Genomic DNA, 520,000 nt, shown 5'->3' with positions numbered 1-520,000 from the left:
GCAACACCGGTCTTTTCCACCAAAGCCCGCAAGCCTGTTGATTATCAAGCAGCAGCCTTTCCCCACACAAAGGACAATGATATTAATCCAACCTGAACCCACTCTGGATTCAGCAAGCACCAGTCAGAAATCACAGTGGCTCTCAGCTGCCTCTTAAATCAAAATCAAATTCATAAGCAAGAGCTTAAGGTCCCTCCGTCAACATCCCCGTTCGGTTACTCACTTGCTGCAAGACCACAGGAATGCCAATTGATCTCGCTGTTCTCCATCTTGAAAGATAGTCAGTCCAGTGTCCCTGCTTCCTCATGCTTAGGGATGCTGTGGGCCTAGAGCTCTTCAGAGGAAAATGGAAAGAGAATTCTGAAGTCGGTGGGATTCATTAGGGAGTAGAACTGGGTGTTTAAAAGCATATGCTTTTTAATTGGTACTGGATTTGAATCCAGTTCCCACTTTTTTTTTCTACTATGTTTTAATTTATTAATTGAAGGATAATTGCTTTACAAAACAGTTCCCATTTTTAATAGCTGTGTAACCTTGGGGAAGTGGCTCACTTCTCTGAGCCTCACTTTTCTCATCTGTAAAGTCACCTGATTGGCATAGGATTGAATGATGTAATTTACATTCAGTGCTTGGCTTAGTCCATCCCACTATTATTATTATTGATAACGATACAAATCAAACAGACAAAAATACCTTGTCCATTTTCAAGGACTCTTCCTCACAAGGCCAGTGACCTGAGTAAGGGGAGCAAGCTCCCTTGGGTTGTAGGCAGTGCCCCCATCTGGTCTACTAATGTCTCTCAAGCTAGGGATTTGGAGCCAGGCAAGAGGGAGAGGGTCTTTGGAGGTGGAGTGAGAGGTGAAAGGTGAAGGCTGACATGCTAAGCCTGAGGTATTTTGGAGGCAGATCAGGCCTTGGAGGACCCTCATTCACATCACACCATGGAAAACAGTGGTTCAAACTTCAGTGCACTCAAGAATCACCATAAGAGCTCATTAAATATGCTTATTCCCGATTACTCCACAGAGTACTCCACAGATTGCTTATTAATTGCAAAGGAAACAGGTAACTTTTCAAAGGAGAATTCTAGAAGACACCACCTTAAATAAGGGATCAAGGGATCAAATTTAGCATCACCAATAACAGGGCAATGGCATGTGAACCTCCTGATGTGACACGCTGGGAAGTAAACAACATTACTCCTGTGGTATTCTTGCCAGAGATGTTTAATACGAATCTAATCATGAGGAAACAGTCAGACAAAGCCAGACAGTAAACAAGACAGCCAACTTGGACTCTTTAAAAATATCAGTATCATTAAGGAAAAAAGCCAAATGTACTGTTCTAGAATCTAGATTAGCAGAAACTGAAAAGACAGTAAAACGAAATCCATGATTCTTGATTGAATTACAAATAGCTAGGATGTTTGGGAGAAAATTTGAGAAATTTTGATATGAGTCAATATTGAACAATGCTGTTTTGTCAATGTTACGTTTCTTGGATGTGATAATGGTATTATTATTTTGCAAGGGAATGAGAGAATGCTCTTGTTCATAAGAGATACATGCTGAAATTAGATGCAATTTTAGATGCAAAACTTTAGATGTAAAGTGGCATGATACTTGCAATTAAATTTCAAATGTTGGAGCTGAATACATACAAATACATACATGTTTTTATGTGTGTATATAGAGAGAGCATATGTGCAAATCTAAAATGTTACTGTCCTGGTTAATTTCCAGGAAGGACGTGCTGTTATTCATCATAGTTTACTTTCAGATTTTTCCAAATAAAAAGTTGGGGACAAAACATAAACCCTTTCCTACAATCCCATCCTTCCCAGATATGCCTTCTCATAGCCCCAATGTTCCTTGAACCCCAGTTCTTAGATGCCTTATCCTCTACCACATAGCACCAAGAGATAGTTGCAGTTAAGGAGACATGAAATCAGGGAAAACATCATGAAGGCAGCTACATCTGAGCTTGGCCTCCAGGATTGGAGCAGGATTTTGCTAAACAGAGATAGCAGGAGAAGAACTTTGCATAAGGAGATGACTACTTGAATGAAGCTTGAAGAATATAGAACAGAGGTCCTCAACTTTAGTGGACGCAGAGTTATATGAGGAGCTTTTACCTATGCAGACTCTCTGATCCCAACTCCAAAATTCTCATTCTGTAAGACTGAAATAGAGCCCATAAATTTGAAGTTTTAAAACACTAAGATGGGTCTCCTGCAGGGGTCTGAGGAACATGATTTGGGAAAGACTGGCACGGGCAGCTGCCTATTCCACACGCACACACAGAACTGACCCTGTCTCTCTTGTGTTCAGCCAAATCTCTCATAGGTGGATTGTCACCAAGGCTGATGTAAACCTTCAGGGGAAGTCCTCTTTACTAGACCTGTCAGTCATGGTGCCTGCCGTGTCCACTACTGTGCTCACTGCCTCCCGGTCAGGAAAGCAAATCCAGCTAGTTGTGGCCTGGGGTGACCTTGACTGTAGCAGGAATGGGCCCCCACAATTTGGTGACAGGTAAGTGCGTGTGTGCATGCTAAGTGGCTTCGGTCGTGTCCAACTCTTTGCGACTCTGTGGACTGTAGCCCGTTGGGCTCTGTTCATGGAATTCTCCAGGCAAGAATACTGGAGTGGGTAGCCATGATCTCCTCCAGGGGATCTTCCCGACCCAGGGATCAAACTCACATCTCTTATGTCTCCTGCATTGGCAAGCAGGTTCTTTACTATTAGTGCCACCTGGGTAGCCAGGCACAGTTCTGTTCAATAGGATTGACAGTAACAAGCTAAGGGAGTCAGACCAGCAGCCTGTGGCACTGTCCCTATAAGACTACAGAGGGAGAATTTCCCAGTCCCTGGCAAGAGGACAATAGAACAGACTTCCAGAGGGAATCAGGGACATTGTATAATAGCACGATGCTGATGACTAAGCCACTTTGGAATCTAGTAGTTCTCTATGCTGTGTGTATCTTCACCGTAATCTTTTCTCGAGGTCTCCTAAGTAGACCTCTGTTATCTAAGATAAAAGAAGTAAATTAATGTGTCTTCTCTGAAGTTTCCAGTTCTTGGAGAATTGCTAATGCCCACACTAGCAAGAAGGAAACTGTCTCTACGGCACATTGCTGTTCACCTGAGGAGCCTGCAGGACTGAAATAAATTGTTTCCTTGTCTCTGGCCTCTTCCAACAGACCTACAACTCAAGAGGAGAAACCCTGAGCCCACGTGCTGGCGACTCTCCTTATCTTATAGATGCCTGCGTCCCAAATGCATCCCTCTCTTGTCCCCAGTTGTCCATGCTTGGTTCAGGATGGTGGCAACTCCAAGTTGTGTAGCCCTTTTCTGCAACTGTTTGCTTCCCACCAACCCTGGCTCCAACCCAAGCGCAGCCCAGCTTGGTAAATCCACGCCCAGAAGTCAAGGAAGTGAAACAGTTCTCCTCTGTTCAGGTAAGAGCAACAGCTGCTAGAGGGGTCAGGCAGGAGATAGCTGAAAGCTCTGGGGAGGTTTTGTCTACTACTCCGCCAGGGGGCCATTTGGCCAGGAGGACTGGTTATGTGGCTGGACTCTGAAGCCCAAAGACACCTATATGTAGATTTTGCATGCAGAGAATTCATGCAAAAGAAGAATTCATGGTCCAGTCAGACTTCAGGACTCCCAGTCCCCAGCTCTGTGCAGTACACCAATCCTTACATCACCCTTCTGCCCTGCCTCAGTGGAAGGAAGCATGACATGTCTAGGCATGGCCCTTTCTTTTGGTAGGATGACAGAAGCTGTCAAAAGGCAGAATCCTCATCCTACCCTTCATCCTACTCTTCTACCTCCTGGAAACTAGGGCACCAGCCTCTGAACTCACTAAATATGCAAGGTATAGAAAGGGATGCTAGCCCCAGATCTGCTATGAGTGCACAGCAGAATGTTGAACTGCTTAGTCACTTACTTTTTGGACCTATTTCCTTAAAGGACTCTTGTGAGGATGCTATATGATCACTCTGGTGCAAAAGGTAGACAAATCATCAGGTCTTCTGGTAGACCATTCCTCTGGGGACATGATCAGGGGGAATGACCTCACTGCTCCTCAGCCTCTGATTTCCCCTCTTCCCAACCCTGTGCTGGCAGCTGTAGCTCTAACTTTAGTGAATACAGAGAATGATGGCCTGACATGCCAACATTGTTGAAGATCAAAAGAGTTTGTAGATAATAAGAGCAAAAGACCTATATGAACAAAAGGGATATTTGGGACTCCTGAGATTAGAAATCTCTACTGAAGCCACTTTAATACAATTATTTCAGGGTTTCAAAGCATATGGAAAATGGGATCTTGGGATGCCACCATTGTATACCCTCTGAACTACTACCTAGATGGCCCAGCAAGGATATAGGAGCCCCAGAGCCTTGTGAGGTAAAGTTTGGCAAGTATCCTCCAAAGCACTAAACCTAGCTGGTTATTTATTTAATTTTATTAAAATGTGAATGTTAATTTACTTTCTTTTTTAAAAAGTTATTTCTTTATTTATTTTTTGGCCGTGCTGGGTCTTTGTTGCTGGGAGGGCTTTCTCTAGTTGCAGCGAGCTGGGGCTACTCTCTAGTTGCAATGCATGAGCTTCTCATCAATCATGGTGGCTTCTCTTGTTGCAGACCACAGGCCCTAGGGTTTGCGGGCTTTAGTAGTTACAGCAATCAGGCTCAATAGTTGTGGCTTGCAGGCTCAGTTGCTCTGATGCATGTGGGATCTTTCTGGACCAGGGATTGAACCTACGTCCCCTGCATTGCAAGGTTTTTTAACCACTGGGCCACGAGGGAAGCTCTAGTTGGTTATTTATGAAGTATCTAAGTTGCTCCAGTTGTTGCGTCCTCTGGGATTTTTTGTTCATTGAGATGAATATGCCTGACAAAAGCCTGACTATTATAAGAACCATAACCCTGAGCAAATAGTATGATTAAGAAGATGGGATGATAGATGAAGGACTCCCATTCACCTGGGAGACAGAGGGAAAGACAATTATAATCAGATACTTTAAACCTCTTTGCTTCACCGAATACCCCAATCATCCAATTTGAAAAGTAAAATCAGACTTAACGACACAAAGGTATGGGGCAGGGGGGAGGACAGGGAGAAATGACATCATATGATGTAGCAACTAGCCCTATGTGTAGCTCAGGAAGCAGCAGCATCCTGGGAAAAGAGTGTGGGTTCTGGAGTCAAACAGGTATGGGTACCATTCCCATTTTTGGCACTTCGCCTGTGTGACCATCAGGACCTGTGATGGCTCTGAGATTTTATCTTACTTGCAAGCTACCAACTTAGCCTGCCACATCTTTTCATGAATGCTGGCAGAAGATATGAGACTCCTGGGTCAGCCATAGTAGTGGCCAGAGTATAAGCATTTTCTTGTGTCAATTCCCTTTGCCCCCAAAATCTCAGAGGAGCTACTCAAAAAGGGCCAGGTGATGCTTGCACATGCTGTGGGTTGTGTTACAGGAGAGCAACACTGACCTTAGTAAGTCTGAATCTTTTAGGGTGAGCAGTAGGTTTGCCTTTCCACTGGCCCAGAGAGAGACACTGGATCTTCCAAAGCTGTTTACTGTACAAATATCTTGAAGAAAATAGTCCAGTACAGGGTCAGTCACTGTCTCTGTTCATAGGATGTGCAGAAACAGGAGAGATCCATGAGCAATTGTCTCACAATAATGATCATCAACAAATTATTGAACCTCTTTGAATCTCTTTTTTCATCTGTAAAATGTAAAATTGTCATATTGCCTATCTCGAAGAGTCATGAAGATTAAATGAGTTCATACATGTTAAAGCACCAGATACCTAGAAGATGCTCAACAAGATGCTTTTACTCATGCTCACTTTCTCACCACGGTCACTAGAAGGCCCTACTATTCCACACTTCCTGTTTCCTTTCTGCAGTCATTTCATGGCTCCCTACAAAGACTCCAGTTCATTTCTCCCCACCTTTTCTCACTCATTTGCTAGTTTCCATCTACATCCTGTCGGGATTTAAGTCCCACTTAACTGATAAATTATGTAACAGATATTTATAAGACACTGACTACGTGTCAGATGCTCTGTTGGATGCTGGTGGTAAAACAGAGAATGAGAAAGACATGGTCAGTAGCCTCATGGAGTATGCCCTTTTGTTGGGGAGATGGACATTAAATAAATAAATTAAGAAATGATTGGTCACCAGAAAAGCATGGCATATGGAAGAGAGGATTATCCCCATTTCTCTCATTTGACCTGCCCTGACTCACTGAGGCTATGGTTTTTCCAGTGGTCATGTATGGATGTGAGAGTTGGATTATAAAGAAAGCTGAGCGCAGAATTGATGCTTTTGAACTGTGATGTTGGAGAAGACTCTTGAGAGTCCCTTGGACTGCAAGGAGATCCAACCAGTCCATCCTAAAAGAGATCAGTCCTGGGTGTTCATTGGAAGGACTGATGTTGAGGCTGAAACTCCAATACTTTGGCCACCTGATGCGAAGAGCTGACTCATTTGAAAAGACCCTGATGCTGGGAAAGATTGAGGGCAGGAGGAGAAGGGGACGACAGAGGATGAGATGGTTGGATGGCATCACCGACTCGGTGGACATGGGTTTGGGTGTACTCCGGGAGTTGGTGATGGACAGGGAGGCTTGGCGTCCTGCGGTTCATGGGGTCGCAAAGAGTCAGACACGACTGAGCGACTGAAATGAACTGAACTGAACTGAACTGACTCACTGAGAGGGCCTGTCCACATAGGATCCTATCTCTTACCACTTTTCCTTGATGATTTCAACTTCACTCCTGGGCCCTAAGTAGGTGAAAGGTCAATCTAAACTTGTGGACCAGCTAGGATGTAGAACGCTGTCCAAGGAGTGGAGTCCTATTACTTTCTAAGACAGGCAGCAGCACCAGCGATAGAAAAGAGGGGCAGAGAAATAAGGCTTCTGTAATGTGCTGAGGACTTGAACACATCCCCGTTGACATTAGCAGACAGTCTTTTTATAAAATGTTTTCTTTTGTATTGGGGTATAGCCAATTAACAACATTGTGATAGTTTCAGGTACACAGCAGACCAACTCAGCCATAAATATATACATGTATCCATTCTGCCCCAAACTCCCCTCCCATCCAGGCTAGCAGACATTCTTTTTTTTTTTTTTCAGACACTCTTTAAGAGAAAATACAGCTGCCAAATCTGTTGCTTTGTTGTTGTTGTTGTTGGCTGCACTGCAAGGTGTGTGGGATCTTATTTCCCCAATTAGGGATACAGCCCGGGCCCAGCAGTGAAAGCCCGAGTCCTAACCACTGGACCACCAGGGAATTCCCCAAAGGTGTTTTTGAAAGCAAATCTGTTGGCCTTCACTTTTAGGGAATCTACATAGTGCCCTCATTTTCCACAATTAATTAGCAACACAGCCCTCCCTCCCCTTCTTCAAAGGTCAGCCTCACCTCTGGCATATAAAGATATGATCATGCACTCCAAACCAGTGAGATATTTTCTCTTCCTTCTCCTAGCTGAATATTCTTCTCTCCAATAGGATTGTAAGAACCTTGAAGGCAAGGCCTGTACCTTCTCTTGTAACGCATGTCCACTGCTTCCCTTCTCAGCAAAGCCTGCATCTGTTCAGTGACACAATCTGTTCTCAAAAAAAAAAAAAAATTGAGCTAAAAAAAGGAATGATGCTGTGGAATGGTATGGTGTTTACAAGCATATTCGAGGTTATTTTATTTATAAAAATTCCCAGACTTCTCTGGTTAGTCACTCTTATGGTATCAACAAAAACATTTTTCCCCCGAGTATTTTGTTAGCCCAAACAGATTGGTCTCCCTAGTTTCACAGATAGAAAGTCAGGTGTTAATTTGAACCAATCCCGTGCTAGTACAGTACTGCTAGGAATAGAAGCAAGGAAACATTATCCCTAACTCTCTCTTTAATCATTAGCTCGGCCTCTTTCTTAGTCTAATCCCCTTGATCAGGAGTCAAGGACCTTTCCAAGCAGTATGCCAAGACTTCTGTCACTGTTCCTCCCCAGGGCAAGGGGCAAGAAGTGATTAACCTCAGGGGAGGGCACGAGGGGGAAGATGGTTACCTCTCCAAGCTATTGTAACTTGGAGGTCAAGGGGAGAAGCCAGCTCTCTGGAGAGAATGAGATTGGAATTAACTTTCAAATGCTTATTCTGAGGAGACCCTCATAAGATGGGAAGAAGAAGCCATGACAATTGCAAAGATGAGCCCAGGCACTAAATGTGATTGTTTACTTATCAAGAGTGAACCCAGAGACCTTGGAAAGTCAAAAATTCCTTACTTGGTTTTAGAGAGAAAGATAGTGTAATAGGGGAAAGCATAGAATTTTTACTTTGATGGCCCACTATGCTTAATTAAGTCTAAAGTTAATATATTGACACACCTTCTAAAACATGAGAGAAGCTTAGAGCACTATAACTGTAATCACTTCTCCCCAGAAATGTCTTCCTTTCAAAAAGCTGTGAAATATAATATGCATACAGATTTTAAAATAGCCTTTGCTGTTTAGAGCATTTTTAGGTTGATAGCAAAAATGAACAGAGAGTTTCCATATACCCCTTGCCCCCAACAACCTCCCCCATTATCAACATCCCATACCAGAGTGATACATTTGTTACAATCAATGAGCCTTCACTAACACATCACCATTAGCCAAAGTCCTTCCTTCACATTGGGGTTCCCTCTTGGTGTTGTACATACTATGCATTTTGACAAGTGTATAATGGCATGTATCCACCACTATAGTATCATACTGCCTTAAAAGTCCTCTGTCCTCTATCTATTCATCCATCCCCCTCCACTAACCCTTAGCGACCACTGACCTGTTCACTGTTTCCATAGTTTTACCTTTTCCAGAATGTTATATAATTGGAATTGTACAGTAGGTAGCCTTTTTAGATTGGCTTCGCTCACTAAAGTATATACATTTAAGTTACGCCACATCTTTTCATGCCTTGATAGCTCATTTCTTGGTAGTACCAGTTACATACAAATTTGATGCATAAAATATTATTGTGCAGTGTAATGAAAAAATGTAAAAAGCTAATGCCATAGGAAAACCACTACCCAGGCCAAGAAATAAAAGATTGACAACACTCAAGAAATAACCGTCCTCCCATGTAGACTTCCAAAAGTCTGGACTCTTCAAAATATAAATAACATGAAAAGAAACATCGGCAGGTGTTAAGTGAATCTAGAGGGACAAAGCAACAAAATGCAACATGTAAACTTTGGTTGTTGGTTCCCCACCTCCACCACCCCAAAAAAGACCCATAAAAGACATTTTTGGAGGTATTTGAATATGGACTATTTATTAGATGATACGTAGAATTATGTTCATGTATTCAAGAATGTAATTGTATTGTGGTTATATAGGAAAATGTCCTTATTTAGTGGAGATGCATACTGAAGTAATTAGGGATTTTTCCTGATGTCTGAAACTTACTTGATATGGCTCAGCAAAAACTATACATGGATATATATGGAAGTTCCACTCTGGTAGGACAATGTGAAGAGCTCTGTGGACAGCTCTCCAGTAAAACTGGTGAAAATTATGAAAAAACTCTCTGGAAATGATCCTAAGGACATATAGAAAATGAAAAAAACATCTACTTAAGAAAGAGTCTACTGAAATTTGATGAGAACATGGGGAGTATGTGGTATTGGAAACAAGACCCATTCTATTCCTCCCCCTTTCCTAGCTCTGCAAGAAGGAAACTCCTCTCCTGATTGATGCAAGCAAGAACACAGGGCTCCAGCCTTCCCTAGCTCCCAGTTGGAAGGTTGCCTTCTTAGGCGGTGCAGGATGTGAGCTTTTCTCATCTTGCCCTCAGCTACTCGTTGCTGAGGCTAAGATCCAGTGAGCGTGGCCAGGAAGCACAGGCTTCCTTCTTTTACCCAGCACCCACTTGTGGGATGCAGGCTCTACCTTGGGCATGGCCCCACTGAGAATACTGGGGCCCCATTACTTTTGTTCTGCCTTGTAAGGTGGTGGTTTGTGCTGAGAGAAGTGAGCCTAGAAAACTCGGAGCTATAGCCCTCCATTCCACTGAATACCAAGCTCCTAGAAGCAGAAGAGAGGAAGGAACAGAAAAAATATTTGAACAAATAATGGCTAAAAACTTCACAAATTTATTGAAAAATATTTGTCTACACATCCAAGAGGGGCTTCCCAGATGGTGCTAGTGATAAAGAACCTTCCTGTCAATGCAAGAGATGTAAGAGACGCAGGTTCGATCCCTGGGTAGGGAAGATCCCCTGGAGGAGGGCATGGCAACCCACTCCAGTATTCTTGCCTGGAGAATCCCATGGACAGGGGAGCCTGGCGGGCTACAGTCCATAAGGTCACAAAGAGTTGGACACGACCAAAGCGACTTAGCACAGCACAGCACACATCCAAGAAGTTCCACAAATTCTAAGGATATACAAAACAAGACAAAAACAGGAAATGCAAGGAAATACAAAACAAGGAATTTATAAAGAACACTTAAAACTCATTATTTTTTTTCCATTTATTTTTATTAGTTGGAGGCTAATTACTTTACAATATTGTAGTGGTTTTTGCCATACATTGACATGAATCAGCCATGGATTTACATGTGTTCCCCATCCCGAACCTCCCTCCCCATCCCATCCCTCTGGGTCGTCCCAGTGCACCAGCCCTGAGCACTTGTCTCATGCATCCAACCTGGACTGGCGATCTGTTTCACACTTGATAATATACATGTTTCGATGCTGTTCTCTCAGATCATCCCACCTTTGCCTTCTCCCATAGAGTCCAAAAGTCTGTTCTGTACATCTGTGTCTTTTTTTCTGTCTTGCATGTAGGGTTATCGTTACCATCTTTCTAAATTCCATATATATGCGTTAGTATACTGTATTGGTGAGAAATATTATTATTTAACAAGAGAAATAACCCAATTGAAAATTGGGCAAAGGATTTGAATAAACATTTCTGCAAAGAAGAAATGTAAATAGTCCATAAGCACATAAAGAGGGTGCTTGACATCATGATTGATCAGAGAAATGCAAATTGAAAGAGCAATGAGATGCCATTCACACCCACTAAGATGACTATAATAAAAGGTCAGATAACATAAGTGTTGTCAAAGATTTGATAAAATTATAACCCTCATACAGTCCCGATGGGAATGTAAAATGGTGCAGCCACTTCAGAAAGCAGTCTGGCAGTTCGTCTAATTGTTAAACATAGAGTTGTCGCATGACTCAGCAATTCAACTCCTAGGTACAGACCCAAGAGAAATGAACATACATGTTCTCACAAAAACTTGTACACAATTGTTTATAATACAGCAGCATTATTCATAACAGGTAAAAGGTAGAAATGACCCAAATGCCATTCAACTGGTAAATGGATAAACAAAATGTGACATATCTATACAATGGAATATTATTTGGCCATAAATAGGAATGAACTGGGCTTTCCTGGTAGCTCAGACAGTAAAGAATCCACCTGCAATGCAGGAGACCTGGGTTCTATCCCTAGATTGGGAAGATCCCCTGGAGAAGAGATTGGCAACCTGCTCCAATATTCTTGCCTGGAAAATACCATGGACAGAGGAGCCTGGTGGGCTACAGTCCATGGGATTGCGAAGAGTCACACACCATTGAGCAACTAAGAACAGCATAGGACAGGAATGAATTGCTGTTATAGATTGAATTACTCACCCCCCCCCCAAATTTATATGTTGAAACCCTAACACCCAATGTGACCGAATTTGGACATAGAGCCTTTAAGGAGATGCTGAAGGTTAAATGAGGTGCTAAGGATGGGGTCTTCATCCCATAGCACTGGCATCCTTATAAGAAGAAGAAGAGACACCAGCGACCTCTCTTTGCAAGTCAGAGTGGAAAGAGTAGAAAGGCCACATGAGAACAGTCAGAATGTAGCCACCTGCAACCCAAGGAGGAGTCTCACCAGACACCAACCCTGATGGCACCTTGATCTTGGGCTTCCAGTCTCCAAAACTGTGAGAAAATAAATTTGTTGTTTAAACCTCCCAGGTTGTAGTATTCTGTTATGACATACCAAGCAGACTTAACACAAGTACTGACACATGCTACAACATGAATGAACTTTTATTTATTTTTTTATGAATGAACTTTTAAATGAAACTTTCTACATGAAAGTTTTTAAACTTTTTTAAACTTTCCACATGAAAGAAGCCAATCACAAAAAATCACATGATTCTATTTATATGAAAGGCCTGTGACAGGTAAATCTACAGAGACAGAAAGTATATGCTTGCTAGCTGAGAGGAAGGGGGATGGGGAATTGATAGCTAAAGTATGAAGTGTACATTTGAGGTGATGAAAATGTTCTAAAATTGAATATGCTGATGGTTGCATATATCTCTGATTATACTAAAGACCATTGAATTCTACACTTAAAATGGGTGAATTATATGAGATATGAATTACATTTCAATAAAGTTGTTAAAAATATAAGTATACATGGAGAGATATAAAGCAAAATGCTAAAATATTAGCAAATGTTACATCTAATTAGAGGGTAGGTGAGTATTAATTGTATTATTCTTTCAATTTTTCCTCTATCTGCAAAATTTTCCATAATAAAAAATTGGGAAAAAATAGAAGCAGCCCTCCCATTTTCCCCTTTCCTGATCACTCCCATTTTTCCGCTTCTAAGAAATAACCAATATCCTGACTTTTGTTAACCATGTCCTTGCTTTTCTTTATAGTTCTACTGCCTATGTATGAGTTCCTAAACGATGTAGATTAGGTTTTCCTGTTTTTCTACTTTGTATATATGGAGTCATACAGTATGCAATATTTGTTCTTGTTGAAGCTGAAACTCCAATACTTTGGCCACCTCATGCTAAGAGTTGACTCACTGGAAAAGACCCTAATGCTGGGAAGGATTGGGGGCAGGAGGAGAAGGGGACAAGAGAGGATGAGATGACTGGATGGCATCACCGACTCGATGGACATGAGTTTGGGTAGACTCCGGGAGTTGGTGATGTACAGGGAGGCCTGGCGTGCTGCGGTTCATGGGGTCGCAGAGTCGGACACGACTGAGCGACTGAACTGAACTGTTTCCATCAACAACATGTTTGTAAGGTACATTCATACTGTTGCATGTAGCTGTAGCTCATTAATTTTCACTGCTGAATAGTTTTCCATTGTTTGAAAATATCACAATATTTTATCTTTTCTACTGCTGGTCAACATCCTGGGTTATTCAAGTGTAAGGGCTGTTAAAACAGTGCTGCTAAGAACTTTCTTGTACATGTCTTTTGATGAACATATTTACAAATTTCTGTTGGGTGTATACATAGAAGTGGAATTGCTGGGCCACAGAAAATGCATTAGCTTTAAATCCACTAGGTAATGCCAAACTTTTTTGAAATGGTTAAAGCAAATTACATCTCCACTAGCAGTGTGTCAGAATTCCTGTTGTTCCATATCCCTACCAATGGTTGGTATTGTAAGGATTAAAAAAAAACATCAGCCATTTCTGGTAGATGTGGTGGTATCTCATAATGGTTTTATTTTGCATTTCTCTGATGAAGTTAAGGACATTTTCATGTATTTATTGGCCATTTGGTTTTCTACTTTTGTGAAGTAACTTTATTACTTTTTACCCATTTTTTCCATTTATTTTTATTAGTTGGAGGCTAATTACTTTACAATATTGTAGTGGGTTTTGCCATACATTGACATGAATCAGCCATGGATTTACATGTGTTCCCCATCCTGATCCCCCCTCCCACCTCCCTCCCCATCCCATCCCTCTGGGTCTTCCCAGTGTACCAGCCCCGAGCACTTGTCTCATGCATCCAACCTGGACTGGCGATCTGTTTCAAACTTGATAATATACATGTTTCGATGCTGTTCTCTCAGATCATCCCACCCTTGCCTTCTCCCATAGAGTCCAAAAGTCTGTTCTATACATCTGTGTCTCTTTTTCTGTCTTGCATACAGGGTTATTGTTACCATCTTTCTAAATTCCATATATATATGTGTTAGTATACTGTATTGGTGTTTATCTTTCTGGCTTACTTCACTCTGTATAATGGGCTCCAGTTTTATCCATCTCATTAAAACTGATTCGAATGTGTTCTTTTTAATGGCTGAGTAATATTCCATTGTGTATATGTACCATAGCCTCCTTATCCATTTGTCTGCTGATGGGCATCTAGGTTGCTTCCATGTCCTGGCTATTATAAACAGTGCTGCGATGAACATTGGGGTGCACGTGTCTCTTTCAGATCTGACTTTTTACCCATTTTTAAAATTTTCTTATCATATTCCAGCAGCTTGGTATATGTCCCAAGTCCTAGAACTTTATTTGCTACATGTATAATGCAAATATCTCTGCTATTGTATGGATTAAGTTTTAATTCTCTTAATGGCAACTTTTAATGAAATGTTTAATTTTAATGTAGTCAAAGTGTTAATTTTTTTCTTTTATGGTTAATAGTTTTGTGTGCTGTTTAAGATTCTTCACTATCCCAGAGTTGTGAACACAATCATTTACATCACAAAAGCATAATTTGCCCTTCAAATTTAGACGTAGAATCTACTTGTACTGATCTTGGGGTATTCATTGAAGTAAGGATCCGATTTCTTTCTTTCTTTTTCTATATGGGTACCCTATTGTCCCAGCACCATTTTTGAAAAGAACCACCTGTGTCTCTTGGCTGTTCTTTCAAGAAGAATTTGCCATCCAGCTGCAAGGAGTGCAGTTAGCTGTCAGCCTCCAGGTGAAGCACCTTTGAGAGAGCAGAAGCCAAGCTCTTCCCACGCAGTCCCTAGCTAGTGCCTGAGCATGGGAGGTGTACTAAGGCATGGTCCTTTGAGGGTTTTCTTTAATGAGCTCTTCACTTTCACAATCTGAGGTTCTCCTTTCCCAAACCTGCTTTCCTGTCCTTTCAGATGTTACCCTCCAATAAACCTCTCGTACTTCGTTCTCCAATTCAGTGTCTCCTTACCAGAGGACCTAAACTAACATATCTGCTACCAGGAGTGATCCAAGAAATCAGGCAGTAAAATGGAATTTGGGGAATGGGATCACTCATGACTAGGCTGTCAATGCAGACCCAGTACCCAGTAGTATGTGAAGGATGGATTGTCCCAGGCACCAGATGGTGGCGCTCTTGCTAAAACTTTCGCAGGTAGTGTCTTGGGGAAAAAGTCTATGAAAGGGAATAATGCCTTGTCAGTGCAATGATTCAGGCTTTTGGGAAATGGGTTGGGGAGAAGAGGGAATCATACAAAGACAATGAAATTTGCCAGCTCTCGTTTAGTTGCATTGATACCTACAAAAGGGTAATAAAAAGGCGAGGGTTGTTAGCACTGTGAAATCCAGAACATCTCTTTGGTGGCTTACACCAAAGCTCTTGTCTTCTGCAGTGGAAGAACAGAAAAAAAGTCTCAAGGCCACAAACTCAACGATTGTAAAGAGTTGAGGAGCTTCGAAGATGACTGAACATCTGACGGAGGCAAGTCTGTTGTGCTAAAGTGAGAGCCTTGGTTGGGAAAACTTGGGACACGGGCTGGTGAGTGAGCCTGAACATTTTGACATCTGTCTGAGTCTGTATGGGCTGCTCTAACAAAATACCACAGATTGGGTGACTTAGAAACAACAGAAATTTATTGTTCACAGCTCTGGAGGCTGGAAATCTGAGATCAGGGTGCCAGCATGGTCGGGTGAGGGCCCTCTTCCCGGGTTGCAGAGTTCTCTCTGTGTCCTCACATGTGGAAGGGGCTAGCGAGCTCCTTGGGGTCTGTTTTATAACAGCACTAAGCCCATTCATGAAGGCTCCGACCTCATGACCTAATCACCCCCCAAAGGCCCCACCTTCTAATACCATCACATTGGGTATTAGGATTTCAACATATGAATTTAGGGGGTGGGGACACAAATATTCAGATCAAAGCAGCTCTCTAGGCTCACATTGCCAGATTTAGCAAATAAAAATATAACAAAAATTCAAATATTGCCTGGGACACACTAATACCAAAACGTTATTCATGTATTTGAAATTCTCACTTAATTGGGTATCCAGTCAATTATCTGACACCCCTACCCCAGTCCCCTCTGCACCCTCAGAACCTGTACAATGGCCCATTCCTTATTAAGAAATAGCACTCCAGCCCACTCCATCCCCCATGTGAGAAGACACAGCAAAGGTGTCTGTCTCTGAAGGCAGCAGGAGACCCCCACCTCAGGATATGCCCCCACCTCTTCTCCTGCCAGCCCCAAGTAGCAGCATAGCCCATGTAAGAACAACATGGGCCCACTGCAGAGGACAGGCCCTAGAGCCCAAGGTTTGGTTTAGTCGCTAAGTTGTGTCCGACTCTTGCGACCCCATGGACTGTAGCCTGCCACACTCCTCTGCCCAGGGGATTCTCCAGGCAAGGATACTGGAGTGGGTTGCCATTTCCTTCTCCAAGAAGCCCAAGGGAGCCACACAAATTAGCTAGAATGTGTCAGCAGGAGTCAGAAGGGTATTCATGGGACTTGATTGTGAGAGTGCTCAATCAAGGGGGCCATGTCTTAAGACTGGAAAAGGGAGAGTTTATAGATTTGGGGGTACTCTTAAAGAGTTGGACACAACTGACACTTTCACAATTTCTTGGGATACAAGATTTAATTGTCATAATAGTTCATTTTCTGTGTCCACTTCACTGGGCTAAGGGATGCTCAGAGAGCTGATAAAACATGATTTCTGTGTGTCCCATGGGAGTGTTTTTGGAACAGATGAGCATTTAATTCAGTAGACTGATAAAGAGATCCACCCTCACCAGCATGGACAAGTATCATCTAATCTGTTGAGGGCCCAAACACCAAAAAGGCAAAGGAAGGCGAATTTCCTTTCTCTCTTCTTGAGCTAGAATGTTCATTTTTCCTGGCCTCAGACACCAGAGTTCCTGGTTCTCAGGCTTTTGGACTCAGAAGAAATTATATCACCAACTTACCCAGTCTCTGGCTTATGACAGCAGATCATGGGACTTCTTGGCCTCCATTACCGTGTAAGCCAATTCCTATAAATCTCATCTTACATATATCTATATATATCCTATTGATTATATTTCTCTGGAGAGCTCTTAGTTTTTAAAATATTTATTTATTTGGCTGCACTGGGTCTTAGTTGCAGCAGGTACTGCATGCAAGATCTGTAGTTGCAGCATGTGGGATCTAGTTTCCTGATCAGGGATCAGACATGGGCCTCCTGTGTTGACAGCACAGAGTTAGCCACTGGACCACCAGGGAAGTCCCTGAAGAGCCCTTATTAACACAAATTTTGATACTTGGGGTGGAATGCTGCTGTAACAAATGTGAAAGCAGGTTTGGAACTGAGTAATGGTTAGAGGGGTCGTCCTTGGTGGCTCAGTTGGTAAAGAATTCACTTGCAATGCAGGAAACCCAGGTTCGACCCCTGGGTTGGGATGATCCCTTGGAGAAGGGAATGGCTATCCACCCCAGTATGCTTGACTGGGAAATCCCACAGACAGAGGCGCCTGGCAGGCTACAGTTCATGGGGTCACAAAGAGTCGGATACAACATAGTGACTAAATAATCACCTCCAATGGGTAGAGGCTGGAAGAATTTGGAGGTGCATGCCAGAAAAAGTCTACATTGCCATGAATGGGCCATTAAAGGTGGTTTGGGTAAGGGCTCAGAAGAAGGTAAGAGTATAGACAAGCTTCAGTCTTCTTACAGAATACCTAAGTGGTCCTAACTGTTTAGGTTACAGTATGTCACAGCATGGACACTAACGGTCATTCTGATGAAGTCTCAATGGAAACGAGGAACATCTCATTGGAAACTGGGGGAAAGGCCATTCTTTTTATAAAGTGGCAGAGAGCTTCGTCGACTTGTGTTCATGTCCTAGAGTTTTGTGGGAGACAGAATTTGTGAATGATAAAGTTGGATATTTGGTTGAAGCTATTTCGAAGCAAAGTGTTGAAGGAGCAGCTTGTCTTCTCTTGACTTCTCATAGTAAAATGAGAGAAGAGAGAAATGGCTTAAAATTGTTCATCAAAAGAAAAACAGAAATTAAAAGTTTGGAAAATTCTCAGCCTATCCACATGGCAAAAAATTGAGAAAGCATGTTGGAATGAGACCATGATAATGTGACCAAGCGATAAGGGGATTAGGAGGGGCGTCAGCCAGGAAGAGGGCCCTCACCAGGACACGACTATGCTGGCCCTTAAATCTTGAACTTCCCAGCCTCCAGAACTGTGAATGATACATTTCTATTGTTTATAAGCTACCCGGCTGTAGTATTTTATTACAGCCACCTGAACGGATTGAGGCAATACTCCAGCCAGGACTGTAGGGAATGACACACAGACGCTGCTAGGGTGACTCCTAGAAGCCTGGGGAATGTGAGCCTGGGGAACCTCACATTAAGTGACGTTGAAATGCCCAAGTTGCTATGGGAGACTGGAGGAAGGGATTAAAAGACCTAAGGCCGTGGGAACGTTGGAATGTATATATTATGTAAGCCCCAAAGACCCACTGGAGATTATGTTTCATGGAGGGGCTCAGGGAACACAGTATTCAGCAAGGTCATGAGGAAAGTTCTAGCAAGATGGGCAGCAGCATTACCAGGTAGCCAAGTACTCATTCATACATAGACCTGCAATGAATGAGCAGGAGTCTGAGAAAACCATGACCCCTTGCCAAGTTCCTGGACCTGATTCAGTTTTCAAGACCCAGAACCCATTGGCTGAAAAAGTGGCCAGGTCCCCAGAAAGAAAGACCCTAAATCACCACGGAAATTATAGACCATAATACTAGCCCCATGTTTTCCCCAAAGGGGCCTAATGCCATTTATTTGGGTGACTGTCCATTGGGGAAAGAGGAGACATTTAGAGGACTATGGGACATTGATACCCAGACACCCAAATTGTCATCATGACTCCCTTATTAGAGAGTGGGTTATAGGGAGACTGGATAATAAATAGAGTCCTTGCAAAAAGACATCTTACAAGAGGTTCACTAGGTGTTTAGACTTACCAGATGCTCATTTCCCTGGTCACTGAGTCTTTGCTGGGATTGGCATACTTGGCAGCTGGAATAACCTTCACACTGGGTGTCTTGTAGGGTAAGAGCTACAACAGTGGAAAGACTAGGTTGGTGGTTCTAAAACTTTAGGTGACAGTCAAGATAATAAATAAAAATCAATACTCCATTCCCTACCTCAAGATGGGACATGGCAGAGATAGGTGCTACCCTCAGGATCTCAGAGATGAAAGGATGGTGTTCCCCATTTCATACATAACCAGTACAGATCCTGAAGAAATGAATAGAACTTGAAAGATGAGTGGAGGTGACTGTAAGTTAAGCAAGTAGTAGCCAATCACAGCTTCTGTACTGGTCATGGCATCTTTACTAGAGCTGATTAATTTGGCTTTTAGGTATTACATGATGTATGGCCATTGATTTAGCAAATATCTTCTTTGCTAGTCCAAACAAGAAAGAGAATCAGAAAGAGTTCACAGTTCGTGGAACATATAATAATATTTATTTACTGTTTTGTCCAGAGATATGTTACTTCTTCTCCCTATGTCATAAAATAGTTCAACGAGATCTGGCCTCTCTTAACAGCCACAGAACATCATTTATCCATTACATTAATGATACCATTATGCTGATTGAGCAGGATGAGCAAGAAATGGCTACTACTCCACAAGCCTTGGTACTGGTACAGACACGTGCTCCAGACTGTAGGAGATAAAACCTGTAAAGATTTAATGAAGTTTTTTTTTTAAAGGATCTAGTGGTTAGGAGCATGCAGGAACATTCCTGCCAAAGTAAAAGACAAATTGTGGCACCTTGTAATCCCTCCTACAAAGAAGAAAAACCCAGTACCAGGAAGAACTATTTGGGTTTTACAGCAAATCATTCCATACCTAGGAACACTAGTCCCGTCATATACCTGGAATCAGGGAAGTCTACCACCTTTGAATAAGTCATGGAACAGGAAAGGACTCTTTTCAACAGATCCAGGAAGTGAAAGCAGTTCTGCTGCTTAAACCATATGATCCAGCAGACCCTATGGAGTGGGAAGAATAAGGGGTGAGAAAATATGTATTGTAGAGTTTGTGCCAAGTCCCCGTGGGCTGCTGTTACAAAACAGGGACAAGACGAGATATGAATGGAGCTTATGTAATCCATTAGGACAACTCCTGGTAGTCCTTTGCCTTAGTCCATTTTAATTGTGAATGGACAAGTGCAGCAACCCCAAACCGAGGTGTGTGTGGTTGCCAGGGACTCAGGTTTCACAGTAATGAGGGTTTCACTGACATCACCAAGGAAGCCAACAGGACTAGCAGAGGTGATATCTGAGGGTGAGAAGAACTTAGGATGGATAGTGAAGGAAGGGGACAACACACATAAAGCAGCTGCAGAATTTTTTGCCCACACCCCTGCAAAAAATATACCCACTACCTAGAGTACACAATTTGTTTACAGCTATTTTAAGTCTAGGTTAGTCAAAATATTGTGTTCAGAAATTTCTAGGGTTAGTTATTTCTCCACTCCCAACCCCTAAAGTGGCTGTGTTATTTATTTGAAATACTGTTAAGTTATTATTTCTGATTTTATTCCATTTAGGGCTTCTGTTCCACCCCATACTTGTGGAATTTTTTTATTTATGACCTTTGTATATTGATTTTGTATCCAGCAACCTTGCTAAACCTGTACTTACTCTCACGCAATTATTGCTTAGTATTTTCACTGTAATATTTTTTAAAATACTGCAAGTTATACATTATTGTTTTGCCTTGCTTTTTTTTTTTGGATTTACTCACATCATCACCAATTCTTTCTCAATATTTCTTTGTGTGATTTAGACCTTCTTTTCGATATCATTTTTTTCTTGAAGTACATCCTTTACTCAACTCTCTGTTTATATGAAAGTGCCTTTATCTCACCGTCATGCACAAAAGATAATTTTTCCTGGGTATTAATTCAGAATTGACAGATTTTAGCCCACCCTTTGAAGGTATCATTGCACTATCTTCTGATTTTCATTGCTGCTATTGAGAAGTCTTTTGACAGTCTGCCTTTCCTTTGTGAGGGAATCTGTATTTTCTCTCTGGCTACTTTTTTAAAAATAAAAATTGTGTCAATATAATTTTAGATTTACATACAGTTGTAAATAATAATACAAAGACACATCTTGTATACTTTGCCAAGTTTCTCAATATGCTGTGCTGTGCTAAGTCGCTCAGTCGTGTCTGACTCTGTGATCCTATGGACTGTAGCCCGCCAGGCTCCTCTGTCCATGAGTATTCTCCAGGCAAGAATACTGGAATGGGTTGCCATGCCCTCCTCCAGGGGATCTTCCCAACCCAGGAATCAAACCCAAGTCTCCCGCATTGCAGGCAGATTCTTTACTATCTGAGCCAGCACGGAAGCACCAGTTTCTCAATAGCAACATGAAAAAACAATAGTGTGATATCACAACCAGGATATTAATATCCACTGAACTTATTCAGATTGCCCCAGTTTTACTCACATTCAGTTGTGTGTATATGTCTGTATGTGAGTGTATTTTAAGTTCTATGCAATTTTATCACCTGTACAAGTTTGTATATCCACCACCAGAGTCAAGACAATAAACAGTCCCAACACCACAAGAATCCTTCATCTTGCCCTATTATAACTACACCCACCTCCCTCTGACCCCCTTCCCCTGTCTCTAATCTTTGGAAAACACCAATCTGTTCCTTGTTTCTATAATGCTGTCATTTCGGCAAAAAACAAGCTGGGAACTACACTGGATTTCAAACCATGAAGAACATGGCCAAGGACAAATACATTTGTAAACTCAGGTTTTTCTGGTTTCTCTTACCTCTCTTATTGTGCCTTCTCAAACTTCTGGGTCTCAAAATTACCCTTAAATATTGCTGTTATTCAGACTTGTGGACACAGTTGGGGAGAGGGTAGGGACGAACTGAGATAGTAGCTTTGAGACATATACATTACCATGTGTAAAATAAATAGCTAGTGAGGAGTGCTGTAGAACACAGGGAGCTGAGCTCAGTGCTCTGGGATGACCTAGAGGGGTGGGGTGGGGGGTGGGATGGAGGCCCTACATACTATCATATGTATAGTGATCGTTGATCCACATTGTTAACAGCAGAAACCAACACAACATTGTAAAGCAACTCTCCTCCAATTAAACATAAATTTTAAAAAATACTGCTGTTCTTCACAGTTCTTTCCTAAAAACGTCTGTTCTTCATATCATACAAATTCTTCCTGAGTGAGCTCACCCACTCCAGTATTTTAAACTATTCTGACACCTCCCACATTTTAATCTCTATATCAGATTGACCCAGCCTTCAAATTTATATATTCAGTTTCCTATTGGATATCTCTAACTAGATAACCTACAGATATCTCAAACTCCAAATGTTCAAAACTGAATTAGAATGATGTCAGCAATAATGATGTGGTAAGGACCACAGAAAATACTCTTTTCCACAGAAGCAGTGAGAACACTGGTGATAATGGTCACAGTCAACTTTTTTAGACCTCTGGGAATTAACAAATGCTTGCAGGAATCAGAGAGTGTTTACTGAAGAAAAACAGGTAAGTTGTGGTAAGAACAGCAAACTTAGTGGCATTGCTCTATGCCCATCCCCTTCTCTCCAGCTCTGTAGTAGCCTTTAACAATGACAACCCACAATCATGAGGAAAACCGAGAGCCTGGCAGCCACTGGGGGAGGCAAAATGAGGTTAGAGCTCTTTCAAAGCCCTATGCCCATATAACTGTCATCATTTGACCTGTCTGATATTTCTCTGGAAGACCTCACTCACAAGACTTGTCCTTATTTGACCTGACTCAGAGCTCACCCAGTGTGAACAGCCTTTTCCCTGAGGGTGTTTGTTGAAATAATAAGTGGTAGTTATTTAACATCATTGGTACTAGGTGCAATGGGTAATAGTTGGGACACAAGAGGCTAACCATAAAACTTAAAAGGAAAAGCAGGGAAATGAAAGATCCATAAGGGTTTTGACAAGCTCTGACAAATTCCTGGGGATCTAGAAGGCTACATACATGTGTTGGGCTATGTGCATGCTCAGGAAAAACCTGAGGAGGCCCAAAGCTCTCACCTCTGGATGATTTTGAGGTTCTACATAATCATGATATACAGCTAAGACAGAGTTTCAAATGATTTGGCTCAGTGTTGAAAGCGCCAAAGTAAACACAGAGCCCCTCAATAAATACTTGGAGACATTGATTCCAGGCATTTAAGGAAATCTCTACCTAGTCATTAGCTGATCAGTAAGCTAACCAAGCAAAAACTTCAGTGGTCACACATGACAAAGAATAAAAACTTTACAGAATTACTTCAGAAAAGTCATTAACCAAACAAATAGCGACAATGACAAAGACAAGCAGAAAAACAAAACAAAACATAAAACACCCTGAACATAAAAAAAAAAAATCTAATTTCAGGAGTTGCCACATTATATTTTTCAAAGAAAACAGTTTGAGACATTCAAAGAAACATGAAAGATTGGTTCATACACAGGGAAAAGAAGTCAATAAGCACTGTTCCCGAGAAAGCCCAGACACTGGAATTACTAGACAAAGACTTTAAATGAGATGTTTTAAATATGCTGATATAAAGGAATGCAAGTCTCCTGAACTAAAAGCAAAATATGAAAATGATGTCTCACCAAATAGCAATCATCAACAAAGAGACAGAAATTATAAAATTAATGGAATAGAAAGTATGGAATTGTAAAGTACAATGACTGAAATGAAAAACTCACTAGAGGAACTTGATAACAGAATTGAGCAGGCAGGAAAAAGGATTAATGAGTTGAGGAAAGGTCAATTAAGATTTTTGAATTTGAGGAGCAGAAAGAAGGAACAAAAAGAAAAATAAACAGAGCTTCAGAAACCTCTTGGACACAGTGAAACATAGGCACAATGGGTGACTCAGAGAAGAGAGAAAAAATGGGGCAAAAAGTATACTTGAAGAAATAAGGTTAGAAAGCTTCCCAAATTATATTAGAAAAAAATAAAACATGAATCTACGCATATGAGAAACTAAACAAATCCAAGTAGGATAAATGTAAAAAGATCCACACCTAGACACATTATAATCAAATTGTCAAAAGACAAAGACAAAGAGATCATCTTGAAAGCAGCAAGAGAGAAGTGATTCATTAAATACGAAAGTTACTCAATAGATTGGCAGCTAATTTCTCATTGGAAACAGTGGAGGTTAGAGGCAGTCAGATTACACTTTAAAAGTGCTGTAAGAAAAAGACTGTCAATTAAAGAATTCCACATCCAGCAAAACTTTTCTTCAGAAATGAAGGAGAAATTAAGACATCCTCGGATAAACAAAAACTAAGAGAGTTTATTGCTGGTAGATCTGCCCTACAAGAAATACTAAGGTGATATACTAGGTAACAACTTGAATGCACATGAAAAAAAGTCAACTGTTAAATTTAATTACATAGCTAAGTATGAGACAATATAAATGTATTTTTTTCTTTATAACTCCTTGTTTTGATCACCACCTCTCCATTGGTGAAGGATGGATTCCCCATTCTAGGTTTATAGGGATGGCTAGGACTGATGAGATGGATGCTGCTGCTGCTGCTAAGTCGCTTGAGTCGTGTCCGACTCTGTGCTACCCCAGAGACGGCAGCCCACCAGGCTCCCACATCCATGGGATTCTCCAGGCAAGGACTGGAGTGGGTTGCCATTTCCTTCTCCAATGCATGAAAGTGAAAAGTGAAAGTGAAGTCTCTCAGTCGTTGTCTGACTCTTAGCAACCCCATGGACTGCAGCCTACCAGGCTCCTCCATCCATGGGATTTTCCAGGCAAGAGTACTGGAGTGGGGTGCCATTGCCTTCTCTGATGAGATGGATAGCAGTTTATTAGTCACATATACTCACAGCCCAGGGGAGGAAAGACACCACATGCCATGCAGGGCCACGAGGGGGTTGTACTTGGAACAGGGTGAACAAACATGATCTGAAGGAGTCAGAGTTTATAGTATCAAGGATATGAGGTGACTCAGTTTCCACAGAAGGACATGATTGGCTTGTTTGAATAATTCCAAGGGCTGGCAGACAACTAAGGCATGCTACTCTGGGTTGAGTAAGAACTGTGCCTAATCCCCATGGTAAGGAGAATTTTTTGGCTAGGGGGCTTTATCATCCATATGAGCAGAGTGAGGAGGGGAACTTGGAGTTAGGCTATTTGAGGTCCTCCTGATTTTACCAGCTGACAAGGCAGCACTTATTAAGATTTACATCACACTTGACCTCTTGAAGGTCTTGATATCAATTTAAATCTTGGTCACAGACTAAGAATTTCAGGGAGTAGAAGTACTTCCCTAGGAAGTGAAGGAGCAGCTTGACCAGGAGAAAGAGGGCCACATGGTAAGGTGAACATTGAAAAATATTAACTTCAGAGGTGATCCATTTTTGGCCAGTAAAGTCACATGAGGGATCTGTGTGGCATTGGTGAAGAGAGTACATGTCCCCAGGGGGCATGAATTTAAACTAATCAGAGCCTGTGGCAATAGTGACACCCAGTGGGGCTCCATTTGCCACTCTGTACCTTAAATAAGAGTTCTCTGCGGAGCTCAGTTTGCTGTTCAATTAAACCAACTTCCTAGGGCCTACAGTAGAGGTGGAAGTTCCAGTGAATACCTTCTTTAAGAGCCAGTATTGTGTATTCTGAAAAATGAAATGAATCCCTTTGTCATGATCAGTAATGTCTACAACTCCAAAGGGAATAAGAAGTATCCTGGTAAGGCCTTGTATTGTGGCCTTAGTATATGTCAAAACGTGGGTGACCTTGATTTATATTTTGGGTATCTATGAGTCAAGAGATTTTCAGAGTTCTTTGCCCCAAAGGGGGCACTTCTTGGGCAATGACCCAAGAATTTATAAAAATATGTAAATGAGACTACTTTTTGGTCAGGGCATCCAACGTTAAAATGACTACGTGAAGTGTGGCCCATTGTGCTGACTGACTCTCATGTATTATCCTTTTCAGAGACATTCTGGTTAAGGGATGAAAAACAGCAACATTCTACTGAGCTCCATCAAGTATGATGGTGCAATACCACCCATAAAGTGTATGAACTCCCATTATTGGTCACTTAGTTGATCCTAAGGGAGTCCCATGGTAGCCAAGGGTCTGGGAGAGGCTTGACCTCCTTGCATCATGACATCTGGCAAATGACTGAGAAGGCATATGACTGGCTATGCCTCCTGTAGCGGGAATCTACTAGAGGGCCCAGGTTTGGTTTCATCCTGGGTCAAGGAGGCCTCATTAGCTGTGATGTGCTTGTGGGGTGCTGCTTTCAAGAACCAAGGCATAATGAGTAGCGAGGTAGAGAAGGTCATAGGCTCAGGGACTGTGAGAAACTCAAATTTCAGGGGATCTCAATATGTGGCCTTCAGTTGCTGTCCTGTTGGTATATAGTGCAGGCCTGTGAAAGGCAGCTTCTTACATCAGAAACCTAGGGACCACCTATGGTCATTTGTAGGTGGCCTAGAGATTCCAGGAGGCATGAAAGGAGTTTGCCTAAGCTACTGTGAAGGAGTCTGTGAGGGCACTAACAGAAGTGCTTGTTGATTTCGATTTGACAGATTCTAAAGCTTTTTGTTGGAGAAGGCCCCATTTAAAATGGGTCAGTTTGCAAGTAACAGCATTAATGAGGTAAAGTAAAATTTGTAAGTGAAGAATATGGTGCCTTCAGAACCAAAAAAAAGAAAAGAAAAGAAATACTCAAAGATGTGGGACTTCCCCTGTGGTCCAGTGGTTAACAATCTGCCTTCCAACGCAGGGGACTCGGGTTTGATCTCTGGTTGGGGAACTGAAATCCCACATGACCCAGGTCAATGAAGTCCACCAGCCACAGCGAAGCCCCAGTGCAGCCAAAATTGAAAAAAAAATGTTTTTAATATTGGACTTGTATTAACATTGTGGGCACTTAAACGGTCAATAGCTGTTTCCTGACAGTGTCAGAGATGAAGCAGCTGTCAGTCTACCAAAGAATTTTCAGGATTGTAACAGAGGTAGTGAGGCTTTGCACTGTGTGTGGAATGGTCTGTCCCCTTTTTGTGAGCTCCTTGTGAGTATTTGTATATACTTAACAAATGTGGTAAATGAACCTCATTGAAGTAGGATATCATTGAGGTAATGTCATACCTGTATTCCCAGAGAAAGGCTGATGCAGTTGGGGTCTTGGGTGTGATGGCAAGGCCACTGAGGTACCCCATGAGCAGCCTGGGAAAGGTGTTTTGTGACCTTTCAGAGGTGAAGCCAAACAGCAGTTGAGAAGGTATTGGGATAGATACTGGACAGAATATATTATCCAAATCTGTAATACTTATAGCAAAATAGTTGCTGAGTGGCTGGAGTCAGTAATTCCAATAATACTGAATATTGGATGTGGGAGCCATACGGATAGGACCACAGCACTGAGGCTGTAGTTACGTACTATGAGGCACCATTCGTTCTTTCCAGGTTGAGGAATAGGCCAAACTAGGATGTCAAATGAAGGAGCAGTGGAGATAATCTCTCCTTCACTAATTAGGTCTTATCTATAATAAGTTTTAATCCTTGAAGGCCCTATTTTAGGTTACATCAGGTCATATCAACTATTTTAACTGGGGAATCCATGGCACCTCACTTAGTCAAAGAAATTTGTAAGTGCCAAAACTTTATTTAATTTTGATTAATTACTCATTGGGTCAGAGTGTCCATGCCCACTACAGGATATTTTAGGATAATGGGTGCTTTGACCATGGGGAATTTAGGCAAAATAATAATTCTGATGGTTAAGGTGAGGCATACCTATTTGTCCCATATTTTACAGTCAGTAATTCCCCTAAGGTTATAGAGGGTACCTTGTTTAAATTTAATGGGTCCCCAGGTATAACGATAATTTGAGCTCCAGTATTGATTAAGTCCATGAAGATTTGCCAGTTGGCGCATTTCAACTGCAAATGTTGAAGTTAATTCAGAAAGTATGTTGTAGAGGTGTGAAAGTGCCCTTTCATCTTTCTGCTGTATAAATTATTTTAGTCAATGTTGTATTTCCTGTTGTATCAAATTGGGGACCTGTGTTTCAGTTTAATTTTTTTCCTGCAGCCCTGAGAATTGAGCTCCTTTTGCAATGGAGGCATAAGCAGAAGAGTGGTGTGGCAGCAGATCACTGGGGCCACAAGTCTGCTGCAGCCTTACTCTTTCCCCCACGGGGACTGCCCTTTTCCTCCTCTCTACTTTTTCTTAAAATTTCCTCATAACAACTTAGATTACTAGCCATGTAGAACTGCTGCTTTCAGTTTCTGTCTCTACCCAATCACCTGTGATGTGGACCTTCTTGATTGTTACGGGGAAAGGTTCAGGGCCCCTGGGGCCCACTTCATAGGCAGCTGCCTCCTCCTCCAGGGAATGCCAATCTTCCCTGAGTTGAGGTCCACATCTAGTAAGATCAATTCGTCTATGGCCTGAATGGGATTCATCAAGGCCCGTGATTGCAAGATTAGGACTCTTGGCGTGCTGGCAAGCAGCAGTGTTAGGCAAAGCCCAGGCACACTGGCTAGGGGCTATAGATTGGGATAGCAACTAAGTATGAAATATTCCTTGCCATTTTAAAAATCATGGGTGCCTGGGCCATGGGCCACCATGAACGTGCACCTCAATACCTTTGGGAGTCAGGAGAGCATACAGGACAGTAGCAAGGGAAGTAGCAGTACAAGAGCGAAGCAAGGATGCTATCCTTGCCTGAATAACAATGACTATTAGGCAACGAATAATCAAGTAATTCTCCTCAGGATGACGGTATCTTTCCTTTTCATGAACCTTACAAAGAAGTGTCCCCAGGCCCGTCCTGGCAGTGCACAATCATGAACAAAGTAGGTGATGGCTGTCCGAATGCCTAGTGACAGTCACTGACCAGAGAGCTATAGCCCCACCTTCGGTAACTGTGATCAAGTGCCAACTGGTCAAGATGCTATGTGTGCTGTCTTGACAGGCAGGTGCCTCAGAAACCACCTGCCAAATACGGGTGAAAACCAATAGCATACCATGATGGGATATACTCGAATAGCTACCATTCTTATCTTGAGGATTAGAGCATACAGAATGGGAAGAGACAAGCAAAGACAACACATTGCCTTGCAAGCCAAAGAACAAGTCCACTGGGCAGAACCGCCAAGTTTAGACAGCATTTGCCACATGATGGAACCATTTCATTAGCCATGAACAGTTAATTAAACCTGAGGGTGTCCTTGGTCATGGTTGGTCCATCTTGTTCATGACACTGATTGTGCTGACTACGTCCTCTTCAACCCCCAGTTGAGGGAGGGATGCTGCCCTAGGGTTATGGGGATGACCAAACATACAACACCCAACATTGGACAGATGAAACAGACAGCAGTTCATTAGTCACATATATTTACAGCCTGAGGGAGGAGGACACTTCCTGTAACACAGAACCACAAGCAGGTTGTGCTTGGGAACAGAGTGAACAACCAGGGGTGTGAGAGGAGACTTTGTAGTATCTAGAGGATGGGGACTTCCCTGGAAATCTAGTGGTTAGGACTCTGTGCTTCCACTGCAGGCGGCATGGGTTAAATCCCTGGTCTTGGAATTAAGATCCTGCAAGCTGCAAGACACAGCCCGCCCCCCCCCCCCCGCCAAAAAAAGAGGCTAGAGTGACCCCTGGTTCCCGTGGGAGGCTGGGATTGGTCTGTTTAGTTCTCTGGGCTGGCAGGAAACTTGAGCCCACTATTCAGGGAGAAGCAGGAACTGTGCATGGTCGCCATGACAGAGGGCCGTTTGCTGGAGGACCTCATCTGCGGAAGCAGAACGGGAAGGGGAATTTGTAGTGAGGTCACTCGAGGCGCTCTCCGTTTTACCACATCAAGGCAATGCGTGTGTGCTGCGTACTTAGTCACTCAGTCATGTCTAACTCTTTGCGACCCCCAGGACAGTAGCCCACCAGGCTCCTCTGTCCATGGGATTTCCCAGGCAAGAATACTGGAATGGGTTGCCATTCCCTTCTTCAGGGGATCTTCTCGACCCAGGGATCAAACCCCGGTTTCCTGCATTAGCAGGCAGATTCTTTACCACTGCACCACCGGGGAAGCCCATCAAAGCAATACATAATATTAATTTTAGGTCATATACCACATTCCTTTCCCCCTTCTTTCTGTTTTAAAAGACAACTGTGTAAAGCAATCATGATAAATCTGTGTTGATGACGTACAACGTATAAAGATGTATTAATGTGACAATAGCAGCATAAAGGAGCAGGGAGAGAATGGAACGTTCTTGGAGCAAAGTTCTTAAATAATGTTGAAATTAATTTGGTATTACTTTTGGTTGGTGTTTATAAATTAATATACTAATTGCAACCCCCAGGGAAGCCACTAAAAATAACTGAAAATATAGTAAAAGAAATAAGGTAATAAAAATGGTAGAGTAGAAAATAATTCACTTAACCCAAAAGAAGGGAGTAATGGAGAAATTGATGAATAAAAAAGATGTGAAATATAGAAAACAAATAGCAAAATAACAGACATAAATCCTACCTTTTGCTAATTACATTAAATTCAAATAGATTAAACACTACAATCAAAAGGCAGAAATTGGAAGAATGGATAAAAAAAGTATGATCTGATTATATGCAGTCTACAAGAGACATGCTTTGGATTCAAAGACACAATTAAGTTAGTTAAAATTAAAAGGATGAAAAAAGACATATCATGAAAACAGTAACCAAGAGAGAGTTGATATACTAATATAAAAAAATAAACTTTAAGACAAAAATTATTACAAGAGACAAGGAAGGACATTTTATAATGATAATAGGGTCACTAATTCAGGGAGATATAACAATTATAAATATATATATACCAAAAAGCAGACCCCCACCAAAATACATGAATCAAAACCTGAGAGAATTACAGGGAGAAATAGACAATGCAACAGTTATAGTTGAGGACATTACTACTGATCTTAGAAAATTTTTAAAGGCATATTATGAACAAATATATGCCAACAAATTAGATAACATAGACGAAATGGACAAATTTCTAGAAAGACACAAGTCAGCAAAATTGATTCAAGAAGAAACAGTCTGAATAGACCAGTATAAGTAAGATGATTGAATCAGCAATCAAAAATTCCCACATATACTCACAGACACAAAAAGCCCAGACCAGATAGCTTCCCGCTCAAATTCTACCAAGCGTTTAAGGAAGAATTAATACCAATCCTCTGCTCAAGCCAAAAACCTAGAAGTCTTCACTGACTCTTCAGTTTTCATCACCCCACCCCCACCAGGTATCCCAAGTGCTTAGCACATTTTTGTTGTTGTTGTTGCTCAGTCGCTGTGTCCAACTCTTAGCAGATAGTAGGCATGTATTTATTTATTCAATGAATATTGCATTCTTACCATAGTCCAGGTATCGTTCTAGGTGTTAGACCTACAACAGCAAACAAAACAAGTCCCTGACCTCATGGGATTTACATCCTAGAGAATGAATGAGTAAATCTTTTAATACTTAAATCAGGCACCGCCTCTCCCCTCCCTTCTTGGTCCTCTTTCAGAATCCAGCATAAATCTCCTTTATCATTCCTTTTAGTTTCCTGTGCTGAAATTATATATATATGTATGTATGTATATCATATATGATATATATATTGGGGGTTTCCCTTGTGGCTGCGCTGGTAAAGAATGAGCCTGCAATGCAGGAGACCTGGGTTCTATCCCTGGATTGGGACGATACCCTGGAGAAGGGAAGGCTACCCACTCCAGTATTCTGGCCTAGAGAATTCCATAGGCTGTATAGTCCATGGGGTCGCAAAGAGTCGGACACAACTGAGCAACTTTCACTTACTTACTTATATATGTATTTACAAACCTCTCTCTGCCCACTTAACTGTGAACTCATTGAAGGAATTCCCTGGCAGTTCAATGATTAGGACTCTTGCTTTCACTGCCAGGGCCTGGATTCAATCCTTGGTCCAGGAACTAAGATTTCTACAACCTGTGTGGGGAACAAACAAACAAAACAAAAAACCAATCAAACCAAACAGAACAAAACAAAAAACTGCAAACTCCTCGAAGGAAGGATCTTATTTATTTTTTGAATCTTAATTATTTCTAGGACCTGGTACATAGCAGGGGCTTCCCAGGTGGCTCAGATGGTAAAGAATCTGCCTCAATGCAAGTGCTCACAATAGTCGAGATGTTTTCTAATTGTGAATACAATGTCTACCTTCTCTGGTTCAGTTCTGCCTCTAGACCCTCTCACATGCATCCACAGCTTGATGGGGCCAGGAAGACTGCCCTCTGCTTTCCTGGTTTTCAGATTCATTTCATACACAGGACCCTGGGGTGGTACCTTGGGGAAGCCTGGGGGTCCTTGCAACTTCCGGTGGAGAAGAGTCTACTCAGTATTACTTTGAGTTAGAGAGGGTTGTTACAGCCCTCTCCACTTTGATTCCTTTTCATTCTAAAAGGCTACCATTTCCACTGTAAACCAGGGCCTTAATTCCAAGCACTTGCCCTGTGCTGGGTCAGGTCCCTGTGGTGATTCTGGGGTACACCCTGGAGGGGTTAAGTGGAAGCTTTTCAAACTGGGGGAACAAACAGCAGCAAGAAACTGTGACTAGCTCCTTCAACCTGACTCTACTACCAGGAAAACCTCTCAAACCACAGGTCCTGGTGAGGACGGCCCAGCACAGTCAGCTTGGGTGGAAGGCACACCATGGCATCTGAGTGGCAGCACATGGCAGTCAGGGGCTTCCCTGGTGGTTAGGTTGGTAAAGAACCCACTACCAATGCAGGAGATGGAAGAGACGAGGGTTCGATTCCCTGGGTCTGGAAGATCCCCTGGAGAAGGAAAGAGCAACCCGCTCCAGTATTCTTACCTGGAGAATTCCATGGACAGAGGAGCCTGGCAGGCTACAGTCCACGGGGTGGCAAACAGTCGGTACATGCACAAGGACAGACATACATCACCTAGGTATCTGCTGTATTCCCTACCTGTTAGGGAGTATAATACTGACTACAGGGACTTCCCTGACGTCCAGTGGTCAAGACTCTGGGCTTCCAATGCAAAGGGTGTGGGTTCAATCCCTGACTGGGGAACTAAGACCACAAACGCTGTATGGTGTAGCCAAAAACATGTTAGAAAAATCATTAAAAAAATCCTGACTACAGAATTTCTGCAAGTCTGTATCATGGCCTCTGTGCTTCTGATGAGAAAATAGGCCAAGAAGGGTTCATTAGACCAAGGAGAGACCATTTTCATTTCGCTAAAGCCTTGAGAACACCTGTGGGAGGAGCGGAGGGACGCATGCTTGCATGTCTGAGTGTGCTGGAGGAAGCTGTCAGGGAAGGCCTTGAAGCTGGTGGGGGGAGCGCTAAGAATGATGGATCTGAGGGGCCTTGGGGATGGAGAATAATGATAGGAGTGGGTTAAAGGAGCTGACAGGGAAGACCCCCGGGGCAGGCAGGAGGCTGACAGTAAAGGTCTTCTGAGTGGGGAGGAGCTGACAATCTGAAAACAGTGACCCTGTTTTCAGGGTCTAGAGCCATAGAAGGGCTGCTGCTATTTGCTGCATTTCCTTACTAGTTGAGCCAGTGTCCTAGCTGGGCCCCCCTGCGCTGGACTAATAATGTACGTGCCCCACTACAATGCCAACACATCAAACAAGCCACCATTAGAACAGGATCATTTTCCTCCAGGCAGCTGCTTGCTGCAATCATTCTGCTGATTAAATTTCATTCTGGAAAGTACTGCACAGACATTAATCAGGTGTCACAGCCACTCCATCCTATAGAGCCAAAGCCTCTCTGACCTTTAAAAATATACCAAACAGTTGCTAGAACACAGGCCCGCCCACAGAAATCTATGCTGTTCTCGCCCCCATTCCAACCCATCTTCCTCTCCCCTGGAGACAGAAAATGGAAACAGAGACCTTTCTGCCATTTTAGCCCGGGGGAGTCTGGTCAGCCTTCCATCTTTGGGGTGCCAGCAACCCCCTCCATATGTGGGTTTGAAGGTCTGGAAGGGATTCCCCATCTCAAAATAACTTCCCCACTGGCCCACTCCACAACCTGACATTTTTACCCTCATAAGCACTCCTCCCAGTTAAAACCCTGTAGTCTCCAGAAATCCCCCATCCAAACAAAATCAAATCAAATTGGTTTATCTGGAAGAGAGAATCCATAAATAATAACAGCACCTCACAATCACAGAGCACTCATCCTTGCTTTCAGTGACCTTTTCCCTACACTACCTCGTTTCATCTCTACATCAACCCTGAGAAGATGTTGGTACTAGCCCCATCTTGCAGATGTCAAAATGGAGGCTCAGAGAGATTAATTGATTTGATCAAAGGCCGAGGGCTAGGAAATGGTCTCTTGATGCCAACCATTAAGCGCTCTCTGTCATGCTAACACAAATGAACACTGGCAACTGAGAGTTCTGAAAAGAAATGTGTTCTGATGGGGGTGCAGGCAGTGGCTGAGGTCACCTTCAAGGAGGGTGACTCTTTCTAGGGCCTGCAAGCCACCAGAAGGTTAGTGGAAACAATGAGCACCTGGGCATAGTGGGGAGACAGGGGGAGGGGAGAAGGGTGGAAAGCAGTCTGGTCTCCCTCAATTCAGATGTTACTATTACTGTTCTCCTATTTCTTTTCCCCAGGCCAGTTGGTGGCAAAGAAAGTACCTTCTATCTCATTGGATCTTCCTGCCAGAAGTGGTAGAGAGATGCTGGATAGAAGTGGATGAGAGAAGGTCACATATTTGTGTTCCCCTGTGTTGGGTCGCTGTCCCCACTCTGGTCCAGGGCATTAGTATGAAGACAGAGCATTACGACACTCTCAGTAATGCAAGACAGTGCCCTGTCCTTAAAGCATAATGTCATTGAAAATGCAGTGTGTGGTAGACTGCAGCTTAATTGGAAAGGATGCCTTAGACCATTCGGGATGCTACAGAACATTTGGCATGGCCATTAAAAACTGTTCTCCAGAGCTCAGGAAACTAATTGCAAATGCTTAGGTAATGCACAGTTGATGGAAAGAAGATTCCCCCTAAAGTTGATTCCATGGTATATACACAGGGATGTTTATTGCACTATTGCTTGTAACTACAAAAAACTGGATCTAAATGAAATGTCCAACCAAGGGGACTTGGTTAAATAAGTCTGAAGCAGTCCCACGATGGAATGTTACACAGTTGCTAAAAAAATGAGGGAAACCTATATATACTGACGTGGAAACATGCCCCTGAAATAATATTGGGCTTTAAAAAAAAGTAAGTTGCAGAATAATATTTATAGTTTGGCTCCATTTTTGTTCACTATCTATATGTGTAATTCTCTGTGTGTGTGCCTATTCTTGTATATGCATAGGAAAAGTGGAAACATACACACCAGACTTTTAATAGAAGTTACCTCTGAAGAGTGAGATTGGGGAGGAAAAGAATTTCACTTTTTAACTTATACAAATTGCTGTATTGTTCAAAATTTAGGTTCATACTTCACTTTTGCAATTGTTGGCTGTTTGTAAAGGAAGTGAAGTGAAGTGAAGTCGCTCAGTTGTGTCCGACGCTTTGCGACCCCATGGATTGTAGCCTACCAGGCTCTTCAGTCCATGGGATTTTCCAGGCAAGAGTACTGGAGTGGGTTGCCATTTCCTTCTCCAGGGGATCTTCCTGACCCAGGGATTGAACCCAGGTCTCCCACACTGTAGGCAGACGCTTTACCGTCTGAGCTACCAGGGAAGCCCTAAAAAAATATGGAATGCTTCACGAATTTGCGTGTCATCTTGAACCCCCTCTTCGTTACAGTAGGATCTGAGGATCTGACAGAGCTGAGAGGCAGGCATGGAGTTAGGGGCAGTTTACCTTCAACAGAACTTGCTACAGGTCTAACTCAACTACAGAGCTGTATTTCTTTTAAACAGTAAGATCCTAAAATACAACTTTACTAAGGGCATCCTTTCTAACAAACAAAGCTGCTCATTTTACCCTCTCTCTAGGCTATCTTTCCCTCAAATTCCCACTGCCCCACCTTATCCCAGACAGCATTCCTCTTATTTTCCCAGACAGGTCAGTTTTTCAGAAAGCTGTTCCTTTCAGGCAATCCACAGAGTAGACAGCCCCCTACCGGTGTAATTTCCAGGGCATAGAAAGAGCTGGATCAGAAAAAGTACTTGCCACCTGCCAGCATTAACAAGCTTTAATCACAAAATGAAAAAGAAGTACAAATTCCCTTTAGAGAGGAGACACATTGCCTGAAACTTGCACTCAGGCAAGGAAGACTGAAAGCAGAGCAGTGTGTGTGTGTGTGTCTGTGTGTGTGGGTGTGTTATGTGTATGAGGGAGAAGAACCAAAGTGAGTCCTGAGTGGCCCCGACCACACAGTGCAGGGAGGACAGAGTGCAATTTATGAAACATTCACCTGTTCAATTTGTTTATAAAATAGAATCTGGAGGGTTCGGGAGGCTAATTTTAATAAGAATACATGCTCACTGAATATATTTGAAAGATGCAGAAAAGTATAAAGAAGCAGGTAGTCGCCTGAATCCCACCTCCCAGAGGTAACTACAGTGAATATTTATGACTTTCCTTCTAGTCATTTTGCTCTGCATATAGATGCAATTTTAAACAAAATCGGGATCAAACTATACATGCAGTTGTTAACCTATGTATTGACTCATTATTATAGATATTTCTATGTCCTTAATATTTGAAACAGTTTTGATACTGGGTTGGTTGGCCAAAAAGTTCACTCAGATTTTTCCATCAGATGGTACAGAAAACACAAATGACCTTTTTGGCCAAATATAACTATATAAAATGTGCTTTCTATGGCTGTGGTATCACCTGGTTAATCTTTCCCCTAAATTTGGGCATTTCAGGTTTTTTCCCCCCAGTTTTCCTCCTTATTATAAATAACATTGCCATGGACATCCTTGCACATAAATCTCAGTCCAGATTTCTCTTTCCTTAGTACAGATTCCCAGAAGTGGAATTACTGGGTCACAGAGTGTAAACATTTTCAAAGGCTCTGTGGAGCAGTTTGAACTGGGAGCAAATCTATTGCTTCCCAGAAAACACTGAACACAGAAATCCTCTCCAGTCCAAACCTGAACAAAGCAGTTGGACACACACGCCCCCGCCTGCGACAATGCCACATCTAATTAGGTGTTTAATGAATGTTTTTTGATGGGGATAAGGGAAAAGGATGTACTGAGCTCTGTAATTAATTAGAGGAAGGAAACAAGGCAGTTACAGCTTCACTAAATCCTATTTGATGCTCCCCACCAACCTGCTCTCTGGCAGGTAAACCAGGGCATCCAAACCGTGAAACCCACCAAACGACCCCCAACCCATTTCTGTGGGCTTAAGGCCACTCAACTTCATCTCCTGCCCCTTCTTCCTGTTCAGAAAACAATATGTATGGTGAATTTTTCTGTATGGATTTTTCCTTCAGTAAACAGTTTACAGTATAAAATATGTTAATTATGTTTACTCACTGATCTCACTCTAACCTTAACATTCTTTGATTATTAACCTCTGTCACATTTATTCTAAAATTCAAAAAAGCATTATCTGGCCTTTTTGAATATCAAGATTTCCCCAGTGTATTCACTGCTGCATGCATTATTGTTCTCTGTTTTAGGCCTTTGAATTGGGAAAATGTGAAATTCTGTGGAAAAAACCACTAGGTTTTAAAAAGTAACTACCTTCTTTCTGTAGGAGGAAACAGGTTGTTTGTTCTTCAGAACATTCCTATCGAGGATTTACTAGAAGTACTTATACCTGTATCATTTTTTATGCTTTTGGTAATGTTTCCATACCACCTACTTTGAAATCAGAATCATTTCTTTATATTCATTTTCATATAATTCTCTTGATACTCCTCACCACACATTAGTGATCAGAAGTGAGATGTAATTTCCATTCCCTGCCCATAAGAGCTAAGTAGGTGTAGTAATATAAATTGAAGGGGATTTTATTGTGCAAGGATGGACTATTGTTAGGCCTGACTGATTGAAGATGAACTTTGATGTGGTGTATTGGAACGCTACTAAATGCAGCTTACAATGCCTAACAAAAGATATATTATCTTATTATTGAGAAAGTTTACTTTTTAAAACGAGTATTTAACTCTCAAAACAAACAAAAGTAAAAGTATGCATGGAGAAAAACTCAGGAAAGATGTGTTCCAACTTGTTATCTCTGGGGAGTAGAATTGTGGGGGAGGGGGTAATTTATCACATCATGCATCTCTGCAGTTTGGAGAATATTTAGTGTTAAGTTTAATTTCAGGAAGCAGAAAAAAGCTAGGGGATAACAAATGCCACAGGTAATCAGGATGTAAATTACCCCCTCTCCCACAAATTACTCCCCAGAGACACATGTATACATATGGCCGATTCATATTGATGTATGGTAAAAACCATCACAATATTATAAAGTAATTATCCTTCAATTAGAATCAATCAATCAATATAAAAAGTGCCATATATTCAACAAGTATCTAAGTTCCTACTTCATACCAGGCATAACTAAGAGATCATTATAGAAATTTTGAAAGCTGCAAAAAAAGACGTTGGGTATGTGTGAAGGAGAACAAAAGTGAAAACAAGGAAACGACTGAGCAGTTGTTTCTACGGTACTTGTGGACTGGGATACTTGCTGCCTTCTGGGCCTGCCCTCCACCTCTTGCTCCTACATCTGTGGTTCCCTGTGGACACCTGCTGCCCAGCTGAACCCCAGGTTGGCTTCTTGACTGGTCCTTCTGATCGCTAACTGTAACCAGGTGTGTCTTAAGTGCTAAAACATCTCCTTTGCAAGGTAAAACCACGAGGGTAAGGACCCAGGCACTTTCACATGCTGATGATGGGAATGTATTAACTACAAATATTTTGGAGGGAAATTTGGCAATATGTATTAAAAACCTTGAATATATTCAGCCTTGATGATCAAAATCAGAATAGTGGTTGCATCTAGAAAGGTTACTGGCTGGGAAGGGGGCTAAAGGGAGTCATCTGAGATGCTGGAAAGGTTCGACATCTTGATATGGGTGGTGGTGACAAGAGTATATTTATGTAAAAATTCATTAATAGGTACACTGTAGGCCTGTGCACTTTACTGTATGTTGATAAACATGTTTTAATTGGGAAAAAACATTTGAAACTTTGGAACCAACGATTCCACTGTAATGTTGTATCCCATGGTGATAAAGATGCCAATATTTAGTTCACTGTGTTATTTATAATGTTGAAAATTAGAAACCTCTAAAATATTGCCGGGAGAAATATCAATAATCTCAGATATGCAGATGACAACACCCTTATAGCAGAAAGCAAAGGGGAACTAAATAGCCTCTTGATGAAAGTGAAAGAGGAGAATGAAAAAGCTGTCTTAAAAGTCAACATTCAAAAAACTAAGATCATGGCATCCGGTTCCATCACTTCATGGCAAACAGATGGGGAAACAATGGAAACAGTGACAGACTTTATTTTGGGGGGCTCCAAAATCACTGCAGATGGTGACTGCAGCCATGAAACTAAAAGACGCTTGCTCCTTGAAAGAAAGGCTATGACCAACCTACACAGCATATTAAAAAAGCAGAGACATTACTTTGCCGACAAAGGTCCATCTAGTCAAAGCTATGGTATTCCCAGTAGTCATGTATGGATGTGAGAGTTGGACTATAAAGAAGGCTGAGTGCCAAAGAATTGATGTGTTTGAACTGTGGTGTTGGAGAAGACTCTTGAGAGTCCCTTGGGGTGCAAGAAGATCAAACCAGTCAATCCTAAAGGAAATCAATCCTGAATATTCATTGGAAGGACTGATGCTGAAGCTGAGGCTCCAATACTTTGGCCACTTGATGTGAAGAACTGACTCATTGGAAAAGACCCTGATGCTGGGAAAGACTGAAGGCAGGAGGAGAAGGGGACAACAGCAGATGAGATGGCTGGATGGCATCACCGACTTGATGGACATGAGTTTGAGTAAGCTCTGGGAATTGGTGATGGACAGGGAAGCCTGGCATGCTGCAGTCCACGGAGTCGCAAAAAGTTGGATACAACTGAGAGACTGAACTGAAAATATTCCATAGCGGGGAATGATAAATAAATGATGCTCCATCCATTTAAAATCATGTCATCAAACATTTCTTACTGGTACTGGAAAACACTAATGAGACAGTGTTTGGTAACTGATGCAGGTCACAGAATAGGAAGGAAACAATAACAAAGTAAAGACAAGTACCAGCTTTGTTTCCTGGTGCTGTGATGATTTTCCTGGTACCCAAAGAGAATTACCAGCTAATGATGGGAACCAGTCGTGCTTTGCTGGCAAAATAACACCATCAACCATGGTTCTCCTCTGATTTATCTGTTTTCAGTGCAGGCACTGGGTTCTAGACACTGACCTGTGGTAGTCTGGGTGGACACAACTCTGGTGTCAATTAGAGATGTTTGGATTCTTTCAGGTTCTCCTTTATTCTGAAGCTCCTTTCTTATCCTTGGTCAACTCATGTCTGGAGCTGAAAGGTAGATGGTGGTAACCACAACGGAGAGGGAATGGTTAGGATGTAAATATGTATGTGTGTGTATGCGTGTCTGTGCATTTGTGAATACTGGTGTTGCCAGTATTCCAAATATGCATGGATGCATATATGTGTATGTACACATGTAGACATGATCTCTCTAGTCTACATCCCCAAATTTGGAATCATGAAGGTACTATGGTAATTTAACCAGTCAAACTGATCATCAAAATAAGGAAGTGATGGAGTGCTATGGCTATTCCCAGAGTGAACGTGTTAGAGGCAGGGCGCCATCTGGCATTTTTCTAGTGGTCTGAAGGCTTTTGGGGAGCACGATCATCATTGGTTTGAAGGAGAAGAGAGAAGCAGGCTGAAGCCCCAGTGGCAAGTGTCTCCTCATGCTCCTCAGTTTGCAACCCAGGGCAACATTGTATGCTTGATTAAGCTTGCAATGAAAAGGATTTATTTTAAGCCATTTTAATAATTTCTTTTTTATCAGAAGCTAACCAAGCAGTTTTATAGTAGCCTTCATTAGCATGAAAGACCTATTCCTTCATCTAGGCGGCTTGCCTATTGGTAAATTTTACTATGAGCTGATGTATGGAGAAAACACACAAGTGTTGTGACAGGAAGAAAATCAGAATAGAGCCCATGAAAAATCGCCTCTTGCTTTTTAGTTGTCTGGCTCATTCTAAGTTAAAATAAACTTTCTTTTGGAGGAAAGGGGGTCTCTGTGCCAGGCTCAGCTGAAATGTGTTGTGGTTTTTTGGTTGTTTTTTTTTTTCCGATTTCCCATTCTAGTCCCTCCACTTTCTGCCAGGTCCTCTGAGCAAACAAGCCCAGCATCTCTGGGGAGAAGACTGCTACTGCTCTCTGAGCTGCCGCAGCTGCTGCTATTGTCACTGCTACTGGTCTCCAAGTCATTTTTAACTTGACTGAGAGCCTGCTGTGTTCCAAGTCCCATACGGTACCCCGAGAGACAGTGTGAAGGAAATACACAGCACGCTGTTCTTTGAAATAGCCCGTTTCTCTAGTATTTTGTAAAACAGTGTTCCATTTTCGCGCCAGATTCAGGAATACAGATGGTGCTTAAAGCAAGGCTCACTCCCCCATTAAGGGCACCTCCCGAGTTTCCCGCTTTGATTATAAAGGTCAAATTACATATGCCCTCTGTGTCAACTCACAGGTAATGTGCTTCTCTCACAAGTGAAAAAGACAGCATTCGATCCATTGTAACCAGCATAGTAACAAGTTTCTGTTTGGCTTCTTTAGGGCCCTCTAGCTGTATGATTGCTCTTGGGGAACCCAGATCCCGGAAGAAGGTGTAAAGCTGTCTTTTCCCGCCTGTATAAAAACCTCAAGGCTACCTTCACAGCAACAAAATCAGTTAATTATGAAGTGCTCCTGAGAAATCAGTGCTGGTTGCAGGAGTTCTTCCCGTTAAATCTGTGGATATTTAGAGTGGGGGAAGGAAGAGACGAATAAACAGAACTGGAGACAAACATGGCAGAATGTATATATGGGGTTTCTCTCTGCCTTTGTGGGGCTCTTGAAGACCCTGACACATACGCCAAACATGCTTAAGACACACACCTCTACAATCGTGGGCATCCTATCTCTATCTAGGACATGAATCACAGATTTTGAAATCGCATCTGTAGCGTACAGCTGCTAATAATACCTGACACGGCCTTCAGCCTGGCCCCTGGGGCGCCCAAGTTCTTGACAAAGGGCTCCCTTTTCAACCTTCGGGAAGCGTCTCTTCTTCCTTGGGAAGATGGGAAAGGACAAGGGCCTTTGGTTCCATTTCCTGGGTGAGGAAAGAAAGTAGATTAGCAAGCCAGAGTTGGAAAGAAACAGGTATTCTTCTTCATCCCATCAACTCTCAGGAGAGTTTTATACTTGATCTGGGTGTGTTTTGAGGGTACACATGGAGAGAGGGTTGTAGCAGTCATCAGGGGGAGGTGGTAGGAAGGAGGCCTGGCAAGCAGAGCCCGGGAGCTCTCACTGGGGCAGAATGAATGCCTTCAAACCGTTGATTCACCCACTGCTCTCCCCTCCGTCACCTTCCACCTCCCTTGGCCATCAGGCAGATGTCTCAAGGCACACCAAGGAGACCTCCTCTTGTTCTGCCATTTGGGAGACGTCAGAACCATCCTCTGGGCCAACAACAGAGTGATTCCAGCCCAAGAGCCTGGTGGGGTCCGGAAGGACAGGCTGGGGGAGGACCTGGTTGTTCTCCAAGAGCAGGGACCTTCCTACTGCATCCCCAGTTTTCCCTCGGCAATCCACAGGGGGTCTGTCAGCCATGACTTTCTCACTCTTGGCGAAGCTACTTGTGTTTTCATCCTGTTGCACCTTTCCAGGCTAATGAATTCTTCAGGTTTTCAACGTGCTATACACAATAGCATTTCTCTACTAGCTGTCTTAGCAGGAAGAGCACTGACCTGGGAGTCCAACCAACCTAGGTTCACATTCCACCTCTGTCACTGACTAGCTGAGTGAATACAGGAATTTTTCATCCCTTCTCTGAGACTCAGTTTCTCCATCTGTAAAATGGAGCTATTGATACCTCCTCTTCCTGCCTTGCATGGCTGCTGTGATGAGAAAATGAGATCGTTGGCCTAAAAGAACCTTAAACAGAAGCACAAATTCAGGTGCTGATGCAGAGTCACATTTGCTTTTGCTTAATCTACATCTAGCTTTTAGGGGGCTATTGGTTCTAGAATTCTCAGATTTGGTGAATAAGGCTGTGATCCCTTGCTCCATCTCTGCATAATTTTATACACTCTAGTCACATCCCTTCCCAGCCTTTATCTTTCTAGACTGAAGAGTCTGCATTTGTTTAATCTATCTTCATATGGCAACCCCCTCCACCCTCCCCCATCCCCTTGATTATAGAGTGGCCCTTCTCTGGATCATCTCCAGCTCCATTATGTCATTCTGGAAGCACTAAGACCAAACCTGCACAAATGTGCGTGCGTGTGTGTGTGTGTGTGTGTGTGTGTGTGTGTGTTCTCAGCTCTGAACCTCTTACTCTGCCCCCTCCCCAACTGTAAATCCTAGAACAGGATGCTAGCCCAAGGCCCTGTCTCCAAAGTACAGAGAAGGCCACTCGGCCCCAGGCTGTAGCCTCCTCCTCTTTCTCTACGCAGTCCCGGCCCCAAGGGGCTAAAACGGCTCCCTGTCTGGCTTGGGAGGCTGGGAGGTGGATAACTAGGATGGGGGGGGGGGGGGGGGGGGGAGGGAGGAGAGGGGTCTTGCGCAAGCGCACGTCGCTGCTCGGACCGCCAATGCTGCTGCCTCCCGGAGCAGAGGGAGGCAGGAGAGGAGGGAGGGAGAAGAGGGGAAGGGAGGGGGAGGAGGCTCTTGGGCTGCAGCTTGCAACCGAGGCAGTCTCTTCTCAGCTCTCCGGAGGGACGGGGAGCGGCAGCCGCGGAGTAGGATGCTCTGCGGGGCGCCCTGAGCCGGGGGCGCCTGAAGCAGCTTCGGGGGCCGGGGCCACAGGGCAGTTCTCACCATGCATCAGTCCCTGACTCAGCAGCGGTCCAGCGACATGTCCCTGCCGGATTCCATGGGTAAGTCTAGCCGCCCTGCCTCGGGGCGGCGGCGGCCAGGAGTGAGTACGCTGCCCCCTGGACCGCGAGCGCCCGGGCCGCCCCGGGGAGCCAGGGGGCGGGAAGCGGGGCGAGGGAGGGGGGTCCGCGCGCCCCAGCATCGGGGTCGCGGACCCGAGCCCCAGGGGAGCGGCGCGGCGGGGGCGGGGGCGAAGCGCGGAGCTGCGAGTGCCCAGCTTGCGTCGGAGTATCCCTTACCGGAGTGCGGGTGTGCGCGTGTTTGTGTGCGTGTGCTGACAGACTTGCAGCCGGCGGTAAATCTCAGCTGTCTGGGGGATCAAAACACTTCCCTGCAACCTGCGCCTTCGCTTTCCATTCGACGCTCCCTCTTTGCAAAGTCCCCGTCACTTCTAAGAGCTCACCACTAAAGATAATTAGAAGAAACAGGGTCCTCGCCCCCTCCCAACTCAGTCGAAGCTGCCCTGAAATTCAGAGCTGCAGTGGGGGGAAGCCTGACTTGCACCTCGCTGATGGGGGGGTTTGCGCAACCCTGGGGGATGGGCGGCAGGAGGGGGGTGAGAAGAAACGGGGCGGGGGGCTGGCAGGAGGGGAATTCCTTAGGAATCTCTCAAGACAGCACAGCTCGGCCGTCTGCAGCGTTAGGATCAACATTCCTTGAATTTGATTCCTATTTTGTTCCTAGTGCACGGAGTGTGCGTTGTTTGTAAAAAAAAAAAGGGGGGGGGGGGGAGAACGAGAGAAAGCGCAAGAAAGAGCGAGCGCGAGCCCGCGCATCTTCTGAAGTCGCGCTTTTCCTCTCCGGGTGGAAGGGAGGGGGAGGGGGGGATCCACTAGCCTGATTTTGTTCAACACCTTTCCTCATGAAAAGTGGGGGACAGCTGCCTCCAGGCATAAACTTGGCTGCTCCTCGAAGCGCTTTTAGGTAGTTACAAACAAACAAAAACCCCCGTCCCCCCTCAGCTGTTAGGCACCTACCCAAGACCTATGATTTCACTGGGCGGAGAAATTAATTTGGAGCCCAGGAGAGCGGGAGGGGATCGTCAAGCCACGATTCCACCTAATCTTCACATTCGCCTCGGATACATTTGAACCACATCGAATCCCCTCTTTCCAACATACTTTACATTCTGCAAAATCCCTGTCCCGAATTCTGGCCATCCAGCCTGCTCAGGTCTTCCCCAAAGAATTTGCGGGAACATCGAGGGGAGGGGGCAGGGAGAGGATTGAACTCCCTACGTAAGCTCCCTACTGCCTGCAAAAGACTCCGTCTCAACAGAATTCGTTCACCCGAGGGGCTCCAGATCTCTTGGATGGTGGAAAGATCCGTTTTTTTAATGGTTTTGCCTATTCAGTACAAGAATTTGCTTTTTAAAAAAATTATTTTTAAGGGTGTAGTTATTTGCAACGTGGTACAAATAAGGCCAAGGACTCGGATCCGAATCCAGAACACAGCAGTACCAGACTCTCCCCATTCCCCAGGTCTCTCTACCCCCACACCCCCACCCTCAACGCGCGCGCGTGCGCGCGCGCGTACACACACACACACACACACACAAGCGCACACGCACACAGAATGCACTCCTCACCTTGGCCAGCTGTGGCGCCAACGCAGCCCTGGCTCCTCGACGCCCGGCTGGTGCGCGGGCGAGGGCTGGATGGCAGAGTGCGAGGTTCCGGCTGCGCGCATTCCCGCAGCGGCCACAACCACCTGCAAAGCCCGCCGCCCGTGCCAGCCCCTCTGCCAGTGCGGGCAGTGGGCAGGTTAGGGACCTCAGGTTAGAGCGTTGCTCTTGGGCACCCTGTTAGGCAACCGGGATGAAGAGAGTTCTTTCTTGGGCTCCTCAGGGGCCCTCAGCCAATCAGGCGTTTCCCGAAAGATCTGCGCAACAAGAAGATGAGTGGGCTTCGCCCAGTCCAGACTCGACACTGCGGGAAAAAGAATCACAGATCCCATATGGACGTGCGAGCCAGCTCCACGCAGCCCACTTCGTAAAGTGCGCAGACCCAAGGCAGAGCAAATTCCTGAGTCGAGCGGTACCCTGGGTTTCCAGAGTTTGGACAGGGGAGTCTCCCCGGAGTTCCCTGGCGTAGGTCCCGCAGAGCCCAGGCCTGAATCAGCGTCTGGGCTACTTCAAGCTGCTCCCACTTTCCTCAGCCCTGGCAACGCCACCTTCCCTTGCATGGGGGAGGGGAAGTGGAGGTGGGTGGGTTAGTGTTTCAGCCTCCAAGGGCAGCATTTCTGAGGGAATTCCCTCTACACGCAGGACACAATCTCAGCCAAAACAATAAAATAGAAAACACACAGACACACACTGCACCAAGGTGCCTGCACTCTACGCTTGCCGGCTGCCTGGGAATGAGCGAGGAGCCCGCGACTGGGCGGAGCAGGCGCTCGGACGGTAATTTGACTCCGGCGCCCCTTCATCCCCCTCCCGGCAGCCCCCATCTCCCTTTTGGCAACACCGCCCCCAGGCGCTAAAGCACCTCTACTACAGCGGGGCTCTCCTTCCCTTGCAAATAACACATTTGTAATTCACCGGTGGACTTGGAGGTCTCTGGTCCAAGTATTGCCCGAAGCGGGGATTTCAGCACCTTTAACGAAACGTTTGGGAGATTGGCAGAGCCTTGAGGCTCTTGCGTGGGCAGCCACATGTTTCCACGGATGCTCAAGGCTGGACTTCCTGACACCCACCCTGTATGGTCCAGCTGACCCAGGTAAGCAAATCCTAGTGGGTTCAAAGGTCAGCGCGAAGGATTAGCCAGTCAGCAACAATTTAGTGCCCAGGACAGAATTATGGGCTTCAGTCCTTGCTGCACTCTGATAGAGACTGCATCCTCTGTCATCAAGATGGGAATTGAGAACATGTACAAGGTTAAAAAAAAAAAAAGTGAGCAGACACCATCCATCCTACCTTCTGACAACCCACACCTTGGTTCCTGTCAGATATATAATCCTGGGACTGGTGGATATCTTATGGGTTGTGGACCAGACACACAATTACAGCATAACTATAGCAGTTATAGTGAATAGACTTCCTGAGTGAGGTAGCTAGGAACTCAGGGACATGAAATAATGAGTGATTAGAGGAGAGCAAGCTTGATCAAGGAGAACTTCTTGGAGGAGGTGAATTTTGAGCAGGTCTAAGAGGAAGGGAGGGACCCGGATTCAATGACCGCAGTGCAGGTGGGGGCTCTGACCAGGGAGGGGCCTGGGAGGAGGGAGAAGCTGGCTGTATTTGGAAGGGTGGAGATGGCAAATAATTGGGCCCTTCTCAAGAGCAGAGCATCTTGGCCGTCATGAATCTGGGGTGGAGGTGGGGCACTGCAGAGAGGGAGGGCTGCAGTGGTTCTGCAGGGAGGCTGCTGGGGGCGGAGGGGGGGGTCAGGCAATGCCAATGACGGGACTCAGACTCTCCCACTGCTGGTGGATGCAGGGGTGGTTGTTGTCTAAACAAAAAGATACTGGGCACCACATAGACAGGCTACTGGGAGCCAATGGAATTGTCCCACTGGTTGGGCAGAAGGTTTTTTGTGCTGGGGAGCCCTCAGATGTACCATATTTAAAAAAAACAATTCTATGAGTGTCGCCCATGTTTATTCACACAACCCCCCCCCCCCCCCCAGCCTTCTTGATTAGAAAGGAAGCGATTCTGAGATGTGGCCTCTTGTTTATTCAACAAGTATTGACTGCTCACTAGGTATCAGACACTGGTGGGCGCTGTTTTCACATACCTGCGGCCGTACTGAAGTACCTCATGGTGTTTGAGGGTTTGTTTTTTTTTTTTTTTTTTTTGATACACTGACTTAAAATCAGAATAAGATGTCCCTGTGTATATGGGAACATCTAAGGCCGGCCCCACATTGTACCCTAAGAAGAACAGAACTCTGCTTCTCCGTTCTTCAATAAAACAACAGTCAGGAAAATGTCCTAAGGAGACACAAAGAGCTGCTTTTGGGAGCCTGGACCACACCATCAGAGAACAGGTGTGTCTTGCTCGAGATAGATGTGACTTTTCAGTCAAATTGCCTCTAAAGATAAATGGAAAGGTGCTTCTTCACTTTTCAAAAGGATTCACCCTGGGGTTCCTTAAAATGGTCAGCTCCCTAAGTTCGGCTAGAGATAATTTCATTCTATACAATTTTAATCCTTATAGTATAAAACAAGGGGTGACTTGGGGGCGGGTGTGAGGGGCCAGAGGATAGATATTCAACCTAGTGATGGGAGAGTTTTCTTAGGAATTTGATCCAAAGCTAATCCTATCTGGGGGTCAGGCCCCTGTGGAGCTCCAGGATCTCTGCCTGGGTTTCTCAACTGACTGGATTTTCAGTTCAGGTTCTAAAGCAGTAGAAAAAAAAAAAACAGATTTTCAAATGACACCATGTGGTTTGCTGAGTCACTTTTCTGACCTGGCTCCTGTGCTTTTAAGAGTTAGAGTGATATTTGCTAAGGAGACCCAAGAGCTGTGAATAAAATCAAAAGCCAGTTGGCCAGGAAGGAGCCAGGCGAGTGATATAGCTCCACATTTAGAAAGACCAAGACTGTATACACACACTCCCCCACCTCTAGACTCTAAGGTGAAGTGTTTTCCCTGTGAGGTGTTGAGACACTTTCGTGTGTCACAAAGATACCCTTGTTGTGTCCAGCTGTTTCCTCACTCTCTTTGGCTAGCCTGGGGTCTGGGAGGGTCAGCTGGTGTAGAAATGCAGACAGGGATGGCAGGTCATGTTGGTAAGTTTATTTTGTGTGCTTGCACACTCAGTCGTGTCTGACTCTTTGGGACCCCACCAGGCTCTTCTGTCCATGGAATTTACCAGGTAAGAATACTGGAGTGGGTTGCCATTTCCTTCTCCAGGGGATCTTCCCAACCCAGGGATGGAACCAGCGTCTCTTGTGTCCCCTGCACTGGCAGGCGAATTCTTTACCAGGAAAGTCTATGTTAGAGCCCCTCTGTGGAGCCAACTAGCAGATTCACTGAGAAGCTGTCATCAAATGGATGTGGAGACCCTGGTTTAGAGACTCATTAAAGGTCCCTGCAATCTAGAGGAAGGGTAACACCTTCAGATAAACAGGAGAAATCAACCCTTCGCAGTCCAAGCCTCCCTGCTCAGCTCCTCTGATTACCAGCAGTCAGTTCCCCATTTGCAGCCCAAAGAGCCCTCTCACACGAAGGGCCCTAACAACACACGTGTCTCCAGCTCTCCTGAGGTTTTCCCCTGGAGGCGGGACTCAGCGCACACCCCCCAGAGGAGCCCCCTTTTCCAACTCACTTTACCTCTCCTCCCAGGGTGCGACATGACGCTTTAGTCTGTGAGTTCCTCTAAACACTCAGGCCACTTCTACATTTCGATGTAAAATGGTCTTAGAATACGACCATATTAGAAATGACCCTGATGAGTCACGTCCCTCACTTTCGAGGCTGACGTCAAGGGAGAGACCGCCAGCCCCTCCCACCTCCCTTGGAGCCTGAGGCAAGGACCGCACTAGGGGAGACGAGATGGATGGTGGGGCCCACCCTGGGTGGCTCTTCTTCCCTCAGGGGAGGGGGCATCTGCTGGGGGCTGCAGGGCCAGCCACAGCCCCTCCCTCTCAGCACCGCCAGGCCTCCTGGGTCTCACTGGCTTACTCGTTCCCCACCCTCCCCCCCGCTTCCTTCATCCCCTCTCCCCTCCCTCCCTCCCAGTGGTGCAGTCTGAGCTTCAATGGCAGCCGCTTCCCGAGGCTGCAGCGAGGCCTCCCAGAGTGACGGGGTCCTAGGAACAGTCCCAAGTGGCCTCTTCAGGCCCATAAATGACAGCCAAGCCACCTGGGTGGGCGACCCCGTCATAACACTCCTCTCTAGAGAACTGGACTCTCAGAACTAGTCCCCCAGTTGATTATTTTTATGAGAACTCCTAGGTGGTACCTCATCCCTCCTATTTCCTGTTGAGAACCCCCTCCGAAGGAGGAGTGTTGAATAGTGCTCTATTCCTTTAAAAAAAATTAAATTGAAAAGCGAGTCTAAATACCATTTTTCTATCTGACTTCATAAGCCTGTTTTCGGAAAAAAAATACTGGTTTGCACTATCATGTCTGATAAGCACTGAGAAGGAGAACGGGTCTCTCATCATTCGTATTTATGTCACCCTCACATAAGCCTAAACAATGTAAGCTATAATCCTCCCCATCTACTTCCCCTGATACAGATTTTTGGGGACTAATGGCCTCCAAACATTTACTTTATTACACACATTTGTTTTGTGGCAAATCTTGCCAACACACCATTTTAAAGTTTATACATGAGGTGGCAAATAGCAGAAATAAATGAAAAAAAAAAAAAAATCCCAGTACCTGGCTTGGTTCTGGTATTTACACTGAAAATGAAATTTCATATCTCCAGCTTATGAGAAAACCCTTCTTAGTTGCATATTGGCTTTAAAATATTGTCATTTAATATCTTCACAGTACGCTTTTCATTTATCATACACCTTGTAATTTGGCTTAAAAATACACTCCACTAAGTGGGTATGACACATCTTTTATCAGATGCAAAAAGCACAAAAATGTGTTCAGTTTTGTTTTTATGTAACTGGTACAGTTCCTTCTAATGTTTATTTTCAAACCGGAAATGTATATATTTTACTGTAAATGTAACCCCTGACGACTGCACAAACCTAAAGCTCCATCTCTTCTCCGTCATCCCGTCATCCCACTCCCCAGAGATCACCCCAGTTACCAGTTGGAGTAGGGAAGGAACACCTTCCTAGCGATTTTTTTCTTTAAGTCCGTCCCTTCTGCGGCCGAAATGGGCAATTTCAGTTTCTCTGTGTGCTTTCAGGAGCCTTCAATCGGAGGAAACGAAACTCCATCTACGTCACCGTGACTTTGCTCATTGTGTCCGTGTTAATTCTCACGGTGGGCCTCGCTGCAACCACCAGGACCCAGAATGTGACTGTTGGAGGTTATTACCCAGGAGTTATTGTAAGTATCAGAGGCATAGGTAGGTCTCAGCAGCTTGCTAGCTAGAGACGTTTGGTTCTACCCTGATGGCTTTCAATTCTGTTTGAGTTTCTGTGTTTGCTCAGTTTTCCTCCTTTATAAATCTCTGTGTTCATATAGAGAGACAACTCGGGCCTATTTAGAAGGGCACTGGACTAAGAAGAACCCAGCTCCATGCCTAACTAGCAGTGTGATCCCAAGCAAGTCCCCTCACTCTTTGGACCTCAGTTTTCTCATCTAGGAGATGTTAGTAGTTAGCAATGTTAACCTTAGGCTGAGGTTCTTTCTGGGCGTCTGCTTTCCTATACATAACAGAGGTCACCCAACCTTACTTGAGCTCTGAGGACCCTTGCAGCTTGATAGTCTTATGACCCACAGCACACTGATCTCCAAAGTCATCCTGCCGTCCTCTCAGGAAAGATATGTGGAATATCCACTCCCAAAATATGTGTACGTATTCACTTACAAATTATATATATGTTCATAAACCTATTAAAATGGAAATTCAAAAATTAGATAGAAGTGAATGTAGTTTTAATTTTTAATATCTTCATACTGACACTAAAATTTCAAGGAATGGTACACACTTCGTATGAAGTCTCATTAAAGTTAGTGGCTATAAATCCTTATTTCAAGTAACCTACTAGATAATTTTGAACATGTGGGACTTTCTTCTCAGATATGATTGTCATTGGCATCCTTGTGTTTTGAATGTACTCTCACAGGGTGGCAAAGAGCTTACCCTGAGAGTTCCTGTCATTTTTCTCACTGTGTCACTTTATTAGGGTCATCTTCTTTGTAGTTTATCAACAGGAGTCTTTGCTCACCCCTTGTCCGTTTTGTTGCGACTAGTTAAGACTAGATAAGACTATCCGGGCACACATAATCTGCCCCACCCCCAGCCCCCGCTGCTTTCAAACCGCTCTCCTCCCAAAGGATAGCTGCCTTGTCACCTGACGTTCACACCGAGGGAGGGCGCCAGTGACAGTCTGTGTGTTGAATAATTGTAATGTGCAATTTCCTATTCTTTCAGATAAACAAAAAATAGGAAACAAAGAGTTCGAATAATTTCTTTCCCTACTTGAGTGGATTGTTTTACCCATCCCCAGGCTGCATGCAATCCATTCTGGAAAGCGCTGAACTCTGCATACAAAACCTCATTTGATACTAAATCATCACATCATATATGAAATGAAATATATACCATTGTGTCAATTATACCTCAGTTGAATTGAGGCAAAAGAAAAACAAACAAAAACCTCATTTGGATCTACACATGCTACTACTGACCCGCAAAACTTAATTGAATACCAATTAAATGACTTCCCAATTGTAACTGCTAGAGGGCGGGAAGGAAGTTAGTTAGGATGGGATTTTGTTGTTGTTGTTGTTGTTGTTTACATTTTAGGTTATCAGAGAGGACAGATGAATTTGTTGTTTTTTTGTCTGTCTTCTTTTTTACTCTTTTTTTTTTTTTTTGAGTGTGGGGGTTGGAGAGAGAAGCAAAGGAAAGGGAAGGGATTAAAGATGGATGCCTTTGACAAGCCAGCACTGTGAGTGACCAAGCCTGACGCCTGTTGCCTAGGTCACCGATTCCACAGTCAGCCTCCTCAATAGCCCTGGACTCTGGCACCCAGCTGCTGAAGGCCGCCCACCCCACTGGGGGAGTTCCTTCTTGGGCCCACAGGGCTCCCCTCAGCCAAGGGCAGGTGTCCCACAAACAGCATTTGGTGCCCTCTGCTAAGCATGTGACGTGAGAACTCACCCGGTCCACTTCCTGTGGTGAGACAAGAAACCCAGTCGTCAGCAGAATTGGGTTTTATTTTTAAACACATGAAGGAGGGGGGAATGGAGGGAGGGGGGGTAAGATTGCATTTTGGTGGCTTGGGAAAGCAATTTATAGGGTCTGTGTGACTTTGTGGGCTTCAGGTAACTGCATTTAGTAAGAGATTTCTGACTGCTGAGCACATGCTCAAGCCAAGATTCAGACTCCCCCTGGGTGAGGGGAAGGTATTTTCCATGTCATTTAAGAGTAGCAGCTGCTATTCATGAACGGTGGCTCTGAACCTTCTCTGTAGAATATCTGCCTGTGGGTGGCTGGGTTGGAATACATTAACAAAGGAAGGAGGGCTCGTGATTGTTGTTATTGGAGTACCTGATGTTCAGCTAGCACTGGAAGTTGAAGCAGTGGGAAAGTATCTGTGTGTGTGTCTCACTGAGAGCTGATGTGGAAATGTTAATCAGAGAGCTGGCCTTATGGTTTAACCTTAAAATTTTTGCTTTTATAGTTCCTGTAGATTGTTTCTTTAAAATAGGTTTTAATTATAGAAAGTGAAGGGGGGAAGATTGCAGGTTGAACAGCCGAAAAATCCATTTGAGGTGATAGGTCAGATCATGTTATAACAGATACAATAATGACTCATACCTCTGAAAAAATAAATGCCTGAGAATCTAGATTTATTTGGGACCTGGGTGCTTTCACTAATTGAATAGTTTGGCTATTAGAGAGTTATTGTATAGACTCTAAGCCAGTGGTTTCTCTACCTTGGTGTGTATTTTAATAAACACCCGAGGGAAGTCTTAATTCAGGTGGATCGGCAGCCACTTGGAGAACTAAAACACAATAAATAAACTATGCTTAGCAATAAAACCAGAATGAGCCAAATGTGGCATCTTTAGATTCCGCACTATCAAGTTGGCCAGTCTGAATATAAATAACTATTATATAGATTTTGGGAAAAAAGTGTCAGGTTATTCGGAACTCTGCTATTTTAGGACTCTGGTTAAATTCGTATGTGAGAATGTAAAATTTTAAAACAGACCAATTAGGGAGCAGTTACTAGATTAAATGATGACTTACCATACACTTCATTTAAAAATATTGAGATCGCAGGCATTGAAAAATCCAATCGTATTTATTAAACTCTAAGTCACGTGACACTTTTCTGTGGCATCTTTATTTTACCAAATGAGATGCCCTTCGACAATGAGGTGCATTCTGATAGGGTGTTAACTACTGTACCTGAACCAGAATGTGGTGTCATCTTAAGACAAGTGTGCAACAGACATCTTTAAATATGTGCTCATTTCTACAGGCTGAACTGTATCATTTAAAAAAAATTAAAACCAACCCAGAAAGACAAACTGGCTTAGGATTTTTACTGTCCTCAAATATTCAAGACATAGTCCATTCTAGAAGAGTTCCAGTGAACTTTCTGCCCAGGAGGACTAAAAAGAAAAATAATAATGAAATAAAACAAGAGCCTCAGTTGTATGAAGCTGGAAAAGACAAGGGAGAAAGCCCACTCCTTCTCTATAGCTCTAACCTTAGATCCAGGAGAACGAGGCCTCCAAATGTGTTTCCCATGCAACCCACAAGATGGAGTTGGCCACTTGATCAGTGCTAAAAGTCTTACATACCAACATCTTCTCCCCTACCTATTGTACTGCTAGGGCCCACATCCACCTGGGTTTTCTTTCAGGAAAGAAACCAGGAGTTTCTGTCCTCTTTCCCAGGCAGGGGAAGGGGAGGCTCAGTTAACTGAAAATTGTATCAGAGTTGCCATGGGGGAGTAGGAGGCAGAGACAACAGGGATCATTCAAAACCATCAATAGCCCAGAAACCTTCTCTAAGGCCAGTGTGGCTTCAGCTTCACATGTGAATACTCTTGAAATCCAACAAAATTTTGACTAACTGGAATGCTCAGGAAACACAAGGAGCTCTGAACAGTGGGATTTTGTGGTTTTGTAGTCACAAAATAGTTTGTAGTCACCATAATAAACAGTGGTTTATTGTGAATGAGGCAGAAATTTTTTCTACCTCTTGTTTGAAACGGTTTCTAAAATATAAGATTATTCTAAGATAAAGTTCCTTGCTTACTAAGTAAGTTTCAAAGATGAGTCTTGAGTCTTGATTTGCTTGATAAGACTAACCCTCCACTAGCTTCCTGTTGCCTCCTTAGCATTGTCATTCAAAGCTCTCTGAAGATGCCCTCAGCCTGGTCTCCCACACCTTTCTTTTGCCAAAATTGTCCATTCACAGTCCCCTGAACATTACCTGGGCTGGGACATCCTCCCAGTGCTCTCTCTCTCTCTCTGTTTATCCAAATGTTCTTTTCTATCCCATCTTAAAGACAGCTGGGACATTTCTCAGTTACTGGGATCCACAGTTGTGTCTACCATCTTTGAACTCCCTACCTTGGATTCTTTCTACTCATAATTGTTGGAAAATAGTCATATTCTGTTTTGTGGGATGTTGGGCTATATTCTCATTTAGCTTTGTTTATACACATCAGCAATCCCTTATCTAAACCCTTGGGCCAGCTGTGTTTGCAAATTTAGTCTTTTTTTTTATATTTTAGAAAGATAATACAGTGTATCTATCATATATTGGGTTGGCTGAAAAGTTCATTTGGGTTTTCCATGAGCTTCAGAAAAACCTGAATGAACTTTTTGGCCACCCCAATATTATCTAACATCCCAGTGGAGTCTTGAGATATACCCAGTAATCAAGCATCTTCATCTTTCTATAGTAAACTGTGAATTTTTACACTAAGTAGATAAACATTATAAAATAACCTCACAGCAGTTTGAGGCCAGGTTTTGCCACCAAGTTAGTTACAAAAAAGCCTTTTAGTTTTAAGAGCTTTGTTGATTTCAGGATTACAGAATAGGATTGTAGACCCATTACCTAATTATGGTTCCTTGAGGCTGTCTCATTGGTCTTGGTATGGTATCCCACCTCATTTCCTGGCCTCCAAATCACAGGTCTAGCCCTGAGCCTGCCAGAGTAGCTGTCCAGTGAAAACTTATCAAATGATTAATCCTTTTAAGCTTCATCCCCAGGGAATAGGCATGGGTGCAGTCTAAAAAGAGCCCTGGAATCTGATTTCTAATGATTTGTCTTTTTCCCCCTGCAGTTGGAGAGCAGCCAAAACAAAGAAAGCTGGTTATTTGTTCAGGTAATGGGGAGTTAGGATGGAGGTCCAAAGGTCTGAACATTCCGCAATTCAGTGCAGTTCTCTAGGGAGGACCAGAGAGCTTACCTCTCTGAGGCCTCTGGGGAGCAAACAGTTGATTAGAGGCCACTGTCTATTTGCAGGAAATTCTGTTGAATTTTTTCCTCCTTTGCTTTCACCGCCTCAGCTCTTCCTCAAATAGGATCTCTCACTCCCCCTTGCAGAGAGCCTCTTCCCTGAGGAGAGTGGGCAGTGGCAAAGGTTACTGTTCTGCTCACAGTGGCCACAAAGGCAGCAAAGTGTGGCTGGAAGAACACCAGCTGTTAGTCAGGGGATCTGAGGGCTCCTCCTGGTTCTGCCTGAACTTGCTGTGAGAGGGGACAAGCCCAGACAATTCTCTTAGGCCTCCATTTTGCTGTCTAGCAAATGGGACTCATAGGAGCTCCACCGAACTCCATAACATGACCCTGATCAACATGGAGGGCAAGTGCTTCTTTAAATTCAAATGCTTTTCATTTTTTTTCTTTTTTTTTTTAATTTTTATTTATTTATTTATTTGTCATACATTGATATGAATCAGCCATAGATTTACACATATTCCCCATCCCGATCCCCCCTCCCACCTCCCTCTCCACCCGATTCCTCTGGGTCTTCCCAGTGCACCAGGCCCGAGCACTTGTCTCATGCATCCCACCTGGGCTGGTGACCTGTTTCACCATAAATAGTATACATGCTGTTCTTTTGAAATATCCCACCCTCACATTCTCCCACAGAGTTCAAAAGTCTGTTCTGTATTTCTGTGTCTCTTTTTCCGTTTTTCATATAGGGTTATTGTTACCATCTTTCTAAATTCCATATATATGTGTTAGTATGCTGTAATGTTCTTTATCTTTCTGGCTTACTTCACTCTGTATAAGGGGCTCCATATGTAAAGTTGTTTCAGCGGCACTGGTTAGTGCCATCATCCAGATGAGTGAATTCTTCCAGCCAGAACTCAGGTGATCTTAGTGTCCTACCTGCTGAACTCTGCCTGTCTTTGACCCCATTTCTCTCCTTCTCTGTGAAATCTGGAAATGACCGTGTATTTAACAGCCTCCCTTATGCAGGTCACGCTACATACATGCCTTGTCTCATTTCATCCCCACAGCAGCGCTGTGTGGTCGAGATCATTGTGATTCCCATTTAATAGAGGAGGAAACTGAAGCACAGAGTGGTTAAAGAACTAGCCCAAGACCACACAGTTTCTAAGAATAGTAAAGTCAAGGATATAATACAAAATGAATTATTCTCAGCTTCTTGAGCACCTTGTTTCTACCTCACCTGTGGTCGTTTGGCCACAGACTGTCTCCCAGGGCAGGGGCCATGTCACCTTATTTATGTGACAAAAGTACTCAGTGAGGGTTAGAAAATGGAATGAGTTGGAGTGGAATAGAAATGGAATGGAAGGAAAGGGGAGGGAACTGGGTAAAGTAACTGGCTGCCCTGGGATTTCCAGACAATTCCATGAGGCTTCAGGCCGCCTCTTCTGGTCACTGCCATCAGAGAGTTATTTGAGAGTGTCAGCAGAAGCAAGTGACTTTGCTTTGCTTCCTGTCTTAAGGCAAAGGTTGCCGTTGGGGATCAGGAGACATTCAGTGAATATCTGTGGAAACTGATGAACCACTCAGTAAAAGGACTTATTTTCCTTGTAAGAAACTGCCTCTGACTTTCTTTCAAGCTCCACAAATGGCCCAGAGTGTCATAAGCACAGACTATTCATGGAATTCTTCCTGAAAAAATAGAAACTGTGAACTTATTGGAAGGGCAGATAAAATAGAATATGAAACTCTTCTGAAATAGAGCAAAGAATGATAGGATTTCCCAGCTCAAATCAGGTTAGAGCTGCTCAAAAGTTAAATGTCTTTTTAAAAAGTGATAGTAATCGCTAGAACAATAACTCCTATTTACTGAGTACTTGCTGTGTGCTAGGCCGTGTACAAAGTTCTTTGACTGTAGCATCCTGGCTAATCCTTACAAAAATCCTGCAAGATGGCCACTTCAATGGTCCCCATTTTCCAGCTAAGGAAACAGGTTTAGGGAGGTCATTCAGTTTGTTCAAGGTTGCAGACACAAGTGAAAGAGCTGGTTTTAGAAGCCAGGCTAGTCTGATGACCAGCTTTTAATCACTATACTTTAAAATTTTTATTTATTTGTTATTTGGCTGTGTCTGATCTTAGTTGTGGCATATGGGATATTTTGTTGTGGTACACAGGCTCTCTAGTCGTGGTGCCGAGGCTTACACAGTACGTGGGATCTTAGTCCCCTGACCAGGGATCAAACCTGTTTTCCCTGCACTGCAAGATGGATTCTTAACCACTGGACCACCAGGGATGTCCCTAATCACTATACTTTTATCACAATGCATTTTAATTACATTTCAAACAAGACCAGGTGGGAGACAGGCATAGAGTAACTGTTGAGAAGATGTTCTCTGTAGGGTCTTGGATGGCACAGAATACATCCTTATGCTCTTCAGCTTGTATTTCCCAAGAGGGGCTGCTGGCTGAGTGGCCCTACAGAGTGATCCTTGGAAATTTGTATTCATTCCTTCCCTTCAATCTCTTTCTTCCTTGGGTCTCTGAGGCAAGCGCCCAGTCCCCCTACACTGTCCCACCAGGCTCTTGCCCAGCCTTTGGGTCCTTTAGATTTCCAAGCCTGGTGTAAGGCTTGGGGGGCCTCAGGCTGAGAGAGATACCCCTGTGAGCCAAGGTAAGGCTGCAGATGGAAAGCCTGATCATTAGTGAGGCTCAAGAGAAATGTAACTACACCACTGAACTTGCATTAAGATTTATTGGTCCATTCCCACCACATTTTACTTCTTTCACTTTCATTCCTGATAACGGCCATCGGTTAGTGATTGTTCCCAGTTGAGACTGGCAGACTCAGTCCACTAATGGCAGAACTGAGAGCAAAGTGGGATTTGCTACTCTGAGCCATCATCCCAGACGCTAAGACAGGGAGATTGTTTCTCAGCGTTTTACACTGCCATTTCTGCTCACCCTTTAATGAATGCTTTCTGTCCATAAATGAAGCAGAGATGGAAGAGGAGGTGAATAAGTGCTCACATAAATTGCAGTGGGTCAACCACAAATACAGGCTTTCAAAAAAAATTGTTCTTTTTTTTTTTTTTAAAGTCTAGGTTAAGGTGCTTGCTGATTTCTAAAGTACTTCCTGGGTTTGATTAGTATGGCAGATGCATCAAAAATTGCTATTTCCAACCTTTATTTTGTGATTCGTGCATCAGGGTAGAAGGTCTCTTTTCAAAGAAAAGATAAAGATCAGAGTATAATGCGTGCTTTTCACCGTTATCCAACTCTTACTGACTCACTGGTCACGTGCTAGGTAATGGATATGGAAATTGAAATCAGCAGGCTCTGAAAAGCTATGGTTGACTTTTACTTTTAGCTTCTGGGCACTTAAGTTTCTTTTTAGGTGTGATTCATATCTACAGGGGCAAATTGGTAAATGGTGGGAAAAATGCTCATACTGTATTTGTGTGCATGACAACTGCACGTTAGCAGGTTATTTTCTGCGATCCTGAATCCTGTCCTGGGGCTGGGATGATTGCGTGGTCAGGCTGACCATCTATGCCCTGTTGCTTTACAGCTTGGCTTTGGATCGTTCCTTGGAATCATCGGATCAAACCTCGTGGAGAACAAACGGCAGATGGTAAGTTTTCATGACTACACAATCAGACCACCTCTTCATCTGAAAGAGCTCAACATTTCTGTGGATGGGTAGCACACTTACTAAGGTTGCCCACATTGGACCACGAAAGAAACAGCTACCTTCTCCTAAGCTTCCGGGAAACTTGTTTTAAAGTGACCCTGTGGTGTGGGACTGGTTCTCACCTTGCCTGATGCTCCCTCAGTTGCCCAGCTCATCTCCTTAAGTCACAAGGATAGAATAATCTGTATCTTCCCCTTTGCTTTTCTCCTCATCGGCAAATGAGTGCGCCAGCCTAGCCAGTCAGGCCACTGTCCTCGCTTGGGATGCCTTTGCTACTCTGATTCCCGCACTCAGTGGCCACCCTTACCCCTTGTTCTCTGATGTATAGCCTGAGATTTCCATCTAAGGGACTTTAATTAACAGAACAAATACATGTAGGGCACAAGAAAACAAAATAAAATTACAAAGCTGGTCTCCAATAGTCCCATGACCCCTTGGTTCAAAGCTACCTGTGTGATGAGGTGGAGAGGAAGGATGAGCATATACTGGGAGGTAAAACTCACCAAGTTCTCTGTCTGAATGGGGCCCCTCAAGGGCAAGCTGTTGTGTCTTCCTGCTTCAGCTTGAGAAGACTTTGTAGAGGGCAAGAGAAGAAAGTACAGACTGAACTGCAAGCTTATTGCAGTTTTATAGGCTTGTAAATCAAGAGGCCTGGTGAGTGGTCAGATGGTGGACTGATTAGGCTCCCCAGTACAAGTCTCCGTGGCATCTAGACTTTGATAATGGAGTCTATTTAACAGCAAGTTTAATCAGATAACATAATAGCTCCAGGGACAGAGAACTCTAACCATATGTTCTCCCCCAGCAATGTGGGGAATCGGCCTCGGGGGAGTTCTAATAGTCCTCTTCTTCCATTTCACCTGGGCTCTCCCGCAGCCAGTTGTGTTTGCACTTTGGGTTTAAATTATTCAAAATAACAGGGGAGTTCTAATTGTAGAGCTGATCATAGCATAGCTAATAATGCCAATTTCATGACATCGTTCATCCATTATTTACCAATCCTCTGTACTGCTGTGAAGTGAGATTTATGGGACAAGGTTTCTGAACAACTCCCAAAGGAGATCTGTATTTCCTCGTAGCCTGTTGAGATGGGAGAACCTTAGGGTGGTCTTGACTTTTATTTCCCCTCTTATCCCTGGAGAGCAGCCTAATGTCATCCTGTTTCTCCCCTTCCCCCCAAAAAAGCACCTCAAGGAGTGTTGTTTTGAGGGTCAACAAGGGCAGATGGGGGCTTCCCACATAGCTCAGATGGTAAAGAATCTGCCTGTGATGCAGGAGACCTGGGTTCGACCCCTGGGTCAGGAAGATCCTCTGGAGGAGGGCATGGCTACCCACTCAGTATTCTTGCCTGGAGAATCCCATGGAGGGAGGAGCCTGGCGGGTTCCAGTTCTTGGGATCACAAAGACTGGGACACGGCTGAGCAACTAACACTTTCACAAGGGTAGATGGTGGGCTCAGGCAGTACCTACTCCCGGCCCTGGAAACAGCTGGAAATGCCTGCCTCCTCATTGGGTTGTAGTATTATCCTTGTAATGGGAGACCCATTATTAGGAAAACTTCTGTTACCTAACACGGTCAGAGAATAGGGCAGTCTAGTTCCAGCAAACAATTTTTGTACTTGAATTTTTTCGTATAGACTGCACAGAATTGATGAATTTCAGAGACTTCAACCCTTGTAAAATGTCTTTGACATGTAAGCCATAAGTTGTGTGGTCTCCTTCCTCTGTGATGCAGAGCCATGTTGGGTTGTGTGGGGCTTCAGAGTCATCCCTTCTTCACCCTGCTCCCACACCATGAGGGGTTGGGAAGATCATTGCACTAGGAGTTGGCGGGCACAGGCTCTCCCATAGCCTGGTCAGTGACCTGGGACACACCATTTCCCCTCTCTGAGCCTCCAACTCCACAGTAAATAAAATAGGAGTTGGACTACATGATGTCGAAGGTCCAACACTTTTCTGAGTCTGAGAGTGGAAGAGCCATGCAGCCTGATTCCTCAGCCTCCTCTTGCTTGGGTCCTCACTGACTCACGGAGTGAGTTTCTTAGCTTGCCCTGAAAATGTAGGACATGCTCCAGTGGCCCCTTCTCTGCATCTCCCTCCCACTCAGGGCCTCTCCATGGGGTGGCGGGCCAGCGTTCAGCTTTGCCTGGCGGTCTCTTGGGGATCGCCTCATCCCCAGAAGCAGTAAGAGTGGAAGGCTAACAGACACTTTTGCTTTGTCCCCCCACAGCTGGTGGCTTCTATCGTCTTTATCAGCTTTGGTGTGATTGCGGCCTTTTGCTGTGCCATAGTTGATGGGGTCTTTGCTGCCAGACATATTGTGAGTATTTTTAGTCTGGGGTTAAAGTCAGTGTGCAATACAAGGAGGCTTCATCGAGCGGGTGTGTGCTGAGGGCTGTGAGGGGTACAGAAGAAGTAGAAGACAGGATCCCTGCCCCATGGAGGTGACGTCTACATGAGGACCTCCTGGAATGCACTACAGAACTGGGGCTGAGCTGGGGGGGTGAACTCTAGGTGCCAGAGTGGTTTACCTTGGGTCAGGCCAGGCTTCCCAGTGGGGAAGGGGCTGGAGGTTGTTGAGATTTGGAAAAGTCAAAGACAAGGGCATTGGGGCCAGGGAATTGGCATTGGGAGTGAGGAGGCAGGCAGAGAGCCCCGGTAGCTGAGCTCCCCTGGCCATCTCCAGCAGTGACAAGAATGGCCCATGAGGATAGATACGTTGTTTTCGACATGTGGAATCTAGTTCCCTGACGTGGGCTGGAATCCGTGTGCCCCTGCATTGGGAACACAGAGTCTTAAGCCCTAGACCTCCAGGGAAGTCCCCCAGACACCATTTCTAGGGTTGTTGAACTTTGCTGTCTTCATAATTGGAGAGGAGTGATGTGATTGGGGTCTGGAGAAAGCCCCCAGAACTAAAAAGTCTTCAGAACAATCCCAGTCCTGGTGTTCAGATGCCAAGTGCTTCCAATTCTGGAGAAGCTAGGCCTCAAGGAAGGCCTGAAACCCAAATCTGTGCTTCTTCTCAGAGAAACCTGGGATTCGGGTCCTTCCCGTGGGCCCCTCTAGAGGAACCCTCACCCCTCACTTTGTGCTTTCTTAATCTGGCCTAGGGCCATCTTCTCCATTGGGCTCGATAGACACAGTGCCCACAACCATGAACTTTTATAGGGTCCCAGAAAAATATAATTTATTTTCAAATCAGAGGAAAAATGATGACCTTTTAGGCCAAAAAAAAAAAAAAAAGGTTTTCACATGTAATAGAAATTTGTCTTTATACCAACGCAGTCATAACATATAATTAAAATAAATGAAACATCCTATTCAATATTTTGAGTGGAGGAAGGAGTCCGAAAAAGGCAAAAGTCCCAGGGAGGTCATAGCGTGGCCCTGATCTGGCCCACAAACCCCAAGCAAGAGTGAGCTAAGCTGCTTACTGAGCCCCCACAACCCACTCAGACACTTATTTTTATCCCCAACTGAACCAACAACGAAAATGAAAACATAAAGCAATTAAAAATCCATAAATAAAAAAGAAAATGAAAACATCCTATGAACTAGTTGGAATTGTATATTTTCTAAACCAAGTGAATTAGAGCAAAATTGAATCATAGAATATTCTGTGGATCAATGATATTTTATTCCATTTCAGTCTTTGGCTAACAGTGCTGGTTAGCCTGAGGGAGAGTCCTGGGTGTGGACTATCTGGGCAAGGGTGATTTGCAACATTGTTTCAATCCCAACTTGTTCTTGGACTCTCCTCCCATACTTAAGAGTCAGTCCCTCACATGCCTAGCTTAGTGGAATTCTCAGTCAGTGTTGGCCTGTAAGGAGATCATTTCTGGGAAGGGGGAAAAGTACGGGGTGGGAGAGAGAGGTTTTTTGCCCAGTTCTCTTTTTGGACCAAGAATACCTCGGTTCCTATATCAGATCCATCCCTTATTATTTTAGCTGAGAGCAGCCATCTTTTTCTTTTTGAAAAGGCAAATGACACAACAGGAACTTGTGACATCCACTCTCCTACCACTCTAAACACCTTAAAAGAGCGATTCTATAGCATAGGCGATTTTCACATATTACCCTCTGAGTATATATACCTATTTTTATAGCATGTTTGCAATCAGTCATAGTATTGTGTGCTATTTTGTTTCAACAGGCGCCATCTTAATGACAATAATTCTGTGTTTTTGTGTGGTGGATTTAGCATTTCAGTGTGCCTTGACATCTATTATCTCATTTGAGACCCACAACCATCCTGTGAGATATGTAGGGCAGACATTATTATCCCCATTTGACAGCACTCTTCACTCCGAGGCAGTCTCCATGGCAACACAGGCCTAGTGGCCAAGAAGCCTGCGGTAGATTTTCACGGCATCATGAGCTGAAATGGCTTCCTCCTTTTCCCTCCTATTCCCACTTCTAATTTTTTTTTTAAACAGCTTTATTGGGACATAGTTCACATCTCATTTAATTTACCCATCTGAAGCATATAATTCAGTAGCTTTTGGTACATCCATGGATATGTGCAACCTATCACCAAATCAACTTTAGAAGGTTTTCATCATCCCCCAAACAACCCCATACCCTTTAGTTATCACCTCTCTAATCTGCCTGCTCCCCCAAATCCTAGGCAACCACTAATCTACTCTCTTTTTCTATAGATTTCCCTTTATTAGTTAACAGTTCATAATAATGGCATTATAAATATGTGGTTTTCTGTGACATCTTTTACTTAGCATAATGTTTTCTACATTCATCCATATTGTACCATATGTCAGTGCTCCCTTTCTTTTTATGGCCTAATAATATTCCATTGTATGGATATACCACATTTTGGTTGTTCATTCACCAGTTGACAGGCATACAGGTTGTTTCTACGTTTTGGCTTTTATGAATAATGCTGTTATAAACATTTGTGTACCAGTTTCTATGTGGACCTATGTTTTCATTTTCTTTGTGTATATACCTATGATTTGAAGTTTTGGGTCATATGGTAGCTATATTTAACCTTTTGAAGAACTGCCAATTTTCCAAAGTGGCTGCATCATTTTATAGTTGCACTGGAAGTGTCCGAGTGTGCCAGTCTCCTATTGTTAGCTGACTTTTTAATTCTAACAATCCTAGCAGGTATGAAATGGTTTCTCATTGTGGTTTTGATTTGCATTTCCCTGACTCCTAAACTCCAAAAGGTTTTGATTGATGGCCTTAGCCAAAAGGCAATGGGAGAAAAATCCAAGTTATATTTACTGGAAGTTTCTTCCAGCCTCTGACTCTAGGTCATCTGTACCTCCTGCTGGTAGTGGCCTGCAGTAGAGCATTTGATTAAAGGTTTGGGGTAAAGCTAGATGAGTCTTTGAGAAAACCTTTTTGCCTACACTGTACCTGTCCTGAGACATCTACCAGTCCTCACTGACACCCAGTTCTGTTATGTTTTTTTTTTTAACTTCCATATGTGACATGACCCTGTGAAATTTTGAGGAAGGAGGATTTATTAATCAATGGTGATATCTGTTGGCCAGCTTAAATGAAAGGCACATTTGGACCCCAGCACTGTTTGGGTGGGTTAGAACCAGCCTTTCCTGTTGTGGAGCCCCTTTAGCCTCATGGTGCCCCATCCTTTTGTTTATTTTTTGGCTGCATCCCATGGCATGTGGGAATCCAGTTCTCTGACCAGGGATTGAACGTGTGGCCCCTGCAAGTCTTAACTACTGGGCCACCAGGGAAGTCCCACGGTGCCCTGTCCTTTGGCTCAGGGGCATATGAGCTTCACCTACCTTCTGACACTGCCCTCTGAATGTGTCTCATTCCTTCTCTCCCTTGTCTCCAATTTCCTTCTGTTCCCCTCCCTGAAGATAGCCATTAACTAGCCGGGAAAGTCACATCACCTTCTTGTGCCAGTTTCTTCTCTTCTACCTGGATGTAATAGGAACTTAGTTACCCCAGGGGTAACATGAGGACGGTATGAAATCATGGGCGTCAAGGCCTGAGAGGGCCTGGCCCTGAGCACTCAGACTCTCAGTGGAAGGCAGCTGGTGGCCAGTGCTCCGACCGGCCATTGCTCGCCCTTCAGACGTAAATAAAAGGCTGTCGGCGGGCTCAGTGGCCTTTTCTTACCTGCTAGTCACGTGGGCTTATTCCTCCCCTGGGGCCTCAGTGCAGAAGGGCAGCCACAGGCAGCACATGGGCCACCACCACACACACACACACACACAGACACACACACACACACACGTCGATCTTCGTTTAAGCAGTTGGCAGCTGAATGCTCTTTGTAGAACCAGGAGGTCAGGAGGTTACGACCAGCACATCGAGCCTCCCCCCCGCCACAACCGCGGAATGATAACAACTTCTACCATTGCCCAAATGGGGACAATAAACCCTGCCAGTCGTGACCATAGAACCCTCATGCCTTTCCAGCGCGACTCCAGGCTGAGCCCCAGGGCAGGACGCTTTGAGAACACAGAGCAGCTAGGTAGAAGCAACTGGACGGGGCAGCAGGCAGGGAGGCAGGGGGCACATGGGTGTCAGGTACAGGAGATGCTCAATCACACGTGTGGGGGAAAGCAGCCATCAGGATGATTGGCAGTGGTGAGAGAAGTGGGTTCAGTGGGGATGGGGCAATAGATAAACTCCCTCGGCCAGGGTGCTTTGGCCCACCTCCAAAGGTCAGTATGTATAAACTGCTGATCCTCTGCTAACCTGCTCTTGGCTGAAGGCCCCTCCCGCTCAGGGGATGTTTAATGTCCTGTGAAAGTTGGGCAGCATCCCCTGCCTGCCACCTTCTGGGCGGCACAGGGTGGCATCTGTCTGTCCCACCCCAATGCACACCACCCTCCTCCCCCCACCCCCGTGCCTGAGAGCTCCCTCACAGGAAGCTGGCCAAACCAGCAGGGCTAGTCAACTTTTCCTGGGCTTTAGCAGTATTTTGGAGTTCACTGTCTTTTTCTAATCTGTGTAGTTGAGTGAAAATGGCTCGTAGTTCAGTTGAGTTGAAACCTAGTGTGGGCTCCGTGGCTGCCCATCTCCCTGGGATTTGCTTCCTGAGCTCTTCTTTCTGAAAAAGCTATGGCAATGACAACAGGGAGGATGCGTCAGCCTGCCCTGGTCCTGTCCTCAGGTGATAATGAGACCTCATTGTTGGAGCTGGCCTCCCTCCATCGCGGAGTGTCGTGTTGCGATCACCTGGAATTTTGACTCCTGTTCCCTGGGGATTCTTTGGAAAGAGACAAAGACTAGAAATAAAAGAAAACCATGTAAATCCATGGCTGATTCATGTCAATGTATGACAAAAACCTCTACAATATTGTAAAGTCATTAGCCTCCAACTAATAAAAATAAATGAAAAAAAAAAAACCAGAACGGAAATTTTAAGAAACGCATTTCTCCATCAATTTCCTAATTTCTCATTAACTAAGTGGCCCAATAGAAAGTAGTTATTAGAACATTTTTATCTGATCCTCACAGAAATTAACCCAACACTACCTACTCTGGGATGTGTGTGTGTTAAACTCTTTTCTTACCCATCAGAGCACTTGCCGCTTTGTTTTGCAAAGCCCAAAGCCTTTTGGTTTGCTGTTTCCCTTTCCAGGATCTGAAGCCCCTCTATGCTAACCGGTGCCACTATGTCCCCAAGACATCTCAGAAGGAAGCTGAGGAGGTAAGCGCCAGAATGGGGTTACCGCCTTACCTTTGGGAAAAGTCTCCTGTTCTGCCTAGAACCCTTTTTCTTTGACTCTCTTCCCGAGGCCTGCAGCTTGCTGTGAGGTGTCTTTAGTTGGTTTGTTCAGTGGTTCAGTTCAAGGCAAGGTGCTAATGGGGCCACAGTCATAGGTTAGCGCTTCTGAGGCCTAATCAGATTCGCTTTGTTCTGTGGTCACAGGCTGCCCCTCTGACCCCAGCAGGCAGCCTCTGTTTGTGGCTTTGATCCTGAGAGGGACAGAGGAGAGTACAGAGGCCACAGGGCAGGTCCTTCCCCACGTCTGCATCTGCGGAGGATGGGTCAGCTGCCTGGACTTGATGTCTAGCTGGAAGTAAAGTGGGAGGCCCACCAAGTCAGCAGGCTGGACCCAGGAGACAGAGCCTGAGTCTCATATGCAGGAGGGGTCAGGAGCCAAATGAATGTTATTGAGAAGCCTGCTTCAGTTTGAGGCTCTGGGGCAGCTGTCGGCCTGGTCTCAGGCCGACTCCCCTGGTCTCATGACACCCCCAGGAGGCCAGTCTGATGATGCTTGAGTGGACACGTGAGGTGGTGTCTCTCCCACCCCACACAGCTCTCCTTGGGTCCCTGTCACCTCATGGAGAAGCTGAGGCAGTGGGCGGTGAGGTGAGGTGAGGCTTCAGGTCATTCTCGGAGAGCTTTCATTTCAGCTCACAACCACCCCTCCCCAACCCAGAGAGCCCTTTAACGTGAACTTCTACTGTATGCTTCTAGCAACATCGACCATTTGGTTCTCTGCTACTGCTGCTAGGTCACTTTAGTCGTGTCCGACTCTGTGCGACCCCATAGATGGCAGCCCACCAGGCTCCCCCGTCCCTGGGATTCTCCGGGCAAGAACACTGGAGTGGGTTGCCATTTCCTTCTCCAATGCATGAAAGTGAAAAGTGAAAGTGAAGTCGCTCAGTCGTGTCCGACTCTTCGCGACCCCATGGACTGCAGCCCACCAGGCTCCTCTGTCCATGGGATTTTCCAGGCAAGAGTACTGGAGTGGGGTGCCATTGCCTTCTCCGTTTGGTTCTCTATTAACCTCAAATGGAGAGTCAACCCCCACTCTGAGAATAGTTAGAAAAATGGTAAACTTGTGATCGTTGGAAAAGGGTGAGAAGTGGATGTAAAATGGTGACTGCATTCCATAAAATGGAACGGCATCAGGCGAAGCCATTTCTCCCTAAAAGCCAGTGTGAACGGTGCCTGGGGAGGCCGGCAAAGCTATGGCCCTGCTCCCAAGGCGTTAGGGCAAGTACTTACATGGTGACTTTGCCACCCACTTTCCCCACTTTCCTTCCCCGATCAGCAATTCACCAATTTTCCTGACCATTCTCGGGTTAGAAAGAAGTAGAAAGATATACGTGCTGACAGCATGTCAGAAAGGCTTGAGCTTTTGGATGAAGGACCCAATATAGAAAAAGTGCCTGTTTACCACCCATATTCTATGTCACACAGCAAAACACATTTACAAGCACTTCGTTGCACCTGTATTGGGGTGGGGGGAGCCTGGAAGATTTCTCACAAACAAGAGACGGTAAATGGAAGTTAATTTTTCCTTTTTTTTGTGGGAAAACTCAAGATGTATAAAATGTCATTGTTATTCTCTTGATTTCATCATGATCGCATTCTTGTGTTACCTTGGTGACTGTAAAAATATGAATGATGACTTCCATAGGTTTGCTTGTAACCCTGGTCCCCCTAACCCTATTTTTCCTGTATAAGGTCATAAGTTCCTCAACCAAAAATTCTCCTTCCGCGAGGGTTATGAGGAACCTTACGCAGGCAGCTCGAGAGGTACCAGTGCACTTCAGAGTGCATGTGACTGCCCTTCTGTCTTCCTTCCCCAATGTGGTCCTCTTTCCTCCTGTACCCTGATTCCCCGTCGTAGCCTCATTTCCTACCATCCATTTGTTCTTCTGTCCACCCTTCCATCCGTCCTTCCTCCTCTCCATCTCCACCCTCCAGGGATGGGGCGTTGAGGTCTGTGGCTGAGGCTGGATGTGAGCCCAGCTCCACAGTGACTTGCCTCATGCACGAGATGAGCCAGCCCAGCCCCATCCCGGCTGTGCTTCAGTGTATTCATTTCACAGCCATCCTTACCGTCTCCATCAGTTCACTAGCTCGCACTGCCAGTCCCAGAGGGTCCTGCTCCCATCCAGCGCCAGCTCACCTGCTCACTGCTGTGTGTCCGCAGGTGAACTGCCCTCACCTCAGCCGTGGATTCTGCACACCTCGCATCCGGGGCAACACCTGCTTCTGCTGTGACCTCTACAACTGCGGCAAGTGAGTGCCAAGCCCCTGATGGTGTGACCACCATGGGTATGAGATGGGGGAAGGGTGCACGGTAGGGATCAGAGAAGCAGAAGACATTGGTGTGTCCATGGATTTCAGCTGGCAGGCGTTACCTGCCATCTCTGTGCCAGGCAGCATGCTAAGTAAGTGCTTTCAGAGTGCTGATCTCATTTCATTCTTACCCATGATTTATGTACAATTATTCTTCACATTTTACAGATGGTAAGACTGAGGCTCAGAGGAAACCGACAACTAGTCCAAGGTCACACAGAATTTGAGGTAGAAGGTAGAGGGAGAGTTCACACCCAGTTCTAAGTCCAAGTTCAACAACATTCAACAAACAGTTATTGAGCATTTTCTCTGTGCCTGGCCTTGTTCCAGATGTTGGAGATTCAGCAGCAGCAGCAAAAAAAAAAAAAAAAATTCCTTGCCCTCATGGAACTTAGATTTTATTAGGGAAGATAGTCAATGAACACATGAATATATAACATGCCAGGTGTCAATCAGAGCCCTGAAAAAAAATGAAGCAGGAAAGGTAGGTAGATAGTTTCAAAGTGGGGAGTATGAGTGCCATGTTGGATAAAAGGAGCCAGGGAAGAGCTCTTTGAGGAGGTGAAATTTGTGAAGAGATCTGAATGATGCCAGAGGGCCAACCAAGTAGATACTTGAGGAAAAGAGTATCCCAAGCAAACAGAACAGCAAATGCAAAGGCCCTGAGACAGGATCAGGCTTGGTGGTGCTAGTTCTGCTACAGCCACTCTGGCGCTCTGCCGTTCAATGTTAAAACATCATTTATTCTCTTTCAAAACACATTTAGATGCCAGAAATACAGAGCCCTGCTGAGAAGCTTGTAGGTCAGCAGGGATGACAGACTTGTGAGCCATTGATTACAGTCTAGTGAGAAGTGTAGTGGGGATCTGGGGAGGTACTGGGGAACCTCTCAATGCAAGTGACTGGAAGCCAGAGTTGCTGGTGGGTGGGGGGAGGAGACGTGTCAAGGAGTAGGGGGTGTGGGATCTGAGGCTTAAAGGATAAGGTGGGAGTTAGGAGCAAACTTAAATTAGGGGTGGAGATGGGGAGGGTCTTCCCAGCATTTGTGGGGGTGGGGATGGTTTTACAAGGCAGTAGGAGGTGAGGAGTAGAGCTCTAGTCACACACCAGACCATAGGAATGCTTTTGGACTTGACCCTGTAAACAACTGGGAGCCACTGAAGGATACAGCATGGTAGATGGATTTGAGTGGCTAGAGACCAGAAGCAGTGAGGGAGCCACCGCCAGGGTCCAGGCCAAAGGGAATGGAGCCTAGATGAAGTTGTTGTGGGGATGGTGGAAAGCAGGGAGTACTTGTAAGAGGAATTTAGAAGGTGGAGTAGACAGGAGTGTGTGAATGCGTGATGCAGAACATAAGTAAATGGCCCTGCATGTCATGCACGTGTTTTCTTCCAGCTCTCAGTTCAAGGGGGCTGAGGAGGGGAAGGGAGGAAGGGAGGAGTTGGCAGAAGGGGCCTGGATGGAGCTAGATCCAGAGGGGTCAGATGGATGCACTCCTCCTCACTCACACTCCTTACTCTTGGTGTTGGGGGACCAGTTTATTCACTTTGAGGATTAAGACCTGACAGACCAGAGGCAGGGGAGGGGGAAGGGGGAGCAGGAGGAGAAGAGGGATTCACCCCAGCCAGTTTACTTTCTCTGCTATCACTGGTCTCATTTTGTTAAAAGATTTGGCAGTGGAGGAAGAGAAACTGAAAGACTCAAATGAGGTTTGGGGATTATCTGGGAGGTTCAATTATTCATGTTGTAATAATAACTAACACTTGAAAAGGACTTCCCTCCTTAGCGGTGATGGAGAGCTGGCTATAATTGTACTTCCTGAGCCCATCCTTCCAAAAATGATCAAAGACATGTAAAATAGGTCCTAGGGGATTTGGGGTTATTTTACTATCTTTCCTCTTGCCTCCCCTTATCTGCCTCCCCCCCCTGCTCAGTCCACCCCTCTCTTTTTTACCTCCTCCCTCCTTTGGACAACCTGTCCTCTGGCCAGGTCTCTTCTCCCCTCTCCTTTTCCCTTCCCAGGCCTCCTGAGATCCCAGGAGGTGAGAAGAGGCCTGCTGGGAGGGCTGACAAGTGATTCCTCGCAGGCACACCTTTCTCTCTGCAATTAGGTGTGTTTCTGAAAAAGGTCTGAATAAACTAAATCCTACTTTAATTTCCATTTAGCTGAGCCCTTAGGTGAACTTTTTTTAAAATGGAGACTCAAGCCCAATTTATCTTCCTGTCAATCTGAACTTCATAATAAGTGACTTTCTTAAAGCAAGTTATGCCAGGGTTGTCTTCAAGGCCCTAAAGAAATTTTATGAGGAGCTCTGCTAAAACTCTGGACTCCCTAAAGACAGCAAACATGACTTCATCTTATCTGTATCCTCAGGCTCCAGCACAGGACCGGGCTCGATTAAAAAACCTGATGACAAGGGAGTGACATGTATTGGAAAGGATCAAAAAGAGGAACACCCTTTTCTCCAGGAATATAAAGTATTGGACCAGGCGACTAACAGGGCTACGGGTGGAGAGTGGGGGTGTGGGGTGTGGGTACTGCTCCTAAAGACCTTTGAGCTGGAAACACTGCTCACCCACCTGATGTCTGGAGACCAGCTTCAGGCGGTCATTGAGTCCTTGCCCAGGTCTGTAACGTTGAGATTCCAAGGGCAAAGCCACCAGAAAAGCACTTCCTGAGCTTTTCATCAGGAAACCGTCCCATGCGATCAGAAACCAAGGCTGTGAGACTTCAGAGGCAATGATCCTACAATAGAAGGAAAAGATTTTCCTTGACCTGAGGCTTTTTCCAGCCAGCTCGAAGGAGACCTAACCTCCAGGCCTAAATATAGCTAGCTGCAAGCCTTCTAAGGCTCGGAGACTTTAATTTTGCAGAATGCATATTTGTTTTCCTCACACGAAGCCTATTTTTAATCAATTGCCAGCTCCTCCAGTCCATTTCCTGGAAAGGAGGCCAAGAAAAAAAAAGTGGGAACAAAAGCATCAGGCAGTCATTTGTAGGGCACTACGGAAACAGAGTTTCTACTGTCCCCTCGAAGCCACAGACCTTCTTTGACGTCAGGGGCAGTGAGGTTTTAACACCAAACCTAGATGATTCCGTTTCAGCCTGTGCAGGAAGGTGGTTTCTTTAGGATACAGCTCCTCAGCGGCTGCCTTCTAGCCTTCCCTTGGCTTTGGAGAGGTCAAGTCAATATCACTGGTTTTTGTTGTTCAACCTACAGGAAGCGAAAGGAAATGGGGGTGGTTTGTGAACTGCTGCCACTGGAAATAAAATGAAAGACGATAGCTCGCTTTCATCCGCTCCTCCCTTTGGCGAACTTTTTCTTGAGCTCCTACTATGTGCCAGGGACAGTTCTAGAAGAACACATACTGATAAGATAACATTTTGCCCTTAAGGAACTGAGTTTACCAGGGGGATCATGGGGAGGTGGAGAAGTGTGCCCAGAGGTGGTACAGAGCCTCTATCTGTCCACGGGGAGTTGGTGAATAGTTCTAGGCCCTTGTGGAAGAGCAGAAGGATGCCCTTCGGCTTTATCCAAGATCTGGTGCCTCCTAATTTGTTGAGTGGGGACTGAAACGAAGAGAGGTTATCTGTTTCTCCAGATATACCCAGCAAGTTAAGAGCAAGTGGGTGAAAGCCCAGATTGGGTAATCAGTCTTACGATCTGTCTTTGAACTCAATTACTCATTCCCCAAGTATCTGTTGATGACCCACAACAATTCTCTCACTGAGCTCGGAGGCAGTGAGGGAGATACAACAGAAGTGTAAGAGATAACCTTGCCCTCCAGAGGTTAGAATTTAGATGAAGCTATCATGTCCACCTTGGCCTTGGTTGCAGCTTCAGCTCTGATTAGGCTCCAGGTAAACATCAGATCAAATGAATAGCTGCATTACTGATATATGCAAAGTGCCGAACTAAGAAGAACAGACTGAGGTTGTGGGAGCCCAGGGAGAAAGGTGATGAATGGGCACTGGAGTCCTTGAAGAATGAGATGAGTGTGTGGAAGCTCTGCGCAGTGGGAGAGATCAGGAGAGGCTGAGAACAGAAGGCACTACCTCCCATGCAGGGGGAGAAATCTGAACAAAGGTCTGGAATAGTTTAGTTTGGTGCTTCTGAGGACCAGCCTGACTGAAGTGTGGATTCCATTTTGGAGTCAGATCATGGCAGACTGAGGAATTGGGGCACATTTTCCTGAAGGTAATGGAGAGCTGTGGAAGGGTTTTGATTAGCTGAATGACTTAGTTTTTTAAATGTGTTAGGAAGCTGAAGCAGGCTGTGGTGGGCTCTGGCAGGAGACTTGGCAGTCATGAAGGTCTGAGGGTAGGAGCTGTGAGAATACAAAAGATGGGATTTCAGAGAAAGTTCTGCCCGGAGACTGAACCAAATGGAATCATGAATCTCAAACAGAAACAAACCACATTAATTTGCTAAACCCTTAACCAGATCTAGTATTAATGTTCTTTTGCTTCATGGCTCTGTAAAAATAACATAGTAGCTGCTGAACCCGCTCAAACTGAAACCAAACATATATTCTCTACAATTATTGAATATTTTTCAACAAACTACTAACCAAGCGTCATGCTGTGGTCTGTGTCCTTAAAGCATCACTACCTTTAAGAACACAATTCAGGGGTTTGAATCATTTTGCCAGAGGCTGGCTCTTAGATGGGGCAAAAAAAAAAAACAGCTACGTGTTCAGGTGGTAGAGTACTTCTAGAGTACTTATATTGTGCTAGAATACTACTTTCGTGCATTGACTTGTGAAATCCCCCAGGCTCAGAGAGGTTAAGAAAGTTGCTCAAAAAAAAAAAAAAAAAAAAAAAGAAATTTGCTCAAGGTCAGAGAGCAAATAAATGACAGAGCCAGGGTTCAAGTGCAGTCTGATTCCAGAGTCTGCTCAGCTGTACTGCCCGTCTATATATCTACAGGTGTTACCAGCCTGCCCTTGGTGTATTAGGACATAAGCACTTCACTACTTTCAAAGATAACTTGGGAGAAGTCAGAAGCTGATTCTCAAACCTCCCCCACACCCCTACAACCCTACACTCACCATTACACACAGGGCTGCCCTTTACAGGGGAGCATCCCTGTAGAGCGGTGCCTTTTTGAGCAGTAAGTCATCTGTGTATCTTCCTTGTCCCATCCCCAGGCCTGAGTACTGTGCCCACTAATAGGAGGCTCTCAGTGTATGCTTCCAGGCGGTGCCCAGCTATGTTCCCCAAAATCCTGAAATCCAGTTCAAATTCTGATGAATTGAAACACTGTTAAAATTCCACTGAGGAAGCTTACTATTTAACACAGTGGGTCTCAAAGATCAATGAACTCAGTTAATACAAATCCCAGAACCTAAACCCCCATGGCCTCAGAGTCTGCATGTTTAACCATTTCTTTCTCAAAGATGTATGCGCACACACAGAGACGCACAGAGACACCCACGGATAACACTCCGACACACACAGGCTGGCACACAGACATACAAACACAGATGATTTTGACACAGACTGTCCCATAACCACACTGGTTTCAATTCTTTACAGATACACTGGTTTTAAAGAATTCTAAGATAATTCATCTGTGAAGTTTAAAAGTCTTGTGTGAATAATCTCTCCCTGATTCATTTTGGAGGTTAACCTTTAGTTTTTTGTTTTTTGTTTTTTTTTTCATTTTTGGTGTTCTTATAGCAGGAGAGTCGCATGTAACAACCATCCTGATGCCAGGGTGTTCGGTTGTAAGTTTAAAAATCACAGTGTTTGAGATTCATGATTGATTCCAGTGGCCAAGTTGTAAAATAATTTGCAACAGCCAGGAAGACAGGAACTTTTGTTTAATTAATTTAACAGGTAACACCTTTCCTCAGTGTGTTTAAATGTGTGGAGAGATTTCTCTTCCTCTTTTTGTAAAAGCCTCCAATCCCATCGGATTAGGGCCCCGCCCTTAGACTTTAAGGGCTTCCCAGGTGGCACTAAGTAGTAAAGAACCCACCTGCCAATGCAGGAAATGCAAGAGACTCAGATTTGATCCCTGGGTCAGGAAAATCTCCTAGAGAAGGGAATGGCAACCCACTCCAGTATTCTTGCCTGGAGAATTCCATGGACAGAGGAACCTGGTGGGCTGCAGTTCATGGGGTTGCAAAGAGTCAGACACAACTGAGCACGTAACAGTATCCTATACCTTAGACCTTATGATCTAATCTTAATTTATTATCTCCTAAAAAGCCCTTCTCCAAATACAGTCACTTTGGAAATTAGGGTTTCAATATATGAGTTTCAGAGGGGGACACAATTCAGTTCATAGCAAGTAGTGGGCTAGAGACTGACGGAACTGGATGGGGGATTATCTTTGGACAGAGTGGTCAGGGAAGGTCTCTGTGAGGAGGTGCTATTCAGATTTTGTGCAGGAACTCAGCTTTAGTACTTTATTGGGACATTGTTGGCATTTCGTTTTGTTTTGAGAAAGGAAATACCGAAATCACTGAAGCCTGAATTCAGATCCCAGCTCTACCACTTACAATTTGAGGAAGTTCTTAATATCTCTGTGCTTCAGTTTCTTCATCTGTAAAATGGGAATGGGGGCTAATACTTACGTCTTAAATATTATAAGCATTCACAGTGCTGCCTAATAGAACTTTCTGTGATGACAGAAATGCTCTGTCCAGTATAGTAACCAGCCACTAGCATGACCTTTAAAAGTGTGGCTGCTGAGCATTTAACGTGTGCCTAGTGAGACAGAAGAACTGAATTTTTAACTTAATTTTAATAGACACCTGTTGACTAGGAGCTGCCATAGAAGTGCAGATGTGATGTATCCACGTCTGTAAAATGCTTAGCCCCGTGCCTGCACACAGCAGGTATTAATAATTGCCATCTAGGATTAATATTAGCAATGTTAACAAGTATTTCTCTGGCAGATAGGAGGGGTTTGGGGGATGGGGATAAACAGCAGTGACACTTTGATTCATTATACTATCTTGATCCCCAAGTGCATTCTTGGCTTCCATGTCTGTTATGATAGTGTCGCACGTGACCCCCTGTCTTTTCACTGGGCTGCATGGTAGCCAAAGCCCTGGGGGACAGCCTGCTCCTTGGTGACTGACTGGGTGCCCTTCTCCCCTTCCAGCCGGGTAGAGATCACCGGTGGCTACTACGAGTACATCGACGTCAGCAGCTGCCAGGATATCATCCACCTCTACCACCTGCTCTGGTCTGCCACCATCCTCAACATCGTTGGCCTCTTCCTGGGCATCATCACTGCCGCTGTCCTGGGCGGCTTTAAGGACATGGTAAGGAAGGAAGGAAGTAACTTCAAATTTCTACAGAGGCCCCTCTTCCTGTAAAGGGTGGGGCAAGGCTCAGCGGGTGGGGGCCATGGGGACCCACGTTTTGAAGGGAGGAACAGAAACCATTGCTTCAAGAATGTAGCTGCCTTGCGGGGGCGGGGAGGGCGGGATTTCCTGGCGGTCCAGTGATTAGAACTCCACGCTTTCACTGCCCAGGGCACCGGTTCAGTCCCTGGTCCAGGAAGTGAGGTTCTACAAGCCACATGGCATGTGGCACAGCCAAAGGAAAAAAAATGTAGCTGCCTTCAAACATCTTAAGTCAAAGGAGCCAGGTCATGTCCTCAGCCTGCAAACATGTCTTGTTAACATGAGACATTGCCTGTGTTTTTGATGCATATTCTGGGGACGGGTGGGGTTCATGCTGGTTATGTAAACATAGCCTGTCATTACCCCCACTCAACCCACACACACTTTTAGTAGAAAATCTTTTGGGGGTAGTTTTCCCTGTTACAGACTTTGGGAGAGCTGGAAGGAAAGACGTTTTTAGCTACAGGTAAGAAGTATGGCTGTCTCCCCCTCCCCAGGAATTTCCTCCTGCAGTTTCTCCAGAAAGAGTGAAAGTGAAAGCCCAGCCTCAGGCTGAGCTGCTTGTCCATATTCATGTGGGTGTGAATATGCACCTCAGGGCTCAGCACCCAGTAGGTCCTCCATAGTCCTGGGGGCCTTCCCTCTTTTGCTTTTAAAGCTTTTGTTTGCTTATTTAATAAACCTTGATCTCTAATTATAGAGATAATAGCTTTAGAGCTCTGGTTCTCAACCTGGCCTCCTATTAGAATACAATCACCTGAGGTGCTTTAAAAAACCTGCCGGCCTGGGCCACTCCTCCAGAATGCCAATTTAATGGGTCTAAATTGAAGCTCAGGCAGCAGTACTTTTAAAAAAGCCCTCCCGGTGATTCCAGTCTGTGGCTACACTGCGTGCATGCTCTGTCACTCAGTTGTGTCTGACTCTTGGCGACCTCATGGACTGTAGCCCGCCAGGCTCCTCTGTCCATGGGGATTCTCCAGGCAAGAATACTGGAGTGGGTTGCCATGCCCTCTTCCAGAGGATCTTCCCAACCCAGTGATTGAAGCCACTTCTCCTGAGCATCTCTTGCATTGCAGACGGAGTCTTTACTGCTGAGTCACCAGGGAAGCCCCATGGTTGAGTAGGGTTGCTTTAAAGGAATGTCCCACCCATGTCTAGGAAATTATTTTGTGCCTAAAAAGGGCTTCCCTTGACCCCAGAAATGACACAGATAACCCCTAGGCCCTTGGCGGTTTCTGTCCCATTTGGGGCGTGGCTGAGGAACTGGCGGCTGAAAGTCAGTTTGTAGTTTGGGCCTGGATCGTCAAAAGGATGAGTAATGGAAACTGAAAGTGGAATAGGACCACAGAAGAGAAAAAAAACTGTAGTTTGTGGCAACAACTTCCCAGCAGAACCGGGCTGACTGGTAGTATTGAGTGTTCCTGCTGTTGACCCTATGGCCAGAGAAAGTCTTCCCTGCTCCTACCTAGCCTGTCTGTCTGTCTTATTTCCCTCCCTCTATTACACATGAGGCTTCCCAGGTGGTTCAGTGATAAAGAATCCACCTGCCAAGGCAGAAGATGCAAGAAATGCAGATTTGATCCCTGGGCCGGGAAGATCCCCTGGAGGAGGGCATGGCAACCCACTCCAGTATTCTTGCCTGGAGAACTCCATGGACAGAGGAGCCTGGTGGGCTACAGGTCATGGGGTCGCGAAGAGCAGTTGTGACTGAACACACATGCACACACGCATTCATTATTTCCACACCCCTTCTCCCACTCAGGAGAGCTCAAGCCCTAAGCCTGGTGGAGGCATGGGGCTAGGGTGGGGGGCAGCTTGGAGGGAGAAGGCTGTCCTCTCAGTTCGAGCCTGAGGGAGCTTCGGCATGAGAAAGCTTCTTCAGAAAAGCTGTTTCTGAATTGGGGCTTCTTTGGAGAAAACAGTGCACTTTGTCCTTTTCTTTAAAACTTGTGTTGGAGTATAGTTTCTTTACGAGGTTGTGTTACTTTCTACTGTACAGCAAAGTGAATCAGCTATACATATACATATATCCCCTCTTTTTTTGGATTTCCTTCCCATTTAGGTCACCACGAAGCACCAAGTAGAGTTTTCCCCAGGGGACAGATGAAAGCAGTGGTCTTGTGTCGACTCTGAGCCGCTCTGACTATAAGCGAAGCTTCTGGTTGGGGTTGGCGAGTTGAGATGGAACATCCGATGGGTGTTAAGGGTTCTCTGAATTTTCTCTGAGCTCTGAGACATGGACAGCCAAGCACCCTGAGGCACAGAGTGACTGGCGGCCACCTGCTAGGCTCTGTGGGGCTCCTGCAAGGACCCCTGTCACAACTCAGTTGACCGTTGATGTATAGATTTATTTCTGAACTCTTTTAAAAAAATTGTTGAGGTATAGTTGACTTTACTATAGCATATTAGTTTCAGGTTTACCATGTGGACTGTTCATTTCACTGTGACCTTTGATCTCTAGGGGAGTTAGGGGTTTGTTGACAGTCTGTCCTGAGAGGTGGCAGTAATGGCTCCTTTACTCTCTATAAAGGGCTGTTGCACAATTCCTTTCTCCGCTCCTCCCCCACTACTACCACCTCATGAAGTATTACTCCCACCATTAACGGTTGAGGAAACAGGCCCACAGGAAGTCAAGTGACCTGCCCTGGGCTAAATAGCAGAGCTGGGAGTGGAACCCAGGTGTGTCAAATGCCAGAGCCTTTGCTCCCACTGCTCCATCCCAGCTTCCCCTGAGGAGCATTTGGCCAGCCCTTTCTGGTTCCATACGTGTTTTAACAGACATCACCTCCTTTGTTTAGTTTCTTTAATTTTAAAAATTAAAGGCCAGTTGTTTCCAACTGTTGGGAGCTTCTCTGAGAAATGAGGAGAGTGAGGGAAGACCTGAGCCTCATCCAGTGCCAAGCCTGGGAACCCAATAGAGGGCCAGTGGGGAAAACAAAAGATGAAGGCAAAGAGCAGAGGCAGGAGATTTGATTCATGACAGGAGAGAGCAAGTATGAGCTATATACTACGACAGGGCACCAAAGAGGAACCATAGTTTTGATCGCTTTATGAAAATGAGACATGGTGTAGAAAATCCTGGAACATCAACCAGAAAATCCTTGGCCTACGTCCAAACGTGCTTAGTGCCTCATGATGATGTGTCTCCACCCTGAGTAGAATGCCTTGGGGGCCTCAGGGAGGCCCAGGGGTGCTGGCTGATGAAAGGCATTCCTGAGGAGTGAGGCCAGGAGCCAAAGGCTGTGAGCTGGCAGCCTTCAATGGGATCAGCTCGGAGCACTGTTTCCAGAGTTGTGGGAGCCTGAAAGGAAAAAGGACGTCTTCATTCCCTGACCAGAGGGGCTTGGTGCCAAGGATCTTGAAGAAATGTTGGATGACCACAGTGTTTGCGGCTCAAAGATATGAGAACTTGAGATGAATCATAAGAACTAATAATATCTTGCCAGTTTTTGCTAGTGTCTCTGGTATAAAGTAGGGAGAAATCAAAGTGGTCTTCTTTCCAAAGTCCACAATCATTGTCTTTGAAGGGACTCAGTTCTGTCTGGGCGAGATGGATTTGACTATTTCCTATGCCTGGAGGAGGAAATGGCTACCCACTCCAGTATTCTTGTCTGGAGAATCCCATGGACGGAGGAGCCTGGTGGGCTACAGTCCATGGGGTCGCAGAGAGTCAGCTACAACTGAGGCAGCTTAGCACAGCACAGCACATTGCCTGTGCTTGTGAATCACTGTTTCACTGGAGCTCAGAATGCTACTCATCAGAAGTGGAGATCCCATAACTTAAGCCCCAGAATTATTGGTACAGAAACACACATTACTATATACACACATGAATAGAAACAGAGCCCAGATTTATTGTAAAAGCAGAATTATGGATTTAAAACTGTAACCAGACCATGCTCTGGGGCAATCCCTTTTGCTCCTTCCCTGCCCCACTCCCAACTTCACCCCCCTTGACACTCTCAACCTCTCTTGGTACCTTGTCCATTTTCTCTACATCCTCCGCACCTTTCATCTGTGGCTCTCCTGTGCTTATTTCATTTTCCCCCATGTGTTTCTTTCTCTATAATATTCAACTTCCTTTCAAAGAGGATCCTGCACCCCCAGCCTTGCTACACACACAAAACCTTCTCTAGATAGTTTATATTCCCCGATTGCTTCTCTGTGGTTGTGTGTGTGTGTGCTCAGTCGTGTCCCACTCTTTGTGACCCTACGGACTGTTGCCTGCCAGGCTCCTCTGTCCATGGGATTCTCCAGGCAAGAACACTGGAGTGGGTTGTCATTTCCTCCTCTAGGAGATCTTCCCGACCCAGGGATTGAACCTGAGTCCCTTGCGTCTCCTGCACTGGCAGGCGGGTTCTTTACCACTGAGCCACCTGGGAAGCCCTCTCTTTGCATAGAAGAGCTGGTTTCGTTTTGCAAGAGTTGGAGGGTGTGGTTTTAACTGGCACAAGGCTGAGGGAACATGATTTCTGGGACTTCCTCAGGGGTGACATTTCTTCTTGGAATCCTGGTGGAGAGGTAAGGGCATTGCTGATCACTGCTTCTGTAGTGTGAGCCAGCCTTTGGAATGGTCAAGACCTCAGCCCTCTCCCACACATGAGAGAGGCTGAGAAACATTTCTGTGGTTGTCTGTGAGCAGCATCATAATGACTGAGGTTTGTAGCTCTTCAAACCTCCTAGAGATGTAAACAGTAACCCACTCCAAGGAAGAGAGCAACAGACTGTGTTGAAACTTGCTCTATGGGAGTTTCCTCTGCCAACACCCCAACATGGTTGCCTGTGCCATTGCCAAAGCCTGCCCACACATTTTCATCACTTGAGAGGAAGCGTCTGCTCGCTGTTAACGCAAAGTAGATACATAACAGAAACAAGACACGTGGACTTTGTGGACAGCTCTAGATTACACGCAGGAACAGAGGGGGTATCAATGACATGGACCATGGAAAGGACATTTCTCCCACACCTTGAGCCATGTGGCACTCATAAGGTACAAAGCCCAGTCCTGCTTGGGAACTCATGAGCAGTGGTGACTTCCTCTAGCAGTGTTTTGGCCTTATTGAAATCTGGACTCCCATCCTAGACAAGATTGGCTTTAACCCTTGAAGGGCTACACACACCACCATGTTATAAAAAGAGTATTCAATTCTTTCTGCATTGTTTTATTTTCCCAAAAATGTGTGTGTGTGGGGGGAGGGGGTATCAATATACTGTACTTGGTCTTTCTTGGTTTCAGTGCTAGGGTTTTGCCTCCAGCCCACAGGGCTGAGGCGAAGTGAATAGTTTCATGTGTGCCTGCGAGCTCCTTAGCGAGGTTGGAATCTGCAAGAATCCTTACAGTTTTTACAAACTCTTCATGATTGATCATATTTTTGTCACAGTGAGAGCAGTAGTCTTGTTGCTTTGACATTTTGTATTGGGGGGAGGTTCTCAATTTTTTTTTCATTTGTGTTTTTGAAAGTCAAAGATTTCAACTATTGGTTTGAATTTTTCAAAATAGTCAGTGTGGGGAAATGACACAAGTGATACATAGTAGTTGTGAAAACTTTGGCTTTATAATTAAGAGTAAAGAGTCCCCATTTACTTCCTAATACCACTGCCCTCCCCAGAGACAGCCGTAGCTAACAGTTTGTTGTGAATCTTTCCAGATTAATTTCATTGACAAGTGTATATTCATATATAATTGTTTGGGTCTTTACATAAACTGAGATTATGCTATAGTAATAGAACATGGTGACTTTTTAAAAGATTTTCTTTTTAGAGCAGTTTTAGATTCACAACAAAACTGAGATGAAGGTACAGAGATTTCCCATAAACTTTCTTCCCCGACACACAGCCTCCCCCGTTATCAACATCCCCCACAGAGTGGTACATTTGTTAGCAAGGATGAGTCTATATTGACGCATCATAATTACCCAAGGTCCATAGTTTACCTTAGGGCCCACTCTTGGTGTTGTAATTCTATGGGACATAGAATATTGGACAAATGTATTGGACAAATGAGTTCTATCGGACAGGTGTATAATGACATATATCCATCATTCTGGCAGCAAACAGTGTTTTCACTGCCCTAAGTAGCCTCTGCGTTCTTCCTGTTCATCCTTCTTCCCAATCCCAACCCCTGACAACCAGTGATCTTTTATTGTCTCCATAGTTTTGTCAGTGGCTTGCTTTCTTAAACATTGTTTTTAAATTTCATTTTTGACTGCATGCAGGCTTTATCTAGTTGCAGTGAGCAGGGGCTACTCTTCGTTGTGGTGTGTGGGCTTCTCATTGCCATGGCTTCTCTTGTTGCAGAGGCTGGGCTCTGGGCTCTCAGGCTCAGCAGTTGTGGCATCTGGGCTTAGTCATCTCGTGGCATGTGGGATCCTCTCGGACCAGGGAACAAACCTGCATCCCCTGCATTGGCAGGCAGATTCTTAACCACTGAAGTACCATGGAAGCCCTGTTTTTGTTTTTTATGTTTACAAATATATTCTGGACAACTTCCCTGTCACTAACTATAGGTGCACGTCATCGTTTATCAACAGCTCCATAGTATTCTGTGGTATGGATATCCCATGGTTTATTTAACCATTCTGTTAGTGATGAACATTTATATTGTTTTTGATTTTACAGAACCCAACTCTCCCAGCACTGAACTGTTCTGTTGAAAATGCCCATCCAACTGTTTCTTACTATGCTCGTCCTCAAGTGGCATCCTACAATACCTACTACCATAGCCCTCCTCACCTGCCGCCTTATTCTGCTTATGACTTTCAGGTATGTTTTGAGAGAAAAAAGAACTTTCTGTTACCCTTGCTCTCGCTCATCCTCTCTTATTCTCTCCATAATTATGGATCCTTCCTAATCTATATGAGGTAGCCAGGCTCTCCATCTCACAGCCTGTGGGTACCTGCGAAGCTTAAGGACTGAATAGGCAGGCAATGATGGGGAAAGACACAAGAGGAGATGCAGAAGAATGATGGACAAAACAGGGAGAGAAGGAGATAGGATTCAGATGTCCCAAGTGGCGTTGACCTCCCGTGAGGTACTCATGAGTACGTCACCACAGACTCCTGTCCAATGGTGGCTTTTTCCATTTCTCTGCCACAGGAAGGGGCTTGTCTAGTCCTGTTACATAGCACAAGGACATGCTGAGTCACACAAGGGTTTGATTCAAATCTGTACTGAGAAAGCAGTCCCTTCTTTTTTTCTAGACTTCCTAACTGGGCCTATACCGAGAAAATATTTTTTATAACACCCTTCTCCCTTCCTTTTTAATTTTTTTTGCCTTGTTATCATGTGGGTCAGAAATAGTGTTACCAAATTTGCACTTTCCCATTTTCCTTTTGAGCTAAGATGAAGCACAGAAAAACAGAACCCAAAAGGCACTTCATTAAAGGGAATTCATTGTACGTGGGCAGAGCGCTGAAATAGACACTTCAGGAAAACAAAAGAAATGGTCTTTTAGGCATTTACAGTGATTATAAACCCCAGACCACAGAAGAGTGGGATTCCACTCGAATCTGGTTAATTCAGGATTTGGGGACCAGGGAAATGCCTTTGAAAGGAGGCAAACCCATAATGAATTTCATTCTATTGACTAAGAGTCCTGAATGTTCCAAGGGGACATAAAAGCATGACTGTTTGGGGGTGCTTCCAATTAACCAGCCAGTTTAGAAAAACAGAGCCCTTGGAAAACCTAGTTTCTGCCTCAGATTAACAAAATAATTGAAACTGAAAACCCTCCCCATTTAGTTGAGTAAAGTGTACTTTGGTTTGATTTAGACACTGTATGGGCAGGTCTAGGACTCTATACCGCAGTAGGAATACATCTCTATAGTGTGAACGTGGACTTGTTCACTGTCATAAAATATAGCACCAGCACAAGGAGGCATCCATTAAAGCTTGGGGGAAAGTGTTAGAACTTGTTTTAAAGCCTACTGTATTCACAGGTAGACAACTCAGGGAACTTGTTCCCCAAACAAATAATATAGACTAAAAAACACAAATATGCTCTGAAAGGGCATAGATAATTACAGTAGTGACAGGGGCAAAAAGGAATCCTTTAAGAGAATTCAGGGACGTTGAACCTAGCATGAGAGGGTCACCATTCTTTGAGGCATCCATAGCCAAAAGTCATCGTGGGCTAGAGGGGCCACGCATGGCTCCCAAGAGGCTGCTTCCATTTTTTTTTTATATGGAAGTAAATTATATTGATTAGGTCGGTTTTTGGACTTTTCACTTTATAACAAACCTCTGGAGTAGGAGCAGTAACCTCCTTAGTAATGGGTGCTGCAAACTCTTAAGATAGGAAGTCCCTGTTTATGTAATGGAGCTATCTTTCTGCCCATCATTACTCATTCCAAACCATCCCAGGCATGAAAACAAGGTTGCCCAATGCCAATGGTGGCCCAGACTGTTGGTTTCAGTTCAGTCAGTGTTCCCATGTGCCAGACACTGTACTCGGAGCTATGGATGTAAAGTCTGAGTGAGACCTAGGCCCTGCATTAAGAGATCAGTCTAAGGACCTGAGTGGGGATACCCAGGGGCAGCAGTGAGGACAAGGATGTATATCCAGGTCTGTCTGAGGCCAGAGACTGGCTTGGGGGATTCTTGAGGGAAGCTGTAAATCTGAGCACAGTATCGATCTTTTCCCCAGTTAGTTTCAGAATATTTCCATGTTTTACTGCGTTAAATGATGGGCTTTCTAATCATTACTCAGAAAGGTTCTCTTGACTCGCTCTTAACCGTGTGATTACATGGCTCCCCACTCCAAGGACTGCTGGGCCACTTCTTATACCTCTCCTGGTTCTTTCCAGAGGTTCAAGCTGTCTTTTATATTTCCTTTTTGGAGACTTTCTAAAGTTGTGGGTTTTAAGGGATATGATTTATTTATTTGGCTTCACTGGGTCCCCAGTGCAGCACACAGGCTCTTGGTTGAGGTGCGTGGGCTTTCTCTAGTTACTGTGTGGGCTTCTCTAGATGTGTCACATGGGCTTAACTGCCCTGTGGCATGTTGGCATGTGGGAATTTAGTTCCCTGACCAGGGATCGAACCTGTGTCCCCTGCACTGGAAGGTGGTTTCTCAACCACTGGACCACCAGGGAGATCCCTAAGGGATATGTTTTTAAATGGTATTTGTTTCCCTCTAGAACTTAGATAGCATTTCATTTTAGTGTTTGAATGGAGCTTTCTTTTGTTCACCAAGTTCCAGTCCCTTATCGTTTCGTACAAGGAAATACCAGTCTTTACCCAAGAAAGCCAGGAAGATTAGGGCCATCTGCTGTGTTCCCAGATAAATGGAAAGCAGTCAGCAAAATGCATACCAGCTCTGACAATAAAAACAGCAGAAGCACAGACCTAACAACACCATCCAAAAGCCAGAGCTCCATTATTCTCTTAGATTGTATTGGGGGCCCAAATAATAGCAGGAAAATAGACCTTTCTGGGCTTTGTTCTGAATGATTTCCCCAATTTGATCATTTCCAAATAGAACTATTTATGTCACTTTGAAGACTTCTCTCTCCCTTTTTACCCCTGAGGCTGATGAGATTTATAGGGTGTTCTTTTAACCCTGCAAAGTCACACCCTTGTTGGGTAGCTGTCCAGCCAGGAAGCTTGGGAAGCATTTCTTGTGGTCAGATGGGAGCGAGGACGTGGATCTAGTCAGGTGGCCCTGAGGATGTCATGAGGGCTGAGCTTGGAGAAACAGGATTCTTGCAGACATTGGACCTGAAGCCAAGGCTGTCAGTGCCTCCTTGCTTACCTTCCTGCACTCACTTCTCTTGTACCTTGCACTCACTTCCAGGTAGCCAGGAAGTCCATATCCTGTAGGGTATGAAACATCAGTTTCTACTTCTGCTGGGAAATTCAACCCTGTGTAGCTTTGGGGTCCGCTTCCCTGGGGGCTCAGTGGTAAAGAATCCACCTGCCCAATGCAGGAGATGTGGGTTCAATCCCTGGGTCAGGAAGATCCCCTGGAGAAGGGAATGGCAACCCACTCCAGTATTCTTGCCTGGGAAATCCCATGGACAGAGGAGCCTGGAGTGCTACAGTCCATGGGGTTGAAAAAGACTCCGACTTAGTGGCTAAACAACAACAAACTTTGGGGTAAATCCCTTAACGATTCCAGTCTGACCTACTGGGCCAGAACCCCTACTTCACTCTAATCATGTCCCTGTCCTGTCCATTTGGTGAATCACCAAGTTTAGCTTGAAACAAGAGCCTTTGCAAAATGCCACTGCCTCTGTGGATGGTCTTTATTAAATCACAGAAAGGTACACTAGGTTTTGATGTAGCCACTGAAAAGGATCCATTATAAACTGGGCCTACTGAATGAGAGGGTGGAGGCCGTCTTGGGGGAGGTGGTAGGTGGAGCAGGTGACTGACAACCTTAGAAGGCTGCCACTGCCACTCAGCCTTCTATTTCCCCTCTCCTGCCAAGCTTCTCCTTGCCTCTCCTCTCTCTCGTTTCTGATCCCTCCCTTTGCTCCACTCTTCTCTCTGTCTCTCCTGGGTTTGCTTTCTGGGCTGGAAACAGAAAGTGAAAGTGAAAGTGAAGTCACTCAGTCGTGTCCGACCCTTTGCAACCCCATGGACTGTAGCCCACCAGGCTCCACGGTCCATGGGATTCTCCAGGCAAGAATACTGGAGTGGGTTGCCATTTCCTTCTCCAGGGGATCTTCCCGACCCAGGGATCGAACTCAGGTCTCCTGCATTGCAGGCAGACCCTTTAATCTCTGAGCCACCAGGGAAGTGGAAACAGAGGGGGAATGCGAAGAAGCAAGAGGCCCTGGATTTTACCCTTGGAACACAGCATCTTTTGCTGGTGTAACCTTCATCACCGGGCCAGTTATAGGGCTCTTTAGGGAGTCACTGCCTCCCAGTGCTTTCAAAGAGAGAGGCACACGTGACAGAAATGCACGTGGGTCTTGCAGAGTGTGGGTCCGCCTGGGGCAGGGAGGGGCAGATTGAGGCGGGAGAGGAGTGTCTGCGAGGGTGCTCCCACCTCCTCTGTCCCTGCGATAAGCCACCCCAGCCTCTCAGAAGCAGCTCAGGAAGCTCGGAACCCAGCAGTAGGCTATTTAGATGCTTTTCATGCTTTTCATGCTTTGTGGTGTGAAAGGATTCAAAGCTCTGTTCTTCGGAGTGGCCCGTCCTGTCCCGTTAGTCAAGTCTTAGGCAGGAACTAAAATGCACGGGGCCTGCTCCCCAGCTGCAACAAAGCCGAAGCTTTCCCAAGGTGCCTGCCTGTTGCTAGGAAACTGTATGCTGGTGCCCACCCCCTCCAACCCCGCCATCCCAAGGGCGGCGGGGGGGGGGGGGGTGTGTGTGGACTACCGCCTGTTAGCTCCCTCGCTCTGCCATTTATCCCTAAGACTCCAGCATCATCAGAGGGCAGTGAGAAGCATCCCACCCCCATCTCCCTAAATACCTTCTTATACGGGAAACTTCTCTGGTAGCTCAGTTGGTAAAGAATCTGCCTGCAATGCAGGAGACCCCGGTTTGATTCCTGGGTCGGGAAGATCCCCTGGAGAAGGGATAGGCTACCCACTCCAGTATTCTTGGGCTTCCCTTGTGGCTCAGCTGGTAAAGAATCTGCCCACAGTGTGGGAGACCTGGGTTTGGTCCCTAGGTTGGGAAGATCCCCTGGAGAAGGGAAAGGCTACACACTCCAGTATTCTGGCCCGGAGAATTCCACTGGACTATAGTCCATGTGGGTTGCAAAGAGTCAGACACGACTGAGCGACTTTCACTTCAAGGGAAACTGAGAGGTGAAAACCCAAGGTGGCTGTACCACCCCCTCTTAGGATCAAAGTCTACAACTGCCCCCAGCAGCCTGTTACTGCCTCTCAGGACAGAATGGCCTTTAGCTCCACCTTCGAAACTTGCCTTCCCTTCTGTGTCTGGGGGGCAGAGAACTGGCCTTCTGACTCTATCCTGGAGCGGGATTTATTTATTTATTTATTTATTTTTTGGAGCGGGATTTAGAAAGGCAGAATGTCACATCTCTGGACACAGAGATCTTGTCTCTGGTGGAATTTTGCTTTCCTCTCTGGTTTAAGAGGACAGTGAAAGCAACAGAGGCGGAGGGAGAGAGAGGAGAGATCATGAGACCAATGTCAAAGGAAGCATATCTCTTCCTGGAGGGAGAAGAAATTTGGAGATTTTTGGAAGCAATCTGGCTTGTCTCAAGTCAACTGCCTCAAGCTCTTTTATCTTTTTTTTTTCTGCTGCACCATGCAGCATGTGAGATCTTAGTTCCTCAACCAGGGCTTAAACCCGTGCCCTCTGCATTGGAAGCATTAACCACAGCATTGTAAGCCTTAACCACATAACCAGGGAAGTCCCTCAAGTTTTTTTTTTTTTTTTTTTGTCTTTAAAGGCTTTCTATGACCCTGTCATTCCTTCTCTTAGATCAAAAGGGTGGATGGGGTGGGGGAGGATCAGTCCTGACATTATGTGGTAGGAGACAGAGATTTCAATGTCTAAAGCAAGACCTAGAAACCAGGATACCCCTTTCTAAGGAGTGCAGAGGTCAGGACTAGGGATAAGGAGAATCAGCCAACTGGTCTCAGGCTCCAGATACCTCCTGGCAAGGCTGACTCTAGAATGTTCTAGGCCTGGAAATGACATGATCAGCTTAGATTCCAGGGCTTCCCAGGTAGCTCAGTGTAAAGAATCCACCTGCCAAGCAGGAGACATGAGTTTGACCTCTGATCCAGGAAGATCCCCTGGAGAAGGAAATGGCAACCCACTCTAGTATTCTTGCCTGGGAAATCACATGGACAGAGGAGCCTGGTGGGCTACAGTTCCTAGGGTATCAAGGAGTCAGACATGACTTAGCAACTAAACAGTCAACCACTTTGACTCTGGCCAGCAGAACAAAGTAAAGGTATTGACCTTCCCAAACAGCACTTGAACTCTTGAGAAATTTTGGTATAAGTGGGTCTTTTTTTTAAAATATAGCAGTTCCTCCTAGAGCTAAGGCACAACAGAAAATTGCCGTTCTATATACCCTATTCATTGGCTTACGTTTGCTCTTATTGGAGACCCCTCCAGCCTTCAGGCCTCAGCCATGCTCCACCACGCACAAGATGTGACTGTAGCCTTTGAAAATAGATTTTATTTCTAAAAACATGCCAAGTTCATCTTCTGTGCTCTATGAGTGACTGAAGTCTTAGTCACTCATCCAACATTGATTGAGCAACTTCTACTTGCCAATCACTGTTCTGAGCTCTGGGGGAGAGAGCAGTGAACAAAACAGGTCAACTCTCCTTGAGTAGGAAATTCAGGGTCAAGGGTGTACACTGGCTGGGAAAGAGAAGTGGCAGATTGACTCCTAACATGCTGATTCACTGGTATTTTATTTTTTTATCCCATATCTCTCTCCCTTCCCAAAGTGCCAGGCATGCTCCATTGCTCTGTCATATCCAACTCTTATGATCCCATGGACTGTAGCCCACCAGGCTCCTCTGTCCATGGGATTTCCCAGGCAAGAATACTGGAGTAGGTTGCCATCTCCTTTTCCAGGAGATCTTCCCAACCCAGGGATCAAACCCATGTCTCTTGTATTGGCAGGCAGGTTCTTTACCACTGAGCCACCTGGGAAGCCCTCCCAAAATAACACAGAAGTAGGAGCAACAGGATAACTGACTGAATGAGAGGTCCAAAAGGCTGGGAAAGAGGATTCCAAGGCATCTCTGCCTGAGCTTTGCAGCCTGAGTGAGAAAGTGGGACCAGTTCCATTTCATGGCCCTCATTAACCCTGCAAGGTTTAGGGGCTCTTGGTTGTTCCAAACTGGAACACACTGGGTCCATATTCATTTTTAAACAATGACTAATGTTGGGGAATTGCAACCTCATGGTGGAAACTGATGTTTTATTTTGATTGCACAGCATTCCAGCGTCTTTCCATCCTCCCCTCCCTCTGGACTTTCTGACGAGCCCCAGTCTGCTTCGCCTTCGCCCAGCTACATGTGGTCCTCGAGTGCTCCACCCCGTTACTCTCCACCCTACTATCCACCTTTTGAGAAGCCACCCCCTTACAGCCCCTAAAGAGGAATGCCCGCTGGCTGTTGAGATTATTGTGGCTTTTGTATTTCTGCTTTAGTGGAAGTGTGTAGGGTACAAAATTTAAAGTGTGACTCATAAAGTTTGACAGTGGCCTGCCAGGCTAGGGAAAGATAGGGAAGAAGTTTATTTGTTATTAGTGCAGAGGAGGGGTGGCCAGGCTGAGCCCAGCAGTTCTGAGCAGGACAGCGCGAGGCTGGGGAGCCATCTCAGCAAGAAGCGTGTCTGGTCTGGGCCTGCATTACTCTATGGCCCCACCTCTGTAGGCCGCAGAAGCGTGGTTGCCATCTGCTTCACTTGGTGTAAAAGGAGTGTTGTCCTCACCCTTGGCAGATTGCCACTCTAGCACCTCAGTTGAAGCGCCTGGCTTAGAGGCCCTCTCTTTCCCTCCCACTAAAGTCAGTCCCTAAGGAAAATTTCCCAGAAGACAGGGCTACACGGTAGTTCCAATGCAGAGAGTTCTGGCTAAGATTTTGTTTGCTTGTGTCTGATGCTGAAAAAAGCTGGCCATATCCCTTACTCCTTTCTTCTCTGTATTGTAAAAATGGCTGTTGTGATCATTCAGCTCAGCTTTTGTGATTGGTACCTCCCAAAGGGAAAAGTGCAATATTCCTTCGAGTAGTGGGGAACAGGATTGATTGTTCAAGAAGCACTGACATACACAGAGCAGCATGTGAGATGTTTAAAGTAGATCCCAGTTATACATCAGGTAACTTAGGAAAACAGCGGTTTACTACATGTTGCATTTGCTGTGGGAGATAGAAATCTTACAGTTAAAACTGAGTTTTAAAAATGCTAGATTAGGTTCTTGGGTCGTGTTATCAACTGTTACTAATCTTTGTGACTATTTAATCTTCAAATATTGTGCTTCAACCCCAGCAAACCGCACGTATCCTGCACCCTACCCCAAAAGAATCATCTGTATTTTAATGCCACTGCTCTAATTGGTCCTTTTTTCTGTTGAGACCAATCGTGACAGTGTTCAAGATTATGGAAGTGTTACAATGCCGCTTTAAGTCTGCAAAACCTCAAATGTAGTCAACTTGACAAACTCTTAAGTGTTATTGTAGATTTAAAATCCATCTGGCACATTGTGGTAGGTATTTGTACAGTTCTTTTAATTATACATAGCTTTAAACCTCAACCTGATGAATTTAACACTTTGGCACCCATGCCTTCACTTCAGAATGAACACTTTCATTGCGATCTTATGTTAATCTGAGAATTGATTTAAAGGAAGATCGATAATCCTACACTTGTAAAAAAAATACAGGGCTATTGTATTTTAGACAGAACATATACAGGAAAATTTTCCAGCCAATTTCGCTACCTCCCAACTTGATGGAATAGAGGTAGCAGGCAAATGCTGGTGCTCCCATCTACCTTGTAGACACCCAGCCATCAAGAATTCTCAAGGCACAACAAGTGCGCTCACTGTTCACAGTAAATGTTTGCAAAACATTCAGTTTAACTTTTGACATCACAAATGATGTCTCATCTGAATTTCAAATCTGAACAATTATCTTTTTGCGTTATATAACACTATTATTTTCTACTGTTCTGAGCATATTAAAATTCTATTGGATTTCAAAAAGGGACTAATAACCAATTGACTTACTATACAAATATCAACTTGTGATACTCAATGAAATTTCTTGCTGTTTACACTTTACATTTTGCTTTACTGAACGTGTATGAGTATTTAATTTTTTAAAAGGCACCATTACACAGTATATCCTACATTTATCACATTTCTTAAAGTGTTAAGATTCTAGGACTCATTTCTATGTATTTTTCTTACTTTACAAAATAACTTGAAACAGTATAGATTTTGTAACTTAATTTTAGCAGCTTCTTTTTTTATTACATTGAATTATAAGAACTGCATGTTACCTTAGAAAAGTTAATATTTGCTGCTTTACTCTTTTGCAAAAAACATTTGCTGTAATGAAGGAATTTGTATTTCCAAAATGTACCTTGACTGCATTTTGTAATATTTACCGCTTTATTCCTAATTCTGCTTTAAAGTATTGAACTGGGCATGAAAAATTAAAATATTAATCCAGAACCTGTGTAAACTGGATGTTGCTTAAAATCTGTATCACTGCCATGTTGGAAACCCAGACTGCTTTTGTGATGTTTCAAATTAATAAAACTATCCTCCTCCTTATCAGCTTACATGTGTCTTCATGGAATCAACAGAAGTATCACAAATGCTCTAAAGCAACTGACAGCAGTTGACTCACTTCTGACTATTATGGTTCAAGATATAATGGGCATGCGATTAACCAACATATAAAACCTAACAGGAAATTCTGTCATATTGTCATCAGAAATATAGTTTCAGTCTCCTGCTACAAAAATTGAAAAACAACAGAATGTAATAGTCTATATAATTAATGAAAGATCATCTTGTAAAAAAAAAAAGACACTCAAAAATCAGAATTAAAACATTTTATTTTTGCCATAAGAAGCTCTACGAACTAATATCAGGTAACGGTTAATGAAAAGTAGAACTTAAAGTCATGACAGGGAAGACTGTACAAGTATGAACACTACAGCACTGGGTGGAAATGAACAAAAGTTTCATATGATTGACAGAGGTGAGAAAGCCAGTGCTGTTGAATTAGTATTTAATTCTTTAGAGTATGCACACCTTGATGATCCAAAAAACTTTTACCATTTTTACCTTTATCTTTTTGGTACAATGGGAAAAATGCAGCATCAATTCCTCATAGTGGTTTTATGTGGGGGATCATTACCAGCAAAATGACAAAATATATTTTAAAGTGAATCTCTCAAGATTGCTATGGCATATAAAAATCTTTGCTTAGTTTGAGCACTTTCATTTTCTGTCATCTCTTTGAATAAGTTGCTATTTCAAACAGTTCCTATCCAGAATATTCATAGGTAATTTAGCATAGGAGCAAATCTGAAGCCAACTTGAATGAAAAAAATAGTTCAATTGCCAGAAAACTAAGTATAAAATAGGCAAACACCATGACAGGTTTTGAACAGTATCTTGCTACAGATTTCCAACCCCATAAACACTGGGAGTGAAGGGTTTTAATTCCCAGAGAGTATTCCACATGGATTCTGAACTTTGGATATAGAGACTTCTAAAAAAACTGAAGACCCTGACATATGTTCAAGTAAGAGTCTTCTGGCAAAAATACAATTTAAAGTGAATTTTCCAGTTTTCCTCCTCCCAAAAAAACTCTAGAAGATACCTTCAGTAGGCAAAGTTGAAATTTCAGACTCAGAACTTAGACAGAGCACAGCAGCAGCAAATAATTATATCAAGATAATTCAGAATGGATAGTTTTCCATTATAGAATTCCTAGTTTGTCATAATGGCCTTGCAGAACCAAGTTTTACTGAAAAAGTGAAAGTGTTTGTCGTTCAGTCGTAACTGACTCTATGCAACCCCATGGACTGTAGCCTGCCAGGCTCCTCTGTTCATGGACTTTCCCAGGCAAGATACTGAAGTGGGTAGCTATTCCCTTTCCAGAGGATCTTCCTGATTCAGGGATAGAACCCAAGTCTTCCGCACTGCAGACAGACTCTTTACCATCTGAGCCATCCAGGAAGTTAGCAGTTAAGTCTGAAAGGACTGGAAGTATCATTCACACTTGTTGAATTATGTCTAACTGGTGAAACAGCATAAATGAAACAGATTTCCACTGAAAACATTTCAGAGTGCACCCTATAGTCAAAGAGTAATGTTATCAATACATATACAGAAAGGAAACAGATATTGCAATTCCAGAGATCAGACTCTTAAGCTGTATGGTAATTTAAAAATTTTCGAAGGATTAGTTTACAAAATGGTCTTAAGGTCTCAACTCACAGAACGGAAAACATAAAAGATGCACATCATTCTAACCCTCGGTAAGCAAAGGATTGTATTATTTTTCTTTCTCCTTGTATTACTGCAAACACTGATGCCTGATACCCTCAGTTACCATCTTAAGAAATACTGAAATCATTATCTTTAAGTCTAGCTTACTGTCAGAAGGATGACGTATACATGAGAAACTGATTAAAGCTTTAAGTTCAAAGTCAAGAAATAGACTATTTTCAAAAATACATTGTTAAGGAGAAAGAAAATATCTATCTTGAATTAAGAAATACTTAAGCAAGGTTACAAAGGACTAATAACTATGCACAACAATCTTTTTCAGTATCTAATCATATCTTTTTTCCTTTGCAAAAATTTACAGAAGTTCAACAAGTCAATCCTGTTATAAACGCTAGGCTATATATTTGTTCCAACCTGCTTCCCTTTTAGTACTGGCACTTCAGTAAGTTTTGACTTTATTTTCTAAGTGTTTAAACATGTGTCATTTTAAAAGGGAGAAAGGTGGTATTTATTGTTCTCAAGATAAATGGGAATCAACAAGCCTATTTAACTTCCTTGTATAGCTTCTGACTGCTATAATACTGCAGCAATTTGCAGATGGGATGGAACTTATTTAAAGAGTAAAAACCTAAAAGGTCTTGCTGAAAGGAAAATACTAGATATCTGATTCAGCTATGTCAAATAAAAACTTCCTATTAGAGATTCTAAGTAATATGAACATTTAAAAATACATGCCAGTAGCCTCCCACCCAAAATATGTAGGAGTCTCATTTATGAAATTTGTCATTTATAAAGATGCATACATAAAGATTAGTTTGGTGTTCAGATTCAAAATTTGAAAATTTCATAGGAATATTCTTTAACCATAATGAGCAAAAAGGAAATCTCCATTCACTTCCATTCTCTGTCTCTATCATATAAGAGCACAGAATTTAAAGCAAATATGATAAAACTTTTAATCTCTTCCTGTCTGCATTACAGAGATTTCTTTTTTGCCCATAGAAACCACACTGCAAAGGTATATATACAGTAGTCCAGGCACCAAAGTCTTTTTGAGACTATGGTGATAAAAGTGAAGTTTAATTCTAATTAGCCAAAACTCGTTCATTCTTCAAATGAGAAACTTGTCTGCACAGCTATTTTCATAAGGGGTGGGAGGCAGGAGGCTGCTATCCATTTGGGTTAGCAAAATACACAACCAAGCAGACTTACTCTGAAAATTTCCAGGACAACTTTAGAAGTTCTCATTTACTCTTTATGCCATATAAAAGACACAACACACATTTATAGTCTCAATAATAAGAAAATTGAGAATTCAGCAGTAAAGTGCTAACACGGAAGGGGAAAGTTGCAAGATATACTAGGGTATGCTAATAACTCCAGTTATTTTCAAAGAACATTCAAACTGATTCAAATTCTATTCAGGAAACTATCTCTCCAAGCTTTTTTTTTCTTTTTGCCTCTTTTAAATGTGCTGAAAGCTAACTATATAAACAGATACTTGGGGGAGGGGGAAGTTCTCAACCTCTATTCAAACTTTCAGAATAATTTGCTTCTAAAAATTATGAACAAATAATCCAACTAGACTACCTTCAGATGACATGGCAGATCAAATGAACTTGTTTTCACCTTTGTTTTACAGGTCTTCTGAAAGCCCTGCCCCTTAAATCCAAACCAAAACTTTCTGATATTTCAAAGGAGTTCAATAAGATTCTGGTATTATAAATTCAAACTCAGTACTGCCATCTGTTACATTCTGTTTAAAAATGGAATCATTTTCCTGCTGAATAAAAATATCTTCCCAGGTCATGGGCTTGTTCTGAGGAGCAGATGTGGTCCCTACTGGAGGTTCTTTCCCAGCATCAACCTTATACCCAATACCGTCATCCTTCATTACAGGCATAGTGCCTGACCTATCAGAGAGGTATGCATATTGTCTGATCTGTAAAGACCTGCATGGATGTAAACGATAAAGCTTCGAGTCTCCAGAAGGATCTTGACTATGAACGGATTTTATGTGTGAAGACATAAACTGATAGTTGATGAAAGACTTGCCACAGGCCAAACACTGATACCTTCGCTCTCCTGTGTGATGAATTTCATGCTTCGTGCGATATTCTGCCAGAGGAAAGACCTTCTCACAGTAACGGCAAGGATATTTCTTCTCCCAAGAATGAATGTTAAAATGTCTCCGCAAGCTTGTCAGGCAGACATATGACCTTTTGCATACAATACAGATATAATAGACCCTTCCATCTACTATTAACTCATAGTGATCATCATGTTTAACTTTCATACGTTTATTTGCCGTCTCACTGCTAGGTGTTTTTGGTATCTCGTTCCCAAGTCTGGCCTCCCCTTCGTCAGGGTCATCTTTGACAGGGATAACTATATCATAAGTATCTTCACCAATATTTGCATAAACCTTGCAACCCGTTGACAAGCCTTCAATTTCAGTAGCTGTATCTAAAGTAATAATCTTCTGACCCTCCATTAGATGTTTGGATCCTAAACCTGGATCATTAGTGTTTCTCGTAATTATATCTGAAATTTTTAAAGAATTGGAAACTGGCTCTTGCAGAAGTGTAGGAATCTGCATCTTCTGTATCAACGATCCATCAAAAGTGGTATTTGGGGGGATCTCAGCCTGTGGGACCAAAGATGTATTACTGACAGCAGAATCTGGACTGGAGCTAATAGTGTCATCATCATCATCTATAATTTCCTCCTCCTCCTCTTCATTGGCCTTGTTTCCTGGTAAAACAGCACTGTTTGGTGGCTGTTGATTCTGTACAAGTAAATTGATTGAAGGAGACATATGATTTGGAAGTGAAGAACTGACATTTGGTGGTGTAGTAATTGGTGTCTGATTTAACAAAATGATGTTGGGAGTCAGATGTGTTGGGGCCGAAGACACCAACAATTTTTCACTTCCCTGTGTCTGGCTCAGAGTTGCCTGATTCACAGAAGTAGGAAGTTTCTGAGTAGGTGTGATGTTTGTTAAAGGGGGAGAGCTATTGCTCACACAAGGTGCATCATCTGAAATAGCAACAGAGCCTGGGTTAGGCTGGACCTCTGCCACTGTGTTGGTACTTGGCAAAGTCTCCTTTGCAGGCAGGATCTCAGAGCAGAAAATGACATCATCGTCGTCATCATCTGAATCAGTAACAATGATCTTTTTTGTCTCATAATCTTCAGCAGACAAGGAAAAAGATTCTGTTATAATTGGCATTATAGTGGCCCCATTTTCTTGGGATTCATCTTTTGATTTTTGTATTTCAGGAGGTGAAGTTTCTGCATTACCATCCTGAGCTGTACCTGAGATGCTTTTAACCTGTGACAGCGGGACACCAAGCTCTGCTATAAATTTAACTCCTAATAACTGCCCTGATTTAATTAACTCATCAAGTAAATCTGATCTAACACGAACAATTTTAGAACTATAGATATAATTGAGAATTTCTGCAAAGATCTCTGCTCTTATAAAGCTCAGTTCAACAACTTGCCCAGCAACTGAGAAGAGCTGATGGAAGTAAGTACTAGAAGCTGAAAGAATGTTCCTATGGGCTCGGAATTTTCGGTCTTCCACAATAACAGTAACATCACAGAAGAGTCCATGGCCACGTTGCTCATTCAAGGAGTTCAGCAGACTGCCAGAGTATTGAATGTCTGTAGCAGAAATCAGTTTCCTACTCTCCATGCCTGTAAGAGAAGGGAGAAGGGGAGATGAGTGATTAGGAAAGAAAAACACAAGTACTTCATTATTTAGAATTTTAGCTACAGCATCATTAAATAGTTTATTGGAGTTTTAACAGAAGTTTGGTGTAACTTTTTGGTTTTTATATAAACTGTTCTTACAGATTTTTGTATATAACTGTTCTTTGGACCACATGTCAAATCTCATGACTTCCCCCTGAGAAGAGACAAGCAAGTTTTAAACTGATCTACAGATTTGAACACTAATCTCTTCCTTTGAATCTTAGATACATGCATCACCACTAAGCAATTTTTAAAGACTAAAGTTAATTTTCTTGTTCCAATTTTGGATTTTCTCAAGAGTTTAATTTTTAACTGAACACTTTAAGAAAAATCTTCATTGTGAACACATAAAAAGTTATTTCACCTGTAAATGAATGATGTGTCAGAAAAGCTTGATGTGTGCAATACTAAGTCCAAAATAGGTAGGATTCCTAAACGTTAAACTTATCTTTAACAACATATTCAACAGCTACTCCCTGCAGCCACAGACTGAACCAGCATTCATAAACACTGGTGACTATTACCTCTAGTTTTTATGTTCTTATTTTAATGGGGGTGCTTCATCTGGATAAACTATGAAACACCTTTCTTACCCTCTCCTCTTTTCTTCTTCCCCTCACCTGTCTACCCACCACAATCTCCAGAGATGGAATGTTAGAGCACCAAATGAAGTCAACAAATGCTATTGCGAAAAACAAAACAAGGGAAAAGTTTACCATTTCTTAAAGCTCAATTGCGTGAAAACACAAAACATTTCATTTTGTTGGGAAAGAATTATGAGCACTGATATGAGAATTTTCTTCACACAGAATGAATTAGTGAAAATGAAGATATAAACTTACTGGAACAGACCAGACATCACTCTAGAAAAGGAGAGGGAATGTCAAAAAATAGTACTGCTGTGTGCGACCCTCTAAACAATTTTCAGCACAATTTAAATACATAAAATGATACATGTATATATAATTAAAAATTAGTTGATAAGTCCTTTTGGTAAAGAGACACTTCTATTGCTAGTATATATTCTTTCCCTTTAGAGTTACCAAAATAGTACAACTGTCACAGTGCTTAAGTTATACACATGTGGAAGGCAGGGCGTCTCAAATATCTTCTAAATTTTTCAAAATTATAGCTTAGAAACAAACAAAAAAATAAGAAAAGTCTAGGAATCAAGGATTTAAAACATCATGTTATAAGGCATTACTTGTTAACAGTACCAGGGAATTCCAGGTTACCATAAAGGCATTCATCAGAAAGGGTGACCTTTGGACAGCGAGCCAGCTACCAGCGCTTCCGAAATATGGGCATTTCGACACAAGTCACTTTTCAGTGGATAGACAGGTTTTCTGAATACAGTTCCACTATTTTTGTCCTTTGCAAATGGGTTTTCCCAACGGGGCAAGAATTTCAATATATAAGTCCAGGTGACACCAGGACTTGGTTTCATTTTGTCTTTCCCGTCCAGGTGGACCCAGGATCAGCACAAATCGGTCTGAACCCATCCCAACCCCAGATCCGCGACCTGACCGTGGAAAAGCCATTCTGCACGCCCGTGAGGCAAATCCTTGACCGAGGGCAGGTGACGTTGGAAAAGAGAGACGCCACCCGCGAGAGTGAAACAACCTACACGCGGCTCCCACAACGCGGCAGCTGAACCCCGTCTCCCTCTGTCCACTCCTTCTTCCCCACTCGCACCCGGCCGGCTGCAACCGAGTTTTTCAACCCGGATTCACGTGGAAAAGCAGTTTCTTGCAAATACAGATGGAAGGCCGGCCAGCACGGTCAGGGCGGGGGTAGTCGGGCGAGGCGGCCGGCCAGAGAAAGTAGAAGGTGGCGAAGCGGAGGGTGGGGTGTTGGGAGGGGATGTGGCCAAGCAGGCGGCATTGTTATGCCCTGGGAAGGGGAGGATGGGCCTGGCCGAAAAGCTCTAAATCAAAGTCGGGGTGAGGAGGGGGAACTGGCGCAAAAAGGCAGGCGAGGGCCGTGGAAAACGCCGAGTGGTTCTCCGCGGTGGGCTCCCCAAGCTCCGGGCCTACCCCGGGCCCTGACGGCCCCTGACGGCGGAGGGGACCGCGCCGCGGCCCTCCCGGTTCGTCCCCTCCTTCGCTCCCGAGCCCACACAAAGAAAAGGGCCGGAGGAGCGGAGCCTCCGACTCCGCCGCTTCCTGGTTCAAGTGAGGAGAAAGCGAAGGCAGGCGCGGCCCAGAGACGGAGGAAGCCGGCGCGCTCCCTCGCCCCCTCCCGGGTCGCAGCCGGTTCCTCACCTGCTTCCCGGCGCCGCCGCTTCTCGTCGTCGGCCCGCGCGGAAGGGTGGGAATCCTCCAACAGTCAGAAGCCGGACTCTGCGGCGATTCGGCTCCTTCTTTAAACGTCGCTCCAGTCTTGGTCAACGTCGACGCGGCTACCGCCTCCCGCCGCCACCGCTGCCACAGCTGCCTCACGCCGCCGACAGAGGGCACCGCGCGGGGGCGAGACGCCGAAGACGAAGGAGCCCTCCTCTTCCGAGCGCGGTTCGGCTCTTTCCGGAGAGGCCCGAGCGCTAGGCCGTCCCACTTCGGCGCCCCGCTCCGCCTTCGGCTCCTTCCGCAAGGGGCGGAGGAAGACTGGGAAGCGCCGGGAGCGCTCGGCCCCTTCCGGAGGGCGAAAGGGTGGGAAAAAGGAAAGGGAAAGATGGGGCAACGCGGCAGTAACGGTTGGGATGCGAGGGATACTAGTCCCTTTTCTCTACTTTCGTGTAAGCTTCCAGGGCGTAAAAACTTCGAGAGACTAATAAGGTTTCATTTCTTTTGAAAGTTCGAGACTGCCCTATTTAATAGCCCGTTTGTTAGATGATAAACCAATCCTAAAGGAAATCAGTCCTGAATATTCACTGGAAGGACTGATGCTGAAGCTGAAGCTCCAATATTTTGGCCACCTGATGCGAAGAACTGACTCATTGGAAAAGACTCTGATGCTGGGAAAGATTGAAGGCGGGAGGAGAACCGGATGAGAGAGGATGAAATGGTTGGATGGCATCTCTGACTCGATGGACACGAGTTTGAGCAAGCTCCGGCTGTTGGTGATGGACAGGGAAGCCTGGTGTACTGCAGACCATGGGGTTGCAAAGAGTCGGACGCGACTGAGTGACTGAACTGAACTGAAACCACCTTGACAAATAATCAGAATGAATATAATCAATTATTATATTGTAATCATTGTAATGAATGAAAGTATGTAAGTAATGAATGAATGTAATGAATGTAAGTAATGAATCAAGTCATGATTTATAATTCAAGTTGTAGGATAACAAGCACATTCTAACACCTACTTTGAAGAAATCAGTTTTTGGGTAAGTACTATCTTCTCAACTGAATACTAAATGATGCAATATTGTTAATTCCTTCATTGCAACTTCTCTTTTCTGACCACCTGTTTGATCTGTACCAAATCTTATGTTAGACTGTGTGGAATACAAAATGAATAAGCCAAGGTCTCTACCTTTTCAAAGAGCTCAGTAGATAGGTATACAAACATCGACAAAATACAGAACACAGAGAAGGAACTAGCAAACTGAATTAGAGCTGCATCTTGAAAGATAAATAGTAACACTTGCATTGTGTGTATTTATTACTTTTATTTACATAGCATTTCCTGCACAGAGGGCTTTACTGTCCGCACATAGTAGGTGTTCAATAATTGTTAAGTGAATGAATACATGAATGAGTTGTGGTAATTTGAAAAACTCCTCTGGTAATCCACTTCTGACTGAGTACATGATGAATGAAGTGACAGGATGGGTGTTTGAAGAGCCAAATATTTCCCTTCAGGCTGGTTATTGATCATATTCAACTAAGGAACCAAAATAGTAGCATTTTCTTCAACAATTAGAGCCATTCACTATGTTCATTTTCTTTTTTCTTTTTTAAAAAATATATATACAGGATAATAATTGCATCAGTTTCCAAAAACTTGAATTAGCACTTATTTACCATTCAGTTGGAATCCTTCCACTTCCTTCCTACAAAAATCCTGAAGAAAATGTCCATCAGGATATTCCAGAATAAAAACAGATCTACTAACTATATTTAATTTTCTTCAACATAAAAGCAGACAAGGATGTCATCATCTATTGACCTCTAATCTATTCTACATTCTCCTCAATAAAGTCAAGTCACATAGTAAAATATCAAAGTAGTGTAATGCAGCTGTATTTTCACATGGAGATAAGAAATCCATACGAAATTCCCTAGGTGTTTCTCCAAGGTTTTGTATTGTAAAAAAAAAAAAAACAACTATGTGGGAATCACTGCATTATTAATATAAACACATTTCATGGAAAATAGAAGTGTGCTGTTGTAAAAGAAATTAAGACAGATGGTAGTGTTTTCCTGGCAACTGAGCACTTAACAAAATTACTCAGAACATTAATGATCATTTTTCTGAGTCATCCTCTCACAAAATTTAGTAGCAAAAAAATATTTAGGAAATAGGACAAAGTACATCTTGAAAGTTTAGGATCTATTTATCTTTCAGTAGCTTAGTTGACAAAAACTAAAACAAGATATTTCTTTGAAATATAGATCATAGTAACTGCCACTATTGATATCAAGTAGGTGTTGGTTACCTCTCAGTAAACTGTAAGATGCAATATAATTTCTTTTACATCAGCACCAACAGCTGATGTAAAACACCAAGACCTCCAACCGAATTGCCTAGCCTTTATCCCCTTCCTGAAAGGGCTTTAAAAGTGTGGGACCCCAGCTGAGATATGATGAAGGCCTGTTACTTCAAAGTGTAGAAAACTGCCTCTTCCCTTCTGTCCACGTGGCTCACTCCCTAACTCAGCAAAAACTAAGCTAAAATTAAGAAACTTTAATTTTTAAAATTAAAATTAAGAAACCCCACACCTAAGGTCAATTAATCTATGACATAAGAGGCAAGAATATACAATGGAGAAAAGACAGTCTCTTCAACAAGTGGTGCTGGGAAAGCTTGCTACATGTAAATCAATGAAATTAGAACACTCCCTCACACCATATACAAAAATCAACTCAAACTTGTTTAAAAACCTAAATGTAAGACATGACACCATAAAAATCCTAGATAGGAACATAGGGAAAACACTCTTTGACATAAATCATTGCAATATTTTCTTGGCTCAGCCTCCCAAGGCAAAAGAAATAAAAGCGAAAAGAAACAAAAGGGACCTAATCAAACTTAAAAGCTTATGCACAGCAAAAGAAACCATCAACAAAATGAAAAGACTACCTATGGAATAGGAGAAAATGTTTTCAAAGGATGCAACTGACAAAGGGTTAATATCCAAAATACAAAAACAGCTCACACAACTCAATATCGAAACAATTCAATATCCAAAATACAAAAACAGCTCATACAACTCAATATCCAAACAATTCAATCAAAAACTGGGCAGAATACCTAAATAGACACATACAGATGGCCAACAGGCACATAAAAATTATTCACTAATAATTAGAGAAATGCAAATCAAAACCAGTCAGAATAGCTATCATCAAAAAGTCTACATATAATAAATGTTGGAGAGGGTGTGGAGAAAAGGGAATCCTCACACACTGTTGCTGGGAACGTAAGTTGGTGCAGCCACTATGAAAAACAGTATGGAGGTTCCTGAACAACAAAATTCTGTAAAGCAACTATCCTTCAATTAAAAAGTAGATTTAAAAAAACAACCCTTATGCTATCATTTGTGACCAGAAAATCATTGTATAAATAATAAAATATGTAAACCTGAGAACTATTGGATCATAACATTACGTAGAAGCATTAAAGCACAATTACACCCTAGCAAAAATAAAAACAACTAAAAATAGAACTACCATATGATACAGCAATTCCACTCCTAGGTATATATATGGAAAAAACACAAACTTTTAATTCAGAAAGATACATACACGTTACTGTTCATATTAGCACTATTTACAAAAGCCAAGACATGCAAACAATTCAAGTGTCCATCAACAGACGATTGACTTAAAGAGATGTGGTACATATATACAATGGAATATTATTACTTAGCCATAAAAAAGAATGCAATATTGCCATTTATAGCAACATGGATGGACCTGCAGAGTATTTTGCTTAGTGAAGTAAGTCAGAAAGAGAAAGACAAATACTATATGATGTCATTTATATATGGAATCTAAAAAATAATACAGATGAATCTGTATACAAAACAGAAACAGAATCACAGACATAGAAAACAAACTCATGGTTACCCAAAAGGAGAGGGAGAGAGAGAGGGACAAGTTGGAAGTATGGGATTAACAGATACAAACTAATATATATAAATAAAAGATAAACAACAAAGATTTACTGTATAACACTGGGAACAATATTCATTATCTTATAATAACTTATAATGGATAATAATCTGAAAAAATTAATATATATAACTGAACACTTTGTTGTACACCTGAAACTAACACAATATTGTAAATCAATTATTATTGTTTAGTCAGTAAGTTGTATCCAACTCTTTTGTAACCCCAGGAACTGTAGCCTGCCAGGCCCCTCTGTCCATGGGATTCTCCAGGCAAGAATACTGGCGCGGGTTGCCATTTCCTTCTCCAGGGGATCGTCTGCACCCAGGGACTGAACCCGTGTCTCCTGCATTGCAGGTGGGTTCTTGAACTCTGAGCCTCCAGGGAAGCCCTAAATTAACTACACTTCAATTAAAAAAAGAATTTAAGGGCTTCCCTGGTGACTCAGTGGTAAAGGATCCACCTATCACTGCAGGAGACACGGGTTTGATCCCTGACCCAGAAAGATCACACGTGCCACAGAGCAACTGGGTCCATGTGCCACAACTACTGAGCCTGTGTTCTAGAGCCGGGGAGCCACAACTACTGAAGGCCTACTGAAGCAACTGTCCTCTCCTATGTTAAAACACCAAGAACCTTGTGGGTGCTTAATATATATTAATTGATGATGATAAAAGAAAAAATGACGTTTCTTCAGTCCTATAGCCCTTCCCCTGAGTTGTACTTAGCTACACAAATTTAGAAAGGTCACTGCATGAGTATAAGAAGAAACCACAGTAAGGTATCATGGAAAAAACCAAGACTTGGGCAGCAGTGAAAGCATTGGGATTCTGGTACTTCCACTTAGCTGTGGAAGTACCCTGAGCCTGATTCTTCATCTGTAAAATAAAGATAATAATACCTCCCCATAGAGTTGTTTTGAGGATTAAATGAATTAACTATGGATAGTGTCAAACTGCTTACAATTTCCATTTGTGAGGCCTGCCTTGACCCAGTAGATGGTAGACTGATATGGTTACTTGAATTATTGAGTGACTGAGTATCTGGAACCTTATAAGTGCTAAATATGTTTGCTTTTTCATTACTCTCCCCTTTTCTGCTTTATCCCAACAATTCTCTCTTTAAGTGACTTGCTTGATAACTGCGGATTCTCTTTTTCTTTTTAAAACCTTCCAAAGGTAACTGCATAGGGATATATAACCCTCCTACAGGGAAAGAGGAAGTGGACATTGCTGACAGTAATACAATCTACTCCCCCAAAAGCAACAGGTAGCCTATTTCAAATATGAGAAGAGTTGAGAGAATGCACTACCCAGGCATCCTTTGTGAAAAACTACTTGGCAATATGAAATCAAATCCAATAAGAAATGAGTCAAAATAAAGAATTAAGAATGGACATTTTGTAATGAGCCAATCTACTTAAATGGAGGACTAAGACCAAACGAGGTTGATTATGAATATGTGATAGAAGAAACTATTAATATTATATACACCCTGACACAATAAAAATCCATTAATGTGTTCATTAAATTCATATCACTTGGTACCTACTCTGTGCCAGGAAATGCTCTACACACTATAGATACAATCATCATCAAGATGAAGTCCTAGTGGGATTTCCCTGGTGGTCCAGAGGTTAAGATTCCGCCCTCCCAAGGCAGGGGACATGGGTTTGATCTCTGGTTGGAGAACTAAGATCCTGCATGTCATGTGGTGTGGCCACGTTTAAAAAAAAAAAAAAGAAGGTGAAGTCCTAGTCTTCAGGAAACTTAGATTCTAATGGGAGAGACGTGCAATAAACATATTACCTAAATATATAATATCAGATAGCAATGAGTGCTATGAAGAAAAATAACCAGCATAAAGGGAGAGAGAATGATGAGGGTGGTATTGTAAATCTTTTCAGGGACGACCTCTCTGAAAAGATGATGCATGAGCAAAGAACAGAATGAACTAAGGGAAAGTCATGCAAATATCTGGGGAAGCATTCTAGGCAGCAGAACATGTCAATGCCCTTCAACCAAAGACCACCAGGAATATACTCACAGCTGATAAATTGGATTTATTTTTCTTTGCAGGGAGGAAGAACGAACACCATAGGGAACTGTAGAGGTGTTTCAGTAAGAGAATGTTAGAAAGAACCTACTATAGTATTTGGATGATTTAGGGCATTGGGCATCTCAATGATCTCATCTGTAGGGAGGACAGACTAGAGCAAGGATAAAGCTGTAATGGGTAAAGACGCAGTCACCCATGTTGGTGAAGAGAGGGGGTGTTTGGTGTTTCGTAGGTAGTAGAGCAACCTTTGTTTTTGGTCTGTGCTTAGAAAAAATAACAAAGTGGTTTCGTTTTGTCTCACGTCAGTCATCTAGTGATGACTGACATCTAGACTGGTGTTCTGTAAGTTTATGTCCAACAGAAGAACATGGCCTGAGTGCTAGCCGGCTTCCAGATATCAGGGGCTGCTTTCCAACCCACTTTCTCTAACAGCAAGTGAAAAACCTTAGAATATCAAGAATAAACTTTAGAGGTGGTGGGAGAGGAGGTATAATAGTGGCTATTTCCTTATTTTTACTAGAAAATTGTTAGTTGATAGTGCATTATTATTGTATGGGACATACTTATGCCTGCGTGCTAAGTCGCTTCAGTTGGGTCCCACTCTTTGCTACCCTATGGACTGTAGCTTGCCAGGCTCCTCAGTCCATGGGATCCTCCAAGCAAAAATAGTGGGGTGGGTTGCCATGCCCTCCTCCAGGGGATCTTCCTGACTCGGGGATGGAACCCAAGTCTCTGCATCCACAGGCAAGTTCTTTACCACTAGCACCACCTGGAAAGCCCAGGACAGTACTTATACTAAGACATTATTCATTGTTTAGTGAAATTCAAATGTGATCAAGCCTACTGTATTTTTTTCCTGCTAAATCTGACAGCACTAAAATAAACACACAGTCAGTTGCATAAGAAATACTTTGAATACTTTATGCCTTTTCTTTTCTTCCCACTTAGATTTTTATTTTAAATCAAGATAGACTCAAAAAAATAATGTAACTCGATTTGGGCCATTCCTATATATTCTGTATGTACATATATATGCACATCTGTGCATATATTGGGCTTCCCAGGCGGCGCTAGTGGTAAAGAACCCGCTTGCCAATTCAGGAGACATAAGAGACCCGGTTTGCGTCCCTGGGTCAGGAAGATTCCCCTGGAGAAAGGAAAGGCAGCCCACTCCAGTATTCTTGCCTGGAGAATCCCATGGACAGAGGAGCCTGGCAGGCTACAGTCCATAGGGTCGCAAAGAGTCGGACACGACTGAGCGACTTAGCACGCACCTGCATATACTATGTATATGTACACTTACACACACACACACACACACACACACACACACACACACGAGAAACAGTAAGCACCCAATAGTATAGAGTATAACGTAACACACAGGCATAGAAATCACCTGAAACGCAAGCAGAACTGGCTGTGTTGGTGAGACGGCCACTCTGAAATGTACCCTGTGGTGTGTCACCCTTCCTTTCAGTCATTTCAAGGACAAGGCTGAGGAAGACACAGTCACTGATCCAACTTAGACCTGGCGAGCCTCCTGAGGAACCGGAAGGATGCGCGGAACCGGTTGCAGCGGCGGCTTTTTTATACGGATGTACACGTCGTTTCACTTCGGCTGGACACCACATAGGCCCGGGGAAGGGTTTTGCCGACGTACCCGGAAGGTTTACCGCGGTTTCCTCGGCGTTGGAGTGCTTGTGGAGCGGCGGGGTCTGGGAGCCAAAGAGACCGAGATCTTCCCCGGCTCGTGAGTGTGCCCTCTTTCGTGGCAACAATGGCTGTGGTGTCTGGCTCGCGCAGCCCGGAGTGGGATGCATCGCAGTTCCTGGAAGAGCCCCGAGCGCGCGGAGCCGGCGCTCTCGCCTGCTTTCGGCCCGGGGACCGGAATGGCCTCGGTCGTCAGCTGGATGTCCTCAGCCGAGGCCCCCGAAACCAGCCCTGCGACCCCGGCTCGCCGTGTCGTTCGCGAGAGCGGCCCTCAACTCATCGGGGCGGACCCTCCTCTGCTTCTGCCTCCTAGTCCGCCGAGCGCGGCAGCCAGGATCGCGGCTGCGGGAGCAACGAGCCGGGACGATCTCCTGGACAAGGACCAGGAGGAGGTGAGTGATACGGCCGCACCTTCGCTCTGAGGAGCCCACCTGCCTTCAGAGTCCGCTTCATCTCTCGTCCTTCATCTGTCCTCTCTGAACAGTCTCAGGTAAGCATTTCTACCTTCCTTGCACCCATCTCCATCTTTTGCTTCTGTCCTCGACAGCTCCTTATTCGCCCATTTTCTCCCTTAATTCTCACTCATCCTTGGGCCCCTTCATGTGGGCCCCTGACCCCTCCACCCGCTTCCAGCTCTGGTCTGGCAGCAGACATGGCCAAGGGTCCCAGATCTATATATAGTGTTTATTTACTGTGTCATTTGTGAGCAAGTTTTTATTCTCCACTAGACTGAATTCCTGGAAAGGAGGAGCCCGATTTTATTCATCACAGAATTTGCAATGCATAGCACTTAGTAAGAGCTCAACCATTGTGTGCTGAATGATCAGTTTGAGATGATAACAGGATGTGTAAGTGGAAATTCTTTGTAGGGAGTTGGAAAGTGTTGAAAGAGTTTAAACTGGAAAAGAGAAAACTTTCTCTGAAGACACGATTGGGTGAATGTAGGAAAAGTGATGTGTGTAACAGCAGATGAAGCTAAGATTGAGACCACTTTTTTGTGAAGTGATCTCAATCTTAACCTTGAGGAAGAGGGGAGAGTGAGATCAATTTTCCTCTAATGAAAGTGAGTATTGGAGTGGGAAAATAGTTTAAGAAGTTGTTCAGTTGCCCAGTCATGTCTGACTCTGCAACTGCATGGACCGCAGCCCTCCAGGCCTGCCTGTCCCTCACCATCTCAGTAAGTTTGCCCAAGTTCATGTTCATTGCATCAGTAATGCCATCCAGCCATCTCAACCTCTGGTTCCCTCTTGTCCTTCTGTCCTCAATCTTTCCCAGCATCAGGGACTTTTCCAATGAGTCAGCTGTTCGCATCAGATGACCAAAATACTGGAGTTTCAGCTTCAGCATCAGTCCTTCCAATGAGTATTCAGAGTTCATTTCCCTTAAGATTGACTGGTTTGATCCCCTTGCTGTCCAAGGGACTCTCAGGAGTCGTCTTCTTCAGCACCACAGTTCAAAGGCATCAATTCTTTGGCGTTCTGCCTTCTTTACAGTCCAGCTCTCACAACTGTACATGACCACTGGGAAAACCATAGCCTTGACTATAGGGACCTTTGTTGGCAGAGTAATATCTCTGCTTTTCAACACACTGTCTAGGTTTGTCATTGCTTTCCTGCCAAGAAGCAAACGTCTTCTGATTTCATGGCTGTAGTCACCATCCGCAGTGATTTTAGAGCCCAAGAAGAGGAAATCTGTGACTACTTCCACCTTTTCTCCCTTTATTTGCCATGAAGAAATGGGGCTGGGTGCCATGATCTTAGGTTTTTTAATATGTAGTTTTAAGCCAGCTCTTTAACGCTCCTCTGTCACCTCTTTAGTTCCTCTTTGCTTGCTGCCTTTAGAGTGGTATGATCCACATATCTGAGGTTGTAGATGTTTCTCCCACCTATCTTGATTCCAGCCTGTAACTCATCCAGCCCGGCATTTCTCATGATGTGCTCCACGTATAGGTTAAACAGGGTGACAGCAGACAGCCCTGACGTACTCCTTTCTCAGTCTTGAACCAGTCGGTTGTTCCATACACGTTCTAACTGTTGCTTCTCGGCCCTCATCCAGTTTTCTCAGGAGACAGGTAAGATGGTCTGGTATTCCCATGTCTTTAAGAGCTTTCCACAGTTTATTATGGTCCACACAATCAAAGGCTTTAGCGTAGTTGATGAAACAGAGGTAGATGTTTATCTGAAATTCCCTAGCTTTCTCTATGATCCAGCAAATGTTGGCAATTTGATCTCTGGTTCCTCTTCCTTTTCTAAATCCAGCTTGGACATCTGGAAGTTCTTGGTTCACATAATGCTGAAACTTAGCATGCAAGATTTTAAGCATGACCTTACTAGCATGGGAGATGAGTGCAATTGTCCAATGGTTAGCACATTCTTCAGTGCTACCCTTCTTGGGAATTGGGATAAGGATTGACCCATCCCAATTTAAGAAGGAAAAGTTCTAATTATTGCTCTGTAAGTATTCATACCTGCTAGGTGCCTTGAATGTATTAAAAATGAGAAATTTACAAGCATTACAGGCATTGAGGGGCAGATTGACAAGACAACAGCTGGGAGATGTCTACATGATTCTTTTTCTTCCAGTAGTGGAGGTAATACAGCATAGTGAAGAGTAGGATAGTTGCTGGATTCAGGATTCAGATTGCCTGAGTTGGAAACCCTGCTTTGCTACTTAATACCTGTATAATTTTGGGTGTCAAGAGTTTACCTGAGCTACTCCATGGTATTACTGCCTTCACATCCATTTTCTTTGCAGGGACCTTAAGCTGACCCTAGCCCCCTCCTGTAAGCACATGCCCTTGATAGCAACCCATAGAGTTACAAGCAAATTTAAGTTCCTGACATGACTTCTCAATAGCCCACATGATCTACAGTCTCCCCTGCCTCCCGGGGCCTCTATGCTGTGTGGCCACCTTAGAGAAACCCCTGTGGGGCTTACCAAAACCCTCACTCTTTTGGTTTAAATTGACCAAAATGGCCCTAGCCTGGGAACTCCAAAGGACTCCATCCACAGGCCATACAAAGGCCCCAGGTCCTGTCACTCTGTCTGTACCCTACCTTGACCTCCCCGTGTGGCCCCTGGAGGTGTGCTGGGCACTTCTTCTAGGACTTATGAGTAATAAACTACTCTATTTCAGTTTCTCTTGTGGTCTGGTATGGGATTTTGGCTCAGCATTGGGCACCCTGTGCTCCACTTGACAAATGTTAATTTAAGAAAGTCAAGGAGCTTCCCTGGTGTCTCAGTGGTGAAGAATTCGCCTGTCAATGCAAGAGATACAGGTGCAGTCCCTGATCTGGGAAGATTGATCCCACGTGCCGGTGAGCAACTGAGCCTGTGCACTGTAACTATTGAGCCTGTGTTCTAGAGCCTGGGAGCTGCAGCTACTGAAGCCCCTGCCCTCTGAAACAGAGGAGGCCATGGCGTTGAGCAGCCCGTGCTTGGAAGCTAGAGAGCAGCCGCTGCTCCCCCCAACTAGAGAAAGCCCACACAGCAACAAAGACCCAGCATAGCCAAAAATAAATACATAAATAAAGTTATATATAAAAAATCCTCTGAAAAAAGTCAAAACATCAGGCAAATTACTTAACCTCTCTAAGCTACATTTTTTTCACCTATTTAAAAAAGGGGGGGGATAAAAATAGTGCTGACATTTTTAGGGTTGTGATGCTTTAGTGCCTGGAAGCAGGAACAATAAAAATAGCCCTGAGTTATGTTGGAGACCTACCTGTCCAAGTTACAGGTTTCAGAAAGGTTCCCCCTTGCCCCATCTGTGTCAATCAAAAACCAAACAGCTTGTTTAATTTTTATAGTTATTTATTTTTGGCTGTGCAGGATCGTCATTGCTTTGTGTGGGCTTTCTCTAGATGCGGTGTGCAGGGGCTACTCCTTGTTGTGTTGAGTGAGCTTCTCTTGCTGTGGAGCATCGGCTGTAGGCACTCAGACTTCAGTAGTTGTGGCTCTCAGGACTCAGAGCTTGGGTTCAGTAATTGTGGCACAGGGCCTTAGTTGCTCCAAGGCATGTGGAATCTTCCCGGACCAGGGATCAAACCCGTGTCCCCTGCATTGGCAGGTGGATTCTTCTCCACTGTGCCACCAGAGAAGTCCTCAAAAAACTTATTTTAGAATCCTTAACCAAAAGGTGTAAGACAGCTTGGATGAAATTTGCATTTGTGCATGTAGAAGATCATTTATTTTAAGAGTCCAGATGAAACCAGGTAGCAGCAGGGACTGTTTTATTAGGTCTCGTCTTCACACTGTTGGTGAGAGAGAGGATCCCTCCCAAGGGTTAGGGGACTGCTGAACACAGGCCCCCTGACATTGGACACATAAGATCCACTCTGCAGGGATAACCTGGAGCAGTACTCGCCCCTTTGATAAAGAGGGTTGTTTGGCTAGGGGACCTTTTCTGCAGGGGCAGAGCAGGAAGGGGAATTTGCAGTTAGGCCACTGGAGGCCCTGTGAGTTTCCCCAGATGTAAAGGCAGTACATATTATTGGGCCTTAATTTTCAGCCCTATACCACAAAGACTGTGCTTCTTTACAGTCTGGCAGACATCATTGCCCCCTATACTTATATATTCCAAGGACTATTATCTGTATGTTTACTTTTTTAAAAATTAATTTATTTTTTATTGAAGGATAATTGCTTTACAAAATTTTGCTCTTTTGTGTCAAACCTCAACATGAATCAGCCATAGGGCAGCAATGGAGAAACAGACATAAGAGAATAAACTTAGGGACATAGGGAAAGGGGAGGAGAGGGTGAGATGAATGCAGAGAGTAACATGAAAAGTTACATTACCATATGGAAAATAGATACCCAACAGGAGTTTGCTGTATGGCTCAGGAAACTCAAACAGGGGCTCTGTATGTTCACTTTTTTAAGCATTTTATTTATTTATTATTTTTAATTTTCGCCCATGCTGGGTCTTTGTTGCTGTGTGGGCTTTTCTCTAGTTGCAGCGAGTGGGGGTTACTCTCCCCCACTTGCAGCCTTCTCATTGCGGTAGTTCTCTTGTTGTGGAGCATGGGCTCTAGGGCACTCCGTTTCAGTAGTTGCGGCTTCCGGGCTCACGTGTGTGTGTGTGTTAGCTGCTCAGTCGTGTCCAACTCTTTGCAACCCCATGAACTGTAGCCTGCCAGGCTCCTCTGTCCATGAAATTCTCCAGGCAAGAATACTGGAGTGGGTTGCCATTTCCTTCTCCAGGGGATCTTCCCGACCCAGGGATTGAACCTGGGTCCCTGCACTGCAGACAGATGCTTGACCGTCTGAGCAACTAGGGAAGCCCCCGGGGCTGAAGAGCACAGGCTCAATAGTTGTGGCACACAGGCTCAGTTGCTCTGAGGCATGTGGGATCTTCCTGGATCAGGGATTGAACCCATGTTTCCTGCATTGACAGGCGGAGTCTTCACCACTGAGCCACCAGGGAAGCCCCTATACCAAGTTTTTAGTAATTTAAAGTTTAAAACATAACAGAGAATAGAATTACTGGACTTGTTCAATTTGAATATATATAAAATATAACAGAATTCAGCTATTTTTTTAAAAAAAATTTTGTTTCTATAAAACATTTCTATATATTGAAATCTATGAGTTTACACCAATACCTCAAATTCCAACCCATAGCACAGGGTTCATTCTAGCTTTTCCCTTTTGTCTTGAATTCAGCTATTGAGTTATAATTTACATGCCTCTATCGTCTGGAAGACTAAGTGAGATATAAATACAGAATTGGGAGCTCCTGAAGTGTGGGAACTTTCTCCAAAGAGTCCTTTAGACTGAATTGTGTGCCCCCCAAATTCATATGTTGAAGGTCTAACCCTCGAAGTGAGTGTAATCAGCAATAGAGCCTTTAAGGAGATGATGAAGGTTAAATAAGCTCATGAGGGGGCTTCCCAGGTGCTGCTAGTGGTAAAGAACCTGCCTGCCAATGCAGGAGATGTAAGACATGTAGGTTTGGGTTTGATCCCTGGAGGAGGGCATGGCAACCCACTCCAGTACTCTTGCCTGGAGAATCCCATGGACAGAGGAGCCTGGCGGGCTTCGGTCTATAGGGTTACAAAGAGTCAGACACAACTGAAGAGACTTAGCATGCACCCACAGCCAATTAACAATGTTGTAATAGTTTCAGGTGAACACTGAAGGGACCCAGTCATACATACCTGTATCCATTCTCTCTCAAACTCCTCTCCTATCCAGGCTGCTACATAACATTGAGCAGAGTTCCATGTGCTAGACAGTAGGTCTTTGTTGGTTCAGTTCAGTCACTCAGTCATGTCCAACTCTTTGTGACCCCATGAACTGCAGCATGCCAGGTCTCCCTGTCCATCACCAACTGCCGGAGTCCACCCAAACCCATGTCCATTGAGTCAGTGATGCCATCCAACCATCTTATCCTCTGTCGTCCCCTTCTCCTCCTGCCCTCAATCTTTCCCAGCATCAGGGTCTTTTCAAATGAGTCAGCTCTTTGCATCAGGTGGCCAAAGTATTGGAGTTTCAGCTTCAACATCAGTCCTTCCAATGAACACCCAGGACTGGTCTCCTTTAAAATGGACTGGTTGGATCTCCTTGCAGTCCAAGGGACTCTCAAGAGTCTTCTCCAACACCACAGTTCAAAAGCATCAATTCTTCTGTGCTCAGCTTTCTTTATAGTCCAACTCTCACATCCATACATAACCACTGGAAAAACCATAGCCTTGACTAGACGGACTTTTCATTTTAAATATAGCAGTGTGTACATGTCCATCCCAAACTCCCTAACTATCCCTTCCCTCCATCCTCCCCCTCTGGCAAGCGTAAGTTTGTTCTCTTAGTCTGTGAGTCTCTTTCTGTTTTCTAAGTTCATTTGTTTCATTTCTTCTAAAATTTCACAGATAAAGGATGTCATACGATATTTCGCCTTCTCTGTCTGACTGACTTCACTCAATATGACTATGTAAGTCATTAATAAAAATGTTATATAGGAGAAAATGAAGGTCAGAGCTCAGTGGCACGCCACTGGAAACCTCCCTGCAGGCTGACATTTATCCATCAGGCAGCATTCTACATTTCTCTGTCTTGTTCACAGACATGCCATGAAACACCTTGTCAAATGCCTTGCTGATACCCAGATACAGAGTGCTTACATTTTTACTGATCTGCCAAGCCAGTAATCATAATAAAAAATAGAAATGAAATGAGGTTTGTCTAATGACTTCTTACAGAATTTATGTGCCTTCTGATGGTTACTACTTTTTTCTAAGTGCTTACAAATCCTCCTTTTAATAGCCTGTTTCAGGATTTTGCACTCAGTCAGCATGATGACCCTTGTCTAACCTAAGGAGCCCATGTGCTCTGTGTCCCTTTTCAAAACCAAAGCTCATATTAGGGTCTTTAGTCTTCTGACACATGTCACCCATACCACAATCCCAAAACGTTAACAACTATGACTAGGCCATCTAATCCACAGGACCTCTCACCACTCTAGAATATAATTTCAATTCATTTAGAACAGTTGAGTGCCCTCTTATGGACACCTTCCCTATAGTAGGCTTCAATTTATAGTTATGATATTGATTACCCTTTTAGGTTAGAATCATTCTTTTTCACAAAAAAGATAAGATCATTCATTCAATACCATTCCATGCATTGTATGTCTATCCTATCCTTGTTCTTGTTCTAAACATATTTTTTTAAAAAACTGCTCTGTTATCTGTAGCAGGTTTTTTCAACCTTTAGGGTCATTTCAGGTATGATTGTTTTTGGCATTTTTTTTTTACCACCCCCTCTTTTATTCATTTATCCTTGATTTTTATGCCTTCATTTCAGTACATGTTCTTTAGAAATACAAGATGGAGAGCACCCAGTAGAGGCACACTGGACTGGTCAATAGCCAGCAGATCTCCCCAGCTTTTTATTCATCTCCTTTTTTTCACTGTCTCCGGGCATGTAATCATACCTACTTCAGTGTAGAAAACCACTTTCCTAAAGTCTGGGATTTTGCTTTATAGAGTACTTATGGACTTTCAGCTAAAATGGTTGCTTTCTGTAAAAGTTTCTGTCACCTTCACTTCACCAATTTCTCTTTTTTAGTCAGTGAGAGAAGCGAGTCTCCTTATCATTTTCTCTACCTTCTAGGAGGTGGACTTGTCAACAGTGGAGGTTGAAAACTTGTCAGATATTGGCCTTCAGTTAAATGATATGTCTAGCAGATGTCTGTGGAGCTGAAATCACTCGTGTTTACTACATTTGCTCTTAGAACAAAAAACCTGGCAGGGGGTCACAAAGAGTTGGACACAAGTGAAGGACTTTTACTTTCACTAATAAGTAAATCCACCATGGTTTTTTCTTATTAAATTACAAATTAAATTAGATTTACCAGGCAATCCATTGCAATGGTTACTGCAACTAAGATGTGTGGATTAGTGAGAGCATGTATTGAAATGATTTACCATGCGACTTTGAAAATGCAGAAATATCAAGTTAAATGCAGCAAGTGCAGTAGGTTGAGTGGGTTCAAGATGAGGAGATATTAATGTCAAACACTGTAACTTTGTTCTGACTTCTGTCATGAGCTGGACATTATGGGACTTTGGATAAATAGGTTAAAATCTCTTCCTCCACTTACTCCATTTGTGCCGTATCATGGACCACCTCAGGAGGGTAGAGTAGGAATTCATAAATAGGCATTCAAGTGAAAGATGTCACATAACAACTGTAACACACAAGATGACTTTTAAATGGCTTTCTGTGGTTGAAATAAAAAAGTATTATATTTCAAAATAGTAAACCATTTCACTCTCAAATCTTGCTGAGTCTGTAAGAGCCATTGGGTTTTTTTTTCCATCCCCCTTGCAGTTGCCGTGTAACCCAAGTAAGATCTTTCACTGAAACTATTTACTGCTTCTGTTTCCCGTGCAGATTCCTTTCTGTTATTTCATTTTCCTCTATTATCCATTATACATAACCTTTAGATACTAATGCCTGCAGGCTCTGCTGCCCCCCGGTGCACTAAGGGAAATCACATCAATATCAATGGGGCATCAACAGTTGTTCTGTGCATTATGGTTCTGTAAGTAGTCACTGAAAAGCAGTGGAAATCCAGCAAGTGAACAGTCAGAGATGGATTGTTCAAACCACCAGCCCCATCCCCACTTCTACCCACCAGATATTTTGGGTCAGCAAAAAAGATAATTTCTCTGAATAAGTTTTGAGGTCATAAAATTCAGTGAAGGGAGGCATGGGAAGATACTGATTATATGAAGATATTATGGAATGGTGGTTCTCATCACTTACCCATAAATCTGTAATATTTTCCATCTGAATCGAAAAAAAGGTCCTTATGCTTCATCCTCTCTGATATTTTGGCATCAGTGATGTATCAGTGCCAGTCAGAAGCACATTTGTTTGCTTGAATTTATAAATAAGTCATATGAAGTCTTAGTCAGGAAGAAAGATGATCATATGCAAGGATCAAGAGGAGGCGAGGTTAAGGTACTTCATCAACGGTTGTAAAGGGCACAAACTCGGCTTCTCTGGTAATATTTGATGTTTTGATCAGGTTTCTCCCCAGTCAGCAGTTTGTACATAAGTGGCAATAGAAACTCACAAGAATACGTTGTGTTTGGGGTCAAATGGGCTGTTGCATTAAATGAGTTAGGGAGTAGGGACTTCTGGCTCTCAAACTAAATATGATCAGTTAATGATATTGATGTTGCTTTTCTTTTGCCAGGAAATTAGTAGTGATTCCTACCACCTTCATGGGATGCAAGTAGTGTTCAAACTCTATAGATGAAATAAGTTAAGTCCATATATCTCTTTGCCATGACATACTATATACTCCACATGTAGAAAGTTGACCAGTTCAGTTCAGTCCAGTCAGTCATGTCCGACTCTTTGCAGCCCCATGGACTGCACCATGCCTGGCTTCCCTGTCCATCACCAACTCCTAGAGCTTGCTCAAACTCATGCCCATCGAGTTGGTGATGCCATCCAGCCATCTCATCCTCTGTCGTCCCCTTTTCCTCCCGCCTTCAATCTTTCCCAGCATCAGGGTCTTCTCAGATGAGTCAGTTCTTCCCATCAGGAGGCCAGAGTATTGGAGCTTCAGCTTCAGCATCAGTCCTTCCAATGAATATTCAGGACTGATTACCTTTAGGATTGACTGATTGGATCTCCTTGCAGTCCAAGGGACTCTCAAGAGTTTTCTCCAACACCACAGTTCAAAAGCATCAATTCTTCGGTGCTCAGCTTTCTTTATAGTCCAACTCCATACACGACTACTGGGAAAATCATAGCTTTGACTAGACGGTCCTTTGTTGGCAAAGTTGACCAGAATGATTATTAATTCAGAATTAGGAGAGAGAGAATATTGAGCCCAATTCTGTGATAAAAACTTTAAGAATGGAACTATTCAAGAGGGCAGCGTGCCTACTTCACTTGCTCTCTGCACAAAAATTGAGTAACAGTGAGTTCAGGACTTTCTTCTGCCCCCCTTTATGCTAGTCCATATTAACCTCCTTTCTAGGGCTATGATTTTGGTGGAGGAATAACGTGCTGAAAGCGACAAAATGAGAGGAGTAGAGTATGCTTATTTTGTCTACGTGACAAAAAAGTGCAAATACTTTAAAATATAAGGAAGAAATAGAGTAAGACAAATTTTGATTTTGGAAAATTCAGAAACTTAAGTTTTCTTTTGTTTTTTAATAGAACTGAAATGGAGTTTTTTTTCCCCCCAACAATCTAGCTAGACAATGCCCTCTCCCACAAGCTTTACTAGGTATAGATGAATACACTCACCAAAAAGCGTGTCTTTCAATTACTAGTTAACTTCATTAATGCCTCTGTGCCTCACTTTCCTCATCTATAAAATGGGAATGTTGATAACACCATCCTTGTAGATTTTCTTTTTAATTAAATGAAGTAGAGCATGTGAAACACCGAGGACATTTCTTAGTAGATCTAAGTAACATATTTATTTTTGTTTTTTTAAAAATAATATTGAAATCAATTTTTTTTTTGCCCCAACAATCTAGATAGACAAACCCCTTTCCCACAAGTTTCCTAGGTATAGATACATACTCTCACAAAAAACCCATCTTTTTCACTCACTTGTAACTTCATGAATGCCTCTGCACCTCAGTTTCCTCATCTATAAAATGGGAACATTGATAACACTTTCCTCGTGGCTTTTCAATTTAATTAAATGAAGCAGAGCATGTAAAACACCCAAGACATCACTTAGTAGATCTAAGTAACATACTTAAGTTTTTTTTAATAGAATTGAAATCAAGTTCCCCCCCCAATAATCTAGATAGACGATGCCCTTTCCCAAAAAGTTTACTGTCGATAAATACACTAACCAAAAAAACTTTCATTTACTAGTGACTTCATTAAGTCTCTGTGCTTCAGTTTCCTCATCTATAAAATGGGAATATTGACATCACCTTCCTCATAGATTTTCTTTTTAATTAAATGAAGCTTAACATGTAAAACAAACAAACAAAAAAAAAACATGTAAAACAGCCACCATTGCTTAGGAGATCTAACTAACATACATAATATTGTTTTTTTTAAGAGTGTTAAAATCTTTATTTTTTCCCCACAGCCTTGTAGATTTTCTTTTACCTTACTGATTTTTATTTTTAATTAAATGAAACAGAGCATGTAAAATACCTAGGACATGCTTAGTAAGTAACATACTTAGTTAAGTAACATACTTAATTTTTTAAAATAGAATTGAAATTTGAGTTTTTTCCTCAAAAATCTAATAGACAGTGCCCTTACCAACAAAGTTTATTAAGTATAGATGAATATGCTAACCAATACATCATCTTTCACTTACTAATAACTTTCTTAATGCCTCTGTGCCTCAGTTTCCTCATATATAAAATGGGAATGTAGATAACACCTTCCTTGTACATTTTATTTGTAATTAAATGAAGCAGAGCATGTAAAACACTGAGGACATGCTTAGTAGAGTTAGGTAACAATACTTAATTTTGTTTTTTTAATAGTATTGAAATCAAGTTTTTTTCCCGAAACTTTCTAGATAGACGATGCCCTTTCCCACAAAGATTACTAAGTATAGATAAATACGGTTAGCAAAAGCATCTTTCACTTACTAGCAACTTCATTAAGGCCTCAGTTTCCTGAAGTATAAATGGGAATATTGATAACAATTTCCTCATAGGTTTTGTTTTCAATTAAATGAAGCAGACCCTGTAAGACACCAAGGACATTGCTCAGTAGTCTAAGTAACATACTTAATTTTGTTTTTTCTTTTTAATAGAGATAACTGAAATTGATTTTCCCCCACAACATTCTAGATAGACAGTGTACTTTCCACAAAATTTACCGAGTGTAGATAAATATGCTCTCAAAAAAAAAAGGATCTCTTCCACTCACTAGTAATTTCATTGATGCCTCTTTACCTCAGTTTCCTCATCTATAAAATGGGAATGTTGATAACATACTGCTTGTAGATTTTCTTTTTAATTAAATGAAGAAGAGCATGTAAAATACCCAGGACATTGCTTAGTAGATCTAAGTAACATACTTAATTTTTTTTAATAGACAGAATTGAAACCTAGATTTATCTCCTCACAATCTAGATAGTCAAAGCACATTCTCATGAATTTTGCAAAGTGTCCAAAAATACCTCACCAAAACACATCTCTTTCACTCACTAATAACTTCACTAATGCCTTTAGCCTGTTTCCCCATCTGTAAAATGGGAATGTTGCTAACACCTTCCTTGTAGATTTTCTTTTTAATTAAATGAAGAAGAGCATGTAAAGCACCCAGGACATTGCTTAGAAGATCTAAGTAACATACTTAATTTTGTTTACTTTTTTAATAGATGGAATTGAAAATGAGTATTTTCCCCCATCAATCTGCATAGTCTTTTCCCAAAAAGTTTACTAAGTATAGATAAATATGCTCACCAAAAAGCATCTCTTTCACTTACTAGTAACTTCACTAATATCTCTGTGCTTCAGTGTCCTCATGTATAAAATGGGAGTGTTGATAACACCTTCCTTGTAGAGTTTTTAAAGTAAATTAAGCAGAGCATGGAAAATACCCAGGAGATTGATTTGTAGATCTAAGTAGTATACTTAATTCTAGTTTTTTTTAATAGATAGATTGGAAATCGAGTTTTTTCTCTGACAATCTAGACAGACTTTGACCTTTCCACAAACTTTACTAAGTATACATAAAAACCACTGACCAAAAAGAATCTCTTTCACTTATTATTAACTTTTTAATCCCTGTGTGCCTCAGGTTCCTCATCTATAAAATGGGAATGTTGATAACACCCTGCTAGTTGATTTTTTAATTAAATGAAGCAGAGCATGTAAAACACACAGGACATTGCTTAGTAGATCTAAATAACATATTTAATATTTTTTAATTGGTAGATTTGAAAGTGGGTTTTCCCCCAACAATCTAGATAGAAAAAGCCCTTTTCACGAAGTTTTCTGATTATAGATAAATACACTCACCAATAAGCATCTTTCACTTACTATTAATTTCACTAATGCCTCTGTGCCTCAGTTTCCTCATGTTTAAAATGGGAATGTTGAAAATACCTTCCTCATAGATTTATTTAAATTAAATGAAGGAGAGACTGTAAAACAACAAGGACATGCTTAAAAATGTAAGTAACATACTTAATTTTGTTCTTTTTTTTTTAGAAGAAAGAGTTGAAATCGAGTTTTTTTGCCAATAATCTGGACCGACAATGCACTTCCCCACAAAGTTTACTAAGTATAGATCCATACACTCACCAGAAAGCATCTCTTTCACTTTCTAGTAACTTCATTAATACCTCTGGGCCTCAGTTTCCTCATCTATAAAATGGGAACATTGATAACACCTTCCATGTAGTTTTTCTTTTTAATTTAATGCAGGCAAGCAGGTAAAACAAGACGGACTTTGCTTAGTAGATCTAAGTACCATACTTAATTTTGTTTTTTTCCTAATAGATGGAGTTGACATTGAGCTTTTTTCACCAACAATCTAGAGACAGTGCCATTTCTGCAAATTTTACTATGTGTCCATAAATACACTCACCATAAAGCATCTCTTTCACTTCCTAGTAACTTCATTAATGCCTCTGTGCCTCAGTTTACTCATCTATAAAATGGAGTGTTGATAACACCTTCCTCTTTGATTTTTTTAAATTAAAGGAAGCAGAGCATATGACACATCCAGGATGTTACTTAGTAGATCTAAGAAAAATACTTAATTTCTTTTTTTTTTTTATAAGAGAGTGTTGAAATTGAGTTTTTTCTCCAACAATCTAGGTAGACAATGCCATTTTCCACAAAGTTTATTGAGTGTAGATAAATACGCTCTCAAAGAAATCATCTGTTTCACTTCTTGTAACTTCATTAATGCCTCTGTGCCTCAGTTTCCTCATCCATAAAATGGGAATGCTGATAACACCTTCCTTGTAGATTTTCTTTTTAATTTAATGAAGCAGAGCATGTAAAACACCCAGAACATTTCTTAGTAGATCTAAGTAGCATACTTAATTTTTTTTAATAGAATTGAAATAGAGTAATTCCCCCCCCCCAAAATCTAGATAGACAGTGCCCTTTCACACAACGTTTACTAAATATAGATAAATATGCTCACCAAAATCATTGCTTTCACTTACTAGTAAATTTAATAAAGCTCTGTACCTCAGTTTCCTCATCTATAAAATGGGAATGTTGATAACACCTTCCTTGTAGATTTTCTTTCTTTCTTTTTTTTTTTAGATTTTCTTTTTGATTAAATGAAGAAGAGCATGTAAATCACCCAGGACATTGATTAGTAGAACTAAGCAAGATACTAATTTTGCTTTTTAAAATAGAGAGTGTAGAAGTAAATTCCACCCCCCAACAGTCTAGATAGATAATGCTTTTCCCTCAGTGTTTACTTGTATATATGAATTTGCTGACCAGAATGTGTCTCTTTCACTTACTTGTAACTTCATTCATGGCATCTGTGCCTCAGTGTCTACATCTACAAAATGGGAATGTTGATATACACCTTCCTTGTAGTCAGTTTCAAACTAAATTAAGCAGAGCATGCAAAACACCCAGGACATTGCTTCATAGATCTAAGTAACATACTTAATTCAGTTTTTTTTTTAACTGACAGGTTGGAGATCGAGTTCTTCCCCCCCCCCCCCCCAGCAATGTAGATAGACAATGCCCTTTCTACAAGCTTTACTAAGTACACATAAATTCTCTGACCAAAAAGAATCTCTTTCACTTATGATTAACTTTTTAATTCCTCTATGCCTCAGTTTTTTAATCTATAAAATGGGAATGTTGATAACACCTTCCTAGTTGAATTTTTTTTAATTAAATGAAGCAGAGCATGTAAAACACCAAGGACATTTCTTAGTAGATCTAAGTAACATATTTAATTTTTTTAATAGATAGCATTGAAATAGAAAATCCTGTAAAAAATTATCCTTCAATTAAAAAACTAAAAAAAAGGAAACAGAGTTAAGTCAATGTGCACAGGAAGGCTTAAGATGGCAAGGGGGCTTAGTGTGTCTGAAGTATAGTAAAAAAGCCAGCTTAGGTTGAAGGGAATGAAGAAATAGTAGATAAAATCAGAGGGTTAGCTACGACCTGAAAAAAAAAGTGAATTGAAAGTGGGTTATTTTCCCGAACAATCTAGATAGAAAATGCTCTTTCCAACGAAGTTTTCTAAGTATAGATAAATACGCTCACCAAAAAGCATCTTGTTTACTTGCTATTAACTTCATTAATGCCTCTGTGCCTCAGTTTCCTCATCTTTAAAATGGGTATGTTGAAAACTCCTTAGTCATAGATTTTTTTTCATTTAAATGAAGCAGAGCATGTAGAATACCCAGGACATTGCTTCTTAGATCTAACTAACATACCTAATTTTGTTTTGAAACAGAATTGAAACCATGATTTATTTTGCTCACAATATAGATAGTCAAAGCTCCTTCCCATGAATTTTACTAAGTATTACTTAGGAAACAGAGATCAAATTGCCAAAATTGGATGGATCATTAAAAAGCAAGAGAGTTCCAGAAAAACATCTATTTCTGCTTTATTGACTATGCCGAAGCCTTTGACTGTGTGGGTCACAATAAACTGTGGAAAATTCTGAAAGAGATGGGAATACCAGACCACCTGACCTGCCTCTTGAGAAACCTGCATGCAGTTCAGGAAGCAACACTTAGAACTGGACATGGAACAACAGACTGGTTCCACATAGGAAAAGGAGTACATCAAGTCTGTATATTGTCACCCTGCTTAATTTAACTTATATGCAGAGTAAATCATGAGAAACACTGGGCTGGATGAAGCACAAGCTAGAATCAAGATTGCCGGGAGAAATATCAATAACCTCAGATATGCAGGTGACACCACCCTTACGGCAGACAGTGAAGAACTAAAGAGCCTCTTGATGAAAGTGAAAGAGGAGAGTGAAAAAGTTGGCTTAAAGTTCAACATTCAGAAAACTTAAGATCATGGCATCTGGACCCATGAATTCATGGCAAATAGATGGGGGAAACAGTGGAAACAGTGGCAGACTTTCTTTTTGGGGGCTCCAAAATCACTGCAGATGGTGACTGCAGCCATGTAATAAAAAGATACTTACTCCTTGGAAGAAAAGTTGTGACCAACCTAGACAGCATATTAAAATGCAGAGACATTACTTTGCCAACAAAGGTCCATCTAGTCAAGGCTATGGTTTTTCCAGTGGTCATGTATGGATGTGAGAGTTGAACTATAAAGAAATTTCAGCGCCAAAGAATTGATGCTTTTGAACTGTGGTGTTGGAGAAGACTCTTGAGAGTCCCTTGGACTGCAAGGAGATCCGACCAGTCCATCCTAAAGGAAATCAGTCCTAAATATTCATTGGAAGGACTGATGTTGAAGCTGAAACTCCAGTCCTTTGGCCACCTGATGCGAAGAGCTGACTCATCTGAAAAGACCCTGGGAAAGATTGAAGGCAGGAGGAGAAAGGGACGACAGAGGATGAGATGGTTGGATGGCATCACTGACTCAGTAGACATGAGCTTGAGTAAACTCCGGGAGTTGGTGATGGACAGGGAGGCCTGGCATGCTTTAGTCCATGGGGTCGCAAAGAGTCGGACAGGACTGAGCCACTGAACTGAACTGAACTGAACTGATTGATAAAAACACTCACCGAAAAGCATCTCTTTCCCTTAGTAGTAACTTCATTAAGGCCTCTAGCCTCAGTTTCACTGTCTATAAAACAGGAATGTTGACAACACCTTCCTAGTTGATTTCTTTTTTTTTTTTTTTGATTAAATGAAGCAGAGCATGTAAAAACATAGGACATTGCTTAGTAGATCTAAATAAATATTTATTTTTTCAAATAGATAGATATGAAAGCAGGTTTATTCCCCCAATACTCTAGATAGAAAATGCCCTTTCCCACAAAGTTTTCTACATACAGACAAATACGCTCAACAAAAAACATCTCTTTCACTTGCTATTAACTTCATTAATGCCTCTGTGCCTCAGTTTCCTCATCTTTAAATTGGGAATGTTGATACCACCTTCCTCATTTATTTTATGTTTGATTAACTGAAGCAGAGCATATAAAACACACAGGACATTGTTTAGGGGATCTCAGTAACATACTTAATTTTGGGTTTTTTTAAAAAGAGTGAATTGAAATCAAGTTTTATATCACCCTCAATCTAGATAGTTAATTCCCTTTACCACAGATTTTCAAAGTTTCGATAAATATGCTCACCTAAAAGCTTCTCATTCACTTTGGTAACTTCATTAATGCCTCTGTGCCTCAGTTTCCTCATCTATGAAATGGGAATTTTGATATACCTTCGTTGTCTATTTTTATTTAATTGACTGAACCAGAGTATGTAAAACACATAGGACATTGCTTAATAGATCTAAATAGCGTACTTAATTTGATTTTTTTTAGTATGGAATTGAAATCGAGTAACTTTCCCCAGAAATCTAGATACACAATGCCGTTTCCCACAAAGTTTAATAAATATAGATAAAATATGTTCAACAAAAAGCATCTCTTTCACTTACTGGTAGCTTCATTAATGCTTCAGTGCCTAAATTTCTTCATCTACAAATTGGGAATTGTTTATAATAGTTCCTTGTAGATTTTCTATATAATTAATTAAAACAGAACATGTTAAAGACCCAGGACATTGCTTGTTAGAACTAAGTAACAGACTTAATTTTGTTTTTTTCAAGAGAGAGAATAGAAGTCTATTTTTTTTCCCAACAATCTAGGTGGACAAACTACTTCTGACAGTGTTTATTTGTATAGATAAATACGCTTACCAAAACACATCTCTTTCAATTACTAGTAACATCATTAATGCCTCTGTGCCTCAGTTTCCTTATTTGTAAAATGGGAATATTGTTAACACTTTCAAGTAATTTTTTTTAATGAAGCAGAGCATATAAAACACTCAGGAAAAGCTTATCAGATCTAAGGAACATACTTAGTTTTGATTTTCTTTGTAAATATAGAACTGAAATCGAGTCTTTTTGCCCAACAAACTTGATATGCAATTCCCTTTCCAACCAAGTTTAATAGAGAGTATAGATGTCGATCTTTTCCCCCAACAATCTAGATAGATAATGCCCTTTCCCACAAAGTTTACTAAGTATACATGAACATGCTCACCCAAAAGCATCTCTTTCACTTACTAGTTACTTCATTAATGCCTCAGTGCCTCAGTTTCCTCATCTGTAATATGGGAATGTTGATAACACTTTCCCCATAGATCTTTGTTAATTAAATTAAGCAGAGCATGTAAAACACTGAGTACATTGCTTCATAGATCTAAGCAACGTACTTAATTCTGCTTTTTTTAATAGATTGGAAATCGAGTTTTATTTCCCTTACAATCTATGTACCAATGCCCTTTCCACAAAGTTTATTAAGTATACATAAATTTACTGACCAAAATGTATCTCCTTCACTTACTATTAACTTCTTTAATACCTCTGTGCCTCAGTTTCCTCATCTATAAGATGGGAATGTTGATAACTCCTTCATAGATTTTCTTTTCTATTAAATAGACCCAATCAGGTAAAACACTAAGGACATTGCTTTGATCTAAGTTACATACTTAATTGTGTTGTTTTTTTAATACAGAATATTGAAAACAAGTTTTTTCCCAAGAATCTAGATAGATAATGCCCTTTCCCACAATGTTTATTAAGTATAGATTAATACGTTTTCCAAAAAGCATCTCTTTCACCAACTTGTAACTTTAATAATGCCTGTTTCTCAGTTTCCTCATTTGTAAAATGGGAATGTTGATAACACCTTCCTGGTAGATTTTCTTTTTTTAAATTAAATGAAGCAGAGCATGTAAAACACCCATGACATTGCTTAGTAGATCTAAGTGAAATACTTAATTCTTTTTTATTTTTATTTATTTTTTTTGAGTTTAAATGCGTTTTATTTTTAGACAACCTTTAATTCTTTTTTAATAGATAGAATTCAAATCAAGTTTTTATCCCCAAAAATCTAGATAGGCAACTCAGCTTTGAAGAGTGGGGCAAGGGGCCATTGCTTTGACTGTGAAGGTAACTGTGGACCTCTGCATACGGGTCTGGACTCAGTTCCCCCCCTCTGGCTGCAGGCACCATGCAGTGGGGCATGTTTGCCATTTATTGGGCCTGTGTTGTAAATCAGGAAGAGTTTCCATCTTCCCCATCGCTGCCCTTCTCTCCTGTACCTCATCTCCCTCCCCTCCCTGCTCCCCACCCCACCCTTCCCCTCCCCTCCCCTCCCCCTCTGTCTCTCCTCTAACTTCTGGAATTCTCTTTCTCCACTGAGAAGTGCCAAATGAAAGCCAGGCCAGACAGGGTTTTATGGTTGTACAAGAGGTGTTTACAGGTGCGTTGGGGCATGTGAATATCCTGAATATTAAGAATAGCTCCTAACTATGAGTCCTGTGCTTGACGCTGTACTTGATTTATCCTATTTCTACCTGCTCCCTCATCATTGTCATCATCCCCCTTTTAAAAGAAGTCAGACCAGGGTGGAATTGTCCAGTGTCACTAACCGACAAGCTCTGCGCTGCCCTGATGATGAAGTGGTTCCACTCACTGTGCTTTCACGTGTGGCCCCTCGTCTACCAGTGGGTTGGAATAGAGAAGCAGGAGTAGGTGGACAGAGCCCGGGCTGCTCTGTCAGCCAGCCTGCCTTTGAGGGGGACTGGGATTTGATCAGACAGCCTCTTAGGTACCTGTATCCTGGAGGACATTAGTCATTGTCATTAATTCTGTTGAAAAATTCTTTAAACCTCTCTCTCTCTCTCTCTTTTTTGCCACACTGATGGCATGTTTGGCCTCAGTTTCCCCCACCAGGGATTGAACCGGTGTTCCCTGCAGTGGAAGTGTAGAGCTTAACCACTGGACTGCCAAGGAAGTCCCTCAAGTGTTTCATTCTTAATGACACTTTAGTGCAGGTGTGGAGGAGAGGAGGTGACATTTGTGTGCACATCACTAATGTGCCCTTTGGAAGCTTGTCTTTGGGAGGAGTTCCTTATATTGTGAGCAGTAACACTTTGGCATCGAAGATTTCCAATAAATTTTGTTTATATTTTATGCAGAGGAAAACAAGAGAAAAAAAAAAGAAGTCTGGTCATTCAAAAGAAAGATCCAAGGAAAGGAGGAAGAAAAGATCATCTAAAAGAAACACAAGAAGCATTGTGACAATAGTGACAGCGACTCTGATTCTGACACAGACTCCAGTGGTAAGAAAGCCAATATCATTCTGCCCGCCTTGCTTTCAAGTTTTACTTCTTGAAAGCTGGTATTAGAAAAAGGTACTTAATAATAGCCAAGAGTTTTTTTTTAAATAGCCAAAAGTTTTGAACACTCACTGACTTTGTGTCAGGGACCCTGCTAGGTGCCTGATAGGCGTGATTGCTGTTTAATCCACACAGTCACTGTTGGACACATCTTAGAGTTGGGGAGACAGAGGACCTGAGCAGGTTATAAGTACCGCCCGCACCCAGGTCACACAGTTGGGATTCAGAGCTAAGCGGTGTGACTCCAGAGTGGCTGTGTGTAGCTGCACAAGGCCTGTGGCAAAGAACCAAGTTGGGGTCAGTCTGTGAGACATGTGATATGAGATATTCCAGGTAAAATACACTAAGTATTTCAGTATGCAACTCATTAAAAAAAGAGGACATTTTCTTAAATACAATACCATAATCTAACCCAATTAAGTTAATAATTCCTTATATAATCTAATACCCAGTGTAACTTTAATATCTGTGTTTCCAGTGCCTAGCACGGTTCATGACATAAATGTTGAATGAATAAATCTCTGTGATATAACAAATGGGACAGCAAAAGCATGTCTACCTGGTCAAAGATATTAACGTTTTAGAGGTAAACATTTTATCATTTTTAATGTGTTTTACTTTTCATATGAAGATAACAAAAGGAAGACAAAAACAAGCCCAGCAAAAGGAAAGGAAACACAAATGACCAGGTTTTTTTCTTTAATTTTTATTATGGAAAAGGTCAAATATATACACAAGTATAGAGAACAGCCTATTGATCTCCCATTTACATACCAACTTGAAGAATCATCAACTTATGGGAAGTTGCCACCACCCCCATTTATTTTGAAACAAAACCCAGATGTCATTTCATGTATAAACAACTCAGCATGGTTCTCTAAAAGAGAGACATTCTTTTTCAACATAACCTTATTGCCATTACTGTGCCCAAAATTTGACAGTAACTTCTCAGTTAATTTTCTTTTTGTTTCTAGCCTGGCAGTGTCACATGAGGAAGACAGCATGAAGAAAGCCAAGGTCTCATTGCTTCTTTTCAATGATCCATTCATCTGGAATATTAAGCAAGGCCTCCCTCTTGCTTCCAGCAGCACTAAACAGAAAGGTTTCCTTTTAGTGTTTAATCATCAGGATCTGGGGTCCTCTCAAGGATTCTGAATGAGAAGGAATACATTTGAAGGCATGATTGTCACTCCTGAGCTGGGGATGACAATAATATGGCTCCTGTGGTGGGGGCAGGGGAGGAAAGGGACAAGAGCCTTTCTGGACTTGATGGAGTCTCCTGTGTTTCCTTTTGGCCAGAATGGTTTATTCCTCTTTATCCTCCACAAAATAGAAGATCAGTGAACAGAATTTGGAGCACCTAGAACAAAAGTAGGGGAATGTTTGGATGCTGCCTTCCCAGAAAGCCCTATGAAGAGTAGTTTCTCAGGAAGACTCCTTTAGAGTCCAGGCTCGTGCCTGAACTCATCATGAATGGAGCTCGGCCCCATTTTGCAGCACAGCGTTCTCTCACTCGAGACTTTCCCCACCCCATCTTTCACCTGTATGTGCCTGAGAAGTGCAGGGCCGAGTGATAGTGACTCAGGGATGTCACCTCATGAAAAGGGACCCGCTTGACATTCCTTACCAGTTGTTTTCTTTTTTTTTTTGACAACAGTTTTATTTACTTTTGGCTGGGCTTGGTCTTACTTCCCATGGACTTTCTCTAGGTGCAGCAAGCAGGGGCTACTCTCTAGTTGTGGTCTGGAGGCTTCTCATGTGGTGGCTTCTAATTGTGGAGCATGGGCTCTAGGGCATGCAGGCTTCAGAAGTTGCAGCCCTCAGGCTCAGTCATTGCAGCACATGGGACTTGTTACTCTGCGGCACGCGGGATCTTCTCAGGTCAGGCATTGAAGCCATGTTCCCTACATTGGCAGGCCAATTCTTAACCACTGGACCACCAGGGAAGCCCTCAGCAATTCTTATTCATACAGTACTAACCCCATTTGCCATATAAAACAAGTATACAAGAGAATTCACATCTTTCCTGAAAATACCCCCCAAACACCCTATAAAAACACAGTGTTCTGTTTTCATTTTTTCAGTTCAGCCATCAGGCATTCAGTGAAGTGCTCTTGCTGAGGTGCTATGAAAAATTTGAATCTGGCAGAAAAACGCTTTAGAAAAACTGTCATAGAAAACAGGTCTTACAAGACAGGGGCTACAAAATGAATGCTGTAGACAGGGGCCCTTGCCAGGCCAAACCAGGCTGACACAAAGGAAGGCACAGGTGGAGGGGGTGAGGATGGCATGGGGGGCCTGGGTGTTTGGGGCTGCAGTGCAGCAGAGGCACCCAACTCCAGTTGGGCCTGAAAACAGCGTGGCCCTTTGGGGTCCGTACAGGATTATGACGAGAGGGTGACCCATGGCCACAGGGGACATATGTCTGAGAATGACAGCCCTCTGATAGCGCCAACACTTGGCCCTCCCACTCATAAGCCTTGGCAGTTAAGGTCTTAAGAGAAAAACACATCATGCAAATCTATGTGCCACTGACAAAATGGAAGAAACTATTGCATTATTGCTAAAATCTTGTAGGAAGGTTAATGCTGCATCCCTCCCTCCAGCCCATCCTTAGGGATGGTAGACTGTATTGCCAAGCTCTGGTCTAGGCTTACTGCTTTGCTCCTGTCCTCTCACGTTTAGGATTGTTGGATTATTTTCCACGTCCTACATGGAAGCCCGCTGGTGAACAGTACCGTGTCCCTGCCGTCAGTGCTTTGCCAGGGAACAGGATAAAGAAACGTCAGTGCTCTGACAGCAGTCCAGCCGTTCTGCCCCTCCTGACGAGGGATAGTGTCACCCTGGTCTCTGGGGGGAGCTGAGCATGATAAAGACTCAACCCCTTTCAAAGTCATAATGAGGGAAACAGCGCCAATTTTAAAAGGCCATTTTCAGTCTGAACTAAATAATTAATAGGAAGGAACATCTTGGCTTTTTAGAACGATGACTGAGGGTTTTTTTTTTTCCATTTATTTTTATTAGTTGGAGGCTAATTTACAATATTGTAGTGATTTTTGTCATACATTGACATGAATCAGCCATGGATTTACATGAGGGGGATTTTTATCTGTCTAACCTCTTGAGAGTTAAAAAGGTGGTCTGGCAAGGGGGCTCAGGGGGCTTGTGACTTGTCTTACTGGGACATGAGAGATGCTGAAGCTCTGGACACTGTCTTAATATTTTAGTCTTGAATGATAAGGAAAGTTCACCTAACTAGGTTCAACTCCATTCTAACTCAGTTTCTGCCCAGCCAATAATTTGGAGAGAAAGAGGAAAACCACCGTCATTTCTACAAATGCCAACCTGTCCCCACTCTCCAGCTTTTGTGGGCTCAGGACACGGTCAGCTGATTCGGTTCTAGCCTCAGGTTCAGGATTCTAGATGGATGGTGATGTTGCCTGGAGTGGTGAAACACCATAGTCCTACCAGCCCTTCTCCTCCCCCAGGAGATCCCAACACCATCAAGTGTTCTAAGGCAGGAGAGTGGAGCTAGGCACTTTAGGACAAGGTCAACCAGAGTGTGGCCCCCCTGTGTTCATTGCAGCATGACTTGAAATAGCCAGATAAGGACACCTCACTGTCTATCCACGGATGCATGGACAAAGAAGTCATGTATACAGCACGGCTCAGAGACACTGTGGCTTTGGTTCCAGACCAGAGCAATGAGGGAAACAGCACTACAAAGTCAGCCACACGAATTTCTTGTTTTCCCAATACATATAAACGTCATTTTACACTGTATTTGTAGTCTATTAAGTGTGCAAAAGCATTATGTCTTAGAAAATAGCATAAATACCATAATTGAAAAATACTGCTAAAAAACATTAACCATCATCTGCACCTTCAGCAAGTTGGAATATTTTTGCAATAGTAACTGATCACAGATCACCATAACAAATATAACAATGATGAAAAAGCTTGATATATTGCCAAAATTGCCAAATTGTCACAGAGGAAAGAAGTGAGCAAGTGCTTTTGGATGAATGGCACCACTGGACTTGCTAGATGCAAGGTGGCCACAAACCTCAATGTGTAAACAATAAACACATAATCTGCAAAGTGCAATAAAGTCAAGCACAATAAATGAGACATACCTGTATATACAATGGAATGTTATTCACCCACAAAAAGGTAACTTTGAATATGCTACAACATGGATGAACTTAGCATTATGCTAAGTGAAATAAATCATAAAGATAGCTTCCTGTATGATACCATTTTTACATGCTGCTGCTGCTGCTAAGTCGCTCCAGTCGTGTCCAACTCTGTGAGACCCCATAGACGGCAGCCCACCCGGCTCCTCTGTCCCTGGGATTCTCCAGGCAGGAATACTGGAGTGGGTTGCCATTTCCTTCTCCAATGCATGCATGCATGCTAAGTCGCTTCAGTTGTGTCCAACTCTGTGAGACCCCATAGGCGGCAGCCCACCAGGCTCCTCTGACCATGGGATTCTCTAGGCAAGAATACTGGAGTGAGTTGCCATTTCCTTCTCCTTTTACATGGAGGACTCTCAAAACAACAATCCAAATAACAAGCCATAACAATTTTTAAAAAAATGCTCACACAACAGAACAGATTGGTGGTTCCCAGAGGTTCAAGAAATGGTGAAGGGCTTCAAAGGTACAAACAAGTCATAGGGGGATGGTAATGTACAGGGTGGTAACTACAGTTAATAATATTTGTATTGTCTATTTGAAAGTTGTTGAGCGAGTAGCTATTAAAAGTTCTCATTATAAGAAAAATTTTGGTGTGGTGATGATGTTACCTAGATTTATTTCGATCATTTGACAGTCTATAAGATAAGTGAATCACTGTGTTATAAACCTGAAACTATTATAATGTATGTTAGTTCAGTTCATTACAGTTGCTCAGGTGTGTCCGACTTTTGCGACCCATGGACTGCAGCACGCCAGGCTTCCCTATCACCAACTCCTGAAGCTTGCTCAAACTCATGTCCATCAAGTCGGTGATACCATCCAACCATTTCATCCTCTGTTGTCTACTTCTCCTCCTGCCCTCAATCTTTCCCATCATCAGGGTCTTTTCCAATGAGTCAGTTCTTCGAATCAGGTGGCCAAAGTATTGGAGCTTGAGCTTGAGCATCAGTCCTTCCAATGAATATTCAGGACTGATTTCCTTAGGATTGACTTGATCTCCTTGCAGTCCAAGGGACTCTCAAGAGTCTTCTCGAACACCACAGTTCAAAAGCATCAATTTTTCAGCACTCAGCTTTCTTTATGGTCCAACTCTCACATCCACACATGACTACTGGAAAAACCATAGCTTTGACTAGACGGATCTTTGTCGGAAAAGTAATGTCTCTGGTTTTTAATATGCTGTCTAGGTTGGTCATAGTGTATCTTCCAAGGAGCAAGTGTCTTTTCATCTCATATCTGCAGTCACCATCTGTAGTGATTTTGGAGCCCAAGAAAATAACGTATGTCAATTGTACCTCAATAAGAAAAAAATTTTTAACTGTGGAGGTGGGGTCACACAAAGTCTTTTCCCAGGATGTCTGGCAACTATTAACAAAACTATGTCAATTAAACCACACCATCCACTCAGCAGCTTAGTTAATGGTATTTACATTGCATTTAATCATTTTGGAAGTTCCCAGACTACAAATTGTGACAGTGTTAGCCTCCTCTCCTTGCCTGACTCCTCATTGTTGCTCTGTAATTTTAGGATTTAGGATCCTTCCTCTACATGAGTACATAAAGACCAGTGTATTAGAGCTCATTTTTAAAGTGAAAGTGTTAGTCACTCAGTCATGTCCAAATCTCTGCAATGCCGTGGACTGTAGCCCACCAGGATCCTCCATCCATGGAATTTTTTAGGCAAGAACGCTGGAGTGGGGTGCCATTTCCTCCTCCAGGGATCTTCCCAACCCAGGGATAGAACCCAGGATTCCTGCATTGCAGGCAGATTCTTTATCATCTGAGCCAATAAGAATGCGCAATAGAAAAAAAAAAAAAGAATGCACAATAGAGCTCATTTTGGGGGGATTCAAATGGACCAGTGGTATCAAGCAAAATGTACCTCCCTAAACAACCAGAGCCCATAGTGGGGTGTGTGGGCCAGCATTAGGTCTCTATTCCCAATAGTGGTTACAGAAAGCAAGTCTGTTATATTTGCAAAAGAGAAAGGGAAAAACACATTAAGAGTTTCTTCTTGGGCGTTCCCTGGTGGTCTAGTGGATAGGATTCCGAGCTTTCACTGCCATGACCCAAGTTCAATCCCTGGTCAGGGAACTGAGATCCTGAAAAGCACGTGGTGTGGACAAATAAAAAATAATAGTAACAAAAAATGAGTTTTTTCTCATCACTAGAAATAATCATCTGTAACTATGTGGTGATGGATGTTAACTACACTTGTGAAAATCATTTTGTAATGTATGCAAACAACAAATATTATGTTACACACCTGAAACTAATGTATGTCAATTATACCTCAATGAAAAAAAAAGAGAAAAGGAGGTTCTTGGGTATTCATGCTGTAGTTGGGAAATAGATGAGAACATTTTCTCTTTTCCCTTGTTTCTTGTTGCTCCTTCGCCCTTCAGAACTCCACCAAGAGACCACTATGTAAAGCCAGGAGAAGCAAGTCACCAAAACATCAGGTTTTCTTTCCCCGTGAGCTTGCTTTGCCTGTGTGACAGAGCAGAGGCCTGGGCCTCCCAAACCCTGGCCCGACCTGACTGTGAGCCCAGCCCCTGGCCTTAGGCTCCCAGCCCTGCTTTCTAGACCCTTCAGCTCAGCCCCCACCAGGTCTGCAACCCAGGACCATCACAACCCTCACACAGGGGCTCTGCAGCAAAGCTAATGAAAAAACTTTCCTGATTTTTCTTTCTACCAATGCCTCTTTGATACAAGTTAAGGTTTTCTATGGTCTCAACTATTCACCTCTTGATCCCATGACCTAGAAATAAGTCATCACTACTTGAGGAAATGAAAAAGTACTTCACATTAACACAGGTCCAAATCTACCCTGAATTGACAGCTACCCCACCATCACCAAACAAATTCCACAAAACCCACTTGTTCCCAATTGTACCACAAAAAGTGGTTTTAAAAAATCCTTAGATTAGAAATTCCTCAAGAGCATATTCATTTATGCATTTGATAGTTTCATAAAATTGAATCTGTGTGAGACCTTTAAGGCATAAGTAGACTATATATTAAAATTCTCATTTTTTACCCCTTTTGGGTCACTGGAATTTTGTCCGTAATTGTTCATTTTTGGTTTTGTTTTCATTGACAAATTTAGCGCTGCCACTCCCTACCTTGCATTATCAAGTGCTGAAAAACAACAGCCGGACTTTAAGCTTTCAATCCCATCTATCTCAGTGCAGCTAAACAGATGCTAGTTACACCTATAGTGTGTTCTCTGAACCAATTACTCCCTTGTACCAGTGCTGAAATATTCACAAAATCACTCATTTTACCTCAGAGATTATGCTTGGTTTTGAATTTTAAATAGTACAATTGAACCCTCTTATAACCCAGCTCCTCAGTGCATTAAGTACTTTCAGGACATATTGAGTCCCAATATGAACTACTCATAAGATGGAAGTATTGCATTTAGGAGGGCTGATTTCCTCCCTAAAGGATATTTGTTTTAGGAGGACCTGAACTTTATCTGCTTCCCTGGTGGCTCAGAGGTTAAAGTGCCTGCCTGCAATGTGGGAGACCTGGGTTCAATTCCTGGGTTGGGAAGATTCCCTGGAGAAGGAAATGGCGACCCACTCCAGTATTCTTGACTGGAGAATCCTGTGGACGGAGGAGCCTGGTGGGTGGGCTACAGTCCATGGGGTGGCAAAGAGTCAGACACGACTGAGCTACTCGATATGAATTACTCATAAGATGGAAGTATTGCATTTAGGAGGGCTAACTTCCTCCCTAAAGGATATTTCTTTTAGGAGGACCTGAACTTTATTAGAAGAGACTGTATCTATATATATATTCAGATAGATGGTAGATGGGTAGGTACCACAGGTGTAGGAAAAGTGGCTCTATTTTTTTCCTTTGGGAACTATGTTCTCACTGGTAATGGGCTATTTCCATGAGCTTGAATTTACTGATCCTGTTTACTACCCCTTAGAGCCCCTAAATATCAATAACCTCAGATAATGCAGATGACACCACCCTTATGGCAGAAAGTGAAGAGGAACTAAAAAGCCTCTTGAAAGTGAAAGAGGAGAGTGAAAAAGTTGGCTTAAAGCTCAACATTCAGAAAACTAATATCATGGATCCGGTCCCATCATTTCATGGCAAATAGATGGGGAAACAGTGGAAACAGTGTCAGACTGTATTTTTTTGGGCTCCAAAATCACCACAGATGGTGATTGCAGTCATGAAATTAAAAGACTCTTACTCCTTAGAAGCAAAGTTATGACCAACCTAGATAGCATATTAAAAAGTAGAGACATTACTTTGCCAACAAAGGTCCGTCTAGTCAAGGCTATGGTTTTTCCAGTGGTCATGTAGGATGTGAGAGTTGGACTGTGAAGAAAGCTAAGCGCCGAAAAATTGATGCTTTTGAACTGTGGTGTTGGAGAAGACTCTTGAGAGTCCCTTGGACTGCAAGGAGATCCAACCAGTCCATCCTAAAGAAGATCAGTCCTGGGTGTTCATTGGAAGGACTGATGCTGAAGCTGAAATTCCAATACTTTGGCCACCTCACGTGAAGAGTTGACTCATTGGAAAAGACCCTGATGCTGGGATGGATTGGGGGCAGGAGGAGAAGGGGACGACAGAGGGTGAGATGGCTGGATGGCATCACTGACTCGATGGGCATGAGTTTGAGTAAACTCCGGGACTTTGTGATGGACAGGGAGGCCTGGCGTGCTGCGATTCATGGGGTCGCAAAGAGTCGGACACGACTGAGTGACTGAACTGAACTGAACTGAGAGCCCCTAAGGGCTTCCCTGGTGGCTCAGCTGGTAAAGAATCTACCTGCAATGCAGGAGACCTGGGTTCGATCCCTGGGTTGGGAAGATCCCCTAGAGAAGGGAACGGCTCCCCAGTCCAGTGTTCTGGCCTGGAGAATTCTATGGACTGTATAGTCCATGGAGTGTCAAGAGTCAGACAGGACTGAACGACTTTCACTGTCACTTTCAGAGTCCCTAAAGTTCCAATCTTAATTTCTAATCATGGAAACGGCCATAAGAACAAATCAACGTGAGAATGTCCAGGACAAAAGTGTCCAAGCCCAGAAACACGTTTTAGGATGGTTGATCTGCTAAATTTTTTTCAGGTTTACGCACGTGCACCCTGACTGCAGTCTCATCCATGTGCCTTGCAAGCGCCTTCCTTAGAGGATGAAATCAAAATGTTCAGTATTTGGAGACGTGGATGAAATTAAATATATGGATGTTATTTCATGCTTGATTTTAAAATTTCCATCCCGTTCATGCCCCCTACCCCAGTACACGTTTCTGTAATACGCAGCTCCAGGCCCGCTTTAGGGGGTGGTTTTCCCTCCTGTACAAAATGTTATTGTGGATCAAATAAAATCAGTATTCAAGACAAAAGTATTTCAATGCAGTATTTAACAAATATCAAAATTAGTGCAAAAATAGCACGTGATGAAAATATTACTAAAATTTAAACATAGGTAATTGTGACCCTGCACTTGGTCCATGGTACCTCCTGTGAGGTTCCCATAAAACATTATTAACAAACCAGGTCAGTTGCCAGTTTCCATACTGGATGGGTTTAAATACCGCAGGATGCTCAGTAGGTACCGCCTCCACCCCCAGAGTCCTGAGGGAGGGGTCCCTGTTGGCCTTGGGCCATCCAGGTGGCTTTTGGCTGTGAAGAGGGACTGCAGAAGAGAATCAGAGGCACCCAGGGACAACCGAGCCCCCTGGAGAACTAGGCAGCTCCAAGGTTGGCTGTGTACTCGGGACCCAGGCGAGGTATCTGGTGTGGTGGAAAGGCTCTCCATCCATGGGCTCAAAGGGTGAATTGATGTGGTGGAGGCACCTCTGCAGGTTCCTGCGTTTCCCCGCCCCCACCCCCTCATCTCCGGGCCCCAGGCGGTCAGCTCCAGCTGCTGCTGCTGCTGCTTCCTCCTGGGCTCCTGGCTGCCTCCTCATCCTCCCCCTGCCTCAGTTCAGACCGCACTTAGCCCTCTTCTCCTCCCACTACCATCGCTGAGAGCACAGGATGCTTCATATCTGGAAAAGGAGAAAGGCCGAGAGAGGCTATAGGGACACAGAGGGGCATGACTGTGCAGCATTGGCGTCCGGTCCACTGGCCTATCCCAGGGAAAGGCATTTTCTTCCCTTCGCCAAAGCACCTGACTGGCCCGGGCTCTGACCATGAGATTCTTCTTGGTCTTCCAGGCTGCAATAGCATCATCCAGGCTGCGACCCCATCCCACCTGCCCCCAGCGGACGCTCCAGCCTTGAGCGCTGTGGATGAATCAGCCTCTATGCCAGGATCTGTGCAGATGTCCTTGTCGGGGATAGTCCTGGGGCTAACCGCTGGATCAGGTCCTCTTTTGGGTGCCTCGTCCCAGTTATAGCTTGTGTCGCCTGTCCAATGTATACCTGCTCCTGCTTAGGCGGGCTCCCTCCCTCCCTCGTCCTGCCCTGCCCCTTGACCCAGGTAGGTGGGACCCTCTGGAGGCACTTGAGGCCAGGGCATGGCCATAAAGTGGAGGCCTGCCAACTTGGGGTGGGGAGGGGCAGGGAAATGAGACCTCACTGGCCCCTGGAGCCAGAGCCCTGGAGAAACGTTAGGAGAACATCTCTCCAGAGATGCAGGCTCCTAGCCCACAGTTCCTCCAGAGCGAGAGATGCAAAGATGGGGCTGGAGAAAGTCACAGCCCAGTGGTCCCCCTTGTCCTGTGGGCTCTGAGAGCTCTGGTTCTGTTTCATTCACCCCCAAAGTCCACGAATGGGGCTAGTGATTCAGATGAAATGCTTAGCTAGGGGGCTGCATGATCTGGCTCCCGGGGGCTCTATCTGCAGGGCACACACTGTGCTCAGAAGCCGGCTGCAAGAAACCCAACCCGCCCTTTGCGTGTTATGCCTGATGTCCGAATCCCCGAGCGGGAAGAGAGAAGGCTTCCAAGACAATGCAACTCGCAGGAAGGGAAGTTTATTACTGACTCGAGCCAGGACTCTCCGCCTGCAACCAACGCAGTGGTGCGGGTCAGAGAGCCCCGAGCCCAAGCTGTTACACAAATTTATAGGGTGAGAAGCAGACTGGTTACACGTTTGCAAAGCAATCTCATTGGTCAATACTTTTGCGCGCGCGGGACTTTCCTGGGGGTTTCCGCCCCGTTCCTAATTTCCTAATTGGCAAACAGCGGTCAGTATTAAGTGAAAGCTAATTGGTCCTAATTGGCTAATTGGTTGTATCCAGGTGGCCTGATAATCTTACCAAGTAGGAAGGCCTACTCCTAATCTAAGCTGCGTTACTTCTGCTCACCTCACATTCCCCCCTGTCTGTTGTTCAAGTAGAGGAATCTTCCTCTTTTCCATCTTGGGCCACTGACACTATAAGTGGACCCAGGTGGAGTCAGCCAGGGGGAGTGTTGAAACCAAGACTCAAACCATCTCTGCTGGGCTTCCCGTTCTCTCTTTCTAATCCTCTCTTATTCTGCAAGACCACCTCAGACAAGGAAGTCAAAGACTTCTCTAAATGACTGACTGATTCTCTTACCACTCTTGTATGGTCTGCATAGAAACCTCACAGACCCTGCCCTGTTGGAGAAAAATCAAGTCATCTACAGCAGCTCGTAGGGAGGAAAGCCCTTGGCCTTGCAGAGATAGTGAAGCTTGGTTAAATTGCACCCATATCTGAAGTACTTGGCCCTGCGGATTGCACCACACTCGGGGCTACCAAATCTGTTTCCTACCTCCCATTCCCGGGGCCCATCACAAGAGGTTACACAGCTCCAGCTCCTGCAATAAGCTTTCCATGCCACCACAGGTTTGCCCGGGCACGCGAAGAACCCCTCTTGGCCGAGTTTTCTCCCGGTCCCCACAGCTCCCCATGGCCCGAATTGTGGGTATTTCCCCCGGGGTCCTTCCCTGGGGAAGATTCCCCTTAAGTCAAAGTAAAGGTCTGGCCACCAGGTGTTCGGAGGGTGGATTCCTGAGGTCTCATTGAGCAGCTCATGAGTAGGAGACCTCCCGGCGGACGAGTCAAAGGATTTGACGGGTGAGGACTCGCCTTCCATTCTGCTCGCGCTTTTTCCTGTTCTTCCGGTGTGGCTTGCCACACGTGATTGCAGTGAACCCAGGGTCCAATCCTGTCGACCTCAGTGAAATCTATCTCCCAGTGTTGCCCTGGCTCTTCTCCTCAGTACCTCGTTCCCGTGTGCTGCTTTTTCCCTGTCCTCATCAGCTGGCATGCTTTACAATCCTGGATTATCTCTCGTCCAGTTGCATTTTCCTCAAACACTGATCAACACGCAGATTCAATCCATATTTGCTTTCATTTATCTACTGAGTGTACCCAAGCTTCTTCTTCAGAGACTCTGGCATCTCAGGGGGAGGAGGGCGAGGGAGCCTGAAGTAGACCTTAAACCACTGTAGTGCAGTCAGAGTGCCGATCATGATGATGCAAGCAAAGAGTCCCTTCCATACACCTTTAAATCCAAGTCTCTTGAGGACCTGAGAGGCACTGCTACCCTTCTCTTTATGCAACACAGACACCACGGAATCAGCAACAGTACATTCAAAGCAGGCAAACTTCATCATGGTGTATGGTACTGTCTCATCCAAAGAGGAGCAACCCCCTTGTAGAACGCCTTTAAGCCTTCTTCCTTATACATTTTGGGAGCTGCATCCCTCAGAGTGTTAACCTGGTTCGGTTTGAATTCGAACCTTAGCAGCTTCCATAGGAGCCAGAGCAATGTCAGCAAAGAATTCAGCACTGGCAGAGGCAGCCAAATACAGTGATGTGCGCCAAAGATAGGCATTCTCCTCTACTTCTGTGGGTCCACCTGTATACGGCATTTCACTAAATCCAGAGGAACAACAGCAGTGTGTGTCAGACCACAACTTAAGACCCCACCAAAGCCACACAGTGCATTCCAAGTCCAGTTTGGGGTCTCTTTACTTCCCTCATACAAGGGCCGGGCCTTCTCAGCAAACCCCATGATCCACAGTCTGCAATATCCAACAGTCCCCAGAAACTCTCACCTGGCAGGGGGTCTTGGGCCTTCATGGCCCCGGTTAGCAGAAGGACCTCTGGGTGGCAAGTCCGATATTCGTAGAGGTCCTCACTCAGAGCCTCTTGAGCCTCTGTGGGATTACCGGTTGGCCTTTCCCCTCTGTCCACTCAAAGGCAAATATCTCCTCTCTGGGCCGCCAGGGGTAGGCTGAAAAAGGCATCTTTCAAGTCCAACACAGTGTACCAAGTGTACTCAGGCAGCAAACTGCTCAGGAGGGTATACGGGTTAGAGACAGTGGGGTGTATGTCACTCACCGTTTGTTGACTTCTCGCAGGTAATCTGTCCCCCCTGGCTTCTTCACTGGCAGTAAGGGGGTATTCCAAGGGGATTGACACTGCTTGAGAATTCTGGCATCCATGAGACATCGAATGTGGGGAGTGATCCTCCACCGAGCTTCCTGGCTCATGGGGTACTATCTCACCTTCACAGGAGTTGCCTAGGCCTTTAGCTCGATGACGACCAGATGTCTGTTTGGCCAGTCCCATCCCTGCCGTTTCAGCCCAGGCCAACGGGTATTTATTCATCTCTTAAGGCTAGGGATCTAAGTCCATCCATGACTGTCATTCTCCCAGCTCTGTAGGCTTAACTGAATAAAACCCAATGGCCTCTCCTTTCTTCCACAAAATCTTAGCATAATCAGTACTGCTATGACACAGGAATGGGATCTCATTTCTCTCCATTTCCTGCTTTAACCACTCTCTCCCCAAGAGTTCTCACCTGCTTAAGCCCCTCTCTAGAAGGGGGAGATGTTTTCACAATATCATCAATAGCCCACCACTGATCAGCAAGGTAAAGTGCCACAGCTGTGAGTGAGTCCTCAGGTGCAAAAGAGCAAGAACTTTCTGGGTCTGATCTCCACCATAGAGAGGTACAAAGTCTACATTTGACAGGCTAATAGGCAGCAGAATTTTCCAGTTCCTCATGACTGCAATTATCCAACATATACCCAGGACTCGGGGAGGGGTGCCGAGTCTTGACTCCCCTAGTCACTGTCTTCCCCCGCATATAGAACTCGAGTTCCAGGGGAGATTCTCTCTCTGGGTTGTACCTCTCCTCAGGTCCCTCTTAGGGCACTCGTTTTTCCAGTGCCCCTGTTCTTTGCAGTAGGCGCACTGATCTTTCTTTAGGGCCTGCCTTTTTGATTTCTGTTTGTCTCCAGTCCAGGGGTCTCGAGGTTCCCTCAATTCTGTTCCGGCTTTTATCCCCGCAAAAAGAATCTGGGCTAGCTCCCTCTGATTCTTCCGGTTTTCCCTCGTTCTATATTCTCTATCTTCCTTCCTGATCTTCTCAGCTAATTCCCTTTCCTCTCGTCGAATTCGTTCTTCCCTTTCTTCTGGGGTCTCCCTATTATTAAATACCTTTTCAGCTGCTTTCAATAAATCCTGTATCGTCTGTTCTATCTTTTGTAATTTCTTCCTAATATCTGGGGCTGCCTGATTTACAAACGCTAAAAGAACTGCAGCACGTGACTCCTCAGCCTGGGGATCCATAGGTATATATTGCCTGAAAGCTTCCATTAGCCTCTCTAGGAAGGCTGCCGGGCTCTCAGTGGGCTCTTGCCTTACTAAATTTACCTTTGCCAAATTTGTCGGCTTTCTTGCTGCGGCCCACAGGCCAGCCATCAGAGTCTGGCGGTACACTTGGAGACACTCCCTACCTTCCGCTCGCTCAAAATCCCAGTTAGGCCGCAACAGAGGAAACCCCTCTGGGCGGTTGGCCTCCCATTGGCCCCTGGGACCCGTTTCCGCGCTTCTGCCAGAATTCGCTCCCGCAACAGCTGCTGACAATCGTAGTGAAAGGAGAGTTTCACCTGGTTGGGCTCTAGTTACTGAGGCTCACTTATTGTAGGGCCTTCAGAGTCCGCCAGAGTGTAGCCCTGGCCGGGACTCATCAATTGCCCCCACAACCGCTCGCCTGTTCACTGAAACTCCTGAGAAGAGTAGGAACGAGACCAGAGACAATGCCGGCACATACACAAACACAGACAAACACGGAGAGCTGAAGACAAACACACGGACAGACAAACGTCGGCCGACAACACAGCGCTGGGTTTTTGGGCCCCCTGACCAGACTCGGGATCAGGAGAGGAACTTTCCTTCCCACAGAGCCGGCTGCCTTCCAGCGTGCTTGCTGGCCTCGGCCTTACGCTGGCTGGAGAAAGCTTTCTCCTGTGCCAGATACCTTCCTGCTTCACAGCAGGGCCCCGGAATTACTCTGGACTTCCTGTGCCAGATACCTTCCTGCTTCACAGCAGGGCCCCGGAATTACTCTGGACTTCCTGTCCTGCCTGAGACAATGCCGGCACACACACAGACACGGAGAGCCAAAGACAAACACACAGACAGCTGACAACACAGCGCTGGGTTTTCGGGCCCCCTGAGTTTTCCTGAGCACCGGTGCTATTATCTATCCTTCCCCTCTGTCCTGGAAGTGTTCTCTTCCCCCGGTAAAGGAATCCCGGATGAGCCCCCAAATGTTATGCCCGATGTCCGAATCCCCGAGCAGGAAGAGAGAAGGCTTCCAAGACAATGCAACTCGCAGGAAGGGAAGTTTATTACTGACTCGAGCCAGGACTCTCCGCCTGCAACCAACGCAGTGGTGCGGATCAGAGAGCCCCGAGCCCAAGCTGTTACACAAATTTATAGGGTGAGAAGCAGACTGGTTACACGTTTGCAAAGCAATCTCATTGGTCAATACTTTTGCGCGCGCGGGACTTTCCTGGGGGTTTCCGCCCCGTTCCTAATTTCCTAATTGGCAAACAGCGGTCAGTATTAAGTGAAAGCTAATTGGTCCTAATTGGCTAATTGGTTGTATCCAGGTGGCCTGATAATCTTACCAAGTAGGAAGGCCTACTCCTAATCTAACCTGCATTACTTCTGCTCGCCTCACATGTGAAAGCAACAAGTACTACAGATTTGTGCTAACCCATGTCAGAGTGCGTCTGTAGACCCTGGCCAATGCTTAGTGCTCTCCAGAAAGCTTACAGTGCAAGGGCCCTTCCTTCGGGGCCCTTCCTTCAACTTTGCAGGTAACTGTGGAGCTCTGCATACAGGGCCGGATTCAGCTCCCCACCTCTGGCTGCAGGCAGGCACCCTACAGCTTCTCATGTTTGCCTTTTACTTGCGCCTGTGTTGTAGATCAGGAAGAGTTTCCATCTTTCCCATCACTACCCTTCTCTCCTGCACCTCGGTTCCTTCCTTCCCCTCCCCTCCCCCTCTGTCTCTCCTCTAACTTCAGCAATCCTGTTTCTGCAGTGAGAAGTGCCAAGTGAAAGCCAGGCTAGACTGAGGGTTTTATGTTTGTTCAAGAGGTAATTACAGGTGTCTTGGGGCATGGGGATATCCTGAAGGTTAAGAATAGCTTCTAACCCTGAGTCCTGTGCTTGATGTTGTACTTGATTTATCCTGTTTCTACCTGCTCCTTCATCATAATCATCACCCTCCTTTTGAAAGAAATCAAACCAGGTGTTACTGCTCAGCGTCACTCACCGACAACCTCTGTGCTGCCCTGATCCACTCACTGCATTTTCACATGTGGCCCCTCTTCTACCAGTGGGTTGGGATAGAGGAGGAGCCGGTAGACAGAGGTGGGGTTGCTGTATTAGCCAACCTGCCTTTGAGGGGCACGGGGATCTGATCAGACAGCTACTTAGGGACCTTTATCCTGGAGGACAGTAATCATTTTTGTCATTAATTGTGTTGATAAATTCTTTAAACCTCTCTTTCTTTTTTCCATGCCCCATGGCATGTGGGATCTTAGTTTCCTCCACCAGGGATTGAACCAGTGTTCCCTGCAGTGGAATCACAGAGTCTTAGCCCTTGGACTGACAAAGAAGTCCCTCAAGTATGTCATTCTTAATGACACTTTAGTGCAGGTGTGGAGAAGAGGAGGTGACATTTGTGCTCCCATCACTAATGTGCCCTTTGGAAGCTTGTATTTGGCAGGAGTAGTTCCTTACATCATGGGCAGTAACACTTTGGCATTGAAGATTTCCAATAAAACATTACAGATGAGCACATCACATTGCTTTATATTCACCACTTCAGTCACTTTCTCTTTATTTATTTATTCATGAGGATCTATGAGAAGGGAGAAGTTTATCCTCTGTTGATTCCTAGTGAGGACAGGATGGTTTCCTGTGAAAATGACATCTGTCCTGCACGTTTTTGTACCTGTGAGCATCAGTGAGCCTATGTTGGGTGTGGTATACAGGCCCTCTGCTGGGTGGTGTGGCAGATCAGCCCACACCAGTGAAAGAAGCCACAGATTATGGAGGCGCATTGCAGAGCCCCACCATCTCCTCGCTCTGGGACCCTGGGCAAGTTGGCTGACCTCTTTCTGTGCCTCAGCTGTCACATCTATAGAATGGATCTAATGATGGCACCTGCCTTATGGTGTTGTGAGGTTTAAATAAAGTAATAAAGATAAGGCCCATGGTGAGCACTCAACCAGCATCAGCTGGTGCTGGAGTGAAGGGATCAAGACTGTTGTCAGTCTGTATTCTCATCCACACTGACACTGAAGATGTCAGGTGAGGAGTTACTGGGAAGAACAGAAGAATTTATATGTTGAAAACACATAGAACAGTGCCTGCCACAGTACATAAGGGCTTGATCCATGTGAGTTATTGGTATTATTTGTATTGCTATTATTTATATTATTACTTTCATGTTATTGATGAAAATTACTAATTCAGAGACCCTGACCTAAGTCATTAGCTTTGCGTGAGACCTGAACCTGGAAAGAGGGGATGATTAGGGATCCAATAGAGTACAGAGCTCAAACAGAAAAGACTTGAGCCAAGAGCCTAGGCTAGGAGCATGCAGGTATGTCCAGGAGATGGAGGAATTTCCAGGGATCCATAGACAGTGCATGTTGGAAGGGGATCTTGGGTATCACAGGACATAATGTTGAAAGGGAGGAAAACAAGATGTGGCAAAAAAAAAAAAAACTGTGCAAAACTGTTTTTATTCTATATGTAAGGGGGAACTAGGCTTCCGAGGTGGCTGCATGGTATAGTATCTGCCTGCCAGGCAGGAACACCGGGTCTGAACCCTGGGTTGGGAAGATCCCCTAGAGAAGGAAATGGCAACCTACTCCAGTCTTCTTGCCTGGAGAATCCCATGAACAGAGGAGCCTGACAGACTATGGTCCATGGGGACGCAAAGAGTCAGACATGACTGAGCAACTGAACAACAAGGGGGAACCAGGAGATATTTCCAGAAGCAAGTTACATAAGCCCATTCATATTTTGGGAAAGTAACACAGACTGCAGGAAGTAGGAAAGGAGAGACGGAGAAGCTACAGTTAGGCATCAAGTAGGAGTTTGTTGTTAAAGTAAGCCAAATGAGGGTCTGGTGATGGGAATGGGAAAAGGGAAGAATCAGAGAACTCAGGGATTTGGAGATAATTAGGGGGAAGAGTGTTGAATGGCTCTGAAGTTTTGAGCAAGATGGCCGGAGGGTGGTGATGTCATTATGCAATTTAGGGAACACTGCCTGTGGTGGTAAACCAACAGTGAGGGTTTTACACCTTGAATCTGAGATTCGCGTGCAACTCAATGAACTGTTAGAAACAATCCTGGCATTCAGGATAGGCGGCAGAGATAAAGGCATATATTTGCATGAACAAATCATGAAGATGAAGGGACGATGGTGGAATCCAAGAGAGAAGAGGAGATCATAAAGGGAAAAGTGAGAATTCAAGAGTGCTAAGAAATGGGCTTTGGGCAACAACTGATCCTTGAAGAGTGGGGAGGAGAAAAGTCAGCAAACCAGACAGACAAGGAGCACCTGGAGAGACAGGATAAAATCCCAAAGAGAGCAGGTCACGGAAACCCAGAGAGGAGAGCAATTCAAGAAAGGGAAAGTAGCCAACTGTGGAGAGACAGACACAGAAATAAAGGAGACTGAGACCTGGGTGTGGGAAGTCCCCACGGAAGTGGAAAGTGTTTTGTAAGGCAGGAGTCTCATTCAAGGGATTGTAGAGAAAATCAGAAGAAAAATAAGTTGGCAAGAAAAGTAGAGTACAGTTTAAAAGAGTTTGACATAAAAAAGAAAGGAAGGAGGCTTTTCTGGTGATTCAGGAGTTAAGAATCTGCCTTGCAGGGCTTCCCGGGTGTCTCAGTGGTAAAGAATCCGCCTGCCACTGCAGGAGACACGGGTTCGATCCCTGGTACAGGAAGATCCCACACGCCATGGAGCAGCTAAGCTCCTGTGCCACAACTGTTGAGCTTGTGCTCTAAATCCTAGGAAGCACAACTACTGAGCCCACGAGCTGCAACTATTGAAGCGCAAGCACCCTAGAGCCCGTGCTCCACAGCGAGAGAGGCCACTGCAGCGAGAAGCCCATGCAGGACAACTAGAGGGTAGCCCCCACTCACCACAGCCAGAGAAAGCTCGCACGCAGCAACAAAGACCCAGTGCCGTCAAAAATAAATAAATAAATGTTTTTTAAAAAGAAAGCAAGGGTGGGACTTCTCTGGTGGTTCAATGGCTAAGACTCTGTACTCAATACGCAGGACCTGGGTTCAATGCCTGGTCAGGGAACTAAGATCCCACATGTCACAACAAAGACCCAGTACAGCAAAATAAAGAAATAAAATAAAAAAAAATAAAATAAAATAAAATAAAAAAAAAAAAAGAAATAAAATAGTTAAAAAGAAATAATCTACAATTAACACTAAAAAGAGAAAGCAAGGGTACTAGAGCCTTAGTTAATTGTCATGTACATATCTCTTTATTTTTTTGAGAAATCAAAAATTCTTTGGTCAGCCACAGCAATCAAACCACCATGGTATTGGAACAAAAACAGACATAGAGGTCAAAGGAACAGAATAGGGACCCCCAAAATAAACCCACACTCCTACTGTCAATTAATCCATGCCAAAAGCGGCAAAACTTCATTTTCAGTAAGTGGTGCTGGGAAACTGGATGCTACACATAAAAGAGTGAAGTTAGCACATTTCTTCATACCATACACAAAAAGTAAACTCAAAATGGTTTAAAATCTTAAATGTAAAAAAAAAATACACTGTTCAACTCCTAGAAATAAATATAGGCGAAACATTCTGTGACATAAATCATAGTAACATTTTCTTAGATCAATCACCCAAGGCAAAAGAAACATCAATCAAAGCAAAAGTAAACAAATGGGACCTAATCAAACTGAAAAGCTTATTATGCACAGCAAAGGAAAGCATCAACAAAACTAAAAGACAACCTACTGAATAGGAGAAAATATTTTCAAAGGATGCAACTGCTGCAGCTGCTGCTAAGTCGTGTCAGTCATGTCCAACTCTGTGCGACCCCATAGACGGCAGCCCACCAGGCTCCCCCATCCCTGGGATTCTCCAGGCAAGAACACTGGAGTGGGTTGCCATTTCCTTCTCCAATGCATGAAAGTTAAAAGTGAAAATGAAGTCGCTCAGTCGTGTCCGACTCTTAGCGACCCCATGGACCGCAGCCTACCAGGCTCCTCCATCAATGGGATTGTCCAGGCAAGAGTACTGGAGTGGGGTGCCGTTGTCTTCTCCGAGGATGCAACTGAGAAAGGGTTAATATCCAGAATATAGGGAATCGCCTGGCAGTCCAGTGGTTAGCACTCCTCACTCACTGCTGAGGGCCCGAGCTCAATCCCTAATTTGGAACTAAGATCCCACAAGCCAAGCAGCATGGCCCCAAAAACACTGTAAAAAATTTAAAGATTAAATTGAAAAAGTAAACCTAAGTAATCTAAACTACACAAACAGTTCATAGTGACTCAATGCAGAAAAGATAAACAACCTAATTAAAAAATGGGCAGAAGACCTAAATAGACATGCTGTAAAGCAGACATATAGATGGCCAAGAGGCACATGAAAAGATGACCAACATGGCTAATCATCAGAGAAATGCAAATCAAAACCACAATGAGGTAACCCCTCACACAGGTCAGAATGCCTATCATCAAAAAATTTACAAATAAATGGTAGACAGGGTGTGGAGAAAAATAAACCCTCCTTCACTGTTGGTGGGAGTGTAAATTGGTGCAGGTACTATGGAAAATGGTATGCAGGTTCTTCAAAAAACTATAAATAGAATTACCATTTGATCCAGCAATTCCATTCCTGGATCCAGAAAAAAAATGAAAACTCTAGTTTGAAAAGACACAGGCACCATAATGTTCATAGCAGTGCTATTTACAACAGCCAAGGCATGGAAACAACACAAGTGCCCATCAGGAGACGACTGGCTTAAAACAATCTGAGATACACACATAGACACACACACACACAAACACAAACACACACAAACACACAATTGGCTTCCCTGGTGACTCAGTGGTAACGAATCCACCTGCCAAGCAGGAGACTCAGGTTCGATCCCTGGATCAGGAAGATCCCCTGGAGAAGGAATTGGCCATCTACTCCAGTATTCTTGCCTGAAGAATTCCATGGACAGAGGAGCCTGGTGGGCTACGGACCATGGGATTGCAAAGAGTCAGACACAACTGAGCAACTAAACAACACAACAAAACACAGTTGTAGTGTTTGATCAGAGAAGCAGAGTGAAAGGCCAAGAGGGATATATTATAGAGACTAGATCTCATGCACTGGTGGGAGCTGAGATGAAGTCTATGAAAGGCTATTGCCTTCACCTTTTAGGGTGGCCTGAAGTCACTGAAGATATCCAAGGCTAACAGCTGGGCAGACAGGTGCATATGAAGTGGGGGAGAGCAAAGACCAAGTGGAAGCTGCAAGGATTCCCTTGAACCCACAAGGACAAACTAAAACCCATGAAGGCGTAAAATCCTGTGAACCATACATCTGCCTCTGACCGTCTCCAGTCTAGAGAAGGAACTGGCATCCTTTGCCACAGCGTTGTGCATGCACATGGCCCAGGGTCTGGAGCTGTTGTAGGAGATCACCCTGTGGGCTGGAGTTGCTGCGGCGCCCTGCTGGCCCACGGCAACAAGGGGTGTCAGCGAGTCGGTGCCAGTGCATACAAGTGGCAATCACACCTGCTCGTACACCCAACTTCAGAACACAATGGCTGGGGCTTCACTCCCACCTGACAAATCTTGCCCCAGCTTTTCTTGCGGCCAACCTTCACTCAGGAAGGGAAGGCAAACTCAGGAAACGAAGCTCGAGCCTAGCTAAACTGACAAACCCACGGCAACAAGCAGAGACAGACACCACAGGAGACTGGACCTGGTCATTACCGGAGGAAAGGACGACACAGCATGGCAAATGACACACGCGGGGCCATCCCGGGCCTCAGTTAGACAAGGATGTCCCAGCATTTGGTGCTCAGATTCCACAAAAGCTGTGTCCACAAAGGACTCATGTAACCACCACATTTATGCCACCCATCCTGTTGAGTGTCTCTGTCCACCATGCTCGGTGGAGCAGAAGAGGAAGCTACCCTAAGTAAGCGTGGAGTTACTGGCAGCATTTCAGAAAACTGGTCACCATGACTTTTGATCGCTGACCACTGACTTCTGAGCTAGGCCATCAACCTCTGGACATTCCACCAGTTTCTCAGTGTTCCTAGGGACATATCCAAAATAAAATGAAAGACTCATTTGGAAAGATACATGCACCATGGCATCCATTGCAGTACTATTTACAATAACCAAGATATGGAAGCTACCCAAGTGTCCATCAACAGAGGAATGCATAAAGAAGATGTGGTGTATATAGACACACACACAATGGAATACTGCTGCTGCTGCTGCTGCTAAGTCGCTTCAGTCGTGTCCGACTCCGTGCGACCCCATAGACGGCAGCGCACCAGGGCTCCCCTGTCCCTGGGATTCTCCCTGGCAAGTGTTCCCTGGCAAGAACACTGCTCAACCATAAAATGAAGGAAATTCTGTCATTTGCAACAACATGGATGGACGTGGAGAGTACTATGCTTAGTGAAATAAGTCAGAGAAAGACAAACACTCTATGATATCACTTGTATGTGGAACCTAAAAAATAAAACAAGCTAGTGACTATGACCCAAGAAAAGAAACTAAACTCACCGATATAGAGAACAAAGTAGTGGTTACCAGTGGGGAGACAAGCTGGGGAAGGACAGGATAGGAGTAAGGGATTGATAGGTACAAACTACTTTGTATAAAATAAAGAAGCTACAAGGACATATTGTGCAGTACATGGAATACAGCAATATTTCATAATAAATGGGTATATGGAATATATATAAATGGAGTATAACTTTTAAAAATTGTGAATCACTATGTTGTATCCCTGAACGTACATAATATTGCACATCAACTATAACTCAATTAAAAATATGTAAATACAAAGAAACAAAATCAACCAATAAAACAGAGTGACTGTTTCCTTATTTTTTTATGACACTTAGACAAATAAGGGTGACACTGTATAGGCTTTGGTCAGAATAGTGACTAGTTTCCAAAGCTTCAGGTGGGAATATGAACTGAAATCTGTCCCAGTGTGACTCTTGGATATCTTCCCAGATTAAAAAGCAAAGTTTGAGAGGCAACAACTTCTGATTCTGTGCTCTCTCCCACATCTATTAAGAATAAGAAGTAGTGGGCACGTGAATACAAGAGAAAATCAGAGAACAGCCTGAAGATACGGGGAAGTTGCAAAGATGATAGCACAGATATTCTGCTGATTTTATGGGATAAGATGAGCTTGGAGCGTTTTCCAAAGGAGGAAGAATCGGAAGTGGCTTTACTCATCACAAAATAGTTGATCTTTACATAAGAACATCCAACCAAAAGTTTTGCTTTCCTGGTTTGACTGGCAGAAAGCTATATAAGCAGAGCATGGTAAATAGCTCCATAGCCCATACTTCATTTAAACTTATTACTTATCCTCTGGATAAACAAAAGTTAGAAATAGAAAATATTAATTCAGCTTCTAAAGTTTTACACCTAAGAATTTCCTCAGGAAATTCTGATTACTCTCTTTTAAAGAGTAACAGAAACTATGGGAGTTATTTTGAAGAACCAGTTTTTTTCAGGGGTCATGGAGGTAATAACAATAGTAACAACAATAATGGCTAATAGTGATTTAGGACTTACTATGTGCGAGGCACTAACCAATTATTTTACATGCATTATCTCATCTAATCCTCCCCCATACCTGTAAACAATCAGTAGGCTGATTGCTTCCACTTAAATATGAGAAAATTGGAGCCTAGAAAGGTTGTGATTTGTGTAAAGACACACAGTAAGCTCCAGAGCCAGATTCCAAACCCAGTCGCCCCCCGTTCCTACAAAAATTCACACTGGGGACTTTCCTGGTGGGCCAGTGGCTAAGATTCCGAGCTCCCAGTGCAGGGGGCCTGGGTGCAATCCCTGATCAGGAAACTAGACCCCACAGGCCACACCTAAGAGTTCACATGCAGCAACTAAGACCCAGCGCAGCCAAATAAATTAATTAAAATAGTCTTTAAAATTTACATTTAAAAAAAATTCACACTGATCAAGGGGTAGACATTACTTTGTCAAAAGATGTATAAACAGGAATGTTGAGTGCAGCATCTTTTTTTTTTTTTCTATATTTCGTGTTTCATGTATTATTGTAGGCACATATTTCCTTTACTTTTAGCTGGAAGTTACATGCCCCCAAGTGACTGAGTATGAAGTAGTCAACCATAGTTTCAAGTGTGATACAATTTTGAGGAAACCAAATCTCTGTTACATAATTCAACAGCCACCCCAAAGGGAAGTCAAATCACAGAATGGACCATAACACAACAAAATGTAATTAAGTACCTGAGATTTTGCTGCAAGAATCTTAAAATACAAGACTGTCCTCTTTAGGGCAAAATGCGCTTATATTAACATAATCCTTTCATGCCCTGTTCTTTATTTGCTGGGGCATACTTATTAGATGACTAAGATGTTCCAAAATGGCTAAATAATACAATTTTACTTTTTAAAAATCTACTATAGGTAGATATTTTATCACACTTGATTTAATTTAAATTGCTGACCTTTCAATTATTCAGTAACTTTTAATCAAGGAAAAATTTTAAATGAAGTATCAAGTAATATTTGCAATTAAAGTTTTTCACTGTATGGAAAATTTAAGATAGTTATTATCTGTCATCTGAATAATCATATTCTAATGATTAGCATAATATATTTAACAGAAGAACCGAGATAATTTACCAAGCTCCTGGATAGCCATTTCATAGCTTAATAACTCAGTAGTCTATTTGTAGCATATCTGTATAATTCATAAAAGTGGCCCATAAAATAATTTTAAATCATTTAAAAATCTGACCTGCTATCCCAAAGATTTATTTTATAAATCCACATCTAAAAATAATCTATATTTCTCCTTTCTACGACATCAACTTATCTCACCCAGCAGATATCTAACATTTATCCACAATTAAGTGAAATGCGAAATAGCTATTATTTGAAAATACTTAAATTCTAACAGTACTGCTGTTTCTTGACTTTGCAGTGTTTCTCACTGACTGTATTTGAGGTTACTGGGATGATTATGCATTTAAATAGAGAAAATAAAAATTAAATGACATCAATGTTTACAATGCATGACACAATTAATTTTTAAAAACCCCATGGCAAAAGGAAAAGCTTTACACGTCTGGATGCCAAATCAATGGCTACTGCTGACGGGGGACCTTTTTCACAGGGAGAACCCACAGGATAATGTGTCTCAGCTGTACACAGTATGGTCTAAGTCAAATGTTAATGACTGATTTGTTTTAAATCTATTTTGGAGTTTCAATGGATAAAATTTTTTAAAGTTACATTCATTAAAACTTTCATAAATTACATTCAGTAAAATTTTCTCAAAGAGAGAAACATTGCATATTTTAGATGAGATGTGGACATACTTGTGCATTATAAGCCTATTGCTGAACTTAAGTAGCTTAAATAGGACTCTGCATCTATTCTAGTTATCAAATTTTTAAAAACAGACACCTTAAAAAAAAAAAAAAAACCAGACACCTTTACTCACTAATATCACATTATTCTTGGCTTTTGTTGCACAAGTAACAAAAGAAAAGAAAGAAATGAAGAAAAAAAGGGAAAGGAAAATAGAAAATGAAGGAAGGCAACAGGAAGAAAGGAAACAAAAATGGCGCACTTACAATTTTTGTGTTGTGGGGTCGCCAAGAGTCAGACACGACTTGGTGGCCCAGTGGCTAAGATTCCGAGTTCCCAGTGCAGGGGGCCTGGGTTCAATCGCTGATCAGGGAACTAGATCCCACAGGCCACACCTAAGAGTTCACATGCAGCAACTAAGACCCACCGCAGCCAAATAAATTAATTAAAATAGTCTTTAAAATTGACATTTAAAAAAAATTCACACTGATCAAGGGGTAGGCATTACTTTGTCAAAAGATGTATAAACAGGAATGTTGAGTGCAGCATCTTTTAAAAGAGTTTAACATTTGAAGAAATCTTGCTTATCATAAGGAACTGATTAAATTAATGAAGGTCTCTCCATCCAACAGGTTTATGCATCTGGTAGGAACTATACGGCAAAGAAGTATGGATAATATGATCCAATTTTAGTTGAGACAGCATTTTACCAGTATTTACATATACGAAAACATCTGGAAAATTATACAGAAGAATACAACAATCATTTTGAAGTGGTAGGATGCAAGGTGAATGAAAACCTGAACTTCCAACTTGCCCTACAACAATTACCTAATAAAGAATAGAATAAAATCTTTAAACATCACACTACTCCGTTTCCCTGAGAGATACTGCTTCCAGCTTGAGCTCCAGGCTGGAAACCGACTGCACTCAGGTGCTCTGTCATTATCCTCTCTGGGCTTCCTATTCCACATATGTAATAACAAGAAGGTGGTTTAATTTCAAAAATTCCTTCCAGCTCTAACATTCTTTGAGTTGGTCAATTTCATTGCTAAGGAAGTTCTTTACAAAAAAAGAAACATACAAAAAGGCTGTGTGGGAATTTAATGTCCATAAAAGGTCTTATCACACCTTACTTGTTGTCCTGGGCATATGAAGTTGTTCTTTCCATTATTCCCTTCCCATCAGTCCTTGGTAAAGAGAATGTTAATGCATTTCCCGAAAATGTGTTAAATCACTCTAGAAAAATAAGCCTTTTCCCAGAAAAACCACTTTTTAAATTAATTTTTAAGGGCATACAGTTGATTTACAATGTCAGGCTAGTTTCAGGTGTATAGCAAAGTGAATCAGTTGGACATATACACTCTTCTTTATTGAAAAATATTTTCTGCAAACACTTTTATTTAAAATTTTGTTTTATTTCATTTTATTTTTGTGGATTTCCCATACATTGACATGAATCAGCCATGGATTTACATGTGTTCCCCATCCCGATCCCCACTCCCGCCTCCCTCTCCACCCCATCCCTCTGGGTCTTCCCAGTGCACCAGCCCTGAGCACCCGTCTCCTGCATCCAACCTGGGCTGGTGATCTGTTTCACCCTTGACAGTATCCTTGTTTCCATGCTGTTCTCTCTGAACATCCCACCCTCGCCTTCTCCCTCGGAGTCTAAAAGTCTGTTCTGTACATCTGTGTCTCTTTTTCTGTTTTGTATATAGTGTTATCGTTACCATCTTTTTAAATTCCATATTTAAAATTTCCAGGGTATTATTACCATCTTTCTAAAGTAATTAGCCTTCAACTCATAAAAATAAATGAAAAAGAAAAGAGAAAAATAAAAATAATAAAAGTTAAAAAAAATTTTAAAATTCCATATATATGCATTCGTACACTGTATTGGTCTTTATCTTTCTGGCTTACTTCACTCTGTATAATGAGCTCCAGTTTCATGCATCTCATTAGAACTGATTCAGATGAATTCCTTTTAATGGCTGAGTAATATTCCATGGTGTATATGCACCACAGCTTCCTTATCCATTCGTCTGCTGATGGGCATCTAGGTTGCTTCCCTGTCCTGGCTATTATAAACAGTGCTGTGATGAACATTGGGGTACACGTATCTCTTTCAGATCTAGTTTCCTTGGTGTGTATGCCCTCTGCAAATACTTTTAAAACACTTACTTTATTCCAGATAAGGTGTTTCTTTTTTATTTTCTCTTGTTGACTTAATTTTTTTTTTATTTTGAAAACGACCCAATCAAAAAATGGGCCAAAGAACTAAACAATCATTTCTCCAAAGAAGACATACAGATGGCTAACAAACACATGAAAACATGCTCAATTAACTCATTATCAGAGAAATGCAAATCAAAACCACCATGCGGTGCTATCTCATACCAGTCAGAATGGCTGCTATCAAAAAGTCTACAAACAATAAATGCTGGAGAGGGTGTGGAGTAAAGGGAACCCTCTTACACTGTTGGTGGGAATGCAAACTGGTACAGCCACTATGGCGAACACTGTGGAGATTCCTTAAGAAACTGGAAATAGAACTGCCATATGACCCAGCAACCCCACTGCTGGGCACACACACAGATGAAAGAAACCAGAACTGAAAGAGACACATGTACCCCAGTGTTCATCACAGCACTGTTTACAATAGCCAGGACATGGAAGCAACCTAGACGTCCATCAGCAGACGAATGGAAAGAAAGCTGTCGTACATATGCACAATGCAATATTACTCAGCTATTAAAAAGAATTCATTTGAATCAGTTCTAATGAGGTGGATGAAACTGCAGCCCATTGTACAGAGGCCTATTGTTCAGAGCCTATTGTAAGTCAGAAAGAAAAACACCAATACAGTATATTAACACATATATGTGGAATTTAGAAAGATGGAAACGATGACCCTATATGCGAGACAGCAAAAGAGACACAGATGTAAAGAACAGACTTTTGGACTCTGTGAGAGAAGGCGAGGGTGGGATGATTTGAGAGAATAGCATTGAACCATGTATATTACCATATGTGAAACAGATCGCCAGTCCAGGTTCGATGCATGAGACAGAGTGCTCCGGGCTGGTGCACTGGGATGACCCTGCAGGACGGGATGGGGAGGGAGGTGGGAGGGAAGGTCAGGATGGGGAACACATGTACACCCATGGCTGATTCATGTCAATGGATGGCAAAAAACACTGCAATATTGTAAAGTAATTAGCCTCCAATTAAAATAAATAAATAAAAAATAAAAATAAAAATAAGTTAAAAGAATAAAAAATTAAATTAAATTAAAAATATTATTTAAAATAATAATAAAACATTTTAAATTTTGTATTGGGGTATAGCGGATTAACAATGTTGTGGTAATTTCAGGTGAACAGCCGAAGGGCTTCAGCCATACCTACACATGTGTCCATTCTCCTCCAAACGGCCCTCCCATCCAGGCTACCACATGACATTCAGCAGTATCCACTCTTTTTTAAGATTCGTTCCCCAATACAGAGTATTGAGTTCCCTGGGCTACACAGTAGGTCCTTCTTTGTTATCTAGTTTATATACATTAGAGTGTGTATGTCAACCCCAGTCTCCCGAGAAGGCCGATTTTTAACCTACACATTAACAGACAGACAAAAAACACTATATGCCGAAACAACACACCGGGCGACCCAAGCCAAGAAAGACACAAAAGCAAAGAGGCCAAACACAATCCCCGGTCCCGTTCTCAGTCCATAGACTCTTGGTTTCTTTCTTAAGATCACCTGTTACCTATACATCAGAAAATGATAATAACAATAACGAACCGTTATCTCTCGGCTATCCATAGGACCATTTAGGGCTTCCCTGGTAGCTCCGCTGCAAAGAATCTGCCTGCCAATGCTGGAGACAGAAGAGGCGCCGGTTCGATCCCTGGGTCGGGAAGATCCCCTGGAGTAGGAAATGGCAACCCGCTCCAGTATTCTTGCCTGGAAAATTCCGTGGTCACAAAAGCCTGGCGGGGTAGTCTATGGACTCCAAAAGAGTCGGACACGACTTAGCGACTGAGGACACAGGCATAGGCGAACTCACTGCCCAGCAGAGGAAGTCGGAAGAGTCTGTTTCTTAGAAAGGCGGGGGCTGGCGGAGGCCTTGACTTTACCTGCCTGAGGCGGCCGGGCAGGCGCGTGTCCCGAGGGCGCAGCCAGGCTCTCCCGCGCCCTCTGCTGGGGACTTGGCTCCACGCAGGCTCTCCGCTTCCTTGCCTTTGCTACAAGCTTCTCGGCCTTCATGTAGTGACAGGAGACTGCTGGGTGACACGGGGGTGAAAAGGAGATAAGGAGGGGGGAGGGCTGCAGTGGGGACGTGTGGAGTCTGAGAAGTGAAGTGCAGACTGAGGGCTGTGGAAGGGACGCAGGTTTGATCTCTGATTATGGAACTGAGATCCTACATGGCTCGGAGCAACTTAGCCATCTGCACCCACAGCTACACAGCCCGTGCACCATAATGAAATATCCCACATGAAGCATCGGAGATCCCACGTGCTGCAAGTAAGACCTGAAATGAAGCAGAGCATGAAAAACACCCAGGGCATCACTTAGTAGATCTAAGTAACATACTTAAGTTTTTTTTTTTTAATAGGTAGAATTGAAATCAAGATCCCCCTTCAATAATCGAGATAGACCATGCCCTTTCCCAAAAAGCTTACTAACTGTCGATAAATACGCTAACCAAAAAAACTTTCATTTCCTACTGACTTCGTTAAGTCTCTGTGCCTCAGCTTCCTCATCTATAAAATGGGAATATTGACAGCACCTTCCTCGTAGATTTTCTTTTTAATTAAATGAAGCTTAACATGTAAAACGGCCACCATTGTTTAGGAGAGCTAACGAACATACACAGTATTGTTCTTTTTTAAGAGTGCTAAAATCTTTATTTTTCTCCCCTCAGCTTTGGAGATTTTCTTTTTAGCTTACTGATTTTTATTTTTAATTAAATGAAACAGAGCATGTAAAATACCCAGGACATGCTTAGTCGAGTTAAGTAACATACTTAATTTTTTTAATAGAATGGAAATATTTTTCCCCCAAGAATCTAATAGACAATGCCCTTACCAACACAGTTTATTAAGTATGGATAAATATACTCACCAATACATCATCTTTCACTTACTAATTACTTCCTTAATGCCTCTTTGCCTCGGTTTCCTCACATATAGAGTGGGAATATTGATAACACCTTCCTTGTACATATTATTTGTAATTACCTGAAGCAGAGCATGTAAAACACTGAGGACGTGCTTAGTATTGTTAAGTAACATGCTTAATTTTGTTTTTTTAATAAAATTGAAATCAAGTTGTCTCCCCGAAACATTCTAGATAGACGATGCCCTTTCCCACAAAGATGACTAAGTATAGATAAAGATGGTTAGCAAAGGCAATACTCTTTCACTTACTAGCAACTTCATTAAGGCCTCAGTTTCCTGAAGTATAAATGGGAATATTGATAAGAATTTCCTCATAGATTTTGTTTTCAATTAAATGAAGCAGACCCTGTAAAACACAGAGGACATTGCTTAGTAGTCTCAGTAACATACTTAATTTTGTTTTTTCTTTTGAATAGAGACAACTGAAATTGATTTCCCCCCAGAACATTCTAGATAGACAGTGTACTTTCCACAAAGTTTACCGAGTGTAGATAAATATGCTCTCAAAACAACAGGATCTCTTTCACTCACTAGTAACTTCATTGATGCCTCTGTACCTCAGTTTCCTCATCGATAAAATGGGAATGTTGATAACATACTGCTTGTAGATTTTCCTTTTAATGAAATGAAGAAGAGCATGTAACATACCCAGGACATTGCCTAGTAGATCTAAGGAACATACTTAATGTTTTTTTAATAGACAGAATTGAAACCTAGATTTATCTCCTCACAATCTAGATAGTCAAAGCACATTCTCATGAATTTGGCAAAGGGTCGATAAATACCTCACCAAAACGCATCTCTTTCAATTACTAGTTAATTTCATTCATGCCTCTGTGCCTCCCTTTCCTCATCCATAAAATGGGAATGTTGATAACACCATCCTCGTAGATTTTCTTTTGAATTAAATGAAGCAGAACATGTGAAACACCGAGGACATTTCTTAGTAGATCTAAGTAACGTACTTAATTTGGTTTACTTTTTTAAGAGATGGAATTGAAAATGAGTATTTTTCCCCCAACAGTCTGGATGGTCTTTTCCCAAAAAGTTTACTAAGTATAGATAAATATGCTCACCAAAAAGTATGTCTTTCACTTCCTAGCAACTTCACTAATACCTCTGTGCTTCAGTGTCCTCATGTATAAAATGGGAACGTTGAGAACACCTTCCGTGTAGATTTTCTTTTGAATTAAATGCAGGCAAGCAGGGAAAACGAGATGGACTTTGTTTAGTAGATCTAAGTATCATACTTAATTTTGGTGTTTTTTCTTTCTAATAGATGGAGTTGACAAGGAGCTTTTTTCCCCCAATAATCTAGAGACAGTGCCGTTTCTGCAACTTTTACTGTGTCCATAAGCACGCTCACCATAAAGCATCTCTTTCACTTATTGGTAACTTCATTAATGCCTCTGTGCCTCAGTTTAATCATGTATCAACTGGGAGTGTTGATAACACATTCCTCTTTGATTTTTTTTTTTTTTTGATTAAATGAAGCAGCGCATATGACATATCCAGGGTGTTACTTAGGAGATCTAAGTAAAACACTTAATTTTTTTTTTTTATAAGAGACAGTTAAAACTGAGTTTTTTTCTCCAACAATCTAGACAGACAATGCCCTTTGCCACAAAGTTTACTGAGTGTACATAAATACGCTCTCAAAGAAATCATCCATTTCACTTCTTGTAACTTCATTAGTGCCTCTGTGCCTCAGTTTCCTCAGCTGTAAAATGGGATGGGAATGTTGATAACACCTTCCTTGTAGATTTTCTTTTTAATTTCATGAAGCAGAGCATGTAAAACACCCAGGACATTTCTTAGTAGATCTAAGTAGCATTCTTAATTTTTTAAAATAGAATTGAAATACAGTAATTCCCACCCCCCAAATCTAGGTAGAGAATGCCCTTTCACACAACGTTTACTAAGTAGAGAGAAATACGCTCAGCAAAATCATTGCTCTCACTTACTGCTGCTGCCCCTAAGTTGCTTCCGTCGTGTCCGACTCTGTGCGACCTCGTAGATGGCAGCCCACCAGGCTCCCCGGTCCCTGGGATTCTCCAGACAAGAACATTGGAGTGGGGTGCCATTTCCTTCTCCAATGCATGAAATATTAGTATATTTAATAAAGCCTCTGTACCTCAGTTTCCTCATCTATATAATGGGAATGTTGATAACACCTTCCTCGTCGATTTTCTGTTGGTTGGTTTGTTTCTTTGTTTTTTTCATTTATTTTTACTCGTTGGAGGCTAATTCCTTTACAATATTGTAGTGGTTTTTGCGATACATTGACATAAATCAGCCATGGATTTACATGTGTTCCCCATCCCGATCCCCACTCCCGCCTCCCTCTCCACCCCATCCCTCTGGGTCTTCCCAGTGCACCAGCCCTGAGCACCCGTCTCCTGCATCCAACCTGGGCTGGTGATCTGTTTCACCCTTGACAGTATCCTTGTTTCCATGCTGTTCTCTCTGAACATCCCACCCTCGCCTTCTCCCTCGGAGTCTAAAAGTCTGTTCTGTACATCTGTGTCTCTTTTTCTGTTTTGTATATAGTGTTATCGTTACCATCTTTTTAAATTCCATATTTAAAATTTCCAGGGTATTATTACCATCTTTCTAAAGTAATTAGCCTTCAACTCATAAAAATAAATGAAAAAGAAAAGAGAAAAATAAAAATAATAAAAGTTAAAAAAAATTTTAAAATTCCATATATATGCATTCGTACACTGTATTGGTCTTTATCTTTCTGGCTTACTTCACTCTGTATAATGAGCTCCAGTTTCATGCATCTCATTAGAACTGATTCAGATGAATTCCTTTTAATGGCTGAGTAATATTCCATGGTGTATATGCACCACAGCTTCCTTATCCATTTGTCTGCTGATGGGCATCTAGGTTGCTTCCCTGTCCTGGCTATTATAAACAGTGCTGTGATGAACATTGGGGTACACGTATCTCTTTCAGATCTAGTTTCCTTGGTGTGTATGCCCTCTGCAAATACTTTTAAAACACTTACTTTATTCCAGATAAGGTGTTTCTTTTTTATTTTCTCTTGTTGACTTAATTTTTTTTTTTATTTTGAAAACGACCCAATCAAAAAATGGGCCAAAGAACTAAACAATCATTTCTCCAAAGAAGACATACAGATGGCTAACAAACACATGAAAACATGCTCAATTAACTCATTATCAGAGAAATGCAAATCAAAACCACCATGCGGTGCTATCTCATACCAGTCAGAATGGCTGCTATCAAAAAGTCTACAAACAATAAATGCTGGAGAGGGTGTGGAGTAAAGGGAACCCTCTTACACTGTTGGTGGGAATGCAAACTGGTACAGCCACTATGGCGAACACTGTGGAGATTCCTTAAGAAACTGGAAATAGAACTGCCATATGACCCAGCAACCCCACTGCTGGGCACACACACAGATGAAACCAGAACTGAAAGAGACACATGTACCCCAGTGTTCATCACAGCACTGTTTACAATAGCCAGGACATGGAAGCAACCTAGACGTCCATCAGCAGACGAATGGAAAGAAAGCTGTCGTACATATGCACAATGCAATATTACTCAGCTATTAAAAAGAATTCATTTGAATCAGTTCTAATGAGGTGGATGAAACTGCAGCCCATTGTACAGAGGCCTATTGTTCAGAGCCTATTGTAAGTCAGAAAGAAAAACACCAATACAGTATATTAACACATATATGTGGAATTTAGAAAGATGGAAACGATGACCCTATATGCGAGACAGCAAAAGAGACACAGATGTAAAGAACAGACTTTTGGACTCTGTGAGAGAAGGCGAGGGTGGGATGATTTGAGAGAATAGCATTGAACCATGTATATTACCATATGTGAAACAGATCGCCAGTCCAGGTTCGATGCATGAGACAGAGTGCTCAGGGCTGGTGCACTGGGATGATCCTGCAGGACGGGATGGGGAGGGAGGTGGGAGGGAAGGTCAGGATGGGGAACACATGTACACCCATGGCTGATTCATGTCAATGGATGGCAAAAAACACTGCAATATTGTAAAGTAATTAGCCTCCAATTAAAATAAATAAATAAAAAATAAAAATAAAAATAAGTTAAAAGAATAAAAAATTAAATTAAATTAAAAATATTATTTAAAATAATAATAAAACATTTTAAATTTTGTATTGGGGTATAGCGGATTAACAATGTTGTGGTAATTTCAGGTGAACAGCCGAAGGGCTTCAGCCATACCTACACATGTGTCCATTCTCCTCCAAACGGCCCTCCCATCCAGGCTACCACATGACATTCAGCAGTATCCACTCTTTTTTAAGATTCGTTCCCCAATACAGAGTATTGAGTTCCCTGGGCTACACAGTAGGTCCTTCTTTGTTATCTAGTTTATATACATTAGAGTGTGTATGTCAACCCCAGTCTCCCGAGAAGGCCGATTTTTAACCTACACATTAACAGACAGACAAAAAACACTATATGCCGAAACAACACACCGGGCGACCCAAGCCAAGAAAGACACAAAAGCAAAGAGGCCAAACACAATCCCCGGTCCCGTTCTCAGTCCATAGACTCTTGGTTTCTTTCTTAAGATCACCTGTTACCTATACATCAGAAAATGATAATAACAATAACGAACCGTTATCTCTCGGCTATCCATAGGACCATTTAGGGCTTCCCTGGTAGCTCAGCGGCAAAGAATCTGCCTGCCAATGCTGGAGACAGAAGAGGCGCCGGTTCGATCCCTGGGTCGGGAAGATCCCCTGGAGTAGGAAATGGCAACCCACTCCAGTATTCTTGCCTGGAAAATTCCGTGGTCACAAAAGCCTGGCGGGGTAGTCTATGGACTCCAAAAGAGTCGGACACGACTTAGCGACTGAGGACACAGGCATAGGCGAACTCACTGCCCAGCAGAGGAAGTCGGAAGAGTCTGTTTCTTAGAAAGGCGGGGGCTGGCGGAGGCCTTGACTTTACCTGCCTGAGGCGGCCGGGCAGGCGCGTGTCCCGAGGGCGCAGCCAGGCTCTCCCGCGCCCTCTGCTGGGGACTTGGCTCCACGCAGGCTCTCCGCTTCCTTGCCTTTGCTACAAGCTTCTCGGCCTTCATGTAGTGACAGGAGACTGCTGGGTGACAAGGGGGTGAAAAGGAGATAAGGAGGGGGGAGGGCTGCAGTGGGGACGTGTGGAGTCTGAGAAGTGAAGTGCAGACTGAGGGCTGTGGAAGGGACGCAGGTTTGATCTCTGATTGTGGAACTGAGATCCTACATGGCTCGGAGCAACTTAGCCATCTGCACCCACAGCTACACAGCCCGTGCACCATCATGAAATATCCCACATGAAGCATCGGAGATCCCACGTGCTGCAAGGAAGACCTGAAATGAAGCAGAGCATGAAAAACACCCAGGGCATCACTTAGTAGATCTAAGTAACATACTTAAGTTTTTTTTTTTTTAATAGGTAGAATTGAAATCAAGATCCCCCTTCAATAATCGAGACAGACCATGCCCTTTCCCAAAAAGCTTACTAACTGTCGATAAATACGCTAACCAAAAAAACTTTCATTTCCTACTGACTTCGTTAAGTCTCTGTGCCTCAGCTTCCTCATCTATAAAATGGGAATATTGACAGCACCTTCCTCGTAGATTTTCTTTTTAATTAAATGAAGCTTAACATGTAAAACGGCCACCATTGTTTAGGAGAGCTAACGAACATACACAGTATTGTTCTTTTTTAAGAGTGCTAAAATCTTTATTTTTCTCCCCTCAGCTTTGGAGATTTTCTTTTTAGCTTACTGATTTTTATTTTTAATTAAATGAAACAGAGCATGTAAAATACCCAGGACATGCTTAGTCGAGTTAAGTAACATACTTAATTTTTTTAATAGAATGGAAATATTTTTCCCCCAAGAATCTAATAGACAATGCCCTTACCAACACAGTTTATTAAGTATGGATAAATATACTCACCAATACATCATCTTTCACTTACTAATTACTTCCTTAATGCCTCTTTGCCTCGGTTTCCTCATATATAGAGTGGGAATATTGATAACACCTTCCTTGTACATATTATTTGTAATTACCTGAAGCAGAGCATGTAAAACACTGAGGACGTGCTTAGTATTGTTAAGTAACATGCTTAATTTTGTTTTTTTAATAAAATTGAAATCAAGTTGTCTCCCCGAAACATTCTAGATAGACGATGCCCTTTCCCACAAAGATGACTAAGTATAGATAAAGATGGTTAGCAAAGGCAATACTCTTTCACTTACTAGCAACTTCATTAAGGCCTCAGTTTCCTGAAGTATAAATGGGAATATTGATAAGAATTTCCTCATAGATTTTGTTTTCAATTAAATGAAGCAGACCCTGTAAAACACAGAGGACATTGCTTAGTAGTCTCAGTAACATACTTAATTTTGTTTTTTCTTTTGAATAGAGACAACTGAAATTGATTTCCCCCCAGAACATTCTAGATAGACAGTGTACTTTCCACAAAGTTTACCGAGTGTAGATAAATATGCTCTCAAAACAACAGGATCTCTTTCACTCACTAGTAACTTCATTGATGCCTCTGTACCTCAGTTTCCTCATCGATAAAATGGGAATGTTGATAACATACTGCTTGTAGATTTTCCTTTTAATGAAATGAAGAAGAGCATGTAACATACCCAGGACATTGCCTAGTAGATCTAAGGAACATACTTAATGTTTTTTTAATAGACAGAATTGAAACCTAGATTTATCTCCTCACAATCTAGATAGTCAAAGCACATTCTCATGAATTTGGCAAAGGGTCGATAAATACCTCACCAAAACGCATCTCTTTCAATTACTAGTTAATTTCATTCATGCCTCTGTGCCTCCCTTTCCTCATCCATAAAATGGGAATGTTGATAACACCATCCTCGTAGATTTTCTTTTGAATTAAATGAAGCAGAACATGTGAAACACCGAGGACATTTCTTAGTAGATCTAAGTAACGTACTTAATTTGGTTTACTTTTTTAAGAGATGGAATTGAAAATGAGTATTTTTCCCCCAACAGTCTGGATGGTCTTTTCCCAAAAAGTTTACTAAGTATAGATAAATATGCTCACCAAAAAGTATGTCTTTCACTTCCTAGCAACTTCACTAATACCTCTGTGCTTCAGTGTCCTCATGTATAAAATGGGAACGTTGAGAACACCTTCCGTGTAGATATTCTTTTGAATTAAATGCAGGCAAGCAGGGAAAACGAGATGGACTTTGTTTAGTAGATCTAAGTATCATACTTAATTTTGGTGTTTTTTCTTTCTAATAGATGGAGTTGACAAGGAGCTTTTTTCCCCCAATAATCTAGAGACAGTGCCGTTTCTGCAACTTTTACTGTGTCCATAAGCACGCTCACCATAAAGCATCTCTTTCACTTATTGGTAACTTCATTAATGCCTCTGTGCCTCAGTTTAATCATGTATCAACTGGGAGTGTTGATAACACATTCCTCTTTGATTTTTTTTTTTTTTTGATTAAATGAAGCAGCGCATATGACATATCCAGGGTGTTACTTAGGAGATCTAAGTAAAACACTTAATTTTTTTTTTTCATAAGAGACAGTTAAAACTGAGTTTTTTTCTCCAACAATCTAGACAGACAATGCCCTTTCCCACAAAGTTTACTGAGTGTACATAAATACGCTCTCAAAGAAATCATCCATTTCACTTCTTGTAACTTCATTAGTGCCTCTGTGCCTCAGTTTCCTCAGCTGTAAAATGGGATGGGAATGTTGATAACACCTTCCTTGTAGATTTTCTTTTTAATTTCATGAAGCAGAGCATGTAAAACACCCAGGACATTTCTTAGTAGATCTAAGTAGCATTCTTCATTTTTTAAAATAGAATTGAAATACAGTAATTCCCACCCCCCAAATCTAGGTAGAGAATGCCCTTTCACACAACGTTTACTAAGTAGAGAGAAATACGCTCAGCAAAATCATTGCTCTCACTTACTGCTGCTGCCCCTAAGTTGCTTCCGTCGTGTCCGACTCTGTGCGACCTCGTAGATGGCAGCCCACCAGGCTCCCCGGTCCCTGGGATTCTCCAGACAAGAACATTGGAGTGGGGTGCCATTTCCTTCTCCAATGCATGAAATATTAGTATATTTAATAAAGCCTCTGTACCTCAGTTTCCTCATCTATATAATGGGAATGTTGATAACACCTTCCTCGTCGATTTTCTGTTGGTTGGTTTGTTTCTTTGTTTTTTTCATTTATTTTTACTCGTTGGAGGCTAATTCCTTTACAATATTGTAGTGGTTTTTGCGATACATTGACATAAATCAGCCATGGATTTACATGTGTTCCCCATCCCGATCCCCACTCCCGCCTCCCTCTCCACCCCATCCCTCTGGGTCTTCCCAGTGCACCAGCCCTGAGCACCCGTCTCCTGCATCCAACCTGGGCTGGTGATCTGTTTCACCCTTGACAGTATCCTTGTTTCCATGCTGTTCTCTCTGAACATCCCACCCTCGCCTTCTCCCTCGGAGTCTAAAAGTCTGTTCTGTACATCTGTGTCTCTTTTTCTGTTTTGTATATAGTGTTATCGTTACCATCTTTTTAAATTCCATATTTAAAATTTCCAGGGTATTATTACCATCTTTCTAAAGTAATTAGCCTTCAACTCATAAAAATAAATGAAAAAGAAAAGAGAAAAATAAAAATAATAAAAGTTAAAAAAAATTTTAAAATTCCATATATATGCATTCGTACACTGTATTGGTCTTTATCTTTCTGGCTTACTTCACTCTGTATAATGAGCTCCAGTTTCATGCATCTCATTAGAACTGATTCAGATGAATTCCTTTTAATGGCTGAGTAATATTCCATGGTGTATATGCACCACAGCTTCCTTATCCATTTGTCTGCTGATGGGCATCTAGGTTGCTTCCCTGTCCTGGCTATTATAAACAGTGCTGTGATGAACATTGGGGTACACGTATCTCTTTCAGATCTAGTTTCCTTGGTGTGTATGCCCTCTGCAAATACTTTTAAAACACTTACTTTATTCCAGATAAGGTGTTTCTTTTTTATTTTCTCTTGTTGACTTAATTTTTTTTTTTATTTTGAAAACGACCCAATCAAAAAATGGGCCAAAGAACTAAACAATCATTTCTCCAAAGAAGACATACAGATGGCTAACAAACACATGAAAACATGCTCAATTAACTCATTATCAGAGAAATGCAAATCAAAACCACCATGCGGTGCTATCTCATACCAGTCAGAATGGCTGCTATCAAAAAGTCTACAAACAATAAATGCTGGAGAGGGTGTGGAGTAAAGGGAACCCTCTTACACTGTTGGTGGGAATGCAAACTGGTACAGCCACTATGGCGAACACTGTGGAGATTCCTTAAGAAACTGGAAATAGAACTGCCATATGACCCAGCAACCCCACTGCTGGGCACACACACAGATGAAACCAGAACTGAAAGAGACACATGTACCCCAGTGTTCATCACAGCACTGTTTACAATAGCCAGGACATGGAAGCAACCTAGACGTCCATCAGCAGACGAATGGAAAGAAAGCTGTCGTACATATGCACAATGCAATATTACTCAGCTATTAAAAAGAATTCATTTGAATCAGTTCTAATGAGGTGGATGAAACTGCAGCCCATTGTACAGAGGCCTATTGTTCAGAGCCTATTGTAAGTCAGAAAGAAAAACACCAATACAGTATATTAACACATATATGTGGAATTTAGAAAGATGGAAACGATGACCCTATATGCGAGACAGCAAAAGAGACACAGATGTAAAGAACAGACTTTTGGACTCTGTGAGAGAAGGCGAGGGTGGGATGATTTGAGAGAATAGCATTGAACCATGTATATTACCATATGTGAAACAGATCGCCAGTCCAGGTTCGATGCATGAGACAGAGTGCTCCGGGCTGGTGCACTGGGATGACCCTGCAGGACGGGATGGGGAGGGAGGTGGGAGGGAAGGTCAGGATGGGGAACACATGTACACCCATGGCTGATTCATGTCAATGGATGGCAAAAAACACTGCAATATTGTAAAGTAATTAGCCTCCAATTAAAATAAATAAATAAAAAATAAAAATAAAAATAAGTTAAAAGAATAAAAAATTAAATTAAATTAAAAATATTATTTAAAATAATAATAAAACATTTTAAATTTTGTATTGGGGTATAGCGGATTAACAATGTTGTGGTAATTTCAGGTGAACAGCCGAAGGGCTTCAGCCATACCTACACATGTGTCCATTCTCCTCCAAACGGCCCTCCCATCCAGGCTACCACATGACATTCAGCAGTATCCACTCTTTTTTAAGATTCGTTCCCCAATACAGAGTATTGAGTTCCCTGGGCTACACAGTAGGTCCTTCTTTGTTATCTAGTTTATATACATTAGAGTGTGTATGTCAACCCCAGTCTCCCGAGAAGGCCGATTTTTAACCTACACATTAACAGACAGACAAAAAACACTATATGCCGAAACAACACACCGGGCGACCCAAGCCAAGAAAGACACAAAAGCAAAGAGGCCAAACACAATCCCCGGTCCCGTTCTCAGTCCATAGACTCTTGGTTTCTTTCTTAAGATCACCTGTTACCTATACATCAGAAAATGATAATAACAATAACGAACCGTTATCTCTCGGCTATCCATAGGACCATTTAGGGCTTCCCTGGTAGCTCAGCGGCAAAGAATCTGCCTGCCAATGCTGGAGACAGAAGAGGCGCCGGTTCGATCCCTGGGTCGGGAAGATCCCCTGGAGTAGGAAATGGCAACCCACTCCAGTATTCTTGCCTGGAAAATTCCGTGGTCACAAAAGCCTGGCGGGGTAGTCTATGGACTCCAAAAGAGTCGGACACGACTTAGCGACTGAGGACACAGGCATAGGCGAACTCACTGCCCAGCAGAGGAAGTCGGAAGAGTCTGTTTCTTAGAAAGGCGGGGGCTGGCGGAGGCCTTGACTTTACCTGCCTGAGGCGGCCGGGCAGGCGCGTGTCCCGAGGGCGCAGCCAGGCTCTCCCGCGCCCTCTGCTGGGGACTTGGCTCCACGCAGGCTCTCCGCTTCCTTGCCTTTGCTACAAGCTTCTCGGCCTTCATGTAGTGACAGGAGACTGCTGGGTGACAAGGGGGTGAAAAGGAGATAAGGAGGGGGGAGGGCTGCAGTGGGGACGTGTGGAGTCTGAGAAGTGAAGTGCAGACTGAGGGCTGTGGAAGGGACGCAGGTTTGATCTCTGATTGTGGAACTGAGATCCTACATGGCTCGGAGCAACTTAGCCATCTGCACCCACAGCTACACAGCCCGTGCACCATAATGAAATATCCCACATGAAGCATCGGAGATCCCACGTGCTGCAAGTAAGACCTGAAATGAAGCAGAGCATGAAAAACACCCAGGGCATCACTTAGTAGATCTAAGTAACATACTTAAGTTTTTTTTTTTTTAATAGGTAGAATTGAAATCAAGATCCCCCTTCAATAATCGAGACAGACCATGCCCTTTCCCAAAAAGCTTACTAACTGTCGATAAATACGCTAACCAAAAAAACTTTCATTTCCTACTGACTTCGTTAAGTCTCTGTGCCTCAGCTTCCTCATCTATAAAATGGGAATATTGACAGCACCTTCCTCGTAGATTTTCTTTTTAATTAAATGAAGCTTAACATGTAAAACGGCCACCATTGTTTAGGAGAGCTAACGAACATACACAGTATTGTTCTTTTTTAAGAGTGCTAAAATCTTTATTTTTCTCCCCTCAGCTTTGGAGATTTTCTTTTTAGCTTACTGATTTTTATTTTTAATTAAATGAAACAGAGCATGTAAAATACCCAGGACATGCTTAGTCGAGTTAAGTAACATACTTAATTTTTTTAATAGAATGGAAATATTTTTCCCCCAAGAATCTAATAGACAATGCCCTTACCAACACAGTTTATTAAGTATGGATAAATATACTCACCAATACATCATCTTTCACTTACTAATTACTTCCTTAATGCCTCTTTGCCTCGGTTTCCTCACATATAGAGTGGGAATATTGATAACACCTTCCTTGTACATATTATTTGTAATTACCTGAAGCAGAGCATGTAAAACACTGAGGACGTGCTTAGTATTGTTAAGTAACATGCTTAATTTTGTTTTTTTAATAAAATTGAAATCAAGTTGTCTCCCCGAAACATTCTAGATAGACGATGCCCTTTCCCACAAAGATGACTAAGTATAGATAAAGATGGTTAGCAAAGGCAATACTCTTTCACTTACTAGCAACTTCATTAAGGCCTCAGTTTCCTGAAGTATAAATGGGAATATTGATAAGAATTTCCTCATAGATTTTGTTTTCAATTAAATGAAGCAGACCCTGTAAAACACAGAGGACATTGCTTAGTAGTCTCAGTAACATACTTAATTTTGTTTTTTCTTTTGAATAGAGACAACTGAAATTGATTTCCCCCCAGAACATTCTAGATAGACAGTGTACTTTCCACAAAGTTTACCGAGTGTAGATAAATATGCTCTCAAAACAACAGGATCTCTTTCACTCACTAGTAACTTCATTGATGCCTCTGTACCTCAGTTTCCTCATCGATAAAATGGGAATGTTGATAACATACTGCTTGTAGATTTTCCTTTTAATGAAATGAAGAAGAGCATGTAACATACCCAGGACATTGCCTAGTAGATCTAAGGAACATACTTAATGTTTTTTTAATAGACAGAATTGAAACCTAGATTTATCTCCTCACAATCTAGATAGTCAAAGCACATTCTCATGAATTTGGCAAAGGGTCGATAAATACCTCACCAAAACGCATCTCTTTCAATTACTAGTTAATTTCATTCATGCCTCTGTGCCTCCCTTTCCTCATCCATAAAATGGGAATGTTGATAACACCATCCTCGTAGATTTTCTTTTGAATTAAATGAAGCAGAACATGTGAAACACCGAGGACATTTCTTAGTAGATCTAAGTAACGTACTTAATTTGGTTTACTTTTTTAAGAGATGGAATTGAAAATGAGTATTTTTCCCCCAACAGTCTGGATGGTCTTTTCCCAAAAAGTTTACTAAGTATAGATAAATATGCTCACCAAAAAGTATGTCTTTCACTTCCTAGCAACTTCACTAATACCTCTGTGCTTCAGTGTCCTCATGTATAAAATGGGAACGTTGAGAACACCTTCCGTGTAGATTTTCTTTTGAATTAAATGCAGGCAAGCAGGGAAAACGAGATGGACTTTGTTTAGTAGATCTAAGTATCATACTTAATTTTGGTGTTTTTTCTTTCTAATAGATGGAGTTGACAAGGAGCTTTTTTCCCCCAATAATCTAGAGACAGTGCCGTTTCTGCAACTTTTACTGTGTCCATAAGCACGCTCACCATAAAGCATCTCTTTCACTTATTGGTAACTTCATTAATGCCTCTGTGCCTCAGTTTAATCATGTATCAACTGGGAGTGTTGATAACACATTCCGCTTTGATTTTTTTTTTTTTTTGATTAAATGAAGCAGCGCATATGACATATCCAGGGTGTTACTTAGGAGATCTAAGTAAAACACTTAATTTTTTTTTTTTATAAGAGACAGTTAAAACTGAGTTTTTTTCTCCAACAATCTAGACAGACAATGCCCTTTCCCACAAAGTTTACTGAGTGTACATAAATACGCTCTCAAAGAAATCATCCATTTCACTTCTTGTAACTTCATTAGTGCCTCTGTGCCTCAGTTTCCTCAGCTGTAAAATGGGATGGGAATGTTGATAACACCTTCCTTGTAGATTTTCTTTTTAAGTTCATGAAGCAGAGCATGTAAAACACCCAGGACATTTCTTAGTAGATCTAAGTAGCATTCTTAATTTTTTTCAATAGAATTGAAATACAGTAATTCCCACCCCCCAAATCTAGGTAGAGAATGCCCTTTCACACAACGTTTACTAAGTAGAGAGAAATACGCTCAGCAAAATCATTGCTCTCACTTACTGCTGCTGCCCCTAAGTTGCTTCCGTCGTGTCCGACTCTGTGCGACCTCGTAGATGGCAGCCCACCAGGCTCCCCGGTCCCTGGGATTCTCCAGACAAGAACATTGGAGTGGGGTGCCATTTCCTTCTCCAATGCATGAAATATTAGTATATTTAATAAAGCCTCTGTACCTCAGTTTCCTCATCTATATAATGGGAATGTTGATAACACCTTCCTCGTCGATTTTCTGTTGGTTGGTTTGTTTCTTTGTTTTTTTCATTTATTTTTACTCGTTGGAGGCTAATTCCTTTACAATATTGTAGTGGTTTTTGCGATACATTGACATAAATCAGCCATGGATTTACATGTGTTCCCCATCCCGATCCCCACTCCCGCCTCCCTCTCCACCCCATCCCTCTGGGTCTTCCCAGTGCACCAGCCCTGAGCACCCGTCTCCTGCATCCAACCTGGGCTGGTGATCTGTTTCACCCTTGACAGTATCCTTGTTTCCATGCTGTTCTCTCTGAACATCCCACCCTCGCCTTCTCCCTCGGAGTCTAAAAGTCTGTTCTGTACATCTGTGTCTCTTTTTCTGTTTTGTATATAGTGTTATCGTTACCATCTTTTTAAATTCCATATTTAAAATTTCCAGGGTATTATTACCATCTTTCTAAAGTAATTAGCCTTCAACTCATAAAAATAAATGAAAAAGAAAAGAGAAAAATAAAAATAATAAAAGTTAAAAAAAATTTTAAAATTCCATATATATGCATTCGTACACTGTATTGGTCTTTATCTTTCTGGCTTACTTCACTCTGTATAATGAGCTCCAGTTTCATGCATCTCATTAGAACTGATTCAGATGAATTCCTTTTAATGGCTGAGTAATAGTCCATGGTGTATATGCACCACAGCTTCCTTATCCATTTGTCTGCTGATGGGCATCTAGGTTGCTTCCCTGTCCTGGCTATTATAAACAGTGCTGTGATGAACATTGGGGTACACGTATCTCTTTCAGATCTAGTTTCCTTGGTGTGTATGCCCTCTGCAAATACTTTTAAAACACTTACTTTATTCCAGATAAGGTGTTTCTTTTTTATTTTCTCTTGTTGACTTAATTTTTTTTTAATTTTGAAAACGACCCAATCAAAAAATGGGCCAAAGAACTAAACAATCATTTCTCCAAAGAAGACATACAGATGGCTAACAAACACATGAAAACATGCTCAATTAACTCATTATCAGAGAAATGCAAATCAAAACCACCATGCGGTGCCATCCCATACCAGTCAGAATGGCTGCTATCAAAAAGTCTACAAACAATAAATGCTGGAGAGGGTGTGGAGTAAAGGGAACCCTCTTACACTGTTGGTGGGAATGCAAACTGGTACAGCCACTATGGCGAACACTGTGGAGATTCCTTAAGAAACTGGAAATAGAACTGCCATATGACCCAGCAACCCCACTGCTGGGCACACACACAGATGAAACCAGAACTGAAAGAGACACATGTACCCCAGTGTTCATCACAGCACTGTTTACAATAGCCAGGACATGGAAGCAACCTAGACGTCCATCAGCAGACGAATGGAAAGAAAGCTGTCGTACATATGCACAATGCAATATTACTCAGCTATTAAAAAGAATTCATTTGAATCAGTTCTAATGAGGTGGATGAAACTGGAGCCCATTGTACAGAGGCCTATTGTTCAGAGCCTATTGTAAGTCAGAAAGAAAAACACCAATACAGTATATTAACACATATATGTGGAATTTAGAAAGATGGAAACGATGACCCTATATGCGAGACAGCAAAAGAGACACAGATGTAAAGAACAGACTTTTGGACTCTGTGAGAGAAGGCGAGGGTGGGATGATTTGAGAGAATAGCATTGAACCATGTATATTACCATATGTGAAACAGATCGCCAGTCCAGGTTCGATGCATGAGACAGAGTGCTCCGGGCTGGTGCACTGGGATGACCCTGCAGGACGGGATGGGGAGGGAGGTGGGAGGGAAGGTCAGGATGGGGAACACATGTACACCCATGGCTGATTCATGTCAATGGATGGCAAAAAACACTGCAATATTGTAAAGTAATTAGCCTCCAATTAAAATAAATAAATAAAAAATAAAAATAAAAATAAGTTAAAAGAATAAAAAATTAAATTAAATTAAAAATATTATTTAAAATAATAATAAAACATTTTAAATTTTGTATTGGGGTATAGCGGATTAACAATGTTGTGGTAATTTCAGGTGAACAGCCGAAGGGCTTCAGCCATACCTACACATGTGTCCATTCTCCTCCAAACGGCCCTCCCATCCAGGCTACCACATGACATTCAGCAGTATCCACTCTTTTTTAAGATTCGTTCCCCAATACAGAGTATTGAGTTCCCTGGGCTACACAGTAGGTCCTTCTTTGTTATCTAGTTTATATACATTAGAGTGTGTATGTCAACCCCAGTCTCCCGAGAAGGCCGATTTTTAACCTACACATTAACAGACAGACAAAAAACACTATATGCCGAAACAACACACCGGGCGACCCAAGCCAAGAAAGAAACAAAAGCAAAGAGGCCAAACACAATCCCCGGTCCCGTTCTCAGTCCATAGACTCTTGGTTTCTTTCTTAAGATCACCTGTTACCTATACATCAGAAAATGATAATAACAATAACGAACCGTTATCTCTCGGCTATCCATAGGACCATTTAGGGCTTCCCTGGTAGCTCCGCTGCAAAGAATCTGCCTGCCAATGCTGGAGACAGAAGAGGCGCCGGTTCGATCCCTGGGTCGGGAAGATCCCCTGGAGTAGGAAATGGCAACCCACTCCAGTATTCTTGCCTGGAAAATTCCGTGGTCACAAAAGCCTGGCGGGGTAGTCTATGGACTCCAAAAGAGTCGGACACGACTTAGCGACTGAGGACACAGGCATAGGCGAACTCACTGCCCAGCAGAGGAAGTCGGAAGAGTCTGTTTCTTAGAAAGGCGGGGGCTGGCGGAGGCCTTGACTTTACCTGCCTGAGGCGGCCGGGCAGGCGCGTGTCCCGAGGGCGCAGCCAGGCTCTCCCGCGCCCTCTGCTGGGGACTTGGCTCCACGCAGGCTCTCCGCTTCCTTGCCTTTGCTACAAGCTTCTCGGCCTTCATGTAGTGACAGGAGACTGCTGGGTGACACGGGGGTGAAAAGGAGATAAGGAGGGGGGAGGGCTGCAGTGGGGACGTGTGGAGTCTGAGAAGTGAAGTGCAGACTGAGGGCTGTGGAAGGGACGCAGGTTTGATCTCTGATTATGGAACTGAGATCCTACATGGCTCGGAGCAACTTAGCCATCTGCACCCACAGCTACACAGCCCGTGCACCATAATGAAATATCCCACATGAAGCATCGGAGATCCCACGTGCTGCAAGTAAGACCTGAAATGAAGCAGAGCATGAAAAACACCCAGGGCATCACTTAGTAGATCTAAGTAACATACTTAAGTTTTTTTTTTTTTAATAGGTAGAATTGAAATCGAGATCCCCCTTCAATAATCGAGACAGACCATGCCCTTTCCCAAAAAGCTTACTAACTGTCGATAAATACGCTAACCAAAAAAACTTTCATTTCCTACTGACTTCGTTAAGTCTCTGTGCCTCAGCTTCCTCATCTATAAAATGGGAATATTGACAGCACCTTCCTCGTAGATTTTCTTTTTAATTAAATGAAGCTTAACATGTAAAACAGCCACCATTGTTTAGGAGAGCTAACGAACATACACAGTATTGTGTTTTTTTAAGAGTGCTAAAATCTTTATTTTTCTCCCCTCAGCTTTGGAGATTTTCTTTTTAGCTTACTGATTTTTATTTTTAATTAAATGAAACAGAGCATGTAAACTACCCAGGACATGCTTAGTCGAGTTAAGTAACATACTTAATTTTTTTAATAGAATGGAAATATTTTTCCCCCAAGAATCTAATAGACAATGCCCTTACCAACACAGTTTATTAAGTATGGATAAACATACTCACCAATACATCATCTTTCACTTACTAATTACTTCCTTAATGCCTCTGTGCCTCGGTTTCCTCACATATAGAATGGGAATATTGATAACACCTTCCTTGTACATATTATTTGTAATTACCTGAAGCAGAGCATGTAAAACACTGAGGACGTGCTTAGCATTGTTAAGTAACATGCTTAATTTTGTTTTTTTAATAAAATTGAAATCAAGTTGTCTCCCCGAAACATTCTAGATAGACGATGCCCTTTCCCACAAAGATGACTAAGTATAGATAAAGATGGTTAGCAAAGGCAATACTCTTTCACTTACTAGCAACTTCATTAAGGCCTCAGTTTCCTGAAGTATAAGTGGGAATATTGATAAGAATTTCCTCATAGATTTTGTTTTCAATTAAATGAAGCAGACCCTGTAAAACACAGAGGACATTGCTTAGTAGTCTCAGTAACATACTTAATTTTGTTTTTTCTTTTGAATAGAGACAACTGAAATTGATTTCCCCCCAGAACATTCTAGATAGACAGTGTACTTTCCACAAAGTTTACCGAGTGTAGATAAATATGCTCTCAAAACAACAGGATCTCTTTCACTCACTAGTAACTTCATTGATGCCTCTGTACCTCAGTTTCCTCATCGATAAAATGGGAATGTTGATAACATACTGCTTGTCGATTTTCCTTTTAATGAAATGAAGAAGAGCATGTAACATACCCAGGACATTGCCTAGTAGATCTAAGGAACATACTTAATGTTTTTTTAATAGACAGAATTGAAACCTAGATTTATCTCCTCACAATCTAGATAGTCAAAGCACATTCTCATGAATTTTGCAAAGGGTCGATAAATACCTCACCAAAACGCATCTCTTTCAATTACTAGTTAATTTCATTCATGCCTCTGTGCCTCCCTTGCCTCATCCATAAAATGGGAATGTTGATGACACCATCCTCGTAGATTTTCTTTTGAATTAAATGAAGCAGAACATGTGAAACACCGAGGACATTTCTTAGTCGATCTAAGTAACGTACTTAATTTGGTTTACTTTTTTAAGAGATGGAATTGAAAATGAGTATTTTTCCCCCAACAGTCTGGATGGTCTTTTCCCAAAAAGTTTACTAAGTATAGATAAATATGCTCACCAAAAAGTATGTCTTTCTCTTCCTAGCAACTTCACTAATACCTCTGTGCTTCAGTGTCCTCATGTATAAAATGGGAACGTTGAGAACACCTTCCGTGTAGATTTTCTTTTGAATTAAATGCAGGCAAGCAGGGAAAACGAGATGGACTTTGTTTAGTAGATCTAAGTATCATACTTAATTTTGGTGTTTTTTTTCCCTAATAGATGGAGTTGACAAGGAGCTTTTTTCCCCCAATAATCTAGAGACAGTGCCGTTTCTGCAACTTTTACTGTGTCCATAAGCACGCTCACCATAAAGCATCTCTTTCACTTATTGGTAACTTCATTAATGCCTCTGTGCCTCAGTTTAATCATGTATCAACTGGGAGTGTTGATAACACATTCCTCTTTGATTTTTTTTTTTTTGATTAAATGAAGCAGCGCATATGACATATCCAGGGTGTTACTTAGGAGATCTAAGTAAAACACTTAATTTTTTTTTTTTTATACGAGACAGTTAAAACTGAGTTTTTTTCTCCAACAATCTAGACAGACAATGCCCTTTCCCACAAAGTTTACTGAGTGTACATAAATACGCTCTCAAAGAAATCATCCATTTCACTTCTTGTAACTTCATTAGTGCCTCTGTGCCTCAGTTTCCTCAGCTGTAAAATGGGATGGGAATGTTGATAACACCTTCCTTGTAGATTTTCTTTTTAATTTCATGAAGCAGAGCATGTAAAACACCCAGGACATTTCTTAGTAGATCTAAGTAGCATTCTTAATTTTTTAAAATAGAATTGAAATACAGTAATTCCCACCCCCCAAATCTAGATAGAGAATGCCCTTTCACACAACGTTTACTAAGTAGAGAGAAATACGCTCAGCAAAATCATTGCTCTCACTTACTGCTGCTGCCCCTAAGTTGCTTCCGTCGTGTCCGACTCTTTGCGACCTCGTAGATGGCAGCCCACCAGGCTCCCCGGTCCCTGGGATTCTCCAGACAAGAACATTGGAGTGGGGTGCCATTTCCTTCTCCAATGCATGAAATATTAGTATATTTAATAAAGTCTCTGTACCTCAGTTTCCTCATCTATAAAATGCGAATGTTGATAACACCTTCCTCGTCGATTTTCTGTTGGTTTGTTTGTTTCTTTGTTTTTTTCATTTATTTTTATTCGTTGGAGGCTAATTCCTTTACAATATTGTAGTGGTTTTTGCGATACATTGACATAAATCAGCCATGGATTTACATGTGTTCCCCATCCCGATCCCCACTCCCGCCTCCCTCTCCACCCCATCCCTCTGGGTCTTCCCAGTGCACCAGCCCTGAGCACCCGTCTCCTGCATCCAACCTGGGCTGGTGATCTGTTTCACCCTTGACAGTATCCTTGTTTCCATGCTGTTCTCTCTGAACATCCCACCCTCGCCTTCTCCCTCGGAGTCTAAAAGTCTGTTCTGTACATCTGTGTCTCTTTTTCTGTTTTGTATATAGTGTTATCGTTACCATCTTTTTAAATTCCATATTTAAAATTTCCAGGGTATTATTACCATCTTTCTAAAGTAATTAGCCTTCAACTCATAAAAATAAATGAAAAAGAAAAGAGAAAAATAAAAATAATAAAAGTTAAAAAAAATTTAAAAATTCCATATATATGCATTCGTACACTGTATTGGTCTTTATCTTTCTGGCTTACTTCACTCTGTATAATGAGCTCCAGTTTCATGCATCTCATTAGAACTGATTCAGATGAATTCCTTTTAATGGCTGAGTAATATTCCATGGTGTATATGCACCACAGCTTCCTTATCCATTCGTCTGCTGATGGGCATCTAGGTTGCTTCCCTGTCCTGGCTATTATAAACAGTGCTGTGATGAACATTGGGGTACACGTATCTCTTTCAGATCTAGTTTCCTTGGTGTGTATGCCCTCTGCAAATACTTTTAAAACACTTACTTTATTCCAGATAAGGTGTTTCTTTTTTATTTTCTCTTGTTGACTTAATTTTTTTTTTATTTTGAAAACGACCCAATCAAAAAATGGGCCAAAGAACTAAACAATCATTTCTCCAAAGAAGACATACAGATGGCTAACAAACACATGAAAACATGCTCAATTAACTCATTATCAGAGAAATGCAAATCAAAACCACCATGCGGTGCCATCCCATACCAGTCAGAATGGCTGCTATCAAAAAGTCTACAAACAATAAATGCTGGAGAGGGTGTGGAGTAAAGGGAACCCTCTTACACTGTTGGTGGGAATGCAAACTGGTACAGCCACTATGGCGAACACTGTGGAGATTCCTTAAGAAACTGGAAATAGAACTGCCATATGACCCAGCAACCCCACTGCTGGGCACACACACAGATGAAACCAGAATTGAAAGAGACACATGTACCCCAGTGTTCATCACAGCACTGTTTACAATAGCCAGGACATGGAAGCAACCTAGACGTCCATCAGCAGACGAATGGAAAGAAAGCTGTCGTACATATACACAATGCAATATTACTCAGCTACTAAAAAGAATTCATTTGAATCAGTTCTAATGAGGTGGATGAAACTGGAGCCCATTGTACAGAGGCCTATTGTTCAGAGCCTATTGTAAGTCAGAAAGAAAAACACCAATACAGTATATTAACACATATATGTGGAATTTAGAAAGATGGAAACGATGACCCTATATGCGAGACAGCAAAAGAGACACAGATGTAAAGAACAGACTTTTGGACTCTGTGAGAGAAGGCGAGGGTGGGATGATTTGAGAGAATAGCATTGAACCATGTATATTACCATATGTGAAATAGATCGCCAGTCCAGGTTCGATGCATGAGACAGAGTGCTCAGGGCTGGTGCACTGGGATGACCCTGCAGGACGGGATGGGGAGGGAGGTGGGAGGGAAGGTCAGGATGGGGAACACATGTACACCCATGGCTGATTCATGTCAATGGATGGCAAAAAACACTGCAATATTGTAAAGTAATTAGCCTCCAATTAAAATAAATAAATAAAAAATAAAAATAAGTTAAAATAATAAAAAATAAAATTAAATTTAAAATATTATTTAAAATAATAATAAAACATTTTAAATTTTGTATTGGGGTATAGCGGATTAACAATGTTGTGGTAATTTCAGGTGAACAGCCGAAGGGCTTCAGCCATACCTACACATGTGTCCATTCTCCTCCAAACTGCCCTCCCATCCAGGCTACCACATGACATTCAGCAGTATCCACTCTTTTTTAAGATTCGTTCCCCAATACAGAGTATTGAGTTCCCTGGGCTACACAGTAGGTCCTTCTTTGTTATCTAGTTTATATACATTAGAGTGTGTATGTCAACCCCAGTCTCCCGAGAAGGCCGATTTTTAACCTACACATTAACAGACAGACAGACAACACTATATGCCGAAACAACACACCGGGCGACCCAAGCCAAGAAAGAAACAAAAGCAAAGAGGCCAAACACAATCCCCGGTCCCGTTCTCAGTCCATAGACTCTTGGTTTCTTTCTTAAGATCACCTGTTACCTATACATCAGAAAATGATAATAACAATAACTAACCGTTATCTCTCGGCTATCCATAGGACCATTTAGGGCTTCCCTGGTAGCTCAGCGGCAAAGAATCTGCCTGCCAATGCTGGAGACAGAAGAGGCGCCGGTTCGATCCCTGGGTCGGGAAGATCCCCTGGCGTAGGAAATGGCAACCCACTCCAGTATTCTTGCCTGGAAAATTCCGTGGTCACAAAAGCCTGGCGGGGTAGTCTATGGACTCCAAAAGAGTCGGACACGACTTAGCGACTGAGGACACAGGCATAGGCGAACTCACTGCCCAGCAGAGGAAGTCGGAAGAGTCTGTTTCTTAGAAAGGCGGGGGCTGGCGGAGGCCTTGACTTTACCTGCCTGAGGCGGCCGGGCAGGCGCGTGTCCCGAGGGCGCAGCCAGGCTCTCCCGCGCCCTCTGCTGGGGACTTGGCTCCACGCAGGCTCTCCGCTTCCTTGCCTTTGCTACAAGCTTCTCGGCCTTCATGTAGTGAGAGGAGACTGCTGGGTGACACGGGGGTGAAAAGGAGATCAGGAGGGGGGAGGGCTGCAGTGGGGACGTGTGGAGTCTGAGAAGTGAAGTGCAGACTGAGGGCTGTGGAAGGGACGCAGGTTTGATCTCTGATTATGGAACTGAGATCCTACATGGCTCGGAGCAACTTAGCCATCTGCACCCACAGCTACACAGCCCGTGCACCATCATGAAATATCCCACATGAAGCATCGGAGATCCCACGTGCTGCAAGGAAGACCTGAAATGAAGCAGAGCATGAAAAACACCCAGGGCATCACTTAGTAGATCTAAGTAACATACTTAAGTTTTTTTTTTTTTAATAGGTAGAATTGAAATCAAGATCCCCCTTCAATAATCGAGACAGACCATGCCCTTTCCCAAAAAGCTTACTAACTGTCGATAAATACGCTAACCAAAAAAACTTTCATTTCCTACTGACTTCGTTAAGTCTCTGTGCCTCAGCTTCCTCATCTATAAAATGGGAATATTGACAGCACCTTCCTCGTAGATTTTCTTTTTAAGTAAATGAAGCTTAACATGTAAAACAGGCACCATTGTTTAGGAGAGCTAACGAACATACACAGTATTGTGTTTTTTTAAGAGTGCTAAAATCTTTATTTTTCTCCCCTCAGCTTTGGAGATTTTCTTTTTAGCTTACTGATTTTTATTTTTAATTAAATGAAACAGAGCATGTAAAATACCCAGGACATGCTTAGTCGAGTTAAGTAACATACTTAATTTTTTTAATAGAATGGAAATATTTTTCCCCCAAGAATCTAATAGACAATGCCCTTACCAACACAGTTTATTAAGTATGGATAAATATACTCACCAATACATCATCTTTCACTTACTAATTACTTCCTCAATGCCTCTTTGCCTCGGTTTCCTCACATATAGAGTGGGAATATTGATAACACCTTCCTTGTACATATTATTTGTAATTACCTGAAGCAGAGCATGTAAAACACTGAGGACGTGCTTAGTATTGTTAAGTAACATGCTTAATTTTGTTTTTTTAATAAAATTGAAATCAAGTTGTCTCCCCGAAACATTCTAGATAGACGATGCCCTTTCCCACAAAGATGACTAAGTATAGATAAAGATGGTTAGCAAAGGCAATACTCTTTCACTTACTAGCAACTTCATTAAGGCCTCAGTTTCCTGAAGTATAAATGGGAATATTGATAAGAATTTCCTCATAGATTTTGTTTTCAATTAAATGAAGCAGGCCCTGTAAAACACAGAGGACATTGCTTAGTAGTCTCAGTAACATACTTAATTTTGTTTTTTCTTTTGAATAGAGACAACTGAAATTGATTTCCCCCCAGAACATTCTAGATAGACAGTGTACTTTCCACAAAGTTTACCGAGTGTAGATAAATATGCTCTCAAAACAACAGGATCTCTTTCACTCACTAGTAACTTCATTGATGCCTCTGTACCTCAGTTTCCTCATCGATAAAATGGGAATGTTGATAACATACTGCTTGTCGATTTTCCTTTTAATGAAATGAAGAAGAGCATGTAACATACCCAGGACATTGCCTAGTAGATCTAAGGAACATACTTAATGTTTTTTTAATAGACAGAATTGAAACCTAGATTTATCTCCTCACAATCTAGATAGTCAAAGCACATTCTCATGAATTTTGCAAAGGGTCGATAAATACCTCACCAAAACGCATCTCTTTCAATTACTAGTTAATTTCATTCATGCCTCTGTGCCTCCCTTTCCTCATCCATAAAATGGGAATGTTGATAACACCATCCTCGTAGATTTTCTTTTGAATTAAATGAAGCAGAACATGTGAAACACCGAGGACATTTCTTAGTAGATCTAAGTAACGTACTTAATTTGGTTTACTTTTTTAAGAGATGGAATTGAAAATGAGTATTTTTCCCCCAACAGTCTGGATGGTCTTTTCCCAAAAAGTTTACTAAGTATAGATAAATATGCTCACAAGAAGCATGTCTTTCACTTCCTAGCAACTTCACTAATACCTCTGTGCTTCAGTGTCCTCATGTATAAAATGGGAACGTTGAGAACACCTTCCGTGTAGATTTTCTTTTGAATTAAATGCAGGCAAGCAGGGAAAACGAGATGGACTTTGTTTAGTAGATCTAAGTATCATACTTAATTCTGGTGTTTTTTCTTTCTAATAGATGGAGTTGACAAGGAGCTTTTTTCCCCCAATAATCTAGAGACAGTGCCGTTTCTGCAACTTTTACTGTGTCCATAAGCACGCTCACCATAAAGCATCTCTTTCACTTATTGGTAACTTCATTAATGCCTCTGTGCCTCAGTTTAATCATGTATCAACTGGGAGTGTTGATAACACATTCCTCTTTGATTTTTTTTTTTTTGATTAAATGAAGCAGCGCATATGACATATCCAGGGTGTTACTTAGGAGATCTAAGTAAAACACTTAATTTTTTTTTTTTATACGAGACAGTTAAAACTGAGTTTTTTTCTCCAACAATCTAGACAGACAATGCCCTTTGCCACAAAGTTTACTGAGTGTACATAAATACGCTCTCAAAGAAATCATCCATTTGACTTCTTGTAACTTCACTAGTGCCTCTGTGCCTCAGTTTCCTCAGCTGTAAAATGGGATGGGAATGTTGATAACACCTTCCTTGTAGATTTTCTTTTTAATTTCATGAAGCAGAGCATGTAAAACACCCAGGACATTTCTTAGTAGATCTAAGTAGCATTCTTAATTTTTTAAAATAGAATTGAAATACAGTAATTCCCACCCCCCAAATCTAGATAGAGAATGCCCATTCACACAACGTTTACTAAGTAGAGAGAAATACGCTCAGCAAAATCATTGCTCTCACTTACTGCTGCTGCCCCTAAGTTGCTTCCGTCGTGTCCGACTCTGTGCGACCTCGTAGATGGCAGCCCACCAGGCTCCCCGGTCCCTGGGATTCTCCAGACAAGAACATTGGAGTGGGGTGCCATTTCCTTCTCCAATGCATGAAATATTAGTATAGTTAATAAAGTCTCTGTACCTCAGTTTCCTCATCTATATAATGGGAATGTTGATAACACCTTCCTCGTCGATTTTCTTTTTGTTTGTTTGTTTCTTTGTTTTTTTCATTTATTTTTACTCGTTGGAGGCTAATTCCTTGACAATATTGTAGTGGTTTTTGCGATACATTGACATAAATCAGCCATGGATTTACATGTGTTCCCCATTCCGATCCCCACTCCCGCCTCCCTCTCCACCCCATCCCTCTGGGTCTTCCCAGTGCACCAGCCCTGAGCACCCGTCTCCTGCATCCAACCTGGGCTGGTGATCTGTTTCACCCTTGACAGTATCCTTGTTTCCATGCTGTTCTCTCTGAACATCCCACCCTCGCCTTCTCCCTCGGAGTCTAAAAGTCTGTTCTGTACATCTGTGTCTCTTTTTCTGTTTTGTATATAGTGTTATCGTTACCATCTTTTTAAATTCCATATTTAAAATTTCCAGGGTATTATTACCATCTTTCTAAAGTAATTAGCCTTCAACTCATAAAAATAAATGAAAAAGAAAAGAGAAAAATAAAAATAATAAAAGTTAAAAAAAATTTTAAAATTCCATATATATGCATTCGTACACTGTATTGGTCTTTATCTTTCTGGCTTACTTCACTCTGTATAATGAGCTCCAGTTTCATGCATCTCATTAGAACTGATTCAGATGAATTCCTTTTAATGGCTGAGTAATATTCCATGGTGTATATGCACCACAGCTTCCTTATCCATTCGTCTGCTGATGGGCATCTAGGTTGCTTCCCTGTCCTGGCTATTATAAACAGTGCTGTGATGAACATTGGGGTACACGTATCTCTTTCAGATCTAGTTTCCTTGGTGTGTATGCCCTCTGCAAATACTTTTAAAACACTTACTTTATTCCAGATAAGGTGTTTCTTTTTTATTTTCTCTTGTTGACTTAATTTTTTTTTTTTATTTTGAAAACGACCCAATCAAAAAATGGGCCAAAGAACTAAACAATCATTTCTCCAAAGAAGACATACAGATGGCTAACAAACACATGAAAACATGCTCAATTAACTCATTATCAGAGAAATGCAAATCAAAACCACCATGCGGTGCTATCTCATACCAGTCAGAATGGCTGCTATCAAAAAGTCTACAAACAATAAATGCTGGAGAGGGTGTGGAGTAAAGGGAACCCTCTTACACTGTTGGTGGGAATGCAAACTGGTACAGCCACTATGGTGAACACTGTGGAGATTCCTTAAGAAACTGGAAATAGAACTGCCATATGACCCAGCAACCCCACTGCTGGGCACACACACAGATGAAACCAGAATTGAAAGAGACACATGTACCCCAGTGTTCATCACAGCACTGTTTACAATAGCCAGGACATGGAAGCAACCTAGACGTCCATCAGCAGACGAATGGAAAGAAAGCTGTGGTACATATACACAATGCAATATTACTCAGCTATTAAAAAGAATTCATTTGAATCAGTTCTAATGAGGTGGATGAAACTGGAGCCCATTGTACAGAGGCCTGTTGTTCAGAGCCTATTGTAAGTCAGAAAGAAAAACACCAATACAGTATATTAACACATATATGTGGAATTTAGAAAGATGGAAACGATGACCCTATATGCGAGACAGCAAAAGAGACACAGATGTAAAGAACAGACTTTTGGACTCTGTGAGAGAAGGCGAGGGTGGGATGATTTGAGAGAATAGCATTGAACCATGTATATTACCATATGTGAAATAGATCGCCAGTCCAGGTTCGATGCATGAGACAGAGTGCTCAGGGCTGGTGCACTGGGATGACCCTGCAGGACGGGATGGGGAGGGAGGTGGGAGGGAAGGTCAGGATGGGGAACACATGTACACCCATGGCTGATTCATGTCAATGGATGGCAAAAAACACTGCAATATTGTAAAGTAATTAGCCTCCAATTAAAATAAATAAATAAAAAATAAAAATAAGTTAAAATAATAAAAAATAAAATTAAATTAAAAATATTATTTAAAATAATAATAAAACATTTTAAATTTTGTATTGGGGTATAGCGGATTAACAATGTTGTGGTAATTTCAGGTGAACAGCCGAAGGGCTTCAGCCATACCTACACATGTGTCCATTCTCCTCCAAACTGCCCTCCCATCCAGGCTACCACATGACATTCAGCAGTATCCACTCTTTTTTAAGATTCGTTCCCCAATACAGAGTATTGAGTTCCCTGGGCTACACAGTAGGTCCTTCTTTGTTATCTAGTTTATATACATTAGAGTGTGTATGTCAACCCCAGTCTCCCGAGAAGGCCGATTTTTAACCTACACATTAACAGACAGACAAAAAACACTATATGCCGAAACAACACACCGGGCGACCCAAGCCAAGAAAGAAACAAAAGCAAAGAGGCCAAACACAATCCCCGGTCCCGTTCTCAGTCCATAGACTCTTGGTTTCTTTCTTAAGATCACCTGTTACCTATACATCAGAAAATGATAATAACAATAACTAACCGTTATCTCTCGGCTATCCATAGGACCATTTAGGGCTTCCCTGGTAGCTCAGCGGCAAAGAATCTGCCTGCCAATGCTGGAGACAGAAGAGGCGCCGGTTCGATCCCTGGGTCGGGAAGATCCCCTGGCGTAGGAAATGGCAACCCACTCCAGTATTCTTGCCTGGAAAATTCCGTGGTCACAAAAGCCTGGCGGGGTAGTCTATGGACTCCAAAAGAGTCGGACACGACTTAGCGACTGAGGACACAGGCATAGGCGAACTCACTGCCCAGCAGAGGAAGTCGGAAGAGTCTGTTTCTTAGAAAGGCGGGGGCTGGCGGAGGCCTTGACTTTACCTGCCTGAGGCGGCCGGGCAGGCGCGTGTCCCGAGGGCGCAGCCAGGCTCTCCCGCGCCCTCTGCTGGGGACTTGGCTCCACGCAGGCTCTCCGCTTCCTTGCCTTTGCTACAAGCTTCTCGGCCTTCATGTAGTGAGAGGAGACTGCTGGGTGACACGGGGGTGAAAAGGAGATCAGGAGGGGGGAGGGCTGCAGTGGGGACGTGTGGAGTCTGAGAAGTGAAGTGCAGACTGAGGGCTGTGGAAGGGACGCAGGTTTGATCTCTGATTATGGAACTGAGATCCTACATGGCTCGGAGCAACTTAGCCATCTGCACCCACAGCTACACAGCCCGTGCACCATAATGAAATATCCCACATGAAGCATCGGAGATCCCACGTGCTGCAAGGAAGACCTGAAATGAAGCAGAGCATGAAAAACACCCAGGGCATCACTTAGTAGATCTAAGTAACATACTTAAGTTTGTTTTTTTTTTTTAATAGGTAGAATTGAAATCAAGATCCCCCTTCAATAATCGAGACAGACCATGCCCTTTCCCCAAAAGCTTACTAACTGTCGATAAATACGCTAACCAAAAAAACTTTCATTTCCTACTGACTTCGTTAAGTCTCTGTGCCTCAGCTTCCTCATCTATAAAATGGGAATATTGACAGCACCTTCCTCGTAGATTTTCTTTTTAATTAAATGAAGCTTAACATGTAAAACAGCCACCATTGTTTAGGAGAGCTAACGAACATACACAGTATTGTGTTTTTTTAAGAGTGCTAAAATCTTTATTTTTCTCCCCTCAGCTTTGGAGATTTTCTTTTTAGCTTACTGATTTTTATTTTTAATTAAATGAAACAGAGCATGTAAAATACCCAGGACATGCTTAGTCGAGTTAAGTAACATACTTAATTTTTTTAATAGAATGGAAATATTTTTCCCCCAAGAATCTAATAGACAATGCCCTTACCAACACAGTTTATTAAGTATGGATAAACATACTCACCAATACATCATCTTTCACTTACTAATTACTTCCTTAATGCCTCTGTGCCTCGGTTTCCTCACATATAGAGTGGGAATATTGATAACACCTTCCTTGTACATATTATTTGTAATTACCTGAAGCAGAGCATGTAAAACACTGAGGACATGCGTAGTAGAGTTACGTAACATGCTTAATTTTGTTTTTTTACTAGAATTGAAATCAAGTTTTCTCCCCGAAACGTTCTAGATAGACGATGCCCTTTCCCACAAAGATGACTAAGTATAGATAAAGATGGTTAGCAAAGGCAATACTCTTTCACTTACTAGCAACTTCATTAAGGCCTCAGTTTCCTGAAGTATAAATGGGAATATTGATAAGAATTTCCTCATAGATTTTGTTTTCAATTAAATGAAGCAGACCCTGTAAAACACAGAGGACATTGCTTAGTAGTCTCAGTAACATACTTAATTTTGTTTTTTCTTTTGAATAGAGACAACTGAAATTGATTTCCCCCCAGAACATTCTAGATAGACAGTGTACTTTCCACAAAGTTTACCGAGTGTAGATAAATATGCTCTCAAAACAACAGGATCTCTTTCACTCACTAGTAACTTCATTGATGCCTCTGTACCTCAGTTTCCTCATCGATAAAATGGGAATGTTGATAACATACTGCTTGTCGATTTTCCTTTTAATGAAATGAAGAAGAGCATGTAACATACCCAGGACATTGCCTAGTAGATCTAAGGAACATACTTAATGTTTTTTTAATAGACAGAATTGAAACCTAGATTTATCTCCTCACAATCTAGATAGTCAAAGCACATTCTCATGAATTTTGCAAAGGGTCGATAAATACCTCACCAAAACGCATCTCTTTCAATTACTAGTTAATTTCATTCATGCCTCTGTGCCTCCCTTTCCTCATCCATAAAATGGGAATGTTGATAACACCATCCTCGTAGATTTTCTTTTGAATTAAATGAAGCAGAACATGTGAAACACCGAGGACATTTCTTAGTAGATCTAAGTAACGTACTTAATTTGGTGTACTTTTTTAAGAGATGGAATTGAAAATGAGTATTTTTCCCCCAACAGTCTGGATGGTCTTTTCCCAAAAAGTTTACTAAGTATAGATAAATATGCTCACCAAAAAGTATGTCTTTCACTTCCTAGCAACTTCACTAATACCTCTGTGCTTCAGTGTCCTCATGTATAAAATGGGAACGTTGAGAACACCTTCCGTGTAGATTTTCTTTTGAATTAAATGCAGGCAAGCAGGGAAAACGAGATGGACTTTGTTTAGTAGATCTAAGTATCATACTTAATTTTGGTGTTTTTTTTCCCTAATAGATGGAGTTGACAAGGAGCTTTTTTCCCCCAATAATCTAGAGACAGTGCCGTTTCTGCAACTTTTACTGTGTCCATAAGCACGCTCACCATAAAGCATCTCTTTCACTTATTGGTAACTTCATTAATGCCTCTGTGCCTCAGTTTAATCATGTATCAACTGGGAGTGTTGATAACACATTCCTCTTTGATTTTTTTTTTTTGATTAAATGAAGCAGCGCATATGACATATCCAGGGTGTTACTTAGGAGATCTAAGTAAAACACTTAATTTTTTTTTTTTTATACGAGACAGTTAAAACTGAGATTTTTTCTCCAACAATCTAGACAGACAATGCCCTTTCCCACAAAGTTTACTGAGTGTACATAAATACGCTCTCAAAGAAATCATCCATTTCACTTCTTGTAACTTCATTAGTGCCTCTGTGCCTCAGTTTCCTCAGCTGTAAAATGGGATGGGAATGTTGATAACACCTTCCTTGTAGATTTTCTTTTTAATTTTATGAAGCAGAGCATTTAAAACACCCAGGACATTTCTTAGTAGATCTAAGTAGCATTCTTAATTTTTTAAAATAGAATTGAAATACAGTAATTCCCACCCCCCAAATCTAGATAGAGAATGCCCTTTCACACAACGTTTACTAAGTAGAGAGAAATACGCTCAGCAAAATCATTGCTCTCACTTACTGCTGCTGCCCCTAAGTTGCTTCCGTCGTGTCCGACTCTTTGCGACCTCGTAGATGGCAGCCCACCAGGCTCCCCGGTCCCTGGGATTCTCCAGACAAGAACATTGGAGTGGGGTGCCATTTCCTTCTCCAATGCATGAAATATTAGTATATTTAATAAAGTCTCTGTACCTCAGTTTCCTCATCTATATAATGGGAATGTTGATAACACCTTCCTCGTCGTTTTTCTGTTGGTTTGTTTGTTTCTTTGTTTTTTTCATTTATTTTTATTCGTTGGAGGCTAATTCCTTTACACTATTGTAGTGGTTTTTGCGATACATTGACATAAATCAGCCATGGATTTACATGTGTTCCCCATCCCGATCCCCACTCCCGCCTCCCTCTCCACCCCATCCCTCTGGGTCTTCCCAGTGCACCAGCCCTGAGCACCCGTCTCCTGCATCCAACCTGGGCTGGTGATCTGTTTCACCCTTGACAGTATCCTTGTTTCCATGCTGTTCTCTCTGAACATCCCACCCTCGCCTTCTCCCTCGGAGTCTAAAAGTCTGTTCTGTACATCTGTGTCTCTTTTTCTGTTTTGTATATAGTGTTATCGTTACCATCTTTTTAAATTCCATATTTAAAATTTCCAGGGTATTATTACCATCTTTCTAAAGTAATTAGCCTTCAACTCATAAAAATAAATGAAAAAGAAAAGAGAAAAATAAAAATAATAAAAGTTAAAAAAAATTTAAAAATTCCATATATATGCATTCGTACACTGTATTGGTCTTTATCTTTCTGGCTTACTTCACTCTGTATAATGAGCTCCAGTTTCATGCATCTCATTAGAACTGATTCAGATGAATTCCTTTTAATGGCTGAGTAATATTCCATGGTGTATATGCACCACAGCTTCCTTATCCATTCGTCTGCTGATGGGCATCTAGGTTGCTTCCCTGTCCTGGCTATTATAAACAGTGCTGTGATGAACATTGGGGTACACGTATCTCTTTCAGATCTAGTTTCCTTGGTGTGTATGCCCTCTGCAAATACTTTTAAAACACTTACTTTATTCCAGATAAGGTGTTTCTTTTTTATTTTCTCTTGTTGACTTAATTTTTTTTTTTTATTTTGAAAACGACCCAATCAAAAAATGGGCCAAAGAACTAAACAATCATTTCTCCAAAGAAGACATACAGATGGCTAACAAACACATGAAAACATGCTCAATTAACTCATTATCAGAGAAATGCAAATCAAAACCACCATGCGGTGCTATCTCATACCAGTCAGAATGGCTGCTATCAAAAAGTCTACAAACAATAAATGCTGGAGAGGGTGTGGAGTAAAGGGAACCCTCTTACACTGTTGGTGGGAATGCAAACTGGTACAGCCACTATGGTGAACACTGTGGAGATTCCTTAAGAAACTGGAAATAGAACTGCCATATGACCCAGCAACCCCACTGCTGGGCACACACACAGATGAAACCAGAATTGAAAGAGACACATGTACCCCAGTGTTCATCACAGCACTGTTTACAATAGCCAGGACATGGAAGCAACCTAGACGTCCATCAGCAGACGAATGGAAAGAAAGCTGTGGTACATATACACAATGCAATATTACTCAGCTATTAAAAAGAATTCATTTGAATCAGTTCTAATGAGGTGGATGAAACTGGAGCCCATTGTACAGAGGCCTGTTGTTCAGAGCCTATTGTAAGTCAGAAAGAAAAACACCAATACAGTATATTAACACATATATGTGGAATTTAGAAAGATGGAAACGATGACCCTATATGCGAGACAGCAAAAGAGACACAGATGTAAAGAACAGACTTTTGGACTCTGTGAGAGAAGGCGAGGGTGGGATGATTTGAGAGAATAGCATTGAACCATGTATATTACCATATGTGAAATAGATCGCCAGTCCAGGTTCGATGCATGAGACAGAGTGCTCAGGGCTGGTGCACTGGGATGACCCTGCAGGACGGGATGGGGAGGGAGGTGGGAGGGAAGGTCAGGATGGGGAACACATGTACACCCATGGCTGATTCATGTCAATGGATGGCAAAAAACACTGCAATATTGTAAAGTAATTAGCCTCCAATTAAAATAAATAAATAAAAAATAAAAATAAGTTAAAATAATAAAAAATAAAATTAAATTAAAAATATTATTTAAAATAATAATAAAACATTTTAAATTTTGTATTGGGGTATAGCGGATTAACAATGTTGTGGTAATTTCAGGTGAACAGCCGAAGGGCTTCAGCCATACCTACACATGTGTCCATTCTCCTCCAAACTGCCCTCCCATCCAGGCTACCACATGACATTCAGCAGTATCCACTCTTTTTTAAGATTCGTTCCCCAATACAGAGTATTGAGTTCCCTGGGCTACACAGTAGGTCCTTCTTTGTTATCTAGTTTATATACATTAGAGTGTGTATGTCAACCCCAGTCTCCCGAGAAGGCCGATTTTTAACCTACACATTAACAGACAGACAAAAAACACTATATGCCGAAACAACACACCGGGCGACCCAAGCCAAGAAAGAAACAAAAGCAAAGAGGCCAAACACAATCCCCGGTCCCGTTCTCAGTCCATAGACTCTTGGTTTCTTTCTTAAGATCACCTGTTACCTATACATCAGAAAATGATAATAACAATAACTAACCGTTATCTCTCGGCTATCCATAGGACCATTTAGGGCTTCCCTGGTAGCTCAGCGGCAAAGAATCTGCCTGCCAATGCTGGAGACAGAAGAGGCGCCGGTTCGATCCCTGGGTCGGGAAGATCCCCTGGCGTAGGAAATGGCAACCCACTCCAGTATTCTTGCCTGGAAAATTCCGTGGTCACAAAAGCCTGGCGGGGTAGTCTATGGACTCCAAAAGAGTCGGACACGACTTAGCGACTGAGGACACAGGCATAGGCGAACTCACTGCCCAGCAGAGGAAGTCGGAAGAGTCTGTTTCTTAGAAAGGCGGGGGCTGGCGGAGGCCTTGACTTTACCTGCCTGAGGCGGCCGGGCAGGCGCGTGTCCCGAGGGCGCAGCCAGGCTCTCCCGCGCCCTCTGCTGGGGACTTGGCTCCACGCAGGCTCTCCGCTTCCTTGCCTTTGCTACAAGCTTCTCGGCCTTCATGTAGTGAGAGGAGACTGCTGGGTGACACGGGGGTGAAAAGGAGATCAGGAGGGGGGAGGGCTGCAGTGGGGACGTGTGGAGTCTGAGAAGTGAAGTGCAGACTGAGGGCTGTGGAAGGGACGCAGGTTTGATCTCTGATTATGGAACTGAGATCCTACATGGCTCGGAGCAACTTAGCCATCTGCACCCACAGCTACACAGCCCGTGCACCATAATGAAATATCCCACATGAAGCATCGGAGATCCCACGTGCTGCAAGGAAGACCTGAAATGAAGCAGAGCATGAAAAACACCCAGGGCATCACTTAGTAGATCTAAGTAACATACTTAAGTTTGTTTTTTTTTTTTAATAGGTAGAATTGAAATCAAGATCCCCCTTCAATAATCGAGACAGACCATGCCCTTTCCCCAAAAGCTTACTAACTGTCGATAAATACGCTAACCAAAAAAACTTTCATTTCCTACTGACTTCGTTAAGTCTCTGTGCCTCAGCTTCCTCATCTATAAAATGGGAATATTGACAGCACCTTCCTCGTAGATTTTCTTTTTAATTAAATGAAGCTTAACATGTAAAACAGCCACCATTGTTTAGGAGAGCTAACGAACATACACAGTATTGTGTTTTTTTAAGAGTGCTAAAATCTTTATTTTTCTCCCCTCAGCTTTGGAGATTTTCTTTTTAGCTTACTGATTTTTATTTTTAATTAAATGAAACAGAGCATGTAAAATACCCAGGACATGCTTAGTCGAGTTAAGTAACATACTTAATTTTTTTAATAGAATGGAAATATTTTTCCCCCAAGAATCTAATAGACAATGCCCTTACCAACACAGTTTATTAAGTATGGATAAACATACTCACCAATACATCATCTTTCACTTACTAATTACTTCCTTAATGCCTCTGTGCCTCGGTTTCCTCACATATAGAGTGGGAATATTGATAACACCTTCCTTGTACATATTATTTGTAATTACCTGAAGCAGAGCATGTAAAACACTGAGGACATGCGTAGTAGAGTTACGTAACATGCTTAATTTTGTTTTTTTACTAGAATTGAAATCAAGTTTTCTCCCCGAAACGTTCTAGATAGACGATGCCCTTTCCCACAAAGATGACTAAGTATAGATAAAGATGGTTAGCAAAGGCAATACTCTTTCACTTACTAGCAACTTCATTAAGGCCTCAGTTTCCTGAAGTATAAATGGGAATATTGATAAGAATTTCCTCATAGATTTTGTTTTCAATTAAATGAAGCAGACCCTGTAAAACACAGAGGACATTGCTTAGTAGTCTCAGTAACATACTTAATTTTGTTTTTTCTTTTGAATAGAGACAACTGAAATTGATTTCCCCCCAGAACATTCTAGATAGACAGTGTACTTTCCACAAAGTTTACCGAGTGTAGATAAATATGCTCTCAAAACAACAGGATCTCTTTCACTCACTAGTAACTTCATTGATGCCTCTGTACCTCAGTTTCCTCATCGATAAAATGGGAATGTTGATAACATACTGCTTGTCGATTTTCCTTTTAATGAAATGAAGAAGAGCATGTAACATACCCAGGACATTGCCTAGTAGATCTAAGGAACATACTTAATGTTTTTTTAATAGACAGAATTGAAACCTAGATTTATCTCCTCACAATCTAGATAGTCAAAGCACATTCTCATGAATTTTGCAAAGGGTCGATAAATACCTCACCAAAACGCATCTCTTTCAATTACTAGTTAATTTCATTCATGCCTCTGTGCCTCCCTTTCCTCATCCATAAAATGGGAATGTTGATAACACCATCCTCGTAGATTTTCTTTTGAATTAAATGAAGCAGAACATGTGAAACACCGAGGACATTTCTTAGTAGATCTAAGTAACGTACTTAATTTGGTGTACTTTTTTAAGAGATGGAATTGAAAATGAGTATTTTTCCCCCAACAGTCTGGATGGTCTTTTCCCAAAAAGTTTACTAAGTATAGATAAATATGCTCACCAAAAAGTATGTCTTTCACTTCCTAGCAACTTCACTAATACCTCTGTGCTTCAGTGTCCTCATGTATAAAATGGGAACGTTGAGAACACCTTCCGTGTAGATTTTCTTTTGAATTAAATGCAGGCAAGCAGGGAAAACGAGATGGACTTTGTTTAGTAGATCTAAGTATCATACTTAATTTTGGTGTTTTTTTTCCCTAATAGATGGAGTTGACAAGGAGCTTTTTTCCCCCAATAATCTAGAGACAGTGCCGTTTCTGCAACTTTTACTGTGTCCATAAGCACGCTCACCATAAAGCATCTCTTTCACTTATTGGTAACTTCATTAATGCCTCTGTGCCTCAGTTTAATCATGTATCAACTGGGAGTGTTGATAACACATTCCTCTTTGATTTTTTTTTTTTGATTAAATGAAGCAGCGCATATGACATATCCAGGGTGTTACTTAGGAGATCTAAGTAAAACACTTAATTTTTTTTTTTTTATACGAGACAGTTAAAACTGAGATTTTTTCTCCAACAATCTAGACAGACAATGCCCTTTCCCACAAAGTTTACTGAGTGTACATAAATACGCTCTCAAAGAAATCATCCATTTCACTTCTTGTAACTTCATTAGTGCCTCTGTGCCTCAGTTTCCTCAGCTGTAAAATGGGATGGGAATGTTGATAACACCTTCCTTGTAGATTTTCTTTTTAATTTTATGAAGCAGAGCATTTAAAACACCCAGGACATTTCTTAGTAGATCTAAGTAGCATTCTTAATTTTTTAAAATAGAATTGAAATACAGTAATTCCCACCCCCCAAATCTAGATAGAGAATGCCCTTTCACACAACGTTTACTAAGTAGAGAGAAATACGCTCAGCAAAATCATTGCTCTCACTTACTGCTGCTGCCCCTAAGTTGCTTCCGTCGTGTCCGACTCTTTGCGACCTCGTAGATGGCAGCCCACCAGGCTCCCCGGTCCCTGGGATTCTCCAGACAAGAACATTGGAGTGGGGTGCCATTTCCTTCTCCAATGCATGAAATATTAGTATATTTAATAAAGTCTCTGTACCTCAGTTTCCTCATCTATATAATGGGAATGTTGATAACACCTTCCTCGTCGTTTTTCTGTTGGTTTGTTTGTTTCTTTGTTTTTTTCATTTATTTTTATTCGTTGGAGGCTAATTCCTTTACACTATTGTAGTGGTTTTTGCGATACATTGACATAAATCAGCCATGGATTTACATGTGTTCCCCATCCCGATCCCCACTCCCGCCTCCCTCTCCACCCCATCCCTCTGGGTCTTCCCAGTGCACCAGCCCTGAGCACCCGTCTCCTGCATCCAACCTGGGCTGGTGATCTGTTTCACCCTTGACAGTATCCTTGTTTCCATGCTGTTCTCTCTGAACATCCCACCCTCGCCTTCTCCCTCGGAGTCTAAAAGTCTGTTCTGTACATCTGTGTCTCTTTTTCTGTTTTGTATATAGTGTTATCGTTACCATCTTTTTAAATTCCATATTTAAAATTTCCAGGGTATTATTACCATCTTTCTAAAGTAATTAGCCTTCAACTCATAAAAATAAATGAAAAAGAAAAGAGAAAAATAAAAATAATAAAAGTTAAAAAAAATTTAAAAATTCCATATATATGCATTCGTACACTGTATTGGTCTTTATCTTTCTGGCTTACTTCACTCTGTATAATGAGCTCCAGTTTCATGCATCTCATTAGAACTGATTCAGATGAATTCCTTTTAATGGCTGAGTAATATTCCATGGTGTATATGCACCACAGCTTCCTTATCCATTCGTCTGCTGATGGGCATCTAGGTTGCTTCCCTGTCCTGGCTATTATAAACAGTGCTGTGATGAACATTGGGGTACACGTATCTCTTTCAGATCTAGTTTCCTTGGTGTGTATGCCCTCTGCAAATACTTTTAAAACACTTACTTTATTCCAGATAAGGTGTTTCTTTTTTATTTTCTCTTGTTGACTTAATTTTTTTTTTTTATTTTGAAAACGACCCAATCAAAAAATGGGCCAAAGAACTAAACAATCATTTCTCCAAAGAAGACATACAGATGGCTAACAAACACATGAAAACATGCTCAATTAACTCATTATCAGAGAAATGCAAATCAAAACCACCATGCGGTGCTATCTCATACCAGTCAGAATGGCTGCTATCAAAAAGTCTACAAACAATAAATGCTGGAGAGGGTGTGGAGTAAAGGGAACCCTCTTACACTGTTGGTGGGAATGCAAACTGGTACAGCCACTATGGCGAACACTGTGGAGATTCCTTAAGAAACTGGAAATAGAACTGCCATATGACCCAGCAACCCCACTGCTGGGCACACACACAGATGAAACCAGAATTGAAAGAGACACATGTACCCCAGTGTTCATCACAGCACTGTTTACAATAGCCAGGACATGGAAGCAACCTAGACGTCCATCAGCAGACGAATGGAAAGAAAGCTGTGGTACATATACACAATGCAATATTACTCAGCTATTAAAAAGAATTCATTTGAATCAGTTCTAATGAGGTGGATGAAACTGGAGCCCATTGTACAGAGGCCTGTTGTTCAGAGCCTATTGTAAGTCAGAAAGAAAAACACCAATACAGTATATTAACACATATATGTGGAATTTAGAAAGATGGAAACGATGACCCTATATGCGAGACAGCAAAAGAGACACAGATGTAAAGAACAGACTTTTGGACTCTGTGAGAGAAGGCGAGGGTGGGATGATTTGAGAGAATAGCATTGAACCATGTATATTACCATATGTGAAATAGATCGCCAGTCCAGGTTCGATGCATGAGACAGAGTGCTCAGGGCTGGTGCACTGGGATGACCCTGCAGGACGGGATGGGGAGGGAGGTGGGAGGGAAGGTCAGGATGGGGAACACATGTACACCCATGGCTGATTCATGTCAATGGATGGCAAAAAACACTGCAATATTGTAAAGTAATTAGCCTCCAATTAAAATAAATAAATAAAAAATAAAAATAAGTTAAAATAATAAAAAATAAAATTAAATTAAAAATATTATTTAAAATAATAATAAAACATTTTAAATTTTGTATTGGGGTATAGCGGATTAACAATGTTGTGGTAATTTCAGGTGAACAGCCGAAGGGCTTCAGCCATACCTACACATGTGTCCATTCTCCTCCAAACTGCCCTCCCATCCAGGCTACCACATGACATTCAGCAGTATCCACTCTTTTTTAAGATTCGTTCCCCAATACAGAGTATTGAGTTCCCTGGGCTACACAGTAGGTCCTTCTTTGTTATCTAGCTTATATACATTAGAGTGTGTATGTCAACCCCAGTCTCCCGAGAAGGCCGATTTTTAACCTACACATTAACAGACAGACAAAAAACACTATATGCCGAAACAACACACCGGGCGACCCAAGCCAAGAAAGAAACAAAAGCAAAGAGGCCAAACACAATCCCCGGTCCCGTTCTCAGTCCATAGACTCTTGGTTTCTTTCTTAAGATCACCTGTTACCTATACATCAGAAAATGATAATAACAATAACTAACCGTTATCTCTCGGCTATCCATAGGACCATTTAGGGCTTCCCTGGTAGCTCAGCGGCAAAGAATCTGCCTGCCAATGCTGGAGACAGAAGAGGCGCCGGTTCGATCCCTGGGTCGGGAAGATCCCCTGGCGTAGGAAATGGCAACCCACTCCAGTATTCTTGCCTGGAAAATTCCGTGGTCACAAAAGCCTGGCGGGGTAGTCTATGGACTCCAAAAGAGTCGGACACGACTTAGCGACTGAGGACACAGGCATAGGCGAACTCACTGCCCAGCAGAGGAAGTCGGAAGAGTCTGTTTCTTAGAAAGGCGGGGGCTGGCGGAGGCCTTGACTTTACCTGCCTGAGGCGGCCGGGCAGGCGCGTGTCCCGAGGGCGCAGCCAGGCTCTCCCGCGCCCTCTGCTGGGGACTTGGCTCCACGCAGGCTCTCCGCTTCCTTGCCTTTGCTACAAGCTTCTCGGCCTTCATGTAGTGAGAGGAGACTGCTGGGTGACACGGGGGTGAAAAGGAGATCAGGAGGGGGGAGGGCTGCAGTGGGGACGTGTGGAGTCTGAGAAGTGAAGTGCAGACTGAGGGCTGTGGAAGGGACGCAGGTTTGATCTCTGATTATGGAACTGAGATCCTACATGGCTCGGAGCAACTTAGCCATCTGCACCCACAGCTACACAGCCCGTGCACCATAATGAAATATCCCACATGAAGCATCGGAGATCCCACGTGCTGCAAGGAAGACCTGAAATGAAGCAGAGCATGAAAAACACCCAGGGCATCACTTAGTAGATCTAAGTAACATACTTAAGTTTGTTTTTTTTTTTTAATAGGTAGAATTGAAATCAAGATCCCCCTTCAATAATCGAGACAGACCATGCCCTTTCCCCAAAAGCTTACTAACTGTCGATAAATACGCTAACCAAAAAAACTTTCATTTCCTACTGACTTCGTTAAGTCTCTGTGCCTCAGCTTCCTCATCTATAAAATGGGAATATTGACAGCACCTTCCTCGTAGATTTTCTTTTTAATTAAATGAAGCTTAACATGTAAAACAGCCACCATTGTTTAGGAGAGCTAACGAACATACACAGTATTGTGTTTTTTTAAGAGTGCTAAAATCTTTATTTTTCTCCCCTCAGCTTTGGAGATTTTCTTTTTAGCTTACTGATTTTTATTTTTAATTAAATGAAACAGAGCATGTAAAATACCCAGGACATGCTTAGTCGAGTTAAGTAACATACTTAATTTTTTTAATAGAATGGAAATATTTTTCCCCCAAGAATCTAATAGACAATGCCCTTACCAACACAGTTTATTAAGTATGGATAAACATACTCACCAATACATCATCTTTCACTTACTAATTACTTCCTTAATGCCTCTGTGCCTCGGTTTCCTCACATATAGAGTGGGAATATTGATAACACCTTCCTTGTACATATTATTTGTAATTACCTGAAGCAGAGCATGTAAAACACTGAGGACATGCGTAGTAGAGTTACGTAACATGCTTAATTTTGTTTTTTTACTAGAATTGAAATCAAGTTTTCTCCCCGAAACGTTCTAGATAGACGATGCCCTTTCCCACAAAGATGACTAAGTATAGATAAAGATGGTTAGCAAAGGCAATACTCTTTCACTTACTAGCAACTTCATTAAGGCCTCAGTTTCCTGAAGTATAAATGGGAATATTGATAAGAATTTCCTCATAGATTTTGTTTTCAATTAAATGAAGCAGACCCTGTAAAACACAGAGGACATTGCTTAGTAGTCTCAGTAACATACTTAATTTTGTTTTTTCTTTTGAATAGAGACAACTGAAATTGATTTCCCCCCAGAACATTCTAGATAGACAGTGTACTTTCCACAAAGTTTACCGAGTGTAGATAAATATGCTCTCAAAACAACAGGATCTCTTTCACTCACTAGTAACTTCATTGATGCCTCTGTACCTCAGTTTCCTCATCGATAAAATGGGAATGTTGATAACATACTGCTTGTCGATTTTCCTTTTAATGAAATGAAGAAGAGCATGTAACATACCCAGGACATTGCCTAGTAGATCTAAGGAACATACTTAATGTTTTTTTAATAGACAGAATTGAAACCTAGATTTATCTCCTCACAATCTAGATAGTCAAAGCACATTCTCATGAATTTTGCAAAGGGTCGATAAATACCTCACCAAAACGCATCTCTTTCAATTACTAGTTAATTTCATTCATGCCTCTGTGCCTCCCTTTCCTCATCCATAAAATGGGAATGTTGATAACACCATCCTCGTAGATTTTCTTTTGAATTAAATGAAGCAGAACATGTGAAACACCGAGGACATTTCTTAGTAGATCTAAGTAACGTACTTAATTTGGTGTACTTTTTTAAGAGATGGAATTGAAAATGAGTATTTTTCCCCCAACAGTCTGGATGGTCTTTTCCCAAAAAGTTTACTAAGTATAGATAAATATGCTCACCAAAAAGTATGTCTTTCACTTCCTAGCAACTTCACTAATACCTCTGTGCTTCAGTGTCCTCATGTATAAAATGGGAACGTTGAGAACACCTTCCGTGTAGATTTTCTTTTGAATTAAATGCAGGCAAGCAGGGAAAACGAGATGGACTTTGTTTAGTAGATCTAAGTATCATACTTAATTTTGGTGTTTTTTTTCCCTAATAGATGGAGTTGACAAGGAGCTTTTTTCCCCCAATAATCTAGAGACAGTGCCGTTTCTGCAACTTTTACTGTGTCCATAAGCACGCTCACCATAAAGCATCTCTTTCACTTATTGGTAACTTCATTAATGCCTCTGTGCCTCAGTTTAATCATGTATCAACTGGGAGTGTTGATAACACATTCCTCTTTGATTTTTTTTTTTTGATTAAATGAAGCAGCGCATATGACATATCCAGGGTGTTACTTAGGAGATCTAAGTAAAACACTTAATTTTTTTTTTTTTATACGAGACAGTTAAAACTGAGATTTTTTCTCCAACAATCTAGACAGACAATGCCCTTTCCCACAAAGTTTACTGAGTGTACATAAATACGCTCTCAAAGAAATCATCCATTTCACTTCTTGTAACTTCATTAGTGCCTCTGTGCCTCAGTTTCCTCAGCTGTAAAATGGGATGGGAATGTTGATAACACCTTCCTTGTAGATTTTCTTTTTAATTTTATGAAGCAGAGCATTTAAAACACCCAGGACATTTCTTAGTAGATCTAAGTAGCATTCTTAATTTTTTAAAATAGAATTGAAATACAGTAATTCCCACCCCCCAAATCTAGATAGAGAATGCCCTTTCACACAACGTTTACTAAGTAGAGAGAAATACGCTCAGCAAAATCATTGCTCTCACTTACTGCTGCTGCCCCTAAGTTGCTTCCGTCGTGTCCGACTCTTTGCGACCTCGTAGATGGCAGCCCACCAGGCTCCCCGGTCCCTGGGATTCTCCAGACAAGAACATTGGAGTGGGGTGCCATTTCCTTCTCCAATGCATGAAATATTAGTATATTTAATAAAGTCTCTGTACCTCAGTTTCCTCATCTATATAATGGGAATGTTGATAACACCTTCCTCGTCGTTTTTCTGTTGGTTTGTTTGTTTCTTTGTTTTTTTCATTTATTTTTATTCGTTGGAGGCTAATTCCTTTACACTATTGTAGTGGTTTTTGCGATACATTGACATAAATCAGCCATGGATTTACATGTGTTCCCCATCCCGATCCCCACTCCCGCCTCCCTCTCCACCCCATCCCTCTGGGTCTTCCCAGTGCACCAGCCCTGAGCACCCGTCTCCTGCATCCAACCTGGGCTGGTGATCTGTTTCACCCTTGACAGTATCCTTGTTTCCATGCTGTTCTCTCTGAACATCCCACCCTCGCCTTCTCCCTCGGAGTCTAAAAGTCTGTTCTGTACATCTGTGTCTCTTTTTCTGTTTTGTATATAGTGTTATCGTTACCATCTTTTTAAATTCCATATTTAAAATTTCCAGGGTATTATTACCATCTTTCTAAAGTAATTAGCCTTCAACTCATAAAAATAAATGAAAAAGAAAAGAGAAAAATAAAAATAATAAAAGTTAAAAAAAATTTTAAAATTCCATATATATGCATTCGTACACTGTATTGGTCTTTATCTTTCTGGCTTACTTCACTCTGTATAATGAGCTCCAGTTTCATGCATCTCATTAGAACTGATTCAGATGAATTCCTTTTAATGGCTGAGTAATATTCCATGGTGTATATGCACCACAGCTTCCTTATCCATTCGTCTGCTGATGGGCATCTAGGTTGCTTCCCTGTCCTGGCTATTATAAACAGTGCTGTGATGAACATTGGGGTACACGTATCTCTTTCAGATCTAGTTTCCTTGGTGTGTATGCCCTCTGCAAATACTTTTAAAACACTTACTTTATTCCAGATAAGGTGTTTCTTTTTTATTTTCTCTTGTTGACTTAATTTTTTTTTTTTATTTTGAAAACGACCCAATCAAAAAATGGGCCAAAGAACTAAACAATCATTTCTCCAAAGAAGACATACAGATGGCTAACAAACACATGAAAACATGCTCAATTAACTCATTATCAGAGAAATGCAAATCAAAACCACCATGCGGTGCTATCTCATACCAGTCAGAATGGCTGCTATCAAAAAGTCTACAAACAATAAATGCTGGAGAGGGTGTGGAGTAAAGGGAACCCTCTTACACTGTTGGTGGGAATGCAAACTGGTACAGCCACTATGGCGAACACTGTGGAGATTCCTTAAGAAACTGGAAATAGAACTGCCATATGACCCAGCAACCCCACTGCTGGGCACACACACAGATGAAACCAGAATTGAAAGAGACACATGTACCCCAGTGTTCATCACAGCACTGTTTACAATAGCCAGGACATGGAAGCAACCTAGACGTCCATCAGCAGACGAATGGAAAGAAAGCTGTGGTACATATACACAATGCAATATTACTCAGCTATTAAAAAGAATTCATTTGAATCAGTTCTAATGAGGTGGATGAAACTGGAGCCCATTGTACAGAGGCCTGTTGTTCAGAGCCTATTGTAAGTCAGAAAGAAAAACACCAATACAGTATATTAACACATATATGTGGAATTTAGAAAGATGGAAACGATGACCCTATATGCGAGACAGCAAAAGAGACACAGATGTAAAGAACAGACTTTTGGACTCTGTGAGAGAAGGCGAGGGTGGGATGATTTGAGAGAATAGCATTGAACCATGTATATTACCATATGTGAAATAGATCGCCAGTCCAGGTTCGATGCATGAGACAGAGTGCTCAGGGCTGGTGCACTGGGATGACCCTGCAGGACGGGATGGGGAGGGAGGTGGGAGGGAAGGTCAGGATGGGGAACACATGTACACCCATGGCTGATTCATGTCAATGGATGGCAAAAAACACTGCAATATTGTAAAGTAATTAGCCTCCAATTAAAATAAATAAATAAAAAATAAAAATAAGTTAAAATAATAAAAAATAAAATTAAATTAAAAATATTATTTAAAATAATAATAAAACATTTTAAATTTTGTATTGGGGTATAGCGGATTAACAATGTTGTGGTAATTTCAGGTGAACAGCCGAAGGGCTTCAGCCATACCTACACATGTGTCCATTCTCCTCCAAACTGCCCTCCCATCCAGGCTACCACATGACATTCAGCAGTATCCACTCTTTTTTAAGATTCGTTCCCCAATACAGAGTATTGAGTTCCCTGGGCTACACAGTAGGTCCTTCTTTGTTATCTAGTTTATATACATTAGAGTGTGTATGTCAACCCCAGTCTCCCGAGAAGGCCGATTTTTAACCTACACATTAACAGACAGACAGACAACACTATATGCCGAAACAACACACCGGGCGACCCAAGCCAAGAAAGAAACAAAAGCAAAGAGGCCAAACACAATCCCCGGTCCCGTTCTCAGTCCATAGACTCTTGGTTTCTTTCTTAAGATCACCTGTTACCTATACATCAGAAAATGATAATAACAATAACTAACCGTTATCTCTCGGCTATCCATAGGACCATTTAGGGCTTCCCTGGTAGCTCAGCGGCAAAGAATCTGCCTGCCAATGCTGGAGACAGAAGAGGCGCCGGTTCGATCCCTGGGTCGGGAAGATCCCCTGGCGTAGGAAATGGCAACCCACTCCAGTATTCTTGCCTGGAAAATTCCGTGGTCACAAAAGCCTGGCGGGGTAGTCTATGGACTCCAAAAGAGTCGGACACGACTTAGCGACTGAGGACACAGGCATAGGCGAACTCACTGCCCAGCAGAGGAAGTCGGAAGAGTCTGTTTCTTAGAAAGGCGGGGGCTGGCGGAGGCCTTGACTTTACCTGCCTGAGGCGGCCGGGCAGGCGCGTGTCCCGAGGGCGCAGCCAGGCTCTCCCGCGCCCTCTGCTGGGGACTTGGCTCCACGCAGGCTCTCCGCTTCCTTGCCTTTGCTACAAGCTTCTCGGCCTTCATGTAGTGAGAGGAGACTGCTGGGTGACACGGGGGTGAAAAGGAGATCAGGAGGGGGGAGGGCTGCAGTGGGGACGTGTGGAGTCTGAGAAGTGAAGTGCAGACTGAGGGCTGTGGAAGGGACGCAGGTTTGATCTCTGATTATGGAACTGAGATCCTACATGGCTCGGAGCAACTTAGCCATCTGCACCCACAGCTACACAGCCCGTGCACCATAATGAAATATCCCACATGAAGCATCGGAGATCCCACGTGCTGCAAGGAAGACCTGAAATGAAGCAGAGCATGAAAAACACCCAGGGCATCACTTAGTAGATCTAAGTAACATACTTAAGTTTGGTTTTTTTTTTTAATAGGTAGAATTGAAATCAAGATCCCCCTTCAATAATCGAGACAGACCATGCCCTTTCCCCAAAAGCTTACTAACTGTCGATAAATACGCTAACCAAAAAAACTTTCATTTCCTACTGACTTCGTTAAGTCTCTGTGCCTCAGCTTCCTCATCTATAAAATGGGAATATTGACAGCACCTTCCTCGTAGATTTTCTTTTTAATTAAATGAAGCTTAACATGTAAAACAGCCACCATTGTTTAGGAGAGCTAACGAACATACACAGTATTGTGTTTTTTTAAGAGTGCTAAAATCTTTATTTTTCTCCCCTCAGCTTTGGAGATTTTCTTTTTAGCTTACTGATTTTTATTTTTAATTAAATGAAACAGAGCATGTAAAATACCCAGGACATGCTTAGTCGAGTTAAGTAACATACTTAATTTTTTTAATAGAATGGAAATATTTTTCCCCCAAGAATCTAATAGACAATGCCCTTACCAACACAGTTTATTAAGTATGGATAAACATACTCACCAATACATCATCTTTCACTTACTAATTACTTCCTTAATGCCTCTGTGCCTCGGTTTCCTCACATATAGAGTGGGAATATTGATAACACCTTCCTTGTACATATTATTTGTAATTACCTGAAGCAGAGCATGTAAAACACTGAGGACATGCGTAGTAGAGTTACGTAACATGCTTAATTTTGTTTTTTTACTAGAATTGAAATCAAGTTTTCTCCCCGAAACGTTCTAGATAGACGATGCCCTTTCCCACAAAGATGACTAAGTATAGATAAAGATGGTTAGCAAAGGCAATACTCTTTCACTTACTAGCAACTTCATTAAGGCCTCAGTTTCCTGAAGTATAAATGGGAATATTGATAAGAATTTCCTCATAGATTTTGTTTTCAATTAAATGAAGCAGACCCTGTAAAACACAGAGGACATTGCTTAGTAGTCTCAGTAACATACTTAATTTTGTTTTTTCTTTTGAATAGAGACAACTGAAATTGATTTCCCCCCAGAACATTCTAGATAGACAGTGTACTTTCCACAAAGTTTACCGAGTGTAGATAAATATGCTCTCAAAACAACAGGATCTCTTTCACTCACTAGTAACTTCATTGATGCCTCTGTACCTCAGTTTCCTCATCGATAAAATGGGAATGTTGATAACATACTGCTTGTCGATTTTCCTTTTAATGAAATGAAGAAGAGCATGTAACATACCCAGGACATTGCCTAGTAGATCTAAGGAACATACTTAATGTTTTTTTAATAGACAGAATTGAAACCTAGATTTATCTCCTCACAATCTAGATAGTCAAAGCACATTCTCATGAATTTTGCAAAGGGTCGATAAATACCTCACCAAAACGCATCTCTTTCAATTACTAGTTAATTTCATTCATGCCTCTGTGCCTCCCTTTCCTCATCCATAAAATGGGAATGTTGATAACACCATCCTCGTAGATTTTCTTTTGAATTAAATGAAGCAGAACATGTGAAACACCGAGGACATTTCTTAGTAGATCTAAGTAACGTACTTAATTTGGTGTACTTTTTTAAGAGATGGAATTGAAAATGAGTATTTTTCCCCCAACAGTCTGGATGGTCTTTTCCCAAAAAGTTTACTAAGTATAGATAAATATGCTCACCAAAAAGTATGTCTTTCACTTCCTAGCAACTTCACTAATACCTCTGTGCTTCAGTGTCCTCATGTATAAAATGGGAACGTTGAGAACACCTTCCGTGTAGATTTTCTTTTGAATTAAATGCAGGCAAGCAGGGAAAACGAGATGGACTTTGTTTAGTAGATCTAAGTATCATACTTAATTTTGGTGTTTTTTTTCCCTAATAGATGGAGTTGACAAGGAGCTTTTTTCCCCCAATAATCTAGAGACAGTGCCGTTTCTGCAACTTTTACTGTGTCCATAAGCACGCTCACCATAAAGCATCTCTTTCACTTATTGGTAACTTCATTAATGCCTCTGTGCCTCAGTTTAATCATGTATCAACTGGGAGTGTTGATAACACATTCCTCTTTGATTTTTTTTTTTTGATTAAATGAAGCAGCGCATATGACATATCCAGGGTGTTACTTAGGAGATCTAAGTAAAACACTTAATTTTTTTTTTTTTATACGAGACAGTTAAAACTGAGATTTTTTCTCCAACAATCTAGACAGACAATGCCCTTTCCCACAAAGTTTACTGAGTGTACATAAATACGCTCTCAAAGAAATCATCCATTTCACTTCTTGTAACTTCATTAGTGCCTCTGTGCCTCAGTTTCCTCAGCTGTAAAATGGGATGGGAATGTTGATAACACCTTCCTTGTAGATTTTCTTTTTAATTTTATGAAGCAGAGCATTTAAAACACCCAGGACATTTCTTAGTAGATCTAAGTAGCATTCTTAATTTTTTAAAATAGAATTGAAATACAGTAATTCCCACCCCCCAAATCTAGATAGAGAATGCCCTTTCACACAACGTTTACTAAGTAGAGAGAAATACGCTCAGCAAAATCATTGCTCTCACTTACTGCTGCTGCCCCTAAGTTGCTTCCGTCGTGTCCGACTCTTTGCGACCCTCGTAGATGGCAGCCCACCAGGCTCCCCGGTCCTGGGATTCTCCAGACAAGAACATTGGAGTGGGGTGCCATTTCCTTCTCCAATGCATGAAATATTAGTATATTTAATAAAGTCTCTGTACCTCAGTTTCCTCATCTATATAATGGGAATGTTGATAACACCTTCCTCGTCGTTTTTCTGTTGGTTTGTTTGTTTCTTTGTTTTTTTCATTTATTTTTATTCGTTGGAGGCTAATTCCTTTACACTATTGTAGTGGTTTTTGCGATACATTGACATAAATCAGCCATGGATTTACATGTGTTCCCCATCCCGATCCCCACTCCCGCCTCCCTCTCCACCCCATCCCTCTGGGTCTTCCCAGTGCACCAGCCCTGAGCACCCGTCTCCTGCATCCAACCTGGGCTGGTGATCTGTTTCACCCTTGACAGTATCCTTGTTTCCATGCTGTTCTCTCTGAACATCCCACCCTCGCCTTCTCCCTCGGAGTCTAAAAGTCTGTTCTGTACATCTGTGTCTCTTTTTCTGTTTTGTATATAGTGTTATCGTTACCATCTTTTTAAATTCCATATTTAAAATTTCCAGGGTATTATTACCATCTTTCTAAAGTAATTAGCCTTCAACTCATAAAAATAAATGAAAAAGAAAAGAGAAAAATAAAAATAATAAAAGTTAAAAAAAATTTTAAAATTCCATATATATGCATTCGTACACTGTATTGGTCTTTATCTTTCTGGCTTACTTCACTCTGTATAATGAGCTCCAGTTTCATGCATCTCATTAGAACTGATTCAGATGAATTCCTTTTAATGGCTGAGTAATATTCCATGGTGTATATGCACCACAGCTTCCTTATCCATTCGTCTGCTGATGGGCATCTAGGTTGCTTCCCTGTCCTGGCTATTATAAACAGTGCTGTGATGAACATTGGGGTACACGTATCTCTTTCAGATCTAGTTTCCTTGGTGTGTATGCCCTCTGCAAATACTTTTAAAACACTTACTTTATTCCAGATAAGGTGTTTCTTTTTTATTTTCTCTTGTTGACTTAATTTTTTTTTTTTATTTTGAAAACGACCCAATCAAAAAATGGGCCAAAGAACTAAACAATCATTTCTCCAAAGAAGACATACAGATGGCTAACAAACACATGAAAACATGCTCAATTAACTCATTATCAGAGAAATGCAAATCAAAACCACCATGCGGTGCTATCTCATACCAGTCAGAATGGCTGCTATCAAAAAGTCTACAAACAATAAATGCTGGAGAGGGTGTGGAGTAAAGGGAACCCTCTTACACTGTTGGTGGGAATGCAAACTGGTACAGCCACTATGGCGAACACTGTGGAGATTCCTTAAGAAACTGGAAATAGAACTGCCATATGACCCAGCAACCCCACTGCTGGGCACACACACAGATGAAACCAGAATTGAAAGAGACACATGTACCCCAGTGTTCATCACAGCACTGTTTACAATAGCCAGGACATGGAAGCAACCTAGACGTCCATCAGCAGACGAATGGAAAGAAAGCTGTGGTACATATACACAATGCAATATTACTCAGCTATTAAAAAGAATTCATTTGAATCAGTTCTAATGAGGTGGATGAAACTGGAGCCCATTGTACAGAGGCCTGTTGTTCAGAGCCTATTGTAAGTCAGAAAGAAAAACACCAATACAGTATATTAACACATATATGTGGAATTTAGAAAGATGGAAACGATGACCCTATATGCGAGACAGCAAAAGAGACACAGATGTAAAGAACAGACTTTTGGACTCTGTGAGAGAAGGCGAGGGTGGGATGATTTGAGAGAATAGCATTGAACCATGTATATTACCATATGTGAAATAGATCGCCAGTCCAGGTTCGATGCATGAGACAGAGTGCTCAGGGCTGGTGCACTGGGATGACCCTGCAGGACGGGATGGGGAGGGAGGTGGGAGGGAAGGTCAGGATGGGGAACACATGTACACCCATGGCTGATTCATGTCAATGGATGGCAAAAAACACTGCAATATTGTAAAGTAATTAGCCTCCAATTAAAATAAATAAATAAAAAATAAAAATAAGTTAAAATAATAAAAAATAAAATTAAATTAAAAATATTATTTAAAATAATAATAAAACATTTTAAATTTTGTATTGGGGTATAGCGGATTAACAATGTTGTGGTAATTTCAGGTGAACAGCCGAAGGGCTTCAGCCATACCTACACATGTGTCCATTCTCCTCCAAACTGCCCTCCCATCCAGGCTACCACATGACATTCAGCAGTATCCACTCTTTTTTAAGATTCGTTCCCCAATACAGAGTATTGAGTTCCCTGGGCTACACAGTAGGTCCTTCTTTGTTATCTAGTTTATATACATTAGAGTGTGTATGTCAACCCCAGTCTCCCGAGAAGGCCGATTTTTAACCTACACATTAACAGACAGACAAAAAACACTATATGCCGAAACAACACACCGGGCGACCCAAGCCAAGAAAGAAACAAAAGCAAAGAGGCCAAACACAATCCCCGGTCCCGTTCTCAGTCCATAGACTCTTGGTTTCTTTCTTAAGATCACCTGTTACCTATACATCAGAAAATGATAATAACAATAACTAACCGTTATCTCTCGGCTATCCATAGGACCATTTAGGGCTTCCCTGGTAGCTCAGCGGCAAAGAATCTGCCTGCCAATGCTGGAGACAGAAGAGGCGCCGGTTCGATCCCTGGGTCGGGAAGATCCCCTGGCGTAGGAAATGGCAACCCACTCCAGTATTCTTGCCTGGAAAATTCCGTGGTCACAAAAGCCTGGCGGGGTAGTCTATGGACTCCAAAAGAGTCGGACACGACTTAGCGACTGAGGACACAGGCATAGGCGAACTCACTGCCCAGCAGAGGAAGTCGGAAGAGTCTGTTTCTTAGAAAGGCGGGGGCTGGCGGAGGCCTTGACTTTACCTGCCTGAGGCGGCCGGGCAGGCGCGTGTCCCGAGGGCGCAGCCAGGCTCTCCCGCGCCCTCTGCTGGGGACTTGGCTCCACGCAGGCTCTCCGCTTCCTTGCCTTTGCTACAAGCTTCTCGGCCTTCATGTAGTGAGAGGAGACTGCTGGGTGACACGGGGGTGAAAAGGAGATCAGGAGGGGGGAGGGCTGCAGTGGGGACGTGTGGAGTCTGAGAAGTGAAGTGCAGACTGAGGGCTGTGGAAGGGACGCAGGTTTGATCTCTGATTATGGAACTGAGATCCTACATGGCTCGGAGCAACTTAGCCATCTGCACCCACAGCTACACAGCCCGTGCACCATCATGAAATATCCCACATGAAGCATCGGAGATCCCACGTGCTGCAAGGAAGACCTGAAATGAAGCAGAGCATGAAAAACACCCAGGGCATCACTTAGTAGATCTAAGTAACATACTTAAGTTTGGTTTTTTTTTTTAATAGGTAGAATTGAAATCAAGATCCCCCTTCAATAATCGAGACAGACCATGCCCTTTCCCCAAAAGCTTACTAACTGTCGATAAATACGCTAACCAAAAAAACTTTCATTTCCTACTGACTTCGTTAAGTCTCTGTGCCTCAGCTTCCTCATCTATAAAATGGGAATATTGACAGCACCTTCCTCGTAGATTTTCTTTTTAATTAAATGAAGCTTAACATGTAAAACAGCCACCATTGTTTAGGAGAGCTAACGAACATACACAGTATTGTGTTTTTTTAAGAGTGCTAAAATCTTTATTTTTCTCCCCTCAGCTTTGGAGATTTTCTTTTTAGCTTACTGATTTTTATTTTTAATTAAATGAAACAGAGCATGTAAAATACCCAGGACATGCTTAGTCGAGTTAAGTAACATACTTAATTTTTTTAATAGAATGGAAATATTTTTCCCCCAAGAATCTAATAGACAATGCCCTTACCAACACAGTTTATTAAGTATGGATAAACATACTCACCAATACATCATCTTTCACTTACTAATTACTTCCTTAATGCCTCTGTGCCTCGGTTTCCTCACATATAGAGTGGGAATATTGATAACACCTTCCTTGTACATATTATTTGTAATTACCTGAAGCAGAGCATGTAAAACACTGAGGACATGCGTAGTAGAGTTACGTAACATGCTTAATTTTGTTTTTTTACTAGAATTGAAATCAAGTTTTCTCCCCGAAACGTTCTAGATAGACGATGCCCTTTCCCACAAAGATGACTAAGTATAGATAAAGATGGTTAGCAAAGGCAATACTCTTTCACTTACTAGCAACTTCATTAAGGCCTCAGTTTCCTGAAGTATAAATGGGAATATTGATAAGAATTTCCTCATAGATTTTGTTTTCAATTAAATGAAGCAGACCCTGTAAAACACAGAGGACATTGCTTAGTAGTCTCAGTAACATACTTAATTTTGTTTTTTCTTTTGAATAGAGACAACTGAAATTGATTTCCCCCCAGAACATTCTAGATAGACAGTGTACTTTCCACAAAGTTTACCGAGTGTAGATAAATATGCTCTCAAAACAACAGGATCTCTTTCACTCACTAGTAACTTCATTGATGCCTCTGTACCTCAGTTTCCTCATCGATAAAATGGGAATGTTGATAACATACTGCTTGTCGATTTTCCTTTTAATGAAATGAAGAAGAGCATGTAACATACCCAGGACATTGCCTAGTAGATCTAAGGAACATACTTAATGTTTTTTTAATAGACAGAATTGAAACCTAGATTTATCTCCTCACAATCTAGATAGTCAAAGCACATTCTCATGAATTTTGCAAAGGGTCGATAAATACCTCACCAAAACGCATCTCTTTCAATTACTAGTTAATTTCATTCATGCCTCTGTGCCTCCCTTTCCTCATCCATAAAATGGGAATGTTGATAACACCATCCTCGTAGATTTTCTTTTGAATTAAATGAAGCAGAACATGTGAAACACCGAGGACATTTCTTAGTAGATCTAAGTAACGTACTTAATTTGGTGTACTTTTTTAAGAGATGGAATTGAAAATGAGTATTTTTCCCCCAACAGTCTGGATGGTTTTTTCCCAAAAAGTTTACTAAGTATAGATAAATATGCTCACCAAAAAGTATGTCTTTCACTTCCTAGCAACTTCACTAATACCTCTGTGCTTCAGTGTCCTCATGTATAAAATGGGAACGTTGAGAACACCTTCCGTGTAGATTTTCTTTTGAATTAAATGCAGGCAAGCAGGGAAAACGAGATGGACTTTGTTTAGTAGATCTAAGTATCATACTTAATTTTGGTGTTTTTTTTCCCTAATAGATGGAGTTGACAAGGAGCTTTTTTCCCCCAATAATCTAGAGACAGTGCCGTTTCTGCAACTTTTACTGTGTCCATAAGCACGCTCACCATAAAGCATCTCTTTCACTTATTGGTAACTTCATTAATGCCTCTGTGCCTCAGTTTAATCATGTATCAACTGGGAGTGTTGATAACACATTCCTCTTTGATTTTTTTTTTTTGATTAAATGAAGCAGCGCATATGACATATCCAGGGTGTTACTTAGGAGATCTAAGTAAAACACTTAATTTTTTTTTTTTTATACGAGACAGTTAAAACTGAGTTTTTTTCTCCAACCATCTAGACAGACAATGCCCTTTGCCACAAAGTTTACTGAGTGTACATAAATACGCTCTCAAAGAAATCATCCATTTGACTTCTTGTAACTTCACTAGTGCCTCTGTGCCTCAGTTTCCTCAGCTGTAAAATGGGATGGGAATGTTGATAACACCTTCCTTGTAGATTTTCTTTTTAATTTCATGAAGCAGAGCATGTAAAACACCCAGGACATTTCTTAGTAGATCTAAGTAGCATTCTTAATTTTTTAAAATAGAATTGAAATACAGTAATTCCCACCCCCCAAATCTAGATAGAGAATGCCCATTCACACAACGTTTACTAAGTAGAGAGAAATACGCTCAGCAAAATCATTGCTCTCACTTACTGCTGCTGCCCCTAAGTTGCTTCCGTCGTGTCCGACTCTGTGCGACCTCGTAGATGGCAGCCCACCAGGCTCCCCGGTCCCTGGGATTCTCCAGACAAGAACATTGGAGTGGGGTGCCATTTCCTTCTCCAATGCATGAAATATTAGTATATTTAATAAAGTCTCTGTACCTCAGTTTCCTCATCTACATAATGGGAATGTTGATAACACCTTCCTCGTAGATTTTCTTTTTGTTTGTTTGTTTCTTTGTTTTTTTTCATTTATTTTTATTCGTTGGAGGCTAATTCCTTTACAATATTGTAGTGGTTTTTGCGATACATTGACATAAATCAGCCATGGATTTACATGTGTTCCCCATCCCGATCCCCACTCCCGCCTCCCTCTCCACCCCATCCCTCTGGGTCTTCCCAGTGCACCAGCCCTGAGCACCCGTCTCCTGCATCCAACCTGGGCTGGTGATCTGTTTCACCCTTGACAGTATCCTTGTTTCCATGCTGTTCTCTCTGAACATCCCACCCTCGCCTTCTCCCTCGGAGTCTAAAAGTCTGTTCTGTACATCTGTGTCTCTTTTTCTGTTTTGTATATAGTGTTATCGTTACCATCTTTTTAAATTCCATATTTAAAATTTCCAGGGTATTATTACCATCTTTCTAAAGTAATTAGCCTTCAACTCATAAAAATAAATGAAAAAGAAAAGAGAAAAATAAAAATAATAAAAGTAAAAAAAAATTTTAAAATTCCATATATATGCATTCGTACACTGTATTGGTCTTTATCTTTCTGGCTTACTTCACTCTGTATAATGAGCTCCAGTTTCATGCATCTCATTAGAACTGATTCAGATGAATTCCTTTTAATGGCTGAGTAATATTCCATGGTGTATATGCACCACAGCTTCCTTATCCATTTGTCTGCTGATGGGCATCTAGGTTGCTTCCCTGTCCTGGCTATTATAAACAGTGCTGTGATGAACATTGGGGTACACGTATCTCTTTCAGATCTAGTTTCCTTGGTGTGTATGCCCTCTGCAAATACTTTTAAAACACTTACTTTATTCCAGATAAGGTGTTTCTTTTTTATTTTCTCTTGTTGACTTAATTTTTTTTTTTTATTTTGAAAACGACCCAATCAAAAAATGGGCCAAAGAACTAAACAATCATTTCTCCAAAGAAGACATACAGATGGCTAACAAACACATGAAAACATGCTCAATTAACTCATTATCAGAGAAATGCAAATCAAAACCACCATGCGGTGCTATCTCATACCAGTCAGAATGGCTGCTATCAAAAAGTCTACAAACAATAAATGCTGGAGAGGGTGTGGAGTAAAGGGAACCCTCTTACACTGTTGGTGGGAATGCAAACTGGTACAGCCACTATGGCGAACACTGTGGAGATTCCTTAAGAAACTGGAAATAGAACTGCCATATGACCCAGCAACCCCACTGCTGGGCACACACACAGATGAAACCAGAATTGAAAGAGACACATGTACCCCAGTGTTCATCACAGCACTGTTTACAATAGCCAGGACATGGAAGCAACCTAGACGTCCATCAGCAGACGAATGGAAAGAAAGCTGTGGTACATATACACAATGCAATATTACTCAGCTATTAAAAAGAATTCATTTGAATCAGTTCTAATGAGGTGGATGAAACTGGAGCCCATTGTACAGAGGCCTGTTGTTCAGAGCCTATTGTAAGTCAGAAAGAAAAACACCAATACAGTATATTAACACATATATGTGGAATTTAGAAAGATGGAAACGATGACCCTATATGCGAGACAGCAAAAGAGACACAGATGTAAAGAACAGACTTTTGGACTCTGTGAGAGAAGGCGAGGGTGGGATGATTTGAGAGAATAGCATTGAACCATGTATATTACCATATGTGAAATAGATCGCCAGTCCAGGTTCGATGCATGAGACAGAGTGCTCAGGGCTGGTGCACTGGGATGACCCTGCAGGACGGGATGGGGAGGGAGGTGGGAGGGAAGGTCAGGATGGGGAACACATGTACACCCATGGCTGATTCATGTCAATGGATGGCAAAAAACACTGCAATATTGTAAAGTAATTAGCCTCCAATTAAAATAAATAAATAAAAAATAAAAATAAGTTAAAATAATAAAAAATAAAATTAAATTAAAAATATTATTTAAAATAATAATAAAACATTTTAAATTTTGTATTGGGGTATAGCGGATTAACAATGTTGTGGTAATTTCAGGTGAACAGCCGAAGGGCTTCAGCCATACCTACACATGTGTCCATTCTCCTCCAAACTGCCCTCCCATCCAGGCTACCACATGACATTCAGCAGTATCCACTCTTTTTTAAGATTCGTTCCCCAATACAGAGTATTGAGTTCCCTGGGCTACACAGTAGGTCCTTCTTTGTTATCTAGTTTATATACATTAGAGTGTGTATGTCAACCCCAGTCTCCCGAGAAGGCCGATTTTTAACCTACACATTAACAGACAGACAGACAACACTATATGCCGAAACAACACACCGGGCGACCCAAGCCAAGAAAGAAACAAAAGCAAAGAGGCCAAACACAATCCCCGGTCCCGTTCTCAGTCCATAGACTCTTGGTTTCTTTCTTAAGATCACCTGTTACCTATACATCAGAAAATGATAATAACAATAACTAACCGTTATCTCTCGGCTATCCATAGGACCATTTAGGGCTTCCCTGGTAGCTCAGCGGCAAAGAATCTGCCTGCCAATGCTGGAGACAGAAGAGGCGCCGGTTCGATCCCTGGGTCGGGAAGATCCCCTGGCGTAGGAAATGGCAACCCACTCCAGTATTCTTGCCTGGAAAATTCCGTGGTCACAAAAGCCTGGCGGGGTAGTCTATGGACTCCAAAAGAGTCGGACACGACTTAGCGACTGAGGACACAGGCATAGGCGAACTCACTGCCCAGCAGAGGAAGTCGGAAGAGTCTGTTTCTTAGAAAGGCGGGGGCTGGCGGAGGCCTTGACTTTACCTGCCTGAGGCGGCCGGGCAGGCGCGTGTCCCGAGGGCGCAGCCAGGCTCTCCCGCGCCCTCTGCTGGGGACTTGGCTCCACGCAGGCTCTCCGCTTCCTTGCCTTTGCTACAAGCTTCTCGGCCTTCATGTAGTGAGAGGAGACTGCTGGGTGACACGGGGGTGAAAAGGAGATAAGGAGGGGGGAGGGCTGCAGTGGGGACGTGTGGAGTCTGAGAAGTGAAGTGCAGACTGAGGGCTGTGGAAGGGACGCAGGTTTGATCTCTGATTATGGAACTGAGATCCTACATGGCTCGGAGCAACTTAGCCATCTGCACCCACAGCTACACAGCCCGTGCACCATAATGAAATATCCCACATGAAGCATCGGAGATCCCACGTGCTGCAAGGAAGACCTGAAATGAAGCAGAGCATGAAAAACACCCAGGGCATCACTTAGTAGATCTAAGTAACATACTTAAGTTTGTTTTTTTTTTTTTAATAGGTAGAATTGAAATCAAGATCCCCCTTCAATAATCGAGACAGACCATGCCCTTTCCCCAAAAGCTTACTAACTGTCGATAAATACGCTAACCAAAAAAACTTTCATTTCCTACTGACTTCGTTAAGTCTCTGTGCCTCAGCTTCCTCATCTATAAAATGGGAATATTGACAGCACCTTCCTCGTAGATTTTCTTTTTAATTAAATGAAGCTTAACATGTAAAACAGCCACCATTGTTTAGGAGAGCTAACGAACATACACAGTATTGTGTTTTTTTAAGAGTGCTAAAATCTTTATTTTTCTCCCCTCAGCTTTGGAGATTTTCTTTTTAGCTTACTGATTTTTATTTTTAATTAAATGAAACAGAGCATGTAAAATACCCAGGACATGCTTAGTCGAGTTAAGTAACATACTTAATTTTTTTAATAGAATGGAAATATTTTTCCCCCAAGAATCTAATAGACAATGCCCTTACCAACACAGTTTATTAAGTATGGATAAACATACTCACCAATACATCATCTTTCACTTACTAATTACTTCCTTAATGCCTCTGTGCCTCGGTTTCCTCACATATAGAGTGGGAATATTGATAACACCTTCCTTGTACATATTATTTGTAATTACCTGAAGCAGAGCATGTAAAACACTGAGGACGTGCTTAGTATTGTTAAGTAACATGCTTAATTTTGTTTTTTTAATAAAATTGAAATCAAGTTGTCTCCCCGAAACATTCTAGATAGACGATGCCCTTTCCCACAAAGATGACTAAGTATAGATAAAGATGGTTAGCAAAGGCAATACTCTTTCACTTACTAGCAACTTCATTAAGGCCTCAGTTTCCTGAAGTATAAATGGGAATATTGATAAGAATTTCCTCATAGATTTTGTTTTCAATTAAATGAAGCAGGCCCTGTAAAACACAGAGGACATTGCTTAGTAGTCTCAGTAACATACTTAATTTTGTTTTTTCTTTTGAATAGAGACAACTGAAATTGATTTCCCCCCAGAACATTCTAGATAGACAGTGTACTTTCCACAAAGTTTACCGAGTGTAGATAAATATGCTCTCAAAACAACAGGATCTCTTTCACTCACTAGTAACTTCATTGATGCCTCTGTACCTCAGTTTCCTCATCGATAAAATGGGAATGTTGATAACATACTGCTTGTCGATTTTCCTTTTAATGAAATGAAGAAGAGCATGTAACATACCCAGGACATTGCCTAGTAGATCTAAGGAACATACTTAATGTTTTTTTAATAGACAGAATTGAAACCTAGATTTATCTCCTCACAATCTAGATAGTCAAAGCACATTCTCATGAATTTTGCAAAGGGTCGATAAATACCTCACCAAAACGCATCTCTTTCAATTACTAGTTAATTTCATTCATGCCTCTGTGCCTCCCTTTCCTCATCCATAAAATGGGAATGTTGATAACACCATCCTCGTAGATTTTCTTTTGAATTAAATGAAGCAGAACATGTGAAACACCGAGGACATTTCTTAGTAGATCTAAGTAACGTACTTAATTTGGTGTACTTTTTTAAGAGATGGAATTGAAAATGAGTATTTTTCCCCCAACAGTCTGGATGGTCTTTTCCCAAAAAGTTTACTAAGTATAGATAAATATGCTCACCAAAAAGTATGTCTTTCACTTCCTAGCAACTTCACTAATACCTCTGTGCTTCAGTGTCCTCATGTATAAAATGGGAACGTTGAGAACACCTTCCGTGTAGATTTTCTTTTGAATTAAATGCAGGCAAGCAGGGAAAACGAGATGGACTTTGTTTAGTAGATCTAAGTATCATACTTAATTTTGGTGTTTTTTTTCCCTAATAGATGGAGTTGACAAGGAGCTTTTTTCCCCCAATAATCTAGAGACAGTGCCGTTTCTGCAACTTTTACTGTGTCCATAAGCACGCTCACCATAAAGCATCTCTTTCACTTATTGGTAACTTCATTAATGCCTCTGTGCCTCAGTTTAATCATGTATCAACTGGGAGTGTTGATAACACATTCCTCTTTGATTTTTTTTTTTTGATTAAATGAAGCAGCGCATATGACATATCCAGGGTGTTACTTAGGAGATCTAAGTAAAACACTTAATTTTTTTTTTTATACGAGACAGTTAAAACTGAGTTTTTTTCTCCAACAATCTAGACAGACAATGCCCTTTCCCACAAAGTTTACTGAGTGTACATAAATACGCTCTCAAAGAAATCATCCATTTCACTTCTTGTAACTTCATTAGTGCCTCTGTGCCTCAGTTTCCTCAGCTGTAAAATGGGATGGGAATGTTGATAACACCTTCCTTGTAGATTTTCTTTTTAATTTCATGAAGCAGAGCATGTAAAACACCCAGGACATTTCTTAGTAGATCTAAGTAGCATTCTTAATTTTTTAAAATAGAATTGAAATACAGTAATTCCCACCCCCCAAATCTAGATAGAGAATGCCCTTTCACACAACGTTTACTAAGTAGAGAGAAATACGCTCAGCAAAATCATTGCTCTCACTTACTGCTGCTGCCCCTAAGTTGCTTCCGTCGTGTCCGACTCTGTGCGACCTCGTAGATGGCAGCCCACCAGGCTCCCCGGTCCCTGGGATTCTCCAGACAAGAACATTGGAGTGGGGTGCCATTTCCTTCTCCAATGCATGAAATATTAGTATATTTAATAAAGTCTCTGTACCTCAGTTTCCTCATCTATAAAATGCGAATGTTGATAACACCTTCCTCGTCGATTTTCTGTTGGTTTGTTTGTTTCTTTGTTTTTTTCATTTATTTTTATTCGTTGGAGGCTAATTCCTTTACAATATTGTAGTGGTTTTTGCGATACATTGACATAAATCAGCCATGGATTTACATGTGTTCCCCATCCCGATCCCCACTCCCGCCTCCCTCTCCACCCCATCCCTCTGGGTCTTCCCAGTGCACCAGCCCTGAGCACCCGTCTCCTGCATCCAACCTGGGCTGGTGATCTGTTTCACCCTTGACAGTATCCTTGTTTCCATGCTGTTCTCTCTGAACATCCCACCCTCGCCTTCTCCCTCGGAGTCTAAAAGTCTGTTCTGTACATCTGTGTCTCTTTTTCTGTTTTGTATATAGTGTTATCGTTACCATCTTTTTAAATTCCATATTTAAAATTTCCAGGGTATTATTACCATCTTTCTAAAGTAATTAGCCTTCAACTCATAAAAATAAATGAAAAAGAAAAGAGAAAAATAAAAATAATAAAAGTTAAAAAAAATTTAAAAATTCCATATATATGCATTCGTACACTGTATTGGTCTTTATCTTTCTGGCTTACTTCACTCTGTATAATGAGCTCCAGTTTCATGCATCTCATTAGAACTGATTCAGATGAATTCCTTTTAATGGCTGAGTAATATTCCATGGTGTATATGCACCACAGCTTCCTTATCCATTCGTCTGCTGATGGGCATCTAGGTTGCTTCCCTGTCCTGGCTATTATAAACAGTGCTGTGATGAACATTGGGGTACACGTATCTCTTTCAGATCTAGTTTCCTTGGTGTGTATGCCCTCTGCAAATACTTTTAAAACACTTACTTTATTCCAGATAAGGTGTTTCTTTTTTATTTTCTCTTGTTGACTTAATTTTTTTTTTTATTTTGAAAACGACCCAATCAAAAAATGGGCCAAAGAACTAAACAATCATTTCTCCAAAGAAGACATACAGATGGCTAACAAACACATGAAAACATGCTCAATTAACTCATTATCAGAGAAATGCAAATCAAAACCACCATGCGGTGCTATCTCATACCAGTCAGAATGGCTGCTATCAAAAAGTCTACAAACAATAAATGCTGGAGAGGGTGTGGAGTAAAGGGAACCCTCTTACACTGTTGGTGGGAATGCAAACTGGTACAGCCACTATGGCGAACACTGTGGAGATTCCTTAAGAAACTGGAAATAGAACTGCCATATGACCCAGCAACCCCACTGCTGGGCACACACACAGATGAAACCAGAATTGAAAGAGACACATGTACCCCAGTGTTCATCACAGCACTGTTTACAATAGCCAGGACATGGAAGCAACCTAGACGTCCATCAGCAGACGAATGGAAAGAAAGCTGTGGTACATATACACAATGCAATATTACTCAGCTATTAAAAAGAATTCATTTGAATCAGTTCTAATGAGGTGGATGAAACTGGAGCCCATTGTACAGAGGCCTGTTGTTCAGAGCCTATTGTAAGTCAGAAAGAAAAACACCAATACAGTATATTAACACATATATGTGGAATTTAGAAAGATGGAAACGATGACCCTATATGCGAGACAGCAAAAGAGACACAGATGTAAAGAACAGACTTTTGGACTCTGTGAGAGAAGGCGAGGGTGGGATGATTTGAGAGAATAGCATTGAACCATGTATATTACCATATGTGAAATAGATCGCCAGTCCAGGTTCGATGCATGAGACAGAGTGCTCAGGGCTGGTGCACTGGGATGACCCTGCAGGACGGGATGGGGAGGGAGGTGGGAGGGAAGGTCAGGATGGGGAACACATGTACACCCATGGCTGATTCATGTCAATGGATGGCAAAAAACACTGCAATATTGTAAAGTAATTAGCCTCCAATTAAAATAAATAAATAAAAAATAAAAATAAGTTAAAATAATAAAAAATAAAATTAAATTAAAAATATTATTTAAAATAATAATAAAACATTTTAAATTTTGTATTGGGGTATAGCGGATTAACAATGTTGTGGTAATTTCAGGTGAACAGCCGAAGGGCTTCAGCCATACCTACACATGTGTCCATTCTCCTCCAAACTGCCCTCCCATCCAGGCTACCACATGACATTCAGCAGTATCCACTCTTTTTTAAGATTCGTTCCCCAATACAGAGTATTGAGTTCCCTGGGCTACACAGTAGGTCCTTCTTTGTTATCTAGTTTATATACATTAGAGTGTGTATGTCAACCCCAGTCTCCCGAGAAGGCCGATTTTTAACCTACACATTAACAGACAGACAGACAACACTATATGCCGAAACAACACACCGGGCGACCCAAGCCAAGAAAGAAACAAAAGCAAAGAGGCCAAACACAATCCCCGGTCCCGTTCTCAGTCCATAGACTCTTGGTTTCTTTCTTAAGATCACCTGTTACCTATACATCAGAAAATGATAATAACAATAACTAACCGTTATCTCTCGGCTATCCATAGGACCATTTAGGGCTTCCCTGGTAGCTCAGCGGCAAAGAATCTGCCTGCCAATGCTGGAGACAGAAGAGGCGCCGGTTCGATCCCTGGGTCGGGAAGATCCCCTGGCGTAGGAAATGGCAACCCACTCCAGTATTCTTGCCTGGAAAATTCCGTGGTCACAAAAGCCTGGCGGGGTAGTCTATGGACTCCAAAAGAGTCGGACACGACTTAGCGACTGAGGACACAGGCATAGGCGAACTCACTGCCCAGCAGAGGAAGTCGGAAGAGTCTGTTTCTTAGAAAGGCGGGGGCTGGCGGAGGCCTTGACTTTACCTGCCTGAGGCGGCCGGGCAGGCGCGTGTCCCGAGGGCGCAGCCAGGCTCTCCCGCGCCCTCTGCTGGGGACTTGGCTCCACGCAGGCTCTCCGCTTCCTTGCCTTTGCTACAAGCTTCTCGGCCTTCATGTAGTGAGAGGAGACTGCTGGGTGACACGGGGGTGAAGAGGAGATAAGGAGGGGGGAGGGCTGCAGTGGGGACGTGCGGAGTCTGAGAAGTGAAGTGCAGACTGAGGGCTGTGGAAGGGACGCAGGTTTGATCTCTGATTATGGAACTGAGATCCTACATGGCTCGGAGCAACTTAGCCATCTGCACCCACAGCTACACAGCCCGTGCACCATAATGAAATATCCCACATGAAGCATCGGAGATCCCACGTGCTGCAAGGAAGACCTGAAATGAAGCAGAGCATGAAAAACACCCAGGGCATCACTTAGTAGATCTAAGTAACATACTTAAGTTTGTTTTTTTTTTTAATAGGTAGAATTGAAATCAAGATCCCCCTTCAATAATCGAGACAGACCATGCCCTTTCCCCAAAAGCTTACTAACTGTCGATAAATACGCTAACCAAAAAAACTTTCATTTCCTACTGACTTCGTTAAGTCTCTGTGCCTCAGCTTCCTCATCTATAAAATGGGAATATTGACAGCACCTTCCTCGTAGATTTTCTTTTTAATTAAATGAAGCTTAACATGTAAAACAGCCACCATTGTTTAGGAGAGCTAACGAACATACACAGTATTGTTTTTTTTTAAGAGTGCTAAAATCTTTATTTTTCTCCCCTCAGCTTTGGAGATTTTCTTTTTAGCTTACTGATTTTTATTTTTAATTAAATGAAACAGAGCATGTAAAATACCCAGGACATGCTTAGTCGAGTTAAGTAACATACTTAATTTTTTTAATAGAATGGAAATATTTTTCCCCCAAGAATCTAATAGACAATGCCCTTACCAACACAGTTTATTAAGTATGGATAAACATACTCACCAATACATCATCTTTCACTTACTAATTACTTCCTTAATGCCTCTGTGCCTCGGTTTCCTCACATATAGAGTGGGAATATTGATAACACCTTCCTTGTACATATTATTTGTAATTACCTGAAGCAGAGCATGTAAAACACTGAGGACATGCGTAGTAGAGTTACGTAACATGCTTAATTTTGTTTTTTTACTAGAATTGAAATCAAGTTTTCTCCCCGAAACGTTCTAGATAGACGATGCCCTTTCCCACAAAGATGACTAAGTATAGATAAAGATGGTTAGCAAAGGCAATACTCTTTCACTTACTAGCAACTTCATTAAGGCCTCAGTTTCCTGAAGTATAAATGGGAATATTGATAAGAATTTCCTCATAGATTTTGTTTTCAATTAAATGAAGCAGACCCTGTAAAACACAGAGGACATTGCTTAGTAGTCTCAGTAACATACTTAATTTTGTTTTTTCTTTTGAATAGAGACAACTGAAATTGATTTCCCCCCAGAACATTCTAGATAGACAGTGTACTTTCCACAAAGTTTACCGAGTGTAGATAAATATGCTCTCAAAACAACAGGATCTCTTTCACTCACTAGTAACTTCATTGATGCCTCTGTACCTCAGTTTCCTCATCGATAAAATGGGAATGTTGATAACATACTGCTTGTCGATTTTCCTTTTAATGAAATGAAGAAGAGCATGTAACATACCCAGGACATTGCCTAGTAGATCTAAGGAACATACTTAATGTTTTTTTAATAGACAGAATTGAAACCTAGATTTATCTCCTCACAATCTAGATAGTCAAAGCACATTCTCATGAATTTTGCAAAGGGTCGATAAATACCTCACCAAAACGCATCTCTTTCAATTACTAGTTAATTTCATTCATGCCTCTGTGCCTCCCTTTCCTCATCCATAAAATGGGAATGTTGATAACACCATCCTCGTAGATTTTCTTTTGAATTAAATGAAGCAGAACATGTGAAACACCGAGGACATTTCTTAGTAGATCTAAGTAACGTACTTAATTTGGTGTACTTTTTTAAGAGATGGAATTGAAAATGAGTATTTTTCCCCCAACAGTCTGGATGGTCTTTTCCCAAAAAGTTTACTAAGTATAGATAAATATGCTCACCAAAAAGTATGTCTTTCACTTCCTAGCAACTTCACTAATACCTCTGTGCTTCAGTGTCCTCATGTATAAAATGGGAACGTTGAGAACACCTTCCGTGTAGATTTTCTTTTGAATTAAATGCAGGCAAGCAGGGAAAACGAGATGGACTTTGTTTAGTAGATCTAAGTATCATACTTAATTTTGGTGTTTTTTCTTTCTAATAGATGGAGTTGACAAGGAGCTTTTTTCCCCCAATAATCTAGAGACAGTGCCGTTTCTGCAACTTTTACTGTGTCCATAAGCACGCTCACCATAAAGCATCTCTTTCACTTATTGGTAACTTCATTAATGCCTCTGTGCCTCAGTTTAATCATGTATCAACTGGGAGTGTTGATAACACATTCCTCTTTGATTTTTTTTTTTTTGATTAAATGAAGCAGCGCATATGACATATCCAGGGTGTTACTTAGGAGATCTAAGTAAAACACTTAATTTTTTTTTTTATACGAGACAGTTAAAACTGAGTTTTTTTTCTCCAACAATCTAGACAGACAATGCCCTTTCCCACAAAGTTTACTGAGTGTACATAAATACGCTCTCAAAGAAATCATCCATTTCACTTCTTGTAACTTCATTAGTGCCTCTGTGCCTCAGTTTCCTCAGCTGTAAAATGGGATGGGAATGTTGATAACACCTTCCTTGTAGATTTTCTTTTTAATTTCATGAAGCAGAGCATGTAAAACACCCAGGACATTTCTTAGTAGATCTAAGTAGCATTCTTAATTTTTTAAAATAGAATTGAAATACAGTAATTCCCACCCCCCAAATCTAGATAGAGAATGCCCTTTCACACAACGTTTACTAAGTAGAGAGAAATACGCTCAGCAAAATCATTGCTCTCACTTACTGCTGCTGCCCCTAAGTTGCTTCCGTCGTGTCCGACTCTGTGCGACCTCGTAGATGGCAGCCCACCAGGCTCCCCGGTCCCTGGGATTCTCCAGACAAGAACATTGGAGTGGGGTGCCATTTCCTTCTCCAATGCATGAAATATTAGTATATTTAATAAAGTCTCTGTACCTCAGTTTCCTCATCTATAAAATGCGAATGTTGATAACACCTTCCTCGTCGATTTTCTGTTGGTTTGTTTGTTTCTTTGTTTTTTTCATTTATTTTTATTCGTTGGAGGCTAATTCCTTTACAATATTGTAGTGGTTTTTGCGATACATTGACATAAATCAGCCATGGATTTACATGTGTTCCCCATCCCGATCCCCACTCCCGCCTCCCTCTCCACCCCATCCCTCTGGGTCTTCCCAGTGCACCAGCCCTGAGCACCCGTCTCCTGCATCCAACCTGGGCTGGTGATCTGTTTCACCCTTGACAGTATCCTTGTTTCCATGCTGTTCTCTCTGAACATCCCACCCTCGCCTTCTCCCTCGGAGTCTAAAAGTCTGTTCTGTACATCTGTGTCTCTTTTTCTGTTTTGTATATAGTGTTATCGTTACCATCTTTTTAAATTCCATATTTAAAATTTCCAGGGTATTATTACCATCTTTCTAAAGTAATTAGCCTTCAACTCATAAAAATAAATGAAAAAGAAAAGAGAAAAATAAAAATAATAAAAGTTAAAAAAAATTTAAAAATTCCATATATATGCATTCGTACACTGTATTGGTCTTTATCTTTCTGGCTTACTTCACTCTGTATAATGAGCTCCAGTTTCATGCATCTCATTAGAACTGATTCAGATGAATTCCTTTTAATGGCTGAGTAATATTCCATGGTGTATATGCACCACAGCTTCCTTATCCATTTGTCTGCTGATGGGCATCTAGGTTGCTTCCCTGTCCTGGCTATTATAAACAGTGCTGTGATGAACATTGGGGTACACGTATCTCTTTCAGATCTAGTTTCCTTGGTGTGTATGCCCTCTGCAAATACTTTGAAAACACTTACTTTATTCCAGATAAGGTGTTTCTTTTTTATTTTCTCTTGTTGACTTAATTTTTTTTTTTTATTTTGAAAACGACCCAATCAAAAAATGGGCCAAAGAACTAAACAATCATTTCTCCAAAGAAGACATACAGATGGCTAACAAACACATGAAAACATGCTCAATTAACTCATTATCAGAGAAATGCAAATCAAAACCACCATGCGGTGCTATCTCATACCAGTCAGAATGGCTGCTATCAAAAAGTCTACAAACAATAAATGCTGGAGAGGGTGTGGAGTAAAGGGAACCCTCTTACACTGTTGGTGGGAATGCAAACTGGTACAGCCACTATGGCGAACACTGTGGAGATTCCTTAAGAAACTGGAAATAGAACTGCCATATGACCCAGCAACCCCACTGCTGGGCACACACACAGATGAAACCAGAATTGAAAGAGACACATGTACCCCAGTGTTCATCACAGCACTGTTTACAATAGCCAGGACATGGAAGCAACCTAGACGTCCATCAGCAGACGAATGGAAAGAAAGCTGTGGTACATATACACAATGCAATATTACTCAGCTATTAAAAAGAATTCATTTGAATCAGTTCTAATGAGGTGGATGAAACTGGAGCCCATTGTACAGAGGCCTGTTGTTCAGAGCCTATTGTAAGTCAGAAAGAAAAACACCAATACAGTATATTAACACATATATGTGGAATTTAGAAAGATGGAAACGATGACCCTATATGCGAGACAGCAAAAGAGACACAGATGTAAAGAACAGACTTTTGGACTCTGTGAGAGAAGGCGAGGGTGGGATGATTTGAGAGAATAGCATTGAACCATGTATATTACCATATGTGAAATAGATCGCCAGTCCAGGTTCGATGCATGAGACAGAGTGCTCAGGGCTGGTGCACTGGGATGACCCTGCAGGACGGGATGGGGAGGGAGGTGGGAGGGAAGGTCAGGATGGGGAACACATGTACACCCATGGCTGATTCATGTCAATGGATGGCAAAAAACACTGCAATATTGTAAAGTAATTAGCCTCCAATTAAAATAAATAAATAAAAAATAAAAATAAGTTAAAATAATAAAAAATAAAATTAAATTAAAAATATTATTTAAAATAATAATAAAACATTTTAAATTTTGTATTGGGGTATAGCGGATTAACAATGTTGTGGTAATTTCAGGTGAACAGCCGAAGGGCTTCAGCCATACCTACACATGTGTCCATTCTCCTCCAAACTGCCCTCCCATCCAGGCTACCACATGACATTCAGCAGTATCCACTCTTTTTTAAGATTCGTTCCCCAATACAGAGTATTGAGTTCCCTGGGCTACACAGTAGGTCCTTCTTTGTTATCTAGTTTATATACATTAGAGTGTGTATGTCAACCCCAGTCTCCCGAGAAGGCCGATTTTTAACCTACACATTAACAGACAGACAGACAACACTATATGCCGAAACAACACACCGGGCGACCCAAGCCAAGAAAGAAACAAAAGCAAAGAGGCCAAACACAATCCCCGGTCCCGTTCTCAGTCCATAGACTCTTGGTTTCTTTCTTAAGATCACCTGTTACCTATACATCAGAAAATGATAATAACAATAACTAACCGTTATCTCTCGGCTATCCATAGGACCATTTAGGGCTTCCCTGGTAGCTCAGCGGCAAAGAATCTGCCTGCCAATGCTGGAGACAGAAGAGGCGCCGGTTCGATCCCTGGGTCGGGAAGATCCCCTGGCGTAGGAAATGGCAACCCACTCCAGTATTCTTGCCTGGAAAATTCCGTGGTCACAAAAGCCTGGCGGGGTAGTCTATGGACTCCAAAAGAGTCGGACACGACTTAGCGACTGAGGACACAGGCATAGGCGAACTCACTGCCCAGCAGAGGAAGTCGGAAGAGTCTGTTTCTTAGAAAGGCGGGGGCTGGCGGAGGCCTTGACTTTACCTGCCTGAGGCGGCCGGGCAGGCGCGTGTCCCGAGGGCGCAGCCAGGCTCTCCCGCGCCCTCTGCTGGGGACTTGGCTCCACGCAGGCTCTCCGCTTCCTTGCCTTTGCTACAAGCTTCTCGGCCTTCATGTAGTGAGAGGAGACTGCTGGGTGACACGGGGGTGAAAAGGAGATCAGGAGGGGGGAGGGCTGCAGTGGGGACGTGTGGAGTCTGAGAAGTGAAGTGCAGACTGAGGGCTGTGGAAGGGACGCAGGTTTGATCTCTGATTATGGAACTGAGATCCTACATGGCTCGGAGCAACTTAGCCATCTGCACCCACAGCTACACAGCCCGTGCACCATAATGAAATATCCCACATGAAGCATCGGAGATCCCACGTGCTGCAAGGAAGACCTGAAATGAAGCAGAGCATGAAAAACACCCAGGGCATCACTTAGTAGATCTAAGTAACATACTTAAGTTTGTTTTTTTTTTTTAATAGGTAGAATTGAAATCAAGATCCCCCTTCAATAATCGAGACAGACCATGCCCTTTCCCCAAAAGCTTACTAACTGTCGATAAATACGCTAACCAAAAAAACTTTCATTTCCTACTGACTTCGTTAAGTCTCTGTGCCTCAGCTTCCTCATCTATAAAATGGGAATATTGACAGCACCTTCCTCGTAGATTTTCTTTTTAATTAAATGAAGCTTAACATGTAAAACAGCCACCATTGTTTAGGAGAGCTAACGAACATACACAGTATTGTGTTTTTTTAAGAGTGCTAAAATCTTTATTTTTCTCCCCTCAGCTTTGGAGATTTTCTTTTTAGCTTACTGATTTTTATTTTTAATTAAATGAAACAGAGCATGTAAAATACCCAGGACATGCTTAGTCGAGTTAAGTAACATACTTAATTTTTTTAATAGAATGGAAATATTTTTCCCCCAAGAATCTAATAGACAATGCCCTTACCAACACAGTTTATTAAGTATGGATAAACATACTCACCAATACATCATCTTTCACTTACTAATTACTTCCTTAATGCCTCTGTGCCTCGGTTTCCTCACATATAGAGTGGGAATATTGATAACACCTTCCTTGTACATATTATTTGTAATTACCTGAAGCAGAGCATGTAAAACACTGAGGACATGCGTAGTAGAGTTACGTAACATGCTTAATTTTGTTTTTTTACTAGAATTGAAATCAAGTTTTCTCCCCGAAACGTTCTAGATAGACGATGCCCTTTCCCACAAAGATGACTAAGTATAGATAAAGATGGTTAGCAAAGGCAATACTCTTTCACTTACTAGCAACTTCATTAAGGCCTCAGTTTCCTGAAGTATAAATGGGAATATTGATAAGAATTTCCTCATAGATTTTGTTTTCAATTAAATGAAGCAGACCCTGTAAAACACAGAGGACATTGCTTAGTAGTCTCAGTAACATACTTAATTTTGTTTTTTCTTTTGAATAGAGACAACTGAAATTGATTTCCCCCCAGAACATTCTAGATAGACAGTGTACTTTCCACAAAGTTTACCGAGTGTAGATAAATATGCTCTCAAAACAACAGGATCTCTTTCACTCACTAGTAACTTCATTGATGCCTCTGTACCTCAGTTTCCTCATCGATAAAATGGGGAATGTTGATAACATACTGCTTGTCGATTTTCCTTTTAATGAAATGAAGAAGAGCATGTAACATACCCAGGACATTGCCTAGTAGATCTAAGGAACATACTTAATGTTTTTTTTAATAGACAGAATTGAAACCTAGATTTATCTCCTCACAATCTAGATAGTCAAAGCACATTCTCATGAATTTTGCAAAGGGTCGATAAATACCTCACCAAAACGCATCTCTTTCAATTACTAGTTAATTTCATTCATGCCTCTGTGCCTCCCTTTCCTCATCCATAAAATGGGAATGTTGATAACACCATCCTCGTAGATTTTCTTTTGAATTAAATGAAGCAGAACATGTGAAACACCGAGGACATTTCTTAGTAGATCTATAGTAACGTACTTAATTTGGTGTACTTTTTTAAGAGATGGAATTGAAAATGAGTATTTTTCCCCCAACAGTCTGGATGGTCTTTTCCCAAAAAGTTTACTAAGTATAGATAAATATGCTCACCCAAAAAGTATGTCTTTCACTTCCTAGCAACTTCACTAATACCTCTGTGCTTCAGTGTCCTCATGTATAAAATGGGAACGTTTGAGAACACCTTCCGTGTAGATTTTCTTTTGAATTAAATGCAGGCAAGCAGGGAAAACGAGATGGGACTTTGTTTAGTAGATCTAAGTATCATACTTAATTTTGGTGTTTTTTTTCCCTAATAGATGGAGTTGACAAGGAGCTTTTTTTCCCCCAATAATCTAGAGACAGTGCCGTTTCTGCAACTTTTACTGTGTCCATAAGCACGCTCACCATAAAGCATCTCTTTCACTTATTGGTAACTTCATTAATGCCTCTGTGCCTCAGTTTAATCATGTATCAACTGGGAGTGTTGATAACACATTCCTCTTTGATTTTTTTTTTTTTTGATTAAATGAAGCAGCGCATATGACATATCCAGGGTGTTACTTAGGAGATCTAAGTAAAACACTTAATTTTTTTTTTATACGAGACAGTTAAAACTGAGTTTTTTTTCTCCAACAATCTAGACAGACAATGCCCTTTCCCACAAAGTTTACTGAGTGTACATAAATACGCTCTCAAAGAAATCATCCATTTCACTTCTTGTAACTTCATTAGTGCCTCTGTGCCTCAGTTTCCTCAGCTGTAAAATGGGATGGGGAATGTTGATAACACCTTCCTTGTAGATTTTCTTTTTAATTTCATGAAGCAGAGCATGTAAAAACACCCAGGACATTTCTTAGTAGATCTAAGTAGCATTCTTAATTTTATTAAATAGAATTGAAATACAGTAATTCCCACCCCCCAAATCTAGATAGAGAATGCCCTTTCACACAACGTTTACTAAGTAGAGAGAAATACGCTCAGCAAAATCATTGCTCTCACTTACTGCTGCTGCCCCTAAGTTGCTTCCGTCGTGTCCGACTCTGTGCGACCTCGTAGATGGCAGCCCACCAGGCTCCCCGGTCCCTGGGATTCTCCAGACAAGAACATTGGAGTGGGGTGCCATTTCCTTCTCCAATGCATGAAATATTAGTATATTTAATATAAGTCTCTGTACCTCAGTTTCCTCATCTATAAAATGCGAATGTTGATAACACCTTCCTCGTCGATTTTCTGTTGGTTTGTTTGTTTCTTTGTTTTTTTCATTTATTTATTATCGTTGGAGGCTAATTCCTTTACAATATTGTAGTGGTTTTTGCGATACATTGACATAAATCAGCCATGGATTTACATGTGTTCCCCATCCCCGATCCCCACTCCCGCCTCCCCTCTCCACCCCATCCCTCTGGGTCTTCCCAGTGCACCAGCCCTGAGCACCCGTCTCCTGCATCCAACCTGGGCTGGTGATCTGTTTCACCCTTGACAGTATCCTTGTTTCCATGCTGTTCTCTCTGAACATCCCACCCCTCGCCTTCTCCCTCGGAGTCCTAAAAGTCTGTTCTGTACATCTGTGTCCTCTTTTTCTGTTTTGTATATAGTGGTTATCGTTACCATCTTTTTAAATTCCATATTTAAAATTTCCAGGGTATTATTACCATCTTTCTAAAGTAATTAGCCTTCAACTCATAAAAATAAATGAAAAAGAAAAGAGAAAAATAAAAATAATAAAAGTTAAAAAAAATTTAAAAATTACCATATATATGCATTCGTACACTGTATTGGTCTTTATCTTTCTGGCTTACTTCACTCTGTATAATGAGCTCCAGTTTCATGCATCTCATTAGAACTGATTCAGATGAATTCCTTTTAATGGCTGAGTAATATTCCATGGTGTATATGCACCACAGCTTCCTTATCCATTCGTCTGCTGATGGGCATCTAGGTTGCTTCCCTGTCCTGGCTATTATAAACAGTGCTGTGATGAACATTGGGGTACACGTATCTCTTTCAGATCTAGTTTCCTGGTGGTGTATGCCCTCTGCAAATACTTTTAAAACACTTACTTTATTCCAGATAAGGTGTTTCTTTTTTATTTTCTCTTGTTGACTTAATTTTTTTTTTTTATTTTGAAAACGACCCAATCAAAAAATGGGCCAAAGAACTAAACAATCATTTCTCCAAAGAAGGACATACAGATGGCTAACAAACACATGAAAACATGCTCAATTAACTCATTATCAGAGAAATGCAAATCAAAACCACCATGCGGTGCTATCTCATACCAGTCAGAATGGCTGCTATCAAAAAGTCTACAAACAATAAATGCTGGAGAGGGGTGTGGAGTAAAGGGGAACCCTCTTACACTGTTGGTGGGAATGCAAACTGGTACAGCCACTATGGCGAACACTGTGGAGATTCCTTAAGAAACTGGAAATAGAACTGCCATATGACCCAGCAACCCCACTGCTGGGCACACACACAGATGAAAACCAGAATTGAAAGAGACACATGTACCCCAGTGTTCATCACAGCACTGTTTACAATAGCCAGGACATGGAAGCAACCTAGACGTCCATCAGCAGACGAATGGAAAGAAAGCTGTGGTACATATACACAATTGCAATATTACTCAGCTATTAAAAAGAATTCATTTGAATCAGTTCTAATGAGGTGGATGAAACTGGAGCCCATTGTACAGAGGCCTGTTGTTCAGAGCCTATTGTAAGTCAGAAAGAAAAACACCAATACAGTATATTAACACATATATGTGGAATTTAGAAAGATGGAAACGATGACCCTATATGCGAGACAGCAAAAGAGACACAGATGTAAAGAACAGACTTTTGGACTCTGTGAGAGAGAAGGCGAGGGTGGGATGATTTGAGAGAATAGCATTGAACCATGTATATTACCATATGTGAAATAGATCGCCAGTCCAGGTTCGATGCATGAGACAGAGTGCTCAGGGCTGGTGCACTGGGATGACCCTGCAGGACGGGATGGGGAGGGAGGGTGGGAGGGGAAGGTCAGGATGGGGAACACATGTACACCCATGGCTGATTCATGTCAATGGATGGCAAAAAACACTGCAATATTGTAAAGTAATTAGCCTCCAATTAAAATAAATAAATAAAAAATAAAAATAAGTTAAAATAATAAAAAATAAAATTAAATTAAAAATATTATTTAAAATAATAATAAAACATTTTAAATTTTGTATTGGGGTATAGCGGATTAACAATGTTGTGGTAATTTCAGGTGAACAGCCGAAGGGCTTCAGCCATACCTACACATGTGTCCATTCTCCTCCAAACTGCCCTCCCATCCAGGCTACCACATGACATTCAGCAGTATCCACTCTTTTTTAAGATTCGTTCCCCAATACAGAGTATTGAGTTCCCTGGGCTACACAGTAGGTCCTTCTTTGTTATCTAGTTTATATACATTAGAGTGTGTATGTCAACCCCAGTCTCCCGAGAAGGCCGATTTTTAACCTACACATTAACAGACAGACAGACAACACTATATGCCGAAACAACACACCGGGCGACCCAAGCCAAGAAAGAAACAAAAGCAAAGAGGCCAAACACAATCCCCGGTCCCGTTCTCAGTCCATAGACTCTTGGTTTCTTTCTTAAGATCACCTGTTACCTATACATCAGAAAATGATAATAACAATAACTAACCGTTATCTCTCGGCTATCCATAGGACCATTTAGGGCTTCCCTGGTAGCTCAGCGGCAAAGAATCTGCCTGCCAATGCTGGAGACAGAAGAGGCGCCGGTTCGATCCCTGGGTCGGGAAGATCCCCTGGCGTAGGAAATGGCAACCCACTCCAGTATTCTTGCCTGGAAAATTCCGTGGTCACAAAAGCCTGGCGGGGTAGTCTATGGACTCCAAAAGAGTCGGACACGACTTAGCGACTGAGGACACAGGCATAGGCGAACTCACTGCCCAGCAGAGGAAGTCGGAAGAGTCTGTTTCTTAGAAAGGCGGGGGCTGGCGGAGGCCTTGACTTTACCTGCCTGAGGCGGCCGGGCAGGCGCGTGTCCCGAGGGCGCAGCCAGGCTCTCCCGCGCCCTCTGCTGGGGACTTGGCTCCACGCAGGCTCTCCGCTTCCTTGCCTTTGCTACAAGCTTCTCGGCCTTCATGTAGTGAGAGGAGACTGCTGGGTGACACGGGGGTGAAAAGGAGATCAGGAGGGGGGAGGGCTGCAGTGGGGACGTGTGGAGTCTGAGAAGTGAAGTGCAGACTGAGGGCTGTGGAAGGGACGCAGGTTTGATCTCTGATTATGGAACTGAGATCCTACATGGCTCGGAGCAACTTAGCCATCTGCACCCACAGCTACACAGCCCGTGCACCATAATGAAATATCCCACATGAAGCATCGGAGATCCCACGTGCTGCAAGGAAGACCTGAAATGAAGCAGAGCATGAAAAACACCCAGGGCATCACTTAGTAGATCTAAGTAACATACTTAAGTTTGTTTTTTTTTTTAATAGGTAGAATTGAAATCAAGATCCCCCTTCAATAATCGAGACAGACCATGCCCTTTCCCCAAAAGCTTACTAACTGTCGATAAATACGCTAACCAAAAAAACTTTCATTTCCTACTGACTTCGTTAAGTCTCTGTGCCTCAGCTTCCTCATCTATAAAATGGGAATATTGACAGCACCTTCCTCGTAACATGTAAAACAGCCACCATTGTTTAGGAGAGCTAACGAACATACACAGTATTGTTTTTTTTTAAGAGTGCTAAAATCTTTATTTTTCTCCCCTCAGCTTTGGAGATTTTCTTTTTAGCTTACTGATTTTTATTTTTAATTAAATGAAACAGAGCATGTAAAATACCCAGGACATGCTTAGTCGAGTTAAGTAACATACTTAATTTTTTTAATAGAATGGAAATATTTTTCCCCCAAGAATCTAATAGACAATGCCCTTACCAACACAGTTTATTAAGTATGGATAAACATACTCACCAATACATCATCTTTCACTTACTAATTACTTCCTTAATGCCTCTGTGCCTCGGTTTCCTCACATATAGAGTGGGAATATTGATAACACCTTCCTTGTACATATTATTTGTAATTACCTGAAGCAGAGCATGTAAAACACTGAGGACATGCATAGTAGAGTTACGTAACATGCTTAATTTTGTTTTTTTACTAGAATTGAAATCAAGTTTTCTCCCCGAAACGTTCTAGATAGACGATGCCCTTTCCCACAAAGATGACTAAGTATAGATAAAGATGGTTAGCAAAGGCAATACTCTTTCACTTACTAGCAACTTCATTAAGGCCTCAGTTTCCTGAAGTATAAATGGGAATATTGATAAGAATTTCCTCATAGATTTTGTTTTCAATTAAATGAAGCAGACCCTGTAAAACACAGAGGACATTGCTTAGTAGTCTCAGTAACATACTTAATTTTGTTTTTTCTTTTGAATAGAGACAACTGAAATTGATTTCCCCCCAGAACATTCTAGATAGACAGTGTACTTTCCACAAAGTTTACCGAGTGTAGATAAATATGCTCTCAAAACAACAGGATCTCTTTCACTCACTAGTAACTTCATTGATGCCTCTGTACCTCAGTTTCCTCATCGATAAAATGGGAATGTTGATAACATACTGCTTGTCGATTTTCCTTTTAATGAAATGAAGAAGAGCATGTAACATACCCAGGACATTGCCTAGTAGATCTAAGGAACATACTTAATGTTTTTTTAATAGACAGAATTGAAACCTAGATTTATCTCCTCACAATCTAGATAGTCAAAGCACATTCTCATGAATTTTGCAAAGGGTCGATAAATACCTCACCAAAACGCATCTCTTTCAATTACTAGTTAATTTCATTCATGCCTCTGTGCCTCCCTTTCCTCATCCATAAAATGGGAATGTTGATAACACCATCCTCGTAGATTTTCTTTTGAATTAAATGAAGCAGAACATGTGAAACACCGAGGACATTTCTTAGTCGATCTAAGTAACGTACTTAATTTGGTTTACTTTTTTAAGAGATGGAATTGAAAATGAGTATTTTTCCCCCAACAGTCTGGATGGTCTTTTCCCAAAAAGTTTACTAAGTATAGATAAATATGCTCACCAAAAAGTATGTCTTTCACTTCCTAGCAACTTCACTAATACCTCTGTGCTTCAGTGTCCTCATGTATAAAATGGGAACGTTGAGAACACCTTCCGTGTAGATTTTCTTTTGAATTAAATGCAGGCAAGCAGGGAAAACGAGATGGACTTTGTTTAGTAGATCTAAGTATCATACTTAATTTTGGTGTTTTTTTTCCCTAATAGATGGAGTTGACAAGGAGCTTTTTTCCCCCAATAATCTAGAGACAGTGCCGTTTCTGCAACTTTTACTGTGTCCATAAGCACGCTCACCATAAAGCATCTCTTTCACTTATTGGTAACTTCATTAATGCCTCTGTGCCTCAGTTTAATCATGTATCAACTGGGAGTGTTGATAACACATTCCTCTTTGATTTTTTTTTTTTGATTAAATGAAGCAGCGCATATGACATATCCAGGGTGTTACTTAGGAGATCTAAGTAAAACACTTAATTTTTTTTTTTTTATACGAAACAGTTAAAACTGAGATTTTTTCTCCAACAATCTAGACAGACAATGCCCTTTCCCACAAAGTTTACTGAGTGTACATAAATACGCTCTCAAAGAAATCATCCATTTCACTTCTTGTAACTTCATTAGTGCCTCTGTGCCTCAGTTTCCTCAGCTGTAAAATGGGATGGGAATGTTGATAACACCTTCCTTGTAGATTTTCTTTTTAATTTCATGAAGCAGAGCATTTAAAACACCCAGGACATTTCTTAGTAGATCTAAGTAGCATTCTTAATTTTTTAAAATAGAATTGAAATACAGTAATTCCCACCCCCCAAATCTAGATAGAGAATGCCCTTTCACACAACGTTTACTAAGTAGAGAGAAATACGCTCAGCAAAATCATTGCTCTCACTTACTGCTGCTGCCCCTAAGTTGCTTCCGTCGTGTCCGACTCTGTGCGACCTCGTAGATGGCAGCCCACCAGGCTCCCCGGTCCCTGGGATTCTCCAGACAAGAACATTGGAGTGGGGTGCCATTTCCTTCTCCAATGCATGAAATATTAGTATATTTAATAAAGTCTCTGTACCTCAGTTTCCTCATCTATATAATGGGAATGTTGATAACACCTTCCTCGTCGTTTTTCTGTTGGTTTGTTTGTTTCTTTGTTTTTTTCATTTATTTTTATTCGTTGGAGGCTAATTCCTTTACACTATTGTAGTGGTTTTTGCGATACATTGACATAAATCAGCCATGGATTTACATGTGTTCCCCATCCCGATCCCCACTCCCGCCTCCCTCTCCACCCCATCCCTCTGGGTCTTCCCAGTGCACCAGCCCTGAGCACCCGTCTCCTGCATCCAACCTGGGCTGGTGATCTGTTTCACCCTTGACAGTATCCTTGTTTCCATGCTGTTCTCTCTGAACATCCCACCCTCGCCTTCTCCCTCGGAGTCTAAAAGTCTGTTCTGTACATCTGTGTCTCTTTTTCTGTTTTGTATATAGTGTTATCGTTACCATCTTTTTAAATTCCATATTTAAAATTTCCAGGGTATTATTACCATCTTTCTAAAGTAATTAGCCTTCAACTCATAAAAATAAATGAAAAAGAAAAGAGAAAAATAAAAATAATAAAAGTTAAAAAAAATTTTAAAATTCCATATATATGCATTCGTACACTGTATTGGTCTTTATCTTTCTGGCTTACTTCACTCTGTATAATGAGCTCCAGTTTCATGCATCTCATTAGAACTGATTCAGATGAATTCCTTTTAATGGCTGAGTAATATTCCATGGTGTATATGCACCACAGCTTCCTTATCCATTCGTCTGCTGATGGGCATCTAGGTTGCTTCCCTGTCCTGGCTATTATAAACAGTGCTGTGATGAACATTGGGGTACACGTATCTCTTTCAGATCTAGTTTCCTTGGTGTGTATGCCCTCTGCAAATACTTTTAAAACACTTACTTTATTCCAGATAAGGTGTTTCTTTTTTATTTTCTCTTGTTGACTTAATTTTTTTTTTTTATTTTGAAAACGACCCAATCAAAAAATGGGCCAAAGAACTAAACAATCATTTCTCCAAAGAAGACATACAGATGGCTAACAAACACATGAAAACATGCTCAATTAACTCATTATCAGAGAAATGCAAATCAAAACCACCATGCGGTGCTATCTCATACCAGTCAGAATGGCTGCTATCAAAAAGTCTACAAACAATAAATGCTGGAGAGGGTGTGGAGTAAAGGGAACCCTCTTACACTGTTGGTGGGAATGCAAACTGGTACAGCCACTATGGCGAACACTGTGGAGATTCCTTAAGAAACTGGAAATAGAACTGCCATATGACCCAGCAACCCCACTGCTGGGCACACACACAGATGAAACCAGAATTGAAAGAGACACATGTACCCCAGTGTTCATCACAGCACTGTTTACAATAGCCAGGACATGGAAGCAACCTAGACGTCCATCAGCAGACGAATGGAAAGAAAGCTGTGGTACATATACACAATGCAATATTACTCAGCTATTAAAAAGAATTCATTTGAATCAGTTCTAATGAGGTGGATGAAACTGGAGCCCATTGTACAGAGGCCTGTTGTTCAGAGCCTATTGTAAGTCAGAAAGAAAAACACCAATACAGTATATTAACACATATATGTGGAATTTAGAAAGATGGAAACGATGACCCTATATGCGAGACAGCAAAAGAGACACAGATGTAAAGAACAGACTTTTGGACTCTGTGAGAGAAGGCGAGGGTGGGATGATTTGAGAGAATAGCATTGAACCATGTATATTACCATATGTGAAATAGATCGCCAGTCCAGGTTCGATGCATGAGACAGAGTGCTCAGGGCTGGTGCACTGGGATGACCCTGCAGGACGGGATGGGGAGGGAGGTGGGAGGGAAGGTCAGGATGGGGAACACATGTACACCCATGGCTGATTCATGTCAATGGATGGCAAAAAACACTGCAATATTGTAAAGTAATTAGCCTCCAATTAAAATAAATAAATAAAAAATAAAAATAAGTTAAAATAATAAAAAATAAAATTAAATTAAAAATATTATTTAAAATAATAATAAAACATTTTAAATTTTGTATTGGGGTATAGCGGATTAACAATGTTGTGGTAATTTCAGGTGAACAGCCGAAGGGCTTCAGCCATACCTACACATGTGTCCATTCTCCTCCAAACTGCCCTCCCATCCAGGCTACCACATGACATTCAGCAGTATCCACTCTTTTTTAAGATTCGTTCCCCAATACAGAGTATTGAGTTCCCTGGGCTACACAGTAGGTCCTTCTTTGTTATCTAGTTTATATACATTAGAGTGTGTATGTCAACCCCAGTCTCCCGAGAAGGCCGATTTTTAACCTACACATTAACAGACAGACAGACAACACTATATGCCGAAACAACACACCGGGCGACCCAAGCCAAGAAAGAAACAAAAGCAAAGAGGCCAAACACAATCCCCGGTCCCGTTCTCAGTCCATAGACTCTTGGTTTCTTTCTTAAGATCACCTGTTACCTATACATCAGAAAATGATAATAACAATAACTAACCGTTATCTCTCGGCTATCCATAGGACCATTTAGGGCTTCCCTGGTAGCTCAGCGGCAAAGAATCTGCCTGCCAATGCTGGAGACAGAAGAGGCGCCGGTTCGATCCCTGGGTCGGGAAGATCCCCTGGCGTAGGAAATGGCAACCCACTCCAGTATTCTTGCCTGGAAAATTCCGTGGTCACAAAAGCCTGGCGGGGTAGTCTATGGACTCCAAAAGAGTCGGACACGACTTAGCGACTGAGGACACAGGCATAGGCGAACTCACTGCCCAGCAGAGGAAGTCGGAAGAGTCTGTTTCTTAGAAAGGCGGGGGCTGGCGGAGGCCTTGACTTTACCTGCCTGAGGCGGCCGGGCAGGCGCGTGTCCCGAGGGCGCAGCCAGGCTCTCCCGCGCCCTCTGCTGGGGACTTGGCTCCACGCAGGCTCTCCGCTTCCTTGCCTTTGCTACAAGCTTCTCGGCCTTCATGTAGTGAGAGGAGACTGCTGGGTGACACGGGGGTGAAAAGGAGATAAGGAGGGGGGAGGGCTGCAGTGGGGACGTGTGGAGTCTGAGAAGTGAAGTGCAGACTGAGGGCTGTGGAAGGGACGCAGGTTTGATCTCTGATTATGGAACTGAGATCCTACATGGCTCGGAGCAACTTAGCCATCTGCACCCACAGCTACACAGCCCGTGCACCATAATGAAATATCCCACATGAAGCATCGGAGATCCCACGTGCTGCAAGGAAGACCTGAAATGAAGCAGAGCATGAAAAACACCCAGGGCATCACTTAGTAGATCTAAGTAACATACTTAAGTTTGTTTTTTTTTTTTAATAGGTAGAATTGAAATCAAGATCCCCCTTCAATAATCGAGACAGACCATGCCCTTTCCCCAAAAGCTTACTAACTGTCGATAAATACGCTAACCAAAAAAACTTTCATTTCCTACTGACTTCGTTAAGTCTCTGTGCCTCAGCTTCCTCATCTATAAAATGGGAATATTGACAGCACCTTCCTCGTAGATTTTCTTTTTAATTAAATGAAGCTTAACATGTAAAACAGCCACCATTGTTTAGGAGAGCTAACGAACATACACAGTATTGTGTTTTTTTAAGAGTGCTAAAATCTTTATTTTTCTCCCCTCAGCTTTGGAGATTTTCTTTTTAGCTTACTGATTTTTATTTTTAATTAAATGAAACAGAGCATGTAAAATACCCAGGACATGCTTAGTCGAGTTAAGTAACATACTTAATTTTTTTAATAGAATGGAAATATTTTTCCCCCAAGAATCTAATAGACAATGCCCTTACCAACACAGTTTATTAAGTATGGATAAACATACTCACCAATACATCATCTTTCACTTACTAATTACTTCCTTAATGCCTCTGTGCCTCGGTTTCCTCACATATAGAGTGGGAATATTGATAACACCTTCCTTGTACATATTATTTGTAATTACCTGAAGCAGAGCATGTAAAACACTGAGGACATGCGTAGTAGAGTTACGTAACATGCTTAATTTTGTTTTTTTACTAGAATTGAAATCAAGTTTTCTCCCCGAAACGTTCTAGATAGACGATGCCCTTTCCCACAAAGATGACTAAGTATAGATAAAGATGGTTAGCAAAGGCAATACTCTTTCACTTACTAGCAACTTCATTAAGGCCTCAGTTTCCTGAAGTATAAATGGGAATATTGATAAGAATTTCCTCATAGATTTTGTTTTCAATTAAATGAAGCAGACCCTGTAAAACACAGAGGACATTGCTTAGTAGTCTCAGTAACATACTTAATTTTGTTTTTTCTTTTGAATAGAGACAACTGAAATTGATTTCCCCCCAGAACATTCTAGATAGACAGTGTACTTTCCACAAAGTTTACCGAGTGTAGATAAATATGCTCTCAAAACAACAGGATCTCTTTCACTCACTAGTAACTTCATTGATGCCTCTGTACCTCAGTTTCCTCATCGATAAAATGGGAATGTTGATAACATACTGCTTGTCGATTTTCCTTTTAATGAAATGAAGAAGAGCATGTAACATACCCAGGACATTGCCTAGTAGATCTAAGGAACATACTTAATGTTTTTTTAATAGACAGAATTGAAACCTAGATTTATCTCCTCACAATCTAGATAGTCAAAGCACATTCTCATGAATTTTGCAAAGGGTCGATAAATACCTCACCAAAACGCATCTCTTTCAATTACTAGTTAATTTCATTCATGCCTCTGTGCCTCCCTTTCCTCATCCATAAAATGGGAATGTTGATAACACCATCCTCGTAGATTTTCTTTTGAATTAAATGAAGCAGAACATGTGAAACACCGAGGACATTTCTTAGTAGATCTAAGTAACGTACTTAATTTGGTGTACTTTTTTAAGAGATGGAATTGAAAATGAGTATTTTTCCCCCAACAGTCTGGATGGTCTTTTCCCAAAAAGTTTACTAAGTATAGATAAATATGCTCACCAAAAAGTATGTCTTTCACTTCCTAGCAACTTCACTAATACCTCTGTGCTTCAGTGTCCTCATGTATAAAATGGGAACGTTGAGAACACCTTCCGTGTAGATTTTCTTTTGAATTAAATGCAGGCAAGCAGGGAAAACGAGATGGACTTTGTTTAGTAGATCTAAGTATCATACTTAATTTTGGTGTTTTTTTTCCCTAATAGATGGAGTTGACAAGGAGCTTTTTTCCCCCAATAATCTAGAGACAGTGCCGTTTCTGCAACTTTTACTGTGTCCATAAGCACGCTCACCATAAAGCATCTCTTTCACTTATTGGTAACTTCATTAATGCCTCTGTGCCTCAGTTTAATCATGTATCAACTGGGAGTGTTGATAACACATTCCTCTTTGATTTTTTTTTTTTTGATTAAATGAAGCAGCGCATATGACATATCCAGGGTGTTACTTAGGAGATCTAAGTAAAACACTTAATTTTTTTTTTTTTATACGAGACAGTTAAAACTGAGTTTTTTTCTCCAACCATCTAGACAGACAATGCCCTTTGCCACAAAGTTTACTGAGTGTACATAAATACGCTCTCAAAGAAATCATCCATTTGACTTCTTGTAACTTCACTAGTGACTCTGTGCCTCAGTTTCCTCAGCTGTAAAATGGGATGGGAATGTTGATAACACCTTCCTTGTAGATTTTCTTTTTAATTTCATGAAGCAGAGCATGTAAAACACCCAGGACATTTCTTAGTAGATCTAAGTAGCATTCTTAATTTTTTAAAATAGAATTGAAATACAGTAATTCCCACCCCCCAAATCTAGATAGAGAATGCCCATTCACACAACGTTTACTAAGTAGAGAGAAATACGCTCAGCAAAATCATTGCTCTCACTTACTGCTGCTGCCCCTAAGTTGCTTCCGTCGTGTCCGACTCTGTGCGACCTCGTAGATGGCAGCCCACCAGGCTCCCCGGTCCCTGGGATTCTCCAGACAAGAACATTGGAGTGGGGTGCCATTTCCTTCTCCAATGCATGAAATATTAGTATATTTAATAAAGTCTCTGTACCTCAGTTTCCTCATCTACATAATGGGAATGTTGATAACACCTTCCTCGTAGATTTTCTTTTTGTTTGTTTGTTTCTTTGTTTTTTTTCATTTATTTTTATTCGTTGGAGGCTAATTCCTTTACAATATTGTAGTGGTTTTTGCGATACATTGACATAAATCAGCCATGGATTTACATGTGTTCCCCATCCCGATCCCCACTCCCGCCTCCCTCTCCACCCCATCCCTCTGGGTCTTCCCAGTGCACCAGCCCTGAGCACCCGTCTCCTGCATCCAACCTGGGCTGGTGATCTGTTTCACCCTTGACAGTATCCTTGTTTCCATGCTGTTCTCTCTGAACATCCCACCCTCGCCTTCTCCCTCGGAGTCTAAAAGTCTGTTCTGTACATCTGTGTCTCTTTTTCTGTTTTGTATATAGTGTTATCGTTACCATCTTTTTAAATTCCATATTTAAAATTTCCAGGGTATTATTACCATCTTTCTAAAGTAATTAGCCTTCAACTCATAAAAATAAATGAAAAAGAAAAGAGAAAAATAAAAATAATAAAAGTAAAAAAAAATTTAAAAATTCCATATATATGCATTCGTACACTGTATTGGTCTTTATCTTTCTGGCTTACTTCACTCTGTATAATGAGCTCCAGTTTCATGCATCTCATTAGAACTGATTCAGATGAATTCCTTTTAATGGCTGAGTAATATTCCATGGTGTATATGCACCACAGCTTCCTTATCCATTTGTCTGCTGATGGGCATCTAGGTTGCTTCCCTGTCCTGGCTATTATAAACAGTGCTGTGATGAACATTGGGGTACACGTATCTCTTTCAGATCTAGTTTCCTTGGTGTGTATGCCCTCTGCAAATACTTTTAAAACACTTACTTTATTCCAGATAAGGTGTTTCTTTTTTATTTTCTCTTGTTGACTTAATTTTTTTTTTTTATTTTGAAAACGACCCAATCAAAAAATGGGCCAAAGAACTAAACAATCATTTCTCCAAAGAAGACATACAGATGGCTAACAAACACATGAAAACATGCTCAATTAACTCATTATCAGAGAAATGCAAATCAAAACCACCATGCGGTGCTATCTCATACCAGTCAGAATGGCTGCTATCAAAAAGTCTACAAACAATAAATGCTGGAGAGGGTGTGGAGTAAAGGGAACCCTCTTACACTGTTGGTGGGAATGCAAACTGGTACAGCCACTATGGCGAACACTGTGGAGATTCCTTAAGAAACTGGAAATAGAACTGCCATATGACCCAGCAACCCCACTGCTGGGCACACACACAGATGAAACCAGAATTGAAAGAGACACATGTACCCCAGTGTTCATCACAGCACTGTTTACAATAGCCAGGACATGGAAGCAACCTAGACGTCCATCAGCAGACGAATGGAAAGAAAGCTGTGGTACATATACACAATGCAATATTACTCAGCTATTAAAAAGAATTCATTTGAATCAGTTCTAATGAGGTGGATGAAACTGGAGCCCATTGTACAGAGGCCTGTTGTTCAGAGCCTATTGTAAGTCAGAAAGAAAAACACCAATACAGTATATTAACACATATATGTGGAATTTAGAAAGATGGAAACGATGACCCTATATGCGAGACAGCAAAAGAGACACAGATGTAAAGAACAGACTTTTGGACTCTGTGAGAGAAGGCGAGGGTGGGATGATTTGAGAGAATAGCATTGAACCATGTATATTACCATATGTGAAATAGATCGCCAGTCCAGGTTCGATGCATGAGACAGAGTGCTCAGGGCTGGTGCACTGGGATGACCCTGCAGGACGGGATGGGGAGGGAGGTGGGAGGGAAGGTCAGGATGGGGAACACATGTACACCCATGGCTGATTCATGTCAATGGATGGCAAAAAACACTGCAATATTGTAAAGTAATTAGCCTCCAATTAAAATAAATAAATAAAAAATAAAAATAAGTTAAAATAATAAAAAATAAAATTAAATTAAAAATATTATTTAAAATAATAATAAAACATTTTAAATTTTGTATTGGGGTATAGCGGATTAACAATGTTGTGGTAATTTCAGGTGAACAGCCGAAGGGCTTCAGCCATACCTACACATGTGTCCATTCTCCTCCAAACTGCCCTCCCATCCAGGCTACCACATGACATTCAGCAGTATCCACTCTTTTTTAAGATTCGTTCCCCAATACAGAGTATTGAGTTCCCTGGGCTACACAGTAGGTCCTTCTTTGTTATCTAGTTTATATACATTAGAGTGTGTATGTCAACCCCAGTCTCCCGAGAAGGCCGATTTTTAACCTACACATTAACAGACAGACAGACAACACTATATGCCGAAACAACACACCGGGCGACCCAAGCCAAGAAAGAAACAAAAGCAAAGAGGCCAAACACAATCCCCGGTCCCGTTCTCAGTCCATAGACTCTTGGTTTCTTTCTTAAGATCACCTGTTACCTATACATCAGAAAATGATAATAACAATAACTAACCGTTATCTCTCGGCTATCCATAGGACCATTTAGGGCTTCCCTGGTAGCTCAGCGGCAAAGAATCTGCCTGCCAATGCTGGAGACAGAAGAGGCGCCGGTTCGATCCCTGGGTCGGGAAGATCCCCTGGCGTAGGAAATGGCAACCCACTCCAGTATTCTTGCCTGGAAAATTCCGTGGTCACAAAAGCCTGGCGGGGTAGTCTATGGACTCCAAAAGAGTCGGACACGACTTAGCGACTGAGGACACAGGCATAGGCGAACTCACTGCCCAGCAGAGGAAGTCGGAAGAGTCTGTTTCTTAGAAAGGCGGGGGCTGGCGGAGGCCTTGACTTTACCTGCCTGAGGCGGCCGGGCAGGCGCGTGTCCCGAGGGCGCAGCCAGGCTCTCCCGCGCCCTCTGCTGGGGACTTGGCTCCACGCAGGCTCTCCGCTTCCTTGCCTTTGCTACAAGCTTCTCGGCCTTCATGTAGTGAGAGGAGACTGCTGGGTGACAAGGGGGTGAAAAGGAGATAAGGAGGGGGGAGGGCTGCAGTGGGGACGTGCGGAGTCTGAGAAGTGAAGTGCAGACTGAGGGCTGTGGAAGGGACGCAGGTTTGATCTCTGATTATGGAACTGAGATCCTACATGGCTCGGAGCAACTTAGCCATCTGCACCCACAGCTACACAGCCCGTGCACCATAATGAAATATCCCACATGAAGCATCGGAGATCCCACGTGCTGCAAGGAAGACCTGAAATGAAGCAGAGCATGAAAAACACCCAGGGCATCACTTAGTAGATCTAAGTAACATACTTAAGTTTGTTTTTTTTTTTTAATAGGTAGAATTGAAATCAAGATCCCCCTTCAATAATCGAGACAGACCATGCCCTTTCCCCAAAAGCTTACTAACTGTCGATAAATACGCTAACCAAAAAAACTTTCATTTCCTACTGACTTCGTTAAGTCTCTGTGCCTCAGCTTCCTCATCTATAAAATGGGAATATTGACAGCACCTTCCTCGTAGATTTTCTTTTTAATTAAATGAAGCTTAACATGTAAAACAGCCACCATTGTTTAGGAGAGCTAACGAACATACACAGTATTGTTTTTTTTTAAGAGTGCTAAAATCTTTATTTTTCTCCCCTCAGCTTTGGAGATTTTCTTTTTAGCTTACTGATTTTTATTTTTAATTAAATGAAACAGAGCATGTAAAATACCCAGGACATGCTTAGTCGAGTTAAGTAACATACTTAATTTTTTTAATAGAATGGAAATATTTTTCCCCCAAGAATCTAATAGACAATGCCCTTACCAACACAGTTTATTAAGTATGGATAAACATACTCACCAATACATCATCTTTCACTTACTAATTACTTCCTTAATGCCTCTGTGCCTCGGTTTCCTCACATATAGAGTGGGAATATTGATAACACCTTCCTTGTACATATTATTTGTAATTACCTGAAGCAGAGCATGTAAAACACTGAGGACATGCGTAGTAGAGTTACGTAACATGCTTAATTTTGTTTTTTTACTAGAATTGAAATCAAGTTTTCTCCCCGAAACGTTCTAGATAGACGATGCCCTTTCCCACAAAGATGACTAAGTATAGATAAAGATGGTTAGCAAAGGCAATACTCTTTCACTTACTAGCAACTTCATTAAGGCCTCAGTTTCCTGAAGTATAAATGGGAATATTGATAAGAATTTCCTCATAGATTTTGTTTTCAATTAAATGAAGCAGACCCTGTAAAACACAGAGGACATTGCTTAGTAGTCTCAGTAACATACTTAATTTTGTTTTTTCTTTTGAATAGAGACAACTGAAATTGATTTCCCCCCAGAACATTCTAGATAGACAGTGTACTTTCCACAAAGTTTACCGAGTGTAGATAAATATGCTCTCAAAACAACAGGATCTCTTTCACTCACTAGTAACTTCATTGATGCCTCTGTACCTCAGTTTCCTCATCGATAAAATGGGAATGTTGATAACATACTGCTTGTCGATTTTCCTTTTAATGAAATGAAGAAGAGCATGTAACATACCCAGGACATTGCCTAGTAGATCTAAGGAACATACTTAATGTTTTTTTAATAGACAGAATTGAAACCTAGATTTATCTCCTCACAATCTAGATAGTCAAAGCACATTCTCATGAATTTTGCAAAGGGTCGATAAATACCTCACCAAAACGCATCTCTTTCAATTACTAGTTAATTTCATTCATGCCTCTGTGCCTCCCTTTCCTCATCCATAAAATGGGAATGTTGATAACACCATCCTCGTAGATTTTCTTTTGAATTAAATGAAGCAGAACATGTGAAACACCGAGGACATTTCTTAGTAGATCTAAGTAACGTACTTAATTTGGTGTACTTTTTTAAGAGATGGAATTGAAAATGAGTATTTTTCCCCCAACAGTCTGGATGGTCTTTTCCCAAAAAGTTTACTAAGTATAGATAAATATGCTCACCAAAAAGTATGTCTTTCACTTCCTAGCAACTTCACTAATACCTCTGTGCTTCAGTGTCCTCATGTATAAAATGGGAACGTTGAGAACACCTTCCGTGTAGATTTTCTTTTGAATTAAATGCAGGCAAGCAGGGAAAACGAGATGGACTTTGTTTAGTAGATCTAAGTATCATACTTAATTTTGGTGTTTTTTTTCCCTAATAGATGGAGTTGACAAGGAGCTTTTTTCCCCCAATAATCTAGAGACAGTGCCGTTTCTGCAACTTTTACTGTGTCCATAAGCACGCTCACCATAAAGCATCTCTTTCACTTATTGGTAACTTCATTAATGCCTCTGTGCCTCAGTTTAATCATGTATCAACTGGGAGTGTTGATAACACATTCCTCTTTGATTTTTTTTTTTTGATTAAATGAAGCAGCGCATATGACATATCCAGGGTGTTACTTAGGAGATCTAAGTAAAACACTTAATTTTTTTTTTTTATACGAGACAGTTAAAACTGAGTTTTTTTCTCCAACAATCTAGACAGACAATGCCCTTTCCCACAAAGTTTACTGAGTGTACATAAATACGCTCTCAAAGAAATCATCCATTTCACTTCTTGTAACTTCATTAGTGCCTCTGTGCCTCAGTTTCCTCAGCTGTAAAATGGGATGGGAATGTTGATAACACCTTCCTTGTAGATTTTCTTTTTAATTTCATGAAGCAGAGCATGTAAAACACCCAGGACATTTCTTAGTAGATCTAAGTAGCATTCTTAATTTTTTAAAATAGAATTGAAATACAGTAATTCCCACCCCCCAAATCTAGATAGAGAATGCCCTTTCACACAACGTTTACTAAGTAGAGAGAAATACGCTCAGCAAAATCATTGCTCTCACTTACTGCTGCTGCCCCTAAGTTGCTTCCGTCGTGTCCGACTCTGTGCGACCTCGTAGATGGCAGCCCACCAGGCTCCCCGGTCCCTGGGATTCTCCAGACAAGAACATTGGAGTGGGGTGCCATTTCCTTCTCCAATGCATGAAATATTAGTATAGTTAATAAAGTCTCTGTACCTCAGTTTCCTCATCTATAAAATGCGAATGTTGATAACACCTTCCTCGTCGATTTTCTGTTGGTTTGTTTGTTTCTTTGTTTTTTTCATTTATTTTTATTCGTTGGAGGCTAATTCCTTTACAATATTGTAGTGGTTTTTGCGATACATTGACATAAATCAGCCATGGATTTACATGTGTTCCCCATCCCGATCCCCACTCCCGCCTCCCTCTCCACCCCATCCCTCTGGGTCTTCCCAGTGCACCAGCCCTGAGCACCCGTCTCCTGCATCCAACCTGGGCTGGTGATCTGTTTCACCCTTGACAGTATCCTTGTTTCCATGCTGTTCTCTCTGAACATCCCACCCTCGCCTTCTCCCTCGGAGTCTAAAAGTCTGTTCTGTACATCTGTGTCTCTTTTTCTGTTTTGTATATAGTGTTATCGTTACCATCTTTTTAAATTCCATATTTAAAATTTCCAGGGTATTATTACCATCTTTCTAAAGTAATTAGCCTTCAACTCATAAAAATAAATGAAAAAGAAAAGAGAAAAATAAAAATAATAAAAGTTACAAAAAATTTAAAAATTCCATATATATGCATTCGTACACTGTATTGGTCTTTATCTTTCTGGCTTACTTCACTCTGTATAATGAGCTCCAGTTTCATGCATCTCATTAGAACTGATTCAGATGAATTCCTTTTAATGGCTGAGTAATATTCCATGGTGTATATGCACCACAGCTTCCTTATCCATTCGTCTGCTGATGGGCATCTAGGTTGCTTCCCTGTCCTGGCTATTATAAACAGTGCTGTGATGAACATTGGGGTACACGTATCTCTTTCAGATCTAGTTTCCTTGGTGTGTATGCCCTCTGCAAATACTTTTAAAACACTTACTTTATTCCAGATAAGGTGTTTCTTTTTTATTTTCTCTTGTTGACTTAATTTTTTTTTTTTATTTTGAAAACGACCCAATCAAAAAATGGGCCAAAGAACTAAACAATCATTTCTCCAAAGAAGACATACAGATGGCTAACAAACACATGAAAACATGCTCAATTAACTCATTATCAGAGAAATGCAAATCAAAACCACCATGCGGTGCTATCTCATACCAGTCAGAATGGCTGCTATCAAAAAGTCTACAAACAATAAATGCTGGAGAGGGTGTGGAGTAAAGGGAACCCTCTTACACTGTTGGTGGGAATGCAAACTGGTACAGCCACTATGGCGAACACTGTGGAGATTCCTTAAGAAACTGGAAATAGAACTGCCATATGACCCAGCAACCCCACTGCTGGGCACACACACAGATGAAACCAGAATTGAAAGAGACACATGTACCCCAGTGTTCATCACAGCACTGTTTACAATAGCCAGGACATGGAAGCAACCTAGACGTCCATCAGCAGACGAATGGAAAGAAAGCTGTGGTACATATACACAATGCAATATTACTCAGCTATTAAAAAGAATTCATTTGAATCAGTTCTAATGAGGTGGATGAAACTGGAGCCCATTGTACAGAGGCCTGTTGTTCAGAGCCTATTGTAAGTCAGAAAGAAAAACACCAATACAGTATATTAACACATATATGTGGAATTTAGAAAGATGGAAACGATGACCCTATATGCGAGACAGCAAAAGAGACACAGATGTAAAGAACAGACTTTTGGACTCTGTGAGAGAAGGCGAGGGTGGGATGATTTGAGAGAATAGCATTGAACCATGTATATTACCATATGTGAAATAGATCGCCAGTCCAGGTTCGATGCATGAGACAGAGTGCTCAGGGCTGGTGCACTGGGATGACCCTGCAGGACGGGATGGGGAGGGAGGTGGGAGGGAAGGTCAGGATGGGGAACACATGTACACCCATGGCTGATTCATGTCAATGGATGGCAAAAAACACTGCAATATTGTAAAGTAATTAGCCTCCAATTAAAATAAATAAATAAAAAATAAAAATAAGTTAAAATAATAAAAAATAAAATTAAATTAAAAATATTATTTAAAATAATAATAAAACATTTTAAATTTTGTATTGGGGTATAGCGGATTAACAATGTTGTGGTAATTTCAGGTGAACAGCCGAAGGGCTTCAGCCATACCTACACATGTGTCCATTCTCCTCCAAACTGCCCTCCCATCCAGGCTACCACATGACATTCAGCAGTATCCACTCTTTTTTAAGATTCGTTCCCCAATACAGAGTATTGAGTTCCCTGGGCTACACAGTAGGTCCTTCTTTGTTATCTAGTTTATATACATTAGAGTGTGTATGTCAACCCCAGTCTCCCGAGAAGGCCGATTTTTAACCTACACATTAACAGACAGACAGACAACACTATATGCCGAAACAACACACCGGGCGACCCAAGCCAAGAAAGAAACAAAAGCAAAGAGGCCAAACACAATCCCCGGTCCCGTTCTCAGTCCATAGACTCTTGGTTTCTTTCTTAAGATCACCTGTTACCTATACATCAGAAAATGATAATAACAATAACTAACCGTTATCTCTCGGCTATCCATAGGACCATTTAGGGCTTCCCTGGTAGCTCAGCGGCAAAGAATCTGCCTGCCAATGCTGGAGACAGAAGAGGCGCCGGTTCGATCCCTGGGTCGGGAAGATCCCCTGGCGTAGGAAATGGCAACCCACTCCAGTATTCTTGCCTGGAAAATTCCGTGGTCACAAAAGCCTGGCGGGGTAGTCTATGGACTCCAAAAGAGTCGGACACGACTTAGCGACTGAGGACACAGGCATAGGCGAACTCACTGCCCAGCAGAGGAAGTCGGAAGAGTCTGTTTCTTAGAAAGGCGGGGGCTGGCGGAGGCCTTGACTTTACCTGCCTGAGGCGGCCGGGCAGGCGCGTGTCCCGAGGGCGCAGCCAGGCTCTCCCGCGCCCTCTGCTGGGGACTTGGCTCCACGCAGGCTCTCCGCTTCCTTGCCTTTGCTACAAGCTTCTCGGCCTTCATGTAGTGATAGGAGACTGCTGGGTGACACGGGGGTGAAGAGGAGATAAGGAGGGGGGAGGGCTGCAGTGGGGACGTGCGGAGTCTGAGAAGTGAAGTGCAGACTGAGGGCTGTGGAAGGGACGCAGGTTTGATCTCTGATTATGGAACTGAGATCCTACATGGCTCGGAGCAACTTAGCCATCTGCACCCACAGCTACACAGCCCGTGCACCATAATGAAATATCCCACATGAAGCATCGGAGATCCCACGTGCTGCAAGGAAGACCTGAAATGAAGCAGAGCATGAAAAACACCCAGGGCATCACTTAGTAGATCTAAGTAACATACTTAAGTTTGTTTTTTTTTTTTAATAGGTAGAATTGAAATCAAGATCCCCCTTCAATAATCGAGACAGACCATGCCCTTTCCCCAAAAGCTTACTAACTGTCGATAAATACGCTAACCAAAAAAACTTTCATTTCCTACTGACTTCGTTAAGTCTCTGTGCCTCAGCTTCCTCATCTATAAAATGGGAATATTGACAGCACCTTCCTCGTAGATTTTCTTTTTAATTAAATGAAGCTTAACATGTAAAACAGCCACCATTGTTTAGGAGAGCTAACGAACATACACAGTATTGTGTTTTTTTAAGAGTGCTAAAATCTTTATTTTTCTCCCCTCAGCTTTGGAGATTTTCTTTTTAGCTTACTGATTTTTATTTTTAATTAAATGAAACAGAGCATGTAAAATACCCAGGACATGCTTAGTCGAGTTAAGTAACATACTTAATTTTTTTAATAGAATGGAAATATTTTTCCCCCAAGAATCTAATAGACAATGCCCTTACCAACACAGTTTATTAAGTATGGATAAACATACTCACCAATACATCATCTTTCACTTACTAATTACTTCCTTAATGCCTCTGTGCCTCGGTTTCCTCACATATAGAGTGGGAATATTGATAACACCTTCCTTGTACATATTATTTGTAATTACCTGAAGCAGAGCATGTAAAACACTGAGGACATGCGTAGTAGAGTTACGTAACATGCTTAATTTTGTTTTTTTACTAGAATTGAAATCAAGTTTTCTCCCCGAAACGTTCTAGATAGACGATGCCCTTTCCCACAAAGATGACTAAGTATAGATAAAGATGGTTAGCAAAGGCAATACTCTTTCACTTACTAGCAACTTCATTAAGGCCTCAGTTTCCTGAAGTATAAATGGGAATATTGATAAGAATTTCCTCATAGATTTTGTTTTCAATTAAATGAAGCAGACCCTGTAAAACACAGAGGACATTGCTTAGTAGTCTCAGTAACATACTTAATTTTGTTTTTTCTTTTGAATAGAGACAACTGAAATTGATTTCCCCCCAGAACATTCTAGATAGACAGTGTACTTTCCACAAAGTTTACCGAGTGTAGATAAATATGCTCTCAAAACAACAGGATCTCTTTCACTCACTAGTAACTTCATTGATGCCTCTGTACCTCAGTTTCCTCATCGATAAAATGGGAATGTTGATAACATACTGCTTGTCGATTTTCCTTTTAATGAAATGAAGAAGAGCATGTAACATACCCAGGACATTGCCTAGTAGATCTAAGGAACATACTTAATGTTTTTTTAATAGACAGAATTGAAACCTAGATTTATCTCCTCACAATCTAGATAGTCAAAGCACATTCTCATGAATTTTGCAAAGGGTCGATAAATACCTCACCAAAACGCATCTCTTTCAATTACTAGTTAATTTCATTCATGCCTCTGTGCCTCCCTTTCCTCATCCATAAAATGGGAATGTTGATAACACCATCCTCGTAGATTTTCTTTTGAATTAAATGAAGCAGAACATGTGAAACACCGAGGACATTTCTTAGTAGATCTAAGTAACGTACTTAATTTGGTGTACTTTTTTAAGAGATGGAATTGAAAATGAGTATTTTTCCCCCAACAGTCTGGATGGTCTTTTCCCAAAAAGTTTACTAAGTATAGATAAATATGCTCACCAAAAAGTATGTCTTTCACTTCCTAGCAACTTCACTAATACCTCTGTGCTTCAGTGTCCTCATGTATAAAATGGGAACGTTGAGAACACCTTCCGTGTAGATTTTCTTTTGAATTAAATGCAGGCAAGCAGGGAAAACGAGATGGACTTTGTTTAGTAGATCTAAGTATCATACTTAATTTTGGTGTTTTTTTTCCCTAATAGATGGAGTTGACAAGGAGCTTTTTTCCCCCAATAATCTAGAGACAGTGCCGTTTCTGCAACTTTTACTGTGTCCATAAGCACGCTCACCATAAAGCATCTCTTTCACTTATTGGTAACTTCATTAATGCCTCTGTGCCTCAGTTTAATCATGTATCAACTGGGAGTGTTGATAACACATTCCTCTTTGATTTTTTTTTTTTTGATTAAATGAAGCAGCGCATATGACATATCCAGGGTGTTACTTAGGAGATCTAAGTAAAACACTTAATTTTTTTTTTTTTATACGAGACAGTTAAAACTGAGTTTTTTTCTCCAACCATCTAGACAGACAATGCCCTTTGCCACAAAGTTTACTGAGTGTACATAAATACGCTCTCAAAGAAATCATCCATTTGACTTCTTGTAACTTCACTAGTGACTCTGTGCCTCAGTTTCCTCAGCTGTAAAATGGGATGGGAATGTTGATAACACCTTCCTTGTAGATTTTCTTTTTAATTTCATGAAGCAGAGCATGTAAAACACCCAGGACATTTCTTAGTAGATCTAAGTAGCATTCTTAATTTTTTAAAATAGAATTGAAATACAGTAATTCCCACCCCCCAAATCTAGATAGAGAATGCCCATTCACACAACGTTTACTAAGTAGAGAGAAATACGCTCAGCAAAATCATTGCTCTCACTTACTGCTGCTGCCCCTAAGTTGCTTCCGTCGTGTCCGACTCTGTGCGACCTCGTAGATGGCAGCCCACCAGGCTCCCCGGTCCCTGGGATTCTCCAGACAAGAACATTGGAGTGGGGTGCCATTTCCTTCTCCAATGCATGAAATATTAGTATATTTAATAAAGTCTCTGTACCTCAGTTTCCTCATCTACATAATGGGAATGTTGATAACACCTTCCTCGTAGATTTTCTTTTTGTTTGTTTGTTTCTTTGTTTTTTTTCATTTATTTTTATTCGTTGGAGGCTAATTCCTTTACAATATTGTAGTGGTTTTTGCGATACATTGACATAAATCAGCCATGGATTTACATGTGTTCCCCATCCCGATCCCCACTCCCGCCTCCCTCTCCACCCCATCCCTCTGGGTCTTCCCAGTGCACCAGCCCTGAGCACCCGTCTCCTGCATCCAACCTGGGCTGGTGATCTGTTTCACCCTTGACAGTATCCTTGTTTCCATGCTGTTCTCTCTGAACATCCCACCCTCGCCTTCTCCCTCGGAGTCTAAAAGTCTGTTCTGTACATCTGTGTCTCTTTTTCTGTTTTGTATATAGTGTTATCGTTACCATCTTTTTAAATTCCATATTTAAAATTTCCAGGGTATTATTACCATCTTTCTAAAGTAATTAGCCTTCAACTCATAAAAATAAATGAAAAAGAAAAGAGAAAAATAAAAATAATAAAAGTAAAAAAAAATTTAAAAATTCCATATATATGCATTCGTACACTGTATTGGTCTTTATCTTTCTGGCTTACTTCACTCTGTATAATGAGCTCCAGTTTCATGCATCTCATTAGAACTGATTCAGATGAATTCCTTTTAATGGCTGAGTAATATTCCATGGTGTATATGCACCACAGCTTCCTTATCCATTTGTCTGCTGATGGGCATCTAGGTTGCTTCCCTGTCCTGGCTATTATAAACAGTGCTGTGATGAACATTGGGGTACACGTATCTCTTTCAGATCTAGTTTCCTTGGTGTGTATGCCCTCTGCAAATACTTTTAAAACACTTACTTTATTCCAGATAAGGTGTTTCTTTTTTATTTTCTCTTGTTGACTTAATTTTTTTTTTTTATTTTGAAAACGACCCAATCAAAAAATGGGCCAAAGAACTAAACAATCATTTCTCCAAAGAAGACATACAGATGGCTAACAAACACATGAAAACATGCTCAATTAACTCATTATCAGAGAAATGCAAATCAAAACCACCATGCGGTGCTATCTCATACCAGTCAGAATGGCTGCTATCAAAAAGTCTACAAACAATAAATGCTGGAGAGGGTGTGGAGTAAAGGGAACCCTCTTACACTGTTGGTGGGAATGCAAACTGGTACAGCCACTATGGCGAACACTGTGGAGATTCCTTAAGAAACTGGAAATAGAACTGCCATATGACCCAGCAACCCCACTGCTGGGCACACACACAGATGAAACCAGAATTGAAAGAGACACATGTACCCCAGTGTTCATCACAGCACTGTTTACAATAGCCAGGACATGGAAGCAACCTAGACGTCCATCAGCAGACGAATGGAAAGAAAGCTGTGGTACATATACACAATGCAATATTACTCAGCTATTAAAAAGAATTCATTTGAATCAGTTCTAATGAGGTGGATGAAACTGGAGCCCATTGTACAGAGGCCTGTTGTTCAGAGCCTATTGTAAGTCAGAAAGAAAAACACCAATACAGTATATTAACACATATATGTGGAATTTAGAAAGATGGAAACGATGACCCTATATGCGAGACAGCAAAAGAGACACAGATGTAAAGAACAGACTTTTGGACTCTGTGAGAGAAGGCGAGGGTGGGATGATTTGAGAGAATAGCATTGAACCATGTATATTACCATATGTGAAATAGATCGCCAGTCCAGGTTCGATGCATGAGACAGAGTGCTCAGGGCTGGTGCACTGGGATGACCCTGCAGGACGGGATGGGGAGGGAGGTGGGAGGGAAGGTCAGGATGGGGAACACATGTACACCCATGGCTGATTCATGTCAATGGATGGCAAAAAACACTGCAATATTGTAAAGTAATTAGCCTCCAATTAAAATAAATAAATAAAAAATAAAAATAAGTTAAAATAATAAAAAATAAAATTAAATTAAAAATATTATTTAAAATAATAATAAAACATTTTAAATTTTGTATTGGGGTATAGCGGATTAACAATGTTGTGGTAATTTCAGGTGAACAGCCGAAGGGCTTCAGCCATACCTACACATGTGTCCATTCTCCTCCAAACTGCCCTCCCATCCAGGCTACCACATGACATTCAGCAGTATCCACTCTTTTTTAAGATTCGTTCCCCAATACAGAGTATTGAGTTCCCTGGGCTACACAGTAGGTCCTTCTTTGTTATCTAGTTTATATACATTAGAGTGTGTATGTCAACCCCAGTCTCCCGAGAAGGCCGATTTTTAACCTACACATTAACAGACAGACAGACAACACTATATGCCGAAACAACACACCGGGCGACCCAAGCCAAGAAAGAAACAAAAGCAAAGAGGCCAAACACAATCCCCGGTCCCGTTCTCAGTCCATAGACTCTTGGTTTCTTTCTTAAGATCACCTGTTACCTATACATCAGAAAATGATAATAACAATAACTAACCGTTATCTCTCGGCTATCCATAGGACCATTTAGGGCTTCCCTGGTAGCTCAGCGGCAAAGAATCTGCCTGCCAATGCTGGAGACAGAAGAGGCGCCGGTTCGATCCCTGGGTCGGGAAGATCCCCTGGCGTAGGAAATGGCAACCCACTCCAGTATTCTTGCCTGGAAAATTCCGTGGTCACAAAAGCCTGGCGGGGTAGTCTATGGACTCCAAAAGAGTCGGACACGACTTAGCGACTGAGGACACAGGCATAGGCGAACTCACTGCCCAGCAGAGGAAGTCGGAAGAGTCTGTTTCTTAGAAAGGCGGGGGCTGGCGGAGGCCTTGACTTTACCTGCCTGAGGCGGCCGGGCAGGCGCGTGTCCCGAGGGCGCAGCCAGGCTCTCCCGCGCCCTCTGCTGGGGACTTGGCTCCACGCAGGCTCTCCGCTTCCTTGCCTTTGCTACAAGCTTCTCGGCCTTCATGTAGTGAGAGGAGACTGCTGGGTGACAAGGGGGTGAAAAGGAGATAAGGAGGGGGGAGGGCTGCAGTGGGGACGTGCGGAGTCTGAGAAGTGAAGTGCAGACTGAGGGCTGTGGAAGGGACGCAGGTTTGATCTCTGATTATGGAACTGAGATCCTACATGGCTCGGAGCAACTTAGCCATCTGCACCCACAGCTACACAGCCCGTGCACCATAATGAAATATCCCACATGAAGCATCGGAGATCCCACGTGCTGCAAGGAAGACCTGAAATGAAGCAGAGCATGAAAAACACCCAGGGCATCACTTAGTAGATCTAAGTAACATACTTAAGTTTGTTTTTTTTTTTTAATAGGTAGAATTGAAATCAAGATCCCCCTTCAATAATCGAGACAGACCATGCCCTTTCCCCAAAAGCTTACTAACTGTCGATAAATACGCTAACCAAAAAAACTTTCATTTCCTACTGACTTCGTTAAGTCTCTGTGCCTCAGCTTCCTCATCTATAAAATGGGAATATTGACAGCACCTTCCTCGTAGATTTTCTTTTTAATTAAATGAAGCTTAACATGTAAAACAGCCACCATTGTTTAGGAGAGCTAACGAACATACACAGTATTGTTTTTTTTTAAGAGTGCTAAAATCTTTATTTTTCTCCCCTCAGCTTTGGAGATTTTCTTTTTAGCTTACTGATTTTTATTTTTAATTAAATGAAACAGAGCATGTAAAATACCCAGGACATGCTTAGTCGAGTTAAGTAACATACTTAATTTTTTTAATAGAATGGAAATATTTTTCCCCCAAGAATCTAATAGACAATGCCCTTACCAACACAGTTTATTAAGTATGGATAAACATACTCACCAATACATCATCTTTCACTTACTAATTACTTCCTTAATGCCTCTGTGCCTCGGTTTCCTCACATATAGAGTGGGAATATTGATAACACCTTCCTTGTACATATTATTTGTAATTACCTGAAGCAGAGCATGTAAAACACTGAGGACATGCGTAGTAGAGTTACGTAACATGCTTAATTTTGTTTTTTTACTAGAATTGAAATCAAGTTTTCTCCCCGAAACGTTCTAGATAGACGATGCCCTTTCCCACAAAGATGACTAAGTATAGATAAAGATGGTTAGCAAAGGCAATACTCTTTCACTTACTAGCAACTTCATTAAGGCCTCAGTTTCCTGAAGTATAAATGGGAATATTGATAAGAATTTCCTCATAGATTTTGTTTTCAATTAAATGAAGCAGACCCTGTAAAACACAGAGGACATTGCTTAGTAGTCTCAGTAACATACTTAATTTTGTTTTTTCTTTTGAATAGAGACAACTGAAATTGATTTCCCCCCAGAACATTCTAGATAGACAGTGTACTTTCCACAAAGTTTACCGAGTGTAGATAAATATGCTCTCAAAACAACAGGATCTCTTTCACTCACTAGTAACTTCATTGATGCCTCTGTACCTCAGTTTCCTCATCGATAAAATGGGAATGTTGATAACATACTGCTTGTCGATTTTCCTTTTAATGAAATGAAGAAGAGCATGTAACATACCCAGGACATTGCCTAGTAGATCTAAGGAACATACTTAATGTTTTTTTAATAGACAGAATTGAAACCTAGATTTATCTCCTCACAATCTAGATAGTCAAAGCACATTCTCATGAATTTTGCAAAGGGTCGATAAATACCTCACCAAAACGCATCTCTTTCAATTACTAGTTAATTTCATTCATGCCTCTGTGCCTCCCTTTCCTCATCCATAAAATGGGAATGTTGATAACACCATCCTCGTAGATTTTCTTTTGAATTAAATGAAGCAGAACATGTGAAACACCGAGGACATTTCTTAGTAGATCTAAGTAACGTACTTAATTTGGTGTACTTTTTTAAGAGATGGAATTGAAAATGAGTATTTTTCCCCCAACAGTCTGGATGGTCTTTTCCCAAAAAGTTTACTAAGTATAGATAAATATGCTCACCAAAAAGTATGTCTTTCACTTCCTAGCAACTTCACTAATACCTCTGTGCTTCAGTGTCCTCATGTATAAAATGGGAACGTTGAGAACACCTTCCGTGTAGATTTTCTTTTGAATTAAATGCAGGCAAGCAGGGAAAACGAGATGGACTTTGTTTAGTAGATCTAAGTATCATACTTAATTTTGGTGTTTTTTTTCCCTAATAGATGGAGTTGACAAGGAGCTTTTTTCCCCCAATAATCTAGAGACAGTGCCGTTTCTGCAACTTTTACTGTGTCCATAAGCACGCTCACCATAAAGCATCTCTTTCACTTATTGGTAACTTCATTAATGCCTCTGTGCCTCAGTTTAATCATGTATCAACTGGGAGTGTTGATAACACATTCCTCTTTGATTTTTTTTTTTTGATTAAATGAAGCAGCGCATATGACATATCCAGGGTGTTACTTAGGAGATCTAAGTAAAACACTTAATTTTTTTTTTTATACGAGACAGTTAAAACTGAGTTTTTTTCTCCAACAATCTAGACAGACAATGCCCTTTCCCACAAAGTTTACTGAGTGTACATAAATACGCTCTCAAAGAAATCATCCATTTCACTTCTTGTAACTTCATTAGTGCCTCTGTGCCTCAGTTTCCTCAGCTGTAAAATGGGATGGGAATGTTGATAACACCTTCCTTGTAGATTTTCTTTTTAATTTCATGAAGCAGAGCATGTAAAACACCCAGGACATTTCTTAGTAGATCTAAGTAGCATTCTTAATTTTTTAAAATAGAATTGAAATACAGTAATTCCCACCCCCCAAATCTAGATAGAGAATGCCCTTTCACACAACGTTTACTAAGTAGAGAGAAATACGCTCAGCAAAATCATTGCTCTCACTTACTGCTGCTGCCCCTAAGTTGCTTCCGTCGTGTCCGACTCTGTGCGACCTCGTAGATGGCAGCCCACCAGGCTCCCCGGTCCCTGGGATTCTCCAGACAAGAACATTGGAGTGGGGTGCCATTTCCTTCTCCAATGCATGAAATATTAGTATAGTTAATAAAGTCTCTGTACCTCAGTTTCCTCATCTATAAAATGCGAATGTTGATAACACCTTCCTCGTCGATTTTCTGTTGGTTTGTTTGTTTCTTTGTTTTTTTCATTTATTTTTATTCGTTGGAGGCTAATTCCTTTACAATATTGTAGTGGTTTTTGCGATACATTGACATAAATCAGCCATGGATTTACATGTGTTCCCCATCCCGATCCCCACTCCCGCCTCCCTCTCCACCCCATCCCTCTGGGTCTTCCCAGTGCACCAGCCCTGAGCACCCGTCTCCTGCATCCAACCTGGGCTGGTGATCTGTTTCACCCTTGACAGTATCCTTGTTTCCATGCTGTTCTCTCTGAACATCCCACCCTCGCCTTCTCCCTCGGAGTCTAAAAGTCTGTTCTGTACATCTGTGTCTCTTTTTCTGTTTTGTATATAGTGTTATCGTTACCATCTTTTTAAATTCCATATTTAAAATTTCCAGGGTATTATTACCATCTTTCTAAAGTAATTAGCCTTCAACTCATAAAAATAAATGAAAAAGAAAAGAGAAAAATAAAAATAATAAAAGTTACAAAAAATTTAAAAATTCCATATATATGCATTCGTACACTGTATTGGTCTTTATCTTTCTGGCTTACTTCACTCTGTATAATGAGCTCCAGTTTCATGCATCTCATTAGAACTGATTCAGATGAATTCCTTTTAATGGCTGAGTAATATTCCATGGTGTATATGCACCACAGCTTCCTTATCCATTCGTCTGCTGATGGGCATCTAGGTTGCTTCCCTGTCCTGGCTATTATAAACAGTGCTGTGATGAACATTGGGGTACACGTATCTCTTTCAGATCTAGTTTCCTTGGTGTGTATGCCCTCTGCAAATACTTTTAAAACACTTACTTTATTCCAGATAAGGTGTTTCTTTTTTATTTTCTCTTGTTGACTTAATTTTTTTTTTTATTTTGAAAACGACCCAATCAAAAAATGGGCCAAAGAACTAAACAATCATTTCTCCAAAGAAGACATACAGATGGCTAACAAACACATGAAAACATGCTCAATTAACTCATTATCAGAGAAATGCAAATCAAAACCACCATGCGGTGCTATCTCATACCAGTCAGAATGGCTGCTATCAAAAAGTCTACAAACAATAAATGCTGGAGAGGGTGTGGAGTAAAGGGAACCCTCTTACACTGTTGGTGGGAATGCAAACTGGTACAGCCACTATGGCGAACACTGTGGAGATTCCTTAAGAAACTGGAAATAGAACTGCCATATGACCCAGCAACCCCACTGCTGGGCACACACACAGATGAAACCAGAATTGAAAGAGACACATGTACCCCAGTGTTCATCACAGCACTGTTTACAATAGCCAGGACATGGAAGCAACCTAGACGTCCATCAGCAGACGAATGGAAAGAAAGCTGTGGTACATATACACAATGCAATATTACTCAGCTATTAAAAAGAATTCATTTGAATCAGTTCTAATGAGGTGGATGAAACTGGAGCCCATTGTACAGAGGCCTGTTGTTCAGAGCCTATTGTAAGTCAGAAAGAAAAACACCAATACAGTATATTAACACATATATGTGGAATTTAGAAAGATGGAAACGATGACCCTATATGCGAGACAGCAAAAGAGACACAGATGTAAAGAACAGACTTTTGGACTCTGTGAGAGAAGGCGAGGGTGGGATGATTTGAGAGAATAGCATTGAACCATGTATATTACCATATGTGAAATAGATCGCCAGTCCAGGTTCGATGCATGAGACAGAGTGCTCAGGGCTGGTGCACTGGGATGACCCTGCAGGACGGGATGGGGAGGGAGGTGGGAGGGAAGGTCAGGATGGGGAACACATGTACACCCATGGCTGATTCATGTCAATGGATGGCAAAAAACACTGCAATATTGTAAAGTAATTAGCCTCCAATTAAAATAAATAAATAAAAAATAAAAATAAGTTAAAATAATAAAAAATAAAATTAAATTAAAAATATTATTTAAAATAATAATAAAACATTTTAAATTTTGTATTGGGGTATAGCGGATTAACAATGTTGTGGTAATTTCAGGTGAACAGCCGAAGGGCTTCAGCCATACCTACACATGTGTCCATTCTCCTCCAAACTGCCCTCCCATCCAGGCTACCACATGACATTCAGCAGTATCCACTCTTTTTTAAGATTCGTTCCCCAATACAGAGTATTGAGTTCCCTGGGCTACACAGTAGGTCCTTCTTTGTTATCTAGTTTATATACATTAGAGTGTGTATGTCAACCCCAGTCTCCCGAGAAGGCCGATTTTTAACCTACACATTAACAGACAGACAAAAAACACTATATGCCGAAACAACACACCGGGCGACCCAAGCCAAGAAAGAAACAAAAGCAAAGAGGCCAAACACAATCCCCGGTCCCGTTCTCAGTCCATAGACTCTTGGTTTCTTTCTTAAGATCACCTGTTACCTATACATCAGAAAATGATAATAACAATAACTAACCGTTATCTCTCGGCTATCCATAGGACCATTTAGGGCTTCCCTGGTAGCTCAGCGGCAAAGAATCTGCCTGCCAATGCTGGAGACAGAAGAGGCGCCGGTTCGATCCCTGGGTCGGGAAGATCCCCTGGCGTAGGAAATGGCAACCCACTCCAGTATTCTTGCCTGGAAAATTCCGTGGTCACAAAAGCCTGGCGGGGTAGTCTATGGACTCCAAAAGAGTCGGACACGACTTAGCGACTGAGGACACAGGCATAGGCGAACTCACTGCCCAGCAGAGGAAGTCGGAAGAGTCTGTTTCTTAGAAAGGCGGGGGCTGGCGGAGGCCTTGACTTTACCTGCCTGAGGCGGCCGGGCAGGCGCGTGTCCCGAGGGCGCAGCCAGGCTCTCCCGCGCCCTCTGCTGGGGACTTGGCTCCACGCAGGCTCTCCGCTTCCTTGCCTTTGCTACAAGCTTCTCGGCCTTCATGTAGTGAGAGGAGACTGCTGGGTGACACGGGGGTGAAAAGGAGATCAGGAGGGGGGAGGGCTGCAGTGGGGACGTGTGGAGTCTGAGAAGTGAAGTGCAGACTGAGGGCTGTGGAAGGGACGCAGGTTTGATCTCTGATTATGGAACTGAGATCCTACATGGCTCGGAGCAACTTAGCCATCTGCACCCACAGCTACACAGCCCGTGCACCATAATGAAATATCCCACATGAAGCATCGGAGATCCCACGTGCTGCAAGGAAGACCTGAAATGAAGCAGAGCATGAAAAACACCCAGGGCATCACTTAGTAGATCTAAGTAACATACTTAAGTTTGTTTTTTTTTTTAATAGGTAGAATTGAAATCAAGATCCCCCTTCAATAATCGAGACAGACCATGCCCTTTCCCCAAAAGCTTACTAACTGTCGATAAATACGCTAACCAAAAAAACTTTCATTTCCTACTGACTTCGTTAAGTCTCTGTGCCTCAGCTTCCTCATCTATAAAATGGGAATATTGACAGCACCTTCCTCGTAGATTTTCTTTTTAATTAAATGAAGCTTAACATGTAAAACAGCCACCATTGTTTAGGAGAGCTAACGAACATACACAGTATTGTGTTTTTTTAAGAGTGCTAAAATCTTTATTTTTCTCCCCTCAGCTTTGGAGATTTTCTTTTTAGCTTACTGATTTTTATTTTTAATTAAATGAAACAGAGCATGTAAAATACCCAGGACATGCTTAGTCGAGTTAAGTAACATACTTAATTTTTTTAATAGAATGGAAATATTTTTCCCCCAAGAATCTAATAGACAATGCCCTTACCAACACAGTTTATTAAGTATGGATAAACATACTCACCAATACATCATCTTTCACTTACTAATTACTTCCTTAATGCCTCTGTGCCTCGGTTTCCTCACATATAGAGTGGGAATATTGATAACACCTTCCTTGTACATATTATTTGTAATTACCTGAAGCAGAGCATGTAAAACACTGAGGACATGCGTAGTAGAGTTACGTAACATGCTTAATTTTGTTTTTTTACTAGAATTGAAATCAAGTTTTCTCCCCGAAACGTTCTAGATAGACGATGCCCTTTCCCACAAAGATGACTAAGTATAGATAAAGATGGTTAGCAAAGGCAATACTCTTTCACTTACTAGCAACTTCATTAAGGCCTCAGTTTCCTGAAGTATAAATGGGAATATTGATAAGAATTTCCTCATAGATTTTGTTTTCAATTAAATGAAGCAGACCCTGTAAAACACAGAGGACATTGCTTAGTAGTCTCAGTAACATACTTAATTCTGTTTTTTCTTTTGAATAGAGACAACTGAAATTGATTTCCCCCCAGAACATTCTAGATAGACAGTGTACTTTCCACAAAGTTTACCGAGTGTAGATAAATATGCTCTCAAAACAACAGGATCTCTTTCACTCACTAGTAACTTCATTGATGCCTCTGTACCTCAGTTTCCTCATCGATAAAATGGGAATGTTGATAACATACTGCTTGTCGATTTTCCTTTTAATGAAATGAAGAAGAGCATGTAACATACCCAGGACATTGCCTAGTAGATCTAAGGAACATACTTAATGTTTTTTTAATAGACAGAATTGAAACCTAGATTTATCTCCTCACAATCTAGATAGTCAAAGCACATTCTCATGAATTTGGCAAAGGGTCGATAAATACCTCACCAAAACGCATCTCTTTCAATTACTAGTTAATTTCATTCATGCCTCTGTGCCTCCCTTTCCTCATCCATAAAATGGGAATGTTGATAACACCATCCTCGTAGATTTTCTTTTGAATTAAATGAAGCAGAACATGTGAAACACCGAGGACATTTCTTAGTAGATCTAAGTAACGTACTTAATTTGGTTTACTTTTTTAAGAGATGGAATTGAAAATGAGTATTTTTCCCCCAACAGTCTGGATGGTCTTTTCCCAAAAAGTTTACTAAGTATAGATAAATATGCTCACCAAAAAGTATGTCTTTCACTTCCTAGCAACTTCACTAATACCTCTGTGCTTCAGTGTCCTCACGTATAAAATGGGAACGTTGAGAACACCTTCCGTGTAGATTTTCTTTTGAATTAAATGCAGGCAAGCAGGGAAAACGAGATGGACTTTGTTTAGTAGATCTAAGTATCATACTTAATTTTGGTGTTTTTTCTTTCTAATAGATGGAGTTGACAAGGAGCTTTTTTCCCCCAATAATCTAGAGACAGTGCCGTTTCTGCAACTTTTACTGTGTCCATAAGCACGCTCACCATAAAGCATCTCTTTCACTTATTGGTAACTTCATTAATGCCTCTGTGCCTCAGTTTAATCATGTATCAACTGGGAGTGTTGATAACACATTCCTCTTTGATTTTTGTTTTTTTTTTTGATTAAATGAAGCAGCGCATATGACATATCCAGGGTGTTACTTAGGAGATCTAAGTAAAACACTTAATTTTTTTTTTTTATAAGAGACAGTTAAAACTGAGTTTTTTCCTCCAACAATCTAGACAGACAATGCCCTTTGCCACAAAGTTTACTGAGTGTACATAAATACGCTCTCAAAGAAATCATCCATTTCACTTCTTGTAACTTCATTAGTGCCTCTGTGCCTCAGTTTCCTCAGCTGTAAAATGGGATGGGAATGTTGATAACACCTTCCTTGTAGATTTTCTTTTTAATTTCATGAAGCAGAGCATGTAAAACACCCAGGACATTTCTTAGTAGATCTAAGTAGCATTCTTAATTTTTTAAAATAGAATTGAAATACAGTAATTCCCACCCCCCAAATCTAGATAGAGAATGCCCTTTCACACAACGTTTACTAAGTAGAGAGAAATACGCTCAGCAAAATCATTGCTCTCACATACTGCTGCTGCCCCTAAGTTGCTTCCGTCGTGTCCGACTCTGTGCGACCTCGTAGATGGCAGCCCACCAGGCTCCCCGGTCCCTGGGATTCTCCAGACAAGAACATTGGAGTGGGGTGCCATTTCCTTCTCCAATGCATGAAATATTAGTATATTTAATAAAGTCTCTGTACCTCAGTTTCCTCATCTATATAATGCGAATGTTGATAACACCTTCCTCGTCGATTTTCTGTTGGTTTGTTTGTTTCTTTGTTTTTTTCATTTATTTTTACTCGTTGGAGGCTAATTCCTTTACAATATTGTAGTGGTTTTTGCGATACATTGACATAAATCAGCCATGGATTTACATGTGTTCCCCATCCCGATCCCCACTCCCGCCTCCCTCTCCACCCCATCCCTCTGGGTCTTCCCAGTGCACCAGCCCTGAGCACCCGTCTCCTGCATCCAACCTGGGCTGGTGATCTGTTTCACCCTTGACAGTATCCTTGTTTCCATGCTGTTCTCTCTGAACATCCCACCCTCGCCTTCTCCCTCGGAGTCTAAAAGTCTGTTCTGTACATCTGTGTCTCTTTTTCTGTTTTGTATATAGTGTTATCGTTACCATCTTTTTAAATTCCATATTTAAAATTTCCAGGGTATTATTACCATCTTTCTAAAGTAATTAGCCTTCAACTCATAAAAATAAATGAAAAAGAAAAGAGAAAAATAAAAATAATAAAAGTTAAAAAAAATTTAAAAATTCCATATATATGCATTCGTACACTGTATTGGTCTTTATCTTTCTGGCTTACTTCACTCTGTATAATGAGCTCCAGTTTCATGCATCTCATTAGAACTGATTCAGATGAATTCCTTTTAATGGCTGAGTAATATTCCATGGTGTATATGCACCACAGCTTCCTTATCCATTTGTCTGCTGATGGGCATCTAGGTTGCTTCCCTGTCCTGGCTATTATAAACAGTGCTGTGATGAACATTGGGGTACACGTATCTCTTTCAGATCTAGTTTCCTTGGTGTGTATGCCCTCTGCAAATACTTTGAAAACACTTACTTTATTCCAGATAAGGTGTTTCTTTTTTATTTTCTCTTGTTGACTTAATTTTTTTTTTTTATTTTGAAAACGACCCAATCAAAAAATGGGCCAAAGAACTAAACAATCATTTCTCCAAAGAAGACATACAGATGGCTAACAAACACATGAAAACATGCTCAATTAACTCATTATCAGAGAAATGCAAATCAAAACCACCATGCGGTGCTATCTCATACCAGTCAGAATGGCTGCTATCAAAAAGTCTACAAACAATAAATGCTGGAGAGGGTGTGGAGTAAAGGGAACCCTCTTACACTGTTGGTGGGAATGCAAACTGGTACAGCCACTATGGCGAACACTGTGGAGATTCCTTAAGAAACTGGAAATAGAACTGCCATATGACCCAGCAACCCCACTGCTGGGCACACACACAGATGAAACCAGAATTGAAAGAGACACATGTACCCCAGTGTTCATCACAGCACTGTTTACAATAGCCAGGACATGGAAGCAACCTAGACGTCCATCAGCAGACGAATGGAAAGAAAGCTGTGGTACATATACACAATGCAATATTACTCAGCTATTAAAAAGAATTCATTTGAATCAGTTCTAATGAGGTGGATGAAACTGGAGCCCATTGTACAGAGGCCTGTTGTTCAGAGCCTATTGTAAGTCAGAAAGAAAAACACCAATACAGTATATTAACACATATATGTGGAATTTAGAAAGATGGAAACGATGACCCTATATGCGAGACAGCAAAAGAGACACAGATGTAAAGAACAGACTTTTGGACTCTGTGAGAGAAGGCGAGGGTGGGATGATTTGAGAGAATAGCATTGAACCATGTATATTACCATATGTGAAATAGATCGCCAGTCCAGGTTCGATGCATGAGACAGAGTGCTCAGGGCTGGTGCACTGGGATGACCCTGCAGGACGGGATGGGGAGGGAGGTGGGAGGGAAGGTCAGGATGGGGAACACATGTACACCCATGGCTGATTCATGTCAATGGATGGCAAAAAACACTGCAATATTGTAAAGTAATTAGCCTCCAATTAAAATAAATAAATAAAAAATAAAAATAAGTTAAAATAATAAAAAATAAAATTAAATTAAAAATATTATTTAAAATAATAATAAAACATTTTAAATTTTGTATTGGGGTATAGCGGATTAACAATGTTGTGGTAATTTCAGGTGAACAGCCGAAGGGCTTCAGCCATACCTACACATGTGTCCATTCTCCTCCAAACTGCCCTCCCATCCAGGCTACCACATGACATTCAGCAGTATCCACTCTTTTTTAAGATTCGTTCCCCAATACAGAGTATTGAGTTCCCTGGGCTACACAGTAGGTCCTTCTTTGTTATCTAGTTTATATACATTAGAGTGTGTATGTCAACCCCAGTCTCCCGAGAAGGCCGATTTTTAACCTACACATTAACAGACAGACAGACAACACTATATGCCGAAACAACACACCGGGCGACCCAAGCCAAGAAAGAAACAAAAGCAAAGAGGCCAAACACAATCCCCGGTCCCGTTCTCAGTCCATAGACTCTTGGTTTCTTTCTTAAGATCACCTGTTACCTATACATCAGAAAATGATAATAACAATAACTAACCGTTATCTCTCGGCTATCCATAGGACCATTTAGGGCTTCCCTGGTAGCTCAGCGGCAAAGAATCTGCCTGCCAATGCTGGAGACAGAAGAGGCGCCGGTTCGATCCCTGGGTCGGGAAGATCCCCTGGCGTAGGAAATGGCAACCCACTCCAGTATTCTTGCCTGGAAAATTCCGTGGTCACAAAAGCCTGGCGGGGTAGTCTATGGACTCCAAAAGAGTCGGACACGACTTAGCGACTGAGGACACAGGCATAGGCGAACTCACTGCCCAGCAGAGGAAGTCGGAAGAGTCTGTTTCTTAGAAAGGCGGGGGCTGGCGGAGGCCTTGACTTTACCTGCCTGAGGCGGCCGGGCAGGCGCGTGTCCCGAGGGCGCAGCCAGGCTCTCCCGCGCCCTCTGCTGGGGACTTGGCTCCACGCAGGCTCTCCGCTTCCTTGCCTTTGCTACAAGCTTCTCGGCCTTCATGTAGTGAGAGGAGACTGCTGGGTGACACGGGGGTGAAAAGGAGATAAGGAGGGGGGAGGGCTGCAGTGGGGACGTGTGGAGTCTGAGAAGTGAAGTGCAGACTGAGGGCTGTGGAAGGGACGCAGGTTTGATCTCTGATTATGGAACTGAGATCCTACATGGCTCGGAGCAACTTAGCCATCTGCACCCACAGCTACACAGCCCGTGCACCATAATGAAATATCCCACATGAAGCATCGGAGATCCCACGTGCTGCAAGGAAGACCTGAAATGAAGCAGAGCATGAAAAACACCCAGGGCATCACTTAGTAGATCTAAGTAACATACTTAAGTTTGTTTTTTTTTTTTAATAGGTAGAATTGAAATCAAGATCCCCCTTCAATAATCGAGACAGACCATGCCCTTTCCCCAAAAGCTTACTAACTGTCGATAAATACGCTAACCAAAAAAACTTTCATTTCCTACTGACTTCGTTAAGTCTCTGTGCCTCAGCTTCCTCATCTATAAAATGGGAATATTGACAGCACCTTCCTCGTAGATTTTCTTTTTAATTAAATGAAGCTTAACATGTAAAACAGCCACCATTGTTTAGGAGAGCTAACGAACATACACAGTATTGTTTTTTTTTAAGAGTGCTAAAATCTTTATTTTTCTCCCCTCAGCTTTGGAGATTTTCTTTTTAGCTTACTGATTTTTATTTTTAATTAAATGAAACAGAGCATGTAAAATACCCAGGACATGCTTAGTCGAGTTAAGTAACATACTTAATTTTTTTAATAGAATGGAAATATTTTTCCCCCAAGAATCTAATAGACAATGCCCTTACCAACACAGTTTATTAAGTATGGATAAACATACTCACCAATACATCATCTTTCACTTACTAATTACTTCCTTAATGCCTCTGTGCCTCGGTTTCCTCACATATAGAGTGGGAATATTGATAACACCTTCCTTGTACATATTATTTGTAATTACCTGAAGCAGAGCATGTAAAACACTGAGGACATGCGTAGTAGAGTTACGTAACATGCTTAATTTTGTTTTTTTACTAGAATTGAAATCAAGTTTTCTCCCCGAAACGTTCTAGATAGACGATGCCCTTTCCCACAAAGATGACTAAGTATAGATAAAGATGGTTAGCAAAGGCAATACTCTTTCACTTACTAGCAACTTCATTAAGGCCTCAGTTTCCTGAAGTATAAATGGGAATATTGATAAGAATTTCCTCATAGATTTTGTTTTCAATTAAATGAAGCAGACCCTGTAAAACACAGAGGACATTGCTTAGTAGTCTCAGTAACATACTTAATTTTGTTTTTTCTTTTGAATAGAGACAACTGAAATTGATTTCCCCCCAGAACATTCTAGATAGACAGTGTACTTTCCACAAAGTTTACCGAGTGTAGATAAATATGCTCTCAAAACAACAGGATCTCTTTCACTCACTAGTAACTTCATTGATGCCTCTGTACCTCAGTTTCCTCATCGATAAAATGGGAATGTTGATAACATACTGCTTGTCGATTTTCCTTTTAATGAAATGAAGAAGAGCATGTAACATACCCAGGACATTGCCTAGTAGATCTAAGGAACATACTTAATGTTTTTTTAATAGACAGAATTGAAACCTAGATTTATCTCCTCACAATCTAGATAGTCAAAGCACATTCTCATGAATTTGGCAAAGGGTCGATAAATACCTCACCAAAACGCATCTCTTTCAATTACTAGTTAATTTCATTCATGCCTCTGTGCCTCCCTTTCCTCATCCATAAAATGGGAATGTTGATAACACCATCCTCGTAGATTTTCTTTTGAATTAAATGAAGCAGAACATGTGAAACACCGAGGACATTTCTTAGTAGATCTAAGTAACGTACTTAATTTGGTGTACTTTTTTAAGAGATGGAATTGAAAATGAGTATTTTTCCCCCAACAGTCTGGATGGTCTTTTCCCAAAAAGTTTACTAAGTATAGATAAATATGCTCACCAAAAAGTATGTCTTTCACTTCCTAGCAACTTCACTAATACCTCTGTGCTTCAGTGTCCTCACGTATAAAATGGGAACGTTGAGAACACCTTCCGTGTAGATTTTCTTTTGAATTAAATGCAGGCAAGCAGGGAAAACGAGATGGACTTTGTTTAGTAGATCTAAGTATCATACTTAATTTTGGTGTTTTTTCTTTCTAATAGATGGAGTTGACAAGGAGCTTTTTTCCCCCAATAATCTAGAGACAGTGCCGTTTCTGCAACTTTTACTGTGTCCATAAGCACGCTCACCATAAAGCATCTCTTTCACTTATTGGTAACTTCATTAATGCCTCTGTGCCTCAGTTTAATCATGTATCAACTGGGAGTGTTGATAACACATTCCTCTTTGATTTTTGTTTTTTTTTTTGATTAAATGAAGCAGCGCATATGACATATCCAGGGTGTTACTTAGGAGATCTAAGTAAAACACTTAATTTTTTTTTTTTATAAGAGACAGTTAAAACTGAGTTTTTTCCTCCAACAATCTAGACAGACAATGCCCTTTGCCACAAAGTTTACTGAGTGTACATAAATACGCTCTCAAAGAAATCATCCATTTCACTTCTTGTAACTTCATTAGTGCCTCTGTGCCTCAGTTTCCTCAGCTGTAAAATGGGATGGGAATGTTGATAACACCTTCCTTGTAGATTTTCTTTTTAATTTCATGAAGCAGAGCATGTAAAACACCCAGGACATTTCTTAGTAGATCTAAGTAGCATTCTTAATTTTTTAAAATAGAATTGAAATACAGTAATTCCCACCCCCCAAATCTAGATAGAGAATGTCCTTTCACACAACGTTTACTAAGTAGAGAGAAATACGCTCAGCAAAATCATTGCTCTCACTTACTGCTGCTGCCCCTAAGTTGCTTCCGTCGTGTCCGACTCTGTGCGACCTCGTAGATGGCAGCCCACCAGGCTCCCCGGTCCCTGGGATTCTCCAGACAAGAACATTGGAGTGGGGTGCCATTTCCTTCTCCAATGCATGAAATATTAGTATATTTAATAAAGTCTCTGTACCTCAGTTTCCTCATCTATATAATGGGAATGTTGATAACACCTTCCTCGTCGATTTTCTGTTGGTTTGTTTGTTTCTTTGTTTTTTTCATTTATTTTTACTCGTTGGAGGCTAATTCCTTTACAATATTGTAGTGGTTTTTGCGATACATTGACATAAATCAGCCATGGATTTACATGTGTTCCCCATCCCGATCCCCACTCCCGCCTCCCTCTCCACCCCATCCCTCTGGGTCTTCCCAGTGCACCAGCCCTGAGCACCCGTCTCCTGCATCCAACCTGGGCTGGTGATCTGTTTCACCCTTGACAGTATCCTTGTTTCCATGCTGTTCTCTCTGAACATCCCACCCTCGCCTTCTCCCTCGGAGTCTAAAAGTCTGTTCTGTACATCTGTGTCTCTTTTTCTGTTTTGTATATAGTGTTATCGTTACCATCTTTTTAAATTCCATATTTAAAATTTCCAGGGTATTATTACCATCTTTCTAAAGTAATTAGCCTTCAACTCATAAAAATAAATGAAAAAGAAAAGAGAAAAATAAAAATAATAAAAGTTAAAAAAAATTTAAAAATTCCATATATATGCATTCGTACACTGTATTGGTCTTTATCTTTCTGGCTTACTTCACTCTGTATAATGAGCTCCAGTTTCATGCATCTCATTAGAACTGATTCAGATGAATTCCTTTTAATGGCTGAGTAATATTCCATGGTGTATATGCACCACAGCTTCCTTATCCATTCGTCTGCTGATGGGCATCTAGGTTGCTTCCCTGTCCTGGCTATTATAAACAGTGCTGTGATGAACATTGGGGTACACGTATCTCTTTCAGATCTAGTTTCCTTGGTGTGTATGCCCTCTGCAAATACTTTGAAAACACTTACTTTATTCCAGATAAGGTGTTTCTTTTTTATTTTCTCTTGTTGACTTAATTTTTTTTTTTATTTTGAAAACGACCCAATCAAAAAATGGGCCAAAGAACTAAACAATCATTTCTCCAAAGAAGACATACAGATGGCTAACAAACACATGAAAACATGCTCAATTAACTCATTATCAGAGAAATGCAAATCAAAACCACCATGCGGTGCTATCTCATACCAGTCAGAATGGCTGCTATCAAAAAGTCTACAAACAATAAATGCTGGAGAGGGTGTGGAGTAAAGGGAACCCTCTTACACTGTTGGTGGGAATGCAAACTGGTACAGCCACTATGGCGAACACTGTGGAGATTCCTTAAGAAACTGGAAATAGAACTGCCATATGACCCAGCAACCCCACTGCTGGGCACACACACAGATGAAACCAGAATTGAAAGAGACACATGTACCCCAGTGTTCATCACAGCACTGTTTACAATAGCCAGGACATGGAAGCAACCTAGACGTCCATCAGCAGACGAATGGAAAGAAAGCTGTGGTACATATACACAATGCAATATTACTCAGCTACTAAAAAGAATTCATTTGAATCAGTTCTAATGAGGTGGATGAAACTGGAGCCCATTGTACAGAGGCCTATTGTTCAGAGCCTATTGTAAGTCAGAAAGAAAAACACCAATACAGTATATTAACACATATATGTGGAATTTAGAAAGATGGAAACGATGACCCTATATGCGAGACAGCAAAAGAGACACAGATGTAAAGAACAGACTTTTGGACTCTGTGAGAGAAGGCGAGGGTGGGATGATTTGAGAGAATAGCATTGAACCATGTATATTACCATATGTGAAATAGATCGCCAGTCCAGGTTCGATGCATGAGACAGAGTGCTCAGGGCTGGTGCACTGGGATGACCCTGCAGGACGGGATGGGGAGGGAGGTGGGAGGGAAGGTCAGGATGGGGAACACATGTACACCCATGGCTGATTCATGTCAATGGATGGCAAAAAACACTGCAATATTGTAAAGTAATTAGCCTCCAATTAAAATAAATAAATAAAAAATAAAAATAAGTTAAAATAATAAAAAAATAAAATTAAATTAAAAATATTATTTAAAATAATAATAAAACATTTTAAATTTTGTATTGGGGTATAGCGGATTAACAATGTTGTGGTAATTTCAGGTGAACAGCCGAAGGGCTTCAGCCATACCTACACATGTGTCCATTCTCCTCCAAACTGCCCTCCCATCCAGGCTACCACATGACATTCAGCAGTATCCACTCTTTTTTAAGATTCGTTCCCCAATACAGAGTATTGAGTTCCCTGGGCTACACAGTAGGTCCTTCTTTGTTATCTAGTTTATATACATTAGAGTGTGTATGTCAACCCCAGTCTCCCGAGAAGGCCGATTTTTAACCTACACATTAACAGACAGACAAAAAACACTATATGCCGAAACAACACACCAGGCGACCCAAGCCAAGAAAGAAACAAAAGCAAAGAGGCCAAACACAATCCCCGGTCCCGTTCTCAGTCCATAGACTCTTGGTTTCTTTCTTAAGATCACCTGTTACCTATACATCAGAAAATGATAATAACAATAACTAACCGTTATCTCTCGGCTATCCATAGGACCATTTAGGGCTTCCCTGGTAGCTCAGCGGCAAAGAATCTGCCTGCCAATGCTGGAGACAGAAGAGGCGCCGGTTCGATCCCTGGGTCGGGAAGATCCCCTGGAGTAGGAAATGGCAACCCACTCCAGTATTCTTGCCTGGAAAATGCCGTGGTCACAAAAGCCTGGCGGGGTAGTCTATGGACTCCAAAAGAGTCGGACACGACTTAGCGACTGAGGACACAGGCATAGGCGAACTCACTGCCCAGCAGAGGAAGTCGGAAGAGTCTGTTTCTTAGAAAGGCGGGGGCTGGCGGAGGCCTTGACTTTACCTGCCTGAGGCGGCCGGGCAGGCGCGTGTCCCGAGGGCGCAGCCAGGCTCTCCCGCGCCCTCTGCTGGGGACTTGGCTCCACGCAGGCTCTCCGCTTCCTTGCCTTTGCTACAAGCTTCTCGGCCTTCATGTAGTGAGAGGAGACTGCTGGGTGACAAGGGGGTGAAAAGGAGATAAGGAGGGGGGAGGGCTGCAGTGGGGACGTGCGGAGTCTGAGAAGTGAAGTGCAGACTGAGGGCTGTGGAAGGGACGCAGGTTTGATCTCTGATTATGGAACTGAGATCCTACATGGCTCGGAGCAACTTAGCCATCTGCACCCACAGCTACACAGCCCGTGCACCATCATGAAATATCCCACATGAAGCATCGGAGATCCCACGTGCTGCAAGGAAGACCTGAAATGAAGCAGAGCATGAAAAACACCCAGGGCATCACTTAGTAGATCTAAGTAACATACTTAAGTTTTTTTTTTTTTAATAGGTAGAATTGAAATCAAGATCCCCCTTCAATAATCGAGACAGACCATGCCCTTTCCCAAAAAGCTTACTAACTGTCGATAAATACGCTAACCAAAAAAACTTTCATTTCCTACTGACTTGGTTAAGTCTCTGTGCCTCAGCTTCCTCATCTATAAAATGGGAATATTGACAGCACCTTCCTCGTAGATTTTCTTTTTAATTAAATGAAGCTTAACATGTAAAACAGCCACCATTGTTTAGGAGAGCTAACGAACATACACAGTATTGTGTTTTTTTAAGAGTGCTAAAATCTTTATTTTTCTCCCCTCAGCTTTGGAGATTTTCTTTTTAGCTTACTGATTTTTATTTTTAATTAAATGAAACAGAGCATGTAAAATACCCAGGACATGCTTAGTCGAGTTAAGTAACATACTTAATTTTTTTAATAGAATGGAAATATTTTTCCCCCAAGAATCTAATAGACAATGCCCTTACCAACACAGTTTATTAAGTATGGATAAATATACTCACCAATACATCATCTTTCACTTACTAATTACTTCCTTAATGCCTCTTTGCCTCGGTTTCCTCATATATAGAGTGGGAATATTGATAACACCTTCCTTGTACATATTATTTGTAATTACCTGAAGCAGAGCATGTAAAACACTGAGGACGTGCTTAGTATTGTTAAGTAACATGCTTAATTTTGTTTTTTTAATAAAATTGAAATCAAGTTGTCTCCCCGAAACGTTCTAGATAGACGATGCCCTTTCCCACAAAGATGACTAAGTATAGATAAAGATGGTTAGCAAAGGCAATACTCTTTCACTTACTAGCAACTTCATTAAGGCCTCAGTTTCCTGAAGTATAAATGGGAATATTGATAAGAATTTCCTCATAGATTTTGTTTTCAATTAAATGAAGCAGACCCTGTAAAACACAGAGGACATTGCTTAGTAGTCTCAGTAACATACTTAATTCTGTTTTTTCTTTTGAATAGAGACAACTGAAATTGATTTCCCCCCAGAACATTCTAGATAGACAGTGTACTTTCCACAAAGTTTACCGAGTGTAGATAAATATGCTCTCAAAACAACAGGATCTCTTTCACTCACTAGTAACTTCATTGATGCCTCTGTACCTCAGTTTCCTCATCGATAAAATGGGAATGTTGATAACATACTGCTTGTCGATTTTCCTTTTAATGAAATGAAGAAGAGCATGTAACATACCCAGGACATTGCCTAGTAGATCTAAGGAACATACTTAATGTTTTTTTAATAGACAGAATTGAAACCTAGATTTATCTCCTCACAATCTAGATAGTCAAAGCACATTCTCATGAATTTGGCAAAGGGTCGATAAATACCTCACCAAAACGCATCTCTTTCAATTACTAGTTAATTTCATTCATGCCTCTGTGCCTCCCTTTCCTCATCCATAAAATGGGAATGTTGATAACACCATCCTCGTAGATTTTCTTTTGAATTAAATGAAGCAGAACATGTGAAACACCGAGGACATTTCTTAGTAGATCTAAGTAACGTACTTAATTTGGTTTACTTTTTTAAGAGATGGAATTGAAAATGAGTATTTTTCCCCCAACAGTCTGGATGGTCTTTTCCCAAAAAGTTTACTAAGTATAGATAAATATGCTCACCAAAAAGTATGTCTTTCACTTCCTAGCAACTTCACTAATACCTCTGTGCTTCAGTGTCCTCACGTATAAAATGGGAACGTTGAGAACACCTTCCGTGTAGATTTTCTTTTGAATTAAATGCAGGCAAGCAGGGAAAACGAGATGGACTTTGTTTAGTAGATCTAAGTATCATACTTAATTTTGGTGTTTTTTCTTTCTAATAGATGGAGTTGACAAGGAGCTTTTTTCCCCCAATAATCTAGAGACAGTGCCGTTTCTGCAACTTTTACTGTGTCCATAAGCACGCTCACCATAAAGCATCTCTTTCACTTATTGGTAACTTCATTAATGCCTCTGTGCCTCAGTTTAATCATGTATCAACTGGGAGTGTTGATAACACATTCCTCTTTGATTTTTGTTTTTTTTTTTGATTAAATGAAGCAGCGCATATGACATATCCAGGGTGTTACTTAGGAGATCTAAGTAAAACACTTAATTTTTTTTTTTTATAAGAGACAGTTAAAACTGAGTTTTTTCCTCCAACAATCTAGACAGACAATGCCCTTTGCCACAAAGTTTACTGAGTGTACATAAATACGCTCTCAAAGAAATCATCCATTTCACTTCTTGTAACTTCATTAGTGCCTCTGTGCCTCAGTTTCCTCAGCTGTAAAATGGGATGGGAATGTTGATAACACCTTCCTTGTAGATTTTCTTTTTAATTTCATGAAGCAGAGCATGTAAAACACCCAGGACATTTCTTAGTAGATCTAAGTAGCATTCTTAATTTTTTAAAATAGAATTGAAATACAGTAATTCCCACCCCCCAAATCTAGATAGAGAATGTCCTTTCACACAACGTTTACTAAGTAGAGAGAAATACGCTCAGCAAAATCATTGCTCTCACATACTGCTGCTGCCCCTAAGTTGCTTCCGTCGTGTCCGACTCTGTGCGACCTCGTAGATGGCAGCCCACCAGGCTCCCCGGTCCCTGGGATTCTCCAGACAAGAACATTGGAGTGGGGTGCCATTTCCTTCTCCAATGCATGAAATATTAGTATATTTAATAAAGTCTCTGTACCTCAGTTTCCTCATCTATATAATGGGAATGTTGATAACACCTTCCTCGTCGATTTTCTGTTGGTTTGTTTGTTTCTTTGTTTTTTTCATTTATTTTTACTCGTTGGAGGCTAATTCCTTTACAATATTGTAGTGGTTTTTGCGATACATTGACATAAATCAGCCATGGATTTACATGTGTTCCCCATCCCGATCCCCACTCCCGCCTCCCTCTCCACCCCATCCCTCTGGGTCTTCCCAGTGCACCAGCCCTGAGCACCCGTCTCCTGCATCCAACCTGGGCTGGTGATCTGTTTCACCCTTGACAGTATCCTTGTTTCCATGCTGTTCTCTCTGAACATCCCACCCTCGCCTTCTCCCTCGGAGTCTAAAAGTCTGTTCTGTACATCTGTGTCTCTTTTTCTGTTTTGTATATAGTGTTATCGTTACCATCTTTTTAAATTCCATATTTAAAATTTCCAGGGTATTATTACCATCTTTCTAAAGTAATTAGCCTTCAACTCATAAAAATAAATGAAAAAGAAAAGAGAAAAATAAAAATAATAAAAGTTACAAAAAATTTAAAAATTCCATATATATGCATTCGTACACTGTATTGGTCTTTATCTTTCTGGCTTACTTCACTCTGTATAATGAGCTCCAGTTTCATGCATCTCATTAGAACTGATTCAGATGAATTCCTTTTAATGGCTGAGTAATATTCCATGGTGTATATGCACCACAGCTTCCTTATCCATTCGTCTGCTGATGGGCATCTAGGTTGCTTCCCTGTCCTGGCTATTATAAACAGTGCTGTGATGAACATTGGGGTACACGTATCTCTTTCAGATCTAGTTTCCTTGGTGTGTATGCCCTCTGCAAATACTTTTAAAACACTTACTTTATTCCAGATAAGGTGTTTCTTTTTTATTTTCTCTTGTTGACTTAATTTTTTTTTTTTATTTTGAAAACGACCCAATCAAAAAATGGGCCAAAGAACTAAACAATCATTTCTCCAAAGAAGACATACAGATGGCTAACAAACACATGAAAACATGCTCAATTAACTCATTATCAGAGAAATGCAAATCAAAACCACCATGCGGTGCTATCTCATACCAGTCAGAATGGCTGCTATCAAAAAGTCTACAAACAATAAATGCTGGAGAGGGTGTGGAGTAAAGGGAACCCTCTTACACTGTTGGTGGGAATGCAAACTGGTACAGCCACTATGGCGAACACTGTGGAGATTCCTTAAGAAACTGGAAATAGAACTGCCATATGACCCAGCAACCCCACTGCTGGGCACACACACAGATGAAACCAGAATTGAAAGAGACACATGTACCCCAGTGTTCATCACAGCACTGTTTACAATAGCCAGGACATGGAAGCAACCTAGACGTCCATCAGCAGACGAATGGAAAGAAAGCTGTGGTACATATACACAATGCAATATTACTCAGCTACTAAAAAGAATTCATTTGAATCAGTTCTAATGAGGTGGATGAAACTGGAGCCCATTGTACAGAGGCCTATTGTTCAGAGCCTATTGTAAGTCAGAAAGAAAAACACCAATACAGTATATTAACACATATATGTGGAATTTAGAAAGATGGAAACGATGACCCTATATGCGAGACAGCAAAAGAGACACAGATGTAAAGAACAGACTTTTGGACTCTGTGAGAGAAGGCGAGGGTGGGATGATTTGAGAGAATAGCATTGAACCATGTATATTACCATATGTGAAATAGATCGCCAGTCCAGGTTCGATGCATGAGACAGAGTGCTCAGGGCTGGTGCACTGGGATGACCCTGCAGGACGGGATGGGGAGGGAGGTGGGAGGGAAGGTCAGGATGGGGAACACATGTACACCCATGGCTGATTCATGTCAATGGATGGCAAAAAACACTGCAATATTGTAAAGTAATTAGCCTCCAATTAAAATAAATAAATAAAAAATAAAAATAAGTTAAAATAATAAAAAAATAAAATTAAATTAAAAATATTATTTAAAATAATAATAAAACATTTTAAATTTTGTATTGGGGTATAGCGGATTAACAATGTTGTGGTAATTTCAGGTGAACAGCCGAAGGGCTTCAGCCATACCTACACATGTGTCCATTCTCCTCCAAACTGCCCTCCCATCCAGGCTACCACATGACATTCAGCAGTATCCACTCTTTTTTAAGATTCGTTCCCCAATACAGAGTATTGAGTTCCCTGGGCTACACAGTAGGTCCTTCTTTGTTATCTAGTTTATATACATTAGAGTGTGTATGTCAACCCCAGTCTCCCGAGAAGGCCGATTTTTAACCTACACATTAACAGACAGACAAAAAACACTATATGCCGAAACAACACACCAGGCGACCCAAGCCAAGAAAGAAACAAAAGCAAAGAGGCCAAACACAATCCCCGGTCCCGTTCTCAGTCCATAGACTCTTGGTTTCTTTCTTAAGATCACCTGTTACCTATACATCAGAAAATGATAATAACAATAACTAACCGTTATCTCTCGGCTATCCATAGGACCATTTAGGGCTTCCCTGGTAGCTCAGCGGCAAAGAATCTGCCTGCCAATGCTGGAGACAGAAGAGGCGCCGGTTCGATCCCTGGGTCGGGAAGATCCCCTGGAGTAGGAAATGGCAACCCACTCCAGTATTCTTGCCTGGAAAATGCCGTGGTCACAAAAGCCTGGCGGGGTAGTCTATGGACTCCAAAAGAGTCGGACACGACTTAGCGACTGAGGACACAGGCATAGGCGAACTCACTGCCCAGCAGAGGAAGTCGGAAGAGTCTGTTTCTTAGAAAGGCGGGGGCTGGCGGAGGCCTTGACTTTACCTGCCTGAGGCGGCCGGGCAGGCGCGTGTCCCGAGGGCGCAGCCAGGCTCTCCCGCGCCCTCTGCTGGGGACTTGGCTCCACGCAGGCTCTCCGCTTCCTTGCCTTTGCTACAAGCTTCTCGGCCTTCATGTAGTGAGAGGAGACTGCTGGGTGACACGGGGGTGAAAAGGAGATAAGGAGGGGGGAGGGCTGCAGTGGGGACGTGCGGAGTCTGAGAAGTGAAGTGCAGACTGAGGGCTGTGGAAGGGACGCAGGTTTGATCTCTGATTATGGAACTGAGATCCTACATGGCTCGGAGCAACTTAGCCATCTGCACCCACAGCTACACAGCCCGTGCACCATCATGAAATATCCCACATGAAGCATCGGAGATCCCACGTGCTGCAAGGAAGACCTGAAATGAAGCAGAGCATGAAAAACACCCAGGGCATCACTTAGTAGATCTAAGTAACATACTTAAGTTTTTTTTTTTTTAATAGGTAGAATTGAAATCAAGATCCCCCTTCAATAATCGAGACAGACCATGCCCTTTCCCAAAAAGCTTACTAACTGTCGATAAATACGCTAACCAAAAAAACTTTCATTTCCTACTGACTTGGTTAAGTCTCTGTGCCTCAGCTTCCTCATCTATAAAATGGGAATATTGACAGCACCTTCCTCGTAGATTTTCTTTTTAATTAAATGAAGCTTAACATGTAAAACAGCCACCATTGTTTAGGAGAGCTAACGAACATACACAGTATTGTGTTTTTTTAAGAGTGCTAAAATCTTTATTTTTCTCCCCTCAGCTTTGGAGATTTTCTTTTTAGCTTACTGATTTTTATTTTTAATTAAATGAAACAGAGCATGTAAAATACCCAGGACATGCTTAGTCGAGTTAAGTAACATACTTAATTTTTTTAATAGAATGGAAATATTTTTCCCCCAAGAATCTAATAGACAATGCCCTTACCAACACAGTTTATTAAGTATGGATAAATATACTCACCAATACATCATCTTTCACTTACTAATTACTTCCTTAATGCCTCTTTGCCTCGGTTTCCTCATATATAGAGTGGGAATATTGATAACACCTTCCTTGTACATATTATTTGTAATTACCTGAAGCAGAGCATGTAAAACACTGAGGACGTGCTTAGTATTGTTAAGTAACATGCTTAATTTTGTTTTTTTAATAAAATTGAAATCAAGTTGTCTCCCCGAAACGTTCTAGATAGACGATGCCCTTTCCCACAAAGATGACTAAGTATAGATAAAGATGGTTAGCAAAGGCAATACTCTTTCACTTACTAGCAACTTCATTAAGGCCTCAGTTTCCTGAAGTATAAATGGGAATATTGATAAGAATTTCCTCATAGATTTTGTTTTCAATTAAATGAAGCAGACCCTGTAAAACACAGAGGACATTGCTTAGTAGTCTCAGTAACATACTTAATTCTGTTTTTTCTTTTGAATAGAGACAACTGAAATTGATTTCCCCCCAGAACATTCTAGATAGACAGTGTACTTTCCACAAAGTTTACCGAGTGTAGATAAATATGCTCTCAAAACAACAGGATCTCTTTCACTCACTAGTAACTTCATTGATGCCTCTGTACCTCAGTTTCCTCATCGATAAAATGGGAATGTTGATAACATACTGCTTGTCGATTTTCCTTTTAATGAAATGAAGAAGAGCATGTAACATACCCAGGACATTGCCTAGTAGATCTAAGGAACATACTTAATGTTTTTTTAATAGACAGAATTGAAACCTAGATTTATCTCCTCACAATCTAGATAGTCAAAGCACATTCTCATGAATTTGGCAAAGGGTCGATAAATACCTCACCAAAACGCATCTCTTTCAATTACTAGTTAATTTCATTCATGCCTCTGTGCCTCCCTTTCCTCATCCATAAAATGGGAATGTTGATAACACCATCCTCGTAGATTTTCTTTTGAATTAAATGAAGCAGAACATGTGAAACACCGAGGACATTTCTTAGTAGATCTAAGTAACGTACTTAATTTGGTTTACTTTTTTAAGAGATGGAATTGAAAATGAGTATTTTTCCCCCAACAGTCTGGATGGTCTTTTCCCAAAAAGTTTACTAAGTATAGATAAATATGCTCACCAAAAAGTATGTCTTTCACTTCCTAGCAACTTCACTAATACCTCTGTGCTTCAGTGTCCTCACGTATAAAATGGGAACGTTGAGAACACCTTCCGTGTAGATTTTCTTTTGAATTAAATGCAGGCAAGCAGGGAAAACGAGATGGACTTTGTTTAGTAGATCTAAGTATCATACTTAATTTTGGTGTTTTTTCTTTCTAATAGATGGAGTTGACAAGGAGCTTTTTTCCCCCAATAATCTAGAGACAGTGCCGTTTCTGCAACTTTTACTGTGTCCATAAGCACGCTCACCATAAAGCATCTCTTTCACTTATTGGTAACTTCATTAATGCCTCTGTGCCTCAGTTTAATCATGTATCAACTGGGAGTGTTGATAACACATTCCTCTTTGATTTTTGTTTTTTTTTTTGATTAAATGAAGCAGCGCATATGACATATCCAGGGTGTTACTTAGGAGATCTAAGTAAAACACTTAATTTTTTTTTTTTATAAGAGACAGTTAAAACTGAGTTTTTTCCTCCAACAATCTAGACAGACAATGCCCTTTGCCACAAAGTTTACTGAGTGTACATAAATACGCTCTCAAAGAAATCATCCATTTCACTTCTTGTAACTTCATTAGTGCCTCTGTGCCTCAGTTTCCTCAGCTGTAAAATGGGATGGGAATGTTGATAACACCTTCCTTGTAGATTTTCTTTTTAATTTCATGAAGCAGAGCATGTAAAACACCCAGGACATTTCTTAGTAGATCTAAGTAGCATTCTTAATTTTTTAAAATAGAATTGAAATACAGTAATTCCCACCCCCCAAATCTAGATAGAGAATGTCCTTTCACACAACGTTTACTAAGTAGAGAGAAATACGCTCAGCAAAATCATTGCTCTCACATACTGCTGCTGCCCCTAAGTTGCTTCCGTCGTGTCCGACTCTGTGCGACCTCGTAGATGGCAGCCCACCAGGCTCCCCGGTCCCTGGGATTCTCCAGACAAGAACATTGGAGTGGGGTGCCATTTCCTTCTCCAATGCATGAAATATTAGTATATTTAATAAAGTCTCTGTACCTCAGTTTCCTCATCTATATAATGGGAATGTTGATAACACCTTCCTCGTCGATTTTCTGTTGGTTTGTTTGTTTCTTTGTTTTTTTCATTTATTTTTACTCGTTGGAGGCTAATTCCTTTACAATATTGTAGTGGTTTTTGCGATACATTGACATAAATCAGCCATGGATTTACATGTGTTCCCCATCCCGATCCCCACTCCCGCCTCCCTCTCCACCCCATCCCTCTGGGTCTTCCCAGTGCACCAGCCCTGAGCACCCGTCTCCTGCATCCAACCTGGGCTGGTGATCTGTTTCACCCTTGACAGTATCCTTGTTTCCATGCTGTTCTCTCTGAACATCCCACCCTCGCCTTCTCCCTCGGAGTCTAAAAGTCTGTTCTGTACATCTGTGTCTCTTTTTCTGTTTTGTATATAGTGTTATCGTTACCATCTTTTTAAATTCCATATTTAAAATTTCCAGGGTATTATTACCATCTTTCTAAAGTAATTAGCCTTCAACTCATAAAAATAAATGAAAAAGAAAAGAGAAAAATAAAAATAATAAAAGTTAAAAAAAATTTTAAAATTCCATATATATGCATTCGTACACTGTATTGGTCTTTATCTTTCTGGCTTACTTCACTCTGTATAATGAGCTCCAGTTTCATGCATCTCATTAGAACTGATTCAGATGAATTCCTTTTAATGGCTGAGTAATATTCCATGGTGTATATGCACCACAGCTTCCTTATCCATTCGTCTGCTGATGGGCATCTAGGTTGCTTCCCTGTCCTGGCTATTATAAACAGTGCTGTGATGAACATTGGGGTACACGTATCTCTTTCAGATCTAGTTTCCTTGGTGTGTATGCCCTCTGCAAATACTTTGAAAACACTTACTTTATTCCAGATAAGGTGTTTCTTTTTTATTTTCTCTTGTTGACTTAATTTTTTTTTTTATTTTGAAAACGACCCAATCAAAAAATGGGCCAAAGAACTAAACAATCATTTCTCCAAAGAAGACATACAGATGGCTAACAAACACATGAAAACATGCTCAATTAACTCATTATCAGAGAAATGCAAATCAAAACCACCATGCGGTGCTATCTCATACCAGTCAGAATGGCTGCTATCAAAAAGTCTACAAACAATAAATGCTGGAGAGGGTGTGGAGTAAAGGGAACCCTCTTACACTGTTGGTGGGAATGCAAACTGGTACAGCCACTATGGCGAACACTGTGGAGATTCCTTAAGAAACTGGAAATAGAACTGCCATATGACCCAGCAACCCCACTGCTGGGCACACACACAGATGAAACCAGAATTGAAAGAGACACATGTACCCCAGTGTTCATCACAGCACTGTTTACAATAGCCAGGACATGGAAGCAACCTAGACGTCCATCAGCAGACGAATGGAAAGAAAGCTGTGGTACATATACACAATGCAATATTACTCAGCTACTAAAAAGAATTCATTTGAATCAGTTCTAATGAGGTGGATGAAACTGGAGCCCATTGTACAGAGGCCTATTGTTCAGAGCCTATTGTAAGTCAGAAAGAAAAACACCAATACAGTATATTAACACATATATGTGGAATTTAGAAAGATGGAAACGATGACCCTATATGCGAGACAGCAAAAGAGACACAGATGTAAAGAACAGACTTTTGGACTCTGTGAGAGAAGGCGAGGGTGGGATGATTTGAGAGAATAGCATTGAACCATGTATATTACCATATGTGAAATAGATCGCCAGTCCAGGTTCGATGCATGAGACAGAGTGCTCAGGGCTGGTGCACTGGGATGACCCTGCAGGACGGGATGGGGAGGGAGGTGGGAGGGAAGGTCAGGATGGGGAACACATGTACACCCATGGCTGATTCATGTCAATGGATGGCAAAAAACACTGCAATATTGTAAAGTAATTAGCCTCCAATTAAAATAAATAAATAAAAAATAAAAATAAGTTAAAATAATAAAAAATAAAATTAAATTAAAAATATTATTTAAAATAATAATAAAACATTTTAAATTTTGTATTGGGGTATAGCGGATTAACAATGTTGTGGTAATTTCAGGTGAACAGCCGAAGGGCTTCAGCCATACCTACACATGTGTCCATTCTCCTCCAAACTGCCCTCCCATCCAGGCTACCACATGACATTCAGCAGTATCCACTCTTTTTTAAGATTCGTTCCCCAATACAGAGTATTGAGTTCCCTGGGCTACACAGTAGGTCCTTCTTTGTTATCTAGTTTATATACATTAGAGTGTGTATGTCAACCCCAGTCTCCCGAGAAGGCCGATTTTTAACCTACACATTAACAGACAGACAGACAACACTATATGCCGAAACAACACACCGGGCGACCCAAGCCAAGAAAGAAACAAAAGCAAAGAGGCCAAACACAATCCCCGGTCCCGTTCTCAGTCCATAGACTCTTGGTTTCTTTCTTAAGATCACCTGTTACCTATACATCAGAAAATGATAATAACAATAACTAACCGTTATCTCTCGGCTATCCATAGGACCATTTAGGGCTTCCCTGGTAGCTCAGCGGCAAAGAATCTGCCTGCCAATGCTGGAGACAGAAGAGGCGCCGGTTCGATCCCTGGGTCGGGAAGATCCCCTGGCGTAGGAAATGGCAACCCACTCCAGTATTCTTGCCTGGAAAATTCCGTGGTCACAAAAGCCTGGCGGGGTAGTCTATGGACTCCAAAAGAGTCGGACACGACTTAGCGACTGAGGACACAGGCATAGGCGAACTCACTGCCCAGCAGAGGAAGTCGGAAGAGTCTGTTTCTTAGAAAGGCGGGGGCTGGCGGAGGCCTTGACTTTACCTGCCTGAGGCGGCCGGGCAGGCGCGTGTCCCGAGGGCGCAGCCAGGCTCTCCCGCGCCCTCTGCTGGGGACTTGGCTCCACGCAGGCTCTCCGCTTCCTTGCCTTTGCTACAAGCTTCTCGGCCTTCATGTAGTGAGAGGAGACTGCTGGGTGACACGGGGGTGAAAAGGAGATAAGGAGGGGGGAGGGCTGCAGTGGGGACGTGTGGAGTCTGAGAAGTGAAGTGCAGACTGAGGGCTGTGGAAGGGACGCAGGTTTGATCTCTGATTATGGAACTGAGATCCTACATGGCTCGGAGCAACTTAGCCATCTGCACCCACAGCTACACAGCCCGTGCACCATAATGAAATATCCCACATGAAGCATCGGAGATCCCACGTGCTGCAAGGAAGACCTGAAATGAAGCAGAGCATGAAAAACACCCAGGGCATCACTTAGTAGATCTAAGTAACATACTTAAGTTTGTTTTTTTTTTTAATAGGTAGAATTGAAATCAAGATCCCCCTTCAATAATCGAGACAGACCATGCCCTTTCCCCAAAAGCTTACTAACTGTCGATAAATACGCTAACCAAAAAAACTTTCATTTCCTACTGACTTCGTTAAGTCTCTGTGCCTCAGCTTCCTCATCTATAAAATGGGAATATTGACAGCACCTTCCTCGTAGATTTTCTTTTTAATTAAATGAAGCTTAACATGTAAAACAGCCACCATTGTTTAGGAGAGCTAACGAACATACACAGTATTGTGTTTTTTTAAGAGTGCTAAAATCTTTATTTTTCTCCCCTCAGCTTTGGAGATTTTCTTTTTAGCTTACTGATTTTTATTTTTAATTAAATGAAACAGAGCATGTAAAATACCCAGGACATGCTTAGTCGAGTTAAGTAACATACTTAATTTTTTTAATAGAATGGAAATATTTTTCCCCCAAGAATCTAATAGACAATGCCCTTACCAACACAGTTTATTAAGTATGGATAAACATACTCACCAATACATCATCTTTCACTTACTAATTACTTCCTTAATGCCTCTGTGCCTCGGTTTCCTCACATATAGAGTGGGAATATTGATAACACCTTCCTTGTACATATTATTTGTAATTACCTGAAGCAGAGCATGTAAAACACTGAGGACATGCGTAGTAGAGTTACGTAACATGCTTAATTTTGTTTTTTTACTAGAATTGAAATCAAGTTTTCTCCCCGAAACGTTCTAGATAGACGATGCCCTTTCCCACAAAGATGACTAAGTATAGATAAAGATGGTTAGCAAAGGCAATACTCTTTCACTTACTAGCAACTTCATTAAGGCCTCAGTTTCCTGAAGTATAAATGGGAATATTGATAAGAATTTCCTCATAGATTTTGTTTTCAATTAAATGAAGCAGACCCTGTAAAACACAGAGGACATTGCTTAGTAGTCTCAGTAACATACTTAATTCTGTTTTTTCTTTTGAATAGAGACAACTGAAATTGATTTCCCCCCAGAACATTCTAGATAGACAGTGTACTTTCCACAAAGTTTACCGAGTGTAGATAAATATGCTCTCAAAACAACAGGATCTCTTTCACTCACTAGTAACTTCATTGATGCCTCTGTACCTCAGTTTCCTCATCGATAAAATGGGAATGTTGATAACATACTGCTTGTCGATTTTCCTTTTAATGAAATGAAGAAGAGCATGTAACATACCCAGGACATTGCCTAGTAGATCTAAGGAACATACTTAATGTTTTTTTAATAGACAGAATTGAAACCTAGATTTATCTCCTCACAATCTAGATAGTCAAAGCACATTCTCATGAATTTGGCAAAGGGTCGATAAATACCTCACCAAAACGCATCTCTTTCAATTACTAGTTAATTTCATTCATGCCTCTGTGCCTCCCTTTCCTCATCCATAAAATGGGAATGTTGATAACACCATCCTCGTAGATTTTCTTTTGAATTAAATGAAGCAGAACATGTGAAACACCGAGGACATTTCTTAGTAGATCTAAGTAACGTACTTAATTTGGTTTACTTTTTTAAGAGATGGAATTGAAAATGAGTATTTTTCCCCCAACAGTCTGGATGGTCTTTTCCCAAAAAGTTTACTAAGTATAGATAAATATGCTCACCAAAAAGTATGTCTTTCACTTCCTAGCAACTTCACTAATACCTCTGTGCTTCAGTGTCCTCACGTATAAAATGGGAACGTTGAGAACACCTTCCGTGTAGATTTTCTTTTGAATTAAATGCAGGCAAGCAGGGAAAACGAGATGGACTTTGTTTAGTAGATCTAAGTATCATACTTAATTTTGGTGTTTTTTCTTTCTAATAGATGGAGTTGACAAGGAGCTTTTTTCCCCCAATAATCTAGAGACAGTGCCGTTTCTGCAACTTTTACTGTGTCCATAAGCACGCTCACCATAAAGCATCTCTTTCACTTATTGGTAACTTCATTAATGCCTCTGTGCCTCAGTTTAATCATGTATCAACTGGGAGTGTTGATAACACATTCCTCTTTGATTTTTGTTTTTTTTTTTGATTAAATGAAGCAGCGCATATGACATATCCAGGGTGTTACTTAGGAGATCTAAGTAAAACACTTAATTTTTTTTTTTTATAAGAGACAGTTAAAACTGAGTTTTTTCCTCCAACAATCTAGACAGACAATGCCCTTTGCCACAAAGTTTACTGAGTGTACATAAATACGCTCTCAAAGAAATCATCCATTTCACTTCTTGTAACTTCATTAGTGCCTCTGTGCCTCAGTTTCCTCAGCTGTAAAATGGGATGGGAATGTTGATAACACCTTCCTTGTAGATTTTCTTTTTAATTTCATGAAGCAGAGCATGTAAAACACCCAGGACATTTCTTAGTAGATCTAAGTAGCATTCTTAATTTTTTAAAATAGAATTGAAATACAGTAATTCCCACCCCCCAAATCTAGATAGAGAATGTCCTTTCACACAACGTTTACTAAGTAGAGAGAAATACGCTCAGCAAAATCATTGCTCTCACTTACTGCTGCTGCCCCTAAGTTGCTTCCGTCGTGTCCGACTCTGTGCGACCTCGTAGATGGCAGCCCACCAGGCTCCCCGGTCCCTGGGATTCTCCAGACAAGAACATTGGAGTGGGGTGCCATTTCCTTCTCCAATGCATGAAATATTAGTATATTTAATAAAGTCTCTGTACCTCAGTTTCCTCATCTATATAATGGGAATGTTGATAACACCTTCCTCGTCGATTTTCTGTTGGTTTGTTTGTTTCTTTGTTTTTTTCATTTATTTTTACTCGTTGGAGGCTAATTCCTTTACAATATTGTAGTGGTTTTTGCGATACATTGACATAAATCAGCCATGGATTTACATGTGTTCCCCATCCCGATCCCCACTCCCGCCTCCCTCTCCACCCCATCCCTCTGGGTCTTCCCAGTGCACCAGCCCTGAGCACCCGTCTCCTGCATCCAACCTGGGCTGGTGATCTGTTTCACCCTTGACAGTATCCTTGTTTCCATGCTGTTCTCTCTGAACATCCCACCCTCGCCTTCTCCCTCGGAGTCTAAAAGTCTGTTCTGTACATCTGTGTCTCTTTTTCTGTTTTGTATATAGTGTTATCGTTACCATCTTTTTAAATTCCATATTTAAAATTTCCAGGGTATTATTACCATCTTTCTAAAGTAATTAGCCTTCAACTCATAAAAATAAATGAAAAAGAAAAGAGAAAAATAAAAATAATAAAAGTTAAAAAAAATTTAAAAATTCCATATATATGCATTCGTACACTGTATTGGTCTTTATCTTTCTGGCTTACTTCACTCTGTATAATGAGCTCCAGTTTCATGCATCTCATTAGAACTGATTCAGATGAATTCCTTTTAATGGCTGAGTAATATTCCATGGTGTATATGCACCACAGCTTCCTTATCCATTCGTCTGCTGATGGGCATCTAGGTTGCTTCCCTGTCCTGGCTATTATAAACAGTGCTGTGATGAACATTGGGGTACACGTATCTCTTTCAGATCTAGTTTCCTTGGTGTGTATGCCCTCTGCAAATACTTTGAAAACACTTACTTTATTCCAGATAAGGTGTTTCTTTTTTATTTTCTCTTGTTGACTTAATTTTTTTTTTTTATTTTGAAAACGACCCAATCAAAAAATGGGCCAAAGAACTAAACAATCATTTCTCCAAAGAAGACATACAGATGGCTAACAAACACATGAAAACATGCTCAATTAACTCATTATCAGAGAAATGCAAATCAAAACCACCATGCGGTGCTATCTCATACCAGTCAGAATGGCTGCTATCAAAAAGTCTACAAACAATAAATGCTGGAGAGGGTGTGGAGTAAAGGGAACCCTCTTACACTGTTGGTGGGAATGCAAACTGGTACAGCCACTATGGCGAACACTGTGGAGATTCCTTAAGAAACTGGAAATAGAACTGCCATATGACCCAGCAACCCCACTGCTGGGCACACACACAGATGAAACCAGAATTGAAAGAGACACATGTACCCCAGTGTTCATCACAGCACTGTTTACAATAGCCAGGACATGGAAGCAACCTAGACGTCCATCAGCAGACGAATGGAAAGAAAGCTGTGGTACATATACACAATGCAATATTACTCAGCTACTAAAAAGAATTCATTTGAATCAGTTCTAATGAGGTGGATGAAACTGGAGCCCATTGTACAGAGGCCTATTGTTCAGAGCCTATTGTAAGTCAGAAAGAAAAACACCAATACAGTATATTAACACATATATGTGGAATTTAGAAAGATGGAAACGATGACCCTATATGCGAGACAGCAAAAGAGACACAGATGTAAAGAACAGACTTTTGGACTCTGTGAGAGAAGGCGAGGGTGGGATGATTTGAGAGAATAGCATTGAACCATGTATATTACCATATGTGAAATAGATCGCCAGTCCAGGTTCGATGCATGAGACAGAGTGCTCAGGGCTGGTGCACTGGGATGACCCTGCAGGACGGGATGGGGAGGGAGGTGGGAGGGAAGGTCAGGATGGGGAACACATGTACACCCATGGCTGATTCATGTCAATGGATGGCAAAAAACACTGCAATATTGTAAAGTAATTAGCCTCCAATTAAAATAAATAAATAAAAAATAAAAATAAGTTAAAATAATAAAAAAATAAAATTAAATTAAAAATATTATTTAAAATAATAATAAAACATTTTAAATTTTGTATTGGGGTATAGCGGATTAACAATGTTGTGGTAATTTCAGGTGAACAGCCGAAGGGCTTCAGCCATACCTACACATGTGTCCATTCTCCTCCAAACTGCCCTCCCATCCAGGCTACCACATGACATTCAGCAGTATCCACTCTTTTTTAAGATTCGTTCCCCAATACAGAGTATTGAGTTCCCTGGGCTACACAGTAGGTCCTTCTTTGTTATCTAGTTTATATACATTAGAGTGTGTATGTCAACCCCAGTCTCCCGAGAAGGCCGATTTTTAACCTACACATTAACAGACAGACAAAAAACACTATATGCCGAAACAACACACCAGGCGACCCAAGCCAAGAAAGAAACAAAAGCAAAGAGGCCAAACACAATCCCCGGTCCCGTTCTCAGTCCATAGACTCTTGGTTTCTTTCTTAAGATCACCTGTTACCTATACATCAGAAAATGATAATAACAATAACTAACCGTTATCTCTCGGCTATCCATAGGACCATTTAGGGCTTCCCTGGTAGCTCAGCGGCAAAGAATCTGCCTGCCAATGCTGGAGACAGAAGAGGCGCCGGTTCGATCCCTGGGTCGGGAAGATCCCCTGGAGTAGGAAATGGCAACCCACTCCAGTATTCTTGCCTGGAAAATGCCGTGGTCACAAAAGCCTGGCGGGGTAGTCTATGGACTCCAAAAGAGTCGGACACGACTTAGCGACTGAGGACACAGGCATAGGCGAACTCACTGCCCAGCAGAGGAAGTCGGAAGAGTCTGTTTCTTAGAAAGGCGGGGGCTGGCGGAGGCCTTGACTTTACCTGCCTGAGGCGGCCGGGCAGGCGCGTGTCCCGAGGGCGCAGCCAGGCTCTCCCGCGCCCTCTGCTGGGGACTTGGCTCCACGCAGGCTCTCCGCTTCCTTGCCTTTGCTACAAGCTTCTCGGCCTTCATGTAGTGAGAGGAGACTGCTGGGTGACACGGGGGTGAAAAGGAGATAAGGAGGGGGGAGGGCTGCAGTGGGGACGTGCGGAGTCTGAGAAGTGAAGTGCAGACTGAGGGCTGTGGAAGGGACGCAGGTTTGATCTCTGATTATGGAACTGAGATCCTACATGGCTCGGAGCAACTTAGCCATCTGCACCCACAGCTACACAGCCCGTGCACCATCATGAAATATCCCACATGAAGCATCGGAGATCCCACGTGCTGCAAGGAAGACCTGAAATGAAGCAGAGCATGAAAAACACCCAGGGCATCACTTAGTAGATCTAAGTAACATACTTAAGTTTTTTTTTTTTTAATAGGTAGAATTGAAATCAAGATCCCCCTTCAATAATCGAGACAGACCATGCCCTTTCCCAAAAAGCTTACTAACTGTCGATAAATACGCTAACCAAAAAAACTTTCATTTCCTACTGACTTGGTTAAGTCTCTGTGCCTCAGCTTCCTCATCTATAAAATGGGAATATTGACAGCACCTTCCTCGTAGATTTTCTTTTTAATTAAATGAAGCTTAACATGTAAAACAGCCACCATTGTTTAGGAGAGCTAACGAACATACACAGTATTGTGTTTTTTTAAGAGTGCTAAAATCTTTATTTTTCTCCCCTCAGCTTTGGAGATTTTCTTTTTAGCTTACTGATTTTTATTTTTAATTAAATGAAACAGAGCATGTAAAATACCCAGGACATGCTTAGTCGAGTTAAGTAACATACTTAATTTTTTTAATAGAATGGAAATATTTTTCCCCCAAGAATCTAATAGACAATGCCCTTACCAACACAGTTTATTAAGTATGGATAAATATACTCACCAATACATCATCTTTCACTTACTAATTACTTCCTTAATGCCTCTTTGCCTCGGTTTCCTCATATATAGAGTGGGAATATTGATAACACCTTCCTTGTACATATTATTTGTAATTACCTGAAGCAGAGCATGTAAAACACTGAGGACGTGCTTAGTATTGTTAAGTAACATGCTTAATTTTGTTTTTTTAATAAAATTGAAATCAAGTTGTCTCCCCGAAACGTTCTAGATAGACGATGCCCTTTCCCACAAAGATGACTAAGTATAGATAAAGATGGTTAGCAAAGGCAATACTCTTTCACTTACTAGCAACTTCATTAAGGCCTCAGTTTCCTGAAGTATAAATGGGAATATTGATAAGAATTTCCTCATAGATTTTGTTTTCAATTAAATGAAGCAGACCCTGTAAAACACAGAGGACATTGCTTAGTAGTCTCAGTAACATACTTAATTCTGTTTTTTCTTTTGAATAGAGACAACTGAAATTGATTTCCCCCCAGAACATTCTAGATAGACAGTGTACTTTCCACAAAGTTTACCGAGTGTAGATAAATATGCTCTCAAAACAACAGGATCTCTTTCACTCACTAGTAACTTCATTGATGCCTCTGTACCTCAGTTTCCTCATCGATAAAATGGGAATGTTGATAACATACTGCTTGTCGATTTTCCTTTTAATGAAATGAAGAAGAGCATGTAACATACCCAGGACATTGCCTAGTAGATCTAAGGAACATACTTAATGTTTTTTTAATAGACAGAATTGAAACCTAGATTTATCTCCTCACAATCTAGATAGTCAAAGCACATTCTCATGAATTTGGCAAAGGGTCGATAAATACCTCACCAAAACGCATCTCTTTCAATTACTAGTTAATTTCATTCATGCCTCTGTGCCTCCCTTTCCTCATCCATAAAATGGGAATGTTGATAACACCATCCTCGTAGATTTTCTTTTGAATTAAATGAAGCAGAACATGTGAAACACCGAGGACATTTCTTAGTAGATCTAAGTAACGTACTTAATTTGGTTTACTTTTTTAAGAGATGGAATTGAAAATGAGTATTTTTCCCCCAACAGTCTGGATGGTCTTTTCCCAAAAAGTTTACTAAGTATAGATAAATATGCTCACCAAAAAGTATGTCTTTCACTTCCTAGCAACTTCACTAATACCTCTGTGCTTCAGTGTCCTCACGTATAAAATGGGAACGTTGAGAACACCTTCCGTGTAGATTTTCTTTTGAATTAAATGCAGGCAAGCAGGGAAAACGAGATGGACTTTGTTTAGTAGATCTAAGTATCATACTTAATTTTGGTGTTTTTTCTTTCTAATAGATGGAGTTGACAAGGAGCTTTTTTCCCCCAATAATCTAGAGACAGTGCCGTTTCTGCAACTTTTACTGTGTCCATAAGCACGCTCACCATAAAGCATCTCTTTCACTTATTGGTAACTTCATTAATGCCTCTGTGCCTCAGTTTAATCATGTATCAACTGGGAGTGTTGATAACACATTCCTCTTTGATTTTTGTTTTTTTTTTTGATTAAATGAAGCAGCGCATATGACATATCCAGGGTGTTACTTAGGAGATCTAAGTAAAACACTTAATTTTTTTTTTTTATAAGAGACAGTTAAAACTGAGTTTTTTCCTCCAACAATCTAGACAGACAATGCCCTTTGCCACAAAGTTTACTGAGTGTACATAAATACGCTCTCAAAGAAATCATCCATTTCACTTCTTGTAACTTCATTAGTGCCTCTGTGCCTCAGTTTCCTCAGCTGTAAAATGGGATGGGAATGTTGATAACACCTTCCTTGTAGATTTTCTTTTTAATTTCATGAAGCAGAGCATGTAAAACACCCAGGACATTTCTTAGTAGATCTAAGTAGCATTCTTAATTTTTTAAAATAGAATTGAAATACAGTAATTCCCACCCCCCAAATCTAGATAGAGAATGCCCTTTCACACAACGTTTACTAAGTAGAGAGAAATACGCTCAGCAAAATCATTGCTCTCACATACTGCTGCTGCCCCTAAGTTGCTTCCGTCGTGTCCGACTCTGTGCGACCTCGTAGATGGCAGCCCACCAGGCTCCCCGGTCCCTGGGATTCTCCAGACAAGAACATTGGAGTGGGGTGCCATTTCCTTCTCCAATGCATGAAATATTAGTATATTTAATAAAGTCTCTGTACCTCAGTTTCCTCATCTATATAATGCGAATGTTGATAACACCTTCCTCGTCGATTTTCTGTTGGTTTGTTTGTTTCTTTGTTTTTTTCATTTATTTTTACTCGTTGGAGGCTAATTCCTTTACAATATTGTAGTGGTTTTTGCGATACATTGACATAAATCAGCCATGGATTTACATGTGTTCCCCATCCCGATCCCCACTCCCGCCTCCCTCTCCACCCCATCCCTCTGGGTCTTCCCAGTGCACCAGCCCTGAGCACCCGTCTCCTGCATCCAACCTGGGCTGGTGATCTGTTTCACCCTTGACAGTATCCTTGTTTCCATGCTGTTCTCTCTGAACATCCCACCCTCGCCTTCTCCCTCGGAGTCTAAAAGTCTGTTCTGTACATCTGTGTCTCTTTTTCTGTTTTGTATATAGTGTTATCGTTACCATCTTTTTAAATTCCATATTTAAAATTTCCAGGGTATTATTACCATCTTTCTAAAGTAATTAGCCTTCAACTCATAAAAATAAATGAAAAAGAAAAGAGAAAAATAAAAATAATAAAAGTTAAAAAAAATTTAAAAATTCCATATATATGCATTCGTACACTGTATTGGTCTTTATCTTTCTGGCTTACTTCACTCTGTATAATGAGCTCCAGTTTCATGCATCTCATTAGAACTGATTCAGATGAATTCCTTTTAATGGCTGAGTAATATTCCATGGTGTATATGCACCACAGCTTCCTTATCCATTCGTCTGCTGATGGGCATCTAGGTTGCTTCCCTGTCCTGGCTATTATAAACAGTGCTGTGATGAACATTGGGGTACACGTATCTCTTTCAGATCTAGTTTCCTTGGTGTGTATGCCCTCTGCAAATACTTTGAAAACACTTACTTTATTCCAGATAAGGTGTTTCTTTTTTATTTTCTCTTGTTGACTTAATTTTTTTTTTTTATTTTGAAAACGACCCAATCAAAAAATGGGCCAAAGAACTAAACAATCATTTCTCCAAAGAAGACATACAGATGGCTAACAAACACATGAAAACATGCTCAATTAACTCATTATCAGAGAAATGCAAATCAAAACCACCATGCGGTGCTATCTCATACCAGTCAGAATGGCTGCTATCAAAAAGTCTACAAACAATAAATGCTGGAGAGGGTGTGGAGTAAAGGGAACCCTCTTACACTGTTGGTGGGAATGCAAACTGGTACAGCCACTATGGCGAACACTGTGGAGATTCCTTAAGAAACTGGAAATAGAACTGCCATATGACCCAGCAACCCCACTGCTGGGCACACACACAGATGAAACCAGAATTGAAAGAGACACATGTACCCCAGTGTTCATCACAGCACTGTTTACAATAGCCAGGACATGGAAGCAACCTAGACGTCCATCAGCAGACGAATGGAAAGAAAGCTGTGGTACATATACACAATGCAATATTACTCAGCTACTAAAAAGAATTCATTTGAATCAGTTCTAATGAGGTGGATGAAACTGGAGCCCATTGTACAGAGGCCTATTGTTCAGAGCCTATTGTAAGTCAGAAAGAAAAACACCAATACAGTATATTAACACATATATGTGGAATTTAGAAAGATGGAAACGATGACCCTATATGCGAGACAGCAAAAGAGACACAGATGTAAAGAACAGACTTTTGGACTCTGTGAGAGAAGGCGAGGGTGGGATGATTTGAGAGAATAGCATTGAACCATGTATATTACCATATGTGAAATAGATCGCCAGTCCAGGTTCGATGCATGAGACAGAGTGCTCAGGGCTGGTGCACTGGGATGACCCTGCAGGACGGGATGGGGAGGGAGGTGGGAGGGAAGGTCAGGATGGGGAACACATGTACACCCATGGCTGATTCATGTCAATGGATGGCAAAAAACACTGCAATATTGTAAAGTAATTAGCCTCCAATTAAAATAAATAAATAAAAAATAAAAATAAGTTAAAATAATAAAAAAATAAAATTAAATTAAAAATATTATTTAAAATAATAATAAAACATTTTAAATTTTGTATTGGGGTATAGCGGATTAACAATGTTGTGGTAATTTCAGGTGAACAGCCGAAGGGCTTCAGCCATACCTACACATGTGTCCATTCTCCTCCAAACTGCCCTCCCATCCAGGCTACCACATGACATTCAGCAGTATCCACTCTTTTTTAAGATTCGTTCCCCAATACAGAGTATTGAGTTCCCTGGGCTACACAGTAGGTCCTTCTTTGTTATCTAGTTTATATACATTAGAGTGTGTATGTCAACCCCAGTCTCCCGAGAAGGCCGATTTTTAACCTACACATTAACAGACAGACAAAAAACACTATATGCCGAAACAACACACCAGGCGACCCAAGCCAAGAAAGAAACAAAAGCAAAGAGGCCAAACACAATCCCCGGTCCCGTTCTCAGTCCATAGACTCTTGGTTTCTTTCTTAAGATCACCTGTTACCTATACATCAGAAAATGATAATAACAATAACTAACCGTTATCTCTCGGCTATCCATAGGACCATTTAGGGCTTCCCTGGTAGCTCAGCGGCAAAGAATCTGCCTGCCAATGCTGGAGACAGAAGAGGCGCCGGTTCGATCCCTGGGTCGGGAAGATCCCCTGGAGTAGGAAATGGCAACCCACTCCAGTATTCTTGCCTGGAAAATGCCGTGGTCACAAAAGCCTGGCGGGGTAGTCTATGGACTCCAAAAGAGTCGGACACGACTTAGCGACTGAGGACACAGGCATAGGCGAACTCACTGCCCAGCAGAGGAAGTCGGAAGAGTCTGTTTCTTAGAAAGGCGGGGGCTGGCGGAGGCCTTGACTTTACCTGCCTGAGGCGGCCGGGCAGGCGCGTGTCCCGAGGGCGCAGCCAGGCTCTCCCGCGCCCTCTGCTGGGGACTTGGCTCCACGCAGGCTCTCCGCTTCCTTGCCTTTGCTACAAGCTTCTCGGCCTTCATGTAGTGAGAGGAGACTGCTGGGTGACACGGGGGTGAAAAGGAGATAAGGAGGGGGGAGGGCTGCAGTGGGGACGTGCGGAGTCTGAGAAGTGAAGTGCAGACTGAGGGCTGTGGAAGGGACGCAGGTTTGATCTCTGATTATGGAACTGAGATCCTACATGGCTCGGAGCAACTTAGCCATCTGCACCCACAGCTACACAGCCCGTGCACCATCATGAAATATCCCACATGAAGCATCGGAGATCCCACGTGCTGCAAGGAAGACCTGAAATGAAGCAGAGCATGAAAAACACCCAGGGCATCACTTAGTAGATCTAAGTAACATACTTAAGTTTTTTTTTTTTTAATAGGTAGAATTGAAATCAAGATCCCCCTTCAATAATCGAGACAGACCATGCCCTTTCCCAAAAAGCTTACTAACTGTCGATAAATACGCTAACCAAAAAAACTTTCATTTCCTACTGACTTGGTTAAGTCTCTGTGCCTCAGCTTCCTCATCTATAAAATGGGAATATTGACAGCACCTTCCTCGTAGATTTTCTTTTTAATTAAATGAAGCTTAACATGTAAAACAGCCACCATTGTTTAGGAGAGCTAACGAACATACACAGTATTGTGTTTTTTTAAGAGTGCTAAAATCTTTATTTTTCTCCCCTCAGCTTTGGAGATTTTCTTTTTAGCTTACTGATTTTTATTTTTAATTAAATGAAACAGAGCATGTAAAATACCCAGGACATGCTTAGTCGAGTTAAGTAACATACTTAATTTTTTTAATAGAATGGAAATATTTTTCCCCCAAGAATCTAATAGACAATGCCCTTACCAACACAGTTTATTAAGTATGGATAAATATACTCACCAATACATCATCTTTCACTTACTAATTACTTCCTTAATGCCTCTTTGCCTCGGTTTCCTCATATATAGAGTGGGAATATTGATAACACCTTCCTTGTACATATTATTTGTAATTACCTGAAGCAGAGCATGTAAAACACTGAGGACGTGCTTAGTATTGTTAAGTAACATGCTTAATTTTGTTTTTTTAATAAAATTGAAATCAAGTTGTCTCCCCGAAACGTTCTAGATAGACGATGCCCTTTCCCACAAAGATGACTAAGTATAGATAAAGATGGTTAGCAAAGGCAATACTCTTTCACTTACTAGCAACTTCATTAAGGCCTCAGTTTCCTGAAGTATAAATGGGAATATTGATAAGAATTTCCTCATAGATTTTGTTTTCAATTAAATGAAGCAGACCCTGTAAAACACAGAGGACATTGCTTAGTAGTCTCAGTAACATACTTAATTCTGTTTTTTCTTTTGAATAGAGACAACTGAAATTGATTTCCCCCCAGAACATTCTAGATAGACAGTGTACTTTCCACAAAGTTTACCGAGTGTAGATAAATATGCTCTCAAAACAACAGGATCTCTTTCACTCACTAGTAACTTCATTGATGCCTCTGTACCTCAGTTTCCTCATCGATAAAATGGGAATGTTGATAACATACTGCTTGTCGATTTTCCTTTTAATGAAATGAAGAAGAGCATGTAACATACCCAGGACATTGCCTAGTAGATCTAAGGAACATACTTAATGTTTTTTTAATAGACAGAATTGAAACCTAGATTTATCTCCTCACAATCTAGATAGTCAAAGCACATTCTCATGAATTTGGCAAAGGGTCGATAAATACCTCACCAAAACGCATCTCTTTCAATTACTAGTTAATTTCATTCATGCCTCTGTGCCTCCCTTTCCTCATCCATAAAATGGGAATGTTGATAACACCATCCTCGTAGATTTTCTTTTGAATTAAATGAAGCAGAACATGTGAAACACCGAGGACATTTCTTAGTAGATCTAAGTAACGTACTTAATTTGGTTTACTTTTTTAAGAGATGGAATTGAAAATGAGTATTTTTCCCCCAACAGTCTGGATGGTCTTTTCCCAAAAAGTTTACTAAGTATAGATAAATATGCTCACCAAAAAGTATGTCTTTCACTTCCTAGCAACTTCACTAATACCTCTGTGCTTCAGTGTCCTCACGTATAAAATGGGAACGTTGAGAACACCTTCCGTGTAGATTTTCTTTTGAATTAAATGCAGGCAAGCAGGGAAAACGAGATGGACTTTGTTTAGTAGATCTAAGTATCATACTTAATTTTGGTGTTTTTTCTTTCTAATAGATGGAGTTGACAAGGAGCTTTTTTCCCCCAATAATCTAGAGACAGTGCCGTTTCTGCAACTTTTACTGTGTCCATAAGCACGCTCACCATAAAGCATCTCTTTCACTTATTGGTAACTTCATTAATGCCTCTGTGCCTCAGTTTAATCATGTATCAACTGGGAGTGTTGATAACACATTCCTCTTTGATTTTTGTTTTTTTTTTTTGATTAAATGAAGCAGCGCATATGACATATCCAGGGTGTTACTTAGGAGATCTAAGTAAAACACTTAATTTTTTTTTTTTATAAGAGACAGTTAAAACTGAGTTTTTTCCTCCAACAATCTAGACAGACAATGCCCTTTGCCACAAAGTTTACTGAGTGTACATAAATACGCTCTCAAAGAAATCATCCATTTCACTTCTTGTAACTTCATTAGTGCCTCTGTGCCTCAGTTTCCTCAGCTGTAAAATGGGATGGGAATGTTGATAACACCTTCCTTGTAGATTTTCTTTTTAATTTCATGAAGCAGAGCATGTAAAACACCCAGGACATTTCTTAGTAGATCTAAGTAGCATTCTTAATTTTTTAAAATAGAATTGAAATACAGTAATTCCCACCCCCCAAATCTAGATAGAGAATGCCCTTTCACACAACGTTTACTAAGTAGAGAGAAATACGCTCAGCAAAATCATTGCTCTCACATACTGCTGCTGCCCCTAAGTTGCTTCCGTCGTGTCCGACTCTGTGCGACCTCGTAGATGGCAGCCCACCAGGCTCCCCGGTCCCTGGGATTCTCCAGACAAGAACATTGGAGTGGGGTGCCATTTCCTTCTCCAATGCATGAAATATTAGTATATTTAATAAAGTCTCTGTACCTCAGTTTCCTCATCTATATAATGGGAATGTTGATAACACCTTCCTCGTCGATTTTCTGTTGGTTTGTTTGTTTCTTTGTTTTTTTCATTTATTTTTACTCGTTGGAGGCTAATTCCTTTACAATATTGTAGTGGTTTTTGCGATACATTGACATAAATCAGCCATGGATTTACATGTGTTCCCCATCCCGATCCCCACTCCCGCCTCCCTCTCCACCCCATCCCTCTGGGTCTTCCCAGTGCACCAGCCCTGAGCACCCGTCTCCTGCATCCAACCTGGGCTGGTGATCTGTTTCACCCTTGACAGTATCCTTGTTTCCATGCTGTTCTCTCTGAACATCCCACCCTCGCCTTCTCCCTCGGAGTCTAAAAGTCTGTTCTGTACATCTGTGTCTCTTTTTCTGTTTTGTATATAGTGTTATCGTTACCATCTTTTTAAATTCCATATTTAAAATTTCCAGGGTATTATTACCATCTTTCTAAAGTAATTAGCCTTCAACTCATAAAAATAAATGAAAAAGAAAAGAGAAAAATAAAAATAATAAAAGTTAAAAAAAATTTAAAAATTCCATATATATGCATTCGTACACTGTATTGGTCTTTATCTTTCTGGCTTACTTCACTCTGTATAATGAGCTCCAGTTTCATGCATCTCATTAGAACTGATTCAGATGAATTCCTTTTAATGGCTGAGTAATATTCCATGGTGTATATGCACCACAGCTTCCTTATCCATTCGTCTGCTGATGGGCATCTAGGTTGCTTCCCTGTCCTGGCTATTATAAACAGTGCTGTGATGAACATTGGGGTACACGTATCTCTTTCAGATCTAGTTTCCTTGGTGTGTATGCCCTCTGCAAATACTTTGAAAACACTTACTTTATTCCAGATAAGGTGTTTCTTTTTTATTTTCTCTTGTTGACTTAATTTTTTTTTTTTATTTTGAAAACGACCCAATCAAAAAATGGGCCAAAGAACTAAACAATCATTTCTCCAAAGAAGACATACAGATGGCTAACAAACACATGAAAACATGCTCAATTAACTCATTATCAGAGAAATGCAAATCAAAACCACCATGCGGTGCTATCTCATACCAGTCAGAATGGCTGCTATCAAAAAGTCTACAAACAATAAATGCTGGAGAGGGTGTGGAGTAAAGGGAACCCTCTTACACTGTTGGTGGGAATGCAAACTGGTACAGCCACTATGGCGAACACTGTGGAGATTCCTTAAGAAACTGGAAATAGAACTGCCATATGACCCAGCAACCCCACTGCTGGGCACACACACAGATGAAACCAGAATTGAAAGAGACACATGTACCCCAGTGTTCATCACAGCACTGTTTACAATAGCCAGGACATGGAAGCAACCTAGACGTCCATCAGCAGACGAATGGAAAGAAAGCTGTGGTACATATACACAATGCAATATTACTCAGCTACTAAAAAGAATTCATTTGAATCAGTTCTAATGAGGTGGATGAAACTGGAGCCCATTGTACAGAGGCCTATTGTTCAGAGCCTATTGTAAGTCAGAAAGAAAAACACCAATACAGTATATTAACACATATATGTGGAATTTAGAAAGATGGAAACGATGACCCTATATGCGAGACAGCAAAAGAGACACAGATGTAAAGAACAGACTTTTGGACTCTGTGAGAGAAGGCGAGGGTGGGATGATTTGAGAGAATAGCATTGAACCATGTATATTACCATATGTGAAATAGATCGCCAGTCCAGGTTCGATGCATGAGACAGAGTGCTCAGGGCTGGTGCACTGGGATGACCCTGCAGGACGGGATGGGGAGGGAGGTGGGAGGGAAGGTCAGGATGGGGAACACATGTACACCCATGGCTGATTCATGTCAATGGATGGCAAAAAACACTGCAATATTGTAAAGTAATTAGCCTCCAATTAAAATAAATAAATAAAAAATAAAAATAAGTTAAAATAATAAAAAAATAAAATTAAATTAAAAATATTATTTAAAATAATAATAAAACATTTTAAATTTTGTATTGGGGTATAGCGGATTAACAATGTTGTGGTAATTTCAGGTGAACAGCCGAAGGGCTTCAGCCATACCTACACATGTGTCCATTCTCCTCCAAACTGCCCTCCCATCCAGGCTACCACATGACATTCAGCAGTATCCACTCTTTTTTAAGATTCGTTCCCCAATACAGAGTATTGAGTTCCCTGGGCTACACAGTAGGTCCTTCTTTGTTATCTAGTTTATATACATTAGAGTGTGTATGTCAACCCCAGTCTCCCGAGAAGGCCGATTTTTAACCTACACATTAACAGACAGACAAAAAACACTATATGCCGAAACAACACACCAGGCGACCCAAGCCAAGAAAGAAACAAAAGCAAAGAGGCCAAACACAATCCCCGGTCCCGTTCTCAGTCCATAGACTCTTGGTTTCTTTCTTAAGATCACCTGTTACCTATACATCAGAAAATGATAATAACAATAACTAACCGTTATCTCTCGGCTATCCATAGGACCATTTAGGGCTTCCCTGGTAGCTCAGCGGCAAAGAATCTGCCTGCCAATGCTGGAGACAGAAGAGGCGCCGGTTCGATCCCTGGGTCGGGAAGATCCCCTGGAGTAGGAAATGGCAACCCACTCCAGTATTCTTGCCTGGAAAATGCCGTGGTCACAAAAGCCTGGCGGGGTAGTCTATGGACTCCAAAAGAGTCGGACACGACTTAGCGACTGAGGACACAGGCATAGGCGAACTCACTGCCCAGCAGAGGAAGTCGGAAGAGTCTGTTTCTTAGAAAGGCGGGGGCTGGCGGAGGCCTTGACTTTACCTGCCTGAGGCGGCCGGGCAGGCGCGTGTCCCGAGGGCGCAGCCAGGCTCTCCCGCGCCCTCTGCTGGGGACTTGGCTCCACGCAGGCTCTCCGCTTCCTTGCCTTTGCTACAAGCTTCTCGGCCTTCATGTAGTGAGAGGAGACTGCTGGGTGACACGGGGGTGAAAAGGAGATAAGGAGGGGGGAGGGCTGCAGTGGGGACGTGCGGAGTCTGAGAAGTGAAGTGCAGACTGAGGGCTGTGGAAGGGACGCAGGTTTGATCTCTGATTATGGAACTGAGATCCTACATGGCTCGGAGCAACTTAGCCATCTGCACCCACAGCTACACAGCCCGTGCACCATCATGAAATATCCCACATGAAGCATCGGAGATCCCACGTGCTGCAAGGAAGACCTGAAATGAAGCAGAGCATGAAAAACACCCAGGGCATCACTTAGTAGATCTAAGTAACATACTTAAGTTTTTTTTTTTTTAATAGGTAGAATTGAAATCAAGATCCCCCTTCAATAATCGAGACAGACCATGCCCTTTCCCAAAAAGCTTACTAACTGTCGATAAATACGCTAACCAAAAAAACTTTCATTTCCTACTGACTTGGTTAAGTCTCTGTGCCTCAGCTTCCTCATCTATAAAATGGGAATATTGACAGCACCTTCCTCGTAGATTTTCTTTTTAATTAAATGAAGCTTAACATGTAAAACAGCCACCATTGTTTAGGAGAGCTAACGAACATACACAGTATTGTGTTTTTTTAAGAGTGCTAAAATCTTTATTTTTCTCCCCTCAGCTTTGGAGATTTTCTTTTTAGCTTACTGATTTTTATTTTTAATTAAATGAAACAGAGCATGTAAAATACCCAGGACATGCTTAGTCGAGTTAAGTAACATACTTAATTTTTTTAATAGAATGGAAATATTTTTCCCCCAAGAATCTAATAGACAATGCCCTTACCAACACAGTTTATTAAGTATGGATAAATATACTCACCAATACATCATCTTTCACTTACTAATTACTTCCTTAATGCCTCTGTGCCTCGGTTTCCTCATATATAGAGTGGGAATATTGATAACACCTTCCTTGTACATATTATTTGTAATTACCTGAAGCAGAGCATGTAAAACACTGAGGACGTGCTTAGTATTGTTAAGTAACATGCTTAATTTTGTTTTTTTAATAAAATTGAAATCAAGTTGTCTCCCCGAAACGTTCTAGATAGACGATGCCCTTTCCCACAAAGATGACTAAGTATAGATAAAGATGGTTAGCAAAGGCAATACTCTTTCACTTACTAGCAACTTCATTAAGGCCTCAGTTTCCTGAAGTATAAATGGGAATATTGATAAGAATTTCCTCATAGATTTTGTTTTCAATTAAATGAAGCAGACCCTGTAAAACACAGAGGACATTGCTTAGTAGTCTCAGTAACATACTTAATTCTGTTTTTTCTTTTGAATAGAGACAACTGAAATTGATTTCCCCCCAGAACATTCTAGATAGACAGTGTACTTTCCACAAAGTTTACCGAGTGTAGATAAATATGCTCTCAAAACAACAGGATCTCTTTCACTCACTAGTAACTTCATTGATGCCTCTGTACCTCAGTTTCCTCATCGATAAAATGGGAATGTTGATAACATACTGCTTGTCGATTTTCCTTTTAATGAAATGAAGAAGAGCATGTAACATACCCAGGACATTGCCTAGTAGATCTAAGGAACATACTTAATGTTTTTTTAATAGACAGAATTGAAACCTAGATTTATCTCCTCACAATCTAGATAGTCAAAGCACATTCTCATGAATTTGGCAAAGGGTCGATAAATACCTCACCAAAACGCATCTCTTTCAATTACTAGTTAATTTCATTCATGCCTCTGTGCCTCCCTTTCCTCATCCATAAAATGGGAATGTTGATAACACCATCCTCGTAGATTTTCTTTTGAATTAAATGAAGCAGAACATGTGAAACACCGAGGACATTTCTTAGTAGATCTAAGTAACGTACTTAATTTGGTTTACTTTTTTAAGAGATGGAATTGAAAATGAGTATTTTTCCCCCAACAGTCTGGATGGTCTTTTCCCAAAAAGTTTACTAAGTATAGATAAATATGCTCACCAAAAAGTATGTCTTTCACTTCCTAGCAACTTCACTAATACCTCTGTGCTTCAGTGTCCTCACGTATAAAATGGGAACGTTGAGAACACCTTCCGTGTAGATTTTCTTTTGAATTAAATGCAGGCAAGCAGGGAAAACGAGATGGACTTTGTTTAGTAGATCTAAGTATCATACTTAATTTTGGTGTTTTTTCTTTCTAATAGATGGAGTTGACAAGGAGCTTTTTTCCCCCAATAATCTAGAGACAGTGCCGTTTCTGCAACTTTTACTGTGTCCATAAGCACGCTCACCATAAAGCATCTCTTTCACTTATTGGTAACTTCATTAATGCCTCTGTGCCTCAGTTTAATCATGTATCAACTGGGAGTGTTGATAACACATTCCTCTTTGATTTTTGTTTTTTTTTTTTGATTAAATGAAGCAGCGCATATGACATATCCAGGGTGTTACTTAGGAGATCTAAGTAAAACACTTAATTTTTTTTTTTTATAAGAGACAGTTAAAACTGAGTTTTTTCCTCCAACAATCTAGACAGACAATGCCCTTTGCCACAAAGTTTACTGAGTGTACATAAATACGCTCTCAAAGAAATCATCCATTTCACTTCTTGTAACTTCATTAGTGCCTCTGTGCCTCAGTTTCCTCAGCTGTAAAATGGGATGGGAATGTTGATAACACCTTCCTTGTAGATTTTCTTTTTAATTTCATGAAGCAGAGCATGTAAAACACCCAGGACATTTCTTAGTAGATCTAAGTAGCATTCTTAATTTTTTAAAATAGAATTGAAATACAGTAATTCCCACCCCCCAAATCTAGATAGAGAATGCCCTTTCACACAACGTTTACTAAGTAGAGAGAAATACGCTCAGCAAAATCATTGCTCTCACATACTGCTGCTGCCCCTAAGTTGCTTCCGTCGTGTCCGACTCTGTGCGACCTCGTAGATGGCAGCCCACCAGGCTCCCCGGTCCCTGGGATTCTCCAGACAAGAACATTGGAGTGGGGTGCCATTTCCTTCTCCAATGCATGAAATATTAGTATATTTAATAAAGTCTCTGTACCTCAGTTTCCTCATCTATATAATGGGAATGTTGATAACACCTTCCTCGTCGATTTTCTGTTGGTTTGTTTGTTTCTTTGTTTTTTTCATTTATTTTTACTCGTTGGAGGCTAATTCCTTTACAATATTGTAGTGGTTTTTGCGATACATTGACATAAATCAGCCATGGATTTACATGTGTTCCCCATCCCGATCCCCACTCCCGCCTCCCTCTCCACCCCATCCCTCTGGGTCTTCCCAGTGCACCAGCCCTGAGCACCCGTCTCCTGCATCCAACCTGGGCTGGTGATCTGTTTCACCCTTGACAGTATCCTTGTTTCCATGCTGTTCTCTCTGAACATCCCACCCTCGCCTTCTCCCTCGGAGTCTAAAAGTCTGTTCTGTACATCTGTGTCTCTTTTTCTGTTTTGTATATAGTGTTATCGTTACCATCTTTTTAAATTCCATATTTAAAATTTCCAGGGTATTATTACCATCTTTCTAAAGTAATTAGCCTTCAACTCATAAAAATAAATGAAAAAGAAAAGAGAAAAATAAAAATAATAAAAGTTAAAAAAAATTTAAAAATTCCATATATATGCATTCGTACACTGTATTGGTCTTTATCTTTCTGGCTTACTTCACTCTGTATAATGAGCTCCAGTTTCATGCATCTCATTAGAACTGATTCAGATGAATTCCTTTTAATGGCTGAGTAATATTCCATGGTGTATATGCACCACAGCTTCCTTATCCATTCGTCTGCTGATGGGCATCTAGGTTGCTTCCCTGTCCTGGCTATTATAAACAGTGCTGTGATGAACATTGGGGTACACGTATCTCTTTCAGATCTAGTTTCCTTGGTGTGTATGCCCTCTGCAAATACTTTGAAAACACTTACTTTATTCCAGATAAGGTGTTTCTTTTTTATTTTCTCTTGTTGACTTAATTTTTTTTTTTTATTTTGAAAACGACCCAATCAAAAAATGGGCCAAAGAACTAAACAATCATTTCTCCAAAGAAGACATACAGATGGCTAACAAACACATGAAAACATGCTCAATTAACTCATTATCAGAGAAATGCAAATCAAAACCACCATGCGGTGCTATCTCATACCAGTCAGAATGGCTGCTATCAAAAAGTCTACAAACAATAAATGCTGGAGAGGGTGTGGAGTAAAGGGAACCCTCTTACACTGTTGGTGGGAATGCAAACTGGTACAGCCACTATGGCGAACACTGTGGAGATTCCTTAAGAAACTGGAAATAGAACTGCCATATGACCCAGCAACCCCACTGCTGGGCACACACACAGATGAAACCAGAATTGAAAGAGACACATGTACCCCAGTGTTCATCACAGCACTGTTTACAATAGCCAGGACATGGAAGCAACCTAGACGTCCATCAGCAGACGAATGGAAAGAAAGCTGTGGTACATATACACAATGCAATATTACTCAGCTACTAAAAAGAATTCATTTGAATCAGTTCTAATGAGGTGGATGAAACTGGAGCCCATTGTACAGAGGCCTATTGTTCAGAGCCTATTGTAAGTCAGAAAGAAAAACACCAATACAGTATATTAACACATATATGTGGAATTTAGAAAGATGGAAACGATGACCCTATATGCGAGACAGCAAAAGAGACACAGATGTAAAGAACAGACTTTTGGACTCTGTGAGAGAAGGCGAGGGTGGGATGATTTGAGAGAATAGCATTGAACCATGTATATTACCATATGTGAAATAGATCGCCAGTCCAGGTTCGATGCATGAGACAGAGTGCTCAGGGCTGGTGCACTGGGATGACCCTGCAGGACGGGATGGGGAGGGAGGTGGGAGGGAAGGTCAGGATGGGGAACACATGTACACCCATGGCTGATTCATGTCAATGGATGGCAAAAAACACTGCAATATTGTAAAGTAATTAGCCTCCAATTAAAATAAATAAATAAAAAATAAAAATAAGTTAAAATAATAAAAAAATAAAATTAAATTAAAAATATTATTTAAAATAATAATAAAACATTTTAAATTTTGTATTGGGGTATAGCGGATTAACAATGTTGTGGTAATTTCAGGTGAACAGCCGAAGGGCTTCAGCCATACCTACACATGTGTCCATTCTCCTCCAAACTGCCCTCCCATCCAGGCTACCACATGACATTCAGCAGTATCCACTCTTTTTTAAGATTCGTTCCCCAATACAGAGTATTGAGTTCCCTGGGCTACACAGTAGGTCCTTCTTTGTTATCTAGTTTATATACATTAGAGTGTGTATGTCAACCCCAGTCTCCCGAGAAGGCCGATTTTTAACCTACACATTAACAGACAGACAAAAAACACTATATGCCGAAACAACACACCAGGCGACCCAAGCCAAGAAAGAAACAAAAGCAAAGAGGCCAAACACAATCCCCGGTCCCGTTCTCAGTCCATAGACTCTTGGTTTCTTTCTTAAGATCACCTGTTACCTATACATCAGAAAATGATAATAACAATAACTAACCGTTATCTCTCGGCTATCCATAGGACCATTTAGGGCTTCCCTGGTAGCTCAGCGGCAAAGAATCTGCCTGCCAATGCTGGAGACAGAAGAGGCGCCGGTTCGATCCCTGGGTCGGGAAGATCCCCTGGAGTAGGAAATGGCAACCCACTCCAGTATTCTTGCCTGGAAAATGCCGTGGTCACAAAAGCCTGGCGGGGTAGTCTATGGACTCCAAAAGAGTCGGACACGACTTAGCGACTGAGGACACAGGCATAGGCGAACTCACTGCCCAGCAGAGGAAGTCGGAAGAGTCTGTTTCTTAGAAAGGCGGGGGCTGGCGGAGGCCTTGACTTTACCTGCCTGAGGCGGCCGGGCAGGCGCGTGTCCCGAGGGCGCAGCCAGGCTCTCCCGCGCCCTCTGCTGGGGACTTGGCTCCACGCAGGCTCTCCGCTTCCTTGCCTTTGCTACAAGCTTCTCGGCCTTCATGTAGTGATAGGAGACTGCTGGGTGACACGGGGGTGAAAAGGAGATAAGGAGGGGGGAGGGCTGCAGTGGGGACGTGCGGAGTCTGAGAAGTGAAGTGCAGACTGAGGGCTGTGGAAGGGACGCAGGTTTGATCTCTGATTATGGAACTGAGATCCTACATGGCTCGGAGCAACTTAGCCATCTGCACCCACAGCTACACAGCCCGTGCACCATCATGAAATATCCCACATGAAGCATCGGAGATCCCACGTGCTGCAAGGAAGACCTGAAATGAAGCAGAGCATGAAAAACACCCAGGGCATCACTTAGTAGATCTAAGTAACATACTTAAGTTTTTTTTTTTTTAATAGGTAGAATTGAAATCAAGATCCCCCTTCAATAATCGAGACAGACCATGCCCTTTCCCAAAAAGCTTACTAACTGTCGATAAATACGCTAACCAAAAAAACTTTCATTTCCTACTGACTTGGTTAAGTCTCTGTGCCTCAGCTTCCTCATCTATAAAATGGGAATATTGACAGCACCTTCCTCGTAGATTTTCTTTTTAATTAAATGAAGCTTAACATGTAAAACAGCCACCATTGTTTAGGAGAGCTAACGAACATACACAGTATTGTGTTTTTTTAAGAGTGCTAAAATCTTTATTTTTCTCCCCTCAGCTTTGGAGATTTTCTTTTTAGCTTACTGATTTTTATTTTTAATTAAATGAAACAGAGCATGTAAAATACCCAGGACATGCTTAGTCGAGTTAAGTAACATACTTAATTTTTTTAATAGAATGGAAATATTTTTCCCCCAAGAATCTAATAGACAATGCCCTTACCAACACAGTTTATTAAGTATGGATAAATATACTCACCAATACATCATCTTTCACTTACTAATTACTTCCTTAATGCCTCTGTGCCTCGGTTTCCTCATATATAGAGTGGGAATATTGATAACACCTTCCTTGTACATATTATTTGTAATTACCTGAAGCAGAGCATGTAAAACACTGAGGACGTGCTTAGTATTGTTAAGTAACATGCTTAATTTTGTTTTTTTAATAAAATTGAAATCAAGTTGTCTCCCCGAAACGTTCTAGATAGACGATGCCCTTTCCCACAAAGATGACTAAGTATAGATAAAGATGGTTAGCAAAGGCAATACTCTTTCACTTACTAGCAACTTCATTAAGGCCTCAGTTTCCTGAAGTATAAATGGGAATATTGATAAGAATTTCCTCATAGATTTTGTTTTCAATTAAATGAAGCAGACCCTGTAAAACACAGAGGACATTGCTTAGTAGTCTCAGTAACATACTTAATTCTGTTTTTTCTTTTGAATAGAGACAACTGAAATTGATTTCCCCCCAGAACATTCTAGATAGACAGTGTACTTTCCACAAAGTTTACCGAGTGTAGATAAATATGCTCTCAAAACAACAGGATCTCTTTCACTCACTAGTAACTTCATTGATGCCTCTGTACCTCAGTTTCCTCATCGATAAAATGGGAATGTTGATAACATACTGCTTGTCGATTTTCCTTTTAATGAAATGAAGAAGAGCATGTAACATACCCAGGACATTGCCTAGTAGATCTAAGGAACATACTTAATGTTTTTTTAATAGACAGAATTGAAACCTAGATTTATCTCCTCACAATCTAGATAGTCAAAGCACATTCTCATGAATTTGGCAAAGGGTCGATAAATACCTCACCAAAACGCATCTCTTTCAATTACTAGTTAATTTCATTCATGCCTCTGTGCCTCCCTTTCCTCATCCATAAAATGGGAATGTTGATAACACCATCCTCGTAGATTTTCTTTTGAATTAAATGAAGCAGAACATGTGAAACACCGAGGACATTTCTTAGTAGATCTAAGTAACGTACTTAATTTGGTTTACTTTTTTAAGAGATGGAATTGAAAATGAGTATTTTTCCCCCAACAGTCTGGATGGTCTTTTCCCAAAAAGTTTACTAAGTATAGATAAATATGCTCACCAAAAAGTATGTCTTTCACTTCCTAGCAACTTCACTAATACCTCTGTGCTTCAGTGTCCTCACGTATAAAATGGGAACGTTGAGAACACCTTCCGTGTAGATTTTCTTTTGAATTAAATGCAGGCAAGCAGGGAAAACGAGATGGACTTTGTTTAGTAGATCTAAGTATCATACTTAATTTTGGTGTTTTTTCTTTCTAATAGATGGAGTTGACAAGGAGCTTTTTTCCCCCAATAATCTAGAGACAGTGCCGTTTCTGCAACTTTTACTGTGTCCATAAGCACGCTCACCATAAAGCATCTCTTTCACTTATTGGTAACTTCATTAATGCCTCTGTGCCTCAGTTTAATCATGTGTCAACTGGGAGTGTTGATAACACATTCCTCTTTGATTTTTGTTTTTTTTTTTGATTAAATGAAGCAGCGCATATGACATATCCAGGGTGTTACTTAGGAGATCTAAGTAAAACACTTAATTTTTTTTTTTTATAAGAGACAGTTAAAACTGAGTTTTTTCCTCCAACAATCTAGACAGACAATGCCCTTTGCCACAAAGTTTACTGAGTGTACATAAATACGCTCTCAAAGAAATCATCCATTTCACTTCTTGTAACTTCATTAGTGCCTCTGTGCCTCAGTTTCCTCAGCTGTAAAATGGGATGGGAATGTTGATAACACCTTCCTTGTAGATTTTCTTTTTAATTTCATGAAGCAGAGCATGTAAAACACCCAGGACATTTCTTAGTAGATCTAAGTAGCATTCTTAATTTTTTAAAATAGAATTGAAATACAGTAATTCCCACCCCCCAAATCTAGATAGAGAATGCCCTTTCACACAACGTTTACTAAGTAGAGAGAAATACGCTCAGCAAAATCATTGCTCTCACATACTGCTGCTGCCCCTAAGTTGCTTCCGTCGTGTCCGACTCTGTGCGACCTCGTAGATGGCAGCCCACCAGGCTCCCCGGTCCCTGGGATTCTCCAGACAAGAACATTGGAGTGGGGTGCCATTTCCTTCTCCAATGCATGAAATATTAGTATATTTAATAAAGTCTCTGTACCTCAGTTTCCTCATCTATATAATGGGAATGTTGATAACACCTTCCTCGTCGATTTTCTGTTGGTTTGTTTGTTTCTTTGTTTTTTTCATTTATTTTTACTCGTTGGAGGCTAATTCCTTTACAATATTGTAGTGGTTTTTGCGATACATTGACATAAATCAGCCATGGATTTACATGTGTTCCCCATCCCGATCCCCACTCCCGCCTCCCTCTCCACCCCATCCCTCTGGGTCTTCCCAGTGCACCAGCCCTGAGCACCCGTCTCCTGCATCCAACCTGGGCTGGTGATCTGTTTCACCCTTGACAGTATCCTTGTTTCCATGCTGTTCTCTCTGAACATCCCACCCTCGCCTTCTCCCTCGGAGTCTAAAAGTCTGTTCTGTACATCTGTGTCTCTTTTTCTGTTTTGTATATAGTGTTATCGTTACCATCTTTTTAAATTCCATATTTAAAATTTCCAGGGTATTATTACCATCTTTCTAAAGTAATTAGCCTTCAACTCATAAAAATAAATGAAAAAGAAAAGAGAAAAATAAAAATAATAAAAGTTAAAAAAAATTTAAAAATTCCATATATATGCATTCGTACACTGTATTGGTCTTTATCTTTCTGGCTTACTTCACTCTGTATAATGAGCTCCAGTTTCATGCATCTCATTAGAACTGATTCAGATGAATTCCTTTTAATGGCTGAGTAATATTCCATGGTGTATATGCACCACAGCTTCCTTATCCATTCGTCTGCTGATGGGCATCTAGGTTGCTTCCCTGTCCTGGCTATTATAAACAGTGCTGTGATGAACATTGGGGTACACGTATCTCTTTCAGATCTAGTTTCCTTGGTGTGTATGCCCTCTGCAAATACTTTGAAAACACTTACTTTATTCCAGATAAGGTGTTTCTTTTTTATTTTCTCTTGTTGACTTAATTTTTTTTTTTTATTTTGAAAACGACCCAATCAAAAAATGGGCCAAAGAACTAAACAATCATTTCTCCAAAGAAGACATACAGATGGCTAACAAACACATGAAAACATGCTCAATTAACTCATTATCAGAGAAATGCAAATCAAAACCACCATGCGGTGCTATCTCATACCAGTCAGAATGGCTGCTATCAAAAAGTCTACAAACAATAAATGCTGGAGAGGGTGTGGAGTAAAGGGAACCCTCTTACACTGTTGGTGGGAATGCAAACTGGTACAGCCACTATGGCGAACACTGTGGAGATTCCTTAAGAAACTGGAAATAGAACTGCCATATGACCCAGCAACCCCACTGCTGGGCACACACACAGATGAAACCAGAATTGAAAGAGACACATGTACCCCAGTGTTCATCACAGCACTGTTTACAATAGCCAGGACATGGAAGCAACCTAGACGTCCATCAGCAGACGAATGGAAAGAAAGCTGTGGTACATATACACAATGCAATATTACTCAGCTACTAAAAAGAATTCATTTGAATCAGTTCTAATGAGGTGGATGAAACTGGAGCCCATTGTACAGAGGCCTATTGTTCAGAGCCTATTGTAAGTCAGAAAGAAAAACACCAATACAGTATATTAACACATATATGTGGAATTTAGAAAGATGGAAACGATGACCCTATATGCGAGACAGCAAAAGAGACACAGATGTAAAGAACAGACTTTTGGACTCTGTGAGAGAAGGCGAGGGTGGGATGATTTGAGAGAATAGCATTGAACCATGTATATTACCATATGTGAAATAGATCGCCAGTCCAGGTTCGATGCATGAGACAGAGTGCTCAGGGCTGGTGCACTGGGATGACCCTGCAGGACGGGATGGGGAGGGAGGTGGGAGGGAAGGTCAGGATGGGGAACACATGTACACCCATGGCTGATTCATGTCAATGGATGGCAAAAAACACTGCAATATTGTAAAGTAATTAGCCTCCAATTAAAATAAATAAATAAAAAATAAAAATAAGTTAAAATAATAAAAAAATAAAATTAAATTAAAAATATTATTTAAAATAATAATAAAACATTTTAAATTTTGTATTGGGGTATAGCGGATTAACAATGTTGTGGTAATTTCAGGTGAACAGCCGAAGGGCTTCAGCCATACCTACACATGTGTCCATTCTCCTCCAAACTGCCCTCCCATCCAGGCTACCACATGACATTCAGCAGTATCCACTCTTTTTTAAGATTCGTTCCCCAATACAGAGTATTGAGTTCCCTGGGCTACACAGTAGGTCCTTCTTTGTTATCTAGTTTATATACATTAGAGTGTGTATGTCAACCCCAGTCTCCCGAGAAGGCCGATTTTTAACCTACACATTAACAGACAGACAAAAAACACTATATGCCGAAACAACACACCAGGCGACCCAAGCCAAGAAAGAAACAAAAGCAAAGAGGCCAAACACAATCCCCGGTCCCGTTCTCAGTCCATAGACTCTTGGTTTCTTTCTTAAGATCACCTGTTACCTATACATCAGAAAATGATAATAACAATAACTAACCGTTATCTCTCGGCTATCCATAGGACCATTTAGGGCTTCCCTGGTAGCTCAGCGGCAAAGAATCTGCCTGCCAATGCTGGAGACAGAAGAGGCGCCGGTTCGATCCCTGGGTCGGGAAGATCCCCTGGAGTAGGAAATGGCAACCCACTCCAGTATTCTTGCCTGGAAAATGCCGTGGTCACAAAAGCCTGGCGGGGTAGTCTATGGACTCCAAAAGAGTCGGACACGACTTAGCGACTGAGGACACAGGCATAGGCGAACTCACTGCCCAGCAGAGGAAGTCGGAAGAGTCTGTTTCTTAGAAAGGCGGGGGCTGGCGGAGGCCTTGACTTTACCTGCCTGAGGCGGCCGGGCAGGCGCGTGTCCCGAGGGCGCAGCCAGGCTCTCCCGCGCCCTCTGCTGGGGACTTGGCTCCACGCAGGCTCTCCGCTTCCTTGCCTTTGCTACAAGCTTCTCGGCCTTCATGTAGTGAGAGGAGACTGCTGGGTGACACGGGGGTGAAGAGGAGATAAGGAGGGGGGAGGGCTGCAGTGGGGACGTGCGGAGTCTGAGAAGTGAAGTGCAGACTGAGGGCTGTGGAAGGGACGCAGGTTTGATCTCTGATTATGGAACTGAGATCCTACATGGCTCGGAGCAACTTAGCCATCTGCACCCACAGCTACACAGCCCGTGCACCATCATGAAATATCCCACATGAAGCATCGGAGATCCCACGTGCTGCAAGGAAGACCTGAAATGAAGCAGAGCATGAAAAACACCCAGGGCATCACTTAGTAGATCTAAGTAACATACTTAAGTTTTTTTTTTTTTAATAGGTAGAATTGAAATCAAGATCCCCCTTCAATAATCGAGACAGACCATGCCCTTTCCCAAAAAGCTTACTAACTGTCGATAAATACGCTAACCAAAAAAACTTTCATTTCCTACTGACTTGGTTAAGTCTCTGTGCCTCAGCTTCCTCATCTATAAAATGGGAATATTGACAGCACCTTCCTCGTAGATTTTCTTTTTAATTAAATGAAGCTTAACATGTAAAACAGCCACCATTGTTTAGGAGAGCTAACGAACATACACAGTATTGTGTTTTTTTAAGAGTGCTAAAATCTTTATTTTTCTCCCCTCAGCTTTGGAGATTTTCTTTTTAGCTTACTGATTTTTATTTTTAATTAAATGAAACAGAGCATGTAAAATACCCAGGACATGCTTAGTCGAGTTAAGTAACATACTTAATTTTTTTAATAGAATGGAAATATTTTTCCCCCAAGAATCTAATAGACAATGCCCTTACCAACACAGTTTATTAAGTATGGATAAATATACTCACCAATACATCATCTTTCACTTACTAATTACTTCCTTAATGCCTCTTTGCCTCGGTTTCCTCATATATAGAGTGGGAATATTGATAACACCTTCCTTGTACATATTATTTGTAATTACCTGAAGCAGAGCATGTAAAACACTGAGGACGTGCTTAGTATTGTTAAGTAACATGCTTAATTTTGTTTTTTTAATAAAATTGAAATCAAGTTGTCTCCCCGAAACGTTCTAGATAGACGATGCCCTTTCCCACAAAGATGACTAAGTATAGATAAAGATGGTTAGCAAAGGCAATACTCTTTCACTTACTAGCAACTTCATTAAGGCCTCAGTTTCCTGAAGTATAAATGGGAATATTGATAAGAATTTCCTCATAGATTTTGTTTTCAATTAAATGAAGCAGACCCTGTAAAACACAGAGGACATTGCTTAGTAGTCTCAGTAACATACTTAATTCTGTTTTTTCTTTTGAATAGAGACAACTGAAATTGATTTCCCCCCAGAACATTCTAGATAGACAGTGTACTTTCCACAAAGTTTACCGAGTGTAGATAAATATGCTCTCAAAACAACAGGATCTCTTTCACTCACTAGTAACTTCATTGATGCCTCTGTACCTCAGTTTCCTCATCGATAAAATGGGAATGTTGATAACATACTGCTTGTCGATTTTCCTTTTAATGAAATGAAGAAGAGCATGTAACATACCCAGGACATTGCCTAGTAGATCTAAGGAACATACTTAATGTTTTTTTAATAGACAGAATTGAAACCTAGATTTATCTCCTCACAATCTAGATAGTCAAAGCACATTCTCATGAATTTGGCAAAGGGTCGATAAATACCTCACCAAAACGCATCTCTTTCAATTACTAGTTAATTTCATTCATGCCTCTGTGCCTCCCTTTCCTCATCCATAAAATGGGAATGTTGATAACACCATCCTCGTAGATTTTCTTTTGAATTAAATGAAGCAGAACATGTGAAACACCGAGGACATTTCTTAGTAGATCTAAGTAACGTACTTAATTTGGTTTACTTTTTTAAGAGATGGAATTGAAAATGAGTATTTTTCCCCCAACAGTCTGGATGGTCTTTTCCCAAAAAGTTTACTAAGTATAGATAAATATGCTCACCAAAAAGTATGTCTTTCACTTCCTAGCAACTTCACTAATACCTCTGTGCTTCAGTGTCCTCACGTATAAAATGGGAACGTTGAGAACACCTTCCGTGTAGATTTTCTTTTGAATTAAATGCAGGCAAGCAGGGAAAACGAGATGGACTTTGTTTAGTAGATCTAAGTATCATACTTAATTTTGGTGTTTTTTCTTTCTAATAGATGGAGTTGACAAGGAGCTTTTTTCCCCCAATAATCTAGAGACAGTGCCGTTTCTGCAACTTTTACTGTGTCCATAAGCACGCTCACCATAAAGCATCTCTTTCACTTATTGGTAACTTCATTAATGCCTCTGTGCCTCAGTTTAATCATGTATCAACTGGGAGTGTTGATAACACATTCCTCTTTGATTTTTGTTTTTTTTTTTGATTAAATGAAGCAGCGCATATGACATATCCAGGGTGTTACTTAGGAGATCTAAGTAAAACACTTAATTTTTTTTTTTTATAAGAGACAGTTAAAACTGAGTTTTTTCCTCCAACAATCTAGACAGACAATGCCCTTTGCCACAAAGTTTACTGAGTGTACATAAATACGCTCTCAAAGAAATCATCCATTTCACTTCTTGTAACTTCATTAGTGCCTCTGTGCCTCAGTTTCCTCAGCTGTAAAATGGGATGGGAATGTTGATAACACCTTCCTTGTAGATTTTCTTTTTAATTTCATGAAGCAGAGCATGTAAAACACCCAGGACATTTCTTAGTAGATCTAAGTAGCATTCTTAATTTTTTAAAATAGAATTGAAATACAGTAATTCCCACCCCCCAAATCTAGATAGAGAATGCCCTTTCACACAACGTTTACTAAGTAGAGAGAAATACGCTCAGCAAAATCATTGCTCTCACATACTGCTGCTGCCCCTAAGTTGCTTCCGTCGTGTCCGACTCTGTGCGACCTCGTAGATGGCAGCCCACCAGGCTCCCCGGTCCCTGGGATTCTCCAGACAAGAACATTGGAGTGGGGTGCCATTTCCTTCTCCAATGCATGAAATATTAGTATATTTAATAAAGTCTCTGTACCTCAGTTTCCTCATCTATATAATGGGAATGTTGATAACACCTTCCTCGTCGATTTTCTGTTGGTTTGTTTGTTTCTTTGTTTTTTTCATTTATTTTTACTCGTTGGAGGCTAATTCCTTTACAATATTGTAGTGGTTTTTGCGATACATTGACATAAATCAGCCATGGATTTACATGTGTTCCCCATCCCGATCCCCACTCCCGCCTCCCTCTCCACCCCATCCCTCTGGGTCTTCCCAGTGCACCAGCCCTGAGCACCCGTCTCCTGCATCCAACCTGGGCTGGTGATCTGTTTCACCCTTGACAGTATCCTTGTTTCCATGCTGTTCTCTCTGAACATCCCACCCTCGCCTTCTCCCTCGGAGTCTAAAAGTCTGTTCTGTACATCTGTGTCTCTTTTTCTGTTTTGTATATAGTGTTATCGTTACCATCTTTTTAAATTCCATATTTAAAATTTCCAGGGTATTATTACCATCTTTCTAAAGTAATTAGCCTTCAACTCATAAAAATAAATGAAAAAGAAAAGAGAAAAATAAAAATAATAAAAGTTAAAAAAAATTTAAAAATTCCATATATATGCATTCGTACACTGTATTGGTCTTTATCTTTCTGGCTTACTTCACTCTGTATAATGAGCTCCAGTTTCATGCATCTCATTAGAACTGATTCAGATGAATTCCTTTTAATGGCTGAGTAATATTCCATGGTGTATATGCACCACAGCTTCCTTATCCATTCGTCTGCTGATGGGCATCTAGGTTGCTTCCCTGTCCTGGCTATTATAAACAGTGCTGTGATGAACATTGGGGTACACGTATCTCTTTCAGATCTAGTTTCCTTGGTGTGTATGCCCTCTGCAAATACTTTTAAAACACTTACTTTATTCCAGATAAGGTGTTTCTTTTTTATTTTCTCTTGTTGACTTAATTTTTTTTTTTTTATTTTGAAAACGACCCAATCAAAAAATGGGCCAAAGAACTAAACAATCATTTCTCCAAAGAAGACATACAGATGGCTAACAAACACATGAAAACATGCTCAATTAACTCATTATCAGAGAAATGCAAATCAAAACCACCATGCGGTGCTATCTCATACCAGTCAGAATGGCTGCTATCAAAAAGTCTACAAACAATAAATGCTGGAGAGGGTGTGGAGTAAAGGGAACCCTCTTACACTGTTGGTGGGAATGCAAACTGGTACAGCCACTATGGCGAACACTGTGGAGATTCCTTAAGAAACTGGAAATAGAACTGCCATATGACCCAGCAACCCCACTGCTGGGCACACACACAGATGAAACCAGAATTGAAAGAGACACATGTACCCCAGTGTTCATCACAGCACTGTTTACAATAGCCAGGACATGGAAGCAACCTAGACGTCCATCAGCAGACGAATGGAAAGAAAGCTGTGGTACATATACACAATGCAATATTACTCAGCTACTAAAAAGAATTCATTTGAATCAGTTCTAATGAGGTGGATGAAACTGGAGCCCATTGTACAGAGGCCTATTGTTCAGAGCCTATTGTAAGTCAGAAAGAAAAACACCAATACAGTATATTAACACATATATGTGGAATTTAGAAAGATGGAAACGATGACCCTATATGCGAGACAGCAAAAGAGACACAGATGTAAAGAACAGACTTTTGGACTCTGTGAGAGAAGGCGAGGGTGGGATGATTTGAGAGAATAGCATTGAACCATGTATATTACCATATGTGAAATAGATCGCCAGTCCAGGTTCGATGCATGAGACAGAGTGCTCAGGGCTGGTGCACTGGGATGACCCTGCAGGACGGGATGGGGAGGGAGGTGGGAGGGAAGGTCAGGATGGGGAACACATGTACACCCATGGCTGATTCATGTCAATGGATGGCAAAAAACACTGCAATATTGTAAAGTAATTAGCCTCCAATTAAAATAAATAAATAAAAAATAAAAATAAGTTAAAATAATAAAAAAATAAAATTAAATTAAAAATATTATTTAAAATAATAATAAAACATTTTAAATTTTGTATTGGGGTATAGCGGATTAACAATGTTGTGGTAATTTCAGGTGAACAGCCGAAGGGCTTCAGCCATACCTACACATGTGTCCATTCTCCTCCAAACTGCCCTCCCATCCAGGCTACCACATGACATTCAGCAGTATCCACTCTTTTTTAAGATTCGTTCCCCAATACAGAGTATTGAGTTCCCTGGGCTACACAGTAGGTCCTTCTTTGTTATCTAGTTTATATACATTAGCGTGTGTATGTCAACCCCAGTCTCCCGAGAAGGCCGATTTTTAACCTACACATTAACAGACAGACAGACAAAAAACACTATATGCCGAAACAACACACCGGGCGACCCAAGCCAAGAAAGAAACAAAAGCAAAGAGGCCAAACACAATCCCCGGTCCCGTTCTCAGTCCATAGACTCTTGGTTTCTTTCTTAAGATCACCTGTTACCTATACATCAGAAAATGATAATAACAATAACTAACCGTTATCTCTCGGCTATCCATAGGACCATTTAGGGCTTCCCTGGTAGCTCAGCGGCAAAGAATCTGCCTGCCAATGCTGGAGACAGAAGAGGCGCCGGTTCGATCCCTGGGTCGGGAAGATCCCCTGGAGTAGGAAATGGCAACCCACTCCAGTATTCTTGCCTGGAAAATGCCGTGGTCACAAAAGCCTGGCGGGGTAGTCTATGGACTCCAAAAGAGTCGGACACGACTTAGCGACTGAGGACACAGGCATAGGCGAACTCACTGCCCAGCAGAGGAAGTCGGAAGAGTCTGTTTCTTAGAAAGGCGGGGGCTGGCGGAGGCCTTGACTTTACCTGCCTGAGGCGGCCGGGCAGGCGCGTGTCCCGAGGGCGCAGCCAGGCTCTCCCGCGCCCTCTGCTGGGGACTTGGCTCCACGCAGGCTCTCCGCTTCCTTGCCTTTGCTACAAGCTTCTCGGCCTTCATGTAGTGATAGGAGACTGCTGGGTGACACGGGGGTGAAAAGGAGATAAGGAGGGGGGAGGGCTGCAGTGGGGACGTGCGGAGTCTGAGAAGTGAAGTGCAGACTGAGGGCTGTGGAAGGGACGCAGGTTTGATCTCTGATTATGGAACTGAGATCCTACATGGCTCGGAGCAACTTAGCCATCTGCACCCACAGCTACACAGCCCGTGCACCATCATGAAATATCCCACATGAAGCATCGGAGATCCCACGTGCTGCAAGGAAGACCTGAAATGAAGCAGAGCATGAAAAACACCCAGGGCATCACTTAGTAGATCTAAGTAACATACTTAAGTTTTTTTTTTTTTAATAGGTAGAATTGAAATCAAGATCCCCCTTCAATAATCGAGACAGACCATGCCCTTTCCCAAAAAGCTTACTAACTGTCGATAAATACGCTAACCAAAAAAACTTTCATTTCCTACTGACTTGGTTAAGTCTCTGTGCCTCAGCTTCCTCATCTATAAAATGGGAATATTGACAGCACCTTCCTCGTAGATTTTCTTTTTAATTAAATGAAGCTTAACATGTAAAACAGCCACCATTGTTTAGGAGAGCTAACGAACATACACAGTATTGTGTTTTTTTAAGAGTGCTAAAATCTTTATTTTTCTCCCCTCAGCTTTGGAGATTTTCTTTTTAGCTTACTGATTTTTATTTTTAATTAAATGAAACAGAGCATGTAAAATACCCAGGACATGCTTAGTCGAGTTAAGTAACATACTTAATTTTTTTAATAGAATGGAAATATTTTTCCCCCAAGAATCTAATAGACAATGCCCTTACCAACACAGTTTATTAAGTATGGATAAATATACTCACCAATACATCATCTTTCACTTACTAATTACTTCCTTAATGCCTCTTTGCCTCGGTTTCCTCATATATAGAGTGGGAATATTGATAACACCTTCCTTGTACATATTATTTGTAATTACCTGAAGCAGAGCATGTAAAACACTGAGGACGTGCTTAGTATTGTTAAGTAACATGCTTAATTTTGTTTTTTTAATAAAATTGAAATCAAGTTGTCTCCCCGAAACGTTCTAGATAGACGATGCCCTTTCCCACAAAGATGACTAAGTATAGATAAAGATGGTTAGCAAAGGCAATACTCTTTCACTTACTAGCAACTTCATTAAGGCCTCAGTTTCCTGAAGTATAAATGGGAATATTGATAAGAATTTCCTCATAGATTTTGTTTTCAATTAAATGAAGCAGACCCTGTAAAACACAGAGGACATTGCTTAGTAGTCTCAGTAACATACTTAATTCTGTTTTTTCTTTTGAATAGAGACAACTGAAATTGATTTCCCCCCAGAACATTCTAGATAGACAGTGTACTTTCCACAAAGTTTACCGAGTGTAGATAAATATGCTCTCAAAACAACAGGATCTCTTTCACTCACTAGTAACTTCATTGATGCCTCTGTACCTCAGTTTCCTCATCGATAAAATGGGAATGTTGATAACATACTGCTTGTCGATTTTCCTTTTAATGAAATGAAGAAGAGCATGTAACATACCCAGGACATTGCCTAGTAGATCTAAGGAACATACTTAATGTTTTTTTAATAGACAGAATTGAAACCTAGATTTATCTCCTCACAATCTAGATAGTCAAAGCACATTCTCATGAATTTGGCAAAGGGGTCGACAAATACCTCACCAAAACGCATCTCTTTCAATTACTAGTTAATTTCATTCATGCCTCTGTGCCTCCCTTTCCTCATCCATAAAATGGGAATGTTGATAACACCATCCTCGTAGATTTTCTTTTGAATTAAATGAAGCAGAACATGTGAAACACCGAGGACATTTCTTAGTCGATCTAAGTAACGTACTTAATTTGGTTTACTTTTTTAAGAGATGGAATTGAAAATGAGTATTTTTCCCCCAACAGTCTGGATGGTCTTTTCCCAAAAAGTTTACTAAGTATAGATAAATATGCTCACCAAAAAGTATGTCTTTCACTTCCTAGCAACTTCACTAATACCTCTGTGCTTCAGTGTCCTCACGTATAAAATGGGAACGTTGAGAACACCTTCCGTGTAGATTTTCTTTTGAATTAAATGCAGGCAAGCAGGGAAAACGAGATGGACTTTGTTTAGTAGATCTAAGTATCATACTTAATTTTGGTGTTTTTTCTTTCTAATAGATGGAGTTGACAAGGAGCTTTTTTCCCCCAATAATCTAGAGACAGTGCCGTTTCTGCAACTTTTACTGTGTCCATAAGCACGCTCACCATAAAGCATCTCTTTCACTTATTGGTAACTTCATTAATGCCTCTGTGCCTCAGTTTAATCATGTATCAACTGGGAGTGTTGATAACACATTCCTCTTTGATTTTTGTTTTTTTTTTTGATTAAATGAAGCAGCGCATATGACATATCCAGGGTGTTACTTAGGAGATCTAAGTAAAACACTTAATTTTTTTTTTTTATAAGAGACAGTTAAAACTGAGTTTTTTCCTCCAACAATCTAGACAGACAATGCCCTTTGCCACAAAGTTTACTGAGTGTACATAAATACGCTCTCAAAGAAATCATCCATTTCACTTCTTGTAACTTCATTAGTGCCTCTGTGCCTCAGTTTCCTCAGCTGTAAAATGGGATGGGAATGTTGATAACACCTTCCTTGTAGATTTTCTTTTTAATTTCATGAAGCAGAGCATGTAAAACACCCAGGACATTTCTTAGTAGATCTAAGTAGCATTCTTAATTTTTTAAAATAGAATTGAAATACAGTAATTCCCACCCCCCAAATCTAGATAGAGAATGCCCTTTCACACAACGTTTACTAAGTAGAGAGAAATACGCTCAGCAAAATCATTGCTCTCACATACTGCTGCTGCCCCTAAGTTGCTTCCGTCGTGTCCGACTCTGTGCGACCTCGTAGATGGCAGCCCACCAGGCTCCCCGGTCCCTGGGATTCTCCAGACAAGAACATTGGAGTGGGGTGCCATTTCCTTCTCCAATGCATGAAATATTAGTATATTTAATAAAGTCTCTGTACCTCAGTTTCCTCATCTATATAATGGGAATGTTGATAACACCTTCCTCGTCGATTTTCTGTTGGTTTGTTTGTTTCTTTGTTTTTTTCATTTATTTTTACTCGTTGGAGGCTAATTCCTTTACAATATTGTAGTGGTTTTTGCGATACATTGACATAAATCAGCCATGGATTTACATGTGTTCCCCATCCCGATCCCCACTCCCGCCTCCCTCTCCACCCCATCCCTCTGGGTCTTCCCAGTGCACCAGCCCTGAGCACCCGTCTCCTGCATCCAACCTGGGCTGGTGATCTGTTTCACCCTTGACAGTATCCTTGTTTCCATGCTGTTCTCTCTGAACATCCCACCCTCGCCTTCTCCCTCGGAGTCTAAAAGTCTGTTCTGTACATCTGTGTCTCTTTTTCTGTTTTGTATATAGTGTTATCGTTACCATCTTTTTAAATTCCATATTTAAAATTTCCAGGGTATTATTACCATCTTTCTAAAGTAATTAGCCTTCAACTCATAAAAATAAATGAAAAAGAAAAGAGAAAAATAAAAATAATAAAAGTTAAAAAAAATTTAAAAATTCCATATATATGCATTCGTACACTGTATTGGTCTTTATCTTTCTGGCTTACTTCACTCTGTATAATGAGCTCCAGTTTCATGCATCTCATTAGAACTGATTCAGATGAATTCCTTTTAATGGCTGAGTAATATTCCATGGTGTATATGCACCACAGCTTCCTTATCCATTCGTCTGCTGATGGGCATCTAGGTTGCTTCCCTGTCCTGGCTATTATAAACAGTGCTGTGATGAACATTGGGGTACACGTATCTCTTTCAGATCTAGTTTCCTTGGTGTGTATGCCCTCTGCAAATACTTTGAAAACACTTACTTTATTCCAGATAAGGTGTTTCTTTTTTATTTTCTCTTGTTGACTTAATTTTTTTTTTTTATTTTGAAAACGACCCAATCAAAAAATGGGCCAAAGAACTAAACAATCATTTCTCCAAAGAAGACATACAGATGGCTAACAAACACATGAAAACATGCTCAATTAACTCATTATCAGAGAAATGCAAATCAAAACCACCATGCGGTGCTATCTCATACCAGTCAGAATGGCTGCTATCAAAAAGTCTACAAACAATAAATGCTGGAGAGGGTGTGGAGTAAAGGGAACCCTCTTACACTGTTGGTGGGAATGCAAACTGGTACAGCCACTATGGCGAACACTGTGGAGATTCCTTAAGAAACTGGAAATAGAACTGCCATATGACCCAGCAACCCCACTGCTGGGCACACACACAGATGAAACCAGAATTGAAAGAGACACATGTACCCCAGTGTTCATCACAGCACTGTTTACAATAGCCAGGACATGGAAGCAACCTAGACGTCCATCAGCAGACGAATGGAAAGAAAGCTGTGGTACATATACACAATGCAATATTACTCAGCTACTAAAAAGAATTCATTTGAATCAGTTCTAATGAGGTGGATGAAACTGGAGCCCATTGTACAGAGGCCTATTGTTCAGAGCCTATTGTAAGTCAGAAAGAAAAACACCAATACAGTATATTAACACATATATGTGGAATTTAGAAAGATGGAAACGATGACCCTATATGCGAGACAGCAAAAGAGACACAGATGTAAAGAACAGACTTTTGGACTCTGTGAGAGAAGGCGAGGGTGGGATGATTTGAGAGAATAGCATTGAACCATGTATATTACCATATGTGAAATAGATCGCCAGTCCAGGTTCGATGCATGAGACAGAGTGCTCAGGGCTGGTGCACTGGGATGACCCTGCAGGACGGGATGGGGAGGGAGGTGGGAGGGAAGGTCAGGATGGGGAACACATGTACACCCATGGCTGATTCATGTCAATGGATGGCAAAAAACACTGCAATATTGTAAAGTAATTAGCCTCCAATTAAAATAAATAAATAAAAAATAAAAATAAGTTAAAATAATAAAAAAATAAAATAAAATTAAAAATATTATTTAAAATAATAATAAAACATTTTAAATTTTGTATTGGGGTATAGCGGATTAACAATGTTGTGGTAATTTCAGGTGAACAGCCGAAGGGCTTCAGCCATACCTACACATGTGTCCATTCTCCTCCAAACTGCCCTCCCATCCAGGCTACCACATGACATTCAGCAGTATCCACTCTTTTTTAAGATTCGTTCCCCAATACAGAGTATTGAGTTCCCTGGGCTACACAGTAGGTCCTTCTTTGTTATCTAGTTTATATACATTAGAGTGTGTATGTCAACCCCAGTCTCCCGAGAAGGCCGATTTTTAACCTACACATTAACAGACAGACAAAAAACACTATATGCCGAAACAACACACCAGGCGACCCAAGCCAAGAAAGAAACAAAAGCAAAGAGGCCAAACACAATCCCCGGTCCCGTTCTCAGTCCATAGACTCTTGGTTTCTTTCTTAAGATCACCTGTTACCTATACATCAGAAAATGATAATAACAATAACTAACCGTTATCTCTCGGCTATCCATAGGACCATTTAGGGCTTCCCTGGTAGCTCAGCGGCAAAGAATCTGCCTGCCAATGCTGGAGACAGAAGAGGCGCCGGTTCGATCCCTGGGTCGGGAAGATCCCCTGGCGTAGGAAATGGCAACCCACTCCAGTATTCTTGCCTGGAAAATGCCGTGGTCACAAAAGCCTGGCGGGGTAGTCTATGGACTCCAAAAGAGTCGGACACGACTTAGCGACTGAGGACACAGGCATAGGCGAACTCACTGCCCAGCAGAGGAAGTCGGAAGAGTCTGTTTCTTAGAAAGGCGGGGGCTGGCGGAGGCCTTGACTTTACCTGCCTGAGGCGGCCGGGCAGGCGCGTGTCCCGAGGGCGCAGCCAGGCTCTCCCGCGCCCTCTGCTGGGGACTTGGCTCCACGCAGGCTCTCCGCTTCCTTGCCTTTGCTACAAGCTTCTCGGCCTTCATGTAGTGAGAGGAGACTGCTGGGTGACACGGGGGTGAAGAGGAGATAAGGAGGGGGGAGGGCTGCAGTGGGGACGTGCGGAGTCTGAGAAGTGAAGTGCAGACTGAGGGCTGTGGAAGGGACGCAGGTTTGATCTCTGATTATGGAACTGAGATCCTACATGGCTCGGAGCAACTTAGCCATCTGCACCCACAGCTACACAGCCCGTGCACCATCATGAAATATCCCACATGAAGCATCGGAGATCCCACGTGCTGCAAGGAAGACCTGAAATGAAGCAGAGCATGAAAAACACCCAGGGCATCACTTAGTAGATCTAAGTAACATACTTAAGTTTTTTTTTTTTTAATAGGTAGAATTGAAATCAAGATCCCCCTTCAATAATCGAGACAGACCATGCCCTTTCCCAAAAAGCTTACTAACTGTCGATAAATACGCTAACCAAAAAAACTTTCATTTCCTACTGACTTGGTTAAGTCTCTGTGCCTCAGCTTCCTCATCTATAAAATGGGAATATTGACAGCACCTTCCTCGTAGATTTTCTTTTTAATTAAATGAAGCTTAACATGTAAAACAGCCACCATTGTTTAGGAGAGCTAACGAACATACACAGTATTGTGTTTTTTTAAGAGTGCTAAAATCTTTATTTTTCTCCCCTCAGCTTTGGAGATTTTCTTTTTAGCTTACTGATTTTTATTTTTAATTAAATGAAACAGAGCATGTAAAATACCCAGGACATGCTTAGTCGAGTTAAGTAACATACTTAATTTTTTTAATAGAATGGAAATATTTTTCCCCCAAGAATCTAATAGACAATGCCCTTACCAACACAGTTTATTAAGTATGGATAAATATACTCACCAATACATCATCTTTCACTTACTAATTACTTCCTTAATGCCTCTTTGCCTCGGTTTCCTCATATATAGAGTGGGAATATTGATAACACCTTCCTTGTACATATTATTTGTAATTACCTGAAGCAGAGCATGTAAAACACTGAGGACGTGCTTAGTATTGTTAAGTAACATGCTTAATTTTGTTTTTTTAATAAAATTGAAATCAAGTTGTCTCCCCGAAACGTTCTAGATAGACGATGCCCTTTCCCACAAAGATGACTAAGTATAGATAAAGATGGTTAGCAAAGGCAATACTCTTTCACTTACTAGCAACTTCATTAAGGCCTCAGTTTCCTGAAGTATAAATGGGAATATTGATAAGAATTTCCTCATAGATTTTGTTTTCAATTAAATGAAGCAGACCCTGTAAAACACAGAGGACATTGCTTAGTAGTCTCAGTAACATACTTAATTCTGTTTTTTCTTTTGAATAGAGACAACTGAAATTGATTTCCCCCCAGAACATTCTAGATAGACAGTGTACTTTCCACAAAGTTTACCGAGTGTAGATAAATATGCTCTCAAAACAACAGGATCTCTTTCACTCACTAGTAACTTCATTGATGCCTCTGTACCTCAGTTTCCTCATCGATAAAATGGGAATGTTGATAACATACTGCTTGTCGATTTTCCTTTTAATGAAATGAAGAAGAGCATGTAACATACCCAGGACATTGCCTAGTAGATCTAAGGAACATACTTAATGTTTTTTTAATAGACAGAATTGAAACCTAGATTTATCTCCTCACAATCTAGATAGTCAAAGCACATTCTCATGAATTTGGCAAAGGGTCGATAAATACCTCACCAAAACGCATCTCTTTCAATTACTAGTTAATTTCATTCATGCCTCTGTGCCTCCCTTTCCTCATCCATAAAATGGGAATGTTGATAACACCATCCTCGTAGATTTTCTTTTGAATTAAATGAAGCAGAACATGTGAAACACCGAGGACATTTCTTAGTAGATCTAAGTAACGTACTTAATTTGGTTTACTTTTTTAAGAGATGGAATTGAAAATGAGTATTTTTCCCCCAACAGTCTGGATGGTCTTTTCCCAAAAAGTTTACTAAGTATAGATAAATATGCTCACCAAAAAGTATGTCTTTCACTTCCTAGCAACTTCACTAATACCTCTGTGCTTCAGTGTCCTCACGTATAAAATGGGAACGTTGAGAACACCTTCCGTGTAGATTTTCTTTTGAATTAAATGCAGGCAAGCAGGGAAAACGAGATGGACTTTGTTTAGTAGATCTAAGTATCATACTTAATTTTGGTGTTTTTTCTTTCTAATAGATGGAGTTGACAAGGAGCTTTTTTCCCCCAATAATCTAGAGACAGTGCCGTTTCTGCAACTTTTACTGTGTCCATAAGCACGCTCACCATAAAGCATCTCTTTCACTTATTGGTAACTTCATTAATGCCTCTGTGCCTCAGTTTAATCATGTATCAACTGGGAGTGTTGATAACACATTCCTCTTTGATTTTTGTTTTTTTTTTTGATTAAATGAAGCAGCGCATATGACATATCCAGGGTGTTACTTAGGAGATCTAAGTAAAACACTTAATTTTTTTTTTTTATAAGAGACAGTTAAAACTGAGTTTTTTCCTCCAACAATCTAGACAGACAATGCCCTTTGCCACAAAGTTTACTGAGTGTACATAAATACGCTCTCAAAGAAATCATCCATTTCACTTCTTGTAACTTCATTAGTGCCTCTGTGCCTCAGTTTCCTCAGCTGTAAAATGGGATGGGAATGTTGATAACACCTTCCTTGTAGATTTTCTTTTTAATTTCATGAAGCAGAGCATGTAAAACACCCAGGACATTTCTTAGTAGATCTAAGTAGCATTCTTAATTTTTTAAAATAGAATTGAAATACAGTAATTCCCACCCCCCAAATCTAGATAGAGAATGTCCTTTCACACAACGTTTACTAAGTAGAGAGAAATACGCTCAGCAAAATCATTGCTCTCACATACTGCTGCTGCCCCTAAGTTGCTTCCGTCGTGTCCGACTCTGTGCGACCTCGTAGATGGCAGCCCACCAGGCTCCCCGGTCCCTGGGATTCTCCAGACAAGAACATTGGAGTGGGGTGCCATTTCCTTCTCCAATGCATGAAATATTAGTATATTTAATAAAGTCTCTGTACCTCAGTTTCCTCATCTATATAATGGGAATGTTGATAACACCTTCCTCGTCGATTTTCTGTTGGTTTGTTTGTTTCTTTGTTTTTTTCATTTATTTTTACTCGTTGGAGGCTAATTCCTTTACAATATTGTAGTGGTTTTTGCGATACATTGACATAAATCAGCCATGGATTTACATGTGTTCCCCATCCCGATCCCCACTCCCGCCTCCCTCTCCACCCCATCCCTCTGGGTCTTCCCAGTGCACCAGCCCTGAGCACCCGTCTCCTGCATCCAACCTGGGCTGGTGATCTGTTTCACCCTTGACAGTATCCTTGTTTCCATGCTGTTCTCTCTGAACATCCCACCCTCGCCTTCTCCCTCGGAGTCTAAAAGTCTGTTCTGTACATCTGTGTCTCTTTTTCTGTTTTGTATATAGTGTTATCGTTACCATCTTTTTAAATTCCATATTTAAAATTTCCAGGGTATTATTACCATCTTTCTAAAGTAATTAGCCTTCAACTCATAAAAATAAATGAAAAAGAAAAGAGAAAAATAAAAATAATAAAAGTTAAAAAAAATTTAAAAATTCCATATATATGCATTCGTACACTGTATTGGTCTTTATCTTTCTGGCTTACTTCACTCTGTATAATGAGCTCCAGTTTCATGCATCTCATTAGAACTGATTCAGATGAATTCCTTTTAATGGCTGAGTAATATTCCATGGTGTATATGCACCACAGCTTCCTTATCCATTCGTCTGCTGATGGGCATCTAGGTTGCTTCCCTGTCCTGGCTATTATAAACAGTGCTGTGATGAACATTGGGGTACACGTATCTCTTTCAGATCTAGTTTCCTTGGTGTGTATGCCCTCTGCAAATACTTTGAAAACACTTACTTTATTCCAGATAAGGTGTTTCTTTTTTATTTTCTCTTGTTGACTTAATTTTTTTTTTTTATTTTGAAAACGACCCAATCAAAAAATGGGCCAAAGAACTAAACAATCATTTCTCCAAAGAAGACATACAGATGGCTAACAAACACATGAAAACATGCTCAATTAACTCATTATCAGAGAAATGCAAATCAAAACCACCATGCGGTGCTATCTCATACCAGTCAGAATGGCTGCTATCAAAAAGTCTACAAACAATAAATGCTGGAGAGGGTGTGGAGTAAAGGGAACCCTCTTACACTGTTGGTGGGAATGCAAACTGGTACAGCCACTATGGCGAACACTGTGGAGATTCCTTAAGAAACTGGAAATAGAACTGCCATATGACCCAGCAACCCCACTGCTGGGCACACACACAGATGAAACCAGAATTGAAAGAGACACATGTACCCCAGTGTTCATCACAGCACTGTTTACAATAGCCAGGACATGGAAGCAACCTAGACGTCCATCAGCAGACGAATGGAAAGAAAGCTGTGGTACATATACACAATGCAATATTACTCAGCTACTAAAAAGAATTCATTTGAATCAGTTCTAATGAGGTGGATGAAACTGGAGCCCATTGTACAGAGGCCTATTGTTCAGAGCCTATTGTAAGTCAGAAAGAAAAACACCAATACAGTATATTAACACATATATGTGGAATTTAGAAAGATGGAAACGATGACCCTATATGCGAGACAGCAAAAGAGACACAGATGTAAAGAACAGACTTTTGGACTCTGTGAGAGAAGGCGAGGGTGGGATGATTTGAGAGAATAGCATTGAACCATGTATATTACCATATGTGAAATAGATCGCCAGTCCAGGTTCGATGCATGAGACAGAGTGCTCAGGGCTGGTGCACTGGGATGACCCTGCAGGACGGGATGGGGAGGGAGGTGGGAGGGAAGGTCAGGATGGGGAACACATGTACACCCATGGCTGATTCATGTCAATGGATGGCAAAAAACACTGCAATATTGTAAAGTAATTAGCCTCCAATTAAAATAAATAAATAAAAAATAAAAATAAGTTAAAATAATAAAAAATAAAATTAAATTAAAAATATTATTTAAAATAATAATAAAACATTTTAAATTTTGTATTGGGGTATAGCGGATTAACAATGTTGTGGTAATTTCAGGTGAACAGCCGAAGGGCTTCAGCCATACCTACACATGTGTCCATTCTCCTCCAAACTGCCCTCCCATCCAGGCTACCACATGACATTCAGCAGTATCCACTCTTTTTTAAGATTCGTTCCCCAATACAGAGTATTGAGTTCCCTGGGCTACACAGTAGGTCCTTCTTTGTTATCTAGTTTATATACATTAGCGTGTGTATGTCAACCCCAGTCTCCCGAGAAGGCCGATTTTTAACCTACACATTAACAGACAGACAGACAAAAAACACTATATGCCGAAACAACACACCGGGCGACCCAAGCCAAGAAAGAAACAAAAGCAAAGAGGCCAAACACAATCCCCGGTCCCGTTCTCAGTCCATAGACTCTTGGTTTCTTTCTTAAGATCACCTGTTACCTATACATCAGAAAATGATAATAACAATAACTAACCGTTATCTCTCGGCTATCCATAGGACCATTTAGGGCTTCCCTGGTAGCTCAGCGGCAAAGAATCTGCCTGCCAATGCTGGAGACAGAAGAGGCGCCGGTTCGATCCCTGGGTCGGGAAGATCCCCTGGAGTAGGAAATGGCAACCCACTCCAGTATTCTTGCCTGGAAAATGCCGTGGTCACAAAAGCCTGGCGGGGTAGTCTATGGACTCCAAAAGAGTCGGACACGACTTAGCGACTGAGGACACAGGCATAGGCGAACTCACTGCCCAGCAGAGGAAGTCGGAAGAGTCTGTTTCTTAGAAAGGCGGGGGCTGGCGGAGGCCTTGACTTTACCTGCCTGAGGCGGCCGGGCAGGCGCGTGTCCCGAGGGCGCAGCCAGGCTCTCCCGCGCCCTCTGCTGGGGACTTGGCTCCACGCAGGCTCTCCGCTTCCTTGCCTTTGCTACAAGCTTCTCGGCCTTCATGTAGTGAGAGGAGACTGCTGGGTGACACGGGGGTGAAAAGGAGATAAGGAGGGGGGAGGGCTGCAGTGGGGACGTGCGGAGTCTGAGAAGTGAAGTGCAGACTGAGGGCTGTGGAAGGGACGCAGGTTTGATCTCTGATTATGGAACTGAGATCCTACATGGCTCGGAGCAACTTAGCCATCTGCACCCACAGCTACACAGCCCGTGCACCATCATGAAATATCCCACATGAAGCATCGGAGATCCCACGTGCTGCAAGGAAGACCTGAAATGAAGCAGAGCATGAAAAACACCCAGGGCATCACTTAGTAGATCTAAGTAACATACTTAAGTTTTTTTTTTTTTAATAGGTAGAATTGAAATCAAGATCCCCCTTCAATAATCGAGACAGACCATGCCCTTTCCCCAAAAGCTTACTAACTGTCGATAAATACGCTAACCAAAAAAACTTTCATTTCCTACTGACTTCGTTAAGTCTCTGTGCCTCAGCTTCCTCATCTATAAAATGGGAATATTGACAGCACCTTCCTCGTAGATTTTCTTTTTAATTAAATGAAGCTTAACATGTAAAACAGCCACCATTGTTTAGGAGAGCTAACGAACATACACAGTATTGTGTTTTTTTAAGAGTGCTAAAATCTTTATTTTTCTCCCCTCAGCTTTGGAGATTTTCTTTTTAGCTTACTGATTTTTATTTTTAATTAAATGAAACAGAGCATGTAAAATACCCAGGACATGCTTAGTCGAGTTAAGTAACATACTTAATTTTTTTAATAGAATGGAAATATTTTTCCCCCAAGAATCTAATAGACAATGCCCTTACCAACACAGTTTATTAAGTATGGATAAATATACTCACCAATACATCATCTTTCACTTACTAATTACTTCCTTAATGCCTCTGTGCCTCGGTTTCCTCATATATAGAGTGGGAATATTGATAACACCTTCCTTGTACATATTATTTGTAATTACCTGAAGCAGAGCATGTAAAACACTGAGGACGTGCTTAGTATTGTTAAGTAACATGCTTAATTTTGTTTTTTTAATAAAATTGAAATCAAGTTGTCTCCCCGAAACGTTCTAGATAGACGATGCCCTTTCCCACAAAGATGACTAAGTATAGATAAAGATGGTTAGCAAAGGCAATACTCTTTCACTTACTAGCAACTTCATTAAGGCCTCAGTTTCCTGAAGTATAAATGGGAATATTGATAAGAATTTCCTCATAGATTTTGTTTTCAATTAAATGAAGCAGACCCTGTAAAACACAGAGGACATTGCTTAGTAGTCTCAGTAACATACTTAATTTTGTTTTTTCTTTTGAATAGAGACAACTGAAATTGATTTCCCCCCAGAACATTCTAGATAGACAGTGTACTTTCCACAAAGTTTACCGAGTGTAGATAAATATGCTCTCAAAACAACAGGATCTCTTTCACTCACTAGTAACTTCATTGATGCCTCTGTACCTCAGTTTCCTCATCGATAAAATGGGAATGTTGATAACATACTGCTTGTCGATTTTCCTTTTAATGAAATGAAGAAGAGCATGTAACATACCCAGGACATTGCCTAGTAGATCTAAGGAACATACTTAATGTTTTTTTAATAGACAGAATTGAAACCTAGATTTATCTCCTCACAATCTAGATAGTCAAAGCACATTCTCATGAATTTGGCAAAGGGTCGATAAATACCTCACCAAAACGCATCTCTTTCAATTACTAGTTAATTTCATTCATGCCTCTGTGCCTCCCTTTCCTCATCCATAAAATGGGAATGTTGATAACACCATCCTCGTAGATTTTCTTTTGAATTAAATGAAGCAGAACATGTGAAACACCGAGGACATTTCTTAGTAGATCTAAGTAACGTACTTAATTTGGTTTACTTTTTTAAGAGATGGAATTGAAAATGAGTATTTTTCCCCCAACAGTCTGGATGGTCTTTTCCCAAAAAGTTTACTAAGTATAGATAAATATGCTCACCAAAAAGTATGTCTTTCACTTCCTAGCAACTTCACTAATACCTCTGTGCTTCAGTGTCCTCACGTATAAAATGGGAACGTTGAGAACACCTTCCGTGTAGATTTTCTTTTGAATTAAATGCAGGCAAGCAGGGAAAACGAGATGGACTTTGTTTAGTAGATCTAAGTATCATACTTAATTTTGGTGTTTTTTCTTTCTAATAGATGGAGTTGACAAGGAGCTTTTTTCCCCCAATAATCTAGAGACAGTGCCGTTTCTGCAACTTTTACTGTGTCCATAAGCACGCTCACCATAAAGCATCTCTTTCACTTATTGGTAACTTCATTAATGCCTCTGTGCCTCAGTTTAATCATGTATCAACTGGGAGTGTTGATAACACATTCCTCTTTGATTTTTGTTTTTTTTTTTTGATTAAATGAAGCAGCGCATATGACATATCCAGGGTGTTACTTAGGAGATCTAAGTAAAACACTTAATTTTTTTTTTTTATAAGAGACAGTTAAAACTGAGTTTTTTCCTCCAACAATCTAGACAGACAATGCCCTTTGCCACAAAGTTTACTGAGTGTACATAAATACGCTCTCAAAGAAATCATCCATTTCACTTCTTGTAACTTCATTAGTGCCTCTGTGCCTCAGTTTCCTCAGCTGTAAAATGGGATGGGAATGTTGATAACACCTTCCTTGTAGATTTTCTTTTTAATTTCATGAAGCAGAGCATGTAAAACACCCAGGACATTTCTTAGTAGATCTAAGTAGCATTCTTAATTTTTTAAAATAGAATTGAAATACAGTAATTCCCACCCCCCAAATCTAGATAGAGAATGTCCTTTCACACAACGTTTACTAAGTAGAGAGAAATACGCTCAGCAAAATCATTGCTCTCACATACTGCTGCTGCCCCTAAGTTGCTTCCGTCGTGTCCGACTCTGTGCGACCTCGTAGATGGCAGCCCACCAGGCTCCCCGGTCCCTGGGATTCTCCAGACAAGAACATTGGAGTGGGGTGCCATTTCCTTCTCCAATGCATGAAATATTAGTATATTTAATAAAGTCTCTGTACCTCAGTTTCCTCATCTATATAATGGGAATGTTGATAACACCTTCCTCGTCGATTTTCTGTTGGTTTGTTTGTTTCTTTGTTTTTTTCATTTATTTTTACTCGTTGGAGGCTAATTCCTTTACAATATTGTAGTGGTTTTTGCGATACATTGACATAAATCAGCCATGGATTTACATGTGTTCCCCATCCCGATCCCCACTCCCGCCTCCCTCTCCACCCCATCCCTCTGGGTCTTCCCAGTGCACCAGCCCTGAGCACCCGTCTCCTGCATCCAACCTGGGCTGGTGATCTGTTTCACCCTTGACAGTATCCTTGTTTCCATGCTGTTCTCTCTGAACATCCCACCCTCGCCTTCTCCCTCGGAGTCTAAAAGTCTGTTCTGTACATCTGTGTCTCTTTTTCTGTTTTGTATATAGTGTTATCGTTACCATCTTTTTAAATTCCATATTTAAAATTTCCAGGGTATTATTACCATCTTTCTAAAGTAATTAGCCTTCAACTCATAAAAATAAATGAAAAAGAAAAGAGAAAAATAAAAATAATAAAAGTTAAAAAAAATTTAAAAATTCCATATATATGCATTCGTACACTGTATTGGTCTTTATCTTTCTGGCTTACTTCACTCTGTATAATGAGCTCCAGTTTCATGCATCTCATTAGAACTGATTCAGATGAATTCCTTTTAATGGCTGAGTAATATTCCATGGTGTATATGCACCACAGCTTCCTTATCCATTCGTCTGCTGATGGGCATCTAGGTTGCTTCCCTGTCCTGGCTATTATAAACAGTGCTGTGATGAACATTGGGGTACACGTATCTCTTTCAGATCTAGTTTCCTTGGTGTGTATGCCCTCTGCAAATACTTTGAAAACACTTACTTTATTCCAGATAAGGTGTTTCTTTTTTATTTTCTCTTGTTGACTTAATTTTTTTTTTTTATTTTGAAAACGACCCAATCAAAAAATGGGCCAAAGAACTAAACAATCATTTCTCCAAAGAAGACATACAGATGGCTAACAAACACATGAAAACATGCTCAATTAACTCATTATCAGAGAAATGCAAATCAAAACCACCATGCGGTGCTATCTCATACCAGTCAGAATGGCTGCTATCAAAAAGTCTACAAACAATAAATGCTGGAGAGGGTGTGGAGTAAAGGGAACCCTCTTACACTGTTGGTGGGAATGCAAACTGGTACAGCCACTATGGCGAACACTGTGGAGATTCCTTAAGAAACTGGAAATAGAACTGCCATATGACCCAGCAACCCCACTGCTGGGCACACACACAGATGAAACCAGAATTGAAAGAGACACATGTACCCCAGTGTTCATCACAGCACTGTTTACAATAGCCAGGACATGGAAGCAACCTAGACGTCCATCAGCAGACGAATGGAAAGAAAGCTGTGGTACATATACACAATGCAATATTACTCAGCTACTAAAAAGAATTCATTTGAATCAGTTCTAATGAGGTGGATGAAACTGGAGCCCATTGTACAGAGGCCTATTGTTCAGAGCCTATTGTAAGTCAGAAAGAAAAACACCAATACAGTATATTAACACATATATGTGGAATTTAGAAAGATGGAAACGATGACCCTATATGCGAGACAGCAAAAGAGACACAGATGTAAAGAACAGACTTTTGGACTCTGTGAGAGAAGGCGAGGGTGGGATGATTTGAGAGAATAGCATTGAACCATGTATATTACCATATGTGAAATAGATCGCCAGTCCAGGTTCGATGCATGAGACAGAGTGCTCAGGGCTGGTGCACTGGGATGACCCTGCAGGACGGGATGGGGAGGGAGGTGGGAGGGAAGGTCAGGATGGGGAACACATGTACACCCATGGCTGATTCATGTCAATGGATGGCAAAAAACACTGCAATATTGTAAAGTAATTAGCCTCCAATTAAAATAAATAAATAAAAAATAAAAATAAGTTAAAATAATAAAAAAATAAAATTAAATTAAAAATATTATTTAAAATAATAATAAAACATTTTAAATTTTGTATTGGGGTATAGCGGATTAACAATGTTGTGGTAATTTCAGGTGAACAGCCGAAGGGCTTCAGCCATACCTACACATGTGTCCATTCTCCTCCAAACTGCCCTCCCATCCAGGCTACCACATGACATTCAGCAGTATCCACTCTTTTTTAAGATTCGTTCCCCAATACAGAGTATTGAGTTCCCTGGGCTACACAGTAGGTCCTTCTTTGTTATCTAGTTTATATACATTAGCGTGTGTATGTCAACCCCAGTCTCCCGAGAAGGCCGATTTTTAACCTACACATTAACAGACAGACAGACAAAAAACACTATATGCCGAAACAACACACCGGGCGACCCAAGCCAAGAAAGAAACAAAAGCAAAGAGGCCAAACACAATCCCCGGTCCCGTTCTCAGTCCATAGACTCTTGGTTTCTTTCTTAAGATCACCTGTTACCTATACATCAGAAAATGATAATAACAATAACTAACCGTTATCTCTCGGCTATCCATAGGACCATTTAGGGCTTCCCTGGTAGCTCAGCGGCAAAGAATCTGCCTGCCAATGCTGGAGACAGAAGAGGCGCCGGTTCGATCCCTGGGTCGGGAAGATCCCCTGGAGTAGGAAATGGCAACCCACTCCAGTATTCTTGCCTGGAAAATGCCGTGGTCACAAAAGCCTGGCGGGGTAGTCTATGGACTCCAAAAGAGTCGGACACGACTTAGCGACTGAGGACACAGGCATAGGCGAACTCACTGCCCAGCAGAGGAAGTCGGAAGAGTCTGTTTCTTAGAAAGGCGGGGGCTGGCGGAGGCCTTGACTTTACCTGCCTGAGGCGGCCGGGCAGGCGCGTGTCCCGAGGGCGCAGCCAGGCTCTCCCGCGCCCTCTGCTGGGGACTTGGCTCCACGCAGGCTCTCCGCTTCCTTGCCTTTGCTACAAGCTTCTCGGCCTTCATGTAGTGATAGGAGACTGCTGGGTGACACGGGGGTGAAAAGGAGATAAGGAGGGGGGAGGGCTGCAGTGGGGACGTGCGGAGTCTGAGAAGTGAAGTGCAGACTGAGGGCTGTGGAAGGGACGCAGGTTTGATCTCTGATTATGGAACTGAGATCCTACATGGCTCGGAGCAACTTAGCCATCTGCACCCACAGCTACACAGCCCGTGCACCATCATGAAATATCCCACATGAAGCATCGGAGATCCCACGTGCTGCAAGGAAGACCTGAAATGAAGCAGAGCATGAAAAACACCCAGGGCATCACTTAGTAGATCTAAGTAACATACTTAAGTTTTTTTTTTTTTAATAGGTAGAATTGAAATCAAGATCCCCCTTCAATAATCGAGACAGACCATGCCCTTTCCCCAAAAGCTTACTAACTGTCGATAAATACGCTAACCAAAAAAACTTTCATTTCCTACTGACTTCGTTAAGTCTCTGTGCCTCAGCTTCCTCATCTATAAAATGGGAATATTGACAGCACCTTCCTCGTAGATTTTCTTTTTAATTAAATGAAGCTTAACATGTAAAACAGCCACCATTGTTTAGGAGAGCTAACGAACATACACAGTATTGTGTTTTTTTAAGAGTGCTAAAATCTTTATTTTTCTCCCCTCAGCTTTGGAGATTTTCTTTTTAGCTTACTGATTTTTATTTTTAATTAAATGAAACAGAGCATGTAAAATACCCAGGACATGCTTAGTCGAGTTAAGTAACATACTTAATTTTTTTAATAGAATGGAAATATTTTTCCCCCAAGAATCTAATAGACAATGCCCTTACCAACACAGTTTATTAAGTATGGATAAATATACTCACCAATACATCATCTTTCACTTACTAATTACTTCCTTAATGCCTCTGTGCCTCGGTTTCCTCATATATAGAGTGGGAATATTGATAACACCTTCCTTGTACATATTATTTGTAATTACCTGAAGCAGAGCATGTAAAACACTGAGGACGTGCTTAGTATTGTTAAGTAACATGCTTAATTTTGTTTTTTTAATAAAATTGAAATCAAGTTGTCTCCCCGAAACGTTCTAGATAGACGATGCCCTTTCCCACAAAGATGACTAAGTATAGATAAAGATGGTTAGCAAAGGCAATACTCTTTCACTTACTAGCAACTTCATTAAGGCCTCAGTTTCCTGAAGTATAAATGGGAATATTGATAAGAATTTCCTCATAGATTTTGTTTTCAATTAAATGAAGCAGACCCTGTAAAACACAGAGGACATTGCTTAGTAGTCTCAGTAACATACTTAATTTTGTTTTTTCTTTTGAATAGAGACAACTGAAATTGATTTCCCCCCAGAACATTCTAGATAGACAGTGTACTTTCCACAAAGTTTACCGAGTGTAGATAAATATGCTCTCAAAACAACAGGATCTCTTTCACTCACTAGTAACTTCATTGATGCCTCTGTACCTCAGTTTCCTCATCGATAAAATGGGAATGTTGATAACATACTGCTTGTCGATTTTCCTTTTAATGAAATGAAGAAGAGCATGTAACATACCCAGGACATTGCCTAGTAGATCTAAGGAACATACTTAATGTTTTTTTAATAGACAGAATTGAAACCTAGATTTATCTCCTCACAATCTAGATAGTCAAAGCACATTCTCATGAATTTGGCAAAGGGTCGATAAATACCTCACCAAAACGCATCTCTTTCAATTACTAGTTAATTTCATTCATGCCTCTGTGCCTCCCTTTCCTCATCCATAAAATGGGAATGTTGATAACACCATCCTCGTAGATTTTCTTTTGAATTAAATGAAGCAGAACATGTGAAACACCGAGGACATTTCTTAGTAGATCTAAGTAACGTACTTAATTTGGTTTACTTTTTTAAGAGATGGAATTGAAAATGAGTATTTTTCCCCCAACAGTCTGGATGGTCTTTTCCCAAAAAGTTTACTAAGTATAGATAAATATGCTCACCAAAAAGTATGTCTTTCACTTCCTAGCAACTTCACTAATACCTCTGTGCTTCAGTGTCCTCACGTATAAAATGGGAACGTTGAGAACACCTTCCGTGTAGATTTTCTTTTGAATTAAATGCAGGCAAGCAGGGAAAACGAGATGGACTTTGTTTAGTAGATCTAAGTATCATACTTAATTTTGGTGTTTTTTCTTTCTAATAGATGGAGTTGACAAGGAGCTTTTTTCCCCCAATAATCTAGAGACAGTGCCGTTTCTGCAACTTTTACTGTGTCCATAAGCACGCTCACCATAAAGCATCTCTTTCACTTATTGGTAACTTCATTAATGCCTCTGTGCCTCAGTTTAATCATGTATCAACTGGGAGTGTTGATAACACATTCCTCTTTGATTTTTGTTTTTTTTTTTTGATTAAATGAAGCAGCGCATATGACATATCCAGGGTGTTACTTAGGAGATCTAAGTAAAACACTTAATTTTTTTTTTTTATAAGAGACAGTTAAAACTGAGTTTTTTCCTCCAACAATCTAGACAGACAATGCCCTTTGCCACAAAGTTTACTGAGTGTACATAAATACGCTCTCAAAGAAATCATCCATTTCACTTCTTGTAACTTCATTAGTGCCTCTGTGCCTCAGTTTCCTCAGCTGTAAAATGGGATGGGAATGTTGATAACACCTTCCTTGTAGATTTTCTTTTTAATTTCATGAAGCAGAGCATGTAAAACACCCAGGACATTTCTTAGTAGATCTAAGTAGCATTCTTAATTTTTTAAAATAGAATTGAAATACAGTAATTCCCACCCCCCAAATCTAGATAGAGAATGTCCTTTCACACAACGTTTACTAAGTAGAGAGAAATACGCTCAGCAAAATCATTGCTCTCACATACTGCTGCTGCCCCTAAGTTGCTTCCGTCGTGTCCGACTCTGTGCGACCTCGTAGATGGCAGCCCACCAGGCTCCCCGGTCCCTGGGATTCTCCAGACAAGAACATTGGAGTGGGGTGCCATTTCCTTCTCCAATGCATGAAATATTAGTATATTTAATAAAGTCTCTGTACCTCAGTTTCCTCATCTATATAATGGGAATGTTGATAACACCTTCCTCGTCGATTTTCTGTTGGTTTGTTTGTTTCTTTGTTTTTTTCATTTATTTTTACTCGTTGGAGGCTAATTCCTTTACAATATTGTAGTGGTTTTTGCGATACATTGACATAAATCAGCCATGGATTTACATGTGTTCCCCATCCCGATCCCCACTCCCGCCTCCCTCTCCACCCCATCCCTCTGGGTCTTCCCAGTGCACCAGCCCTGAGCACCCATCTCCTGCATCCAACCTGGGCTGGTGATCTGTTTCACCCTTGACAGTATCCTTGTTTCCATGCTGTTCTCTCTGAACATCCCACCCTCGCCTTCTCCCTCGGAGTCTAAAAGTCTGTTCTGTACATCTGTGTCTCTTTTTCTGTTTTGTATATAGTGTTATCGTTACCATCTTTTTAAATTCCATATTTAAAATTTCCAGGGTATTATTACCATCTTTCTAAAGTAATTAGCCTTCAACTCATAAAAATAAATGAAAAAGAAAAGAGAAAAATAAAAATAATAAAAGTTAAAAAAAATTTAAAAATTCCATATATATGCATTCGTACACTGTATTGGTCTTTATCTTTCTGGCTTACTTCACTCTGTATAATGAGCTCCAGTTTCATGCATCTCATTAGAACTGATTCAGATGAATTCCTTTTAATGGCTGAGTAATATTCCATGGTGTATATGCACCACAGCTTCCTTATCCATTCGTCTGCTGATGGGCATCTAGGTTGCTTCCCTGTCCTGGCTATTATAAACAGTGCTGTGATGAACATTGGGGTACACGTATCTCTTTCAGATCTAGTTTCCTTGGTGTGTATGCCCTCTGCAAATACTTTTAAAACACTTACTTTATTCCAGATAAGGTGTTTCTTTTTTATTTTCTCTTGTTGACTTAATTTTTTTTTTTTATTTTGAAAACGACCCAATCAAAAAATGGGCCAAAGAACTAAACAATCATTTCTCCAAAGAAGACATACAGATGGCTAACAAACACATGAAAACATGCTCAATTAACTCATTATCAGAGAAATGCAAATCAAAACCACCATGCGGTGCTATCTCATACCAGTCAGAATGGCTGCTATCAAAAAGTCTACAAACAATAAATGCTGGAGAGGGTGTGGAGTAAAGGGAACCCTCTTACACTGTTGGTGGGAATGCAAACTGGTACAGCCACTATGGCGAACACTGTGGAGATTCCTTAAGAAACTGGAAATAGAACTGCCATATGACCCAGCAACCCCACTGCTGGGCACACACACAGATGAAACCAGAATTGAAAGAGACACATGTACCCCAGTGTTCATCACAGCACTGTTTACAATAGCCAGGACATGGAAGCAACCTAGACGTCCATCAGCAGACGAATGGAAAGAAAGCTGTGGTACATATACACAATGCAATATTACTCAGCTACTAAAAAGAATTCATTTGAATCAGTTCTAATGAGGTGGATGAAACTGGAGCCCATTGTACAGAGGCCTATTGTTCAGAGCCTATTGTAAGTCAGAAAGAAAAACACCAATATAGTATATTAACACATATATGTGGAATTTAGAAAGATGGAAACGATGACCCTATATGCGAGACAGCAAAAGAGACACAGATGTAAAGAACAGACTTTTGGACTCTGTGAGAGAAGGCGAGGGTGGGATGATTTGAGAGAATAGCATTGAACCATGTATATTACCATATGTGAAATAGATCGCCAGTCCAGGTTCAATGCATGAGACAGAGTGCTCAGGGCTGGTGCACTGGGATGACCCTGCAGGACGGGATGGGGAGGGAGGTGGGAGGGAAGGTCAGGATGGGGAACACATGTACACCCATGGCTGATTCATGTCAATGGATGGCAAAAAACACTGCAATATTGTAAAGTAATTAGCCTCCAATTAAAATAAATAAATAAAAAATAAAAATAAGTTAAAATAATAAAAAAATAAAATTAAATTAAAAATATTATTTAAAATAATAATAAAACATTTTAAATTTTGTATTGGGGTATAGCGGATTAACAATGTTGTGGTAATTTCAGGTGAACAGCCGAAGGGCTTCAGCCATACCTACACATGTGTCCATTCTCCTCCAAACGGCCCTCCCATCCAGGCTACCACATGACATTCAGCAGTATCCACTCTTTTTTAAGATTCGTTCCCCAATACAGAGTATTGAGTTCCCTGGGCTACACAGTAGGTCCTTCTTTGTTATCTAGTTTATATACATTAGAGTGTGTATGTCAACCCCAGTCTCCCGAGAAGGCCGATTTTTAACCTACACATTAACAGACAGACAAAAAACACTATATGCCGAAACAACACACCGGGCGACCCAAGCCAAGAAAGAAACAAAAGCAAAGAGGCCAAACACAATCCCCGGTCCCGTTCTCAGTCCATAGACTCTTGGTTTCTTTCTTAAGATCACCTGTTACCTATACATCAGAAAATGATAATAACAATAACTAACCGTTATCTCTCGGCTATCCATAGGACCATTTAGGGCTTCCCTGGTAGCTCAGCGGCAAAGAATCTGCCTGCCAATGCTGGAGACAGAAGAGGCGCCGGTTCGATCCCTGGGTCGGGAAGATCCCCTGGAGTAGGAAATGGCAACCCACTCCAGTATTCTTGCCTGGAAAATGCCGTGGTCACAAAAGCCTGGCGGGGTAGTCTATGGACTCCAAAAGAGTCGGACACGACTTAGCGACTGAGGACACAGGCATAGGCGAACTCACTGCCCAGCAGAGGAAGTCGGAAGAGTCTGTTTCTTAGAAAGGCGGGGGCTGGCGGAGGCCTTGACTTTACCTGCCTGAGGCGGCCCGGCAGGCGCGTGTCCCGAGGGCGCAGCCAGGCTCTCCCGCGCCCTCTGCTGGGGACTTGGCTCCACGCAGGCTCTCCGCTTCCTTGCCTTTGCTACAAGCTTCTCGGCCTTCATGTAGTGAGAGGAGACTGCTGGGTGACACGGGGGTGAAAAGGAGATAAGGAGGGGGGAGGGCTGCAGTGGGGACGTGCGGAGTCTGAGAAGTGAAGTGCAGACTGAGGGCTGTGGAAGGGACGCAGGTTTGATCTCTGATTATGGAACTGAGATCCTACATGGCTCGGAGCAACTTAGCCATCTGCACCCACAGCTACACAGCCCGTGCACCATCATGAAATATCCCACATGAAGCATCGGAGATCCCACGTGCTGCAAGGAAGACCTGAAATGAAGCAGAGCATGAAAAACACCCAGGGCATCACTTAGTAGATCTAAGTAACATACTTAAGTTTTTTTTTTTTTTTTAATAGGTAGAATTGAAATCAAGATCCCCCTTCAATAATCGAGACAGACCATGCCCTTTCCCCAAAAGCTTACTAACTGTCGATAAATACGCTAACCAAAAAACTTTCATTTCCTACTGACTTCGTTAAGTCTCTGTGCCTCAGCTTCCTCATCTATAAAATGGGAATATTGACAGCACCTTCCTCGTAGATTTTCTTTTTAATTAAATGAAGCTTAACATGTAAAACAGCCACCATTGTTTAGGAGAGCTAACGAACATACACAGTATTGTGTTTTTTTAAGAGTGCTAAAATCTTTATTTTTCTCCCCTCAGCTTTGGAGATTTTCTTTTTAGCTTACTGATTTTTATTTTTAATTAAATGAAACAGAGCATGTAAAATACCCAGGACATGCTTAGTCGAGTTAAGTAACATACTCAATTTTTTTAATAGAATGGAAATATTTTTCCCCCAAGAATCTAATAGACAATGCCCTTACCAACACAGTTTATTAAGTATGGATAAATATACTCACCAATACATCATCTTTCACTTACTAATTACTTCCTTAATGCCTCTGTGCCTCGGTTTCCTCATATATAGAGTGGGAATATTGATAACACCTTCCTTGTACATATTATTTGTAATTACCTGAAGCAGAGCATGTAAAACACTGAGGACGTGCTTAGTATTGTTAAGTAACATGCTTAATTTTGTTTTTTTAATAAAATTGAAATCAAGTTGTCTCCCCGAAACGTTCTAGATAGACGATGCCCTTTCCCACAAAGATGACTAAGTATAGATAAAGATGGTTAGCAAAGGCAATACTCTTTCACTTACTAGCAACTTCATTAAGGCCTCAGTTTCCTGAAGTATAAATGGGAATATTGATAAGAATTTCCTCATAGATTTTGTTTTCAATTAAATGAAGCAGACCCTGTAAAACACAGAGGACATTGCTTAGTAGTCTCAGTAACATACTTAATTTTGTTTTTTCTTTTGAATAGAGACAACTGAAATTGATTTCCCCCCAGAACATTCTAGATAGACAGTGTACTTTCCACAAAGTTTACCGAGTGTAGATAAATATGCTCTCAAAACAACAGGATCTCTTTCACTCACTAGTAACTTCATTGATGCCTCTGTACCTCAGTTTCCTCATCGATAAAATGGGAATGTTGATAACATACTGCTTGTCGATTTTCCTTTTAATGAAATGAAGAAGAGCATGTAACATACCCAGGACATTGCCTAGTAGATCTAAGGAACATACTTAATGTTTTTTTAATAGACAGAATTGAAACCTAGATTTATCTCCTCACAATCTAGATAGTCAAAGCACATTCTCATGAATTTGGCAAAGGGTCGACAAATACCTCACCAAAACGCATCTCTTTCAATTACTAGTTAATTTCATTCATGCCTCTGTGCCTCCCTTTCCTCATCCATAAAATGGGAATGTTGATAACACCATCCTCGTAGATTTTCTTTTGAATTAAATGAAGCAGAACATGTGAAACACCGAGGACATTTCTTAGTCGATCTAAGTAACGTACTTAATTTGGTTTACTTTTTTAAGAGATGGAATTGAAAATGAGTATTTTTCCCCCAACAGTCTGGATGGTCTTTTCCCAAAAAGTTTACTAAGTATAGATAAATATGCTCACCAAAAAGTATGTCTTTCACTTCCTAGCAACTTCACTAATACCTCTGTGCTTCAGTGTCCTCACGTATAAAATGGGAACGTTGAGAACACCTTCCGTGTAGATTTTCTTTTGAATTAAATGCAGGCAAGCAGGGAAAACGAGATGGACTTTGTTTAGTAGATCTAAGTATCATACTTAATTTTGGTGTTTTTTCTTTCTAATAGATGGAGTTGACAAGGAGCTTTTTTCCCCCAATAATCTAGAGACAGTGCCGTTTCTGCAACTTTTACTGTGTCCATAAGCACGCTCACCATAAAGCATCTCTTTCACTTATTGGTAACTTCATTAATGCCTCTGTGCCTCAGTTTAATCATGTATCAACTGGGAGTGTTGATAACACATTCCTCTTTGATTTTTGTTTTTTTTTTTGATTAAATGAAGCAGCGCATATGACATATCCAGGGTGTTACTTAGGAGATCTAAGTAAAACACTTAATTTTTTTTTTTTATAAGAGACAGTTAAAACTGAGTTTTTTCCTCCAACAATCTAGACAGACAATGCCCTTTGCCACAAAGTTTACTGAGTGTACATAAATACGCTCTCAAAGAAATCATCCATTTCACTTCTTGTAACTTCATTAGTGCCTCTGTGCCTCAGTTTCCTCAGCTGTAAAATGGGATGGGAATGTTGATAACACCTTCCTTGTAGATTTTCTTTTTAATTTCATGAAGCAGAGCATGTAAAACACCCAGGACATTTCTTAGTAGATCTAAGTAGCATTCTTAATTTTTTAAAATAGAATTGAAATACAGTAATTCCCACCCCCCAAATCTAGATAGAGAATGCCCTTTCACACAACGTTTACTAAGTAGAGAGAAATACGCTCAGCAAAATCATTGCTCTCACATACTGCTGCTGCCCCTAAGTTGCTTCCGTCGTGTCCGACTCTGTGCGACCTCGTAGATGGCAGCCCACCAGGCTCCCCGGTCCCTGGGATTCTCCAGACAAGAACATTGGAGTGGGGTGCCATTTCCTTCTCCAATGCATGAAATATTAGTATATTTAATAAAGTCTCTGTACCTCAGTTTCCTCATCTATATAATGGGAATGTTGATAACACCTTCCTCGTCGATTTTCTGTTGGTTTGTTTGTTTCTTTGTTTTTTTCATTTATTTTTACTCGTTGGAGGCTAATTCCTTTACAATATTGTAGTGGTTTTTGCGATACATTGACATAAATCAGCCATGGATTTACATGTGTTCCCCATCCCGATCCCCACTCCCGCCTCCCTCTCCACCCCATCCCTCTGGGTCTTCCCAGTGCACCAGCCCTGAGCACCCGTCTCCTGCATCCAACCTGGGCTGGTGATCTGTTTCACCCTTGACAGTATCCTTGTTTCCATGCTGTTCTCTCTGAACATCCCACCCTCGCCTTCTCCCTCGGAGTCTAAAAGTCTGTTCTGTACATCTGTGTCTCTTTTTCTGTTTTGTATATAGTGTTATCGTTACCATCTTTTTAAATTCCATATTTAAAATTTCCAGGGTATTATTACCATCTTTCTAAAGTAATTAGCCTTCAACTCATAAAAATAAATGAAAAAGAAAAGAGAAAAATAAAAATAATAAAAGTTAAAAAAAATTTAAAAATTCCATATATATGCATTCGTACACTGTATTGGTCTTTATCTTTCTGGCTTACTTCACTCTGTATAATGAGCTCCAGTTTCATGCATCTCATTAGAACTGATTCAGATGAATTCCTTTTAATGGCTGAGTAATATTCCATGGTGTATATGCACCACAGCTTCCTTATCCATTCGTCTGCTGATGGGCATCTAGGTTGCTTCCCTGTCCTGGCTATTATAAACAGTGCTGTGATGAACATTGGGGTACACGTATCTCTTTCAGATCTAGTTTCCTTGGTGTGTATGCCCTCTGCAAATACTTTGAAAACACTTACTTTATTCCAGATAAGGTGTTTCTTTTTTATTTTCTCTTGTTGACTTAATTTTTTTTTTTTATTTTGAAAACGACCCAATCAAAAAATGGGCCAAAGAACTAAACAATCATTTCTCCAAAGAAGACATACAGATGGCTAACAAACACATGAAAACATGCTCAATTAACTCATTATCAGAGAAATGCAAATCAAAACCACCATGCGGTGCTATCTCATACCAGTCAGAATGGCTGCTATCAAAAAGTCTACAAACAATAAATGCTGGAGAGGGTGTGGAGTAAAGGGAACCCTCTTACACTGTTGGTGGGAATGCAAACTGGTACAGCCACTATGGCGAACACTGTGGAGATTCCTTAAGAAACTGGAAATAGAACTGCCATATGACCCAGCAACCCCACTGCTGGGCACACACACAGATGAAACCAGAATTGAAAGAGACACATGTACCCCAGTGTTCATCACAGCACTGTTTACAATAGCCAGGACATGGAAGCAACCTAGACGTCCATCAGCAGACGAATGGAAAGAAAGCTGTGGTACATATACACAATGCAATATTACTCAGCTACTAAAAAGAATTCATTTGAATCAGTTCTAATGAGGTGGATGAAACTGGAGCCCATTGTACAGAGGCCTATTGTTCAGAGCCTATTGTAAGTCAGAAAGAAAAACACCAATACAGTATATTAACACATATATGTGGAATTTAGAAAGATGGAAACGATGACCCTATATGCGAGACAGCAAAAGAGACACAGATGTAAAGAACAGACTTTTGGACTCTGTGAGAGAAGGCGAGGGTGGGATGATTTGAGAGAATAGCATTGAACCATGTATATTACCATATGTGAAATAGATCGCCAGTCCAGGTTCGATGCATGAGACAGAGTGCTCAGGGCTGGTGCACTGGGATGACCCTGCAGGACGGGATGGGGAGGGAGGTGGGAGGGAAGGTCAGGATGGGGAACACATGTACACCCATGGCTGATTCATGTCAATGGATGGCAAAAAACACTGCAATATTGTAAAGTAATTAGCCTCCAATTAAAATAAATAAATAAAAAATAAAAATAAGTTAAAATAATAAAAAAATAAAATTAAATTAAAAATATTATTTAAAATAATAATAAAACATTTTAAATTTTGTATTGGGGTATAGCGGATTAACAATGTTGTGGTAATTTCAGGTGAACAGCCGAAGGGCTTCAGCCATACCTACACATGTGTCCATTCTCCTCCAAACTGCCCTCCCATCCAGGCTACCACATGACATTCAGCAGTATCCACTCTTTTTTAAGATTCGTTCCCCAATACAGAGTATTGAGTTCCCTGGGCTACACAGTAGGTCCTTCTTTGTTATCTAGTTTATATACATTAGCGTGTGTATGTCAACCCCAGTCTCCCGAGAAGGCCGATTTTTAACCTACACATTAACAGACAGACAGACAAAAAACACTATATGCCGAAACAACACACCGGGCGACCCAAGCCAAGAAAGAAACAAAAGCAAAGAGGCCAAACACAATCCCCGGTCCCGTTCTCAGTCCATAGACTCTTGGTTTCTTTCTTAAGATCACCTGTTACCTATACATCAGAAAATGATAATAACAATAACTAACCGTTATCTCTCGGCTATCCATAGGACCATTTAGGGCTTCCCTGGTAGCTCAGCGGCAAAGAATCTGCCTGCCAATGCTGGAGACAGAAGAGGCGCCGGTTCGATCCCTGGGTCGGGAAGATCCCCTGGAGTAGGAAATGGCAACCCACTCCAGTATTCTTGCCTGGAAAATGCCGTGGTCACAAAAGCCTGGCGGGGTAGTCTATGGACTCCAAAAGAGTCGGACACGACTTAGCGACTGAGGACACAGGCATAGGCGAACTCACTGCCCAGCAGAGGAAGTCGGAAGAGTCTGTTTCTTAGAAAGGCGGGGGCTGGCGGAGGCCTTGACTTTACCTGCCTGAGGCGGCCGGGCAGGCGCGTGTCCCGAGGGCGCAGCCAGGCTCTCCCGCGCCCTCTGCTGGGGACTTGGCTCCACGCAGGCTCTCCGCTTCCTTGCCTTTGCTACAAGCTTCTCGGCCTTCATGTAGTGATAGGAGACTGCTGGGTGACACGGGGGTGAAGAGGAGATAAGGAGGGGGGAGGGCTGCAGTGGGGACGTGCGGAGTCTGAGAAGTGAAGTGCAGACTGAGGGCTGTGGAAGGGACGCAGGTTTGATCTCTGATTATGGAACTGAGATCCTACATGGCTCGGAGCAACTTAGCCATCTGCACCCACAGCTACACAGCCCGTGCACCATCATGAAATATCCCACATGAAGCATCGGAGATCCCACGTGCTGCAAGGAAGACCTGAAATGAAGCAGAGCATGAAAAACACCCAGGGCATCACTTAGTAGATCTAAGTAACATACTTAAGTTTTTTTTTTTTTAATAGGTAGAATTGAAATCAAGATCCCCCTTCAATAATCGAGACAGACCATGCCCTTTCCCAAAAAGCTTACTAACTGTCGATAAATACGCTAACCAAAAAAAACTTTCATTTCCTACTGACTTGGTTAAGTCTCTGTGCCTCAGCTTCCTCATCTATAAAATGGGAATACTGACAGCACCTTCCTCGTAGATTTTCTTTTTAATTAAATGAAGCTTAACATGTAAAACAGCCACCATTGTTTAGGAGAGCTAACGAACATACACAGTATTGTGTTTTTTTAAGAGTGCTAAAATCTTTATTTTTCTCCCCTCAGCTTTGGAGATTTTCTTTTTAGCTTACTGATTTTTATTTTTAATTAAATGAAACAGAGCATGTAAAATACCCAGGACATGCTTAGTCGAGTTAAGTAACATACTTAATTTTTTTAATAGAATGGAAATATTTTTCCCCCAAGAATCTAATAGACAATGCCCTTACCAACACAGTTTATTAAGTATGGATAAATATACTCACCAATACATCATCTTTCACTTACTAATTACTTCCTTAATGCCTCTTTGCCTCGGTTTCCTCATATATAGAGTGGGAATATTGATAACACCTTCCTTGTACATATTATTTGTAATTACCTGAAGCAGAGCATGTAAAACACTGAGGACGTGCTTAGTATTGTTAAGTAACATGCTTAATTTTGTTTTTTTAATAAAATTGAAATCAAGTTGTCTCCCCGAAACGTTCTAGATAGACGATGCCCTTTCCCACAAAGATGACTAAGTATAGATAAAGATGGTTAGCAAAGGCAATACTCTTTCACTTACTAGCAACTTCATTAAGGCCTCAGTTTCCTGAAGTATAAATGGGAATATTGATAAGAATTTCCTCATAGATTTTGTTTTCAATTAAATGAAGCAGACCCTGTAAAACACAGAGGACATTGCTTAGTAGTCTCAGTAACATACTTAATTCTGTTTTTTCTTTTGAATAGAGACAACTGAAATTGATTTCCCCCCAGAACATTCTAGATAGACAGTGTACTTTCCACAAAGTTTACCGAGTGTAGATAAATATGCTCTCAAAACAACAGGATCTCTTTCACTCACTAGTAACTTCATTGATGCCTCTGTACCTCAGTTTCCTCATCGATAAAATGGGAATGTTGATAACATACTGCTTGTCGATTTTCCTTTTAATGAAATGAAGAAGAGCATGTAACATACCCAGGACATTGCCTAGTAGATCTAAGGAACATACTTAATGTTTTTTTAATAGACAGAATTGAAACCTAGATTTATCTCCTCACAATCTAGATAGTCAAAGCACATTCTCATGAATTTGGCAAAGGGTCGATAAATACCTCACCAAAACGCATCTCTTTCAATTACTAGTTAATTTCATTCATGCCTCTGTGCCTCCCTTTCCTCATCCATAAAATGGGAATGTTGATAACACCATCCTCGTAGATTTTCTTTTGAATTAAATGAAGCAGAACATGTGAAACACCGAGGACATTTCTTAGTAGATCTAAGTAACGTACTTAATTTGGTTTACTTTTTTAAGAGATGGAATTGAAAATGAGTATTTTTCCCCCAACAGTCTGGATGGTCTTTTCCCAAAAAGTTTACTAAGTATAGATAAATATGCTCACCAAAAAGTATGTCTTTCACTTCCTAGCAACTTCACTAATACCTCTGTGCTTCAGTGTCCTCACGTATAAAATGGGAACGTTGAGAACACCTTCCGTGTAGATTTTCTTTTGAATTAAATGCAGGCAAGCAGGGAAAACGAGATGGACTTTGTTTAGTAGATCTAAGTATCATACTTAATTTTGGTGTTTTTTCTTTCTAATAGATGGAGTTGACAAGGAGCTTTTTTCCCCCAATAATCTAGAGACAGTGCCGTTTCTGCAACTTTTACTGTGTCCATAAGCACGCTCACCATAAAGCATCTCTTTCACTTATTGGTAACTTCATTAATGCCTCTGTGCCTCAGTTTAATCATGTATCAACTGGGAGTGTTGATAACACATTCCTCTTTGATTTTTGTTTTTTTTTTTTGATTAAATGAAGCAGCGCATATGACATATCCAGGGTGTTACTTAGGAGATCTAAGTAAAACACTTAATTTTTTTTTTTTATAAGAGACAGTTAAAACTGAGTTTTTTTCCTCCAACAATCTAGACAGACAATGCCCTTTGCCACAAAGTTTACTGAGTGTACATAAATACGCTCTCAAAGAAATCATCCATTTCACTTCTTGTAACTTCATTAGTGCCTCTGTGCCTGTTTCCTCAGCTGTAAAATGGGATGGGAATGTTGATAACACCTTCCTTGTAGATTTTCTTTTTAATTTCATGAAGCAGAGCATGTAAAACACCCAGGACATTTCTTAGTAGATCTAAGTAGCATTCTTAATTTTTTAAAATAGAATTGAAATACAGTAATTCCCACCCCCCAAATCTAGATAGAGAATGTCCTTTCACACAACGTTTACTAAGTAGAGAGAAATACGCTCAGCAAAATCATTGCTCTCACATACTGCTGCTGCCCCTAAGTTGCTTCCGTCGTGTCCGACTCTGTGCGACCTCGTAGATGGCAGCCCACCAGGCTCCCCGGTCCCTGGGATTCTCCAGACAAGAACATTGGAGTGGGGTGCCATTTCCTTCTCCAATGCATGAAATATTAGTATATTTAATAAAGTCTCTGTACCTCAGTTTCCTCATCTATATAATGGGAATGTTGATAACACCTTCCTCGTCGATTTTCTGTTGGTTTGTTTGTTTCTTTGTTTTTTTCATTTATTTTTACTCGTTGGAGGCTAATTCCTTTACAATATTGTAGTGGTTTTTGCGATACATTGACATAAATCAGCCATGGATTTACATGTGTTCCCCATCCCGATCCCCACTCCCGCCTCCCTCTCCACCCCATCCCTCTGGGTCTTCCCAGTGCACCAGCCCTGAGCACCCGTCTCCTGCATCCAACCTGGGCTGGTGATCTGTTTCACCCTTGACAGTATCCTTGTTTCCATGCTGTTCTCTCTGAACATCCCACCCTCGCCTTCTCCCTCGGAGTCTAAAAGTCTGTTCTGTACATCTGTGTCTCTTTTTCTGTTTTGTATATAGTGTTATCGTTACCATCTTTTTAAATTCCATATTTAAAATTTCCAGGGTATTATTACCATCTTTCTAAAGTAATTAGCCTTCAACTCATAAAAATAAATGAAAAAGAAAAGAGAAAAATAAAAATAATAAAAGTTAAAAAAAATTTAAAAATTCCATATATATGCATTCGTACACTGTATTGGTCTTTATCTTTCTGGCTTACTTCACTCTGTATAATGAGCTCCAGTTTCATGCATCTCATTAGAACTGATTCAGATGAATTCCTTTTAATGGCTGAGTAATATTCCATGGTGTATATGCACCACAGCTTCCTTATCCATTCGTCTGCTGATGGGCATCTAGGTTGCTTCCCTGTCCTGGCTATTATAAACAGTGCTGTGATGAACATTGGGGTACACGTATCTCTTTCAGATCTAGTTTCCTTGGTGTGTATGCCCTCTGCAAATACTTTGAAAACACTTACTTTATTCCAGATAAGGTGTTTCTTTTTTATTTTCTCTTGTTGACTTAATTTTTTTTTTTTATTTTGAAAACGACCCAATCAAAAAATGGGCCAAAGAACTAAACAATCATTTCTCCAAAGAAGACATACAGATGGCTAACAAACACATGAAAACATGCTCAATTAACTCATTATCAGAGAAATGCAAATCAAAACCACCATGCGGTGCTATCTCATACCAGTCAGAATGGCTGCTATCAAAAAGTCTACAAACAATAAATGCTGGAGAGGGTGTGGAGTAAAGGGAACCCTCTTACACTGTTGGTGGGAATGCAAACTGGTACAGCCACTATGGCGAACACTGTGGAGATTCCTTAAGAAACTGGAAATAGAACTGCCATATGACCCAGCAACCCCACTGCTGGGCACACACACAGATGAAACCAGAATTGAAAGAGACACATGTACCCCAGTGTTCATCACAGCACTGTTTACAATAGCCAGGACATGGAAGCAACCTAGACGTCCATCAGCAGACGAATGGAAAGAAAGCTGTGGTACATATACACAATGCAATATTACTCAGCTACTAAAAAGAATTCATTTGAATCAGTTCTAATGAGGTGGATGAAACTGGAGCCCATTGTACAGAGGCCTATTGTTCAGAGCCTATTGTAAGTCAGAAAGAAAAACACCAATACAGTATATTAACACATATATGTGGAATTTAGAAAGATGGAAACGATGACCCTATATGCGAGACAGCAAAAGAGACACAGATGTAAAGAACAGACTTTTGGACTCTGTGAGAGAAGGCGAGGGTGGGATGATTTGAGAGAATAGCATTGAACCATGTATATTACCATATGTGAAATAGATCGCCAGTCCAGGTTCGATGCATGAGACAGAGTGCTCAGGGCTGGTGCACTGGGATGACCCTGCAGGACGGGATGGGGAGGGAGGTGGGAGGGAAGGTCAGGATGGGGAACACATGTACACCCATGGCTGATTCATGTCAATGGATGGCAAAAAACACTGCAATATTGTAAAGTAATTAGCCTCCAATTAAAATAAATAAATAAAAAATAAAAATAAGTTAAAATAATAAAAAAATAAAATTAAATTAAAAATATTATTTAAAATAATAATAAAACATTTTAAATTTTGTATTGGGGTATAGCGGATTAACAATGTTGTGGTAATTTCAGGTGAACAGCCGAAGGGCTTCAGCCATACCTACACATGTGTCCATTCTCCTCCAAACTGCCCTCCCATCCAGGCTACCACATGACATTCAGCAGTATCCACTCTTTTTTAAGATTCGTTCCCCAATACAGAGTATTGAGTTCCCTGGGCTACACAGTAGGTCCTTCTTTGTTATCTAGTTTATATACATTAGCGTGTGTATGTCAACCCCAGTCTCCCGAGAAGGCCGATTTTTAACCTACACATTAACAGACAGACAGACAAAAAACACTATATGCCGAAACAACACACCGGGCGACCCAAGCCAAGAAAGAAACAAAAGCAAAGAGGCCAAACACAATCCCCGGTCCCGTTCTCAGTCCATAGACTCTTGGTTTCTTTCTTAAGATCACCTGTTACCTATACATCAGAAAATGATAATAACAATAACTAACCGTTATCTCTCGGCTATCCATAGGACCATTTAGGGCTTCCCTGGTAGCTCAGCGGCAAAGAATCTGCCTGCCAATGCTGGAGACAGAAGAGGCGCCGGTTCGATCCCTGGGTCGGGAAGATCCCCTGGAGTAGGAAATGGCAACCCACTCCAGTATTCTTGCCTGGAAAATGCCGTGGTCACAAAAGCCTGGCGGGGTAGTCTATGGACTCCAAAAGAGTCGGACACGACTTAGCGACTGAGGACACAGGCATAGGCGAACTCACTGCCCAGCAGAGGAAGTCGGAAGAGTCTGTTTCTTAGAAAGGCGGGGGCTGGCGGAGGCCTTGACTTTACCTGCCTGAGGCGGCCGGGCAGGCGCGTGTCCCGAGGGCGCAGCCAGGCTCTCCCGCGCCCTCTGCTGGGGACTTGGCTCCACGCAGGCTCTCCGCTTCCTTGCCTTTGCTACAAGCTTCTCGGCCTTCATGTAGTGAGAGGAGACTGCTGGGTGACACGGGGGTGAAGAGGAGATAAGGAGGGGGGAGGGCTGCAGTGGGGACGTGCGGAGTCTGAGAAGTGAAGTGCAGACTGAGGGCTGTGGAAGGGACGCAGGTTTGATCTCTGATTATGGAACTGAGATCCTACATGGCTCGGAGCAACTTAGCCATCTGCACCCACAGCTACACAGCCCGTGCACCATCATGAAATATCCCACATGAAGCATCGGAGATCCCACGTGCTGCAAGGAAGACCTGAAATGAAGCAGAGCATGAAAAACACCCAGGGCATCACTTAGTAGATCTAAGTAACATACTTAAGTTTTTTTTTTTTTAATAGGTAGAATTGAAATCAAGATCCCCCTTCAATAATCGAGACAGACCATGCCCTTTCCCCAAAAGCTTACTAACTGTCGATAAATACGCTAACCAAAAAAACTTTCATTTCCTACTGACTTCGTTAAGTCTCTGTGCCTCAGCTTCCTCATCTATAAAATGGGAATATTGACAGCACCTTCCTCGTAGATTTTCTTTTTAATTAAATGAAGCTTAACATGTAAAACAGCCACCATTGTTTAGGAGAGCTAACGAACATACACAGTATTGTGTTTTTTTAAGAGTGCTAAAATCTTTATTTTTCTCCCCTCAGCTTTGGAGATTTTCTTTTTAGCTTACTGATTTTTATTTTTAATTAAATGAAACAGAGCATGTAAAATACCCAGGACATGCTTAGTCGAGTTAAGTAACATACTTAATTTTTTTAATAGAATGGAAATATTTTTCCCCCAAGAATCTAATAGACAATGCCCTTACCAACACAGTTTATTAAGTATGGATAAATATACTCACCAATACATCATCTTTCACTTACTAATTACTTCCTTAATGCCTCTGTGCCTCGGTTTCCTCATATATAGAGTGGGAATATTGATAACACCTTCCTTGTACATATTATTTGTAATTACCTGAAGCAGAGCATGTAAAACACTGAGGACGTGCTTAGTATTGTTAAGTAACATGCTTAATTTTGTTTTTTTAATAAAATTGAAATCAAGTTGTCTCCCCGAAACGTTCTAGATAGACGATGCCCTTTCCCACAAAGATGACTAAGTATAGATAAAGATGGTTAGCAAAGGCAATACTCTTTCACTTACTAGCAACTTCATTAAGGCCTCAGTTTCCTGAAGTATAAATGGGAATATTGATAAGAATTTCCTCATAGATTTTGTTTTCAATTAAATGAAGCAGACCCTGTAAAACACAGAGGACATTGCTTAGTAGTCTCAGTAACATACTTAATTTTGTTTTTTCTTTTGAATAGAGACAACTGAAATTGATTTCCCCCCAGAACATTCTAGATAGACAGTGTACTTTCCACAAAGTTTACCGAGTGTAGATAAATATGCTCTCAAAACAACAGGATCTCTTTCACTCACTAGTAACTTCATTGATGCCTCTGTACCTCAGTTTCCTCATCGATAAAATGGGAATGTTGATAACATACTGCTTGTCGATTTTCCTTTTAATGAAATGAAGAAGAGCATGTAACATACCCAGGACATTGCCTAGTAGATCTAAGGAACATACTTAATGTTTTTTTAATAGACAGAATTGAAACCTAGATTTATCTCCTCACAATCTAGATAGTCAAAGCACATTCTCATGAATTTGGCAAAGGGTCGATAAATACCTCACCAAAACGCATCTCTTTCAATTACTAGTTAATTTCATTCATGCCTCTGTGCCTCCCTTTCCTCATCCATAAAATGGGAATGTTGATAACACCATCCTCGTAGATTTTCTTTTGAATTAAATGAAGCAGAACATGTGAAACACCGAGGACATTTCTTAGTAGATCTAAGTAACGTACTTAATTTGGTTTACTTTTTTAAGAGATGGAATTGAAAATGAGTATTTTTCCCCCAACAGTCTGGATGGTCTTTTCCCAAAAAGTTTACTAAGTATAGATAAATATGCTCACCAAAAAGTATGTCTTTCACTTCCTAGCAACTTCACTAATACCTCTGTGCTTCAGTGTCCTCACGTATAAAATGGGAACGTTGAGAACACCTTCCGTGTAGATTTTCTTTTGAATTAAATGCAGGCAAGCAGGGAAAACGAGATGGACTTTGTTTAGTAGATCTAAGTATCATACTTAATTTTGGTGTTTTTTCTTTCTAATAGATGGAGTTGACAAGGAGCTTTTTTCCCCCAATAATCTAGAGACAGTGCCGTTTCTGCAACTTTTACTGTGTCCATAAGCACGCTCACCATAAAGCATCTCTTTCACTTATTGGTAACTTCATTAATGCCTCTGTGCCTCAGTTTAATCATGTATCAACTGGGAGTGTTGATAACACATTCCTCTTTGATTTTTGTTTTTTTTTTTTGATTAAATGAAGCAGCGCATATGACATATCCAGGGTGTTACTTAGGAGATCTAAGTAAAACACTTAATTTTTTTTTTTTATAAGAGACAGTTAAAACTGAGTTTTTTCCTCCAACAATCTAGACAGACAATGCCCTTTGCCACAAAGTTTACTGAGTGTACATAAATACGCTCTCAAAGAAATCATCCATTTCACTTCTTGTAACTTCATTAGTGCCTCTGTGCCTCAGTTTCCTCAGCTGTAAAATGGGATGGGAATGTTGATAACACCTTCCTTGTAGATTTTCTTTTTAATTTCATGAAGCAGAGCATGTAAAACACCCAGGACATTTCTTAGTAGATCTAAGTAGCATTCTTAATTTTTTAAAATAGAATTGAAATACAGTAATTCCCACCCCCCAAATCTAGATAGAGAATGCCCTTTCACACAACGTTTACTAAGTAGAGAGAAATACGCTCAGCAAAATCATTGCTCTCACATACTGCTGCTGCCCCTAAGTTGCTTCCGTCGTGTCCGACTCTGTGCGACCTCGTAGATGGCAGCCCACCAGGCTCCCCGGTCCCTGGGATTCTCCAGACAAGAACATTGGAGTGGGGTGCCATTTCCTTCTCCAATGCATGAAATATTAGTATATTTAATAAAGTCTCTGTACCTCAGTTTCCTCATCTATATAATGGGAATGTTGATAACACCTTCCTCGTCGATTTTCTGTTGGTTTGTTTGTTTCTTTGTTTTTTTCATTTATTTTTACTCGTTGGAGGCTAATTCCTTTACAATATTGTAGTGGTTTTTGCGATACATTGACATAAATCAGCCATGGATTTACATGTGTTCCCCATCCCGATCCCCACTCCCGCCTCCCTCTCCACCCCATCCCTCTGGGTCTTCCCAGTGCACCAGCCCTGAGCACCCGTCTCCTGCATCCAACCTGGGCTGGTGATCTGTTTCACCCTTGACAGTATCCTTGTTTCCATGCTGTTCTCTCTGAACATCCCACCCTCGCCTTCTCCCTCGGAGTCTAAAAGTCTGTTCTGTACATCTGTGTCTCTTTTTCTGTTTTGTATATAGTGTTATCGTTACCATCTTTTTAAATTCCATATTTAAAATTTCCAGGGTATTATTACCATCTTTCTAAAGTAATTAGCCTTCAACTCATAAAAATAAATGAAAAAGAAAAGAGAAAAATAAAAATAATAAAAGTTAAAAAAAATTTAAAAATTCCATATATATGCATTCGTACACTGTATTGGTCTTTATCTTTCTGGCTTACTTCACTCTGTATAATGAGCTCCAGTTTCATGCATCTCATTAGAACTGATTCAGATGAATTCCTTTTAATGGCTGAGTAATATTCCATGGTGTATATGCACCACAGCTTCCTTATCCATTCGTCTGCTGATGGGCATCTAGGTTGCTTCCCTGTCCTGGCTATTATAAACAGTGCTGTGATGAACATTGGGGTACACGTATCTCTTTCAGATCTAGTTTCCTTGGTGTGTATGCCCTCTGCAAATACTTTGAAAACACTTACTTTATTCCAGATAAGGTGTTTCTTTTTTATTTTCTCTTGTTGACTTAATTTTTTTTTTTTATTTTGAAAACGACCCAATCAAAAAATGGGCCAAAGAACTAAACAATCATTTCTCCAAAGAAGACATACAGATGGCTAACAAACACATGAAAACATGCTCAATTAACTCATTATCAGAGAAATGCAAATCAAAACCACCATGCGGTGCTATCTCATACCAGTCAGAATGGCTGCTATCAAAAAGTCTACAAACAATAAATGCTGGAGAGGGTGTGGAGTAAAGGGAACCCTCTTACACTGTTGGTGGGAATGCAAACTGGTACAGCCACTATGGCGAACACTGTGGAGATTCCTTAAGAAACTGGAAATAGAACTGCCATATGACCCAGCAACCCCACTGCTGGGCACACACACAGATGAAACCAGAATTGAAAGAGACACATGTACCCCAGTGTTCATCACAGCACTGTTTACAATAGCCAGGACATGGAAGCAACCTAGACGTCCATCAGCAGACGAATGGAAAGAAAGCTGTGGTACATATACACAATGCAATATTACTCAGCTACTAAAAAGAATTCATTTGAATCAGTTCTAATGAGGTGGATGAAACTGGAGCCCATTGTACAGAGGCCTATTGTTCAGAGCCTATTGTAAGTCAGAAAGAAAAACACCAATACAGTATATTAACACATATATGTGGAATTTAGAAAGATGGAAACGATGACCCTATATGCGAGACAGCAAAAGAGACACAGATGTAAAGAACAGACTTTTGGACTCTGTGAGAGAAGGCGAGGGTGGGATGATTTGAGAGAATAGCATTGAACCATGTATATTACCATATGTGAAATAGATCGCCAGTCCAGGTTCGATGCATGAGACAGAGTGCTCAGGGCTGGTGCACTGGGATGACCCTGCAGGACGGGATGGGGAGGGAGGTGGGAGGGAAGGTCAGGATGGGGAACACATGTACACCCATGGCTGATTCATGTCAATGGATGGCAAAAAACACTGCAATATTGTAAAGTAATTAGCCTCCAATTAAAATAAATAAATAAAAAATAAAAATAAGTTAAAATAATAAAAAAATAAAATTAAATTAAAAATATTATTTAAAATAATAATAAAACATTTTAAATTTTGTATTGGGGTATAGCGGATTAACAATGTTGTGGTAATTTCAGGTGAACAGCCGAAGGGCTTCAGCCATACCTACACATGTGTCCATTCTCCTCCAAACTGCCCTCCCATCCAGGCTACCACATGACATTCAGCAGTATCCACTCTTTTTTAAGATTCGTTCCCCAATACAGAGTATTGAGTTCCCTGGGCTACACAGTAGGTCCTTCTTTGTTATCTAGTTTATATACATTAGAGTGTGTATGTCAACCCCAGTCTCCCGAGAAGGCCGATTTTTAACCTACACATTAACAGACAGACAAAAAACACTATATGCCGAAACAACACACCAGGCGACCCAAGCCAAGAAAGAAACAAAAGCAAAGAGGCCAAACACAATCCCCGGTCCCGTTCTCAGTCCATAGACTCTTGGTTTCTTTCTTAAGATCACCTGTTACCTATACATCAGAAAATGATAATAACAATAACTAACCGTTATCTCTCGGCTATCCATAGGACCATTTAGGGCTTCCCTGGTAGCTCAGCGGCAAAGAATCTGCCTGCCAATGCTGGAGACAGAAGAGGCGCCGGTTCGATCCCTGGGTCGGGAAGATCCCCTGGAGTAGGAAATGGCAACCCACTCCAGTATTCTTGCCTGGAAAATGCCGTGGTCACAAAAGCCTGGCGGGGTAGTCTATGGACTCCAAAAGAGTCGGACACGACTTAGCGACTGAGGACACAGGCATAGGCGAACTCACTGCCCAGCAGAGGAAGTCGGAAGAGTCTGTTTCTTAGAAAGGCGGGGGCTGGCGGAGGCCTTGACTTTACCTGCCTGAGGCGGCCGGGCAGGCGCGTGTCCCGAGGGCGCAGCCAGGCTCTCCCGCGCCCTCTGCTGGGGACTTGGCTCCACGCAGGCTCTCCGCTTCCTTGCCTTTGCTACAAGCTTCTCGGCCTTCATGTAGTGAGAGGAGACTGCTGGGTGACACGGGGGTGAAAAGGAGATAAGGAGGGGGGAGGGCTGCAGTGGGGACGTGCGGAGTCTGAGAAGTGAAGTGCAGACTGAGGGCTGTGGAAGGGACGCAGGTTTGATCTCTGATTATGGAACTGAGATCCTACATGGCTCGGAGCAACTTAGCCATCTGCACCCACAGCTACACAGCCCGTGCACCATCATGAAATATCCCACATGAAGCATCGGAGATCCCACGTGCTGCAAGGAAGACCTGAAATGAAGCAGAGCATGAAAAACACCCAGGGCATCACTTAGTAGATCTAAGTAACATACTTAAGTTTTTTTTTTTTTAATAGGTAGAATTGAAATCAAGATCCCCCTTCAATAATCGAGACAGACCATGCCCTTTCCCAAAAAGCTTACTAACTGTCGATAAATACGCTAACCAAAAAAACTTTCATTTCCTACTGACTTGGTTAAGTCTCTGTGCCTCAGCTTCCTCATCTATAAAATGGGAATATTGACAGCACCTTCCTCGTAGATTTTCTTTTTAATTAAATGAAGCTTAACATGTAAAACAGCCACCATTGTTTAGGAGAGCTAACGAACATACACAGTATTGTGTTTTTTTAAGAGTGCTAAAATCTTTATTTTTCTCCCCTCAGCTTTGGAGATTTTCTTTTTAGCTTACTGATTTTTATTTTTAATTAAATGAAACAGAGCATGTAAAATACCCAGGACATGCTTAGTCGAGTTAAGTAACATACTTAATTTTTTTAATAGAATGGAAATATTTTTCCCCCAAGAATCTAATAGACAATGCCCTTACCAACACAGTTTATTAAGTATGGATAAATATACTCACCAATACATCATCTTTCACTTACTAATTACTTCCTTAATGCCTCTTTGCCTCGGTTTCCTCATATATAGAGTGGGAATATTGATAACACCTTCCTTGTACATATTATTTGTAATTACCTGAAGCAGAGCATGTAAAACACTGAGGACGTGCTTAGTATTGTTAAGTAACATGCTTAATTTTGTTTTTTTAATAAAATTGAAATCAAGTTGTCTCCCCGAAACGTTCTAGATAGACGATGCCCTTTCCCACAAAGATGACTAAGTATAGATAAAGATGGTTAGCAAAGGCAATACTCTTTCACTTACTAGCAACTTCATTAAGGCCTCAGTTTCCTGAAGTATAAATGGGAATATTGATAAGAATTTCCTCATAGATTTTGTTTTCAATTAAATGAAGCAGACCCTGTAAAACACAGAGGACATTGCTTAGTAGTCTCAGTAACATACTTAATTCTGTTTTTTCTTTTGAATAGAGACAACTGAAATTGATTTCCCCCCAGAACATTCTAGATAGACAGTGTACTTTCCACAAAGTTTACCGAGTGTAGATAAATATGCTCTCAAAACAACAGGATCTCTTTCACTCACTAGTAACTTCATTGATGCCTCTGTACCTCAGTTTCCTCATCGATAAAATGGGAATGTTGATAACATACTGCTTGTCGATTTTCCTTTTAATGAAATGAAGAAGAGCATGTAACATACCCAGGACATTGCCTAGTAGATCTAAGGAACATACTTAATGTTTTTTTAATAGACAGAATTGAAACCTAGATTTATCTCCTCACAATCTAGATAGTCAAAGCACATTCTCATGAATTTGGCAAAGGGTCGATAAATACCTCACCAAAACGCATCTCTTTCAATTACTAGTTAATTTCATTCATGCCTCTGTGCCTCCCTTTCCTCATCCATAAAATGGGAATGTTGATAACACCATCCTCGTAGATTTTCTTTTGAATTAAATGAAGCAGAACATGTGAAACACCGAGGACATTTCTTAGTAGATCTAAGTAACGTACTTAATTTGGTTTACTTTTTTAAGAGATGGAATTGAAAATGAGTATTTTTCCCCCAACAGTCTGGATGGTCTTTTCCCAAAAAGTTTACTAAGTATAGATAAATATGCTCACCAAAAAGTATGTCTTTCACTTCCTAGCAACTTCACTAATACCTCTGTGCTTCAGTGTCCTCACGTATAAAATGGGAACGTTGAGAACACCTTCCGTGTAGATTTTCTTTTGAATTAAATGCAGGCAAGCAGGGAAAACGAGATGGACTTTGTTTAGTAGATCTAAGTATCATACTTAATTTTGGTGTTTTTTCTTTCTAATAGATGGAGTTGACAAGGAGCTTTTTTCCCCCAATAATCTAGAGACAGTGCCGTTTCTGCAACTTTTACTGTGTCCATAAGCACGCTCACCATAAAGCATCTCTTTCACTTATTGGTAACTTCATTAATGCCTCTGTGCCTCAGTTTAATCATGTATCAACTGGGAGTGTTGATAACACATTCCTCTTTGATTTTTGTTTTTTTTTTTGATTAAATGAAGCAGCGCATATGACATATCCAGGGTGTTACTTAGGAGATCTAAGTAAAACACTTAATTTTTTTTTTTTATAAGAGACAGTTAAAACTGAGTTTTTTCCTCCAACAATCTAGACAGACAATGCCCTTTGCCACAAAGTTTACTGAGTGTACATAAATACGCTCTCAAAGAAATCATCCATTTCACTTCTTGTAACTTCATTAGTGCCTCTGTGCCTCAGTTTCCTCAGCTGTAAAATGGGATGGGAATGTTGATAACACCTTCCTTGTAGATTTTCTTTTTAATTTCATGAAGCAGAGCATGTAAAACACCCAGGACATTTCTTAGTAGATCTAAGTAGCATTCTTAATTTTTTAAAATAGAATTGAAATACAGTAATTCCCACCCCCCAAATCTAGATAGAGAATGCCCTTTCACACAACGTTTACTAAGTAGAGAGAAATACGCTCAGCAAAATCATTGCTCTCACATACTGCTGCTGCCCCTAAGTTGCTTCCGTCGTGTCCGACTCTGTGCGACCTCGTAGATGGCAGCCCACCAGGCTCCCCGGTCCCTGGGATTCTCCAGACAAGAACATTGGAGTGGGGTGCCATTTCCTTCTCCAATGCATGAAATATTAGTATATTTAATAAAGTCTCTGTACCTCAGTTTCCTCATCTATATAATGGGAATGTTGATAACACCTTCCTCGTCGATTTTCTGTTGGTTTGTTTGTTTCTTTGTTTTTTTCATTTATTTTTACTCGTTGGAGGCTAATTCCTTTACAATATTGTAGTGGTTTTTGCGATACATTGACATAAATCAGCCATGGATTTACATGTGTTCCCCATCCCGATCCCCACTCCCGCCTCCCTCTCCACCCCATCCCTCTGGGTCTTCCCAGTGCACCAGCCCTGAGCACCCGTCTCCTGCATCCAACCTGGGCTGGTGATCTGTTTCACCCTTGACAGTATCCTTGTTTCCATGCTGTTCTCTCTGAACATCCCACCCTCGCCTTCTCCCTCGGAGTCTAAAAGTCTGTTCTGTACATCTGTGTCTCTTTTTCTGTTTTGTATATAGTGTTATCGTTACCATCTTTTTAAATTCCATATTTAAAATTTCCAGGGTATTATTACCATCTTTCTAAAGTAATTAGCCTTCAACTCATAAAAATAAATGAAAAAGAAAAGAGAAAAATAAAAATAATAAAAGTTAAAAAAAATTTAAAAATTCCATATATATGCATTCGTACACTGTATTGGTCTTTATCTTTCTGGCTTACTTCACTCTGTATAATGAGCTCCAGTTTCATGCATCTCATTAGAACTGATTCAGATGAATTCCTTTTAATGGCTGAGTAATATTCCATGGTGTATATGCACCACAGCTTCCTTATCCATTCGTCTGCTGATGGGCATCTAGGTTGCTTCCCTGTCCTGGCTATTATAAACAGTGCTGTGATGAACATTGGGGTACACGTATCTCTTTCAGATCTAGTTTCCTTGGTGTGTATGCCCTCTGCAAATACTTTGAAAACACTTACTTTATTCCAGATAAGGTGTTTCTTTTTTATTTTCTCTTGTTGACTTAATTTTTTTTTTTTATTTTGAAAACGACCCAATCAAAAAATGGGCCAAAGAACTAAACAATCATTTCTCCAAAGAAGACATACAGATGGCTAACAAACACATGAAAACATGCTCAATTAACTCATTATCAGAGAAATGCAAATCAAAACCACCATGCGGTGCTATCTCATACCAGTCAGAATGGCTGCTATCAAAAAGTCTACAAACAATAAATGCTGGAGAGGGTGTGGAGTAAAGGGAACCCTCTTACACTGTTGGTGGGAATGCAAACTGGTACAGCCACTATGGCGAACACTGTGGAGATTCCTTAAGAAACTGGAAATAGAACTGCCATATGACCCAGCAACCCCACTGCTGGGCACACACACAGATGAAACCAGAATTGAAAGAGACACATGTACCCCAGTGTTCATCACAGCACTGTTTACAATAGCCAGGACATGGAAGCAACCTAGACGTCCATCAGCAGACGAATGGAAAGAAAGCTGTGGTACATATACACAATGCAATATTACTCAGCTACTAAAAAGAATTCATTTGAATCAGTTCTAATGAGGTGGATGAAACTGGAGCCCATTGTACAGAGGCCTATTGTTCAGAGCCTATTGTAAGTCAGAAAGAAAAACACCAATACAGTATATTAACACATATATGTGGAATTTAGAAAGATGGAAACGATGACCCTATATGCGAGACAGCAAAAGAGACACAGATGTAAAGAACAGACTTTTGGACTCTGTGAGAGAAGGCGAGGGTGGGATGATTTGAGAGAATAGCATTGAACCATGTATATTACCATATGTGAAATAGATCGCCAGTCCAGGTTCGATGCATGAGACAGAGTGCTCAGGGCTGGTGCACTGGGATGACCCTGCAGGACGGGATGGGGAGGGAGGTGGGAGGGAAGGTCAGGATGGGGAACACATGTACACCCATGGCTGATTCATGTCAATGGATGGCAAAAAACACTGCAATATTGTAAAGTAATTAGCCTCCAATTAAAATAAATAAATAAAAAATAAAAATAAGTTAAAATAATAAAAAAATAAAATTAAATTAAAAATATTATTTAAAATAATAATAAAACATTTTAAATTTTGTATTGGGGTATAGCGGATTAACAATGTTGTGGTAATTTCAGGTGAACAGCCGAAGGGCTTCAGCCATACCTACACATGTGTCCATTCTCCTCCAAACTGCCCTCCCATCCAGGCTACCACATGACATTCAGCAGTATCCACTCTTTTTTAAGATTCGTTCCCCAATACAGAGTATTGAGTTCCCTGGGCTACACAGTAGGTCCTTCTTTGTTATCTAGTTTATATACATTAGCGTGTGTATGTCAACCCCAGTCTCCCGAGAAGGCCGATTTTTAACCTACACATTAACAGACAGACAGACAAAAAACACTATATGCCGAAACAACACACCGGGCGACCCAAGCCAAGAAAGAAACAAAAGCAAAGAGGCCAAACACAATCCCCGGTCCCGTTCTCAGTCCATAGACTCTTGGTTTCTTTCTTAAGATCACCTGTTACCTATACATCAGAAAATGATAATAACAATAACTAACCGTTATCTCTCGGCTATCCATAGGACCATTTAGGGCTTCCCTGGTAGCTCAGCGGCAAAGAATCTGCCTGCCAATGCTGGAGACAGAAGAGGCGCCGGTTCGATCCCTGGGTCGGGAAGATCCCCTGGAGTAGGAAATGGCAACCCACTCCAGTATTCTTGCCTGGAAAATGCCGTGGTCACAAAAGCCTGGCGGGGTAGTCTATGGACTCCAAAAGAGTCGGACACGACTTAGCGACTGAGGACACAGGCATAGGCGAACTCACTGCCCAGCAGAGGAAGTCGGAAGAGTCTGTTTCTTAGAAAGGCGGGGGCTGGCGGAGGCCTTGACTTTACCTGCCTGAGGCGGCCGGGCAGGCGCGTGTCCCGAGGGCGCAGCCAGGCTCTCCCGCGCCCTCTGCTGGGGACTTGGCTCCACGCAGGCTCTCCGCTTCCTTGCCTTTGCTACAAGCTTCTCGGCCTTCATGTAGTGAGAGGAGACTGCTGGGTGACACGGGGGTGAAAAGGAGATAAGGAGGGGGGAGGGCTGCAGTGGGGACGTGCGGAGTCTGAGAAGTGAAGTGCAGACTGAGGGCTGTGGAAGGGACGCAGGTTTGATCTCTGATTATGGAACTGAGATCCTACATGGCTCGGAGCAACTTAGCCATCTGCACCCACAGCTACACAGCCCGTGCACCATCATGAAATATCCCACATGAAGCATCGGAGATCCCACGTGCTGCAAGGAAGACCTGAAATGAAGCAGAGCATGAAAAACACCCAGGGCATCACTTAGTAGATCTAAGTAACATACTTAAGTTTTTTTTTTTTTAATAGGTAGAATTGAAATCAAGATCCCCCTTCAATAATCGAGACAGACCATGCCCTTTCCCAAAAAGCTTACTAACTGTCGATAAATACGCTAACCAAAAAAACTTTCATTTCCTACTGACTTGGTTAAGTCTCTGTGCCTCAGCTTCCTCATCTATAAAATGGGAATATTGACAGCACCTTCCTCGTAGATTTTCTTTTTAATTAAATGAAGCTTAACATGTAAAACAGCCACCATTGTTTAGGAGAGCTAACGAACATACACAGTATTGTGTTTTTTTAAGAGTGCTAAAATCTTTATTTTTCTCCCCTCAGCTTTGGAGATTTTCTTTTTAGCTTACTGATTTTTATTTTTAATTAAATGAAACAGAGCATGTAAAATACCCAGGACATGCTTAGTCGAGTTAAGTAACATACTTAATTTTTTTAATAGAATGGAAATATTTTTCCCCCAAGAATCTAATAGACAATGCCCTTACCAACACAGTTTATTAAGTATGGATAAATATACTCACCAATACATCATCTTTCACTTACTAATTACTTCCTTAATGCCTCTTTGCCTCGGTTTCCTCATATATAGAGTGGGAATATTGATAACACCTTCCTTGTACATATTATTTGTAATTACCTGAAGCAGAGCATGTAAAACACTGAGGACGTGCTTAGTATTGTTAAGTAACATGCTTAATTTTGTTTTTTTAATAAAATTGAAATCAAGTTGTCTCCCCGAAACGTTCTAGATAGACGATGCCCTTTCCCACAAAGATGACTAAGTATAGATAAAGATGGTTAGCAAAGGCAATACTCTTTCACTTACTAGCAACTTCATTAAGGCCTCAGTTTCCTGAAGTATAAATGGGAATATTGATAAGAATTTCCTCATAGATTTTGTTTTCAATTAAATGAAGCAGACCCTGTAAAACACAGAGGACATTGCTTAGTAGTCTCAGTAACATACTTAATTCTGTTTTTTCTTTTGAATAGAGACAACTGAAATTGATTTCCCCCCAGAACATTCTAGATAGACAGTGTACTTTCCACAAAGTTTACCGAGTGTAGATAAATATGCTCTCAAAACAACAGGATCTCTTTCACTCACTAGTAACTTCATTGATGCCTCTGTACCTCAGTTTCCTCATCGATAAAATGGGAATGTTGATAACATACTGCTTGTCGATTTTCCTTTTAATGAAATGAAGAAGAGCATGTAACATACCCAGGACATTGCCTAGTAGATCTAAGGAACATACTTAATGTTTTTTTAATAGACAGAATTGAAACCTAGATTTATCTCCTCACAATCTAGATAGTCAAAGCACATTCTCATGAATTTGGCAAAGGGTCGATAAATACCTCACCAAAACGCATCTCTTTCAATTACTAGTTAATTTCATTCATGCCTCTGTGCCTCCCTTTCCTCATCCATAAAATGGGAATGTTGATAACACCATCCTCGTAGATTTTCTTTTGAATTAAATGAAGCAGAACATGTGAAACACCGAGGACATTTCTTAGTAGATCTAAGTAACGTACTTAATTTGGTTTACTTTTTTAAGAGATGGAATTGAAAATGAGTATTTTTCCCCCAACAGTCTGGATGGTCTTTTCCCAAAAAGTTTACTAAGTATAGATAAATATGCTCACCAAAAAGTATGTCTTTCACTTCCTAGCAACTTCACTAATACCTCTGTGCTTCAGTGTCCTCACGTATAAAATGGGAACGTTGAGAACACCTTCCGTGTAGATTTTCTTTTGAATTAAATGCAGGCAAGCAGGGAAAACGAGATGGACTTTGTTTAGTAGATCTAAGTATCATACTTAATTTTGGTGTTTTTTCTTTCTAATAGATGGAGTTGACAAGGAGCTTTTTTCCCCCAATAATCTAGAGACAGTGCCGTTTCTGCAACTTTTACTGTGTCCATAAGCACGCTCACCATAAAGCATCTCTTTCACTTATTGGTAACTTCATTAATGCCTCTGTGCCTCAGTTTAATCATGTATCAACTGGGAGTGTTGATAACACATTCCTCTTTGATTTTTGTTTTTTTTTTTGATTAAATGAAGCAGCGCATATGACATATCCAGGGTGTTACTTAGGAGATCTAAGTAAAACACTTAATTTTTTTTTTTTATAAGAGACAGTTAAAACTGAGTTTTTTCCTCCAACAATCTAGACAGACAATGCCCTTTGCCACAAAGTTTACTGAGTGTACATAAATACGCTCTCAAAGAAATCATCCATTTCACTTCTTGTAACTTCATTAGTGCCTCTGTGCCTCAGTTTCCTCAGCTGTAAAATGGGATGGGAATGTTGATAACACCTTCCTTGTAGATTTTCTTTTTAATTTCATGAAGCAGAGCATGTAAAACACCCAGGACATTTCTTAGTAGATCTAAGTAGCATTCTTAATTTTTTAAAATAGAATTGAAATACAGTAATTCCCACCCCCCAAATCTAGATAGAGAATGTCCTTTCACACAACGTTTACTAAGTAGAGAGAAATACGCTCAGCAAAATCATTGCTCTCACATACTGCTGCTGCCCCTAAGTTGCTTCCGTCGTGTCCGACTCTGTGCGACCTCGTAGATGGCAGCCCACCAGGCTCCCCGGTCCCTGGGATTCTCCAGACAAGAACATTGGAGTGGGGTGCCATTTCCTTCTCCAATGCATGAAATATTAGTATATTTAATAAAGTCTCTGTACCTCAGTTTCCTCATCTATATAATGGGAATGTTGATAACACCTTCCTCGTCGATTTTCTGTTGGTTTGTTTGTTTCTTTGTTTTTTTCATTTATTTTTACTCGTTGGAGGCTAATTCCTTTACAATATTGTAGTGGTTTTTGCGATACATTGACATAAATCAGCCATGGATTTACATGTGTTCCCCATCCCGATCCCCACTCCCGCCTCCCTCTCCACCCCATCCCTCTGGGTCTTCCCAGTGCACCAGCCCTGAGCACCCGTCTCCTGCATCCAACCTGGGCTGGTGATCTGTTTCACCCTTGACAGTATCCTTGTTTCCATGCTGTTCTCTCTGAACATCCCACCCTCGCCTTCTCCCTCGGAGTCTAAAAGTCTGTTCTGTACATCTGTGTCTCTTTTTCTGTTTTGTATATAGTGTTATCGTTACCATCTTTTTAAATTCCATATTTAAAATTTCCAGGGTATTATTACCATCTTTCTAAAGTAATTAGCCTTCAACTCATAAAAATAAATGAAAAAGAAAAGAGAAAAATAAAAATAATAAAAGTTAAAAAAAATTTAAAAATTCCATATATATGCATTCGTACACTGTATTGGTCTTTATCTTTCTGGCTTACTTCACTCTGTATAATGAGCTCCAGTTTCATGCATCTCATTAGAACTGATTCAGATGAATTCCTTTTAATGGCTGAGTAATATTCCATGGTGTATATGCACCACAGCTTCCTTATCCATTCGTCTGCTGATGGGCATCTAGGTTGCTTCCCTGTCCTGGCTATTATAAACAGTGCTGTGATGAACATTGGGGTACACGTATCTCTTTCAGATCTAGTTTCCTTGGTGTGTATGCCCTCTGCAAATACTTTGAAAACACTTACTTTATTCCAGATAAGGTGTTTCTTTTTTATTTTCTCTTGTTGACTTAATTTTTTTTTTTTATTTTGAAAACGACCCAATCAAAAAATGGGCCAAAGAACTAAACAATCATTTCTCCAAAGAAGACATACAGATGGCTAACAAACACATGAAAACATGCTCAATTAACTCATTATCAGAGAAATGCAAATCAAAACCACCATGCGGTGCTATCTCATACCAGTCAGAATGGCTGCTATCAAAAAGTCTACAAACAATAAATGCTGGAGAGGGTGTGGAGTAAAGGGAACCCTCTTACACTGTTGGTGGGAATGCAAACTGGTACAGCCACTATGGCGAACACTGTGGAGATTCCTTAAGAAACTGGAAATAGAACTGCCATATGACCCAGCAACCCCACTGCTGGGCACACACACAGATGAAACCAGAATTGAAAGAGACACATGTACCCCAGTGTTCATCACAGCACTGTTTACAATAGCCAGGACATGGAAGCAACCTAGACGTCCATCAGCAGACGAATGGAAAGAAAGCTGTGGTACATATACACAATGCAATATTACTCAGCTACTAAAAAGAATTCATTTGAATCAGTTCTAATGAGGTGGATGAAACTGGAGCCCATTGTACAGAGGCCTATTGTTCAGAGCCTATTGTAAGTCAGAAAGAAAAACACCAATACAGTATATTAACACATATATGTGGAATTTAGAAAGATGGAAACGATGACCCTATATGCGAGACAGCAAAAGAGACACAGATGTAAAGAACAGACTTTTGGACTCTGTGAGAGAAGGCGAGGGTGGGATGATTTGAGAGAATAGCATTGAACCATGTATATTACCATATGTGAAATAGATCGCCAGTCCAGGTTCGATGCATGAGACAGAGTGCTCAGGGCTGGTGCACTGGGATGACCCTGCAGGACGGGATGGGGAGGGAGGTGGGAGGGAAGGTCAGGATGGGGAACACATGTACACCCATGGCTGATTCATGTCAATGGATGGCAAAAAACACTGCAATATTGTAAAGTAATTAGCCTCCAATTAAAATAAATAAATAAAAAATAAAAATAAGTTAAAATAATAAAAAAATAAAATTAAATTAAAAATATTATTTAAAATAATAATAAAACATTTTAAATTTTGTATTGGGGTATAGCGGATTAACAATGTTGTGGTAATTTCAGGTGAACAGCCGAAGGGCTTCAGCCATACCTACACATGTGTCCATTCTCCTCCAAACTGCCCTCCCATCCAGGCTACCACATGACATTCAGCAGTATCCACTCTTTTTTAAGATTCGTTCCCCAATACAGAGTATTGAGTTCCCTGGGCTACACAGTAGGTCCTTCTTTGTTATCTAGTTTATATACATTAGAGTGTGTATGTCAACCCCAGTCTCCCGAGAAGGCCGATTTTTAACCTACACATTAACAGACAGACAAAAAACACTATATGCCGAAACAACACACCAGGCGACCCAAGCCAAGAAAGAAACAAAAGCAAAGAGGCCAAACACAATCCCCGGTCCCGTTCTCAGTCCATAGACTCTTGGTTTCTTTCTTAAGATCACCTGTTACCTATACATCAGAAAATGATAATAACAATAACTAACCGTTATCTCTCGGCTATCCATAGGACCATTTAGGGCTTCCCTGGTAGCTCAGCGGCAAAGAATCTGCCTGCCAATGCTGGAGACAGAAGAGGCGCCGGTTCGATCCCTGGGTCGGGAAGATCCCCTGGAGTAGGAAATGGCAACCCACTCCAGTATTCTTGCCTGGAAAATGCCGTGGTCACAAAAGCCTGGCGGGGTAGTCTATGGACTCCAAAAGAGTCGGACACGACTTAGCGACTGAGGACACAGGCATAGGCGAACTCACTGCCCAGCAGAGGAAGTCGGAAGAGTCTGTTTCTTAGAAAGGCGGGGGCTGGCGGAGGCCTTGACTTTACCTGCCTGAGGCGGCCGGGCAGGCGCGTGTCCCGAGGGCGCAGCCAGGCTCTCCCGCGCCCTCTGCTGGGGACTTGGCTCCACGCAGGCTCTCCGCTTCCTTGCCTTTGCTACAAGCTTCTCGGCCTTCATGTAGTGAGAGGAGACTGCTGGGTGACACGGGGGTGAAAAGGAGATAAGGAGGGGGGAGGGCTGCAGTGGGGACGTGCGGAGTCTGAGAAGTGAAGTGCAGACTGAGGGCTGTGGAAGGGACGCAGGTTTGATCTCTGATTATGGAACTGAGATCCTACATGGCTCGGAGCAACTTAGCCATCTGCACCCACAGCTACACAGCCCGTGCACCATCATGAAATATCCCACATGAAGCATCGGAGATCCCACGTGCTGCAAGGAAGACCTGAAATGAAGCAGAGCATGAAAAACACCCAGGGCATCACTTAGTAGATCTAAGTAACATACTTAAGTTTTTTTTTTTTTTAATAGGTAGAATTGAAATCAAGATCCCCCTTCAATAATCGAGACAGACCATGCCCTTTCCCAAAAAGCTTACTAACTGTCGATAAATACGCTAACCAAAAAAACTTTCATTTCCTACTGACTTGGTTAAGTCTCTGTGCCTCAGCTTCCTCATCTATAAAATGGGAATATTGACAGCACCTTCCTCGTAGATTTTCTTTTTAATTAAATGAAGCTTAACATGTAAAACAGCCACCATTGTTTAGGAGAGCTAACGAACATACACAGTATTGTGTTTTTTTAAGAGTGCTAAAATCTTTATTTTTCTCCCCTCAGCTTTGGAGATTTTCTTTTTAGCTTACTGATTTTTATTTTTAATTAAATGAAACAGAGCATGTAAAATACCCAGGACATGCTTAGTCGAGTTAAGTAACATACTTAATTTTTTTAATAGAATGGAAATATTTTTCCCCCAAGAATCTAATAGACAATGCCCTTACCAACACAGTTTATTAAGTATGGATAAATATACTCACCAATACATCATCTTTCACTTACTAATTACTTCCTTAATGCCTCTTTGCCTCGGTTTCCTCATATATAGAGTGGGAATATTGATAACACCTTCCTTGTACATATTATTTGTAATTACCTGAAGCAGAGCATGTAAAACACTGAGGACGTGCTTAGTATTGTTAAGTAACATGCTTAATTTTGTTTTTTTAATAAAATTGAAATCAAGTTGTCTCCCCGAAACGTTCTAGATAGACGATGCCCTTTCCCACAAAGATGACTAAGTATAGATAAAGATGGTTAGCAAAGGCAATACTCTTTCACTTACTAGCAACTTCATTAAGGCCTCAGTTTCCTGAAGTATAAATGGGAATATTGATAAGAATTTCCTCATAGATTTTGTTTTCAATTAAATGAAGCAGACCCTGTAAAACACAGAGGACATTGCTTAGTAGTCTCAGTAACATACTTAATTCTGTTTTTTCTTTTGAATAGAGACAACTGAAATTGATTTCCCCCCAGAACATTCTAGATAGACAGTGTACTTTCCACAAAGTTTACCGAGTGTAGATAAATATGCTCTCAAAACAACAGGATCTCTTTCACTCACTAGTAACTTCATTGATGCCTCTGTACCTCAGTTTCCTCATCGATAAAATGGGAATGTTGATAACATACTGCTTGTCGATTTTCCTTTTAATGAAATGAAGAAGAGCATGTAACATACCCAGGACATTGCCTAGTAGATCTAAGGAACATACTTAATGTTTTTTTAATAGACAGAATTGAAACCTAGATTTATCTCCTCACAATCTAGATAGTCAAAGCACATTCTCATGAATTTGGCAAAGGGTCGATAAATACCTCACCAAAACGCATCTCTTTCAATTACTAGTTAATTTCATTCATGCCTCTGTGCCTCCCTTTCCTCATCCATAAAATGGGAATGTTGATAACACCATCCTCGTAGATTTTCTTTTGAATTAAATGAAGCAGAACATGTGAAACACCGAGGACATTTCTTAGTAGATCTAAGTAACGTACTTAATTTGGTTTACTTTTTTAAGAGATGGAATTGAAAATGAGTATTTTTCCCCCAACAGTCTGGATGGTCTTTTCCCAAAAAGTTTACTAAGTATAGATAAATATGCTCACCAAAAAGTATGTCTTTCACTTCCTAGCAACTTCACTAATACCTCTGTGCTTCAGTGTCCTCACGTATAAAATGGGAACGTTGAGAACACCTTCCGTGTAGATTTTCTTTTGAATTAAATGCAGGCAAGCAGGGAAAACGAGATGGACTTTGTTTAGTAGATCTAAGTATCATACTTAATTTTGGTGTTTTTTCTTTCTAATAGATGGAGTTGACAAGGAGCTTTTTTCCCCCAATAATCTAGAGACAGTGCCGTTTCTGCAACTTTTACTGTGTCCATAAGCACGCTCACCATAAAGCATCTCTTTCACTTATTGGTAACTTCATTAATGCCTCTGTGCCTCAGTTTAATCATGTATCAACTGGGAGTGTTGATAACACATTCCTCTTTGATTTTTGTTTTTTTTTTTTGATTAAATGAAGCAGCGCATATGACATATCCAGGGTGTTACTTAGGAGATCTAAGTAAAACACTTAATTTTTTTTTTTTATAAGAGACAGTTAAAACTGAGTTTTTTCCTCCAACAATCTAGACAGACAATGCCCTTTGCCACAAAGTTTACTGAGTGTACATAAATACGCTCTCAAAGAAATCATCCATTTCACTTCTTGTAACTTCATTAGTGCCTCTGTGCCTCAGTTTCCTCAGCTGTAAAATGGGATGGGAATGTTGATAACACCTTCCTTGTAGATTTTCTTTTTAATTTCATGAAGCAGAGCATGTAAAACACCCAGGACATTTCTTAGTAGATCTAAGTAGCATTCTTAATTTTTTAAAATAGAATTGAAATACAGTAATTCCCACCCCCCAAATCTAGATAGAGAATGCCCTTTCACACAACGTTTACTAAGTAGAGAGAAATACGCTCAGCAAAATCATTGCTCTCACATACTGCTGCTGCCCCTAAGTTGCTTCCGTCGTGTCCGACTCTGTGCGACCTCGTAGATGGCAGCCCACCAGGCTCCCCGGTCCCTGGGATTCTCCAGACAAGAACATTGGAGTGGGGTGCCATTTCCTTCTCCAATGCATGAAATATTAGTATATTTAATAAAGTCTCTGTACCTCAGTTTCCTCATCTATATAATGGGAATGTTGATAACACCTTCCTCGTCGATTTTCTGTTGGTTTGTTTGTTTCTTTGTTTTTTTCATTTATTTTTACTCGTTGGAGGCTAATTCCTTTACAATATTGTAGTGGTTTTTGCGATACATTGACATAAATCAGCCATGGATTTACATGTGTTCCCCATCCCGATCCCCACTCCCGCCTCCCTCTCCACCCCATCCCTCTGGGTCTTCCCAGTGCACCAGCCCTGAGCACCCGTCTCCTGCATCCAACCTGGGCTGGTGATCTGTTTCACCCTTGACAGTATCCTTGTTTCCATGCTGTTCTCTCTGAACATCCCACCCTCGCCTTCTCCCTCGGAGTCTAAAAGTCTGTTCTGTACATCTGTGTCTCTTTTTCTGTTTTGTATATAGTGTTATCGTTACCATCTTTTTAAATTCCATATTTAAAATTTCCAGGGTATTATTACCATCTTTCTAAAGTAATTAGCCTTCAACTCATAAAAATAAATGAAAAAGAAAAGAGAAAAATAAAAATAATAAAAGTTAAAAAAAATTTAAAAATTCCATATATATGCATTCGTACACTGTATTGGTCTTTATCTTTCTGGCTTACTTCACTCTGTATAATGAGCTCCAGTTTCATGCATCTCATTAGAACTGATTCAGATGAATTCCTTTTAATGGCTGAGTAATATTCCATGGTGTATATGCACCACAGCTTCCTTATCCATTCGTCTGCTGATGGGCATCTAGGTTGCTTCCCTGTCCTGGCTATTATAAACAGTGCTGTGATGAACATTGGGGTACACGTATCTCTTTCAGATCTAGTTTCCTTGGTGTGTATGCCCTCTGCAAATACTTTGAAAACACTTACTTTATTCCAGATAAGGTGTTTCTTTTTTATTTTCTCTTGTTGACTTAATTTTTTTTTTTTATTTTGAAAACGACCCAATCAAAAAATGGGCCAAAGAACTAAACAATCATTTCTCCAAAGAAGACATACAGATGGCTAACAAACACATGAAAACATGCTCAATTAACTCATTATCAGAGAAATGCAAATCAAAACCACCATGCGGTGCTATCTCATACCAGTCAGAATGGCTGCTATCAAAAAGTCTACAAACAATAAATGCTGGAGAGGGTGTGGAGTAAAGGGAACCCTCTTACACTGTTGGTGGGAATGCAAACTGGTACAGCCACTATGGCGAACACTGTGGAGATTCCTTAAGAAACTGGAAATAGAACTGCCATATGACCCAGCAACCCCACTGCTGGGCACACACACAGATGAAACCAGAATTGAAAGAGACACATGTACCCCAGTGTTCATCACAGCACTGTTTACAATAGCCAGGACATGGAAGCAACCTAGACGTCCATCAGCAGACGAATGGAAAGAAAGCTGTGGTACATATACACAATGCAATATTACTCAGCTACTAAAAAGAATTCATTTGAATCAGTTCTAATGAGGTGGATGAAACTGGAGCCCATTGTACAGAGGCCTATTGTTCAGAGCCTATTGTAAGTCAGAAAGAAAAACACCAATACAGTATATTAACACATATATGTGGAATTTAGAAAGATGGAAACGATGACCCTATATGCGAGACAGCAAAAGAGACACAGATGTAAAGAACAGACTTTTGGACTCTGTGAGAGAAGGCGAGGGTGGGATGATTTGAGAGAATAGCATTGAACCATGTATATTACCATATGTGAAATAGATCGCCAGTCCAGGTTCAATGCATGAGACAGAGTGCTCAGGGCTGGTGCACTGGGATGACCCTGCAGGACGGGATGGGGAGGGAGGTGGGAGGGAAGGTCAGGATGGGGAACACATGTACACCCATGGCTGATTCATGTCAATGGATGGCAAAAAACACTGCAATATTGTAAAGTAATTAGCCTCCAATTAAAATAAATAAATAAAAAATAAAAATAAGTTAAAATAATAAAAAAATAAAATTAAATTAAAAATATTATTTAAAATAATAATAAAACATTTTAAATTTTGTATTGGGGTATAGCGGATTAACAATGTTGTGGTAATTTCAGGTGAACAGCCGAAGGGCTTCAGCCATACCTACACATGTGTCCATTCTCCTCCAAACTGCCCTCCCATCCAGGCTACCACATGACATTCAGCAGTATCCACTCTTTTTTAAGATTCGTTCCCCAATACAGAGTATTGAGTTCCCTGGGCTACACAGTAGGTCCTTCTTTGTTATCTAGTTTATATACATTAGCGTGTGTATGTCAACCCCAGTCTCCCGAGAAGGCCGATTTTTAACCTACACATTAACAGACAGACAGACAAAAAACACTATATGCCGAAACAACACACCGGGCGACCCAAGCCAAGAAAGAAACAAAAGCAAAGAGGCCAAACACAATCCCCGGTCCCGTTCTCAGTCCATAGACTCTTGGTTTCTTTCTTAAGATCACCTGTTACCTATACATCAGAAAATGATAATAACAATAACTAACCGTTATCTCTCGGCTATCCATAGGACCATTTAGGGCTTCCCTGGTAGCTCAGCGGCAAAGAATCTGCCTGCCAATGCTGGAGACAGAAGAGGCGCCGGTTCGATCCCTGGGTCGGGAAGATCCCCTGGAGTAGGAAATGGCAACCCACTCCAGTATTCTTGCCTGGAAAATGCCGTGGTCACAAAAGCCTGGCGGGGTAGTCTATGGACTCCAAAAGAGTCGGACACGACTTAGCGACTGAGGACACAGGCATAGGCGAACTCACTGCCCAGCAGAGGAAGTCGGAAGAGTCTGTTTCTTAGAAAGGCGGGGGCTGGCGGAGGCCTTGACTTTACCTGCCTGAGGCGGCCGGGCAGGCGCGTGTCCCGAGGGCGCAGCCAGGCTCTCCCGCGCCCTCTGCTGGGGACTTGGCTCCACGCAGGCTCTCCGCTTCCTTGCCTTTGCTACAAGCTTCTCGGCCTTCATGTAGTGAGAGGAGACTGCTGGGTGACACGGGGGTGAAGAGGAGATAAGGAGGGGGGAGGGCTGCAGTGGGGACGTGTGGAGTCTGAGAAGTGAAGTGCAGACTGAGGGCTGTGGAAGGGACGCAGGTTTGATCTCTGATTATGGAACTGAGATCCTACATGGCTCGGAGCAACTTAGCCATCTGCACCCACAGCTACACAGCCCGTGCACCATCATGAAATATCCCACATGAAGCATCGGAGATCCCACGTGCTGCAAGGAAGACCTGAAATGAAGCAGAGCATGAAAAACACCCAGGGCATCACTTAGTAGATCTAAGTAACATACTTAAGTTTTTTTTTTTTTAATAGGTAGAATTGAAATCAAGATCCCCCTTCAATAATCGAGACAGACCATGCCCTTTCCCCAAAAGCTTACTAACTGTCGATAAATACGCTAACCAAAAAAACTTTCATTTCCTACTGACTTCGTTAAGTCTCTGTGCCTCAGCTTCCTCATCTATAAAATGGGAATATTGACAGCACCTTCCTCGTAGATTTTCTTTTTAATTAAATGAAGCTTAACATGTAAAACAGCCACCATTGTTTAGGAGAGCTAACGAACATACACAGTATTGTGTTTTTTTAAGAGTGCTAAAATCTTTATTTTTCTCCCCTCAGCTTTGGAGATTTTCTTTTTAGCTTACTGATTTTTATTTTTAATTAAATGAAACAGAGCATGTAAAATACCCAGGACATGCTTAGTCGAGTTAAGTAACATACTTAATTTTTTTAATAGAATGGAAATATTTTTCCCCCAAGAATCTAATAGACAATGCCCTTACCAACACAGTTTATTAAGTATGGATAAATATACTCACCAATACATCATCTTTCACTTACTAATTACTTCCTTAATGCCTCTGTGCCTCGGTTTCCTCATATATAGAGTGGGAATATTGATAACACCTTCCTTGTACATATTATTTGTAATTACCTGAAGCAGAGCATGTAAAACACTGAGGACGTGCTTAGTATTGTTAAGTAACATGCTTAATTTTGTTTTTTTAATAAAATTGAAATCAAGTTGTCTCCCCGAAACGTTCTAGATAGACGATGCCCTTTCCCACAAAGATGACTAAGTATAGATAAAGATGGTTAGCAAAGGCAATACTCTTTCACTTACTAGCAACTTCATTAAGGCCTCAGTTTCCTGAAGTATAAATGGGAATATTGATAAGAATTTCCTCATAGATTTTGTTTTCAATTAAATGAAGCAGACCCTGTAAAACACAGAGGACATTGCTTAGTAGTCTCAGTAACATACTTAATTTTGTTTTTTCTTTTGAATAGAGACAACTGAAATTGATTTCCCCCCAGAACATTCTAGATAGACAGTGTACTTTCCACAAAGTTTACCGAGTGTAGATAAATATGCTCTCAAAACAACAGGATCTCTTTCACTCACTAGTAACTTCATTGATGCCTCTGTACCTCAGTTTCCTCATCGATAAAATGGGAATGTTGATAACATACTGCTTGTCGATTTTCCTTTTAATGAAATGAAGAAGAGCATGTAACATACCCAGGACATTGCCTAGTAGATCTAAGGAACATACTTAATGTTTTTTTAATAGACAGAATTGAAACCTAGATTTATCTCCTCACAATCTAGATAGTCAAAGCACATTCTCATGAATTTGGCAAAGGGTCGATAAATACCTCACCAAAACGCATCTCTTTCAATTACTAGTTAATTTCATTCATGCCTCTGTGCCTCCCTTTCCTCATCCATAAAATGGGAATGTTGATAACACCATCCTCGTAGATTTTCTTTTGAATTAAATGAAGCAGAACATGTGAAACACCGAGGACATTTCTTAGTAGATCTAAGTAACGTACTTAATTTGGTTTACTTTTTTAAGAGATGGAATTGAAAATGAGTATTTTTCCCCCAACAGTCTGGATGGTCTTTTCCCAAAAAGTTTACTAAGTATAGATAAATATGCTCACCAAAAAGTATGTCTTTCACTTCCTAGCAACTTCACTAATACCTCTGTGCTTCAGTGTCCTCACGTATAAAATGGGAACGTTGAGAACACCTTCCGTGTAGATTTTCTTTTGAATTAAATGCAGGCAAGCAGGGAAAACGAGATGGACTTTGTTTAGTAGATCTAAGTATCATACTTAATTTTGGTGTTTTTTCTTTCTAATAGATGGAGTTGACAAGGAGCTTTTTTCCCCCAATAATCTAGAGACAGTGCCGTTTCTGCAACTTTTACTGTGTCCATAAGCACGCTCACCATAAAGCATCTCTTTCACTTATTGGTAACTTCATTAATGCCTCTGTGCCTCAGTTTAATCATGTATCAACTGGGAGTGTTGATAACACATTCCTCTTTGATTTTTGTTTTTTTTTTTTGATTAAATGAAGCAGCGCATATGACATATCCAGGGTGTTACTTAGGAGATCTAAGTAAAACACTTAATTTTTTTTTTTTATAAGAGACAGTTAAAACTGAGTTTTTTCCTCCAACAATCTAGACAGACAATGCCCTTTGCCACAAAGTTTACTGAGTGTACATAAATACGCTCTCAAAGAAATCATCCATTTCACTTCTTGTAACTTCATTAGTGCCTCTGTGCCTCAGTTTCCTCAGCTGTAAAATGGGATGGGAATGTTGATAACACCTTCCTTGTAGATTTTCTTTTTAATTTCATGAAGCAGAGCATGTAAAACACCCAGGACATTTCTTAGTAGATCTAAGTAGCATTCTTAATTTTTTAAAATAGAATTGAAATACAGTAATTCCCACCCCCCAAATCTAGATAGAGAATGTCCTTTCACACAACGTTTACTAAGTAGAGAGAAATACGCTCAGCAAAATCATTGCTCTCACATACTGCTGCTGCCCCTAAGTTGCTTCCGTCGTGTCCGACTCTGTGCGACCTCGTAGATGGCAGCCCACCAGGCTCCCCGGTCCCTGGGATTCTCCAGACAAGAACATTGGAGTGGGGTGCCATTTCCTTCTCCAATGCATGAAATATTAGTATATTTAATAAAGTCTCTGTACCTCAGTTTCCTCATCTATATAATGGGAATGTTGATAACACCTTCCTCGTCGATTTTCTGTTGGTTTGTTTGTTTCTTTGTTTTTTTCATTTATTTTTACTCGTTGGAGGCTAATTCCTTTACAATATTGTAGTGGTTTTTGCGATACATTGACATAAATCAGCCATGGATTTACATGTGTTCCCCATCCCGATCCCCACTCCCGCCTCCCTCTCCACCCCATCCCTCTGGGTCTTCCCAGTGCACCAGCCCTGAGCACCCATCTCCTGCATCCAACCTGGGCTGGTGATCTGTTTCACCCTTGACAGTATCCTTGTTTCCATGCTGTTCTCTCTGAACATCCCACCCTCGCCTTCTCCCTCGGAGTCTAAAAGTCTGTTCTGTACATCTGTGTCTCTTTTTCTGTTTTGTATATAGTGTTATCGTTACCATCTTTTTAAATTCCATATTTAAAATTTCCAGGGTATTATTACCATCTTTCTAAAGTAATTAGCCTTCAACTCATAAAAATAAATGAAAAAGAAAAGAGAAAAATAAAAATAATAAAAGTTAAAAAAAATTTAAAAATTCCATATATATGCATTCGTACACTGTATTGGTCTTTATCTTTCTGGCTTACTTCACTCTGTATAATGAGCTCCAGTTTCATGCATCTCATTAGAACTGATTCAGATGAATTCCTTTTAATGGCTGAGTAATATTCCATGGTGTATATGCACCACAGCTTCCTTATCCATTCGTCTGCTGATGGGCATCTAGGTTGCTTCCCTGTCCTGGCTATTATAAACAGTGCTGTGATGAACATTGGGGTACACGTATCTCTTTCAGATCTAGTTTCCTTGGTGTGTATGCCCTCTGCAAATACTTTGAAAACACTTACTTTATTCCAGATAAGGTGTTTCTTTTTTATTTTCTCTTGTTGACTTAATTTTTTTTTTTTATTTTGAAAACGACCCAATCAAAAAATGGGCCAAAGAACTAAACAATCATTTCTCCAAAGAAGACATACAGATGGCTAACAAACACATGAAAACATGCTCAATTAACTCATTATCAGAGAAATGCAAATCAAAACCACCATGCGGTGCTATCTCATACCAGTCAGAATGGCTGCTATCAAAAAGTCTACAAACAATAAATGCTGGAGAGGGTGTGGAGTAAAGGGAACCCTCTTACACTGTTGGTGGGAATGCAAACTGGTACAGCCACTATGGCGAACACTGTGGAGATTCCTTAAGAAACTGGAAATAGAACTGCCATATGACCCAGCAACCCCACTGCTGGGCACACACACAGATGAAACCAGAATTGAAAGAGACACATGTACCCCAGTGTTCATCACAGCACTGTTTACAATAGCCAGGACATGGAAGCAACCTAGACGTCCATCAGCAGACGAATGGAAAGAAAGCTGTGGTACATATACACAATGCAATATTACTCAGCTACTAAAAAGAATTCATTTGAATCAGTTCTAATGAGGTGGATGAAACTGGAGCCCATTGTACAGAGGCCTATTGTTCAGAGCCTATTGTAAGTCAGAAAGAAAAACACCAATATAGTATATTAACACATATATGTGGAATTTAGAAAGATGGAAACGATGACCCTATATGCGAGACAGCAAAAGAGACACAGATGTAAAGAACAGACTTTTGGACTCTGTGAGAGAAGGCGAGGGTGGGATGATTTGAGAGAATAGCATTGAACCATGTATATTACCATATGTGAAATAGATCGCCAGTCCAGGTTCAATGCATGAGACAGAGTGCTCAGGGCTGGTGCACTGGGATGACCCTGCAGGACGGGATGGGGAGGGAGGTGGGAGGGAAGGTCAGGATGGGGAACACATGTACACCCATGGCTGATTCATGTCAATGGATGGCAAAAAACACTGCAATATTGTAAAGTAATTAGCCTCCAATTAAAATAAATAAATAAAAAATAAAAATAAGTTAAAATAATAAAAAAATAAAATTAAATTAAAAATATTATTTAAAATAATAATAAAACATTTTAAATTTTGTATTGGGGTATAGCGGATTAACAATGTTGTGGTAATTTCAGGTGAACAGCCGAAGGGCTTCAGCCATACCTACACATGTGTCCATTCTCCTCCAAACGGCCCTCCCATCCAGGCTACCACATGACATTCAGCAGTATCCACTCTTTTTTAAGATTCGTTCCCCAATACAGAGTATTGAGTTCCCTGGGCTACACAGTAGGTCCTTCTTTGTTATCTAGTTTATATACATTAGAGTGTGTATGTCAACCCCAGTCTCCCGAGAAGGCCGATTTTTAACCTACACATTAACAGACAGACAAAAAACACTATATGCCGAAACAACACACCGGGCGACCCAAGCCAAGAAAGAAACAAAAGCAAAGAGGCCAAACACAATCCCCGGTCCCGTTCTCAGTCCATAGACTCTTGGTTTCTTTCTTAAGATCACCTGTTACCTATACATCAGAAAATGATAATAACAATAACTAACCGTTATCTCTCGGCTATCCATAGGACCATTTAGGGCTTCCCTGGTAGCTCAGCGGCAAAGAATCTGCCTGCCAATGCTGGAGACAGAAGAGGCGCCGGTTCGATCCCTGGGTCGGGAAGATCCCCTGGAGTAGGAAATGGCAACCCACTCCAGTATTCTTGCCTGGAAAATGCCGTGGTCACAAAAGCCTGGCGGGGTAGTCTATGGACTCCAAAAGAGTCGGACACGACTTAGCGACTGAGGACACAGGCATAGGCGAACTCACTGCCCAGCAGAGGAAGTCGGAAGAGTCTGTTTCTTAGAAAGGCGGGGGCTGGCGGAGGCCTTGACTTTACCTGCCTGAGGCGGCCGGGCAGGCGCGTGTCCCGAGGGCGCAGCCAGGCTCTCCCGCGCCCTCTGCTGGGGACTTGGCTCCACGCAGGCTCTCCGCTTCCTTGCCTTTGCTACAAGCTTCTCGGCCTTCATGTAGTGAGAGGAGACTGCTGGGTGACACGGGGGTGAAAAGGAGATAAGGAGGGGGGAGGGCTGCAGTGGGGACGTGCGGAGTCTGAGAAGTGAAGTGCAGACTGAGGGCTGTGGAAGGGACGCAGGTTTGATCTCTGATTATGGAACTGAGATCCTACATGGCTCGGAGCAACTTAGCCATCTGCACCCACAGCTACACAGCCCGTGCACCATCATGAAATATCCCACATGAAGCATCGGAGATCCCACGTGCTGCAAGGAAGACCTGAAATGAAGCAGAGCATGAAAAACACCCAGGGCATCACTTAGTAGATCTAAGTAACATACTTAAGTTTTGTTTTTTTTTAATAGGTAGAATTGAAATCAAGATCCCCCTTCAATAATCGAGACAGACCATGCCCTTTCCCCAAAAGCTTACTAACTGTCGATAAATACGCTAACCAAAAAACTTTCATTTCCTACTGACTTCGTTAAGTCTCTGTGCCTCAGCTTCCTCATCTATAAAATGGGAATATTGACAGCACCTTCCTCGTAGATTTTCTTTTTAATTAAATGAAGCTTAACATGTAAAACAGCCACCATTGTTTAGGAGAGCTAACGAACATACACAGTATTGTGTTTTTTTAAGAGTGCTAAAATCTTTATTTTTCTCCCCTCAGCTTTGGAGATTTTCTTTTTAGCTTACTGATTTTTATTTTTAATTAAATGAAACAGAGCATGTAAAATACCCAGGACATGCTTAGTCGAGTTAAGTAACATACTCAATTTTTTTAATAGAATGGAAATATTTTTCCCCCAAGAATCTAATAGACAATGCCCTTACCAACACAGTTTATTAAGTATGGATAAATATACTCACCAATACATCATCTTTCACTTACTAATTACTTCCTTAATGCCTCTGTGCCTCGGTTTCCTCATATATAGAGTGGGAATATTGATAACACCTTCCTTGTACATATTATTTGTAATTACCTGAAGCAGAGCATGTAAAACACTGAGGACGTGCTTAGTATTGTTAAGTAACATGCTTAATTTTGTTTTTTTAATAAAATTGAAATCAAGTTGTCTCCCCGAAACGTTCTAGATAGACGATGCCCTTTCCCACAAAGATGACTAAGTATAGATAAAGATGGTTAGCAAAGGCAATACTCTTTCACTTACTAGCAACTTCATTAAGGCCTCAGTTTCCTGAAGTATAAATGGGAATATTGATAAGAATTTCCTCATAGATTTTGTTTTCAATTAAATGAAGCAGACCCTGTAAAACACAGAGGACATTGCTTAGTAGTCTCAGTAACATACTTAATTTTGTTTTTTCTTTTGAATAGAGACAACTGAAATTGATTTCCCCCCAGAACATTCTAGATAGACAGTGTACTTTCCACAAAGTTTACCGAGTGTAGATAAATATGCTCTCAAAACAACAGGATCTCTTTCACTCACTAGTAACTTCATTGATGCCTCTGTACCTCAGTTTCCTCATCGATAAAATGGGAATGTTGATAACATACTGCTTGTCGATTTTCCTTTTAATGAAATGAAGAAGAGCATGTAACATACCCAGGACATTGCCTAGTAGATCTAAGGAACATACTTAATGTTTTTTTAATAGACAGAATTGAAACCTAGATTTATCTCCTCACAATCTAGATAGTCAAAGCACATTCTCATGAATTTGGCAAAGGGTCGACAAATACCTCACCAAAACGCATCTCTTTCAATTACTAGTTAATTTCATTCATGCCTCTGTGCCTCCCTTTCCTCATCCATAAAATGGGAATGTTGATAACACCATCCTCGTAGATTTTCTTTTGAATTAAATGAAGCAGAACATGTGAAACACCGAGGACATTTCTTAGTCGATCTAAGTAACGTACTTAATTTGGTTTACTTTTTTAAGAGATGGAATTGAAAATGAGTATTTTTCCCCCAACAGTCTGGATGGTCTTTTCCCAAAAAGTTTACTAAGTATAGATAAATATGCTCACCAAAAAGTATGTCTTTCACTTCCTAGCAACTTCACTAATACCTCTGTGCTTCAGTGTCCTCACGTATAAAATGGGAACGTTGAGAACACCTTCCGTGTAGATTTTCTTTTGAATTAAATGCAGGCAAGCAGGGAAAACGAGATGGACTTTGTTTAGTAGATCTAAGTATCATACTTAATTTTGGTGTTTTTTCTTTCTAATAGATGGAGTTGACAAGGAGCTTTTTTCCCCCAATAATCTAGAGACAGTGCCGTTTCTGCAACTTTTACTGTGTCCATAAGCACGCTCACCATAAAGCATCTCTTTCACTTATTGGTAACTTCATTAATGCCTCTGTGCCTCAGTTTAATCATGTATCAACTGGGAGTGTTGATAACACATTCCTCTTTGATTTTTGTTTTTTTTTTTGATTAAATGAAGCAGCGCATATGACATATCCAGGGTGTTACTTAGGAGATCTAAGTAAAACACTTAATTTTTTTTTTTTATAAGAGACAGTTAAAACTGAGTTTTTTCCTCCAACAATCTAGACAGACAATGCCCTTTGCCACAAAGTTTACTGAGTGTACATAAATACGCTCTCAAAGAAATCATCCATTTCACTTCTTGTAACTTCATTAGTGCCTCTGTGCCTCAGTTTCCTCAGCTGTAAAATGGGATGGGAATGTTGATAACACCTTCCTTGTAGATTTTCTTTTTAATTTCATGAAGCAGAGCATGTAAAACACCCAGGACATTTCTTAGTAGATCTAAGTAGCATTCTTAATTTTTTAAAATAGAATTGAAATACAGTAATTCCCACCCCCCAAATCTAGATAGAGAATGCCCTTTCACACAACGTTTACTAAGTAGAGAGAAATACGCTCAGCAAAATCATTGCTCTCACATACTGCTGCTGCCCCTAAGTTGCTTCCGTCGTGTCCGACTCTGTGCGACCTCGTAGATGGCAGCCCACCAGGCTCCCCGGTCCCTGGGATTCTCCAGACAAGAACATTGGAGTGGGGTGCCATTTCCTTCTCCAATGCATGAAATATTAGTATATTTAATAAAGTCTCTGTACCTCAGTTTCCTCATCTATATAATGGGAATGTTGATAACACCTTCCTCGTCGATTTTCTGTTGGTTTGTTTGTTTCTTTGTTTTTTTCATTTATTTTTACTCGTTGGAGGCTAATTCCTTTACAATATTGTAGTGGTTTTTGCGATACATTGACATAAATCAGCCATGGATTTACATGTGTTCCCCATCCCGATCCCCACTCCCGCCTCCCTCTCCACCCCATCCCTCTGGGTCTTCCCAGTGCACCAGCCCTGAGCACCCGTCTCCTGCATCCAACCTGGGCTGGTGATCTGTTTCACCCTTGACAGTATCCTTGTTTCCATGCTGTTCTCTCTGAACATCCCACCCTCGCCTTCTCCCTCGGAGTCTAAAAGTCTGTTCTGTACATCTGTGTCTCTTTTTCTGTTTTGTATATAGTGTTATCGTTACCATCTTTTTAAATTCCATATTTAAAATTTCCAGGGTATTATTACCATCTTTCTAAAGTAATTAGCCTTCAACTCATAAAAATAAATGAAAAAGAAAAGAGAAAAATAAAAATAATAAAAGTTAAAAAAAATTTAAAAATTCCATATATATGCATTCGTACACTGTATTGGTCTTTATCTTTCTGGCTTACTTCACTCTGTATAATGAGCTCCAGTTTCATGCATCTCATTAGAACTGATTCAGATGAATTCCTTTTAATGGCTGAGTAATATTCCATGGTGTATATGCACCACAGCTTCCTTATCCATTCGTCTGCTGATGGGCATCTAGGTTGCTTCCCTGTCCTGGCTATTATAAACAGTGCTGTGATGAACATTGGGGTACACGTATCTCTTTCAGATCTAGTTTCCTTGGTGTGTATGCCCTCTGCAAATACTTTGAAAACACTTACTTTATTCCAGATAAGGTGTTTCTTTTTTATTTTCTCTTGTTGACTTAATTTTTTTTTTTTATTTTGAAAACGACCCAATCAAAAAATGGGCCAAAGAACTAAACAATCATTTCTCCAAAGAAGACATACAGATGGCTAACAAACACATGAAAACATGCTCAATTAACTCATTATCAGAGAAATGCAAATCAAAACCACCATGCGGTGCTATCTCATACCAGTCAGAATGGCTGCTATCAAAAAGTCTACAAACAATAAATGCTGGAGAGGGTGTGGAGTAAAGGGAACCCTCTTACACTGTTGGTGGGAATGCAAACTGGTACAGCCACTATGGCGAACACTGTGGAGATTCCTTAAGAAACTGGAAATAGAACTGCCATATGACCCAGCAACCCCACTGCTGGGCACACACACAGATGAAACCAGAATTGAAAGAGACACATGTACCCCAGTGTTCATCACAGCACTGTTTACAATAGCCAGGACATGGAAGCAACCTAGACGTCCATCAGCAGACGAATGGAAAGAAAGCTGTGGTACATATACACAATGCAATATTACTCAGCTACTAAAAAGAATTCATTTGAATCAGTTCTAATGAGGTGGATGAAACTGGAGCCCATTGTACAGAGGCCTATTGTTCAGAGCCTATTGTAAGTCAGAAAGAAAAACACCAATACAGTATATTAACACATATATGTGGAATTTAGAAAGATGGAAACGATGACCCTATATGCGAGACAGCAAAAGAGACACAGATGTAAAGAACAGACTTTTGGACTCTGTGAGAGAAGGCGAGGGTGGGATGATTTGAGAGAATAGCATTGAACCATGTATATTACCATATGTGAAATAGATCGCCAGTCCAGGTTCGATGCATGAGACAGAGTGCTCAGGGCTGGTGCACTGGGATGACCCTGCAGGACGGGATGGGGAGGGAGGTGGGAGGGAAGGTCAGGATGGGGAACACATGTACACCCATGGCTGATTCATGTCAATGGATGGCAAAAAACACTGCAATATTGTAAAGTAATTAGCCTCCAATTAAAATAAATAAATAAAAAATAAAAATAAGTTAAAATAATAAAAAAATAAAATTAAATTAAAAATATTATTTAAAATAATAATAAAACATTTTAAATTTTGTATTGGGGTATAGCGGATTAACAATGTTGTGGTAATTTCAGGTGAACAGCCGAAGGGCTTCAGCCATACCTACACATGTGTCCATTCTCCTCCAAACTGCCCTCCCATCCAGGCTACCACATGACATTCAGCAGTATCCACTCTTTTTTAAGATTCGTTCCCCAATACAGAGTATTGAGTTCCCTGGGCTACACAGTAGGTCCTTCTTTGTTATCTAGTTTATATACATTAGAGTGTGTATGTCAACCCCAGTCTCCCGAGAAGGCCGATTTTTAACCTACACATTAACAGACAGACAAAAAACACTATATGCCGAAACAACACACCAGGCGACCCAAGCCAAGAAAGAAACAAAAGCAAAGAGGCCAAACACAATCCCCGGTCCCGTTCTCAGTCCATAGACTCTTGGTTTCTTTCTTAAGATCACCTGTTACCTATACATCAGAAAATGATAATAACAATAACTAACCGTTATCTCTCGGCTATCCATAGGACCATTTAGGGCTTCCCTGGTAGCTCAGCGGCAAAGAATCTGCCTGCCAATGCTGGAGACAGAAGAGGCGCCGGTTCGATCCCTGGGTCGGGAAGATCCCCTGGAGTAGGAAATGGCAACCCACTCCAGTATTCTTGCCTGGAAAATGCCGTGGTCACAAAAGCCTGGCGGGGTAGTCTATGGACTCCAAAAGAGTCGGACACGACTTAGCGACTGAGGACACAGGCATAGGCGAACTCACTGCCCAGCAGAGGAAGTCGGAAGAGTCTGTTTCTTAGAAAGGCGGGGGCTGGCGGAGGCCTTGACTTTACCTGCCTGAGGCGGCCGGGCAGGCGCGTGTCCCGAGGGCGCAGCCAGGCTCTCCCGCGCCCTCTGCTGGGGACTTGGCTCCACGCAGGCTCTCCGCTTCCTTGCCTTTGCTACAAGCTTCTCGGCCTTCATGTAGTGAGAGGAGACTGCTGGGTGACACGGGGGTGAAAAGGAGATAAGGAGGGGGGAGGGCTGCAGTGGGGACGTGCGGAGTCTGAGAAGTGAAGTGCAGACTGAGGGCTGTGGAAGGGACGCAGGTTTGATCTCTGATTATGGAACTGAGATCCTACATGGCTCGGAGCAACTTAGCCATCTGCACCCACAGCTACACAGCCCGTGCACCATCATGAAATATCCCACATGAAGCATCGGAGATCCCACGTGCTGCAAGGAAGACCTGAAATGAAGCAGAGCATGAAAAACACCCAGGGCATCACTTAGTAGATCTAAGTAACATACTTAAGTTTTTTTTTTTTTAATAGGTAGAATTGAAATCAAGATCCCCCTTCAATAATCGAGACAGACCATGCCCTTTCCCAAAAAGCTTACTAACTGTCGATAAATACGCTAACCAAAAAAACTTTCATTTCCTACTGACTTGGTTAAGTCTCTGTGCCTCAGCTTCCTCATCTATAAAATGGGAATATTGACAGCACCTTCCTCGTAGATTTTCTTTTTAATTAAATGAAGCTTAACATGTAAAACAGCCACCATTGTTTAGGAGAGCTAACGAACATACACAGTATTGTGTTTTTTTAAGAGTGCTAAAATCTTTATTTTTCTCCCCTCAGCTTTGGAGATTTTCTTTTTAGCTTACTGATTTTTATTTTTAATTAAATGAAACAGAGCATGTAAAATACCCAGGACATGCTTAGTCGAGTTAAGTAACATACTTAATTTTTTTAATAGAATGGAAATATTTTTCCCCCAAGAATCTAATAGACAATGCCCTTACCAACACAGTTTATTAAGTATGGATAAATATACTCACCAATACATCATCTTTCACTTACTAATTACTTCCTTAATGCCTCTTTGCCTCGGTTTCCTCATATATAGAGTGGGAATATTGATAACACCTTCCTTGTACATATTATTTGTAATTACCTGAAGCAGAGCATGTAAAACACTGAGGACGTGCTTAGTATTGTTAAGTAACATGCTTAATTTTGTTTTTTTAATAAAATTGAAATCAAGTTGTCTCCCCGAAACGTTCTAGATAGACGATGCCCTTTCCCACAAAGATGACTAAGTATAGATAAAGATGGTTAGCAAAGGCAATACTCTTTCACTTACTAGCAACTTCATTAAGGCCTCAGTTTCCTGAAGTATAAATGGGAATATTGATAAGAATTTCCTCATAGATTTTGTTTTCAATTAAATGAAGCAGACCCTGTAAAACACAGAGGACATTGCTTAGTAGTCTCAGTAACATACTTAATTCTGTTTTTTCTTTTGAATAGAGACAACTGAAATTGATTTCCCCCCAGAACATTCTAGATAGACAGTGTACTTTCCACAAAGTTTACCGAGTGTAGATAAATATGCTCTCAAAACAACAGGATCTCTTTCACTCACTAGTAACTTCATTGATGCCTCTGTACCTCAGTTTCCTCATCGATAAAATGGGAATGTTGATAACATACTGCTTGTCGATTTTCCTTTTAATGAAATGAAGAAGAGCATGTAACATACCCAGGACATTGCCTAGTAGATCTAAGGAACATACTTAATGTTTTTTTAATAGACAGAATTGAAACCTAGATTTATCTCCTCACAATCTAGATAGTCAAAGCACATTCTCATGAATTTGGCAAAGGGTCGATAAATACCTCACCAAAACGCATCTCTTTCAATTACTAGTTAATTTCATTCATGCCTCTGTGCCTCCCTTTCCTCATCCATAAAATGGGAATGTTGATAACACCATCCTCGTAGATTTTCTTTTGAATTAAATGAAGCAGAACATGTGAAACACCGAGGACATTTCTTAGTAGATCTAAGTAACGTACTTAATTTGGTTTACTTTTTTAAGAGATGGAATTGAAAATGAGTATTTTTCCCCCAACAGTCTGGATGGTCTTTTCCCAAAAAGTTTACTAAGTATAGATAAATATGCTCACCAAAAAGTATGTCTTTCACTTCCTAGCAACTTCACTAATACCTCTGTGCTTCAGTGTCCTCACGTATAAAATGGGAACGTTGAGAACACCTTCCGTGTAGATTTTCTTTTGAATTAAATGCAGGCAAGCAGGGAAAACGAGATGGACTTTGTTTAGTAGATCTAAGTATCATACTTAATTTTGGTGTTTTTTCTTTCTAATAGATGGAGTTGACAAGGAGCTTTTTTCCCCCAATAATCTAGAGACAGTGCCGTTTCTGCAACTTTTACTGTGTCCATAAGCACGCTCACCATAAAGCATCTCTTTCACTTATTGGTAACTTCATTAATGCCTCTGTGCCTCAGTTTAATCATGTATCAACTGGGAGTGTTGATAACACATTCCTCTTTGATTTTTGTTTTTTTTTTTGATTAAATGAAGCAGCGCATATGACATATCCAGGGTGTTACTTAGGAGATCTAAGTAAAACACTTAATTTTTTTTTTTTATAAGAGACAGTTAAAACTGAGTTTTTTCCTCCAACAATCTAGACAGACAATGCCCTTTGCCACAAAGTTTACTGAGTGTACATAAATACGCTCTCAAAGAAATCATCCATTTCACTTCTTGTAACTTCATTAGTGCCTCTGTGCCTCAGTTTCCTCAGCTGTAAAATGGGATGGGAATGTTGATAACACCTTCCTTGTAGATTTTCTTTTTAATTTCATGAAGCAGAGCATGTAAAACACCCAGGACATTTCTTAGTAGATCTAAGTAGCATTCTTAATTTTTTAAAATAGAATTGAAATACAGTAATTCCCACCCCCCAAATCTAGATAGAGAATGCCCTTTCACACAACGTTTACTAAGTAGAGAGAAATACGCTCAGCAAAATCATTGCTCTCACATACTGCTGCTGCCCCTAAGTTGCTTCCGTCGTGTCCGACTCTGTGCGACCTCGTAGATGGCAGCCCACCAGGCTCCCCGGTCCCTGGGATTCTCCAGACAAGAACATTGGAGTGGGGTGCCATTTCCTTCTCCAATGCATGAAATATTAGTATATTTAATAAAGTCTCTGTACCTCAGTTTCCTCATCTATATAATGGGAATGTTGATAACACCTTCCTCGTCGATTTTCTGTTGGTTTGTTTGTTTCTTTGTTTTTTTCATTTATTTTTACTCGTTGGAGGCTAATTCCTTTACAATATTGTAGTGGTTTTTGCGATACATTGACATAAATCAGCCATGGATTTACATGTGTTCCCCATCCCGATCCCCACTCCCGCCTCCCTCTCCACCCCATCCCTCTGGGTCTTCCCAGTGCACCAGCCCTGAGCACCCGTCTCCTGCATCCAACCTGGGCTGGTGATCTGTTTCACCCTTGACAGTATCCTTGTTTCCATGCTGTTCTCTCTGAACATCCCACCCTCGCCTTCTCCCTCGGAGTCTAAAAGTCTGTTCTGTACATCTGTGTCTCTTTTTCTGTTTTGTATATAGTGTTATCGTTACCATCTTTTTAAATTCCATATTTAAAATTTCCAGGGTATTATTACCATCTTTCTAAAGTAATTAGCCTTCAACTCATAAAAATAAATGAAAAAGAAAAGAGAAAAATAAAAATAATAAAAGTTAAAAAAAATTTAAAAATTCCATATATATGCATTCGTACACTGTATTGGTCTTTATCTTTCTGGCTTACTTCACTCTGTATAATGAGCTCCAGTTTCATGCATCTCATTAGAACTGATTCAGATGAATTCCTTTTAATGGCTGAGTAATATTCCATGGTGTATATGCACCACAGCTTCCTTATCCATTCGTCTGCTGATGGGCATCTAGGTTGCTTCCCTGTCCTGGCTATTATAAACAGTGCTGTGATGAACATTGGGGTACACGTATCTCTTTCAGATCTAGTTTCCTTGGTGTGTATGCCCTCTGCAAATACTTTTAAAACACTTACTTTATTCCAGATAAGGTGTTTCTTTTTTATTTTCTCTTGTTGACTTAATTTTTTTTTTTTATTTTGAAAACGACCCAATCAAAAAATGGGCCAAAGAACTAAACAATCATTTCTCCAAAGAAGACATACAGATGGCTAACAAACACATGAAAACATGCTCAATTAACTCATTATCAGAGAAATGCAAATCAAAACCACCATGCGGTGCTATCTCATACCAGTCAGAATGGCTGCTATCAAAAAGTCTACAAACAATAAATGCTGGAGAGGGTGTGGAGTAAAGGGAACCCTCTTACACTGTTGGTGGGAATGCAAACTGGTACAGCCACTATGGCGAACACTGTGGAGATTCCTTAAGAAACTGGAAATAGAACTGCCATATGACCCAGCAACCCCACTGCTGGGCACACACACAGATGAAACCAGAATTGAAAGAGACACATGTACCCCAGTGTTCATCACAGCACTGTTTACAATAGCCAGGACATGGAAGCAACCTAGACGTCCATCAGCAGACGAATGGAAAGAAAGCTGTGGTACATATACACAATGCAATATTACTCAGCTACTAAAAAGAATTCATTTGAATCAGTTCTAATGAGGTGGATGAAACTGGAGCCCATTGTACAGAGGCCTATTGTTCAGAGCCTATTGTAAGTCAGAAAGAAAAACACCAATACAGTATATTAACACATATATGTGGAATTTAGAAAGATGGAAACGATGACCCTATATGCGAGACAGCAAAAGAGACACAGATGTAAAGAACAGACTTTTGGACTCTGTGAGAGAAGGCGAGGGTGGGATGATTTGAGAGAATAGCATTGAACCATGTATATTACCATATGTGAAATAGATCGCCAGTCCAGGTTCAATGCATGAGACAGAGTGCTCAGGGCTGGTGCACTGGGATGACCCTGCAGGACGGGATGGGGAGGGAGGTGGGAGGGAAGGTCAGGATGGGGAACACATGTACACCCATGGCTGATTCATGTCAATGGATGGCAAAAAACACTGCAATATTGTAAAGTAATTAGCCTCCAATTAAAATAAATAAATAAAAAATAAAAATAAGTTAAAATAATAAAAAAATAAAATTAAATTAAAAATATTATTTAAAATAATAATAAAACATTTTAAATTTTGTATTGGGGTATAGCGGATTAACAATGTTGTGGTAATTTCAGGTGAACAGCCGAAGGGCTTCAGCCATACCTACACATGTGTCCATTCTCCTCCAAACTGCCCTCCCATCCAGGCTACCACATGACATTCAGCAGTATCCACTCTTTTTTAAGATTCGTTCCCCAATACAGAGTATTGAGTTCCCTGGGCTACACAGTAGGTCCTTCTTTGTTATCTAGTTTATATACATTAGCGTGTGTATGTCAACCCCAGTCTCCCGAGAAGGCCGATTTTTAACCTACACATTAACAGACAGACAGACAAAAAACACTATATGCCGAAACAACACACCGGGCGACCCAAGCCAAGAAAGAAACAAAAGCAAAGAGGCCAAACACAATCCCCGGTCCCGTTCTCAGTCCATAGACTCTTGGTTTCTTTCTTAAGATCACCTGTTACCTATACATCAGAAAATGATAATAACAATAACTAACCGTTATCTCTCGGCTATCCATAGGACCATTTAGGGCTTCCCTGGTAGCTCAGCGGCAAAGAATCTGCCTGCCAATGCTGGAGACAGAAGAGGCGCCGGTTCGATCCCTGGGTCGGGAAGATCCCCTGGAGTAGGAAATGGCAACCCACTCCAGTATTCTTGCCTGGAAAATGCCGTGGTCACAAAAGCCTGGCGGGGTAGTCTATGGACTCCAAAAGAGTCGGACACGACTTAGCGACTGAGGACACAGGCATAGGCGAACTCACTGCCCAGCAGAGGAAGTCGGAAGAGTCTGTTTCTTAGAAAGGCGGGGGCTGGCGGAGGCCTTGACTTTACCTGCCTGAGGCGGCCGGGCAGGCGCGTGTCCCGAGGGCGCAGCCAGGCTCTCCCGCGCCCTCTGCTGGGGACTTGGCTCCACGCAGGCTCTCCGCTTCCTTGCCTTTGCTACAAGCTTCTCGGCCTTCATGTAGTGATAGGAGACTGCTGGGTGACACGGGGGTGAAGAGGAGATAAGGAGGGGGGAGGGCTGCAGTGGGGACGTGCGGAGTCTGAGAAGTGAAGTGCAGACTGAGGGCTGTGGAAGGGACGCAGGTTTGATCTCTGATTATGGAACTGAGATCCTACATGGCTCGGAGCAACTTAGCCATCTGCACCCACAGCTACACAGCCCGTGCACCATCATGAAATATCCCACATGAAGCATCGGAGATCCCACGTGCTGCAAGGAAGACCTGAAATGAAGCAGAGCATGAAAAACACCCAGGGCATCACTTAGTAGATCTAAGTAACATACTTAAGTTTTTTTTTTTTTAATAGGTAGAATTGAAATCAAGATCCCCCTTCAATAATCGAGACAGACCATGCCCTTTCCCCAAAAGCTTACTAACTGTCGATAAATACGCTAACCAAAAAAACTTTCATTTCCTACTGACTTGGTTAAGTCTCTGTGCCTCAGCTTCCTCATCTATAAAATGGGAATATTGACAGCACCTTCCTCGTAGATTTTCTTTTTAATTAAATGAAGCTTAACATGTAAAACAGCCACCATTGTTTAGGAGAGCTAACGAACATACACAGTATTGTGTTTTTTTAAGAGTGCTAAAATCTTTATTTTTCTCCCCTCAGCTTTGGAGATTTTCTTTTTAGCTTACTGATTTTTATTTTTAATTAAATGAAACAGAGCATGTAAAATACCCAGGACATGCTTAGTCGAGTTAAGTAACATACTTAATTTTTTTAATAGAATGGAAATATTTTTCCCCCAAGAATCTAATAGACAATGCCCTTACCAACACAGTTTATTAAGTATGGATAAATATACTCACCAATACATCATCTTTCACTTACTAATTACTTCCTTAATGCCTCTGTGCCTCGGTTTCCTCATATATAGAGTGGGAATATTGATAACACCTTCCTTGTACATATTATTTGTAATTACCTGAAGCAGAGCATGTAAAACACTGAGGACGTGCTTAGTATTGTTAAGTAACATGCTTAATTTTGTTTTTTTAATAAAATTGAAATCAAGTTGTCTCCCCGAAACGTTCTAGATAGACGATGCCCTTTCCCACAAAGATGACTAAGTATAGATAAAGATGGTTAGCAAAGGCAATACTCTTTCACTTACTAGCAACTTCATTAAGGCCTCAGTTTCCTGAAGTATAAATGGGAATATTGATAAGAATTTCCTCATAGATTTTGTTTTCAATTAAATGAAGCAGACCCTGTAAAACACAGAGGACATTGCTTAGTAGTCTCAGTAACATACTTAATTTTGTTTTTTCTTTTGAATAGAGACAACTGAAATTGATTTCCCCCCAGAACATTCTAGATAGACAGTGTACTTTCCACAAAGTTTACCGAGTGTAGATAAATATGCTCTCAAAACAACAGGATCTCTTTCACTCACTAGTAACTTCATTGATGCCTCTGTACCTCAGTTTCCTCATCGATAAAATGGGAATGTTGATAACATACTGCTTGTCGATTTTCCTTTTAATGAAATGAAGAAGAGCATGTAACATACCCAGGACATTGCCTAGTAGATCTAAGGAACATACTTAATGTTTTTTTAATAGACAGAATTGAAACCTAGATTTATCTCCTCACAATCTAGATAGTCAAAGCACATTCTCATGAATTTGGCAAAGGGTCGATAAATACCTCACCAAAACGCATCTCTTTCAATTACTAGTTAATTTCATTCATGCCTCTGTGCCTCCCTTTCCTCATCCATAAAATGGGAATGTTGATAACACCATCCTCGTAGATTTTCTTTTGAATTAAATGAAGCAGAACATGTGAAACACCGAGGACATTTCTTAGTAGATCTAAGTAACGTACTTAATTTGGTTTACTTTTTTAAGAGATGGAATTGAAAATGAGTATTTTTCCCCCAACAGTCTGGATGGTCTTTTCCCAAAAAGTTTACTAAGTATAGATAAATATGCTCACCAAAAAGTATGTCTTTCACTTCCTAGCAACTTCACTAATACCTCTGTGCTTCAGTGTCCTCACGTATAAAATGGGAACGTTGAGAACACCTTCCGTGTAGATTTTCTTTTGAATTAAATGCAGGCAAGCAGGGAAAACGAGATGGACTTTGTTTAGTAGATCTAAGTATCATACTTAATTTTGGTGTTTTTTCTTTCTAATAGATGGAGTTGACAAGGAGCTTTTTTCCCCCAATAATCTAGAGACAGTGCCGTTTCTGCAACTTTTACTGTGTCCATAAGCACGCTCACCATAAAGCATCTCTTTCACTTATTGGTAACTTCATTAATGCCTCTGTGCCTCAGTTTAATCATGTATCAACTGGGAGTGTTGATAACACATTCCTCTTTGATTTTTGTTTTTTTTTTTTGATTAAATGAAGCAGCGCATATGACATATCCAGGGTGTTACTTAGGAGATCTAAGTAAAACACTTAATTTTTTTTTTTTATAAGAGACAGTTAAAACTGAGTTTTTTCCTCCAACAATCTAGACAGACAATGCCCTTTGCCACAAAGTTTACTGAGTGTACATAAATACGCTCTCAAAGAAATCATCCATTTCACTTCTTGTAACTTCATTAGTGCCTCTGTGCCTCAGTTTCCTCAGCTGTAAAATGGGATGGGAATGTTGATAACACCTTCCTTGTAGATTTTCTTTTTAATTTCATGAAGCAGAGCATGTAAAACACCCAGGACATTTCTTAGTAGATCTAAGTAGCATTCTTAATTTTTTAAAATAGAATTGAAATACAGTAATTCCCACCCCCCAAATCTAGATAGAGAATGTCCTTTCACACAACGTTTACTAAGTAGAGAGAAATACGCTCAGCAAAATCATTGCTCTCACATACTGCTGCTGCCCCTAAGTTGCTTCCGTCGTGTCCGACTCTGTGCGACCTCGTAGATGGCAGCCCACCAGGCTCCCCGGTCCCTGGGATTCTCCAGACAAGAACATTGGAGTGGGGTGCCATTTCCTTCTCCAATGCATGAAATATTAGTATATTTAATAAAGTCTCTGTACCTCAGTTTCCTCATCTATATAATGGGAATGTTGATAACACCTTCCTCGTCGATTTTCTGTTGGTTTGTTTGTTTCTTTGTTTTTTTCATTTATTTTTACTCGTTGGAGGCTAATTCCTTTACAATATTGTAGTGGTTTTTGCGATACATTGACATAAATCAGCCATGGATTTACATGTGTTCCCCATCCCGATCCCCACTCCCGCCTCCCTCTCCACCCCATCCCTCTGGGTCTTCCCAGTGCACCAGCCCTGAGCACCCATCTCCTGCATCCAACCTGGGCTGGTGATCTGTTTCACCCTTGACAGTATCCTTGTTTCCATGCTGTTCTCTCTGAACATCCCACCCTCGCCTTCTCCCTCGGAGTCTAAAAGTCTGTTCTGTACATCTGTGTCTCTTTTTCTGTTTTGTATATAGTGTTATCGTTACCATCTTTTTAAATTCCATATTTAAAATTTCCAGGGTATTATTACCATCTTTCTAAAGTAATTAGCCTTCAACTCATAAAAATAAATGAAAAAGAAAAGAGAAAAATAAAAATAATAAAAGTTAAAAAAAATTTAAAAATTCCATATATATGCATTCGTACACTGTATTGGTCTTTATCTTTCTGGCTTACTTCACTCTGTATAATGAGCTCCAGTTTCATGCATCTCATTAGAACTGATTCAGATGAATTCCTTTTAATGGCTGAGTAATATTCCATGGTGTATATGCACCACAGCTTCCTTATCCATTCGTCTGCTGATGGGCATCTAGGTTGCTTCCCTGTCCTGGCTATTATAAACAGTGCTGTGATGAACATTGGGGTACACGTATCTCTTTCAGATCTAGTTTCCTTGGTGTGTATGCCCTCTGCAAATACTTTGAAAACACTTACTTTATTCCAGATAAGGTGTTTCTTTTTTATTTTCTCTTGTTGACTTAATTTTTTTTTTTTATTTTGAAAACGACCCAATCAAAAAATGGGCCAAAGAACTAAACAATCATTTCTCCAAAGAAGACATACAGATGGCTAACAAACACATGAAAACATGCTCAATTAACTCATTATCAGAGAAATGCAAATCAAAACCACCATGCGGTGCTATCTCATACCAGTCAGAATGGCTGCTATCAAAAAGTCTACAAACAATAAATGCTGGAGAGGGTGTGGAGTAAAGGGAACCCTCTTACACTGTTGGTGGGAATGCAAACTGGTACAGCCACTATGGCGAACACTGTGGAGATTCCTTAAGAAACTGGAAATAGAACTGCCATATGACCCAGCAACCCCACTGCTGGGCACACACACAGATGAAACCAGAATTGAAAGAGACACATGTACCCCAGTGTTCATCACAGCACTGTTTACAATAGCCAGGACATGGAAGCAACCTAGACGTCCATCAGCAGACGAATGGAAAGAAAGCTGTGGTACATATACACAATGCAATATTACTCAGCTACTAAAAAGAATTCATTTGAATCAGTTCTAATGAGGTGGATGAAACTGGAGCCCATTGTACAGAGGCCTATTGTTCAGAGCCTATTGTAAGTCAGAAAGAAAAACACCAATATAGTATATTAACACATATATGTGGAATTTAGAAAGATGGAAACGATGACCCTATATGCGAGACAGCAAAAGAGACACAGATGTAAAGAACAGACTTTTGGACTCTGTGAGAGAAGGCGAGGGTGGGATGATTTGAGAGAATAGCATTGAACCATGTATATTACCATATGTGAAATAGATCGCCAGTCCAGGTTCAATGCATGAGACAGAGTGCTCAGGGCTGGTGCACTGGGATGACCCTGCAGGACGGGATGGGGAGGGAGGTGGGAGGGAAGGTCAGGATGGGGAACACATGTACACCCATGGCTGATTCATGTCAATGGATGGCAAAAAACACTGCAATATTGTAAAGTAATTAGCCTCCAATTAAAATAAATAAATAAAAAATAAAAATAAGTTAAAATAATAAAAAAATAAAATTAAATTAAAAATATTATTTAAAATAATAATAAAACATTTTAAATTTTGTATTGGGGTATAGCGGATTAACAATGTTGTGGTAATTTCAGGTGAACAGCCGAAGGGCTTCAGCCATACCTACACATGTGTCCATTCTCCTCCAAACGGCCCTCCCATCCAGGCTACCACATGACATTCAGCAGTATCCACTCTTTTTTAAGATTCGTTCCCCAATACAGAGTATTGAGTTCCCTGGGCTACACAGTAGGTCCTTCTTTGTTATCTAGTTTATATACATTAGAGTGTGTATGTCAACCCCAGTCTCCCGAGAAGGCCGATTTTTAACCTACACATTAACAGACAGACAAAAAACACTATATGCCGAAACAACACACCGGGCGACCCAAGCCAAGAAAGAAACAAAAGCAAAGAGGCCAAACACAATCCCCGGTCCCGTTCTCAGTCCATAGACTCTTGGTTTCTTTCTTAAGATCACCTGTTACCTATACATCAGAAAATGATAATAACAATAACTAACCGTTATCTCTCGGCTATCCATAGGACCATTTAGGGCTTCCCTGGTAGCTCAGCGGCAAAGAATCTGCCTGCCAATGCTGGAGACAGAAGAGGCGCCGGTTCGATCCCTGGGTCGGGAAGATCCCCTGGAGTAGGAAATGGCAACCCACTCCAGTATTCTTGCCTGGAAAATGCCGTGGTCACAAAAGCCTGGCGGGGTAGTCTATGGACTCCAAAAGAGTCGGACACGACTTAGCGACTGAGGACACAGGCATAGGCGAACTCACTGCCCAGCAGAGGAAGTCGGAAGAGTCTGTTTCTTAGAAAGGCGGGGGCTGGCGGAGGCCTTGACTTTACCTGCCTGAGGCGGCCGGGCAGGCGCGTGTCCCGAGGGCGCAGCCAGGCTCTCCCGCGCCCTCTGCTGGGGACTTGGCTCCACGCAGGCTCTCCGCTTCCTTGCCTTTGCTACAAGCTTCTCGGCCTTCATGTAGTGATAGGAGACTGCTGGGTGACACGGGGGTGAAGAGGAGATAAGGAGGGGGGAGGGCTGCAGTGGGGACGTGCGGAGTCTGAGAAGTGAAGTGCAGACTGAGGGCTGTGGAAGGGACGCAGGTTTGATCTCTGATTATGGAACTGAGATCCTACATGGCTCGGAGCAACTTAGCCATCTGCACCCACAGCTACACAGCCCGTGCACCATCATGAAATATCCCACATGAAGCATCGGAGATCCCACGTGCTGCAAGGAAGACCTGAAATGAAGCAGAGCATGAAAAACACCCAGGGCATCACTTAGTAGATCTAAGTAACATACTTAAGTTTTTTTTTTTTTAATAGGTAGAATTGAAATCAAGATCCCCCTTCAATAATCGAGACAGACCATGCCCTTTCCCCAAAAGCTTACTAACTGTCGATAAATACGCTAACCAAAAAAACTTTCATTTCCTACTGACTTCGTTAAGTCTCTGTGCCTCAGCTTCCTCATCTATAAAATGGGAATATTGACAGCACCTTCCTCGTAGATTTTCTTTTTAATTAAATGAAGCTTAACATGTAAAACAGCCACCATTGTTTAGGAGAGCTAACGAACATACACAGTATTGTGTTTTTTTAAGAGTGCTAAAATCTTTATTTTTCTCCCCTCAGCTTTGGAGATTTTCTTTTTAGCTTACTGATTTTTATTTTTAATTAAATGAAACAGAGCATGTAAAATACCCAGGACATGCTTAGTCGAGTTAAGTAACATACTTAATTTTTTTAATAGAATGGAAATATTTTTCCCCCAAGAATCTAATAGACAATGCCCTTACCAACACAGTTTATTAAGTATGGATAAATATACTCACCAATACATCATCTTTCACTTACTAATTACTTCCTTAATGCCTCTGTGCCTCGGTTTCCTCATATATAGAGTGGGAATATTGATAACACCTTCCTTGTACATATTATTTGTAATTACCTGAAGCAGAGCATGTAAAACACTGAGGACGTGCTTAGTATTGTTAAGTAACATGCTTAATTTTGTTTTTTTAATAAAATTGAAATCAAGTTGTCTCCCCGAAACGTTCTAGATAGACGATGCCCTTTCCCACAAAGATGACTAAGTATAGATAAAGATGGTTAGCAAAGGCAATACTCTTTCACTTACTAGCAACTTCATTAAGGCCTCAGTTTCCTGAAGTATAAATGGGAATATTGATAAGAATTTCCTCATAGATTTTGTTTTCAATTAAATGAAGCAGACCCTGTAAAACACAGAGGACATTGCTTAGTAGTCTCAGTAACATACTTAATTTTGTTTTTTCTTTTGAATAGAGACAACTGAAATTGATTTCCCCCCAGAACATTCTAGATAGACAGTGTACTTTCCACAAAGTTTACCGAGTGTAGATAAATATGCTCTCAAAACAACAGGATCTCTTTCACTCACTAGTAACTTCATTGATGCCTCTGTACCTCAGTTTCCTCATCGATAAAATGGGAATGTTGATAACATACTGCTTGTCGATTTTCCTTTTAATGAAATGAAGAAGAGCATGTAACATACCCAGGACATTGCCTAGTAGATCTAAGGAACATACTTAATGTTTTTTTAATAGACAGAATTGAAACCTAGATTTATCTCCTCACAATCTAGATAGTCAAAGCACATTCTCATGAATTTGGCAAAGGGTCGATAAATACCTCACCAAAACGCATCTCTTTCAATTACTAGTTAATTTCATTCATGCCTCTGTGCCTCCCTTTCCTCATCCATAAAATGGGAATGTTGATAACACCATCCTCGTAGATTTTCTTTTGAATTAAATGAAGCAGAACATGTGAAACACCGAGGACATTTCTTAGTAGATCTAAGTAACGTACTTAATTTGGTTTACTTTTTTAAGAGATGGAATTGAAAATGAGTATTTTTCCCCCAACAGTCTGGATGGTCTTTTCCCAAAAAGTTTACTAAGTATAGATAAATATGCTCACCAAAAAGTATGTCTTTCACTTCCTAGCAACTTCACTAATACCTCTGTGCTTCAGTGTCCTCACGTATAAAATGGGAACGTTGAGAACACCTTCCGTGTAGATTTTCTTTTGAATTAAATGCAGGCAAGCAGGGAAAACGAGATGGACTTTGTTTAGTAGATCTAAGTATCATACTTAATTTTGGTGTTTTTTCTTTCTAATAGATGGAGTTGACAAGGAGCTTTTTTCCCCCAATAATCTAGAGACAGTGCCGTTTCTGCAACTTTTACTGTGTCCATAAGCACGCTCACCATAAAGCATCTCTTTCACTTATTGGTAACTTCATTAATGCCTCTGTGCCTCAGTTTAATCATGTATCAACTGGGAGTGTTGATAACACATTCCTCTTTGATTTTTGTTTTTTTTTTTTGATTAAATGAAGCAGCGCATATGACATATCCAGGGTGTTACTTAGGAGATCTAAGTAAAACACTTAATTTTTTTTTTTTATAAGAGACAGTTAAAACTGAGTTTTTTCCTCCAACAATCTAGACAGACAATGCCCTTTGCCACAAAGTTTACTGAGTGTACATAAATACGCTCTCAAAGAAATCATCCATTTCACTTCTTGTAACTTCATTAGTGCCTCTGTGCCTCAGTTTCCTCAGCTGTAAAATGGGATGGGAATGTTGATAACACCTTCCTTGTAGATTTTCTTTTTAATTTCATGAAGCAGAGCATGTAAAACACCCAGGACATTTCTTAGTAGATCTAAGTAGCATTCTTAATTTTTTAAAATAGAATTGAAATACAGTAATTCCCACCCCCCAAATCTAGATAGAGAATGTCCTTTCACACAACGTTTACTAAGTAGAGAGAAATACGCTCAGCAAAATCATTGCTCTCACATACTGCTGCTGCCCCTAAGTTGCTTCCGTCGTGTCCGACTCTGTGCGACCTCGTAGATGGCAGCCCACCAGGCTCCCCGGTCCCTGGGATTCTCCAGACAAGAACATTGGAGTGGGGTGCCATTTCCTTCTCCAATGCATGAAATATTAGTATATTTAATAAAGTCTCTGTACCTCAGTTTCCTCATCTATATAATGGGAATGTTGATAACACCTTCCTCGTCGATTTTCTGTTGGTTTGTTTGTTTCTTTGTTTTTTTCATTTATTTTTACTCGTTGGAGGCTAATTCCTTTACAATATTGTAGTGGTTTTTGCGATACATTGACATAAATCAGCCATGGATTTACATGTGTTCCCCATCCCGATCCCCACTCCCGCCTCCCTCTCCACCCCATCCCTCTGGGTCTTCCCAGTGCACCAGCCCTGAGCACCCATCTCCTGCATCCAACCTGGGCTGGTGATCTGTTTCACCCTTGACAGTATCCTTGTTTCCATGCTGTTCTCTCTGAACATCCCACCCTCGCCTTCTCCCTCGGAGTCTAAAAGTCTGTTCTGTACATCTGTGTCTCTTTTTCTGTTTTGTATATAGTGTTATCGTTACCATCTTTTTAAATTCCATATTTAAAATTTCCAGGGTATTATTACCATCTTTCTAAAGTAATTAGCCTTCAACTCATAAAAATAAATGAAAAAGAAAAGAGAAAAATAAAAATAATAAAAGTTAAAAAAAATTTAAAAATTCCATATATATGCATTCGTACACTGTATTGGTCTTTATCTTTCTGGCTTACTTCACTCTGTATAATGAGCTCCAGTTTCATGCATCTCATTAGAACTGATTCAGATGAATTCCTTTTAATGGCTGAGTAATATTCCATGGTGTATATGCACCACAGCTTCCTTATCCATTCGTCTGCTGATGGGCATCTAGGTTGCTTCCCTGTCCTGGCTATTATAAACAGTGCTGTGATGAACATTGGGGTACACGTATCTCTTTCAGATCTAGTTTCCTTGGTGTGTATGCCCTCTGCAAATACTTTTAAAACACTTACTTTATTCCAGATAAGGTGTTTCTTTTTTATTTTCTCTTGTTGACTTAATTTTTTTTTTTTATTTTGAAAACGACCCAATCAAAAAATGGGCCAAAGAACTAAACAATCATTTCTCCAAAGAAGACATACAGATGGCTAACAAACACATGAAAACATGCTCAATTAACTCATTATCAGAGAAATGCAAATCAAAACCACCATGCGGTGCTATCTCATACCAGTCAGAATGGCTGCTATCAAAAAGTCTACAAACAATAAATGCTGGAGAGGGTGTGGAGTAAAGGGAACCCTCTTACACTGTTGGTGGGAATGCAAACTGGTACAGCCACTATGGCGAACACTGTGGAGATTCCTTAAGAAACTGGAAATAGAACTGCCATATGACCCAGCAACCCCACTGCTGGGCACACACACAGATGAAACCAGAATTGAAAGAGACACATGTACCCCAGTGTTCATCACAGCACTGTTTACAATAGCCAGGACATGGAAGCAACCTAGACGTCCATCAGCAGACGAATGGAAAGAAAGCTGTGGTACATATACACAATGCAATATTACTCAGCTACTAAAAAGAATTCATTTGAATCAGTTCTAATGAGGTGGATGAAACTGGAGCCCATTGTACAGAGGCCTATTGTTCAGAGCCTATTGTAAGTCAGAAAGAAAAACACCAATATAGTATATTAACACATATATGTGGAATTTAGAAAGATGGAAACGATGACCCTATATGCGAGACAGCAAAAGAGACACAGATGTAAAGAACAGACTTTTGGACTCTGTGAGAGAAGGCGAGGGTGGGATGATTTGAGAGAATAGCATTGAACCATGTATATTACCATATGTGAAATAGATCGCCAGTCCAGGTTCAATGCATGAGACAGAGTGCTCAGGGCTGGTGCACTGGGATGACCCTGCAGGACGGGATGGGGAGGGAGGTGGGAGGGAAGGTCAGGATGGGGAACACATGTACACCCATGGCTGATTCATGTCAATGGATGGCAAAAAACACTGCAATATTGTAAAGTAATTAGCCTCCAATTAAAATAAATAAATAAAAAATAAAAATAAGTTAAAATAATAAAAAAATAAAATTAAATTAAAAATATTATTTAAAATAATAATAAAACATTTTAAATTTTGTATTGGGGTATAGCGGATTAACAATGTTGTGGTAATTTCAGGTGAACAGCCGAAGGGCTTCAGCCATACCTACACATGTGTCCATTCTCCTCCAAACGGCCCTCCCATCCAGGCTACCACATGACATTCAGCAGTATCCACTCTTTTTTAAGATTCGTTCCCCAATACAGAGTATTGAGTTCCCTGGGCTACACAGTAGGTCCTTCTTTGTTATCTAGTTTATATACATTAGAGTGTGTATGTCAACCCCAGTCTCCCGAGAAGGCCGATTTTTAACCTACACATTAACAGACAGACAAAAAACACTATATGCCGAAACAACACACCGGGCGACCCAAGCCAAGAAAGAAACAAAAGCAAAGAGGCCAAACACAATCCCCGGTCCCGTTCTCAGTCCATAGACTCTTGGTTTCTTTCTTAAGATCACCTGTTACCTATACATCAGAAAATGATAATAACAATAACTAACCGTTATCTCTCGGCTATCCATAGGACCATTTAGGGCTTCCCTGGTAGCTCAGCGGCAAAGAATCTGCCTGCCAATGCTGGAGACAGAAGAGGCGCCGGTTCGATCCCTGGGTCGGGAAGATCCCCTGGAGTAGGAAATGGCAACCCACTCCAGTATTCTTGCCTGGAAAATGCCGTGGTCACAAAAGCCTGGCGGGGTAGTCTATGGACTCCAAAAGAGTCGGACACGACTTAGCGACTGAGGACACAGGCATAGGCGAACTCACTGCCCAGCAGAGGAAGTCGGAAGAGTCTGTTTCTTAGAAAGGCGGGGGCTGGCGGAGGCCTTGACTTTACCTGCCTGAGGCGGCCGGGCAGGCGCGTGTCCCGAGGGCGCAGCCAGGCTCTCCCGCGCCCTCTGCTGGGGACTTGGCTCCACGCAGGCTCTCCGCTTCCTTGCCTTTGCTACAAGCTTCTCGGCCTTCATGTAGTGAGAGGAGACTGCTGGGTGACACGGGGGTGAAAAGGAGATAAGGAGGGGGGAGGGCTGCAGTGGGGACGTGCGGAGTCTGAGAAGTGAAGTGCAGACTGAGGGCTGTGGAAGGGACGCAGGTTTGATCTCTGATTATGGAACTGAGATCCTACATGGCTCGGAGCAACTTAGCCATCTGCACCCACAGCTACACAGCCCGTGCACCATCATGAAATATCCCACATGAAGCATCGGAGATCCCACGTGCTGCAAGGAAGACCTGAAATGAAGCAGAGCATGAAAAACACCCAGGGCATCACTTAGTAGATCTAAGTAACATACTTAAGTTTTTTTTTTTTTTTAATAGGTAGAATTGAAATCAAGATCCCCCTTCAATAATCGAGACAGACCATGCCCTTTCCCCAAAAGCTTACTAACTGTCGATAAATACGCTAACCAAAAAACTTTCATTTCCTACTGACTTCGTTAAGTCTCTGTGCCTCAGCTTCCTCATCTATAAAATGGGAATATTGACAGCACCTTCCTCGTAGATTTTCTTTTTAATTAAATGAAGCTTAACATGTAAAACAGCCACCATTGTTTAGGAGAGCTAACGAACATACACAGTATTGTGTTTTTTTAAGAGTGCTAAAATCTTTATTTTTCTCCCCTCAGCTTTGGAGATTTTCTTTTTAGCTTACTGATTTTTATTTTTAATTAAATGAAACAGAGCATGTAAAATACCCAGGACATGCTTAGTCGAGTTAAGTAACATACTCAATTTTTTTAATAGAATGGAAATATTTTTCCCCCAAGAATCTAATAGACAATGCCCTTACCAACACAGTTTATTAAGTATGGATAAATATACTCACCAATACATCATCTTTCACTTACTAATTACTTCCTTAATGCCTCTGTGCCTCGGTTTCCTCATATATAGAGTGGGAATATTGATAACACCTTCCTTGTACATATTATTTGTAATTACCTGAAGCAGAGCATGTAAAACACTGAGGACGTGCTTAGTATTGTTAAGTAACATGCTTAATTTTGTTTTTTTAATAAAATTGAAATCAAGTTGTCTCCCCGAAACGTTCTAGATAGACGATGCCCTTTCCCACAAAGATGACTAAGTATAGATAAAGATGGTTAGCAAAGGCAATACTCTTTCACTTACTAGCAACTTCATTAAGGCCTCAGTTTCCTGAAGTATAAATGGGAATATTGATAAGAATTTCCTCATAGATTTTGTTTTCAATTAAATGAAGCAGACCCTGTAAAACACAGAGGACATTGCTTAGTAGTCTCAGTAACATACTTAATTTTGTTTTTTCTTTTGAATAGAGACAACTGAAATTGATTTCCCCCCAGAACATTCTAGATAGACAGTGTACTTTCCACAAAGTTTACCGAGTGTAGATAAATATGCTCTCAAAACAACAGGATCTCTTTCACTCACTAGTAACTTCATTGATGCCTCTGTACCTCAGTTTCCTCATCGATAAAATGGGAATGTTGATAACATACTGCTTGTCGATTTTCCTTTTAATGAAATGAAGAAGAGCATGTAACATACCCAGGACATTGCCTAGTAGATCTAAGGAACATACTTAATGTTTTTTTAATAGACAGAATTGAAACCTAGATTTATCTCCTCACAATCTAGATAGTCAAAGCACATTCTCATGAATTTGGCAAAGGGTCGATAAATACCTCACCAAAACGCATCTCTTTCAATTACTAGTTAATTTCATTCATGCCTCTGTGCCTCCCTTTCCTCATCCATAAAATGGGAATGTTGATAACACCATCCTCGTAGATTTTCTTTTGAATTAAATGAAGCAGAACATGTGAAACACCGAGGACATTTCTTAGTCGATCTAAGTAACGTACTTAATTTGGTTTACTTTTTTAAGAGATGGAATTGAAAATGAGTATTTTTCCCCCAACAGTCTGGATGGTCTTTTCCCAAAAAGTTTACTAAGTATAGATAAATATGCTCACCAAAAAGTATGTCTTTCACTTCCTAGCAACTTCACTAATACCTCTGTGCTTCAGTGTCCTCACGTATAAAATGGGAACGTTGAGAACACCTTCCGTGTAGATTTTCTTTTGAATTAAATGCAGGCAAGCAGGGAAAACGAGATGGACTTTGTTTAGTAGATCTAAGTATCATACTTAATTTTGGTGTTTTTTCTTTCTAATAGATGGAGTTGACAAGGAGCTTTTTTCCCCCAATAATCTAGAGACAGTGCCGTTTCTGCAACTTTTACTGTGTCCATAAGCACGCTCACCATAAAGCATCTCTTTCACTTATTGGTAACTTCATTAATGCCTCTGTGCCTCAGTTTAATCATGTATCAACTGGGAGTGTTGATAACACATTCCTCTTTGATTTTTGTTTTTTTTTTTTGATTAAATGAAGCAGCGCATATGACATATCCAGGGTGTTACTTAGGAGATCTAAGTAAAACACTTAATTTTTTTTTTTTATAAGAGACAGTTAAAACTGAGTTTTTTCCTCCAACAATCTAGACAGACAATGCCCTTTGCCACAAAGTTTACTGAGTGTACATAAATACGCTCTCAAAGAAATCATCCATTTCACTTCTTGTAACTTCATTAGTGCCTCTGTGCCTCAGTTTCCTCAGCTGTAAAATGGGATGGGAATGTTGATAACACCTTCCTTGTAGATTTTCTTTTTAATTTCATGAAGCAGAGCATGTAAAACACCCAGGACATTTCTTAGTAGATCTAAGTAGCATTCTTAATTTTTTAAAATAGAATTGAAATACAGTAATTCCCACCCCCCAAATCTAGATAGAGAATGCCCTTTCACACAACGTTTACTAAGTAGAGAGAAATACGCTCAGCAAAATCATTGCTCTCACATACTGCTGCTGCCCCTAAGTTGCTTCCGTCGTGTCCGACTCTGTGCGACCTCGTAGATGGCAGCCCACCAGGCTCCCCGGTCCCTGGGATTCTCCAGACAAGAACATTGGAGTGGGGTGCCATTTCCTTCTCCAATGCATGAAATATTAGTATATTTAATAAAGTCTCTGTACCTCAGTTTCCTCATCTATATAATGGGAATGTTGATAACACCTTCCTCGTCGATTTTCTGTTGGTTTGTTTGTTTCTTTGTTTTTTTCATTTATTTTTACTCGTTGGAGGCTAATTCCTTTACAATATTGTAGTGGTTTTTGCGATACATTGACATAAATCAGCCATGGATTTACATGTGTTCCCCATCCCGATCCCCACTCCCGCCTCCCTCTCCACCCCATCCCTCTGGGTCTTCCCAGTGCACCAGCCCTGAGCACCCGTCTCCTGCATCCAACCTGGGCTGGTGATCTGTTTCACCCTTGACAGTATCCTTGTTTCCATGCTGTTCTCTCTGAACATCCCACCCTCGCCTTCTCCCTCGGAGTCTAAAAGTCTGTTCTGTACATCTGTGTCTCTTTTTCTGTTTTGTATATAGTGTTATCGTTACCATCTTTTTAAATTCCATATTTAAAATTTCCAGGGTATTATTACCATCTTTCTAAAGTAATTAGCCTTCAACTCATAAAAATAAATGAAAAAGAAAAGAGAAAAATAAAAATAATAAAAGTTAAAAAAAATTTAAAAATTCCATATATATGCATTCGTACACTGTATTGGTCTTTATCTTTCTGGCTTACTTCACTCTGTATAATGAGCTCCAGTTTCATGCATCTCATTAGAACTGATTCAGATGAATTCCTTTTAATGGCTGAGTAATATTCCATGGTGTATATGCACCACAGCTTCCTTATCCATTCGTCTGCTGATGGGCATCTAGGTTGCTTCCCTGTCCTGGCTATTATAAACAGTGCTGTGATGAACATTGGGGTACACGTATCTCTTTCAGATCTAGTTTCCTTGGTGTGTATGCCCTCTGCAAATACTTTGAAAACACTTACTTTATTCCAGATAAGGTGTTTCTTTTTTATTTTCTCTTGTTGACTTAATTTTTTTTTTTATTTTGAAAACGACCCAATCAAAAAATGGGCCAAAGAACTAAACAATCATTTCTCCAAAGAAGACATACAGATGGCTAACAAACACATGAAAACATGCTCAATTAACTCATTATCAGAGAAATGCAAATCAAAACCACCATGCGGTGCTATCTCATACCAGTCAGAATGGCTGCTATCAAAAAGTCTACAAACAATAAATGCTGGAGAGGGTGTGGAGTAAAGGGAACCCTCTTACACTGTTGGTGGGAATGCAAACTGGTACAGCCACTATGGCGAACACTGTGGAGATTCCTTAAGAAACTGGAAATAGAACTGCCATATGACCCAGCAACCCCACTGCTGGGCACACACACAGATGAAACCAGAATTGAAAGAGACACATGTACCCCAGTGTTCATCACAGCACTGTTTACAATAGCCAGGACATGGAAGCAACCTAGACGTCCATCAGCAGACGAATGGAAAGAAAGCTGTGGTACATATACACAATGCAATATTACTCAGCTACTAAAAAGAATTCATTTGAATCAGTTCTAATGAGGTGGATGAAACTGGAGCCCATTGTACAGAGGCCTATTGTTCAGAGCCTATTGTAAGTCAGAAAGAAAAACACCAATACAGTATATTAACACATATATGTGGAATTTAGAAAGATGGAAACGATGACCCTATATGCGAGACAGCAAAAGAGACACAGATGTAAAGAACAGACTTTTGGACTCTGTGAGAGAAGGCGAGGGTGGGATGATTTGAGAGAATAGCATTGAACCATGTATATTACCATATGTGAAATAGATCGCCAGTCCAGGTTCGATGCATGAGACAGAGTGCTCAGGGCTGGTGCACTGGGATGACCCTGCAGGACGGGATGGGGAGGGAGGTGGGAGGGAAGGTCAGGATGGGGAACACATGTACACCCATGGCTGATTCATGTCAATGGATGGCAAAAAACACTGCAATATTGTAAAGTAATTAGCCTCCAATTAAAATAAATAAATAAAAAATAAAAATAAGTTAAAATAATAAAAAAATAAAATTAAATTAAAAATATTATTTAAAATAATAATAAAACATTTTAAATTTTGTATTGGGGTATAGCGGATTAACAATGTTGTGGTAATTTCAGGTGAACAGCCGAAGGGCTTCAGCCATACCTACACATGTGTCCATTCTCCTCCAAACTGCCCTCCCATCCAGGCTACCACATGACATTCAGCAGTATCCACTCTTTTTTAAGATTCGTTCCCCAATACAGAGTATTGAGTTCCCTGGGCTACACAGTAGGTCCTTCTTTGTTATCTAGTTTATATACATTAGAGTGTGTATGTCAACCCCAGTCTCCCGAGAAGGCCGATTTTTAACCTACACATTAACAGACAGACAAAAAACACTATATGCCGAAACAACACACCAGGCGACCCAAGCCAAGAAAGAAACAAAAGCAAAGAGGCCAAACACAATCCCCGGTCCCGTTCTCAGTCCATAGACTCTTGGTTTCTTTCTTAAGATCACCTGTTACCTATACATCAGAAAATGATAATAACAATAACTAACCGTTATCTCTCGGCTATCCATAGGACCATTTAGGGCTTCCCTGGTAGCTCAGCGGCAAAGAATCTGCCTGCCAATGCTGGAGACAGAAGAGGCGCCGGTTCGATCCCTGGGTCGGGAAGATCCCCTGGAGTAGGAAATGGCAACCCACTCCAGTATTCTTGCCTGGAAAATGCCGTGGTCACAAAAGCCTGGCGGGGTAGTCTATGGACTCCAAAAGAGTCGGACACGACTTAGCGACTGAGGACACAGGCATAGGCGAACTCACTGCCCAGCAGAGGAAGTCGGAAGAGTCTGTTTCTTAGAAAGGCGGGGGCTGGCGGAGGCCTTGACTTTACCTGCCTGAGGCGGCCGGGCAGGCGCGTGTCCCGAGGGCGCAGCCAGGCTCTCCCGCGCCCTCTGCTGGGGACTTGGCTCCACGCAGGCTCTCCGCTTCCTTGCCTTTGCTACAAGCTTCTCGGCCTTCATGTAGTGAGAGGAGACTGCTGGGTGACACGGGGGTGAAAAGGAGATAAGGAGGGGGGAGGGCTGCAGTGGGGACGTGCGGAGTCTGAGAAGTGAAGTGCAGACTGAGGGCTGTGGAAGGGACGCAGGTTTGATCTCTGATTATGGAACTGAGATCCTACATGGCTCGGAGCAACTTAGCCATCTGCACCCACAGCTACACAGCCCGTGCACCATCATGAAATATCCCACATGAAGCATCGGAGATCCCACGTGCTGCAAGGAAGACCTGAAATGAAGCAGAGCATGAAAAACACCCAGGGCATCACTTAGTAGATCTAAGTAACATACTTAAGTTTTTTTTTTTTTAATAGGTAGAATTGAAATCAAGATCCCCCTTCAATAATCGAGACAGACCATGCCCTTTCCCAAAAAGCTTACTAACTGTCGATAAATACGCTAACCAAAAAAACTTTCATTTCCTACTGACTTGGTTAAGTCTCTGTGCCTCAGCTTCCTCATCTATAAAATGGGAATATTGACAGCACCTTCCTCGTAGATTTTCTTTTTAATTAAATGAAGCTTAACATGTAAAACAGCCACCATTGTTTAGGAGAGCTAACGAACATACACAGTATTGTGTTTTTTTAAGAGTGCTAAAATCTTTATTTTTCTCCCCTCAGCTTTGGAGATTTTCTTTTTAGCTTACTGATTTTTATTTTTAATTAAATGAAACAGAGCATGTAAAATACCCAGGACATGCTTAGTCGAGTTAAGTAACATACTTAATTTTTTTAATAGAATGGAAATATTTTTCCCCCAAGAATCTAATAGACAATGCCCTTACCAACACAGTTTATTAAGTATGGATAAATATACTCACCAATACATCATCTTTCACTTACTAATTACTTCCTTAATGCCTCTTTGCCTCGGTTTCCTCATATATAGAGTGGGAATATTGATAACACCTTCCTTGTACATATTATTTGTAATTACCTGAAGCAGAGCATGTAAAACACTGAGGACGTGCTTAGTATTGTTAAGTAACATGCTTAATTTTGTTTTTTTAATAAAATTGAAATCAAGTTGTCTCCCCGAAACGTTCTAGATAGACGATGCCCTTTCCCACAAAGATGACTAAGTATAGATAAAGATGGTTAGCAAAGGCAATACTCTTTCACTTACTAGCAACTTCATTAAGGCCTCAGTTTCCTGAAGTATAAATGGGAATATTGATAAGAATTTCCTCATAGATTTTGTTTTCAATTAAATGAAGCAGACCCTGTAAAACACAGAGGACATTGCTTAGTAGTCTCAGTAACATACTTAATTCTGTTTTTTCTTTTGAATAGAGACAACTGAAATTGATTTCCCCCCAGAACATTCTAGATAGACAGTGTACTTTCCACAAAGTTTACCGAGTGTAGATAAATATGCTCTCAAAACAACAGGATCTCTTTCACTCACTAGTAACTTCATTGATGCCTCTGTACCTCAGTTTCCTCATCGATAAAATGGGAATGTTGATAACATACTGCTTGTCGATTTTCCTTTTAATGAAATGAAGAAGAGCATGTAACATACCCAGGACATTGCCTAGTAGATCTAAGGAACATACTTAATGTTTTTTTAATAGACAGAATTGAAACCTAGATTTATCTCCTCACAATCTAGATAGTCAAAGCACATTCTCATGAATTTGGCAAAGGGTCGATAAATACCTCACCAAAACGCATCTCTTTCAATTACTAGTTAATTTCATTCATGCCTCTGTGCCTCCCTTTCCTCATCCATAAAATGGGAATGTTGATAACACCATCCTCGTAGATTTTCTTTTGAATTAAATGAAGCAGAACATGTGAAACACCGAGGACATTTCTTAGTAGATCTAAGTAACGTACTTAATTTGGTTTACTTTTTTAAGAGATGGAATTGAAAATGAGTATTTTTCCCCCAACAGTCTGGATGGTCTTTTCCCAAAAAGTTTACTAAGTATAGATAAATATGCTCACCAAAAAGTATGTCTTTCACTTCCTAGCAACTTCACTAATACCTCTGTGCTTCAGTGTCCTCACGTATAAAATGGGAACGTTGAGAACACCTTCCGTGTAGATTTTCTTTTGAATTAAATGCAGGCAAGCAGGGAAAACGAGATGGACTTTGTTTAGTAGATCTAAGTATCATACTTAATTTTGGTGTTTTTTCTTTCTAATAGATGGAGTTGACAAGGAGCTTTTTTCCCCCAATAATCTAGAGACAGTGCCGTTTCTGCAACTTTTACTGTGTCCATAAGCACGCTCACCATAAAGCATCTCTTTCACTTATTGGTAACTTCATTAATGCCTCTGTGCCTCAGTTTAATCATGTATCAACTGGGAGTGTTGATAACACATTCCTCTTTGATTTTTGTTTTTTTTTTTTGATTAAATGAAGCAGCGCATATGACATATCCAGGGTGTTACTTAGGAGATCTAAGTAAAACACTTAATTTTTTTTTTTTATAAGAGACAGTTAAAACTGAGTTTTTTCCTCCAACAATCTAGACAGACAATGCCCTTTGCCACAAAGTTTACTGAGTGTACATAAATACGCTCTCAAAGAAATCATCCATTTCACTTCTTGTAACTTCATTAGTGCCTCTGTGCCTCAGTTTCCTCAGCTGTAAAATGGGATGGGAATGTTGATAACACCTTCCTTGTAGATTTTCTTTTTAATTTCATGAAGCAGAGCATGTAAAACACCCAGGACATTTCTTAGTAGATCTAAGTAGCATTCTTAATTTTTTAAAATAGAATTGAAATACAGTAATTCCCACCCCCCAAATCTAGATAGAGAATGTCCTTTCACACAACGTTTACTAAGTAGAGAGAAATACGCTCAGCAAAATCATTGCTCTCACATACTGCTGCTGCCCCTAAGTTGCTTCCGTCGTGTCCGACTCTGTGCGACCTCGTAGATGGCAGCCCACCAGGCTCCCCGGTCCCTGGGATTCTCCAGACAAGAACATTGGAGTGGGGTGCCATTTCCTTCTCCAATGCATGAAATATTAGTATATTTAATAAAGTCTCTGTACCTCAGTTTCCTCATCTATATAATGGGAATGTTGATAACACCTTCCTCGTCGATTTTCTGTTGGTTTGTTTGTTTCTTTGTTTTTTTCATTTATTTTTACTCGTTGGAGGCTAATTCCTTTACAATATTGTAGTGGTTTTTGCGATACATTGACATAAATCAGCCATGGATTTACATGTGTTCCCCATCCCGATCCCCACTCCCGCCTCCCTCTCCACCCCATCCCTCTGGGTCTTCCCAGTGCACCAGCCCTGAGCACCCGTCTCCTGCATCCAACCTGGGCTGGTGATCTGTTTCACCCTTGACAGTATCCTTGTTTCCATGCTGTTCTCTCTGAACATCCCACCCTCGCCTTCTCCCTCGGAGTCTAAAAGTCTGTTCTGTACATCTGTGTCTCTTTTTCTGTTTTGTATATAGTGTTATCGTTACCATCTTTTTAAATTCCATATTTAAAATTTCCAGGGTATTATTACCATCTTTCTAAAGTAATTAGCCTTCAACTCATAAAAATAAATGAAAAAGAAAAGAGAAAAATAAAAATAATAAAAGTTAAAAAAAATTTAAAAATTCCATATATATGCATTCGTACACTGTATTGGTCTTTATCTTTCTGGCTTACTTCACTCTGTATAATGAGCTCCAGTTTCATGCATCTCATTAGAACTGATTCAGATGAATTCCTTTTAATGGCTGAGTAATATTCCATGGTGTATATGCACCACAGCTTCCTTATCCATTCGTCTGCTGATGGGCATCTAGGTTGCTTCCCTGTCCTGGCTATTATAAACAGTGCTGTGATGAACATTGGGGTACACGTATCTCTTTCAGATCTAGTTTCCTTGGTGTGTATGCCCTCTGCAAATACTTTGAAAACACTTACTTTATTCCAGATAAGGTGTTTCTTTTTTATTTTCTCTTGTTGACTTAATTTTTTTTTTTTATTTTGAAAACGACCCAATCAAAAAATGGGCCAAAGAACTAAACAATCATTTCTCCAAAGAAGACATACAGATGGCTAACAAACACATGAAAACATGCTCAATTAACTCATTATCAGAGAAATGCAAATCAAAACCACCATGCGGTGCTATCTCATACCAGTCAGAATGGCTGCTATCAAAAAGTCTACAAACAATAAATGCTGGAGAGGGTGTGGAGTAAAGGGAACCCTCTTACACTGTTGGTGGGAATGCAAACTGGTACAGCCACTATGGCGAACACTGTGGAGATTCCTTAAGAAACTGGAAATAGAACTGCCATATGACCCAGCAACCCCACTGCTGGGCACACACACAGATGAAACCAGAATTGAAAGAGACACATGTACCCCAGTGTTCATCACAGCACTGTTTACAATAGCCAGGACATGGAAGCAACCTAGACGTCCATCAGCAGACGAATGGAAAGAAAGCTGTGGTACATATACACAATGCAATATTACTCAGCTACTAAAAAGAATTCATTTGAATCAGTTCTAATGAGGTGGATGAAACTGGAGCCCATTGTACAGAGGCCTATTGTTCAGAGCCTATTGTAAGTCAGAAAGAAAAACACCAATACAGTATATTAACACATATATGTGGAATTTAGAAAGATGGAAACGATGACCCTATATGCGAGACAGCAAAAGAGACACAGATGTAAAGAACAGACTTTTGGACTCTGTGAGAGAAGGCGAGGGTGGGATGATTTGAGAGAATAGCATTGAACCATGTATATTACCATATGTGAAATAGATCGCCAGTCCAGGTTCGATGCATGAGACAGAGTGCTCAGGGCTGGTGCACTGGGATGACCCTGCAGGACGGGATGGGGAGGGAGGTGGGAGGGAAGGTCAGGATGGGGAACACATGTACACCCATGGCTGATTCATGTCAATGGATGGCAAAAAACACTGCAATATTGTAAAGTAATTAGCCTCCAATTAAAATAAATAAATAAAAAATAAAAATAAGTTAAAATAATAAAAAATAAAATTAAATTAAAAATATTATTTAAAATAATAATAAAACATTTTAAATTTTGTATTGGGGTATAGCGGATTAACAATGTTGTGGTAATTTCAGGTGAACAGCCGAAGGGCTTCAGCCCATACCTACACATGTGTCCATTCTCCTCCAAACTGCCCTCCCATCCAGGCTACCACATGACATTCAGCAGTATCCACTCTTTTTTAAGATTCGTTCCCCAATACAGAGTATTGAGTTCCCTGGGCTACACAGTAGGTCCTTCTTTGTTATCTAGTTTATATACATTAGCGTGTGTATGTCAACCCCAGTCTCCCGAGAAGGCCGATTTTTAACCTACACATTAACAGACAGACAGACAAAAAACACTATATGCCGAAACAACACACCGGGCGACCCAAGCCAAGAAAGAAACAAAAGCAAAGAGGCCAAACACAATCCCCGGTCCCGTTCTCAGTCCATAGACTCTTGGTTTCTTTCTTAAGATCACCTGTTACCTATACATCAGAAAATGATAATAACAATAACTAACCGTTATCTCTCGGCTATCCATAGGACCATTTAGGGCTTCCCTGGTAGCTCAGCGGCAAAGAATCTGCCTGCCAATGCTGGAGACAGAAGAGGCGCCGGTTCGATCCCTGGGTCGGGAAGATCCCCTGGAGTAGGAAATGGCAACCCACTCCAGTATTCTTGCCTGGAAAATGCCGTGGTCACAAAAGCCTGGCGGGGTAGTCTATGGACTCCAAAAGAGTCGGACACGACTTAGCGACTGAGGACACAGGCATAGGCGAACTCACTGCCCAGCAGAGGAAGTCGGAAGAGTCTGTTTCTTAGAAAGGCGGGGGCTGGCGGAGGCCTTGACTTTACCTGCCTGAGGCGGCCGGGCAGGCGCGTGTCCCGAGGGCGCAGCCAGGCTCTCCCGCGCCCTCTGCTGGGGACTTGGCTCCACGCAGGCTCTCCGCTTCCTTGCCTTTGCTACAAGCTTCTCGGCCTTCATGTAGTGAGAGGAGACTGCTGGGTGACACGGGGGTGAAAAGGAGATAAGGAGGGGGGAGGGCTGCAGTGGGGACGTGCGGAGTCTGAGAAGTGAAGTGCAGACTGAGGGCTGTGGAAGGGACGCAGGTTTGATCTCTGATTATGGAACTGAGATCCTACATGGCTCGGAGCAACTTAGCCATCTGCACCCACAGCTACACAGCCCGTGCACCATCATGAAATATCCCACATGAAGCATCGGAGATCCCACGTGCTGCAAGGAAGACCTGAAATGAAGCAGAGCATGAAAAACACCCAGGGCATCACTTAGTAGATCTAAGTAACATACTTAAGTTTTTTTTTTTTTAATAGGTAGAATTGAAATCAAGATCCCCCTTCAATAATCGAGACAGACCATGCCCTTTCCCCAAAAGCTTACTAACTGTCGATAAATACGCTAACCAAAAAAACTTTCATTTCCTACTGACTTCGTTAAGTCTCTGTGCCTCAGCTTCCTCATCTATAAAATGGGAATATTGACAGCACCTTCCTCGTAGATTTTCTTTTTAATTAAATGAAGCTTAACATGTAAAACAGCCACCATTGTTTAGGAGAGCTAACGAACATACACAGTATTGTGTTTTTTTAAGAGTGCTAAAATCTTTATTTTTCTCCCCTCAGCTTTGGAGATTTTCTTTTTAGCTTACTGATTTTTATTTTTAATTAAATGAAACAGAGCATGTAAAATACCCAGGACATGCTTAGTCGAGTTAAGTAACATACTTAATTTTTTTAATAGAATGGAAATATTTTTCCCCCAAGAATCTAATAGACAATGCCCTTACCAACACAGTTTATTAAGTATGGATAAATATACTCACCAATACATCATCTTTCACTTACTAATTACTTCCTTAATGCCTCTGTGCCTCGGTTTCCTCATATATAGAGTGGGAATATTGATAACACCTTCCTTGTACATATTATTTGTAATTACCTGAAGCAGAGCATGTAAAACACTGAGGACGTGCTTAGTATTGTTAAGTAACATGCTTAATTTTGTTTTTTTAATAAAATTGAAATCAAGTTGTCTCCCCGAAACGTTCTAGATAGACGATGCCCTTTCCCACAAAGATGACTAAGTATAGATAAAGATGGTTAGCAAAGGCAATACTCTTTCACTTACTAGCAACTTCATTAAGGCCTCAGTTTCCTGAAGTATAAATGGGAATATTGATAAGAATTTCCTCATAGATTTTGTTTTCAATTAAATGAAGCAGACCCTGTAAAACACAGAGGACATTGCTTAGTAGTCTCAGTAACATACTTAATTTTGTTTTTTCTTTTGAATAGAGACAACTGAAATTGATTTCCCCCCAGAACATTCTAGATAGACAGTATACTTTCCACAAAGTTTACCGAGTGTAGATAAATATGCTCTCAAAACAACAGGATCTCTTTCACTCACTAGTAACTTCATTGATGCCTCTGTACCTCAGTTTCCTCATCGATAAAATGGGAATGTTGATAACATACTGCTTGTCGATTTTCCTTTTAATGAAATGAAGAAGAGCATGTAACATACCCAGGACATTGCCTAGTAGATCTAAGGAACATACTTAATGTTTTTTTAATAGACAGAATTGAAACCTAGATTTATCTCCTCACAATCTAGATAGTCAAAGCACATTCTCATGAATTTGGCAAAGGGTCGATAAATACCTCACCAAAACGCATCTCTTTCAATTACTAGTTAATTTCATTCATGCCTCTGTGCCTCCCTTTCCTCATCCATAAAATGGGAATGTTGATAACACCATCCTCGTAGATTTTCTTTTGAATTAAATGAAGCAGAACATGTGAAACACCGAGGACATTTCTTAGTAGATCTAAGTAACGTACTTAATTTGGTTTACTTTTTTAAGAGATGGAATTGAAAATGAGTATTTTTCCCCCAACAGTCTGGATGGTCTTTTCCCAAAAAGTTTACTAAGTATAGATAAATATGCTCACCAAAAAGTATGTCTTTCACTTCCTAGCAACTTCACTAATACCTCTGTGCTTCAGTGTCCTCACGTATAAAATGGGAACGTTGAGAACACCTTCCGTGTAGATTTTCTTTTGAATTAAATGCAGGCAAGCAGGGAAAACGAGATGGACTTTGTTTAGTAGATCTAAGTATCATACTTAATTTTGGTGTTTTTTCTTTCTAATAGATGGAGTTGACAAGGAGCTTTTTTCCCCCAATAATCTAGAGACAGTGCCGTTTCTGCAACTTTTACTGTGTCCATAAGCACGCTCACCATAAAGCATCTCTTTCACTTATTGGTAACTTCATTAATGCCTCTGTGCCTCAGTTTAATCATGTATCAACTGGGAGTGTTGATAACACATTCCTCTTTGATTTTTGTTTTTTTTTTTTTGATTAAATGAAGCAGCGCATATGACATATCCAGGGTGTTACTTAGGAGATCTAAGTAAAACACTTAATTTTTTTTTTTTATAAGAGACAGTTAAAACTGAGTTTTTTCCTCCAACAATCTAGACAGACAATGCCCTTTGCCACAAAGTTTACTGAGTGTACATAAATACGCTCTCAAAGAAATCATCCATTTCACTTCTTGTAACTTCATTAGTGCCTCTGTGCCTCAGTTTCCTCAGCTGTAAAATGGGATGGGAATGTTGATAACACCTTCCTTGTAGATTTTCTTTTTAATTTCATGAAGCAGAGCATGTAAAACACCCAGGACATTTCTTAGTAGATCTAAGTAGCATTCTTAATTTTTTAAAATAGAATTGAAATACAGTAATTCCCACCCCCCAAATCTAGATAGAGAATGTCCTTTCACACAACGTTTACTAAGTAGAGAGAAATACGCTCAGCAAAATCATTGCTCTCACATACTGCTGCTGCCCCTAAGTTGCTTCCGTCGTGTCCGACTCTGTGCGACCTCGTAGATGGCAGCCCACCAGGCTCCCCGGTCCCTGGGATTCTCCAGACAAGAACATTGGAGTGGGGTGCCATTTCCTTCTCCAATGCATGAAATATTAGTATATTTAATAAAGTCTCTGTACCTCAGTTTCCTCATCTATATAATGGGAATGTTGATAACACCTTCCTCGTCGATTTTCTGTTGGTTTGTTTGTTTCTTTGTTTTTTTCATTTATTTTTACTCGTTGGAGGCTAATTCCTTTACAATATTGTAGTGGTTTTTGCGATACATTGACATAAATCAGCCATGGATTTACATGTGTTCCCCATCCCGATCCCCACTCCCGCCTCCCTCTCCACCCCATCCCTCTGGGTCTTCCCAGTGCACCAGCCCTGAGCACCCATCTCCTGCATCCAACCTGGGCTGGTGATCTGTTTCACCCTTGACAGTATCCTTGTTTCCATGCTGTTCTCTCTGAACATCCCACCCTCGCCTTCTCCCTCGGAGTCTAAAAGTCTGTTCTGTACATCTGTGTCTCTTTTTCTGTTTTGTATATAGTGTTATCGTTACCATCTTTTTAAATTCCATATTTAAAATTTCCAGGGTATTATTACCATCTTTCTAAAGTAATTAGCCTTCAACTCATAAAAATAAATGAAAAAGAAAAGAGAAAAATAAAAATAATAAAAGTTAAAAAAAATTTAAAAATTCCATATATATGCATTCGTACACTGTATTGGTCTTTATCTTTCTGGCTTACTTCACTCTGTATAATGAGCTCCAGTTTCATGCATCTCATTAGAACTGATTCAGATGAATTCCTTTTAATGGCTGAGTAATATTCCATGGTGTATATGCACCACAGCTTCCTTATCCATTCGTCTGCTGATGGGCATCTAGGTTGCTTCCCTGTCCTGGCTATTATAAACAGTGCTGTGATGAACATTGGGGTACACGTATCTCTTTCAGATCTAGTTTCCTTGGTGTGTATGCCCTCTGCAAATACTTTGAAAACACTTACTTTATTCCAGATAAGGTGTTTCTTTTTTATTTTCTCTTGTTGACTTAATTTTTTTTTTTTATTTTGAAAACGACCCAATCAAAAAATGGGCCAAAGAACTAAACAATCATTTCTCCAAAGAAGACATACAGATGGCTAACAAACACATGAAAACATGCTCAATTAACTCATTATCAGAGAAATGCAAATCAAAACCACCATGCGGTGCTATCTCATACCAGTCAGAATGGCTGCTATCAAAAAGTCTACAAACAATAAATGCTGGAGAGGGTGTGGAGTAAAGGGAACCCTCTTACACTGTTGGTGGGAATGCAAACTGGTACAGCCACTATGGCGAACACTGTGGAGATTCCTTAAGAAACTGGAAATAGAACTGCCATATGACCCAGCAACCCCACTGCTGGGCACACACACAGATGAAACCAGAATTGAAAGAGACACATGTACCCCAGTGTTCATCACAGCACTGTTTACAATAGCCAGGACATGGAAGCAACCTAGACGTCCATCAGCAGACGAATGGAAAGAAAGCTGTGGTACATATACACAATGCAATATTACTCAGCTACTAAAAAGAATTCATTTGAATCAGTTCTAATGAGGTGGATGAAACTGGAGCCCATTGTACAGAGGCCTATTGTTCAGAGCCTATTGTAAGTCAGAAAGAAAAACACCAATATAGTATATTAACACATATATGTGGAATTTAGAAAGATGGAAACGATGACCCTATATGCGAGACAGCAAAAGAGACACAGATGTAAAGAACAGACTTTTGGACTCTGTGAGAGAAGGCGAGGGTGGGATGATTTGAGAGAATAGCATTGAACCATGTATATTACCATATGTGAAATAGATCGCCAGTCCAGGTTCAATGCATGAGACAGAGTGCTCAGGGCTGGTGCACTGGGATGACCCTGCAGGACGGGATGGGGAGGGAGGTGGGAGGGAAGGTCAGGATGGGGAACACATGTACACCCATGGCTGATTCATGTCAATGGATGGCAAAAAACACTGCAATATTGTAAAGTAATTAGCCTCCAATTAAAATAAATAAATAAAAAATAAAAATAAGTTAAAATAATAAAAAAATAAAATTAAATTAAAAATATTATTTAAAATAATAATAAAACATTTTAAATTTTGTATTGGGGTATAGCGGATTAACAATGTTGTGGTAATTTCAGGTGAACAGCCGAAGGGCTTCAGCCATACCTACACATGTGTCCATTCTCCTCCAAACTGCCCTCCCATCCAGGCTACCACATGACATTCAGCAGTATCCACTCTTTTTTAAGATTCGTTCCCCAATACAGAGTATTGAGTTCCCTGGGCTACACAGTAGGTCCTTCTTTGTTATCTAGTTTATATACATTAGAGTGTGTATGTCAACCCCAGTCTCCCGAGAAGGCCGATTTTTAACCTACACATTAACAGACAGACAAAAAACACTATATGCCGAAACAACACACCGGGCGACCCAAGCCAAGAAAGAAACAAAAGCAAAGAGGCCAAACACAATCCCCGGTCCCGTTCTCAGTCCATAGACTCTTGGTTTCTTTCTTAAGATCACCTGTTACCTATACATCAGAAAATGATAATAACAATAACTAACCGTTATCTCTCGGCTATCCATAGGACCATTTAGGGCTTCCCTGGTAGCTCAGCGGCAAAGAATCTGCCTGCCAATGCTGGAGACAGAAGAGGCGCCGGTTCGATCCCTGGGTCGGGAAGATCCCCTGGAGTAGGAAATGGCAACCCACTCCAGTATTCTTGCCTGGAAAATGCCGTGGTCACAAAAGCCTGGCGGGGTAGTCTATGGACTCCAAAAGAGTCGGACACGACTTAGCGACTGAGGACACAGGCATAGGCGAACTCACTGCCCAGCAGAGGAAGTCGGAAGAGTCTGTTTCTTAGAAAGGCGGGGGCTGGCGGAGGCCTTGACTTTACCTGCCTGAGGCGGCCGGGCAGGCGCGTGTCCCGAGGGCGCAGCCAGGCTCTCCCGCGCCCTCTGCTGGGGACTTGGCTCCACGCAGGCTCTCCGCTTCCTTGCCTTTGCTACAAGCTTCTCGGCCTTCATGTAGTGAGAGGAGACTGCTGGGTGACACGGGGGTGAAAAGGAGATAAGGAGGGGGGAGGGCTGCAGTGGGGACGTGCGGAGTCTGAGAAGTGAAGTGCAGACTGAGGGCTGTGGAAGGGACGCAGGTTTGATCTCTGATTATGGAACTGAGATCCTACATGGCTCGGAGCAACTTAGCCATCTGCACCCACAGCTACACAGCCCGTGCACCATCATGAAATATCCCACATGAAGCATCGGAGATCCCACGTGCTGCAAGGAAGACCTGAAATGAAGCAGAGCATGAAAAACACCCAGGGCATCACTTAGTAGATCTAAGTAACATACTTAAGTTTGTTTTTTTTTTAATAGGTAGAATTGAAATCAAGATCCCCCTTCAATAATCGAGACAGACCATGCCCTTTCCCCAAAAGCTTACTAACTGTCGATAAATACGCTAACCAAAAAACTTTCATTTCCTACTGACTTCGTTAAGTCTCTGTGCCTCAGCTTCCTCATCTATAAAATGGGAATATTGACAGCACCTTCCTCGTAGATTTTCTTTTTAATTAAATGAAGCTTAACATGTAAAACAGCCACCATTGTTTAGGAGAGCTAACGAACATACACAGTATTGTGTTTTTTTAAGAGTGCTAAAATCTTTATTTTTCTCCCCTCAGCTTTGGAGATTTTCTTTTTAGCTTACTGATTTTTATTTTTAATTAAATGAAACAGAGCATGTAAAATACCCAGGACATGCTTAGTCGAGTTAAGTAACATACTCAATTTTTTTAATAGAATGGAAATATTTTTCCCCCAAGAATCTAATAGACAATGCCCTTACCAACACAGTTTATTAAGTATGGATAAATATACTCACCAATACATCATCTTTCACTTACTAATTACTTCCTTAATGCCTCTGTGCCTCGGTTTCCTCATATATAGAGTGGGAATATTGATAACACCTTCCTTGTACATATTATTTGTAATTACCTGAAGCAGAGCATGTAAAACACTGAGGACGTGCTTAGTATTGTTAAGTAACATGCTTAATTTTGTTTTTTTAATAAAATTGAAATCAAGTTGTCTCCCCGAAACGTTCTAGATAGACGATGCCCTTTCCCACAAAGATGACTAAGTATAGATAAAGATGGTTAGCAAAGGCAATACTCTTTCACTTACTAGCAACTTCATTAAGGCCTCAGTTTCCTGAAGTATAAATGGGAATATTGATAAGAATTTCCTCATAGATTTTGTTTTCAATTAAATGAAGCAGACCCTGTAAAACACAGAGGACATTGCTTAGTAGTCTCAGTAACATACTTAATTTTGTTTTTTCTTTTGAATAGAGACAACTGAAATTGATTTCCCCCCAGAACATTCTAGATAGACAGTGTACTTTCCACAAAGTTTACCGAGTGTAGATAAATATGCTCTCAAAACAACAGGATCTCTTTCACTCACTAGTAACTTCATTGATGCCTCTGTACCTCAGTTTCCTCATCGATAAAATGGGAATGTTGATAACATACTGCTTGTCGATTTTCCTTTTAATGAAATGAAGAAGAGCATGTAACATACCCAGGACATTGCCTAGTAGATCTAAGGAACATACTTAATGTTTTTTTAATAGACAGAATTGAAACCTAGATTTATCTCCTCACAATCTAGATAGTCAAAGCACATTCTCATGAATTTGGCAAAGGGTCGACAAATACCTCACCAAAACGCATCTCTTTCAATTACTAGTTAATTTCATTCATGCCTCTGTGCCTCCCTTTCCTCATCCATAAAATGGGAATGTTGATAACACCATCCTCGTAGATTTTCTTTTGAATTAAATGAAGCAGAACATGTGAAACACCGAGGACATTTCTTAGTAGATCTAAGTAACGTACTTAATTTGGTTTACTTTTTTAAGAGATGGAATTGAAAATGAGTATTTTTCCCCCAACAGTCTGGATGGTCTTTTCCCAAAAAGTTTACTAAGTATAGATAAATATGCTCACCAAAAAGTATGTCTTTCACTTCCTAGCAACTTCACTAATACCTCTGTGCTTCAGTGTCCTCATGTATAAAATGGGAACGTTGAGAACACCTTCCGTGTAGATTTTCTTTTGAATTAAATGCAGGCAAGCAGGGAAAACGAGATGGACTTTGTTTAGTAGATCTAAGTATCATACTTAATTTTGGTGTTTTTTCTTTCTAATAGATGGAGTTGACAAGGAGCTTTTTTCCCCCAATAATCTAGAGACAGTGCCGTTTCTGCAACTTTTACTGTGTCCATAAGCACGCTCACCATAAAGCATCTCTTTCACTTATTGGTAACTTCATTAATGCCTCTGTGCCTCAGTTTAATCATGTATCAACTGGGAGTGTTGATAACACATTCCTCTTTGATTTTTGTTTTTTTTTTTGATTAAATGAAGCAGCGCATATGACATATCCAGGGTGTTACTTAGGAGATCTAAGTAAAACACTTAATTTTTTTTTTTTATAAGAGACAGTTAAAACTGAGTTTTTTCCTCCAACAATCTAGACAGACAATGCCCTTTGCCACAAAGTTTACTGAGTGTACATAAATACGCTCTCAAAGAAATCATCCATTTCACTTCTTGTAACTTCATTAGTGCCTCTGTGCCTCAGTTTCCTCAGCTGTAAAATGGGATGGGAATGTTGATAACACCTTCCTTGTAGATTTTCTTTTTAATTTCATGAAGCAGAGCATGTAAAACACCCAGGACATTTCTTAGTAGATCTAAGTAGCATTCTTAATTTTTTAAAATAGAATTGAAATACAGTAATTCCCACCCCCCAAATCTAGATAGAGAATGCCCTTTCACACAACGTTTACTAAGTAGAGAGAAATACGCTCAGCAAAATCATTGCTCTCACATACTGCTGCTGCCCCTAAGTTGCTTCCGTCGTGTCCGACTCTGTGCGACCTCGTAGATGGCAGCCCACCAGGCTCCCCGGTCCCTGGGTTTCTCCAGACAAGAACATTGGAGTGGGGTGCCATTTCCTTCTCCAATGCATGAAATATTAGTATATTTAATAAAGTCTCTGTACCTCAGTTTCCTCATCTATATAATGGGAATGTTGATAACACCTTCCTCGTCGATTTTCTGTTGGTTTGTTTGTTTCTTTGTTTTTTTCATTTATTTTTACTCGTTGGAGGCTAATTCCTTTACAATATTGTAGTGGTTTTTGCGATACATTGACATAAATCAGCCATGGATTTACATGTGTTCCCCATCCCGATCCCCACTCCCGCCTCCCTCTCCACCCCATCCCTCTGGGTCTTCCCAGTGCACCAGCCCTGAGCACCCGTCTCCTGCATCCAACCTGGGCTGGTGATCTGTTTCACCCTTGACAGTATCCTTGTTTCCATGCTGTTCTCTCTGAACATCCCACCCTCGCCTTCTCCCTCGGAGTCTAAAAGTCTGTTCTGTACATCTGTGTCTCTTTTTCTGTTTTGTATATAGTGTTATCGTTACCATCTTTTTAAATTCCATATTTAAAATTTCCAGGGTATTATTACCATCTTTCTAAAGTAATTAGCCTTCAACTCATAAAAATAAATGAAAAAGAAAAGAGAAAAATAAAAATAATAAAAGTTAAAAAAAATTTAAAAATTCCATATATATGCATTCGTACACTGTATTGGTCTTTATCTTTCTGGCTTACTTCACTCTGTATAATGAGCTCCAGTTTCATGCATCTCATTAGAACTGATTCAGATGAATTCCTTTTAATGGCTGAGTAATATTCCATGGTGTATATGCACCACAGCTTCCTTATCCATTCGTCTGCTGATGGGCATCTAGGTTGCTTCCCTGTCCTGGCTATTATAAACAGTGCTGTGATGAACATTGGGGTACACGTATCTCTTTCAGATCTAGTTTCCTTGGTGTGTATGCCCTCTGCAAATACTTTTAAAACACTTACTTTATTCCAGATAAGGTGTTTCTTTTTTATTTTCTCTTGTTGACTTAATTTTTTTTTTTATTTTGAAAACGACCCAATCAAAAAATGGGCCAAAGAACTAAACAATCATTTCTCCAAAGAAGACATACAGATGGCTAACAAACACATGAAAACATGCTCAATTAACTCATTATCAGAGAAATGCAAATCAAAACCACCATGCGGTGCTATCTCATACCAGTCAGAATGGCTGCTATCAAAAAGTCTACAAACAATAAATGCTGGAGAGGGTGTGGAGTAAAGGGAACCCTCTTACACTGTTGGTGGGAATGCAAACTGGTACAGCCACTATGGCGAACACTGTGGAGATTCCTTAAGAAACTGGAAATAGAACTGCCATATGACCCAGCAACCCCACTGCTGGGCACACACACAGATGAAACCAGAATTGAAAGAGACACATGTACCCCAGTGTTCATCACAGCACTGTTTACAATAGCCAGGACATGGAAGCAACCTAGACGTCCATCAGCAGACGAATGGAAAGAAAGCTGTGGTACATATACACAATGCAATATTACTCAGCTACTAAAAAGAATTCATTTGAATCAGTTCTAATGAGGTGGATGAAACTGGAGCCCATTGTACAGAGGCCTATTGTTCAGAGCCTATTGTAAGTCAGAAAGAAAAACACCAATACAGTATATTAACACATATATGTGGAATTTAGAAAGATGGAAACGATGACCCTATATGCGAGACAGCAAAAGAGACACAGATGTAAAGAACAGACTTTTGGACTCTGTGAGAGAAGGCGAGGGTGGGATGATTTGAGAGAATAGCATTGAACCATGTATATTACCATATGTGAAATAGATCGCCAGTCCAGGTTCGATGCATGAGACAGAGTGCTCAGGGCTGGTGCACTGGGATGACCCTGCAGGACGGGATGGGGAGGGAGGTGGGAGGGAAGGTCAGGATGGGGAACACATGTACACCCATGGCTGATTCATGTCAATGGATGGCAAAAAACACTGCAATATTGTAAAGTAATTAGCCTCCAATTAAAATAAATAAATAAAAAATAAAAATAAGTTAAAATAATAAAAAAATAAAATAAAATTAAAAATATTATTTAAAATAATAATAAAACATTTTAAATTTTGTATTGGGGTATAGCGGATTAACAATGTTGTGGTAATTTCAGGTGAACAGCCGAAGGGCTTCAGCCATACCTACACATGTGTCCATTCTCCTCCAAACTGCCCTCCCATCCAGGCTACCACATGACATTCAGCAGTATCCACTCTTTTTTAAGATTCGTTCCCCAATACAGAGTATTGAGTTCCCTGGGCTACACAGTAGGTCCTTCTTTGTTATCTAGTTTATATACATTAGAGTGTGTATGTCAACCCCAGTCTCCCGAGAAGGCCGATTTTTAACCTACACATTAACAGACAGACAAAAAACACTATATGCCGAAACAACACACCAGGCGACCCAAGCCAAGAAAGAAACAAAAGCAAAGAGGCCAAACACAATCCCCGGTCCCGTTCTCAGTCCATAGACTCTTGGTTTCTTTCTTAAGATCACCTGTTACCTATACATCAGAAAATGATAATAACAATAACTAACCGTTATCTCTCGGCTATCCATAGGACCATTTAGGGCTTCCCTGGTAGCTCAGCGGCAAAGAATCTGCCTGCCAATGCTGGAGACAGAAGAGGCGCCGGTTCGATCCCTGGGTCGGGAAGATCCCCTGGAGTAGGAAATGGCAACCCACTCCAGTATTCTTGCCTGGAAAATGCCGTGGTCACAAAAGCCTGGCGGGGTAGTCTATGGACTCCAAAAGAGTCGGACACGACTTAGCGACTGAGGACACAGGCATAGGCGAACTCACTGCCCAGCAGAGGAAGTCGGAAGAGTCTGTTTCTTAGAAAGGCGGGGGCTGGCGGAGGCCTTGACTTTACCTGCCTGAGGCGGCCGGGCAGGCGCGTGTCCCGAGGGCGCAGCCAGGCTCTCCCGCGCCCTCTGCTGGGGACTTGGCTCCACGCAGGCTCTCCGCTTCCTTGCCTTTGCTACAAGCTTCTCGGCCTTCATGTAGTGAGAGGAGACTGCTGGGTGACACGGGGGTGAAAAGGAGATAAGGAGGGGGGAGGGCTGCAGTGGGGACGTGCGGAGTCTGAGAAGTGAAGTGCAGACTGAGGGCTGTGGAAGGGACGCAGGTTTGATCTCTGATTATGGAACTGAGATCCTACATGGCTCGGAGCAACTTAGCCATCTGCACCCACAGCTACACAGCCCGTGCACCATCATGAAATATCCCACATGAAGCATCGGAGATCCCACGTGCTGCAAGGAAGACCTGAAATGAAGCAGAGCATGAAAAACACCCAGGGCATCACTTAGTAGATCTAAGTAACATACTTAAGTTTTTTTTTTTTTAATAGGTAGAATTGAAATCAAGATCCCCCTTCAATAATCGAGACAGACCATGCCCTTTCCCAAAAAGCTTACTAACTGTCGATAAATACGCTAACCAAAAAAACTTTCATTTCCTACTGACTTCGTTAAGTCTCTGTGCCTCAGCTTCCTCATCTATAAAATGGGAATATTGACAGCACCTTCCTCGTAGATTTTCTTTTTAATTAAATGAAGCTTAACATGTAAAACAGCCACCATTGTTTAGGAGAGCTAACGAACATACACAGTATTGTGTTTTTTTAAGAGTGCTAAAATCTTTATTTTTCTCCCCTCAGCTTTGGAGATTTTCTTTTTAGCTTACTGATTTTTATTTTTAATTAAATGAAACAGAGCATGTAAAATACCCAGGACATGCTTAGTCGAGTTAAGTAACATACTTAATTTTTTTAATAGAATGGAAATATTTTTCCCCCAAGAATCTAATAGACAATGCCCTTACCAACACAGTTTATTAAGTATGGAGAAATATACTCACCAATACATCATCTTTCACTTACTAATTACTTCCTTAATGCCTCTGTGCCTCGGTTTCCTCATATATAGAGTGGGAATATTGATAACACCTTCCTTGTACATATTATTTGTAATTACCTGAAGCAGAGCATGTAAAACACTGAGGACGTGCTTAGTATTGTTAAGTAACATGCTTAATTTTGTTTTTTTAATAAAATTGAAATCAAGTTGTCTCCCCGAAACGTTCTAGATAGACGATGCCCTTTCCCACAAAGATGACTAAGTATAGATAAAGATGGTTAGCAAAGGCAATACTCTTTCACTTACTAGCAACTTCATTAAGGCCTCAGTTTCCTGAAGTATAAATGGGAATATTGATAAGAATTTCCTCATAGATTTTGTTTTCAATTAAATGAAGCAGACCCTGTAAAACACAGAGGACATTGCTTAGTAGTCTCAGTAACATACTTAATTTTGTTTTTTCTTTTGAATAGAGACAACTGAAATTGATTTCCCCCCAGAACATTCTAGATAGACAGTGTACTTTCCACAAAGTTTACCGAGTGTAGATAAATATGCTCTCAAAACAACAGGATCTCTTTCACTCACTAGTAACTTCATTGATGCCTCTGTACCTCAGTTTCCTCATCGATAAAATGGGAATGTTGATAACATACTGCTTGTCGATTTTCCTTTTAATGAAATGAAGAAGAGCATGTAACATACCCAGGACATTGCCTAGTAGATCTAAGGAACATACTTAATGTTTTTTTAATAGACAGAATTGAAACCTAGATTTATCTCCTCACAATCTAGATAGTCAAAGCACATTCTCATGAATTTGGCAAAGGGTCGATAAATACCTCACCAAAACGCATCTCTTTCAATTACTAGTTAATTTCATTCATGCCTCTGTGCCTCCCTTTCCTCATCCATAAAATGGGAATGTTGATAACACCATCCTCGTAGATTTTCTTTTGAATTAAATGAAGCAGAACATGTGAAACACCGAGGACATTTCTTAGTAGATCTAAGTAACGTACTTAATTTGGTGTACTTTTTTAAGAGATGGAATTGAAAATGAGTATTTTTCCCCCAACAGTCTGGATGGTCTTTTCCCAAAAAGTTTACTAAGTATAGATAAATATGCTCACCAAAAAGTATGTCTTTCACTTCCTAGCAACTTCACTAATACCTCTGTGCTTCAGTGTCCTCATGTATAAAATGGGAACGTTGAGAACACCTTCCGTGTAGATTTTCTTTTGAATTAAATGCAGGCAAGCAGGGAAAACGAGATGGACTTTGTTTAGTAGATCTAAGTATCATACTTAATTTTGGTGTTTTTTTTCCCTAATAGATGGAGTTGACAAGGAGCTTTTTTCCCCCAATAATCTAGAGACAGTGCCGTTTCTGCAACTTTTACTGTGTCCATAAGCACGCTCACCATAAAGCATCTCTTTCACTTATTGGTAACTTCATTAATGCCTCTGTGCCTCAGTTTAATCATGTATCAACTGGGAGTGTTGATAACACATTCCTCTTTGATTTTTGTTTTTTTTTTTTGATTAAATGAAGCAGCGCATATGACATATCCAGGGTGTTACTTAGGAGATCTAAGTAAAACACTTAATTTTTTTTTTTTATAAGAGACAGTTAAAACTGAGTTTTTTCCTCCAACAATCTAGACAGACAATGCCCTTTGCCACAAAGTTTACTGAGTGTACATAAATACGCTCTCAAAGAAATCATCCATTTCACTTCTTGTAACTTCATTAGTGCCTCTGTGCCTCAGTTTCCTCAGCTGTAAAATGGGATGGGAATGTTGATAACACCTTCCTTGTAGATTTTCTTTTTAATTTCATGAAGCAGAGCATGTAAAACACCCAGGACATTTCTTAGTAGATCTAAGTAGCATTCTTAATTTTTTAAAATAGAATTGAAATACAGTAATTCCCACCCCCCAAATCTAGATAGAGAATGCCCTTTCACACAACGTTTACTAAGTAGAGAGAAATACGCTCAGCAAAATCATTGCTCTCACATACTGCTGCCGCCCCTAAGTTGCTTCCGTCGTGTCCGACTCTGTGCGACCTCGTAGATGGCAGCCCACCAGGCTCCCCGGTCCCTGGGATTCTCCAGACAAGAACATTGGAGTGGGGTGCCATTTCCTTCTCCAATGCATGAAATATTAGTATATTTAATAAAGTCTCTGTACCTCAGTTTCCTCATCTATATAATGGGAATGTTGATAACACCTTCCTCGTCGATTTTCTGTTGGTTTGTTTGTTTCTTTGTTTTTTTCATTTATTTTTACTCGTTGGAGGCTAATTCCTTTACAATATTGTAGTGGTTTTTGCGATACATTGACATAAATCAGCCATGGATTTACATGTGTTCCCCATCCCGATCCCCACTCCCGCCTCCCTCTCCACCCCATCCCTCTGGGTCTTCCCAGTGCACCAGCCCTGAGCACCCGTCTCCTGCATCCAACCTGGGCTGGTGATCTGTTTCACCCTTGACAGTATCCTTGTTTCCATGCTGTTCTCTCTGAACATCCCACCCTCGCCTTCTCCCTCGGAGTCTAAAAGTCTGTTCTGTACATCTGTGTCTCTTTTTCTGTTTTGTATATAGTGTTATCGTTACCATCTTTTTAAATTCCATATTTAAAATTTCCAGGGTATTATTACCATCTTTCTAAAGTAATTAGCCTTCAACTCATAAAAATAAATGAAAAAGAAAAGAGAAAAATAAAAATAATAAAAGTTAAAAAAAATTTAAAAATTCCATATATATGCATTCGTACACTGTATTGGTCTTTATCTTTCTGGCTTACTTCACTCTGTATAATGAGCTCCAGTTTCATGCATCTCATTAGAACTGATTCAGATGAATTCCTTTTAATGGCTGAGTAATATTCCATGGTGTATATGCACCACAGCTTCCTTATCCATTCGTCTGCTGATGGGCATCTAGGTTGCTTCCCTGTCCTGGCTATTATAAACAGTGCTGTGATGAACATTGGGGTACACGTATCTCTTTCAGATCTAGTTTCCTTGGTGTGTATGCCCTCTGCAAATACTTTTAAAACACTTACTTTATTCCAGATAAGGTGTTTCTTTTTTATTTTCTCTTGTTGACTTAATTTTTTTTTTTTATTTTGAAAACGACCCAATCAAAAAATGGGCCAAAGAACTAAACAATCATTTCTCCAAAGAAGACATACAGATGGCTAACAAACACATGAAAACATGCTCAATTAACTCATTATCAGAGAAATGCAAATCAAAACCACCATGCGGTGCTATCTCATACCAGTCAGAATGGCTGCTATCAAAAAGTCTACAAACAATAAATGCTGGAGAGGGTGTGGAGTAAAGGGAACCCTCTTACACTGTTGGTGGGAATGCAAACTGGTACAGCCACTATGGCGAACACTGTGGAGATTCCTTAAGAAACTGGAAATAGAACTGCCATATGACCCAGCAACCCCACTGCTGGGCACACACACAGATGAAACCAGAATTGAAAGAGACACATGTACCCCAGTGTTCATCACAGCACTGTTTACAATAGCCAGGACATGGAAGCAACCTAGACGTCCATCAGCAGACGAATGGAAAGAAAGCTGTGGTACATATACACAATGCAATATTACTCAGCTACTAAAAAGAATTCATTTGAATCAGTTCTAATGAGGTGGATGAAACTGGAGCCCATTGTACAGAGGCCTATTGTTCAGAGCCTATTGTAAGTCAGAAAGAAAAACACCAATACAGTATATTAACACATATATGTGGAATTTAGAAAGATGGAAACGATGACCCTATATGCGAGACAGCAAAAGAGACACAGATGTAAAGAACAGACTTTTGGACTCTGTGAGAGAAGGCGAGGGTGGGATGATTTGAGAGAATAGCATTGAACCATGTATATTACCATATGTGAAATAGATCGCCAGTCCAGGTTCGATGCATGAGACAGAGTGCTCAGGGCTGGTGCACTGGGATGACCCTGCAGGACGGGATGGGGAGGGAGGTGGGAGGGAAGGTCAGGATGGGGAACACATGTACACCCATGGCTGATTCATGTCAATGGATGGCAAAAAACACTGCAATATTGTAAAGTAATTAGCCTCCAATTAAAATAAATAAATAAAAAATAAAAATAAGTTAAAATAATAAAAAAATAAAATTAAATTAAAAATATTATTTAAAATAATAATAAAACATTTTAAATTTTGTATTGGGGTATAGCGGATTAACAATGTTGTGGTAATTTCAGGTGAACAGCCGAAGGGCTTCAGCCATACCTACACATGTGTCCATTCTCCTCCAAACGGCCCTCCCATCCAGGCTACCACATGACATTCAGCAGTATCCACTCTTTTTTAAGATTCGTTCCCCAATACAGAGTATTGAGTTCCCTGGGCTACACAGTAGGTCCTTCTTTGTTATCTAGTTTATATACATTAGAGTGTGTATGTCAACCCCAGTCTCCCGAGAAGGCCGATTTTTAACCTACACATTAACAGACAGACAAAAAACACTATATGCCGAAACAACACACCGGGCGACCCAAGCCAAGAAAGAAACAAAAGCAAAGAGGCCAAACACAATCCCCGGTCCCGTTCTCAGTCCATAGACTCTTGGTTTCTTTCTTAAGATCACCTGTTACCTATACATCAGAAAATGATAATAACAATAACTAACCGTTATCTCTCGGCTATCCATAGGACCATTTAGGGCTTCCCTGGTAGCTCAGCGGCAAAGAATCTGCCTGCCAATGCTGGAGACAGAAGAGGCGCCGGTTGGATCCCTGGGTCGGGAAGATCCCCTGGAGTAGGAAATGGCAACCCACTCCAGTATTCTTGCCTGGAAAATGCCGTGGTCACAAAAGCCTGGCGGGGTAGTCTATGGACTCCAAAAGAGTCGGACACGACTTAGCGACTGAGGACACAGGCATAGGCGAACTCACTGCCCAGCAGAGGAAGTCGGAAGAGTCTGTTTCTTAGAAAGGCGGGGGCTGGCGGAGGCCTTGACTTTACCTGCCTGAGGCGGCCGGGCAGGCGCGTGTCCCGAGGGCGCAGCCAGGCTCTCCCGCGCCCTCTGCTGGGGACTTGGCTCCACGCAGGCTCTCCGCTTCCTTGCCTTCGCTACAAGCTTCTCGGCCTTCATGTAGTGACAGGAGACTGCTGGGTGACACGGGGGTGAAAAGGAGATAAGGAGGGGGGAGGGCTGCAGTGGGGACGTGCGGAGTCTGAGAAGTGAAGTGCAGACTGAGGGCTGTGGAAGGGACGCAGGTTTGATCTCTGATTATGGAACTGAGATCCTACATGGCTCGGAGCAACTTAGCCATCTGCACCCACAGCTACACAGCCCGTGCACCATCATGAAATATCCCACATGAAGCATCGGAGATCCCACGTGCTGCAAGGAAGACCTGAAATGAAGCAGAGCATGAAAAACACCCAGGGCATCACTTAGTAGATCTAAGTAACATACTTAAGTTTTTTTTTTTTTAATAGGTAGAATTGAAATCAAGATCCCCCTTCAATAATCGAGACAGACCATGCCCTTTCCCAAAAAGCTTACTAACTGTCGATAAATACGCTAACCAAAAAAACTTTCATTTCCTACTGACTTCGTTAAGTCTCTGTGCCTCAGCTTCCTCATCTATAAAATGGGAATATTGACAGCACCTTCCTCGTAGATTTTCTTTTTAATTAAATGAAGCTTAACATGTAAAACAGCCACCATTGTTTAGGAGAGCTAACGAACATACACAGTATTGTGTTTTTTTAAGAGTGCTAAAATCTTTATTTTTCTCCCCTCAGCTTTGGAGATTTTCTTTTTAGCTTACTGATTTTTATTTTTAATTAAATGAAACAGAGCATGTAAAATACCCAGGACATGCTTAGTCGAGTTAAGTAACATACTTAATTTTTTTAATAGAATGGAAATATTTTTCCCCCAAGAATCTAATAGACAATGCCCTTACCAACACAGTTTATTAAGTATGGAGAAATATACTCACCAATACATCATCTTTCACTTACTAATTACTTCCTTAATGCCTCTGTGCCTCGGTTTCCTCATATATAGAGTGGGAATATTGATAACACCTTCCTTGTACATATTATTTGTAATTACCTGAAGCAGAGCATGTAAAACACTGAGGACGTGCTTAGTATTGTTAAGTAACATGCTTAATTTTGTTTTTTTAATAAAATTGAAATCAAGTTGTCTCCCCGAAACGTTCTAGATAGACGATGCCCTTTCCCACAAAGATGACTAAGTATAGATAAAGATGGTTAGCAAAGGCAATACTCTTTCACTTACTAGCAACTTCATTAAGGCCTCAGTTTCCTGAAGTATAAATGGGAATATTGATAAGAATTTCCTCATAGATTTTGTTTTCAATTAAATGAAGCAGACCCTGTAAAACACAGAGGACATTGCTTAGTAGTCTCAGTAACATACTTAATTTTGTTTTTTCTTTTGAATAGAGACAACTGAAATTGATTTCCCCCCAGAACATTCTAGATAGACAGTGTACTTTCCACAAAGTTTACCGAGTGTAGATAAATATGCTCTCAAAACAACAGGATCTCTTTCACTCACTAGTAACTTCATTGATGCCTCTGTACCTCAGTTTCCTCATCGATAAAATGGGAATGTTGATAACATACTGCTTGTCGATTTTCCTTTTAATGAAATGAAGAAGAGCATGTAACATACCCAGGACATTGCCTAGTAGATCTAAGGAACATACTTAATGTTTTTTTAATAGACAGAATTGAAACCTAGATTTATCTCCTCACAATCTAGATAGTCAAAGCACATTCTCATGAATTTGGCAAAGGGTCGATAAATACCTCACCAAAACGCATCTCTTTCAATTACTAGTTAATTTCATTCATGCCTCTGTGCCTCCCTTTCCTCATCCATAAAATGGGAATGTTGATAACACCATCCTCGTAGATTTTCTTTTGAATTAAATGAAGCAGAACATGTGAAACACCGAGGACATTTCTTAGTAGATCTAAGTAACGTACTTAATTTGGTTTACTTTTTTAAGAGATGGAATTGAAAATGAGTATTTTTCCCCCAACAGTCTGGATGGTCTTTTCCCAAAAAGTTTACTAAGTATAGATAAATATGCTCACCAAAAAGTATGTCTTTCACTTCCTAGCAACTTCACTAATACCTCTGTGCTTCAGTGTCCTCACGTATAAAATGGGAACGTTGAGAACACCTTCCGTGTAGATTTTCTTTTGAATTAAATGCAGGCAAGCAGGGAAAACGAGATGGACTTTGTTTAGTAGATCTAAGTATCATACTTAATTTTGGTGTTTTTTCTTTCTAATAGATGGAGTTGACAAGGAGCTTTTTTCCCCCAATAATCTAGAGACAGTGCCGTTTCTGCAACTTTTACTGTGTCCATAAGCACGCTCACCATAAAGCATCTCTTTCACTTATTGGTAACTTCATTAATGCCTCTGTGCCTCAGTTTAATCATGTATCAACTGGGAGTGTTGATAACACATTCCTCTTTGATTTTTGTTTTTTTTTTTTGATTAAATGAAGCAGCGCATATGACATATCCAGGGTGTTACTTAGGAGATCTAAGTAAAACACTTAATTTTTTTTTTTTATAAGAGACAGTTAAAACTGAGTTTTTTCCTCCAACAATCTAGACAGACAATGCCCTTTGCCACAAAGTTTACTGAGTGTACATAAATACGCTCTCAAAGAAATCATCCATTTCACTTCTTGTAACTTCATTAGTGCCTCTGTGCCTCAGTTTCCTCAGCTGTAAAATGGGATGGGAATGTTGATAACACCTTCCTTGTAGATTTTCTTTTTAATTTCATGAAGCAGAGCATGTAAAACACCCAGGACATTTCTTAGTAGATCTAAGTAGCATTCTTAATTTTTTAAAATAGAATTGAAATACAGTAATTCCCACCCCCCAAATCTAGATAGAGAATGTCCTTTCACACAACGTTTACTAAGTAGAGAGAAATACGCTCAGCAAAATCATTGCTCTCACATACTGCTGCCGCCCCTAAGTTGCTTCCGTCGTGTCCGACTCTGTGCGACCTCGTAGATGGCAGCCCACCAGGCTCCCCGGTCCCTGGGATTCTCCAGACAAGAACATTGGAGTGGGGTGCCATTTCCTTCTCCAATGCATGAAATATTAGTATATTTAATAAAGTCTCTGTACCTCAGTTTCCTCATCTATATAATGGGAATGTTGATAACACCTTCCTCGTCGATTTTCTGTTGGTTTGTTTGTTTCTTTGTTTTTTTCATTTATTTTTACTCGTTGGAGGCTAATTCCTTTACAATATTGTAGTGGTTTTTGCGATACATTGACATAAATCAGCCATGGATTTACATGTGTTCCCCATCCCGATCCCCACTCCCGCCTCCCTCTCCACCCCATCCCTCTGGGTCTTCCCAGTGCACCAGCCCTGAGCACCCGTCTCCTGCATCCAACCTGGGCTGGTGATCTGTTTCACCCTTGACAGTATCCTTGTTTCCATGCTGTTCTCTCTGAACATCCCACCCTCGCCTTCTCCCTCGGAGTCTAAAAGTCTGTTCTGTACATCTGTGTCTCTTTTTCTGTTTTGTATATAGTGTTATCGTTACCATCTTTTTAAATTCCATATTTAAAATTTCCAGGGTATTATTACCATCTTTCTAAAGTAATTAGCCTTCAACTCATAAAAATAAATGAAAAAGAAAAGAGAAAAATAAAAATAATAAAAGTTAAAAAAAATTTAAAAATTCCATATATATGCATTCGTACACTGTATTGGTCTTTATCTTTCTGGCTTACTTCACTCTGTATAATGAGCTCCAGTTTCATGCATCTCATTAGAACTGATTCAGATGAATTCCTTTTAATGGCTGAGTAATATTCCATGGTGTATATGCACCACAGCTTCCTTATCCATTCGTCTGCTGATGGGCATCTAGGTTGCTTCCCTGTCCTGGCTATTATAAACAGTGCTGTGATGAACATTGGGGTACACGTATCTCTTTCAGATCTAGTTTCCTTGGTGTGTATGCCCTCTGCAAATACTTTGAAAACACTTACTTTATTCCAGATAAGGTGTTTCTTTTTTATTTTCTCTTGTTGACTTAATTTTTTTTTTTATTTTGAAAACGACCCAATCAAAAAATGGGCCAAAGAACTAAACAATCATTTCTCCAAAGAAGACATACAGATGGCTAACAAACACATGAAAACATGCTCAATTAACTCATTATCAGAGAAATGCAAATCAAAACCACCATGCGGTGCTATCTCATACCAGTCAGAATGGCTGCTATCAAAAAGTCTACAAACAGTAAATGCTGGAGAGGGTGTGGAGTAAAGGGAACCCTCTTACACTGTTGGTGGGAATGCAAACTGGTACAGCCACTATGGCGAACACTGTGGAGATTCCTTAAGAAACTGGAAATAGAACTGCCATATGACCCAGCAACCCCACTGCTGGGCACACACACAGATGAAACCAGAATTGAAAGAGACACATGTACCCCAGTGTTCATCACAGCACTGTTTACAATAGCCAGGACATGGAAGCAACCTAGACGTCCATCAGCAGACGAATGGAAAGAAAGCTGTGGTACATATACACAATGCAATATTACTCAGCTACTAAAAAGAATTCATTTGAATCAGTTCTAATGAGGTGGATGAAACTGGAGCCCATTGTACAGAGGCCTATTGTTCAGAGCCTATTGTAAGTCAGAAAGAAAAACACCAATACAGTATATTAACACATATATGTGGAATTTAGAAAGATGGAAACGATGACCCTATATGCGAGACAGCAAAAGAGACACAGATGTAAAGAACAGACTTTTGGACTCTGTGAGAGAAGGCGAGGGTGGGATGATTTGAGAGAATAGCATTGAACCATGTATATTACCATATGTGAAATAGATCGCCAGTCCAGGCTCGATGCATGAGACAGAGTGCTCAGGGCTGGTGCACTGGGATGACCCTGCAGGACGGGATGGGGAGGGAGGTGGGAGGGAAGGTCAGGATGGGGAACACATGTACACCCATGGCTGATTCATGTCAATGGATGGCAAAAAACACTGCAATATTGTAAAGTAATTAGCCTCCAATTAAAATAAATAAATAAAAAATAAAAATAAGTTAAAATAATAAAAAATAAAATTAAATTAAAAATATTATTTAAAATAATAATAAAACATTTTAAATTTTGTTTTGGGGTATAGCGGATTAACAATGTTGTGGTAATTTCAGGTGAACAGCCGAAGGGCTTCAGCCATACCTACACATGTGTCCATTCTCCTCCAAACTGCCCTCCCATCCAGGCTACCACATGACATTCAGCAGTATCCACTCTTTTTTAAGATTCGTTCCCCAATACAGAGTATTGAGTTCCCTGGGCTACACAGTAGGTCCTTCTTTGTTATCTAGTTTATATACATTAGCGTGTGTATGTCAACCCCAGTCTCCCGAGAAGGCCGATTTTTAACCTACACATTAACAGACAGACAGACAAAAAACACTATATGCCGAAACAACACACCGGGCGACCCAAGCCAAGAAAGAAACAAAAGCAAAGAGGCCAAACACAATCCCCGGTCCCGTTCTCAGTCCATAGACTCTTGGTTTCTTTCTTAAGATCACCTGTTACCTATACATCAGAAAATGATAATAACAATAACTAACCGTTATCTCTCGGCTATCCATAGGACCATTTAGGGCTTCCCTGGTAGCTCAGCGGCAAAGAATCTGCCTGCCAATGCTGGAGACAGAAGAGGCGCCGGTTCGATCCCTGGGTCGGGAAGATCCCCTGGAGTAGGAAATGGCAACCCACTCCAGTATTCTTGCCTGGAAAATGCCGTGGTCACAAAAGCCTGGCGGGGTAGTCTATGGACTCCAAAAGAGTCGGACACGACTTAGCGACTGAGGACACAGGCATAGGCGAACTCACTGCCCAGCAGAGGAAGTCGGAAGAGTCTGTTTCTTAGAAAGGCGGGGGCTGGCGGAGGCCTTGACTTTACCTGCCTGAGGCGGCCGGGCAGGCGCGTGTCCCGAGGGCGCAGCCAGGCTCTCCCGCGCCCTCTGCTGGGGACTTGGCTCCACGCAGGCTCTCCGCTTCCTTGCCTTTGCTACAAGCTTCTCGGCCTTCATGTAGTGATAGGAGACTGCTGGGTGACACGGGGGTGAAAAGGAGATAAGGAGGGGGGAGGGCTGCAGTGGGGACGTGTGGAGTCTGAGAAGTGAAGTGCAGACTGAGGGCTGTGGAAGGGACGCAGGTTTGATCTCTGATTATGGAACTGAGATCCTACATGGCTCGGAGCAACTTAGCCATCTGCACCCACAGCTACACAGCCCGTGCACCATAATGAAATATCCCACATGAAGCATCGGAGATCCCACGTGCTGCAAGGAAGACCTGAAATGAAGCAGAGCATGAAAAACACCCAGGGCATCACTTAGTAGATCTAAGTAACATACTTAAGTTTTTTTTTTTTTTAATAGGTAGAATTGAAATCAAGATCCCCCTTCAATAATCGAGACAGACCATGCCCTTTCCCAAAAAGCTTACTAACTGTCGATAAATATGCTAACCAAAAAAACTTTCATTTCCTACTGACTTCGTTAAGTCTCTGTGCCTCAGCTTCCTCATCTATAAAATGGGAATATTGACAGCACCTTCCTCGTAGATTTTCTTTTTAATTAAATGAAGCTTAACATGTAAAACAGCCACCATTGTTTAGGAGAGCTAACGAACATACACAGTATTGTGTTTTTTTAAGAGTGCTAAAATCTTTATTTTTCTCCCCTCAGCTTTGGAGATTTTCTTTTTAGCTTACTGATTTTTATTTTTAATTAAATGAAACAGAGCATGTAAAATACCCAGGACATGCTTAGTCGAGTTAAGTAACATACTTAATTTTTTTAATAGAATGGAAATATTTTTCCCCCAAGAATCTAATAGACAATGCCCTTACCAACACAGTTTATTAAGTATGGATAAATATACTCACCAATACATCATCTTTCACTTACTAATTACTTCCTTAATGCCTCTTTGCCTCGGTTTCCTCATATATAGAGTGGGAATATTGATAACACCTTCCTTGTACATATTATTTGTAATTACCTGAAGCAGAGCATGTAAAACACTGAGGACATGCTTAGTATTGTTAAGTAACATGCTTAATTTTGTTTTTTTAATAAAATTGAAATCAAGTTGTCTCCCCGAAACATTCTAGATAGACGATGCCCTTTCCCACAAAGATGACTAAGTATAGATAAAGATGGTTAGCAAAGGCAATACTCTTTCACTTACTAGCAACTTCATTAAGGCCTCAGTTTCCTGAAGTATAAATGGGAATATTGATAAGAATTTCCTCATAGATTTTGTTTTCAATTAAATGAAGCAGACCCTGTAAAACACAGAGGACATTGCTTAGTAGTCTCAGTAACATACTTAATTTTGTTTTTTCTTTTGAATAGAGACAACTGAAATTGATTTCCCCCCAGAACATTCTAGATAGACAGTGTACTTTCCACAAAGTTTACCGAGTGTAGATAAATATGCTCTGAAAACAACAGGATCTCTTTCACTCACTAGTAACTTCATTGATGCCTCTGTACCTCAGTTTCCTCATCGATAAAATGGGAATGTTGATAACATACTGCTTGTCGATTTTCCTTTTAATGAAATGAAGAAGAGCATGTAACATACCCAGGACATTGCCTAGTAGATCTAAGGAACATACTTAATGTTTTTTTAATAGACAGAATTGAAACCTAGATTTATCTCCTCACAATCTAGATAGTCAAAGCACATTCTCATGAATTTGGCAAAGGGTCGATAAATACCTCACCAAAACGCATCTCTTTCAATTACTAGTTAATTTCATTCATGCCTCTGTGCCTCCCTTTCCTCATCCATAAAATGGGAATGTTGATAACACCATCCTCGTAGATTTTCTTTTGAATTAAATGAAGCAGAACATGTGAAACACCGAGGACATTTCTTAGTCGATCTAAGTAACGTACTTAATTTGGTTTACTTTTTTAAGAGATGGAATTGAAAATGAGTATTTTTCCCCCAACAGTCTGGATGGTCTTTTCCCAAAAAGTTTACTAAGTATAGATAAATATGCTCACCAAAAAGTATGTCTTTCACTTCCTAGCAACTTCACTAATACCTCTGTGCTTCAGTGTCCTCATGTATAAAATGGGAACGTTGAGAACACCTTCCGTGTAGATTTTCTTTTGAATTAAATGCAGGCAAGCAGGGAAAACGAGATGGACTTTGTTTAGTAGATCTAAGTATCATACTTAATTTTGGTGTTTTTTTTCCCTAATAGATGGAGTTGACAAGGAGCTTTTTTCCCCCAATAATCTAGAGACAGTGCCGTTTCTGCAACTTTTACTGTGTCCATAAGCACGCTCACCATAAAGCATCTCTTTCACTTATTGGTATCTTCATTAATGCCTCTGTGCCTCAGTTTAATCATGTATCAACTGGGAGTGTTGATAACACATTCCTCTTTGATTTTTTTTTTTTGATTAAATGAAGCAGCGCATATGACATATCCAGGGTGTTACTTAGGAGATCTAAGTAAAACACTTAATTTTTTTTTTTTTATACGAGACAGTTAAAACTGAGTTTTTTTCTCCAACCATCTAGACAGACAATGCCCTTTGCCACAAAGTTTACTGAGTGTACATAAATACGCTCTCAAAGAAATCATCCATTTCACTTCTTGTAACTTCATTAGTGCCTCTGTGCCTCAGTTTCCTCAGCTGTAAAATGGGATGGGAATGTTGATAACACCTTCCTTGTAGATTTTCTTTTTAATTTCATGAAGCAGAGCATGTAAAACACCCAGGACATTTCTTAGTAGATCTAAGTAGCATTCTTAATTTTTTAAAATAGAATTGAAATACAGTAATTCCCACCCCCCAAATCTAGATAGAGAATGCCCTTTCACACAACGTTTACTAAGTAGAGAGAAATACGCTCAGCAAAATCATTGCTCTCACTTACTGCTGCTGCCCCTAAGTTGCTTCCATCGTGTCCGACTCTGTGCGACCTCGTAGATGGCAGCCCACCAGGCTCCCCGGTCCCTGGGATTCTCCAGACAAGAACATTGGAGTGGGGTGCCATTTCCTTCTCCAATGCATGAAATATTAGTATATTTAATAAAGTCTCTGTACCTCAGTTTCCTCATCTATATAATGGGAATGTTGATAACACCTTCCTCGTCGATTTTCTGTTGGTTTGTTTGTTTCTTTGTTTTTTTCATTTATTTTTATTCGTTGGAGGCTAATTCCTTGACACTATTGTAGTGGTTTTTGCGATACATTGACATAAATCAGCCATGGATTTACATGTGTAAATCCCGATCCCGATCCCCACTCCCGCCTCCCTCTCCACCCCATCCCTCTGGGTCTTCCCAGTGCACCAGCCCTGAGCACCCGTCTCCTGCATCCAACCTGGGCTGGTGATCTGTTTCACCCTTGACAGTATCCTTGTTTCCATGCTGTCCTCTCTGAACATCCCACCCTCGCCTTCTCCCTCGGAGTCTAAAAGTCTGTTCTGTACATCTGTGTCTCTTTTTCTGTTTTGTATATAGTGTTATCGTTACCATCTTTTTAAATTCCATATTTAAAATTTCCAGGGTATTATTACCATCTTTCTAAAGTAATTAGCAAAAAAAAATAAAATAAAAAAAATAAAGTAATTAGCCTTCAACTCATAAAAATAAATGAAAAAGAAAAGAGAAAAATAAAAATAATAAAAGTTAAAAAAAATTTAAAAATTCCATATATATGCATTCGTACACTGTATTGGTCTTTATCTTTCTGGCTTACTTCACTCTGTATAATGAGCTCCAGTTTCATGCATCTCATTAGAACTGATTCAGATGAATTCCTTTTAATGGCTGAGTAATATTCCATGGTGTATATGCACCACAGCTTCCTTATCCATTCGTCTGCTGATGGGCATCTAGGTTGCTTCCCTGTCCTGGCTATTATAAACAGTGCTGTGATGAACATTGGGGTACACGTATCTCTTTCAGATCTAGTTTCCTTGGTGTGTATGCCCTCTGCAAATACTTTGAAAACACTTACTTTATTCCAGATAAGGTGTTTCTTTTTTATTTTCTCTTGTTGACTTAATTTTTTTTTTTATTTTGAAAACGACCCAATCAAAAAATGGGCCAAAGAACTAAACAATCATTTCTCCAAAGAAGACATACAGATGGCTAACAAACACATGAAAACATGCTCAATTAACTCATTATCAGAGAAATGCAAATCAAAACCACCATGCAGTGCTATCTCATACCAGTCAGAATGGCTGCTATCAAAAAGTCTACAAACAGTAAATGCTGGAGAGGGTGTGGAGTAAAGGGAACCCTCTTACACTGTTGGTGGGAATGCAAACTGGTACAGCCACTATGGCGAACACTGTGGAGATTCCTTAAGAAACTGGAAATAGAACTGCCATATGACCCAGCAACCCCACTGCTGGGCACACACACAGATGAAACCAGAATTGAAAGAGACACATGTACCCCAGTGTTCATCACAGCACTGTTTACAATAGCCAGGACATGGAAGCAACCTAGACGTCCATCAGCAGACGAATGGAAAGAAAGCTGTCGTACATATACACAATGCAATATTACTCAGCTATTAAAAAGAATTCATTTGAATCAGTTCTAATGAGGTGGATGAAACTGGAGCCCATTGTACAGAGGCCTATTGTTCAGAGCCTATTGTAAGTCAGAAAGAAAAACACCAATACAGTATATTAACACATATATGTGGAATTTAGAAAGATGGAAACGATGACCCTATATGCGAGACAGCAAAAGAGACACAGATGTAAAGAACAGACTTTTGGACTCTGTGAGAGAAGGCGAGGGTGGGATGATTTGAGAGAATAGCATTGAACCATGTATATTACCATATGTGAAATAGATCTCCAGTCCAGGCTCGATGCATGAGACAGAGTGCTCAGGGCTGGTGCACTGGGATGACCCTGCAGGACGGGATGGGGAGGGAGGTGGGAGGGAAGGTCAGGATGGGGAACACATGTACACCCATGGCTGATTCATGTCAATGGATGGCAAAAAACACTGCAATATTGTAAAGTAATTAGCCTCCAATTAAAATAAATAAATAAAAAATAAAAATAAGTTAAAATAATAAAAAATAAAATTAAATTAAAAATATTATTTAAAATAATAATAAAACATTTTAAATTTTGTTTTGGGGTATAGCGGATTAACAATGTTGTGGTAATTTCAGGTGAACAGCCGAAGGGCTTCAGCCATACCTACACATGTGTCCATTCTCCTCCAAACTGCCCTCCCATCCAGGCTACCACATGACATTCAGCAGTATCCACTCTTTTTTAAGATTCGTTCCCCAATACAGAGTATTGAGTTCCCTGGGCTACACAGTAGGTCCTTCTTTGTTATCTAGTTTATATACATTAGAGTGTGTATGTCAACCCCAGTCTCCCGAGAAGGCCGATTTTTAACCTACACATTAACAGACAGACAGACAAAAAACACTATATGCCGAAACAACACACCGGGCGACCCAAGCCAAGAAAGAAACAAAAGCAAAGAGGCCAAACACAATCCCCGGTCCCGTTCTCAGTCCATAGACTCTTGGTTTCTTTCTTAAGATCACCTGTTACCTATACATCAGAAAATGATAATAACAATAACTAACCGTTATCTCTCGGCTATCCATAGGACCATTTAGGGCTTCCCTGGTAGCTCAGCGGCAAAGAATCTGCCTGCCAATGCTGGAGACAGAAGAGGCGCCGGTTCGATCCCTGGGTCGGGAAGATCCCCTGGAGTAGGAAATGGCAACCCACTCCAGTATTCTTGCCTGGAAAATGCCGTGGTCACAAAAGCCTGGCGGGGTAGTCTATGGACTCCAAAAGAGTCGGACACGACTTAGCGACTGAGGACACAGGCATAGGCGAACTCACTGCCCAGCAGAGGAAGTCGGAAGAGTCTGTTTCTTAGAAAGGCGGGGGCTGGCGGAGGCCTTGACTTTACCTGCCTGAGGCGGCCGGGCAGGCGCGTGTCCCGAGGGCGCAGCCAGGCTCTCCCGCGCCCTCTGCTGGGGACTTGGCTCCACGCAGGCTCTCCGCTTCCTTGCCTTTGCTACAAGCTTCTCGGCCTTCATGTAGTGATAGGAGACTGCTGGGTGACACGGGGGTGAAAAGGAGATAAGGAGGGGGGAGGGCTGCAGTGGGGACGTGTGGAGTCTGAGAAGTGAAGTGCAGACTGAGGGCTGTGGAAGGGACGCAGGTTTGATCTCTGATTATGGAACTGAGATCCTACATGGCTCGGAGCAACTTAGCCATCTGCACCCACAGCTACACAGCCCGTGCACCATAATGAAATATCCCACATGAAGCATCGGAGATCCCACGTGCTGCAAGGAAGACCTGAAATGAAGCAGAGCATGAAAAACACCCAGGGCATCACTTAGTAGATCTAAGTAACATACTTAAGTTTTTTTTTTTTTTTTAATAGGTAGAATTGAAATCAAGATCCCCCTTCAATAATCGAGACAGACCATGCCCTTTCCCAAAAAGCTTACTAACTGTCGATAAATACGCTAACCAAAAAAACTTTCATTTCCTACTGACTTCGTTAAGTCTCTGTGCCTCAGCTTCCTCATCTATAAAATGGGAATATTGACAGCACCTTCCTCGTAGATTTTCTTTTTAATTAAATGAAGCTTAACATGTAAAACAGCCACCATTGTTTAGGAGAGCTAACGAACATACACAGTATTGTGTTTTTTTAAGAGTGCTAAAATCTTTATTTTTCTCCCCTCAGCTTTGGAGATTTTCTTTTTAGCTTACTGATTTTTATTTTTAATTAAATGAAACAGAGCATGTAAAATACCCAGGACATGCTTAGTCGAGTTAAGTAACATACTTAATTTTTTTAATAGAATGGAAATATTTTTCCCCCAAGAATCTAATAGACAATGCCCTTACCAACACAGTTTATTAAGTATGGATAAATATACTCACCAATACATCATCTTTCACTTACTAATTACTTCCTTAATGCCTCTTTGCCTCGGTTTCCTCATATATAGAGTGGGAATATTGATAACACCTTCCTTGTACATATTATTTGTAATTACCTGAAGCAGAGCATGTAAAACACTGAGGACATGCTTAGTATTGTTAAGTAACATGCTTAATTTTGTTTTTTTAATAAAATTGAAATCAAGTTGTCTCCCCGAAACGTTCTAGATAGACGATGCCCTTTCCCACAAAGATGACTAAGTATAGATAAAGATGGTTAGCAAAGGCAATACTCTTTCACTTACTAGCAACTTCATTAAGGCCTCAGTTTCCTGAAGTATAAATGGGAATATTGATAAGAATTTCCTCATAGATTTTGTTTTCAATTAAATGAAGCAGACCCTGTAAAACACAGAGGACATTGCTTAGTAGTCTCAGTAACATACTTAATTCTGTTTTTTCTTTTGAATAGAGACAACTGAAATTGATTTCCCCCCAGAACATTCTAGATAGACAGTGTACTTTCCACAAAGTTTACCGAGTGTAGATAAATATGCTCTCAAAACAACAGGATCTCTTTCACTCACTAGTAACTTCATTGATGCCTCTGTACCTCAGTTTCCTCATCGATAAAATGGGAATGTTGATAACATACTGCTTGTCGATTTTCCTTTTAATGAAATGAAGAAGAGCATGTAACATACCCAGGACATTGCCTAGTAGATCTAAGGAACATACTTAATGTTTTTTTAATAGACAGAATTGAAACCTAGATTTATCTCCTCACAATCTAGATAGTCAAAGCACATTCTCATGAATTTGGCAAAGGGTCGATAAATACCTCACCAAAACGCATCTCTTTCAATTACTAGTTAATTTCATTCATGCCTCTGTGCCTCCCTTTCCTCATCCATAAAATGGGAATGTTGATAACACCATCCTCGTAGATTTTCTTTTGAATTAAATGAAGCAGAACATGTGAAACACCGAGGACATTTCTTAGTCGATCTAAGTAACGTACTTAATTTGGTTTACTTTTTTAAGAGATGGAATTGAAAATGAGTATTTTTCCCCCAACAGTCTGGATGGTCTTTTCCCAAAAAGTTTACTAAGTATAGATAAATATGCTCACCAAAAAGTATGTCTTTCACTTCCTAGCAACTTCACTAATACCTCTGTGCTTCAGTGTCCTCATGTATAAAATGGGAACGTTGAGAACACCTTCCGTGTAGATTTTCTTTTGAATTAAATGCAGGCAAGCAGGGAAAACGAGATGGACTTTGTTTAGTAGATCTAAGTATCATACTTAATTTTGGTGTTTTTTTTCCCTAATAGATGGAGTTGACAAGGAGCTTTTTTCCCCCAATAATCTAGAGACAGTGCCGTTTCTGCAACTTTTACTGTGTCCATAAGCACGCTCACCATAAAGCATCTCTTTCACTTATTGGTATCTTCATTAATGCCTCTGTGCCTCAGTTTAATCATGTATCAACTGGGAGTGTTGATAACACATTCCTCTTTGATTTTTTTTTTTTGATTAAATGAAGCAGCGCATATGACATATCCAGGGTGTTACTTAGGAGATCTAAGTAAAACACTTAATTTTTTTTTTTTTATACGAGACAGTTAAAACTGAGTTTTTTTCTCCAACCATCTAGACAGACAATGCCCTTTGCCACAAAGTTTACTGAGTGTACATAAATACGCTCTCAAAGAAATCATCCATTTCACTTCTTGTAACTTCATTAGTGCCTCTGTGCCTCAGTTTCCTCAGCTGTAAAATGGGATGGGAATGTTGATAACACCTTCCTTGTAGATTTTCTTTTTAATTTCATGAAGCAGAGCATGTAAAACACCCAGGACATTTCTTAGTAGATCTAAGTAGCATTCTTAATTTTTTAAAATAGAATTGAAATACAGTAATTCCCACCCCCCAAATCTAGATAGAGAATGCCCTTTCACACAACGTTTACTAAGTAGAGAGAAATACGCTCAGCAAAATCATTGCTCTCACTTACTGCTGCTGCCCCTAAGTTGCTTCCGTCGTGTCCGACTCTGTGCGACCTCGTAGATGGCAGCCCACCAGGCTCCCCGGTCCCTGGGATTCTCCAGACAAGAACATTGGAGTGGGGTGCCATTTCCTTCTCCAATGCATGAAATATTAGTATATTTAATAAAGTCTCTGTACCTCAGTTTCCTCATCTATATAATGGGAATGTTGATAACACCTTCCTCGTCGATTTTCTGTTGGTTTGTTTGTTTCTTTGTTTTTTTCATTTATTTTTATTCGTTGGAGGCTAATTCCTTGACACTATTGTAGTGGTTTTTGCGATACATTGACATAAATCAGCCATGGATTTACATGTGTAAATCCCGATCCCGATCCCCACTCCCGCCTCCCTCTCCACCCCATCCCTCTGGGTCTTCCCAGTGCACCAGCCCTGAGCACCCGTCTCCTGCATCCAACCTGGGCTGGTGATCTGTTTCACCCTTGACAGTATCCTTGTTTCCATGCTGTCCTCTCTGAACATCCCACCCTCGCCTTCTCCCTCGGAGTCTAAAAGTCTGTTCTGTACATCTGTGTCTCTTTTTCTGTTTTGTATATAGTGTTATCGTTACCATCTTTTTAAATTCCATATTTAAAATTTCCAGGGTATTATTACCATCTTTCTAAAGTAATTAGCAAAAAAAAAAAATAAAAAAAATAAAGTAATTAGCCTTCAACTCATAAAAATAAATGAAAAAGAAAAGAGAAAAATAAAAATAATAAAAGTTAAAAAAAATTTAAAAATTCCATATATGTGCATTCGTACACTGTATTGGTCTTTATCTTTCTGGCTTACTTCACTCTGTATAATGAGCTCCAGTTTCATGCATCTCATTAGAACTGATTCAGATGAATTCCTTTTAATGGCTGAGTAATATTCCATGGTGTTTATGCACCACAGCTTCCTTATCCATTCGTCTGCTGATGGGCATCTAGGTTGCTTCCCTGTCCTGGCTATTATAAACAGTGCTGTGATGAACATTGGGGTACACGTATCTCTTTCAGATCTAGTTTCCTTGGTGTGTATGCCCTCTGCAAATACTTTGAAAACACTTACTTTATTCCAGATAAGGTGTTTCTTTTTTATTTTCTCTTGTTGACTTAATTTTTTTTTTATTTTGAAAACGACCCAATCAAAAAATGGGCCAAAGAACTAAACAATCATTTCTCCAAAGAAGACATACAGATGGCTAACAAACACATGAAAACATGCTCAATTAACTCATTATCAGAGAAATGCAAATCAAAACCACCATGCGGTGCTATCTCATACCAGTCAGAATGGCTGCTATCAAAAAGTCTACAAACAATAAATGCTGGAGAGGGTGTGGAGTAAAGGGAACCCTCTTACACTGTTGGTGGGAATGCAAACTGGTACAGCCACTATGGCGAACACTGTGGAGATTCCTTAAGAAACTGGAAATAGAACTGCCATATGACCCAGCAACCCCACTGCTGGGCACACACACAGATGAAACCAGAATTGAAAGAGACACATGTACCCCAGTGTTCATCACAGCACTGTTTACAATAGCCAGGACATGGAAGCAACCTAGACGTCCATCAGCAGACGAATGGAAAGAAAGCTGTCGTACATATACACAATGCAATATTACTCAGCTATTAAAAAGAATTCATTTGAATCAGTTCTAATGAGGTGGATGAAACTGGAGCCCATTGTACAGAGGCCTATTGTTCAGAGCCTATTGTAAGTCAGAAAGAAAAACACCAATACAGTATATTAACACATATATGTGGAATTTAGAAAGATGGAAACGATGACCCTATATGCGAGACAGCAAAAGAGACACAGATGTAAAGAACAGACTTTTGGACTCTGTGAGAGAAGGCGAGGGTGGGATGATTTGAGAGAATAGCATTGAACCATGTATATTACCATATGTGAAATAGATCGCCAGTCCAGGTTCGATGCATGAGACAGAGTGCTCAGGGCTGGTGCACTGGGATGACCCTGCAGGACGGGATGGGGAGGGAGGTGGGAGGGAAGGTCAGGATGGGGAACACATGTACACCCATGGCTGATTCATGTCAATGGATGGCAAAAAACACTGCAATATTGTAAAGTAATTAGCCTCCAATTAAAATAAATAAATAAAAAATAAAAATAAGTTAAAATAATAAAAAATAAAATTAAATTAAAAATATTATTTAAAATAATAATAAAACATTTTAAATTTTGTATTGGGGTATAGCGGATTAACAATGTTGTGGTAATTTCAGGTGAACAGCCGAAGGGCTTCAGCCATACCTACACATGTGTCCATTCTCCTCCAAACTGCCCTCCCATCCAGGCTACCACATGACATTCAGCAGTATCCACTCTTTTTTAAGATTCGTTCCCCAATACAGAGTATTGAGTTCCCTGGGCTACACAGTAGGTCCTTCTTTGTTATCTATTTTATATACATTAGCGTGTGTATGTCAACCCCAGTCTCCCGAGAAGGCCGATTTTTAACCTACACATTAACAGACAGACAAAAAACACTATATGCCGAAACAACACACCGGGCGACCCAAGCCAAGAAAGAAACAAAAGCAAAGAGGCCAAACACAATCCCCGGTCCCGTTCTCAGTCCATAGACTCTTGCTTTCTTTCTTAAGATCACCTGTTACCTATACATCAGAAAATGATAATAACAATAACTAACCGTTATCTCTCGGCTATCCATAGGACCATTTAGGGCTTCCCTGGTAGCTCAGCGGCAAAGAATCTGCCTGCCAATGCTGGAGACAGAAGAGGCGCCGGTTCGATCCCTGGGTCGGGAAGATCCCCTGGAGTAGGAAATGGCAACCCACTCCAGTATTCTTGCCTGGAAAATTCCGTGGTCACAAAAGCCTGGCGGGGTAGTCTATGGACTCCAAAAGAGTCGGACACGACTTAGCGACTGAGGACACAGGCATAGGCGAACTCACTGCCCAGCAGAGGAAGTCGGAAGAGTCTGTTTCTTAGAAAGGCGGGGGCTGGCGGAGGCCTTGACTTTACCTGCCTGAGGCGGCCGGGCAGGCGCGTGTCCCGAGGGCGCAGCCAGGCTCTCCCGCGCCCTCTGCTGGGGACTTGGCTCCACGCAGGCTCTCCGCTTCCTTGCCTTTGCTACAAGCTTCTCGGCCTTCATGTAGTGATAGGAGACTGCTGGGTGACACGGGGGTGAAGAGGAGATAAGGAGGGGGGAGGGCTGCAGTGGGGACGTGTGGAGTCTGAGAAGTGAAGTGCAGACTGAGGGCTGTGGAAGGGACGCAGGTTTGATCTCTGATTATGGAACTGAGATCCTACATGGCTCGGAGCAACTTAGCCATCTGCACCCACAGCTACACAGCCCGTGCACCATAATGAAATATCCCACATGAAGCATCGGAGATCCCACGTGCTGCAAGGAAGACCTGAAATGGCCAAATAAATAAAATGTTTTTAAAAAGATTACTTCACAGCCATGAATCATGTGCTCAGTATCCACCAAGGGCCAATAACAGGCCAATAATTGTGTCCCGAGCTAAGACACTGGGGCTGCCTGATTCATTTCCAGATTCACCAAGAAAGGTGAAATCCAGGGTCATCAACCATGGAGACTCCAGTGGGAGCCCCTGTCAGGTTCCTCATAATCGGGTTCCTGGCCCCATGTTAGAGTTCCTTAGCTGGGAAAGCCCATGAATCTCCCTTGAGGCCCCAGGACTGAGTGAGTAGACACAGACCTGTCTTTGGGAATGCCCTTTCCAGATTGTCCAGAAGAGGGCACCTGAATACCATTTTTACATTATTCTTTCCATTGGTCTGTGCTACGCTGTCTTTGTGCTGTGCACTCTGACTCTTTGCTAGTCTGCCAGGCTCCTCTGTCCATGGGGATTCTCCAGGCAAGAATACTGGAGTGGGTTGCCATACCTTCCTCCACGGGATCTTCCCAACCCAGATCGATCTGGGATCGAACCCAGATCTCCCACATTGCAGGCAGATTCTTTACCATCTAAGCCACCAGGGAAGCCCATGAATACTGGCAGGGGCAGCCTATCCCTTCTCTAGGGGATCTTCCCAACCCAGGAATTGAACCAGGATGTCCTGCATTACAGGCGGATTTTTTACCGAGTGAGCTACCAGGGAAGCCCCAATTTTTGCTTTGTGGGATTCAGGCGAGTGAGCAGAACTGAGGCCTGTATCCAGCATCTGCAGTATTCATAGCTCTGGAGCATGTGTGCTCATCAGTGACAGGCCAAACAAATCCTCCTTCTTTCTTGGCTGCAGGGCATTGACCTTAGTGAGGGAAAACTCAAGACACATCTGTCCTTGGTGCACTGAGAAAATTCTCCCTGCTTCTGGGAAGCAGTGGGCTCTTTTTGACTCCTCTACTTTTTTGTTTTTCATCATCTTCGTGGTAGCAAATGTTTATTGAACACCTACAGCTTGCCAGGTTTTCTTCTGAGTGCTCCACGTGAATCTCTTCATCTTCTTTTCAGCTCTATGAACTAACTACTATTAAGATCCCATTGTACGGATGAGGCTCAGAAAGCTGAAACAGTCTGGTCAAAATCACCAAGCCAGTCAGTGGCAGACCTCTGATATGAATCTGAGTCCAAAGTTTGTCTCCTTCCTATGAAGCCAGCTGCCTCTCACACTTCCTCCTCCCCACCCACATGCCTCTCCCTCTCCAGGTCGTCTCAGCAGCATAGTCTCTGTGTGGGTCCTGGGTTTGTGTGCTGTCCTCCAGGCAGTGAGCTCAGAGATGGCACTTAGCCAAGCACTTCCCTTTCTTGGTTGGGACTGAGACATTGTCTTAACAGGAGAAAGCAATCACTCCATATACAAGCACCATGGTTAAGGGCAGAGGCTCCAAGCCTTGGAGATTTCATAGACCAGTAATATTAGTAAAATAAAACTGGGTTTGGAGAGAGGTCATAATCTTTTCATTTTACCAATTAAGACCATGTTATGCTTCTCCTACAACTAATATTAATAACAGAAATAATATCTAAAGCTTATAGAGAAAGATTACCATGTACCATGTACTATTCTCAAACTTTGAATGAACTGCCTGATTTAATCCTCACAAAAATCATACTCAGTAGGCATTATCTTTATCCCCATTTTGGAGGCAAGGAAATTGACAAAGAGAAACGTTTTGTAAATTACTCCTGACTCTGCTGGTAACCATCATAGTAGACTCTCTCATCTGTGTTTGATAAAAGATATTTTTAAAAGAAACCATCAAAGGACTTCCCTGGTGGTCCAATGGTTAAGACTCTGCACTTCCACTGGAGGGGGCATGGGTTCGATTCCTGGTTGGGGAGATAAGATCCTGAGTGCCACAGGGTGTGGCCAAAAAAAGATAAGAAAAGGAAAGGAAAGAAAGAAACCATCAAGCACAGCCAGAGGCCCTGATCTCAGAATTTAGGAACAACCAAGTAAAAGCATAGATGGTTCAGGGTTTGTCTTGAACAAAGTAAATGCTGTGTCTCTGTTTGGTTTTTTGCAATTTAATGTGACAATACTACTATGTGCATTGAAAAGTAAATGACTTCATACATACTGAGACCGTATCCCAGTGACTGGCACGTAAAAAGAACCCCCCCACACCCAGTACGTACCAGATGTGACATTTATCATTGCTATTCCTCCTGGCACAACCCTGCAAACTCACCTCTTGCTGGGAAGAAACTGAGTAAGGAAACTATAAAGTCTTTCTGTTGCTGAGGTCACGTAAGTTTCTGTAATTGAGAACACCCTCCTTCCCTCAGCTGTCTCCAATTTCCCCTCCTTGACTGAACTGAAGCAGACAGAAATGTCTGGGCTTTCCCTCCCATTGGTTGATGCTGTTGTTGCTATCAGTTCAGTTCAGTTGCTCAGTTGTGTCTGACTCTGCAACTGCATGGACTGCAGCATGCCAGGCTTCCCGGCACACTGCCAAACTCACAAAGCTTGTTCAGATTCATGTCCATTGATTCGGTGATGCCATCTAACCATCTCCTCTGTCGTCCCCTTCTCCTCCCGCCTTCAATCTTTCCCAGCATTAGGGTCTTTTCAGACGAGTCAGTTCTTCGCATCAGGTGGCCAAAGTATTGGAGTTTCAACTTCAGCATCATTCCTTCCAATGAATATTCAGGACTGATTTCTTATAGGATTGACTGGTTTGATATCTCTGCAGTCCAAGGGGCTCTCAAGAGTCTTCTCCAACACCACAGTTCAAAAGCATCAATTCTTCAGTGCTCAGGTTTCTTTATGGTCCAACTCTCAAATCCATATATGACTACTGGAAAAACCATAGCTTTGACTGGACAGACCTTAGGCAGCAAAGTAATATCTCTGCTTTTTAATATGCTGCCTAGCTTGGTCATGGCTTTTCTTCCAAGGAGTAAGCGTCTTTTAATTTCATGGCTGCAGTCACCATCTGCCGTGATTTTGGAGCCCCCCTCCCCCCCCAATAAAGTCTCTCACTGTTTCCATTGTTTCCCCGTCTATTTGCCATGAAGTGATGGGACCAGATGCCATGATCTTTGTTTTCTGAATGTTGAGTTTTAAGCCAGCTTTTTCACTCTCCTCTTTTACGTTCATCAAGAGGCTCTTTAGTTCCTCTTTGCTTTTTGCCATAAGGGTGGTGTCATCTGCATATCTGAGGTTATTGATATTTCTCATGGCAATCTTGATTTCCAGCTTGGGATTCATCCAGCCCAGCATTTTGCTTGATATAATTAAATAATCAGGATGAAAATGTACAGCCTTCACGTACTCCTTTCCCAATTTGAAACCAGCTCATTGTTCGATGTCTGATTCTAATTGTTGCTTCTTGACCTGCATACAGATTTGTCAGGATACAGGTAAGGTGGTCTGCTATTCCCATCTCTTTAAGAATTTTACACAGTTTGCTGTGATCCACAGAGTCAAAGGCTTTGACATAGCCAATAAAAGAGAAGTAGATGTTTTTCTGGAATTCTCTTGCTTTTTCTGTGATCCAACAGATGTTGGCAATTTGATCTCTAGTTCCCCTGCCTTTTCTAATTCCAGCTTGAACATCTGGAGGTTCTCGGTTCATGAACTGTTGAAGCCTAGCTTGGAGAATTTTGAGCATTACTTTGCTATCATGTGAGATGAGTGCAGTTGTGTGGTATTGGAATGAAAGCTGACCTTTTCCAGTCCTGTGGCCACTGCTGACTTTTCCGTATTTGCTGGCACATTGAGTGCAGCACTTTCACAGCATCATCTTCAGGATTTGAAATAGCTGTTGCCATAGCAGCACTCAAACTTTCCTTCTGAAAACCCTGGGGAACAGGGACTCATAAACTTCTTCCGAGGCTTCTGCCACAGCTGCTTGCATGTTGGATGGCCACTCAGGTATTTATTTATTTATTTTTCATTGAAGGATAATAGCTTTATCGTATTGTGTTGGTTTCTGCCCAACATCAGCATGAATCAGCCACAGGTGTACACATGTCCCCTCCCTCTAGAATCTCCCCTCTAGCTTGTCCCCTGTTTGAGTTCCCTGAGCCATACCGCAAATTCCCACTGGCTCTCCATTTCCCATGTGCTAATGTCTGGTTCCATGTTCCTCTCTGCATGCATCCCACCTTCACTAAGGTATTGAGGGTTAGTAAGGGACGACTCCTCAAAAGTCACCTGCAGGGGTTCTCCCCATTCATCACCCAGACCCCAAACTTGACCACGCCCCTGAGTTCACGCCGATTCTGCCAAACAGCCTCTCATCAGGAAGGTCAAGGGAGAGAAGGATCTAGGAGAGCACAGGGCGTGCCGCTGTGCTAACGACTCAGTCGTGTCCGACTCTCTGTGACCCCACGGACTGTAGCCCACCAGGCTCCTCTGTCCATGGGGTTCTCCAGGCAAGGATACTGGAGGGGGTTGCCATGCCTTCCTCCAGGGGATCTTCCTGAGCCAGAGATGGAGCCCCAGTCTCTTATGTGTCTGGGAGAGTTCCTTACCCCTAGCGCCACCTGGGAAAGGCCCTTAGGAGAGAGGATCAAGAATGATTTTCCTCACTCATATGTGAGAATAAAATCCCATCCTTGTCCTTCTCATGCTGGAGCCTGGGGCTCCATGAGGGAGTTCTAAATAGGACCTTTCCATAAATAAACACCCTACCTCATTGGCTTGGCCTTAGACGTCTTGGATTTGGCTCCAAGTCAGTTCATCAAAAGCCATCCTTTTATCAAAAGTCAAGACACAGAATGACCCAGGGAAAAAGCGGGTCATTCTTTGCAGGATTAAGTTACTATATGACTAATGTGCCAGAGCTTACCAAACTTACCGACTTACCAAAAACTTTATTGTTGTTCTATGTATTTATTTCAGCTTGTTGTTACTTAACATACAAAAATGCACATATTTAATGTATACATTTTGACGAGTTTGGACATATATACAAAAACATGATGCCATCACAATATTGTTAGGTTTTAAGAGAAGAAATAATCTGCTTTGTTTTTTTAAAAATATTTTTTTATTTGTTTGTCTGCTCTGGGTCTCAGTTGTGGCATGAGAGACCTTCCATCTTTGTTGTGGTATTGTGTGGTCCTTAGTTGCAGCATGTGAACACTTAGCTTCTGCGTGTGGGATCCAGCTCCTTGACTAGGGTTCAAACCTGGGCCCCCAGCATTGGGAGTTCAGAGTCCCAGCCAGTGAACTACCAGGGAAGTCCCAATGCTGTTATTATATTTCTTTTTAAATCCAGAGTTTTCTGTGATTTTCTTTGGGCAAATAGGCATGGCCAAGGACTGGGGAGAGCCGATTCCGTAAGGTTCTGTGCCTGGACACGCCTCTCACCATTCTTCAGCCCCTCCTTCCTCTGGGATAGGCAAGTGCAGAAGACTCTCTTCCTCTGCCAGCAAATGTACCCCTCCTCCACCCCAACCCCCGGCTACAAGGGGAGCTTGGCTGAGGGCCTTCTTCTCCTCACATACCCTTTCCTGGGTGTTTTCTACCTGGGAATTCCATTTGAAGAAGGCAACATGAACAAAGGCAAGGTCTTCCTGCTGCTTTGAAATAACATGATTATCCTGCATCAGTGCTCAGGGACCACTCCTCCTAGATTCAGGCAGCACTCAACCAAGAGCCTCCTTTGCAGTGTTAAATTAGCTGGAAGCCGGGTTCTCCCCAGGATGTTGAAGGTGACATAACACATCTGAGGGCCACGTGATCAGCTCTGAGCTGGGGAAGGAGGGCTAAGGTTTCCACTTCCGGGTAGGGGTGGGAGAGGGGAAAAGTCTCACACTGGCCTAGACAGAGTTTCCTCTTGCAGTTCCTCTACAGGGCGAGGACTCCTACCCCTCCTGCTCGAGTGGTTTCTATCCCCCCTCCCCAACCCTGCATCCCCTGCACAAAAGGGAAGGCGGTGAACAGAACTGGGAGACAACCAGATGAACACCCAGCTCCCTCTCCTCCATAAAGCCCTATGAGCTGCCCCTGTAGAAGTGGCCCTTGGGGTCCTTGCCTCTGACCTCATCACCATGAATGTGGCTCAGGCCTGCCTTGGAACACACTGTCCTTCCTTGGAGACTCACGCCACCCATTTTGCACATCTAGGTGGTCCCAATGGGGCAGGATTGGGGGAGGATGGGTGTTGGAGATGAGGGTGGAAGAGAATGGATGGGTCTGTGTACACCCCTCCTGGGCACCTGGGAAACTTTGGAGATGTGCGTGGCCTACTGATAGTGAGTGTGGCTCAGCAGTTTCCATCAGATGCACTAACCCCATGTGAAAGACAGGACAAATGTGCAGAGATTTCACAACTTTATTGAAAATACAGAAAATGTGCCCTAAAACAGTGGGTCAATGACTCGGCACGTGTATGTAACACACTTGGCAGGCACTTGGCAGGCACTGTGTGCTTGATGGTGAGGTATCAGAACTTCAATCTGGCTCAAAGGCACTTTCGACAAAGCTGTCTTGGAGACCATTCAAGAGGAAACGGGGCTACAGGAAGGCCACTGGTGGTAGGGGACCAGGCAAGGCCATGTGAGGGCAGCCGGGGTGAATGGGGGGTGGTAGAAACCAGGGCAGAGGCAGAAACAGAGGGGGTAATGGTGGCATGGGCAGCAAGGCCAGCATGGGGGGCATGGGCGGCATGGGCATCAGCTCCAGGGGCGTTGGCTCCAGGGGCGTCGGCTCCAGAGGTGTCGGCTCCAGGGGCATCGGCTCCAGGGGCATCGGCTCCAGAAGGACCCAGACCCAATTCGGCTCCTGAATGAGGATGGTGTTGCAGGGTCCACCCCAGTTGGTGGCCACAGGGTGGGCCCGGCGCAGAGGGGGCGCATCTCTGAACCTCAGTGCTCTCTGACAGTTCCTCCACTTGGTCCTTCTACGCTTAAACCACACCTCCAGTCAGAGAGAAAAAGGGGCTGCGTTAGTACATGGGGCAGTTAATGTCAGACAAAAAAAAAAGGAGCAGGGAACTCTTGGTGACTTGAAATGGGAAACTACACCAGGAGAAGCTATTTCCTTCCGGTTACAATTGTTTAGGCCATTTACTTAAAGGCCCTCCCATCAGCCCCACCCCCACCCCCAGCAAGTGAGCCCTGATGACGCGCCTGGCTCTGGACTGGCTTATGGCCTCCTCTCTTCTCCCGCCTGTTACTCTTCCTGCCACTAACCCCACTCACTGGGCAGGTGCACCTTCGCCATGGGAGAAGTTGAGCACAAGATAAAGTGGGCGCCTTTGAAGATCCCACTGAGAGGAACGGGACCCGTTTTGAACGGCCCATCTTTGGTGCACAGTAAATAAGCAGTAGGCGCGGCTGGATTCGTAAATAAAAGCTGTTCCCAGGGACCGCTGGGACGGCTCTAGAGACGGAGCTGGTGCTGCCAGGGAGGTTTGGTCGTGGGGGCCCAGGGACTCTGTGGCTCGTCTGCTGGCACCCGCGGAGTTGAAGCCCTGGACACTGCCTTAGCTCTAGCCTGCAGATCAGAGAGGTTTAGGCTGCTGCTGCTGCTGCTGCTGAGTGGCTTCAGAGGGTATTATGCTTAGTGAAATAAATGAAATAAGTAGGACAGAGAAAGAAAAATAGTGTATGATATCACTTGTATGTGGAATCTAAAAATGAAAACAAGCTATTGAATATAACAAAAAAGAAACAAGTCTCATAGATATAGAGAATAAACTTGTGGTTACCAGTGAGGAGACAGGGAAGAGAAAAACAAGATAGGGGTAGTGGATTAATAGATACAATCTACTGTGTATAAAATAAATAAGCTACAAGGATATATTGTACAGCACAGGGAATACAGCCTTATTTCATAAGAATCACTATGTTGTACACCTAAAACTTACATAATATTGTATATCTGTCAGTTCAGTTCAGTCGCTCAGTCATATCTGACTCTTTGCCACTTCATGGACTGCAGTGCTCCAGGTTTCCCTGTCCATCACCAACTCCTGGAGTTTACTCAAACTCATGTCCAGAGTCAGTGATGCCATCCAACCATCTCATCCTCTGTTGTCCCCTTCACCTCCTGCCTAACATCTTTCCTGCATCAGAATCTTTCCCAGTGAGTCAGTTATTCGCACCAGGTTGCCAAAGTTTGGAGTTTCACTTCAGCATCAGTCCTTCCAATGAAAATTCAGGACTGATTTCCTGTACGATTGATTGGTTTGATCTCCTTACAAGCCAAGGGACTCTGAAGAAATTTTCTCGAACACCACATTTCAAAAGCATCAGTTCTTTGGTGCTCAGCTTTCTTTATAGTCCAACTCTCACATCCATACATGACTACAGGAAAAACCAGAACTTTGACTAGATGGACCTTTGTTGGCAAAGTAATCTCTCTTATTTTTAATATGCTGTCTAGATGTTCTTCCAAGGAGCAAGCATATTTTAATTTCATGGCTGTAGTAGTCACCATGTGCACTGATTTTGGAGCCCAAGAAAATAAAGTCTGTCACTGTTTCCATTGTTTTGCCATTTATTTGCCATGAAATGATGGGACCAGAGGCCATGATCTTCGTTTTTTGAATGTTGAGTTTTAAGCCAGAGTTTATGCTCTCTTCTTTCACTTTCATCAAGAGGCTCTTCAGTTCCTCTTTGCTTTCTGCCATAAGGGTGGTGTCATCTGCATATCTGAGGTTATTGATATTTCTGCCGGAAATCTTGATTCCAGCTTGTGCCTCATCCAGCCTGGCATTTTGCATCTGTACTTTGCATATACGTTAAATAAGCAGGGTGACAATATACAGCCTTGACATACTCCTTCCCAATTTGGAACCAGTCCATTGTTCCATGTCTGGTTCTAACTGTTGCCTCTTGACCTGCATACAGATTTCTCAGGAGGCAGGTAAGGCAGTCTGGTATTCCCATCTCTTGAAGAATTTTTCATAGTTTGTTGTGATCCACACAGTCAAAGTCTTAATCTATAAAGCAAAAATTGATGTTTTTCTGGAATTCTCTTGCTTTTTTGATGATCCAAAAGATGCTGGCAATTTGATCTCTGGTTCCTCTGCCTTTTCTAAAACCAGCTTGAACATCTGGAAGTTCACAGTTCACATATTGTTGAAGCCTGGCTTGGAGAATTTTGAGCATTACTTTGCTAGCATTGAGATGAGTGCAATTGTGTGGTACTTTGAACTTTCTTTGGCTTTGCTTTTCTTCGGGATTGGAATGAAAACTGACCATTTCTAGTTCTGTGGCCACTGCTGAGTTTTCCAAATTTGCTGGCATATTGAGTATAGTACTTTCACAGCATCATCCTTTAAGATTTGAAATAGCCCAACTGGAATTCCATCACCTCCACTAGCTGTTTGTAGTGGTGCTTCCTAAGGCCCACTTGACTTTGCATTCCGGGATGTCTGACTCTAGGTGGGTAATCACATCATCATGGTTATCTGGGTCATGAAGATCTCTTTTATATGGTTCTTCTGTGTATTCTTGCCACCTCTTCTTAATATCATCTGCTTCTGTTAGATCCATACCATTAGTGTCCTTTATTGTGCCCATCTTGCATGAAATGTTCCCTTGGCATCTCTAATTTTCTTAAAGAGAGCTCTAGTCTTCCCATTCTATTGTTTTCCTCTCTTTGCATTAATCACTGAGGAAGGCTTTCTTATCTCTGCTTGCTATTCTTTGGAACTCTGCATTCAAATGGGTATATCTTTCGTTTTCTCCTTTGCCTTTCGCTTCTCTTCTTTTCTCAGCTATTTGTAAAGCCTTCTAAGACAACCATTTTGCCTTTCTGCATTTTTTTTTTCTTGGGGATGGTCTTGATCCCTGTCTCCTGTACAGTGACACAAACCTCCCTCAATAGTTCTTCAGGCACTCTGTCTACAAGATCTAATCCCTTCAATCTATTTGTCACTTCCACTGTATAATTGAAAGGGATTTGATTTAGCTCATACATGAAAGGTCTAGTGGTTTTCCCCACTTTCTTTAATTTAAGCCTGAGTTTGGCAACCAGCAGTTCATGATCTGAGCCACAGTCAGCTCCCAGGCTTGTTTTTGCTGACTGTATAGAGCTTCTCCATCTTTGGCTGCTAAAAATATAATCAATCTGGTTTCGGTATTGACCACCTGAGGATGACCATGTGTAGAGTCTTCTCTTGTGTTGTTGGAAGAGAGTGTTTCCTATGACCAGTGCGTTCTCTTGGCAAAACTGTGTTAGTCTTCGCCCTGCTTCATTTTGTATTCCAAGGCCAAATTTGCCTGGTACTCCAGGTATTTCTTGACTTCCTACTATAATATTCCAGTCCCCTATCATGAAAATGATATCTTTTTAGGGTGTTAGTTCTAGAAGGTCCTGTAGGTCTTCATAGAACTGTTGAACTTCAGCTTCTTCAGCATTACTGGTCAGGACATAGACTTGGATTGCTGTAACATTGAATGGTTTGCCTTTGAAACAAACAAAGATCATTTTGTTGTTTTTGAGATTGCATCCAAGTACTGCATTTCAGACTCTTTTGTTGACTATGAGGGCTACTCCATTTCTTCTAAGGGATTCTTGCCCACAATAGTAGATATAATGGTCATCTGAGGTAAACTCACCCATTCCGGTCCATTTTAGTTTGCTGATTCCTACAATGTAGATGTTCACTCTTGCCATCTCCTGTTTGACCACTTCCGATTTGCCTTGATTCATGGACCTAACATTCCAGGTTCCTATGCAATATTGCCCTTTACAGCATCAGACCTTGCTTCCATCACCAGTCACATACATAACTGGGTATTGTTTTTGCCTTGGCTTCATCTCTTCATTCTTTCTGGAGTTATTTCTCCACTGATCTCCAGTAGCATATTGAGCATCTACCAACCTGGGGAGTTCATCTTTCAGTGTCCTATCTTTTTACCTTTTCATACTGTTTTTGGGGTTCACAGGGCAAGAATATTGAAGTGGCTTGCCATTCCCTTCTCCAGTGGACCATGTTTTGTCAGAACTGTCCACCATGACCCGTCTGTCTTGGGTGGCCCTACATGGCATGGCTCATAGTTTCACAGAGTTAGACAAGGCTGTGGTCCATGTGATCAGATTGGTTAGTTTTCTGTGATTGTGGTTTTCAGTCTGTCTGCCCTCTGATGGAGAAGGATAAGAGACTTATGGAAGCTTCCAGATGGGAGAGACTGACTGAGGGGGAAATAAGTCTTGTTCTGATGGGTGGGGCCATGCTCAGTAAATCTTTAATTCAATTTTCTGTTGATGGGCGGGGCTGTGTTCCCTCCCTGTTATTTGACCTGAGGCCTAACTATGGTGGAGGTAATGAAGATAATGGCGATGTCCTTCAAAAGATCCCATGCATGCACTGGTGCACTCAGTGCCCCCAAACCTGAAGCAGGCCACCGCCGACCCACGCCTCCGCCAGAGACTCCTGGACACTCACAGGCAAGTCTAGGTCACTCTCTTGTGGGGTGACCTCTCTTGTGGGTGACCTCTTGTGGGGTCCTTTCTCCTGGGTCCTGGTGCACACAAGCTTCTGTTTGTGCCCTCCAAGAGTCTGTTTCCCCAGTCCTGTGCAAGTTCTGGTGGTTCTATGGTAGGATTAATGGTGACCTCCTCCAAGAGGGCTTATGCCATACCCAGGTCTGCTGCACCCAGAGCCCCTGCCCCTGCAGCAGTCCACGGCTGACTCGAACCTCCTCAGGAAATGCTCAAACACAATGCTGTCTCAGTCTCTGTGGGGTCTCTGCGTCCTGGTGTGTGCAAGGTATGTTTGAGCCCTCTGAGCATCTCTGGCAGGTATGGGGTTTGATTCGAAACGTGATTTCGCCCTTCCTACTGTCTTGCTGGCGCTTCTCCTTTGCCCTTGGACATGGGGGTATCTCCTCAAAGTTGCTCCAGCACCGCCCAGCCGCCTGCCGCTCCAGTGCAGCTAGCCCTGGGTGTTTTAAGTGCTCTGCTTCCTTAAATTAAGAAAAATCTACTTGAAGGTGTTATCAACATTCTGATTTAATTAAATACCTATCATTGAGGAAGGTACTGTCAACATTCCCATTTTATAGATGAGGAGACTGAGCCACTGAGGCATTAATGAATTTACTAGTAAGTGACAGACATACTTCTTGGTAAATGTATTTATCTGTACTTAGTAAACTATGGAGGAAACTGCATAGTTCATCTAGATTGTTGGGGAAAAAACTCAATTTCAATTCTATCTAATAAAAAAATAGAAAAGTAAGCAATTCATTTACATCTTGTAAGCAATGTCCTGGGTGTTTTACATGCTCTGCTGCATTCAATTTTTTAAAAAATCTATGAAGAATGTGTTATCAATATTCCCACTTTATAGATCAGGAAACTGAGGCACAGAGGCATTAATTAATTTACTAACAAGTGACAGAGAGGCTTCTTGGTGAGAATATTTATTTATAATTAATAAATATTGTAGGAAAGAGCATTGTCTATCTAGAATCTAGGGTAAATATACTTGATTTCAATTTTATATTTAAAAAATATCAAAATTCAATCTGTTACTTAGATCTTCGAAGCAATGTCCTGTGTGGTCTGCATGCTCTGGTTCATTTAATTAAATAAATATCGACAAGGTAGAAGCTATCAACATACGCATTTCATAGATGAGGAAACTGAGGTACAGAGGCATTAATGAAGTTACCAGTAAATGAAAGAGATCCTTTTTGGTGAGTGCTTTTATCTAAACTTAGTAAAGTTTGTGGGAAAGGGCATTGTGTATCTAGATTTATAGGGGAAAGTTACTCAATTTCAATTCTATATTTTAAAAGATCAATATTAAGTATGCTGTTTGGATCTACCAAGCAATATCCTGTGTGTTTTACATGCTCTGGTGCAGGCAATTAAATAAAAATAGACGAGGAAGGTGTTATCAACATTCCCATTTCCTGGATGAGGAAACTGAAGCACAGAGGCATTCATGAAGTTACCAAAGTGAATGAGATGCTTTTTGGTGAGCATACTTATCAAAACTTTGTAAACTTTGTGGGGAAGGGCATTAACTACCTAGACTGTGGGTGATACAAAATGCAGAATTCAATTCTCTCTATGGAAAAAAAAAACAACCCTAAATTAAATATATTACTTAGGTCTACTAAGCAATGTCCTGGGTGTTCTACATACTCTGCTTCCTTTAATTGAAAAACAAAAATAGAAAAACTCAACGATTAAGGTGTTTTCAACATTCCCATTTTAAAGATGAGGAAACTGAGGCACAGAGGCATTAATGAAGTTAACAGTAGATGAAAGACATGGTTTTTGGTGAGTGTATTTATCTATAGTTAGAAAACTTCATGGGAAAAGGCATTTTCTATCTAGATTGTTGAGGGGAAAAAAGCCCACTTTCAATTATTTTTATTTTAGGCCCTAGCTAGCCCTCTGATTTTACCAACTATTTCTTCATTCCTTCAACATGTGCTGGCTTCTTTACTATTCTTCAGACACACCAAGCCACCTTGCCATCTTAAGCCTTGCTGTGCACACTGCCTGTAATTCTCTTTCTCTTTTTTTTAAAAAAACAATTAATTGAACAATAATTGCTTTACAGAATTTTGTGTTTTTCTGTTTCAATTTGATAAAAAAAATTAAATATGTTACTTAGATCTACTAAGCAATGTCCTGGGCGTTTTACATGTTCTGCTTCATTTAATTAAAAAAATCAACTGGGAAGGTGTTATCAACATTCCCATCTTATAGATGAGGAAACTCAGACTAGAGGCATTAATGAAGTTACTAGTAAGTGAAGGAGATGCTTTTTGGTGAGTGTATTCATTGACACTTGTTAAAATTCATGAAAAAGGGCATTGACTATCTAGATAGTGACCAAAATAAGTATCGATTTGAATTTTCTCTATTAAAAAAAAGATTAAGTATGTTAGTCAGATCCACTAAGCAAATGCCCTTGGTGTTTTACATGCTTTGCTTCATTTAATTGAACAGAAAATAAACAAGGAAGGTGTTATCAACATTCCCATTTTAAAGATGAAGAAACTGAGGCACAGAGGCATTAATGAAGTTACTAGTAATTGAAAGAGATACATTTTGGTGAGCGTATTTATCTATACAAGTAAACGTTGTCAGAAGGGTACTGTTTACCTAGATTGTTGGGGGAGAAAATCGACTTCAATTCTCTCTATGAAAAAAAAAATTAGGTATCTTACTTAGTACTAATAAGGAATGTACTGGGTTATTTACATGTTCTGCTTCATTTAACTGAAAAAAACACCTCTATGTGTAAGGTGTTTTCAACATTCCCATTTTAAAGATGAGGAAACTGAGGCACAGAGGCATTAATGAAGCTGATAGTACGTGAACAAAGAGATGCTTTTTCATGAGTGTATTTATCTATACTTAGAAAACTTTGTAGGAAAGGGCATTTTATCTAGTTTGTTGGGGGGAAAAAATCCCACTTTCAATTCCTTTTTCTTTTTTCTTTTTCTAGGCTCTCACTAACCCTCTGATTTTGCCTATTATCTCTTCATTACTTCAACATATGCTTGCTTCTTTACTCTACTTCAGACACACCAAGCCACCTTGACATCTTAGGCCTTGCTCTGCACACTGCCTGTAAGTCTCCTTTTTTTTTTTTAGTTTTTTAATTGAAAGATAATTGCTTTACATCATTTTGTGGTTTTCTGTTTCAATTCTATTAACAAAAATTAAATATGTTACTTAGATCTACTAAGCAATGTCCTGGCTGTTTACATGCTCTGCCTCATTTAATAATAAAAAAAATATCAACTAGGAAGGTGTTATCAACATTCCCATTTCATAGATGAGGAAGAGGCAAAGGGGCATTAATGAATTTACTAGTAAATGAAATAGATGCTATTTGGTGAGCTAATTTATGGACACATAGTACAATTTTCACAAAATGTCATTGACTGCCTAGATTGTTGGTGAGAAAAACACAATTTCAATTGTATCTAAAAGGAAAAATACATAAGTATGTCACTTAGATCTACTATGCAATGTCCTTGGTGTTTTACATGATTGGGTTCATTTAATTAAAAAGAATATCTACGAGGGAGGTATTGTCAACATCCCGTTTCAAAGATGAGGAAACTGAAGCACAGAGGCATTAATGAAATTACTAGTAATAGAAAGAAATTCGTTTTGGTGATCGTACTTTTCTATAAAAGTAAGTATTGTTGGAAGGGGATTGTCTACCTAGATTGTTGGGGGAAAAAATTTCTATTCTATTAAAAACAAATTAAGCATGTTGCTTGTTCTAGTAAGCAATGTCCTGGGTGTTTAACATGCTCTGTTTTAATAAATTAAATAGAAAATCTACAAGAAGGTGTTACCCACATTCCTAATTTATAGATGAGGCAACTGAAGCACTGAGGCATTAATGAAATTACCAGTAAGTTAAAGAGATGCTTACTGGTGAATGTTTTCATCTACACTTAATAAACTTTGTGGAGAGGGGCATGGTGTATCTAGATTTTGGGGGAAAGTTACTCAATTTCAAGTCTATATTTAAAAAGATCAAAATTAAGTACGCTATTTAGATCTACTAAGCAATGTCCTGTGTGTTTTACATGCTCTGGTTCAGTCAACTAAATCCATGGCTGATTCCTGTCAATGTATGGCAAAACCCACTACAATACTGTAAAGTAATTAGCCTCCAACTAATAAAAATAAATGAAAAAAAATAGACAAGGAATGTGCTATCAACATTCCCATTTCATAGATGAAGAAACTGAGGCACAGAGGCATTAGTGAAGTTACCAAAATGAATGGGATGCTTTTTGGTGAGCATATTTTTGAAACTTTGTAAACACTGTGAGAAAGGGCATTAACTTGTATATTGTGGGTGATAGAAAACTCGATTTCAATTCTCTCTGTGAAAAAAATTCCTAATTAAATATATTTCTTAGGTCTACCAAGCTATGTCCTTAATGTTTTAAATGCTCTGCTTCATTTAACTAATACACACACACACACACACACACACACACACACACACACACACACACATACACAAGTAAGGTGTTTTCAACATTCCCATTTTACAAATAAGGAAACTGAGGCACAGAGGCATTAATGAAGTTAATAGTAAGTGAAAGAAATCCTTTTTGATGAGCATATTTAGCTATACTTAGAAAACTTTGTGGGAAAGGGCATTTTGTATCTAGATTGTTGGGAGCAAAAAACACTTTCTTTTTTTTTTTTTGTTTTATTAACCCCAATTTAACCCTCTGATTTTCCCCTACTATTTCTTCATTCCTTTCAACATATGCTGGCTTCTTTAGTGTTCTTAAGACACACCAAGCCACCATGCCATCTTTAGCTTTGCTGCACACACTGCCTGTACCTCTCTTTCTTTTTTTTTTCCAGTTTTTTAAATGAAGGATGAGAGCATTACAGAATTTTGTGTTTTTCTGTTTCAGCTCTATCTATTAAGAAAAAAACTAAATATGTTACTTAGATCCACTAAGCAATATCCTGGGTGTTTTATGTGCTTTCCTTCATTTAATTAAAAAAATAAATGACTAGGAAGGTATTATCAACATTCCCACTTTATAGGTGAGGAAACGGAGGCAAAGAGCCATTAATGAATTTAGCAGTAAGTGAAAGAGATGCTATTTGGTGAGTGTATTTATGGACATTTAGTAAAATTTTGAAAAAAAAGTCATTGACTATCTAGATGTTGGTGGAAAAAACTCAATTTCAATTCTATCTTTAAAAAAAAGTAAAGTAAGTGTTACTTAGATGTACTATGCAATATCCTTGGTGTTTTACATGATTGGGTCCATTTGATTAAAAATAAAATCTACAAGGAAGGTGTTATCAGCATTTCCATTTTATAGATGAGGAAAATGGGTCACAGATGCATGAATGAAGTTACTTGTAAGTGAAAGAGATATGTCTTGGTGAGCATATTCATATATACAAGTAGACATTGTAGGAAAAGCATTATCTAACTTGTTGCTTTCTCTCTGATATTTTATTATTAGTGTATAGAAAAGCAACAGACTTCTGTATATTAATCTTGAATCCTGAAACTTTACTGATTTCATTTGGACCAATCTTTATTGTTCAAATGGACCATAAAGGACCAAACTTTACTGATCACATGGACCACAGCCTTTTCTAACTCAAAGAAACTATGAGCCATGCCATGTAGGTCCACCCAAGACGGACGGGTCATGGCTGAGAGTTCTGACAAAACATGGTCCAGTGGAGAAGGGAATGACAAACCACTCCAGTATTCTTGCCTTGAGAACCCTATGAACAGTATGAAAGGGCAGAAAGATAGGACACTGAAAGATGAACTCCCCAGGTCGATAAGTGCCCAACATGCCACTGTTCCAGTGGAACAATAACAAATCCTAAAAGATGATGCTGTGAAAGTGCTGCACTCAATATGCCAGCAAATTTGGAAGACTCAGCAGTGGCCACAGGACTGGAAAAGTTCAGTTTTCATTCCAATCCCAAAGAAGGACAATGCCAAAGAAAGTCAAACTCCCTCACAGTTGCACTCATCTCACATGCTACCAAACAAGTGCTCAAAATTCTCCTAGCCAGGCTTCAACAGTTCGTGAACCGTGACCTTCCAGACGTTCAAGCTGGTTTTAGAAAAGACAGAGGGACCAGAGATCAAAGTGCCAACATACATTAGATCATTGAAAAAGCAAGGGAATGCCAGAAAAACATCTATTTCTGATTTATTGATTATGCCAAAGCCTTTGTGTAGATCACAACAAACTGTGGAAAATTCTTAAAGAGATGGGAATATCAAACTTCCTTATTTGCCTCCTGAGAAATCTGTATATAGATCAGGAGGTGACAGTTGGAACTGGACATGAGACAATGAACTGGTTCCAAATTGGGAAAGAAGTACGTCAAGGCTGTATATTGTCACCCTGCTTATTTAACTTATATGCAGAGTACATCATTGGAAATGCCAGGCTGGATGAGGCACAAGCAGGAATCAAGATTTCTGGGAGAAATATCAATAACCTCAGATATGCAGATGACACCACCCTTATGGCAGAAAGCAACGAGGAACTAAAGAGCCTCTTGATGAAAGTGAAAGGAGAGTGAAAACCCTGGCTTAAAACTCAACATTCAAAAAACGAAGATCATGGCATCCAGTCCCATCACCTCATGGCAAATAGATGGGAAAACAATGGAAACAGTGAGAGACTTTATTTTCTTGGGCTCCAAAATCACTGCAGATGGTGACTATAGCCATGAAATTAAAAGACGCTTGTTCCTTGGAAGAAAAGCTATGACCAACCTAGGCAACATATTAAAAAGCAGAAACATTACTTTGCTGGCAAAGGTCCATCTAGTCAAAGTTCTGGTTTTTCCAGTAATCATGTATGGATGTGAGAGTTGGACTATAAAGAAAGCTGAGTGCCTTTTAAGAATTGATGCTTTTGAACTGTGGTGTTGGAGAAGATTCTTGAGAGTCCCTTGGACTGCAAGGAGATCCAACCAGTCCATCCTAAAGGAAATCAGTCCTGAATATTCATTGGAAGGACTGACGCTGAAGCTGAAACTCCAGCACTTTGGCCACCTGATGCAAAGAACTGACTCATTTAAAAAGACCCTGATGCTGGGAAAGATTGAAGGCAGGAGGAGAAGGGGACGACAGAGGATGAGATGGTTGGATGGCATCACTGACTCGATGGACATGAGTTTGAGCAAGCTCCGGGAGTTGGTGATGGACAGCAAAGCCTGGCATCCTGCAGTCCATGGGGTCAGAAAGAGTGGGACACTCCTGAGTAACTAAACTGAACTGAGAGATAAACAATATAATATAAATTTTAGGTGTACAGCATAGTGATTCTTATGAAATATTGGCTTTATTCCCTGTGCTGTAGTATATATCCTTGTAGCTTATTTATCTTATACATAGTAGATTGTACCTATTAATCCACTACCCCTATCTTGTCCCTCTCTCCCCTCTCTCCTCACTGGTTACCACAAGTTTATTCTCTATATCTATGAGACTTGTTTCTTTTTTGCTATATTCAATAGATTGTTTTCATTTTTAGGTTTCACATATAGGTGATATCATACACTGTCTTTCTCTGACCTACTTATTTCATTTATTTCACTAAATATAATACCCTCCAAGTCCATCCATGTTGTTGCAGATGGCAAAATTTCATTCTTTTTAATGTTAAGTAGTATTCTATTGTATGCATATACCATATCTTCCTTATCTGTTCCTATGTTTATGGACACTTATGTCTCTTCCATATCTTGGCTATTGTGAATAGTGCTGGTATGAACATTGGGGTGTGTGTATCTTTTTGAATTAGTGGGGTTTTTTTCAGATATGTGCCCAGGATTGAAATTTTTGGGTCATATGGTAGTTCTGTTTTTAATTTTTTGAGAAACCTCCATACTGTTTTCCATAGTGGCTGCACCAATTTACATTCTCACCAACACTGTGCAAGTGCTCTCTTTTCTCCGCATGCTCACCAACATTTGTTATTTGTAGTCTTTTTCTTGATAGCCATTCTGACCTGTGTGAGGTGATATCTCATTGTAGTTTTGGTTTGCATCTCTCTCGTGATTAGTGATGTCTGTTTTTATTGAGGTGTAGTTGATTTCAAATATTCTGTTAGTTTCAGATGTGCAACATACTGATTCAAAGGTTTTATAGATTATTCTCCATTTAAAGTTATTATAAAATATTGACTATATTCCTGCTCCTGTAAAACATATCCTTTTAAATTTTCCAGTTCAGTTTCATTACTAGTCATTGGTCTGTTCAAATTTTCTATTTCTTCTTGCTTCAGTCTTGGAAGATTGTACATTTCTAGGACTCTGCTAATGTCTTCTAGGTTATCCATTTTATTGATGTCTAATTGTTCATGGTCATCTCTTATGATCCTTTGTATTTCTGTCGTTTTGATTGTAACTTTTTCATTTCTGGTTTTATTGATTTGGACCCTCTTTTTCTCAATGAGTCTGGGTAAAGGTTTTTTCTATTTTATTTACCTTTTCAAAGAATCAACTCTTATTTGCATTGCTATTTTATATATTTTAGAATCTATTTCATTTATTACTTCTTTGATCTTTATGATTTCTTCCCTTGTCCTAACTTGGGGTTTTGTTAGTTCTCCTTTTTCTGATTCCTTTAGGTGTGTGGTTAGGTTGCTTATGTAAGATTTTTCTTATTTCCTGAGGTAAGCTTGGATTACTACAAAATTTCCTCTTAAAACTGCTTTGACTGCATCCCATAGATTTTGGAGTATTGTGTTTCTTTCTTTTTTTTTTTTTTTTTTGAGTATTGTGTTTTCATTTTCATTTGTCTCCAATATTTATTTATTTCCTCTTTGATTTCTTTGATGACTCATTGGTTGTTCAGTAGTATTTCGTTTGTGTTTTTTTGAAGTTTTTTTTCCCTTGTAGTTGATTTCTAGTCTCACAGCGTTGTAGTTGGAAAAGATGCTTGATATGATTTCAGTTTTCTTAAGTTTATTGAGACTTGTTTTGTGGAGAATATTCCACGTGCACTTGGGAATGTGTATTCTGCTGCTTTTGGATGGAATGTTCTCAGTCCATTAAGTCTAATATGTCATTTGAGGTCAGTGTTTCCTTATTGATTTTCTGTCTAGATGCTCTGTCCATTGATGTAAGTGGGGTGTCCAAGTCCTGAATATGATGCTTACTGTCAGTTTCTCCTTTATATTTGTTTGTATGTACTGTATGTATTTTAGGTGCTCTTATGTTGGCTGCCTATATATTTGCAGTTGTTACATCTTCTCGAGTTGATTCCATGTTCATTATGTAATGTCTTTCTTTGTCTCTTTGTTTGGCCTCTGTTTTAAAGACTAGTTTATCTGATACAAGTGTTGCTACCCCAGCTTTCTTTTTCTTTTTTCTTAGTTATTTTATTTTTTTTCGTTTTATTATTATTTTTTTCATTTATTTTTATTAGTTGGAGGCTAATTATTTTACAATATTGTAGTGGTTTTTGCCACACATTGACATGAATCAGCCATGGATTTACATGTATTCCCCATCCCGATCCCCCCTCCCACCTCCCTCTCCACCCGATTCCTCTGGGTCTTCCCAGTGCACCAGGCCCGAGCACTTGTCTCATGCATCCAGCCTGGGCTGGTGATCTGTTTCACCCTAGATAATATACATGTTTCGATGCTGTTCTCTCGAAACATCCCACCCTTGCCTTCTCCCACAGAGTCCAAAAGTCTGTTCTGTACATCTGTGTCTCTTTTTCTGTTTTACATATAAAGATGGTAACGATAACCCAGCTTTCTTTTGATTTACATTTGCATGGGATACCTTTTTCTATCCTCTCACTTTCTGAGTCTTTAGATCTGAAGGGAGAGTCCCGTAGGCAGCATGTATGCGGGTTTTGTTTCTGTGTCCAGTCAGCCACTCTGTTTCTTTCAATTGAAGCATTTATTCCATTTATATTTAAAGTAATTACTGGTAGGTATATGTTTACTGCCATTTTGTTAATTGTTTTCTTTTTGTTCATTTCTTCTTCTTTGCTCTCATCCTTTGTGATTTGATGGCTTTCTTTAGTCTTATGTTTGATTCCTTTCTCTTTGCTTGTCTGTGTGTCCATTATAGATGTTTGGTTTGTGGTTACCATGAGGTTTGTATAGATAGCAGTGTATTTGGTTATACTTACATATACATATGTATGTATATGTATTCTTTTTCAGATTCTTTCCATTATAGTTTATTATAAGATATTGAATAAACTTCCATGTGCTATACAGTAAATCCTTACTGTTTATCTATTTTATATATGGTAGTGTGCATCTGTTAATCCCAAACTCCCAATTTATTCCCCCTCCTCAGTAACCTAAATTTGTTTTCTACGTCTGTGTATCTGTTTCTGCTTTGTAAAAAAGCTCATTTGTACTGTTTTTTTTTTTTGATCCCACATATAACTGATATCATATAAAGTTCGTCTTTGTCGGAATTAATTCATTTAGTGTAATACTCTCCTGGTCCATCCACATGGTTACAAACGGCAGAATTCCCTTCTTTTTATGGCTGAGTAATACTGCATTGTATATACATACCACATCTTTATCCATTCATCTGCTGATGGCCCCTAAGTTTGCTTCCAGGTTTTAGCTATTGTAAACAGTGCCACTATGAATATTCTAAACAGTGCCACTATGAACGTTGGTGTACGTGTATCTTTTCTAATTAGAATTTTGCTCTTTTCTAGATATATGTCCAGATGTGAGATGAGCAGTGTTGAGAATCTTTTCATGGGCCTGTTGGCCATCTATATGTCTTCTTTGAAGAAATGTCTGGGCTTAATTTCCAAAATACCTCATACAAATTAACAACAACAACAACAAAAACCCAACCCAATCAAAACATGGGCAGAAGACCTAAATAGACATTTCTCCAAGGAAGACGTGTGTGTGTGTATGTGCGTGCGTGTGTGTGCGCAAGCGCACGCACGCGTGCATGCATGCACTCAGTCGTGCCTGACTCTTTGTGACCCCATGGATTCTTGGCTGGGAAATTCCACGGACAGAGAAGCCTGATGGGCTATAGCCCATACATTCACAAAGAGTTGGACACGACTGAGCACACATATGCACACACACACAAACACATACATCTTTTTTAGACAAATGTCTATTTAGATCTTCTCATTTTTTTGATTGGGCTGCTTTTTTGTTGTTGTTGTTGTTGATTTGTATGAGCTGTTTGCATATTTTTAAAATTCAGCTCATGTCAATCACATCCTTAGTAAATATTTCCTTCCAGTCTATAAACCTGTGGACTTTTCATTTTCTTTATGGCTTCTTTTTTATGTGCAAAAGTTTATAACTTTGCTTTTTATTCTTTTCTTATTTGTGTTACTAGCCTTTTCTTTTTTGCTTAGAGAAGTTCCTTTAACATTTCTTGTTAAGCATGTTTTGTGTTGAAGACTTAGCTTTTGCTTGTCTCTAAAAGTCTTTATCTTTTCTTCAAATCTGAATGATAGCTTTTCCAGGTAGAGTATTCTTTGTTGTAGATTTTTTTCCCTTTGATCACATTAAATACACTGTGTCACTTCCTCTGGTCATCAGAGCTATTTGCTCCAGGGGTGCTTTCTATATGGGCTGCATGAGCCCTTCTATTGTGGTGGGCTGACTACCATGGGTGGACCCCTGGTCTGCTGGTTACCAGGCATTGCCTAGTGCATAGGCTGCTGGCCCACCAGTGTTTGGGGCTTGGGTCCTGGGACCTCTGGTGGGCAAGTCTGGTTGTTGGGTGACTGGGGACTCAGAAGGTCCTATGGCAAATGACTTGTTGGTGAGTGAGGCTGTGTCCCAGCTTGGCTAGCTGCTTGGCTTGGGGTGTGCTGGGACTGGTGCCAGTAGGCTGGTGGGCAGGCCTGGGTACTAATAAGCTAGAGAGAGGATTCTGAAATGGCGCTTGCCAGCAGCAGAGTCCTCACGGTAGAACAAGCACCCTAAAATGGCTGCTGCCAGCATCTGTGTCCCCAGGGTGAGCTGTAGTTGTTTCCTGCCTTTTGAGGAGATTCTCCAGATCAACAGATAGGTCTGATCAAGGCTCCTTTCAAATCACTTCTTCTGCCCTGGGTCCTGGTGCATGTGAGATTTGGGGTGCACCCTTTCAGGGTTATAAGGGGGTCCACCCCTGGAGGAGGGCATGGCAACCCACTCCAGTATTCTTGCCTGGATAATCCACATGGACAGAAGAGCCTGGTGGGCTACAGTCCATGGGGTCACAAAGAGTTGGACACAACTGAGCGACTAAGGAAACAAAGGGATCCAAGTATACAAAATTATTTAAAAATTTTAAAGCCAGGCATTAGCTCTTTCTGCAAGGAGTGAATTTACAAGCATTCACTCATTTGGGTAAAGGAATGATTCACCTCAGAACACAACATATGAGCAACTAATGTGTGTTTCGTTTAGCTGAGACTGATGGGGAGGGAGATAGCTTAAAGTTCCAAGTGCCCAATCTTCCTGCTGTTGTTTTTATGAATTTGGTAGAGCAGTGCAGGAGATGCAAGAGATGTGGGTTTGATCCTTATGTCGGGAATATCTCCTGGAGTAGGAAATGGCAACCTGCTTCAGTATTCTTGCCTGGAAAATACCATGGACAGAGGAACCTGGCAAGGCTCTGTGGGGTCACAAAGAATCAGGCACGATTGAGCACACACACACACTCACTCAGAGCAGTGTAGAGTTTCAGCTGTAAATTTAGGAATTTGTCTAAATATATAAGAAAAAACAAATTTTGATAAATTTCCACTGACCTGGAAAGGTGAGTTTGATAAAATTGGATACTATCAATATATTTACTGGAGATACTGAATATATGCAACATTATGAAACTACCAAATGTATCACTGAATATTATTTTGAGCAATTTCTAATGTCTAAGGAGTTTTTTTCTGCCCTTTTCATATTATTTGGAGGGATTGGTTTTGAAGAATTTCTCTCTGATGGTCCGTGGTCCATGGCTCCAAGCCAGTAGCTTACCGTGTTAATTTGAAGTAGTTGCCCATTTACTTAGATGGTGATTACTACTCAGTAGCTCAAGGCACAGAAACTGAATATTCGTTCTTAGAACAGAGTAAGTTGTATCAAGGGAATATTTTTTAAAAGTAGAAAATTAAGAAAGGAAGGAAGAAAAATCAGGAAGGTTTTATTATTCGCTTTGCTGCAGAGCCCCTGTGTGAGGGTTGTGATGGACCTGGGCTGCAGACCTGGTGGGGTGGGAGTGGCAGGTCTGGAAAGCGGGGCTGGGAGCCTAAGTCCAGGGGCTGGGCTCACAGTCAGGTCTGGCCGGGGCTTGGGAGGCCTGGGCCTCTGCTCTCTCATGCAGGCAAAGCAAGCTCACTGGGAAAGAAAACCTGAAATTTTGGTGACATGCTTCTCCTGGGTTTACATAGTGGTCTCTTAATGGAGTTCTGAAGGGAAAAGGACCCACAGGAAACACATAAGGGAAAAGAGAGAATGTTGGCACCTATTTCCAAATTCTATGGCACCAATTTTCCAAAGAAATTTTTAATGAACACCTCCCCTTGTTTTCACATATAGTAAGCGTTATTCAGTGAAAGCAGTACTGGGAATATGGAAGCAGTAGCCGCCAGAACTTCAGTTAGCCAATTTTGCATTTTGCTTATCTTTACGCAGACTTGATCCCTGGTACACTCTATTCCCCCCTCCAAAATGAGCTCTATTAATGTGGCTCCTTAAGACTACATATTCATGCATCAGAAGGGCCCAGATACTAAGATGGGAGAGGAAAAATGAGGCGATAGAGAGAGGAGGCCCTTGGTTTCATGTAAAGTTTGCAGTGTGAAAACATCCAAAAATATTAAATATGATGTAATTCCAATCACTGGGATGCTGAGGGAGCAGTGGGGCCCACAGCACAGGCTTTTCTTTCAGTTGTTAAAAGTTGGCTCATATTTCGGAAGGAGCCATTTTGTGAATCCTGACCCACGTGGTTGTCAAGTCTCTTCCTAACGTGCAGGTTGCACCGTCTTGCCTTAAGCATGAGGGGACGATGAGGCTCCCTGGTTGCGTGGCAGCACCTAGACAGCAGGGCCTTGCTGGGCCCCAGAGACTCTGGTCCAAGGTCCTGCAGCCGCACCCAGAGCAGAGGGAGCCGACCGGGGCCTGAGCCCGGGCAGGTTTGGAGGGTGGGCAGGGTGGAGAGTGCAGAACTGAGAAAGGCAACAGTGGTTGCCGCCTCCCCGCCATCTCTTGGCTGGGCCAAGATTTAAGAATGTTAGTCAGTTTGGGCCGAGTTTGTTCCATGGACATGGCGCCTGGCAGGCTGCAGTCCATAGGGTCGCCCAGAGTCGGACAGGACTGACCACTCAGCGGCAGCGGCAGCAGCAGCCTAAACCTCTCTGATCTGCAGGCTAGAGCTAAGGCAGTGTCCAGGGCTTCAACTCCGCTGGTGCCAGCAGACGAGCCACAGAGTCCCTGGGCCCCCACGACCAAACCTCCCTGGCAGCACCAGCTCCGTCTCTAGAGCCGTCCCAGCGGTCCCTGGGAACAGCTTTTATTTACGAATCCAGCCGCGCCTACTGCTTATTTACTGTGCACCAAAGATGGGCCGTTCAAAACGGGTCCCGTTCCTCTCAGTGTGGTTTTCAAAGGCGCCCACTTTATCTTGTGCTCAACTTCTCCCATGGCGAAGGTGCACCTGCCCAGTGAGTGGGGTTAGTGGCAGGAAGAGTAACAGGCGGGAGGAGAGAGGAGGCCATAGGCCAGTCCAGAGCCAGGCGCGTCATCAGGGCTCACTTGCTGGGGGTGGGGGTGGGGCTGATGGGAGGGCCTTTAAGTAAATGGCCTAAACAATTGTAACCGGAAGGAAATAGCTTCTGCTGGTGTAGTTTCCCATTTCAAGTCACCAAGAGTTCCCTGCTCCTTTTTTTTTTGTCTGACATTAACTGCCCCATGTACTAACGCAGCCCCTTTTTCTCTCTGACTGGAGGTGTGGTTTAAGCGTAGAAGGACCAAGTGGAGGAACTGTCAGAGAGCACTGAGGTTCAGAGATGCGCCCCCTCTGCGCCGGGCCCACCCTGTGGCCACCAACTGGGGTGGACCCTGCAACACCATCCTCATTCAGGAGCCGAATTGGGTCTGGGTCCTTCTGGAGCCGATGCCCCTGGAGCCGATGCCCCTGGAGCCGACACCTCTGGAGCTGACGCCCCTGGAGCCAACGCCCCTGGAGCTGATGCCCATGCCGCCCATGCCCCCCATGCTGGCCTTGCTGCCCATGCCACCATTACCCCCTCTGTTTCTGCCTCTGCCCTGGTTTCTACCACCCCCCATTCACCCCGGCTGCCCTCACATGGCCTTGCCTGGTCCCCTACCACCAGTGGCCTTTCTGTAGCCCCGTTTCCTCTTGAATGGTCTCCAAGACAGCTTTGTCGAAAGTGCCTTTGAGCCAGATTGAAGTTCTGATACCTCACCATCAAGCACACAGTGCCTGCCAAGTGCCTGCCAAGTGTGTTACATACACGTGCCGAGTCATTGACCCACTATTTTAGGGCACATTTTCTGTATTTTCAATAAAGTTGTGAAATCTCTGCACATTTGTTCTGTCACATGGGGTTAGTGCGTCTGATGGAAACTGCTGAGCCATACTCGCCATCAGTAGGCCACACACATCTCCAGAGTTTCCCAGGTGCCCAGGAGGGGTGTACACAGACCCACCCATTCTCTTCCACCCTCATCTCCAACACCCATCCTCCCCCCACCCTGCCCCATTGGGACCACCAATGTGCAAGATGGGTGGCATGAGTCTCCAAGGAAGGACAGTGTGTTCCAAGGCAGGCCTGAGCCACTTTCATGTTGTCAGAGGCAAGGACCCCAAGGGCCACTTCTACAGGGGCAGCTCATAGGGCTTTATGGAGGAGAGGGAGCTGGGTGTTCATCTGGTTCTCTCCCAGTTCTGTTCACCGCCTTCCCTTTTGTGCAGGGGATGCAGGGTGGGGCAGGGGTGCAGACAGAAACCACTCTACGGGACAGGGTGTTCCTGGCTCTGTAGAGGAACTGCAAGAGGAGACTCTGTCTAGGTCAGTGTGAGACTTTTTTCCTCTCCCTCCCCTTTTCCAGAGGTGGAAACTGTAACCCTCCTTCCTCAGCTCAAAGCTGATCATGTGGCCTTCAGATATATCTTGTCACCTTCAACATCCTGGGGAGAACCTGGGTTCCAGCTAATTTAACACTGCAAAGGAGGCTCTTGTTTGGGTGCTGCCTGAATCCTGGAGGAGTGGTCCCTGAGCACTGATGCAGCATAATCACATTATTTAATAGAAGCAGGAAGTCCTTGCCTTTCTTCTTCAAATGGAATTCCCAGGTAGAAACCACCCAGGAAGGGGTATGTGAGGAGAAGGAGAAGGCCCTCAGCCAAGTTCCCCTTGTAGCTGGGGGTTGGGGTGGAGGAGGGGTCATTGCTGTCAGAGGAAGAGAGTCCTCTCCAGTTGCCTATCCCAGAGGAAGGAGGGATTAAAGCATGGGGACGGGGAGCGTCCAGGCACAGAACCGTATGCAGCTGGCTCTCCCCAGCCCTGGGCCAGGCCACTGTGCGCAAAGAAAACCCCAGTAAACTCTGGATTTAAAAATAACAGCATTGGGACTTCTCTGGTGGTTCAGTGGCTGGGACTCTGCACTCCCAATGCTGGGGGCCCGGGTTGGAATCCTGGTCAAGGAGCTGGATGCCACACAACAACTAAGAGTTCACATGCTGCAACTAAAGAGCCCACATACCGCAATGAAGATGGGAGATCTCTTCTGCCGTAACAAAGACCCAGTGCAGACAAATAAAGAAATAGAATATTTTTAAAAATCCAGATTATTTCTTCTCTTAAAACAGATAACAACATTGTGATGGTATTATGGTTGTGTATGCATGTCCAAACTCGTCAAAATATATACATTAAATATGTGCATTTTTGTATGTTAAGTAACAACAAGCTGAAATAAATACACAGAACAACAATAAAGTTTTTGGTAAGTCAGCAAGTGTGGTAAGCTCTGGCACATTACTCATATAGTAACTTAATCCTGCAAAGAATGACCCGCTTGTTCACTTGGTCATTGTGTCTTGACTTTTGGTAAAAGGATGGCTTTTGATGAATTGACTTGGAGCCAAATCCAAGATGTCTAAGGCCAAACCAAGGAGGCAGGGTGTTTATTTACAGAAAGGTTCTATTTAGAACTCCCTCATGGAGCCCCAGGCTCCAACATGAGAAGGACAAGGCTGGGATTTTATTCTCACATATGAGTGAGGAAAATCATTCTTGATCCTCTCTCCTAAGGGCCTTTCCCAGGTGGCGCTAGGGGTAAGGAACTCTCCCAGACACATAAGAGACTGGGGCTCCATCTCTGGCTCAGGAAGATCCCCTGGAGGAAGGCATGGCAACCCACTCCAGTATCCTTGCCTGGAGAACCCCATGGACAGAGGAGCCTGGTGGGCTACAGTCCGTGGGGTCACAGAGAGTCGGACACGACTGAGTCGTTAGCACAGCGGCACGCCCTGTGCTCTCCTAGATCCTTCTCTCCCTTGACCTTCCTGATGAGAGGCTGTTTGGCAGAATCGGCGTGAACTCAGGGGCGTGGTCAAGTTTGGGGTCTGGGTGATGAATGGGGAGAACCCCTGCAGGTGACTTCTGAGGAGTCGTCCCTTACTAACCCTCAATACCTTAGTGAAGGTGGGATGCATGCAGAGAGGAACATGGAACCAGACATTAGCACATGGGAAATGGAGAGCCAGTGGGAATTTGCGGTATGGCTCAGGGAACTCAAACAGGGGACAAGCTAGAGGGGAGATTCAAGAGGGAGGGGACATGTGTACACCTGTGGCTGATTCATGCTGATGTTGGGCAGAAACCAACAGAATACTGTAAAGCAATTATCCTTCAATGAAAAATAAATAAATACCTGAGTGGCCATCCAACCTGCAAGCAGCTGTGGCAGAAGCCTCAGAAGAAGTTTATGAGTCCCTGTTCCCCAGGGTTTTCAGAAGGAAAGTTTGAGTGCTGCTATGGCAACAGCTATTTCAAATCCTGAAGATGATGCTGTGAAAGTGCTGCACTCAATGTGCCAGCAAATACGGAAAAGTCAGCAGTGGCCCCAGGACTGGAAAAGGTCAGCTTTCATTCCAATCTCAAAGAAAGGCAATGCAAAAGAATGTTCCAACTACCACTCAACTGCATTCATCTCACATGCTAGCAATGTATTTCTCAAAATTCCCCAAGTTAGGCTTCAACAGTACATGAACTGAGAACCTCCAGATGTTCAAGCTGGATTTGGAAAAGGCAGAGGAACTAGAGATCAAATTGCTGACATTGTGGGATCATAGAAAAAGCAAGAGGATTCCAGACAAACATCTACTTCTGCTTTATTGGCTACACCAAAGCCTTTGACTGTGCGGATCACATCAAACTGTGGAAAATTCTTCAAGAGATGGGAATATCAGATCACCTTACCTGCCTCCCGAGAAATCTGTAGGCAGGTCAGGAAGCAACAGTTAGAACCAGACATGGAACAATGAACTGGTTCCAAACTGGGAAAGGAGTATGTGAAGGTTGTAGATTGTCACCCTGCTTATTTAACTTATATGCAGAGTACATCATGTGAAATGCCAGGCTGGATGAATCACAAGCTGGAATCAAGATTGCCAGGAGAAATATCAATAACCTCAGGTATACAGATGACACCACCTCTATGGCTGAAAGCGAAGAGGAACTAAAGAGCCTCTTGATGAAAGTGAAAGAGGAGAGTGAAAAACCTGGCTTGAAACTCAACACTCAAAAAAGGAAGATCATGCCATCACTTCATGGCAAATAGATGGGGAAACAATGGGAACAGTAAGAGACTTATCTTTTTGGGCTCCAAAATCACTGCAGATGGTGACTGCAGCCATGAAATTAAAAGACGCTTGCTCCTTGGAAGAAAAGCTATGACCAACCTAGATAGCATATTAAAAAGCAGAGACATTACTTTGCTGGCAAAGGCCCATCTACTTCAAAGCTCTGGTTTTTCCAGTAGTCATGTATGGATGTGAGAGTTGGACTGTAAAGAAACCTGAGCACTGAAGAACTGATGCCTTTGAACCGTGGTGTTGGAGAAGACTCTTGAGAATCTCTTGGACAGCAAAGAGATCCAACCAGTCAATCCTAATGGAAATCAGTCCTGAATATTCATTGGAAGGACTGACGCTGACGCTGAAGCTCCAATACTTTAGCCACCTGATTGGAAGAAGTGACTCATTGGAAAAGACCCCGATGCTGGGAAAAATTGAAGGCAGGAGGAGAAGGGGATGACAGAGGACGAGATGGTTGGTTGGCATCACCGACTTGACGGACATGAATTTGAGCAAGTTCCAGTAGTTGGTGATGGACAGGGAAGCCTGTTTTGGTGCAGTCCATGCAGCTGCAAAGAGTCAGACACAACTGAGCGACTGAACTGAACTGATGGCAACAACAGCATCAACCAGTGGGAGGGAAAGCCCAGACATTTCTGTCTGCTTCGGTTCAGTCAAGGAGGGGAAACTGGAGACAGCTGAGGAAGGAGGGTGTCGTCAGTTACAGAAACTTACCTGACCTCAGCAACAGGAAGAGTCTAGAGTTGCCTTAGTTTCTTCCCAGCAAGAGGTTAGTTTGCAGGGTTGTGCCACAAGGAATTACAATGATAAGTGTCGTAGCTGATATGTACTGTATTCTTATTGTGTGCCAGTCACTGGGTTAAGGTCTCAGTATGTATGAAGTCGTTTAATTTTCAAAGCACATAGTAGTATTGTCACATTAAATTACAAAAAACAGGGAACAAAACAGAGACACAGCATTTACTTTGTTCAAGACAAACCCTGAACCCTCCGTGTTTTACTTGGTTGTTTCTAAATTCTAAGGTCAGGGCCTCCAGTTGTGCCTGATGGTTTCTTTCTTACTATCTTTTTTTGGCCACACCCTGTGGCACTCAGGATCTTATCTCCCCAACCAGGAATCAAACCCACGCCCCCTGCAGTGGAAGCGCAGAGTCTTAACCACTGGACCACCAGGGAGGTCCTTTGATGGTTTTTTTAAAAAATACCTTTTATGAAACACATAGAGAGACAGTCTACTATAATGGTTACCAGCAGAGTCAGGAGTAATTTACAAAACGTTTCTCTTTGTCAATTTCCTTGCCTCCAAAATGGGGATAAAGATAAAACCTACTGAGTATGCTTTTTGTGAGGATCAAATCAGGTACTTCACTGACAGATTGAAAATAGTATATGGTAGTATTTCTCTATAACCTTTAGATATTATTTCTATTATTAATATTAGTAGGAGGAGGAGTATGACAAGGTCTTAATTGGTAAAATGAAAAGATTATGACCTCTGTCCAAACCCAGTTTTATTTTACTAATATTACTAGTCTATGAAATCTCCAAGGCTTGGAGCCCCTGCCCTTAACCATGGTGCTTGTATATAGAGTGGTTGGTTTCTCCTGTTAAGACAATGTCTCAGTCCCAATAAAGAAAGGGAAGTGCTTAGCTGAGTGCCATCTCTGAGCTCATTTCCTGGAGAACAGCACAGAAACCTGGGACCCACATAGAGACTATGCTGCTGAGACGGCCTGGAGAGGGAGAGGCATGCGGGTGGGGAGGAGAAAGTGTGAGAGGCACCGAGGCTTTATAGCAAGAAGAGGAACTTTGGACTCGGATTGAAATCAGAGCTCTGCCACTACTGGCTCTGTGACTTTGAACAGAGTGTTTCAGCTTTCTGAGCCTCATCCATACAACGGGATCTTAATAGTAGTTAGTCCATAGAGCTGAAAATAAGATGAAGAGATTCACGTGGAGCACTCAGAAGAAAACATGGCAAGCTGTGGTGTTCAGTAAACATTTGCTACCGCCAAGATGATGAAGACACTAATACAGTAGACAGAACTAAAAAGCAGAGGAGTCAAAAAGAGCCCACTGCTTCCCAGAAGCAGGGAGAATTTTCTCAGTGCACCAAGGACAGATGTGTCTTGACCTCTCCCTCAGTAGGGTCAATGCCCCACAGCCAAGAAAGAAGGAGGATTTGTATGGCCCCTCACTGATGAGCACACATGCTCCAGAGCTATGAATACTGCTGATGCTGGAGACTGGCCCGAGTTCTGCTCACTCGCCTGAATCCCACAAAGCCCATCAGATCAACTGCTATGAACCTCTGGTGCCACAGCAGGCCCCAAACCAGAATTCTCCCTGGCCACAGAAGGAAAAAAAAATAGTTATGGCAGAAGTAGCAAAAGTTGGGGTTTCCCTGGTAGCTCAGCTGGTAAAAAATACCACCTGCAGTGCAGGATACCCAAGATCTATTTCTCGGTTGGGAAGATCCCCTGGAGAAGGGATAGGCTACCCATGCCAATATTCATGGGCTTCCCTGGTGGCTCAGATGGTAAAGAATCCTTCTGCAATGTGGGAGACCTGGGTTTAATCCCTGGGTTGGGAAGATCCCCTGGAAGAAGGCATGGCAACCCAATCCTGTATTCTCGCCCGGAAAATCCCCATGGACAGAGGAGCCTGGGGGTCTCGCAAAGGGCCGGACTGAGCAACTCAGCACAGCACAGACCAACGGAAAGAATAATGTAAAAATGGTATTCAGCTGCACTCTTCTGGACAATCTGGGCAAGGACTTTCCCAAAGACATCTCTGGGTCTACTCACTCAATCCCGGGGCCTCAAGGGATATTCATAGGCTCTCCCCACTAAGGAACTCTAATCTGGGGCCAGCAACCAGACTATGAGGAACCCGACACGGAGTCCCACTAGAGTCTGCATGGTGATGGCCCTGGATTTCACCTTTGTTGGTGAATCTGGAGATGAATCAGGCAGCCCCAGTGTCTTAGTCAGCTCGGGACACAGTTATTGGCCTCTTATTGGCCCTTGGTGGATACTGTGCACATGATTCATGGCTGTGAAGTAATCTTTAAAAAAAAAATTTATTCATTTATTTGGCTATGTCAGGTCTTAGCTGCGGCAAGTGGGATCTCTGTTGCTTCATGTGGGATAATTCATTAAGGCACATGGGCTCTGTAGCTGTGGGCACATATGGCTAAGTAGCTCTGAGCCATGTAGGATCTTAGTTCCCTGACCAGAGATCAATTCTGCATCCCCTGCGTTGGAAGGTGGATTCTTAACCACCAGACCACCAGAGAAGCCCCTAAAGTAATCTTAAGACCATAAATTCCAATCGTGGCATGGATCCAAGCAGATGTCTCAACTCACCTGGTGGAGTTGGCTCAGGAATCTTCTATAGAAATGGTACATACAGGAATGAGCAACATGCAGCCCAGATGCGGTCTCACAACTCCCTGAAAAGTTCTCAGGGGTGTCTCTTTGGCTTCCTGGCATATTGCCCAAAGAGCCACTGCTTCCACTGGCCCTCTGAGGGTCCAGGTACGAAGACCTTCTGGATCACCAATGCCCAACCATTTTAGCACCAGGAACCAGTTTCGTGGAAGACAATTTTTCCAGGGACAGGGCGGGGGTCATGGTGGTTTCAGGACAATTCAAGCACATTACATTTATTGTGTACTTTGTTTTTATTATCATGACATCAGCTCCACTTAGATCATCAGGCATTAGATCCCGGAGGTTGGGGACCGCTGTCCTGGACCATAAATGGGCCTGATCAGCACACCTGATGGCTCCTCCCAGGCAACTACTAACAAGCAGGAATGGGGCACAGCTGCCATCGAATCTGAGAATGGCCTTTCCCTTACTGAGTGTGAGGAGGGATGCTCATTGCAATGGGCAGAGCCTCATGCAGTGTGGATGTCTGTCCGGGTCACTTCAACAAGAAGGCTTGCTGTATCTTCACTGAACCGTGGATATGGCTAATAGCCTTGCCATTCGGTCAGGCTTCTGGCAAGACTCCCTGTGGGGACCACCTGTGTTCCTCTCTAGGTAAGGTGTTTTTATTCTCTACTTTTTTCAAGATTTTCTCTGTGTTTGGTTTTCTGCAATTTGAATATGATAGGCCTAGGTGTTTTTTTTTTTCCTTTTGACATTTATATTGCTTGGTGTTCTCTGAACTTCCTATATGTGTCGACCTGTCATTTATTTTAGAAAAAATCCCAGTTATTATTACTTCAAATATTTCCTCTGTTTCTTTCCTCTTTCTTTGCTTTGAGTAGCCCCATTATACATGTTATACCTTTTGTAATCGTCCCACAGTGATTGGAAGATATTCTAATCTACGTTTTATTAATTTTTTTCTCTACATTTCAGTTTGGAGGGTTTCTACTGAGACATCTTCAAACTCTCTGATTCTAACCCCAGCCCTTTCCAATCATCTGATGGGTCCATTAAATATATTCTTTATTTCTTTAGTTTTTTATTCTACTATTTCCTTTATATTCTTTCTAAGGATTTCTATCTCTCTGTTTACATTATCCATCTCTTCTTGCAAGTTGTCCACCTTTTCCACTAGAGCCCTCAGCATATTGATCATATTTATTTTAAATTCTCAGTCTGATAATTTCATAATCTCTGCTATACCTGAATCTGCTTGTGGCACTTGCTTTGTCTCTTCAGACTATTTCTTCTTTTCTTTTATCATGCTATGTAATTTTTTTATTGAAAGCCAGTAACGATCAGGTATTTGGAAGTACACAGGACTTTGTATGACATCTTATTTTTATCTGACCAAGAGATACGCTGTGTTTACTGTTTTCTGTATCTGTAGTATCAGAGGATTCAATTTCCACACATGTGTTTGTCTTTATCTGTTGCATCTTTCATTTCCCTTAGAAGCCCCTTCTTAAATAGAGTCTGAGCCTTCCATTCTTTCAGCTGTGACCCACTGTATTATAAGGAGACCTTGTTGATGTTTGGTCAAGTCTGGGTTGAGGGGACACGTTCTATAATCTGATGCTTTGGTCTCAGTTTTTAAAATTTTTTTATTTTTTTTTATTTTTTTTTTTTTGGTCTCCGTTTTTTAGTGTGCCTGACTCCCTGGACTATGACCTTCACAAGTACTCCTCAGCTCTTTTCTTCTCTTCGGTGAAGGTGGATGTCTAGAAGGTTTGAAGTCTGGTAATCTCCCTTACCCCAAGTCCAAGAAGGCTCTGGTGAAGTCTTCTCCCTTGCTGCATAGGCCATTGTTATGGAGAATACTCTTCGCTTGTTTCCAAATAGTTACTTCTCCCCTCTTTCTTGGTCAAACAGGAGGCAATTTTTCTCTGATCTTTACCAAAGAAAACCTGTTGGGGATCCTAGGGGTAAACACCATGATTGTGGGGTCGGGGGTTGCTTTGATTAGGTCCCTAGGAATTTTTAATTCTCAAGTTAGTCCACACTCAGTCACCAGCAATTCATTGAAGCTACCTTTTAAGTTCCAGTTTTATAGATTTCAAGATTTTCTGCCTCAGGTGTGCTGAATCTCTGTTCACTATAATCTGTAATCTTGAGAATCAACAGTTTGGGGATTACAATTTGTCCCATGACTTCAATTCTGTGATGGAGTCAAGAATAGTCATTGATTTTTAATCTATTCATATTCTTTTCTTGTGAGGGTGGGATGATGACTTGCAAGCTCTTATTGGAGTGGAATCTTTCCTTTTGATTTTAGAAATTGTTTTCTTTAGCTCTTTGGATACATCAGGGCTTCCCATGCGGCTCAGCTGGTAAAGAATCCGCCTGCAGTGAGGGAGACCTGGGTTTGATCCCTGGGTTGGGAAGATCCTCTGGAGAAGGAAAAGGCCACCCACTCCAATACTCTGGCCTGGATAATTTTATGGACTGTATAGTCCATGTGTTAGCAAAGAGTCAGACATGACTGAGCGACTTTCATTTCTCCACACTTGGATACATTAAAATATCTGAAAAAAAGTCCACTAAAAGGCATGGAAGAATCTTCAATGCATTATTACTAAGTGAAAGAAGCCAGTTTCAAAAGGCTACATGCTGTATGAGTCCATTCATATGCCATTGTGGAAACGGCAGAAGTGTGGAGACAGACAAAAACAAAAAAGATCAGTGGTTGCCAGGAGTCAGGAGAAGGGAGGAGTAGGCAGAACACAGAGGATGTGGGGGGTGGTGACAATACTCTGTTTGACAGAATAATGATGGATACACGTCATTAATACATTTGTCCAAATCCCAAGAAAGTACACCACCTAGGGTCCCCTGGTTACTTCTCCAAACTCCTTTGGAGCCTCTCTCCTCCTCACTCCTGATATCTAGCCACTCCTGGGCCTTTCCTAGAACATGTGAAACCTTCCCAGTTCAGGATTTTTGCCGAACAACTTTCATCCGGCTTAGGTATCCTTCAGGTTGAGCTTCTGTGTCCCTTCCTTGACCTTACAACCCAAGTCAGAATCCATGTATTCTCTCTCCTTGTACCACGTTCCTTACGTGGACACATCACCATTTGTGTATTTATTGGTTTCCTGTCTGGGTCCCTAGTTGGGAGGCAAATTTCATGACAGGAAGGAAAGCATCCTTCTCCCTGAGGTCTTCCCAGCACCCAGCCCAGGGCCCAAATGGAGTAGGTGCTCGGTTGACACAGGTGGAATGAGGGAATAAAGGAGGTTTGTTCATCCATTCTGTAGCAGTTGATGCTGTTATCTCTGAGGAGTGACGTACCTGCTGCCGCACAACTAGCAGGTGGACATAAATGGGTGAGAACTCAGAATTAACAGTTCTTAGGTGAATATGCATCTAGGAAAGTATTTGCGAAGGGGATGGAAAGTAGGGGTGGGGGAGAAGTCGGGTGTGGAGCAAGTCAGTTTGGAAGATTCCAGACCAGTGACTCTCAGGGAAATAGTCCCCGGCGGAGGACCTGCAAGACATAGTTTCAGGATTTACAGTTGTTGGAAAACGTCCTCCGTTTTCATAATACGGATTGCTGATAAACGGTCCTGCTTGAGGGCTAATAGAAAACACAGCGCTTTCCCTGTAAGGGCAGGTTTTGCAGTTTATGGGAAGGAGTCAGGCTTAAAAGGCTCCATGGAAACTGCCCCCCGCCCCCGCTTTCTACCATTTTTCTAGGCAGAGCAAAGGGCTGCGGGGCGCGGGAGACGTCACCGGCGGTGCCAGGACCACACTCGCAGAGCGGAAAGTAGATCTTGGTGACCCTGCATCCCGCAGGCTGCACATCGCCCTCAGTCTGCACCTCACTTCTCAGACTCCACACGTCCCCACTGCAGCCCCTAGTAACCCCCAGTTCACCGCCTTGTCACCTAGCAGTCTCACATCGCCGCACAAAGGGCCAGAAGCTTGTCGGGACGGCGAGGACGCGGAGGGTCTGCGTGGAGCCAAGTCCCCAGCAGAGGGCGCGGGAGAGCCTCCCTGCGCCCGCGGGACAGGCGCGCGCCCGGCCGCCCCCGCGCCTGTACCTCCTGGCAGGTTGGTCAGTCAAGGCCGCCGCCTCCGCCGCCGCCGCCCCCCCCCCCCCCGCCTCCGCCTCCCCCCTCCCCCCCCCCCGCCTCCGCCTTTCTAAGAAACACTCTTCCGACTTCCTCTGCTGGGCAGTGAGTTCGCCTATACCTGTGTGCTCAGTCGCTAAGTCGCTAAGTCGTGTCCGACTCTTGGCGAGTCCATGGATTCTACCCCGCCAGGCTTCTCTGACCACGGAATTTTCGAGGCAAGAATACTGGAGTGGGTTACCATGTCCTACCCCAGGGGATCTTTCCGGCCCAGGGATCGAACCTGTGTCTCTTCTGTCTCCAGCATTGGCAGGCAGATTCTTAACTGCTGAGCTACCAGGGAAGCCCTAAATGGCCCTATGGATAGCCGAGAAATAAAGGTTAGTTATTATTATTATTATTATCATTTTCTGATGTATGGGTAACGGGTGATCTTAAGAAAGAAACCAAGAGTCTATGGACTGAGAACGGGACCGGGGATTGTGTTTGGCCTCTTTGCTTTTGTTTCTTTTTTGGCTTGGGTCGCCCGGTGTGCTGTTTCGGCATATAGTGTTTTTTGTCTGTCTGTTAATGTGTAGGTTAAAAATCGGCCTTCTCGGGAGACTGGGGTTGACATACACACTCTAATGTATATAAAATAGATAACAAAGAAGGACCTACTGTGTAGACCAAGGAACTCAATATTCTGTATTGGGGAACGAATCTTAAAAAAGAGTGGATACTGGTGAATGTGATGTGGCAGCCTGGATGGGAGGGCAGTCTGGGGGAGAATGGACACATGTGTAGATATGGCTGAGGCCCATCGGCTGTTCACCGGAAATTATCACAACATTGTTAATTGACAACAGGGAAGGTGTGACGAGACCTTTTTGGACATTAAATCCCCACACGGCCTTCTTAAATGTTTCTTTTTTTGTAAAGAACTTCCTTAGGAATGAAATTGACCAACTCAAAGAATGTTAGAGCTGGAAGGAATTTTTGAAATTAAACCACCTTCTTGTTATTACATATGTGGAATAGGAAGCCCAGAGAGGATAATGACAGAGCACCTGAGTGCAGTCGGTTTCCAGCCTGGAGCTCAAGCTGGAAGCAGTATCTCTCAGGGAAACGGAGTAGTGTGATGTTTAAAGATTTTATTCTATTCTTTATTAGGTAATAATTGTTGTAGGGCAAGTTGGAAGTTCAGGTTTTCATTTACCTTGCATCCTACCACTTCAAAATGATTGTTGTATTCTTCTGTATAATTTTCCAGATGTTTTCGTATATGTAAGTACTGGTAAAATGCTGTCTCAACTAAAATTGGATCATATTATCCATACCTCTTTGCCATATAGTTCCTACCAGATGCATAAAACTGTTGGATGGAGGGACCTTCATTAATTTAATCAGTTCCTTATGATAAGCAAGATTTTTTCAAATGTTAAACTCTTTTAAAAGATGCTGCACTCAACATTCCTGTTTATACATCTTTTGACAAAGTAATGTCTACCTCTTGATCAGTGTGAATTTTTTTTAATGTCAGTTTTAAAGACTATTTTAATTAATTTATTTGGCTGCGCTGGGTCTTAGTTGCTGCATGTGAACTCTTAGGTGTGGCCTGTGGGATCTAGTTCCCTGATCAGGGATTGAACCCGGGCCCCCTGCACTGGGAACTCAGAATCTTAGCCACTGGGCCACCAGGAAAGTCCCCAGTGTGAATTTTTGTAGGAACGTGGGGCGACTGGGTTTGGAATCTGGCTCTGGAGCTTACTGTGTGTCTTTACACAAATCACAACCTTTCTAGGCTCCAATTTCCTAATCTTTTAAGTGGAAGCAATCAGGCTACTGATTGTTTACAGTTATGGGGAGGATTAAATGAGATAATACATGTGAAATATTTGGTTAGTGCCTAGCACATAGCAAGTCCTAAATCAATATTAGCCACTGTTGCTGTTACTATTGTTGTTAATGCCACCATGACCCCTGAAGAAAACTGGTTCTTCAAAGAAACTCCCGTAGTTTCTATTACTCTTTAAAAGAGAGTAATCAGAATTTCAGGAGGAAGTCTTTAGGTGTAAAACTTTAGTAGCTAAATTAATATTTTCTATTTCTAACTTTGTTTACCCAGAGGATAAATAATAATTTTAAATGAAGTGTGTGCTGTGTAGCTATTTACCATGCTCTGCTTGCATAGCTTTCTGCCAGTCAAACCAGGAAAGCAGAGCTTTTTGCTGGATGTTCTTATGTAAGAATCAGCTGTTTTGTGATGGATAAAGCCACTTCCGATTCTTTCTCCTTTGGAAAATGCTCCAAGCCCGTCTTATCCCATAAAATCAGCAGAATATCTGTGCTATCATCTTTGCAACTTCCCTGTATCTTCAAGCTCTTCTCCTGTGATTGGGCCCACTAGTTCTTATTCCTAATAGATGTGGGAGAGTGCACAGAGCCAGAAGTTGTTGCCTCTCAAAGTTTGCTTTTCAATCTGGGAAGATATCCAAGGGTCGCACTGGGACAGATTTCAGGTTCATATTCGCACCTGAAGCTTTGTAAACTAGTTACGCTTCCTCCCAAAGCCTATATACTATCACCCTTATTTGTCCAAGGATCATGAAAAAGTAAGGAAACACTCATTCTGTTCTATAGGTTGATTTTGTTTGTATTTACACGTTTTTAATTGAGTTATAGTTGACGTACAATGTTATGTAAGTTTCAGGTGTACAACATAGTGATTCACAATTTTTAAAAGTTATACTCTGTTTATATTTATTATGAAATATTGCTATATTCCATGTACTGCACAATATGTCCTTGTAGCTTCTTTATTTTATACAAAGTAGTTTGTTACCTATCAATCCCTTACTCTTATCTTGTCCTTCCCCACCTGTCTCCCCACTGGTAATCACTAGTTTGTTCTCTATATCGGTGAGTTTAGTTTCTTTTCTTCGGTCATAGTTACTTGCTTGTTTTATTTTTTAGATTCCACATACAAGTGGTATCATTCAGTTATTGTCTTTCTCTGACTTATTTCACTAAGCATAATGCTCTCCAAGTCCATCCATGTTGTTACAAACGACAAAATTTCCTTCGTTTTATGGCTGAGTAGTATTCCATTGTGTGTGTGTCTATATATATACACCACATCTTCTTTATGCATTCCTCTGTTGATGGACACTTGGGTAGCTTCCATATCTTGGTTATTGTAAATAGTACTGCAGTGGATGCCGTGGTGCATGTATCTTTCCAAATGAGTCTTTCATTTTTTTTCGGATAGCTCCCTAGGAACACTCACCCTCTTTGAGAAGCTGGTGGAATGTCCAGAGGTTGATGGCCTAGCTCAGAAGTCAGTGGTCAGTGACCAAAAGTCATGGTGACCAGTTTTCTGAAATGCTGCCAGTAACTCCACGCTTACTTAGGGTAGCTTCCTCTTCTGCTCCACCGAGCATGGTGGACAGAGACACTCAACAGGATGGGTGGCATAAATGTGGTGGTTACATGAGTCCTTTGTGGACACAGCTTTTGTGGAATCTGAGCACCAAATGCTGGGACATCCTTGTCTAACTGAGGCCCGGGATGGCCCCGCGTGTGTCATTTGCCATGCTGTGTCGTCCTTTCCTCCGGTAATGACCAGGTCCAGTCTCCTGTGGTGTCTGTCTCTGCTTGTTGCCGTGGGTTTGTCAGTTTAGCTAGGCTCGAGCTTCGTTTCCTGAGTTTGCCTTCCCTTCCTGAGTGAAGGTTGGCCGCAAGAAAAGCTGGGGCAAGATTTGTCAGGTGGGAGTGAAGCCCCAGCCATTGTGTTCTGAAGTTGGGTGTACGAGCAGGTGTGATTGCCACTTGTATGCACTGGCCCCGACTCGCTGACACCCCTTGTTGCCGTGGGCCAGCACGGAAGCCGAGTGTGTGTGTGTGTGTGTGTGTGTCTGTGTGTATGTCTGTGTGTGTGAGTGTGTGTGTGTGTGTGTGTGTGTATCTCAGATTATTTTCAGCCAAGAGCAGTTGGCTGCTGTAAACATTAAGGTGAATATGTCTTTTCAAATTAGAGTTTTCATTTTTTTTCTGGATCCAGGAATGGAATTGCTGGATCAAATAGTAATTCTTTTTTAAATTTTTTGAAGAACCTCCATACCAGTTTCCATAGTGCCTGCACCAATTTACATTCCCACCAACAGTATAGGAGGGTTTCTTTTTCTCCACACCCTGTCTACCATTTCTTTGTAGAGTTTTTGATGACAGGCATTCTGACCTGTGTGCGGTGTTACCTCATTGTGGTTTTGATTTGCATTTCTCTGATGAGTAGCCATGTTGGTCATCTTTTCATGTGCCTCTTGGCCCTCTGTATGTCTGCTTTAGAGAATATCTATTTAGGTCTTCTGCCCGTTTTGTGATTAGGTTGTTTATCTTTTCTGCATTGAGTTGTATGAGCTGCTTGTGTATTTTAGATTTCTTAGGTTTACTTTTTGAATTTAATCTTTCATTTTTTTTCTGCAGTGTTTTTGGGGCCATGCTGCATGCCTTGTGGGATCTTAGTTCTGAATTAGGGATAGAACTTGGGCTCTCTGTGGGAGAAGGCGAGGGTGGGATGCTTTGAGAGAATAGCATTGAAACATGTATGTCATCATATGTGAAACAGGTCGCCAGTCCAGGATCGATGCATGAGACAGGGTGCTCAGGGCTGGTGCACTGGGATGACCCTGAGGGATGGAATGGGGAGGGAGGTGGGAGGCGGGTTCAGGGTGGGAAACACATGTACACCCATGGCTGATTCATGTCAATGGATGGCAAAAAGCTGCACTACAATATTGTAAATAATTAGCCTCCAATTAAAATAAATTAATTAGTTAAAAATAAAATGAATAGATACCCAGCAAGGACCTACTGTATAGCACAGGGAACTCTGCTCAATGTGAGTGCCTGCTCAGTCACTTCAGTTGTGTCGGACTCTGCAGCCCTATGGACTGTAGCCCACCAAGCCCCTCTGTGCATGGGATTCTCCAGGCAAGACTACTGGAGTGGGTTGCCATGCACTTCTCCAGGGGATCTTCCTGACCCAGGGATCGAACCTGCATCTCCTGCATTGCAGGCAGATTCTTTATCACTCAGCCACCAGAAAAGTTCTGCTCAATATTCTGTAATAATCTAAATGGGAAGAATTTTGAAGAAAATAGACACATGTGTGTGTATAACTGAATCACTCTGCCGTACACCTGAGACAGACACGACATTGTTAATCAACTATACCACAACACAAGAGAAAAATAAAAAAGAAGAAGGACTCGGGCTCTCGGCGGTGAGTGAGGAGTGCTGGGTGCCGTGCTGCCGGGCAGTTTGCTATGTTGTGGATAATAACCCCTTGTCAGTTGCATCCTTTGAAAATACTTTCTCCTATTCAGTAGGTTTTCTTTTTAGTTTTGTTGGTGGTTTCCTTTGCTGTGCATAATAAGCTTTTCAGTTTGATTAGGTCCCATTTGTTTACTTTTGCTTTGATTGATATTTCTTTTGCCTTGGGTGATTGATCTAAGAAAATGTCACTATGATTTATGTCACAGAATGTTTCACCTATGTTTTTTCTAGGGGTTGCACAGTGTCTTGTTTTACATTTAAGTTTTTAAACCATTTTGAGTTTGTTTTTGTGTATGGTGTGAAGAAATGTGCTAATTTCACACTTTCATGTGTAGCATCCAGTTTTCCCAGCACCGCTTGCTTGTCTTCTCCGTTGTATAGTTTTGCCTCTTTTGTCATGGATTAATTGACAGCAGGAGTGTGGGTTTATTTTGGGGGTCTCTATTCTGTTCTTTGATCTATATGTCTGTTTTTGTTCCAGTACCATGGTGGTTTGATTACTGTGGCTGACAAAAGAATTTTTGATTTGTCAAAAAAAAAAAAAAAAAAGATTTGTACATGACAGTTAACTAAGGCTCTGTTACCCTTGCGTTCTTTTTTTAGTGTTAATTGTTGATTATTTCTTTTTAATTAATTAATTAATTTCTTTATTTGGCTGCACTGGGTATTTGTTGTGGCATGTGGGATCTTAGTTCCCTGACCAGGCATTGAACCCAGGTGCCCTGTAGTGAGAGTACAGAGTCTTAGCCACTGGACCACCAGAGAAGTCCCACCCTTGCTTTCTTTTTAAAAAACATTTATTTATTTATTTTTGACGGCACTGGGTCTTTGTTGCTGCGTGCGAGCTTTCTCTGGCTGTGGTGAGTGGGGGCTGCCCTCTAGTTGTCCTGCATGGGCTTCTCGCTGCAGTGGCCTCTCTCGCTGTGGAGCACGGGCTCTAGGGTGCCTGCGCTTCAATAGTTGCAGCTCGTGGGCTCAGTAGTTGTGCTTCCTAGGATTTAGAGCACAAGCTCAATAGTTGTGGCACACGAGCTTGTCTGCTCCATGGCTTGTGGGATCTTCCTGCACCAGGGATCGAACCCGTGTCTCCTGCATTGCAGGCAGATTCTTTATCACTGAGACACCTGGGAAGCCCTGCAAGGCAGATTCTTAACTCCTGAATCACCAGGGAAACCTCCTTCCTTTCTTTTTTATGTCAAACTCTTTGAAACTGTACTCTACTTTTCTTGCCAACTTATTTTTCTTCTGATTTTCTCTACAATCCCTTGAATGAGACTCCTGCCTTACAAAACACTTTCCACTTCCGTGGGGACTTCCCACACCCAGGTCTCAGTCTCCTTTATTTCTGTGTCTGTCTGTCTCTCCACAGTTGGCTACTTTCCCTTTCTTGAATTGCTCTCCTCTCTGGGTTTCCGTGACCTGCTCTCTTTGGGATTTTATCCTGTCTCTCCAGGTGCTCCTCGTCTGTCTGGTTTGCTGACTTTTCTCCTCCCCACTCTTCAAGGATCAGTTGTTGCCCAAAGCCCAGTTCTTAGCACTCTTGAATTCTCACTTTTCCCTTTATGATCTCCTCTTCTCTCTTGGATTCCACCATCGTCCCTTCACCCTCATGATTCGTTCATACAAATATATGCCTTTATCTCTGCCGGCTATCCTGAATGCCAGGATTGTTTCAGCATCAATTCTTCGGTGCTCAGCTCTCTTTATATTCCAACTCTCACATCCATACATGACCACTGGAAAAACCATAGCCTTGACTAGATGGACCTTTGTTGGCAAAAGAATGTCTCTGCTTTTTAATATGCTGTCTAGGTTGGTCATAACTTTCCTTCCAAGGAGTAAGCGCCTTTTAATTTCATGGCTGCAGTCACAATCAGCAGACTCTGAAAGTGACAGTTGCTCAGTCCTGTCTGACTCTTTGACACCCCATGGACGATACAGTCTATAGAACTCTCCAGGCCAGAATACTGGCCTGGGTAGCCATTCGTCTCTCTAGGGGGTCTTCCCAACCCAGGGATCGAACCCAGGTCTCCTGCATTGCAGGCAGATTCTTTACCAGCTGAGCCACCAGGGAAGCCCTTAGGGGCTCTCAGGGGCACTAAATGGGATCAGTAAATTGAAGCTCATGGGAATAGCCCATGACCAGTGAGAACACAGTTCCCAAAGGAAAAAAAATAGAGCCCCTTTTCCTACCCCTGTGGTACTGAGAGCCTAACAGGCAGCAAGGCCAGGGGTCTCAAAACGGAGGAAATAGGCTGCAAGTGCCAGACGTTTTTATCTCTCTTAAGCGGCAGGAGGAGACAAACCAGCGATATTTTTTCTTCTCTATACAAATTTAAAAGGTTTCTCTTAACATGCTGTGTTGCCATGACACCTGGTTTCGCCTGAAGCTAACTACTCTCAAACCTTGAGTTAACCAATACATTTCTTTTTCTTATGGAAATGTTGTCTTAAGCTATGTTAATGTACCCCAGACTCTATCTTCAAGTTGGTTCCACCAAAGGGCCTAACCTACTTACTCAGATATTGTTCCCTAATCTATGTCAAGGAAACTACTTGTTGGTAATCTGCCCTTCTACCAGATTCAAGTCAATCGTTTCATGGCCAGGGATGAATTATCTGGTGCCATTCTAAATTCTAAGACATTCCTTTCTTTTCATTAACAGACTGTGAGTGACTATATAACTTGCAGCTAAACACTAGGAGGTGGGTACTCTTTTGCCCCCTTCTGATGCCTATGTCAGAAGCTTTCTCTATCTCATTTATACTTTAATAAAACTTTATTACACAAAAGCTCTGAGTGATCCAGCCTTGTCTCTGCCCCGGATCGAATTCGTCTCCTCCAGAGGCCAAGAATCCCAGCGTCTTATCGTTCAGCAACAATCTTTCAGTACCTACCTATCTACCATCTATCTATGTGAATATATATATACAGATACAGTCTCTTCCTATAAAGTTCGGGTCCTCCTAACAAAAATATCCTTTAGGGAGGAAGTTAACCCTTCTAAAATCTCACAAAAAACCCATCGTTTTCACTCGCTTGTCACTTCATGAATACCTCAGCACCTCAGTTGCCTCATCTATCAGATGGGAACATTGATAACACTTTCCTCGTGGCTTTTCAATTTAATTAAATGAAGCAGAGCATGTAAAACACCCAGGACATCACTTAGTAGATCTAAGTAACATACTTAAGTTTTTTTTTTAATAGGTAGAATTGAAATCAAGATCCCCCTTCAATAATCGAGATAGACCATGCCCTTTCCCAAAAAGCTTACTAACTGTCGATAAATACGCTAACCAAAAAAACTTTCATTTCCTACTGACTTCGTTAAGTCTCTGTGCCTCAGCTTCCTCATCTATAAAATGGGAATATTGACAGCACCTTCCTCGTAGATTTTCTTTTTAATTAAATGAAGCTTAACATGTAAAACAGCCACCATTGTTTAGGAGAGCTAACGAACATACACAGTATTGTTTTTTTAAGAGTGCTAAACTCTTTATTTTTCTCCCCTCAGCTTTGGAGATTTTCTTTTTAGCTTACTGATTTTTATTTTTAATTAAATGAAACAGAGCATGTAAACTACCCAGGACATGCTTAGTCGAGTTAAGTAACATACTTAATTTTTTTAATAGAATGGAAATATTTTCCCCCCAAGAATCTAATAGACAATGCCCTTACCAACACAGTTTATTAAGTATGGATAAATATACTCACCAATACATCATCTTTCACTTACTAATTACTTCCTTAATGCCTCTGTGCCTCGGTTTCCTCATATATAGAATGGGAATATTGATAACACCTTCCTTGTACATATTATTTGTAATTACCTGAAGCAGAGCATGTAAAACACTGAGGACATGCTTAGTAGAGTTAAGTAACATACTTAATTTTGTTTTTTTAATAAAATTGAAATCAAGTTTTCTTCCTGAATCATTCTAGATAGACGATGCCCTTTCCCACAAAGATGACTAAGTATAGATAAATATGGTTAGCAAAAGCAATACTCTTTCACTTACTAGCAACTTCATTAAGGCCTCAGTTTCCTGAAGTATAAATGGAATATTGATAACAATTTTCTCATAGATTTTGTTTTCAATTAAATGAAGCAGACCCTGTAAAACACAGAGGACATTGCTTAGTAGTCTCAGTAACATACTTAATTTTGTTTTATCTTTTGAATAGAGATCACTGAAATTGATTTCCCCCCAGAACATTCTAGATAGACAGTGTACTTTCCACAAAGTTTACCGAGTGTAGATAAATATGCTCTCAAAACAACGGGATCTCTTTCACTCACTAGTAACTTCATTGATGCCTCTGTACCTCAGTTTCCTCATCTATAAAATGGGAATGTTGATAACATACTGCTTGTAGATTTTCTTTGTAATTAAATGAAGCAGAGCATGTAACATACCCAGGACATTGCTCAGTAGATCCAAGTAACATACTTAATGTTTTTCTTAATAGACAGAATTGAAACCTAGATTTATTTCCACACAATCTAGATAGTCAAAGCACATTCTCATGAATTTTGCAAAGGGTCGATGAATACCTCACCAAAACGCATGTCTTTCAATTACTAGTTAATTTCATTCATGCCTCTGTGCCTCACTTTCCTCATTCATAAAATGGGAATGTTGATAACACCATCCTCGTAGATTTTCTTTTGAAGTAAATGAAGCAGAACATGTGAAACACCGAGGACATTTCTTAGTAGATCTAAGTAACAGACTTCATTTGGTTTACTTTTGTAAGAGATGGAATTGAAAACGAGTATTTTTCCCCCAACAGTCTGGATGGTCTTTTCCCAAAAAGTTTACTAAGTATAGATAAATATGCTCACCAAAACGCATGTCTTTCACTTCCTAGCAACTTCACTAATACCTCTGTGTTTCAGTGTCCTCATGTATAAAATGGGAACGTTGAGAACACCTTCCGTGTAGTTTTTCTTTTGAATTAAATGCAGGCAAGCAGGTAAAACGAGGTGGACTTTGTTTAGTAGATCTAAGTATCATACTTAATTTTGCTGTTTTTTTTTTTTTCTAAAAGATGGAGTTGACAAGGAGCTTTTTTCCCCAATGATCTAGAGACAGTGCCGTTTCTGCAAATTTTACTCTGTCCGTGAGCACGCTCACCATAAAGCATCTCTTTCACATATTAGTAAGTTCATTAATGCCTTTGTGCCTCAGTTTACTCATGTATAAACTGGGAGTGATGAGAACACATTCCTTTTTGGTTTTTTTTTTTTTTTTTTTTTTGATTAAATGAAGCAGCGCATATGACAAATCCAGGGTGTTACTTAGGACATCTAAGTAAAACACTTGAATTCTTTTTTTTATAAGAGACTGTTAAAACTGAGTTTTTTCCTCCAACAATCTAGACAGACAATGCCCTTTGCCAGAAAGTTTACTCAATGTACATAAATACGCTCTCAATGAAATCACCCATTTCACTTCTTGTACCTTCATTAGTGCCTCTGTGCCTCAGTTTCCTCAGCTGTAAAATGGGATGGGAATGTTGATAACACCTTCCTTGTAGATTTTCTTTTTAATTTCATGAAGCAGAGCATAGAAAACACCCAGGACATTTCTTAGTGGATCTAAGTAGCATTCTTAATTTTTTTCAATAGAATTGAAATACAGTAATTCCCACCCCCCAAACCTAGATAGAGAATGCCCTTTCACACAACGTTTACTAAGTATAGATAAATACGCTCAGCAAAATCATTGCTCTCACTTACTGCTGCTGCTCCTAGGTTGCTTCCGTCGTGTCCGACTCTGTGCGACCTCATAGATGGCAGCCCACCAGGCTCCCCGGGCCCTGGGATTCTCCAGACAAGAACATTGGAGTGGGGTGCCATTTCCTTCTCCAATGCATGAAATACTAGTAGATTTAATAATGGTCTCTGTACCTCACTTTCCTCATCTATAAAATGCGAATGTTGATAACACCTTCCTCGTAGATTTTCTTTTGGTTTGTTTGTTTTGTTTTTGTTTTTGTTTTTTTTCATTTATTTTTATTCGTTGGAGGCTAATTCCTTTACAATATTGTAGTGGTTTTTGCCGTACATTGATATAAATCAGCTATGGATTTACATGTGTTCCCCATCCCGATCCCCACTCCCGCCTCCCTCTCCACCCCATCCCTCTGGGTCTTCCCAGTGCACCAGCCCTGAGCACCCGTCTCCTGCATCCAATCTGGGCTGGTGATCTGTTTCACCCTTGACAGTATCCTTGTTTCAATGCTGTTCTCTCTGAACATCCCACCCTCGCCTTCTCCCACAGAGTCTAAAAGATTTTCTTTTTGATTAAATGAAGCAGAGCATGTAAAACACCGAGGACCTTTACTAGTAGATCCAAGGAACATACTTAGTTTTGCTTTTTTGAAAAATAGTATTGAAATCGAATTTTTTTGCCCCAACAGTCTAGATACACAAACCCTTTTCCCACAAGTTTCCTAGGTATATATACATAGGCTCACAAGAAACCCATCGTTTTCACTCGTCACTTCATGAACACCTCGGCACCTCAGTTTCCTCATCTATAAAATGGGAATGTTGATAACATACTGCTTGTAGATTTTCTTTGTAATTAAATGAAGCAGAGCATGTAAAATACCCAGGACATTGCTTAGTAGATCCAAGTAACATACTTCATGTTTTTTTTAATAGACAGAATTGAAACCTAGATTTATTTCCTCACAATCTAGATAGTCAAAGCACATTCTCATGAATTTTGCAAAGGGTCGATGAATACCTCACCAAAACGCATGTCTTTCAATTACTAGTTAATTTCATTCATGCCTCTGTGCCTCACTTTCCTCATCCATAAAATGGGAATGTTGATAACACCATCCTCGTAGATTTTCTTTTGAAGTAAATGAAGCAGAACATGTGAAACACTGAGGACATTTCTTTTTTTTTTTTCCGAGGACATTTCTTAGTAGATCTAAGTAACATACTTAATTTGGTTTACTTTTGTAAGAGATGGAATTGAAAACGAGTATTTTTCCCCCCAACAATCTGGATGGTCTTTTCCCAAAAAGTTTACTAAGTATAGATAAATATGCTCACCAAAACGCATGTCTTTCACTTCCTAGCAACTTCACTAATACCTCTGTGCTTCAGTGTCCTCATGTATAAAATGGGAACGTTGATAACACCTTCCGTGTAGTTTTTCTTTTGAATTAAATGCAGGCAAGCAGGTAAAACGAGATGGACTTTGTTTAGTAGATCTAAGTATCATACTTAATTTTGGTGTTTTTTTCCCTAAAAGATGGAGTTGACAAGGAGCTTTTTTCCCCAATGATCTAGAGACAGTGCCGTTTCTGCACATTTTACTGTGTCCATAAGCACGCTGATGCACAGAGACTTAACGAAGTCAGTAGGAAATGAAAGTTTTTTTGGTTAGCGTATTTTTCGACAGTTAGTAAGCTTTTTGGGAAAGGGCATGGTCTATCTCGATTATTGAAGGGGGATCTTGATTTCAATTCTACCTATTGAAAAAAAAACTTAAGTATGTTACTTAGATCTACTAAGTGATGTCCTGGGTGTTTTACAAGCTCTGCTTTATTTAATTAAATTGAAAAGCCACGAGGAAAGTATTATCAATATTCCCATTTGTTAGATGAGGAAACTGAGGTGCCGAGGTATTCATGAAGTGACAAGTGAGTGAAAACGATGGGTTTGTAATGAGCCTATGTATCTATACCTAGGAAACTTGTGGGAAAGGGGTTTGTCTATCTAGACTGTTGGGGCAAAGAAATTCGATTTCAATACTATTTTTCAAAAAAGCAAAAATAAGTATGTTCCTTGGATCTACTAGTAAAGGTCCTCGGTGTTTTACACGCTCTGCTTCATTTAATCAAAAAGAAAATCTTTTAGACTCTGTGGGAGAAGGCGAGGGTGGGATGTTCAGAGAGAACAGCATTGAAACAAGGATACTGTCAAGGGGTGAAACAGATCACCAGCCCAGATTGGATGCAGGAGACGGGTGCTCAGGGCTGGTGCACTGGGAAGACCCAGAGGGATGGGGTGGAGAGGGAGGCGGGAGTGGGGATCGGGATGGGGAACACATGTAAATCCATGGCTGATTTATGTCAATGTACGGCAAAAACCACTACAATATTGGAAAGGAATTAGCCTCCAACGAATAAAAATAAATGAAAAAAAACAAAACAAAAACCAAAACAAAGAAACCAAAAGAAAACCTACGAGGAAGGTGTTATCAACATTCGCATTTTATAGATGAGGAAACTGAGGTACAGAGACCATTATTAAATCTACTAGTATTTCATGCATTGGAGAAGGAAATGGCACCCCACTCCAATGTTCTTGTCTGGAGAATCCCAGGGCCCGGGGAGCCTGGTGGGCTGCCATCTATGAGGTCGCACAGAGTCGGACACGACGGAAGCAACCTAGGAGCAGCAGCAGTAAGTGAGAGCAATGATTTTGCTGAGCGTATTTATCTATACGTCGTAACCGTTGTGTGAAAGGGCATTCTCTATCTAGGTTTGGGGGGTGGGAATTACTGTATTTCAATTCTATTGAAAAAAATTAAGAATGCTACTTAGATCCACTAAGAAATGTCCTGGGTGTTTTATATGCTCTGCTTCATGAAATTAAAAAGAAAATCTACAAGCAAGGTGTTATCAACATTCCCATCCCATTTTACAGCTGAGGAAACTGAGGCACAAAGGCACTAGTGAAGTTACAAGAAGTCAAATGGATGATTTCTTTGAGAGCGTATTTATATACACTCAGTAAACTTTGTGGCAAAGGGCATTGTCTGTCTAGATTGTTGGAGGTAAAAACTCAGTTTTAACTGTCTCTTATGAAAAAAAGAATTCAAGTGTTTTACTTAGATCTCCTAAGGAACACCCTGGATTTGCCATATGCGCTGCTTCATTTAATCAAAAAAAAAAAAAAACAAACAAACCAAACAGGAATGTGTTCTCATCACTCCCAGTTTATACATGAGTAAACTGAGGCACAAAGGCATTAATGAACTTACTAATATGTGAAAGAGATGCTTTATGGTGAGTGTGCTCACGGACAGAGTAAAATTTGCAGAAACGGCACTGTCTCTAGATCATTGGGGAAAAAAGCTCCTTGTCAACTCCATCTTTTAGAAAAAAAAACACCAAAATTAAGTATGATACTTAGATCTACTAAACAAAGTCCACCTCGTTTTACCTGCTTGCCTGCATTTAATTCAAAAGAAAAACTACACGGAAGGTGTTCTCAACGTTCCCATTTTATACATGAGGACACTGAAGCACAGAGGTATTAGTGAAGTTGCTAGGAAGTGAAAGACATGCGTTTTGGTGAGCATATTTATCTATACTTAGTAAACTTTTTGGGAAAAGACCATCCAGATTGTTGGGGGAAAAATACTCGTTTTCAATTCCATCTCTTACAAAAGTAAACCAAATTAAGTATGTTACTTAGATCTACTAAGAAATGTCCTCGGTGTTTCACATGTTCTGCTTCATTTACTTCAAAAGAAAATCTACGAGGATGGTGTTATCAACATTCCCATTTTATGGATGAGGCAAGTGAGGCACAGAGGCATGAATTAAATTAACTAGTAATTGAAAGAGATGCGTTTTGGTGAGGGATTCATCGACCCTTTGCAAAATTCATGAGAATGTGCTTTGACTATCTAGATTGTGAGGAAATAAATCTAGGTTTCAATTCTGTCTATTAAAAAAAACATGAAGTATGTTACTTGGATCTACTAAGCAATGTCCTGGGTATTTTACATGCTCTGCTTCATTTAATTACAAAGAAAATCTACAA

The 520,000-nt window shown here is 41.3% G+C and overlaps 3 protein-coding genes and 1 long non-coding RNA gene across 6 annotated transcripts; 3 read left to right on the top strand and 1 right to left on the bottom strand.

The window, feature by feature from the left end:
- Positions 1 to 43,903: 43,903 nt before the first annotated feature.
- On the top strand, positions 43,904 to 93,537 carry TMEM255A (transmembrane protein 255A). 2 transcript variants are annotated; one of them, XM_043896197.1, is made up of 10 exons: positions 43,941 to 44,189; positions 51,005 to 51,147; positions 59,769 to 59,831; positions 62,122 to 62,211; positions 67,477 to 67,545; positions 69,316 to 69,387; positions 69,788 to 69,876; positions 77,055 to 77,217; positions 83,920 to 84,063; positions 91,186 to 93,537. In XM_043896197.1, the coding sequence occupies exons 1-10, from the start codon at positions 44,132 to 44,134 to the stop codon at positions 91,342 to 91,344; spliced, it is 1,050 nt and encodes a 349-aa protein (XP_043752132.1). In that variant the 5' UTR covers positions 43,941 to 44,131; the 3' UTR covers positions 91,345 to 93,537. The 2 variants fall into 2 exon arrangements, with proteins under 2 accessions (XP_043752133.1, XP_043752132.1); XM_043896198.1 differs by lacking the exon at positions 69,316 to 69,387 and having other exon boundaries at positions 43,904 to 44,189.
- Positions 93,538 to 93,798: 261 nt separating this feature from the next.
- Positions 93,799 to 101,530, bottom strand: ZBTB33 (zinc finger and BTB domain containing 33). The gene is made up of 2 exons (XM_043896196.1): positions 101,245 to 101,530; positions 93,799 to 98,923 (listed from the first exon to the last, which is right to left on the bottom strand). Exon 2 carries the CDS (start codon positions 98,919 to 98,921, stop codon positions 96,924 to 96,926), a length of 1,998 nt encoding a protein of 665 aa, XP_043752131.1. The 5' UTR covers positions 98,922 to 98,923; positions 101,245 to 101,530; the 3' UTR covers positions 93,799 to 96,923.
- Positions 101,531 to 102,035: 505 nt separating this feature from the next.
- Positions 102,036 to 494,019, top strand: LOC122689909 (homeobox protein ESX1-like). 2 transcript variants are annotated; one of them, XM_043896739.1, is made up of 5 exons: positions 102,036 to 102,308; positions 108,800 to 109,072; positions 109,346 to 109,424; positions 129,635 to 129,778; positions 493,466 to 494,019. In XM_043896739.1, the coding sequence occupies exons 2-5, from the start codon at positions 108,879 to 108,881 to the stop codon at positions 493,865 to 493,867; spliced, it is 819 nt and encodes a 272-aa protein (XP_043752674.1). In that variant the 5' UTR covers positions 102,036 to 102,308; positions 108,800 to 108,878; the 3' UTR covers positions 493,868 to 494,019. The 2 variants fall into 2 exon arrangements, with proteins under 2 accessions (XP_043752674.1, XP_043752673.1); XM_043896738.1 differs by lacking the exon at positions 102,036 to 102,308 and having other exon boundaries at positions 108,979 to 109,424; positions 493,466 to 494,014.
- A 1,824-nt stretch (positions 494,020 to 495,843) lies between these two features.
- LOC122689910 lies at positions 495,844 to 510,437 on the top strand. Its single transcript, XR_006339945.1, has 3 exons — positions 495,844 to 495,963; positions 498,593 to 498,595; positions 510,426 to 510,437. It is a non-coding gene; the product is annotated as an uncharacterized LOC122689910 (long non-coding RNA).
- The last annotated feature ends 9,563 nt before the right edge of the window (positions 510,438 to 520,000 follow it).

This window comes from Cervus elaphus, chromosome X (genome assembly GCF_910594005.1).
Source record: "Cervus elaphus chromosome X, mCerEla1.1, whole genome shotgun sequence".
Classification (NCBI taxonomy): Eukaryota; Metazoa; Chordata; class Mammalia; order Artiodactyla; family Cervidae; genus Cervus; species Cervus elaphus.
Note: the sequence above shows the minus strand (reverse complement) of the source record. Positions and strands in the feature narration are given on the sequence as shown.

Bases quoted from the DNA above. Each gene is read 5' to 3' on its own strand.
- TMEM255A (XM_043896197.1), top strand. From the start codon at position 44,132: ATGCATCAGTCCCTGACTCAGCAGCGGTCCAGCGACATGTCCCTGCCG. The intron at 44,190-51,004 runs GTAAGTCTAGCC...GTGTGCTTTCAG, and splicing joins GTCCCTGCCGGATTCCATGG to GAGCCTTCAATCGGAGGAAA. The intron at 69,877-77,054 runs GTGAGTGCCAAG...CTCCCCTTCCAG, and splicing joins GACCTCTACAACTGCGGCAA to CCGGGTAGAGATCACCGGTG.
- ZBTB33 (XM_043896196.1), bottom strand. From the start codon at position 98,921: ATGGAGAGTAGGAAACTGATTTCTGCTACAGACATTCAATACTCTGGC.
- LOC122689909 (XM_043896738.1), top strand. From the start codon at position 109,137: ATGCATCGCAGTTCCTGGAAGAGCCCCGAGCGCGCGGAGCCGGCGCTC. The intron at 109,425-129,634 runs GTGAGTGATACG...TATTTTATGCAG, and splicing joins TGGACAAGGACCAGGAGGAG to AGGAAAACAAGAGAAAAAAA. The intron at 129,779-493,465 runs GTAAGAAAGCCA...CTCTGACTGGAG, and splicing joins TTCTGACACAGACTCCAGTG to GTGTGGTTTAAGCGTAGAAG.